At 40.1% G+C, this 543,352-nt stretch overlaps 6 protein-coding genes, 1 long non-coding RNA gene, 2 other non-coding genes and 1 pseudogene across 17 annotated transcripts; 7 read left to right on the forward strand and 3 right to left on the reverse strand.

Moving 5' to 3' along the window:
- The first annotated feature begins 43,653 nt into the window (after positions 1–43,653).
- Positions 43,654–157,919, forward strand: TBC1D9 (TBC1 domain family member 9). Its single transcript, XM_042935431.1, has 21 exons — positions 43,654–44,027; positions 93,304–93,414; positions 106,070–106,188; positions 111,999–112,227; positions 112,659–112,920; positions 114,949–115,156; positions 120,874–121,080; positions 121,936–122,106; positions 122,692–122,842; positions 126,130–126,344; positions 128,720–128,837; positions 130,612–130,897; positions 131,213–131,342; positions 140,638–140,736; positions 140,884–140,952; positions 145,305–145,545; positions 150,335–150,400; positions 151,205–151,291; positions 154,731–154,805; positions 154,899–155,002; positions 156,383–157,919. Exons 1-21 carry the CDS (start codon positions 43,898–43,900, stop codon positions 157,103–157,105), a joined length of 3,801 nt encoding a protein of 1,266 aa, XP_042791365.1. The 5' UTR covers positions 43,654–43,897; the 3' UTR covers positions 157,106–157,919.
- On the forward strand, positions 127,104–127,205 carry LOC122218787. Its single transcript, XR_006202116.1, has one exon. It is a non-coding gene; the product is annotated as a U6 spliceosomal RNA (small nuclear RNA).
- Positions 157,920–189,982: 32,063 nt separating the features above from the next.
- Positions 189,983–197,270, forward strand: UCP1 (uncoupling protein 1). Of its 3 annotated transcripts, XM_042933917.1 has the most exons (6): positions 189,983–190,108; positions 190,751–190,949; positions 192,446–192,646; positions 192,746–192,847; positions 194,104–194,284; positions 196,874–197,270. In XM_042933917.1, exons 1-6 carry the CDS (start codon positions 189,983–189,985, stop codon positions 196,986–196,988), a joined length of 924 nt encoding a protein of 307 aa, XP_042789851.1. In that variant the 3' UTR covers positions 196,989–197,270. The 3 variants fall into 3 exon arrangements, with proteins under 3 accessions (XP_042789851.1, XP_042789853.1, XP_042789854.1); XM_042933919.1 differs by lacking the exon at positions 192,746–192,847; XM_042933920.1 differs by lacking the exon at positions 192,446–192,646.
- A 4,032-nt stretch (positions 197,271–201,302) lies between these two features.
- Positions 201,303–232,993, reverse strand: ELMOD2 (ELMO domain containing 2). Of its 7 annotated transcripts, none has more exons than XM_042935437.1 (10): positions 231,935–232,133; positions 231,773–231,794; positions 231,524–231,672; positions 229,579–229,607; positions 219,697–219,794; positions 219,321–219,450; positions 216,659–216,792; positions 213,375–213,443; positions 211,718–211,851; positions 201,303–204,934 (listed from the first exon to the last, which is right to left on the reverse strand). In XM_042935437.1, the coding sequence occupies exons 3-10, from the start codon at positions 231,663–231,665 to the stop codon at positions 204,789–204,791; spliced, it is 882 nt and encodes a 293-aa protein (XP_042791371.1). In that variant the 5' UTR covers positions 231,666–231,672; positions 231,773–231,794; positions 231,935–232,133; the 3' UTR covers positions 201,303–204,788. The 7 variants fall into 7 exon arrangements, with proteins under 7 accessions (XP_042791371.1, XP_042791368.1, XP_042791367.1 ...); XM_042935434.1 differs by having other exon boundaries at positions 231,773–231,797; XM_042935433.1 differs by lacking the exons at positions 231,773–231,794; positions 231,935–232,133 and adding an exon at positions 232,852–232,993.
- A 13,400-nt stretch (positions 232,994–246,393) lies between these two features.
- On the forward strand, positions 246,394–304,489 carry MGAT4D (MGAT4 family member D). Its single transcript, XM_042935432.1, has 12 exons — positions 246,394–246,538; positions 266,980–267,138; positions 269,562–269,702; positions 273,866–273,999; positions 277,352–277,398; positions 283,493–283,606; positions 285,711–285,786; positions 287,710–287,824; positions 290,795–290,925; positions 294,830–294,937; positions 296,272–296,437; positions 303,432–304,489. Exons 1-11 carry the CDS (start codon positions 246,445–246,447, stop codon positions 296,284–296,286), a joined length of 1,134 nt encoding a protein of 377 aa, XP_042791366.1. The 5' UTR covers positions 246,394–246,444; the 3' UTR covers positions 296,287–296,437; positions 303,432–304,489.
- LOC122218876 lies at positions 269,316–269,433 on the forward strand (annotated as a pseudogene).
- A 6,163-nt stretch (positions 304,490–310,652) lies between the features above and the next one.
- CLGN (calmegin) lies at positions 310,653–373,226 on the forward strand. Its single transcript, XM_042935440.1, has 15 exons — positions 310,653–310,738; positions 334,868–335,020; positions 337,566–337,639; positions 338,303–338,361; positions 342,800–342,941; positions 346,692–346,773; positions 348,182–348,374; positions 352,209–352,398; positions 364,373–364,486; positions 364,605–364,755; positions 367,055–367,270; positions 368,556–368,681; positions 368,908–369,067; positions 370,145–370,245; positions 372,677–373,226. The coding sequence occupies exons 2-15, from the start codon at positions 334,877–334,879 to the stop codon at positions 372,755–372,757; spliced, it is 1,833 nt and encodes a 610-aa protein (XP_042791374.1). The 5' UTR covers positions 310,653–310,738; positions 334,868–334,876; the 3' UTR covers positions 372,758–373,226.
- A 525-nt stretch (positions 373,227–373,751) lies between these two features.
- Positions 373,752–373,858, reverse strand: LOC122218745. The gene has a single exon (XR_006202077.1). It is a non-coding gene; the product is annotated as a U6 spliceosomal RNA (small nuclear RNA).
- A 6,826-nt stretch (positions 373,859–380,684) lies between these two features.
- SCOC (short coiled-coil protein) lies at positions 380,685–389,207 on the reverse strand. The gene is given in 5 exon segments (XM_042935441.1): positions 380,685–380,856; positions 382,738–382,821; positions 383,140–383,211; positions 389,017–389,125; positions 389,127–389,207. Coding segments are annotated over 5 exon segments (489 nt in total). The 3' UTR covers positions 380,685–380,713.
- Positions 388,262–466,086, forward strand: LOC122217843. The gene is made up of 3 exons (XR_006201703.1): positions 388,262–389,465; positions 397,207–397,247; positions 465,248–466,086. It is a non-coding gene; the product is annotated as an uncharacterized LOC122217843 (long non-coding RNA).
- The last annotated feature ends 77,266 nt before the right edge of the window (positions 466,087–543,352 follow it).

The raw sequence follows: 543,352 nt of genomic DNA on the forward strand, positions 1-543,352 counted from the left end.
TCCCTGACACACTGGTGACTCCTGTCCAGCATCTTCCAGGGACCCCGAGCCAGTGGTATCAGGAGACACTGAAGGAAGGAAGGGGGTGGGGGCCTTGGGAGAGAGGGAGAGAGAACGACAGGCGATGTTGAAGAGCTTTGGCACTGAGAGATTACCAAGGAGAATCAGGATAGAGAGTTTTGTTTTTACATTTTTCTAGGGAATTACCAGGAAGTAGACCATTCGTGCTCTGTCAAGACAGAATATGACTGAAGGAGAGTGAGAAATGTCTTCCCAGTGATACAGATCTGTGCAAATATCAGCATGAGCAAGAACACCCATGTGTACACAAGGAGAGAACCAGGCAGGCAGGATGGGGTATGGTTGGATGGTGCCATCAGGTAAATTATACCAAAGAGCAGTTTTCTTCTTAAAAAACAAAAAAAGGCATTTTCCATACTGGTAAAAATGTGGGAGTTGTTTGTTTCGGTTTTTACCATGAAAGAGAAGAAGAACTGCGACTTGTATTTCGTAACTTCTGACGCTAATTCCTGGTATGATAAGACTGACAATAGAGGCTTCCGTGTCTCTACTGGGAAGTCGTTGGGAAGCTAACAAAGTCCTGTACTCTTTCCTCTCCTTTCTTGTGATATTAGGGATGTGTTGCTCTGGATTATGTAAAGGAAACTGCATGCTCATTAACTCTGGTCTCCAAGCCGTGATCTTGCTGCTTTGTGGAGCAGTGCTTCAGATTTAGGACCTGGGGTGCCTGGGTGGCTCAGTAGGTTAAGCGTCTGACTCTTGGTTTCAGCTCAGGTCATGATCTCACAGTTGTGGGTTCGAGCCCCACATAGGGGCTGACAGCTCGGAGCCTGCTTGAGATTCTCTCTCTCCCTCTTTCTCAGCCCCTCCCCAACTGGCGTGCTCTCTAAATAAATAAATACACTTTAAAAAAGGTCAAAACTAAAAAAGATTTAGGACCTTAAATTGAAAGCAGAGACATGGTTCACAGCAACATTATTTACAATAGCCAAAAGGTATAAATAACTCAAATGTCCATCAGCAAATTTGGTATATACATACCGTAGATTATTATTCAGCCATTAAAAGGAAGAAAATCCTGACACATGCCGCAACCTAGGGAAAGCTGGAAAAGATTATGCTGAGTGAAATAAGATAGGCATAAAAAGACAAAAGCTGTACGACCCTACTTAGATGAAGTAACCAGAATAATCAAATTCATAGAGACAGAAAGTGGAACAGTGGTCTCCAGGAGGTAGGAGCAGGGGAGAATTGTTGTCTAGTGGGTATAGACTTTTAGTTTAGGAAGACCAAAGATTCTGGAGGTGGATCGGAGTGATAGTTGCACAACAGTGTGAACGCACATAATGCCATTAAACTGCATACTGAAAAATGCCTGACATGGTAAGTTTATGTTATGTGTATTTTTCCATAATAATAAAAAAAAATTTTAGGGCTTTAGAGTCCAGCTGAACCTGAATTCAAATCTATGTCTACCATTGATGAGTGAGATGACCTGGATCACATTTTTTTTAGGCTGTGGGTTAGTTTCCTCATTTCTAAAATGGCAATAATAATACCCTTCACGATGTTATTGTAAGGGTAAATAGCACAACACGTGTAAAACCCTAAGCCGGGTTTTACATAGAAATGTCCGGCGAGCGTTGATTTATATTATTAGCTGTTCTCTGCCAGGACAACTGAAACATCTAAGAGGAACTGGCAATGGGTTGCAATGCTCTGCTCTGTTTTGAGTTTGAGAAAGAATCTACTCAGCTATGCAAATATTCTTTCACAAACATCGGAGTTATTCTAAGAAGCAGGAGAAAACAATTCCAAATCAGAAAGGGCTGGACACTTTGAGCAGGAAACTAGACACAGGAAAAAAGGAAACATATCTTAAAATGCAAATAAACATTACTTGCAATGATGCAAAGTGAACTTATGACCATCTCAGTGAAATGGGGGAGAAATCCTGAAAAGCATCTAGCAAGCAAGAGTCGGTACATGGCAATTAGTTGCCCAGTGCCCTTTAACTTAGGCCCTGTTTAATGTCACCACTGATGGTCTGTTTAGTTAGTAGACACTCCATTGTTTGAGTTTACAAAATGTGATATTTCTAAGCTCCTACAAGGCTGGCTTCTCTGTCCTACTTTCTCTCTAAGACCTTAAGTTACCCAAACATAGAAATTTTTTTTGCTTTTTTGTAGATTAAGGTTCAGGAAAACAACCTTTTAGTTTTAGGGAGAGAATTCTGTTCTATTGTTGGTTACTCAGTAAGTGATTGTTTATTCCTGATGAATTTAATTTAACTGCCAGGAGTTATACTTGAGTAATAGGGAACTGCTTTTTATCTGTAATCATCCCTTTGACTACACCAGTCAATGTCCTGCCTTTGGCCTTTGCCACTATGCTAATAGCTCTCAGCTCCACCCTTGGTCTTGAACAAGCAGTAGCCCCCATGTCCCCTGGGAGCTGCTATGGATGGATGGATGGATGGACGGATATTCTACCATATATCAAACACAAGAGGATCCAAACTGAACCCACCCGTCTCTTTGCTAACCAGCCCACCCCTACAAGGCCTAGGTCTCCAGTTTCCAGGTGGGAAACCAGGACCACAGCATATGACTGATGCACGGACCAGAGCACCTGGCAGAGGGGCCCATGGGGGGGCTGAAATCCAACCCACATCCACATGGGTGACTTTATCCCCTTATCACAAAATCCCAGGTCATAAGGGGCCTAAAGGACAATCACAGATACCTTTGTCTGTGAAACCTTTCTCTTCTCTTTGTGTCACATCCAATTGGTTGCCAAGTCCTGGAAATTATACCTCCTCAGTAATTCCCACATCACTATTCTCTGAAAAGCCCTATTCAGGCCCTCAGTTCTTCCGGCCCTAGACACAAAGTTCTTAATTGAAGGGTATTGAAAGCACCTCTGGAGAATGTGAGTCAGTAGACGTGGAATGGGGCCCTGGGCTCTACAGGTGACTGGGATGCAAGCTCTGGTTGAAAACGACAGCGTCCAGCCTCTGCCCCCTCAGTCATCCCCAGCTCCCCCACCATGGTGGACCATTTAAAGACCGTGGCCCAATTCATCTTCACTGTGGAGCTGACACTACTCTCTTGACCTTTCGGATGGAGTTTAGTATCACAGCAGTACTAAACCACATACTCTTCCCTCCCAAAGATCACAAAGGATGAGATTAGTGATGTAGTTGGAGAAAGTGTTTTTGTAATACTTTAATTAGGAACTTAAGTGATCTGTTTTCAGTTGGCCAGACATTTGTTACTGAAGCTTCTTTCTGTCCCTGCCATCACCATCCTCTGTCACCTGGACCCCTGAAATTACCTCTTACTGGTCTCCCTGCCTTCTGTTTTACTTCCTACAAGCCATTCTCTGCACCATAATTAATTAAACCATTCTGGATATAAATTCTAGCAACCTCGTTTAAACTAACAACTAACAACTAACCTTGTTTAAACCTTTAAACTAGCAACTAACCTTGTTTAAAACCCTCCAGTGTTGGGAGTGCCTGGGTGGCTCAGTCAGTTAAGCATCTGACTCTTGATTTCAGCTTGGGTCATGATCTCACAGTTTGTGAGTTCAAGCCCCACGTCAGGCTCCACACTGATAGTGTGGAGCCTGCTTGGGATTCTCTCTCTCCCTTGCTCTCTGCCCCTCCCCCACTCGTGCTTTCCGTCTCTCTCAAAATAAATAAATAAATAAAAACTTTACAAAAACAAAAACCTTCCAGTCTTTTCCTAGTGCCTTGGGATAAAGTCTACTCCTAACAGGGCCTTCTCAGAGCTGACCCATGCTTAATCCCCCAGTGGCATTTTCCTCTTGTCCTATTGGCTCAAGAACTTGATGAAGTTATTTTAGGCCTTCAAGTGCTTCATGCTTCCTATCTCTGCATCTTCCAACACACCATCTCTCTACCTCAGACGCTTTCTCTAACCTCCCCCCCACCACCCCACATTTCCACCTGATTTACCACCCCTCAGCTTTCAGCTCTCAACCTTGAACGCTTGCCCACAAGTCCCTCCCTGACCTTCCTTCAGAAGTAGCATTTTTACAGCCTGCTCGGATGGCATCTCGTCTTGTATCATATTAATGGCTCCTTCAACACCTGTCTCCCCCAGTGGATGCAAACTCCTGGAGGGGAGCATCACCCATAAATTTATTGCCACCCTACTCCATGACTGAGGTTGACATGGCTAGTGGTGGATACATATTTACTAAAATAAAATGTGGAGATCAGCAGAGATGTAAAATATGGTGGTTGTCTCTACCATGTGAATCAGTTAAAGGAAGAGTATTAACATACTTTAAGCCTTTCAGATGTGCTAGACATTTCTCTAGGGCCGTAGAAAACAAAAGAACACGATGAGTTCTCTGAACTCCAGGAGCTGACGATTTCATGGAGGAAATCTATAGGTAAATGGTAATTATAATGCAATATTTTTTTTATGTTTATTTATTTATTTTGAGAGAGAGAAAGCAGGAGAGGGGCAACAAGAGAAGGAGAGAGAGAATCCCAAGCAGGCTCCAAGCCGTTGGCCAGAGCAGGATGCAGGGCTCAATCTAACGAACTGTGAGGCCGTGATCTGAGCCGAAATCAAGAGTCGGACGCTTAACTAAATGGGCCACTCAGGCACCCCGGTAATTATAATGCAGTTCTAAGGTGACTTCAGTAGAGGTCATAAAAGTGCTTATAGTTATGCCTATGAACCCTGGAAGAAGCAATGGTCTAACTGTCTAAAACAATGATTCTCGAAGATTGGCCCAAACTATTCTGTAGCTTTTGATTTTTATTCTTAAGGGCTGCCTGGGATCTTCACCCAGCTCAACTACTTTTTAGCCATGTAATTTGGAGTTAAGTTACCTGACTTACTGTGTCTCAGATTCATAATTCCTACCCACACAAGATTAAGAAATAACGAACTAAAGTATTTAGCTCAGTACTTTTCCACATAGTCAGGGCTCAAAAATGTAAGTTTCATCATCATTATTATCAAGACTTGCTAGTTAGAGTAAGTCTCTGAGAATTAATAAAAGTCAGCATTTGTAGTAAAAATTATCATATTCTGCAGTTTACTAAACACTGTGATTCAGTAGACTGGTTGCTAGGCAATGCTTGTTACTATATCAAAGTTCCTAATGCCCATGCACCCCCACAGGATGGGATGGGATTCCTGCTGTTCTCAGGAGGCACATCTTGTCATCAGTGTTATTCTGACATGGTTATATTTTCTACTGTGGCTCTTTTTGTTCTTTTAGTCAAAAAGTTCAGCTTCCTTGCTATCCACACAGTTTATCATCGCTTGTCTAATTAACTCATGTATTGTTAAGCAGTTGCATTGACAACATTTTGGGGGCTTATAACTTTCTAAAAATTATACCTTAAGATAGATATACAGCACATTTCAAATTTAAGTGATTGTACTCCTATTGGAAACACGAATGGGTAGACAATCCTTCCACCTCCCTTTTCCCTATAAATTTTCATTCCTATTACTGAAATAACTAAATTATTTTACCAAGACAAAAATGAAGTGGACAATGTAGGTGGCCCAAAGGGTCTCTTGCATTTCCTGAATAGATCTGAGTCAAAAATCTTCAAAGTGAGAAATAAATGATTACACATACACACGTACCCCTCCCCAATATGCTTAAAACAGTGTCCAGCACATAGAATGCACTGTATTATTATTATTATTATTATTATTACTATTGTTATTTAGGAAAATATTTTTTGAACTTAAAAAAAATTTTTTAATGCTTATTTATTTTTGAGAGGGAGAGAGAAAGACACAGAGCATGAGCAGGAGAGAGGCAGAGAGAGAGAGACACAGAATCTGAAGCAGGCTCTAGGCCCTGAGCTGTCAGCACAGAGCCCAATGTGGGGCTCAAACTCATGAACAGTGAGATCAAGACCTGAACCGAAGTCGGACGCTTCACCAAACTGAGCCACTCAGGTGCCCCGTGAACTTTTTTTTTTTTTTTAAACTAATAGTGCCCTTCCAAAGGTGGGCTGAATAAAGACCCCAAAGATAACCAGGTCATAATCCCTGGAGTCTTTGAATATTATCTTATGAGGAAAAAGGGGCTTTGTCAATGGGGTTAAATTAAGGATCTTGTGATGGGGAGAGTATTATGAATCATCCAGGTGGCCCTAAATGTGATCACAAGTGTCCTTCTAAGAAGAATCAGGGGAGGTTTGTAACAGAGAGAAAGGAGTTAGTGTGAGGGTGACAGAAACAGAGGGAGATTTGAAGATACTAAACTGAAAGCTTTGCAGAGAGACGAAGGGTCCAGGAAGCAAGAGATGCCAGAAGCCACCAGATACTGGAAAAGCCCGGGAAACAGTTCCTTCCCTAGAAACTCCAGAGAAAGCACAGCCCTCTGACACCTTCACTTTAGCCGAGAGAAACTGATTTTGAACTGGCCACCGGAACTGTAAGAGAATACATGCGTGATGTTTTAAACCACCGTGTTGATGGTAATTTGTTATAAAAGCAGGCTTAGGAAACAAATACACGTTATTTTCTTTAAGTTAAATCTTTTTGAAAGGTTGTGTTATATTTTATTACATCTTACCAGAAACAACCACAAAACTTGAAAAATTGATGGAAGCACTATTGAGTTATAAAAAGAAAGTTCAGAACAGGCCTCAAGTTGGAAAACCATCTACTCTTTTTCTCTGTAAAGGTGCTAGAAATCTTTTGGAGAAAAAATTCTCAAATTTTACTAAATACTCTTTGGAGGGGTTAGGCGGAGGAAATCAATGCAACTGGTTATCCAGGAGGCACATACATGTGTGTTTCTGAGATAAGACTAGTTACCTACTCTAGAAGGGTTTGACAGATTGCAAGTATTGCATTTTCTTATTTTTTAAATTCCAGCCTTGTTAAGGTATAATTTATATATAAAACTGCAAGGTATCTACGATGTGAAGTGGAGATTTGAGGGGTGCCTGGGTGGTTCAGTCAGTTAAGTGACCGACTCTTGGTTTTGACTCAGGATCGTGATGTGGCAGTTCTTGAGTTTGAGCCCCGCATCGGGTTCTGTGCCGACAGTGCGGAACCTGCTTGTGATTCTCTCTCTCTTTCCCTCTCTCTCTGCCCCTTCCCTGCTTGCTCTATCTCTCAAAATAAAATAAATAAATAAATAAATAATCTTCAAAACAATTAAAAATAAATTAAAAAAACAAAGCGGGGATTTGATATATGTATACATTGTGATAGGATTCGTCTCCTGCAGTTAATTACCACGTCCATTTACGGACATACTTATCATTTTCTTTCCTTGGTGAAAACTTTTAAGTTTTCTACTCTCAGCAAATTTCAACTTTATGATCACAGTGCTACCAACTATAGTTACCATGCTTGACATTAGATCCTCAGATCTTATTCATCTGATAGCTGAAAGTTTGTCCCCCTTTATGACTTCTCCCTGTTTCCCCACCCCCAGTTTACGTCAACCACTTTTCTATTTTCTTGTAAAATACTTATATTCTATTATAAATGAAAATCATATACATCTAATATCTTCAAACTACTACTGCATCCCATCATCTCATTTGAAACACACAACACTAGACGCAGCAAAGAATGTACCCATTCTGCAGATGAGAAATCCATTTTTACCAAACGCAGAAAAAGGGATGTGATGTGCATCACAGAGCTAGCAAGGAGAGCAGCTGAAAGTCTCCTGCCACTGAAACATTCAAAAAGGAAGGCGCAAAACATGCATGTGTGGCTCCCTCAGCTGAGAATCCTTCCCAGAGCAGAAGAGCACCTGTTCTTACAGTGCATAGGAAGGAAGTGGAAGCACTTGACTGGGAGTGGGGTGGCAGGAGACAGATTTTTACTTCTGTGTTCTGAAGGTTGATGCAAATGAGGGAAAGCCTACAGAGCAGCTGTAAAGCAAAATGGAGCCCTTCAGCTGGGCCACAGAGCCACCCCACTCTTGGGTCCCGCCTCCTCCGTCTGCACTCCAGCTGAAAACTGAACTGATGCGTGCCTTTTCTTTGTCCTGAGAAGCGACAGGGAACCAACCTTTATTGGCTGTAGCCGTCTATGCTGACAGCTGGCGTGAGTGTTTTGACTTTGTTCTCAAGGACCAGACCTCAGCACAGCAGCTGTTTGAAAATTCATGTGTGGAACTTGAAATACTAGTTTTGATAACCATTAGCATAGAAGAAAACCACAAAATTGTGAAAAAAAATCCCTTAAGAGAGAAAAGCAGGCAAATGTAGTGTCAAATTACTGCAGGGTCGTGAAAAACAGTGACTGGGAAATGTCAGGGGATTTGGAGAGTACCCCAAAGCTCGGGGCCCTGAACTCTGTTTTACGGTGCGGTGTATAGTGAGTTAAGCACCTGTTCTTTGAAGTCAGATAGTCTGAGTCCGCCTAAATGTTCATTCATCCTAGCAAGATTGATTGTACCTACTGTGTGCCAGTCTCTGCATTCATGGTGCTCACATTCAGGTCGAGAAAGACAGATGACAAACAGATGAACAAGCAGATCTATAATTCCCTCTTCCAGTAAATAGTGCAGTTTTCTATTCCAGCTCCCTGGGAGACGAGTCAGGAAGGTAATGGGGCGCATAGGACAGGGTCTGCTAGCCCATTGTGAGGGCTCCGGCGCTTACTCTGAGTGAGATAGGAACCTATTGGTGGTTTTGAGCAGAGGCGTGATGCAGTCTAATATTTTAAGAGGATCGCTTTGGCTGCTGTGTGGAGAACAAACTGAACAGACCTAGAGCAGAAGGAGGGAGCTCAATTAGGAGACCATTGCACTAATCTGGGTGGAAAGCAATGGTGATTAGGCGGGGAGGCAGCCTGGAGGTGATAAGAAGTGGTTGGAGCCGGGACTTACTTTGATAACTGGTAGAGAACAGGATTTGCTGACAGATTGGGCAGAAGGTGTGAGGAAAAGAAAGACCTGAAAAGTGACTCCAAGGTTTTGCCCTCAGGGATTAGAATAGAGTTGCCATTCATTGAAATGAGGAAGATAGCAGATTGGGGGGAAGGTGGGAGGGGGATCAGAGTTCACTTTGGGATATGGCTCCAGTGACTTTGAGGAGACTGATAGATAGCCAAGCGGAGATATGTCAAGTTAGCAATTGGTCATCACAACCTAGAGTTCAGGGCAGTAGTCCAGGCTGAAAAAAATAATTGCTAAAAGGAAAAATAAGGCAGAATTTAGAAGTAAAGATCGATAAGGGTGGGAGATCCCACTTGTAGATAAGAGAGTTAAAGAAAACCCAAAGTGGTGCTGTTTGAACTGAGACCTGGATGGAAGGAGGGAGAAACCCATGTGTCACCTGAGGGAAGGAGAGTCCAGGTGGAGTAACCAGCGTGTGCTCAGGTGTCAAAGCACAGTGTGCTTGGCTTTTTTTAGCAAGAGCCAGAAGACCAGTGGGGTGATCAAGAGACCACCTGGCAAGGATACAAAATCAGAGAGGTAGGAAGAGATCATATCATGAGTTCAAGTCCTTGCTCAGCCACTTGTTACAAGTTTGACCTTTAACAAATCACTTAACTTCTCTAGTTCCATTTTCTTTATAAATAGAGGTAGTAATGGAACCAGCCCAGAGAGGACCTTGAAAGGATTAAATGAGATAATGTTTATAAAGTGCTTAACACAGTGCCGGCAGCCTAGATTACATTTACAGGGTGTTTATACCTTTTTTTTAATGTCCTACAGTATTTCCTGGAGGTACATAGGTACATCGGTTTGGGGATGAAGAATTTTGTCCCACCTGGAAGTTTAGATTTTGTCGTTGGTGTTTCACTCCTCGGTCTCCGTTCCACTGGTCCGGCTGGCAAAGATGCCTCTCTAGTAGCTCATCCTTGACAACCACAGCCACATATGGCATGTCAGCGTGGACAGGGAAGTCTGGAAGATCCACAGTCATTAACTTGAATGACGAATGGCTGGCTGCATATTCATCTAAACCCTCCAGCTTCTTAGCAGTAACCCTGGCTGTCCCTTCCATAAGGGGCCACACCAGGGCTGGCAAGACATCGAGTTAAGTCATCCCTCACCCACACTGGTTCTCACTAAGCACTCAGCAAGAAACCCAGTCACCTCTGGCCTCAACTGACAATATTAGACTCCACCCAGAGTCAGTGTCCCTGGAAGTTCCTCCTACCCTTCTTCGAACCCTTCCTTTGGTTCTCCTGAGCTGCCATGGGAAGGGGACAGTTAGAACTCAGGTTTGCTATGGTTCAGTAAAAGCTATGCTGGGAAAATGCATTTTCTTTCATCAAATATAATCTAAAAACCCCACTATAATATTCTGGGTATGCCCTGATGCAAAAAGGATACGCAGGAAGAACAGAAATGGTTGAGGAAGGGAGAAAGAAAAGAGCCCAGAGAAAATGAATTTTTATTAAGTCTTACCTAACATTTGAGTCAATCATTCAGGAAGACATCAATCAGATAATATGCTAATGACTATAAGCTAGCCATGGGGTTACCACACATCCTCCACCATGCTTCATTGTGAACCACGGTTGTTCTTTGTCAGGAGAGTCTGACCATTGCACTTCCAGCAGTCAGTGAAAGAGAAGTGAAAACGAAGGAGGGTTGAGAACAAGTCAAGAGCATGTGGAGGTTGGGAGAAGCTGAAGGCGAACAACTCTCTGACTGTCAAGGCTAAACAAAGCTAGGCTCCAGTCAAAAGGGTAAGGGCAGACTTCATTCAATAATAACAATTGTAATAGAAAACGAAGTCCAGCATGAACTGAACTCAACTTGGCTGAAACGAAAGACAGGAGATCTTTTGAAGGCGGGAGGTGTTAAGGGAAAGACACTGAGTGTTGTAAAGGGAGTTGGTCCATGTGACCAGGCCATCCACGTTCGTTCAATGGTGCTTATCCAGAGAAGAAACCGACTTCTCCTATGTTTATGACAAAAGGCATAAGTCTGAGCAAGGTGTGCGCCAGACTGCAGCAGAGAGTGACATTACCTCCTTGAATGTTTCCATTTCAAACAGACAGCTCTCAAGTCCTTGAAAAAAACCAGTTCCCAGTGGCAGAAGATTCATGTCTCAAAGGGTTAGAGAGAGGATTTATAATTAAAGTTGTCAAAAGTAACTGTTGTGTGAGGAACTTCAGTGGGCTGTCTGCCTATTACCAGTTTGGCCTGGAGTGAATGGTGAATTCTTTTGGCAGCACTGAACTTTCTCAAGCAGGCAGGCATCTTCAGGCGGACTACAGTCATCCTAGGGATGTAGCCTTGAGCTGTTAGATACTATGCCACTGTGTGTTCAAGTCTCTTCATGTGTGTGTGTGCGTGTGTGTGTGTGTGTGTGTGTGTGTGTGTGTGTTTGCATGCCTAGAAGGCCAGGCAGGTGTGGGGAAGGAGGAAGTCTGTAGTTTTTATAGACCGAGTTTGAGGCTTAGTCCAGAAGTGAGCTCAGAGGAGCCTGACTCGACTTTGGTCAAGGTTTTTACTGTGATCCAGCCACAGAAAGTTTTCAAATGCCTTGATTTCTATCTCCTTAGGCCTATAGTTTTAGTCAATGGCTTTGTGAGGACATAAATGGATACTAAGCAGAAGGAAGAGATTAATCAAAAAGGGGAAAATGAGATGTGGGAAAAGAGGAACTTGCAGAAAGGCCCTCCGGCAGCTGGCCGGTTCTGTTGGGCGTGTGCTTTCAAGTCGGACTAAGTGATGAAATCTTGACTCCTTTTTGCAGCCTTTCCAGATCTGAGACTTTCCAGTAGATCTTTCAGTCTTTCACTCTACAGGGGAACAGAGCATAGTTCAGATAGATAGGGCGGCTCTAGTGCCCTCAAACAGTAATCCAAAGACTGGTGGACCCCCTGGAGTTTTGGCAATGGTTCTCCTAGACAGCTTTAGTTCCTTCTATTTCCCCCCCTTCTCACAGCTAAGAAAACTTGCTGAATATCAAACTGTCTCCATAAGTTCAAGGATTGTGGCATGGCCCAGGCTAAGGCACTGGAGGCCAGAACTGGAGCTGACCTGAGGCCACAATTAGGTCAGAAAGAAGTGAGCGAGAGCCCCATTCAAAACAAAGTCTGGGTAAAGAAAGCACGAAAGGAGGAACAGACAGCTGGGAAAATGGAAAAGATCTCCCTGGGTCTACTGTGTTGGAAGAAGAGGCATGGGATATGCCTAAGAGCCCGGAGGCTGGGAAGGAAGACTTTCTTTAAAAACCCAACAGCTGGGGGGCGCCTGGGTGGCTCAGTCGGTTAAGCGTCTGACTTCGGTTCAGGTCATGTTCTCACAGTTTGAGCGCCGCATTGGATCTGTGCTGACAGCAGGCGTGGAGCCTGCTTTGGACTCTGTGTCTCCCTCTCTCTCTGCCCCTCCCCCACTTGAGCCTTCTCTCTCTCTTTCTCCCTCCCTCCCCCCTCCGTCCCTCTCTCTTTCAAAATAAATAAACATAAAAAAAAAAAAAAAAGAACTCAACAGTAATCAAAGAGCTATTTGAAAGAAAAGCGGGATATTATCCAGTAAACTTTCTGAGTAACAAAACTTAGTCCTGCATGGATTTTTTTTTTTTTTTTGACTCAGATTGCAGTTTTCATCCTCACTAAAATATACACAATGTCAACACAAACCAGTACAGTCCCTTCTGAATCACTATTTCCCAAAGTGACTTCCAAGGGATTCTAGTTGAGTGGAACACATCTAGGCACTACAGAATTTTCAAAGGTTCATGTGCATTGCGAATCTCTAGATAGAAGATAGACATGGTCTGCAATCTTCCCAAACTCTTTCTGAGATGTACTAGGAACTGTCAATCTAGAATTGTCAGAGGGCAAAAGTTAAGCAAGAGCATTTATATGAGATCAAAGAATTGCAATTCAGGGTACGTAGATTTGGGTAGCAACCCAAATAGTGTTCCATTAGGGAGCAAAAGTCAGAGGTTTTTTTAAAGAAAAAGGAAATGCTCGTATACATTGTTTACAAAGAATTTTTGGTTGGTATTGGTGGCAGAAAGCTAATCTTGACTAAATATAATTGGTTGCCAAGGCTATCACTAAGCAAAATCTCTTACTGCAGCAAGTTATAGGTGTTCGGGTTGAGTCCTTGGAATATTTGTGGTTTGGGCCAGTTCAAAAGTTCACGGATCTACCAGTGAGAGTTTGCATAAGGCCCATCTCCTAATGACCACCCCACTCTATTTTAAAACCCCTAGACATAAATGACCTCATTTCACCTTTCAACGAACAAAGAACTAAGTACCTAGAATTAATATTCCAAGGATCACTTCTGAAGAAGTGATTATATGCATGTATAATCTCCCATTATCATCCTGTATTTTATATCCTTTCAATGAAGGCAGTGTTCTAATTCACTGCAGTATGGAGAAACAGCCTCCTGAGAAAAATGTTGTAAAATATTTTCATCAATAAATTATTCCTTATGTATTAATTAGGATATGGGTTTAGTTGCTGTGATTGAAACCCAAGTTTATCTTTCTCTTGTGTAACAGTGTAGAGCTGGTGTGGCAGGGACACCAGCTATCTCAATGCTTAGCTATCTCTAGGACATTACCACTTATTGTCTCAGATGAACAGCATGTCCACATTCCAGAGAGCAGGTTGGAGGAAAAGGATTTAAAGACATGTCCTAGAAATAGGACACACTATTTCTCCGAATATCCTGTTGGCCAGTACTTGGTCTCTTGGGGGTTCTATTGCTGTAAAATAAGGGAATATTTCAATTATCTATTGCTATGTAAGAAACTACTCCAACACTCAGTGGCTTAAAACACAACAACTTTTTATTATCGCTCACAACCCTAAATTGAACGGGTGATTCTTCTGCTGTTTGCCCATGTAATTGCAGTCAGACAATGGCCACAACTATAATGTCCAGCATGGCTTACTCATATCTGTGGTGCCCTGGCAGGGATAGCTGGAAGGCTGACTTCAGCTGACAAGCAGGGACAGCTGGACCTTTCTCTCCTAGTGTAGATTCAAGATCTCTCCCTTTCTACAAGGCCTTACCATGTGGTCTCTCCAGCAGAGCAGCCAAACTTCTTAAATGGCCACTCAGGGCCCCTCAAAGTGCAAAATTTTAAGTTCCAGACCTTCCTAAGGCATCGGCCCAGAACTGGTGCAGTATCACCTCTAGTAACATTCTGTGGGTTACAACAAGTCATGGGCCCACCACAGATTCCAGGGGAGTAGAATGATAAGGGCATGGATATTGGGAGGCATGGTTCATTGGAGGTCACCACTGGAAGTGGTTGAGTGCATTAGCTTTCTAGGGCTGCCAAAACAAAGTACCACAAACTGCATGACTTAGAAAACAAAAACTTGGGCACCTGGGTGGCTCAATCTGCTGTGTCCAGCTCTGGATTTCAGCTCACGTCATGATCTCACAGTACATGAGTTTGAGCCCTACATCAGTGCCAGAGACCAGCTCCAGCAACCAGGGGTTCCCAAAGGATGAACGGCGTCGGCGAAAAAGTGAAAATAGTGTGGACCCTACTTGGAATTCTCTCTCTCTCTCTCTCTCTCTCTCTCTACGCCTCTCTCTCTCTCAAAGTAAATAAATAAACATTAAAAAGAAAATTAGGAAAAAAAAACCTACCGTCTCATGGCTCTGGAGACTAAAAGTCCAAAATCAAGATGTCAACCAGGTTGGCTCCCTCCTAGGGCTCTGAGGGGAGGCTCTGTTCCAGGCATCTCTCCTTGGCTTGTGGATGACTGTCTCCTCCCTAGCTCTCTTCATATCATCTTCCTCTGTATTTGTCTCCATGCACAAATCTCCACTTTTCCTAAGGGGACCAGTCATCAGATTAGGGCCCACTCTAATGACCTCATTTAAACTTGATTATCTCTGTAATGACCCTATCTCCAAATAAGCTCACATTCTGAGATCAGGATTCCCCCATATGAATTTGGGGGAGGGCACACTTCAACCCACAGCACCGAAGAATAACTAACGGTTTTTGCCATACTCCATAATACATTAATAGTCTACCTCCCTAACAATGTGTTCATAATTATTTCCTCTTTGCATTGCTCTTTCTGTTATTTCTTGAAAAAAGAAGTCAGCCATTTGAATGTCTTCTCTATTTTTTGCAGTGTATGGTATATTATTATAAATCAAGATTGTCACTGCCACATAAAGTCAACGTCTCAAAAAAGGCAGGAATATCCGATTCTTACTTTGTTTCATCTTTTCTGTTAAACTCATCCTCAGTTTGGAAGGGAGTAAGAGAACTTTTTTTTAAGATTGTATTTTTAAGTAATCTCTACACCCAATATGGGGCTCAAACTCACAACCCCAAGATCAAGAGTCACATGCCCACTGAGCAGCTGGGCACCTCAAGAGTGAGAGAAAATATTAACCTTAAAAAAGGTGATAAATTTAAGAGAAAACCTCTAAATCAATCTTGTGCCCCAAAGGAATTAAGTTTCATCATTCTGAAAGAACATGTAGAATGTAGAATAAATTATCCTGTTGCTATAGTTACTTGATTATATCAGGTCCACTTGAGCCAGTCACAGTGGGTGATGTGTCCGAAAACAACATAATCTAACTCCAAAAGTGAAGGTAGTTAACTTCTTGGGAGAGTGTCTTTGGTATAAGTACTTTTGAAAGCAAATGAGCAATAATCTGTTCAGCTACAGCATATGTTTTTATAACATAAATTAGCTTTTTTTTAATGTTTTTTGTTTGTTTATTTTGAGAGAGAGAGAGAGAGAGAGAGCAAGCAGGGCAGAAGGAGAGGGAGAGAGAGAATCCTAAGCAGGTTCCTCACTGTAAGCATGGAGCCTGACGTGGGGCTCAAACCCATGAACCATGAGATCATGCCCTGAGTCAAAATGAAGAGTTGGATTTAACTGACTGAGCCACTCAGGCACCCCTAACACACATTAGCTCTTACATGATTGATAAATAGAATAATGATGTCAGTATAATGAGAGAGTGATGTTGGGTCATACACAATTTTTCCTAAACAAAGAAAGCTGAAAGAGTGGAAATAGCATTGATAACTTTTTAGAAGAAAGACAAAAATGCTCAGATCAACAGTTGCACACAAGCCAGAGTCTTTTCAGCCCCATCAAACAAACAAATGATATCAGTGCCCACATCCTCCCTTCTTCCCCTGAGAGGGACATCCCCATCTTTGCATAGGTCTGGGGTTGTGACAGGTTACACTTCCTGTGTCCACCCTAAAGAAAGCCACCTTGCTTCAGAGCTTCACTTTTAGCTGCACTTTGATGGTGTTTTGGTGCATTTTAAATATCTCCCTTAGGTAGCCTCTAGCCTTGAAGATCTACCTTCCTGGGTTGTTCATAGAACAATCTATGTAGCCAGACCAAACCTATATCAGAATAGGCTGAAGGTCAGGCCTGGAACAGGAGTGACTGAGGAGAGAAAGTTATTGTTTTTGTTACTGCTCTGGATATAAAGCTACATAGACTTTGAGTGATCTGCCCCAACCCACTTTTTCCCATAAGTGCCATTATTTGGGGAGCATGACTTTTCAGAAAATAAGATTTCTCATGAATGACTATATCTACTGCTATACGCAAAATTGGCAATTCTTTTTGTTAAATGTTTTTATTATGTATTTTTGAAAGAGAAACAGAGTGCAAGCAGGGGAGGGGCAGAGAGAAGAGGGAGACACAGAACCCGAAGCAGGCTCCAAGCTCCGAGCTGTCAGCACAGAGCCCAATGCGGGGCTCGAACTCAACGAACCTCGAGATCATGACCTGAGCCGAAGTCGGACGCTTAACTGACTGAGCCACCCAGATGCCCCCCAAAATGACAATTCTACTAAAATTGCAATTGTATTTTGTATATGCCCCAGCATGTCTGCTTTTCAGAATGTATCTTTGAAAACTACTCTTATGTATACACAGGAAATATCTATGAAGACGGCCACTGAAGCATTGTTTGAAAGGGTATCAAATGTGGCAGGTAGGGTAACTGTCCACCTCCCACTGGGGAAGTGCTTAAATAAAATGTAGTATAGCCATACCATAGAATATTACATAACAATTGTTTTAACACAGCAGTAATATATGTAGACCTAGAAGGAGCTCCAAGACATAGTGTTGTGTAAAACAAAATAAAAAAACAAAAATAAAGCACACATAAAAATATTATGTATTTTCCACAGTTGCTTGTATACATATGTATATGTGTATGGACATATGTATGTGGGTTTATGCGTGTGTGTATATATACATACACACACATACACATGCATACATACAAATACAGGAGATAAAAGATCTGGAAGAACACAGTTATCTCTAAGGTGGAAAAGAATCAAAATTTGAAGATGTGGAGTGGTTCAGGGATGGTTTGGCTTCCTTATAGTTCAATTTTTTTGGCAAGGAGACTATATTCTTATATACATTTGTTAATGTTTATTTATTTTTGAGAGAGAGAGAGAGAGAGTCTGAGGAGGGGAGGGGCAGAGAGAGCCAGAGACACAGAATTTGAAGCAGGCTCCAGGCTCTGAGCTGTCAGCACAGAGCCCAACGCAGGACTCGAACTCACAGACTGTGAGATCATGACCTGAGCTGAAGTCGGACACTTACCGACTGAGCCACCCAGGCGCCTCTCTTTTTTAATACTTTTAATAAAAATCCAAAGTTAAAAGGGAAGAGATGGAGCAGAATCCAGTGGCTAAAAGCACAAAGTTAGGGGCCAGATTGTGAGTTTGAGACTCAGATTCATAATGTTCTGCCCATGTGACCTTGAGCTGTATAGCTTCTCTGTGCGTTTGTTTCCTCAACAATAAAGTAGGAAAAGTAACTGTGCCTACCTTATAGGATTATTATAGAATTAAATTATTTTTAAACCACTTTAAAAAAATAACTGGTGCACATTAAACATGTTTGTGAGTTATTTTTTTAAGTATTTAAAATAATAGGCCAATTTTTTTTTTCAAAATATAAAGAATACAGGAAAATAATACAGGATCTGTTGAGTGAGAGTCCTTGACATACAGTCATTGGGGGAGGGATAGGACATCACCACTCATGATGAGCTAAACATCCTCTCATTTTTGACTTGTTCTTTTATTTCCTTCCAACCCCTTCCTCCTACCTGAATTTCCCTTTCTTGCCTTCTCCTATGGAGAGGGGTCTTTCCCCTACCTGGGCTCCTTTACTTCGATATCTCCACTCAGTATTACAAAGGCCTGGTAGCCAAGGAACAAGCAAAGGACCTTCAGTAGGATAGAGGGGAGGGGAGATATTGTAAATATATTTCAAGTTCTTTTTTCACCTTTTTTCACCTTTGACACACTGGCAATCTTGTCTTTTCCAAGTGTGGTTGGCAGATGCCTCAATGCCAAAGGTACCAGAGCTGTTAATGGAGCTTCTGCAAATGCCAGAAGAAGCAATAGAAGTAAGTTCTTTCTAAGTCCTACCAACCTGCTGGGTGTGGTCACTGGAGTGCACAGAGAAATGTGGGGGGAAAACAGAGCAGCCAGCTGAACTTCAGATGCACTCCACAGCCTTGTCCCAGGCAGGCTGCCATGCCTATCATCTGTCTCTCCATCCCTCTCCCTCCTCCTCCCTTCTCCCCCCCACCCCTTTCTCTCCCTTTCTCTCTTTCTCTCTCTGTCATCTCCACCAGCCTGGTGGAAGGAGAAAGGGCACCGGGGGGCCTCCTCTACAGCAGCTGTTTGTAAAGAACAGGAGGATCCCTCTCCTGTCCCATCCTGTGTCCAAGTGAAGGTGATGGGCCTCAAATCCCTCCTGTCTGTTGCAAGGGGGTGAGCAAAGCAGGGTAAGAACACTGAGATGGAGAAAAAGCCTGTTTTAGACCCTGCCTTACATTCCAACCCTTCCAGAGCACTGGTCCACTGGAAACAAACTAGCCATTGCCAGCAGTGTTCAGAAGCCATTTAGTTTAATCCTTCATGTGTTATTTTTTCCTGATTTTTAGAGAATAATCTCACCTTATTTTGCATAATTATATTTTACTACAGTACTTTTATATTTACAGGATATTAAGCTAATTTTTAGTCAGAAAATACTATATATATTTTAAGTGTTTATTTATTTTTGAGAGAGAGAGAGAGAGAGAGAGCAGGGAAGGGGCAGAGAGAGGGAGACAAAGGATATGAAGTGGGTTCCCCACTGAAAGCAAAGAGCCTGATGTGAGGCTTGAACTCATGAATCATGAGATCATGACCTGAGCCGAAGTCTGATGCTTAACTGAGTCACCCGGATGCCCCAGAAAATACTATTTGTTTTTTTAAGTTTATTTTGAGAGAGAGAGGTAAGGAGGGAGGAGCAGAGAGAGGCGGAGAGAGAGAGAATCCCAAGCAAGCTCTGCTCTGAGCCCATTTCTGGGCTCTATCTCACAAACCACGAGATCATGGTGTGAGCCAAAATCAGACACCTAACTGACTGAGCCACCCAGATACCCTTGCTAGAAAATACTATTAATCTTAAGTATTATTTATGGTTTAACTTAACGGGGTACTTACTCTTTAACTTTTGTATGCAATCTGATTATCCTTACCAGTTTATTTAAAAAGTTTATCTATTTTCACACTGGAAACAGAAAATGTCTTTAGAAAGGAACCGATACCAGTCACACTCTAAAACTGGGGATATACCATCTGTATACGAGTTGGTCTTAAACAGTCTCTTTCGTAATTCAAAGATTACCATAGTGATCTCAGTGAACACCTAACTATAGTTAGATGGGACACACTGAATGCTGTGTTTTGAACCATCTGGGTCACTTAAGACACTCTCAATCAAGCATCCCCGAAGGAGAGACATGGAAACCATTCAAATGATTTTGCCATTTTGTTCCCAAGATCATTAATTCTCCATCTGGAGAGTGGTCTACATGTCCAGGCCAACCCTGTAACATAACAGGCTGGAGGTCGGTCCTGTAGAAGGGGTGGGCTGAGGAAAGAAACAGGCAGCAGCATCAAAACAAAAATGGGGATGCGTATTCTTGATGATGGGTCTTTAGGTCATTGGCTTTTCAGGGCTGTCAAGCCAAGGACCTCACTCTTGAGATTGTCAAAGTGGCGAGGGACCTGAGCTGGCCCTGGAAGAGGTGTCTAGCATCCACAGCCATCATAGCTGACAATTTCTTCAAAGTTAAAGAGTCTTAGAAAGACTAGCAATTCATAAAGGAGAAGCATGAATGAATTTCTTTATATTTTATTTTTTAAAAAGATAGCTACCCTTACACTGGTTGTCTTCTCTTATGAGTCGTCAGTGTTCTGATAATTACAGGTAATTTTTTTTTAATCTAAGAACTAGTACTGAAAATGAGCTTAAGTACAAACCCAACTCGTCAGTTTATAGGGATAAATACTTCATAAATATTTCATTCGGCTTTATCTTCTTAAACTAGCCTTTTTGCCATATTCATAAATCTTAATTTAAAGAATCCTCTAAGCAGATGGTGAAATAGAGATGTCTTTATTTAATGGGCCCTATCATTGGGCTTCAAGGTTTGGAGCACAAATAAAGAGTCCCCAAAACATAATTTCTCTGAGCTAATGAGGTTTATTTTTGTTGCGTGTGCTACATATCATGGATACTCCCCTTGTCAAGATGCTGGTTGGTGACCTTTAGCTTGGGCAAGTCACAGCACTCTATAACACCCATTACTGAAGCCTTGATTTGTTCTTCAGAAACATCACAACAAGGGCAAGGCAACTCTCACCTTCCCACCCCTCCACCCCAACCCCAAAGGGGAAATGAAAGAGGAACACATACCCTGATGGAGTGGAGAAGGACCAGAGAGTGTATGCGTGGCCCTAAATGCAAATAGCTGTGTGTGCTGTGCAGTGACTGGCTTCAAATCAGTGTCCTAAAAACAAGGTATCTGTTCCCTCTCTTGGTTACTCAAGGCCAAGCAGTAAATATACTTCCCAAACAAGATACCTGCCATTTCACCGAATTACAGTAACAGCTAACATTTCCTAAGCTTTTCCTAGGTGCCAAACACTGTTCACAGCATGCTATACGAGTCTCAAGAGAGGTTAAATAATTTGCCTAAGCTAGCCCAGCTCATAAGTGGTCTGGCTAGGATGTGAACGCCAGCACTGTGACTGTAGAACCAGATGCTTTTACTCTTTATATTCTCCCTCATTTAACTTCTCTTTACCTCAATGCCTTCAAAACGATAATAACAATACCTTATTATAAGGATGCTGTAAGGAAAATAAATAAATAAAACACCTGACACACTTTCTAGTACAGGGTAAAAGCTCAGTGAGTGTTAATTGCCAAGAACAGTAGATAATTTGCCCAAAGTCACAGGAGTAGGTAGCTGAACCAGGACCCCAGCCCGTGAGCCTGCTCCTGGAGTTCATTCTTCACACTGCCCACCCTGCCACTCCCAGCCAGTGACATCACGGGTGGAGTGTCCAGCACCCCACCTGGCACGAAACAAACACTCAGGAAATGTCATTTGTGTCCCTCTCCCACATCTCCCTCCTCCTCACTGAGGGATGAAACATGCATAGCACAGAAACACTCTTATTTAAGCTAATGACCAATCTTGAAAAGAGAAGCCTGATTCAAATTCCACCTCATACTTCCTTTCTCATGCTTACATAGATGACAAAAAGTACATGCGATATAAGTCACAATTTTTTATTTTTTTAATTAATTAATTAATTCACTCATTCATTCATTTTTGAGAGAGAGAGAGCGCACGCAAGCAGAGGAGGGTCAGAGGGAGGAGAGAGCGAATCCCACATAGGCTCCATGCCCAGTGCAGGGCTCGATCTCACGACTGTGAGATCGTGACCTCAGCTGAAATCAAGAGTCAGACAGTCAACCAACTGAGCCACCCAGGAGCCCCAGAAGACACAATTTTTAAAAATATATTGTATATTTGGCTTCATCTTGCTTCCCTATTGTCACCTTGCTTTGCTGTATTAAAACTACCAGGATGGGGGCGCCTCGGTGGCTCAGTTGGTTGGGCGTCTGACTTCAGCTCGGGTCATGATCTCACAGTCTGTGAGTTCAAACCGCGCGTTGGGCTTTGTGCTGACAGCTCAGAGCCTGGAGCCAGCTTCAGATTCTGTGTCTCCCCCTTTCTCTGCCCCTCCCTTGCTCATGTTCTGTCTCTCTCTGTCTCAAAAATAAATAAAAACATTTTAAAAAATTAAAAAAGAAAACTACCGGGATGGAATGTATCCCTAGTTAGTCATGATGCATCATCTGCCTCGTGTCAAACAGAACGCTTAGATTACTCATATACTCACAGTTAACTATATTAGACACACTGCACATTTCATTGTGAAATGACAGCATCTACTGTAAGCATGAACATTCAAGTTTTAGTTATGAAGGAAGTTAGTAACCATGTAATAAGTATTTAGGAATTTAATAGTGTACTTCTAGTTTTTTCTCCTTCCACATATTGTGGAAGACAATCACCTGACTCTATCTTCTGATTTTCTCCCTGTGCTGGAGTCATCTTTAAAATCATAAGAAGGCACCTGGGTGGCTCAGTCAGTTGAGCATCCAACTCCTGATTTTGGCTCAGGTCATAATCCCAGGGTCGGGGGATTGAGCCCCGTGTCAGGCCCCCCATGTTGAGTGTGGAGTGTGGAGCCTGTTTGAGATTCTCTCTCCCTCTGCCCCTCTCCCCAGCTCACACATTCTCTCTCAAAAACAAATCAAATAAAACCAAATCATAAGGAAATCACTCTAGCCTTCTTGGCTTATCTATGTTGTAAATCGAACTTTAACTACATCCACAGAAAATTTTTAGCAGCTCAAAGTCTCCAGGAGAAAAATAGCACATGGTTCTATTCTTCACCACTCTCTTATCTCTTGTCCCTCCTGCACTGCCGCCTCCCTAGGTCAGTCGGGAAACATCTCTGGAGTTGTAATGATTTTCCTGGTGTCCACCAACCCCAGCACACCTGGACACCCCTTGCTGTCATATTTTAAGAATATTCATCTAGTGTAAAACCTGTTATCCGGTACGCCTTAGCACCCAAACACTTTGTTTCATGCATTGCACATACACCCATATGTACTGTAGACCCTTTGACCTCTTGAGAGGAGAGACCATTTTGTTGATGTTTGCATACACAGAGGCTATCCTGGCCCAGCATGTGGTAAACACCTATGAAATTCTTTGAATCGTGAAAATATCCAGAGCCATGCGGCTCAGTATTGGTATTATGTTTATGAAACACAGTCCAGTTAGCAAAAGTAACGAAAAATAAATCGTATTTTTTACTCAAATATCTTGTAGGACATTAAAAGAAATCCAAACACGTTACCCACAGCAACACTTACTGAAACTCCCATTCTTCTCTTATTTGCTCTTTTCTCACCCACAGCTGCTCCAGTGCAGCTGTCCTTAAGGCCCTTTCCAGAAGAAGACACTCTGTCCACCTTCCAAGTACCCACTGTTTTTTTCTACTTCCTCAATAATTTACTACAAGGATGGATTTTGCCTCCAGTCCATCAAGAAGAAATCTTTCCATAGACAGGGAAACTGGGTTGAAAATGATAGAATTTGGGGCATCTGGGTGGCTCAGTCAGCTAAGCGTCTGACTTCAGCTCAGGTCATGATCTCACACTCTGAGTTCGAGCCCTGCATCGGGCTCTGACAGCCTGGAACCTGGAGCCTGGAGCCTTGAGCCTGCTTTGAGTTCTGTGTCTCCCTCTCTCTCTCTCTGCCCCTCCCCCACTTGTGGTCTCCCTCACGCGCGCTCTCTCTCTCTCTCTCAAAAATAAACATTAATTTTTTTTAAAGAAAATGATAGAATTTTTATTAGGGTCCTGAAGAAGGGAGGAAATGTATAAACCCTCCTCCATTCCTAATTTTATCCCAACACAGTTATAATAATAAAAGAATTTCACCATCAATTCAAGTGAGGAAGAGGGGGAGGGGAATGGAGATAAATCATTGCTCTTATAAATTCTCCAGTTACCAGTGCTTCTGAAATCCCATCATATTCTATTTCCATTTAAATTTATACATAATATATGTATGCATACGCATATGTATGACTGATACATGTACATGTAGCCTATGCGATAGAAAGTTTTTGTAGGTCTCAACTACAAAAGTTCTTTCATGTATGCATTTTCTTTGAAATCTTGCAGCCATTTAAATTTGGTATCATTGGCCAATTTAAAATGTAAGACGACAAAATCATACTTTAAGTTAACCTACCCAAAGTCATACCTTAAATCAAGTGTCCTTTCACTATGCTTTGGCCTGTGGCTTTCATCCCATTGGTATGTTTATTTTAACTCTCTCTATTGAAATAAAACTAATGTTACAGGTATTGTGTCTTATCTTTTACACCTATTATGCTCATAAGTACTTCTTGAATTCTTAAGTATAATTAATCCTCAGGATTTGTGTACTATTCTACAGTATATCTGCCTACTTGAATACTGAATGCACCCTTTTACCCTGTTAATTCATTTTAACATGGATTAACATCTTTTCGGAAGTAGACTACATTGTGTTAAAGATGGAAAAGAATATCTCAGTAAAGAGTTATTTGTTCTCTTTGTATCAGTGGGAGAAAAATAGGAAAATCAGTCATGGTGTGCTAGCTGAATGAACATCTGAAATGTTCTAAACTTGCCCATCAAACTGACCAATTTCCTGGTTGATGAGCAGTGCTTTGTGGAAGCTAGAAAGGTATTGATATTTCACAGACCCTTTACAAATAGCTGGTGTGGTTAGTGAGCTTCTTTAGCTGTGACTACTAAATACCAAACAAGAAGTCAATGTGGTCAAATGTTTTACGCCAACTCAATGAAAAATATCAATCAAACCAGTTATTTATTTGAATCAATTTGTTGTCAGATTAACAAGAAGGAGTTTGTCAAAATAGCTGATCCACATGCAAACTGAAAAAGTTGTTTGAAAAAGATTATCTCATTTACAACAAATATCCTTCTGTAAGTTGTTGACATTATTTTCACGGTAAATATGGGGTTTGGCTAACATATATACTTTAAGCTTCATTAAAAGGCAGAAAGTTGACTCCATTCAGTTTTAGGAATAAAACCTCATTTTATGAAGTATTAATTTTTAAAAAGAAAACCAGATATACTATTTGAATTGTTCACGGGGTCTGATTACCTGGACTATATTTCATTAGATCAGTCTAACTTTTAGATACTATTGAATGCAGTGACTATTGACATAATTTTTTTCTAAGCCAGGAGACTATATTAGACTGAACTCAGTGCTATCCAAGTTTACAAGATGTTCTAGAGGGGGAAAAAACTATGATTTATTTAATTATAAAAAGTAGAAATTTACCAAAGTCGTTGCTGCCCTTTCTTATTCTCTAACAAAGTATGCAAATGTTCCAGTTCTCAAACACTAAACATGTTGCAAATGCTGAAAATGCCTGCCATACACAAAATTCATTTGTCAGGGAAAGAAATCTAACTTCCCCAATTCACATTAAGATTTTCCAAATTCGTACAACTCAAATTCAACATTCAATTTGCTATAAATTCACAAGTTGCTTGGTTGATACCATTCAAAACAAAGTATCTTCATTATGCTCACATGATATAGTAGGTCAGACAGCAATTTTTTGTAGGGTGCAAAGTAATGCTTCTATCTGTGCTTTATTTAAATACAATATTCTCTCATATATGCGTGCTTTAAGTTGGGCATATCATTGAAGTTGGCCATTGTCGAGGGAAGTCATTTTAAACAGAGGAAGGACCCGGTGGTTTGCTCTAGGTTTCTGCCCCTTGATTTTGCAACACTTATCTCTGGCTGCCAACTGGCCTATTTCACCACCGCCCTCCCCACGCATCCTCCCTGCCAGCTGCATCTTGGAGCTTTCCAGGGACCAGAGCCCACTGGAATAGTCAGGTTGGGTTACATTTTTTATTCTTTAGAGTTAAGAATGCTTTCCTTGAAAGAAGGTGTGCCCCAGATTTTAGAGCTAGCCCTAAACATACTCTGGGAGAAAAAGCCTCCTTTTTTGGAGCCAATATTTGCATTACTAAGTTTTGTTAGGAGTCTGATCTTTTTGGACAAAACACAGGAAATTCTTTTCATGCTGAAAATGGAATCTTTGCCTTATTTGCTATTTTCCACATAAGACCTCTACTACCTGTCTACCTCTTCCCTGTTTCCTGTGTTAAATATGTACTTAGTACACAGTAATTACAGGGACAGGTTCCAAATCTGTTTTGCAAATGTCCAAGTTTTCAAAAATTATGATAAAACATACTTTCTTCATAAAATTCAGTGTAGTAAAATTTTAAATTTACTACCCTCAGGGACATACTGCAATCTCAATTTCAAGAAGAGAACAATGAAGGTTAAAGGCAATATAGGCTTAGATGTCAGGCCACTGGTTATGCTCAGCGCTAGCTAAGAGTTAATTTTCTCTGACACTTGGCTTCAGCAGGAAGACAAATCACTGCTTATCCTGTGCCTTCAGATCAAAACAGTAAACTTAAAATGCGTGAGGAGAAGAATGAGCAGTGTGTTTACACATCTATCAGCCAAACAAGATTGTGAATTCCAGGAGAGCAGACTCTGTGTCTTGCTTCCTGTGTGTAGTACTCAGCCTGCCTGAAAGTAAGGGGCAATAAATGGATGAATGAGTGACCATTTACCCAGCTCTTGGGGTAAAGACCTCTCGCTTTCCCACTGTATTCTTACTGCTCCTACTGCAAAGGGGTCCTTGGAGTTTGCTTCCAGAAAGCAAACAGACAGGCAAGCAGGCAGGCACCTTTGTGCACTAAACCCTGAGTGAGGAATAATATCTAATATCGTATGTACAGAGTCCACCTCTAGTCCCAAGTCCAGTTTTCTCCAACTACCAGTTTAGCGAGGAGAAAGTTCTGGTTGCTGTGAACAGATATCAGACTTGTTAGACACATTATCAAATTTGAACTGTTCAATTCCAAATGTATTTTTTAAAATGCCTGTGTGCCAGGCACTGTGCCAACTGGTTAGGAGACAAAAGTGAGTTATGAGAGAGAGAGAGGAGAAATTGAGAGAAAGAGAGAGACAGAGAGATGCCTGTAAGGGGTCAGAGCTGAGGGAGCCCAGAAGAGGGATACTAAGCCTATAGATCTGAAAGAGGCTTCCCGAAGGTGATGACTCTTCTGCTGAATGTCGAAAAGATGAGGTAGAATTATCAAAGCAAAGTCATGAAGAAAGAGAATCTCAGGCTGGGGACACACCTTGAGTAGAGGCGAAGAATCTGGAGTCAGCGCGAAGCAAGTAGATGTCAGCGACCAGCTCCTTATTGCCCGAGCTTAGAGTGTGAGGCTGGAATGTGGGGGACGAGGCTGACAGAGAGATGAGAACCCTCCTAGACTAGGCTGAGACTTCATTTGGAAAGCTGTGGTGAACCACTAAAGGACTATAAGGGCTAAACTCACTCATCTGAATTACTGTGTGGCCTCTGACTCTCCCTTTGGCCTCTCTGTTTCCTCATCCTTCACCTCCGTGTATTTCTTATGCATGCTGAGTGTCCTTACCACGCTTCAAAAAGCACTATTAGCAGAAACATGGCCTGCTTAGGCAATCAAATTTTTCCCCCCAGAGCCTTTGTATATTATCATATGGAACAAGATCGCTTCCAATGCAATATGGTTCACAGGCTAGACTGCTCTGATAAAATTGAGAACATTCACATGGAAGACGCCACAGGCCTCAGTCATTACATTCAGATTTTATACTTAACAATTCACCTAATCCCATCAAAGAGGAGAAAAGAAAACAAATTTCACTCAAAAAAAAAAAATGAGCAACGAAGTCTTTCAGGACACTGCTTTATTTTTTTATTTTTTATGTTTAAAGATTTACATCCAAATTAGTTAGCATATAGTGAGACAATGATTTCAGGAGTAGATTCCTTAATGCCCCTTACCCATTTAGCCCATCTCTCCTCCCACAACCCCTCCAGCAACCCTCAGTTTGTTCTGCATATTTATGAGTCTCTTCTGTTTTGTCTCCCTCCCTGTTTTTATATTATTTTTGTTTCCCTTCCCTTATGTTCATCTGTTTTGTCTCTTAAAGTCCTCATATGAGTGAAGTCGTATGATTTTTGTCTTTCTCTAACTGACTAATTTCACTTAGTGTAATATCCTCCAGTTCCATCCACATAGTTGCAAATGGCAAGATTTCATTCTTTTTGATTGCCGAGTAATGCTCCATTGTATATATATACCACATCTTCTTTATCCATTCATCCATTGATGGACATTTGGGCTCTTTCCATACTTTGGCTATTGTTGATAGTCCTGCTATAAACATGGGGGTGCATGTGCCCCTTTGAAACAGCACACCTGTATCCCTTGGATAAATGCCTAGTAGTGCAATTGCTGGGTCGTAGGGTAGTTCTATTTTTAGTTTTTTGAGGAACCTCCATACTGTTTTCCAGAGTGGCTGCACCAGCTTGCACTCCCAGACACTGCTTTAATTTATTTGTTGTAGATAATCTTGCATGTTCTGGAAACAGTGAAATAAGAGGTTTATGATCATATGTCCCAGTTGATTCTTTGTAGACCCAGGATGATGGGAGAGAGGTATGTGGTGGTGATAGAACATGGAGGCCACAAGCAATATCAGCTTCAGAGTTAACGACCTACTTTTCCCCTATCTCTTGCTCCAGTTCTTACCTCCTCATCTGTTTCTCTTGGTGCTATCAGGAGCATAAATGAGGGCTTCGGGAAGTGTGAAAGGCGAGGCTGATTAAAAAATATGTAGGGGTGCCTGGGTGGCTCAGTCGGTTAAGCGTCTGACTTTGGCTCAGGTCATGATCTCACAGTTCACGGGTTCGAGCCCTGTGTCAGACTTTGTGCTGACATCTCAGAGCCTGGAGTCTGCTTCAGATTCTGTATGCATCTCTCTCTCTGCCCCTCCCCAACTCTCTCTCTCAAAAATAAATAAACATTAAAAAAATATGTAGATACTCTGAAGTTCACTTACCATGTGCTTTGGACTGAACTGTATCCCTCCAAAATTCATATGTTGAAGCCCTTGCGTCCAATGTGACTGTATTTGGAGATAAGGCCTTTAAGGGGATAGTTAAGGGAAGATGTAAAAGGTGGGACCATGATGCATTGGACTGGTGTCCTTATAGGAAAAGAAAGAGACATGAGAGACATCTCTCTCTGTCTCCTCGTGCACGGAGACCATATGACCACATAGCAAGAAGGTGGCTGCCTGCAAGCCAAGGAGAGAGATTTCACCAGAAACCAAACCTGCTGACACCCTGATTTGGACTTCTGGCCTCCAGAACTAGGATGAAATAAATGTCTATTGTTTAAGCCATGCGGTCTGTGGTATTTTGTTATGGCGGCCTGAGTGGACTAATTCAACAGGGTTATCCCTACATTTCATGTAACCTCTGCCTTGCAAAATTCAGAGTCTGGCCCATGCTGGAGTAGACTGGGAATATACACACTTAGGTTCTTTTTCCAAAACAACAAAAAAACAAAAACAAAAAAGTCTTCTTTAAGTGTATAAGAAACATACATGGGCATAGTAAAATGTTCATATAATACATATGGGATTTGAGGACACTTAAATTCTTCTACTCATCCCAGACCCTCATTCCTGCACTCCTCCATCCCAGAGGCAACCACTGGAAAATATCACTGCTAATACACTAGAATATAGACAAATGAATAGACATAGATAACCCCTCTTTTTATAGAAGTTAGAACATGCTACATATACTGTCCTGAATCTTGTTTTTTTTACTTATCAATATTTCAGGTAAACTCATTTCATAATAGATATATCTGTAGAGGGGTTTCATATTTTAAAAGTTATGATTTTTAAGAATATAGCACAATTTATATAACCTGTCTTCTGTTGACAGGACATTCAGGATTTTTTAATCTTTGTGCTTCAATACAAATAATACCACAACAAAATATTTGCACATTCATCTAAAATACATTCTTAGAAATGAGATTCTGGTTCAAAAATATTTGCATTTTTAGATGTTGTATGTTTATTTTATAGAAATTGCCAAATGCAAACATTCTTCTGACATCTGGAGACAGCAGGAGGCATTTAGTTGGCTCCCAGGCTGTACCTTTCCGTGACATCATTATCAAAGGTCTTTCCTAAACAACCTGCATAGTCTAAATGCCATATGATTAACCTGAACTTGACCAAGGGAATCAACCTGGAATGCTAGGTCACAGAGGAAGTCACCTGATCTGCTGAGCAAACAGGCCTTCTTTCTGTTATTACTCATGCCTCTAGGACTCTTTCCTCTTCCAACCTGCTGCCACGTGAATTGCTGTAACTCAACTCTTCAGATTCTTCTCAGTTTCTACCTAGGAAGAGAAGACAAGGGGAATAAAAATTTAAGGACTGTGTTTCACTCCCACACCCTAGGGAACATGCTTAGTTTTCTTTAATAAGCCTTGGGGAGAGAAGATTATTTTCTTGAGAAAATGTTCAATGTATTCATTGGCACTTTGAACAGAGCTGGACTGCTTCAGAGGATCACACCAGTTTGGCTCACGTGAGTCAAAAGTATTTCAGCTTTTTATTTTCTGTATTCCCTCTGTGGAGAAGGAAAGTGCTGCGAACCATTTGCACTAATAAACTCTTCCAAAAGACCTGAGAGCATGAGCATTTTCCCAAGTCTAGATATTTTCCCTCATACAAGTGGATCCCCTGGAGAAGTGACAAATAAACCCTGATCAAGTCTTACTAGATTCATGTGATGTTTTATTTTATTAAAAAATTTTTTTTTAATGTTGGGCTGCCTGCGTGGCTCCATCGGTTGAGCATCCGACTTCAGCTCAAGTCATGATCTCATTGTTCATGAGTTCGAGCCCCATGCTGGGCTCTGTGCTGACAGCTCAGAGCCTGGAGCCTGCTTCCGATTCTGGGTCTCCTTCTCTCTCTGCCCCTCCTCCACTCATGCTGTCTCTCTCTCTCTCTCTCTCTCTCTCTCAAAATAAATGAATAAACATTAAAAATTTTTAATGTTTATTCATTTTTGAGAGAGAGAGAGAGAGAGAGAGAGTGCAAGGGGGGAGAGAGGAAGAGGGAGAGAGAGTTCCAGGCAGTCTCTTCTCTGTCAGCACAGAGCCTAATGCTGGGCTCGAATTCATGAACTGGGAGATCATGACCTGAGCAGAAGTCGGACACTCAACCAACTGAGCCACCCAGGTGCCCCTAGATTCATGTGTATGTTTTAAACCTTGATTTGGTGGTTTGAGGTACAGAAGCACCAGGGGATTTGTAGTTTACTAAAATAACCACACATTCTAGTCCATTCAACAATCCATAGGGGCCTTCCTGGGATTTTGGAACATTTCTCCTCTTGCTAAAATTATTTTGCGTTTGTTACTTACCATTGGAAATAAACATCATCTGAAATGTCTTTGAGTGAAGTTAGTGGGGTTTTCTGATCCTTCAGCTTGAAGTGTCACCTCAGAGAATGCTAATGACTCTGACTTAAGGTCACACAACACATGGCCTTCTCCCTCTTAATGCTTATCCCAGTACAATTTTATTTTATTTGTTGATTAATATTTAAATCCTACCTCCTATGAGCTTCTTGAGGGTATAATAGTGTTTGATTTTCTTCAACATGCATCTAGTACGTCTTTGCTAACAGTTAGTAGATTCACACATTAGTTATAAGCAGAGTCCAACAGTGAATGCAGGATCATAAGGGTGATTTGGGGCCCAATGTAAAACTGAGAGATGAGTGCAAATCATCTCTTAAATTAGAGAATGGTGTCAAAGAATATATTAATCCAGGACTGAAAGCCCATTACCTAGATGTCACAAATATATATTTAAGTAAATCCGTGGTTTGTCTAAAAGAAATAGCCTCCTGCTAAAGTACCCTTGTTTGATCTACACCAGTGGTTCCCAGAAGTGTGGTCCCTGGTTCAACACCACTGGGAAACTTGCTGGGAATGCTCATTCTCGGGCCTCAGTCAGACCTACTGAATCAGAAATTCTGGGGGAGGGGCCTACCAGTCTCTTTTAATAAGTATCCAGGTGGTTTTGGCACACAAAAATTTGAGAATGACTGAGATACACAAATCTTATCACTTTCAAATGGTAGAAGGAGGCAGACTCATGAAAACATGGAGTCTAGGTTTCTTGCTGGAAATGTAAACAAAAAATGAAAGAAAGAACTGGACCGAAGTCTGCACAGAATTTTTAGCTGTGTTCAACAGTTCAACAGTTCCCTGCCTTGGAGACAGCAGCCGCACCACATTTTCAGCCTCACTGACATCACTGTTTTTGTACAATCTCATTTAGGGCCTCGCCATTCTGCATACAAAGCCCTGAAAAGTCCCTCTCATACCAAAGATGATCTGAGAATAATTGCATGACCTAAAAAAATTTATTGAGATAATAATATTGAGACAAATAATGTAATATAAAATAATAGTGATAACAGTCAATATGGATAGAAAAGAAGTAGAATAAAATTAAGAGCGCAGGCTAGGTTTAAGCTGCTTGGTTTTGAATTTTGACTCTATCACTTTCTAGTTGCATGACTTTGATCAAGTTATTTTACTTTTTGTAGTTTTGTTTCCTCATTTATAACCAGGAGTTCAATAATAGTTTATTCAGTTCCTATTTCATATAGTCACTATGAGGATTAAATGAAAGAATATATATGGCCTTGGCACATGGTTCATGCTCAATAAATATTAACCATATAATATGCAGAATGTGTACACACACACACACACACACACACACACACACCCTGTCTTGCCCCCATGGCCTTCCCAGGTTGAATCCCAGGTAGTGCGACAGCAGAGCTCTTGCTGTAAGTTTAAGATATAACAGATGGTGCGAGGGTGGGGGTGGGCGTCGCGGTGCCTGGGTGGCTCAGTTGGCTGAGCGTCCGACTTCAGCTCAGGTCATGATCTTGCAATTCATGAGTTTGAGTCCCGAGTGGGCTCTGTGCTGACAGCTCAGAGCCTGGAGCCTGTTTCGAATTCTTTGTCTCCCTCTCTCTCTGCCCCTCCCCTGCTCACACTCTGTATCTCCCTCTCTCTCAATAAATAAACATAAAAAGAAAATAAAAATAAAAGGTATAACAGACGGAGTGTCTGTGTGGCTCAGTTAGTTAAGCACCCGACTCTTGATTTTAGCTCAGGTCATTATCTCATGGTTTGTGAGTTCTAGAGCCATGTCAGGCTCTGTGCTGACAGCAAGAAGCTTGCTTGGGATTCTTTCTCTCCCTCTCTCCCTGCCCCTCCTCTGCTCACGCTCTCTCTCAAAATAAGTAAATAAACTAAAAAAAAAAAAAAAAAAAAAAAAAAAAGGATATAACAGAAAGAGAACTGAGTGCTCTTCCAGGGAAACTATTAGCCTCAATGAGAAGACATGCCCAGCCTGCTTTCCCTACCCCTTCAGTAGCACACATCCTAACATGTTGAAGCAGGTGTAACCAGGAACTGTAGTCAGTGTGTTTCTGGTGAGAAGGTGAACCTCCCAGAGGCAGAGAGGGGTCCAGAAATTTATGTCTTAAGAAATAAAAATTACCAGCAGGTCCAGAAGTGGTCCCATGGCTGGGAGAAAGGAAGTCAGAAGGACGTGGAGTGACTCCGGGGTTGGGTATGGATCCAGCTACACCTTGGAGGTCACCAATGCCAAAGAGCTGAGCTGGTCCTGGCTGACAAAGTCTGGTGACTATCTGAGGGACTTCCCTGAGAAGAGGAAGAATGCTCAGGTAACAAGCAGCCAGAAAGACAAATGTTCACCCGGACTCTCTTTGAGCTTTTTAAAATGTTTATTTTTGAGAGAGACAGAAAGAGAGACAGAGTGCAAACAGGGGAGGGGCAGATAGACATGGAGACAGAATCTGAAGCAGGCTCCAGACTCTGAGCTGTCAGCACAGAGCCTGTTGCTGAACTTGAACCCAGGAACCACAAGATCATGACCTGAGCCGAAGTCAGACGCTTAACCAACTGAGCCACCCAGGCGCCCCTCCCTGAGTCTCTTTGTATAGCGGTCTCTCGGCAAAGAGGGGGATCAAATCCATAACAGTACAATGTTGGCAAAAACCACATTTAACAAGACAAATCTATCATAACAAACAGGCTAGGGGAAAAAAAAACTATTAAGATGGCATTAAATGCCCATATTTTTTACCTGTAAAAAGAGGTTCTAGAAGACATCTGTTTTCAAAATATGTCAGATTCATCAATGTGTGAAGCAGCTGTGCCAGTAGGTGACCCTTCTGTTTAGGAGACACTGTGTCTGCGTTGGCAACAGCAGAGGAGAGGTTACCACAAATTTCACATAGGAATCCTGTATCCCTTGTAAAGGGGAAAATTTAGAATCACTCGCATCGGCTGCTTCCCTTCCAACTTGGAGCAAGATGCTGGGGTAATCAGCGAACGTTTCATACACTATCACGATCTTTCCAGGGCCTGGTCTGCACATACATGTATAAGAAAGTGCAGCATGAAGAGATCTCTTTCCTCCACCCAGCCCTGTCCTTGCACACCGTAGGGGAAAGAGGCCCTAGTCACCTTCACTTTAACTCTGCATCGGGAATAAGCAACAAAGAAATCTTCCAAATACAGGTGCACAGCCATACTGTCTCAATATAGCACCTGGCTGTGGAAATAATGATGTCTCTTTGTCCGCACATGCTTATATGCACAGATTGATATTTGAAAAGAAGTTCCCCCAAAAAGCCAATTGTTATCTCTAAGTGGTGATATTTGGGGACATTCTCCTTTCTCTTTTATACTTCTCTATCGTGCTCAGTTTTTAGAAAAAAAAATTTATCATTTTTATAATCTGAAAAATGAAGCTATTTTAATCTTGGGGAAAAACATTATTGTGTGTGTTGAAAGCCTAAAATGTAATAAAAATGCAGAGTCACATTACTATGTTGCACCCTAAAAACATAGTGAAAGGCACTTTCATGCAAACATAATAGATGAGGTTGTGAAGAAGTATGCACTGTCCATGCTGCTGGGGGGAAGAAGTGGATACAATCTTCCTAGGGAATAATTTGCCAATGCGTGTCAAGAGCATTAAAAAGGTGCATTCTAGAAGGTCCAGAAATTCTACTTAGGAATCTATATTAAGAAAATAATTAAGGGGAGCCTCAGGGATGGCTCAGTTGATTAAGCGTCCGACTCTTGATTTCAGCAAGGTCAAGATCTCAGAGTTCATGAATTCAAGCCCCATATTGGGCTCTGCACTGACAGCAGGGAGTCTGCTTGGGATTCTCTCTCTCTCTCTCTCTCTCTCTCTCTCTCTTTCTCTCTCAAAATAAATGAATGAACAAAAAAAAATAAATATGCAAAGACATAATTAAACATGTTCATCACAGATCGGCTTATAATATTTTATTTTTTAATTTCTTTAACATTTATTTATTTTTGAAAGACAGAGAGAGACAGAGCATGAGCAGGGGAAGGGCCAGAGAGAGGAGAAACACAGAATCTGAAGCAGGCTCCAGGCTTTGAGCTATGAGCACAGATCCCGATGTGGGGCTTGAACTCATGAACCTTGAGATCAAGACTTGAGCAGAAGTCAGATGCTTAACCAACTGAACCACCCAGGTGCCCCTGTTTATAATATTTTAAAGATGCAAATAATTATGGGAGCTGAGTTAAATAAATGAAGGTACATCAAATAATTAAATAATATGCAGTTAATGAAAGTAATGATATAAATGTACTTTTTTTAATATCTGGGGATGTGTTCGCAATATTGTTATGAACAAAAGCAAGACATAAAAATTTGCTTGTAGTGTGAACCCATTTCTGTTTAAAAAGAAAAACACACTACATAACCTGTATATTTACATTCTTTTCTTTCAGCTTATCTGTTTTGTCTAATTTTTCTACAATCAACATGATTTACTTGTGTGATTAGAAGTTAAATAGCAAGAGGAATATTAATCAAAAATGTTCAAATTTATAAAATAGCTTGTGTGATCTCCTTTACACACACACACACACACACACACACACACACACACATTTTATTATACTGATGGTTACTCATTCCAGGTTTTAATAAAGCCTATACATGATCTGGTACCGGCTTCAAGGATAGCCATAAAAATATTTTTAGAGTTGGCTTAATCAAATGTAATCTCTAATATAGTACTGTTTCATTTAACCACCAACCAGCTGTCTTTATCTACAATTCTGTGATTTTCTATTGGCATATCCGAGATAGATTTTCTCATTTCTTTCAAAAGTTTTTTTAATTGAGACTTCATGTTAAAATCCAAGGGTCACAGTTTGTAGGGAAGGTTGCATTCAAAAGGTACATATTTTTGTATTTTAAATATGTGCCTCCCATTTCGGTATTCTTAGGTGAGGGAGGGCTGGTTCTGTATAATGGAAGAAAGAAGAAATTAGGTTTTAAAAAGTTTCATTCAGGGGCAGAATGTCTAAGCTTCCAATTTGATTGACTGAGTCATTCCCATTAAAAGCAAACTGTAATTTTCATTGGAATAGAAATCAGTGTGATTTAACACATCCCTTTTTATGGAAGATTGCATTTCACAGCCTATAAGAAGATCACAAGTGACAAAAAAAAAAAAAAAAAAAAAAAAAAAAAAAAAAGCAAAATTCTCACCAGCACAATTTTATCATGAAAATGCCTATTTAGGTCTATATTTTATACAAGAAATCAAAGACGTCATTGAAGGGCAATACATTCTGTAAAAGAAACCTCAGTGATAAACGCCTGACGAGAGTATTAAGAGCCTTGGGGACAAATAAAGAGTGAGTTATTTTGTTGACTTTTCCCCAATTCTGATAAAGATAGCTCAACAGCCAGCTCTCATGCTTATTTTTTAAGAATTAAGTGATCTGAATTATTTCTCCCTTGGTCCAGAGAATAAGTTTGCTTTCCCAGTTAATGTTTTATACCTACAGTTTTTCAAAGATTTGCAGTGTTCAGATTATTTTCTGTTTTATAATCTGTAGTCTGAAGCTCTGAGAGGCTGGAAATTAAGAGGTAAAGGGTTTAAATATAGTTGGTAATTTGGGAGTTTGAGTGATACGTTGTTGTTTGGTGTTAGTAATGATGCCTGGATATCCCTCTTTCTTTTAAATCATTTAGTCAAATATATAAAAGTGATTTAAAGATTTGAGATTCAAGATAGAATATAGTATTTCTCTTGTAAGAATGCTGTCAATATAATAAAAAGACAATTCTCTTATTTGAAAAGGAAACTGCAGGGGTGCCTGGGTGGCTTAGTCAGTTAAGTGTCCAACTTCAGCTCAGGTCATGATCTCACAGTTCATGAGTTCAAGTCCCATGTCAGGCTCTGTGCTGACAGCTGAGGGCCTGGAGCCTGCTTTGGATTCTGTGTCTTCCTCTGTCTGCCCCTCCCCAGCTCACACTCCGTCTCTCTGTCTCAAAAATAAATTAACATTAAAAAAGAAAAGTGCATTTTTTTCCTTGAATTTTTGAATTAGAGAATCTGTGTAAAATTGACCATCTTTTTTTTTTTCATAACATTTATGTGTGTGAATCAAAGTATTTTATTTCAAAAAGATCATTAAAAATATTAGTTCTTATCCTCAGAGGAAAATAGTTGTATTCGTCTACTTAAAAAAAGAAAAGCCATGGGGTGCCTGGGTGGCTCAGTCGGTTGAGTGTCCAACTTCGGCTCAGGTCATGATCTCAGGGTTTGTGGGTTTGAGCCCTGTGTCAGGCTGTGGGCTGTCAGCTCAGAGCCTGGAGCCTGCTTCAGATTCTGTGACTCCCTCTCTCTCTCTGCCCCTCCCCCACTCATGCTCTGTCTCTCTCTGCCTCTCAAAAATAAAGAAACATAATCAACAAATTTTTTTAAAAGAAAAGCTTACTTATTAGGTTTATAGGCACATGTGTAATTCAGAAAAAACACTATTATTGCCGATATCAATGTTCCAATCTGCTTTTTACTTACATTCACGTGTTTGATACTAATATTTGTGTTGATTTAAAAAATCCTGTTGATGGTGGGGTTTTTTTGCGTGTTTTTAACAAGCAAAAAAATGGACAAATTAGTCATTGTCAAAAGACCAGCGTGACTGTGGGGAAAAAACCATCATCCTTAAAAGGAAAGAGGAGGCTATTTCACAATCTTCAGAACACACAGCTATATACCAGATTAAAGAGTGTTTGCCTTTTTGATATGGCTGCTTGGCTTACACAAAACAGGGGAGATGTCAGACATTTCCCAGCTAATGGAGTAATCGAAGGCCAAGTAATGGGTCAATGCTCAGTGACTGATTTTACAATAAAAATGAACCTACAGTGAGACTTTGTGAAGTATCAGTTGCATAAGATATGCCCACATACATAGCTGCCATATCTTGATAATCTCACCAAATGGCAGCCAGTCATAGGCTAGGCAGCCACCTAGTCCTTGGACAAAGAGATAAGGTGAGCCAATCCATTTCCCTCTCATGAATTAGAGCTCTGAAATACCTAAAGATTTTAGTTAATGGTGGGAGCTATGGCTTGAAAGCAATGACAAAAGATGGAACCAGAGAAACTTTCATGAGCCACATACATGCTTAAGTTATAAGAAACAGAAACCATGGGTGAGGAGAGGACACTGGTCAGTGAAAAGAATATACTAAAATAAATGTGTAAAGAAAAGCAGAGATTCAGAGACAGAGAGAAGGCGAGTGGTCGAGCAAGCAAGAGAGGGGTTGGTCCCAGAGCTTCTCGAAGTTTTCTTGTACTAGTTTAGTCTGTGTGAACTCTTGCAATAACATCTTTCTTCCTTCCTTCCTTCCTTCCTTCCTTCCTTCCTTCCTTCCTTCCCTCCCTCCCTCCCTCCTTCCCTCTTCCTTCCTTCCTTCCTTCCTTCCTTCCTTCCTTCCTTCCCTCCTTCCCTCTTCCTTCCTTCCTTCTTTCCTTCCTTCCTCTCCCCCCCCCCTTCTTTTCTCTGGTAAATTAAATTATCAAAAGGGTCAAACCACTAGTAGGCTTTAGAAGAAAACAAAACAAAACAAAGTATGTTACATTCATGCAATATAACATTACAAACAAGAGGATATAGTCTTTAGAAAACAAATTGTCTGTAGCAGTTTACCTAGTGGAACTCTGTTGTCCAGGCTTGCCCACAACCCTCTCACCTTATTTTGGTAATAGATCTTTGATTTTCCTTTGGGGACTAACCCACACCCACTGACCTGTCACCTCTGCCACCACCTGTCCAGGATGGGCATGAGACTCAGTTCTAGCCAATCAGTGGATCCTGACACTCAGACTACAGTCATAGATAGATAATAGCCATGACAGCATTATATAATTTTGAATCACTTTAATTCTAAAGAAAAATGTAACAAATAATGTGTGGAGAAAGAAGGAAAAGGTGCAGTTAAGATTTGGGGGCTTATATAACAGCAAAAAATAAAGAGACCTAAATAAAAGACCAACTTCCAAACTCTGCTATTAATTACCTAAGTGACCTGAGTCAAGCCCTTCCCTTCTCTGAGCTTCAGTTTCCTTATTCCTGGTATGAGGAGCTCAACGCAACTGTAATCAGGGTCTCTTTTCCTTCCTAAATCTCTAAGCCTTTCTTAAATTTAGAAATTCAGCAGTCAAGTCCGCACCTCCACTTTGGGCATTTTCAGAAGTGCAGGTGCTACGCCTTGGTTTATGACAATGATCTTTTCACAGTCTTGGCCCTCAGGGAACTTGCAATGGATGATTTTGAAGTAGGCCAAAAATCTCCCTTCCCTTCCCTGCGGTCTAAGCTTTTGACCTTATCATTCCCAACCATTAAAACTTGTCCTCTTTAATGACAGTTAATCAGGAAACGAATCTCTGTGACACCTTGCTTCATTTTTTTCTCCCCTGGAGACTTCCTGTCTTCTTCCCTTTCTTCATTCCAGGAACACTGATACATTTGACAGAGGTCATCGGGCCACATGGAAAGAAATGATGTTTTATTCATAATTGATTTACAGAGCATTTCAGAATTCAAAAGGTGGACCGATCCACTAAATGGAGGCAGGGTAGTTCTATTACAGATTCGAGGTATTTTGAAGGATCTTTCTCCTCAATGTGCAGTATATATAAGGATGGTCTTGGCTATGTTCAGCCACTTAAAGTTGAAAGAACCCAACTGTGGCTTCTGTATCATCAATTAGCTCTATTACTTACAGACTAGACATTCAGGTGACTGGTTGATCTAGTTTTTCCAGCTGGATTAGCAGCTCAGATCCAGTGTGAAGGTCTCTTCAGATATCAAAGCTACTGTAAAGTCTTGGATCTTTGAAGCAATGATTACCCTTCTTTAACCCAACCAGTAAACCTTCTTTCTACCTCCCTGGACACTAGAAATTCCAAATACCCTACTGCAGCTCCTGCCCTTCCAGGTTGGATAAGGAAAGTACGGCACTTAAAAAATGGTTCCTGTTAACATGTTACTTTTAGCTAGGAGACTAGGGGAGTAGTTGGCACTTTCTTACTCCCCTGGGTGAATTCTCTCTGCAGAAACTAGAACCAAATTTATTACTGACTTGCCCACTCTTGGGGCTGCTAGAATTGGGAGGTGAGAGGGTGTGGGCAGAAATACAGTGCCCAAGACTCTACAGTATTTCCAAGGGTGGTGCAAATCCCTAGAAGGCAAAATGAAGGATTTATTTGGAGGGGCGAGGACAGGGAGGAAAATACACCACTGTGAAGATGAAAAGCAGAAAATGTGGAAACAGTGTAGGAATGAGGGGGTAAGAAGTGCCAAAGACAAATTTACTACCCTCACAATTTTGTTTCAATCAGATCTACCCACTAAGCAGTAAACTCATTGATTGCTCCAAGGGGTGGGGGGCATAAGAACCTTATCTGGGTTGACTTTTCCAAGTGGGGAAGGGGAGAGTAGGAGATCTCAGTGAGACACAAAGACTGTGGTATCATTTACCCCTACCTTACCTAGGCATCTGTTGAATGCTTTTCTTCTTTAAGTGGTTTGAGACAATCCTTGGACTTAAAACCAATGAGAATGAATTGAATGTTAAAAATACCCACTTCACTGAGGAAGTGATTGGATTAATTAGATTCTCTTTGTGTTATTTTTAGTTCTGGTATATTTGATTGTCTTTTTTTTTTTTTTTTCTTTTTTAAACAAAGCTACACTTTAGCAAGTGAGCAGTTGGCAGTATGAGATGAGTGAACTGCCATAAACTCTTTGTAGCTTCCCTGATTCTTTGCAATGCCTGCTACTACAGGTTATCACAATTCATTATAATAATAGAAACCCCGATTTCCTGGAAAGAATGTGCTCTCTTTTTTTCCAATTTTTTAAATGTTTATTTATATTTGAGAGAGAGAGAGAGAGAGAGAGAGAGAGAGAATGAGTGGGGGAGGAGCAGAGAGAGATGGAAACAGAATCTGAAGCAGGCTCCAGGCTCGGAGCTGTCAGCACAGAGCCCGATGTAGGTAGGGCTCAAACTCATGAGCCATGAGATCATGACCTGAGTCGAAGTCGGGTGCTTAATGGACTGAGCCACCCAGGTGCCCCAAGAATGTGCTCTAACTCTTTCAAGAAACTAGAAAATAGTTAAGGACTTAAATTTTTTTCTCCTTTTGGTGTCGAATCTTGCTCTCAAAACAAGTTTTTGTAAATTTGTTTTGGTTTTTATTGTTAATCTTACCTTTAATCTTCATGAAGGCAAGGATTTCTATATGGTTTGTTCACTTCTGATCCCCAGGGCCTACAGGATAGTAGACATTCAATAACTACATGTTGAATGAATGAGTGAGTGAATGAACCCATGAATCATAAGTAAATAGCACTTTGGTACCTATCAATACAGAATGCTGAGCTAGGGTTAGGGTTAGGGTAGAGCTATCAAGTCACAACTTTGAGCGGTATGATGACAACATTCTAAAAGACAATATGAAGGCACTTAGTAGAGTTTAAAAAAAATGCTAATTACACAAAATGAAGGAATTTTTATGGAAGCACTTCAAAACATTAGAAGTTATATAAATATATTATTAGTTAAACTTTTGCATATGTATGACTTGCAATCTTAATGTTTATTGTGTTTGACTTGCAATTGATTCCACTAGTAAAGGCGCTGTGCTATGGCCAAAGATGCCAAGTGAGATTTTCGAGTCTCTGTTAAATATGTGAAGTTTCCACAAATACCTAGAGGTCTGGTATGTTTCCTGAAGAGGCAGAAGATCAGGCGATGTGATAAGGTAAAGAGACACTTCCATTCCATCAGAGTTCACTGGGGAGGAAACCAACAGCACAGAGGCAGCCTGTGTTAAAATGGCTGGGATACATTCACTTTGCCATTTGAAGGAATTCAGCAGTACAGACGAGAGCTACATAAGCAAAAAAGCTCAAGTCCACACAAGAAAGTCTTATCTGGATGCTTTGCTCACTTGGAAAAGAATAAGTCTAGGACTGTCCAACTTCCACAACAAAGCAGAGCTTTGGTAAATTCCCATCATCTAGGAAGTAGAGCCTCTTTTTGCTAAGCTAGCTATCTGCAGATCTCCTAGGTGTAAAAAAGAGTGAAAAAAGGTCACCAGATATATAGGTAGATGGGCTGTGATCACAGGTCTTGAAGTATTGGGGGAATGTAAAAACCATCTAGCGATAAAGCTTGGCTTTGTTGGGGGGGGGGGCATCTGGGTGGCTCAGTCGGTTAAGCTGGTCTTTGTTCTGTCTCTGAATTCAATGATTAAAAAAATTTTTTTTTTATTCCATCTATTAAATGTGAATATATCCGTGAATTCTGCCATTCCTGGTCCTCGGAGCTCCAAATGCCTGAAATAGGAACAGCTGTAGTGTGAATTAGTTGGCCTAAGCTCTTGGGCTGCTTCCAACTTCGCTACTGCTCATGCCCCTCAGGTCAAGGAAAGAAGTGATGTAATGCACTTAGCTGGGCCACTTTAATTACAATGCAATGGGGAGGGGGAGGGGTTACAGGCGGTGACAAGTTTAGCGCATGACTTGCCCTGAGATGCAGGAAACAAAAACACGGACAACCATTGGCTGCGTCCACTTCCGACCCGGTATCTAGCTCCAAGTCTGGAACCTTGAAACACTTATTTCCTGGGAAGAGGGGTGGCGCTAGCCCACAGAGCGTCAACCATAAACATACAGCACACACACACACACACACACACACACACACACACGGAGGCTGGCAGCGTCCTCCCCGCTGAGATGGGCGTGGGGCCGAGCGCTTGGCCCACGGTCCCCAGAAGGTTCCCCCAAAGCCCGCCACAGCAGCCGGGCTCAGCGCTCGGAGCCCGCGGAGGACCCGCGTCCGCGGAAACTGGTGTCACTCGGGCCCGCTCTAAGTGAGCCGCGCTGGCGTCATTCATTCGCAGTGTCCGGAGCGTCCTTCCAGCTGCAAGCGGGGCTTCGCCGCAGGTGCCAGTGGCCCCGACGCGGAGCGTTACCGCGCGGTGACCTCGAGGGCGCGGAGCGGCTAGAGACTGAGGAGATCTGGAGCTCGGCTAGGTGCTGCTGTAGCAGCCGCGCCCCAGCCCAGCTCGGCGCTCGCAGCGGGGCCGTGTCGGCTGCAGGCTCCCGCAGCCCTGCTCGCCGCCGCCGATCCGGATCCTGGGACTGAGCGCCACCACTTCCTCCTCCTCCCGCTCTTCTTCCTCCTCCTCCTCCTCCCGCTCCTCGCGCCGCCGTGGGCCGGAGCCGGGCTGCGGGGCGGCGGGCCTGGGCGTCTGCGGCCGCGGGCTCGCGGGGGGCGGCGCCGCCGCGGGGAGGATGCTGCTCGCCGCACCCGCGTCCTCGCCGTCCTCCCCGGCCGCCCGCGGGGGCTTTGTTGTGGCCCGGGCTCCGCGGACCGCCGCCTGGTGAAGTCGCTCTTCGCCGCCGCACCTAGCGAGCGGGAGGGCGCGCGTGTGCCCGGGAGTGCGCGCCTGTGCGCGCCGGTGTGTGCAGGACCTGACCCTCGGGCCCATTGTGCGTCCGCCCGCGGCGCCCGGGAACATGTGGGTGAACCCCGAAGAGGTGCTGCTGGCCAACGCGCTGTGGATCACGGAGAGGGCCAACCCCTACTTCATCCTGCAGCGGAGGAAGGGGCACGCGGGCGATGGAGGCGGCGGCGGCGGACTAGCGGGTAAGGACCGGCGGCCAGTCCCTGCGGGAGGGGCCGGGAGCGCTGCGGCGCCGCCCGAGGCCCTAGGCTGCGGGCGCCCGGGACGCCGCCCGGTCCCCCGGGGCCGGGCGACCCGCCCCACTTTGGTGAGCGGAAGACCTCAGGAGTCCTGATTTTTCAGTCTGTGAAAGAGATGATTCTTCTCTGACCCTGTCAGGCTATGGGGCCCTTCGAGTACCGGGTGCCCCCTAGGTGGGTGATGTTGATGAGATTGGAGGTGGGGGAGGGTGGGGGGAGCAGCCCTTATGAATTAAATGCAGCACTTCTTCCTACCTCCCCACCCTCCTTAAAAATTATCGTTTTATATATGGGCAAGAGAGGCAAAGGATGGTTCATTTTTACTTCATTCTCTTTACTGATCATGGCAGGATCAGGTATAAAATGCTCTTTTGTTTTCAGGGAAGCAATCAGTAAGAGACTGGTGTGGTCATTTCCTAGATTAGTTATGACTGAAGAGAATGAATAAGGAAAAAGGATATTGTTGTTGTTGTTGCACCTAATAAGAACCTAAGAAAGCAAGTTACCTGATTGTGAAACGAATTAGCTCTATAACTGCATTTTAACTAGTTTAACTCAGTCACTTACCCGAACCCCCTCACAAGGTGTTATTAATACTGTAACTATTACTGAAACCATGCCTTATCATTTCGGGATTATAAAATCAGACCAGTATCCCAAGTAGTGCCCTATTAGAAAGGTCTTCGTTATTAACTCACGAGTTGTCTTGCTGGGAGGTGACCAATAATCTTGAACTCATACCATACTGGAGAAATTGGACCTTCCCCTCCCCATGGTGATTAGAACGAAGAGAACTGGGATACTTTTTACAGTGAAGAAGTTAGTTGGAGAAATAGAAGGGAGAGGTTTAACCAGGAAAGAGATTGCAGAAAAGAGATGAACCTTGACCTCTTCAGAGTCCAAAATCTATCACCCTCTGGCAGTTTGCATGCTAGCTAAATTGTGGCTTTCAAAATGCCGTGCTATGAACTAAAAATTCTCGATGAGGTACGTATTTAGTTGAGATTGTAGTTTACAGGCTGGTTTTCTCAAGATTAAAATTCAAGTGGCAAATTTTATGGCATATATTGGTTTGAAGGATCTTGCTAGTATATGGTATGGCCTATGGCTAACCTGATTTTTCTATACATTTGCTGCCATGAAAGAGAAGGCAATATGCAGAGCTCCAGACCCTGTTCTGGAAATTCTGATTAGTGGCCTAGAATCAGGATTTTCCAGTTCATTTTGTAGAAGTTGTCTAACTATATACGCTAATATGTAGCTTGCGTATCTAAAACTGGGATCAGCTCAGATTGTCCTTTTTTAAACCTAAAACAACAGTGTAAAGTAGATAGTTTATTATATTAACAAAGAACATTTCCTACCTGAGGCTAACTGTCCTACGCCGTGTAACTACTATGTAGTATTTATTTTCTAGAGTCATTTGCAATAGATTATGAAAGATTCGGAGACGCAGAACCTTCTTTTCCTAGTTAATATTTTTATTATGTTCCTACTGACTCTTAGAGCTATAAGTAACCATAGCCCGCTTGGAATCTCATTATTGATAACTCACTTCAGAAAGAAAGTTACATCTTTTTAATTGGAAAATTGTCATTATTGCACTTACTGCAAGAATAATTGAGATTATCATCATGAGTAAAAATATTACTGCCAACTAAGGCTGTTTTCAACTAACATAGGAAAAATGTCTGCTCTGATAGATTGGTGCCACGTTAAAGGTAGCAGGGACATTTTAGAAATCCTTGTACTATGTATAGTATATTTGGATCCTAATGTGAGTTCCTTCATGCATTCATTAACGTACTAAATCATTTAACAAATATTTGTTGGTAGTGCCTGAAGTGCCAGTGTCAAGAAGCTCACAGCCTTGTGGAGTAGACAAGTGTTTATAAAATAATCATAAAAATTAATATAAAATTGCCAATCCACAGGGTCCCAGCAGAAAACAGACTCAAACCTAGTTCAGATGAAGAGTTTCTTGAAAAGACAACTTAGAAAGGTGGGGGCAGGGTTACCAGAACCAGTGAAAGACACAGTGGTGGGGGGGTGTTACCATCCTAGGCGGCAGGAATGAGGTTCCTGGAAGCCTTATGAGCTGGAGCCAGGCAGGAGGAGCTTTGGGCCTCTGGAGACGCAGCCTCCCCAGAAACACAGAGCACAGCAAAAAGGAAGTGGAAAGGACATGCCTGATTTCTCTCCTCTTACCCTGCCAGCTCCTGCCGTTGCCTTTCATCAGTAGAACCCAAGAGAAGCCAGGTGGATAGGATGTCCTGGTGATCTAGTCCCAAGGGATCAGCCTCCCAGGGATGGAGCTGGGAGGTGGGGGCAGACTGAGAATGACCAGTACTAACATCGAAAGGAGAGGAGCATGATGTTGGTCACTCCACTCAGAAAAAGAGGATGGAAATGGGAGCAAGGCAAGTTTCCCTGAAGAAGTGACACTTGAGCTGAGAACTGAAGAAAGAAAAAAATTAGCCTGTGAGGAGGGAGGGAAGACCAAGTGTTGGGCATCAATTATCGGAAATTTTCTGGAGGATCTCAGGACCATTATATAGTGTGCATTATCTGGGCCAGTGCACCATTGTCCAGTCCTTAAATGGATGATGGTCATAGGATGATGAGGGGGAAACTTGCTCAGTAGGAGCTGGCCAGGAGTGCTCAGTGGTCCACAGTCCTTGGTAAGATAGTAGTGCAAAAGCTATAAAAAATAATGGGTCATAGTGAAGACACTTGCTTTTTTTTTTTTTTTTTTTTAAGTTTACTTATTTATTTTGAGAGAGAGAGGGAGAGAGAACCAGTGGGGGAGGGGCAGAGAGAGGGAAAGAAGAATCCCAAGCAGGCTCCATGCTGTCAGCTGCTGGGCTTGATCTCATGACGGTGAGATCATGACCTGAGCTGAAATCAAGAGTCAGACACTTAACTGAGTCATCCAGCGCTCTGCTTTTTTTTTTTTAATTAAGCTATCTTCTTCCCAATTCCAGGCAATATACATAGGTTCTGAGGCAAAGAAGTTTTTTTTTTTTTAATTTTTTTTTTAACGTTTATTTATTTTTGAGACAGGGAGAGACAGCATGAACGGGGGAGGGTCAGAGAGAGAGGGAGACACAGAATCTGAAACAGGCTCCAGGCTCTGAGCTGTCCGCACAGAGCCTGACGCGGGGCTCGAACTCACGGACCGTGAGATCATGACCTGAGCCGAAGTTGGATGCTTAACTGACTGAGCCACCCAGGCACCCCCAAAGAAGTTTTTTTTATTGTAGATGCATTCGATGTATTTATTTAACCTCCTCTGAGATTTCATATGTATACAGAAAAGTACACAAAATAAAAGATGCGGAGTGCAATGATTTATCACAAAGTGACACCTTGCAACTAATACCAGGATAATAAATAGAACATTGAGCCAGAAGCTCCTCCTTGTAACCCTCTCCCATTCACTACTCACCCTCTCCTAAAGAGAAAAAAAAACAAAAACCCACTATCCTTGTGTTTTGTGGTAAACACTTTAGTGCTTTTCTTTAGAGTTTTTTGGTTTTTGTTTTTTTGGGTAAAGAACATATCTCTTTAAACACATATTTTGGTTTTGCCTGTTTTTTTGAGCAAGGGATGAATATAATCAGAGTGTGTATTCATGTGTCTGGATTCTTTGTCCAGCATTGTGTTTGTGATATTTACAAATGTTGTTGCTTGTGGCTGTAGTTTATCTTTCTGTGCTATACAGAAAACTATTATATGAGTATACCGCAATCATTTGTTCATGGTGGACCTTGGAATGATCTGTTTTGGGGCATTGAAGGTAAGGTAGCTCTGATCTTTCTTGTGGGTGTTTCTGATGCCTGTGGGCATACATTTCTCTTTGGTCTGTCCACAGGAGAGTAATTGCTAGCTTATAGGTTATGTGTATCTTTAACTTTAGCGGATAATACCAAACTGTTTTCCAAAGTAGTTGTACCAATATACTCCCACCAGCAGCATATGGGAATTTCCCTGGCTCCGTATCCTTGCCAACATTGTGAGTCTTTGTAATTTTACCTTTCTGGTGGTTTTGTAGTGATACCACTTACTTTTTCCTGACTAATGAGGTTGAGCACCTTTTTGCATTAATTGGCCATTTGAAATAGTCTGTGACATGCCTGTTCAAGTCTTTTGCCCAATTTTCAATTGGATTGTTTGTCTTTTTCCTACTGGTTGTAGGTATTTTTAAAAAATATATTCTGAAGATGAGTTCATAGTTGGTTATCCATGTGGCAGAATCTTCATTTGTTGCTTGCCTGTTTACTCTCTTAAGGATGATTAAAGGTTCTTAATTTTAATATCCAAATTCTTTATAGGTTCCATTTCCTTTATGGTTAGTGTTTTATTATGTCTTGTTCAATAAGTCTTTTTCCAGATTGAGGTTATATATGTATTATCTTCTAGAAACTTTTCAGTTTTAACTCTTACACTTATTTATTTTTGAGAAAGACATTTATTTATTTTTGAGAGAGACCTGCGCATGTGTGCACGCGCGCGCATGAGTGGGGGGAGGGCCAGAGAGAGAAGACACAGAATCTGAAGCAGGCTCCAGGCTCTGAGCTGTCATTTGTCAGCACAGAGCTGGTCTTAGGGCTCTAACTTGTGAACCATGAGGTCATGACTTGAGCCAAAGTTGGACGCTTAACCGAGTGAGTCACCCAAGTGCCCCTAACCCCTACATTTATATTTACGATTCACTGGGAATTAATTTTTGCATATTGTGTGAGATAGTGGTCAAGGTTTATTTTTTTTAAATGTGTATGGACATCCAGTTGCCCCAGCATGATTTATTGGTAAGTCTATTCTGTTTCCACTGCTCTGTAAAGCTACTTTGGTCATGACTCAATGCTCACACATGTGACAATTGATTTGCTTGGGCACTCTAGTCTATTCTTTTTGTCTACTAGAATATTCTTGCACCAGTACCACACTTTAGTTTTATAATAAGAGTTTATATTCATTTGATCAAGTACTCTTATCTTGTTCCTTTTATTTTTTAAGAGTTTCTTGGCTATCTTTGTCTTTTACATTTATACAACATCTTAGAATCAACTTATTAAAGTTCCACCAAAACAAAACAACAATAGCAACAAAGATTTAAACTGTTGGGATTTCAACTGCAGTTGCATTGTGTCTATCAATAAATTTGGGCAAAATTAATATCTTTATAATATCAAGTCTTCTGGTCCATGAACATGGTATGTTCTATTTATTTAGGTCCTTTAAAATTTCTCTCAATGATGTTTCATAGTTTTCTGTGTAGAGGGATTACACATATTTTATTAGATTTATTAGTAGATATTTCATATTTTTTCACCTATTGTATATTGTATCTTTTTAAAATTTCATTTTCAAGGGAGCCTGGGTGACTCAGTCAGTTAAGTGTCCAACTTCGGCTCAGGTCAGGATCTCATGGTTTGTGAGCTCGAGCCCTGCGTCAGGCTCTGTGCTGACCACTTACTTGGAGCCTGGAGTCGGCTTAGAATTCTGTGCCTCCCTCTCTCTCTGCCCATCCCCCACTTGTGCTCTGTCTCTCTCCGTCTCTCTCTGTCTCTCAAAAATAAATAATAAGCATTAAAAACAAATTTTAAACTTCATTTTCTAATTCTTTTTTGTTGACCTCTAGAAATATAGTTGTTGTGGTTTTATATTGACCTTGTATCCAGAACTTTGCTAACTTATGAAATGAATTATAGTAATGTATCTATAGATTCTTTTGCATTTTCCACATACATAATCATATCCTCTAAGAATATTGACAGTTTTATTTTTTTTCTAATTTTTATGCTTTTACAATTTTTTTCTAAGCCTTTTTTGTACAGGCAAATTATATAGTGTTGAATAATGTGTTGATTGTACATGTCCCCTTCTTTTTCCAGGTCTCAAAAGAAAGACTCAACATATGGTGGTTTTGTAGATAATTTTTTTTCACTTTAAGGGAGTTCTTATTTCTCTTTTGCCAAAAATTTTTAACTAAATATAGATGATGAATTTTTTCAAATGCTTTCCTACATCTGTTGAGGCAACCGTATGATTTTCTCTTTTATTCTGTTAGTGTAGTGACTTACATTAATTGACTTCCAAGTGCTTAACCAAATTTGCATATATAAAAATAATCCAGCTTGGCTGTGATATATTATCTTTTTTATGTGTTTATTAGTATCACTTGCTCACCTTTTATTTAGGAATTTTGCATCCTTTTGAATTGGTAATATTGGCCTGTAATTTTTCTTTTTCATTACATTCTTGTCAAATTTGGTATCACCATTATACTAGTTTTAAAAAATAAGTTGGAGAGAGCTCACTTTGTTCAATTTTCTACAGATGTTTGTGTGATAGCAGTATTATTTCATCCTGACATGTTTGGCAAAATTCTCTGGTGAGGCAATCCAGCCTTGAACTTTTATTCATGGATTTGTTGAATGGTATGACAACTATTCAAATAATTTAAAATTTCCTTTTATTGTCAGTTTTATAATCTATTTCTAGGACTTATCTTTTTCATCAGGATTTTCAAATATATTGGCATAAATTCGTGAATAATATTCCCATAATTTTAGTGTCTGTAGGATATACAGTGGTATATATTTTAGATGTGCATTTTATAAATAACAGAGTTGATTTTTTTTCCTAATCCTGCTTGAAAATTTTTGCCTCCTAATTGGATTATTTAGTCAATGTACATGTGACTTGGGTTTAACTCTACTATCTTATTAAGTGCTTTCTTTCTTTCTTTTTTTTTTTTTTTTTTTTCCTACTCTGTTTTTTCTTCCTTGCCTTTCGGTAGGATATGGGATTTTTTTTTTTTTTAATGATTACATTTTTAAGCCTCTATTAGCTAGAAGAAGCTTTATATTCATTTCACTATTCTTATAGTAGTTACTCTGGAGATTTTAATGCATTCTTGATTTATCAAAGTATATTGTTCATTGGTACTTTCATTTTATTTTATTTTTTTAAATTGGTACTTTTAATCTTTTCCCAGATAACACAGTAACAAAAGGGTACTTTAACTCCATTTATCCCCTGACCCCCAACTTATATGCTATTGTTTTAATATATTTTAATTTTTTTTTTTTTTAAGTTTATTTATTTTTGAGACAGAGACAGAACATGAACGGGGGAGGGTCAGAGAGAGAGGGAGACACAGAATCTGAAACAGGCTCCAGGCTCTGAGCCATCAGCACAGAGCCTGACGTGGGGCTCGAACTCACAGACTGCGAGATCATGACCTGAGCCGAAGTCGGACGCTTAACCGACTGAGCCACGCAGGCGCCCCTGTTTTAATATATTTTAATTCCTTATATATTTTAACACTAGAACATGTAATTACTACTATTTTTATTACTACTACTACTATTTTTATTATTTTTTTTTGATGTTTATTTATTTTTGAGGGAGAGAGAAGAGCAGGAGCATGGGATGGGCAGTGAGTGAGGGAGACAGAGAACTGCAAGCAAGCTGTCAGTGCAGAGCCCTATGCGGGGCTCGAACTCATGAACCTGAGGTCATGACCTGAGCGGAAATCAAGAGTCTGATGCTTAACCCACTGAGCCACCCAGGTGCCCCAATTACTACTATTTTTAAAAGTCTGTATTCAGTTACATTTCCACATACGTTTACAGTTGTTTTGTACTTTCTTCTTCCATTTCTGTGTTCGTTTCTGGAATCATTTTTCTACTGTCTGAAAAAAGTCCTTTTCTGTTTCTCTTAGTGAGACCCTGCTCCTGAGAAATTTTCTGTTTTTTATGTCTGAAAATATCTTCATCCTACTTTCATTCCTGAAGGATGTTTGTGTTTTGAATGGTTGGCAGTAATATTTTTGTAAGCAAGGTTAAGGTATTGTCTGATTTACCATTTACTATGTTAATTTGCTTCTGACTTTCTACATGTTTAAGATAGTGTTCAGATTTACCATTTTATTTACTTCTGGTTTACTATGTATTTATTTATTTATTTAGGAGTAAACTGTCACTCTGAATTGTTATTCCTTTGTAGGTAATAGTAACATGTCTTTCTCCAGCTGCCTTTAAGGTTTTCTCTTTGATTTTGGTTTTCTGAAGTTTTACTATGATCCAGCTATTTGTGAATTTTTAAAAATCCTGCTTGGTATAAAGGACTTGTTTCAGTGGTTTTGTAAACTTTGCATCCACTGTTGCTGTAAATATTGCTTTTCCCTCATTCACTTCGTCTTCTTTTCTGGCACACCCATTATTACATGTATATCAGATCTTCTCATTGTATCTTCTATGTCTGTTACCTTCTGATTTTTACTTGCTTCACTTTGGTTATTTTCTTTTGGTCTGTGTTTTAATGTTCGATCTCTTTAACTACATTTAGTCTGTTAAGCCTGCCCATTCTGAATAACTTTTTCAATTCTAAAATTTCCATTTCACTAATTTTTATAAATTCCAGTTATATATCAAAACTCAACATTTTTAAAAATCTGTCTTAAGCATAGCTAGCATAGTTATTTTATAGTCTCTGTTCACTCCAATATCTTGAGCCCAAGTGGGTTTGTTCTGTTGTCTCTTGTTTTTCCCGGTTTTTGCTCATGCTATTATGTCATCCTGTGTACCTGGCTACTTTTGATTATGTACTGGACATTGTACTTCTACTTTGCAGAAGTAATCTGAAGTAGAAGATGATATAGGAGAGAATTTTTTTTTCCTGCCAATTGCAAACCCAACTCACTTTAGTTTTAGGTATTGATATGCTTCAAAACTGAGCTTTACCCTGGGTGGTTTTGCCTACTTAGATTCACACTTATGATTAGGTTGTAGGTCTTGAAGGTCCCAAAGCAAAGAGACTGGAGCATCATCGCTTCCCTACCTGTTTGACACTGATTCCTGTCCTTGTCTTCATACTCTCTGATTCTGTTAAAAGCACATCCTGACTTTCAGCCACTCAGTAGCCCTTTCTAGAAGAGGCAAATGCCTCCCAAAATAAGAGCTGCCAAAATAGAGCTCTTCTCTCTGAGCTGTTCTCTTTTCTAAGTGAAGTCATTTCTATTTTTTTAATTCTTTGATATTTTAAAGTGTATTTTATCCCTTTTGTATAGGCCTCAGTAGCAAATTACCTTACATACCATTTAAGATGGCTGCTATTATTATCCCCATTTTATAGAAAAAAGAAAGTAAGATGTTAGAGAGATCGCATGACTTGCCATGGGTCTCACAGCTAATAAGTTAAGGGCCTATTAGATTTTGTATTTATTTATTTTTCTTTACAAGACTAATTATAATGGTGTGGACTATCCTTATTTTCCTTACTATCCTCCTTGAGAACCTATTAAAAGCTATTGACTCTATCTCCAGAAAAATGAAAACACCCCCAAAATTTTCACACAATTTCGGGAATTCCGTGGATCCCCGGCAAATTAAGAACATACATGCTTCCGGTTGGAGGATGTCACCAAGAGATCAACGCCATTGCTCATCACGCGCAATCAGAAGTGTAATATCCACCATAAGCTATTCTGTCAGAAATGTGTTTGAGTACCAACCGTTTGGAGGGCTGAACTTTATAAAGATACACAAGAAGGAAAAGGCAGGATTCTCTTGCTGAGCCCTTCATTACTAACCTAGTGATCAAACCTGTATGAGTGAATTTGGGAGAGCTAAGAACAGAGGCATGGAGATGATATTAGTGCAGACCAGGGCTCTCAGATTGTTTCCATTGGCGATTCAGCACTAGACTGTCCAGGAATTGGACTTTTTGCATCACATGAAGACCTTCACAGCTAGGGAAATGCTCCATTTGCTAACCGATAAAGGAAACCAGATTGTCACCCAAAAATATGCCTCTTTGACTTAGAAATTATTTTGAGCTGGAAGCAATTAAGAAGCAGTAAACATGGAAAAAGCTCTCCCTTTTCTGCCTAAAGGCAGGAAATAAATCCTCCTTTTACTGGAGACCTACGCTTATCAGCCCAGAGAGGCACCAGAGGAATCTGTCAACAAACCTTGTTAAACTAACCCTTATCTTTCTAGTTAAGGAAAATGAGGACGATCTAGCTCTAATTACATTACTCCTAGCCAAAACCCCTTTTTCTTGTCAATGTTTCACAAAGTATTGTTTCTTTGACTAAAGGGTATCAAAGCTTCCTGCCCTGGCCACTTCTTTATTTCTTTATTTTCTTGGGGTTTTTTTGTTTTGTTTTTGTTTTTTAAGTTTATTTATTTTTGAGGGAGAGAGGGAGAGGGAGCAAGCTTGTAATCAGGGGAGGAGCAGAGAGAATCCCAAGCAGGCTGCTCTGCACCATCATTGTGGAGCCCCATGCAGCACTTGAACCCAAAAACCAATAGATCATGCTGAGCTAAAACCAAGAGTCAGAGGCTTAACCGACTGAGCCACTCAGGCACCCCTTTTTATTCTCTTATGAAGGACTCCTTGTACATGCACAAATTCAGTAAAATTTGTGTGTTTTTCTCCTGTTATCGTCACCAGTTTGGTTTTCAGATCCAGCCAGTGATCCTAAGAGAGTCAAGGAAAATTTTTCCTCCCCTACATGAACAAAGAATTCCCAGTGGTGAGAGAAATAATACTCTTTAAGCCCTCACCTAACAGGTGCCTGCTTTTAGGGTAAATGCTTTCACCTTGCTAATTTGTAAGTACTGTGTCGACAAAGTTACTGGTTCCACGCAGCAGTAGACGTTTTTCTTTGTGGATTAATTATACATAAGCAATCCTAACGAAGGATTTAGTTTTAGTTCCTAACGAAGTTTAATGTCATAACTGGTGATTCTGTGTTGGGATGGGCAGTCCTCTATAGTGAAGTATGGGGTTGGCTCATAATACATAACAAGTGCTACTAGCAAGGAGCTTGATTAGACAAAAGCAGATATTTCTTGCTTGTTCCATGAATTCTTCCCCATCTACTTGTTATTACGAACTTTAAGAGCATTTCATCACAGAATGATTTAATCACCCATTCCAGTTTGTCCTGAGACTTTACCCTATTCTGCAAAGAAGTTGAAGAGTGAATGCATGTAATTTACGTAGGATTTGAGGTGGCTTTTGAGGTGGTCTTCTGGGTTTTTGTAAACTGGTCTGAAAGGGTACTGGGGGTGGCACCTGGCTGGCTCAGTGAGAAGAACGGGTGATTCCTGATCTCTGGGTCATGAGTGTGAGGCTCACCTTAGGGGCAGGGATTACTTAAATAGATAGATAAATGAATAAACTTTAAAAAAAAAAAAAAAAGGTAGGGGCGCCTGGGTGGCACAGTCGGTTAAGCGTCCGACTTCAGCCAGGTCACGATCTCACGGTCCCTGAGTTCAAGCCCCGCGTCAGGCTCTGGGCTGATGGCTCGGAGCCTGGAGCCTGTTTCCGATTCTGTGTCTCCCTCTCTCTCTGCCCCTCCCCCGTTCATGCTCTGTCTCTCTCTGTCCCAAAAATAAATAAAAAACGTTGAAAAAAAAAATTAAAAAAAAAAAAAAAAAAAGGTAGAGAGGGGAATATTTATTTCCAAGATTCCTTTCATAAATTTACAGGGTTGTGACTGACCTCCTGTTCTAGGGACACTGAATATACTTTCCACTTTGCTGTCTTGTACAGGATTCCCACTTTATGAAGAGATCAGGTTCTTTTTTTTTTTTAATGTAATTTTTTGTGGTTGTTGTTGATTTTAATTTAAATCCAAGTTAGTTAACATACAGTGTAATAATGATTTCAGAAATAGAATTTAGTGATTCATCACATATAACACCCAGTGCTCATCCCAACAAGTGCCCTCCTTAATGCCCATTGCCCATTTAGCTCTTACCCCCCACCCAGCACCCCACCAGCAACCCTCAGTTTGTTCTGTCTATGTCAGAGTCTCTTATGGTTTGTCTCCCTCTCCGTTTTTGTCTTATTTTTCCTTCCCTTCCCCTGTGTTCATATGTTTTGTTTCTTAAATTCCACATTTGAGTGAAATCATATGATATTTGTCTTTCTCTGACTCATTTCGCTTAGCATAATACCCTCTAGTTCCATCTCTGTTGTTGCAAATGGCAAGATTTCATTCTTTTTGATCATGGAGTAGTATTCCATTATATATACACCATATCTTCTTTATCCATTCATCAGTTGAGGGACATTTGGGCTCTTTCCATACTTTGACTGTTGTCGATAGCACTACTATAAACTTTGGGGTGCAAGTACCCCTTCAAATCTGTATTTTTGTATCCTTTGGGTAAATACCTAGTAGTGCAATTGCTGGGTCATAGGGTGGTTCTGTTTTTAAGTTTCGAGGCACCTCCATACTGTTTTCCAGAGTGGCTGCACTAGTTTGCCTTGACATCAGCAGTGCAAAAGGGTTCCTCTTTGAAGAGATGCGGTTCTACATTGTGGGATGGTTCCTATGCTGGCCCACAAAGCCTGTTTTGTCCTTTGGAACTAGGCAGCTTACACCAACGGCTGTGGTAGGTAGCACCTTGAGTTCTGGGTCTTGGAGACTAAAGGCCAGGCATGCTTCAAGGCGCAGTGGAGCCTAAGGAATGCCACAGGCAAGTTAGAAAACCACCAGGATTGCTCTTTGCACAACTTCTTTGTGTTCACTACCTGCCTGACTAGGCATTGGTCTTTTCCAGTCCTTCCCTGGGGAAGCAGACCACAGGATTCAAATCCCAGCCCCATCTATTATCAAGAGATACGATTTGGGAAGTTTCTCTTCCTTTCTGAGCTTGATTTCCTTATATAAGATGGCTTAATAATCCTTTAGCATCTGGTAAGAAGATTCTATGAGTTAAGTTATGTAAAGTACAGGAAGCATAAAGAGCCATTCATAGATGATGGCCCATCATTGTTCTATCCCTTCGATGATCTCCAGTAAGTGTTGGAAGGCGATGATCTCCAGTAGGTGTTGGAAGGCGGCTGACTGGGAACTAATTCACACCAGTGTGTGAGCTGCTGAAGAGTCTGCAGTTTACAGAGACATTACATTTTTCAAAGGGTGCTGTTAAAGCAAATGGATAACTGTCTGATATTTAGGCCACTTAAAAAGGTTAAGGCGTAGTCAGGGTTTTTGGAAGATGGTAATTTTTTTTTGAAAAGGTAATTTGTGATCGGCAACTTTAAATTGTTTCTACATGCCGGCCTTTTTCCCTGCCTCTCTCTCCCCCTTCCCTTCGTGGACAGGCACATTTTAAGAGCTCTGCCAGGAAGCCTAGTACTGTCTCCCACCGTTCTCCCTCTCCTCTGTCCTTCTTCCCTCCTCTCTCCTTGCACAAATGATTCTCTCTGACAGTCTAGGGACAAGACTGGGGTGGGAGGCAGAGAGGAGCCATATTTTCTCTTTATATGTATATATAGTTGATTAGTTGACCAGGAATTTGTAATTTAGAAACATGGGTTCTAATGGTTAAACCAGAGAGAATGGTGAAGAAGTCCTTAACTTACTTTCCTCATTGTTTTCCCTTCCTGTCAGATGTATATACATTCTAGAGAGCTCAGAGGATAGGCCAGTCATTTTTAAAGGTGTTCTGAAATTGCCACTGGCTTCTAGCTTGCTTCAAATCTCCTTTCACACTTCTGCTATTAGGTTATTTACCTGTCCTTTCAAGAGAGCTAGGTTTCCTAGTGTGAGATCCATTCAAGGAATCCATTAAGGTTCTTCTGACTCTCCTCTGGAGATCTGCATTAGAAGCTGTCATTTAGATGAATCAACTGTTTCACTCTGTGTGGGTCCTAGAAGCACAAAGCTAGGTGGGTGACTGTCTAGTCCAAGAGTTGAGGTCTGTGAAATGCACTCTCCCTCTCAGCTGCATTGTTCACAGCCTCGCTGGGCAAGTAAGTACTTGCTGGAGGGAAGGTCAATTCCAACTTTAAGGACCAGATCTCCGTTTACACTCTGAACAACAAAAAGTGAACTCTGTTGATCTCATTTAGTTTTCTTCTAGATTACCTGCATGTAATACTTCTTAATAAGGAAAACTATTTACATCGCAATAGTACCAATGACTTTTTTAAAGCTTTGTGTTAACCTAGGAAACAAGGTAGTCTTTAATAAAAATAAGCAGGATTTAACAGACTTATATTTGGACTCTTTAATTAAAGCATAAAAAGAAGAAATCATGAATTCATTTACTGTCTTTCATTCCATTGGCATTTTATAACATTTACTTATCTATTCCTATAGTAAATAATATAAAATACACTATTTCTAAAAACATCTTCATAAGATTTCAGAGCTTCGTGGTCTAAAGCTAAATTTCAAAGCACTGTTATTGTGGTCATGCTTTTTAATTAACACTTGATTTATATATATTTTTTATTAATTTTACAAATGTCATAAAGTTTAAAGGCAGAGGAGCTAATATTCGCTGAAATCCTTCTGTGGTTTAGGCATTCTGCTGAGAACTTCACCATATGTCACAAATTTGATTTTCGTAGCAACCCCATAGGTTAGATATTCCCTCTATGATAGATGAGGAAACTGAATGCTTTGAGAAGTTAAGTATCTTACTTGAGGAACCCTGCTACTAACAGAGCTTGGATTTGTACTTGAGTTTGGTTGAATTTGGAAAGGGAGAAGGGAGATAATAAAAAAGGAGAGAGGAGGCTGAAAATGGAATGCATCCTTTGGAAAGCTAAAGGAACCGGGGCAAAGTGAGCCAGCCCCGGTCTTAGATATGCAGTGTTGAGTGTGGAAATGAAGGGAACAGGTGGAGCAAGGCTGCACTCCTGGGTTGTGACATCATCGACTAGCGGCTCTCGAGGGTTATGCTTAAGTGACTGTGTACGCCCGGGTGGAAATCCAAACACCAGCTCTGGATTTTCCTTTGGAAAAAGGTTTCCAGACTTTTCTCACTTCCATTTTTCCAGTCAGCTGTCTTTGGGACAACAATATGGAGCCGTCCATTCCAGATTGTACAGTCAAGAAGCATTGAACCTTTGGGTGGAGGGCCAGACAAGGGCAGAGCCTGTTTATATGAATGAATATTCCGCAAAGACCAGTATGTTGTCTTTGTTTAGAAATACACTATTTCTAAAATAGTGAATGTTGTTGACTGTGAATGAGGTCAATCTCAAAAAAAATTATGGCCACCAAGGAGGAAAAATGTGAACTTGACATACAGCATTGGCTTTTTGTTAATGTAATTTGTGTCAAATGTCATAAAGATTTTCTTTATTTAGTATCTACTTTTCTCTTTGTAGATATAAAAATATTATGGAGTTTTTTTATAGGATAATACTCCTCAGCCTTTTTCTTGTCTTTTAGAGATACTTAAGCTGGTGGGGATTTCAGGAGGTCCTTGAATGGCCGGAAATCATATACTAAACTTATGGAATTCATTAGGAATGTGTATTTTTCTAGGGCTGAGGCTCCACCAGTTCCATTAGCTACTCAAAGTGATTGTGAATCAAATAAATGAAGAGCTAATACCCTAGAGTCTTGCCTTTCTCAACTGTGAATTTTGCACCGAAGCAATTTTCAGAAACATATTGTTGTTACTTATACCAGCAATACTATAAAGTGTAAGAAACCTTATGCCATTTCCAGGTAATTCTGTTGCTATATATTGTTTAAGCAATAGTAATACATCACTGTCTTTGAATACAGTGGTTAAAATGCTGGTGTTCCTTTTACTCTGATCCCGATACCCCGGTGTGGGACCCTTCAACTGTAGCTCTCAGTGTCTCCTGGTGGGGAAGACCCGAGGGGTGGGTATGTGGCGTGGGGGAGGGGGCAGAGAGGGAGGGTTCTGGCCGTTCCTTCCCTGTAGATGCTCCTGTCAGGCAGCCCTGTCTGGGATGCTCTGTAATGTGGGGCACACAGGTCTCACAGATAACTCCCCTGTTTTTCCCTCATGAATTCTCCTTCTCTACAGGTGAATGGAGAGAGGAATGGAGTCTAAATACAGAACAGTGAGTTGGCATTTCCCTTTCGCTGTCTAAAACTCAGCTATCAGCCTGTCGTTGTGCAGATCTGAGCAGATGGCATGGCTAATCATTACAGACCTTGCACTCCAGTTCACTTAACTGCCAGAAGGCTGATCCTCAGAATAGGAACTGCAAACCCCTCTTTCTTCCTATTTCCTGCAAAATAGGAAGCTGTTTTGCAGCTGGACCACCTCTTGTCTCTCAGTCACGTCCTGAGATTATTGCCTGACTGTAACCTGTGATCTTTAGGAAGAGGGTGCCATCTGCCCTCTGACTTTAACCATTTATCTGCTCTCATCTGTGTATCTGAGCCCCCTGTCGCCTTCCTCCTCACTCTATCCGGGATAAAAGCCTCTTTCCCCTCTTCTGGCAACCCCATCTTCGTGGCACATTCCATGGAACTTCATAAAGGCCTCATATCATTTTGTTTTTGAAAAGATTCACACATTATAAAATGCAAGCTTCTTTTTGAAGCCCTGCTAATTTTGTCTATATGATGCTAACCTCAGGATGTGTTTGACCAAACAAACACCCTGTGATTTTTCCACAACTAAAATAACTTAGGCTGTATCCTTGATAGGAGTATCTGTAATGTGCTGTGGTCTGTCTCCCCTTTCTTAGCGCCAGTAGAAACTTTGGGTAGCAGAGGGCACCTCTTTACTCTTTTCGCGTTTTGTGGACATTTCAGTTTGTCACTGGGACTGTATACAATTGGATGTTACAGCTTTGCTGAACTTTAGCATGTGTGCTTTTATTTTATTTTATTTTATTTTTTATTTTTTTTAATATTTTTTTTAAATTCTTTTTAACGTTTATTTATTTTTGAGACAGAGAGAGACAGAGCATGAACGGGGGAGGGGCAGAGAGAGAGGGAGACACAGAATCGGAAGCAGGATCCAGGCTCTGAGCCATCAGCCCAGAGCCCGATGTGGGGCTTGAACTCACGGACTGCGAGATCGTGACCTGAGCTGAAGTCGGACGCCCAACCGACTGAGCCACCCAGGCACCCCAGCATGTGTGCTTTTAGAAGCCTCTTGCAGGTTTCAATTTCTGATGTGTTTATAACCCACATTTTCAAAGTTTAGATGAAGAGCACAGGATTGTTAAAGTCTTTAGACGAATACTTTCTTTTCCTTGTTCTTATTCACTAACTAGATCCTTGTCTTAAAGGATCCCTAATGCAGAATGGGAGAAGAATGGGAGAGAGTATTTTCAAAAAGCTTAGGAAATGAGGATAATCATCTCTGAAAGGGCCTTGGAAATGTCTTTCAAATAGAATGTAAATGTCACAGAGAATATCTCTCCCGATTGAGATTGTTTATGGCACAAAGAAAGAATTTGATAAAAAGAAATTCTGTATCTATCATTTGTTGTGAATTATATCTGTAGCATAAGAGTTTCAACATTTTTGGTGGTTGCTATCTGAAAGGGATTTCTGGAATGGAAGGAGACCCAGCAGTGCTGTCTCTTAAATGTGTGGCCATGATTCTTAACTTCTTTGGGACTGTTTTCCATCTGAAAATGGGGATGATCCCCGCCTAACCACCTCACATGTTCATTGTGAGGGCCAATGAGAAACTGAAAGTGCCTTGGAAGCCAAAAGCACCGGCCAATTTTAATAGGTTATCGGGATTTTGTATTTCCAAGGAAGTCCTCTCTCTTACCGGAGTATCCTTCATCATCTCAGCCAAATCAGGGAAACTGCAGCGGTGGTATCGCATATCTCCTGGCAAGCCATCAGCTGGCATAGCGACAGCATGAACCAATTAAAACCAGCGCACAAATAAGCCAGGCTTGCCCACAGGAGCACACGTTCATTTGAAAGAAGGAAGGAAAGGGAGGGAGGAAAGAAGAGAAGAGAAAAGAAAAAGAAAAGAAAAGAAAATGTCTGCTTTCAGTAACTGGGATGGCAAATTGTTAGTCCCTTTACTTTTTCAATTTTTTTTTTAATGTTCATTTATTTTTGAGAGAGACAGAGGGTGGCGGGGGGAGGGGCAGAGAGAGAGGGAGACAAAGGATCCAAAACTGGCTCCAGGCTCTCTGAGCTGTCAGCACAGAGCCTGATGTGGGGCTTGAACCCAGGAACTGTTAGATTATGACCTGAGCTGAAGTCTGGCACTTAACGGACTGAGTCACCCAGGCGTCCCAGGCCATTTACTTTTTAAATCTAAGTGAAACTGGCCGACTATTCCTTATTTCCTTGAGAGTAGATAGTACATTATTTTCCCATCACACACTCCGTGATACATTTCCATGTACCTGGTTATGATTTCATTCTGGGACAGTCAAAGTGGGAAATGGAGAGGAAGCCTGCCTATGCGTTCTTAGGTGGTCCTTTGTTCAGGTTGCCTAGGTACAATCAGGGAGAATCTGGGTTTATGGAAATGAATGTGTAAATGCACGTAGGAAGAATTTAATGTTATTTAGTTTAAAGTTGTTGGGTTGTTTGCTGAAATTTGACAGGGAAAATGAAGATCCAGGCATTAAGAAATATCAAACTTCAAATCTCTGCAAAACCCCAGAAGGATCTAGGAAACATCTCTCAGAAAGAGAAATTTCTCTGGGAAGACTTTTTGTTTTCCCAGGCAAGTCTGATCTTGACACCAGCTAAATAAAGGAGGGATTAGTACCTGGATGTTTAATAACTCCTGGCATTTTAATTATTTTTTAAAGTTTATTCATTTATTTTGAGAGAGAGAATGAGCATGCCCCTAGGAGTAGGAGGAGGGCCAGAGAGAGAGAGAGAGAGAGAGAGAGAGAGAGAGAGAATCCCAAGCAGGTTCCACACTGTCAACACAGAGTTCGACATGGGGTTTGATCTCATGTGCTGTGAGATCAGGACCTGAGCTGAAATCAAGAGTCAGAGGCTTAACCAACTGAGCCACCCAGGCACCCCTAACTCCTGGCATTTTAAACTCCAATAATGATTCTTGAAGGGGAGTGAGAAAGGAGGGAAAGGATACTGCCTATACAGTAAAGGTCAGTTTTTAAAATGTTAAACACTTCAGAATATTCTCTATTGCACAAAGAAATACCTTTTCCCCAATATTTTGAAACATATAGCCCTCTCAGCCTGTTTTTTGTTTTTCCAGCTTTAATAGAGATGTAGTTTATGATTATCGAGATACATTTCATTACTGTGAATAACGATTGTAGTTTTTTCTGAGTGCAAGGTGGTAAGTGGAAACTGGCCTCGTCCCCAGTGTCAGGGAGACAGTGAGTGATGGGACCGGGGCAGATTGGCGAGTCTGTACCCTGTCCAGATAGCTAGCCACAGGCTGTTATTTACACGGGCAGTTGTAATGTACAATTTCACCATGATGTCTATTATTATAATTTACAAATAGATGCTGTTGGTTGGAATGTGCCAGTAAGAATGTTCGTTCCCTGCTATTTATTCAGCAGCTTTGAAATTTACTCCAAAGTGTTGCTGATTCAAATAATCACACTTTCCATAGAAAATCTGGTTTCCTGGTAACAGTGAGGGAATTCTGGGGCTTGGGGGAGGGTTATGTCCTATGATATGAACAGCTCTGGAAAGACTTGAATTCTGTATTGAAACCAGTTTTAACTGGTGATGGTGTTACCTGACCAAGATGCGATTTTATTTCAGCTAATGAAATAAACACTTAATGAGTTGAGATGGGAACTGAGCAATGTTTTGTTTAGAACTTGGGGGTCATGAGTGAATAAACAATAACAATGTCCTAATTGGGAAAGGTGTTCTGATTTCCCAAAGACCTTCTTGTATTTGAGACATCTTATATTAGTGTCTAGGCACAACACATTTGCATAACTGAATAAATTTGTAGCTGTACAAAGATACCTGTTAGTGTTTGGTTTTCTTTCCAAACAAGACCTGTGAGAAGTGTCTAACAAGGATAAGCCATTGACCATGGAGACTTGCTGTCCTGGAAGTCAGCTGGAAAAGATTAAGGTATAATCTACCCCATGCCCCTAAGTCCCATTCCCCTTTAATAACTTAGAGCCCATTACTTATTATACATTATTCATACATTCGTCAGTGCTCTTTTGAGTTTATATTTTCAACTGGTACTCCCCTTAGGGACAATGGTGTAGTGTTTAAGAGTATGGGCTTGTGTTTAAGAGGATGGCTTTGGAGCTGCTTCCTAGGCCGGGCCTTGTGCACTTAGCAAAAGGTGTCCCTTCGGAGCTGTGTTGCTGGGAAGGCACAGCAGCCCCCTCCCCCCGCCCCCCCCCCCCCCCAGGGCAGAGCTGGGGCTAGACTTCAGCACCACCCATTCCTCTTATCCCGATCCCTGTTTGCAATGCATACATTGCTCAGAGACACAGAACTGCCCTGTAATTGAGTTTGAAATCCACTTCTCACTTCCAAGCTGGTGTGATTTGGGAAAAATTGCATTTCCCTGCCTCAGTCTTCTCATCTTGAAAATAAGGGTAAAAGTAGTACTTGTAGTGGAGTTGTTTACATTTATGAATGGAAAGCATTGAGGACAGCACTCGGAACCTAGCAAAAGCACAGCAAGTCATGGCTGTGATTAAGAGGAGTTACAGAATAGGGAATGAGGATGGGGGGCTTCACCCCATGGCACTCAACTCCATTCATTAGTAGATGGTTTCCATTACCAGGAAGAAATGGAAGCTCAAAGTAGCCATGTTTCTTGCTGGATTCAGCCTTGAGCTCCAGAGCACCAGTTAAGAAACATTTTTGCTTCATGGTGTAGTGCAAAGAGAGGTTTTGGAATAAGAAATAAACTTGGCTTTGTGGCCCAATGCTGCCAATTTCAATCTTTTCATACAGGTATGAGGTGAGAAAGAGAACCACTCTTCGGGATTTTCACTAAGATCAGACGAATTGTGAATCTGGATGCACTGAGGTACTTGGCAGATGTCTAGCTTGGTTTTGTTTTGCTGTGAGGTTGGTTGCACTGGGTTTTAGACCGGGTCGTCTTCCACGAAACAGGTGCCAGCTTGCAAACCATTTATCCTCTTATAAATCAATCACTCTGGTGATTTCAAAGGCTTGGTTTTTGTTTTCGTTTTTTTTTTTAAATGGGTTAGTCAGAAAGAAATGTCTGGATTTGGGCAGTGAGACTCCTCATAATAATTCATGATCCTAATAATAATAATGACAATGCGTCATACCAGTTGAATACTTACTGAGAGTCTGGCACTCTTTTTTTGACCATCACAACAACCCCCAGAGTATCACTTACCATTATCCCTACTTTTTGGTGGAGGGGATTGAGCCTAAGGTCACTCAGCCAGTCAGTGCTTGAGCTGGGGGTATGTGAACCCAGGCCTTGAGTCCACCTGCTGGAACACCCTGCAGCCCACCTCCTTTTCCCTTTGCATTTCTGGAACCTCAAAAGCAAGTTTAAATGGCTCCATGATCTGGGTAAGAATGTGGCTGGCCCTCTTTGGATCAAGGATAGCTGTCATTTAGCTGGAGTTCATTGAGGACAGGCAAGTACTGCTTGATTGATAGTTTAGAAAAGCAGTTCAAAGCCTATTCAGGGTGGATAGTGATTGTTTCACTGCCTGTCTGCAGTGTTCTCCGTTGTGGGGTGGAGAGTACCCATCATTCGCGTTTGCCACCTGAGGTGCTCAGCTCCTTACCGTTGTGTGTCGCTGGCTTTCTTTGGTGTGCAAGCAAGACGCATGTCCTATTTGTTGCTGATGTCCCAGGTAGACAGTGCCATCAGATCCATTATTTGTCAAGGTATCTAACATTTGATTTTGCCCGATTCCAACAGCTCAGAGTGGAGGCCTGCTTCCTGACCAGCTGCCCTTGTTCTCACAGTGGCCAGCTCGGACACACCAGGCTGTAGGAGAGGCGTTAATTGTCAGAGTGGTCTGATGAGGGAGAGCCACTCATGAGAGACCTAAGGAGCCTTGCTAATCAAGTCAAGAATTGAACACTCAGGGGCTCCTGGGTGGCTCAGTCGGTTAAACATCCGACTTCAGCTCAGGTCATGATAGTACAGTTTGTGGGTTTGAGCCCTGCCTCAGGCTCTATGCTGACAGTTTTAGAGCCTGGAGCTTGCTTCAGATTCTGTGTCTCCCTCTCTCTCTTCGCCCCTCCCCCCCCCCCCAAATAAATAAAACATTTAAAAAATTTAAAATAAATATTTAAAAAAGAATAGAACACTCAGACAAAGCCTTTTAGTGCCTCCACTAAGAGTGGGATTAAAGGGTGAAGCTCTGTGAAGTTATGGGAAGAGACCAAGTGGGTGAATGTTTTTTTCTGTCGAAAGTACCCAGGAGTCTATCTGGAGGAAGACATAATCTCTGCCGCTCATGAACACAGATTTTTGGCCCCATAGAGGTCACAACAAAGTGTCTGGGCAAGTCAGTGATGTTATCCCTCCAAAACAGAGTGCTTGCTCAAATCCCAAGTGAAATAATTGCTCAAAAGAGAGACTTTTCCAAAGGAACATGGTAAAGGAGAAAATCCTATTGCATTATTCTTTTTTTTTTATTCTACTTTGAAAACCAGGAGAAGGAAAAGTACAGCTTTTTCAATAGAATAGAAGTTACCACCTTCCCTGGTGCCTTCGTGGGTCCTTGGCTGTTGTGATGGACAAGATGAACTTAGGGAATATGGTTGAATGCATATTCCACATGCATATTTCCAAATCATCTGAATCTTCTGGCAGTAGTTAAATCTCATTAAAACCGGGAATTTGTTCAAATCATGCATATCCCTAACATCTTAGGGGGAGAGCAAATTAGCTCTCACCCTCGTTATTTTTATGAGGGCTTTACTTTCTGAAATCCCCTGAGGTGGTTTCACTGTGTGGTCTCTGTTGTCAACAGAGAGAGCCAGGAGGCTGCCAGTTAATGGCACTTCCATATGGTGAATGAGGACTGTGACATAGAGAAAATGCAAGAAGGAAGAAGGTACAAAGGGGAACAAAGCAGTGCCAGCAGAATCTGGTATGGAACCCAGAATGGCAGTAAACACTCCCATTTATTTGTATTACATATGCCTAAATTTTCATTAGAGGAAACAGATTCCCACCTTTTCTAAAATGGTAACTTAAATTAATCGAATTTAATTTGGCAGAACTTTGGCAGAACTGTTAACTTTCTCCCCATTTAAAGTAAAATAAATCAATACAAACCTTCATGTAGCTCAGAAACTGCCTGAACTCGAGAGAAACTTGTTCCCTTTCCCCCTTAGATTGGATGGTGGCCAACATTCCGGACTGATGTTGAACTTGGTATGAAAAGAATGTGCCTGAAGTATATAGCCAGTGACCTTTATAAGCACTGTACCATTTAATGGCAAAGTGTTTACCACCTTACATTCTTTATTAACTTAAGTCCAGTAAAATCTACTTGTTTTAGCTTTAGTCTTGGTGACCAGCCAAATGTCAGACTGACCTCCCTGTAATGTACCTGCAAATGCTTTACAAATAAATGCACACGAAGGCTCTAAAAATGGTAGTGTATCAGAAAACTATAATAAAGAACATTATATGTGGAGTAAGATTCTAATTAGAAAAAGAGAATAAATATATACTAGAGATATAAAGGAGAGGCCAGCTGATGTCTCAGGTGCAGTCTACCAGCACATGATACTTGGATGAGCTCTTTTTTGCCTTTTCCCTGTTTTTACTCTCTGCTAATTCACCACTCATTCATTCATTTATTCATCCATTCACTCACTCATTCATCCATCAAACAGGTATGAGATGCTTACCACATGTTAGGCACTGAAGATGGAAAACTATATGACGTCATCCCTACCCTTGAGGGACTGGATTCAGCAGAAAACCGCACAGATGTTTAATGCTGGAATCAGTTTCTTGGTTTCGGTTCAGACTTAATGAGAGAGACTTGGAAATGCAGATTGAAATGTATGTGCCCTCTATGGAGATTTGTTATTTGTACTAAAGGGGGATTATGTCAGGGATCATCCACACTCTCATCCTAGCCCATCGGTGGTTTGAGACTTTGCCCCAGGCTGGAATTTGGAAGCCCGGAAGTGGGCGCCAGAATGTGGCCAGGCTGTTCCACAGCTGTGGACAGTGACACAAAGAGGGCATCGAAGGTGAAGGCAGACTCAGGGGCCAGAGCCTGACCCCTCAGAGGCTTGAAAATCAGGGCGGAGTCTTCAACTGGAGCGACGAATAGAGGCACCATCTCTCAGACACAGGAACTGAATACAGTTGTGATGTTCACTCTCAGCCTGAGTTCTCTCCATAATTTTTAAATTTGATATTTTCATCTTTATTGTGATGTTAAAAATTAGTAATACGAATAAAATAATCTTAGTAAGTTTATTCTGCGTTACTGGAGTGACCACCTTCTGACTGACACCAATTTTAATGCTCAAGCAGCACTTGGATTTATGTCTGTGGTAATTCCATACCAGTGTTTTAAGCCATTGAGAAAAGTAGCAGAGGAGTTGAATGCATAAAAGATACATTTAACCGGAAGAAGGTCAGATGATTTCACAACATACTGCACAAATGTTTCCTGAATTCGAGGAGAGAAAAATGGTGGTAGCGTCACCACATTGCGTAACAAAAGGTAATGAATGCAGTATGGTGAATTCCCCGAGGACCTGTATGGTGTTCCTGATCCAAATGACAGTTTAACTCAAACAGATAAACCTCAGCTTTCCATTATAATGTAGTTATTTTAGATTTTTGTTTGTTCTATAATTTTCCTGTATTTAATTTGAAAATACCTTCTGGTTTTAGAACCGTAAATGAGCTTTGAGGGTAAAAAGTTTATACTTGGTTCTGTGCTTGTATGTCTGTGAGTAATGCCATTTTAAGAAAAGGTACTATTGGAGATGAGTGTGTGTGAGAATCTTTTCACTTTTAAGGTCCATGTTTGGGAAACCATATAAGACAGGAAGAGACCGCAAATGATGACTTTTAGTGGCTTTCCCTCAGGCATCCCCTAATTCTTGAGGTTATTTATTAACGTTCTCGGTAAAGAACATCTTCAACACAGTCGAGAAGACATGTCTTAAAATTTAAATAAGTTTTGGGGGCACCTGGGTGCCTCAGTTGGTTAAGCGTCTGACTTCGGCTCAGGTCATGATCTCACGGTTTGTGAGTACAAGCCCCACATCAGACTCTGTGCTGACAGCTCAGAGCCTGGACCTTGCTTCAGATTTGTGTCTCCCTCTCTCTCTGCCCCTCCCCTACTTGTGCTCTGTCTCTCTCTTTTCTCTCAATAAATGTTAAAAAAATTTTTTTTAATAAATATAAATACATTTTGAATAATAATACATTTCTTTGATTTGAAGATCTAAAGATATTAAAAGGTATACAGTGCAGTATTTCTCAGCCCTGTTACTCCCTCTTGGTGACCACTGTATTCATGTTTTGTGTATCTTCCCCAGATCCTTTTTTGCATATACAAGCAAACACTGGTATATAGCTTTAGCCCACCCTTCCTTCACCTCCTTGTACAGAAAGGTTTTTCTGCACCTTACTCTTTTCAGTGAACAGTGTATCTTCCTATATCAGGGCACAGAATGTTGCCATTCTTTTTTATGGCTGCCTATTATTCCATTATATGGCAAACCCATCATTTATTTAACCATTCACCTATGAACAGACCTTTATGTTGTTTTCAGACATTTACTATAAAACTAATGCTCCAATAAATAACCTTGTAAATGTTATTTAGCCGAGTGAAACATACCTGTGGAGTAGAGACAAAGAGGTGAAATTCAGGGCCATTGGGTACATGCATTTGGAATTGTGATACGTGTTGCCAAATCATACTCCCTTGGGGTTTTACTGAGTCACACTCTCCTAAGCAGTGTATGAAGAGTGCCTGTTTTCCCAGTCTTGTTATAAAGAGAATGTGTTACCAAACTTTGGATTCTTGCCATTCTGATAAATGAAAATAGTATCTCAGTATGTTTTTGATTTGCATTTCTCCTATAAGTGATGTTGAACATTTTTCATATATTTATAACCTATTTCTAGTTCCTCTTCTATAAACTGTCTGTTATTGTTCTTCGCTCGCTTTCTATTGGGCGGCTGCTCTTTTTCTTACCGACATTTAGGAACTATTTATATAGTAAGGACGTGGGCTCTTTGTGATCTGAGTTGCATCTTTTTTTTTTTTTTCTGTCTGTCTTTTGACTTAATTTAGGGTATTTTTGCCATGTAGAAATTTGGGGTTTTTTAAAAAATGGTCTCTGGATTGTGAATCATAGTTAGAAAGGCTTCCTGCTCCCAAACTCAAAGGGAGTTTTGAAAGACCTTCAAAAATATGTGCTCACCAGGGCTGATTCGGTCACCTTTCTGGGCTACATCAGAGCCAGGTGACGATGGCACTTCCTGTGGCACTTCTTATGTCATTCCTGTCTATTGCAGAGCTTCAGGGAGCTGAAGCTGGACAAGGATATTTCAGTTGCCTATTGAACCAGTGATAGACCCACTCCCTCCTTAGCCTGTATCCTGTTTCTTTTTCTTAGCACTTTTTGAGAGAGTGGTAAGAGAGAAGGGTAGAGCAGAAATGGCCAGCTGACCCTGGAAACTGCACAGTGACCTTGCATTAATCGGGCCTGTTTGGTCGTATTTCACAGATATAACATCACTTGCTATTTTGGTGACTTTTATTATTAAATTTTTTTCAGAAAGTAATGTTGCCTGTACAGGTGAAAGACAGCATTTCGATCATTAAATTTGACATTTTTGTGGAGCCTGTATGTTAAAATGTTCTCATTTCAATAATTCTGAAAGCCTGTCCAGATTGGAAGGAAGCTGTCAAAGATTGGGACGTAATGATATAAATCAGTTAGTTTGAGGCTGGGTCTGTTGGTGATGCCTTCTTCACAGTAAGTCTTTGCAGGAAGGCCATGATGATTAAGTTGTGGCACATGGACATCCTTTTATTTATGTCAGTCACCCAGGGTCTTGAGAAGAAGAGCTGAGAGTACACAGCATATAAGGGGTAATTACTAGGACATATTAGACTTCGTAATTCAAGATACCATAATCACTCAGACACAGCAAGGCCTTTCTCACTGGAAAGGACTCTAATGAGTAGGTACTGTGCTTTCCATCATGCAATCTAATTTGATGGTCTAAGAAAAAAAGGAAAGCTCACCCCCTCCCAAAGGAAGTTGAAAGAAATAAAGAGGAGAGAGGAAAGCAGGGATGAGGGGAGGCATGAAAGATGATAAGAGAGAGCCCAGAGAGTAGCCATAATTCAATGAACAGGGAGGAGAATTACTGGCGAAATCCAATGCTGTGAGAAGGAAAGAAGGAGAGAAGGAAAGAATGGGATTCAGAGGCACACCTTGGAGAGGATGAGAATGACATTTCAGACAAAATGGTGATGAGAGTCTTTTCAAAGTAATAGTAAAAAAAAAAAAAAAGAAAAGAAAACCACCAAATAAATAACAGCAGCATGGAGCAGAGAATAGTCATTTAATTGTTTTAATAATAGCTGGAGACTGAAAGATTTACAGTGGCATCACCTATAAGAATTATCACTAGACCAGAATCATAGTGTTATTTTTTACCACATTAGTTAGTCCCCACTAACCAAGGGCTTAGTTAAGAGCAGTATAGCCTTGCCATGATAGCCCCATACCAGACATCTGGTAAGTCAGTGTGTAAACGTTTGCTGGGTGAATGAATGATTGAATTGATAAATGAATGATCTGTTTGTGGCATGCTTAGTCTGACCTAAGTTCAGACTGAGTAAAAATATTTATAGCTTTGGCTTTATTATGATAGTGATTTATCTGTTCGTAGAACCAGGTGGAAAGGTTAATGGAAAGGATTTCAGTAAACACACTCGATGCAGTTTATATTTCCACTGCTCCTATATTTCTGAGGATTTGTGTATTTTATAGGAAATGAGTAGAGTTGAAAAATGATCAGTGATCAATGGAACTTCTCAAATGACCAAATACGTGTTTTAGTCATGGCATTTGTGATCACTTCGGCAAACAGTAATTGGTTCATATGCCCATGTAATATTATAATACTTTCCTTGATTTCATGTCATTTGGAGCTGTTCTGATTGCTGAACTTGGCCTGAGTAAACTTTTTCTCATCCCCCAGAGGTCCCCTGCTTCTGTGAATTGAGCATCAGTTATTACTTCCATTGATTGAAAAACAGGCCCTGTGGGAATCCAGGCAGGGAGGGATAAATCCTGGGTTGGTGACGGAACAGGCCAGCCCTGAGAAAATGGAGCTAGACATTTGGGACCACTGAGGCAAGGCATGTTTCTGAGAAAGTCTCAGCAAAAGGCGGTTGGTTAAGACCTAGGCAGAGAATGAGCAGGTGTTAGCAAGTAGGAAGGCTGTGTAATAAGGGAATGGAGATATTGGGCAAGACACCAAGATAGGCATTCAGCCACTGGAGAATAATTCTAAGCACTGAGTCAAAATGATCTGGGTATTAATAGAACCAGCAGAGAGGCGCCTGGGTGGCTCAGTCGGTTAAGCGGCCGACTTCAGCTCAGGTCACGATCTCGCGGTCCGTGAGTTCGAGCCCCGCATCGGCCTCTGGGCTGATGGCTCAGAGCCTGGAGGCTGCTTCCGATTCTGTGTCTCCCTCTCTCTCTGCCCCTCCCCCACTCATGCTCTGTCTCTGTCTCAAAAATAAATAAAACGTTAAAAAAAAAAAAATAGAACCAGCAGGAAGATGAGGGTTCCTCAGGTACTCCTTGTCACAACACAGAGACTGCAACCAAGTACCAGTGTTCCATGTTCCTCCACTCTGGGATTTAGGAAGATGGAGAGAGAGGAAGGAGCACTGCAGGCTCACAGGCTTGGAAGCTAACTCAGGGCCAGTAACAGGCTAACCAGTTCTCTAAGCTGGCTCACAGTTTCCAAGACAATGCCTGTTGTAGTTCATCTTGACTGTGAATCATCTTTATATATGAAAATTTCTGACAGTTACACAAGTGGGGGTTAAGGAGAATACCACAGTTTTTATAGATGGTCAGTTAAGAAAATAATGGAAATGGTAAGGATGCTATAGGATCTAAAGTACGTAAGGACTGAGACAAGGTTGAGTTTTCTAGAAGCTAGAGAAAGTTCTTATTATTACCCTTTTTATTTGTACTATTTCCTTCTGAGCATCCTCAACTCCCTTAAAGAAATTCTAGAAGCTGATGCAGTATAACTACCACAAGCTTTGGAGTCCTCCTGCCCGAGGACCAGTGACTGGAGCTGTCACCTAAGCTGTATGCCCACTGGGCAAGTTGCTTCAGTTTTTGTGAGCCGCACTGTTTTCATCCATCAGAAAGAGATGACACATAAAGATATACATACATAAGGGACGCCTGGGTGGCTCAGTCGGTTGGGCGTCCAACTTCAGCTCGGGCCATGATCTCGCAGTTGGCAGGTTCGAGCCCCGTGTCAGGCTCTGTGCTGACAGCTTGGAGCCTGAAGCCTGCTTCAAATTCTGTGCCTCCTCCTCTCTCTGCCCCTCCCATGCTCATGCTCTGTCTTGCTCTCTCAATAATAAATAAGCGCAAAAAAAAATTTTTTTTTTAAAGATATACATACATACATGGCATAGGATGTTCTGAGGTAATTAAACTAGAAAATGCATGAAGTAATTAGGACAGCAGCTGGCATATGGTCACCACCATTAGCCATTATTGGTGATATTTGGTTGTTTCAGGGGTTCATTGGAGTAATATACATATGCCTGGCATAGATAGCAATTTTCATTTCATTTTTCCAACGAGAGTATCAATAGGCTTCTGTTTATGTGGACTGTGTTCCCCAGACCCTTAGGATCTCTAGAGTCTTCCCCACCCGTTGGGTCTAGTTACTTGTTGCTAGTTAGGTGCCAGGGAAATTCTGGAAACTTCCTTTGAAGGCTGGCTGAGCTATAGTGAGGACATGCATTCCAGACAGAAAGCACCTTCTAGGAACCAGAAAAGGAGCTGTGTTTGCTGATGGGACCACGGTGGCTCCCCTCCAGTTACACACACGAGGAGCTGGTGTAGGGCCCTGCTACAAGGGTCCATCTTCCCTTCTGGAGAGAAAACAGAAAATACTAAACTTGTGAGGGCCAAACTTGCCACTAGCGTTGGAAACCTATGGGTCACCTTGGAAACCAGCTCTTCAAAGGCTAGCCCCCCTGGGAGAGAGTGGGTTAAGAAGTGTTGCCCCTGATGGAAATAAAAACAGCTGAGAATTTACCACCTTCCCCGCGGTGGCCAGTATTATCGTCCAAGTAATGCAGTGCTATTGGCTTTCCCTTGCTGCACGGGGCAGTCCATGGCCCTTGTTAACCTGTGCAGGGGAAGCAGCACAATGGACTCACTTGAACAGTTAACAGATCTTGGCTCTGTCTCTTGATCTCTCTGAGCCTCCATTTCCTCTTCTGTGAAATGGGGATAAGACTTGCTAGGGGTTCAAAAGGATTAAAGAGGTGATTCTGTATATAAGGAAAGTTATTGATATAAAAGAAGGGGGCTTGATAAATCCCCTCATAAAAAGTTTCCTAATTTGTCTTCTGGCTTCTGTTCCCCCTTTCTCAACTGCTGCACACTGCTCTCAGAGGGACTTCTAAACAACAGTTGTAACTCCAGCTCAGAAACCGTCCTGGGTAAAATAAAGTCCAAACGGTGCAGCGCAGGGCTCCCCAATCACAATCTGGCCTCTCTATTCCAAACCTTATGGCCTCTCCCCAAGCATTCCACATGCCTTCCCTGTTGGCTGGGCTACCTTAGCACACACTTCAGCAACTGCAGTAGGTCCTGTTATTGAACACTTAACAAAGTGCCAGCTGCTGTGTGTTTCTTACGCATTATGTCCTTTAACCCTTACCGCAGCCCTGTGAGAAAGACACTATTATGTTCACCGTCTGGGTAAATAAATTGTGATTTTTACAAATTATATGCCTCGCATCCATCCTGACCCTAGGATTTAGTCAAACTAGGATTCCATGCAGGTTCTCCATGCTAGCTAGCTGGCCGCTTATTTATGTATTTATTTATTTAAGATATAATCGACATAGAACATTATATTAGTTTCGAATATACAACATAACGATTCGATATTTGTATATGTTGCGGTCTGATCACCACAATAAGTCAACATCTTCCACACAATTACAAGAAATTAAAAAAAAATTTTTTTTTAATGTTTATTTTTGAGCGAGCGAGCACAAGCAGGGGAGGGCAGAGAGAGATGGGAACAGAGGATTGAAGTGGGCTTTGCGCTGATGGCAGTGTGTCCAACATGGAGCTCAAACTCAAAAACCATGAGATGATGACCTGAGCTGACGTCGGATGCTCAACCCACTGAGCCACCCAGGCACCCCATGAAAAATTCTTTTCTTATGATGTAAACTTTCAAGGTCTACTTTTCTTAACAATTTTTATCTCACTGCTCTTAAGTCCTACCTTCTACCAAAGCCCAACTCCAGGACACTGTTCAAAACTGTCTCCTGCATGAGCACCCCAGCCCTGGGCAATCCCCCCGATGGCATCTATTATACGTATCCTTGAATTAACTGAGCAAATTGTCATTTTAATAGTTATTGTTTGCATGGGCTGCTCCTGTCTTGGCAGCCAGATCCTATTTTCCTCTAAGACAGCAGAGATTATATTTCCAATGCCCAGAAAAGTGTCCTTCCCACAGTTGCTCAGTGTCTGTTTCATGAGGATAAGGATGAAAACCCACATCTCCAGGACTGAGACCATATTTATTCCTTCACCTTTTCTGTTTTTTAATTCATATTAAATTTAATTAATTAACTAATTTTAAGTTTGTATGTAAATTTGAGTTCATTAACATGTAGTGTAATATTGGTCTCAGGAGTAGAATTTAGTGATTCACCACTTAGGTACAGCACCCAGTGCTCAGCACAAGTGTCCTCCTTAATGCCCATCACCCATCTAGCCCATCCTCCCCACCTCCCTCCATCAACCCTCAGTTTGTTCTCTATTGTTGAGAGACTCATGGTATGTCTCCCTCCCTATTTTTCCTTTCCCCTATGTTCATCTGTTTTGTTTCTTAAATTTGACATATGAGTGAAATCATGTGATATTTGTCCTTCTTGACTGACTTATTTCACTTAACATAATACACTCCAATTACATCGACGTTGTTGTAGACGGCAAGATTTCATTCTTTTTGATGGTTGGGTAATATTCCAGTGGGTACCACATCTTTATTTATTCATTGATGGACATTTGGGATCTTTCCATAATTTGGCCATTGTTGATAGTGCTGCTGTAAACATGTGCCCCTTCGAATCAGTATTTTTGTATCTTTTGGGTAAATACCTAGTAGTGCAATTGCTGGGTCATAAAATACTTCTATTTTCAACTTTCTGAGGAACCTCCATACTGTTTTCCAGAGTGGCTGCCCCAGTTTGCATTCCCACCAGCAGTGTAAGAAGGTTCCCCTTTCTCTGCCTCCTCGCCAACATCTGTTGTTTCTTGTGTTGTTAATTTTAGCCATTCTGACAGGTTCTTCACCTTTACTAGACAGTAATGACCATGGTGACTACTTATTAAGATTCAAAACATAACCTTGGCAAGCACTTTTTCGTCTAGTGCTCAGTCTCCCTCTCTGTAATACAAGAAGATGGAAATGTATGACTAAAAGCTTCTCTCTTGCTCTAAAATTAAATATTATTTCAAAAAAATCTAGATAACAAAATGCAAGATACTCTGCAATTTATGAAGCACTTCCATACACAGTGTCATCTGATTTTTCCCAACAACCCTGGGAGACAAATTATCTCTGACATAGTAGCAGGAAACTATGGCTCGGAGAGGCTAAGTGACCTTTCTCAAGCCACACAGCTCCTGAGTGGGGAGGTGGGAACCTAAATCCACTGCGTGTGATTACTTTGCACAACACAGGGTGGGCCTTGCTATGTCAGAAACATTCCTATTCCATCAAGGAAGTAGGCCAGTACAAATATCTAAATCTCTCCCTTGGATTCCTGGGTACTCTCCAAGATTTAAGTTAAAGAACTGAGTTTTTCTAAGGGGTTTTCCTGATGATCTTTTTGAAAATTATTTGAAAGAGGCATGTTGGTAATTTCCTAATTGTCTGGCTTGCTCATGTGAAAGTATTTCGTCAAACTGGTTATTTATTCATTGGACTCTCTGGCTAGGGGGGCAGGAGGCCTGAGACCTGGGCACCAGTTATATGGGGTGACCCCGGCTCACTTTTCCTGAGGGTCCATTCAGAAGAGTAAGAAAAGGATCGGAGATACCAACACTTTTACAAAAAGGTTGGGTTTTTTTTGGTCCTAATAAAAATTTCCCAAGAACTAGCGTAAAGAGAAGCAAAGATCAGGGCATCTGGGTGGCTCAGTCGGTTAAGCATCCGACTTTAGCTCAGGTCATGATCTCACGGTTCGCGGGTTCGAGCCCTGCTTCCTGCTCTGTGCTGACAGGTCAGAGCCTGGAGCCTGCTTCGGATTCTGTGTCTCCCTCTCTGTCTGACCCTCCCCTGCTCACGGTCTGTCTGTCTCTCAAAATGAATAAACATTAAAATTTTAAAAATTTAAAAAAAGAGAGAGAAACAAAGATCAGGCAAAAGTCACGTGAGTCACCTCCCAATGTACAAATTTCGGTGTATTTTTCTTATAAAAAGAAAAATACGTATATCGCATTTAAGTAAACTAAAGCATGTTTGGTACAACTTTACAGGCAAACTGTGGGAAAAACTGCATACTATTAGCTCAATTGAATGATGTCAGTATGCACTGAGATTAAATGTATAGGAATTTTGTAGTGTAAGCCTTGTGTACTTTGTTTCATCTAATACAGAGCTTTTCACCTATTTTCATATTGTAGCACACTTTGAAAATGGTGGTATTTGCAGGTTATACACGGGAAGACCCCACTCAGCTCCACTAAGGGCTGAGGAATCCATATGCCTCTCCAATGCTGAAAGTGTATTTCAACACCAAACTCCAGTGGTATGATGTGTCTTCCAAAAAACCCTCAAGAGAATGGCCTTTCTGTATATTCAGTAAAACTCTGAAAATGCAAAAAAGCAAAAAACCCCACAAACAACAGCAACAGCAAACACTTGTCACCATCTCATGGCCTAGGAGACAGAGAATTAAGGAGTGGGGACCTGGGAACCCAGAACCCTGCTCTCTGTCTCTCCTAGATGGCACTGTGTTGTACCCAGTGGAAACCGTGAGTGCACGAAACACGCCTCTCCCAAGTGCATAATCTTCACGATGTGACTGAGCTGTGGAAAGCCTCTGTTTTCCTCGTCTGTGTTCTAGATTTCAGAGGCCTTGGCCCTCAACCAGTGGCGGAACAGTTCGGCAGCCAGGAAGGGCTGGGATGTGATGCCTCACTGTGCCCGAGCTTCTCAGCAGAGCATTTGCTTCAGCGTATCATGCCCGGGACTGTCCCTGCACTAGCGATTACAGCTGACACGCTGTTGGGAGATGAATTTGAGAGTCATCCATTGTCACAATGGGCATAGGGAAGTCATATCTAAAAAGATAAGGGATGGTGAATTAGCCATCAGAGAACAACCGCTGGCATTCTTGAGTCGTTTGTGTGGTAGCTACGAAAAAGAAGACTGCTGAAATTTGAAGAGGCATCTCAAATATTGTTATTTTATAACTGATAATTTATTTTTATTAAAAATTTATTTATTTATTTATTTATTTATTTATTTATTTATTTTGAGAGAGACAGAGACAACACGAGAGGGGAGGGGCAGAGAGAGAGGGAGAGAGAGAGAGAGAGAGAGAGAGAATCCCAAGCAGGCTCTGAGCTGTCAGCACGGAGCCTGACGTGGGGCTTGAACCCACAGACCATGAGATCATGACCTGAGCCAAAACCAAGAGTCGGACCCTTAACCGACAGAGCCACCAAGTGCCCCTATAACTGATAATTAAAAAAAAACAAAAAACAAGCAAAAAAACCTTAGGCTTTTTCTCTATCCCTCTCTTTCTATTTCTCTCTCTCTCTCTCTCAAACAAGTGACAGAAAGGAAAGTTGGGACAAAAATCTTCTGCTTGTATCTTCTGGATCAGGGAACATAAGGTGATTCTGTACAGAATCATGATGTTTAGTATAACCACCTTAGAGAGTAAAATTTCTGTGTTTATTCAAAGAGTATATTGCCTGAGAAACATCGGCATAAAAGGAATTCTTGCATGTGATTATCTTTTTTAAAAGTTTTAAAATATTGGAGCGCCTGGCTGGCTCAGTCAGTTAAGCTTCTGACTTCGGCTCAGGTCATGATCTCACGGTCTGTGGGTTTGAGCCCCGCATCGGGCTCTGTGCTGACAGCTCAGAGCCTGGAGCCTGCTTCTGATTCTATGTCTCCCTCTCTGTCTGTTCCTCCCCCACTCATGCTCTGTCTCTCAAAAAATAAATAAGCATTAAAAAAATGTTAAGTTTTAAAATATTTATTTTGATGTAGTCTTATTCTTTCATTGCATCATTGTGTTTCATTAAATCCAAAGATAGAAACCAAACTTTCAGAGGTCATTTCAGAACCCAACCACTCTAAACTCAGTTTAAATGAGTCTTATTTCAGCGAACATAATATAGTATGTGTGTGCGCATATATGTGTGTGTGCTATATATGTATGTGTGTGTATGTCATTTTTGCTTACAGATGGAGCAGGTACGTGTAAAAGATATAATTCAGGGTGACAGAAACATAACAAGACCTTTATTATTTTAATTTCCCCATTTATTAGTAAAACAATAATATAAAGAGTAATAGATAAATATAAATAAATAAAATTAAGTAAAAAAATAATACAGAAAATAATTTCCCCACCTTTCATCTTTGTTCGTCACTCTCTAATGGAGGATAGATGAGGCAGTGGCATTGCTGGTGTCATGCTTGGTAGTCCCACTGCTCTGTGTCTCTTGTGTGATGACATTGTTAATAACATGAAAAAAGAACCGTTTCTTGGAAGTGACTTTGAAATCACTTTGCAAAGGAATGCTCCCCCTACCTCAGTATACTGCCTTTGCTATTGCCAGTGATCCCTTTTTCCATCCATTATCAGTATTTTCCCAAAGAACTTATAGGCTATTTCTAGGCCATACCTGAGCTATTATTTCTTAGGAAATCTCACTTGGATCTAATGTATTCCATAAGGGACTCATCTGTATATGCAGGTCTTTCATATATACTGAAAAACACAGGGGCGCCTGGGTGGCGCAGTCGGTTGAGCATCTGACTTTGGCTCGGTCACGACCTTGCAGTTTGTGGGTTCGAGCCCCACACTGGCTTGCTGCTGTCAGTGCAGAGCCCACTTTGGGTCTGTCCCCCTCTCTGTCTGCTCCTCCCCCCACTTGATACTCTCTCAAAAATAAAAAATAAAACTAAAAGGAAAGGACATGGTGTTATAACGGGCAACTTGACAAAATAAGGGTGTTACTTGCTGCTCGACACCTGGGTTTGCAAAGCCACACCATATTTGGTCATTTCTGCCTTGTTTACTTTCTCCAGTTGTTGGTGCCGGGATAGTCTCTTTTATTTTCAGGTCCTTCCAGCTCAGTTTTCTCTTTAAAGCTTTATCTGGGCCTTAGGTGAAAGTCGCTCTCACTGCATGTGTCACAGATTAGCTTTGCTCTGTGAAATATCCCTTAGTCTTATTCAGGTGCGTTAAGGCTGAGCTAGGACTGTAATTCTTCTGAGGAGGGAAGGCAAGTGGAGGTGCGTGCCTTCAAGGTGATACAGTCAGACCAAATTCCCACTCACGAAGCTGGGCTGCTCCTGGGTCTCCCCGCTGTAGGCAGCATGATTGTTTTAATTACAGTTGCATAGCTGCTATTTTTATCTGTTTTGGAATTTGGGGATGCAGGGCTGGAAAGCATGTTATTACTTGGCCGTTGCTGCCTTAATACTTTGTTACATAGCACTTGTCTTGCTGTAGGAGAAGGGAATGTTTACTCAGTTCATCTTAGATGAGCAAGGTTAGCTAGGGTTTTCGTTGGGCTATTTGGGTTGCAAGGAACTCCGGTTACCTCTAGTACCTGGTGTTCGTAGCCAGGACACGCAGGAACCGGAACCAGGCTTGGGGAGCTGACAGGAAGCCAAGGGCAGTGGGGGAAGTGGCTCGGCTCCTCCCCTCCCCGCTGCCAGGGATCCCGTGCTGCTCCTCTGCCTTCTCCTCTTCTCTCTTCTTGCCCACGGCTGGCTCTCTTGACCTCTGCTTTACATCTTTTCTTTACCTCGGTCTTTCCGCTTTCCTGTCATCTGGCTTGTGTGCTACATACTCTTTTCATGAAATCCTTTCATCTTCCACTTCTGTAGCTACTTGGCTTTTCTCTTGGCGTTTCTCAGCTCACGCTCCCTTGAAGAGGTTGTGATTGCCTGCCTCATTTTTTACTCTAGGCTACCTTTGAGTCCTGTGTGTTAGCATCAACCAGAGTCCCTGGTGAAAGACAGCCTTGTCTTGTGGCAGTCTTGTTCTTCACCCCCATGCCTGGCATGCCAAGAGTGACTAATTCTTAGGGTAGCCAAGAGTCCATTGCAGAAAGTAGCAGGAGTGGATTGGTTACATAGTTTCGTCTTGTATAATATCTTAGAGCAGGATATTCGTTGTGATATTTTGTTGTAACTTTATTAGTTCTTGTATCATTTCCTTATTAGAATCCATGAACAAGAGTACAGGTTTATAGAGTTCCAAGAGCATAAAAATTACTTCTAAAGACACAGTTAATAGTCAAAAGAGTCTGATTGCTTCCCTGTGGGGTGTCTCGCCATATCAATGTCATTTCCCAGAAGTAACCATTATTAACAGTTTAATGTACATCCTATTCCAGACATTTCCGATGTAGAGATAGCCTCTTTCTTTGCCTTGCTTATATTTAACCAAAGGCTTACATACAACCCAACTGTGGGTATTTACAGTCATAAGGAAGACTCCGTAATGAAAGTAGCGAAACTAATTTCATTCATTTAATGTCTGTAGTTTTTATTTGGGGAATATAAACTCCTGACATAAGCTACTTGTTAAACACGCAGTCCCTACAATTGAGTTATTTACAGTATTGATGCACTTCATATACTAGAGGGGAAAAAGGAACTTTAAAAAATTTTCTGAAAGATAAAGGCCAGGCCCCTCTTGATCAAAGTGTGTTTTTGAGGATGCCACTCATTTAGATATTGCCGCTACCTGTCCTATTGCATTCTGGCAACAAAATTACTAACCTGTGGCTTTATGAAATGAAGTAGCAGCTTTGTTATAAACACAGTAACCACGTATTTACTTAACGCTATTACCTCTGAGTAAAAATGCCCAGAGTAGAAGGTTGGAAGTAATTGAGATAAAAAATTTTTTACATCATAAAAGTATTGAATGTACATTTGAGAAACTTTTGGAAACACAGAAGAATACAGAAACAAGGAAAATTATTTTACTCACCAATATGTTAATTTTAGTCTTTAAAAATAATGCATGTTATGTTTTATAATATGGTAATGTTATATTTTGCTGGGAATCATATGGGACAAAAATTATAGTTTTGTGCTCTTCATATAACATACTCGATAGGTTTCACCAGGTCATTAAATAATCACTTGAGGGCATGATTTTAAATGTCTATGGGGCACCTGGGTGGCTCAGTCAGTTGAACGTCCAATTCTTGATTTAAGCTCAGGTCATGATCCCAGTGTCGTGGGATTGAACCCTCAGTCGGGCTCCATGCTGAGCATGGAATCTGCTTAAGATTCTCTCTCTCTCTCCCTCTACCTCTCTCCCTCACTCACGCAGTCTCTCTCTCTCTCTCAAATAATAATAATTAAAAAAATGTCTATCACTGCGTAGATGTACTATGATTTCTTTAGACATACTAGGTCATTACCTAAATGTAATTTAAAATTCATAATTGCCCCTATTTCATGATTTACTTCATTGTGGAGAAGGGGGGTCTCATGAACTAGAAGAAGGGTTGGCAGTGGACTTGGGGCAGTATGTGGCCCATCCAGTAGAAGATGTCTGAGGGGCATCACCCCCAGGTTTCCCCAAGGTCATTGAGGTGGCTTATCTCTTAGGGACTGTGGGCTTCACAGTGATGAACTGCTCCCACCAGCACCAAAAAGGCCCCTCTGTCTTCACTCTGCAGGCTGACGTTGGCCAGCCCTGAGCCATCAGGTTCAGGTTTTCATACCTGCCTCTACAGACCAGATTAGAATGAAGACACCTTCCTCTGGCATATATGAAAGCAGCTGTAAATGTAACAAAAATGCATCTACCTTCCTCTTCCTGGGTTGAGGGCTCGTTTGAGGAATCAGAGCACACAGGTGCCTAGAGTATTTTCTGAATAAATTCAGTTCTTTGTCCTCATATGTCTGTATCAGAGCAAACCTGAGTCCCTGGTAAAAGTCTGAGAATAACAGACTTGTCCATAGGGATGAGATCACCACACATTGTGGGGGTCAGGGCCGGCCTCCAGGGCGTGTGGCCTGTGCTGTTGCACAGGAACCTGCATCTAAAAGGGTTCCAGGCTTGGATTAATGTTCTACTAGTTGTCTTGAAATTCTTAAGATTTTTTAGGTTAATTTATTTATTTTGAGAGGGAGACAGAGACGGGGAGGGGCAGAGAGAGAGAGGGAGAGAGAATCCCCAGCAGGCTCTGCACAGTCAGCATTGAGCCTGATTTGGGGCTCTCTCCCACGACCCAGCGATCATGACCTGAGCCAAAATTGAGGGTCAGATGCTCAACTGACTGAGCCACCCAGGCACCCCTTAAGACCTTTTGAGCAAGTGGACTTGGCATTCCCGCCCCCGCCCCCTTCCACCAGAGAGCCCTGCAAATTATGTAGCTGGTCCTAACTGGTGTGCTAGGTGATATATTAAAATAGTTTAATGATTCCTTCTCAGACATGGCCCCAAAGAGAAGGGAAAATCAATCCCAACTGCCCTTTTTGTAGGAGGAGGTGCATGTGACTTTAAGAGACGGGCCTACAGGGTGAAATGGAGCAGGTCCTGGAAGACGTGGCCTTCAAGGGCGCTTGGTAGATTTGAAGGGCACGTACTACCTGACTATATGACCAAGTCTCTGCTGAGGAAATGCTCTTCAGACTTCAGTTTTCTGCAGTTACTTCAGGCGTAAGGCAGCTTGTGCTTTATCTTCCGTGATGGAAAATGTGAAAGTCATGGCTTCTTTCTCTCCCTTTGAGCCCTAACTTTCTGTGTGCAGTAGTTTTCCCCTTGTCTGGGGCATACACGTTCTAAGACCCTCAGTGGATGCCTCATACTGTGGACGGTGCTGAACCCCATGTATACTGTTTTTTCCTGCACATACATACCTGTGATAAAGTTTAATTTATAAATTAGGCACAGTGAGAAATCAGCAACAATTACTACCAGTAAAATAGAACAATTATAACCATATCCTGTAATAGAAGGGGTGTGAATGTGGTTTCTCTCTCACTTAAGATACATTATGGTGCTGCACTCACCTTCTCCCTGGGATATGTGTGATGATGCGATGCCTGTGTGACCAGGTGAAATGACGTGGAAGACACAGGCATTGGGACGTAGCACTAGGCTACTGATGACCTATGGTCAGAAGGAGGTCATCTGCTTCCAAAGGCAGTTGACTGGGGGTAACTGAAACCAAGGCGAATGAAACCACAGGATAAGGGGGACTACTTTACTTACATGGACATGAATGTCAAAGACCTTGCAATCCCGAATTCCTTTGCTGTACTACAGAGGGAGTGCTCTGCCTCTCTGAGCTTTGTCTTTCTGCCCCCTAAGCCTCCTCCTCCTTGGTAAGAGTTGTGTCAGGGTCTCCTACGATTCCTCGAATGCAGGAGTGCAGATTTTCCATGCTTCAAACCGGTGCCCTTGGGATGAATACACGATGAAAACCTCATGCCTCCCCCATTCATGTATTCTTGCCTTCAGTTGAGAAAGGATTTTTGTTGAGTTTCGTTTTAGTTTGCGGTGGGCAAACAATTATTTTAATTTCCCAAATGAAAATGTATACCGTAGAATCGAATGTGCTCTTTAAAAGTATACGCATGATTCTAACAAACATAGTCCTGAGAAAATTACTGCCCTCAAGCCTTATCTTCCTGAATTTAGCGCCATTTTAGGTACTGGTTTGCAACCTGTTTGTTACCACTGCCTTGAGCTAAAGAACAGAAATTGAAATTAAGCATTTAGAAACCCAGAGCAAGTTGTTGAATTAAATTATTAAAAAATCGGAGGCTTGTTTGTGTCTTCTTTCATATTCTGCAGCTATGTTTTAGTATTTCACACGCACCATATCTTACAAAAATATCAGTCCATAACAGATTGGAGACTAAAAACAGACCGATTCTTGACCACAAATAGTTTGAGAAGTACTCTCCTAATTGACAGAGCCGGCAGTATATTTCCTGGACCACCAGGCTTCTCATTACTTCCGTCTTTCCACAAGTGGTGACAAACCCCCGTGTGAGTGTGTGTGTGAGTGTGGTGTGTGTGTAAGATGGGCTCTCTCTCCCCTCAAGAGAGAGGCATTGTCGTAAGACAGCCATGATGCATGTGTGGCTGGGATGGTGTCATGAGAGACGGCTGTTGAAGTTGAGAGAGTTGTGGGTGGCCTTTTCAAACCAACAATAGTGGTCTGAACTGGGTTGAGAAACCATTTTTACCGAACCCTGCTAGAAGGGTTAGAAAATACGCACTACTAGAAAATAAAAACATGCCCAGACTGTTCTGCACCGAAGGTAGAATCCCAGCATTGAGAATGGTCTCTCCCTTTTAGCCACTAGGATCCATACTTGAGAACGCCTTTTATACTCTTTGAGGTTATAAAACTGAGAAAACTCCTTGCCTCCATATCCAGCCCCAGCCATCTCTCCCAACAGACCTGTGTCCCTCAGCTCCTTACAGAACACAGACGTGGTTCGCATGTCTCTCAGAGATACTGTAGCTGGTCTGCAGGAGCCCGTGTGTACCTTCTCATTGTTCATGGTGACACTATGAACTTGGGTGTATTTATAACCACGGAGCTGACCCCTCACCTGCCAATGCCAGCATCCCCCCTTCACGGCTGTGCGCACACCAGTGTTCCTAATCTCTTACCTGGTCCCCTGGCCAGGGTGGGGTGCAAACCAATTGTTTACCAGTCTGTGGGTGGATGCAAGAGTTTACACTGGTTAAACTTTGGGGTAATTTCTTGGTTTTTTGGCAACAACTGCCAGTCTCTGGATCGGTTTCCTTTGCAAAGGAAGAGAGTAGGAAGACTTGTGCTTTCCCTAAATATCTCTGCTTTTGGTCCATCGTAGTGCCAGATAAATCTCAATATTCATTAAAAAGTGACCAATTACTTCAGAAATTAGAGAAGTTGATCTCCCATGATACAAAGCTTAACTGGGAGCTTGATCGGTATTGCCTCACACTCTCTGAGGTGAGATTTTCCAACCTTCTCTCAAGTGTTGGTCTCCTTTTGGTGAATGATTCTTAGGCAGTTTTAATTATTTAAGGCCAGTTGGCCAGAACTTATTATATCAGGACTTACTGTAGGCTTCGGGAATTCAAGATCAACAAGGCTGTGCCTGCCCTCAAGGAGCTCACAGTGGGAGGAAACTACAAGCAAGATTCATTAGGAGACTTGTAAAAAACTATGGTGTGGCTGGAGTTTATAACTGTCAGCAGCTGCTTCTGGGTGTTACTGTCTAATTACTTTCTGCCTAATATCATGTACCCTCTATAAGTACTGAGACTTACAGGGGATATACCAATAATGCCTTGGGAGCAGCTGATAGGAAGAGGTGGGAACCTGTGACCTACGGAAACTTTCCATGGGAGTGATGCAAAGAGGTTTGCAAATGTGATCTCACTTTCTCCATTTATATAGAATATATATATGAAGAAGTAAGTCCAAGTGTACTGCCTCTCAGGCTTTAGGGAGATCAGTGTGTATTTGGTGAAATGAATCGATCAGCGTATATATTAGTGGAAGCCTCAAAATGGTAAGCTGTGAATTTCTGAACTGGGTCTCCAGCAAAGTTCAGCTCAGTGGGAAAAGCAAATAGCTTACAGAACAGGACACCAGAATGGTCAATAAAGAGGCAAAGATACTCAAACTGATCGGTAATCAGAAAAATGCAAACTTGAACAACAAATGGGGGCGCCTGAGTGGCTCAGTCAGTTAATCCTCCAACTCTTGATTTTGGTTCAGGTCATGATCTTCTGGTTTGTGAGATTGAGCCCTGCATCGGGCTCCATGCTGACAGCACTGAGCCTGCTTGGGATTCTATCTCAATGCTGCTCTCCCGCTCAAGAGCCCTCGCTCCCCCCCTCACCTCAATAAATAAACATTTAAAAAAATGTTTTAAACAACAAATGGGTACTATTTCTCAGCCTTGAGACTGATGAAAATTTTTAAAAAACAACTGATAATACCAAGTGTTGGGGCCATTATGGAGAAACACATTCTCTTGCTTTCCTTGTAAGAGTAAATTGGCAATCAGTTTGGACAGCAATTTTGCAATATTTAGTAAGGTTTAAAGGTACACTTACCCTATGACCCAAGAATTCCATTCTAAAATGTTTTCACATGCTTAAAGCATCATATACAAAAAAAAATTATTGCAATGTCTGTTATAGGGGAAAAAATTGGAAATAAACCCAAATGTCCTTTATTAGGAGAAAGAGTAACTTACAGTTTACTTATACAGTGAATATTACACAACATTTAAAATGGATGAATTGGATTTACAAGTATAACCTGGGTAAATTTTATAATCATATTATTGAGTGAAAACAATAGGTTGCCAAACAGTATCTACTCTTTATCATTAATATAAAAAGTAAAATGCATATCAGTGTTAAATGTACATTCATGTACATACACTTGGGACAATAAAAGTGTAAGGACCTGGGTGGGAAGAATACAAAACAACTTGACAGTGGTGAAGGAGAGAGGGAAGTAGGATCAAGGAGGCACAAAAGAGACCTTTGCTGTCTGTGTTACATTTTCTCTGTTTAAAAAAATGAGAGAAGAAGAGGTGCCTGGGTGGCTCAGTCGGTTAAGCGTCCGACTTCAGCTCAGGTCATGATCTCGTGGTTCGTGGGTTTGAGCCCTGCATCGGGCTCTGTGCTGACAGCTCAGAGCCTGGAGCTTGCTTCAGATTGTGTCTCCCTCTCTCTCTGCCCCTCCCCTGTTCATGCTCTGTGTCTCTCTCTCTCAAAAATAAATAAACATTAAAAAAGAAAAGAAAGAAGATAAGGACAAATGTTAAAGTCAGAGTAGTGGTGCATGCATTTGTAATTTCCTGTACTCTTCTGTAGTTTTGAAATATTTCATTAACAAATAGTGCTTAGGGCATATGGGGCACTCTCTGAGAAGGTACTATTATTGTTTCTGCACCAGGAGCCCATGCCCCTGAGTTTTCTGCTGCCATGATCTTTGTAGACTTCTGACTGTCTGTATGGCTAAGGGGATAGAGGGAGACTGAATAAGCTTTAAGATCCTGTCCATTTTAACATTGTTATTCCAAGATCATCAGTAGATGATTGATTGTTGTCATGGCCACATTCCTACATGTCCGGCACTCTCCGGGCACAGAAGCAGAGCAAGCGATGACTGTGTGTGTCACACACCCTCCAGTGCCCACAGCCAGATGGGAAACCTAAATATACCAATTTTGTTGTGTTTTCTGAATCCCCTTGAAACCAGCATTTTTATGTTATGAGATGCCCCTGAACTAATATAAATAGGTAGGTGTGGGGAAGAGTTATTTTGAGGGCCATAATTTGATTTAGTTATCTCAGGCGATCAATGATTGTTTAACACCAGAAATAGTTGACTAGAACAGCTGCTGAAACAATGCTTTGTGTGGGAAATGATAAAAGGTTCAGTATTTTGACAGCCATTTTGGAGGTATGAATAATACGACTTCTAAGAAAATCCTGATTGCTGGGTTGGTTTGGGGGGATTTTGAGTGTGTGTGGGGGGGGGGGGTCGGATTCTCTAGATAAGATTTCCCATCTCCTAGTATTCTGCATGGATAGTGGGTATAGAAGGAATGTTTTCCCTCTCCCAGAGTCTTGACTCTATATCAGTAGGGTTTAGGCAGCACAGCAATAAATTACTGTTCAGGTTTTTTAAAAATACCTAACTCATCCATTCATCAAATGTGTATTCAGGGCTTACTGTGCTTCAAGCAAAGTTCAGGACCTAGGAGTCAGAAAGAGTCTGTTAGATGCCGCCGTAAGGGGCTCCATCTGGAAAGAGGAGGAAAAGTAGAACAAGGCAAAATGTGCAAGTAATTTTAAATAAATTCAATAGGTACTACAGAAACAGAACTTGGAGGGGGATGAGGGATAGAAAGAGGTGGCGTTAAATAATTGGAAGTTTGTCATTTGAGGTGGTGGGAGGTAAGAATTGACAGGCAAGCACAACATTCCAAATAGACGGCAAATTCTAGTCAGTGTTACAAAGTGACAGAGTGGAAGAGTGTATTTATTGATTCAGCTCTTAATGTGGAAGAGTGTATTTATTGATTCAACTGGCCAACTGCATGCCTCAATTCACAGTATTGCTTTCTGTCTGGATATCCGGCACCTTAAATTTTCACAGAATTTTCACGGCAGTTTTCTGATTGTATATGTGCCTAATGTGAGTATTACCATATTATACTGTCTGAAGTTAACTTTTAAAGTATTTCAGCATGGGGCCCCTGGCTAGCTCAGTCAGAAGAGCATATGACTCTTGATCTTGGGGTCATGAGTTCGAGCCCCACAGGGGGTGTAGAGATTACTTAAATAAATAAAACTTTAAAAAATAAAATATTTCAGCATGAACCATATGGTAGGTATGTAGGTACCTATTAGTTTTCATCTAAGTCTTAGTGGTGCCAGTTTTTTTTTAAATTTTTTTTTAACATTTACTCATTTTTGAGAGAGATAGACTGAGCATGAGCAGGGAAGGGGCAGAGAGAGAGGGAGACACAGTATCTGAAGCAGGCTCCAGGCTCCGAGCTGTCAGCACAGAGCCCGATGTGGGGCTTGAACTCACAGGCTGCGAGATCATGACCTGAGCCAAAGTTGGATGCTCAACCAACTGAGCCACCCAAGTGCCCCTGGTGGGAGTTTGTCATAACTGGTTGGTGCCAGTCGTGAGTGCACACTCAGTGTTGGTGAGCTGGCATCTAATCAGAAGCCCTCACCCTGGAGAATCTTCTTTAAACAACTCGGTTTTCTTTATCTCTGAGTGACGCTAGAGGTTTTGTTAATTAGAATAATGGATATTGGAGATGAATTTTAATCGGGGATATTTGTGGTGGTGAAGATGAGTGGATCAGGTTGAACCTTTACAGAGACCTTCCTTCCTGTGTGTTACAGAATATAAAAGTCTAGTGAGACATTAAGGATGGGGAAACTGAGGCTCGGGGGGGCTGGGTGTGAGAGTTGGGTGATGGCAGGGCCAAGACTGAAGAATTCCAGAACCAGGACTGTCTCTGTTGGCTGCTCTGCTCAGTGAGGTATGCTTGCCCTTGGAAGAATCTTTATCTGTGATGACACTCTTTTAGGGGCTCATTAAACCAAGGCTAATCCTTGACTGAATTCCCTAACCCCAGACTGAAGTGTGTGTTCTTTAGAACCAACGTAGGTGACATTTCCGGTATTGGGGGAATTTCATTTCTTTTAGATTCAAGAAAAGTAAAGTATTACAAACACTCAGTTATGAGCGATGTATTTGTATTTCTGGTTCACATCGAAGGGAATCCAGTTTAGCTGGTGTTCTTTTCTGCTTTTCCTATTAATATACCCTTCCATCTGCAGATAATTGAAAAGTAATTAGAGCTCTTCGCAGTAAATCCATGTCATATTAAAGAAAACAAAAATGCAACACATGTGTGGCATTATGTGGAAATTTACCCCGTGGAAAACTACAGGCTCTCAGGATTTTATTTTTAATGTATGTTATACAGTCCAGATCAAACAAATGAATTAATTTCCACTCTAGTGAAGGATTGTTTTTCCTGGTGTGTTTAGGTGGCTATGGTCACTGTGGTTTGGAGTGAGCCTAAACAGGTTCCTGTCCTTGGACAAAGACCAAGGACAACTATAGGACTTGCCTACGGTTAATCTCCCATAGGCCTCTTGACTAATAACCCTGGGGCAGGAAAGCAAGTGCTAGTATGATCACTTTACAACGGAGGCAGTCAAAACAACGAGAAGTTATGGCATGTTCACACCACGGAACTGGCTATAACAGAGTCAGGGTCAGAGCTAAGCTCTTCTGAACACTGGGTGACTGCACAGTGGCCCTGTCCATGACCCCAGGCTGCCAGAGCAGAAGGAAGTGAATTTCAGTGGTATGGTGCACATCAAAGTATTCGATATGGCCGGAACCGAACCTCAAGACATTAATAGAAGACAACACATCAAGACATACTGGTGGTGACAGTTTCAGAAGAACTTCTGGTTCAGATTCCACAGAAGTTTATGCAAAGCCTGCTATGGGTCAGGTTCATGCTTCTGGGAGGCTACTTATTTTCAACAGTAGCAGAGCAAGGGAGCCTGGACCTTTAGCCTCCCTCTCTAAGCCTTGACCACCATCAGTGCTACTCCAAACCATTTTCAGTAAACATGCCATCTAAGGATAAGTCGAATTAAACAAAGGAATGTCTTGGCAAGTTCTAGACTAGGTTTCTTAAGCCCTTATTCTATTCTGCCTCTTGCCCCTAAATCCTATTATATTTTGTCTTATTACCAGAGCAATCTTGTAGTTGTGATATTGTCTTCATTGTATCATTGAGAAAACCAAGCCATTGAAAATAAAATGCCTTGCCTTATGATGAAAACTAGTCAGAGTTTCTAGTTGATTCTTCTGAGTCCAAGTCCTGCTGTGTGCTGATTTCCATCTGACCTTGGAATAATTATGGGCATTTACTTTATAGGGATATTTTGGAGTCATCTTGCTAAGTAAGGGATCTAGTTTATTTGACTTTGTGGAGTTTGTGTGTGTGTCCATGTTATTTTAGAATAGTGGAGAAAACGTTTGGTGCCTAATCCCAGCTTAGGGTAGATAAACAAGGCACACTTTCCTGGAGGGGACACTTGGAGGAATGGTGGTTTTAAGATAGACTTGCACTTCTAGCGAGAGAGAATGCACGCGCACACACACGCACATGCACGCACACCCACGCGCTGCAATCCAAGAGTCTGGTGCTTGGGGCACCTGGTGGCTCAGTCAGTTGAGCTTCTGACTCCGGCTCAGGTCATAATCTCACGGTTCGTGAGTTCAAGCCTCAAATGAGGCTCTCTGTTGTCAGCACAGAGCCTGCTTCAGATCCTCTGTCCCCCTCTCTCTCTGCCCCTCCCCTGCTCTCACATGCTCTCTCTCTTGCTCTCAAAAATAAATAAACTTAAAAAAGAGTTGGAGGCTTAACTGACTGAGCCACACAGGTTCCCCAAGGTGCTGCCTCTTCTTAAGTGAGCAGCAGCATATTGGGTATTTGCATTTCTCACAAATAAAAAGGTAAAATCATGTGTTGGCTATTCAGGCTTCCTGGACAGACTTGGATGATGTGGGCAAGTTTCCCCCAGGTCCCGGACAGATCAGTGAGGTTCCTGACCCACAGAATTCTACTGTATGTTACCAGGATGCCTTCCTGGCATTTTTTGCCTTTCCAATCATTTTAATGTTTGATGTGACAAATGGCAAAGGACTCTGCCACTGCGATGGGAACTGAAATGAGAAAATGCTTGTTTCACAGCCCTTGTTCACTCCTAAACAAGTGTTAAGACTCTGGCCTTCTTCCCTCCTAGATTATAAATACCTTAAGGACTCTCTATCTTATTATGTTTTGTGCCCACAGACTTTGCTTTGAACGTAGTAGGTACTGATTTGATGGTTGCTGAGCTGAACTATACTTTTCCAATATGAAGAAAAGTGGGGCAGATTAAAATAATATGTAGGCCAGCCTGACACAGTAACTCAGATAGACATGACTAGTTCCTGGCCTTGGCAAGTTACTCAAATTAAGACTGGGTTTCTTAGGTGGAGAGAGGGAGAAAATAATGCACATTGGGTCTCATGTAGGTAGAGCAGAGACACCAACATGTTAATGCTTAATACCTTACTTATTTTTATTTTAAATAGGCATTTATGAATACCAGCTTATGCAGACTGAGCTACCAGCTTTGCTAGCCTTCGCTTGCTTTTGAAACCAGCAGACTGCCTTCCAGCCTGTGCTGTTTCTCTTGGTGTTGTTGGAACAAGTCACGTAGAGCCAACATCAGAATGTTTAAGATGAAAATTTTGTCACGGCCGGGTGCGACAGGAGAGGGCTTGTCGAGAAGGGTTGTAGAGGAAGACCATTGGGAGGTCCAGCCGAAGGGGTGTGTTGACACTGCCTCTGGGAATTTGGGGAAGCCCTGGGGAAACCCTTAAGCATTTTTCTGCCTTCTCCACCCTCAGGCCTTCTCGTGGGTACCCTTGATGTCGTGCTGGACTCCAGTGCCCGGGTGGCTCCTTACCGAATCCTGTACCAGACTCCTGACTCTTTGGTCTATTGGACCATCGCCTGTGGTAAGTAGTGATATTCAGAAATACCGAGAAACCTTATGATTCGTAACTTTCGGCCAGAGAGGAAGGAGCCTTTATTTGGGAATGCAGTCTCTTGGTATTTTAGGGTAATAACCATAGCCATTTTGGCAGATGAACCCCAAATCTCAATGGCTTAATGCAGGAGCGGTTTCTTTCTCACTCTGGTGAAGTCTTGTGTGGATCCTGTGGCCTCCTCCATTCGCAGTGACACAAAGCCTCCATAGGAGGACAACTTAGAAGGGGAAAGAGGGAGGTAGAGGCACACCTGCATTTAACTTCCTTGGCCCAGACGTGTCACACACCACCTCCACTCACACTGTTGGCTTGAACCAGTCACACGACTCCAACCTAACTCCATAGGCAGCTGGGAAATGAAGAGAAACATGTGAAACACTTGAGTGTACTAAGTAATACACACATATCCTAGCACAGTGCTTCCTCTTTGGGTAGGGATCAATTCTTTTTCCTGATGATAATCTGGAATAATGTCCTGTGTTTAAAATGGTGGTCAACAGCTCTGCCATTGTTGGATCTCTCACAAGAATGTTTCATCCAAAGTGGCCAAGGTTTTATAGTTATTCGTTTGCCTGTGCCTTTACAAATAACCATAGGAAAAGCAAGGACACAGAACCCTTTTCTTTTCATTTTTTACTGCCACTTGGTTTTTATTATTATTAATAATAAACTTTATATTTTATTTTTTTTATTATTTTGTTATTATTTTTAGATTTACATCCAAATTAGCATATCGTGCAACAATGATTTCAGGAGTAGATTCCTTAGTGCCCCTTACCCATTTAGCCCATCCCCCCTCCCACACCCCCTCCAGTAACCCTCTGTTTGTTCTCCATGTTTATGAGTCTCTTCTGTTTTGTCCCCCTCCCTGTTTTTATATTATTTTTGTTTCCCTTCCCTATGTTCATCTGTTTTGTCTCTTAAAGTCTTCATATGAGTGAAGTCATATGATATTTGTCTTTCTCTGACTAATTTCACTTAGCATAATACCCTCCCGTTCCATCCATGTAGCTGTAAATGGCAAGATTTCATTCTTTTTGATTGCTGAGCTATACTCCATTGTATATGTACACCACATCTTCTTTATCCATTCATCCATCGGTGGACATTTGGGCTCTTTCCATACTTTGGTATTGTGCATAGTGCTGCTATAAACATTGGGGTGCATGTGTCCCTTCAAAACAACACACCTGTATCCCTTGTATAAATACCTAGTGGTGCAACTGCTGGGTTGTAGGGTAGTTCTACTTTTAATCTTTTGAGGAACCTCCATACTGTCTTCCAGAGTGGCTGCACCAGTTTGCATTCCCAACAACAATGCAAGAGAGATGCTCTTTCTCCACATCCTCGCCAACATCTGTTGTTGCCTGAGTTGTCAATGTGAGCCATTCTGACAGGTGTAAGGTGGTATCTCATTGTGGTTTTGATTTGTGTTTCCCTGATGATGAGTGAAGTTGAGCATTTTTTCATGTGTCAGTTGGCCGTCTGGATGTCTTCTTTGGAGAAGTGTCCGTTCATGTCTTTTGCCCATTTCTTCACTGGATTATTTGTTTTTTGGATGTTGAGTTTGATAAGTTCTTTATAGATTTTGGATACTAGCCCTTTATCTGCTATGTCATTTGCAAATATCCTCTCCCATTCTGTAGGTTGCCTTTTAGTTTTGCTGATTGTTTCCTTTGCTGTGCAGAAGCTTTTTATTTTGATGAGGTCCCAGTAGTTCATTTTTGCTTTTGTTTCCCTTGCCTCCAGAGACGTGTTGAGTAAGAAGTTGCTGCGGCCAAGATCAAAGAGGTTTTTGCCTGCTTTCTCCACTAGGATTTTGATGGCTTCCTGTCTTATGTTTAGGTCTTTCATCTACTTTGAGTTTATTTTTGTGTATGGTGTATGAAAGTGGTCCAGGTTCATTTTTCTTCATGTCGCTGTCCAGTTTTCCCAGCACCACTTGCTGAAGAGACTGTCTTTATTCCATTGGATAGTCTTTCCTCCTTTGTCAAAGATGAGTTAGCCACACGTTTGTGGGTCCATTTCTGGGTTCTCTATTCTGTTCCATTGATCTGAGTGTCTGTTCTTATGCCAATACCATACTGTCTTGATGATTGCAGCTTTGTAGTATAGCTTGAAGTCCAGGATTGTGATGCCTCCTTTGGTTGTCTTTTTCAAGATTGCTTTGGCTATTTGGGGTCTTTTCTGGTTCAATTCAAATTAGACTTTGTTTTTTAGAACAGTTTTAGATTTATAGAAAAATTGAGTAGATAGTTCACAAAGCACCTATCTGCCCTTCACACACATTATTTCCTTTATTATTAACATCTTACTATGGTACATTTGTTTTAGCTAATGAGCTCATATTGATACACTATTACTAAACAAAATCCACAGCTTATTTAGATTTCCTTAGTTTTTTAAAAAAAATTTTTAAGTTTATTTTTATTTTTTTGAGAGAGACATAGCAAGTGAGGGAGGGGCAGAGAGAGAGAGCGGGAGACAGAAACCCAAACAGGCTCCATGCTGTCAGCACAGAGCTGATTGCAAGGCTCAGACTTATGAACCATGAGATCATGACCAGAGCTGAAGTCGAGTCAGACGTTTAACTGACTGAGCCACCCAGGCACCGCTTGATTCCCTTAGTTTTTACTTAATGTCCTTTTTCTGTTCCAAGATCCTATCCAGGATACTATATTTTGTTGTCATGTCTCTTTAGGTTCTTCTTGGCTGTGGAAGTTTCTCAGGCTTTCCTTGTTTTTGATGACCCTGCCACTTTTAAAGGGTACTAGTCAGGTATATTATAGAAGGTCCCTCTATTGGAATTTGATGTTTTTCTCATGATTAAGCTGAGGTGATGGATTTTTGCTGAGGAACATCACAGAGATAAAGTGCTATTTTTATCACATTATGTCAAGCAAGGGTACCGATTGTCAATGTATGACTGACGATGTTTTCTTTGATCACCCAGCGGAAGTAGTGTTTTTTGGGTTTCTCCACTGTTAAGTTACTATTTTTTCCTCCTCTCCATGCTGTATAATCTCAGGGAAGAAGTCACTATGCGCAGCCCACCCTTAAGGAGTGGGGAATTTTAATTTATTCAATTGTTTTTATCAGTATGGAATCATATATATTTATTGTATGCTTTGGGGCAGTCCAGTACCACTTTATTTTGTTGCTCAAATCATTCTAGCTTTGGCCATTGGGAGCTTTTTCAGTTGACTTTGTTCAGTCTTTGAACTGATCTCTACTCAGTAGGAAGTGCTGTGCTCGGATCTAAAGATACAGAAATAATTAGATCCGGTCTCTGCTCTTGAGAACATAAGTAAATATTCAGTTATAGCCCAGTGTGCACCATTACCACACGCTGCCAGTTGATTGCAGGGTGCCCAACTAAAGACAGGAATCTCAGCTGGCCTTTTACATAGGTAGGGGAAATGATCTGGGTGTGAGTCCCAGCTGCCGGAAGGCTCCAGTGCTCTATTCATGCTCCCTCCAGGATTTAATGGTACCTGAAATTCTAACATTGTAGTGTTGTATCCCTTTCAAGTTATTCTGGTTAAGATGCAAACAGCCCCATGAGACATGATGGAATATATCAGTCATTTATGCATTCTGGTGAATGAAGGAATAGCATCAGGGTGCAGGGCATGGAGAAAACCACCTAGGGGTGAAGGGTGGGGATTGGAGCAAGAGGAAGGAGATAAAGGCTAAAGGGAGAGGGAAGCTGGGACCCTGAAGAAGACTTACCAGTGTAACCCAGGCTCCTGTAAGTTAACATTCCAGCCATCTGTGCCATTTATTCAATACAAAAGGGAAGAACCCAATAGCTACTGTAGAGTGGGGAATGCCCTGGGGTGGTTGGTGAGGAAAGTGTCACGTTTAGTTGGCAAACATTCTAGAATCCTGTTAAAATAGACATTGTAGCCAGCAAGTGAAGAAATAAAAAGAAAGGGAATTAGAAATCAGACAGAACCACTAAACTACTTGACTTAACAAGTGTGTGCAAAGGACACTTTCACACTTTCTCTTTCACCTTCCAGCCTAGCACTTGTGCCCAGAGGCTTTTGAGATCCTTTGGAGCCTGGAGCTCCTTAGAGCTCTCCTATCTGCCCTTCTAGTGCTCTAGATGCCTGCCCTTCCCAGGTCAGTGTGCTTTTACACTTCTATGAGCTGCTGGTTTGTGCCTCATGACTCTTCTTTTCCTGCCCTCTCAGCCTTAACCCTTTTTTTTTTGTTTTGTTTTGTTTTGCCTGTTACCTGACATTACTACTCTTCAGTTTGTTTCTGGGACTTTGCCATTCTACGAAGCACATGCTTCTGTGAAAGCTCATGTGGGAAAGAGCCCAGAGTTACAAAGCTGAATTGTTCCTGAATTATTTGCCAAAACAAGGCTAAGGAACACTAGGCAGTAAATGCTGATGGCATAATTTATACCACAAAGAGATGTACTTTCACTTTCCCAGTAAGTAATGCCTGTCACAACTGTATGATCTCATTATCATAAACCCAGAACAGTTTTAGCTTTTGTATGTATTGATTACCCATAGAGAGAGCTCCAGAATTTCCTTGTGGAAGACTCCACGGAAGTGACAACCACCGTGAAAGTCCCATTCACCCATTAGCCCTTCTTATCGATTTCCATTTAAAACCCAAATTGCTGGCTCCCTTTCAGGAGAGGATTTTGAGAGCGGAAGCTGCCAGCTTTCAGATTTCTCTGATATGCTGACCTTCTGGTTTGTAATTTTAGTGTTTTTTTTTGTAAACTACAGAGTTGGTATTGGTGAGACAGTATGTCAAGAGCTTTTTAATTTGCTTCAATTTCTTGAGTCTTTGCTGTAGGGAGAAGCTTCAGCAGAAAACTGGGTGAGTCTAACTCACTGCCCTGTAGAACCCATAGCATTACAAAACCTTGTGTGCCATGCACCTTGTGAACCTTCAACACGTCAATTGAATTGAAGGAAGCATCTACTGTCAGAGTCTTGACGTAGACTACTTTCTATAGAAGAGCAGTGGTAAATCCTACTCGTTTGACTTGCCTTTCACTTGAGCCACAAAGAGCCAGGCAGAAGGAGTCTTATGGGCCTAGTCTCACTTGCTCCCAATATAATAATCACCTGGCCCTTGGAGATAATATGATCCATAAAGAAGAATGGGGAAAAAAAGCAGGAGTTATTTGGTAAAACACTATTTTCATATGCTTCTTCTAATCTTTTAACAGTTGTATCCAGATTGGTTTGAAGAAATTGATGCTTTACATTTCCTTGAGACCTTTAATTGGGAAGGAGAGCCAAAAACCTTCCTAATAATGGCCGTGTCTTTTCACTACTGCCCAAAATGAAGCCACCATTCTCTTTGGTTGATATTCCATCACGCCATCAATTGTAACTTGCTGAAGTGCGTTTTGCTCAGTGGTTTATGCAGTGTATTATACCTTTTGCGATCTCTAAGATCATAAAGAAAGCAGTATCCTAGGGATTTGGCCAGCCAGCTTTGTTGAGCTCGTTATATTCTGACAGTTGCCCCCACTCCCCACCAGTCAGTTGACTGACTGTTTTGCACCTGAGACTCTCACTAGGGCGCTAAACAGCTATAGGTCTTCCCCCAGCAGCTAGTGTTTTGGACTTGTGCCCCAGAGGCAGGAGAGAGCCTAGTTCTCTCTGTCCTCCTTGGCCTTAAGTGGATTTAAGTAGAAGGCAACCCATTTGGCTTTCCCCATTAGAAGAACTAGAGAAGGTTCTAACAGTAAGAAGGGTTATACAACCTCAGTGAAAATACAGACACATAAAAATGGTGGTATTTCCAAGGACGTTGTCTACAGAGGAAGTCTGGGACCGCCAAGAAGAGCAACAAACAGAAAGAAAGAAGGAGCTGTTGACAGTTCCCTCTAGATACATCTGACCTTCCAGCAGGACTGATAAAGGAAGCAGGGTGGAAGGATGTGTGTTTGATGGACATTTCACAGATGACACAGCCCAGCATGCTGCCTTGATTTGGCTGCCTATTGATTTAGATTCTCTTTTCTTTACCATCCCAGAATTTCATCTGGGCCTAGATGTTCATTCAGAACTAAGTCTTTGCTGTAAGAGAAGCTTTTTCAGAACTGAAAGATATTTTAGCTGCCATCTTGTCTAACATCTTTATTTTAATAGGATAGAGGCAAGGGGAATCGCCTAGGTTCACAGTGCTAGCTGTAGGTGGTTAGTGCAGAGCTGAGACCAAGTTCTCAGCTCTCCCCCTTCCCAGCCTAGCAGCACCATCCTGGCTTTTATGATTAAACATTCTTTTAGTCAGCAACTGGTAAGACCCAGAGTTTAATTAAAGATTGCTAATTCTGTTTCTGCCATTTCTCTACAATTGATAGAGAAAATGTGGGGGTAATTTAGTTGCCATCCACATGAGGTACACGTAGTGTGGAAGTTGGTATTTTATAATCCTTTTTTGGTCTGTGTACCTCAAGAACTACTCTCGTATCCTTGGGAACATAGCAGCTTAAAAAAAAAAAGAACTTCCTTTTTTTCTTTCAGCAATACATGTTCATTGCAGGAAATTAGAAAATATAGAATAAGAAAAAAGAATAAAAATTTGAAAACAGTACCACCCTCCAAATCACCTTTCAGACTTTGTGTGTGTGTGTTGTCTATACATACACTTACATAGGTATATTTGTACATACATACATCCATGTATAGACTTTCCACATTAATAAAACCTATTTCTCTAATGTCAGTTTTAATAGGTAGATAATATTGTGCATGTAACATAATTTATCTAACTGACACAGTATTATTGGAAATGTGGGTCTTTCCCCCCCAATGTTAATTGCATGTTGAACAGCCTTAATCAGTATCCTCTGAAAAAAAATCTTTTCACATTCCTTTAATTATCCCTTGAGGATAAATTTATAGAAATAGTTATACTGAGCCAAAAAACCACACATATCTGTAAGGCTTTTAGTATTTCTAGCTTGATTGCCTTCCAGAAAGATAGCCGTTTACATTCTTTCCATCAGAGTGGGAGAGGACCTTGGCACTTAAGTGAAAAAGTAAAATAAGGACATCAACCACTGATTCTTATAGTCAAGGCTGGATGAGTTACCTGGGTTTCTCTTTTGTCAAAGTGTTATGAAGCTATGAGCATATTGTTATGACCGGTAAGACATTATAAACAGCGTTCTATGAGAAGCTTACAGGGGCTCCTGGGCAGTTCAGTCAGTTAAATATCTGACTTCGGCTCAGGTCATGATCTTGTGTTTCATGAGTTCAAGCCCCACGTCGGGCTCTGTGCTGACACCTCAGAGCCTGGAGCCTGCTTCCAGTTCTATGTCTCCTTCTCTCTCTGCCCCTCCCCTGCTCACACTCTGTACCTCTCTCTCAAAAATAAATAAACATTTAAAAAATATGTTAAAAAAAAGTAAGAAGTGGGGCGCCTGGGTGGCTCAGTCAGTTAAGCGTCCGACTTTGGCCCAGGTCATGATCTCACAGCCTATGAGTTCTGTGTTGACATCTCAGAGCCTGGAACCTGCTTCCGATTCTGTGTCCCCCTCTCTCTCTCTGCCCTTCCCCCACTCACACTCTGTCTGTCTCTCTCTCAAAAATGAATAAATGTGAAAAAAAAAAAGCTGACAATAGTTCCACAAGGAGTTCTATGCGTGCCTTACTTCAATAATGTGTACACTTTGCAATCCAAACAGAATGATGCCATGGCCAGAGAGATTTCTGCTGAGTGCATGTTAGTCAGACAAGGGTTAAACAGCTGATGTCTTAGTGCCCTGACATCAGACTTTCAAAATATCTTCTCCATCACAAGTCAAGATGAGATCTTTATGTTCCGCTACTTAGAGTGGCAAAGGTGACTGTTTATTTAGTGCTTTTGTATTTTCTTGACCTGTGCTAAGGACTTCACATGACCGTATTATCTTCTTTGATTCCAGCACAAACCAATGTGGCAGGTGTTGTTACCTGTGTATTACAGATGAGGTGTTTGAAGCACAGAGAAATGAGCTAATTTACCTATGATCCCAAAGTCAGTATGTGTACTTTTGAAACCAGGTGTACTTTTTTGACATCACAGTCTGTGTTCTGCTCCGTGATGTGGTTTTGGCTCCCCAGTAACCAGGCTTCTTATTATTCCAGATAATCCAACCTCAGTCGTACTTACCGCACTTAAACATAGGTTTTGCATCACAAGGAAATGTCTGCTGGATATCTATCCGTAGGGCCTTAGCCTTTGTTCTTAATCCTCAGAGGCCAGATCTGATAGAATCCATTTGTGGGTCCCTCTTAATGCTTTTTCCTTTTTATTTCCAGTAGTCTTTATGTGCTTTAAGATACATTTAAAGCTAGATGAGAATTTAGGCTAGGATGATTTTGTATTTTTCATCATCTTAAATAATGTTTACATTTTGCCCAGGTATATGCACAGGGCCTGTGACTAGTATTCTTAAAAACAAAACAAAACAAAACATAAACAAAACTCTATTCTGAATGATAAAGATTCCCACTTTTCCAAAATTAATTTCTCGGTAACCTTAAGCCCATCAAGTGTCAATGTAGTTTTTATTACTGCAGAATGATTTAACTTGGGTTAACTTGGATTTCCTGAAGGGTTCTCATTCTCGACACCGGCTTTCTTTGTTGTTCCAGCTGAATGCACAGTCAGGTCAGCTTGTTTTTCTTGCTGTATCTCTGTAAATGAAGCCTTTTCCAGAAAATCGACAGCCAAGCCCTTCCTTTCTTATTCTGAGCGTCCAGCACATTCTGCTCAAACTGCTGGGTAAATAGACCTGTCCCTATTCACAGTCATGGCACAAGAGCTTCGTGTCATCTCACCTTAAAAAATAACAAAAGAAAAGTCCCATCATCTTAAATATTGCAGCCCTTGTATTTAGTTTCTTGAGAAACGAAAGAGCTATTTCTAAGGAACATTTAGGATTGCAACATGGTGTTTGTTGTTGGAGTTTCGCTCCTTCCTAAAGAGTGGTCCGCCAGAGTGACAGTTGTTCCCAAACTGTTGGCAGGGCATTTGCTCTGTGATCTCTGAGATGTAACGTGGACTCTTTGTTCTGGAGTGAGAAGTGGCCAGAAATGGACACCTGATTTCAGAAATACTTTTGATGAGACTGGCATCTTCAGAATCTGTTTTGTCTGCTGGGTCAGGAAATCTGGCTCTGCTTTATAGGTGTTGTCATACTTTTAGACTGTAGAACATGGAGCCCTGAACCCCTGTCTTCATTTACCCTTCGTGAATTTAGCAAAGCGTTCAGAGAATATGGTGCTTTTGTCTAGTAAGCAGTAAATGTAAAAGGTGTATTTCATTACTCACCCTGGAAAGTATCCGTTGGGTACAGATAAGTATCCATAGTTAATTCCTGAAACTACCATTGGCTGATGGCTTTCTTTTCTCCACTAATACATGAGACTTTCTTTTCTCCACTAGTATATGGTGATGATGGTTTCATATAATGGTACACAAGGTTCTTTCTTATCCAGAGCTCAGTCTTCTGGAACTTTGGAGTCTTAGATGTAGATGTAGCCAGAAGAAACCTCCAGAACCTGTTTGGTAGTACAGAAGCAGGCCCACGGCACTGAGTAAGCTGAAAGAGCTGCAAGACCTAAAGATGTTGAGATGTGCGGCGTCAGCTCCTCAGTGAGTGGCTCATTCTAGAAGGCCAGCCTTTTCATGTGTCACTGAGAAGTGTGGGAGAAACAACAGGAGATGGAGAGCGGGACAGAAATAGCACAAGCAGCAGCAGTGGGGAGGGCAGGGATGGTAACTGAAGATGGAAATGTGGGGATTCACATCCTGAGCAGCAAGAAGTGTAGAGAAGAGCCAGTGGTGCAAAGGGCGTTAGGTGGTAGAAGGTATAAGTTATGGAAATGTTGGGTGGGACAACGGGGTGGAGAACAGGAGGTCTTGGGACAGCAGAGAAGGCAATAGGTGGGGAAACAATGTATATAGTGAATCTGAACTTCACATGAGAGCAGGCGCATTCAGGGTGGTATGGCCGTAGATTGTAAACCTGAACACGAATACAGGAGCAGTCAGATGGTTATTGGTAGATGGGAATCAGCCATAATGTTTTCGTATTATATCCATGAGAGTTGGAAGTATGAGTGAATGTGTGTTGAATGAGTGCATGCATGCGTACGCCATCTTTACTGTGTGTGTGTTGGGAATGGGGTGGGTGTATGGGTGTACTTACAGGAATATGTACACAAAGAACACTTTGAAGGCAGCATGTACAAAGCTGAAGGCGTACCTGTTCTGTCCTAGGTCTCATAGCAGATGGACCTCTCTATCCAGGATAACTGAGGATTGGTGGGGTTGAACTGAGGTTGGGTTCCACAGCCAGTCTAACAGGGTGTCTAAAGTCAAGTATCTGATGTGACTACTTGGTCAAAGGCAGAGCACGGTGAGATACGAGTCAACAGCCAGACCACATGGAAACCTGCCTGTGGAAGGCATATCTACAGTCGACAGAGGCAGGGGCAGAAGAGAAGCAAGATCAGACAGACGCTGGGAACTGTGCCCAATGGGTCTGCAGGACCTCAGCAGACTCGTGGGCCTCCAGGACTGACGCCGTCCTAAGGTGCATACATCTGACAGTGCAAACCAGCACAGATGGCCAGGGTGGAGGGCTCATGGCAGGCATTTACCAGGCTCTCTCTGTATATCACAGCCAGTTATAGCTGGTGATGCTAGTAACCTGTTTACAGACAAGGAAGGACACAGTATATTTTAGAAAATTATCTAATGACTATTTAAAATTTTAAAGTCTCAAATGTTCTTCTTTGAGATGTATTTTTGAGAGAGAGAGAGAGAGCACAAGCAGGGGAGGGGCAGGGAGAGAGGAAGACACAGAATCCAAAGCAGGCTCCAGGCTCCAAGCTGTCAGCACAGAGCTGGATGCAGGGCTCGAACTCGTGAACCGTGAGATCATGACCTGAGCTGAAGTCGGACGCTTGACTGAGCCATCCAGGCTCCCCTGAAATCAAAAATGTTTTAAAGCTCTCTGGTAAACTATAGAATAACCCATTCCCTAAATATTCCAAATGGGCATTCTTCTTTGCATCTGAAAAAATATTTCCTCCTTTCCAAAGTATGTCTGTGGACATTATTCTTTGGGATTTTTACAGCATTGCCCTGAAATGGGTAAGCGTTTGTTGTGGTTTTTGCTGCTGTTGTTCATTCATCTCCATTTCACAGATTAAACAGACTGTCTAAAGTGATCCAACCGGCTAGTGGCAGAGGGAGGGGGGCCCAGGTGTTCTGAGTTCTAGCTCTCGCCATAACGACATAGTACAGAATCATCAATTGCCCTCGCATGTGGTTGACTATGACCCCAAACGAGTGAGCCAGGGAAAATGCCCACAGGGAGCTATAATCTGTTCTCTCATGTTTTCACAGGACTGCCTCTCCACTAAGAAATCTGCTTTTCACCCTCTACGTCAGCATTCTGTGAAGGCAGTTTTGGTGTTTAAAGTAAAAGAAAATGAACTTGGGTTTTGTTTTGTTTTGCCTCTCCTTAAATAGTGGGTCTGAAACCTCTCAAACCTACCTCATTCTCAAAGAGATTTTAGTTTTCCTCCTACAGTTCTGGTATCATTGTAGGCGCATTCGTGTCTCCCTTCCTTGTCAGGAGTCAGAATGAGATTCTGAGATACCTTGAGTGACTGGTGACGGAGAATAAAGAGGGAAGACACTACTAAGAAATCACATAAAAAGAAGCTTGGAAATTGAAAGAGATGCCAGGAGGTTGGATCAGTGGAGTCACAAAATCATTCCTTAATTCTGGAATGAGCAGTGCATACGATTTATATATATGGCATATGAATGATTTATAAAACGTTGTTTCTCTGCAAGATCGTTAACAATCCCAGGGCAAGAATAAAAGGGGAGGGGATTTAGTCCAGTGTCTTTACAGCCACATCCCGACGGCCTCTGTGTTATGCCCTGCAGTTGTGAGCAGAGAAGTGCCCGTTACATAGCCTACAGGCTAGGATTGTTTAAATGTGGAGGTTGCCAGGCGAGGTGACTTATGCTTCTTATTCCCTACCCGAGTGTAGAGACTTGGTCGGAGGCTGTGAGGATGACCTCATCCCATTACATTTCAAGGCAGCTGTGCCCGTGAGAGCCAGGCGGCTGTTCCCTAGCGATAGTCCATTTTCACATCTCATTCATAATTGAGGTGAGTGGGGATAATTTTTGCCCATTATAGGAGGTGGTTACATCAGACCTCCAGTGGCATACCAAAGCTCTCATTATTGCAGCTTAACAAAAGTAACCTAGTCTCCTAACAAGATCTACGTTACTCTGTGAAGTGCAGGTTCTAGGAGGGAGAAAAATGGAAGATAGTGCTCAAGTCCCAATCCATAAAAGTGAACGGGAGAGATGCTGCTACCTTCTACGTGGAAACAGTGTCCGAAAAGTGTCTGAACTCATCTGGTCAGATTTGACTATAACACAGTACTTACTCTTGGGTTTTCACATCGCTACTTGTCCTCTGCGTCTCCTCTGAAGAGGAGAAAGCAGTTAAATGCAGCTGTCTCCTTTAGTGACATTGCATATTGATGAATTGAGCCCGTTTACATATCTTTTAAATTCCGAAAATTCTGTTATCATCTTTACATTCGTACAGGTGGTTCCAGAAAAGAAATCACCGAACACTGGGAATGGCTTGAGCAGAATCTGCTGCAGACACTCTCCATCTTTGAAAACGAGAATGATATCACCACATTTGTGAGAGGAAAAATACAGGTAGTGGGTTGTCTGTTTTGTTTAGTTTTAACTTTTAATTGGAAATAATTTCAAACTTACGGAAAAGTTGTAAAAATAAGAATTGTGTAAAGCCTACCTGTAGACCATCTGCATATTCTCCTGTTGTTAGCATTTTACCCAGCTACATCATCGTTTGAGTGCTCATTTACTTTCTATTGGAGAGGAATTTCCTCCAAATACCTCACTGTGTATTTCTAAGAATGTTCTATTGAATAATAACACTGCAGTTATCACCCACAATAAATTTAACATTAACATCGTACCTTAATATTTGGCACATATTCCAATTTTGTTCATTGACCCAATTACAACATTTTTTTCTTTTCAGTCCAGCACAAGATCTAGTTTAGGAAGCTGTTGAGTTCGTTTTCGTCTGTTGTCTTCTTCAATCTGAACATTTCTATAGCCTTTCTCTGTCTTTTATGACATTCATGATTTTAAGTATAAGTTCTGGGTTTTTTAATGGGATGTTTTTCATTTTGGGTTTTGTCAGATATTTCCTATGATTTGATTCTGATTATGTATTCCCAGGTGGAACACTTCATAAGTGATCTTATGTCCTTGTAAGAGTATCAGTTCTGGGGACACATGATACCCATCTCCCCTCATTGGGAGATATAACCCCAGCCAGGTGTTACCTAACTCTCCACTGTAGAGTTACTAATTTTGCCTTTTCAAATAATAAACAATTTGAACTTGTCTGTAGGAAAACATTTTAAGGCTACACAAATATCCTATTCCTTATCAAAACTTCCCCATGATTTAGTGAGGAATCATCCCTTGACGATTTTTTTTGTCTGAACCAATCTTTTCTGTGATGTTTTTACAAACTGATAATTTTCCAACTCCAGCATTCTCTATAAGAATGCTATTCTACTATGAGCAAGGGCTCTCTCGTCATTTATTTATCTATTTGTTTTGGTATCGACTCATGGATTCCTGTTTTTCGGTTGTTAAAGTTTCATTACTGGGCTTAATTATTTTGGTACTCACACTATCCCAAGTTTAGCTAGAGGAAACACCTACAGATTGCCTCCTTTGTCCTTGTGACATGTCCCTGTTGCTTTTTTGAGCACTTCTTTACTTCTGCTATAGCAGGATGTCTTAGACTCCTCTGCACTTTCTCCGTCCCAGTCCTGGAATCAGCCATTTGTTTCCATTTGCTTTCAGTTTCAGGCCCTATCTCCTTTCCCGCATAGTTTAATATTATTTTTTGCATGCAGAAAATTTTAACATACTTCTGAAAGTTTAAATTCCTCAAAATGTTACTCCCTTCTGCAGTCTTGCTATCCTGTTCTCCCCAACCCCTTGCAATTAACCAACCTCATTGTTATCGGGCCTGTGCTTCCTGTGTTTCTTTTTGTGAAAAGAGGCTGGTATATGTTTTGTTTTGTTTTTTAATTTCTCTTTAATTCTTACACATAAGCCTTCATGTATATATGCTCCTCTGCATTTGCTCTTTTCAGTCAGTAACTCTTGGGTAACACCTCATATCAGTTCATAGAGAGTATCCACATGTTGTGTGTGATTATTTGTTATTTAAAAAACATTTTAATAGTTTGGTTTTTATGTTGAAATATTATTAATTTTTAGATTTACAGAAGAACTGTAAAGATAGGACAGAGAATTCCCATAGACCCTACCACTCAGCTTCCATTAATATTAATATCTTCTATAACCATAGTATATTTATCAAAACAAAGAAATGAACATTAATGCAATATTGCTAACTAAAAGCTTAATTTGGATTTTACCAGTTTTGCCATTTCATGTCCTTTTTTATTCCATGATCCAATCCAGGTTCCCATGTTGCATTTAGTGCCTAATTCTTTTTAATGGGTGCATATTATGTGTGTACGTACTGTAGAGAATTCAGCACTCTTTTATGCTTGAACATTTAAGTGGTTTACGATATTGTATAATTATACTTATCTGTCTACATATACACACATACACACAAATATACAGTATATGCATGAATTATACTTCATGCATATAGTAATAAACATGTATGTATATATGCATGTGTATTTTTGTATTGTAGAGATGTATCTTTAAGATAAACTGGTAGAGTAGAAAATGCATGTAGAAAATGCTGAATATTACCAAATGCCCCCTCCCCCCCGCTACAGGAATTGTAACCTTTTACATTCCCATTGGCTTGTAGGGGAATGCCTGTTTCCCCACAGGATAATCCACCCACAGGTAGATTATCAAGCTTTTGAGTTTTTGTCAATCTGATGGGAGAAAAATATTTTAGTGTTGTTTTAATTTGTATTTACCTCACTTATAAGTGAAGTTGAACATCTGAGGTATTTAATGGCCATTTTTATATAGCTATAGATTGTCTGCTGGTGTCTTTTGCCTATTTTTCTATGGGACTTTAGTCTTATTTTTCTTTAATTTTTAAAAGTTCTTTTATATAAAAGCCATTAGCCTTTTGTCGGTGATATTTTCTCTGAATTTGTCATTTGTCTTTTGACTTTGCTCATGATAGTTTTTGCCATGGGATGCTTAAATGTTTTATTTAGTCAAGATTAGAAATTCTTTCCAGATTTTTAGTCGTAGTTAGAAAGCATTTCTTTATGCCCAGATTAAGGAAGAATTCTAGGAGGTGATCTGATAGTTTGCTTCTCATTAAAATTCCACAGGATGGTCAATTTCTGTTTGATTTCTTCTCCTTCACTAAACTTTTACATGAGCAAGTAGTAATTTCATAATCTGAAAAAGAAGTGGAATTTCATTGCTGTTTAGGGTCTAATGTTGTGGAAGGAGAGAACTGAATTTTACCTGGACCACATAAAATTAGAGAGGGCTAAGTAGCACAAAAACACATACAACTCATCACCCTCTCCCTTTCTCCCTCCCTTTGCCCCTCAAGATGGATATTTATCACTGCTTCAAGACGGCTGATTTCAGTTCATTTCTACTCTGTTGTAATTAAAGAGACTAGACACGTAATGAAGAGGGTAAAAATGAGAGCAAGGAGGACATTGGAAAGGTTCAGTTTGAAGCTGGGAGGAGGTGAGAGCTTCCAAACAAAAAAGGGGTTCCTGAGTAATGGAGAGTTGTGTTACTGATAAAACCCATCTGATTTTATAACTTCTTCATTTCATTTCTGAGTCATGTACTGACCTTCTGGGAAGTAGTGTAGATGGAGAGAGTGTGAGTTTCCTCATTTGACCGTGTCATAGGGGGCAGCGACTGGTGCCAGAAAGGGCGTGAGGCCTCTTTCCCATCCAGGAAACACTACTGAGGTTCTCCATTACAATTTCCTAGTCCTCCCTCAGATGGCATGTCTTTGGATGATAGATACAAATAAAGAGCTATAGGAGGAAACTGAAACTTAGAAGTGACAATAGCCAGGAGGAAAACAAAAACAAACGTGAAAAAACAAAAAATAAAACAAGAACCAATTATGTCAAATAGCTGTTCTTCTCACTGTTTTTATTACACCCAAAATGTCACATTTAATTCCCGTGAAACCAATTATGAAGAAGGAATTGCTATTAATGCAATTATGTGTGAAAGAATGTCATTCATGTGCAAATGAATGGTTTAAGCATTCCCAGTTGTCCAGTAATGAAGGGAACCAACAAATTTATTTGTTTTGAGATTTAATTAACTTTTATAAATTATAAATCTAATAATTAACTACAGAGGCAGCCATAATCCAAACCCATAGAGTGTATTTCTTTCTAGATTTCTGGAGTGCATTTTATCATAATAGTAGTCTTACCATACATGTCTTTGTTTCCTTGACTGGTATTGTTATATAATTTTTAGTTGTTGTTTTAATAATGGCATATCATCCCACTATTGACCTTATAATTCCTCTCTTTCTAGAAGTCTCCCTAGCTTCTAGGCCAAGGGGAGCAGACACAAACAGTAATATAATGCAGTGAACACTTGTGTTCATATAAGGTTTCTTATAGTTTTTCTTTCCTTTGGGATAGATTACAAAATGTTGCTTACTGAGTTAGTATACACATTTTTAATGGACCTTACTAGAGATTATCAGTGTATTGGAATCCCTGTGTAATTTGCTTACTTTTCAACAATCTGGTTGTTTAAATGGTTTTGCAAAGTTAATAGGTCTTGTTTTAATTTTGTCTTTGATTGATTATGAGGTTGGACTTTTTTTATGTTTGCTAAGTTAATTTTCCTTTTTGTGAATTCTCTGTCAGTGTCCTTTGCATATTTAAATTTATATTGGACCTCCCAAGTATTTGGATTATATGTGGAGTTGTTGCCTGGAATCAGGGCAACCAATTGTATGTTGTGTAGAGCCTGTAGAACATAAAAGAAGGAGAGGGGCGCCTGGGTGGCTCAGTTGGTTGAGCATCCGACTTTGGCTCAGGTCATGATCTCACAGCTCGTGAGTTCAAGCCCCGCGTCAGGCTTTTTGCTGACAGCTCAGAGCCTGGAGCCTGCTTCGGATTCTGTATCTCCCTCTCTCTCTGCCCCTAACCCACTCGCATTCTGTCTCTGTCTTTCTCAAAAATAAATAAACGTTAAAAAATTTTTTTTAATAAATTAAAAAAATAAAGGAAGGAGATATTCCATCCCTTTGTTCCATCATCCAGTCCACCTGGCTAAAAAATTATAGCAAACTAAGGAGAGGTTCTTCATTCTGGATCCTCTCTTTTCTTAAAGGTGGGGAAGTTGGGAGTTGAACCTTAATAGGGACTATTACCTTTACTCTTGAAATTACTTGGCAAGGCCTGGTCTGTTGACAGTAGTGTATTAGGCCCTGGAGTGTTCCAGAGTATTGTTTCTCAATTCAGTAGCCTCATAAATTCTCTCATAAATTTAGATGAGCATTCTAAAAGTGTGGTATTTAGTAGATCTTGGATAATGTCGTTTGAATATTTTTCCACTCAAAAAAAGAGTATCATTTGGTTTGTTATACATCACTTCCTTCTAATAGTCTCCTTATTCTGACTTTAGGTCCAAGCCCTGCTAAGTGGTCCAGGAAAGAGCAAGTATTAGCCCACTTGAGGGTCTCCAAGCTTTCTCTCAGTCTATTGGCCATCAGGATTCCCTAGGAACCTGACTGCTACTAGTTATTAGTGGGTTCCCATTCAGTCACTTTTATTTATTTGTTTATTTCTTCTTATATAAAAATTTTCGATCCCCCTCTAAAGGCACTGATAACTTGAAATGTCACACAAGCTGTAGGTGGATTTGCCAACTGGGAAAGGTTTTTCCATCCTTCTTCTGAACTGGCTACTTCTTCCCACCCAGAGGTTCAGTGCCCTCATGCCACCTCACGGTTGTCTAAAGTTTCCTAATAGAGCACGCTACCAAAGCACGCTCACCCCCAAAATAGCTTTAGTTCAAAATGGATCTTCCCTGGTCTCCATCAAAGCCAACCATCTCTATTCTTTCTATGTAGAAGTAGCTTTGAGAAAAGTAGAGCTTGACCTTTGGGATGGCTCTACCATGGTGAGCTAGGAGAAGCAGTAGAACTTGCAAAATCTTTACATCTTCACATTTGGAAAATAAAACTATGGGCTTCATCCTAAGTGAACTTAATAACATGATTAGCACCAACAAACAGATACACAGATCTATATTGTCATTTCAAAATATTTTAGTACGCAGATGCTCCTTGGTAACTGGCTTAGAATTTGGGGGTTGCCTTCGAAAATAATTGATCAATTTTAAAGAAAATTCTAGCATTAGAAATTGTTCTCTTCTTTCCTCTCCAATATCTATAGCATACAGAAAAAAGCAGCCCCAGTCATGTTAATACTGGCCGCATGCCTTGTTTTATCCTCGCTTAGGGCATCATTGCAGAGTATAACAAGATCAACGATGTGAAGGAAGATGATGACACGGAGAAGTTTAAAGAAGCCATCGTGAAATTCCACAGGCTGTTTGGGATGCCCGAGGAAGAGAAGCTCGTCAACTATTATTCTTGTAGCTACTGGAAGGGGAAGGTCCCCCGTCAGGGTTGGATGTACCTCAGTATTAACCACCTTTGCTTTTACTCTTTCCTTATGGGAAGGGAAGGTGAGTTGTCTAGAATTTCAGGGGGAAGCTTGGGAGAGTCTGCTGAGATTCACCCTGAACTCATAAACCACATCAAAGTGCCAAAAATAGGTCTGTAGTTATGACTGGGTCAACACTGTGTTTTAACTATTTAACAAGTGAAGTCAATTATTTTTGTCTAATATTTGTAAACAAAAATGGTTGTTAAGTAATAAAGATTCACCAAAGTTATAGTTAATGCAGTTGACGTGAACTTAAATCCATAATGATTATGAACTCAGAATTTATGTGGTTTGAGTTTGTCTCTTAAGCAAACAAAATAGTAATAAATACGGGCATGCAAGCTCAAAGGAAAGGAGTGCACCGAGATTGGGGGTTGGTTTGTGAGGCTGAAGGATCCTCAGGGGCTTTGAAGGAGCCAGGTGTTGACCAGCCTTGTTCCCTGTGCTCAGCCAAGCTGGTAATCCGGTGGGTGGACATCACACAGCTTGAGAAGAATGCCACGCTGCTTCTCCCTGATGTGATCAAAGTGAGCACGAGGTCCAGCGAACATTTCTTCTCTGTATTTCTCAACATCAATGAGACTTTCAAGTTAATGGAGCAGCTTGCCAACATAGCCATGAGGCAACTTTTAGACAACGAGGGATTTGAACAAGATAGATCCCTGCCCAAACTGAAAAAGAAGTCTCCTAAAAAAGTGTCGGCTCTAAAACGGTAGGTGACAGAGACAGGGTCTTACACGCTTTAGAAAAAAGAAACCCTTATGTTCTTTTATGAAATTTAACCTTTTCTTAACCACTTCAAGGGTTCTCAAGACTTTTCTGGGTATTGATACAGAACTGAAAGAGACTGTCTGAAGCAGTCACAGTTCAGTGAGTGAGGCAGACAGCCAGCTTTGGCACAAAGTGACGGGAACTCTTCCGGTCCTGTGGGTGGTGCGCCATGGGCACACGCACCGGGAGATGGGGCAGGGTGGTGGAAAAGGCTCTCAATGGAGGCTGCTTGGAGTGGACTCTCAGGAGGTAGTAGAAGTTGCCTATGTAGATTTCGTAGGATGGATATTTCAGGCAGAGGGAATAACCTGATGCAGGAATCACAAGGGAAGAGTATAGAGGGAAGTGAGTCCATTAATATCTGGAAAGTGGCAGGTCATGGGATGAGGAGAGGCCGCAGAGAAGCCTGGAAGTCTGGATGGGGGAGTGGGGCTAGAGAGAAGGCAAGGAAAAAGTCGGTGCTCTCAAGTGTGAGTGTATGCATGGAATTGTCCTGGACCGAGATGGGGAATGAGAGAGGGAGAGCATGTCTAAGGGATGGGAGAGCTCAGTTTTGATCATGTTGAGTTGCCTGCAGAGCATCCATCACATTGGAGATTGGTCCAGTAGCGCATATGGAATTGGAAATCGCTGGCATATAGCTGGCAATTGGGACCTGACAAGAGATCACTGCAATTAAGATGCCTGGTGATTTGAAACGTGTTTCAGTGGAGTGGTTGTGGGTGAATGGTGTTACTGTGGTGGATTGAATAGCAGATGGAAGGCAAGGAGCGGGAATTAGGCAAGTATAGACTTGCTTTTTCAAGAAATGCAATGGGAAAGGAGGGGGTTGCTCTGATAGAACGTAAAAGATTTGAATATAGGATAGCCTGGGATGAGTTTGTGGTGAGGGTAGCTGCAGGGAAGGAGGGAGCACAGAGCTAAAACTGTAAGAAAACCAGTTATTTCAATAGTGACATCTGAAAGGGCCTGGAAAAAGATGCTTGTGTGTGCAGATGCCTCTCCCTCTGAAATGGAAAGGAAGTAAGAATAGGTGAGGATGGAGGTAATTTGCAAGTAGAAGGGAGGAGGGTATGGGAGGAGGGGAGCTCCTCTTTGCTGTGTGAAGCCAGAAACTCCACCACCCAGAGGTTGAGGCGACATAGAAGTTTGACGGGAGAGGTTTGAACCACCAACCGACATGATGAGCAGGAAAAAGGAAAAAAGATTGTAGTCATAGAGGACCGAGCTGAGGTTGGAAACTCTGGTTGTCGGAGAGATGGGTTGTTCCTGTGTCTCAGGCAATTTTGTTGTCTTTTTAGGGCAGACAGTGATAGCCAGCAGATTCATGAGGCTGGTTTGCATTCTCATTAGGTCTTTCTTAAAAGGTAAAGCCCAGGGCGCCTGGGTGGCTCAGTCGGTTAAGCGTCCGACTTCAGCTCAGGTCACGATCTCACGGTCCGTGAGTTCGAGCCCCGCGTCGGGCTCTGGGCTGATGGCTCAGAGCCTGGAGCCTGCTTCCGATTCTGTGTCTCCCTCTCTCTCTGCCCCTCCCCCGTTCATGCTCTGTCTCTCTCTGTCTCAAAAATAAATAAACGTTAAAAAAAAAAAAAATTAAAAAAAAAAAAAAAGGTAAAGCCCAGAAAGTGGCTCTGGATAAATATAAATGGAATAATCTTGTTAGAAATTATTGTATTCCTTTAGAAAAAGAATGGATTTCCTATCCAGGCCTAGTTTTCCTAAGATTCTTGAACATTTATAGATATTGATTGTAAAACGACTACACAAGGGACCTAAATATATCAAAGTAATTATATTACACTTTTGAGTCATAGGTTGGAGTTAGCTCCAGTAGAAAGCCAAGTAGGTAGGGATACATCTGGTGAGATCGAGGGGCGGAGAGATGGGCTGGGGAACGTCCACTGACACGTCCTTGAGAAGGAACAGAAACCTTGCTCTTGCGTGAGGTGACACTGTTCCTGCCTTCCAGCGATCTTGATGCCAGGGCAAAGAGTGAGAGATACCGTGCACTTTTCCGACTGCCGAAAGATGAAAAACTAGACGGCCACACAGACTGCACCCTCTGGACTCCATTCAACAAAATGCACATTTTGGGGCAGATGTTTGTGTCCACAAATTACATCTGCTTTACCAGCAAGGAGGAGAACCTGTGTAGCCTCATCATCCCACTCCGTGAGGTAGGTGTCAGCGGGAAATGGAGCTCTTAGGAGCTGCATTTGTAATACTCTTCTGTGTGAACGAGGAATGTTGTTTTTACCAGCATTTCATTGGCTTTAACCATAGGTGAATGCTCATAAGTCTTTGCTGGCACCTGCCACACCCTTTTGTGTGTTGTCATTGCTCTCAGTGACCTGTAAGAGCTTTTCTTCCTAGAAAAGGCAGCCTAGAGTTTTAAGATGGAGACTGTACTATTATTATTCAGGTGTGACGAGGCCAGACCCATCAGATGGCTTGTTGGACTCACAGTCCCTCTAGGAGAGGCCATGGGGGCACATTGGGAAGCACACACTTGGTCCGCAGGCAGAGGGAGCCGTGAAAATGTGGGCAAGAGCCTTTCCTGTAGGGTGCCTGGGTGGCTCTATTGGTTAAGTGTCCAACTTTGGCTTCAGGTCATGATCTCAAGATTCATGAATTAGAGCCCTGCATTGGGGTCTGCACTGACAGTGTGGAGCCTGCTTGGGATTCTCTCTTTCCCTCTCTCTCTCTGCCTTGCCTCCACTCTCACTTTCTCTCTGCCCCTCCCCTGCTCTCACTGTTTCTCTCTCTCTTTCTCTCTCTCTCTGTCAAAATAAATAAACTTAAAAAAAAAAAAAAAAAGCCTTTACTGTTATTTTCGTGGGAAGAGACAGGCAAGGCAGAGTAAACAGGTTTACTAGTCTAGTTGGAATAATCTCAGCAGGCTGTGGGGCATAGGGGTTGTCCCTAGTTATCTGGTGTCTGGCCCCCCCAGTGATTAGGACAGGGATAGTGACCTTGAGTGTGAGAGCTGAATTAAATAAAGGAGGTGGGTGGGAAGTGTGGGCTCTGGATGGTTGGTTTGCACAGGAATGACCTGCTTACAGGTGAGTCTTTTATTATCCCTTGGAGCTTGCTAACTCTGGGAAGATGGTCCTCCCAGGGCTAGCAAGGCCCAGAATGTCAAAGCATCAGATACAGGAACGAAATGTAGTTACTACAACCTGCTCACAGCCTGAGAGCAGCTTGGTCACAAGGAAACAGTCTAGATTGTCTAGATTGTGAATCGGAAAGCCAAGTGTTCACTTCTGATCTGTCAATTGCCCGCAGTAGAATCTCCGCAGTTGCTGGCCACAGAGGCAGATTCCTGAACCCGCCCTACATCTGAATCTCTGCAGGTTTAGGAATCTGTATTTTAATAAAGTCCCAGGCTGGTCCTCATGCACAATGAAGGCATTGTGCATTCTTACTCTCTACACATTCTTACTGTATCTGGGGAGGAGGTGGGTCCTGTCATGTCTTCACGGAGGTAGATTGTTCTGGTACTTGTATGGAAATCTTGCCAGGAGGTTTGGAGTTAAGAAGGAACTCCATGTTAGGCTGTTGGAGGCTGGAAGTCTTACAGTCTTAAAGTTGTCCTGGTAACAACTTCAACACGCCCTGTTGCTTTTCTAGAAGTTAAGGTGGTTAGAAGTTTTGATTATATAATTAAGATTCACCCTTTGTTGAGATTCCCTAGAGTAAAGAATTCAAGTTTCCCTCTGCCTTCTTTTCTTAAAAAAAAAAAAAAAAAAAAATTATGTAAGCAGATTTATTTTCTGGGTTTTTTTTTTTCTTCTTGTTTTAAGAATAATTCACGGGATGCCTGGGTGGCTCAGTCAGTTAAGTGTTTGACTTCGGCTCAAGTCATGATCTCCTGGTCTGTGAGTTCGAGCCCCACATCGGGCTCTGTGCTGACAGCTCAGAACCTGGAGCCTGCTTCGGATTCTGTGTCTCCCTCTCTCTCTGCCCCTCCCGTGCTTGCTCTCTCTCTCTCTCTCTCTCTCTCTCTCTCTCAAAAACAAACAAATAAAAACAGTAACAAAAAAACAACCAAAAAACATTTTAAAAAAGAATAATTCACTATTGTCACAGAAAATTTGTGAAAGTATATACAAAAAGAAAACAAAATTCACCCTTAGTTCCATACGTCAAAGATAGCCACTGTTAATCTGCTGTACGGCTTCCCAGGCTTTTTCTGTACTTTGCTGTGTATATGTCATTTATATTATTAAGACATAAAACATAGGGAATTTTTATTTTTTACCTATTTCCCTTAATACTGAGTATATATTAAACTTTTCCCCATATTATTAAATATTCTTTTACAGTGTAATTTTTAACAACTGCATATTATTCCATTAAATGTATATATAAAGCTTATTTGCTCAGTTCCCTGTGGTTGGACCCTTGTATTGTTTTCATTGTCTCCCAATCATGTGTATAATTTTCCTTAAAGTATGAATTATAAATTCCTAAAAGCTGAATTGGTGGATCAAAAAGAATGCAAAATGTTAGGCAGTTGTCAAATCTAGTTCTCCTTCTCATAATATGAGCTAACTGGTATTATAACACTTTTTGAGGCCAGGATATGTTGTGGGGGCAATTCTGAGACAGATAATTCAACAAGTGCTGACTCTGGAATGGATTTCATAACATTTCCCAGTAAATGTACCTTCTTTGCCATAGACTGTCATTAAACTTAATTTTCTTCCTCAAGTACTACCTACAAGCAAGTTACCTGCACCAGCAGGTTCTTTCTTCAAGAAAGAAACCCATTCCAGGATTAAGGATGTGTAGTTGTGAATCTGAGGGAGTCATCGCTCTGTTTATCCAGAGGAGGATGCAGTGGAGGAGGTCATAAGCTGCTGTCGATATGTCCGCTCTCCTGTTCACCACCTCCAGCTGGCTCTGTTTACCCTTCAGTGCAACGTACAACACAATAGTGAGAGTTCAGGGCACCTGAGAGAATGGGGATTGATATTCTCAGCCCATCTTCTGCTTGCTTGTTTTCCCTAACAGAGGGTGGAGCAGAGATACTTCAGTTATATTTCAGGGTAAATCGGAGGAGGAGCGACAGTGGGCGTAGCATTGAGGAATAAAGCACGTTGTGGTTGGTGGATGCAACTTTAAAGAACTAGCTCAATGAAACAGCAGTGACCTTCCCCTTAACCTGATGAATCTCCAAGATAGAATAATGATAGACCCCAATCCCGACTAGTGGGAGAAGCAAAGGACTTAATGTAATTTTTACTACCTTTAGGTAACCTTAATGACAGAAAAATGATGGCGTGGGCCCCCTACCCTCCACCCTCTACCCCATACATGGGGTCTGTCTGAGCAGACAGAACTGAGTTAAGCTGATCTATGAGCAGCAGTCTCCATGGGAACATTACATCCTGCTTGAAATGGAAACTTTTAGGATTGTATAAACTAGGAATTATTGTTCCATTTGATTTTTTAAAAATAAGCCAAAATATTGACTGAATATTGTTAATGTATATTTCACATATAGACTTAAGGTAGACCAAATTGACACAGAATCATGGAATCATGTTACTACAGATTTTGAAGCAATTACTGAGGCAGCAAAGCAGGAAGGTAGAGTGAACCAATTAGGTTCCTCATTAGATGGAGATTCCAGATGAAGTCTCCCTTTAATTCCAGTCTATTTTATAACCCAATTGGTAAGACAAACATGTCTCATTAAACTAGAATACTAAAATGTAGCTGTTACCCTTTCCTTTGTCACAAAGCTTATGGGATAGGATTCTACCAGAAATCATTTGTCAGCAAAAAATATTTTGTAGTGCATGTGAGTATTCATATGTTTTATGTGGGAGCTTCCTGGTTGTTTCTGTGTTCATCTAGCTAAAGGTCTTTCCACTTTGACCTCATCAAGATTCACATGGCTATCTAGGTTTTAGGTATGGAACTTGAACCTTTATTTCCCTTGGCATGTGTCATTTAGTCTGAGACATCTGGTGACCCAAAGAATCAGAAAAAAATTTATGAGAAAAGGAGTTTTTATAGGTCTTTTAAAAATAGGTATTATTTAACATGTTTTAAGTGCCATGGGAAAATCCTTCTCATGGTAAAGAAATTGTTTTTCCCATTTCTGCAGCTTTTTTGCATTAGGAAAAAAAAACACTTTTATGTGCAACTCCATGTATCTTGGGATTCCTTTAAAATATATAAGTATATATCCAACTATATGTATTTATGAAATCTGAGAGCAGAAGTCAAGTTCTGCAGTCTTCCCTCCCTGGAGTTGTACCCATTTTGCACTTGGGGTGGTGCAGCTTTTCAGGCAACTGCAGCAGGTTTCTTAGCCTTGACGGGGGAAAAGATTTTAAAGTTCTGCTTTGGGGAGAATGTATTTAACATGAAAATGTTAATAAAGAAGTTACAGTTGAACCTGTCTAGACTGCTCACAGGTGGAAGTGAAGAGGGGAAGCAAAATTGAACTTTAAGCATTATAGTCAGAGCTGCTGTAAATAAACCATTTATCTAGGGCTCGCTTTGAGATCTTTTTCCCTAATGTGCTAAAGAAAAATAGTTTTTTAAAAAAATTAATGTTTATTTTTGAGAGAGAGAGCCCGAGTGGGGGTGGGACAGAGAGAGAGGGGGAGACACAGAATCCGAAGCAGGCTCCAGTCTCTGAGCTGTCTGCACAGAGCCTGATGCAGGGCTCAAACCCTCGAGCCATGAGATCATGACGTGAGCCGAAGTCGGATACTTAACTGACTGAGCCACCCAGGTGCCCCAGAAAAAAATTTTTAATGTTTACTTTTGAGGGAGAGAGAGCATGCTGCATGTGAGCAAGGAAGGGGCAGAGTGGAGGAGGACAAAGGATCCGAAGCAGTCTCTGTGCTGACAGCAGAGAGCCTGACGCAGGACTCAAAACTCACGAACTGTGAGATCGTGACCTGAGCCAAAGTCGGACACTTAACTGACTGAGCCGCCCAGGTGCCCCTAAAGAAAAATATTTTAATGCATTTATCTTACTTTCCAGGTGAGGGAAATCCTATTATAAAGCACCAAATGCGTGTCTTCAGTTCAGAGCTAAAACAGATGTCCTTCTTTCCTACTTGTCTCCTGATTTGGTAGATTCATTTCACCACACACATGGCGCGCACACACACAGAGTCAGCCAGTGCAGGCAGATAGGGTTGCAGTTAAGCTGTTTATATCGTGTCTGTTCAGAATGGAGCCTTTAAAACTTTCAAGTGGAAAGAGGGGAGGGATGCAAAGCTCTGGAATTCCAATGAGATGTTTGAAAGGTTGGCAGCATTTTGAAAGCCATCCCAACATTAATCTTGGCAAAAAAGCACAAGTATCACGGGTTGTTTCTGTCTCTTATGGATGATGCAGCAGCTAGAAGTCGGCTCCTTTATGGCTTTGTGAAATTTTAATGAAAATCAAGGAGTTTCTTTGCAACACGTCTTCTAAAGCTTGGCCCTATCTACGCCTGGCCCACGGCGTTGAAAGGGCCAAGCTCTGTTGGGGGCCAGCTGCCCTGTGCACTGCAGGGTGTTTAGCGGCATCCCTGACTTCTACCTGTTAGATGCCACTGGTACCCTCCACTGTGGCAACCGGAAATGCCTCTAGATGTTGCCAAATGTCTCCCAGATAACAAAATCACTCCCAGTGTAGAACTGCTGATTTGGAAAGACCAGCAAGACAATTCCAGCTTCTGATAAGAGCTCCAGTTTGATTTGTTATGAGCTATTTTATTTTACTGGAACAGAGTCAAAGACTCTCATTCTGCCTCAGTAAAATACAGGTGGTTCCTCCAGAATATGAAGTGTTGTGTTCCTTGTTTCGTGCTGCTCGGAGGCTACTGCTGGGTGATCCCTGGAAAGTAATGCTTTGTTTCGTGTTTCATGTTTCTTTTCAGGTGACAATTGTGGAAAAGGCAGACAGCTCCAGCGTACTCCCCAGCCCTTTATCCATCAGCACCAGGAACAGGATGACCTTCCTATTTGCCAATTTGAAAGATAGAGACTTTCTAGTGCAGAGGATCTCTGATTTCCTGCAACAGACGACCTCCAAAATCTACTCGGACAAAGAGTTTGCAGGCAGCTACAACAGTTCAGATGATGAGGTCTGTGGGAGACGCCTGAGGGTATTTGCCTTCGTCCTACTCTGCCCCAGAATGTTCCCTTCCTCATCTGTTCTGTTTGATCTGCAAGCTCTGCAGCTGTGCTAAGATAAGGCTCCTCCCCTGATGCCCAGGGCAGTATCTGAGCAATAACTCATTTGAATCCCATGGAGTTTGTATTTGGGATCCCAGAGCTGGACAGCCTTGTAGATCATCTGGTCTAACCTGCCTATTTTATAGTTGAAGAAAGCATTGAGTGATGTGTCTTGTTTACACAGCAAGTGGCTCTGGTCCATATAGTGACATTGTCGGGAATGCACAGAGGTCACTAAGTAAAGTCTCAAATCTGAAATGCAACATCATGATGATGTTTTTATTATGATAAAAAATATCTATTGTGTCCCTTTTGAATTAGGCCCTGGACCAACATCCAGGGAAATTGGCAGCTAAAACATAATTGTAAAGATGGTGACCTCACAAGGAACATCCCTGCCCCTGTCTACCCGGTCTGAGCTCATGTGGGCACGAGGAGGCGGTCCCTCTGTCAATAAGCAGTTGATTCAGCCCCGTCATGCTTTGCCTGCATGCTAATCGGAGGCTAACGGTCAACCAGTTTGTTGCAAAAATGCATCGGAAATTAGATGAAACGTGTTTTCAGCACTGAAGCTCTGTGTTCTGTGACCCACAAACCTGCTAATCCCCGCCAAAATGCTGGCTTGCTGCCTTCCTCCTGCGTCTTCACACAGCAAGAACCATTTTGGGAACCATGATGTAGCTGTTGGTGTCTGTACAGAGGACACTGAAGAAGTAGCTTCTACGTCTGTCCCTTTCATTGTCTGTCCCTCTCTGCATCGGCAGGTGTATTCTCGGCCCAGCAGCCTTGTCTCCTCCAGCCCTCAGAGAAGCACGAGCTCCGAGGCCGATGGAGAGCGCCAGTTCAACCTGAACGGCAACAGCGTTCCCACAGCCACGCAGACCCTGATGACCATGTATCGGCGGCGGTCCCCCGAGGAATTCAACCCGAAGTTGGTGGGTGCCTCCTGCTCTTGCCTGAAACTTTTCTATATTAGAGCAATAACATTTAAAAATATTTCTAATTGAAGTAAACTGATAAATATTTACGTAAAGAAACATTTTCCTAGAAGCACAGCAGATTTTTATCTAAATCTCTCATTCGATTGTAGAACAGCTTCTTCAAATAAGGAGATGAGTTGTAGAGTTACAGGTGACATTTGTTTTTATCTCGTCTTGAGTGTTTAAGTCAGCCAACAAATAAGTATGTAATCTCTCAGCCCATGTTTAAACAACGTCAGCTCACTTTCACTCGGAGGTGTACACATAAAGCCATAAAGACAATTCGCATTCTGCTGACCTGTTTCACGTAAGTGGAATTCTGATTCTGGTCTAGAAAGCTTCGAGGCAGGACCAGAGGCTGTGGTACAGGTGTCCAATTAGGGAAGGACTGCAGAGAATCTGAGTTCTTTGTTCTCCTGAGTTCTGTCCAGAACAGAACCACTCCGTTCACCAGGGGAGATGTTCTGACCTTCCATCCAACTTCTCCTGTCTGTCCCCGACATACTTTGGCATGTAGTCATGTTTCATTATCCCTTTCAGGCCAAAGAGTTTTTGAAGGAGCAAGCTTGGAAGATTCACTTTGCCGAGTATGGGCAAGGGATCTGCATGTACCGCACAGAAAAGACCCGGGAGCTGGTGTTGAAGGGCATCCCGGAGAGCATGCGGGGAGACCTCTGGCTGCTACTGTCAGGTATGGACAGGCGTGGGGGGCGGGGCGTACTGGCCCCAGGGTGTGCAGGACCTCAGCGCGCCCCTTCTGCCTTCCCTCATGCACCTGGGCTCTTTTCAAATATGCAGTCCTCCAGTTCAGCACTAAATCCCCTTTCCTTCCCAAAGTGTTGAAGTCCCTCGATAAAAACACAGGATGCATATACACCTGTCCAGATATTGAAGCCCCCATCCCCCAAATCCGCATAACCTCTTCCATCACTTCACTAATGCTATTTAGAAGAAGAGAGATCCTGAAGGGTAAGAGTACGATTCTTTGTGATTTTTGAAGTCCTTGTTCCTTTCCCAGCTGTGTCCACTTTGTTGAAAATGGGTAAGTGTGGCACACGCTCAGAGCCCTCATTAAGGTGGGGAGAGGGAGGAATGAGAAAGCCTCATGCGTGGCTTCTGCCACCTCCTGCATTTGCTGGTTATCACATGGAGATGTGAAGGGGAGGCCAGAACGTGCACTAGAACTGAAGGCCCACCCAGATCACACTTACACTCCAAGCTGGAGATGCCAGGAAGGACAGAAGGGGGTTGTCGTGGACCTTTGGGTCCCCCTCCAGGCTCCTGCCCAGACACAGCCCTGTGGGGTCAGACCTTTGAGCCCTGCTGGAGACCAGAGGTTCTTCAGCTAGGCCTGTCATACCTTCCTCCAAGCTGAAAGCATCTGGGGGTCTGTTCTGTCATGAACATCCAGGGCGTTTTTTTGTTGTCACCAGTCTTTGTAAATCAGGTGCTTTACCTGGTTAGAGGCCTGAAATGTAATTGTTTTAAATAAGCTTATTTGAATATTTGTATATGAAACTAAGATGGTCTGACACAAGTGCCATTATCAAAACTTTTTATTTTAAAAATAACATTAAAATTAGAAGAAGAGTTACCCGACTTACAGGACAGCCTTAAACAAACAAACAGGTTGTAGCTCTTTCTAAAAGTAAATACAAATGGTAATCGCCCGTAATGAGATGTATTAACATCTCAGCAGTTGGGGGATAGAATCCTGAAAAATAATTGGCTTTGTGTGTTTCATGTAAAACTAGTTTGTTCTATCTTCATTCATATGGCTTTTTCGTTGTCCTTCAGTAGACCAGCCTTAGCTCCTCATTTAGAAATCCAAATTTGAGGGGCGCCTGGGTAGCTCAGCGGTTAAGCATCCGACTTTGGCTCCAGGTCATGATCTCGCGGTTTGTGGGTTCGAGCCCCACGTCGGGCTCTGTGCTGACAGCTCGGAGACTGAAGCCTGCTTCAGATTCTGTGTCTCTCCATCTCTTGGCCCCTCCCGTGCTCATGCTCTGTGTCTCTCTGTCTCTCAATAATAAATAAATGTTAAAAAATATTAAAAGGGGGGCACCTGGGTGGCTCAGTCGGTTGAGCGTCCGACTTCAGCTCAGGTCATGATCTCACAGTCCATGAGTTCGAGCCCCACGTCGGGCTCTGTGCTGACAGCTCGGAGACTGAAGCCTGCTTCAGATTCTGTGTCTCTCCGTCTCTTGGCCCCTCCCGTGCTCATGCTCTGTGTCTCTCTGTCTCTCAATAATAAATAAATGTTAAAAAATATTAAAAGGGGGGCACCTGGGTGGCTCAGTCGGTTGAGCGTCCGACTTCAGCTCAGGTCATGATCTCACAGTCCATGAGTTCGAGCCCCACGTCGGGCTCTGTGCTGACAGCTCAGAGCCTGGAGCCTGTTTCAGATTCTGTGTCTCCATCTGTCTCTGAACCTCCCCCATTCATGCTCTCTCTCTCTCTCTCTCTCAAAAATCAATAAAGGTTAAAAAAAAAATTTTTTTAATTAAAAGAAAAAAAAAGAAATCCAAATTTGAGTCAAATGATCTCTGATTACACAAATCCAGCCCAAGAAGAGCCTTCCTGTCCGGTCTTCTGTCTTCCTTGTGTCTGGCGAACTAGTGACCTCGACAACTTGATTCAGATCGTTCACATTGTAAATAAAAAATTTCTTTTTCATCCTCGTTCAAATCAGAAGTTACTTACAGCCACATTTTGGATGAAAACGAAGCTCAAAGTCAGCACCAAGAAACAGTACACAGTGGTACACAAGCACAGTGCAGAGATGCATCTAGAGTTAGATCCAGTGTTTTCTTTAATGGTGATGGAGGCCCGAGGGTGGAGTGGGCTCCCTGCTGCCTCTGTTGGGTAGACAGCAGCCTCTGTTTCCATCCAGCTCCCTGGAGGTGGGGTGCATGTGAAGCCAGCCCACCCATGGGGAGAGCCCAGCTTCTGGTAGGGGAGCCTTGCCTGGGTGCCGCCTTGCTCCTCGTGACTCTCAGGGCCATTATACCAGGACCTGGCTCAGTGTACCCAGTGAAGTGAAGTGCAGGCCAGAGGGTAAGATATCTTTGCAAATCTCCCTTGAGAACAAAGCAAAAGCCAGTGTTAAGTTGCTGTCAACCAGACTGCCTTATCCAGGGTAAGTGTGAGTGGGAAGGCTGTCTCCCCAGGTGACTGTCATTGACAAGGCCCAGGCCATCCTAAGGGCTCTAATTTCTAATCAGTGAAATACAGATCAGTCTGTCCTGTGTTGTAGTGTGTGTGTATGTATGTTTAACATGTGCATATATATGTGTGTGTGGGGGGGGGGGGGGGGGGAATTTATAATTACCTAAGTTGTATTTAAGTAGATTTTGATTTAGATATTCTCATATAGGGCTTTCTGTCTTTAAGAATCTTAAAATGCAAGGATCTCAAACCAGTGATCCTCAACTCATTTCTCCATTCTCATCCCCGCCACCTGGGAAACTCCCATCCATGAGGGTGGCTCACTGCTAGGAATGCCCACCCCACCCACCCCCTGCACTTCTCCAAACCCCTCCAGGTGCTGTAGCACCTCCTCCTACTCTTCAGTATGGCTGTTTGGACTCTTCAACGCTTATGCTTCAGCAAGCAGCATGTGGACTCGTTTTGAGAGACAAAACTTCCCTTTTCAAGTGAAATCTTAAGGAAAACCCCAATAAAGTACCAGCAAAGCTGCTCTGGTTGAGGGAGGGCTGAGACGGGGAGGCTTCGGCTTACTCTTCCCCTAAGTGGCCCCCCAGGATTGTTCTTGGAAGTTCTGTGGAACGCAGATTTTTCGCTTGCAAGCCCCTGCCTCGGGAGCTCTTTGAGCCCACATCTGTGGGACGTCATTGTTATTTCGCAAGTGTCCCTGGAGTGGTGAGGAACGTGAAGGGGTTCAGTTGGGAAGCCATGTCTGCAGACCGAGGGCAGGGCTTACACTTTTGGACGTTGTATCTGTTGGGTATTTCCTAGGTGCAATCAATGAGAAGGCCACACACCCTGGGTACTATGAAGATCTAGTGGAGAAGTCCATGGGCAAGTATAATCTCGCCACGGAGGAGATCGAGAGGGATTTACACCGCTCCCTTCCAGAACATCCAGCTTTCCAGAATGAGATGGGCATTGCTGCTCTACGGAGAGTCTTAACAGCTTACGCTTTTCGAAATCCTAATATAGGATATTGCCAGGTAAAGGACACAGATGGTTTAGTTTTTTTTTTTAATTGTTTATTAACCAGTAAGTAAGTGAGAAGAAGAAAGAAGAATGGTTAACTTCTAGAACCATCCCTGCACCTAAGTTTCTTGGCCTCAGCACTATAGACATTGTGGACTGGATAATTCTTCGTTTGTGCTTTGTAGGATGTTTAATAACATTCCCGTTTAATAACACATTTAATAACATCCACCCACTAAATGCTAGTAGAACCCCCTAGTTGGGACAACCAAAATGTCTTTAGGCATTGCTGAATACCCCCTGGGGAGCAAAATCTCCCTGAGTTGAGGCCACTCCACTGAGCAGAGGAGCCAGGAGATAAGGATGCCCTTTCTGGATCCAACACCATGTAGCTGGGTGACCTTGGAAAGTCGCTTCTGATTACTCTCTGAGCCACCCCTCATCCCTCCCTGAGGTAAAAGAGAGCATGTCTGAGCACCAGGCCTGTGATTCTGGATTCTCGGTTCCACGGTGCTCCTACTTTGCATCCTAGGTAATAACGTCCTTGAGAATAGAACTCTTTTATGCTATGATTATATTTTAATACACACTAAAATAAATGTCTAATCCTCTATTTAAAAAATGTTGCCCCATACCAACTAAAATTATCTCTTGTACTAGGACATATACCACAATTTGGAAAGCTCCAAGATTATACGACTTTAGACTTAAAGGCCGTATATTCAGAGAGGCCTTCCCTGACCATCCAGCTAAAAGCTAAAGCAAATCTGGGCTTGCTTTGACAGCACATATACTAAAATTGGAGTGATACAGAGAAGATTTGCATGGCCTATCGCATGGATGACACACAAATTTATGAAGCATTCCGTATTTTTGTGGGAGATAGAGGCTTCCAGTTATGGAATGAATAAGCCACAGGAATAAAAGACACAGCGTAAGGAATGTAGTCAGTAATATTGTAATAGCAATGTATCAATGTATCTGTAGGGACAGATGGCAGCTACACTTGTGAACATAGCATAATGTATAAACCTGTGTCAACGGTACTCCAAAAAGATGTGAAAAGAAATCACAACCGAATACAACGTTTAATATGTTGACAAATACTTCAAACTTGCCCCAAATCCAGAAAGATGGTATAATGTATTTTTTACTAAATGACTGCTTAACACAAAAATACATAAATAGATAAATGCTAAAGTAGGCTTAATTCCTCTACACACATACACACACACACACACACACACACACACACACACTCTCTACAGGTCTTCCTGTACCGCATTACTTTACCGTTTTGATAGCACTTCATTTAAATATACTCCCAAATTGGTTAATTAATGTTTACATCTTTATTCTGTCTCTCTGACATCAACATTTAAGCCCTGTGAAACTTGTCACCGCTGTGTCCTCCCCTCCTACCCATCCCCCAATACTTAGTCCAGAGCCTGTTATAAAGCAGACCCTCAGACTTACCTTGACTAAATAAATGCCTAAGGAACCAACCGTGATGTACTAGAATCGTCAGGTTAATTCTCAAGTGAAATTTTAATAATGATCGCACTTGGGAAAATATTAAGACTTACAAGAACAAGCCTATTAGACCCAAATTCCTTTTTTGGTATGCGTGTTGTAGAAGTCTGATGAACGATTACTGGTTTGTAGATCAAAAGAGGTACCAGACTTAGTTGGCTTCTGCAATTACAGAATTCATATTTATCTTTTGATCTTCCTCTTTTTAATGAAGAGGACTATTAAAATAGTTGAGCCTTGAGTGGTTATGAGCTATGTGATAGTATCTTTTAATAAAGTAGGTTCCTTTGGAGTCTAAATCACTGTTACATATCACTACCATCCTTGTCCAGATGGAAATAGTGGGTGAGGACGCCAAATTTGAAAGGTTTTATTGTTCTCAGAGGAGAGCCTCAGGCCATGTGCACTTGGTTATAGAAACCATTATGGAACATTAAAAAGGAAACATTTACCTCATGAATTAAGGATTAAAAACACTGAGATTTTCACAGGTTAACAAGCTTTGTCAAACAGCCTTTGGGCAAAGTTTTTGCATAAGGGCTTGCCTTTGTGCAGGGGCTCAGTCCTTGGTGAATATTAGTGTTCATAAAGACCCTTAACGGTTACCAGATCAAGGACTAAAGGTTTGTACATTTTTAAAGGGTTCTAAATAATATAAGCAAAACAAAACTTTGGAATAATATGTGTGTCTAGCTTGCAGAGCCTTTAAATGTTTATTATCTAGCCTTTTGCTGAAAAAGTTTGCTGGCCCTGTGAGACAAACTCAGTAATTTTCTTTAGGTCAACAAGATTTCTTATGCTAACGTGTATGATGTATTTAAAATACATTTGACAACAGCCTTTTTCATGCCTTTAGGCCATGAATATTGTCACATCAGTGCTGCTGCTTTATGCCAAAGAGGAGGAAGCTTTCTGGCTGCTAGTGGCTTTGTGTGAACGCATGCTTCCCGATTACTACAACACCAGAGTTGTTGGTACGTGCGGGATGTAGTCAACATTTTGACCCACGGCTCATAGCGAAGATGTTTCTAGAGCCAAGATACCGGCTAGAACACCATTTCCAGTCACCATTAGCCAAAAGAATTTTAGACAACTCCAGTTTCCCAAAATGGGAGTGAGAGGGCTTGAATTAATATAAGATTGTACACAAAGGAGCCCCGCGGAGCGTAAGAGAATATGCATGTATCACTGTTACAGGAATTATTTTAGAAAACATTTGATGTGGGTGTCACTCTGTGGCATGTGTGAACTGCACCAAACATGTCAGCTGTCAATCAACCTGAAAAGATTTGGCAAAAAATGTTTTCATGAAAAGGATGGAATCTGTGGAGAACAGAAATATGCAAAAAAAAGAAAAAAGATCATATAAAAATGTATGCAAAACTAAGTTGCTGCAGTTTTTTTCAGAACTGGTTTCATGGCAAAGCAAACAATGACTGTAAGCATTTAAACAAATTATTACTGTTACTCCTTATAATCCTCTCACGTGTTAGACATTCCCTTTAGCAGGACAAGCTTTTTGTAGCTAGTGTAGTAAATTGTATGCCTTATGTGCTCTTCATTTCTAAACCTTTTCACACTGATTCATTGATTTTGATTCATTGGAAAAATTCTCCAGAAACGCCAGTAAGTTGATCATGAGTGTGTACAACTGGAATGCTTTTTTTTAGATTTTTTTTTTTTTTTAAGTAATCTGTACACCCAGTGTTAGGATCGAACTTACAGCTCCAAGATCAACAGTCAGATGCTTTACCAATAAGCCAGCCAGGTGCCCCTAGAATGCTTTTGAGCTTAAAAAACACTCATTTAAGGGGTGCCTGGGTGGCTCAGTGGGTTAAGCTACTGAGTCTGGATTTCGGCCCAGGTCATGATCTCATGGTTTGTGGGACAGAGCCCTATGTTGGGCTCTGTGCTGACAGTGAGGAGCCTTCTGGGGATTCTCTGTTTTCCTCTCTCTCTGCCCCTCCCCACTTTGCTCCACCTCCCCCCCCCCCCCGCCTCTCTCAAATAAACTTAAAAAAATAAAAAAATAACCTCTCACTAAAATCAACAATTCATTTGTGGGGACTGTGTATCCAGAAAAGCAATTTGTTTTTTATTTTTTTTATTAAAAAAACTTTTTTTAAGGTTTGTTCATTTTTCAGAGACGGAGAGAGACAGAGTGTGAGTGAGGGAGGGGCAGAGAGAGAGGGAGACACAGAATCTGAAACAGGCTCCAGGCTCCTAGCTGTCAGCACAGAGCCTTACATGAGGCTCGAACTCGGGAATGGCAAGATCATGACCTGAGCCGAAGTCGGATGGACGCTCAACCGACTGAGCCACCCAGGCGCCCCAAAGCAACTTGTTTTTTAAATGAGTTTGCCAGGAAACGGAGCTACTTAGATATACATTTCATGCCTAACCGAACAATTATATATCATGAAAACTTTCTAAACTGACTTTTCCAACAACCCTTACCGTTGTGTTACTGCCCTTTTGTGGTAGGGAAGCAGGACAGGAAGACTCTGGAAAGAGAAGAAACACCCAGAACTAATCTGCTGACTGAGCTATGTTGACACCTTGGTCTAGTAACTTAGTACCTGGTAACATGGTAGCAGCAGAATAGTTAGAGAAGGGAGCTGAGTTCTGTCTCCGCAGCAATTGTGAGCTGGATTATTGTAGTCAAGTCATTTGATTGGGTTCCTGGGTTCCTGGGTGAGAAGGTGCGGTGGGTTCACCTGCGACCCTTTGTGCCCACCTCCGCTGCAGGCGCGCTGGTCGACCAGGGTGTCTTCGAGGAACTGGCGCGAGACTATGTCCCGCAGCTCTACGACTGCATGCAGGACCTGGGCGTGATTTCTACCATCTCCCTGTCTTGGTTCCTCACGCTCTTTCTCAGCGTGATGCCCTTTGAGAGTGCGGTTGTGGTTGTGGACTGTTTCTTCTATGAAGGAATCAAGGTGATATTCCAGTTGGCCCTGGCTGTGCTGGATGCAAATGTGGACAAACTGTTGAGCTGCAAGGACGACGGGGAGGCCATGACCGTTTTGGGAAGGTAACAGACCAAGCCTCACTTTGAAAACCCCTCCGGTTCCTTCTCTGAACTTGCCTTCTCTCTTTCCCCTTGGTTTCGTGAATCTTACTTGGCTCAGTGCAGCATAATGCCCACTTCTGTCTGTGGCTGAGGATTCATTTTCATAGGCTGCATCTTTAGAAGTTAGGAAGATTTTATTCTGTTCTTAAGGAAATACTTAAGATGAAGTATAAATTCTAAAGTATGCTTTAAAATGAAGTGTTTGCAGAAAACAGAACTGTATTAGGAGAACTCCAAATTAGCCTCCGGTGACTTCTGATTCCTTTCTTTGTCCAGGTATTTAGACAGTGTGACCAATAAAGACAGCACTCTGCCTCCCATCCCTCACCTCCACTCCCTGCTCAGTGATGACGTGGAACCCTACCCTGAAGTAGACATCTTCAGACTCATCAGAACTTCCTATGAGGTGGGTCTCGTTCCCTACCTGAGTGGTACAGTGCTCTGAGAGTGCAGAGGGGGACACTGATATGTGGCACCCACTTCCATTGCTAACCACAGATATACGTGCTTCCTTTCACCTTCTGAGAACTAATTGCCAAAGCAAGCAGCTGCCTTCCAGCTGACGGCTTTGACCTTCAGAGATAGAGACTGAATGGGGCCATGACACCTGCTGGCTCTAATGCCATAGAGCAGATGGCATGACAAGCTCTTGCCCCCTGGTTCTTTGCCATGCCCACCCTGAAGCCTGACCAAAGTAGCAGCTCAGATTCAGCTCTGGGTGTATTGAGGAGGGGCTTCGAGAGCAAGCATGCTAAAGTCAACCTGCACACATTGATGAACTCTCTATTCTCATGCCAAGACTCTCAGGTCTTCTCTAATGAGAACAAGCCAATTCTCTTCAGTTCAAGACACATGGAATAGCCTGTACCATCCTAGAGATGAACCAGAGTCCTGGTATTTCTCTCAAATAGCTTGACCTGGCTGGGGAGGATGCTTTCTGGTTCGTGAGGACCCTGGATCTGGCCCTGAATCTCAGAATAGAACTAATGAGCTTCTAGGAGTGAAGGAACCAGTGTTAATGTGCTTCGTAGTGTTTGGTGGTTTGTGGAGCCCCATTGACTCAGTGCCCATAATACCTTTTCTTCATTTCCTGATCCTTGGCTGTGCAAACTTTTATAGAGATGATCATTAAGAAAGAACATGAATATTCTGCTGAGCACAGTACTCACAGATATCTTGGGAATGTATGACTATGATTCTCAGCATTACAACTAGTAACAGCCTGGATTAAGGGACAAATAGCAAGGGACAAGCTGAGGTCAGAAAGCCTCTCTTAAAGAGAATAAGAAATTTGGTGCTTTAAAAACATAATTGGTATAGATCCAGAAACCTTTTCAGAAACATATGCCCTTTCACTCATAAAGGGGACAAGACTGTTAATTTGTTATTTTTAAAAAACTTCATTGACACTCAATATGTATTGAGAACAAAACATTTTTTGTGTCTTTTTAGAATCATAAAAGTAATGCACGTTTATTTTTAAAAATGTAGAAACTATGGAAAAATAAACTATATCCTATTAGCTATATTTACTATATTTCCCTCAAGTAGATTTTTATATTTGTAATATGCACTTAAAAAAATAAGTCTCTACTAAAAAGTGCTTTGTAACATCCCATTTTTCACTTAAAATATACCATGAGCACTCTCTAATATATTATTATTTAAAGTCATAATTTTAATAGATTCTTAATATTTTGTTTAATGAGGCACCAAAATTTATTTAACTGGTCACTTTCATTGTACATTTACTTTGGTTGCTTCCAAATTTTCAATATTTTATGGCAAACTTCTGTGCTATTACATACATATATGAAGAGTTTGCAGAAAACAGAGAACTGTAACAGGAGAACTCCAAATTAGCCTCCGGTGACTTCTGATTCCTTTCTTTGTCCAGGTATTTAGACAGTGTGACCAATAAAGACAGCACTCTTTATTTATATATATTCACACATACGATATATCCTATATTGTGTGGTAAACTTGTATGCAAATATCACATCTCTGATTATTTTCTTAGAGTCCTTTCTGAGGAATAGATCTATAGCAATAGATCAAAAAGTATGAATTATTTCCAAGCTCATAGCATACACTGTCCAATTTCCATGAAGATTGACCTGATTTATATTTCTGCTAGTAGAGATTAAGGATGAGTATTTCACCTCAGTCTCTCCAAAACTGGTTATTATCGTAACGAAATAAAAAAACATCACTGCCTCAGGACTTTGGGATAATACTCTGTTGGAAATTTTGGATGATTATTTTTCTAGAAAAAGAGCCCATGTAATTAAAGGCAATAGCTATTATTATAGCTGTGAGTTGTTTTTCTAAAAGGCATCCCCTGAAACCTTTATTGTTAAGAAAATTCTGGACCAGAGTAATAAAGCTTAGTATGTGGAAACTTAGCTTTATTCTTCACAGCAGATAAGCTAACATCATGCTGAGGTCAGCACTTGACCCATTTTTAATGGGAAAGAAAAGAGAATGGAGACAAGGCCAAGGGCTGGTTTCCATTTACATCCTGTCTGGCTGATCGCTAATGGTGGCCCTTTGGCTGCCAAACATCCTGTCGCAGGAGACAGCAGCAGTTTCCTTCCTCTGCCTAGACAGACAGCCCCTTTTATTTATGCCAATGCCTGTATTACCTGGTCTTCTGATGCATAATGACTGGTTTTTTGTTTTTCGTTTTTCATGTCACTGCACCGCTCATAAGTTTCCAATAGCTCCCCAGTGCCTTACAAATCAGCCTAAAGAGACCACCACAAACTCTTGCCCATCTCCTCTTTGCCCTCCTAACCATTAGATTGGTGGTTCTCAATCTTACCTGTGCGTTAAAACCCCTTACAACTTTTTTCCATGTCAAGCTTTTAAAAACGTAAATTCCCAGGCTCCAACCCAGACCAGTTAAATCTGTATCTCTGTCATGAGGCCTACAAACTAAGTATTTTTTGAAAGTCGCCCAGAGGGTTCCAGTGCCCGGGGAGGGCTGAGCATCACTGCCCTAGATGCAGAATGGGGCCACTAGTCTCAGAAGCTGGTTATAACCTGGTTTGAACTCAGGCAGGACACCAGTTTTCTAAGGCATGCGACACATTTATCTCTGTGCTTCAGGATAATTAGCCAGTAAAATGGAAGGGTAGGAGGAATACTGAAAGTACCTTCAGCTTTGAGATTCCATCAAGGCCTCATCCAGGTTGCTGGAGGTTGGTTTGATATTGTTGAAATTTCTCCTGATGAGTGGAGATGATAACTTTATTCATAAATACCTCATGGAGAAATTCTTGTTCATTATAAGTTCTCCCAAGACCCTCCCTGAAGGAACTGTGTAGACACTTTTCTTCTGGGTGGGCCCTGTGTGTGAGGCTCTGCAGTTTTGCAAGGTTACACAGAAGTAAAAGACAAAGCCCTAGCCTTCAGGTTTTATTCGTAGACCAAGATGTCCCTCCTCGAAAGCACAGGGGCACACGAATACAGGACCTTACGGCAGGCGCACGACCACCACAGAGCTTCTTCATGTTCAGTGTGACCCAACCCGGTAGGTTTAATCTGAGAAAAGCTAGCTAATAGAAAAGGATGTGGCTAGGGGCACCTGGGTGGCTCAGTTGGTTGAGCATCCGACTTCGGCTTAGGTCATGATCTCGAGGTTTGTGAGTTCGAGCGCCACATCGGGCTCTGTGCTGTCACGCTGTCAGCGCAGAGCCTACTTCCCATCCTCTGTCCCCCTCTCTCTGCCCCTCCCCTTCTTGTGCTGTCTCCAAAATCAATAAATAAATATAGAAAGAGAGAGAGAGAGAGAAAGAGAGAGAGAGGGAAGGAAGGAGAAAGAAAGAAAGAAAGAAAGAAAGAAAGAAAGAAAGAAAGAAAGAAAGAAAGAAAGAAAGAAAAGGAAGAAAGGAAAGTAAGAAAGAAAGAAGGAAAGAAGGAAAGAAAAGGATGTGGCTACTAAAACACAGGGAGAAGTTTGCACGGGATAGGCAGTTATGTGTTGGGCTTATTGCTGATGACCACAAAAGGTACCATTCACTGAGAGCCTGCCCTGTGTGAGGCAGGATGCCGAATACTTCATAGACAAACCCACCAGGTACCAGTTAACCCATTTTAAGGTGAAATTGTAAGTTGAGAGAGGTTGAACTAGGTTTTCCAAGCCACACAGCTAGAAAGTGACTCCCTAGCATTAAAGCCTGGGCCAGTGGGTTAGTCTGGATAGAATGGAGATGGAATTGTAAATATACTGGTGAACATGAGGTCAGTGGTCCAGTAGAGACTGGTTCGCGGGGAGTCTTGAAACCACTGATTGATTTGCAAGGCACTCAACAGCACCTTGGAAGCTGAGGGGAGTTTTTCTTTAAGTACATTATTTCTGCTCCCTATGCAATAAATTGCACTGGGGAGAGCTGAAGGAATAGACTAGCAAAGAAGATACTACAGTTGTGTCAGTGAGGGAAGACCCAGGAGATACAAGAAACGCCATTTATCCATTTATTTATTTATTTTTTAAACGTTTATTTATTTTTGAGACAGGGAGAGACAGAACATGAACAGGGGAGGGTCAGAGAGAGGGAGACACAGAATCCAAAGCAGGCTCCAGGCTCTGAGCTGTCAGCACAGAGCCCGACGCGGGGCTAGAACTCACGGACCACGAGATCATGACCTGAGCCGAAGTTGACCGCTTAACTGACTGAGCCACCCAGGCGCCCCTCCATTTATTGAAAAAAATCTTTAAAGATGTTATGGGTGCCTGGGTGGCTCAGTCAGTTAAGAGTCCAACTTCAGCTCAGGTCATGATCTCGCAGTTGGTGAGTATAAGCCCCACGTCAGGCTCTGTGCTGACAGCATTACCCCATTCATGGTCTGTCTCTCTCGACCTCTCTCTCTCTCTCGACCTCTCTCTCTCAAAAATAAATAAACATTAAAAAATGATGTTATAAGTGCCTATCTTTTGCCAGGCATCATGCTCGGCCTTGGCGATACGTTATCAACAACTGGTGTGAATGTTTTTCTTTCTTGATCTTTAATGTATAGATATTTTCAAGCACAGTAGAAACTCAGAGGATAACCTGATGCATTTCCGTTAACTCATCACCCAGTCCCAACAATTATCAACATTTTTCTGATCTCTTTCATCTAAGTCACTTTTTTTTTTTTCTTGGAGTATTTTCAGGCAAACTCTAGACAGGATATTATCTCACTTGTAAACCCTTGATTATGTATCTCTAATAGGAAGGCAGTTGGGGCTTGACATTTTTTGCTAATCTACAGCTTTTAATTCCAAGTTTAATTTTTAAAAAGTTGTTCATTCCTCCAAAAAGTAATGCAGACCTCTCAATTAGTGATCACCAGTTGTTAGTGGTACCTTAGTTACATATAACGTTAGGACATTTTGCCTGATCTTTAGACATGTGCTCTTTTCCTCCTTTTGCCAACATTACTATTGGTAATAACAGCTACCGTACTACAACCCAAAGAGGCAGGAATTATTTTCCCTTATTTTGCTGATAAAGAAGCTGAGGGACATCAGGTTTCATGAAACCTCTGTGGAATTTGAGACTGGCATCCATATCTGACTATGAAACTGTATGCTTTCTGTAATATCAAGCTGTCCAAAGCATGTCTCCTGTATAGAGGCCAAACTTTAGAATAATGGTGTATTTTTATTTTTTTAAATGTATTTATTTCTTTGGAGTGAGGGAGTGAGAGCACAAGAGTGAGTGGGGGAGGGGCAGAAAGAGAGAGAATCCCAGGCAAGCTCCACACTGTCCGTGTAGAGCCCCGATGCTGGGCTCAAACTCACAAATCAGATCATGACCGGAGCCAAAGTCGGGTGCTTGGCCGAGTGAGCCACCCAGGTGCCCCAACAGTGTATTTTTAAAGAAGATGCTCTAGAGTGGGTGACAAGCACACATGACTGCATGTGAGACAGACACCGAGTGGGAGGGGGTGAAGGAGTGGGGAAACGTGGCCTGGGGGCACTGGATGGTAAGGTCCCTCTTGGTGGCGAGCCAGCCTCTTTGCCACTGGAGATGAGGAACCATTGTTGCCAGACCTTTTGATTGTTCAAGAGAACTTGGAGGTCTTGATTTTATTTGAATTGTCCTCATTTTCAAAATACACTCTAGGCCAAACGATACATGCCATGAGCCTTCCAACCCAATGGCTGCCTCTTTATAATTTCTGCAACTTTTAAAATAAATTCTAGGTAAATATATAATGATACAGGGCATTGTGCTTTCACTTTTCCATGCCCTATGAGAATTAGTGATCACCAGCCTGAGAATCAGGTTGTATTTTTATGCCCCTTTTACAAATCATAGAACTCAGAGAGGTTAAGTAACCTGTCCAAGGTTTCCCAGTATGTTGGAGCTGAGATTCAGATCTCATATCTGTTTATCTCTACTGCTACTCACCATTTCTTATGTTTTAATTAGCATGTTCAAACTACAGCTAATAATTAGTTCACATGGGATATTTTACATTGAAGCTGACTGAAATATTATTTTGTAAACATTTTCCTCATGTGACAATGGCTTTTCTAGACCTTTATGCTAGGCAAAACTTTAAAACTTTGTGAGGAACACAAATTTGGTTATAAAACATGGGCCTGCTTTCTGACAAGAGTTAGGAAAGTGTTGCATGGATATTAATCTTGTCATGAATAGAGACTTCTTTAATGATCAGAGGACCCCTGGAGAGACACTCATTCAGCAAACATAGGACACCAACAAGCAAACTGTTCACACTGACTTCGTGTCCTGGTTCCTTCTTTTCTTCCTCCTCACCCTCCTCTTTCCTCCACGGGAACACCTCCGCCCCACCCAACACGTGAGCACCCGGGACAGACAGATGCGGTCATGGCAGAGAGCAGGGCAGAATCTGGGGGAAGTATTCCTTAAGCAGTTTGAGAAATCTCTCACCCAGCCCTTGGTCTCAGCCCCCCACAACTTTCTGCTACTTTTTCAAAGTCCAGAGACTCACTCACATCCCATCAGTTTCTCTTTTCTCCCCCAACCCACTCTTCCAAGGCACCACCTTAGGCGTTTGGAGATTTGGGGAGATTTCTGACCACAGAAAGGACCCGCAGGTGTGAATCGTGCTCAGTCCTCTGGCTAACAGGAGTGAGCCCCATTCTCTATCCCAGGAAAATGAGTACCCCAGAAAATAAGAAACATTTAAAGGGCACTTTTGAGCATAATGTCAATGGGATACCCTTACTGAAAAACAGACGCTGTAGAGTTTGGATTTTAGAAACGATGCCTTCTTTTTGTTTCAATAAGTTTCCTTGTGATAGGCAGATTCGTTCAGATCATCCCATCCCTTACTTAGGACTTAAGGCCTAAACTGTTTTATGTTGCCCCCCCCCCTTTTTTTTTTAAGCCTCAGCATTTAAATATTTCTAGTCCTCTCTGGAGGATTTAGAAAGGAGGAGCCTTCTGAACTTGATGGAGCCTGGCCCTTGTGGTCTCTCTGTAAAATCTGTTATTTGTTCTCCATCGTCCCTGTCTTCCCAGCAACACAGGGGATGAGAGAATCACAGGAGGCTGCTCAGCATGGGGAAGGGAGCTCTTGTTCACTCAGGAATGATGGTGGGGGGTGGGAGAGGCCAGAGAACACGCACTGGGAACTTGAGACAAACTGGTCTCCACATCATTCCTTTTCCCGAGCTGTTCTCCTTGTCTCAAGTCTGTGTGGTGAGAACTGGAACGCAGGAGGGGTGAAGTGGTATGAAATGAAGGGCCGAATACCTAGTTCTTAGCTGGTATCAGCAAGGCCAGGGGAGTGGGGCAAAGAAGCAAAAAGAGGATGCTGTGCCTGCATTGAAAATGCCTCTCAGCTCCTAAAGACATCAGAGATTAGGTTGGAAAATTAGAAACAGCTCACAGAAACATTCAGATAAAAATTGAGTTGGAGAAGAGATGTAAATGAGATGGATAATTTTGTTTATTGTTTAAGGAAGGGTAGGTTTTAGAAAATTAAAATAATCTTAGGCTCCCTCACTCGCATCACTAAATTCTATTTGTTAGAAAAAGTATTGTCGTTACATTAGTGAATTAGTTCTTTTCATGGAACTGAAATGTGCAATGCCTGGGAAGAAGTGTTACACCCAGACTTTGCCCTTGTTTTGGATAATGGAAAATGTTGGCTCCGGGATGTACCGAGCCACCTTTTTAGTTTGCCCTATATTTAGTATTTCATTCTGTCAGAGCCCCTGCAAAAGGTGGGAGAAAGGGGATTAGGGGAGAGAGAGAGGGACTCAGTCATTCTCATTGCTCATTTTCATTTAGACATCCTCCAGGCAGGAACTTAGAGTCCATGGTTTCCTTTTAGGTTGCGACTGTTTGCTTCAGATGGAAGGGTCATTGTGTTTCCACTGTGTTCTGTCTGTTACCAGTCCCAGAGGCCTGGCCGAGGGAGGGTCCTGCCTAGCAAACAGCAGGATCCATTTCTAGTTGAGGAACAGATGTTAATTCAGTATAAACATACAGGGCTTCTTGAAGGTCAGGCTAGGAAATAACTCTTTCTTTAGCAATCTGCAAAGATTATCAAGCCAATGTTTAATATTAGTGACTACTGTCAGTACTTTATATTAATACATCTATCTTGTTCTAACCACAGTTCTACAAGGACAGTTTTGGTGTCTCATTTACAGAGAAATAAACTGAGGTTCAGGAGACTCAACTGAATTGCATAGAGTCGCAACGGCAAAGAACATGAATTTGAATAAAATTTTGTCTACCTCCAAAATCTATGCTCTGATCTACCCAAAGACGGGAGAGAACTTCTTGTTGGATAGAATGGTGGGTGGTGGAGTTATGGAGCTGGTGTCTGGGCCTCAGACTTGCAGCTCAGCACCTGTGGAACTCTGAGTCACTTATTTAACCTCTCTGAATCTTGATTTTCCCATCTGTAAAACGGAAGTAATGGTGCCAACTCACAAAGTCATGATAAGGAGCCAATGACACAATTGTAGGTTCAATAAAATTTAGTTTTCTTCTGTCTTACAACTAATGTTTTTTCACTGTTGTGAATCAAAGACATATATATTTTGGCTCAATTTGAAGTAAATCCAGTTCTTTGTCTTTCTTTTTTTAATGTTTTTTTTAGTGTTTTTATTTATTTTTGAAAGAGAGAGAGACTGAGCACAAGTTGGGGAGGGGCAGAGAGAGGAGACACAGAATCTGAAACAGGCTCCAGGCCCTGAGCTGTCAGCACAGAGCCCGATGCCGGGCTCGAACTCACAAACTGTGAGATTATGACCTGAGCCGAAGTCGGACGCTCAACCAACTGAGCCACCCAGGCGCCCCAATCCAGTTATCTGTCTGTAGCCTGTACTTTGCAATGAATGCTTTACCAGCTCTGTGGGCTTGGGCAAGTTAGTGTTTTTGTTAAACTTCTGTTTCCTTGTGTCTGAAATGGGGAGAAGAGCACTTCCTTCCTGGTATTAGCATGAGAATTCGATGTATTCAGCAAATATTTGTTGAACATTTACTAAATCAGCACTGTCCTCCACTCCAGTGGACACAGTCTCTGCTCTCATAGTAAGTGGAGGGGGGGGCAGTAGGCGATAGGTATAATAAGTAAAACCCAAACATAAGGTAAAATGATAAATTCAGTCTCTTCTATGTATCAGGATTGTGTCTCCATAAATCTTGCAGACTGTGTGCTTTAGCAGATTTCTCAGAAACACCAATATTGCTCCTTTCCAGAAATTTGGAACCATCCGGGCAGACTTGATTGAGCAGATGAGATTCAAACAGAGACTAAAGGTGATCCAGACACTGGAGGATACTACGAAACGGAATGTGGTAAGTCCTTTGAAAAATAGTGGATGGCCTTCTTTCTCCATAAATTCCTGCTTTACAGACTGAGATGATTTAAAAGAAGAAAATCAGGGACTTTCCCACTATAACATCTTTGAGATTGTGAAATTAATTGTGTCTACCTTCTTAAAGGTCCGAACAATTGTGACAGAAACTTCCTTTACCATTGATGAGCTAGAAGAACTTTATGCTCTTTTCAAGGTGAGTTCTTTTTTATTAATGTCTATTTACTTTTGAGAGAGAGAAAGAGAGAGAGAGAAACAGAATGAGAGCGGGGGAAGGGCAGAGAGAGAGATGGAGACACAGAATCCAAAGCAGGCTCCAGGCTTTGCTGACAGCTCAGAACCATGAACCGTGAGATCATGACCTGAGCCGAAGTCGGATATTTAACTGACTGAGCCACCCACATGCCCCTCAAGGTGAGTTTTAAAGTTAAATGCATGTACATCCAGGGGAATAAAAGAGTTCACTGTAATGATTCAATTAGTTCTAGATTTTTTTTTTAATATTTATTTATTTTGAGAGAGAGAGCACAAGCAGAGGAGGGGCAGAGAGAGAGGGGGACAGAGGATCTGAAGCAGGCTCTGTGCTGACAGCAAGAGAGCCTGATGCGGGGCTCGAACCCACGAACTGTGAGATTATGACCTGAGCCACAGCTGGGCACTTAACTGACTGATCTACCCAGGCGCCCCATTTCTGTTAAATTGTTAAGGGACAGCATGAATGTCGACATGCATAAATATGAAGATAGAGCTGAGAGTATAAAAATGGAGTGCTTCGGGGCACCTGGGTGGCTCAGTCGGTTGATCCCACTTCAGCTCAGGTCATGATCTCACAGTTTGTGTTTTCAAGCCCCATGTCAGGCTCGCTGCTGTCAGCGCGGAGCCTGCTTCAGATCCTCTGTCACCCTCTCTCTCTGCCCCCCTCCTGGGCATGCATGCTCTCTCCTCTCTCTCTCTCAAAAATAAACACTTTTTTAAAAAATGGAGTGCTTCATATGAAAAATAAGCATTTTCTCTTAACTGACTTAAGCTGATGTTTTAGCGCTGTTCCACTCCATATATATTTTAGCTAGTTCCTTGGTCCTAACAAAATACGGTATTACTTTATAACACTCATTGGAATGATGGCAGTTGAATTTAAAGTCTCCCTGAAATTATTGTACATTATAATGTCTTATAAGAAGCTGTATTAAAGCACCCTCAGAGCTTTCCTGTATTAAGCTATGTTAAAACACACTGAAAAAGAGATATGTAGCCAGAATAGGAATAAAGCTGTTCATATGCGTAAGGAAAAGCCTAATTGGTTAAAGTTCTGTGATTTTCATTCCATAATTCAGCCCATACCAATCTTGATCCTGAATAAGAAGACATTTTATTAGTAAATAAAGCAATGTAGAATTTTTTTCTTCTAGAAAAAATACTTTTAACCATCGTTATCAACCTCATAGGTAAAAATGTGGCCACTTTGGAGAAACTTTGAAAAGATGTCTTTTATGCTGATACCAACTTTATCCTGATCTCTAATTGGGTAGCTTCTTGTATATTCCCCTTTTATTGCCAGAAATAACATGACTATTTGGAGAACTGCAAACATAGTACAGCAGGAAGCATTAAGGGACAAAGGTCTGGGTTGAATACTAACAGATCTTAGAATCAGAGGATGTGGTAGCTGGGAATGTTTTCACTAATATCCCCACTTGCTTGTTAGCTACTAAAGAGCACCACCATTATTTTCTGTTTGTTTGTTTTACTGGTGCCTACTATAGTGTCTGTCCCTGGCAGGTGCTCTAAACATGTGTATTGAATACATGGGTAAGTTAGTGGTCAGTGGTCCATAGCTGGTTAATCAGGCCCTTCGTGTATCCCAGCAGCATGACCAGCAGAGTGGACATCACCCCCCCCACCAGCCTCTATTCTGCACTTGATGCTGAGGTCTTTATAGTATGCCAGCCCATTCATATTTTATTCATACGCCATAACTAACTGCTCAGTGTAAGTTGGTTATTCATACGAAAAGGGCCCCTCTTGGTTTCATAAAGGAAAAATACAGTGATCCAACTTGGATCAAAACCAAAGATACAATGATCCAATTAAGATCAGATTTTGAAGAGATGCTGAAGACCAGAAGAAATCCGCTTTACAGGGTGGCGGGTAAGATTTGGGGTAACCGAGCAGAAGTGGGAGTAGCAGCCAGAGGCAGCAAGACCCTGAACAGATAGCAGGAAGGGCACTGACGTTAGAAAGAGGAGGCTGCTTTGGGGGGACACCAGGGAAAGGAGGGCCAGAGCTGGTTGTGCGGAAGTCCCGGACCCAGAAACTGCCGAAGCCTGGGCACGTCTGTACCGGTTGTGTCATTCGCACCTGAACAAAGCAGACTCTTCTTTACTCCAAAGCCCTACCCTGAGGCTGTGTTGACAAACAGGAACTCCCCCAATCTACCATGCACCCCAAGAAAGAACCTGAGACTCGGTGTCAGGGGTCAGAAGGAGCCTCGGGAGATACCGTAGAACCCAAGATAAAAACTTCATTATGGACTCTCTTTTTTTGAGTCTTCTTAACCCTTTCATTGGCTTTAAATCATTTGAATGAACATTGAGGCATTACTATGTCAGACACCTTGCCAGACTTCTTAGGCCTTTAAAAAGCCAATTTTGGGGAGCAGGGGGTGGGGAGGGGTTCCTGCATATACAAAGGAAAGATGCATCCCCTCTGGAGGAGCTTATAAACTTGGCAAACTACTAAGTCCTATACCTGAAACTAACGTAACATTGTGTGTCAACGATACTCAAATTAAAACAAAAACTTGGAGGAAAAGGGTGAAAGGCTGCCACCTTGAGGCACATTTGATGGCAAATGTAGTTCAGGGCCCCATTGCCCTAATTTCTCTTGAAGTCTCTAAATTATTCCTTTGGTCCTTTTTGGATGTCTAGGCCCCTAGTCCCCCCATGATGGAGTGTGGGGGCTATCAAGGAACTGGCTTGTCTTTTCCTGATGTTTGTGAGCACTGTCAAAGTGCCTGGACTCACCTTCCAGCCTGGTTCCAGAGTAATTTGCAAGCTTTAGTTAGGAGGAAATGCCTGAGGCAAGCTTTATCCAGGAAGTAGCTCAGGCGAAGAGGACCCCTCCCAGGGATGTATTACCAGTGCCATCCCACCCACTGAGGGCTGCTGGCATCACTTTAGGGCTTGATCCTTGCAGGCTCTCTGACCTCAGCCCCGCCTGCCTGCCTTGAACATCCCCCCACTCTGACCTTACTACTACAGCCCTGGAATGCATTCCCAAACCCCCCGTGAACTCTGACCCACTTCCTTTATTCTCCCAAGGCTGCATTGCAAAAACCTGCCTTTGGTTCTGCACTCCACCTCTTCCTCCCCCTCTCTTGCCTACCCCCACTCCTCTCTTTTAGTTTGTTCGGTGTGATTCCCAGTAAACAATTGTGATCAAGACATTTGGGCTTTGTTCCTTTCTAAGAGCAAAACTACTACTATACCCACTACTGACTCCCCCCTTACACAGCTCCTAAGCTAGGGGAAAGATCTGTTTCGAAAGTGCTCTTTTTCTACTGCAATATTTATACATTACTGTAGTGAGACACTCAGACAGTACAATGGGGAATAAAGTAAAAATAAAGTCCTCCTTTTCACGCCCCTCCCATCTCCCCCATTTACCATCCAGAGCTAACTGTAAATGTCTGGGGGAAGGGTGTCCTTCTGGGCCTTTCTATTACAAGTTTTATCTTTGTGGTCTTCCTAGAATGGGTGCACATATCTACCAGGATCAATATGACTTCATGAATCAGAGGCTGCCTTGTTTCCAAGGACAGAAACAGGAAGCTTTTTGTTGTTTCCAGATCTCTATTCTCCTCACCATAGTGGTTCCTACTCAGAATTTTCCTAGAGCTATTTTCAGATGCGTGAAATAAGAAAACCACACATTTGTAGCTTGAATACTGTGACTATGATATTTATGTAATTTCAGTAACCAAGAGGAAAGGGGTCTTTGGGACACTAAACTAGGAATTCAGAAACCCCAAATGTCATGATGCTTCTGCCCTGAGTACGCAGTTGATGATGACCTCGTGAGAGCCCCTCAGCCTCTGGGCTTTCTCATCCTCACCTAGAAAACAAGCTGGTCAGATTGCCTAAATTACAGATCCTTTCATTTAATTTTTTTAAATAAATTTTTTGTTTATTTTTATGGGTTTTTTTTCTTAAACGTGTCAGTGTGTAAAGGGAAAACGAGTAGGGGTAGAGGCAGGGGATGTGGGGGGGGGGGGGTCCCTTTTTTCACCTACCTCCGGTAACTGAGCTGGACCTTTCATGCTGGATGTAACCTGCAGAGGTGGTTGCCATGGAGTTGGTGGGGGTGGTCCAGTGGAGATGGGTGTAGAACGAGAAGACAGGGAGCCCTAAGACCAGAGCTCCTGCCCCAGGAGACACGCACAGGTGGATGGAAAAGGCTTTTTGCAAACGTGAGGCGGGACTTTTCCTTCCCGGTACCTGCCATGGGATCGCATCCCCAGTAATCCTCTTTTTTTCTTTAACTTTTCAGGCAGAGCATCTAACCAGCTGCTACTGGGGTGGGAGCAGCAATGCTCTGGACCGGCACGACCCCAGCCTGCCTTACCTGGAACAGTATCGCATTGACTTTGAGCAGTTCAAGGGGATGTTTGCTCTTCTCTTTCCCTGGGCCTGCGGAACTCACTCTGAAGTATTGGCCTCCCGCCTCTTCCAGTTGTTGGATGAAAATGGAGATTCTCTGATTAACTTCCGAGAGTTTGTCTCTGGCCTAAGTAAGCATGGGATGTTACTTCATGAATTGGGAAGGGATGACGGGGCAGCAACAGCCACCCCCGTTCCTGGTGGTCCTCAGTGCTGCCCTCCGGGCCACAGCCCTGCACTGCCTCCAACGGTTCCGTTTAGAGGGTAGAGCGTCTCATTTTAAGGTTTGCAAACTGATGGTAAAATTCGTTTAAATGAACGGATATACTATATGATTAAAGCATTCGACACTAGTTAGTCCTCAGCACAAGTTAAAATACATTATCGGAGAATGTGCAAGACAATAAAATGCCAACTTACACACTGAAACCACAGGCCATGATACCTTTACAAGAATATTTGAGTGGATTGTTCTTCTTTGACACAAAGTATATTTATATTACGTATCGCAAAATGTTATAAAAACCTTTCGTGATGTTTTTAATAAAGGGCTGAAGAAACCGCAGCAGTTCTGCGGTCTAAATGGAGGTCTTTTCTCTCCATCTGGCCTGGAGGAAGGACCGGCTGTCCTGAGAAAGCACACCCACACCTCACAAGCAGCACGTGGTTTCTGCCCGTCAGCCTCACTGCCTGACCGTTATTCTGTGTTATCAGGACTGCCCTATGTCCATTAGAACTCTTGCTCCCTTCATGATGGAGCAGAAAGGCTACAGGGTAGTAGAGCTTGGCCCACCAGACATTGAGGTTGTGGATGTAGGACGTGTTATGCCGGTGGGTCAGAATGAGACAAGGAGAAGGAAAAAAAAAAGCTCATTCTCATTGTGCCACTCTGTGACTGTGGGCCAGGTACTTTATGATGTATAAAAAATTATTTATTTATTTATTTTGAGAGAGAGCAGGGGAGGGGCAAAGAGAGAGAGAGAATCCCAAGCAGGCTCTGTGCTATGAGCACAGAGCCTGATGCAGGGCTTGATCTTAAGAACCATGAGATCATGACCTGAGCGTAAATCAAGAGTTGGAGGCTTCACCCGACTGAGCCACCTAGGCGTCCATCCCCAGGTCATGTACTTTAGAATGACATGCCCTAGGAAAGATGAAGGGGTCAGGCACAGAGACAATGATGACTCCAAAAAGTGCTCTAAATCTTTAAGAATAATGACTAGGGCTTAAAGGCCGAAGGAAGCTGATGGTTTTTAAAAAAGCAAAGGGGAGGGGCGCCTAGGTGACTCAGTCAGTTAAGCGTCCAACTTTTGGCTCTGGTCATGATCTCACAGTTCCTGAATTCCAGCATCAGGCTCTGTGCTGCCAGCACAGAGCCTGCTCAGGATTCTCTCCCTCTCTCTCTGCCCCTCTCCTGCTCACACTCTCTCTCCTTCTCACAATAAAGAAGTAACAATAAAAAATAAATAAAAAATAAAAATCCTGCTCAGGATTCTCTCCCTCTCTCTCTGCCCCTCTCCTGCTCACACTCTCTCTCTTTCTCACAATAAATAAGTAAATATAAAAAGACAAAGGGGTGTAGATGAAGTGCACTTAGGAAGGAAAAAATTATTTGTATAAAGCACTCACATATATGCTTAAAAGGGAAGGGGGACATGAAAGAACTAGCCTTTTTTTAGTGCAGACACTACTCAGATGCTTTAGAATTTGTATTTTATCGCTAAATCCAAACAGTAGCCTTTTGAGGAGATACTAATGACAGCTGACATTTATACAGCATTTACTCTGCTGCGGGCACTGCGCTCATGTTTACATGCATTCAGTTTGCCTAAGACACACAACTACGAAATTGAAGTTTGAACCCAGGCACTTCAGGGACCCACTTTGTGCTCTTACTATTATGCTTTATTACCCACGTGCTTACTCTTATTAGCCCCTTTTTTGGCTAAAGACATGAAAGCTCAGAAAAGTTAAATAACTTGCTGGGACACTAGTTTCTAGCGAGTCAATACTTACCTGTTATTGGACTGAACTACACAGTTAGTACATGCTGGGCCCAGGATTCAGAGAAGGGCTGTCTGTCTCAACGATTCATCCTTTTCTTGCTACTTGATGCTGAGGACAGCAAGCAGGATAGTTCTTAGGAAGGAGGAGGTATTAATTTTTAATTACACAAGTAACATATAAGTACATCCCGCTTTTTTAAACAGTGAAACAATCCAGGCAAGGCTAAAGACCCCTTTATCCCTCTCCTAATCTTTTCTGCCCCAAGGTAACTACTTATTGCCAGATGGGTGGCTTTCATCAAATCCAAAAGGGATTTATAAAAATTATCTTTGGACAGGATTAAGGAGGAGGAAAAAGAAACCAGTGCTGCATTAGAAAAGTGATAGAATTTAATAGAAGTATTTAATTGACTTAAGTTCAGGTGACTCCAGTAAGGAAAATACTCTTCAAAATCTTCAAGAAAGGAAAGAGAGGCTTGTAGTCCAGGATAGTGAAAACACTGAAAAAGAGTAGTTAGGGTTCTCAAAAGGCAGTTGAGTTCTTGAGCAAAGTATGCCTTGCTCCAGATACTGGGAGAATGCTCAGAGCTGTTGTCACTCTGTGGGACAATTATTATGGAGATAGACAAGCAGACCAGAAAAGAGAAATTCTGTTCAGGTTTTAAAAACTAAAAAACAGGGGCGCCTGGGTGGCTTAGTCGGTTGGGCGTCCGACTTCGGCTCAGGTCATGATCTTGCAGTCCGTGAGTTCGAGCCCCGCGTCGGGCTCTGTGCTGACAGTTCAGAACCTGGAGCCTGTTTCAGATTCTGTGTCTCCCTCTCTCTCTGACCCTCCCCCATTCATGCTCTGTCTCTCTCTGTCTCAAAAATAAATAAACGTTAAAGAAAAAAATTTTTAAAAACTAAAACACGGATTCTGGAAAAGATGATATCAATCCCCAGGAAGTTCCCTCTAGAAATTCATGAACAGATGGTCTATGTGGAATTAGAAATAAGGGATTACTATCAGAAGCCACAAATGAACTGTATCTCCTTTTCCAATCATGTTGCTGAAAGGCAGGCTCTAAATATGTCATACGTGTCCTGATGCAGCTGGTCATTTGACAGATAACTTGTTATAAATGGAAAAGGTAGGAAGGAGTATATAGAAGTTAGTGATTAGGTAACTGGCTGAACACTGCCCCCAAAATATGATGGTTAATGAGTCAGTTTCAACTGAGGGTTCTCTGGTACTTTGGGTTTGATATTTGACCTCTGATTTTTCCTTCGTTTGCAAATGAGTAACTGTCAGGATAAAATGACTTTGAATAGAATTCTTGGAACAGTGCCTGACTTAAAAAGGGTTTAATGACAGACATTTATTAATTATTTGCTTTGTGTTAAATCTCGTGCTAACTGCTTTCCACGTGTGTGTCACTTTTCTTCTCACAATAATTTTACGAGATAGAATTGTCTGTCATTACTTTCATGATTAGTATTAGTTGGTGTGCAGACATCTTGGAGTTTAGTTAACCACGTGGTCAATATGAAACTCCAGAGTGAAAGAGTATAAAAAAATTGAATGTAAACTCAGGCCATATTAGTGGAAAAGTCAAAAACAGCTCCACTATTCTCTGAAGTAGATAAGAGTCTTCTGGGACTCTCTGTCCAGAGAGATATTGATTGATGAGTTGACACATAAAGTGGATGTGAGTAAAAATGGGGAAGGCTATACAAATCATGTTATATGAGAAAGTGGAAAAATTTGGAGAGGGCGTGATAAACTTGCCTTGAAAAGATAAGCTTGAGGGAGACAGGTGAGTTGTCCTCAAAATCTGAAGGTTGTTGTATTGAGGCAACAGACCTATTCTGTTTGGCTTTAACGAATAGAATAAGGGAAAGAAGAGCAGTTCTAAACCTTTTTTTGAGTCATGGACTCTTTGAGATCTAATAAGGACTTTGGACATTTTCTTCCCCTCAAAATGACATGTGCACATAGAGACAAATTTTCTATTTCATGGGCTTTGTGGACTTTCTGAAGTTGAGATTGCAGGTTAAGGATCCTGAGACTAAAACAAAAATTGCAGAAGGACTTTCAGTAGTTAGAGAATACATCTGCAGAACGGAATGCATCTGGTGGTGATGACCTCTCCGTCTCTGAAAGTGTTCAAGCAGGTGCTAGATCCCTGTCTTTCGTCAGTGCGTGAAGGGAGATGCCTGCATTTAGTGGACACCCCTGCTGTTTCTGGCAACCCAGATTCTGCGATTCCTCTTTCCCCAAAGCTGACTAATCTTCAACTGGCTGCTCTAAGACTAGATATTTGTGAAGGATTTTCTGATTCCAATATGTATAGACTTTAAAAGAAAAGTAACAGGGTTCTTTTGATTGAAGGGATGGTGATATAATGGCAGACAGATGAGGATGAATTAAACTGAAGAAATATTTAGGAGAACCCCAAAACGACTAACGGGGATTTCTACAATGAATAATTGGAAGCGATCTCAGGCATGTTTCGAGATTATTTCTGAATTCTGTTCGAGTGTTGAAACCCAGTTAAATGGGTTTTCTTATGAATAACACATTTATTATGTTCCAGGCACTATTCTAAGTGTTTTGTACATGTTAATACATTTAATTCTCACATTCGTTTGATCCTGATGTCAAGACCACTGGTAGAATCTTGTGTTTATTATTATACAGGGGAAACTGAGGTACAGACAAATTAACTCTCCCAAGGCAAATAGTAAGTACAAAGGAATTGAACCCAGGCATCTGGGTTCCAGAGCTCTTAACCCAAATATGTCCTGACCAGACCTTTTGTCACCTAATGTCTTGATTTCAGTTTGCAAAAAGTAGAGTTTTTAGGGGAATGCTAAGCTGAGAGGCATCACTACCACACATGATACATTTCACATTGTATTTATATGATTCTAGGTGCTGCATGCCATGGGGACCTCACAGAGAAACTCAAACTCCTGTACAAAATGCATGTCTTGCCTGGTAAGTGAGCCACACAGAGGAGCCCATGTATTTGTGACCATGACCTGGTTTGAAAGTTCTTTTTTTGATATACAAAATCACTCACTGGTCACTAAACATGAACCGAATAGTAATTACCTGCATAGGTTCCTGCATCAGTATGTGCTTGATTCCATGGTCATTTACCTGTCTGAGGTATGAGTTGTAATAGAAAAGAGCAGACATCTGCAAGAGAAAGAACAAATAGCATTTGGTAACTCACGAAATACAAAGGTCGCAAAAGAGGAGAACATAGGACCTGAGATTTTGAGTTTAGAAGGAGTCATTTTAACACTGACAGAAACAAGTGGGCAAGATGGAGAGGTTTTGAGTTCAGGTTTTAAAAGGTTGGCCTATAGCATGGATATATCTAGCAAACACTAAAAAAAAAAAAAAAAAAAAAAGGATTGACATTAAGGATAGAGATAGGGTAAAATTGTAGATTTGAGAATTATCTTTAATTGCATACAGTTTCCTAAAATTTGGTTTGTAAGGCAGCATTTCACAGAATTTAGGACAGTCTCATAAAAAGGAAGAGGCAAAGGGACACTTCAGTGTGAGGTTGTTAAAAAGGAAGGTGGAGTGAAAAAATGGAGTGAGCCCCCCACACCCCCCATGAGGCTATAGAGGCCGTCGGCATTCAGGGCCCCCAGTAATGTGCCCCCTCTCCACCTTGGTACCTCCAGCTCCTCGTCCTCCCCCATGTCACTTCTTTAACAATTAAAGCACACTGTCCTTGAGTCACCGCCCCGCCAATATGAGAATGACCTCTCCTCCCCTCTCTAGAGCCATCCTCTGATCAAGATGAGCCAGATTCTGCTTTTGAAGCAACTCAATACTTCTTTGAAGACATCACCCCAGAATGCACACATGGTAAGTGACTTTCCTCCCCATAGGTATAGTATTTCTTTTCTACAGAGCCCTCTTGTTACTAGAAAAAGTTGCCTCAAAGCTAGTCAGTCAAAGAAGTATATGAATTCAGTTGCCTAATACATTACTTTCTTTTCAGATTTGTGAAGTCAAGCAGCCAACAACTAGGGAGTGGGTACTTTGCCCACTGAAGGGAGCATGCACACTGTGTCCCACTGGCTTAGAGAAAACATGACCCCTAGAGCGATATATTTTGCTCCCCTTTCCCTACTGTAGTCAGGCTCATTAAGAACATCATCCTGTTATTATTCTGCTATCCAGAATCAGGACATTTATGTCAGAAAGAGTTCTTATATCTGTATGTAAGAGATACACAGGCTCTGTAATAGGTGTCAGTAAACTTCAGCCCAGGGGCCAAATGTGGCCCGGGGTCTGTTTGTACAGCCTGCAAACTAAGAAAGGGTTTTACAGGGGCGCCCGGGTGGCTCAGTCGGTTAAGCGTTCCACTTCAACTCAGGTCACGATCTCGCGGTCCGTGAGTTCGAGCCCCGCGTTGGGCTCTGGGCTGATGGCTCAGAGCCTGGAGCCTGCTTCCAATTCTGTGTCTCCCTCTCTCTCTGCCCCTCCCCTGTTCATGCTCTGTCTCTCTCTGTCTCAAAACGAAATAAAAAAAAGTTTAAAAAAAAAAAAAAGAAAGGGTTTTACATTTTTAAATGGATTTTAAGAAATCAAAAGTAGAATGATATTTCATGATATAGGAAAATTATATGAAATTTAAACTTGAGTGCCTATAGATAAAGTTTTATTGGAACACTGCCAAGCTATTCATTTATGTATTGCCTCTGGCTACTTTCATGCTATGGGTGGTAGAACTGAGTAGTTGAGACAGAGGCAGTGTGGGCTGCAAAACCTGTGAAATATTTACTGTCCAGTCTTTTATGAAAAAAAAAAACGTGCTGACTTCTGCTTCATGTAGGTATGGGTATTAGGTCTACATAGACATGGTTCAACTCACTGTATACAATGAGATACACAGACGGTGTCTGTCTTGTGTGAATCTAGGCAACATCTCTCAGTAGCTATCGCAGTGACTTCTCTACCTTCTCATTCATCATTACTGCAGCTTCATGACTTCACCCAAGTTCAAAAGTAAACATGGGCTGCTTCTGGGTCCTTTTGCCTCTTAAATCTTATCATTCCAAAATAAGCACAGTTTAGACCAGCTTTTTTTTTTAACTGGAATTTTTAACTTACAGTGTTGTATTAGTTTCAGCTGTGTGACATGACTCAACAATTCTATACATTACTCAGTGCTCATCACGATATGTGTGGTCACCATATGTCACCAAATAACGTTAGTATGATTGAGTAGAAAGGGGTGAGCCAGACCCAGTCTTATTACTATTGGCAATACAAGTTGAGGGTAGGATCTTTGGACAGAATGCCACTCTGTATATTGTTACCTAGGTGAGCTCAGGTAGGTTCTGGCATCTCTGAGCCTCAGTTTCCTTTTGTGGAAAATGGAGATGATAGCTGGCATATTGGGTATAGTATGGATTTTATGAGCTGACATAGTCAGGCTTTTTTAGCATAGTGCCTTAGCATATCTTACAATATTCCTAACTTTGTTTGCAATAGTTTTTTGGCTGCAAAATGTTAGCCATATCTTTGTTAGTAAACACTCATTTCAGAAAAGGATTCACTTATTTCAGAATGCTTCAGGAATGGTCATATGCTAATAAGATTTAATAATCATTAAAAGTTGCTTTAAAAAAAAGTGTTTTTCTAACTCCCAAATCACTATTGCTTTGTGTTGAAATTTAAAAAAAAAAAAAAAAAAAAAAAAAATATATATATATATATATATATAAAATAAGCTAAAGATAAAGCTTAAAATTTTGTAATACAAAGATAACAGTATCCTGGGATACTTTTGTAATGTTTATTCGTATAACATATGTAATTATGATAATATATGCATATATATAAAACGGGGATCAAATTGCCTATACAATTTTGTATCCTACTTTTTTTGTTTAAAATCCCGTGAGCATGCTACGATGTCATTAAACATCCTGTGAAAACCTGGTTTTTATTTATTTGTTTTTAATTTTTTTTAATGTTTATTTTTGAGGGGGGTGGGGGGCAGAGAGAGGGAGACACAGAATCCGAAGCAGGCGCCAGGCTCTGCTTGCAGTAGAAGGGGCCCCCCTGAAACCAGGCGCCCCCCTGAAAGCCTGGTTTTTAAATGTCTGTACAATATCTGTTGCATGAACTTAACCGTACTTTAAAATATTTTTGAATATCTACTTGTTTCCTAAGTCATTTTCAACATTAAGAGGAGAAGAATTTCTCAATGACATATAGTACATTGTTCTCACTCTGTCTTAAAAGCTGCCGAGATTAACCTGACGCTGAATTCAGTGAAGGTCGCATATCTGGCAAGCCAGCCACCTTTTGGATGATTGAAGATGTGCTGGAATGCATTTGGACAGCTGACAAACTGAATGGGAAGTGGGAGGGGGAGTTTTATATGTCTCCCTTTTGAAGTCTTTATGTGCCCTGTAATGTCCTGTTTTTGGAAGAAAAAGGAAAACAGTTAAAAGTGGTTTCCTGGAAAGTCATATATTTTTTTTTAATTTATTGACTTTGAAGAAGAGAGAGAGAGAGAATGAGTGGGGGAGAGGCAAGAGAGAGGGAGAGAGAGAGAATCCGAAACAGGCTCTGCTCTGTCAGTGCAGAATACATTGCAGGGCTCGACCCCCACGAACCATGAGATCATGATCTGAGCCGAAATCAAGAGTCGGAAGCTTAACTGACTGAGCCACCCAGGAGCCGCAACAAGTCATAGTTTTGAAATGCCATATTACGAATGTGAAGGAATTTTGTAGCATATCACATTTTTTGGTTTTCTTTTTTAAAAAGTGAGTTCTTTATCTTTTGCAGAGCCCGGCAGAAAACGAGTCTCATGAATGCAAAGTTAAGATGATGATATAACAGAGAGGGTAGGGAAATCATTCATTGGACCAACACCACCATTTTTTAAGAAGGGAAGACTACACGACATCGTTTCTTAAATTCCTAGTTCTACACTGAACCCTGTTTGTGAAAAATAATTCTGGGGGAATCCACTACTGAGAAATAGGGTTGTCAGATAAGATAAGGAGCAGCAGTAAAATCTGAATTCGAGACTAGCGAAACATCATTTGTTTAGCACAAGTATGTACCATGTGATATTTAGGACTCACTTACACCAGAATATTATTTACCTATCTCAAATTCAGATTTAACTCAGTTTACTGGGTTTTGGCTTTGGTTTTCTTTGTTTTGCTAAATCGGGCAGCCATACCTAAAGGTTTTCCTGTTTTCTACTGCAAATGCTGAGTCTGTGGGTGTATTATATAACCTTGTACTTTTCTTTCTTCCGCACATTTCTTGGCAGTGGTGGGGCTGGATAGCAGGAGGAAACACGGTGCGGAGGATGGCTTTGTGACAGTGAGTCTGCAGCCAGACAGAGGTATACATCTCCTCTTCCGCATGTTTGCCTCATGCTGGGTGAACACTTGTTTCTGGCCCTTTGAACACTTACTTCCTGACATTTGGGTTTTAGGGAAGAGGGCAAATTCTCAAGAAAATCGCAATTATCTAAGACTCTGGACTCCGGAAAATAAATCCAAATCAAAGAATGCCAAGGATTTACCCAAATTGAATCAGGTAAGTGTCTAACATTTCAGTTTCTTCATTTTGAACCTTGAAGATGTTTTCCAAGTCATAGAAAAATGTAGACTACGTACCCCTGAAAGATAATGGTAACTCAATAAAAAAATAAAAAATGAATTAATAAAAGGGGATGCCTTGCCTGGGTGGCTCAGTCAGTTGAGCCTCACGGCTCAGGTCATGATCCCGAGGTCATGGGATCGAGCCCCACGTCAGGCTCCATACTGAGTGTGGAGCCTACTTGGGATTCTGTTTCTCTCTCTCTCTCTCTCTCTCTTTCCCTCTGCCCCTCTCCCCCACTTGTGCATGTCCTCTCTCTCTCTCTCTCTCTCTCTCAAACTAAAAAATAAAATTAATTAATTAATTAAAAGATAATGGTAACTTGGGGTATTCAATTAAGATCTGTTTGGATCTAGTCTGTGCATGTTTTCATGCATCAAAAATATGTTCAGTCGTGAGGAGGTGACCCACCCCCTCAGAGAAAATGCAAATCACAAAATACTCAGTTCTTTGAGTACACACATTCTCATTTCAGTTATTAAAAATACTCTCAGATACTCAGAAGACAAGCTCATGCTGTTTTCAAATGACCGTGCTCGGCTATAAAGATGTCTGACACATTTTTTCCTTAAAAAGCTGAGTTGTAGTGAGGCAGAGGAAACAATATAAATAATACAACCCAGGATGGAAATGTTGTCTCCTAACAGGAGAGCAGATGAATCACGTGGGTGGGGAGTAGAAGGCATCACGCCTGCCCACGACACCAGCAAATGTGAGAGAGGGGATTTGAGCTAACCTGGGGCTGCACGCTGAAGAGTGTAGACATGACATGGGATGAGGTCTGGGATTTACTTACAATACTTGAACAGAGGATAAAAGAGTTGGTGAAGCAGCTAACCGTAGGACAATCCTTCTAGACTCTGGGTGCCAGCTACGTGACGGTTCATTATTTCATCCTTTCTACTTTCACGGGTGTTGGAAATTCTTCAAATTAAAAAGAATGCAAACGTGAGTGAAGAGACTTTATTTTTTCAGGTTCATTTATTTGGTTTGAGATGGGGGGGATGGGCAGAGAGAGAAGAGAGAATCCCAAGCAGGCTCCACACAGTCAGTGCAGAGCCCGATGCGGGGCTCGAACTCAGGAACAGTGAGTTGATGACCTGAGCCGAAATCAAGAGTTGGCACGTAACCGACTAAGCCACCCAGGCACCCCAAGTGAAGAGACTTTAAACAGTAGCCAGTTGGTTCTACATAGAGGACTTTTCAGAGTCTTTCAGGAGCCCTGTTATTAAATGGCTTCACAGTCCGCTTCAGTCCTGCCTCTGTGCTGCCAACGAGATGGTCCCATCCTCTGTGTTTTTCCCGATCGCTTTTCAGGGGCAGTTTATTGAGCTGTGCAAGACCATGTATAACATGTTCAGCGAAGACCCCAACGAGCAGGAGCTGTACCACGCCACGGCTGCGGTGACCAGCCTCCTCCTGGAGATCGGGGAAGTCGGCAAGCTCTTTGTCACCCAGCCTGCCAAGGAGGGCGGGAGCGGGGGCAGCGGGCCCGCCTGCAACGCGGCCATCCCGGGCGCGCTCTTCCCCAAGAAAGGGCCCGGCCAGTCTTACGTGGTGGAGGCCGTTGAGCCCCTCCCGGCCGGCTTGGCGGTGGAGGGTGAGGAACACTCCCTGGGAGGGCAGTTGGAGGACGTCAAGCTGGAGGACTCCTCTCCCCGGGACCACGGGGCCTGCTCCTCCATGCTGATTTCCGATGACGACACCAAGGACGACAGCTCCATGTCCTCGTACTCGGTGCTGAGCGCCGGCTCCCACGAGGAGGACAAGTTGCACTGTGAGGACATCGGGGAGGACACCGTCCTGGTGCGCAGCGGCCAGGGCACGGCGGCCCTGCCCCGGAGCACCAGCCTGGACCGGGACTGGGCCATCACCTTCGAGCAGTTCCTGGCCTCCCTCCTGACTGAGCCGGCCCTGGTGAAGTACTTTGACAAGCCCGTGTGCATGATGGCCAGGATCACCAGTGCAAAAAACATCCGGATGATGGGCAAGCCCCTCACTTCGGCCAGTGACTATGAGATCTCCGCCATGTCAGGCTGACCCCTGCGCCTTCTCTGGGGACCGGGAGGGGAGGGAGGGTTTTTTTTTTAATGTTCCGTGTTGGGCTTTCTTTCTTCCTTTTAAATTAAATATTTATTAGTACCCGGCTTGAAGCCTAGTGTTTTCATAATATAATACAATGAAAACTACAATGAAAACCGTTGGAGAAATATTTAAACACCTCGACGTAGGTACAGTACACTGTCTTGGGGGAGGGGATTGAACAGAATACAGTTAATTCAGTGAATTCCAAAAAAGATTAATCTGTCCGTGATATGTGTGTATTTTAACTTCTTAATCTTGCTGTTGAGCTGTGTACATGGTTAAAAAATAGTGCTGTTTAACGCTAAATAAGGCAGCAACCTTTTGTGTATTTGGGCTTTTTAGATAAAACTAGAGCCGTCAGGAAAATGAAATGCCACAAACACAAAAATGTTCCTAAAAGGAAAAGGCATTGTTGGCGGGGGTAAATCCTATACCATTTTAGGTGGAGGGTGCATTAGAAATATTTTTTAAGATTTGAAATATATTTCATAAAAGTCCTCTATTCAGAAATCATATTCAACAGATGTTTCCTTTCAAGGGGAAAATATTTGAGGCTCTAAACAATTATGAATTTTCACATGATGCCAGAATAACACTTCTAGTTGATCAATTTGGACCAATACTAGACCAACTTTGCATTAAAAAAACTGTTGTGATTATTTAAGTCAGCTGGCCAGAATTCAGGGAAAATGAACAGTCTTTTGTTACAGAGAATCTGAAAATGACAACAAAGATAACCGAGGGCTCAGGATTTTTTTTTTTTTTTTTTAAAGAGTAAAAGTACTGATGCTTCTGATACTGGATCTTCAGCTTCTTGTTACTCATTGCAAATAAAGCAAAAACTAAAACCGATAAACTTTACCATTGCTATACTGTGCATAGATTCAAGAAATTAAACTACGTATCTTCTATGACCATCTTTCCCGTTAAATCGATGTCAAGTAGAGATCATGTAAACTAAAAAACAAAATCTGCAAGATAACGTACCTGAATGTTTTAAAGCAGAACTTGTCACTTTATTAAAAGAATAGTATGCTCTATCTATTTCCTGAATGGATGTGGAAATGAAAACTAGCACACCTGCACTTTGGATTCTTCCTTTTTTTTTTTTTTTTTTTTTTTTTTAATTACTCTTATAGTTTTGCCTTTTACAGATGTTGAAGGTTTTTTCTCCTTATTGTTGACTTCATCATCGCGGTCACATTTTCTTTGCTGATTCAGAATGTCCCTTTTGACACATTCCTTTATTATGCATTGTGGTTTTTTTTTTGAGCTGTTGCTGCTGTTTCTTATTTTGTTTACAGAATGATTTTTAAACTGTCAAATGAAGTAGTGTTAACCTCAAGTAGGACAAATGTGAACAAATAAAATACATCAGATATTCAGATTCGGCTTTTATTTCAGTGCTTGAGTTCCTGCCTAAGGCAATAACGTTATTCTTTTGACAACTTTGCAGGGGGAATTATATTTAGGCAACCATTTTGACTAAGTAAACCAACACTTAGAGGCAAATATTTTCAGATAAAAAAGACCGTGTGTTGTGGTGTGCATGTGAATGGGTGTATTTAAAATAAAGAAGTGAATGTGTATCAGTTACCTAATTATTTAACTTATGCTGCGGAAGTGATAAAAAGGTGAAAATCTCTCATTAGTACACTGTAATACCATTTGGTATGTATCTAGTTGGGTAGCTAGTCATTGATTTGATTTGACTTTTTTTTTTTTAATATTTTTATTTTATTTTTGAAAGAGAGAGAGAGTGCGAGTGGGGGAGGGACAGAGAGAGCGGGAGACGCGGAATCCTAAGCAAGCTCCAGGCTCTGAGCTGTCAGCACAGAACCCAACGCTGGGGCTCACACTCATGGACCATGAGGTCATGACCTGAGCTGAAATCCGAAGCTTAATGGACCGAGCCACCCAGGCTCCCCAATTTGATTTGACTTTAAAGTTGTTCCGCATTATTCCATCATGTGTTTAACTGTAAAATCCTATTCTCTTAACCACCTCTACCTTGCCAATATCAGTGATGGATCTGGGAGGGGAACAGGCATGCGTTTAAATGCATAGCCCCAGGTAAACGGGAGGAGTCAGAACGTTCCATTGTTACTGAGAAAGGGACTGTGACTCAGCAGTGTATTACCCTGAAAGCATGTCTCTGAGGCTGTGTTGTCATCTTGCCCCTCTCTGTTCAAACACATCATGGTGCTCGTCACAGCGGAACTATACTTACTACGTAAAGGCCATTCTTAAGTCTGTTTGCTTCCGTAGGCTGCACGCAGAGGAGTCCTGAGCCTGTGAGTTGATTATTTCCAGCTTAGTCTGTGAGACAAATGGGCCTGTCACCTCATCCTCTTAGCCTCCAGAAGGCGGTCGGTCAGTACATTTCAAAGAGCGTTTTCTGAGAAAAGATTAAAGTTCCTGTCTTCTTTTTAATGGGTGTGTTATGTCTTTTTAGTATCTCCATGGATTCTCTTGATTTCAATTTATTGTAATTTACTATCTCTGTATGGTCCCTTTTGATCTAGCTCTGTGATGATTAGCTTCCCAGGCTAATAATCGTTACACCATCCAGATGGTGGCTCTCATGTATATCCTAATAGACTCGAACTGGCATCCCTGTGAGCTTTTAGCTACAGAGCTCTGGGTCTTGGCCACCAGTGGTGCTTTTACATATGAAAGCTCAAAAGAAAAAGCTACTGCCAGGGGAAAGGAAGAAACCTTTTGGAGCCTGGATGCTAGGGAAGTGGGTGTGCCAGGGAAACCACAGATCCAGCCAGGGTGTCGTTCCATCCAGCATTACTTCAAGTCTGATTCTGGAATGGAGGGGGGACGAACTCTGTGGAAGTGCCACAGAGGGAGCCACAGACAATGGGAAGGCTCCTGTGTCAACAGTGCCCTCGTCTCCCACTGAGGCATGCAATCTGGGAACCATGGCTGCCAGGCAGAGGGCCGCCGTCTGTAAGTCCTTGTCACAGCAAGTAGGAAAGGTAGCTAGATATCTCCTCACTTTCCTGTCCCCAGAGTTTGGATAGCAGTCCCCCAGTCTTGGGCTGGTCTCTGACTGAAGCTTTGTCTAGGGGGTCTAAGCTTAGAGCTACCTGGGGCGCCTGGGTGGCCCCGTCAGTTGAGCGTCTGACTTAGGCTCAGGTCATGATCTCACAGTTTGTGGGTTGGAGCCCCTCATCGGGCTCTGTGCTGACAGCACAGAGCCTGCTTCGGATCTTCTGTCCCCCTGTGTCTCCATCCCTCCCCTGCTCCTGCTTGTGCTCTCTCAAAAATAAATAAAACATTAACAAAATTAAAAATAATAAACTTAGAGCTACTTTAGCTCTTGAATCTAACACAGTGAAACTCCTGGGGAGCGCGTTGACAGCTGCCACATTTCCAATCCCTCTGGCTGCTCCGAATGTGAATTCTTCACCACCTATCCCATAAGAAGGCTCTTTTGTTACGGCATCGACTTCTAACCTGAACAGAGTAGCAGTTGATGTGGTGAGTACAAAGTATTTCACACTATTTTCTGCTTGAAGATGACTCTTTACATAATGTTTCGGGCCCCATGCCTTCTGTTGAGCATTTTCTTGACAGTCTAATTCTTTAAAAGGAAAGCTCGGGGAGCCAGACAAAGGAATTGAGAGCTAGGCACAGTGTGAGTACAGAAGACTTGGATCAGGGTTCCCTGTCTGTGGGCTCTGTTAAAATGCCAGGCTGCCAGGAGGCGGGTCAGCTCAGCCGCCAGAAGCGGATGACTCCAGGCCAAACTATAGATTGTTAGGGCTTCCTGGATTCACAACTGCTTCCTCTCCTCACCCTTCACAGAGGGGCCAAGAACTCTGCAAACCCAAATCCTGTAACTCTTCTTAGAATACTTCAAGGGCAAGTGTCAGCTAGACTGATGCCACATCCTAGGACTGGGCTGGAGGCAATCTTGAGCCCTAGAATAGGTCTAGCAGATTCACTTATTTCGTGGATACGGCCTACCTACTGGGTGCCAGATACTGTTTCAGGCTCTTGGGGTACAGCAGCAAATGACACGGATCAAAAATTCCTGTCCCTAAGAGAAACTTACACTCTGATAAGGGAGATAAGCAAGATAAATGCCATCTATGCTATATGTTAGTGACGCAGGCAATCAAAATGAAGCAAAGGAGCAGGGCTTGAAAGGCTGGGGTGCTCAGAGAAGACCTCACGGAGGTGACTTGTGAGTAAAAGCGGAGGGAGTGAGCCGTGCAGTTATCTGAGGGGACAGCTTTTCACACTAAAGGAACCCCAAGTACAAAGGCCCCTAAAGTGAGAGGCTGCCTGGCAAGTTTGAAGCAGAGCAAGGCAGCTGTGGATGAACAGAGGGAAGACGCTAACAATGAGGCAGAGATAATGGGGAAGCAGATCTCACAGGATCTAGGAGGTCAACGCAAAGGCTTCAGCTCTTAATGCGGAGTGAGATGGAGTGGCCTAAAGAGTCAGGAGCTAGGGAGGCACGTTCTGACTTAGATTTTAAGAGTAATTCTGGGGGCACCTGGGTGGCTCAGTCAGTTAAGTATCCGACTCTTGATTTGGGCTCAAGTCATGATCTCAAGGTTCATGAGTATTGAGCCCCACGTTGGGCTCCACATGGATGGACAGTGCGAATTGGAATGCTTGGGAATCTCTCCTCTCCCTCTCTCTCTTCCCACCTCCCCCCCAAATAAATAAATAAACAAAAGGAATAATTCTGAACCTGCTGTTGAGAATAATGGTAGAAACACAGCAACAGAAAGGGGCAGACCAGTTAAGAGATCAGGGTCCTAACCGGGGTAAGAGTTGCTCAGGACTGTTTCCTCCACCCTCGCTCCATCCTCACTCTAGGCCCGAACTAGAATAGGGGCACATCCACCACGCTCTTGTGGTCCAAGAAGTCCCAGGCCAAGTCAGACTCAGATGGAGGGAAGCCAGACCCTATCTGTGGGTAAGAGGCATGTCAAAGAATTGTGCCCCCTTTTGCTCTGTCACATCTACCAGCCTGGGTTTTCCTGAGTCTTCTCCAGCGTTTACCAAACACTCAGCATCCACATGACAGATTTCCTGTCTGCCCCATTTTTACCACCACTCGGGAACCTCAGCATCTATAGAGAGAACCCAGCAAACACTCCAACCTCGATTTCTGTGGCTTTTCATCCCCCGTTACGCCTCAGAGATATGAATGAACCTCCCAACTCTCCAGCTGTGTTGCACCCACCACACCTGCCCATGGCACTCTCAGTCTTCTAACCCTCAGTTAATTTGCCATGGCTCTGAGTATCCTCATCAGATCCCATCCCCTGGTCGTCTCTTCAACCGCTGTCTTCCCAGCTCTCTCACTTCCGCTTGTCCTCACCTTCTGTGGCTCCCACTTGTGGCCTCTCTGTAATCCACAAATCTTGAATCATTACAAGCATCTGCCTTCTTCAGTCGCATCTTGGCGGCTGAGTAGCAGGGGCTTCCAGGGCAGGGGGGAAGTTCACGATACATAGATTTGTGCTGCTACAATTTTATGTTTGTCTTCAGATGAGTCTGGAATGCCAAGTCAACAATCCCTTTCCACATCCCTGATCCAATCCTCCTTATCCCAACATAAGCTATTTGAATTCTTGACTCATTTCTTAAAGTCCCCTAACCCCACTCCTACCCCCTCTTAGGTAAAAAATTTGATTCACAGAGATAACCAGTGCTATCAGCTGCAACTCTCCACTTTTAGCCCCTCAAGTACAAATGAATGTGTACCCACGATCTACTTTGCTCTGTCCTCCATCTTGGAGAATATTTGGTATCTTTTCATCTCTTTTGTCATCAACATCTTCACAATGGATTTCTTGGCCTTAGGTTGTGAGAATGTTTACTCCATTCCTCAACTCTGTTACCTACTCTGATTACTGACTTATCAACTGCGTTACAGTCAAACATCATGAAAGAGCAGTGTAATCTTCCACCTCCATATCTTCATTCCCAACCTAACTTCCCTTCACTTTAGTAGGACGCGGTGACTCACCACTGAAGCTGCTTCTGCCGAGGGCACCAGTGATTGCCTAGACTCCTGAATCCAATAGATGCTTTCTGGTACTTACTGCCTCTTTCTATGACATTTTGATCTGGTGACATTCCCACATTAAAATTCCCTCCTCCCTTGCACTGTGAAACCAGTGTTTTCCAGATTCCCTTTTCTCTCTCACACAAAGTCTCCATCAAGTATCCAAGCCTGCCTTCCTTTGCTGTCCCATCATGGGTACCACAAGGATCTGGCTAAGGTTGTCTCCACTCTGTGCCCTGAAGGAGCTCCCCGACCTCAGTTGTTTTGACTCCTGTCTGTCTGCTGCTGACTCCCGAAGGTTAGTTCAGCTCAAGCTTCTCTCCTGAACTTTCGTTCAACAAGTATGTATTGAATGGCTTGGGTATTCCAAGTTTTGTCCATTCTCTCATTTCCTGAATGTACCAGAAGCACCTTGAAAGTAGACTTGCTATTTTCTCTCTATGACATATTCCCCTTTGTTATCCCTTAGCTTAATTAATGACATTAATACCTGTCCAGTACCTGAAGCCAGAAATGGGAGTCGTCTTCGATTCCTCCTGATAGCATATGACCCACATCCAGTTACCAAGACCTATCCATTGTTTTTTTCTAAACATCTCTTAATCTGTGTTCCTCTGTCTGTTCCCAGTTATACAATCAGTCTAGCCTTGTACTTGTTGATAGGTTTAAGAGGGTTTTATTAGGCTCATATTAATATTTGATGTACCCTCATCCCTCTGAATGATACTTTTTTTAAAAATAGGTTGTGCATAAACAAAAGTAGCAATCCCAACTACCCGTCACATGACACGAGAAACTCTATTGCTTTATAGTTAAAAGAACAGAGCATGTCCAGTCTCTGGTGGATCGAGCAGGCTCTTGGCACCTTGTCTTTTCTTGACGCCTTTGCACAATATCTAATGGTCAAGCTTTATGCCCAAAAGTGTGACCCAAAAAGGGAACTCAGAGGTCACTGATGCTCTGATGAAAGGCTAAGTATGGATGTATCATCCCTGACGATGGCAACACCAATGCAGCTTTCCTTAATTGGGTCTGTTTTTTCTTAATAACTGGAAGGCAGTTATTCAAAACAGCCCTTTGGCTATTGGTCAGACTGAGTATGACATAATTACTCTTCCAATCCTTGGCAAGCAAGAAAAAAGTGATCAAGTCTGTAAATTCACGATGTTTGTGACAAGCGTCTGAAAGAACAAAGTTTGCTGGATTGTGGCCACTTTATTTTTCTGCCTCTAGTCTCCCTTCATACCTCCAGTTACTCTTTTACGCTGCTGTTACATGATCTTTCTAAAACTTCAGTGTGATCATATTCCCCTCTCATCCCAACTTCCTACGGGAAAATAAACAAGCATATAGGAATGTTCATGATCTGTCACTGCCTGTACACCTGTAGACCAAGTTGTCAGCATTCATTGGTGTTCTGAGAGGTGAGGGACCTAAAATACAGCAGTTATTACACTTTGTTCATTTTCCCCACCGGCTGGTTTTGGTACATTATTTACAGCATCCTTTGTCAAAATCCGTGAACGACTTGTGCTATCTCAACCCCTCCCTCAACTGCTGCCACATCTTTAGGTCTAGAGTGAGAGGTAAAGGAGAGTGTTGACTTTTGAAGTGTTGGAAGTGAAAGGGAGCTTGGTAGAAAATAGTATGTGGTTAATACGACATTTCATCACAAGCCAAAAATGGAGTCTTAGCATCAGATATTTGGACATCAGTCTTGTATAATTTGTATTGAAAATCCAGGTATCCCCAGTGTGATAGACCATGGTTATCTCTTCTCACCGTGAGACGTGAAGAACTATACATCATAACAAGGGGGGAAATTGAGAAATAATACCTGAATTCACTGGGTCCTTCTTGAAATAAGCCAAAGAAATCCTCAGTGAAGCTGAGAAGATACTTGAAAGAATTCGTGAAAAAAAAAAAAAGTATAAAATGTCTCAGGATGGGGCACGGGGTGGGGGGTGATTTCCTCAGCAGCTGGTCTCATAAAGAAGATGCAACACGCAATAAGGGAATTTGCAAATGCCCACTGCGGAGGAGTTAACAGGGGTATGTAAGTTGACTTCCTAAAAGACTGAAGCAACGTATAAAATTTAAACTCCTTTGAAAGTGAAGTATTATATAAAATAGCTTTAATAATATACCCAGGTTGGCATGGAGATTTCAGAATCTCCTTTGAAAATCCTCCTCCTTTCTGAATAGGGAGGAGCCAAAGGGAGGATTTTCGTAGAGCAAGTTGTCTCCAGTGGCTTAACCAGGTTCGGGGCGGGGCAGGGGGCAGGGGGGTGTTGCTGTTAAGAAAATAATGACTGGAAGTCCCCAGGCTGCAACACCGTCACCACCTCGTCCACCATGGCTCAGTCTGGAATCCTGAGTAAGCAATGCTGACCTGGACAGTGACAAGGCCGGGAAAAGATTCAGACTATCTGGAAGATAACAGATTCACACATTTCTCCAGCAAAATGTTTACAGTGTGCTGAGATTTCTTGAAAAATGACAGAAAAAATGGCAGAAAGACTTCCACTGCGCTTAGCCTTCAACTTTGTTAAATTTAAACTCTCTACATGCTACAGTAAAAAAGTCTGCAATAAACATTAGTGCATCTGCATGGACATCACATAATAATACTTAAATATTTTGTTTGCTTTTTACAAACAAGTAATATACAGATGTAACAATCAAAAACGAATACACATACTGAACAATAGAAATTATGTGGAAAGGAAGTCTTCCTTTATTAGCCCCTCAACTCTTACTTCCTACATGGAGGTAAGCATTCTTGGTAGATTGAAGCTCATTGGTTCTATAAATTTATATACACATCTGTGTACAGGCGTTTTTTAAAAAAAAAAATTAGATCAGATTAAAGTCATTCTGTGATTCCATTTTTTATCACCTAAGTGTCAGGGAGATGTTTTCATGTTGGAATATACAGATACTACCTCATTTATTTTATATTTTTAAATTTTTTGAGGTTTATTTATTTTTGAGACAGAGAGAGAGTAGGGGAGGGGCAGAGAGAAAGGGAGAGAGAGAGAGAGAGAGAGAAAGAGAATCCCAAGTAGGCTCTTCGCTGCCAGTGCAGAGCTGTGAGATCACAACCTGAGCTGAAACCAAGAGATGGATGCTTAACTGAGCCACCCAGCACCCCTACTTCATTTATTTTAATGGCAGCACAATATTCCATAGAAACAGAATATCCCATGCCATACCCACCTTCCCACTCCCAGGTGATGGGCTTTTACTATGGTAGAGTCTTCTTATTATAAACATTATAGTAGCAAAAATCACTATAAAGACATTTGGGGCATATATAAGAATATTTCTTTGGCATAGAATTGACGGAGTAAAATGGCCATTTAAAATTGTAACAAATGCTGCCAAATCACCTTTCAAAATAATCTACTTGCTTACACTTCCATCAACAGCCAGTGCTCTCCTCTCACAGCCTTCACTGACCGTGAAGTTAACAACCTTTTAATTTGTATTATTCTTGTCAGTGAAAGAGGATATTTGATTTTTTTTTTAATGTTTATTTTTGAGAGAGAGAGAGAGAGAGAGACACAGATGGGAGCAGGGGAGGGGCAGAAAGAGAGGCAGACACAGAATCTGAAGCAGGTTCCAGGCTCTGAGCTGTCAGCACAGAGCCTGACGCAGGCCTTGCTTGAACTGCGAGATCATGACCTGAACCAAAGTCGGACGCTTGACTGAACCACCCAGGTGCCCCAAGATGATATTTCATCTTAAGTTGAATTTTTCTCATAATAAGGATGTTGAATATTTTTTGAAATGTTTACTGGTCCTTTAGATTTCTTTTGCATTTGTCTTCTAACTTTTGGTGTCTTGTGTTCTACAATAGTGGGTAATTTTCATGACATCAGGTCTGCTTTTAAATATGGCTTCTGTTTTTGTTTCTCTAGTTCTTACATGCCATTCACTATGGCAACAACAGGAGAGTAAAATGAAAGAAAAAGAGCAGCTTATTAAGTATAGTGAATTGATCCACCTTCCCTGAAGGCTTGTGACTTACCAAATGTGAGACGTTTCAATGGTATTCTTAAGAGCCACTATATTTGCCACAGAGCAGACTTGATGCAAAGCCTCTAGTTACACCTGTTCAGTTGCATCTCACATAACCTAGTTAATATCTGTTCTGTTACATCCCACTAGGGGGTAATGTTGGGCTAAAGATGTATGTTTCCTGTGACTAAAGTTGAGACTCCCATTTAATACATTCTGGTAAAAGTTTTACTTCTCCAGTCAAAACTGAAAGGGTAACATTTCCCCTTACTGCTCTAGACAATTGGGGCAGAAAAAGACCAGGGAGTTTGAATGCAAGTGTAACTGAAAGGATATTATCAAGAAGAGCTTGACAGAAGCATCGGCTTCAGGCAGCACCCCGCAGACAATGCACCTTATTCTGTTATGAACAAAGGAAGCCAAAGGATCAAAGGGAGACAAGATTGAATAGAAGGTAGATGATGCCTTCATGATGCGAACATTTCCTGACATTGCGTATTTCCACAGCATTTTATTTTTGCTCGAAATGTAATTTCCTCTTGGGTTCATGGCCTTAAGCTGGCAAAATCTCCCTTTACAGCCCTGCCAGTGCCAGCCTGTCTCCAGGGGCACAGAGTTCGTCCTCCACAGCCAGTGTGTTCTGGCACCTCTCTTCAGGAGCTGGCCTGGGACCCAGGTGACCCCCTGGTGGCCTCCCCTGACAGACACAGTGGGCGGAAGCCAGTTTTCTGTACAAAAGCCGGTACTAAAATCGTGTACCAAAGCACGAGCTAGGTTGGATGACTCTTCAACCTTTGGAAGATCTTCCACCCCCCAAGGTCCCTTCACTCTGTTGCACACTTTTTATTTTCTCTGCAAAGGAGGCAACCTCAGGTGCTCTTCTAAAAGCTCCTTTAAATGCATGAAACGTCTGAAGAAACTTAAAGGCCAGGATGATCTCAGTTAAATGAGACAGCCATTTCAGGATTCAAAGGTGCTACTTTAAAAATAATAAAGCCTCAACCTTTTCAGAGGGATCGATGCAGGGTCGGCCTTCAGCATGAAAGCTCACAGACAGCAGCAGCACCAGCAGACAAGCCGGGTAATGTTCTTTCCCAAATTTGGCAAGAAGGAGACAGGAAGACAGAGAGAGCATGCACACTTACATACGTGTGTGCATATGCGAGAGGATATATGAGCTCACTGAGTAAAATAGCCATGCCAAGTTCCAAACCATCAAGGATCAAGGTGGCTAACCCCCGTAGAAATGTCCAGTTCTATTTCTGATTGGCATCCCTGGCTGTGAGGAGCGGGGACGTGGCAGCGTGGAGAGCCAGGAGGCAGCAGGTGGGGCAACCGCATGCTAACGCTCCCCCATGTTTTCTACCGCGCTGCTGTCCCCGTGCACGGATGGAGCCTTTGGAAATGAGAAGGGATACTATTTCCCAGTGTAAAGTCTAGAACCTGAGAGTTTGAGGGGTGTGGGGGGGCGGGGGTTGGGGAGAATAAAAAGCCAGGGAGTTGGCCAGCAGAGGACAGATCAGTGGAGTCACCTCTTCTGGGAATAAACATCCTCCCCACACACACACCTCTGCCCTTTCCAAATCCACCCCCTTCTCTCTCTCCTTTCCTTCCCTTCCCACTAAACTCTTGTGAGCAAAAAACTAACCTGGAGCTTTTAGTGACCCCTTTGGTTCCTAAGAGGCAGAAAGGAAGAGATTCAGTAAAACCACTCAGAGAAGCTAAACCTGTGGGCTGACTCTACCCCTGGCATTCGTCCTTCCTGTGTCTGTATTTAAAAATATATATTATTTACTGTAATACAGTCTGAAATACCATGAATCAGAGAGCCACTGTGGTCGAGTACTGCCCTCAGACATGGTCATTTGGTGCCTTGTCTTGAGCCCCATGCTTTAGTGGTTCTGGCTTTGTCCACCCAATCAGGCTGTATGGCTCCTGAAATACCACTTCAGAAGAACCACGGAGACTACTCAGTGAAGCTTCATTGCCCTCACCCTGTACGCCACATTCCAGAACCAGGCGCCATTATTCCCTCCCCAAAGAGTCCTGAGCCCCTGCCGGGGCCTGCCGGGCCTTCCTCCCACTCCCCTGAGAGCGGATCCATATATCCTAGATCTGGGATCCTAGAGCAGAAGGGTGCCGGTGAGTCGCCTGTTGGGAGGAATGTTTATGGAGCCTCAGTGTAAAAGTTGGGATGTCACGCCATGTGCATAAGGCCACTGGGGGTGAGATATGGAGCGGGTGATAAGACAAGGGGGTGGGCTTAAGGCATTCATGCATATTCTTGCCTCACCCAAAAATGCTTACAGTGAGACAGCTTGGGTTAGCAATCATTCTTCAAAATGGAATCATAATGACTTACTCATTACTATGAAATCAATTTATAAAGGAACCATTAGACCATAACTCGATGCATAAGCAGGGTCAAAGAATAAAAGTGAATCTGACAGTCTTCAGTTTCAAACTTGTTTTATTTCCAGACAGCTAAAGAAACTCTAAGAGCTTCAGACATTTTGCAATTTGTCAAAACACACGTTAGGTACAAATATTAATAGTCAGGTTTTCCCTTTGAGAACTGCCAATATTTCACAGCGCTTTTCTAATTTTTACTTATTTGTTTATTTATTTATTTATTTATTTATTGAGAAAGAGAGAGACAGAGGGTGAGTGAGGGAGGGGCAGAGAGAGAGGGAGACACAGAATCTGAAGCAGGCTCCAGGCTCTGAACTGTCAACACAGAGCCTGACACGGGGCTCAAACCCATGAACCGTGCGTGAGATCATGACCTGAGCCGAAGACGGACGCTCAACCGACTGAGCCACCAAGGCACCCCACACAGTGCTTTTCTCCCTGATGTGAAATCCCCCAGGCAGCCTCTCCTTGGGATATTTATGTCCTGAGTGATTTTCCTTAGCACACACTAGACAGATGGGGGTGTCAGTTATCCTCTCTCTGGGACTACAGGCCACCTCATCCCCAAGAAACATTAGAATTCATTTTCTAATGGAAATGTAAACCTCTCTGCTGCTTCTTACTATTTACAGTAAAAAGAATCCCCTTTGTTTTTAGCTGGCAGTCAAAATTACTCAATTTGTACAAATGACACTAAAATGTAAGTTTATGGCTGCAGAATACAGTCCAGTCCAGTTGTTTACATATAGATTTTTATTTAGAATGTTTCACATATGGGGGGCACCTGGGTGGCTCAGTTGGTTAAGCTTCCCACTTTGGCACAGGTCATGATCTCACAGCTTGTGAGTTCAAGCCCCACATCGGGCTCTGTGCTGGCAGGTCAGAACATGGAACCTGCTTCAGATTCTGTGTCTCCCTCTCTCTCTGCCCCTTCTCCACTCACACTCCTCTCTCTCTCAAAAATAAATAAACATTTTTAAAAAATTTTTTAAAAATGCTTCATATATACAAACAAAACATCCAAGCATAATAATGCTTGAATAATAATGTAGCTTAATAATGACTTTCTAATACCTTAAAGATAAAGCAGCGGCCCACCCTTCTTTACTCTTCTTAAAGAATGTTACTGAGGACTTCTGCTTCTAGGTAAGATGGGCCAGCTGTGCCTGAACAACTAGCACAGCTGGGTTAAACACCAAAAACCAAAAACCAAAAAAAAAAAAAAAAAAAAAAAAGACATAAAAACAAAGCTGTCTGAAAGCAGCTAGGACTTCAGGGACCAAAGTCCTAGAAAGAAGAAATATGCACGGAGCCAATCCCAACATTCTGCTCAGCTTTCCCCCGTAAGGAATTAGTCAATTACTTATCAGCGGAGGGCAAAACGTGATGGCAAAGAGGAAAGGTGCTGGATAAAGCCTTTAGTAGGGTCTTGAGGCTGGAGAGACAAAAACAGGAATGCAGGAATGACAAGGCAACAAGGACATGAGGGGCCCAAATTCTGGAGAGAATGTTAGCAAAGAGAAGTAAACTCTACATGGAACACTCCTCTCCCTTCAAGGCTTCTGCTCATTGCTAAGCAGTGTATCAAGAAGCTGAGCAGAATTTCAGGCATCCTGGTTGAACAGGGAGATAAAAGCCAGGGAGTTCAAGCGGAAATCCCAGAAAGATTTTTAAAACTCAGCCAGAGTTGTCACACCATTTGGAGCCTGAGTATCATGGCCTCCCACCTGCCGTCCTCCCTAATGAGGTTCAGAACCAGGGGGTAGCCATCTGCCTCAGGGGGACACGGTCATCCAGCCAGCACTCATAAAGGCCCCCTGGTTCCCTTGGCAGTGCCCCGGTCCAGCAAGGTCACGAGGCACTCACATAACTGCTGGGAAGCCTGTGAGGAAACCCGGGCCTTCTGCAGGTTTGCAGGAAGAGTGAGGGGCCACTAGCTCCCTAAATCCCCTCAGCACGTGAGTCTTCCTGGGCTTTCGTTTGCCCTGGTGCGCCACTACTAACGTGTCCACTGGTCATTCATATCTGGCTTGGCCTCATCTGCTTTGCCGTTCTTTCCCTCCATCATTTTGGCAGAAGGATTTGTATTTGTTAATAGCTCTTAGCTTTTGCCTGTAGCCATAATAACAGCTTCCGTTTACTGTGTCAATGCTGTGTTGCCCATAGCCCTACGTGCAGTATATTATTTCTAATTCTTACACTCATCTCTCAAGGCAAGTCTTTATTATTCCCACTTGACAGAAGGGTAAACTAAGGAACTTGCTCAGTCCTGTATAGTAAGTGAATAGTAAAGCCAAGATTCAAAATCGAGCCTTTCTGACTCCAAAGCCCCCAACCCTCCAACTCTAGCACAATGCCTCTCCTGTCATCCTCAGGTCACTGCTGAGAGCCCAGCCTCACGCCTTAGAATCCTAGGGGTTTGCCTGGCCTGGGGGTGAAGGCGGTGCTCACCCGGTGCAGGACCCTTCACTCTACACTTCTCAGCTCAGCCCGGGCAACCCTTCCCCACAGGAGAAGGGGCCCTCACAAGCAGGCTAGCTGCAGCACTGGGAAGGAAGAGGGTCTGGGGTGCTCAGTGACAGACACAGGGTACCTGTTATTTCCTTCTCCTAACCAGTTTCTTAGGATCGGGTCTACACTTGTGATCACTCCCAAATTACAGGTACCTACTCAAAACTTTATGAACAGTTATTTGAAGCAAACCCCTTGAAATATTTTCTGCACTCAGCAACAGAGCCACTGTTCTCGCTCCTTCCACCTTCTACATCGCCGGTCACTCCTGCTCAGTCTCCTTTGCTGGTTCCCCATCATCTTGATGTCCACATGTTGTGTCCCAGGACTTGGATTTGGGTCCTCTTCTCTTTTCCATCTGCACTCACTCTAAGTGATCTCATTAAGTCCTGTGTTTTAAATATCATCTGGATATTGATGAGCCTTCCCTGACCCCAGAATCATATACTCAATTGCTTGATTGAAATGACTTGGATGTCTTTTTTTTTTTAAGTTTATTTATTTATTTATTTAGAGAGAGAGAGATGTGGGGGCAGGGGGAAGGGGTGGAGAGAGAGGGAGAGAGAATCCCAAGCAGGCTCTTCTCTGTCAGCACAGAGCCTGCTGTGGGGCTCGATCCCACAAACCATGAGATGACGTCAAGAGTCGGATGCTCAACAGACTGAGCCACCCAGGTGCCCCTGAAATGACTTGGGTATCTCATAGATTAAACTCAACAAGTCCAAAGCTGAATTCAGTATTTCACCCACTCCCTCAAATCTGCTCCTTCCACATTAGCTCCATTCCTCCAATGGCTCAGGCCAGATTATCTTGGAATTATTCTTGACTTCTCTCTTTCAACCACATGCTATATGAAATATGTCACAGAATCCTATCAGGTGTGATCTAACCATTTCCAGTGCTGCTGCCCTAGTCTAGACCACTACCAAACTTACTTGCATTCTGTAAAAGTCTCCTAACTGGTCTTTTTACTATAATCATTGTTCTCCTATAGGCATTCTTTTTGAAATGTAAGCTACATCACTTCTATTCTCAATTGTTCAGTAACCTCCCACCACGCTAATGATTCCAGGGGTTCATCATGGCGTAAATGATCCAGTCTTGGCAGCTGCTCTAACCCAATACTTATGCTCTAACACATCTACCTTGTTCCCTCTGCTTCAGACACGTTGATCTCTTTGCTATTGCTTAAATATGTGATCAAATTCTTGCCACAGGGCCTTTGCACTTGTTTTGCCCTCTACCTAGAGCACATTTCTGTCAGTTATCAGCATGGCTTGTTTTCCTTCTGATCTCTGTTCAAATCCTACCTTATTAATAATGTCTTTCTTGAGTACTATGTCAAAAACAACAGTCCCCAATCATTCTGTGTCCTCTTATTCTGCTTTAGTTTTCTTCGTAGCACCTATTATCACCTGATATTATCAATGTCTTTATTTGCTTCTTATCTCTATTCTTTCCCCTACCCAACATAATTCCAAGGAAGCAAGTATACTGCTTTATCCTCTGGGCTTAGAATAGCTCTTGAATCGTAAACATATTGAAAAGTATTTGTTAACTAAGCGAAATATACATATCGAGTCCCTATACATACAAAGCACTATGCTTAAAGGATGAAGGAAATATGAAGTAAACAAACAGATATGACAAAATCCTGTGCTAAATCGATTTATACTCTAATCATAATATCTAAAAAGATGAATGGGTTAGATACATTTTTAAATCATACAAGGGAGTGAAAACAGCAAGTGACTCCCAAGGCATCATATTCATTTATGTAATTTTTGGGTCCAGCCCCAGAGGATGACCTACATTACCAGGGCTGCAGCCAGGTGAGGGCAGGGCAGGCTGGGGGAGGCGTTATCCTAAATCCCCACCCAGGAGCGTGGTGGAGGGTGGAGATACCTGCAAGCCCAGAAGAGATGAAATATCACAAGTCACTTTTCCCATGCTTTTTCAGCTCCCCCTGGACCACTATACTCCCGGCCAGTGACAATGCTACAGGTGGGAAATGCATTGCATGATCTGTTTGGTTTTTTAATGAGTTGAATTTTCACTAGAGGAGGCAAGCTTAAATTCTCAAAAATCACAGTGTATAACTCTTGTAAAATTCAGACATATAATTTACAGGGCAGAGGATTCCTCTGAGGAAACGTGGAACCTAGACATTTGAATGTACTAAAAAGGAATGATTTTTCCTACCTTTCTGAGCCTACGGTTATCTTTTTCTTTTGTTATAGACATGTTAACAGAAAACTCTATAGTTCATGAATTGCTATATAATAGCAAGTCTAAGCACTCATTTCCAGGTCAGTAGCTCCCACATTATTAAAAAATTATGATTTACCTTAGTAAAAGTTTTGGTTGGTACTTAAAAGAGTGGTTGAATTTTTTTTTTAATGTTTATTTATTTTTGAGAGAGAGAGAAGGCAGAGTGTGAGCAGGGAAGGGGCAGAGAGAGAAGGAGACACAGAATCCAAAGCAGGCTCCAGGTTCTGAGCTGTCAGCACAGAGCCCGATATGGGTTTGAACCCACAAACCGTGAGATTATGACCACAGCTGAAGTCAGACGCTCACCCGACTGAGCCACCCAGGTGCCCCAAGGAGTGGTTGAAATTTAAAGGACTAAATCTTTTAGTTGATTAAAATTAAGAGCATATGTGACAAAGTCTATAAGCAACAGATCTGGATTCCAAAACAACTTAGAAACCAAGAGAACCCAATCCATTGAAGAAGATCGGAGTCAAGAACCTCTGAAATACTCACTCACTGCCAATTATTAAAGGTAATCCATTCAAGGGTTGGTTTTTTAAAATGATTTTGAGTGGGGTGCCTAGGTGGCTCAGTTGGTTGGGCAACCGACTTCGGCTCAGGTCATGATCTCGTGATTTGTGAGTTCGAGCCCTGCATCAGGCTCTGTGCTGACAGCTCAGAGACTGGAGCTTACTTCAGATTCTGTGCCTCCCCCTCTCTACCCCTCCCCTGCTCACTCTCTGTCTCTCAATAATAAATAAACGTTAAAAAATAAAATAAAATCATTTTGAGTGTATTTTTTATTTACATACCGTAAACTGCCATCTTTCTGGTATACAGTTTTAGGAGTTGTGACAAATTCATGGAGTTGTACAACCATCATCACTATAATTATGGTTCAGTGGAGTTCTACCTCTCGCCCAAAACTCTCTCATTTAACCTGTTTATAGGCAAACCCTTCCCCCCAGCCCTGGGAACCACTGATCTCTTCTCCTTTTCTAGAGGACTGCCTTTTCTAGAATGTTATATCAAGAGAGTCAGATGGACAATGTGTAGCCTTTGAGATGGGCTTCTTTCACTTACACTAATTCATTTAAGATTCATACATGTTGTTTTTACTGCTATGTGGTGTTTCACTATACGGGTACAACAACACAGTTTGTCCATTCACCAATCGACTTTCCTGGCCCTCTGTGTTTGTAGTCTCTGATAATCTAACACGGCTCTAGAGACTAAACTTATTGATTAAATACTATCCTTTGTACATTTTATGTCTACTCTTGTAAAAATCATTTTTGTGATGGGGCGCCTGGGTGGTTCAGTCGGTTAAGCAGCCAACTTCGGCTCAGGTCATGATCTCATGGTTTGTGGGTCCGAGCCCCACATCAGGCTCTGTGCTGACACCTCAGAGCCCAGAGCCTGTTTCAGATTCTGTGTCCCCCCCCGTCTCTCTACCCCTCCCCCACTTGTGCTCTCTCTCTCTCTCTCTCTCTCTAAAAAATAAACATTAAAACATTTTTTAATCATTTTCATGTTCAGTTTTATAACCATGTTTACAACATGTAAATCTACATTTAACTGGCTGTACCGCCCCTTGTCCATGTTCCAACTTCTCCATTTTTTTTAATTGGCAAAAATATCAAAATCATTTGTGCTGACAGCTCGGAGCCCCCCCAGAGCCTGCTTCAGATTCTGTCTCCCTCTCTCTCTCTGCCCCTCCCCCACTCGTGCTCTGTCTCTCTCTCTCTCTCTGTCTCTCTTTCTCTCTCAAAAAATAAATTAAAAAAATTTTTAATTAAAAAAATCAAAATCTTGATATCATGATATCAAAGTCATCAGGAAATCTCAGGTTAACATAAATAAGTATAAAAAGTATCTAGTTATTAACATAAAAAATTTTAACATTCAATAAAATTTCAATCAACGTAAACCTTAATATGGTCAAGTGTATGCAATTTTATTCTGCGTTTGTCTTAAAAACAAATTTGTGGATAACTTTCTTGGATAAGGTAATACTTTTTTTGGAATGAACAGTGTCCCGAATGACACTTTTTGAATAGATGGAAGCTTCATGAGGAACTTCACTTCAATAAACTTTGAGTATGAAAACCCCAATTACCACTATAGCATGAATGCCAATTCATTCATCTAAGTAAGCATTTTTATATGGTTTGAATTATCCTTTTCTGGATATTCTATAGTTTTTCCTGTCTTTTGAATGCAAAATATTTAATCTTGCCCTCCATCTATTTAAACATAACAAACTTTTGGGTTTTTTGTTTTGTTTTAATGTTTATTTATTTTAAGAGAGAGAGAGAGCACACACGCAAGAGCTGGAGAGGGGCAGAGAGAGAGAGGAAGAGACAGAATCCCAAGGAGGCTCTGCACTGTCAACACAGAGCCCAACACAGGGCTCGATCTCACAAATGTGAGATCACGACCTAAGCTGAAACCAAGAGTCAGATGCTTAACTGACAGAGCCACCCTGGGGCCCCCTGAACTCTTTGATTTGTTTTAACACGGCAATCTGTTAACGATCTGGTTTTCCATTTATTCAAGATCATGGACTTTAAATGAGATAAGCTGCATTTAAAGCTAGTTAGACATTCAATGTCTGTTTAATTTACTTTATGAAAGCTAAACTAGTAAACTGTAAAAATAATAAAACTACTGATAATATACACACAAGGGATGTTCATCTCAATACAGGCTGGAGTCCATACTACTAGAAAAAAATATTATTATTTGAAATAATAAATAAAGTGCCCAGTTTACAAGAAATAGGTAATAAACGAGGGAGGATTACAGTGTAGAATCACATCCAAAATGAAACTATGGACAGGCTCATCCATATTGAAAACTATCTTAGTCCTCTGTCCCAGAGTAACAACTTCTGCCCAGCAGATTACAAAAGTCATATAGATGAAAGTCATCACATAATAGAAAAGATATGGACAAAAGCAGAGTTGTGTGAATTCAGGCTTTGATAGGTAGCTGGATCTTCCAAAAGAAATACAGGCAATTGCAAAACAAATTAAAGTTGCTGTAAGAAAATGAAGTCTGTATAATGAATATATGGATGCTTGGTGGTTTTTAGATAAATCTAAGTAATAAACTAAACAATTTACTAATTAAAAAAAAGCCACAAGTAAAAGTAGTAATCCAAACAGACAGCTCTTTAATAACTCAGTGCATGGAAATACAAAATCTTGAAACAGGATATGATGGATAAGTCACCAAAAGTGAAAGATTGATGAATGCTACTGAAATTCACAATGTTCCATAACACATGGGTGTTTTCTTACATTCCTATCAGAAGATTTTCATAATGTTTTCCCAAATGTAATTTCAAAAACACCAGTTTCCCAAATGTAATTTCAAAAATTTTCTGGTTTGTTCTCAAATCATCTGGGGATGTTTGGACGACTGGTGCTTAAAATTCTGGTGCCCAGGAAACACTCACACGCCTTTTGTTAAACTTCAGAAGTCCTGCTGAAATACGTATGCATGTGGCACTATTATGCTTTATTTTCTATGTCCTGACTTCTCCAGCAGGGATTTCTAACCCCCAGTGGCATTTCTTGGTTAATAGTGACTTGATTTCTGTTCTTCCACTACGTATTCTCTTACTTGTCTCTGTACAGCTTGATGTTGCCACACTGGAAAGCTGTGGACAGTTAAGGCACCAAACCTGTGGGCTCCTCCCTGAGCAAAGATGGTCTGGGGATTCCTAACGTGGCTGGCTGTCTGTCTGCAGGGCAGGAGCTGTGGCAGAGGGGATCGCTTGCCCACCTGCACGCAGGTGATGGAGGCAGGGAGCGAGTGCCTGCTACCTGGTCCTGCAGCATTGGGGGACAGGATGCCAGACTAGGCATGGGGCCAGGAAGCCCTCCTCTGACCAGGGTCCACTCCTTGTTCTGAGAGCAGTTCGGGTAAGCCAAGGCGGCAGGCAGCCTCTTCCAGCTTCTTTCTTGGGCTCTTAATTTTGATCCATTCCTCCATGAGCTGGCCTACTTGTTCAAGTAATTTTTACCTGAGTATCTGGATGTTTCTGAGCTTTCCATACCTTATGATTAGATCACTATTCTCTTTTTGTCATGTTTATTATCTCTCTAATCAGCTTTATTTTCCTGTCCGATGTTCTCTACATTTGGGAAGTTTTCTGGTTTGTTCTCAAATCACTGTTAAATTCTATTAGTGAGTGCCTTGCGGATGTTGGCAAATTCACTTCTGATACAACTTCATTTCTGATTCCCGTTCCTTTCTGCACGTCTGGCAGAAAATTTATTCTTCGTTATTCTGGGCTGCATCCTGGGGTCGTGCTATGGATCCTACAGTGTCAAGAGTGGGAGAAGAGTTTTTTCGTTGCTTGTCTCCACAGCTTTCACGCCCACACCTGGGGCAAGTAAAACTCTCTGAAGCTGCTTTTCTTTCCTGGGGATTGGTGGGGGGTAGGAGGAGGGGGCAGTCCACTGGGTCCCATTGTTCATGGAAGCCATCCTACCTCTAACCAAACACCCTCTTCCTTTCTGGGACTTGGGTTCTCGGACACAAAAGCAAGGAAGAAAGTCTTTTTAGGGCAATGTGTCCATTCCACTACTTTGTATCTACCTCTAAAGTAGTAAGTGTAAAGCCAGCTACCTACTTGAATGAGATGAAGTTAAAAGGGAAAATACAGGAAGGGGAAAAAAACCCATAAAATAATATTTTGAAACATTAAGTAGCCGTATGCAAATTCTGTGTATTCTTTCCACCAGATTATATTTCCATTTGGCTACTGAAATTTTGATTTCTCTGCCTTTCTTTCTTAGCTCTCACGGGTCCCTTTTCTTCCTGATTCGCCTGCCTTTCATCCTCTTTTAATATTTCCCTTGGCATGATTTCTCATGGGACTTTCTGCTTCTTTTTTCAAAATTCATATCTTCTTTACATCTTTAAAATTTTTTTTAATGTTTATTTATGTGGGTTTTTTTTTTGAGAGAGAGAGAGAGAGACAGAGTGCAAATGGGGGAGGGGCAGAGAGAGAGGGAGACACAGAATCCAAAGCAGGCTCCAGTCTCCGAGCTGTCAGCACAGAGCCCGAAGCAGGGCTTGAACTCACGAACTGTGAGATCCCGCGCTTAACTGACGGAGCCACCCAAGCACCCCCCCTACATCCTTTTTAATAGGCCATGAAATTTGTCTTACATTTTCTTCTAGCTCCTGAAGAGGGAAGTTCTGTTTGCCACCATGCTTCCTCTTTGTTTTTCTATTTATTCCTTTTTAACCCAACAGAGATATCTAAACTCAAGGTTTGCCAAAAGCGCCCTCTGCAGGGGTGGCTGGGAGGCTCAGTCGGCTTAAGCACCCAGTTTTGGCACAGGTCATGATCTCACAGTTAGTGAAATTGAACTCTGTGAGGTGCTCTGCGCTGACAGCTCGGAGCCTGCTTGGGATTCTTTCCCTCTCTCTCTGTCCCTCTGCAACTTGCATGCACTCACTCTCTCTCTCTCAAAATAAACAAGCTTAAAAAAAAAGTCCTCTGCAGCTTATCACTGGCACCTGTTATGGGTTGTATTATGTCCCTCTCCCACCAAATTCATATGTTAAAAGATGTAACCCCAAGTACCTCAGAATGTGACTTTATTTGGGAATAGGGTTGCTGCAGATGTAATTCGTTAAATTAATTAATCAATTAATGACGAGGTCATTAGGCAACATGGATGAAGCTGGAAGACGATTATGCTAAATGAAATAAGTCAGACACAGAAAGGAAAAAAAACTGAGGAGTACCTGGGCCGCTCAGTTGGTTAAACATCCAATTCTTGATTTTGGCTCAGGTCATGATCTCATGATTCATGAGATGGAGTCCTGGATGGGGCTCTGAGCTGAGAGTGTGGAGCCTGCTTGGGATTCTCTCTCCCTCTCTCGCTGCCTCTCCCTCCCTCTCTCAAAATAAGTAATCTTTTTTTTTTTAAAAAAAAGGGTACAAAGTTATAGTTCTGTAGGAGGAATAAGTCTAGACATCTAATGGACAACATGATGTAGTTAATCATACTGTATCGAATACTGGAAATTTGCTAATAGTGGATGTCAGGTGCTGTCTCCACAACAAAAGAAAAAAATGGTAACGATGTGAGGAGATGCATATGTTATTAGCTTAACTTAGTAATCATTTTACTATGTATATGTACATGCACACCTCATTTTATTGCACTTTGCTTTATTATGCTTCACAGACACTGCATTTTTTATAAACTGAAGGTTCGTGGCAACTCTGTGTCTCCATTTTTCCAATGACATTTGCTCACTTTGTGTTTCTGTGTCACATTTTGGTAATTCTTGCAATATTACAAACTTTTGATTATTATATGTGTAATGATGATCTGTGATCGCTGATTACAACTTGCTGAAAGCTCAGATGATGCTTAACATCTTTTAGCAATAAAATATTTTAAAATTAAGTTATGCACATTAATTTTTTAGACATAATACTATTGCGCATTTAGTAGACTACAGTATAAACATACTTTTTATATGCACTGGAAAACCAAGAAATTACTTTGACTAGCTTTATCGTGACTTTCTCTTCATTGTAGTGGTCTGAGACTCAACCCAAAACATCTCCGAATTATGCCTGTTTATCGATTATCATGTCATACACCTTAAATATATACAATTGTTATAGATGAAAAAAAGAAAAGATGAGGTCATTAGGGTGGGCCCTAACCCATAGGACTGGTGTCCTTATAAAAAGACATACACACACACAAGGAGAACACCATGTAAAGGTGAAGGCAGAGGTCAGGATGATGCTTCCCCCTTCCAGAGACTGGCAGCAAACCAGCAGAAGGTAGGCAAGAGGCATGGAACAGATTCTTCCTCGCGGTCCTCAAGACATCTGCCCCAAAGCCACATAAATGTATCTAAAACACAAAACTAACTTTGTCCCTCCCGTGTTTAAAACCTCCTCATTACTTAGAAGACGATAAGATCAGAGCCTCCCAGAGTTGCGCTGCCTCCTTAGGCTCAAGTCTGGTCTCTTGCCTCCCCCCGCCTTGCCTTTTATGATCCCAAAATACCAATAAGCTTTTATTTATCCAAACTTACTGTGCTGTTCCTTGGTTCCATGTCTTGGCTGTGTGGTCCCATGTGACCAGCATGACCTTGCTCTCCACACCTCTTGCCTGGGTAATTCCTACTCACTCTCTAAGACTTGGATCCATCTGCATCATCTTCCGGAAGCCCCCCACATGCCCACAGTCTGCGTCAGATACCCTTCTCTTCTGCTCTCTGATCACCTGAGTACATCTCTAACACTGCACCTAGCATATTATATCACGATCATTATTAGTGTGTCCATCTCCCCAGACTTCAGCACAGTGCATACAGCAAGTGCACAATAAATGCATGTGGAATCACATTCGCTGCATATACAAGTAGAATGATAGAACAGCTAGAATGGGAGAATAGCTCCACCCAATGAATAGATACCCCCAAATGCCAATCCTCTTCATACCCTATCAGGAAATACTGAGGGACGCCTGGGTTGCTCAGTCGGTTAAGCGTCGGGCTTTGGCTCAGGTCATGGAACACGTGAGCTTTGGCTCACAGTTCGTGAGTTAGAGTCCCAAGTGGGGCTCTGTGCTGACAGCTCAGAGCCTGGAGCCTGCGTTGGATTCCCTCTCTCTCTTCTACCTCTTCCCCGCTCATGCTCTGCCTCTTTGTCTCTCAAAAATAAATAAACATTAAAAAAAAAAGAAATACTAAAAAAGAGTTTAGCACAGGATCTAAACAAAGAGGGAGCACCTGCAAAGGGAAAGGGCTAGAGACATGAAATAGAGCACAATGCTAAGAGTCTACTTCTAAGTAGACTAAACTCCAAGAGAGTGACTTCATTATGAAATTTAGCTGGGCAAAGAAACCCTCCAGGAGACTGATCAAAAGGTCATTCTACAGATCACAGGAAAATAATGCAGAAAAGACTTTGTTTTCTTATCTGTGAAATTTGGACATCTTATTTTATTTTTTTTTAAGATTAAAAAAATTTTTTAGCATTTATTTATTTTTAAGAGAGAGAAAGAGAGAAAGGGAGAGCGTGAGCAGAAGAGGGGCAGAGAGAGAGAGGGAGACACAGAATCTGAAGCAGGCTCCAGGCTCTGAGTTGTCAGCACAGAGCCTGACTCGGACCTTGAACTCATGAACTGGGAGATCATGACTTGAGTCAAAGTCGGCTGCTTAACCGGCCACCCAAGCGTCCCTTAAGAATTTTTTTTAATGTTTATTTATTTGAGAGAGAGAGAGAGAGACAGAGAGAGAGAGAGAGAGAGCAGGGTAGGGGCAGGGAGAGAAGGGATAGAGGATCCAAAGCGGGCTCTGTGCTGGTAGCAGAGATAACTCACAAACTGTGAGATCATGACCTGAGCTGAAGACGCTTAACCAACTGAGCCACTCAGGCACCCCAGAAATTTAGACATTTATAAATCAGTTGCTTATGTCTTTCCAAACAGTCATTCTGACTACACAAGTAAAATGTAAAAGAGAGAACTTGTATGGAATTTTAAGCACACAAATACATTTGCACATGACAAAGAGTGCATATAGTCAGATGTTTCCCCCATCTTTTTGCCTCCAGACCCTGCACCTTGGGCACGTCAGGTGTGGGAGACTGCATTCCATGGGGAGATTCTCCACTGCCTGCCCCTTTGGCATCTTACCCAGCACATTCAAACAACAATGTGAAAATAGTTCAAGGTAGTCATTTCTTTACTTTGCCTGGCTCCATCATGCTGTAGATGAGATAAATCCATCCTTTAATTTTTAGTGTCAGGCTGCATCTTTCCCAGACAGCTTGCCACACAGGGGCTGCAGTGGGACATTTCACAGTCTGGCCAAGAAGGCCTCCTGGACGTCTCTGACTTGGGAGCAGTGTTGGAAACAGGCAAACTGAAGCAACAACCACAGACATCACCGAGAAGGCTTCCAGGGTAACCTCAGTTAATCTTTGCTCCTTCCCCCCGTGTCCATTTCACATTCACACTAGGACTGCAATCCTTGACCTTTAGCCAAGTCCTCTCCGCCAGGCAGGATGCATCGCTCTGACATTTCCATTGGTCTGGGAGATTAGGAGGAGGAATGGGGGAGGGAAAGGATCCTGGAACTGGGCCATGACCTCTAACCTGGCAACCATGTCCTCATCACAACAGAGCCCAGCAGCCCCTACACCCTGGGAGCCTCAAGGCTGGCTCTCAGCTGGAATGGCCCCATTTCACCTTCATGCCACTCCTGGCTGCCCTCCACCAAGAGATCTGGGTCCCAGTCCTGCTTCCCCTACGTAATAACTGCATCCCAGGATGGGTCACAGAATCCAGAACTCAAGTTCTCAGAGTGTGAAGGGACTTTTACACCTTTCAGTAAAACTGTTAGTTGAATGGGGCACCTGCGTGGCTCAGTCAGTTGAGCATCTGACTTCGGCTCAGGTCATGATCTCACGGTCCGTGAGTTCTAGCCCCGCGTCAGGCTCTGCGCTGACAGCTCAGAGCCTGGAGCCTGCTTCGGATTCTGTGTCTCCCTCTCTCTGACCCTCCCCTGTTCATGCTCTGTCTCTCTCTGCCTCAAAAATAAATAAACGTTAAAAAAAAATTAAAAAAACCCACAAAACTGTTAGTTGAATGCTTTGGTCCCTTACAACAACCTGAAAAATGGTCATCCAAACTGCATTAATAAAATATAATTGTAATGATCATTTATTATGCCTTTTCTAGGTGCCCCTCTATAGTTATTGTGCTAAAATCTTACTAGTATTATTTAATTACATCCTCACAATATCACGATAGCTGCAATTTTTTAAAAATTTTTTAATGTTTATTTATTTTTGAGAGAGACAGAGGCAGAGTGTGAGTGGGTGAAGGGCAGAGAGAGAGGGAGACACAGAACCTGAAGTAGGCTCCAGGCCCCGAGCTGTCAGCACAGAACCAGACACGGGGCTCGAACTCACAAACCACGAGATCATGACCTGAGCCGAAGTTGGACGCTTAACCAACTGAGCCACCCAGGCGCCCCACTATAACTGCACTTATGACTGCCATCCCTATTTTACACACAGGAAAACAGGTGTAAAGAGATTAAACAAATAAATGTTTCATGAAATGAAATAAAGTGATTTTAAAAGTAGAAGTGTTGCAATGTTTATTCTTTTCTTTATAAATCTCCTCATCATGTATACAAACCAAGTAAAGGATATATATTCCATATGACTTTTTTGAAACTTTTTATATGATTTATTAAGAAAATATATGAGTATACCTAGGCATTCTACATCTTTAAAGCATAGGAAAACTACCTAGAACCAAATATCTGTAGTGACGCAAACTCCTTACCCAAAATAGCAACACATTCTATCTCTCATCACATTGACTAGTAGAATATTGTTTACGCTTACCTAAAATCTGTTTACCAGTACTCTCCCTACCTCGGCACTAATGCTCTTCCCTAATTGTGTACAGAACAAATCTCACCTGTCCACCGCATATGCCTCCAAGTATCTGAGGACAGAAATGTCCTATTCTCCAAGTCACCTCTTCCTCTTCATTCTCTGGTCCCTCTGCTGGGCCTCAATCCCTGTAAATCAAATTTTTCTAAATCTCATATATCACCTTCTCCACCTCTTCCACCAGCTCTTCCTGAAGATGAAATGAAATAAAGTGATTTTATTTATTTTTTTTAATGTTTATTTATTTTTGAGAGAGAGAGAGTGAGACAGAGTGCTAGCGGGGGAGGGGCGGAGAGAGAGGGAGACACAGAGTCTGAAACAGGCTCCAGGCTCTGAGATGTCAGCACAGACCTTACGTGAGGCTCGAACTTGGGAATGGCAAGATCATGACCTGAGCCAAAGTCAGGTGCTCAACCAACTGAGCCACCCAGGCGCCCTTGAATTAAAGTGATTTTAAAAGTAGAAGTGTTGCAATGTTTATTCTTTGTAAATCCCTTCATCATGTATACAATCCAAGTAAAGGATATATATTTCACATGACTTCTTTGAAACTTTTTATATAATTTATAAGAAAATATATAAGTATACCTAGCCATTCTACATTTTCAAAGCATAGGAAAATATCATGTCATAAATATATTGGGAAGGCAGTTTGGGTATCATATAGCGACAGAGGGTTTGGGGCTCAGACAGACCCTAAGTGTACCATTCAGTGGTTACATGACCTACGAGAACATTCTAAACCACTCTAAGCCTCTGAGTTTCCTCATCCATGACGTGGAACAACAGTAGTACATTTTTCAAAGGGCCGAGATGAGGAGTAAGTGTGTTAAACTTCAGAAAGTGTTTAGAACAGTGTCCAGTACTTGTTACAGGCTATGTAAGTATTTGTTAGGTGCATGAAGTGGATAAATCTTTCATAGGCTTATGACAGTTATGTGCAGCTGGTGCTAAGCACAAAGAGCGATCCATTAATAAGAATAACCTAATGTGGGCACCTGGGTGGCTCAGTCAGTTAAGTGTCCGGATTGGGCTCAGGTCATGATTTCACGGTTTGGAAGTTCAAGCCCCACATCGGGCTCTTTGCTGCCAGCTCAGGGCCTGGAACCTGCTTTGGATTCTGTGTCTCCCTCTCTCTCTGCCCCTCCCCCGCTCACGCTCTGTCTATCTCAAAAATAAACATTAAAAAAAAAGAGAATAAACTCATGACACAAGAATAGTCATTGTAAAAGTGAAGAATATGAGTTCAGAGAAGTCATTTGTCCACGCCCACTCAGCCAGGAAGTATCTTAGCTAGAATTTGCGCATGGGCTTGTTTCTCTTAAATTACTGTGCTATGAAAACAGAATATTTTCTCCTTTAACACACAGTCTGATAGTCTCTCTCTTTGGGCTGGGCTGGACTAAGAGAACCCCTTCCTGCCCTCTCCCTACTCTCCCAATTCCTAAGGGCAGTCTCTCCTTCCATTTACATATCGTTGCATACAGGTGGACACCTATGGGTCACTAATACGCATGATTCTTCTGACAAACCCAGGTGAGACAAACTGAGGTACCCCCACTACTTTGCTCTTACAAATATTAGACTGCAGTAAGCATCATCCTATATATGACTTTTTCACATTTTGGCTAATTATTCTAGGGAAGGTATCCAGAAGAAGAATCATTAGATCAAAGGACATGGATGTTGTCTTTGCTCATTGCATACTGCCAAACTGTTTTCTAAAAGAACTATGCAAATTTATAATGCTGTCATTAATATAGTACTGATATTATAATTATCATGTTTTTACCATTCACAGTTTGTAATTAACTCATTATTTATGTATATTTATAAGATTAAATTTATAATATGAAAATATACATGTCAATGTGGTAATAATTATAATTTTGGTAGAGACAGGGTATTAATTTATTAGGTGAAAAAGGTACATTACTTTATCAATGACATTAAATATATCACCTCTATTTTTAAAATTTGTATTTCTTTTTTTATGAATCGTCTCTTCTGTCATTTGCACAGTTATCTATACAACACAGAGTTTCCTATTGGTGGTTAGTGACAGAATTATGGGAAAGTGTAGAACAGTATTCAAATGCACAGCATTATCTTTTTTTATGTAATATAGAGACATTTGTTCAGTGATTCCTGATTGGCCACAGCTTGAGCAAGTACAGTTGTAAATGTTGCTCTAAATTTTCAAAAAGGAAATAGGAACTTAGTACATTAAGAACTCGCTGCCATTCCTTAACCACGTCATAAAAGGGCCGTTACCCTTGGTCACACTGACCTATTCTTCACCTCTTCTTCTTTGTGCCAGAAGAGAAGTCTGACCTTGGGGACGCCACCCTCTACCCTACTGTTTTCTCCGACCTGAGGCAAACTTTCTCCTACTTCCTTCCAAGGGCTTCTCAGAAGGGGTGAGTTGTGAGCTGGGGACTAACCAGTTGATAGCAGATGTTCACTAGAGTTACCAAGGAAAAATGGTAACTTAGACACTTAGTCACTCTTAGACACCCTCTTAGACACTTAGTCACACTATACTGAACATTCTCGATCTCTGCTTAGCCATCAGCCTCAACCTAATGACTCCACCACAGCATACTCCCTAAGATGACCGATAGTGTTAGAGCCAAATTCAATAGGCTTTTCTTCACTTTTGTCCTCTTTTGACACATCTTCTAAACTTCATGCTAGTCGAGACCCCACCCTTCCTTAAATTATATTCTCTAATATCACGGCTCCATGACTGGACACACTACGAATTTTACCTTTGACAAGACCATTCTTCCCAGACCATAACTCTGGGTACCCCTACCACTTGGCCCAATCCTGTTGTACTCACTCCCATTTAAAGCGTACCTTTTCTCATTGCATCCATATTGCTGTCTCCCAAATACCTCCCAGCTCTGATTTCTTGCTCTTTTAGTATGTTATATGTAGTTTCCTATGGTAGCTTTTTACCTATGATAAACACTCTTCTCTTCAAATAATTCCAAGACTTTAAAAGTTAATCTCATCTTCTTGCCCCTAAAATCACCTCTCCTTACCAACTGTCTCATGACAATCAGCTGGCACCATCACTGAGCCTACTACCCGTGTTCTTTTATTTTTTTAATGTTTATCATATTATTTTTGAGAGAGAAAGAGACAGAGTGCAAACAGGGGAGAGGCAGAGGGAGACAGAGACACAGAATCTGAAGCAGGCTACAGGCTCTGAGTTGTCAGCATAGAGCCTGAAGTGGGGCTCGAACCCACAAGCACAGCCCGGGGGGATGCCCCGGCCAGGTCCACCCCCGCCCCCCACCCGTCTGCGGGGTGAAATCATGACCTGACTTGAAGTCGGATGCTTAACCGACTGAGCTGCCCAGGCGCCCCACTACTATCCATGTTCTTAAACTTAGAGTCATCTCTGAAAAATCTTTGACTCTATATCAAACTATTCACAAAGCTGTATTGTCTACCATATCAAGTACAACATGTACAATCTGTAAAGAACTACACAGGCATGAAGTGATAACATGAACACACATTTGGAATAGACTCTCAGGATCAGCCCTCAGCTGTCCATGTTTGGCTTCCACATTTTCATCTTTTACCAACTTCATGCCCTGCCTCTCTCCTTCTTCCCATCACCCATTTTTCTCAGGCAGGTCAACAGAACACATCCCCATACATTCACCCTGCTTTCCCCAAGTCTTTGCCTTTGTATATGCCACCTACTTGCCTCAACTGCTCTTTATTTCAGCAGGTGTTTGCAGAGGAGGAAAACCACTGTCTTCTTCTCCTGTTTATTCAGAGCCCACCCTACCTTTACCATTGACTTCCTCAATATCGCTCAGCCATGTCCTCTCTTGGAAGTCCTCTAGAAAGGCTTTTAGCACAGGGCACACAACCTGTTCATACAGAGTATTTGGAAATCATTCTCTAGGGGCTCTGTATCCTATTTTCCCTACTCTTGAACCAAAAGAATAAATGAATGCTCACAATACAGCTTTGCACAGGGTAGGAGCAGGAAGAAATACACATTGCAACATTTAATTTATCACTGTAGGTAAGCTAGCAACAGATTTCCCACCTGGGATGTCTCTGGAACCATATTTTACTAGAAGGAAGCAAAAGTGGGAGTCCAGATGACCAAGCCACATTAGAAGTACTGCCCCTTGGAGCCAAGGGATCTGCGGGTGTCATTTCCACCGCCCTGTCCTAAGAAAGGAAAGTAAAAGGAGCAAATTATATCTCGCTTCATAGAGTGCATTAGCAATTTACTATTTGCTTTCTAGTATGTCAGTGATCTCATTTGACATCCTCTGCAAAAAGCGTTCAAACGAAACACTTTATTTCTTTTAAAAATTCAAGGTGTTCTTGGTTCCTGCCTGGGATTTTCCCGGGTCTGGATTTTCTGGTTGGAAAGAAGAAAGGAGGATGAGAAGTTAAAAAGAGGAAAGGAAGCCGAGAGGATGCCTGCAAGGTTCCCAGGGTGCCCGAAGGATACAAGGGGCGCTCCACTCTTGCTTGGGTGAATTCCCAGCTCGGCAGGACCTTTTACCAGAATCCCCGAGATCGCGCTTGTTTAGGAAGCCCGCACCTGCTCCCGGCCCCAGGTGGGACCAGGGCTGGTCCCTGCTGCGGTGCGCCCTCCCTCGGAAGTGCCGGACGCAGGGCGCAGGGCGCAGAAGGCTAGGTGCGCGGCGACTGCTTTCGGGGTGGAAGCCGGCTCTCCAGGCGCCTTGCGAGGATGCGGGTGGGAGGGACTTGGCGCCCCAGGGCACGCCCCAGCCAGGTCCACCCCCGGTCTGCGGAGACCTGGCGAGCCGCAGCCCCCGAGCGGCTGCCTATATAAGTCACCCGGCGCTGGCAGGGCGCACGGGAGCTTCCAGCCAGCGACCCTTGGTCCTCCCCGGCGCGAGGGCGGGAAGACGAGAGGTGCGCCCGGTTCCACCTGCAGCCACTGCCCGCGCGCCGCCCAAGCTGCGAGCGTCTCCCGCCTCTCTGAAGTCAGGAAGCCTGTTTGCTGTCCCAGCGGGACAGGGGAGGAGAGGCAGGGAGAAATTCCACCTTGCGGGGGCCCGAGTCCTTCGTCCTTGCGCCCTCTCGTCGCTCCGCAATTTGAGCGAAGATGGTGGGCCTGACAGCCTCGGACGTGCCCCCGACCATGGCGGTCAAGATCTTCTCTGCTGGCGTGGCGGCCTGTGTGGCGGATGTGATCACCTTCCCGCTGGACACGGCCAAAGTCCGGCTACAGGTAGCGAGCGAGATGGGGACGTGTCTCAAGGAGAGGGAGGACATCTATTCTGTGCATCCCTTTGACAAGCGCTTTGGTTTAACCACCCCTTCTCAAGGCAGGGCCGTCGGCCCCTTAACAAATGGTGCGGCATTGTCACAGCACTGGATGCATTAGGGTGGGAAACTGGAATGCTTTGAGAGTAACGGAAGAACCACAAGAAGCCACGGAAGACAGGTTGACCATGTCGGCTGCCAAAGCCCCCAAAGTTAGGGTGTACTAAGTGTTCTAACGGCTAACAATACCAGCCTCTCCCAGTTTACAAGCCAGGCTCTTTGCCTTCCTTAATTTGGAGGGGTCACATTCGCATCTGCCGCTTAGGGGTCCTGGAGAATTTATACAGGGAGGGTGGGAATGTTCAAAATGTGCATTATAGCTGATCTCTCTGCATATATACATAGCTAGAGAGATACAGAGATATATAGGGAGACGTTGCTGAAAAGGGAAAAGGAACTGAAAATAGGAACACAGCCGGAAAAATCTTGGCTTAAAGTTTCTCCTCCACCGAGGACCACCTATGGCCAGTTTTCGTTTTTTCCTCACCAGTTAGGATCCCCTTACTCAATTTTAACTTCGCTCTGACCTGTTCTTTCTCATTTCCAGATCCAAGGCGAATGCCAGACCTCCAGTACCATTAAGTACAAAGGTGTCCTGGGAACAATCAGCACTCTGGCAAAAACAGAAGGGCCGATGAAACTCTATAGTGGGCTGCCTGCTGGCCTCCAGAGACAAATAAGCTTTGCCTCTCTTAGGATTGGCCTCTATGACACCGTCCAGGAGTTCTTCAGCGCAGGGAAGGAAAGTAAGCAGGGAACATTCCTGGGAAGGACAGGTAGAAAGACATGCCCTGAGCCCAGCTCTGGTCAAGCAATGTTACATGCAGGGTAGTGGTCCTCATAACAAATTGTCAAGGAAGCATCCAATATTAGCTTGGTGCTCACCGTTCATGGAAAGAAAAGTGTGCAAAATCGAGTTTTCAGATGCAGATTTATACTTGTAAAAATCACCCGGTGGATCCTAGATATTTGGGGCCTCATTTGGATATCCATCTGGAGAAGATGGATGGGCTGCAAAATAACATTTAAGTCAAAGTTCTCCAAACAGTGAAGTCTCTCAGGAACACCAGTGGAGCTTGTTAAAACTCCCAAGTGCTGAGGACTGCCTTGTCCTCCGAATCTGAATTGCTCAGGTTGGGACCAGGGAATCTATGTTCTCACAAGTTTCTTGGACATTTTGGCATGCAACAAATTTGAAAACTTTTGGTCTGAAGGGAAGAAAATCAGACCTCATGAGGAGAGTTGAGAGGACAGGAAAAAACTCGTTTCCTTTAAGAGTTTCCTTGTCAGGTCTCCAGTGTTAGAGAAGACCAGAGAACTGAGTCAGGTGCAGCGGTGAGGAAGGACTACAGTGGACTTAAGTTTGCCAGTTTAAAAGATGGTTATCTATTGTATGCTCAGCTCCTAGACAAGCATGATGAGAAAAGAGTACAATCATACAGTTAGGAAAAGAATTGCTATACTTCCTATATGCAGGTTAGTATGTTAAGTGCTGAATTGATATTATTTTAACTGACACAGTGACTCTATGAGGTAGATGTTATTGTCTCTATTTTACAGATTAGGAAACAGAATGACCGAGAAAGCCCTTGATGAGTAAATGTTTTTGATCCATACTTTAATTATGGGAATGAGCATGGGGGGGCGGGTGGGGAAGGAGGGCTCCAAGACTATTTATAGTTGATTAAATAATTATCTGTCTTGAGTAACTTAGGCTAAAAGGTTTCAAAATTTTGTATCAAAAATCACTTTTTTCACTTCTTTTTGTTGTTGTTGTTCCCTTTGTAACCCTTCATAGCCTGATACCACTTGACATCCCGTGCGGGGGCTATTTGTCCACTTTGGATTTTCCTAAGACCTCGAAGTCCAATAATTAACATCACCATTGATGAGAGGAAGGTTAAGCCTCCCTGGTGACTGGTGCCTCCTCCCAGTTGGGATATACAGAAAAAGAGAGCCAAATATAGGAAAGAACTAAGTATTGTGTTTCTTGGCGCTTCAAAGTCTTTATTTTTTAAAAAATTCTAGTCAACTTTGAGGTTTCTAGCCTATAGTGATTTAGCACATACTTAGTGCATGATCATCACAAGCATTGGGGAAATAGAAAATATATAAAGATAGAATAATACTAACTACTAAAATTAAAAAGACAGAGTTGCATTCTGGGTCTTGGTTTTTTGTTGTTTTTTGGTTTTTGTTTTTTTAAATTTTTGCTTGATAAATATTTTTTCTCTCTGAATAGCAACAGCTGGTTTAGGAAGCAAGATCTCAGCTGGTCTAACGACTGGAGGAGTAGCAGTATTCATAGGGCAACCCACAGAGGTCGTGAAGGTCAGACTTCAAGCACAGAGCCATCTGCATGGTCTCAAACCCCGATACACTGGGACTTACAACGCTTACCGAATTATAGCAACAACGGAAGGCCTGACAGGCCTTTGGAAAGGTAACTGACTTTAAGGTGAATTTTATAATTATTAAAACACATGTATTCAATTACCGCTTTATCGTATACTGGAGCTATTAAACATTTTCTTCTTTTCAGGGACTACTCCCAACCTGACGAGAAATGTCATCATCAATTGTACAGAGTTAGTTACATATGATCTAATGAAGGAGGCCCTCGTGAAAAACAAACTACTAGCAGGTAACTTCCTATTGTTGATAACAACCAGGTCTGCACATTTACAATTTCATCCTGGAGCTTCTCCAGCCACATTGTACTGAACCCCCTAATTGTAACAGTTCTCTCTTTTAAAAAATTAAGTAATTTTGAACATTAGATATAACTTTTTTTAAATGATTATTTATTTTTGAGAGAGAGAGAGAGAAAGAGAGACAGAGTAAGAGCAGGGGAGGGGCAGAGAGAGAGGGAGACATAGAATCTGAAGCAGGCTCCAGGCTCCCAGCTGTCAGCAGAGGGCCCAATGCAGGGCTTGAACTCAGGAACCTTGAGATCATGACCTGAGCTGAAGTCAGATGCTTCACCGACTGAGCCACCCAGGTGCCCCCATTAGATAGAGTTTTTAAGAAAAAAAAGGGGGTGGGGAGCACCTGGGTGGCTCAATCGGTTAACGTCCGACTTCGGCTCAGGTCATGATCTCACTGCTCATGAGTTTGAGCCCCGTGTCCGGATCTGTGCTGATAGCTTGGACCCTGGAGCCTGCTTCAGATTCTGTGTCTCCCTCTCTCTCTGTACCTCCCCTGCTCATGCTCTGTCTCTCTCTCTCTCTCAAATATAAAATAAAATAAAAAAAATTAAAAAAACCCAAACTCTAAATATTAGATTTTTTTTTGCTACAACAAAAAGAAAATGCAACTATATTCTTAATCAGCATTATTCTCATTTAATACTAATATATGGGACTTTGTTGGCATCTTATTCTTTATATAGCATAATTCAGAAGGTGAGTCCATCCCACACTATATCCAAATGAGCTGGTTAAATAAGGAGCTCATCAGTGTTTTTATCTAAAATGTAGTACCATTGGATAGGTTTCCTAAAATATTCTAACAGGTTCTAGAGACATTGAAATTCTCCCTGAACAATGACTTTAATTCACTAAAAAAATTATTAGGCCATTTCCATAGTGTGGTGGTTATCACGTTCGCCTCACACTAAAAAATTATTAGATGCCTATGTATCAGGCTTTGTCCCATATCCTAAGGGCACAGAGAAAACTGACAGGTTATTTTCCTAAAGCATTTACAATCCACTCTGCCAGGTACTATTTGCTGTCTTTTTGGTAAGGCTAAGTATAACCTTCTTTATTATATTTTATTTATCAGACATCCACGTTGGTCTCCTGATATCACTAAGTTTATAAGGATCTGATAGAGAACTGAAAATTAGAAGCTTCTTCCAAAAGTCTGATGCTGACTTGTCTCATTGGTCCATTTTAGATGACCTACCCTGCCACTTTGTGTCAGCTCTCATCGCCGGATTTTGCACAACTGTTCTGTCCTCTCCAGTGGATGTGGTAAAAACCAGATTTGTTAATTCTCCACCGGGACAGTACACAAGTGTGCCCAACTGTGCAATTACAATGCTCACTAAAGAAGGACCACTGGCTTTTTTCAAAGGGTAGGATATGGTCTTCTCTATCTGTAATGCTGTGTTCACAGTATCTATGTGTTTTGGGGTGCTGTCTTGTCCAAATAGTTGACATATAGCTGACCAGCCTTTGTCTATGCAGTATACTTAGTATCTATTTTTCCTTGCCATAAGTATCTCCAATCCTCCAACACTGGGCCAGAACATTTAAAACTGTGATATTAAAATTTTCTCAGCCTTGATCAGAAGCTCACTTAAAATCAGTGATCTCTCACTTGGAAACGTAGATGGGATTTTGCCTGATCAGGGCTAGAGAACTATAAAGTGGAGAGAAAGTGTAATAGAGGAATAAGAGAAAATAGGATGTGATTTTTACTATTTAAATTTTTTAAAAATATTTTTTAATTTCAAGTTTTTATTTTAATTCCAGTTAATGCACAGTGTTCTATTAGTCTCAGGTGTACAATATAGTGATTCAACACTTCCATACATCACCCAGCGCTCATCACAAGTGCCCTCCTTCTCCCCTATCACATTTTTAACCCATCCCCCACCCACCTCCCTTCTGGTAACCATCAGTTTGTTCTCTATAGTTAAGGGTCTGTTTCTTGGTTTTCTTTATCTTATTTTTTTCCCTTTGCTTGTTTGTTTCTTAAATTCCACTTATGAGTGAAACCATATGGTATTTATCTTTCTCTGACTGACTTGTTTCCCTTAGCATTATACTCTCTAGCTCCATCCATGTCATTGCAAATGTCAAGATTTCATTCTTTTCATGGCTGAGTAATATTCCATTGTGTGTGTGTGTGTGTGTGTGTGTGTGTGTGTGTGTGTGTACCACATATTTATCCATTCATCTATCCACGAACACTTTGGCTGCTTCCATATCTTGGCAATTGTAAATAATGCTGCTATAAACACAAGGATGCATGTATCCCTTTGAATTAGCTTTCTTATATTTGGGTAAATATCCAGTAGTGCGATAGCTGGAATTTTCACTATTGTGACTTGATGGACTCAGATTTTTAGATTGTATTAAAGTAAAAGTAGAGAAAAATCATTGCCACTGACCTGGAAAAGTGATGCAGAAAATGGTGTGGCTTAGATAATTATTACACTCACCTAGAAACTAGTATTGTGTAGATCCCATTTCCCATTAAGCAATATTATATCAGAAACTACCTTCCTAAGAAAATACAGTATGAACTAATTTATGGATATACTTCATAAGGACTAAACTAGTGATAATATAACAAAATTCTATAACGCTTTAAAATTGTAAGGCAATGCCTCAAACCTTATCAAAAGCATAGATGCACCAATCACATTATCCACAAGGTTCTAATTCACCATAATCAGCACTTATATGTTAATACAAATAAAATACATTACAAAATTAATTTAAAATGGATATATCAGTTATCAACCATTAACCATTTAACAATATTTTTTTTTCAAATTTAAAACCTTTTGGTGATACATGTGACAACCAGGATGAAGCCTGAAAACATTATGCTAAATAAATTGAGCCAGCCCCAGAAGGACAAATGTTGTGTAATTTCACATATATGAGGCATCTAGAGTAGTCAGATTCATAGAGACAGAAGTGGAATGTGGTTAGCAGAGGCTGGGGGATGTAGGAGCATAGGGAATTCTTGTTTAATATGTACGGTTTCAGTTAGGGATGACCAAAAGGTTCTGGAGATGGGCAGTGGTTGCTCACAATGTACTTAATGCTACTGAACTACACACTTAAATGGTAAAATGGTAGACTTATGAACATTTAAAATATGTAATTAAAATATGCACACACACACACACACACACACACACACATCCATCCAGGAGTCAGAAGAAATGTATTGAGACCTAAACAAAACAAAACAAAACAAAACAAAACAAAAAACAAAACCACACACAAAAACCTTGGGGGTCTGATTTTTATAGGCCAGATCTCTTTAAAAAATCTATCCAAGGCAGATTTAACTGATGACATCTTTTTCTGGAATATCTCATTGCTGCAAGCAGGCGTTCAAAGTCAATCATTTGGTCTGCACAGTTTGACATAATTCTTAAACATAATACACACACACACACACACACACACACACACACAAAACCCACAAAAAGCAAAACCAAAAAATGCACTTAGTCTCTTGACAGTTTAAGGACAAGAATTGCCAAGATCTGGACAGCACGAATTTCTTCACTCTGGAAAATGGTCGGTCCACTTACTCATCACTTTTTCTTTGCTTTCTCCTTTTCCTCTTTCAACAGTTTCTATCTCCCATCCAGAAAGCAGAGCAAAACAAAGCAGAACTTTCCCCACCCCTCAAAAAAGGGGAGTTATTGGAAAATGCCCCTTCAGGAACGAGACATGCTTTGGAGGGAGTGAAGGCTGTGTATGTATGTGTCTAGATGTGAGCACCTCGGTTTTGTTGTTTTGAAGAAGTTTTAGACAATATTATTTTAGGTGCACAGTAGGGAAGGGTGAAAAATAGCTACCTTTAAGTGCCTTTATTTGAGAAGAGTGGCACAGTGAGAAGCATAAGCTGTCTGTGCTGCAATAACTTTAAGAATTCTAACAAACTCAGAGAATGGTGATGTGCACTTTCCTAGATTTGTACCTTCCTTCTTGCGACTCGGATCCTGGAACGTCATTATGTTTGTGTGCTTTGAACAGCTGAAGCGGGAACTGATGAAGTCAAGGCAGACCATGGACTGTGCCACATAATCGTCTTCAGGAAAAGGATGTAACACAATGGTGGGAATCTGTGCTGACTGACCAGATAATTAAAATCCAAAACAAACAGAACCTACTCATTTTATTTCACCTTAAAAAGATAGAGGAATACTAATTGAGTTTTGGACTTTTTAAAGAAAAAATTGTATTTATTTCTTGTGACTTTTATTCTCAGTGTTTTAAGAGGGAGAAAACAAAACATTCAGTATGCACCCTGGCAAATGCAGTGCCCGGATAAATGACTGAATCTGCCTGTTTGGGGAGGGCTGGGGTCCTACGATTGGATATGAAGAACTTTAATATGTTTTAATTATAATTCAGGTTGCCAGAAGAGGCAAATGGAGCGGTGCATTTTAGGTTTATAAATATTTAATGTTTCCTTTTAACTTATTAACCCAGTTGTAAGTTAATATATTCAATAAAGGACTGTTAATACCTTTAAAGGTTTGCCGTTTTGGACCTATATCTGAATCTAAGACTTGCAGTTCACCTAGACTACAAAGTGGTCCAATAACAAGTGAAGGTCTTTAGAACCAATAGGCAGAAACTTACTTTAAATGTAATTATTAGTTTTTTTTTAATTTTTAGAATCTATATTTTACGGCACTTTTAACAACTTCTAATCTAAGTCACTATAATCATTTGGGCCTATTGTTATTAGAATCGTGGTGTCGGGGCACCTGGGTGGCTCAGTCAGTTGAGCGTCTGACTTTGGCTCAAGTCATGACCTCATGGTTTGTGAGTTCAAGCCCCATGTCAGGCTCTGTGCTGACAGCTCAGAGCCTGGAGCCTGCTTCAGATTCTGTGTCTCCCTTTCTTTCTGCTCCACCCTCCCCTTCTCTCTCTCTCTCTCTCTCTCTCTCTCTCTCAAAAATAAATAAACATTAAAAAAAATTTTAGAATCGTGGTATCTATCCCAGAGTTACAGCATTTTTGAGCCAGAAGGTACCTTTGGTTAGATACAGGAACAGTCTTAGATTTCTACTGGGATAAAAATGAATCTTCATGGCATCTTTCCAGCAAAGCTAAATTCATTATTAACACCTGCAGTAACCTTTTTTTCATGCCTACAAACTGAGTGCAGAAGAGACAGGGAAAGAATAAACAAGAGATTTACAAAGTATAAGACATGGCCCAAGCTTGTTTTCAACCCCAAACAAGGAATGACACAAGGTCCAGGAAGCCCACAGGCTGTCAGGCAGCATTCTATTTGTTTTTATCGGCTCCATGTTATATCTACTGTTGTCTTTTTCCCCTTGACTTTATGAGGTTTTTCCCTGGTGCTTATTTCCCCTGTTGTTACCTGCAAAAGTGTCTTGTAGCAAATGTCTTCAATATCCCTCACCCGTCACCTTGCTCTCACCACTTTAGCACACACGGGCCTGACTTCCTATTGTCATGTCAGCACCTCTACAGGGTCTTCTGGCCATCAGAACCATCTTTGCACACCTGTGCAAGGCATGCTAGAAGTGCAGGGAAAATAACACACCCCTGGGAGGGCCCTTGCCCAATAACTGATGGGAGTTGGTGTATAAATACTTCAGTCCCCTTATCCTCAGATGGAGTCACCCCTCACCCTCATCCAAGGGCTCAGAATCCAGTTACACACAGTGTTATTTTACTTAATACAAAATACCCTTAATAGGAGGACTTCAGTTCCCTCCCTCAGTTCCCCACTCCCTTACCAGCACTTCCTGGGATCACCTCCCAAATGAATGACACTTCTTTATCTCTAGGTCTGATTCTGGGGGAATCCAAATGATGAAAGATCACCACCTTACAGCTGCATATTTCTGTCAAGGATTAGGAAGAAAACATAAAACTTCGTTTCTTTGCTGAAATCTTGCTCAGGTAATAGGCAGTAGTAACAAGATGCTCCCCTTTGACCAAACTGTAATCCGGCTCCTCTGAGCCGTGTTTTCCCAAGAAGTGCCATTGTTAGGCATGTCTTCAAAGCTCAGTTTTAGCAAAAAATCAGGCTGAATAGGTTTAGCCAGAATCCCTCACCCTTGATAAATGATCACCCTTGATAGTTGATCAAATTCCTCCTCTACCATTGATAGCTGATCAATTCTCTTGGATTTTCTATGTACATATATCACTTATGAATAGTCACTTTTCTTTCTTTCCATCCACTTGTCTTACTGCACCAGGTGGGACTTCTATCACAACTTTGAACAGATGTGCTGTGACGATTTGGATTACTCGTCAAATGTTCACTCCTTACCCCTTCCTAATAGAGTATATTTCGCTGTTTCATTGATGTTGGACTTGTCCATGTGGCCTGCTAGATGACCAAGCGAACGTTGGTGGACATGATGTTAGCAAAGGCCTGAAATACCTTTGAGCCACTGGGCTTGTTGTTTCTGTGCTTCTGCTGCACCGTATAAAGAGCATACCTCAGGTAGCCCACTGGTCCCAGACGCACAAGTCACATGGAGCTGACAAGAAGCAAACCCACGACCTATATTTAAGGCCAGCTGAATCCAGCTGGGATTAGCAAAGCTGCCTGGTTGGCCTACCCATGTGTGAGGAGGAAATGCTTTTTTGTATGCCCCTAAGATTTTTGTATGATTGGTTGTTATGCATTGTTCCTGTGGCAAAAGGTGACTGATACAAGTGGTGACACCCTTTCTTATTTCTGATCCAGACATTTTACCGTTAAATATATTTGCTAGGGTTTATTTTATAAAGACACATTTTGTAAAATTAAGGTAACCCCTATTTCTCATTTGCTATGTTTTTAACATGAATGGATGTCGAGTTTTTATCAAATGCTTTTCCTGTGACTTTTAAGATCATCATGTGATTTTCAAATATTAACGTGGTAAATTTCATTAATTTTATTCTGGGAATTAACCCAACTGAGCTATAATTGATCACACATTAAAACAGCATATCTATATGCAGTTCATTATTTATTATGTAATATATGAAATTCAATATATTTCTGGATTTCAGTGTGCTTCTATTTTATTTAGGATTACTGCATCCAAAGTGACATTAGCATATAATTATTCTTTTTTGTTCTGTCCTGGTTGGGTTGAGTCATCAAGATTATGATAGTCTCATGAATTATAGGGTGTCCACCCTTCATTATTTAGAAAAGATTATGAAAATTGTTACCATTTTATTGTTAAATGTGTTAACTTACCAGTGCAAGCTACACAGAACTGTAGGTTTTTTAATGGAAAGGTTTTTAATTCCTGAATCCATTTAATAGTGCTAGGACTTTTTGATTCCCTATTTCTTTTTGTACAGTTTTGTTTTGGTAAGTTATATTTTTCTAGAAATGTTTATATCCCATCTCAATTTTCAAATTTTTGAGGTTATCCTCAATACATTTTCTTTCCAGTATTTGCAGGATCTGTAGTGATGTTTCACACTCAATTCTTGGTATCATTATTTGTTTTCTTCCTTATTCTTTAAAATTTTTAAAAATTTTTACTTCAGAGAGAGAGTAAGTATGAACAGGTGGCAGGGAGAGAGAGAAAGAGAGAGAATCCCAAGCAGGCTACATGCTCAGCACAGAGCCCGACATCGGGGTCCATCCCACGACCCTGGGATCACAACCTGAGCCGAATTTATGAGTTGGATGCTTAACTGACCTGAGTCAGCCGGGCGCCCCCCTTACTCTTTATTTATCTCACCAAGGTTAATCAGTATTATTAGTCTTTCCAGGCAACAAATTTTTACTTTTGTTGATTCTATTGTATGCATTTCTATTCCATGCATCTAAGCTCTGACCTTTAATATCTCCTTCTTTATTTTCTTTACATTTATTTTGATCTTCGCCAAACTCCTTGAGATGACTGCTTGGTCTTTAATTTTCAGCCACTTTTTTCTAATACATACATTTTAAAGCTATAATTAGTATTAGCTTTAATAAAGTTCATTTGCTGAATCCAACCAGTTCCATATGTAGTATTTTTATTTAGTTCAAAATGATACACACACAGAGGAATGCTCTGCAGCTGTAAATAAATAGAATAAGGAAGCTATGTATTAATATAAAAATGTATCTAAGATACACTGTAAAGTTAAGAAAAGCACACTGCAGTGCAGTATGAATTATTCCTATCCTTTGTAAGAATGGGGGGTGGGAGTGGTAGTTTCTTTTCTTTTTTTCCAGCTCTTTTCTGGTCTCATAACCAATTGTTGTTACCCAGTAACATCTTAAATAGGTAATTAGTGGATGAGTTAGTCACAAAAATAAAAATTTTCTGTGTATTCTGATTTACCCTATAGGAACATGATTAAAGGGTTAAATAAGGAAGTCACTGTTTCATGAACATAAATGGCTTAAGTAAGGGATGGGGAGGATAGGAAGAGACCGAAGGATTAGCAGAGCGGCTTGTAACAATTTTGACACACTTTTTTATTTGTTCACAACATTCTGAACAAAATGACATCACATTTAAACTATTGCTTTTACATATGAAGTTAATTGTTTTATCCAAAGTAGACAAAAATCGATTTCTTTAAGTTGACAACTAGCACTTTTTCCCCCAGGGAAAGCCACTGCTTATTTTTTTAATACATTAACAGAACCACAGAATTGCCCTATAATTAAAAAAAGAAAGAAAGAAAGAAGAAAGGATTGCCCTATAATAGTTAGGTCTTACCTGAACTACATTTAAACTTTTTCTTGTCAAAAGGTGAAGCCAGAAAAAAAGAACCAGCTCACTCATGATTTCTCTCAGATGTTTAATAAGTCCCTTCGTCTTTGTTAAAAATCTGCTTGTGCGGAGAGGTTCATAAATGTGAAAATGGAAAGGAAGTCTCCCCAGACTTGTTCAGAGAGAAGTTAGGTGGACCATTTATCCTGAGAAAATAGCTGCTGGCCCCTGATCATTAATTCTAAACATTATTGCCCTCCAAGCCAAACTTCTCTTCTGTGCCATGATAGTGTGTAATCTTTTCTGCTCTGGAAACGAGAATTCCACTTTCCACTCATGTAATGCTGCTCCTTTGAGCAAATCTTTGACCAAGTTCTATTTCGCTGAATGCAAAGGGGAGAAACAGTATTTAAACAATTATTAATACTGGAATAAAAATGAAGAGTACATATATTTTTCACATAGAAAAATACATACAAATCCAAGTAGCTGTTAAAGTAGAAAAAAAATCAGGATGGGCATTTTTTAAGAAAAAGATCCTGTTTTCTAAACTGGTGCCAGTAAGACACTGATTTTTATATCTAACTATATCACCATATTTATATACAAAGAGAGGCTGATCTAGGTTCACTGACATACTGATATCCCCTGATTCTCCCATTTCCCTAAAGATTGTCTTTCAGAACATACTTGAACTACGACCAGTATAATTCTATTTTTACACCATTCTTGTCACTGGCACGCTCTCTTTGATCTGGCATATACAAAAATTGATTTTAACATCGATTCACTTTTCTGATGCTAAAACAAACATAATTTTCCTGCTACTTCAATTCTATCACTACTTTGGTATTTTATTCATTATTACAGAAACAGGGAAGATCCTAAACATGGATTTTAAGACTACATAAAATTCTAACACACATATGCTGAAAGCAAGGAAAAATAGGACAGGAGACACAATTATATTTTTTCACGTATGTCACTATGTTACATTCTAATTTACAAGTGGGGACGCTTAGCTTGGCTTCCAGACTATCAAACTTTAGAATTTATTGGTATCTTTTAGACCAATTCACTACAGAGCTTCTGAAATGGTTATTGAGTATCTGAAGCAAGAGCAGGACAGTATCTATATTGTACAAACAGTGATGGATTTAAAGAACATATTACTGACCAAACTTTCAAATGACATTTTCAAAACATTACAAAGTGTTTTTCCTCCATAGAAGGCGAAAAACTTGATTACTTTAAAAAGTTTTCCCTTCCATACATACTTGTGTCATTCTTTATTAAGCATACTGACAAAGGTTTAAATCAGTTCAAGACCTCAGCTGTTGAAAGATTAAAATATAAAGGTAAGAATTTTCAGCATAAACATTAAAAGACTAACAGAATTGCTTTCCATGTAATAGTAAACACTATAAAATGAGCTTTAATGGTTAGCACCTGATCCTTACCAGGATTTTGCTACATCTCCTAGAACTGCAGAACTAGAAACTAATGCACTGAAAGCATAAAGAAAAAATTGAGATAATCCCAGGGTTTAGAAGTCTCCTACAAGAAACCAATTTTAAATGCCTGTGATATGGAGACACTAAACCACCACAATCAATAATAAAGTGAACCCAATTTTTACGTGTTTTATCCTGTTGAGAAAGTAATAGTTTTGATGCTGCGCTTTCAATGTGTGTGCTATACGACACTGCATCTGTTACTTTCCGTTCAGATGTTTTTTACCTCTCTTTGACAAGTTTGCAGAAAGAGGTCTGTCAAGAGACATGAACGAACACTGAAAGTCTCGGGTCTTGCTACCACATGAGTCAGTCCTTAAGCACTTGATATACACATTTAAAGACGGGCTAACTCTCATCATATTTAAAATATGTCTTTAATAGGCCGGTTTCTGTAGGATTTAAGAACTTAGTGATCAGACAAACTTATCTTCAAACTCTTTTAGTTTTGCTAGGAGTACAAATGTCTAAAACACACAAGGAAGAAATCATTCCCATGAGAAGCTCATCACTATATAATCCTTGACAGCACTTGATGCCCTCCTGAGATTTTAGGAGAATAAAGCTATACGAAATGCACAGTCATCATCCTCAGGCTACTTTTGAATCCCACAGACCACTAACTCAAAGAATACCCATAAAGTCCATATACCATTATCCAGAAACACCATGGAGGCAAAGCAAAAAGAAGCAACAGTTAATCGTAAATAAAATAAACCAATGATGTTTCACCAGTATTTTTGAAAAGCTTTAAGTTTTCCTTTTGTATAAGTTCAAAGACAGTTTTATTGAAATAGCCACTGTCCTTTGAATACAGTCGAGATTTTCTTAGCCAATACATCTCTTTTCATAAACACTCACAGGCAGAGAAGCCTCATAAAAGGCCTTCACACCAAGCATTATTATTCTTTTCTGTAACTGACTGAAAAGCAAATAACTGAAGATGAGAAAATGCTTTTAAGCTTTAAAATACCACTGTGATATTTTAAAGTGTGGTATTTAGAAACAAAAAAGCTAGTCACCAATACCGTCATTCTCTCATTATCCATTATGCTAAATAATCAGGGAAACCAAAAAGGAAGAGGCCATGATTCTTTATCCTGTCTGACATATCAATGCTTTTTGCTACTAATGAAGCAACATTAGGGCATGTGATTGAGATGCAAACAAAGAAAACCATGAAGAACTACTCTTCCTGTTAATTAACCTAGGAAGAAAACATGACAAAGAAAAAGAACAATCATCTCCAAACTAAAACACAAAAAAATCTTAAAAGAGCTTTGAAAGGTTACGATACTGACTTGATAGTACAACACATAAAAATGAAAACTGATTCTGACACATTTTAATCAACCAATTAAATACAAATACCTGATTTGTACTTTTACACTAAATGGGCTAAGTCCCAAGTTCCAAACTGTAGTTCACAGGACTCTACAGAAGGGATCTTTGGAAGGATAAGGTACCTTTGGAAAACAGTGTATAAACAACTGTAAACATACACTGATTGTCCACTAGCTTTCTTAAATAGAATTTCTGAAATCTTTTTGTAGGAAATTATATATAAGGAGTGTAATTGATCAGATACTTTCTATTACAACATATAAATTCTGTTGTGTGTGCAAAATGTGGTAGAAATAGAAGATACTACGGATGATTCATATTTTTAAAGTAAGTGATACATTACAATCCAGTAAGAGTCCTTTAATCTTTTCATGAAACTTCTCTCTATACATGTTGAAATACATAATGCTTTCTGGCTTTTCTTCAAACCAAAACTTGTCAAATTCATAGACAAGGTAACCTGCGGTTAAAGAAAAACAAAACATAAATATAGTCTCAGTAGGGAAATCACAACCAAACCACCTCATTTTAAAGTACAGGACCATCCTTTAAATTATATATTAAAATACAATAATCAGAAATCATATTAAACTACTAGAAACCTGAAAAACCTTATAAGAAATATTTTTGTTCAAAATAAGCAGGAATTTCAATAAAATATTTAGTATATTTTACTGTTTGTCTCAAGTATCAATAAAATCCCTCAAATGTAAGAGATACAGTACTGTCAAAAGATGCCTTGGGAATAGGAAAAAAAGTTATTCCCAGAGACCCCTGAAACACAAATATGAAAGTAATGAGAAAATGTGGCACCTGGGTGGCTCAGTTGGTTAAGCGTCCAACTCCTGATTTCAGCTCAGGTCATGATCTCACGGTTCGTGAGTTTGAACCCTTCGTTGGGCTCTGCATTGACAGTGCAGAGCCTGCTTGGGATTCCCCCCCCCCCCCTCTTTTTCTCTCTCTCTCTCCACCCCCCTCAAGTAAACAAAAAATCTGAAATAACAAGAAGACATTAGACAAGGATAAAGTACACAAAAGCCGTTTTCTATTGATTTATAAATCTAATAATTATTTCTACTTTCTTCAATGAAATATCAACATCTTCTCTTTTTAAAAAGAATACACAGTGCTTGCTTCAGCAGCATATACACTAAAAAAAAAGTATACACAAACTCTAAATAGTAGGCTTAATTGTTTTTCAATATCCTCATGACAGTAGCCAAGTTAACCCTCAAAGTATTAATAGTACATAATAAAAATAAAAACGTAAATAGATACATTTACAAGCAAAAAATGTGAATTTAAAATCACTCTTAAACCATATTTGGATTCAACCAAATGTATGTATTTATTTAACAAATGCTACTATAGTCGTGCTCACCACTTGCTCATGTGTGTATTTACTCTCCCAGCAAGCCTATGATGTGGTATTGTTATTCCCATTTTACCGATGAAGAAATGGGGGGCACAGAGAATTTTTACTTTTTTTTTTTTTTTTTTTTTTTTTTTAGTAATCTCTATGCCCAACATGGGACTAGAACTCATGATGCTGAGATCAAGAATCGCATGCTCTAGTGACTGAACCAGCCAGGTGCCCTGAGAGCTTAAGCAACTTGCCCAAATCATATAGTTCGAAAGTGGTCTCTATTATGTTATAAATTAGACTTTGTATCCACCAGAATCTCATTTCCTCTTCTGAGAGGATTTTTAATAAGAGATAGAAGTGACTTATTTCAGATAAATGGAGGAGGGGAGGGAAAGACAGTGACTACATAAAAGTGTGACTAGATTATCATAATCACTTAATATGAAAAAAAGTAAATTCCATTTTAGAAATTAGTCATAAAGCAAATACTAACAGTTAAGAACCATGACATTTCAACATTGAAATATCACTTCATAAGAAGGCCAATTTAAAAAAGATTTCAAAGTAATCTCTTGATATGATAAAACAGATTTTTGTTAACTAGGATATATGAGAACAGCAAAGAATAAGGCCTCTTTGAGCAGAGGGCTTTTCATTTCCAAAAGCCAAACTGAGAATGGTAATCTTGTACTTATTTTTAAGTGGTATTGTTTTTAATCTTTATTTCATTCAAAATTTACTTTGTGCATACATTAGAATAGTACATCTATAGAAATTATACATTCATATATAAATTGAACCTTTGCTCCCCCCCATGCCTACTCCCAATATATTGATAGGGACGTACAATAAAAAATTTGGAGATTAATATGTTGGGTAGTATGAAAACTAAGACATCTATGCAAACTTGATATTTTTGGTTTATTATTTTTGGCAATTATATCTCATCTATTTACCATTCTTGTAAGTCCTTTAAATTGCTTTTCATTACTGCCTAAGCAAATGAGTATTTAGGTTTTGAACAAACTGCGCAAGTATAAGGTACTACCAATTTCTTGCTTCAGAACTGAGTTGTTGGTTTATAATGTAAACTGGTCTCAGAGAAAGACCAGCCTGAGACTATAATGGCTAAATTGATTTAATGAGACATCAGGAAACTGCAGGAGATTAGAACAAAATTACAGAGGGCTGACAGGGCCTTGCAAGACTCCGAAAGCCTTGCAGAAAAGGATGGAAAAGAGTTGTATCCACAAAGCACATCTATTGCTGTTTTGCCTCTAGGAGGTTTCAAACACTAGACTCAACAGAAACACCATACAAAATTTCTAACCTCAAAATTCCCCGTATGCTTTTACTGTCCCTGACCAAAGCCACAGGGGCACTTAAGGTTTTCCAAAAGGGGTTAAAAGAAGGTAACCATAGGAACAGGGATTAACTGTAAACTGGCATGAGGGATTTATTGGGATGATAAAAATGTTCTAAAAGCGGACTATGGTGTTAGTTGTATAACTCGGCAAATTTACCAAAACTCACTGAATTGTTCACTTGAAATGGGTGAATGTTATGGTATATAAATTATACCTCAATAAAGTTGTTATTGAGCCTAACTTTTCTGTTATACAAACTTGAGTTATTTTTTTTTGAATCACCAAACCACTCAGGTGACAATGGATATCTGCTTGCATTTTTGACATACAACACAAGGGTGACAATGGAGCTAAGAAACTGAATTGGCACTCACTTGTTTCCAGCCTTGTCTATAGAGAACAGTAACAACAACAAAAAAGCAGTAGGGATAACGAGGGGAATGGGAGATGGAGATATATCACAGGGAAATAATATATGTGAAAGCTAGTCTTTTTATAGTTCTTTATTCTACACAAAAACTTTGACCTTGGAATTGATTTGTGCAAATGAACTGGGCCCGGTCCCCCAACAAATAAGGTTTGAAATTATTTTCTAGTTAGAATATGCTCTTAAAAATAAAGAATATTTAAATACCTAAAAAAGAATATCTAAAAGAATATCTAAAAAGAATATCTAAAAATAAAGAATATAAGAATAAAACCTTAATTAAGACAAAAAACTTCAGGGGCACCTGGGTGACTCAGTTAAGTGTCGGCTCAGGTCATGATCTCACAGAGCTTGAGTGAGAGCCCCACATCGGGTCTCTGCTGTCAGCACAGAGGCCGCTTTGGATCTTCTGTTCCCCCTGTCTCTGCCAATCCCCTGCTCATTCTCTCTCAAAAAATAAGCATTTAGGGGCATCTGGGTGGATCAATAGACTGAGCATCCAACCTCGGCTCAGGTCATGATCTTGCAGTTCGTGAGTTTGAGCACCGCATCAGGCTCTCTGTGGTCAGCACAGAACACGCTTTGGATCCTCTGTCCCCGTCTCTCTCCCCCGCTCAATGTGTGCTCTCTCTCAAAAATAAATAAACATTAATAATAATAATAATAAAGATTTTTTTTAAAAAGACATAAAACTTTACAGTAAAGGGTATAAAAATCAATTTGGGGGAGGAAACTCCAGTGTGTAAGATTAAGAGAGGTGTGTGTGTGTGTGTGTGTGTGTGTGTGTGTGTGTGTGTTTGCTTTAAATGTTCCAAGAAATTTGAGACATAAGCTTAATTGTTTCTAGGATGATGCACAGCTCTTATGAATCTAGAACTGATAAAAACAAGGCAACTGAGAAGGTCCTATAATGACTTTTGCACCTCAGATATTACCTTGATGCTCTTCCTAGACAGGAGCCAAATAAGATGTTGATGCTGAGGGCACTGAGATCAACAATATTCAAAGATGCTCGTGTTACCCATAAATAGGGGAAAAAATACTGGGCAGAAGTCATTTTGCACTGCGTTCTTACCTACCACACTTTGTATTTACTTAAATATGGTAAAATGTTTAATTTGGGGGAGGGGAGAATTTTTTGATTGTTTCTTTTTATATTTGTTTTATGTTCAATTGGCATCTTTAAACAAGCATATATTTCATAGAGAAAACAAATTATCAGAGGCCGTCAGTGAAGTCCCAGGAGTCTAGACACTATGCTAAAAGTCAATGAGAGGTTTAGGGGAGTAAATCAAACAAGACTAATGGGGATAAATAGTTCCCTGGCAACAAGATGAAAGATAAGACCTGGAGAACAGGGAAAAGATGATGCAGATTTGGATAAAAATCTGTTCAAAATGCCCAACCCCTAAAAAAGGAGACTGGCTGAGCTTGACCCAAGGCAAGGAAGGGTCTCTTCCCAGCTCATAGGACGAACACACACACTTAGAGTCTGTACTAATGGATAGGTATGCTGGGGCTATACTGACCCGGTTTCACGATTTGTATCTGGGAGCAGCCAAGGCACAGAGACATCTCCAGTACAGTCAGGAAGGGCCAGGAGGGTGTATAAATAAAACTACAATGATAACTCTGCTATGGTAAAGGAAACCAGTGCCCTCAGGCAGATCATCGACAGGGGTCCCAGGGACCTGAAAAACCTGACCCTCCATCTGAAAACACATTGTATCAACTCCTACTTTGTGTGCCCATCCCCATGAGATCCTTTAACCTTTTCCATTGAAAAAAAAAAAACAACAAAAAAAAAAACCTAGACATCCAAATGCTGGAGGCTAAAGAGAGAGGTTGGGCTGAAGATGTACATTTTGGCATCACTAGTACATATATGGTATGTCAAACAGGGGACTAGATAAAACCACTTGCAGATAGAATGAAGGGCTAAAGACAGAAGGGGGTCTAGGACTGGGCTCTGAGGTGCTCCTACATTTAGTAAGGGAGTAGATGAAGGCTCAGCATAAAAAGTCTATGGATGAGTCAGTTGGGGCCAGAGAAAAGACAAAAGAATGTGCCATCAGAAAAGCCCAGATAAGGTTGCAAGAAGAAAGGCATGGTGGTTTACGCCTGGTGCTGCTAAAAGTATCAAATAACACGAAGAAAAAAAAGGTGGCAAGTGGATCTGGCAACAAAAAAGGTTGTTCATGTATTTGAAAAAATCCGTTTTAGCAGTGTAGTAGGGAGAGAAACCAAACTGGAGTTAGAAAAAAGATTAGCAGTTAGGAAGTGAAAACAGCATTTATTTTAAAAGTTCAACAAGAAGGGGAGCAGATAAATGGGAGTGGTAACTGGAGGTGGATGCCGCACTAAGGGAATGTTTCGTTTTGGTTTGGAAAATGAAGGCTCCATAAACACAGAGATTTTGCCTCATTTCTGCCATATCCCCAGTGCCCAGAACAGCATCTGACACACAGCAAGTGAATGAATGAATGAATGGGAGATACCAAAGCAGGTCACTAGTTCTGATAAAAATATTCCAAAAGAGGAGAAGAGAAGAATAATAGAGAAAGAAATGGGTAGCCGAAGGAACAAAGTCTCTGATAAGACTTGAGAACGTCATGTCTAAACTGAGATTTGAAAGATGAGTAGCATCACCTAGAAAGAAAGGAGGGACCAGAACAGTGCTCCAGGCAGAGTGAAAGGTCCAGAGTCAAGAGAGAGCACGACACATTTGCTCAACTAAAAGAAGACCAGGGTGCCTAAATTTCAGACTGTGGGGAGTTGGTGTTTGGCAGAAGATGAACCTGGAGAAGTTACCAAGGTATGGATTATGAAAGGCCTTCTAATGGAACCTTTTAAAGAATTGTAGGCAGTGGAGCAAAACGATTAGATTTTCATTTTATTTATTTATTTATTTATTTATTTATTAATGTTTATTTATTTTTGAGACAGAGAGAGACAGAGCATGAACAGGGGAGGGTCAGAGAGAGAGGGAGACACAGAATCGGAAGCAGGCTCCAGGCTCCAAGCTGTCAGCACAGAGCCCGACGCGGGGCTCAAACTCACGGACCATGAGATCATGACCTGAGCCGAAGTTGGACGCTTAACCGACTGAGCCACCCAGGCGCCCCTAGATTTTCATTTTAAATAGTCCTATCTTCAATGTGTAGAAGAACTGGAAGAAGGTCATCAGAGAAAGACTAGTGAAAAAGCTAAAACAGTAATCTAGTAACAAAAGCCTGATGTCATGCAGTTACAAGGGGGATGGGAAAAAGTAGATAAAGGCAAGAGAAATTTAGGAAGCGACACGCCGGGAGTAAGAGATCAAGTGAAGGCCGGGGAGGCTGTGTGAAGGAGAGACTTGGATGACACCTTCAACAATGGAGATGAAGAAGTTATGATTCGGCAATTTATTACCTAACTAGTTTCCTATATCCTGCCAGCATGCAAAAGGTGTTACAAAAAGATCAAGAAAAGGAGAATGGGAAACTATGCTAGGTTTAAATTCTTTGCCTCTGAGCAATAGCTTCACAAGATAAGTTCATTTGATTAAACCTTCAGTGTGCAAATACCATCACAATAAAAGTTAATGGAACAGTGGTAATAATGACAGCATTAGGAACAGTTATTAAGTACCACCAACCTAATACAAGAAAACCTGGCCTTGAAAAGGGGTGGGGGGGGGTGGGGATAGGAGGTGGGGAACGTTCCTTTAAATTTTCTTACAAGACTAACAAAATAATCTGTAAATGGTCTGTCCTTGACTCAGCAGCATTCACTAACCAGTATTCAAGAGAGAAAATTCATTTTATAGTTGACTACAAAAATGGATGTCTACAGAGAAACTGCATAAATCCTAAATTTGCATATATGTGAAAAAACTGCCTTGCTAAATTTTTTTATTCAGCAAATATAGAAACTGATGGTAAAATACTCTTGGGGACCCATCTACCATTATTTCCCTGTTTTTCAAAGACCCTAAATAAAAGCATAAGTTATATACTTAATAGACATATTAAATTATATATCTTCCTAATGATTTAAAGATTCTCTTAGAAATATCTAGTTTTAAGTCATTTTAATACTCACAATAAAACTGATGAAAGTGTTCCATTGTCGGTATACCAGGAACAAAGTTGTAGAGATGAAACTTCAAAGCTTCACTCTTTAGCAAGCTATAAGCCATCTCAGTAAGGTTGATTCCAACTATTGCATAAGAATACCTATGTCAGAAACATTACCAGTTATAGCAGCTAGCCAAACAGCTCATAAAATAACTTTAAAATTATGCAAGAAATCAGTGAAAAGTTACTTTGATCCATTTCTAATACAGTATTGATTCTATAATAATCTCTACCTATTAAGAAAAATAAACCAGAATAGATAAAAGATTTCTGTTCTTTTAGAGGCTGTTGACTTTCTGGATATAATCTAAGAAAGTAAAAATGAAGCTTTGGATACAAAAATACTGACTCAAAGGGGCACATGCACCCTGATGTTTATAGCAGCTTTATAAACAAAGGCTAAATTATGGAAAGAGCCCAAGTGTCCACTGACTGATGAATGGATAAAGAAGATGTGGTGTGTATGTATGTACACACACGCGCACGCACACACACATACGCACACACACATACACACACACACACACACACACACACACACACACACTATGGAATACTACTTAGCCATCAAAAAGAATGAAATCTTGCCATTTGCAACAATGTGGACAGAGCTAGAGTATATTATGCTAAATGAAACAAGTCAGTCAGGAAAAGAAAAATACCATATGATTACACTCATGTGGAATTTAAGAAATGAAACAGATGAACATAGGGTAAGGAAAAAGAGAGAAGAAAACCATAAGAGAGTCTTAACTATAGAGAACTGAGGGCTGATGGAGGGAGGTGAGTGGGGAATGGGCTAGGTAAGTGATGGGTATTAAGAAGGGCACTTGTGATGAGCACAGGATGTTGTATGTAAGTGATGAGTTACTAAATTCTACTCCTGAAACCAATATTACACTATGTTAACTAACTAGAATTTAAATAAAAATCTGAAAAAAAAATCCAATATATATGTTTGTGTGTGTGTATATACACGCATATGTGTGCGTGTATGTATATACACACACATATATGTAAAGCTATAAATGAATAAATAAATAAATATGAAGCTTTGGTCACACAAATACCAAAAACCAAAATCCTTAAAAAAATTAAAAAGAGTACTACATACACTCTCATTGACTTCTAACACACACTGGGTAACCTGACATTTTCTCCATTATCAGAGTATTTATTTTTATAATGTAATATTTTAATAACGCTTTTTCAAAGATAGGTCTCATTGGAATATGAGAATAAAATAATAATGACAAAGCTAATAATAGGGCCTCATTTGCATTTCACTTCACAATTTTCAAAGCTATTTTTCATTTTCCTATTTCTATTTCAAAGCTATTTCCTATTCCTATTTTCAAATCTATTCCTCAAGAAACCTTCTTAAAGTTCCTTACCCCCATTTTATAGACAAACTATATCTTGTGACAAAAATATACTGAATACAAAACTGATTTATGATCCACTTAACTTTTAAAATAATGTATCATGCAATATCCTTTATAAAGTTCTTATTAAAAATAATCTCATTTTTTAAAATACCATGAAATACTTTCAAATCCAGATAATCTCATCAACACTTTAACATTCAAGAATTTATAGTTGCCTTGATCTATCCAGCTTACCCTAATTTTGGATGATTTGAACGGGAAAGAATCTGGTGAGCTTCACTGGTATAGTTTTCACTGAAATACCTTTAAGAAGTTTAGGAAAAATAATAAAATACATCATTCAAATTGAAGAGATCCAGGAGAAATTTAAAAAACTACTGTTAAGACGATAACACTGCCACAATCATCCCAATCTCCATCTCAAATCATTTCAGGGACTTGGAAATGCTTCTGAGTCAAAATTTAATTCTGAGCTATCAGGCCTATCCTGTTAGTACAGGGCAAGGCTTTAAAGTACTTAAGCAAACAAATGATTTAACAAGAGGCATTCTATCTATCTTTAAAACAGATCTAGAGTTCTTCTTGTTTGTTTGTTGTGATTTTAAATTTTCTATAAAATAGTCCATGTGTGCTTGTTGGGACATCATCCTTTCACCTTGGCTTATTTCTTCTATTGCAGCTTAGGTCAGTATTGTGTAATGGTGTTTTCCGTGCAAAGAGAAGAAGGTCAATAGCCTTTCTTCTGCACTAAAAATATCCTCCTTGGTCAGTGGTATAACTAAAATGCTGGCCATAAAACAGAAGTATTAGCAGGTACCACAGAGAAATATATAAAGCTATCTGTTTGCAGGCTCATACATCCTGTTGGCTTATAGTAATGAACTTCTTTGAGTTCTTAAAGCTAGGGACTAGTCTTCTGTTCAACCTTCTGGATCACCTCATGACGCACTGGTACTCCTACACATATACATGTATACTTATATGAGGATAAGAAGTAGAATAAAAAGTGGATTTCCATGGCTCATTTAAATTTTAGAGGGCATAATCATTGAGATTTTCATAAAGTACAGAAATTTCTAACCAAATTTTCCTTCTATAGATTAATAATATAGATTTCCATTTTTCTTTACTGGCTCTAACATTCAACCCATTAAAAAACAAGAGTTGTTAACTCAGAAGTCTGTGAATGAAGGATCATTCATGAATGAAGGCGTACCCATGAACCACCTTAAATTATGCATAATTTTCCTGAGTATACATTTTCTGGGGAGAGAATATACAAAACTTTCATCAGATTCTCAAAGGGATCTATAATTCCCCAAAAAGGAAAAGTTCGATTTTAGTGCAATGCTTTCCTTACATACTCTCATTTTTCTTCTTTATCCCTAGGTTGGCTCTAAGGATGCCTTTACTAAACTATTTATATTTCATTTTCATACATGATACTAATATAATTCAGTATTACATTATTATTTCAATAATCAAGTTACTCTTAAAATACTCAATCTGTAACACAGAACAGTATTTAATTTCCTTGATGAACTTATAGTCAACCCCTTTCTTAACAGCATCTAAGAAAAAGGAACATCTGTGCAATAAGGAAAACTATTCCTTACAATAATCTGCACTGAATTCCCTCCCTCCTTCCTATCCTCCTTCCCTCTCACCTGCTTGCCTGCCCGCCTTCCATCCTTCTCCTTCCTTCCTAACTTTTCTCTGTTCCTACATACAGTTTTGGCTTTAATTTGTACGTTCTTCTAGTCACCTGCTTCTATTTGCTCCTCTATTCAGATTTCTTCTTGAATTCTTCAGTCTCTCTTGAATTCATTTTCTGTACAGTATCCTTTCTTCTTCTACACCTGCCTCAACATTCATTCAACCTAAGTCATTATTATCAAACTACCAGCTATATTTCAAAGCAACAAAATATCTCAAGAGATTAGATAATGAAGGCAGAGAAAGATAAATAAATTACATGTGGATATTTGAACAGCTCGCCTGCTTGTTGACTGTATTGCTACTTTGACCCCGAAGACTCATAGCTCCATACACAGAACAACAAATGTAACTGTAGAGGAATCAGCTCTGATTTTTTCTGTTTTCAACCATCTCTAGTACATCATTGGCAATCAAATAACTATTAACATATGTGCGTCTTGGTCATTTTTCAAATTAGTAATATTAGCTCCAAATACAAGTGTCTGTAAATCATTTAAAGGTCTATTGGAATCCCTTGCTACAGTCTTGAATCAAATCCTACCAACTTATTTCAATGTTAAGTTAAATTAAGTGCCCCCCTGGCAAATGCTGAAAAATCTCGATTTCTTAGGAAAAGAGCAAGAAGCAATGTTACTCATAAAAAGAAAAGAAACATCAGAATAGTGTTCCGCTAACTGAGGTTCAAGTATCTGTGTAATTTACAAGTACCAAGAAAAAAGATGGTTTTTAAAGGTTAAGAACAAAGAATCCATGTGTTCTGAAAAACAATGAATTTTAAAATATTTTATAATTCTTCCAAGTGGAAACAAACTGCATTTATTCTACTTCAATTCCAACTGGAAGTTTGTTTATCGAAGTAGAAAACTGGCAATCTCACTTTTTGTAATTATTATTTTTATATTATGTTACATCTTTGGCAGTTGTACTTACAGGGAATCTTTACACTTATAAAATTTAGATATTACAGAAAATTAAATACTTTTGTAACTGGAAAAAAAACTGGAGATATCAAAACCCTCCTGTGTCTGTTTTCCCCAAAAATAGCTTTATCCATACAAATCTAGTCATTTTTTCTCAATATTAACAATCGAGCACAGTTTTAGGAATAATTTTTTCACAGTGACAACCATCCAAACTTTGCTACTGGTTACATTTCCCATTCTAGGCACTTTATAGTCTATAAATCACAATTCGAGGAGAGACCCAAACACTAGAATCTTTTAATTTGCATATCCACATCCATATTAATCTTTCAGTTTATTTTCTAGAATAGTTTTGCCATCAATTCTGACTTTAATCACATATTTTGGAATTTCATGTATGTGCCCAAGTGTAAGTATTAAAGGAGGAAAAAAACAAAAAGAGAGAGTTCATATAGGCTCTGAAAAGTCAGGGCTTTGGATCACTTGTTACAGATGGTGAAGAATAAGTGTGAAGACACTTTATTTGTATCTTATCGAGTTGTATTTCCCCAAATGGAATTAGAGAATCAAGAGAGAAGAGGCAAGAAGATAAAAAGAGTAAGAAAAGAGTGTATATAATTACTTAAGAGGTATCAGAAAGGAGGCCAGGGAGAGAAAGGAAGAAGAAAGATATTAGTCAGCAAAGAAATCATACACACAGAAAATCTTTCCCATGTTTTCATATTGTTGCCAGCACATCAGTAAATACTTCTAGCAGTGTAGCTATTCAAATTCAGAGAAAGTGTGAAACAACTAGATCAATTATTAGAGTTTAATAATATTGGAGGTTCCATGTAATTTCACTTAAAGAAGAAAAAAAAGTTTATTTTCACTTACACGAGATTGATTAATCCAAGTATGCCCATGCCTCTGAAGTCTGTTTTGGGATCATCACCCTGGAAACCAATGTCGGCCCACTGCTTGGAGATTCTAGCCTTCAACTTTTTCGTGGGCATTAGAAGATTCCAAAGCTGTACAAACATGCTTCCATATTACAAATAATAGTGATGTTCTTAATTTACCAAGACATTTTTCTTCTCATAGCTAATATAAGTCAAATGCTTTCAATGTTAAATAGCTTTTGTAGACAAATTATAGGTTCAACAAAAACTATACTTAAGAGAACATTACAATTATCCTAAAAAATGCAGCGTACTTACCCTAACTTAAAAGACTGATATAAAGAACAGTAGACTTTGAAAAAGTGTCAAGTATACAGATATCTAAAACAGTGAAGTATCTTTATTTACTAAGTAATACATATATACCAGCATTGGTAAACTGCCTCCTTAAGAAAAACACTGTTAGGTACTTGGTCCTTGCCTCAAACACTAAATACTTAAGTAGGCTCCACTCTAATGGTGAGTGATTAGTCCCTAATCAGAAGGGAGACAGGGAGGGAATCATGAAGAAGTAAGACTGCTAGTATTTCAATCCATATGATCATTATTTTATAAATTTTCATAATTTTAAAAGAAAAATATAATATGGCTTGGTTTCAAGTAAATATGTTCCTTAAGACTGAGGATTTAAGAACAGAAATCAAATATTAGCAACAAACTAACCAAAGCAAAATAAAGTTGAAAAAATTTAATCCTTTTCTAAATTCAATACCACAAAAGTCATCAAAGAAAACAGACTTATAAAAATTATTAAAAAGTTTGTGAATATTTGCAGAACAGAAATACCTGCATTTTTTTTCCATTTCACTACAATTTCAGGCATTGTTGAGTAAAGGACTCCTAATGAAAGGAGTATCCTGTCACCTAAAATAAAATGTGAAGACTTGTGACTTTAAGACAGGGTCAAGACTCTGGCCCCGAAGTGAATCCAGGCATTACATTAGATTTTACCTGGTCTCTTCTCTTTTTACTAACATATTGGCATCTCTCCATGAGTTTGGCAAGGGGTTTGATGATGGGTGGCTCAGTTGGTTAAGTGTCCAACTCTTGGTTTCGGCTCAGGTCATGGTCTCCCATTTTGTGAGTTTGAGCCCCACATCAGGCTCTGTGCTGACAGTGCAGAGCCTGCTTAGGATTCTCTCCCTCCCTCTCTCTCTGCCCCTCCCCCACTTACTCCCTCTCAAAATGAATAAACTTAAAAAAATTAAAAATAAAATAAAGTAAAATAAAATACACAAATATCAAACTGCTGGGTTCCATCTCTGGTGATTCTGATTTCATAGGGTAAAAGTAGAACCTTCAATTCTAAATATTAAGACACTCGTTAACTTTAGTGAAGGTGGGCCTTAAACTACACTTACAGAAACACGTACCTACTTTACCCACAGAGACTGCTGAGTCTGTGCAATGGCTGGGTGGTTCACTGCCAGCAACTGGCTTTTTACCTTTAAAACTGGGTTTCATGATGAATCACTAAGATAAAAATTCCCTTGACTAAAATGCTTGGATTTACATCTTACCCCTTCTAAAGGGAAGGTATTATGTAAAAAGGGTCAGAAGTTAAGGGAATAATGATTAACAATGAGGATATAAACAGAGGCCAAGCCACAGTGAGTGCCCAGCACAATTCTAAAACTTTGTGTTTTTTTAATTTTTTTTCTATAACTTTAAATATACAAATTCAGTCTACACTAACAGCCCTTTGAGATACGTATTTTCATCATCCTCATTTGACAAAATCAAGTTTTATTTTTAATTTTAAAATTAAGTGAAGTATGTATTTATACTCTTTTTGAAAAACAGGGTTTTTTTTTTTTTAACTTGTCTCTTACTGTTACTTAGATACTACTAATGCCTCTTTCTACAGCATTTTTATGTATAACAAACTCCTAACTCCAAGTACAATGTGCTATTTTCTTTGACTTTAACCATTAAAAATAAAATTGGCCCTAAAGCAAATTACTTTATCTCCTTTGGGCCTTAGAATCCTCATCCCTAAACCTAAAATGAAGATGCTAGACCAGATGATCTGGAAAGCTTATTCCGGGTATACTAATCTCTAATTTTGGCCTCTCACCAGCCTCACGTATTTATACTTTAGAAATAAGAAATAGGAAAATTCAAAGTAAATTTTATTACTTTATTAATTTTTAAATCTGTGATGGCATTACTTGGCAATTCACATTCCATAAATCCTAAAATATTTGACATAATAATATGAAATGGGACATCCATGTTCACAATTTGAAAGTAAGCTAAAAAAAAAAAATGCCTAACTTAAATGAGCGATTTATACAAAAAGTAGAGGGAACATCTGAAGCTTATGGACTCATACTTATCAGTTAAAAAGATATCTCTCTTAATAAGTTTATCTTTTATTTCAGAATTAAAAACATTAAAATTTATGTGAATATATTTTAAAGAGGCTTATCAGAATATTATAAAAATAGTTAACTCAAAATCTTTTGCCAACAAAAGGGGCAAAGAAATTGGATGACTGTGTAAGCCTCTAGAATTTGCACACAGACCTTACTAGCTCAAGCCCAATTTATTTTTCCAGTGTCCAATAACTCCAAATACTGAAAACAAAATTTTACCTTGAGAAGCAGCTTTTCATGTTGGAGGTTATCAGAATCATATGGCCTTTTCCTCACACTCTCTACATCCAAATAGAGCTGTTTATAACCGGATATCTGCAGTAAGCATGCCTTCATGCAGATTTTAAAACTGAAAACGATAAAATTATTATTTTTAAAAATCACATCTTCTTATCACAATAATGTCTTCCATAGCTTGTGGTTCATATGTGTATTTAGAAAGCATCTCCTCAATTCCTCATCTAGTGAAGTGAAATGGTTGAAATGGATGATCTCTACAAATCCTTCAGCTCCAATATTTTATAACTGTGTATGTGATCTCCACACCTCACCATACAAGTGTATAATAAAAGAGAATACTGTAAAGACAGCATACCTGGCATCCTTCTCAGGGTTAATATTCTTTTCCTTCATTATATCTTCTACACATTTGTCTACTTCACTCTGAACAACAAGTGTTGCTTTCTGCAAAACCTGTTTATGTGAAAGAAAGCTGAATGAGGAAAATCTCTTATAGTTGAAACACAACAGTAAGTTTTGGGGGCATTTAGTCTTTACAATGCATATATTAAAATGTAAAATAAACCAAATTTGCTTCACTAGGGCTAAAATCATACATACATACATACAAACATATATAAAAGAGAAGCAGCATGATGTATCAGATAAAGGCTTCTTCAACTGGAATCAATAGGTTCTCAACTGGTAAGTTCTTAGCAAATGAGCTACCACCACAGTGGGTGCATGAAGCAGATATATATATATATTTTTTTAATTACATAACAAAAATATGTGTACAAAAATTTTAATGCAGAAGTTAAAAAAAACTTGGGGCATCTGGGTGGGTTGGTTGGTTAAGCTTCTGACTTTGGCTCAGGTCATGATCTCACAGCTTGTGAGTTCGAGCCCCCACAGTGGGCTCTGTGCTGACAGCTAAGAGTCTGGAGCCTGCTTTGGATTCTGTCTCCCTCTCTCTGCTCCTCCCCTACTCGTTCTCTGTCTCTCTCTCAAAAATAAATAAATATTAAAAAAAAAAGTTAAAAAACTTAAATGCAGAAGAGCAGAAAGAACTCAAATATTCTTGTAATTACTGACCCCCCAGACATAGCCCATGGTAACAGATATCCTTAGTCTTTTTTCTATGCATATAAAGCAGATTTCTTACATAATATGTCCTATAAATGTCCACTGGATCCTTCTTTCAACAATCAAACAAGTTCAGGTCTTTCTTACCCTTAAAAAGTTTCTTTAACTCTTATCCTTCTGTAAACTACCATCAAAATCCTCTCTGGTATCCCTTATAACTCCAGGCAAAATATTCTCATCATACCTGGAGTTATACCTCTGCATATCCTGGGCCTTTCTTCTGGAATGCTCTTTCCCAATCACTAACATATCAATACTTCCCATTTTTAAGTTAGCTCACATACCAGGTCAAAGAAGCCTTCACTGATTCTATTCAAGTGGAATTAACCTCTCCTCTCTTTGAATCCCCATAATAATTTATCTATAACCTTTCTATGATATATTCTACTTTCTATATTATAGTTATTTTTATATTAAGTAGAAAATTCTTTGAGGACAGAGATTGTATCTAGTTCATCTTTTCATATCCTGCATGTAAAAGATAAGTGACAAATAATTGTTAAATGGAGATATTTAACAGATAAAAACCTGTGGGAAGGCAACTGTTTCAGTAAAAGATAAGTACAGCAATGCATACTATTATTTAAAAGGAAGAAAAGGGAAGAAAAAGAAGACTCCCCAAAGTAAATTAAAAAATGAGAAGGAAAAGGATCAAAGACTGACAGTAAAGATACACATATGGTCAACAAGGTCTAGTTGGTCAAATGCTGAGGTCATATGTCTATAGGAAATATCTTAAAACTTAAGCTTATAACTCAGGACTAATGAAAGGGCTACCTTTACCATGGATAGAAGCCTTTTGCCTCCTAAAACATGACAAACCTAATCAAATATCACCTCCTTTTGTAAAGCCTTCCTTGGCCCTGGAGTCAGCTACTTCCTTTTATGCTCATACCTCAGTGACAGAGCACTGACTACACCATATTTGTTTACTTTTATTTTATATATTTGCCAACGGGCTTTGTCTCTCTTATTTACTCTTACATTATGAATGAATGAGTGACTGAACTTGCTAAAGCCCTACATAAATTCAGAGTTCATATTAGAAACAATGTCTAGTCTCTTAGCAAATACTTTTTCCTGCAGACTGACTTTTTAAAAAAAAATTGAGGTATATTACAGATCCAGTGAAAGAACAGATGTTACTCAATTTGATCAATTTTGACAAATGCACATAACCAAGTATTACACATCCCTATCAAGATGTAGAACATTTCCATAACCCCAGAAAGTTCCCTCGTGCCCTTTCTCAATCAACTGTTCTTTTAAGAAGCAACCACTACCCTGATTTCTATCATCATAACTTTGTAGTGTACACATAAATCAAATCAGAAAGTAGGTACTCTTTTGTGTCTGGCTTCTTTCAATGTTCCTAGGATTCATTCACATTCTTGCTTTTAACAGTAATTTGTTTCACTGTCAAGTAATATTCTATTTTATGAATAGATCTTAATTTGCTTATTCATTCTTGTGATGGGTATTTGCACGGTTTCCAGTTTTAGATGATTATCAATAAAGTCGCCATAAAGATCCTTTATTATGTTTTTGTAAATACAGGTTTTCATTTCTCTTACACACCTAAGAGTGGAATTGCTAAGACACAGGATATGTTTAACTTTGAAGAAACTGCCAAAACCATTTTCCATAGTAATGGTAGCTAGCATTTTATACTCCCATAGGTGCTCACCAACATTTGGTGCTGTCAGCCCATTTCATTTAGGAAATTTCATCATCCTATCCTAGTGTGCATGTAGCATCCCCTTATTGTGCTTTTAATTTGCATTTCCCTGCTAATAATGTAGAGAACTTTTAGAAGTGCTTTTTGGCCATTTTTATTTATATATACTTTTATACGTACATATATATGAATATATGTTCCATGTCATGTATATGTACGTATGTATATTTATATATTTATATACATGTATATGTGTGTATACACGCATATGCATCTCTTTCCTTTGTGAAGTGACTATTCAAGGCTTTTCCCCTTTTTAAAACTGTGTTGTCTTTTTATTAGAGATCTCAAAGTACTTTACTAGATACAAATCTCTAACCAAATATATGTGCTAACCAAATATCTTCTCATTATGCTGCTTGCCTATCCATTTTTTTTTTTGCCAATTCATTTTTAAAAGACATCTTTGATAAGCAGTTTTTATCTTGATAAAGCCTAATTTTTCAACTTTTTTTTAAATGGTAGCACTCTATCTTCTCTAACAGAAAACTTTGCTTAACCCATGGTGGTAGATATTCTCCAATATTTTGAGAAGCTTTAAAATTTTAAACACAGGTGTAAAGCACGTATCAAATTAATTTTCACATGTAGGGGAAATAGGAGTTGAGCCCCGACTTTCCTCAATTTGGATATCCAATTGTTCCAGCACTATTTGTTGCACTTTCCTGTTCTCACTGAATTGCTCTGGAATCCTTGTTAAAAATGACATGTGGTCTATGGGGCACTTGGGTGGTTGCTAGTTAAGCATCCAACTCTTGATTTGGGCTGAGGTCATGATCTCACCATTGGGAGACAGAGCCTGGTGGCAGGCTCCACACTGGGCGTGGAGCCTACTTGGGATTCTCTCTGCCTCTCCCTCTCCCTCTGTCCTTCCCCTGCTCCTATACATGTACACATACACATACTCTTTCTAAGAAAAAATTACATGTGGTCTATTTCTGGTTTCTCATCTGTTATATTGATCTATTTGCCTAGAAAGTTTTCAATTCAGGTAGTTTAAGTCCTCTAATTTTGTTTTTTTAGTAGATTACTTGGGGTGTACTAGGAAATTTACATTGCTGTATAAACTTTAGAATGAGTTGTCACTTTCTTCAAAAATAGCTTGTTGGGATTTTGACTGGAATTGCACTGAATCCACAGGTCAATTTGGGAATTAACATCTTAACAATATTGAGTTTTCCAATTGATGATTAATCTTTGTGCTTTTAACGTTTCTTAGGAAAACGAGTTTTAGTGCAGTCTTGTGTAGTTTTCATTAAATTTATCATTGAGTACTTTGTTTCTAAATGCTACTGTAAGCGGTATTGTTCTTTTGTTTTCCAAAAGTTTGTTGCTAACTTACAGAAACACAGTGTCCTGAGACATTGCTAACTTCATTTATTAATAATGCTAGTAGTTTTTGTAGATTTATTAGGGTTCTCTGCACTCACAAACTCTTCCACCTGTTAATAATGACAGTTTTCTTTCTTTCTCTTTAATCATATGTTTTAGATTTCTTTTCCTTACTGGACTACCTAGGACCTCCTGTACAAGGCTGAATAAAATCAGAGAGTAACTATCCTGGGCTTTTTCCCCATTCGATGTGGGAGCATTCAATATTCCAGTACTATGTATCATGTTAGTTGCATGTTTTTCACAGATGGCCTTTATTAGGATGAAGAATCTCCTATTCCTAGTTAGTTTAGCTTTCTACTCAAAAATGGGTATTGAGTTCTGTCAAAATAGTTTTTTAGTATCTATTGAAATGATCTTATTTTTCTCATTTATTTTGTTAATGTGGTGAATTACATTCATTGATTTTGAAAACTCAATCATGATGTAATATCCTTTTTACGCATTACCGGGATGAATTTGCTAATGAAGAATTTTTACATCTGTATTCATGAAGGATATTGATTTGTAATTTTTATTTAGTATACTGTTCTTGTCTGGTTTTAGTATCAGGGTCATACTGGCTTCACAAAATGTGTTTCTTCCTACTTTTCTTTTTTTTTTTTTCATTTTTTTTTTTTTTTAACATTTATTTATTTTTGAGACAGAGAGAGAGCATGAACAGGGGAGGGTCAGAGAAAGAGGGAGACACAGAATCTGAAACAGGCTCCAGGCTCTGAGCTGCCAGCACAGAGCCCGACGTGGGGCTCAAACCCACAGACCATGAGATCATGACCTGAGCCGAAGTCGGACGCTTAACCACCTGAGCCACCCAGGCGCCCCTTCCTACTTGATTTTCTAGGAGTTTATGTAATAGTGGTATTATTTCTTCTTAAATGTTTAATAAGAGTTCACTAGTGAAGGAGAGTTTTTAGTGCAATACTTTTAGATTATAAATTCCATTTGTTAAGTATATGGCTATTTATATTTTTAAATTTCTTTTTGTGTTAGTTTTGATAAATTGTGTTTTTCAAGGACTTTGTCCCTTTCATCTAAGCTACAGAATTTATTGGGATAAATTCATAGCATCCCCTTATACTTTTAATGACTGTAGTTTGATGTCTCCTCTATCATTCCTGATATTGGTAATTTGGGTTTCCTCTCTTTCTTGATCAATGTTCCTAGAGGATTATTAATATTACTAAGAATCAAATCTTTTCAAAGAATCAGTTTTTGAGTTTGTTATTTCCTACTTTTGTCTGTTTACCATTTTATTAATTTTTTATCTTTTAATTATATCCTTTCTTTTCCTTACTTTGGGTTTAATTTGCTCTCTTCTGGTTTAAGGCATAAGCATAGATCATTGATTTAAGGCCTTTAAAAGCTGTTTAGGTGCACTTTACATTTTGATATGTTGTGTTTTCATTATCACTGAGTTCAGTTTTGTTTCTTTTCTTTTTAATTTCCCTTGTGAATTCTTTTCTAATTCATGGGTTATCTTCCAGATACTTGGGAATTTTCTAGATGTCATAGTTTTCTTACTTCTAAGTTAGTACTTTGGGAGACAGAAAACATACTCTGTATAAGTTCAAACCTTTGAAATTTATTGAGACTTAAAGACTCACATATTGATGTGTCTATATAAATATTCCATGTGTACTTGAGAATGTGCATTTTGCATTTGCATTTGTTGACTATAAATGCCATTTAGATCAAGATGGTTAAAAGTATTGTTCAAATGGTAAATATCCCTTCTGATTTTTTTTGTCTTTTTGTACCATCAAGTATTGAGAGGTATTTCCAGCTACAATTGTTGATTCATCTACTTCTCCCTTTGAGTCAATTTTTATTCAAGTATTTGGCAGCTTTGTTAATAAGTGCATACACTTAATATGTTGTATTTGATAAATTAACCCTTTTATCAATACAAAAAAGTATTTAGTCACTGGTAATACTCCAAGTTTATATTTTCTGAAACAAAGACACAACAGCTTTTTTATGCTTATTGTTTGCATGGTGTATCCTTTTGTTTTCTATTTGTTTGTGTCTTTATGTTTAGAGTATATTTCTTGAAACAATATTCAGTTAATTGGTTTCTTACTTTTTTATCCATCTGTTAATCCCTGGCTTATTCTCTACCTTTTTGGTAGGTCTGCTTCCCCATCAAAAACAAAATAGCAGCCTGGATGGAGGATAAATATAAAACATTACAATGTTTTCTAGTTCTTATGTACCCCACCATTTTGAAGGTATATTCCATACTGGAATATATAGTACTCAGAGAATTTCTGAGGTCAGCAATTCTAAAATTTTCTTTTTTAACCTCAAACCATGTAAGCACCCAAAGACTATTTTCCCAATATCATTTACTTTTTACTAAAGAAAAAGTGGGTGACAGTATAAGAACAACAAATATGAATCACTTATCATATATTTTGTAAGAAAAGATATATATGCTTATACATATGATTTTATTATAAAACATTAGATGAACATTAAAGTAATATAGTCTTTTTTATTATACCTGCCTTGATAGATTACAAATTACATGATTAACACATATTCATAGGCAGCAAATATCAACAGTAAGTTTCACTATGCAAGCAAATTTGGGGAGATTATACATACATTTGTGTTTGTATACACAGTGTGTGAACATTTCGTTTTTGAAACACCATGCCTGTGTAGTTATATACTTAAAGGTTGGGTACTTAAAGTCTAGCTTTTGCAAAATTAGATACCAAAAAATATGCAAATACACATCACTATAGCAATGACCCACAGGCGACTAAACTGATGCCATAAAACTAATTTATTATTCCACAGCTAGAATGTTATTATTATTATTTAAAAGCTAAGACAGCAGCTGCAATTGAAACAAATGCAGCCAGTTAAAAACACTATTAGATTGACAAAGTGTTCTTTTCCTAAATTTCAAATATTTCAAATACTTGTATATGCATTAGTACAGTGAAGTTTTGTAACATTACCATACATTCCACAGCAGCCATGCTTCTTAGCAGAATACTGAATTAGACTCCTCAAATTCTAATAAAGTTTCCATTTTCATTTATAAATCCCAAAGTTTAATAGATCTTAATATATAATTAATAAGTAGTCCTTAGCCTAAAATACCAGCAAATGAGACTCAATTTTTAACAGTCAAGAAAAGAATTTCCACTATGAAATAGTTCACAACCCAACAGGACCATTCTATCACTGCTTTAGGAAACTGGCCTTAGATTAAAATCACTTTTATTCACAGCAATCATCAGTAATGTTGAGAATTGAAATACCTAAGAAGCTTTCATGAATATTTTAAAGTTCTCAAAATCTTGTAGTGTATATTGGTTTAATCCCATTAATATTACCAATAATTACTATTTGTTGGATACTTATCGTGTACTAGGCATTCTCTTAGACTGCTTTCATATTAATATCTTCTAACCTAAAACAATCACTTGGGCATTCACACCTCCTTTTACAATGAGAAAATAAGTAACTTACACAAAAGTCAAACAACTAGCAAGTGATAAAATCAGGATTTGAACCCAGACTTTTCTCATGTACATAAAAAAGTAGATCAGGTTAGTAGAAATATCACAAAATCAGAATTTGATTTTACTCTACAAAGTAACTGGAAATATGTGAGATGCAATACATACCAGAAATGGTATGTTTAAATTGATGAGGCTTCCTCCATTTGTTTATTGACAAGTTTATTTTAGATTTCAAACTTCAAGAAAACAAAGCTTCTGTGATATATAATTCAGTAACTACATTTGTTCACCACCCATCCTTTTTTTTAGTATGCCCTACATAACACTATTAGCAATCTATACTTTTTAATAATAAAACTGTAACAATACAAATGTTTATTTTTCAAAAGGACTTTTCAGAGTCAGTATATCAGATTAAAAAATAATAAACATTGTACTGCTCTTTAACTCATTACCCCTACCTTAAAGTTCCCAAACACTTCAGCCTCTATTTATCTATACTTTCACAAATTGCCTATTCATAAGTATATTCAACACTGGTTTTTATTTCTTTTGTATATTGCAAAGACTCTGGTGGAATGTTGAATATATAGCACTGCTCAAATCTTTGGTCAAAGATTCGGCCAAGGCACTAGAGTTCTTAAAAAGTAAAATCTTATGTATGGTCCCACATAAATTTGGCATAATTTTACTACACATAAAATCCCATTAGCAAAATCTGTGACCAAAACTGTTGTTACAGTTATGGTAACAATAGTTACACACGGTGACACTGAGCAGCTAGTTTCAGAATTCCTCTTGAGGTTCTTCCACAATTTTTGATAGTTACTTTGTGAAATTGTATCCTAAGTTTCAATTAATGGAAGGAACCATATGGGCGTATAAGGTAAAAATAAATTTTTAGAACCAACAACTTATTAACTTTTTAGATCCTTACATTCTCATTAAAAAAGACGAAGAATATTAATCTCTCTAGGATTTGGAATAAAAGAGTAGGACTCCAGACTCTTGTTCCCCAATATATATTCATGTACATGAGCTTTTCTTACCTTGACCATTAATAGAAAAAGATGGTAACTAATCAGTAAAACACTTATTTTATAGGTCACTTTCCCAAACATAACTGATATGCTTGCAATATTCAACAATGTCCATTTACTCTCTGGCATGAATTAGTAACTCATATCAATATCACTAGACAACAGTAAGTCAACAGTTTTTGACTCTTTTTTATCCACATTGTACATCATGACCAAGTACAAACATACCCATGGATATCTAAAATATAAACAGATGCACACACACAGATAATGAATATTAAAATTTCATAAAACAGTATTTAACCTTATTATGACCAATGTTTTCTAATTCTATTCTATTCTATTCCTTTTGTTGTTAATGCTGGCTGTGATCTCCTACGGGATTTCAAACAATGATCTAAATGACCCATACTCTACCTTTGTCACACCGAGTGATACATATACATACATATATACGTATATGTATATATATATATAGAAAAAACTGTGAACTACTATAGAAAAGAACAGCATGCAGTAGATCGAATTACTGGTCCCAATTTTTCACTCCCCTATAATTAAATTATATACTCACATGCTTACCATGGCTTTATAGCGAGCATAGTGTATTTCTCTACTCCTTGATTTGGGTTTGGCTATGTAACTTACTTTAGCAAATGAGATGTTAATAGACATGACAGACATGTCTGTGTGGTTGGACAAATAATGACCTACTGCAAGAAGAACATTCTCCAGGTATCTACTGCATTTTCAACCTGGGTTTCATAATGACACAATTGTAACAGATCTGAACTTGGGACCAACTTGAAGAGCCTCTCCAGTTGGCCCACAGACCATGAGCAAGAAATAAACAATGTATTATTATACATGCCCCTGAGATTTTATAAGTTTGTTACACAGCAGAAGCTAACTAATGAATAGCATGAGGTATGACTTATTTTAGATCAAAAGACACATGATACAGTTTTTTATAACTATCCAAAATCGTTTGCTTTATCTCTCACGTAAGAATCTAGCCCAAAAACAGTTTATGAGGTTTTTCTCTTGAGAACTTGCTTTTTCAAAGGCTATCAAGTTTTGAGGCAAAATAAACAAGCAAAACCTCAGATAAAGACAAATTATTCAAATACCTTCTTTGTGCACAAGTAGCACACTAACATAAAGAAAATGTTTCAAAAATAAAATATTACCTCTCTTTTTGAAAGAAAGAGAGAGTATGAGAGCAGGGGAGGGGCAGAGGGAGAGGGAGAGAGAGAATCTTAAGTAAGGTCCAGGTCAACGAGGAGCCCCACAGGGGGCTCGATCTCACAACTGTGAGACATTACTTTTAAAAAAGTGGGAAATTTCATGCAATACTTTTTACAGCAAAGACTTGTAGAACATAAAAAAATAATTAATTCAAAAACTGAGGTATTATTTTAAAGAAAAAGTTTTCTAAAATTACCAGCGTGATATAATCCTACCTTATTCTTGGAGTAGGTCAAGGAATTTTCTGAAATAAAGAAAAAAAAAAAGAATGTTACCACTTAAATGCTGTTTGTGAATTACTTTATAAAAAATAGTATAAATATCAAGCCAGCAATAAGTTAATAGTTTAGAAGATGTAATTTCCACATGAATAACACAGGAAAAATTTTTAAAAATTATCCTTATAGATAACTAGATATGATTCCAAGACTCTCAACCCAACACAACACACCAGAGCCAAAGTGGTGGGACTGTCCTAATTTCCCCAGGGTCATCTGTTTCTATGCAAACTGCCAAGTGTCTACTAATCACTGCAATTCATTCATGGCTGCCTCACAATAGCTTGGGTCCCAGAAACTCATCTAAATACTATATAAGGAAAGTGCTCTCTACTACTTTTTTTTTTTTTTTCATTTGTTAGCCTTATGGAGTAGGCATTTAGATTTGAGGAACTAGCAAGTGAAATCACACAACAACGAAGGGACAAAAATAAGAGATTATTTGGCTAACTATCTTCTAACAGACAAATAAAAAAACAGCTTTTCCATTCTTGTCTTTTATTTTAAGAATGACCAGAACATTTTTACTAGACTATTTAACATTTTTTTTCTGGTACATGTACTAACAGTCTCTTTATTCGCAGCAATTTGAAAAATTCAAGACAAATAGTTTTGCTACAAATTAATGCCTTAACATGTTCTTCCCCCATACTACAGAACATAAACCACTACTGTTAAGATTTCTCATCAAAAGTACTTTGTTCTTCTTAGAGCAGCCAAAAGGGCAAATCAAAAGAGCAGGCAGTAATTGAAGTCAGCCACAAAATTGTGAAAAAACTAGGGAAGTAATTAAACTTCAATCATCCAGCTGCCCTGAGGCTTACTCCGTCCTTATATCTCTCATTCTTCCCAAGTTGCCTTGGATACCAACACCCACCCCCCCCAGATCTCACAGGGGTGAATTTCTTCCTTGAAGCACGCTGTTCAACACAAAGGAGGATTTGGTTAAGTCATGATTTTCCCTTTAACACAGTGAACATGAACTGTAACCAATTCCTGATCTCCCTTACTCTGGTCAAAGAGTGATGACCTCAACCATATTTCTCACTCCTCTGTGTTCTAATTTAAAGCAATAATTTCAATTAAGCACTGAAAGCTGATGAATTTTAGAAGGTAACAGAGCACCACTGTTCAACAGAAATATAATGCAAGGCAAAATGTGAGCCACATGTGTACTTTAAAAATTTTCTAGTAGCCACATTGGAATAAAACACACACAATTTTATATATTTTAACCCAATATATCCAAAACATTATCATTTCAACATATATTAATGAGGTTTTTCTACATTCCTTTTTCATATAAAGTCTTTGACACCCAGTGTATATTATATATTTCTGCACATCTTAATTCAGACTAATCACATTTTAAGTGCCCAATAACCACATGTGGCTGCTGGCTACAACACTGGACAGTGCAGACTTTGAGTGCAATAATCTCTACCAGGGATCACTAGATACCTGTTACTGTTCTTTCATGAATTACATAAGACACTAAAAGACTGATGAAAGATGATGAATATAAAAGTGGATCCAGACTCAGACACCCAGTCTTCCCCACCAGTTAAGTAAAAATTTCAAAGGGCATAGAAATACAGAAATTTTTCTCTGGAAAATAGGTTGCAACTATAATCTAAGGCATAACTGATGAATTTTACGGGCCAAGATCATTCTTTGCACAGATGTGGAATTAAACAATAACGTTTCTTTTCCTATAAAATCATAATATAGTTTTAGAGCAGAAATCATTCAAAGCTAGATTTCAAAGATTAAAAACTAAGTTTCTTGATCAGGATACACAATGAGTGCAACTGCCACTATGAATACTGAGAAAAAAATATTCACTCAGATTACTTAATCACCCTTTTTCAAGTAACATTACCTATCCTGTGTGTCCTTTGTGCACCTACATAGGTATCAAAAATTCGCTGCAATTCACACTTTCCGGTCATCTGCCGTAAGAGCCATTTCATCCAAAATCGAAAAAAGTGCCCATAGAAGAACTCCCACAAAGAAATAAACATTTTTTTCCTGGAGAAGGAAATATATGACAGATTTAATGACCTTGAATTCGATTTTAAAATGTAAAAAAATTTACAGTTTATCCAACTCATCAAATCCCAAGTTATACCTATCATGCTTTTCCACTGGGTCTACTTTGTAGCAGTTATTTAGGCATGTAAGAAAACAAAGACAGAAGTAATAAATACCATTTAGATCAATTAAATGACGGATGGTCAAATGGCCAATTTATCACTTTTTAGGAATTAACTGTAAAAATCAAACTACTTACTTAGATTCAAGTTCTCAGTTCCCTATGTTCTCATCTTTGAAAATGGGGCTCAACAGTTCAAGAACAAAAGGGGCCCAACTTAGCAACAATTATATCAAATATGCCTTATATCAGAATCGCTTGTAAAAGGAAGAGTTCTTTTAACCCCTATGTATAATTCCAGTTACATCTGTCCCACAGTCAAGGAGATTCCAGCAAAAAAAAAAAAAAAAAAAAAAAAAAAAAAAAAACCCACTACATATGGCTTACAAATTGAAGTATATAAGTTGAACACAAAGTAGACCGCACCCTGGCTAATAATTGTTGATTTTCCATTCAACAGGAGAAGGGCAGAAACACTAAGAAAAGTAACAAACTACACCCTCAACCGAAATGAATCTTTATGCCATTAGAAAAATCTTGAGCTTCTAAATGAAGCGGGGGTGGGGGGAATACAAGTGAGGAGTTACTTTAAAATAAAAACGCTTATCTCCTTCCTGTCTTCAACATTCCCTAGATACATCATCTCTAGACTACGGTCTGAGGGGGCTGTCAAATTTGAAATCCCCGCAGGCCAGCGCAGAAGCAGCGCCCATCATCAGAGATCGGCTGAACTGTTACTCTAAAATGACTCTATCTAGTCCGCGCTCAATAGGACAAAAGAAACAAGAACTGCTAAGCGCAGGGAACACAAGCTTCGAGGCGCCTGAGCTCCCCAGACCTCGGGGAGTGGCTGCGCGGAGCCCCCCCTTCCGGAGCCTGGCCGAGCCCAGGTCGCGCGCTGGCCGCGAGTGGGAAGGTACGGCTCGCACAAAGCCCCGCCGGCCTGGACGCCCCACGGTTTTCGTTAGGACACCGAGGGTCTCAACTAGCCCGCGCGCCCTCAGCGCAGCCGCACCGAAGCAGCACGGGGCGAGAGGAAAAGAAACAGCAGCCACCTCACAGGAGCGGAAGAACTAGGGGGAAAGCTGGAGCTGCCTCGGTTTCCCCAACTGCAAACAGCCGGCAACGGAAACGACGCTACCCGCGGAGCGCTCCCTGCAAGCACCGCGACCCGGAAGTGGGGGAGCGAGGCCGCGAGAACGCCTTTCCCGGGACCCTGCCCGCCCCCGCCCCTCCGGCCACTACGATTGGCCCGAGCTCCACCAATTGCTAACGCTAAAAGGAGGTAGCGCTGAATAGCCGGCGCGCGTGCTCTTGTTCTCCGGACTCCCAACGGTTTCCCTGGCAACGGCTACCTGGAGGCTAACCCGGCGCCAAAGGTTGGTCTCAAAGTGCAGCTCTGGAGGTTTTTCTCGCCTTAAACCTAGGTCATTTCCGCTGATTGAAACTGTACTACCCCTAGACTCCAAGCACGGAAGAAACAGCGTACTTTTGGTAACTTTCAGAGCACCAAGGTTACAAAAGCGCTTTCACCTACGTGTAATCTTAATCTTGCGAAGTGATTATTAATAGTCCTACTTTATAGAAGAGGAAACAGGATTTACGTTTAATGACTTGCCCATGGCTAATGCATGGCAAAAAAGTAGAGCTCTGTATGTTGAGAAAAGGAATTTGAACTTTGTCCTAAACCTGAGTTTCTATAGGAGGAATATTACAGGCACTAGAAATGCAAGTGCAAAGGCCCTGAGCCAGGAGCATACTTCATACATTTGAGAAATAGCAAGAAGGCCAGTGTGGCCGGAGGAGAAAGGACAAGGGGAGAGTAGAATATAAGTTAGAAGGACAACTTCCATTAAGAAATGACTTACCCCTACCTACCCACAACTCCTAATCCCTCAACCCCTTTTCTCAAAAGCAGCCAGTTTTTTGTTTATACCTCCAGGAGTGTTTTCGCAAGTGATATTTGTATAGTCCCTGCAGCCCCTTGTTAACACAAATTGAAGCAGCAATACACACTTTTCCACACTTAAATCAACATATTTTTTAAAAAGTACTAAATTGTAGAAAATTAGACATGTGAAGGTTGAGCCATCATCCCTGCTCCGTAAAAGCAACCAACAATCAATTTGGTAATGAAATTTGACCATCTACTATAATAATAAAATCATAGAATCTTTGATCTTTTTTTTTAATGAGTTTTTTTTTTTTTAACGTTTATTTATTTTTGAGACAGAGAATGAATGGGGGAGGGTCAGAGAGAGAGGAAGACACAGAATCTGAAACAGGCTCCAGGCTCTGAGCTATCAGCACAGAGCCTGACGCGGGGCTTGAACTCACGAACTGTGAGATCATGACCTGAGCCGAAGTTGGTCGCTTAGCCAACTGAGCCACCCAGGCGCCCCTAGAATCTTTGATCTTGAAGGGAACTTAGAGATCATCTCAGTGGACACTTCTTATTGTACATAAAAAAGATCCAGAAAGGCAAAGTACACAGCCAATTTGGCAAGTTAAGAAATAGAAACAAATTTCTACTTCAAGGGTCTTCCAATTATTACACAAGACCTTTATATGATTTAAAGTGAAATAATCCTGTGGTGCAATTATATATAATCTTTTTACCTTTTAAATTTGCTATGCTGAGAGTCGGGAGTACAGAGGAACTCTCGCCTTGTCTCCATGCTGCCCATGGCCCACTTCTGTCCATGTTTTTCTCTAAGAGAAAGTAATGGTAACCTGTTTGGTTAGAACCTGAAAAGTTGATCGAACTGCATTTATTGGAAGCAAGGTCATTGTACGTTAAAATGTCATGTGCATATGATTGCCTCTCCTCTTTTCCACTAATTCATTTGCATATAACTGGCAGATACATGAAGCCCTTCTTGTCTCTCGGGGAAGATTGGCCTTCTCTCTCTCTTATTCTCTTTGGTTTTCTGGCTAAATGGTATTTAAGTCCTGAGATTAGAATTCTGGGTTTAAGGAGAAGGTGGAACCTACTTAGGTCTCTGAACTAACCTGTGTGCTGTAGCTGGCCCTATCAAATCACCTACATGGAAAACAAAGGCCTCAGTGTAATGATGTTTGGTTATATTTTTGAGTAGTACTGAGGAATCCCTGTTTTCTTGGATTCTCAGACTAAACAATCAAGCACTATTAATTTTAGAAATTGCATGGGGCACCTGGGTGGCTCAGTCAGTTGAGTGGCTGGCTGACTTCAGCTCAGGTCATGAACTCACGGCTCATGAGTTCCAGCACCGTGTAGGGCTCTGTGCTGGCAGCTCAGAGCCTGGAGCCTGCTTCGGATTCTGTGTCTCCATCTCTTTACCCCTCCCCAGCTCATGCTCCATCTCGGTCTCTCTCTCTCTCTCAAAAGTAAATAAACATAAAAAAATTTTACAAATTGTTTAATGGACATGTTGTTTGGCATGACTGTTAACAACTTGTTGCAGTGTTCAGTATTTGATTCATAAAGGACTCAAATTAAATATCCCCTTTTGGTATTTAATATCAAATTAAATACCCCCTTTTGGAGTATGTGAGGTCTGTAATACAGCATAGTGAGAAGGAAATTTATACTGAGAAGAATTTATTCCTTTCACTAACAGTGAGATGGATTATCTCTGTGGAAGCATTAAAAATGTTAAGGTTTTATGATTTGTGTTGTACTTCCCTAAAACTATTTTTTTCTAAAACTATTTTAAATACTATTTTAGACACTGTAATGAGGGGAAACACCTCACATGTATATGGTTTACCATCAGATTCTTTTAGTGGGAGAACCAGGAAATACACAGAATGCCAAAGCAGATTGTTTCCCCTAGCTACCGGTAATGAGCTTTACCAATGAAAAGAAAGTTTAAACTATTCACAAGTAAGCTAATGCACTGAAGTGAAAATGGTAACCAGAACAAAGGAAATAAACATTTAATCAGGTCAAATGATTTGTATGATTGTTTTTAAAAAGAAGAGAGGGTGAGAGGGAATAGAGAAGCAGGAAATTGGAATAGAGAAGCAGGAAACGATGTACAAGGGGTTCATTAGCACGTTTGGTAGTAATAGTTGAGATGAGGGAAATCTACTCCAGCCCTGCATCCACCTCACCTAAGTTAACCTATCAGATCAGCTCCAATGATCCCAGCCTGGAAGAGTTTAAAGCCAATGATGCTAAAGAGAAATAGGGAAGAGAGGTGTGTTTAACACAGGATGGTGATTTTAATTCATCTATTAAGGTTGTGGGAGAAAATGACAGTTAACTTGAGGGTCAAGAAATCTTCATTTGGGCCCTGGTAGCAGGTCTGAGATTGCTTGATATTGTTAATGTCGAGTAGCAGAGGATAGTGGAATACTTTTGGGGGATTATTGAATGATGGTGTGATATGTAGCATAGTGCCTACAGGGCATTGGAAAGACAAGTGGAGCATATGAGAATGTTGGGGTAGGTAACACCAGAATCACCATGAAGCCAAAGATGAATAAGAAAGGAAGAACTATCCAGTTCTTGACTTTACCTGAATATATAATTAGAATCGACGTGATGATGGTCCTTGTCACTACCAGCTTAAAGCCAAAAGGTTTTAAGAGCCAGAGAAGTCTGCCTTCATGTAATTTTAGTTGGACACGCAAAATGAAAGCCCTGAGAATTGCCCAAACCTTCCTTTGTAGTAAATATTGGGTAGTGTCAGATTCTGGAACGACACAGAAAATCTCACCTTTCAGTAACTAAAGGAGAGCAGAAGAGCTAATCTCCACTAATGCTTTGTATTAATCTTCTGCGACCCAGGACCAAAAAAGAAGGCTCTGGAAAACAACATGTTAACTATTACGATTTCAACAAGGTAGTCTCCATGATTTAAACAAGTGTCTGGGGGTGCCTGGGTGGCTCAGTTGGTTAAGCATCTGATTCTTGATTTTGGCTCCAGTCAGGATCTTATTTATGGTTGTGGGATTGAGACCCATGTTGAGCTCGGTGCTGACTGCACAGAGTATAATCTCTCTTCTTCTCTTTCTGCCCCTCCCTCTCTAAATAAATAAATAAATAAATAACAAAAACAAACGTCTGTTGTGCCAGACATTGTAAAAACTGTAAGAGGTTCAACAGGCTAACTGGGACTGAGAGTTTTTGTGATCATTTCAGCTGGTTCTGTCTTCTTGATCCCACTCTCAGAAATCAAGCACAGTTTGCTTGTCCATGAAAAGGAATGTAATATCTGTTGAGAGTCCTTCCCCAAGACATCTGACCTCTCCAATTCACTGCCGCAATTGATGAGATTGGATGTAGACATGATCACAATCAAAATGAAGTTAATTTATTGCAGTGATGATATTATGATCATTACCCCCTTGGAGGAAGGAACTCAGAAGATTTGAGATAAGTAGAAGCAGATATGACTACGCAAATGGTTCATTAACTCAGGTAAAATTCAGCACTTACCACAATCAGTTAAATTTATCAACATAACTTTCGGTTACCAGAGGTATTCTGTGAACAGTAAATAATAAATAACTCTCCCTCCAGGACTCCGCCAATTAAAAAAGGCACAATACCTTTATGAACTTTTTGGCAAGCTATGAAAAATATATAATGGGCAGTGGCCTAAGTATGCTTTGAGACCCTACGATTCTAATACATTCACGGATAATTTTAGAAGTTTCTGATGCCAGAATACAAGCAAATTGGAAGCTTTGAATAAGATGTAGATAATACTGCCGCCTTGTGGCGACCACTGGGATATTTTTACTCAAAAAGTTCCTAATGATGGCGCTAGAGAGCCATTTTGCCAGCATAATGTTGGGCTCTAATGAAAACAAACCCCACAACTTGAGCAAATGAAGATCTGAACTACCTATGATATTTCATGGGTAATAACAGGGGAAAAAAGGAGGTTGTGATAAATACGAAGCTGCACAACAAAGTTCTCAAATAAAATGGACTTCGTGTCCTCAGAGGGACCTCCGAGGAGTTACAACACACCCATGACCAAGTAGCATTTGGCATTAGGACTGATTCGCAGTTCACTTCTCTTGCTGAAGCGTCTGAATCTCATGACTCCCCTTTCAACAAAATAAAACAAGTTTCTTAAAAATGAACAAACAAAAACAAAGGTAAGTTTTCTTGGTTTATCCATGAGAAGTCCTGTGGCATAGAAACTGCCATATAAAAGTCAGCTACTATTTGCTCTATGGAGTAAAAACCCAGTGAAATAATGCCAAGGTAAGTTCATGCAAGGGGCCAAGTTGAGGGCAGTATATATGGCAGTGCAGGAAGAATGTAGGTTTTTAAACTCAGGGCAATGTGTGCACATTTAAATGGTCATAAGCCAGTAACCAAATGAGAATCTTGGTGCATGAACATGAAGAATACTCCTATTGTAGGTGATGCAATTGTGGAAGACCCTATGGGGCCTCAATTGTAGTGGATCATAAGAATGGAGTTAGTGAAGGGCGCCTGGGTGGCTCAGTCAGTTGAGCGTCCAACTTTGGCTCAGATTATGATCTCGGTTTGTGAGTTCAAGCCCCACATAGGGCTTGCTGTTCTCAGCACAGAGCTGGCTTCGGATCCTCTGTCTCCCTCTCTCTCTACCTGTCCCCCTCCTCGTGCTTTCTCTGACTCAAAAATAAATAAACATTAAAACAAAGAGAGAATGGAGTTGTTCAGGAGGAGGATGAAATGGCAAGCTGATGCCCTGCCATTTTCTAGAAGTAGCCACGTAATTTAAGTGGGTACAGTGAGCCAAAGCCATGCAATAGTGCGTGGAATAATGATGTATTCCACTTGTGTTTTACCTGTGCCACTAATGTGGTAAGAGACTATTGAATGCTAATAACAACAGCAACAAAATTAGCTACTTAAAGATGGCATTCAGAAAAATCTCCTGGGCAAAAGGATCCAAGCATAAAAGCCAGTGAACTATATAAGATTACTATTTGCAGTCCCTACAGGATCCAAATGAGTTTGACATTTATTCTGTCTTGGACTAAAGCCCAAACAAACACTGCCCAGTGCTATTTGGTTCCCTATAATACCTCTCTCTGTGTGGGCTGTGTCAATAGGATGACGCAGGGAGCACCAAATGTGGGGCACTCTGATCCGGTGAAGGCTGGTGGCACGGGTGGTGAAACAATTCACCTAAGGCCGAATAAAAGAGATAAAAGTTTATTGAATACACTGCCAGGGAGCAGTGGGCAGGACAGCAAAGGAGAGACTGTTTGTGACCAGGTGGTGGTGAGGGCCCACAGTTCTAGGGCAGAGTGAGAGAGTATGGGGACATATGGAATTGTCCCTTTTTTGCTAATCATAAGAAGGGTGCCTGGTTGTAAGTGGACAGTTAGGGCCTTTGGCTATTTCGAGGTGGGTCGCTTAATGAGCCTATTTGCATCCAGCTGTGTGGTTGCTGTGGGCCCTTTTGCCTTGCTCTAAACTCTGGACCAAAGAATGCATTCTACATTCCGGTGTGCAGAAGTAGGCCCCCCAAATCCCAACATGATACGGACACATCAAATTCTTTGCTACCTGTAAAGTAATTGTTAAATCAATGCTAGAACTGGTCATTGAAACATTATTGAAAATACGATGTAAAAGATACGGAGGGCTGGCTAGATCAGTTAGGTGAAATGTGTTTTGTCCAAATAGAGGGGTAGTAAAGGAGGAATGGCTTTTTTGAGTGCTGGGGATGGGTACAATTCTGGCCATCAATTCCAGTGTATAGGTTTTTCTTTTTTTTTTTTTTTTTTCCCCCACACCTCCAAGTAATGCTCAGACACCAGCTGGGTAACCCACAGTTCCGTTCAATTCGGACACTATCTACCTGGAGATAGTGTCAGATCCTACAGGGTTCAGTCCTACAATACTTCTCGTCCACCCACTACTGCAGATACCGCTTGAAACTTGTCACCTGTGCTTCTGACTTACTCTCATAGATCAGAGGTTCCAAAGACCCCCTCCATAGGTTGGGTTAATTTGCTTGAGCAGCTCACAGCACTCAGAGAAACATTTTACTTACTGGTTTATTATAAGGGAATATAACTCAGGAACAGTCATATGGAACATAGGGCAGTATATGGAGAAAGAGGCATGAAGCTTCCACGCTCTCTGAGAGCTCCACTTCCCCCTAATCTCCATGTATTCCCCAATCCAGAAGCTCTCCAAATCCTGTCCTTTTGTTTTGTTTCATTTCTTAAGTTTATTTATTTTGAGAGACAGAGTATGCAAGCAGGGGACGGGCAGAGAGAGAGGGACAGAGAGAATCCCAGGCAGGCTCTGTGCTGTCAGTGCAGAGCCCCATTCCGGGCTCAAACTCACAAACTGTGAGATCTTGACCTGAGCCGAAACCACGAGTTGGAAGCTTAACCAACTGAGCCACCTAGGCTCCCCTCCCCCCATCTTTTGGTTTTTTTTATGGAGCCTTTATTACTTTGCCCCTCTTGGTGATTTTTACTCAATCTCCTGCCCCTTTCCCATCCTCAGAGGTCAGGGAGATGGGACTAAATGTTCTAACACCCCCCACATCCCACCTTACTTAGGTGCTTTCTGAAAGCGACTTTATTAACATAACAAAAACCACTCTTATCACTCTTCATCTTAGGAAATTGCACGGGTTTTAGGAGCTCTGTGCCAGGACCAGCTAAAGACACAATATTTCTTATTATAAATCACAATATTGCAATGGGAGTGAAGAAGTGGAGGATGGTGCTCTGACTCTCTCTCTCCCACTTTACAAATTTATTTTAGTGGATCCCATGGGTAAGGGACCAGCACTACCCTTGGAAGACCCAGTGAAAGGAAGACTTGCTGCCCAAGACACAATTTCCATTCCTTTTGACATAAATGTGCATATTTTTTTAAATGTTTATTTATTTGAGAGGAGAGAGAGAGTGTGAGCTGGGGAGGGCCAGAGAGAGAGGGAGACAGAGGATCTGAAGCAGGCTCAGTGCTGACAGCAGAGAGCCTGATGTGGGGTTTGAACCCATGAAGCATAAAATCATGACCAGAGCTCAAATTGGACACTTCACCGACTGAGCCACCCAGGCGCCCTAAATGTGCATCTTTTTAAGGAATCCCCTGTGTTGGATAGTGACTTTGTCACAGGAGGGTGGGAGAGACACTGGTCCTTGTCTCAAGGATTCGAAGAATGAATCTCGAGGACCACAGAGAGTGAGCAAAGCAATGGAGTTAATTGAGGGGAAAGTATAAAGCTCTCTCAAGAGTGAGAGGGGTCCTGACTGGGTAGCCACAGAGGATTTCTGTCCCTGAATTTTTATTGGCACTTTATCAGAAAGTTTGTAAGACTCCACTCATGACATCTAGCCTAGGCAGGTCTGGAATACATTTATCCACCCACACCCCCGACCTGAAATCCCCCCTTCTTCAGCCTCCAGATTACAGCTCCTGCCTGCCTCCCTGACACTCCCTTATCTCTCCCTGCCTAATGTTAACCCTTTCCCTACTCAACTTCACATCTTGTGGCCAAACAAGGATTGGCTATAGGTCTCACTCCCAGTCACCCCATAGGGTGGGAAGATAGCTACATCGTACTTGACTGAGGCAAGCCTCCCACTTCCCCCGGAATGGACAAAGGGGAGGCCCCAGCAAGTTTCCGACCACTGCTCTTTTTGTGGGTTGAGAGTATGGCTGAACCGAAGGGGAGACCAGGTTTGTATTCTGACAGGTGATAAATGGAAAAGAGACGACATTTTACAAGAAGGAGAACAAGTAACTGGCGATGCTGGGAAAAGAGACTGTCATTCTTAGTCCTCAAGAATGTCTGAGAGTAAGAGAATGATACTTACTACAGTGGTTTCTCTCAGATGTGAAGCTACATCATGGCTGATGACGGGAGAAGCCCTAAGAGCTGTTCTCCCCTGAAAATTAGATTGAAGCCGATTTCGACGTCTGGCTTGAAAACTCTGCCAGGGTAATCTGGAGAAAAACTGTGACACAGGACCACTGAACCCCTGCCCCAACAGTAACAGAGTGGCACTATCATTCGGGTTGTGATTTATAAGCCATGCTTGTTTTTCTACTGCTTTTCTAGTACCCTATGTGGTACCTACACAGCTTCCTAGTGTTAGTGACAAGACAATGTCTTGTCCTTGTTCACTCCTTCCAGGGACGGTGAGGCTTCAGCCGCCTACCTGATGCTTTTGTGTGCATTCGTACAAGATGCACTCCTTGCTCTCAACAGAACCAACCCGGCAGCAGAATGCAGGTGGTACAAGGGCTGATTTCAGCCCTCACCTAGGCAAGGCCCCTTTGGTGGGATTACAGCCTTTCAATTCAGGAGGCAATCCTAGAAACTGAAAGCTTTTTTTTTTTTTTTTTTTTTTTTTGGTTTTATTTTATTTTTATTTTTTTGTTTTGTTTACCTAACCAGGCCCATCTTGGTACATTCAGGGGTAGGAAATAAATTTTTATAAATATTGTTAACTTGTAGAATATAATTACCAGGGCACATAATGGAATCCCCCTCGCTGGTGGCAGAGAATGTGGTGTCTTTTAACGTTTATTTATTTTTGAGACAGAGAGAGACAGAGCATGAACAGGGGAGGGGCAGAGAGAGAGGGAGACACAGATCGGAAACAGGCTCCAGGCTCTGAGCCATCAGCCCAGAGCCCGACGCGGGGCTCGAACTCACGGACCGTGAGATCGTGACTGAGCCATAGTCAGACGCTTAACCGACTGAGCCACCCAGGCGCCCCTAATGTGGTGTCTTTTAAATGGGTATTTTGGGGGTGCCTGGGTGGTTCAGTCGGTGAAGCATCTGACTTCAGCTCAGGTCATGATCTCGTGGTTCGTGGGTTCTAGCCCCATCTTAGGCTCTGTGCTGATGGCTCGGAGCCTGGAGCCTGCTTCAGATTCTGTGTCTGTCCCTCGCCCACTCACACATTGTCTGTCTGTCTGTCTCTCTCTCTCTCTCTCAAAAGTAAATAAACATTAAAAAAATAATTTAAGGGGCGCCTGGGTGGCTCAGTTGGTTAAGCGGCCGACTTTGGCTCAGGTCATGATCTCGCGGTCTGTGAGTTCGAGCCCCGCGTCGGGCTCTGTGCTGACAGCTCAGAGCCTGGATCCTGTTTCAGATTCTGTGTCTCCCTCTCTCTGACCCTCCCCCGTTCATGCTCTTGTCTCTCTCTGTCTCAAAAATAAATAAACATTAAAAAAAATTTAAAAAACAAAATAATAATTAAAAAAAATAAATGGGTATTTTGGGATGGTTTGAGCAAAGAGAATAAATTAGGCAATCTATACCTTTTTCTAAGTCCAACCTTTGATTCCATGCAGTGTTATTATTATGAAGTGGTTCTCAAAGTGTCATCTCTTGGACCAGAGGCATCAGTATCATCTGGGACTTGTGAGAAATGCAAATTTTGGAGTCCCAACCTTACCCTGCTGAATCAGAAACTGAGCATGGGCCCAGAAATCTGCCTAACAAGGTGTCTAGGTGATTCTTGTTTAAGAACAACGGCTGTCCTAGATGATCCATAAAAGTTCCTTTCAGTACTGTAATTTACCCAAATTGTGCTGAACAGATGGCACTCGCCCTGGGCACAGATGACTTAATTCTAAATCACTTGAAACAGAAAATAGGACCAAGACAACTGGCATTTTATCAAGTTATTATCTTTCAGACTGTTTTCACCTTCAGGATCCTATATTTATACAAGACTAGAAAAATCTGTCTCCACTAATAAGTTTATTCTGCTGTACTAATAACAGTCGCGAGACCACCATTTAGACTAAAGTTAACTCTAGAAGCCCTGAGGGCTATAATGCTGGTAATAACCCCATAGGATACTCTTCTCATCCCTGTTATTATTCCTATAAGTATTTAGCAATTATTTAGCCTGGCAATTCTCCACTTCCTTGTGCTCTGAATGTGCCACTACTTTTACTTATTTATTTTTAAAGTTTTTAAATGTTTTTTATTTATTTTTGAGACACAGACAGAGCATGAGCAGGGGAGGGGCAGAGAGAGAGGGAGACACAGAATTCGAAGCAGGCTCCAGGCTCTGAGCTGTCAGCACAGAGCGCAACGCAGGGCTCGAACCCACGAGAGTGAGATCATGACCTGAGCTGAAGTCGGACGCTTAACCGACTGAGCCATCCAGGCGCCCCTGTGCCAATACTTTTAGAAAACAAATCACAAAAGGGAGGTGTGAAGGTCTTTGAAAACACTACTGCATTCTTTACTGGATTTCCTGGAGTGATACTTATTGTTGGCTTGAATGGTAGCAGGTAGTGACTATAGTGGTTAGTTGTGAACATAGCCCAGTTGTACTATAGGCTTGTGTTTCAATCAACACCTTTCATCTGTAAAACACCCTGGAGCACACAGTGGGGAATATGATATGGAGATATGTAAGGCATCATCTTTTTCTTTCAGGGACTTCTAACATGGTAAAGGGAGTAAAATACGTACGTAACAGATAAGTGATGCAGACTGAGTGTCCTGAGAGAGAACCCAAGGGCTACAGGCTTTCAAAGAGCATAGAAACTTCTTTATACGTGGGTGATCAATGAAGCTTCCTGAAGTGACATTTCAGCTGAGTCTTGAATACTTTTGAAAGGTAGGCGTACGCGTGTGTGTGTGTGGTGTAGTCCGTGTTTGTGCATGAAGAAGGTGGAGCCATGAGCCAGCAATCGACTACTTGTAGCTCCAGTACCTAGTTCAGTGACTGGCACAGTGTAGATGTTCAATAACTATCACGTGTTCTGATTCATAGACAAGCCATTGCCTGATTATCAGGGTTTTGGATTTTCCTTTCTTTGGAAAAAAAGACAAAAAGAAATAACTAAAATATAAAAATCAGAAGACACATGCTGATTTCAAAAGCATTAAGATGTGAGAGCAAAATGCTTTTTTGAATCTTGAGAACATGGTATTTGGTGAGTTTGAGTGCAGCAGAACTTTTGAGTACTAAATTGGAGGCATATCAATAGCTGGGATAGATACAATAGCTGGAAAGGTAGGTGGAACCAGATCGTGTAAGGTCCTGGATTCCAGGACTTTTCATTTTTAACACAGAGTTGCTGAAGGATTTTTGAGCAGGGAGTCTGCCATAGAAAAAATAATAGAATTAGTGAGAAAATGAATATTGCTCTGATGGGCAACAACAGAAAACCAAAATGTATTGAGCATTACATAATGACAAGAAATAATGCTAACTGGTTTTGAATGTTATTTAATTCAGCAACCTTGGACAGGTATTATTCATCCCATCTTTCTGTTGAGGAACACTAGCTCAGAGAGGATTAAAAACTTTCCCTGGATACTGCTAGTGGATTGTGACATCGTTTGCTTTCCAACAAAAAGCTGAAAGGTGTGAAACTGGAGACCAAGTAAGAGGACTATGAGCTATTGAATTTGGAGATATCTTGCGCTGGATAGCTTCTTCCCACATGTCAGTCTACTCTACAGGAGGCAGTTCTTAAGATCTAATACATTGCACAGAACTTCCTTGCCTTCTGGCTCCCAGTAGAGGTTAGCTAATGGGAGGAACTGGCAAGGGACCAAAGGGATGAAGGAGAATGAAGTTGAGGTGTCTCTCCCAGCTGCCATTCCTGGGACCTGGCTGGGTCACTGCTCAACTGAAGGTCACAACTCCTGGCCATCATCACATGAGAAAACACAGCTTACAATGGCATCCTTACGCTGATATGTGTTCAAATGTTTCTTCTTTCAAGGAGCCAGAAACCAGCCCATCCAGTGGTATAGTGCTGGTTCGAAGTAAAACGCTTATAACCAGACACTGACAATAAGAAGATTGCTCAGTGTGGAGAACCCAATAGCAAACCACAGTTCATGGAGCCCAAAGAGTCTCACCCTACTGATTTTCTCCTAGTGTTTCCCAGCCTTGGTTTGTAAAGGGCTGAAAAACTGATATCTTGAACTTGGCAAAGGTTAGCAAACCTCCCTTGCAGTGCTCATTGTATATATAACTTTTTTTTTTTTACAATAGTTGACTCCTTCATCCTTTTTTTGGGGGGGGGGTACCAAAATATAAAAGATAAAGGGATAAAGCTGAAAGTCTGGCGTTGGCCATTTCCCACACAAAAATCTAAGCCCCCTAAATTATTTGGGCATTTGATGGCTTTCATTTAAGGCTAAAGATACATATTTTATTTAGGAACTTTTATTTATAAACTTCTTATCTATGTACAAGGTTTGTAGCAGAACTACTTCCAGCTGTGTATCCTGTAGCTCAAATTCACAACGGCTCCTTTCTTTCAAGGTAAAAGATACCAATAGCATATTAGATACTATTATCTTTATTACCTTAAAAAAATTGGGATGTTGTGAGGATTTACCCAGCTAATACATGCAAACTGCTTAGCCTAGGGTCTGGCGCAAAAGCCACTGCTACAGGAAAATAAATTAACAGTTACTGAGCACCCACCACTGTGCCACGCAGTGCAGAGCTTTCCCATAGTTGATGGCATTTAACTACCCTTAGTCCTAGCAAGGGGTTCTGGATGCTAAGTGCTGAGCCAAAGGACAGGCGTGCTGAGGTCCTCCCCGACACAGGGAGAGCAAGGGCGCGAGAGCGCGCGTCCAGAGGCGCAGGCGCGGCGGCGCGCGCTCATCCTCCGCTGCGCGGGGGGCGCTGCTTGGTGCCTCCACTCGCCGCGCCGCTGTCGCCCGCGTCAGGCCGGCTCCATGAGGACGAAGCACGTGAACGTGCTGATCGCGCTGGCCGCCTTCGTGCTTTTCAGCTTCTCCTGCTTCTGCATCTCCAGGATGACTCAAACTAGTAAGCTGAGGGTGGCTTCTCCGCCCCCTTTGCCGCCCCTCCGACTTCGGGGCTCCGGGATTGCCTGGGCGGCCGGGTGGAAGAGAAGGGGGGCGACGTGAGAGCCTGACACTGTCGCCCGCTCTCGTATAAGGTGTTTTACAATTGTAGCCCTACCCCCGCCCCCAGGCTCCTGTCCGACCGGCGGTTAAGCTGTAACGGACGCCCCTAGTTTACCCCGGTGGCCGCGACCCCTGCCAGGCGCGCGCGCTAACCGATTGGCCTGCGGGGACCTCCCGACGCCCTCCTGCCTGCGCACTCGGTTTCCCTCCCAAGGTTCAACGCCCCAGGGTGTTCCCTGCTTCCCTGCCGCCACCAGCGTCTTCCTCTTTCCCATCGTTTCCAGAAACGGGTGAATGTCCGACTTAAGAACCCTTTCTACTTTCGTGTTCCACTGTTAAATTATGGAGCCACCTTTGAAGGCTCCCGAGAGTATTTTTTTGCGAAGCCGAAAAGGGGTGAGATGATGGAGAGAGACAACTTAGAGCACTGGTATAGCAGCCGAACATTCTCAAGTGGGCCATGTGTCTTGCGTTGCAACTTTGAAACACCAAGATTTTAATTCATTTTGTTTATGGGGTTCTCAATTTGAAATTTTCCCAGTGAAATTTGAACTTTAGATAAACAATGAGTAAGTTTTTAGTATGAACATTGCACGGGGGTTGAGGTGGGAGGTAGGACTCCTGGGTGGCGTAGTCAGTCAGTTGAGCATCCATCTGACCCTTGATTTTGGCCCAGGTCGTGATCCCAGGGTTGTGGGATCAAGCCCTCCCACCCCCACCTGCTTGGCACCGAGCTTGGAACCTGCTTAGGATTCTCTCTCTCTCTGCCCCTCTCTCCCACTCGCTCGTTCTCTTTTTAAAAATAAGTTTTAAAAAATTGCACGGGATATATTTATACTAAAAGATTTATTGTTCGTCTGAAATTCAAGTTTAACTAGATTTCCTGTATTTTATCTTTCAGCTCTTCTTGTCCAATGTCTAGTGTAACATTTTAGTGTCCATATAATTGGATTTTGAATTTAAGCTCAAGAATCCTGTAAATATATTAAGCCTTCCAAGATGGCTCTTAGGTTGTTTCAGGTTAAATTTTCATTCATTTTTTTAATGTTTGTTTGTTTGTTTGTTTAGAGACCATACAAGCAGGAGGAGGGGCAGGGAGAGAGAGAGGGAGAGAGAGAGAATCCCAAGCAGGCTCCATGCTGTCAGCACAGAGCCTGACCTGGGGCTCAAACTTACACACTGTGAGATCATGACCTGAGCCAGAATCAAGAGCGGGAGGCCTACTGGACTGAGCCACCCAGGCACACCGAATTTTCATTCTTACTAAACACACTTATGACTCAGGTTCACACAACGTAACCTTGGTGGTCGTGTCAAGGATCAAGTGTGGAAGTGGCTTTATTCCTCTAATTAATACTTAATTTTGTCATGCACACACAATATCGACATTCTATTCCATTTGTTTCAGAGATTAGATGTGTATTAATCTGATTCATGCTACTAATATTTGATCATTTTGTACACTTTCTCTCTGTTTCATTTTCTACAAGGAACGTTATCCAAATGTGTTTTCATGTATTTTAGGACAATAAACAATTTGCACTTTTTTATAACACAAATAAATAGATCATAACTCATAATGAGAAAGCAAAACATAAACTCCTTTTTCTAGTAATCTTGGAAGGCAATTCACTTTAGTAACCTCAGAAGGCATTTTAATACAGTTAATACTATTAAAATGAAACTGTGGACTTCAGACAACTGGAGAAGTGGAGGTGCCATGTACTGGAACGGTGAAGGCCGGGACAAGGGCAGATCGGGGTGAAATGAGTATTTCCATGGCGCCTATTAGACATCCCAATGAAAGTATTAATAGGAGATTGACTATGTCATTCTGGGTCAGGACTGGGGACAAAAATTGGAGAGCTGTCAGCATACAGTATTTAAAGCTACGAGATTGGATGAGATCATATAGGGAGTTGACATAGATAAGGAAAGATTCCAAAGAATGAGCCCTGGGGAATACTAACATTTCAAAGTCAAGGAAAAACTAGGAAACTGAGAGAGCCAAGAAAATATTTCAAGGAGGAGAGTTTCACAGTGTCAGAAATGCTGATGAAGTTCTTCAGTACAGGAAGAAACACCCATCCACTCGTAATCCTTACAGTCCTCATTCCTATATTATCGGTGAATGCCACAGCCACTTCCTCTGCAGGCTACAGTCTGAGAAGGCACTTCCCGGTCAAGCACAGAAGACCACTTAGGTAAGTGTTTTGCCAGTGCCTGTCCCAGACTTCCAGTATCGCGTCTTCTCTGGCAGGTGGTAGGCTATCCCTGCATTTAAGCCCAAGTAGGGCACATAAGCCCATGTAGGGCAGATAACCAATTCCAGATCCTCTCCTGAGTGTGTTTCTGGGTAATGCAGCATTTAGTGCCACTGCCCATGGAAAAGCTACCTCCCTGGAAAAGCCAGCACTGGCCTGCCACTACCATTGGCAATAGTGGGGCTGCAGTTGGTCTGCTGCTGCCTGAACATCTGACACTCCAGCAGGAGCTAGCAGTTCGGTGGAGGAACCACCAGAAGCAGGAGGACTCCACCTTTTTGCAGCCTCCAGTCTGGCACAACTGCCTCCCCTTGGCAAAATGTGATGAGAGCATGGCTGGTAAGGAAGTCTGGGACAAGTAGCAGACTTCTGGTTTTAATCAAACTGAAGAGGATCTAGAAGGGGCACATGAGGACCGGATGTCAGCACACAGAGTCCAGGAACAAGCCAAACTAAATAGCACATAGTGAAGAGACGTATATAAGTTGATAAAAACTGTACTCTAAAAAGCAAAGGAACAATAAACAGATAACTCAGGAGAGTAGTGACATTAGTGACATGGGATGGGGCAGGGATCCACTCTTGGAAGCAAAGGCACTGGGCGGTGTTCAAGTTAGTAGCTTGGGTGATAGGTTACCTGGGTTCATTTCACATTATGCTACAGAGCTTACCTATGTATTCCACATTTTTCTTTTGTATGTATAAAGTTATTAAAAATCAAAAGAATTTGTACAGTGTAAAATATGAAAGCAAGAACACTGAAATGATAGGAAGCATATGGTACTCAGTTCACTTGAGAATATAGAAACAATCAGAATGCATTTTTAAGACATTTTAAAATAAATGCCAGTACTCTTACAGACATATGTAATTGATTTACTCTAAGTTTATTTATTTTGAGAGAGACAGAGACAGTGTGAGCAGGGAAGGGGCAGAAAGAGAGGGAGGGAGAGAGAATCCCAAGCAGCTCCGTGCTGCCAGCACAGAGCCAGACGCAGAGCTTGAACTCACGAAACTGTGAGACCATGACCTGAGCCGAAACCAAGAGCTGGATGCTCAACCAACTGAGCCACCCAGGCACCCCTGTAATTGACTTTTTAAAAATATTCATTTAATTCGAGAGAGAGAGAGAAAGAGAGTACAAGCAGGGGTGGGTCATAGAGAGGAGAGAGGATCCCAAGCTAATAGCACAGAGCCTGATGTGGGACTTGATCCCACGAACCATGAGGTCATGACCTGAGTCGAAATCAAGAGTCAGACCCTTAACCAACTGAATCATCCAGGCGCCACCCCATACCCCTTGTAACTGATGTTTAAAAGCAGTTCAACTTGTGAGGGTTATAAATATGAGTGACTTGTTTTTCCAATAATTGCCCATGTGTGTTCCGTCAAACACCCTATTCTGTTGGCACAGAGATTCATAGTGATATTTAAGACGTATTCTTTATCTCTTTTGTTTATTTTTGGTTATTCAAACCGTCTCATTCCTGTTACTAGAGACCCTATCCCATTCTTTTTAGAACTTTAACCTCATAGTCAATTAAGGTCTTTCTTTCCCTTTTCCTATGGGACAGACCAGTCTTGTGGTTCTAGGAAAACTCCGTGGCAAGAGAAGAAAATGATGTGTTCTGAGACACTTGTCCTGGGATTGGTGTAAAACTTCCCCAAAGCTTAGTTGCTTAAAAACAATAATTTTGTTTAACTCTTGGTTTACAAAGAAATTTAAATCAGAAATTTAGGATGGGCTCTGCTGAGCGATTTGTGATCTGCAGTGGTATCAGCTGGGGTCCTTGGGGCTGGAGGATCTCCTAAGAGGCTTTCTCACTCTGGCATTTCTCTTGTCTCCCCACATGGTGGCTTATCCTCCATGGCCTCTCCACTTGGCATGGGCTCCTCATAGCATTGTGGTCTCAGCAGAGTTTTACTTTTTATAAGGCAACTACCCTTCAAAAGGCAGGAAGTGTTAGTTTCCAAGCCAGTTAGGAAACTGCCCCCCAAATTAGTACTGCCTTACTTCTGCCGTAGTCTGCTGGTCTGTTTAAAACCATCACGGGTTCGCCCAGAATCGAGGGAACAGAGAAACTGAATACCTCTTGACGGGTGACTGCAGAAGAGCATTTGCTGTGGGAGATACTGTTGTAGCCATCTTTGGAAAATATAATCTGCTGCACCCTTCCTCCACCCTTGCTCTGTACCCCTGTGGTATTGGGGTGGGAAGGGGTGCAGGGACAGAGGTTTCCTTGCATGATGGCAGCCTGATGGTTTCAGTCTCTCTGGAGAGTGCTTATGTGTGGCAGAAATCCAGTGCTGACTCTTACACAGTAGTTTGTGACTACTTCTGAGATCTGCTGGGGTCTCCTCACTTCCCTTTCCCTGGTGTGGGGTATCCATCTGCCTGAGGGCCCCCTTCCTTGTGCTGCCCTTGCCACAGCCTCTTGTTGCTAGGACTTTCTTGCCTAGCAGGTGGCCCTCTTCAGGACCTGCAGTATGCACTTGAGCCATAGCTGACTCATGCATCTTTGCCATTTCTAGCTGCATGCAGGGTACTTCACAGACGTTTTCTCTTAGCTTAGCAATTTCTCTCCCACTCTCCTGCCCCTTTTCATCTGTCAGCATGAGACATTTTGTTAGTTTGGCAGTTCAGCAATTTTCAGGGTAGAAATGCTCTCCAGCCATTGACTTGGTGGGAAGAGGGCTCATTCTGGAGCACCAGAATGAGTGAATTTCGTGGGGTCTCACTTTATAAATGAATTTCTTTATAAATGAATTTCTTGGGGTCTCACTTTCTACCGTTGGTAGAGGGAAAGCAGCCTCCATCCCATCCAATCGGGATAAGTACATAGTATATACTGTTGTAACTATATGTGTTGTAGTATGTACATAAATACCAAAGTGTATGACCTTGTGAGAATATGCCTACAAAATGCCATGGAGCAGAAGTGGTGAGGAGAGCGGTCCCAGCTGTAGCTCTACATCAGCAGAGTCCAGGATGCAAATGGGGTCCATTCAAGACAGTAATTGGAGGGGCGCCTGGGTGGCTTGGTCGGTTAAGCATCCGACTTCAGCTCAGGTCATGATCTCACGGTCCGTGAGTTCAAGCCCCATGTCGGGCTCTGGGCTGACAGCTCAGAGCCTGAAGCCTGTTTCGGATTCTGTGTTTCCCTCTCTCTCTGCCCCTCCCCTGTTCATGCTCTGTCTCTCTCTGTCTCAAAAATGAATAAACGTTAAAAAAAATTTTAAAAAAAGACAATAATTGGAATGTCTTGTGAAATTTAAAGTATATCTAGAACAACAATGCATGAACAATCACAAGATAGGAGAGGGGTCAGTGGAGTTAAATGGTACAGACTTGCAGCACTGTTGAAAAGTGAGAATGTAAGAATTTGTATGAGACTGCAATAAGTCAAGGACTCAGGTTGAAATCTAGTCTGACTACTAAACTAATAGCAAAATAATGCATAACAATATCATTCATTATAGTAAATGCTCCAAAGAGGAAATTACAGTATTTTCTGACTGGATATAAAAACAAAACCAAACTTAATGTTGTTTACAAGGGATACATTTGAACTTCAAAGACCTGGAAATGTTGGAAGAGGGATGGAAAAATTTGTATCAGCAACCTGAACCAAAAGAAGGTTGGTATAGCTATATTATCAGCAAAGTAGGCTCTAAGGCCAAGTGTAACATAAATGTTGAATAAACATGGAGGACTTCATTAGCAATTAAGGAAATGCAAATTAAAAACACAAGATACCCTTTCATACCTTTCAGATTTTTAAATTTAGGAAATCAGACATTTGGTAAGGATATGGAAGCGCAGGAATTTACACACACTCCCCTTGGGAGTGGGGCGTATACATTCAATCACTTTCATTCTGTGACATGCATTTCCTCTGTCCTAGCAATTTTTCTGCTAGTCAGGGCTGACACTGGTGCGCAGCTTTACTCAGTGGTTTATGGCCAAGTCCTCTTCTTGGTGATCAGTACCCAGGCCATACACGTTGTTCAGTGTTTAAAATAACGTCCCTACCACCAGATATATCCAAGGGAAATTCTTGAACATACATATGTGGTGTATTCTTGGTTGCATTTTTTGTAAGTGTTCAGCAAGGGTAGAAGAGGTAAATATGTTGTTGTATGTTCAAAACAATGGAACATTTAACGTAGTAAAAATGAATGAACTAGAGCTTGACTTACCGGTATGGATTGATTTTTTTTTTTTTTAATTTTTTTTTTTAATGTTTATTTACTCTTGAGACAGAGAGAGACAAAGCATGAACGGGGGAGGGTCAGAGAGAGAGGGAGACACACAATCTGAAACAGGCTCCAGTCTCTGAGCTGTCAGCACAGAGCCTGACGCAGGGCTCGAACTCACGGACCGTGAGATCATGACCTGAGCCGAAGTCGGACGCTCAACCGACTGAGCCACCCAGGCGCCTCTGGATTGATTTCAAAAACATAAATTAAGCAAAAGGAACAAGTATAGAAGAATACATATAAGTATTATTTTTTGACTAATGTCTAAAAACAAATGTGAATCAGCTTGCAAAAGTGGTAAAACTTAAAAGCAATGGATGATTAATACAAAATTCAAAATTCTGCTGATCTGGGAGTGGGGAGGAAGGGGAACATGATCTTGGAAGGAAACAGATGGAATATTTTTAAGTCTAAGGTAGTGACTTCATGGATGTTCATTCTTGTCTCAGACTGTTTTACATACTCTTTGCAATGTCTGAAATAGTTCATCATAAAAATCCCATGCACAGAGGGACCACTCAGAGAGAGTTCAAAGCGCATGGTTCGTAGTGTAATTTGATTATTGCAAAGTCTATGTGGGCTGGAATAATCCAAAATGTATTGTACCTTTTTAACTTCATCTCCTACCAGCTGCCTCAGATAGTCTTTCTTTGGAACCATGTTCGGTACAAATAAATGAATAATAAATTTGAAGTGGTCTGCCAATACTTTCACTTCATGCCGTTCGTTCTCCTTTCTTTCTACCCTGAGTGAATTACTTGCTTTCCCCTCAGAACATCCTGCCATTTCATACTTATGCATTTATGTTGTTATTTTCTTAGTTTGAAATGGCCTTCCCTGCCCTTTGCTGTGTTGCAAAATTCTATACATTCTTCAAATTCTCAAATATTTCCTCTGCTCTGAGACCTTTTTCCCTCCCTCCCCCACTCCTCAGTCTTCCTTACTAGTTAAGCATTTCTGCCTCCCTTTGCCTCTGTATTTGAGCATAACTCTGTTTTCACAATTACACTAACTGGTTGTTTAAATATACGCTCCTTCCCCCATGTCTTGTCAGGTAATTTAGAGCAGGGACCTGACTTATCCATGTTTGTTTACCTTTCACATAGCTCAGTGAGTGACACGTGGTAAGTATTACATGGCAGAAAGAATGCAGACCCTGGGATGCTTCTCATTGCTGGAGGTATTTAGTGAATGAAACAGAGTGGGAAAGTCAGGTCATGGCCATATGGATAGGACCTTGTATACTAAGGCAAGCAGTTTGGACTTTATTTAGTAAACATTCAGAGAACCATTTAAAGTCTTTGGGAAGTATTTCCAGAAGATTAAGTGTGGATTGGCGGTGAGAGACTAATTAAGAGGCAGTTATAATAGCGCAGCTAGAAGCAATAATGATCTACACTATGGTAAAGCCAATGATGAGAAAGATAAAACAATTAAAGAGACTGATAACACTGCTTATCAAATTTGAACGTGCATACCAGTCACCTGTGAATCTTATTAAAGTTCAGATTCTGACTCAGTAAGTCTGGGGTGCAGTTTGAAATACTGCATTTCTCTTTTTTTTTTTTTCAAGTTTATTTTTTATTTATTTTGAGAAAGGGAGAGAGAAAGAACATGAGCAGGGGAGGGGCAGAGAGAGGAGTGAGAGAGAATCCCAAGCAGGCTCTGCACTAACAGCCTGCTTGAACTCACAAAACTGCGAGATCATGACCTGAGCCAAAACCAAGATTCAGATGCTTAACTGACTGAGCCACCCAGGTGCCCCATGAGATACTACATTTGTAATAACCTCACAGCTGGTGCCATAGACCTGCTGTCCAGTATGGTGACCCTTAACTAGGTGGCTGTTGAGCACTTGAAATATGGTTAGTGCAACTGAGGCACTGAATTTTAAATTTTGTTTAACTAATTTAAATTTTTTTTTAATTTTTTTAATGTTTTTATTTATTTTTGAGACAGAGAGAGAGCATGAGCAGGGGAGGGGGAGAGAGAGAGAGGGAGACACAGAATCCGAAGCAGGCTCCAGGCTCTGAGCTGTCAGCACAGAGCCCGACGCGGGGCTCGAACTCACAGACCGTGAGATCATGACCTGAGCCGAAGTCGGACACTCAACCGACTGAGCCACCCAGGTGCCCCAATTTAAATTTAAATGTAAGGATTGAAACAGTGCAAAATATTTCTCCACTAAGCAAAGTTTTATTGTTTTGGTAAGACTGCATGTCAGTTACCATTAAAATTTAGCATCCAAATGAAGATGTACTACAAGTATAAAATATACACAGGATTTAGTCCACTTAGTACAAAAAGAATGTAAACTATTCCATTAATTATTTTTTATGGTGATTATATGTTTCAGGTATATTGAATTACATTAAATATATTCTTGACAATTACCTTGCTGCTTCTTACTTTTTTAAATGTGGCTACAGAAAATTTAAAATTACAAAAGAGTCTTACGTTTTATTTCTACTGGGGGGCTGTGCCTCAGACTCTTGCAAAAGTCAGTGGTACTTAGGACCTCACCTGGCTCCTTTCTGATGGGTGGAAGTCACATTGGCCCATTGCACACATGGACTGGTGTCTGTTTTTATAATTTCACCACAATTGACTCAAAACATCATATTATTATTAATTTCAAACCTTTGCAACATATTTTTATAACATTTCATCCTCACAAAATACCTGAATGAATACACAAATAATATAAATATTTTTCTTGTTGAATTATCAAGTAAACATATATAAGAAGCAGATGTAAGACTAGGGAATATCTCTTTTACCTTTTTTGCATGGATGTTTCTGTAAATACTGTTTCCTCTAGAGAAAACTCTTTCTTTTCATGTTTACCAAATTGATCCCTCAGGGACTGACTTACATTGGGGAAGCTTAGACATGTTGCATCACCCGTGATGTATCAATTTCAAACACATGATCCAATTTGCAAAGAGCATATCACTCCAGGAGCCCCAGGACGTGGTGTTATACTGGTTAACCTATGTCTACTTTTAAAGTTTGTAAAAATCTTCAAGCAGTATCTACCTTATGAATATTCAAGATTTATCTGGGATAGCTGCAGTTCTTTTGATTAAAGCGCAATTCAGTTTAAAAATCACTTAAATAAATAAACATTTAAAAAATTAAAAAAGGGGCACCTGGGTGGCTCAGTCAGTTGAGCGTCCGACTTCGGCTCAGGTCATGATCTCTCCTTCTGTGAGTTCAAGCCCCGCCTCGGGCTCTGTGCTGACAGCTCAGAGCCTGGAGCCTGTTTCAGATTCTGTGTCTCCCTTTCTCTCTCTCCCCCTCCTCCACTCATGCTCGCTCTCTCTCTCTCTCTCTCTCTCTCTCTCTGTCAAAAATAAATAAACATTAAAAAAATTTTTTTTAAATCACTCAGTTACTATGTTGGCAAGTCCATGCATTAATTTGTTCATTCATTTCAGCATATATTTGTGAGGGGCTATATGCCTATTACTGTTTCGGACATTGGGAATTTAGTACCAAAACCCCCCAAATTCTTGCTATTCTCAAGCTTGCATTCTGGAGAGCTCTGGAGAGAGACATAAAAAACAGTAAATACAAAAAACAAAACAAACAAACAAACAAAAAACCCCAACAGCATATACATGATAGAAAGTCTGGTAGTGATGAGAAATTTGGGGATGGGGAAGGGTAAGAGGAGTGAGAAAGGGGTACTGTTTCACATAGGGTGGCAGGGTAGGCTTCTCAGAGGAGGTAACATTTTAACAGAAAACTGAATGAAATTGGAAAACTCTAGCCATATCAGTATTTGGGGGACAAACATTGCCTGCTCAGAAAATTGCAAAAGTCAAAGCCCCAAGGTAGGAGGGTGATTCCTGTGAGGAACAGCTACCAGTGTGGCTGGAGCTGAGCTCCCTCTGAGTGGGGCAGAACAGGTAGGAGATGAAGCCAGGGAGGGTCAGAGGACTGATCCTATCATGGTGAGGGCTTTGCTGATTTTACTAAGTGTGAGGAGAAATCTCTGGAGGATTTTGAGCAGGGGAGTGGCATTATCCAGTTTTGACACTAGCTGGACAGTGTGTGCCCTTGGTTCATACGAGGCAGATGAATGAAAAAAGTATTACGTGTTTCAACCCAAAAATACCACCATTACTTTTACAGTTTCATATTTTACCCTAATTAAAAAAAACCCATCTGAAATTTATTTTCCAAACTGTGAATTTACCTTTTTTCTATCCAAACTGTTAGCCATTTCCTATGCTTTTCCTAATTGAAATACAATATCCTATATTCTTGTCTCTAATAGTTTTTTCTTTATGTATTTTGGTATTTGACTACTTAAAAAATAACTATGTTGTTTTCATCATAGATTATACCTTTTTCAGCATAAAGGGAATCACTTTAACTTAATGCCTTTTCCCCTGCATTATTCTATCTGATTTTTATATGACAGAAAAAAAAAGTAGGTTAAAGTTTACAACCATGTAAAACAAAACATTAGAAGTGATTATCGTGTGTGTGTGTGTGTGTGTGTGTGTGTGTGTGTGTGTTTCAACCTATGAATTGCTTATCTAATTAAATGTTTAAATATTTTAACAAAGCAGCCAAGATTGGAAGCTGCTTTGGTCCCTTCTTTTCTTCTTGTCTTTTTCCAAAAGTTTTATTTATTTAAGTAATCTCTACTCTCCACATGAAGCCGGAACTCATGACCCCAAGATGGTACTCTTCTGACTGAGCCAGTTGGGGCCCCTGTTCCCTTATTTTCTCTGGGCCATATTCTAGTTGCTTTGTATCTATTAGAATGCAAGTTCCAATGTGTTAACAGGTATCCAAAACAGCAGTGGTTTAACATTTAAATAATAGGCTGGTGGGGAGACTCTTCTCCCTAACTTCATTCAAGGCTTTGGGTTCCTTCCAACTCCTTGCTCTTCATTATTCATTAGGCAGAATTGGCTCCTGAGTCCTGTGTTACTGTAACAACTTCATGGAGAAGGAATGAAGGAAAGTGAGAGAAAGAGGGAAGAGGAGATGAGACAGACAGGCAGACACACACACACACACACACACACACACACACACACGCCCATTATAGGCTCCCGACTTCTTTGGGCTATCTCTTATCTCCCTGACTATGGCAAACACCACGGATTGCTCATCCATGTGCAACCTCAGCCTCTTTTTCACTTACAGAGCTGTGATATTGTTTGGGCCAGCAATGCATCACCTAAAATTACTTGATTTCCAAGACTGCAGCTAATTCAGTAGGGAGCTGCATGTGCTCAGAGTTAAGACCTCTCCTCCCAGTCTCAATGCCTCTGTCATCAGGGACAAAAGAGAGTCCCAGAGACCCTAATGGTCAGAGTAAGACACCCACCCCTCGCCCTCACACCTCCATCAATAAAGCTCAAGAAAGAACGGCGGTGTTCCTGGAGCCCCTGACAAGATAGATACACATCCGTCTGTCTTCCCAACGCTCATAATGTTGTCCCCACATTCTACGTTGAGACCATCGAGGTTGATCTCATTAAGCCCTTTATCCCAGCCCCTGACTCCCACGTTAATCCTCTTCTGGACTCTAACCCACACATGGTTCTACACATTGTGCCCCCGGCCTTTCCAGTTCTACTCCCCAGCCTTCCCAGTGCCCAAAAGCCTTGACTGCTCACTAGAGCTCACGGCTATTATGAGCATTGTGTAGGTCTTCATCCCTTTAAGTTTCTTTTGCCCTCTTTCTTTCACTGAAATTAGCTCTTGCCTGAGGACACTGCTTCTGAGACACTGAGGACACTTGCCTGAGGACACTGTTCTCAAATAGTGGTGTTTTCTCTCCCACACCATTAGTACTCAAGGTAGGGTAGATGCCCGCCTTCCCTCTCATTGTTGCTTCCAAATCTTTCTCTCACCTTTCTTCTCAAGATGCCTCATTATTTACCCTGACGATATCAAGTGATACCCCACTTTCTCTCCTTCTGCAATCATCTTTAAACTCTCGGGTCACTCTCCCTCATTAGCAATAATTGCCATGTTTCCGTAATCTCCATTTCATGCAACCAAATCTCTGACCACCACCTCCCAAATTTCCAGGCCGTTGTCTTTAGTACCCCAACTACTGTAATCTTTTGACACACCGAGACCTACAATCTGTTGATTCATCTACCTTTTCACATGCCTCCCCCTCACTGTGTTCTTCCTCATCAGGTTTCGATTCCATGGACAATCATTATAACAGCTCCCTAGTGTACACCCTCAAGTCCCTTGGTTCTTTGTCAGTTATATCCACTTGGCTAAATCACACCCTGGTGAAATCCTGTCCTCCTTTTACTCTGCATCTGCCTCCTGATGACTGAATGTGGCTGGAGTGAAATAAACAGCCACAGTGACAGTCTCACTTCGAATTCATGACCCCCTGAACTCCGGCAGGCCCCGGAGGCTGCATCAGAACCATGCTACATTTCCCTGTCCTGTCTGCCCTCCTGCTCTCCCAGAAAACTATTCCATACTTCTTTCTCATCAGGCCCCAGTACCTTCTCCTCCCCTCACTCTCAGCTGATGACTGTACTTCCTATTTCACTGACAACTAGAAGCAATGAGAAGAGAGCTTCCAGAAGTTCCATAGTCAATGGAAATCCCACCATCGTTGGGGTAGCTAAGGGCCAGGCATCCTGAGTTCTGTCCCATTATGGCTGTGCATAACCATCTGTGCTTCTGGCTGAAGCCCACCTTCCCCTCGCATACCGGATGCCATTCCCTCTTGTCTACTTTCACATGTATCTCCAGTTTTCTCCCTTTTCCCGGATCACATCCATCTGTATACAAACATTGTGTTTCTTTCCCATCCTATGAAGGAAAATGAAGAACTCTCTCTCTCTCTCTCTCTCGCTTCCACTCCCACCCTAGTTACTGCCCATCATCCTACCCCCTCTCATGGCAAAACTCCTCGAAAGAGTTGTCTAGATGCCCTGTCTCTAAGCCCTCTCCTCCTGCTTTCTCCTGAACCCATCCAGCTATAGGCTTTCACTTTACCGCTGCACAGCCACTGGCGACTGCACACTGCTGAGTCACCGTCCACCCCGTCCTCATCCCCCTCGTCCTGTTCAGCAGCAGTTGACAGTTGATGCCTTTCGTCTCCTTGAAACACTTTCCTCACTTGGTTTCCAGGATTTCACACACACACGAGTTTCCTCTTGCCTCACCAGCTAATCCATATTAGCTTTGTTACTGTCTTCTCTCATTTATTCACCCTGTAACTTGGGGTGCCCCAGGATTTAGCCCTGGGACCTCATCTCTTCTCTACTCATCCTCATTCCCCTAGTGATCTCCTGAATCTAAACAGGGCTCTCTAAATGTATATGTTCAGGTCAGGCCAGTCCTCCTGCCAGGCTCCCATGTGGAGCTACCTACTGAGATGTGTGAGAAGCACCTCAAATCTCATGCATCTCCAGCCAGACTCCTAGAATTCGCACCAAAGCTTGCTCCCTTCACCTTCTCCGTCATAGTAAATGGCTATTCCCTTCTTCTAGTTGCTCAGAATATCACTGTCTCTTTTTTCATGTCCTACATTCAATGTCAGCAAATTCTATTTTCTTTCCCTTCAAAATATATCCAGAATTAAACCATTCCTCACCACTTACCTTAACAATATTTTCTAAGCCACAGACATCTCTCCCCTGATCTCCCTTCTTCAGTCTCAGTTTCTCTAATTCTGTTTTTCACACAGCAGATAGAAGGAACCTGTCCTGATGTAAATCAGATTATTTGAGTCTGTGCTTATGGACTTCTGTTGGGTCTCCACTTTGCTTCAAGTAAAAGCTAAAGTCCTTACAACGGTGGCTTTGTGATTTTATCACCTGCTACTCTTCCTGTCATTCATTTTGCTTCAACCACACTGGGCTGCGTGCTATTTCTGGAAATAATGGGTGCATTCCTGCCTCGGGGCTTTTGCACGTGCTCTTCTCGCTGCACCAGAGTTACTCGCAGCATTCCTTCCTTTACTTTGTTCCTGTCTGTGCTCACATGTTACCTCCTTAGAAAAGCCTTCTCTGATCACCCTGTTGACAGTTAAAACCTCCCCAACCCGGCCGTCATCAACACTCTGTATCCTTTTTCCCTGCTTTATATTTTTCTTGTACTTACCATCTTTCTAATAAAATGTATAATTCACTTATTCTTTTTTTTCCTTCCAGTAGGATGTAAGTTCCAAGGGGACCAGGAGTTCTGTCTGTTCTGTGCATTGTCATACCCACAGGACATGTAACATTATTTAGTTTAATAAATATTTGTTGAACAAGTGAATGAATTGAGTGGCCAGGCGACTGTTCTGGCTTAGTGAGCTGTAGAGGCCCCTGACAAGAGCAGTCCTGCCCAAAGAAAAACTCAGGCTTTCCTTGGAATCGTAAATGAATTCTGAACACTTCGTCACCGTGTTTCAGGAAGAAACAGCAAGTTGCTTCTATTCTTCACACCCCACTGTCTACTGAAACCAAATGGTTTGTGATCTCTCAGCTATAGCCCCGTCTTTCCATCTGTAGAGAATATGCAAAATTCCTAGTATTGCAGTGTGAGGGCAGTGACAACCCACACAAATTGCCAACCAGTAAACTGACCGGTCCCAGACATCTGCCTATTCACTGGGTCAGCTGGATCGATTCGGGGGCCCAAATTAGGAGGCCTTCACAAGGCTGCTGAGAAAAAATTAGTTCAGAGCACCAAATCCTCCATCTAATCGTGACTGAGTGATTGATATGTGCAGATGAAATTGTGGCTTGGATCGAACAGTGCCTTTTCACCCTTGTCACTTGTCTTTCACTCTTGTCTGGCCTTCCCTTGGAGGTGGATGGAGGGAAGACACCATATATCTTGTGCCACCAGCCAGTCACTAGTGAAGACTGCAGGTGTAGAGCCTTGAGTTCTGCTGGTTGTATCATAAAAGGCCAGGGACTTGTGCATGGGTGGGGTACAACACATTGCCGAGGACTGCCAGAACTCCTCATAATTACACAATTCTCTGCGATGATTAGCCAGTCAGTTGGGTCTTTCCCTAAACCTCCACAGCCCTGTTTCAGCCAGCCCAACCATCCATAAAACCCAAATCAACTTGTTTGTTTGTGTTATTCTATTGATGGGTGTCCCTGTTGGCAGGATAATCCATATAACATGAAACTGTTGCATTTGAGAGATTCAGTGACAGGTAACTGGAGACGGAGAGGTGTTGTGACAGACCCTAGAGATGGAGCTGGCTGCCAATTGAGCACAGGAGCGATGGGGCTCCCTGCAACCCAAAGGGGAGAAACAAAACATCCTATTAGAGAGCAGCGAAGCAGCAGGTTCACTTTCCTCTGTTGTATCTTGAAGTGGATGGTCCATTGAGCCTTCGCAGGGAAGTATTAGAATATTACAGTTTACTAGTTGCTTCCTATCTTCAGTTAGGTAGAATTCAGGCAAGACACAAGTTTTGTTCCAAGCTGTCATATCTGAAAGGTAAATGGAACCAGCAAGATGGATATACAGTGCTGTCAAGAGGGGCCACTTTTGCCCATGGCCGGGGATCCAAGACTTCTGGGAACCAGACACTTAGGCACCCTGCTGGATTTCAAAGACTGAACCCTCTGCCCTAGGCTAAGGCTGATGTGCGCCAAGGCAGGGATGAAGGAAACATGCAGGAGATAAGACTGGGACAGTATTTTTATCACTACATTTTCTTACTCCATTTTGTAAGTGAATCTTACTTTTGCTCTCACTATAATGCCAGCCCTAATCTCTCCCTTGAGCTTCAAAGCCTAATCTCTCCCTTGAACTTCAAATGTTTGCCACATATTTGGAAACCTCATAAGCATCACGATTGCTCTTTTCCTGTTTCCCCAATTACGACTGAAGAAATCTAGGGGTCATGTCTGAAGCCTAGCAGGGATTCTAGTCTCCCTCTTTCAGTCAGTGCAAAGTCTTTCCAATGAAAGCTCTCAGATATTTCTCATGTTAACCCCTACTTCCTAGTCCTTTCTGCTATGGCTTATTCTTTGGTCATCTCTCACATGAAACTGCTATCACTGTAGTTTCCTAAATGGTGGTTTCTCTGGCCTCAGTTTTGCCTTCCTGAAACAATATATGGCTACGAGAATGATCTTTCTGAAAAAAAAATTTTTTAATGTTTTTTATTTACTTTTGAGAAAGAGCAAGACAGAGCACAAGCAGGGGAGGGGCAGAGAGAGAGGGAGACACAGAATCCAAAGCAGGCTCCAGGCTCCGAGCCATCAGTACAGAGCCTGACGCAGGGCTTGAACCCATGAACTGTGAGATCACGACCTGAGCGGGTCAGACACTTAACCAGCTGAGCCACCCAGGCGCCCAGAATGATCTTTCTAAAACACACGTTGCACATGATAGTCTTCAGCCGTGTTTCTCAACTGAAGTGGTAGCCTGTAGTGATGTTCCAAGGTATGTAAAGTCATCGGAAAAAAAGGTTGGGAGAAGGGCAGAACATGATTCCATCCATTATCTTTATATTAAAACAAATACATTTTAACTAGATTTATTGTGGTGACCATTTCACAATATAGGCAAATATTAAATCATTTTTAAAAATTTTTGTATAAAGTTTCTTTATTTTGAGAGAGAGAGCATGCATGCATGAGAGCAGGGGAGGGGCAAAGAGAGAGAGAATCCCAATCAGGCTCCATACTGTCATTGCAGAACTGGACAAGGAGGTTTGAACTCACGAACTGCGAGATCATGACCTGGGCAGGAATTGAGAGTCTGACGTGTAACTGATTGAGCTACCCAGGCACCCCTGAAAATTACTTAACCGAAAAACAAAACAAAACAAATACATACCGTAGAATGGGCTGCAAAACTGCACACATTTTAAAAGAACTTCACAGACGTTTCATGACTGTGGTGGGCTATTTCAGGTTATGCCTCCACCCACATCCCTTTTATTCAAATTTACTGCCATTAGAGGGTTTTTAGAAGAAATGTTTGAGAAACACTGGTGTATAGGGAAAACTTCAAGGTCTTTATCATGGCTTATCAAAATGATCAGCAGAACCAGATTCCTCTTTTCACCTCTGAATTTTCCCACTATTATCCTTGAGATACTGAATAGCTTCTAGGGGTATAGAGACCATGTTTTGAATGCCTCCTTGGTTTTGCACACAGTGTTCCAAATAGAACACTTTCCCTTGCTTCCCTTGACTACCTAACTCACACTCCTTCCAGAGTCCCCTCAGGCAGCACATCCTCCAGAATGCTTCTCTGTCTTCTCCCCCTGCCCCCTGCCACCCCCCCCCACCCCCCCCCGCCAGCTGTCTGGGCTCTGTCCTCTATGCATACCATTATCACTACAAGTTAGGGGCTGAAACCTTATTCTGCTGTGCTCATATTTTCCTTCATGGGGACATCTTTCATTTCATTCTAGAAAGGCCATTTTAAAGTGAGCACTTGGGCCTTCTCTCAGAAGCTCATTACCTTTTTCAGAAGACAGAGAGAGTCATCTGAATGGGGAAATTGGTCAGACTCGACTTCTATAGACCACACTGACAGGGGGGCAGAATGGCTTCCTTAAAAAGGCAACTTGGGCCATCTCTGGGCTCTTTCTCTTATAACATCTCTTATGTACTCTATGAAAGAAGGGCCAGTTCTCACTGCTTTTTCCCCCGAAGTAGTGAGCACATGTGACAAGTCACCCCCTTTGTGGGTGTGGCCCCACTGTTGTCCAGTGGCTCTTTTGATAATGGGGTGGGGGTAAGTTAACTTGGATAGGGAAATAGGACATCCCAGCACACACTGCAATGTACCCATTGTCAGGCAGCCCCAAATAAAACTGACAGCCAGTGTTTGGGGCTTGTGTTATCTATGTGTACCCAATAAGTTAAAACCCTAATAAGGAGAAGGAAATTTGTAACGTCCGAAATATCACAATGATTTAAATTATCAATTAATTTAGTTGTACCAATTAGCCTATAAACTTCCTGAAGGCAAGAACTACCATATCTTTTTTTATTGCTGTATGTCCCTTGACACACAGTAGGTGGCACATAAAAGGTGTTTAATTATTTTAGTTGTTAACTTTTTTTTCTGATTATAGAAGCAATGCAGCATGATAGAACAAAAGAATTTTATAAAAATAGGAAACAAAAAGTGATTCAACAAACTAAAGATTATATATTAACAGCATGTAAACTTGTATACTTTTTCTTTTTTACTATCTGTACATTTTTTTTGAAAAAAGGAAATGATTTTATGTACAGTTTTGTTTTTAAAAAACAGTTGTTTTGGGGCACCTGGGTGGTTCCGTCGGTTAAGCGTCTGACTCTTGATTTCAGCTCAGGTCATGATCTCACGGTTCGTGAATTCAAGTCCCACATCAGGCTCTGCACTGACAGCAAGGAGCCTGCTTGGGATTCTCTGTCTCCCTCTCTCTGCCCTCCTTTGTTCATGCTCTCTCACTCTTTCAAAATAAATAAATAAACATTAAAGAAAATAAAATAACAAAAATCAGTTGTTTGTGCAACATTAAATATAATGTTCTTATATAAGATGATTTTCATAGCTGCATAGTATTGCATTGATAAATGAATAAAAAGTAGCCCATTGATAAGTAATATTTCTCACACATTTATCAAAGCATTTTTTTCATGTGCTTTCCCACATGGTTTACATGAGTTATTGCATTTCTTCTTCCCAACTCTGGGGCAAGAATTTTTTTTTTAAGTTTATTTATTTATTTTGAGAGAGAATGTATGTGTGAATGGGGGAGGAGGAGAGAGACAGAGGGAGAGAGAGAGAGAATCCCAAGCAGGCCCTGCACTGTCAGCACAGAGCCCAACTCAGGGCTCAATCCCATAAACTGTGAGATCATGACCTGTGCCGAAATCAAGAAATTGGATGCTTAACCAACTTTGCTACCCAGGCGTGGGGCAGGGATTTTTATCCATTTGCATATGAAGGAACATAGGCTAACAAGCATCAAATAGCTTGTCCAAGGTCACTTGGGTATTAAGTGGCAAAACTAGGATTCAGTTATATATGATTTAATACCAGAGCCAATATAACTTTTAAAAGGATATTCTGGGGGCGCCGGGGTGGCTCAGTAGGTTAAGTATTGAACTCTTGATTTTGGCTCGGGTCATGATCTCATGATTTGTGACATTAAGCCCATGTCAAGCTCTGCACCAACAATGTGGAACCTGCTTGGGATTCATTCTCTCTCCCACTCTCTCTCTCTGCCTCTCCCTCACTCGTTCTCTCTCTCTCTCTCTGTCTCATTCTCTGTCTCTCTTTCTCGAAATAAATAAACTTAAAAAAAAAGGATATTCTGTAATTTATTTAACATATTTCCATTGTTGGGCATTAAGGTTGTTTCTTATTTTCTTACAATAATAAGTAATGCTGCCTATATTAAACATCCTTTGAGCCAAATCTGTGTATATATTTCTGGTCGTTTTCTTCAGATAAATTCTTAAAAGCCAGTATTTTGGCTCAATTGGTTTTTTCCTTTAATTACAAATCTAATACATGCACAAAATGAAAAATTTGGAAAATATTAAATAGCACAGAGTTATAAAGCAGAAACTATTTATAATAATTCCACCTTCCAGATAGTACTATTTTAACGTCTTACTCTTTCTCCAACCTTTTATGTGTATCATATGTACATATTTATATATAAACTATCTACATGCACATATGTGCATGCACACACACACACACACACACAGGCCACAGAGAGTGTTATTTATAGCTACATCAAAGCATATATTTTACTTTTTTGTTATGTATTACAGAAAATTGTATGATAGTATTGATACATATATGAGCATGTACACATATGCTTTCTTTGCAGGTAATCAATTAATTAATTGTAGAAACCATATTTTGGAATTTAAGGAGAAAATTCTACGTTTAAAAAATAAAACTGAAAGAAATCGCCAAGAGCTGATCAATGCCTTGAGTAAAATGAAGTATGAAATGACACAGAGAGAAAATACGTCCACGGACTTAGGTTTGTGTTACTTTTGTTTTTGTGTGTCGTGGTTTGTTTGTTGGTTTTGTGTTTTGTGTTTTGTGTTTGGAAATTTAGATTTTCTGCTTTCTGATTTTAGGACATTTCTCCCCAACCACTAGAACTAAATTAGTACTTGCTCTTTTATTGTGAGACATACAAAAATCAGGTAAGAGATAGCACTGATACGCCTCTTCTCTGTAGCCCAGAAATGGTCTTCCTGTGTTTTCTGTGTGAAATGCACCGCCTTCGTGTTCCATCCAAAAGACACAGCCACTGCCCTGAGGGTCACTCTGACCCCTCCCCTCTCCCTCTTGCTTATTTCCATTTCAGTCAGCAAGCAATCCTGTAGGTTGGTAATCCTACGTGCTTCACAAATCTGTCCACATTTTCCTATCACCATCTCTGCTGCTCTAGTGAGGACATCTTCATATTTCATCTGAATGACTGCTAACACTTCTATTTTTCCCTCTCCAGACTTGTTCCCACCTGTCTATTTCCACCATAGACAGTGAATGCTCACTCTACTGTATATCATCCTGCAGTGGCTCCCATTTCTCCAGGATAAAAAGTCCTGCCTCTGTTTCTCCTTTTGTAGCCAGGTACTCCCTGCTCTTAATTCCTTGCAACCACTAGTCAGTTCTCTGTTCTTACAGTTTTCCCTTTTCCAGGATGCCATACAAATGGAATCATACAGTGTGTAATCCCTGGAGACTAACTTCTTTCACTTAGTTGTTACGTGACCAATTTATATATAAACCATATACATGCACACATGTGCATGCACGCACACACAGGCACACATTGAATGTTATATATAGCTACATCAAAGCATGTATTTTACTTTTTTTGTTATGTATTACAGAAAATTGTATGATACTATTGATACATATATAAATTGTATGATACTATTGATACACATATGCTTTCTTTGCAGGTAATCACTTAGTTGTTATGTGACCAACTGTTGCCTTTATATTGCTGAGTAGCATTTCATTATATGGTTGTAGATTGGATACAGTTTGTTTATCCTTTTGCCAATTGAAGGACATTTGGGTTTTCATTTTTTGGCGATTACAAGTACATAAACATTCACATATAGGTTTTTTTGTTTGACGAGAATTTTCTTTAGCATATATATATATATCCTGAATACATATCGGATGGATATGTGATTTGGAAATGTTTTCTCCCAGTCTGTAGCTAGTCTTTTCCTTCTCCTTGTGATGTCCTTCAGAAAGCAAACATTTTTAATTGTGATGAAGTCTAATTTGTCAATTTTTCTTCTTTTTTATTGTGTTTTTGGTGTTATCTTTAAGAACTCTACCTACATCATGGTCATGAAGATTTTCTTTTATATGTTTGTTTTTAATTTTATAGTCTTGGCTTTACATTTAGGTCTATGAAGTCTTTGAGTTGGTTTTTATAAATGGCATGAAGTATAGGTCAGGATTCAGTCTTTTTCATGTGAGTGTCCAAGTATTCTAGCACCGTTTGTCAAACAGATTGTCTTTTCTGCATTGAATTACCTTTGTAATTTTTTTTCAATCAACTGACAATATTTATATGGGTATATTTCTGGATTCTCTATTCTATTCCATTGGTCTGTGTATCTCTTTTTAATGTAATACCATGCTGTCTTTTTTTTTTTTTTTTTTTGGTCTTATTTATTTATTTTGAGAGAGAGAGAGAGAGAGAGAGACCAGAGGAGGGGCAGAGAGAGAGGCAGAGAGAATCCTAAGCAGGCTCCACATTGTCAGTGCAGAACCTGATATGGGGCTCGATCCCACGAACCGTGAGATCGTGACCTGAACCTAAATCAAGAGTGGGATGCTTCACTGACTGAGCCACCCAGCCACCCCAATATTATGCTGTCTTGATTACTGTATTATGTATTATGAATTAAATTAGATAATGTGAGTCTTTTAATTTTGTTCTTCTATTTCAAATTTGTAGAGGTATATTCAAATGAATGGTACAAGTAGAGTAATTAAATGTTGAGCTACAAAACAAAGTTATAGATACAAACTTTAATGTGATATTAATCTGAATAGCAGATCAGATCAATTATAGCATGTTTCCATTATACTTCATTTGGAACTGACAGTTCTGTTAGTCTCTGGTTATGTAGCTCAGAGTGCTAGACTTAAATATTACTTTTTAAATAAATATGAATCATTACTTCTAGGCTTTTTGGCTAAGATCACATGTATTATCTGTTCTTATAAGTTTAAAGAAATAGGAATCAATAACATTTGAGCTATAAATTATAGCCAAATGATTTTATTAATTCACATTTATTAGTATTTCTCTTATATATTGAATACTGAATTAATCTGATAATTACATTATGAAAATTGTACCAAAGAGAGAAAAATCTCTATAGTCATGAACTTAGAAACCCTATTTTTTCTCTTTTTCAGTTGAGAAGAAAATGAATACACTGGGTAAGGATGAAACAGTGTCTAATAATACATTTGAAGTCCTAAAGTTCTTTTTCCCTCATCTAAGGAAAGTGGGCAGAATTTACCCTGATGTAATCATTGGCAAAGAGAAAACAGGTGGTAAGCAAACTTAGATTTAGAAAATCAAATATAGATATTTTGATCTTGGGGGACAAGCTTTTAAGTTTTTTTGAACACTTCTCTATTATTATGCATGCTTTTATGTTTTAAAATGTAATCCATTGATATAATACTCTGATACATAGACCACCAGCCTATGTGGCATTAATTTGGACTGCCAGAAATCAGTACATTATCTGGAAGAAGAAACTAGTTCAGTAGATATTTAGAGACTTGAATTCAAATTCAATTTTAATACAGATGTTTTAAAAACAAGTCATTATAAGTCACATGCAGATGTGACTTGAAGCATCTGGCAACCCTTATCTCTCTTGGTTTTGATAAGTGCATTCTTATTCAGTTGTCTTCCTATTCCCCATCTTTCTGGGGACCAAGGTCAGCAAAGTCTTTACAGAAGAGGTGATGTTTGAGCTAAGCCTGAAATAATGAATTTAACCTTAGCAGGTATTAAAGAAGAGAAAAAGCATTTAAGTTGGAAGCAGGGATATTAGGGCGAGTCTGAGTGCTTGCCATTCTCACAAACCTCAATCATTCTAATGAGTGAGTCACTCTAGGCCAGCGGCAGCAAATTACAGCCCTTGGGCCAAATCTGCTATTTTAAAATAAGGTTTTGGTGGACCTGGTCAGTGTTCATTGTTACTTGTCTACGGTTGTTCTCCCACCACAGTGGCAGAGTTGTGACAGTGACAGTATGGCCTGAGAGACAAAAATGTTTACTATCTGGTCCTTTACAGAAAAAGCTCATTGATCTCTGTTTGATCTAGGTAGTTCCTTGGGAATATGTAGGATTGTTTGATATCACATGCCTCTGCCAAGCCTGTTGTGTTGGGATGGGGATGCCAGACGGCGGTGTTTAACATCTGAATTCTCACAGTGTTCCATATACTGAGTTAGTATGTTTTCTTTCATTATCTCATTTGATCCTCACAACCCAATACGATTATCTCTCTTTTACGCCTAAGAAAGTTGAGGTTTAGAGATATTAAGGTACTTCCTGAGGTAACACTTGAGTGTCAGGTTCCCTCTTAGGAGTATTTTGAGTGTGGCATGTAAATGTGTACATACACATGCATGTGTATCTGTGTGTACATATGAGAAAGTGTGTGCTACACAAAAGCTATAGGTAACAGGAGGATGAGGTGAAAGTCATAGAACAAAAATCCATTACATAGAAACCCATTACGTATAAAATATTGGATGCCAAGAATAAGCACACCCTTGAATAAACATCAGCAAAGATAAGCAGAAGCCCAGTAACTAATAGACCCTAACACATAAGACATTTGTAAAAGCACTGAAGACTATAGCCAGGTCTACTGGGGAATCTGTCATCAGGCTTATTTATTCTGTATTCTGAGTATATCTCAAATAATTTCTGCTCTCTACCCTCTATAAGTATTCTCCTTGAGCTTTCATTTCTTGCCCAGTGTAATAGACTTGTAATTTTTCTCATGGTTTTAGTGTTACTAAAGTCAATCCATTCTTCATATCCTCCTCAGAGCTATGTACTAAAATGTATATCATGCTCAACTCTTGCTTAAAGTCCTTTGCTAGATCGTCAGTATATTTAGGATGTTAGCTCCTTGACATGGTATATGCACAATAGACCATATCTTTCAAATCTCAAATTTTGCCACTTCCCTTCCTTTCCAGCAACCCCAAACCACTTATAGTCCCCACAGATAGACCAAGTGATTAGCACATGCTAATCACTGCCTGTAATGAACATACCACCTCCTGTCAACCACAACTCACTTGTCATGGAAGTCTTTATCCAATATGACTTTTCAGCTTAGCTAACAACTTCTTCGTGCAGTCCTCCACGTCCTCAAGGGACCAGCTTCTACCAGGTCTCTACTAAGCTCTGGGAAATAGTGGTGGGCAAGACGTGACCCTAATTCTCCTAGAGACGTGTGAGAAAACAATTACAGTATAAAGTGACCAGTGCTATGACAAGGGAAATACAAGGTGGGGCAGGTAATCCATACTTGGGGAATTAGGGCAGACTTTCTGGACAAAGTGGCATCTAAACTGAGACATGAAGGGTAGAAAGAATTAGAATAGGCTGAATGGGGAAAAAGCATGTGATGGACAGTGGAAAAGTAGAGGATGTTCATCCAGGTAGAAGAAAAGGAAAGGAGAGGTCTAACAGTAACAGCAAGAGGGCCTAGAGAAAAAGTGTGGCATATGTGCCCAATTGGAGCTGGAAGTTTGGGGCAGTGAGACATGAAGCAGAGGCCAAATAATAAAGGGGCTTGGCCATTCACTTATTCACTCCAAATATATTGCTGTTATGATGTATTCTAATAACAAAAAGGATGATAAGTACTATGTAAGACAAATATATAGCTGGTACACTCAGCCTCATTTAGAAAGAATGAGTAGAATTGGCACAAGGAGCCTGAAGAAGAATGTTCTAGGCAGAGAAGGAGTGGTGTATGTGCAACGATTTGGAGGTGTGAGAGTCCTGTTTGGTCAGTGTATGAAGCTGAAAGATGATTTGTAGACAGTTGAAATAGAAGACGTAGGTTAGGACCAGGTCACTAAAGGCCTTGGAAATGTTTGTAAACGTATTCCTTATCCTAAGGCACTGGAAGTCATTCCAGCAATTGCATTTTATTTTTTAATTTTTTTGTTATGTTTATTTATCTTTGAGAGAGAGAGAGAGATCAAGAGAGAGATGGGCAAGGGGCAGAGAGAGAGGGAGACACAGAATCCGAAGCAGGCTCCAGGCTCTGAGCTGTCAGCACAGAGCCCGATGTGGGGCTCAGACTCACGAACCACAACATCATGACCTGAGCCAAAGTCAGATGCCCAACGGACTGAGCCACCCAGACGCCCTTTCAGCAATTGCATTTTAGAGTGGATCCCAAATTTGAAACTTGATTCCTGCCTCACACCACCCATAAAAATCAATTCCAGATGTGCTGTAAGCCTATATATAAAAGGCAAACAGTTATTTAGGAGAATATCTGTTATGACTTGAAGATAAATGAAGATTTCTCAACAGGAATCAAAACACTAAGTATAAAATAATAGGCGGATAAATTATACTATATTAAAATTAAAAATTTCTGTTCATCAAGAGGTAAAAAGTTGAAAAGGGAACCCAGAATAGGAATTGATATTTGTAATACGCATAACTGACAGAGCATTTATATTCAGAATCTATAAAGTGCATCAATAGATAAGAGAAATCCAGACAACTCTAATAGGGAAACAGGTAAGAGCTTAAACAGAGATTTTACAAAAGAATATCCAAAGACCTATAAACATATGAAAATACGTTCAACTCAATAGTAGTCAGGGAAATACTGATTCTTACTGTTCTCACCAAAGTTCAATAATTTTTTGTTACATAAATGCTTCTCAGTTTGTTGTATACCAGAGCCCTGATTGTTTCAACATGTTTTCCCCCCGGTTCTATTATTGCCAAGTTCTATTATTGCTAAATTCCTCACTTAGCCATTCTAGAAGTCCTTATCCCTGTCTTAATGGAGGGGAAACTGAGGCTGGAGAGGCTGCGTATCTTGCCCAAGTTCATACAGCCCGGCACTGGTGTTGAGTTTGCGCAGACTTCAGTGATAACAATCTTGGTAGCTATTTAGGATGGCAAGAGGTCTGTTCCACCAGTGTTCCAGTCAATGTTGGGCAATAAAAGTAACTCAGGGGCATGGATTCATTCCATCAAGTCACTTGGAAATTACTTCGTACGTTTTTTTTTTTTCCACAGATGAAAATATTTCATAGTATTTTTCCTGTTTTGGGTTCCAGTGTGTTCTTAGGAAGAGTAGACAATCGGCCAGTGTGTCACATTTTGTATCCAGTTAGGTAAAAGCTATAATAAATAGAGAATGGTTAGTTTTATTTTTCACTACACTGAAACCCTCCAACATGAGAAAATCTTGGAGTCTACTTAATGCATTTACCAAGACTCCATTGCAAATTGGAATTTGCTTAAGCACAAAATGAACTTTGTAATAAAAATTAGTAGTAGTTTGGATTATTTTTGTAATACAGTCTCAGACACTCTTTTTTGACCATACAACTAACCCAAGCATAGTGATAAGCATAGATATTAATGATAAATTATGTTTTTCTCTGTGGTTCAAAATGATGATTCCACGCACCTATGTCTGCAGTCTCTTTTGCGCTGGGTATTTCCACTGTTAGCAGAGGAAATCAAAGTTACCTGAAGCAAACCCTGAATTCTGTTGTCTCCAGGATGACTCTCTCAGAAGAGAAGGACTCTGTGGTGATTGTCTCGGTCGCAGATGTACGTATGAAAAATAAGTAGCTCTCCAAATACCCTTCTTCCATGGTAATCACTGTATCGTTTCAGATGTTTTTTCTTAAATTTAAAAAAGCAATTCATAGATGCCAGTTTTGGATAGCAGACAATGTATTTGATACTTGTTTGACACCACTGAGAAAGAATTAAATATGTCAACCTAAAAAGAAAAGATAATGGTTACATGCAGAGAAATAAGATTGCATTGTTAAATATGTTACTAGGAGCCCTGTGTACTATATGGTACAGAAATTATATTTATAAACAGAACATCAAAATTGAAGCTATTGTAAAAACAAAAACAAAAAAGCAAAAACCCTGCCCAGCCCAATAAAAGGTTGGCATATGAATCAAGAGGTAATTTCTGTTAAATTAAGTAACAATAACTACCATGAATATTGAAGCACTCCTTTCTGTATCTCAAGGATTGTGGGCCATTTTTATATACCTTATTTGTAGCCTGCATTACATCCTTGTAAAATAGGTATAGCTCTCCTGATTTTACAGGTGAAAAATCCGGGGCTTTATAGAAAGTAAGTAACTTGCCCAGTAATTAATACAGCAGATTCAAGTCTATGTCTAATAGATTCTCTATCTTGCCTCTAATGCCATGTAAAACTATAAAACACTGCGTAAATATTAATACCATAAAACCTTTTGGAGGGGAATTTGGGAGTTTGTGTTAGATTTAAAATGTCTATATCCTTTGTCTCAGAAATCTCAATTCTGGGAAGTTATCTTAAGGAGATAATCAGGAAGAATTCCAAAATAATAAAAATATGACAGTATGTGACAGTATCTATAGTCGTTGAGAACACAGACTCGATCTAGATTTCTCTGCTTCCTGGCTTGTGAACTTGAACAAGTTCCTTCACTTCTCTATGCTTCACTTTCTTTTTCTGAAAACAGGCATCATAATATTACCTATGTCATAGTGTTGTTTTGTCAATTAAATTAGCTACTGTATTTAAAGTATTTGGAATGATGCGTGACACATAGTAAGTGTTCAATAAGTAATTGTTTCAAGGATTTTCAGTGCACAATTGCTTTTTAAAAGCATAATATTGGAAACCACCAAAAATGTCTATCAATAAGAGGCTGGCTAAATACTTGTCTACATTGTGATAATCTGCAGTGCAATTGTAACCATTGAAAAGAGAATGAATATCTATATTCGCTGACATGAAATTATGTCCCTATCATACTGTTGAGTGGGAAAAAAGTTGTTAAGCATCTCATTTAACATAATGTTACCTATGTAAAATGCAATAGAAGGAAGGAAAGAAGTAAAAAAAGATATACAGATAGATGAAATGTATAAAGAAAAAAAATGAGCAAACCTTGGAATAATGGTCTCCAAAATATAAATAATGGTTATCTCTGGATAGTAGGAGATGTAGGGATCCTTTGTCCTTTCTTTTGAATTTTCTATAATAAACATGTCTTTGAATGCAGAAAAAACTCAAAATAAGCAATAGAAGAACTAATAGGAAAATATAAGTAAAAGATTAAATAGTCATTCTGTCCAAGTTTAGTTTCTTAATATTGGAAGAATATACATAATCTCCAAAATGTTTTGCCACATTTCTGTATATTACATATTACAGTCTTCATTTCTTTGCTGCTGACACATGCACATATGCCTAAAATGTTTAGACCAATGATAAAATATTAGGGACAGATTTTAAAATGGAGTGTAGAATGCTTAAGAAGTGTAACTTTAGTACTATGTTTAAAATGTAATATGTTTCAGGGAACCTGGGTGGCTCAGTCAGTTTAGCATCTAACTTTTGATCTCAGTTCAGGTCTTGATCTCGGGGTCATGGGTTCAAGTCCCTTGTTGGGCTCCACGCTGGGCATGGAGCCTACTTAAAAAAAATAAGTAATATGTTTCAGTATGTAACAAATAGCTGGTGATTCAGTGTATGGTTATCTTAAGAACCTTAAGTACTGTCATAGAGTTATCTGTATCATGACAGATATATATTTTTTAATGTTTATGTATTTTGAGAGAGAGAGGGAGAGGAAGAGTGTGCACTGGGAAGGGCAGAAAGAGAGGGAGAAAGAATCCGAAGCAGGCGTCATGCCCAGCAGGGCTTGATCTCAGGCACCCCGAGTTCATGACCTGGATGGAAATCAAGAGTCATGCTCAACTGACTGAGCCACCCAGGTGTTCCTTATGACAGATATTTTTAAGTAAATGATCTGACTATATACCTTTCAGGGTACTCAGATGTGACAATACAATTGTCATCATTCAGACATTTTTCAGAATTTTGTTTTGAGAGTGCTTGTGGCCCTGAAGCAATATCATTTAAATGCCATCACTTTTGTAAAAAAAAAAAAAAAAAAAAAAAAAAAAATGCCATCTGAGAATAAACTACCGAAAGATATTTGCAAATGAGTCTGCCATCTAATCTAGCGGAGCATTTGATGAAGAGTAGGCAAATAAGGTTTGTTAATGGGCAAAAATTTGGGAAATCGGCTGAGTAATACTATCTGGAAAACTGTGGTATAGTATTGAGGTACATTTAGTACCATATAATACTCACAAAATGAAGACATCTTCAAAAAGAGCAGTTCTTAGGGGCACCTGGGTGGCTCACTTGGTTAAGCGTCCAATTCTTGATCTCAGCTCAGGTCATGATCTCATGGGTTCTTTAGAATGAGCCCCACATCGGGCTCTGACAGCACAGAGTTTGCTTGGGAATCTCTCTCTCTCTCCTTCTTTCTCTACCGTTGTTCACACATGTGTGTGTGTTCTCTCTCTCTCTCAAAATAAATAAACTTAAAAAATTTTTTAAACTTCTTTTTAATGTTTAAATTTCAGGTGGTGGGGAGACCCAGAGAGAGAAGGAGACACAGAATGTGAAGCAGGCTCCAGGCTCTGAGCTGTCAGCACAGAACCCGACATGGGGCTCAAACTCACAAACCACAAGATCATGACCTGAACTGAAGTTGGATGCTTAACCAACTGAGCCACCCAATGTGCCTCTAAAAAATTTTTTTTAAAAAGAGCAGTTCTTAGAAATAAGCCATCCCATTTTTAGGACAAAACTGTTTTAGATACATAGGTTTTTGCATACTAATTTTTAAGTGCAAATAATGTATAGTGATATTTTGTATTGTGACAAAAGAAGAATGAAATATTTTAAGTATTCCAGTCAGGTCTTTTAGACACAAGGATATTTTAAATTCTTTTATAGAAAGTGAAAAAATAAAAAAATTCTTAGGACACAGTGACATTCCACACATAAACTAGATTTACATGTAGCAAACGTATCAGTAAAACTATGAGGCATGCTTAATTTCAGTAAAATATTTTTCTCATTTTTAGAGAAATGAAGATTATTTAAAATCTGTTGTTGACATGATTACAAAAAGGTGAGTACTGTCTGATAAGCTTAAAAATAGTTGTTCTTTCATTTTTTTTCTTTTATTTTTTCTGCCCAATTATTTTATTAGTGATCATATTCTTCTTGATGAGTGTAGATGGAACTACTTAGAACTAAGGGTAGTTCTAAGCTGTGATGAAGTATAGCTTACAACTTTCCCCAATTTTGTAGGTTATCTGCCTCATAAAATCCATCTTTTTCATGTTATGATTGTTATATCTATTCTCCCTGAAATCCACTTCTTCTGAGAGAAGCCTACTAGATTATTTTTTAAGCGATCTTGTGTTCCTTACCGTATGAAGTTACACTCTCCGCCTCTGCTTATGATCTCCTACTGGACGCAGCCCAGGAGAAGCAAGCACATGCTGACGAATGTACATGAGGTGATTCATCCAGCAAAACCCTATGGAATTGGCCCCAGCTTGTTAGATGTTTATGTTCACGTGGGTGATACAACTGGTAAAAAACAAATCACAACAAGGAAGCTGGGGTTTCGCATTGGTATGGGGAGAGCAATATGAGAACATGTAGAGGAGGAAGTATTTTATTCTGCCTGCAAGATATCAAGAAGGTCCTTCCTGAGAAGTAAGTAACGGGCTGAGTCTAAAGGTGTGAGGAGATCTTCTTCAGGTAGATCCAAAGAGAAAGGGAATGCCTGGCAAAGAGAATTGCTTGAGAAGGCAGCAAGGCCAAACAGGAGTATGCTAGAGTTTTGGAAATATAAGTATATCCTGAGGTGTGGATATTTGGGCTTGAGGAAGAAGTATCAGTGGGAGTTAAGGCTGGCTGTAATAAGATCATGAGGAGTCTTGGATACCATGCTAAGGAATATGCACTTGATTCCACAGCCCAGAGTTGCAAAACATGGCCTTCCAGCTGAATCTGGCTACTAGACGCGTTTGGCTTAGACAGCAAAGTGTTCTGTGTTTGTTTGTTTGTTTGTTTCCTCGCCAAATAACTCAAGGGGATGAGGCAAAGTTATTTTAGTCAAAAGAATTCCAGCTAATAAGTGTAGAATGAATAGAATTAGAAAATCACCATTTTGAAAACAACAGAGTCAGGCATGTCATTAAGTGATGGGGAGCTTTACAAGGAAGGTGTACTAGCCAGCATCCAAACAGGAAAACCTTTGGTAATTCAGATAGAATTTGATACGAAGAATTGGTCAAAAAGTGTTTACATGGGCTGAGAGAACCAAAGAGAGGAGAAAGGAAATGGAGGAAGCATGAAGGGAGACAGGAGTATATATACCGCAGGATCTGATGTTGGGCTGCACCTGCTGCTGTGTTGTTGAAACAGCCATGATCGCAGGTTTGAGCTGTGCCACCTTGCTCGGCTGGGATCTCCAGTTCTCCGTTGCTTCCTGCTACTCTATCCTGCTGCTGCTGTGGCCTTCACCAGATCCTGAAAGTAGGAAGGATATCCTCCTTGTTGACTGCCTTCCAGTCTCTTGATGCTGCCTCCCATGGGCAGAACCTATGTGGAAGGTGTCTAGCAAGGGGGCCTGGGATTGTGGTGTGCAGGAACCCTCCCCCTATAATACCTGGGAGAACAGAAGTGTGAGAATGGGGGCTGAGGGCACATGGGCAATCCGCAGGAGGGGGTCAAGTGCTCCCACCTGAACCTGTGATCAGTCACAGCACCCCTGGAAGTGAGACAGTGAGACATTTTGTGCCTTCTGTTGTGATGTAAATGAAATACACCATGAAACAACTCTAGGGAATTATTGCCCGCCACTCTCCAAAGTATAACACAACACAAACACAAAATACAACATCTACTTTAAATACAAGTTTGGCGTCTACACAGTGAACAGAGGAAGCAGTCTGGAGTAGCCACCAGAATGAGGACGGAGGACATTCTGTAAGACAGGTGACCCCGTTCTTTCAACAAGACTTGTTTGAGAACAAGAAGAAAGAGAAACTGAAATGATCGGTCTGGGTAGTAAATTTAGAAAAGAAGTAAGAGGTAACAGATTACAACGAGGGGATCTTATGTGGATGCTTATTTGAACACTCCACATCCCCCACTGAATACTTGTCAGGCTCCTGGGGACATGTGAGTTATCAGGTGAATATTATGTGATATTACATAACTATTCTTAGTCTTGTAAGGTGTGATAATGGCATGCAGTTATGTGAATAAATGCCCTTTTTTGATTTTGACACTGAAGAATTTAAGGGTAAGAAATGATATCCAGGATTTGTTTTTAAAAACTTCAACAACAAAAAGTGGGCTGTATGGATGAAACAAGTGTGGTAAAAAAAAAAATAATGGTTGTTGAAATCAGATGATTTGGGATTCGTTGTATTCCCACTTTTGTGTGTGTGTGGTAATTTTCATAATAAAAGTTTAAAGAATTGAATTAGACTATTTTCAACAAGCTTGATGGATGGGGAGTAAAGTTAAACACAGCAGCCTGAGGGAAAACTTGTGTTAGGGGAGGTCTGGAGATGGGGCTCCGGGAGTGGTTTTATATGTGATCTCATCCATGGGAGGAAGCTGATGGACAAGGTCTAGGGGCAGTGGATACCAGGCACATGTGGAAGGACTTTTAGGCCGGACTAAGCTACGATGAGGGGGAAAACAGTAAGAACAGGTGAAGGAGCAGAAAAAAATAATTAGTTTGAGAAAGGAGGGTGAAACTAAAGAATTCCATCCTTAAAGGCTGTTCCCTGTGAAAGAAAAATAGTATGTTGAGAATGAGGGATTTATTGGCAGTGAGCTTGAACTGGAGAATGGTAGTGAAGCCTCGAAGTAGATGTTGTGTGTGGAGGGAGATAGAGCTGGGCGAGATTAAGGAAAACACCCATATATGTCTGTTTTTTCCCAAAAAAGATTGCTCAGGAGAAAAGTTGCCTCATACTTGAAATGTTCTCCTAATCCAGGATATGCTCTCTTGGTTGCTTTACTCTGCATAATAATCCACTATTTGGAGAATACACATTAGCCTGAAATGACTTCAGTCTATACTAGGTTGGTCCTTATAAGGGAGTCTTAATAGGATCCGTTACAAAGAAGGTAGAGGTTTATAAACAATTCCTGGGGAAGTCTTTGCATAATTGCAAAACTTTTGAAGATGACTTTAAAAAAGAATTCTAGTATATGGTTACTTGTGGAGATCACAAAAATATTACTTGATGTATAGGGATACTTACGTTTTGCTATAAAATGTACAAAGACGATGTCACTAACTGGTATTTTAGCTAGGCTTGAAGATCATGTGTATCAGAGAACTGTATTAGATGATTCAAAAAGATTCGCATGATGATAAGGATATTAATGTTAACAATACAGCATAAAGGGTTGGAATACAATTTTATTTTTTGTGAGACTAGAATAAAACTATAATTTAAAATTTTAATGTAGACTCATAACTTTTCATTTATATGCCTACATTTTTCTGTATTGAATTTAGCTCAAAACCCTTTTTCTAGGTCTTCTCGTTGGGGTTGATGAGAGATTGCTCTATATGTTATTGACCCTAAATTTGAGACCACATAGTAATTGTTAAAGGACCCGACTAAGGTTATATATAACCTTATATGAAACTGTATGTAGCTATATGCTTTATATAAAAATGTAAAGCTGTATGGTTTCCATACTTTTATGACTGTAAGGTAAAATTATTCATTTATAATGGCAACAACATACAATTATATTATTTTCTCTAGTCATTGGCAATTTGCAATTCTGGTATCATTATCTCCAGGACTTTTGATGCTATCCGTAACCTCATAAGCTAGAAAAGGTTTAAAGAATCCTAGAAAGATGTCACCACACAAGATTCAAGGGTCTTGCTTAAGACAGACGGGAAAAAAAAAATGAGCCTGGAATCTTTATCAGTAATGGGAAATTATACCATCAAGATAGAAATTATTTGTAACTGGGCCTTTGTTGTTTTGAGACTTTGCATGAAATTTTCTAGAGGACAAAATTTATAAGCTTCTGTAATCCTATTTTTTGATGATTGTATGTGCTGCAACTTAATGTTATTTTCATGTACCTCTGCTATTCTAAATTGTTGTACAAAGTTATGCAATTTTACTTTTTTAAAATGTAGGTATTGTGTTACTAATTTTTACCCCAAAGCAAGCAGAATTCCTCATTCTTTTCTTTGATCCAGCATTTTCTACTCTCCAAGGAACATACTAAAATCAGTGTTTAAAAATCTTTCCAGTTGATACACCATAAAATCAGAGGATTCAGGAAGACTTTCATCTCCTGCACTTCCCCATTTACACTCCCACCTAAATAAATAATAAGTCAACAAGCAAATAACCGGAAACTCTTCCGCTGATGCATAGAGCCTCGTTAGAATCGAGTTACCTGTAGAACAGTTCTTTCCCTGGAGGGGAGTGTATCGCTATGCTAGGTTTTATCTAGGTTCCTAGATGAAGAAACTGAAGGTTAGAGCAAGTAAATGGCTGGTTAAAGTTTGTAAGTGATGGAAGCAAAATTAGCAGAGACCCTTTTCTGGGTTCAAACCCCACATTCTTGGTAGCACATGCTGCTGCTGCCACCCCATGCTCATGATACACACCAATTTCAAAAATTTGGAAACCATTTTAAAAGCAAACAAAAGGAATAAAATTGTCTGCATTCTAATGTCACAAGAAGGCGACACAAGCACTGTGATCAGGCGCCAACAGACTTTGGAAGAAGGGGTGAGATGATGATGTGCATTTGTTATTTGTGTAGCGGTATGTGGGCTGAAGAGCCCGAAGCAAGTTTGTAGTTTATGGAATTATTCGCGGTGAATATAGTATGATGACTCAAATTCCAACAGTGTTGTTGAGGGAGACGTGTTATCTAATACATGGTAACTGAGATTCATTCGTATTGGAATTATGCAAAGTGAGAACTGCCTATTTTGCACATAATTGAGATTGTGCATGTAAAACTCTGCCCTGCTTTTCCACCTATTAGTAAAAAACAAACATTTTCTCGAGACTTTAACATTTTAATAAATAATGTAATGCCTAAACGTAAATCCCACTTAAAGTCGTATTCTCTCTAAAGGAAAATCATTCAAAATGCTCTAACTGGTGTCCCATCCTTTACCTTGATGGTGGAAGATTTGTATAACAGCTTTTGTGAGCCGTGTGTTGTGCATTTTAATGATGGTCTATAAATATTAACTTACAATTTTTTTTTAATTTTCAATTTTCTTCAATTTTAATATATATTTTTATTTAAATCCAACATACATTGTATGTTAGTTAACATATGGTGTGATGATTGTTTCAGGAGTAGAATTTAATGATTCGACGCTTAACTTTTAACACTCAGTGCTCATCCCAACAAGGGCCTTTCCCAAAACCCATCATCCATTTATCCCATCCCTCCACTCAACAAAATAAAGATTATAAAAAGCATACATAGTCATCCAATGAGTGTGGACAAGAGTCACCCTTAATCTTTGCTTGCTGTGATGAGTCTATAGTTTCAGGAACCACAGTGCTGTTATCCAGTAGGAATCTTATTAAACTCAAAAGTATGCATTTTTTTATTTTTTAAGTTTATTTATTTACTGAAAGAGAGAGAGAGATAGAACAGATGGGGGAAGGGACAGAGAAAGATGGAGAGAGAGAATCCTAAGCAGGCTGTGTGCTGTCAGTGCAGAGCCTGATGCAGGGCTCAAACTCACAAACTGTGAGATCGTGACCTGAGCCCAAACTAAGAGTCAAACACTTTACTGAATGAGCCACCCAGATGCCCCAAAACTATGCATTTTTAAAAATCACCTAATGTTCTAGGCTAACTCACTAGTTTCATTATTTTGAATCTTTTAGTATATATATATGGTTGTAAACTTGCAAAAATTTAAAGTGCCTATAATTTTTATGAAAATAAACTAATTTTATATTGTATATTTTAACTTTTTGTTATATTGTGCACTAATTTATAAAAGAAATACTTTAGCTAAAAAGTATTAGTTTCATAATGTGGATATCATGTATCAACCTGTGAAATAATTCGAATAAAAATATTACATGGACGTGCATGAAGACATTCTTTTTAAGTATTTGTTCATTTGGTAAATCAAATATTCAATTACAAACTTCCACTTCTGTTTACAGATTCAAAAGGCAGCTGAAGTCTGGATCCTTGGAAGTCATTTCAATACCTGCCTTTTTTTATCCAAACATGTTACATGTCAAGCAGTCAACTGAGGACTCAGGAAAATTAGAGAGGTATCAGGGCACCCGGGTGGCTCAGTCGGTTAAGTGTCTGACTTCAGCTCAGGTCATGATCTAACAGTCTGTGAGATCAAGCCCTGCGTTGGGCTCTGTGCTGACAGCTCAGAGCCTGGAGTCTGCTTTGGATTCTGTGTCTCCCTCTCTCTCTTTCCCTCCTCCATTCACACTGGATCTTTCTCTCAAAGATAAATAAACATTAAAAAAAATTAGGTATGATGTATTAGAAGACAGTATTCTCAAATAACAAACGTCATCGGATGTACTGTTGGAACCAGCATCTAATAGATCCCATTTCACAGTCAGTTCTTGCAAGAATGACTATGTGTGTCCCTTCCCAGTCTGCGTCCAGCGACGTCAGGTTGGTAGCATGAAATCAGCGATGGTAGGAGCAATTACACTATGGAAATGGGCAGGAGCTACAAATCGTGGTTCATCCCCACCCCACTCCCCAGAAAACATTTACCACCAGCACTGGATTATCAGTGTTCACATGTTCAGCTGATAATTAGCAAGGGCATAATGATGGGGGAAAAAAGCCTGGGGTTATAAATTATTACACGTGCCTTCTAATTCCAGCTTTTCTGTTTGTTGGTCATCCTGGCAATTTAGCCTTTGTTTTCTTAGCTTCCACTTTCTGGTGTGTATAATAAAATCTACATTGTATATTTGGAAAAATCATGGTGAGAATAAAATATGGTAGTATTTATGAAAGAATTTTGAACAATTAAAAGGTTTGTATGTGTACAAAGGAACACTACTGTTTGATTATACATGTGGAAGGTATTATAAGAAATGTAGTAATTCGGTTCCTCAAAACTTAATAGAGTAAAAGAAATGCCAGAATTCAGAAAAAACATCTTATCCCAGGAAACTCATTTAGCTGTGTTTTGTTTTGTAATAATAAATGGTATGTCAGAATCTGGAACTCTCTTAAGGATTTTGTTTTAATTAAGTAGTCAGTTTTTAGAGTCATAAAGCTGGGAGGCATTCTAGATCCTGTTTTTCCTTCTGCCCTTTATGTCTCTATCATTTCTTCTTTAAAAAAAAATCTCTCTTGGAGCGCCTGGGTGGCTCAGTCAGTTGAGTGTCCCGACTTCAGCTAAGGTCATGATCTCACAGTTGGTGAGTTCGAGCCCCGCATCTGTCTTGCTGTTGTCAGCGTGGAGCCTGCTTTACATATTCTGTTTCCCTCTCTCTTTGCCCCTCTCCCACTCACACTCTCTCTTTCAAAAGTGAATAAACATTTATTTAAAAAAAAATCTCTCTCTGCATCATCCCTCTCCTTCCCATTCCTCTGCTCTGGACCATTCCTCTGCTTCAGGCGATTAATGATCTGTTTGCTTTCCCTAAGCCTCACCTAGCCTGTCTTCCAATTCATTCTCCATAGTGTAGACAGAAGAATCCCTTTTCATAGGAGATCAGGTGCAAAGTTTCCTTCGTGATCTGGTCTCTTCCCACCTTACCATCGTCAGCTTCTTTTCCATCCATTCTTGGTGCTGTAGATCTAAGGTGGCAGGCTCTCTCACATGCTTCATGTCTTTGCGATACTGGTCCTCTCACCTGAATGCCCTGCTCCCTGCTCCACCCGCCCTGTCTTATGTTACATCATCATTGCCAACGTCTTTGTATATCACTTATCTAATCATTCAGATCTTATTATTTTTCCATATTTTCATAGAAGATTATGAAACCCAGAAGGGCGAGAGGTGCATTGTGTATTGTTCTTTGTATCTTAAGGAACTGGCCTTGCATCTAGCTTAGTGTTAAATTAGAATCAAGTTTCTTCTTACTTTTATTTGAACAGGACCTAAGATGAGAAAGGATATTAACTTTCTTGTACAGATCAAAAATTAACTGACCAAAACGTAAAATTAATAGATTATGCTTGTTCTAGTTTAGCGATGGCAGATATCGGCCACTAAATGAAGATGGGAACCTTTTTGATGTAACTTTTCAGTGTAACACTCAATTTCACTTACTGTAGACAGTACTCCATGTTAGCAAAGGGCTAAACAAAGTTTGTGTTTAATTACTGGTGTGCTTATAAATAATTATATAATAATGACAAATATTAACAGATTTTATTATTTATCTTTAGTTGGCGCATCAAACAAGTACTGGATTTTTGTTTTTTGATGCTGTATGCCCAACCAAAGGCCATGTATTATTTACAGGTAAGACCTTGGTATATATATGTATAATTTAAAGTGGAAGTATTATGTTCTCCTTCCTTCCTGCTTGTATTCCTCCACCTTACTATGTATTCAGAAAATAAGAAAATGCCAAAAGGAAGTTGAAAGTTGATTTGAACTAAGTCTTCTAGCAGGGTTTACTATTAACAGAGGAAATCATAGTTACCTGAAGCAAACTGAAAAGAACTTCTCAAGTTAGAAAAAAATAGAAATTATGCTCCCTACATTTCTCTCGCCACAAATTTATTACATTAAACAAACATTTTGAACACTTAATATACGCCATTGGTACCCTACATTGTCTCCTCTTGTATTTTATGTTCTACCCACTTCTACAGTGCCTTACTATATTTCTGAAATAAATAAACTGTATATAGTTTGGATCCCCTGAATTCTGGCATATTGTTAAATAAAGAGTTTTATGTTTCAGCCGTGAGTATATACTTCACTATATGTGACAATGTGCAGTTGTAAGAAGAGTTTGTAAGATACCACTGGAGATGAGAGAAACGTTAGAAAAAAGCCTGAAGCAAGGTCTTTCTCTTTTACCAGAAGAAAAAAAAAGAGCCTTTTGATTTCTGGTTAACAGAAACATGACATCCACCCAATGTATTCTTCCCAATTTGAAACAATGTGATTCTAGTTTGTGCTCTGGTAACGTGCTTGCGGATTTCCACATTTTTCTGAATCATTTAGGAGGCCCTCTTATTGTATAGATTACCCACAATATATACAAAATTAAAAGAATAAAATTCTAGGGGAGCCTGGGTGCCTCAGTATGTTAAGTGTCTAACTCTTGATTTCAGCTTAGGTCATGATGTCACAGTTCATGAGATGGAGTTTCTTTTTTTTTTTTTTTTTTTTTTTTTTTTTTTTTTATTTTATTTTATTTTTTTTAATATATGAAATTTACTGTCAAATTGGTTTCCATACAACACCCAGTGCTCATCCCAAAAGGTGCCCTCCTCAATACCCATCACCCACCCTGCCCTCCCTCCCACCCCCCATCAACCCTCAGTTTGTTCTCAGTTTTTAACAGTCTCTTATGCTTTGGCTCTCTCCCACTCTAACCTCTTTTTTTTTTTTTTTTTTTTTTCCTTCCCCTCCCCCATGGGTTTCTGTTATGTTTCTCAGGATCCACATAAGAGTGAAACCATATGGTATCTGTCTTTCTCTGTATGGCTTATTTCACTTAGCATCACACTCTCCAGTTCCCATGAGATGGAGTTTCGAGTTGGTCTCCGTGCTGCCAGCACAGAACCTGCCTGGGATTGTCTTGTCTCCCTCTCTCTTTCACACCCCCCCCCACCCCCACCCCCCCCCCCCCCGCCCCGCTCGTGCTCTTCCTCTCCCTCTCTCTCTCTCTCAAAATAAATAAATAAATAAATAAATATTTTTTAGGAGAAAATTCTAGTTTCTCTTTCCCCCTCTCTTATGGAGAACTATTCTTAGGCTTATGTGTACCAACATACATCTACCCAGCTAGTTGTGGATGAGAGTGTCAGTTCCCTTTCATCATCTCATTGCCAAGCACAGTCCCTGGTTCTCTTGTGACAGGACCTGGCGCCTATCATCTCAAACATAAAGCTAGTTAGGCTTAAACTGGGAACGGAAGTATTTGTAAGGATGTAAATAGATTCGGATAAATAGATTTTTTTCAATGAGGATTTAGATTGAGTGTTGCATATTACTACTTAGGAAAGAAACCTCATCTCTGGTCTTAGAATCTCAAAGTGAAAACTAACTAATAGTAAATACCCTCAGTGAATTGAACTAAAAATAAAATAACCTCATAAAAACTGGTTTTTCAGTGTATTCTATTGAGAAAGTATTTTCAGTTCTCAAGCAAATGCAATTTATTCAATGGAAGCATCAAAGGAACTAATGACTTTTGTTTTTTTCCAGCTAGAAGATGATATCGTAGCTAAAAAGATGTACTTTACAAAAATCACAGATTTTGTGCATAATATCACTTCAAATAATTGGTTTTATATTGAGTTTTCAATTCTTGGATTCATAGGTAAGCCTTGTATTTTCTAGCACACAATAATCTTAAAATTTCTTAAACTTATTAGTTTGTTACTTAACGGAAAGGAATGGCATGATTTCTGTGAAGATACTGTTAATTTAACAGTAAGATCAAATTCAAGTATCTTGAGTTTCAGTAAATGTATTTTTAAACCAATCTTCCTGAGATAGACAATATAAATAAGCAGCCTATACATGTGATGAAAATGTAAGAAAGCTACTACTTGCTAAATGCTTGCTGCAAGTCTGGCCCACATGTTAACTCAGTGACTAAGGGGTACTGCTCTATTTTACATGAAAACTCAAAGAATTAAAGTTGTAAGACAGGAATTCTGATTTAGGACTACCGTACTCTAAATTCCTGGTAATTTCCAGTATGCCAAATGTGACATACTTAGAAAAGTATAAAACTATGTGAATCATACCCACCATGGAAGAATACCTAAAATTGGGCCAATCATGGGATTTTTAAAAAAAATTCTTTTATAGACTTTCTTTCTTCTTCCTTCCACTCTTTCTACCCTCCCTCCTATACTTTTTCTTTTGTTTGAACCTTGAGGCCGCAAGTTGAATTACCACACTATTTCATGGTGCATATCATCCTTGCTTTCATACAGGAGCCCTCTTTTACTTTGTTCTTTCATTTTATGCCCAGTCCCTACTCCCACTTCCTCCCACCCCCCAATAGGCTTCCATTCTAATATGTTCAAAGTGTACATATAGGGGCACCTAGGTGGCTCAGTCGGTTAACCGTCAGACCTCTGCTCAGGTCACGATCTCACAGTTTGTGAGTTCAAGCCCCGCATCGGGCTCTATGCTGACAGCTCAGAGCCTGGAACCTGCTTCAGATTCTGTGACTCCCCTCTCTTTTCCCCTCCCCTGCTTGTGCTTTGTCTGTCTCTCGCTCTCGAAAATAAATAATAGACATTTTAAAATGTTTAAAACAAAGTATACATATAAATATGCTTATATTGGTGTTTATCATGTTTTTATCTGTTTAAAATTTACATAAATGGTGATGTGATATCCCTCTTCATGCCCCTTAACATTTTTGTCCTCAAAACTAGATTTTGAAACTGTCAACATGTTGATTTGTGTCAATTTAGTTTATTGTTTCTTACTGCTGTTGCATACGCCCCACATAATAATGCATTTGACTTCTCCGTCCTCAAAGCGGTCAACTTTGCTCCCAACTCTCTGCTGCCACAAAGAAATGAAGTGACATATTTTGTCCCCTGGATCAGGACCACTGAGGGTGAATATGACTGTGTTTCTAAGTCATGCCAGATTACTTTGCAGATTGGCTGTACAGTTTATAGTCCCCTAAGCAGTGCGTATGAGTTCCCACCTCCCCATATGCTTGACAACATGTGATTTTATTACATCATTTTTTATTTATTTATTTTTGCCATTGGGAGGAGTGTTAAGAATTTCTCTGATTGCTAGTGAAATCTGTTATTCATATACTTACTTGATAACTTTCTTTTCCATACTTTCTGTCAAGTATTGCAGAATCCAATTTTGAAACCCCAAAGGTTTATGCTCAGCTTTGATTTAAATACGAGGAAAAATTATAGGTAACAGCAATACCTGATAAGCTTGAAGAGGAAGTAATTTTGTTGATACATTACTGTGAAAATTTGAAATTTTTTGTATCTTTCTCATCAAAGCCCGGTGTGAGAAGGCTGGAGAATATTCACATTCTGACCAAGAGCACACTGAACAAGGAGCATTGTATATGTAATGCTGAAGTCTTATTTAAGCTTAAGTTTACAACAGTTTTGTTTTTTGTTGTTAGTGTTGTTATAAAACTAACAATTTTCTTACTCAATATTACCAAAAATATGAGTTTGCTAAATAGAATTTTACAGCATGCTGACAGCAGATAAGGAAAAGACAAATATTGATTCAACTATTTCCATCATTAAATCACTTACTTTGGTTACTATATAAAAACCAAAAAATTAAAATATAACTATACATTTGATTAAATAACTCATACAGATTCAACTCCTAGTAAAGAAAAGGAAGCATGATTACTTCCTACTATCATATTTATTAAATAGGTGTATTTTACACTATTTACTTTAACATTTACCTGAATCTTATATCTTCAACTTCATTTTAAAATCAAAGATGCAGTATATTAGAAGAAAGCAATTGGACCTAAGGAAATATCCTACTTTAAAGTATAGCAAATCTTTAAGTATCACAAATATAAGATAGAAATAAAATTCTTATAAAATGAGGGGTGCCTGGGTGGCTCAGTCGGTTAAGCAGCCGACTTTGTCTCAGGTCATGATCTCACGGTCCGTGAGTTCAAGCCCGCGTTGGGCTCTGTGCTGACAGCTCAGAGCCTGGAGCCTGCTTCTGTTTCTGTGTCTCCCTCTCTCCTGCCCCTCCCTCATTCACGCTCTGTCTCTCTCTGCCTTTCAAAAATGAATGAATGTTAAAAAAAATTTTTTTTAATTCTTATAAAATGATGCTCAAATATTGAAATAATGCTATATTTTAATCAAAATTAAATACTAAACATAAAAAATGTGGTAGATTGATAAAGTTCTACAAAAGTCAGGTTATAGATCCACTTCTACAAAATGAAGTAAAAATTATAGCTTCTGTACATTTCATTTTATGTATGTATCTTTCACAAGACTTAGAAATTGATCCTCATTGGTTATCAAAATTGGTTTCCTGAGGGTATTCACTATTCTAAACCTGCTTCACACTTCTCTCTCCCAGAAGTGGTAATCTGTAATACTTAAGCAGATATATTATTTTATTATCCTTCAACTTCATGAATGCTTTAAGGATATACTTATATAAGGATATATTTAATTTTTAATGATTTTTTCGTCCTTTCTCTTGTTAATAGAATGAACAACTATATATAAGGGTTATTTTATAATATATGGTATAAACACTCGAGAGTTATTTGGATTTGTTTACTTTTTCTTCGTAGGAAAGCTATTTAAATCTGAGGACTTAACTGACTTGGTGCGTTTTTTTTTAATGTTCTACAAAGATAAACCCATAGATTTGCTTTTGGGGGATATTTTTCAGGTAAAGATGTGTAACCCAGGAGAGACTCCTGTGAGTATTTCTTTACTTTGTAAATACAAACTATTTTAGGAAAATACTATCTGTCTAATGTAATTCCCTGAAATTTGTTTACAGAACTAAACCTGATGAGTGCACTAGTTTTTAAGTCTGGTATCCAGAATTTTTACTGACACTTATACCTACTACATGAAGTAATGAGAGGCCACAAATTTAGTGAAAAGTGGAAGAAAAGTGACAAACAAACAATAATAAAATGATAGATACAAATCAAATATGTCAATATTTACATCACATATAAGTGGCCAAAATATGCCAGCTAAGAGATAGTTCATCAGAATGGATTAAAAAACACAATGCAATTATTGCTGTCTGTACTCAGTTAAAATATAATGAAATACATAGGTTAAAAGTAAAAGATGGAAAAATAAATACCACGCAGACAATAACAAAAAGAAATCTGTACTAGCTATATTAATATCAAAGTAGACTTTGGTGCCAAAACCCAAAAAATTTGACCAGGGATCAAGAAGGATACTATATACTGGTAAAAGAGTCAAATCACCAAAAAGATACAACAATCCTAAAAGTGTATGCATCTAATAAGAGAGACTCAAATGCATGATTGGAAGATGACAGAATTAAAGAGAGAAATAGATTAGTCTACAATTATAGTTGGAGACTTCAACACTCCTCTCTCAAGAACAGAACTGGTGTGTAGAAAATCAGCAGTGAGATAAAAGAATTGAACAACACCATCTACCATCTGGATTTAATTGATATTTAAAAAGCACTACGTCCAACAGCAATACAAAACACATTATTTTAAAATACACATGGGGACTCCTGGGTGGCTCAATCGGTTAAGCATCTGACCTCAGCTCAGGTCATGATCTTGTGATTCGTGAGTTTGAGCCCTGCATCAGGCTCTGTGCTGAAGTGCAGAGCCTACTTGGGATTCTCTGTCTCCCTTTCTCTCTGCCCCTCCCCTGCTCGCTCTCTCTCTCAAAATAAATAAACATTTAAAAAGAAGAAATTAATAACAGAAAGATAACTGAAAATCTGCAAGCACTTGGAATTTAAACAATACACTGCTGAATAAACCATGAACGAAAGAGGAAGTCTCAAAGGAAATTAGAAAATACTTTGAATAGAATGAAATGAAAATACAACCTATCAAAATTTGTGGGATTCAGCTAAAGCACTGCTTAAGGAGAAATTTATCCTAGAAGAAATCTTTATCTTAGAAGAGAAGAAAGATTTTGCATTAATAATGTCAGCTTCCACTTTAAGAAACTAGAAATAGCAAAATCAACCCAAATCAAGCAGAAGTAAGAAAATATTAGCTATGAAGTCCGAAAGCAACAAAATTGAAAACATAAAAGTAGTTCTTTGAAAAGAGCAAGAAAACTGATAAGATTGACAAAGAAGACTCAAAAACAAATTATCAATAATAGAGACTATCATGATGCATATGTATGAGTGTGTGTGTGTACTAACAAGATATGTAGATTATATGCTGAAAACCTAAAAATGCTGATGAAAGAAATAGACATACCATGATCATGGATTGGATGTGTGTAAATGTGATATGCAGATAAGTATGTATGTAAGCAAGATGTTTAGGTTGATATGTAGATAGGTATGTACATATGTAGATATGTAGATATGTATATACATACCAACATCTACATATCAACCTAAACATCTTGCTTGATAAAAACATTATTTCAAAGTAGATCACCTATCTAAATATAAAACAAACTTTAAAACCTTTAGAAGTGTAAAAAAATATCTTCAGGATCCAGGAGAAGAGTTCTTAGACATGATACTAAAACTATGATCCATTTTTTTAAATTACTAAATTAGATTTCATCAAATTCAAATCTTTTGTACTGTAAATTTTACTGTTAGAGGATAACATACCACAGACTATGAAGAAATATTTGTAAATTCCATATACAACAAGGACTTGTATTCACAACATATATAATATTCCCAAAACTCAATAACAGGAAAATAACCCAATTAAAAAATAAGCACAACACTTGAGTAGACACTGCTAAGGTAGTTTCTCCCTTACTGCAATAAGCAATTAACTCAGCTTTCCTTTAGCAGAGCTAAAAGGGCATTTTGTGGGAAGCCAACATTTGATAATGCCATCTCATTAGAACTTCTATTAATAGCTTAGCAAATATTATCATATTTGCTGGTTTTTAACTCCTCAACTAATTTTACCTAACCTTAGTTTCAAATTAAATTAACTCTAGATTATTTAAATACTTTACAGTTATAAAAACAATCCTTTAATATAATACTTTCCTACATGTTTGTACTGAGTAGAAATACATTTAAGTAAGCCTGCTGTTTAAAGATTGCAAAAATGCAATGTACCAAGTGGGAGAAGATATTTGCAAATAATATATCAGATAAAGGGTTAATATCCAAAATATATAAATAACTTATACAACTCAGCACCAAAAAACTCCCAACTAATCCGATTAAAGAATGGGCAGATAACCTGAATACTTTCCAAAGAAGTCATGCAGATGACCAACAGACACAATGAAAAGATGCTCAACATCACTCATTATTAGGGAAATGCAAATCAGAACCACAATGAAATAGCACCTCACACCTGTTCGAATGGCTAAAATAGAAAACACAAGAAATAACATGTGTTGACAAGGATGTGGAGAAAAAGGAACCCTTGTGCACTATTGGTGGGAATGCAAATTGGTGAAGCCACTGTGGAAAACAGTATGGAGTCTCCTCAAAAAATTAAAAATAGAATTACCATATGACTTAGTAATTCCAATATTGGATATCTACCCAGAGAAAACAAAATACTAATTGGAAAAGATATAAGCACCCCTGTGTTTATTGCATCATTATTTACAATAGTCAAGATATGGAAGCAACCCAAGTATCCATCAATAGAGTGGATAAAGGTGTGGTATATATACAATGGAAAATTACTCAGCCATAAAAAAGAATGAAATCTTGCCATTTGCAACAACATGGGTGGACCTAGAGGGTATAATACTAAGTAAAATAAATCAGAGAAATACAAATACCATAATATTTTACTCATGGGAAATTTCAGAAACCAAACAAATGAAGAGATTGACAAACAGAACCTTAAATGTAGAGAACAAACTGGTGGTTGCCAGAGCGGGGAGGTGGGTGGGGAGATAGGAGAAATAGGTGAAGGGGATTAAGAGGACACTTATCTTGATGAGCACTAAGAAATATATAGAATTGTTGAATCATTATATTGTGTACCTGAAATTGATACAACACTATGTTAATTATACTTGAATATATTGAGTATATAAATTTGAGATGTATTTTTACGAATTTTTAAGTATACAGTATGTAAAGTAATTCTCAGTGATCATAATAATTTCAAATGTTTGCTTGTAATATTAAGGGGTGGTTTCACAGGTCATCTTTCTTATTTTTATTTTTAATGAGATTAACCAAATCTTTTTTCTATAAAGCATAATATTGGTTGTTTTAATCATGTTTTTTTTCTACTTAATACATTGAGGGGGGTGTAACAGTGTAGGAATTAATTAATATGAAAAGACAAAGAATAATATAGTCTGAGAGAATGGATAGAAAAATACAAAAAATTTCATTTATGTTGTTGAAATAACAAGAAGGGAGTGGAAAATTATAGTTGGTACAGCAGTAGCCTGATTTTCTATGACAGAGTTCAAGAAAATACATGCTTTAACTAACACCTTTTTGTACCTCAACTTTTATTATTCTTATGAAGAAAAATCTAAGTAATAAAGTTTTATTTAATGTTTAAGTATTAAAATAGAACTCTGGCAAAAACTAATATAATACAGAATTCTTCCATCCATAAAAGCAATAAAAAGGAGTATTTGGGTTGTTACAGAAGATTATTGTTTCTCTTTTTCCCCAGGAAAAATGTGCAGAACGAAATAAGCAAATTCGTATTCGATATAAACCTTCTCTTTTCCAGCATGTGGGTATACAGTCATCATTCCCTGGAAGAGAACAATATTCCAAAGTAAGATTTTGAAATGTTACTTGAGTAATATATAATGTCTTGTGAACTTATAAAATATTGTTCAGGAAAGGAGAGATGGAAACATGAGACAGACTGTGAAATATGGTTGTTTAAACATAGTTCATCTTACAATAGCTATATGTTGTGAAGAGCAATCATCTTTTCAAGACCCAAGTTATCTGTCATGGTTAGAAAAATCTAGCCTATGTTAACTTCTTTGCCTTACTATTATGTAACAGCTGTGCAATTCAAGTAATGACTAAAAACATGTTTTAAAAATCATAATATACTCACTATTTTAGTCTAATATTTAAAATTAGACAAGAATATTTCCAAATAAAATGTCCCTATTATCTAATTTAGATGTATCAACATTCTTATTTCAGATCACTATTTATTGTATCAACAAAAATTTGATTTTTTGGTATTGTTTGGTTTTTATCATTCTTAAATTTTCCATCATTTTTGGAAACAATGTTATTTATAATTGAATTAGCATCTTGGTAGGGTAGAAGAAGCAAAGACTTCGGAGTCAAAACACCTAGTTTTTAGTTACGGTGACCTATGTCCTCTGTGCTCTCTTCAGTCTGTAAGAGGGAGAAGTTTAAATTAGATGATCCTTAAGATGTTTTCCACCTTTGAAATACTATTGACATCTCTCCCTTCATTTCTTCACACAACAAAGCAAATGATTGCTTTAATCTTTGGCAGTTGAAATGAGAGAAATGCACGTGCACATACTCTCATCATTTCATTCATTATTTATGATCAGCCCTCCTTCCACCTTTTCTACTCCTTATCTCTATATATTTATTGTACTGAGTTCTTTGGAACACTGCCTGAAACATAGTGTGAATTTAGTAGATGTTAGCTATTAGCTATTATGCAAGGTGAAATTCTAGATTGAAAGTATTCATTAAGCAAAACAGACAAGTGTCTGGTATATTGAAAATTTATGAATCTGCATGCAAAAAATAACACCATAAAAATACATAAAACATAGCTGCAGGTGATGCAGAAAGAAATTGGTCTATACCATTCTATTTGTTGGTGCTGTTATAATGGAACTCTTTTCTTGCATTGTATTTTTTTGCTTGATGAGCTGTTTTAACCTTACCTTTGTAAATTTACAACCGATAAAGTAGAATATTTATCTAATCACTCATATTTTAATGTTATAACCTAGCTCTTAACCTTTTTATACCTCACACCATGTAAAATAGAAATAAATAACAATTTAGTGACATGTCCAATGTGGATTGTATATTTTTAAAATATATATTACTTTAATTATTATAATTATTTAATCATATTATTTTAAAATTTTCTAACAGGATATTTATTATTAAGAGTTTCATAATTCGAGTACCTTCTTTAAAAATGATCAGCATCATTCTTTGGAAAAAATGACATAATGAGGATTAGTCTTAGTTCTCAACTTTCTTCATAGTGGCTAAGAGACTATCTCATATAAAAAATGAAGCCTTTGATAATATAGTGGTAAGTATAAAGATTGATATAAATATATAGAAAATTATCAGATATTTTTAGCCTTATTTTATAATCATATTTTGTGTATTTTTAAAACTTTATACATATAACTTTCTGATATACTCTCTAATATTTTGTTTGAGAATAATAAGTATTTTCTTTTCCTTTTTATCATATACTGTATACATACAATGAATTTGGAGACAATAGATCTCAGTTTGAAGCCTCATTCTTATCAATAGATGCAACACTATGGATGAATCTCTAAAACACTGTGCTAAATGAAAAAAGCCAGATGCAAAAGACTATATACTCTATGATTCAATGTGGAATTCTAGAAAAGGCAGATCCTGATATCTCATTATGATTTTAATTTGCATTTCTTTGATGGCAAATGATGTTGAGCATCTTTTCATGTGCTAGTTGTATGTATGTATATATGTATGTGTGTGTGTATATAATGAAATATAGATTTTTACCAAATATGGATTTTAATGAAATGTAGTATATAGTTTATGAAATGTCTGAGTATTTGCCCATTTAAAAAAGTGGGTTGTTCACCTGTTTACTTTTGTTTGTACATACATGGTCTCAGCTTATGACTTGCTCTTTCATTTTCTTAACAGTGCCTTTCAACGAATGAAAGATTTTCACCTTGATACAGGTCACTCCACCCAAACCTCCACTCTGTCCATATAGTTATGTCATTGCTTAGTTCAGTATTCAATGATTTCATAACGAGAATATAAAACCTGTTTACACTTAAACTGCATAGTATGCTCCATTTTTCCTTTATTATGCAGCTTTTTTTTGTTTTAAATTTGCTTTATTTCAATGTACTTATCACTAATTCATCCTCAGATTCCCTGCGAATTATCTAAATCTGTTCCTGATGTATTCAAACATTTTAAAAATCATGGCTGAATGTTGAATATTGTTGAATGCTTTTCTGCATTTCTACCACTTCCTAACCTTGAAAAATCTCTCTCCTGCAGCCTTCTGACCAGCTCTAGCATATATCTTAGGAAACAGGCAGTTGATTTTGCGGTTTTCTATATCTCAAATCTGTATCATTCTTGGTCAACTCATTTGTTTTAGTAAAGCACACTCCCCTCTCCCTGGTAATTTCTTGAGAAAGATTGTGTAGAAGGTAAATTCTTGGAAAACTAAAACATCTTAAAATGACTGCAGTCTATCAAACTTAATTGTTAGGTTGGTTAGGCAAAAGATTCTGAATTCTGATTTTTTAAGGTATTCAAGACTGTAACTGATGAAAAGTAGTTAAAGCCATTCTAATTCCTGTTTCTTGGTATCAGACCAATTTTCCCATCTGTAGACCTTTAAAACTTTTCTTCTATTTGAGATTGTACAATTTCATGATGATAAGATAGGTCTATTTTTATCTATTGTGCTTAATATTTGGTAGGGCTTTTTAATATGAAAACTCGTGTTTCGATTTGGGAAAATATTCAGAAATTATTTTGTTGATAAATTTCTCCCTCTGTTTTCTATGCTCTTTTTAAGGAACCCTATTTCAAATGTAAGATTCCTTAGATTGATGTTCTCTCTGTCTCTTACTTTCTCCTTCCTATTTTCTTTCTATTTGCTTCACTGTCTGAAAGTTTTTCTGAATTTTGGCTTATATCCTTTTTATGAGTGCTTTTTTTTTGTTTTGTTTTTTGGGAAGGAGGGCAGTTTTCATTGATTGGTTGGTTTGGTTGTTTGTTTGTTTTTGCTATTGTAGCTTTAATGTCTGAAGAACTCCTTTTGTTCTCCTAATGTCATTGTCCTCTTTTATAACCCTTGGTTCTTATTTTATGATTGAAATACTTCTACTTAACCCTCTGAGGATTCTAATATTTTTAAAATATTTTTTTTAAATTTCTTATTCCTGCATAGTTTCTATGGTCGATCTGTGGTCGTTTCTGACGTCTGCTGCTCTGCATAAGCATGTATATTCCAACTGTGACTCTCCAGTTAACCCCAGGGCCCTTGCCTGTTCCCCTATATCCACTGTCTCTTCAGTTTGGGTCATCCTTAGAGCTACTCTCACCTTTGTTAGTAGCTGGTGCCAGTGTGTTTTAGAATTTGAAAACTTCCCCTTCTCATCTGGTCTCATATGCTTTCCATCTGACACTCCCTCAGAATGATTTCTATGGATGGAAGGGTGTTCATGCAGAATTAACATTTGATACTTCAACAGTAAAAGGGGCACAATCTGCAACTATGTGAATGGAACTAGAGGGTATTAGGCTAAGCGAAATTAGTCAGTTGGAGAAAGACAAATATCATATGACTTCATTCATATGAGGACTTTAAGATACAAAACAGATGAACATAAGGGAAGGGAAGCAAAAATAATATAAAAACAGGGAGGGGGACAAAACATAAGAGACTCTTAAATATAGAGAACAGAGGGTTGCTGGAGGGGTTGTGGGAGGGAGGATGGGCTAAGTGGGTAAGGTGCATTAAGGAATGTACTCCTGAAATCATTATTGCACCATATGCTAACTTGGATGTAAATTAAAAAATAAATAAACTACTAATAAAAATCATCAAAATCTTAAAAAAAATAAAAATAAATTAAAAAGGTACATAGTATATAACCAAAAGTATGCATTATTTATATACATACCACTTCACCATGAAAATGTGGGTGCATTTCCATGAAGATAACCCTGCATTCTGTGAGTTCAATTAGACCTGCATCATGTTGTTTGTTTGTTTGTTTGTTTTATTTATTTTTTTAGTGGGACTGAGGTCAGCAAAATTTGAAGAAGGTAGCGCAGGTAACAAATTTCCCAGGCAACTTCTTTATCTGTTACCCTCTCAGTCACCTGTCTTTCTAACAAGCTCCTTTCGGAAGGTCTCCCTTCTTTCCTGCAAGAACAGCAAGAGACCACCACCACCTCATTTTTTCCCTCCCACATTAGGAATTTGAAATGCCTTCAGCACCCTCCACTGCAACCAGATTTCCCTATCAAAAACAATTTCAGGGAAATAGGGAACTGTCCTTTTGCTAACATTTTTAGATATTTAAAATTAGGTGTTTCCAAACTGATGAAAGAGCTGCAGAATGGGTTACCCCTTCCATTTTCCAAAGGGTGCGTTTCAAAATGCAATAAAATTCAATCGTATCAGATTTTTAGCTTTGTTTATATTTATTAAATAATGTACATATATCCGGCTGAACATTAACAAAAAGAGCAACAATCCTCTGCATTTTCCCCATCCTTATCTGACTCACCAGAGGCAAAGACATTTAATCATTCTGGTTTAAATGCTTGGTAGTTTTCTTTATATTGCTAAATAATACACTTACGCTGCTAATTTTTATTTATCCACATTATTTTTCCTGCAGTATAGATGAAAATTTAGCTACTTATTCATTTTTACCATGTCTTAGTCAGTTTGGGCTGCCATAACAAAAAACAAAACACACGCACACACAAAAAAACACAAACTGGGTGGCTTAAACAACAGAAATTTATTTATCACATTTGTAGAAGCTGGGAAGTCCAAGATCAGGATGCCAGCATGGGGGCTTTTGGTGAGAGCCCACTTCCTGGTTTGTAGACAGCTGTCTTCTGACTATATCCTCACATGGCCAAGAGTAGAGAAAGGTCTGGTCTCTTTATCCCACTATAAAGGCACTAAAGTCATTCATGAACATTCCACCTTTTTGACCTAATTATCTCCCAAAGGCCAAAGGTTATATTTCCAAATACACTGAGGATTTAGGCTTCAACATACGAATTTGAGGAAGGAGATGCAAATATTCAGTTGATGGGATATTATGACATTGATTATTTTGCCCCTTTCTTTTCTGAGTTTTCTTTTCTGAAAGAATAATCAAATATTAAGTTTACTGAATTGATCTTCTATATGTCATAGCTTTTATTTACTATGTCCTATCATTGGTTTTTCTATGCACTGGGTGGATTCCTTGACTAACTTTTCTAATGAATGTTTACTTTATTTTTATTTTATTCCTTTTTCCCTAGCATCTACTTGTGTTGTGGATACAATTATTCTCAAATCTCAGAATACTATTAGATCTCTTTATGAAACATTTTTATTTTTTTTAAGTTTATTTATTTATTTTGAGAGAGACAGAGAGAGTGCAGAAAGGAGACAGGCAGAGAGAGAGTGGGACAGAGAAGCCAAAGCAGGCTCTGTGCTGACAGCAGTGAGCCTGATGTGGGTCTTGAACTCACGAACCATGAGATCATACCCTGACCCGAAGTCAGATGCTTAACCTACTAAGCCATCCAAGTGCCCCTCATGAAACATTTTTAAAGTTCTTTTCTGCATTCTGAATGCGCTGTTTTTTCTGTGACCAGATAAATCTATCTGCTTGTCTATTTTGATCTGTCTGTTAGGTTACACACTTTCCTCAAATATTTAGTGATTCTTGGTTGTCTGGTGGCAAATATGGGTAATTTTAATTCCTCTCCCTCCCCACTCCTTTCCCCACACTGCATTTATCTTCATATTCCTTTATAAAATTGAAAGGAATGAGGCTTCCTGAGAGTTTTTGGTACATGGATATAATTTGTTGGCTTATGGCCACCATAAGTCGGTTAAGCTCCGACTCCGGCTGAGGTCATGACCTTATGGTTCATGAATTCGAGCCCCTCTGCTGTCAGCACAGAGCCCACTTCAGATCCTCTGTCCCCAGCCCCCACCCCTTTCACACGTGTGTGCGTGCACTCTTGCACGATGAATAAACATTTAAAGAAAAAAAGAATTTGTTGGCTTACAAACTCTGTTGTAGAGTATGTGGGTGACTAGGCTGTGATTGTTTTGTGTTGGAGTGTTTTTCCGTTTTTTGTTTTCCCAGTGGTTTGAGTGAAGGGGCACCAACATCGCAACCTATGTCCCAAAGAGGTTTGTTCTGGGACACAGGTTCACCCAGTGCCTGCCCTAGTTGCTAGTTACATCTGGGTGGCTCATTCAGCTTTCCTTAGAGAAGACTATGTGTATCAGTCGCCTGGGGCGAAAAGGCCTTGCAGCTCTCCCGTGCTCCTGACAACACTCCCCCTTCCTTCTTCAGGGTTAGCTCTGCTTTGGCTTCCATCTTTCATCAAATTTGCTATCTCCATTCTAGCCCTATGTTCCACATGCTGAAGTCACAGACTCCTCGGCTCCATTGTCAGGCCCCACTCTTCCACCAGATTTATGTCTCTCGTTAATTTGATTAAATGTCTCCTCAGCTGTGGGCCTCCTCTATTCTTTATGTCGTTTGGAATTACATCTTTTTCGTTCATTTACTATCATTTCAGTAGGCCTAGCCGTCCACTACCTAGAAGAGTTTAGATATTACATTTCAACTTTTAATTTTATTAAGTAAAATAAAATTTACATTCATGACCCCAGCAAGATAAATGTCACCCTCTTTTCTTTAACCAGGTCTAACATAGCAACACTTTAATATTCATTTCTTTAAGTCTTTTTAAAAAACTTTTATGTAAAATTTGTTCCTTAACCAGTTAAATTATATATTACACTTCTCACAAAACTTTTTAAAATGTAAGATAAATTTTCTATAGTTCATTAAGGAGAAAAATAGTTTAGTTTATTTCTATTCATCTAGGTAGTAGTTCAAAAATAATTTAATAAAAACATTTATCTTGGTGATGAATATTCTAAGTTTTAAATTTTTAAAAATTTTGCCTGCCATCAATTTAAATGTTCTTTATCATTTCATGTTCTACGTCTATAATAAACATAAAAGAGATTTAGAAACAACTAAAATATTTCTGTATGAATAATTTCTGAAAACTCAAATAAGATACTTAGTTTTTCTATTAGTTGGTAAGCAAGAGAATAGTGTGTTTTTATAATTTGCCAGCGCTGCATCCTACATGAAAAGTTATTTTTGTTTTACTGTGGCTCACTGGGCATAGGGCAAAGTGTTTCAATGTGTTAAAGTAGGGTTACCAAATAAGATACAGGATACCTAATTAACTTTGAATTTAGTTAAACAATCACTTTTTTTTTGTATGTGTGACCCATTTGTTTTATTGCCGTTGCTAAATCTACTAAGCCTCGTTGGAGGTGATGGAGGGAAAGGGAGTAGATAGATATCTCCCATCAAAATGCTTTAATTGAATTATTTGAGTTTATGCCTTTGACTTTTATTAAATAACAATATATGGCATATTTGCATGTTTTTCAAGAGTATTATTTAAAGTTTTGTTTTTGTTTTTTTTTAATGTAAAGATACATGTGACAACTTTCTCTTAGCTAGAAAAAGGATATTCTTTCCCAAGGAGTAGTCATGATTTCTTTGGCCCATTGTGGGTATTTTTGTTCCCTTTGACTAACAAGAAGTTCAAAACTAATTTAATATGAAATGTAGTACTCATATTTTCTTGCATTCACAGCAAAATTTCTCCAGTTCTAATTTTATATTTAGTCTCTGATTTTCTTTCATATATTTCAAATATGAAATATATTTCATATATTAAAAGATTATTATGTTTCAATTTTATGTTTATGTTTATTATGTTTCAATCTTAAATCTTTCCTATATTTATTTATATTTTAAATTATAAAAATAAAGTAAATGTTTAAAGATATCTGGATATTGTCATATTAGGGGCACCTGGCTGGCTCAGTAGAGCATGCAACTCTTAATCTCGGGGTTGTGAATTTGAGCCCCATGTTAGGTGTACAGTTTATTTAAAAATATTTGTACCTTATCTATAACAGTTGGTTGGCTTTAGTGATAATCCCAGGTATCCCAGTGATGGAAATCTATTTTCAATAATTTTAACACCATGATGGTATTAAAATTGATATTGTCTAATATATCTTAAGAATCATGTCTTTGCCAATTTAAATATTCTTCTCTACTTATAAGGTGAAAGAGTGGTCAAAAGGATAGAATAAAGAATGTTATCAAAATTTTTCATAAAAATAATTATATTCTTGTGAATTAATTAATTTCTATTTAATTAATTTTCTAGATATTATACACTTCTTGTTTTTATTTCAGAAAATATGAAGATAATAAGCATAACAAGAAAAATTCTGTAATACATTGGAACCTCAGATAAGCCTGATTTCTCATGGCATCTTTCAGAAATTATAATAATGAAAATGCATAATTGTATAGAAGAGAATTCAGAAATTAACACACTTGTAGGCTTGAAAGTGTTAAGCTTCCTCTTATGTCAAGGAAAATTACAGTGTTTATTTATGATGTTTGTACCCTTACTATTATAATTTAATTAAAAAAATAGTAAAGGCAGGGAAGTTGTTGAAAATTAAGAAATGAATTTTGTTGACGTAGTAATGCTATCACATAATCTTAATAAATAGCTAATAGTTCAGAAACTTGTCATGGATAGGTTCTGTGTAAATTGGTATATGTTCTCATCCATTTTGTTAGGACATCTAAAGAAAGCACAATCTAAGCCTGGGTCTGGCAGTGCCACAATATCTTCTTGTCTTTTAAATAAGTGCATTTAAAACTATAAACTTACCCCTAACGTGCTGTTTGAACTGGTTTACCAGCCTCTTGATATTTATGTATTCCGATAGTCATTCAGTTCTAAAAGATTTTGTAATTTCTCTTATTATTACTTTCTTAGCTCATGGGTTATTTGGGAGTGTTTTCTTTTTTTTTTCCAATATGTTGGTTTTTGCCATCTTTTACTGTTGATTTCTCATTTAATTATATTGTTCTTAGTGGATTTTATCTGTGTGATGAGATTTGAGAATTGTTAAGAATGCTTATGTTTCATGTGAATTTGAAAAGAATGTATAGTGTCTGTAGACTCCCTTTAAAATATGTTGCATTCATTTGTTTCTTATAAATGTGTTTTGTGCTTTAAAAACGTCTTCTTAAATATTCCCAATTATTGGGTGCAGAATTCTCTTATATCAGGCTTTTTAATTTACTTATTCAGGTTTTTTAAATTCTTCCTAATTTTTGTCTGCTTGATTATCAGTTTCTTATAGGAGTCTATTAAACTCCACTATTCTTCTTGTTATTCTGTTGAGTTTTATTTTATTTATTTTGAAAGATAATAAGAGATATTTCTTCTTCCTTCTTATTCATCAATAAAATATGAAAATTGTACTTCCTATTGTGTATTACCTATCCTTGAGTGCCAAAACTTTACATATTTAGCTCAGTATGAACTGTGTCACATACCAACATATAAAAAGAATATGAAAGATGAACTGTTCACATGTGTCCATTTCAGTCTCTCTTTTTAGAAAAGAAGAAGCAATATGTCAAGTATATTTCAGTGAATCTGGGTTAGGGTGGTTGGTGGGGGGAGAAGAAGAAAAGACATTACATGGATGTTACCTGTGGCAGATGCTAGAAGAAAAAAAAGAGAGAGAAGTTGAAGAGAAGCCTTAAAGATTCAACACAATAACTGTTGCCCTTAATGAAATGATTCCAGAACAGAGAATTTTGGCAGTCAACACAAAGCATTTCCAGAAAATGTTGATAGTGTAGCCAGGAGAGACACCCCCAGTTTCCATCCCCATCTCTTCTGCCCAATTGCTGGATGTTTGGACCGTTTCACTCCTCACCCATGGTCCCTGGACTGAGGTGTCTGAGAAAGGGGTGATTTGGAGAATCCCTGACACTCATCTGGGATATAGCAGAGCAAATAGTGCTTATTGGCTGTTTTGGGCATTGTTTTATAACATTCATACTGATTGCTTTTAAAAGTCACTTTCCCTCAAGCATATGTATGAAAGCATATGATATATTTATGCCCTTGGCTCAATATAACAGATGAGTTTGTAGAAACCACATTCAGACACATTTCTACTGAAATCTTTTTTTTTTCCCCCTCAAACACTACTTTTGAAGTAAATAGAAGCTCTGCAAACTTTGGAGACATGATAGGTAAAATTCCCTTTTACAAAAAATTCCAGTATTGAGATAAGCTACCAACAACTGCACTATTTACCATTGAAGTAAACAGTAACACGGTAATATAACCAATATTAGCAGTAATAGTAAATGTGACTACACTCTTGGGGAGAGGGAGAGAGTTAACCCTCTACCAACATAGGTGTATAAAAGTATCTCAGGGTTGGTTGTACACTCTTAATATGGACCATCCACCCTGTGGCAGAATTTCAGTAATTATCTGGGCAGGCATTTTCCTATGAAAACTAGTTACTTTTTAGATGTTGTGTTATTAATTAATAGCCAGTCATAGGCAACAAATTATGAGGAAGTTTATGTGAGCTGATAGGTTTTTGTTTTGCTGATACTAGTTTTCTTTCTAAAAGCCCAGATAAAATGAGGATTTCTTAGAATGCAGTTTACCAAAATTGATGTGAGTAGAGACAAAGTTTTAAAAAAAATTTTTTTTAAATACGAAATTTATTGTCCAATTGGTTTCCATACAACACCGAGTGCTCATCCCAATAGGTGCCCTCCTCAATGCCCATCATCCACTTTCCCCTCCCTCCCACCCCCCCATCAACCCTCAGTTTATTCTCAGTTTTTAAGAGTCTCTTATGGTTTGCTTCCCTCCCTCTCTAACTTTTTTTCCCCTTTCCCTCCCCCATGGTCTTCTGTTAAGTTTCTGAGGATCCACATAAAAGTGAAGACATATGGTATCTGTCTTTCTCTGTATGACTTATTTCACTTAGCATAACACTCTCCAGTTCCATCCACGTTGCTACAAAAGGCCATATTTCATTCTTTCTCATTGCCAAGTAGTATTCCATTGTGTATATACATCACAATTTCTTTATCCATTCATCAGTTGATGGACATTTAGGCTGTTCCCATAATTTGGCTACTGTTGAAAGTGCTGCTATAAACATTGGGGTACAAGTGCCCCTATGCATCAGCACTCCTGTATCCCTTGGGTAAATTCCTAGCAGTGCTATTTCTGGGTCATAGGGTAGATCTATTTTTAATTTTTTGAGGAATCTCCACACTGTTTTCCAGAGCGGCTGCACAAGTTTGCATTGCCACCAACAGTGCAAGAGGGTTCCCGTTTCTCCACATCCTCTCCAGTATCTATAGGCTCCTGATTTGTTTATGTTAGCCACTCTGACTGGTGTGGGGTGATATCTCAGTGTGGTTTTGATCTGTATTTCCCTGAGGAGCAGTGAGTTGAGCATCTTTTCATGTGCCTGTTGGACATCTGGATGTCTTCTTTAGAGAAGTGTCTATTCATGTTTTCTGCCCATTTCTTCACTGGATTATTTGTTTTTCGGGTGTGGCGTTTGGTGAGTTCTTTATAGATTTTGGATACTAGCCCTTTGTCCGATATGTCATTTGCAAATATCTTTTCCCATTCTGTCAGTTGCCTTTTAGTTTTGTTGATTGTTTCCTTTGCAGTGCAGAAGCTTTTTATCTTCATGAGGTCCCTATAGTTCATTTTTGCTTTTAATTCCCTTGCCTTTGGAGATGTGAGACAGAAAGTTTAAACCAATAAATTTTCATAGAAGAAATAGAGAAATTTATTGAGAAATTATAAGCACAAAGAGCCACCAGGCCCAGATGATTGCACAGGGGAACTTAGCTCCTAGAAACCAGATAGTCCCAATGTTTTAACATTGTTTCAGAGTATAGCAAATAAAGGAAAATTCACAAATTCTTTTAATATGTAAGTATAACATGAATACCTGGTCCTAATAATGAGAGCACAAAAAAGAAAACCACAGACCTATACCATTTATGACAATTGATGCAAAAATCTTAAATGCAATATTAGAAATAAACTCCCAAGCCACGTTAAGAAAACAACATACCATGTCCTGGTTTTTTTAATACCAGAGGTGCAAAAATCTGGATAGGATTCTTACTAATAGGTCTAAGGAGAAGAATCAAATGATTACCTCCATAGATGCTGAAAAAAGCCTTTGAAAAAAGGCAAGACCTATTTTCAATAAGAATATTAAAGAAAATTGCAATGAATGGATACTTTCTTAATATGATAAAATTAAGGGCCAGATAAAAAACACATATGAAAAATGCATGTCTAAAAGTATGTCTAAAAAATTACTTGTTTATATGAAATTAGAATCTCATGGGGTGTTGTGTATTTTAATTTGCTAAATCTGACAATCATAAATACAAGGTATGTACCTCAGTCCTAAAAATGGTTCTTTATTTAATGGGGAAACACTGGAGGCATTTCTACTAACATCAGAAAACAGAGCAAATGATCCCCTGCTATCTTCAGGACTGTTAAATTGTTCTGGCAATGTTAACCAGTGAAATTTGATAAGAAAAAAAGATTATAGACATAAGAATTGGAAAATAAGTAAAATTCTGTTTGAAGAAGTCAGGGGACTTAATCACAAAACTAATTCAAATAAAATAATTTAGCAAGGAATCAGGATATAAATTTGGCATTCAAAAATTATTAACTACTTGGGTGCCTGGGTGGCTCAGTCATTTAAATGTCAGACTCTTGATTTCAGCTCAGGTCATGATCTCAGGGTCATGGGATCAAGCCCCACGTCGGGCTCTGTGCTGGACATGGAGCCCGCTTGAGATTCTCAGATTCTCCCTCCCTCTACTTCCCCCTCCCCCACTCCTGCTCATGTGTGCACTCTCTCTCAAAAAAAAAAATTACATATATATATATATGTATATATAATATATATATATAAATGAGTAACTTCTTAAAAGTGAAAATAAATCCTTAGATTATGTGATGAATGAGAAAATCTCTTTTATAATAGCAGTGAAAAAGATTCAGGAACAAACCTAGGAAGAAATGTACAAAACCAGGAAACGGTTTGAAAGTGATGGAAATATCCTGTATTTTGATTGTGGAAGTGATTTCAAAGGTGTATACATACACCTGTCAAATTGTAAACTTTAAATGAATGATATTTATTGTATGTAAATCTCAATAAAGTTGATCTAAAGGTAAACTACTGTGTAAAACCTATATGAGGAAGGCTATGAAACTCTCCTAAAGATGCAAGAGGAGACTCAAGCAAATAGACCTCTCTCTTCTTGGACAGGATATCTCATCAAAATATTAGTTCTTCCTAAGTTAACTAAAAATTTTATTGTGATTCCAATAAATACGCGAACAATCCTTTTTTTCCTGGGGGTTGGCATATTGATATTCAAGTTCATATGGAAAAAAAACCCATTCAGGAATATCTAGAAAAGCACTGAAAAGGAAGTGCTAAGAGGGCATCTGAAACAACCAGATACTAAAACATTTTTCAAAGCCTCTATAATTAAAATAGTGTGATACTTTGTGCTAGCACTACACAGATCAGTGAAATAGAATCAAAAGTCCAGAAATATACCCAAGTAAATATGGATATTTAGTAAATGATAAAAGCAGTATCTTAAATCACTGGGCAAAGAAATATTCTGATGATATTGGGGCAACTGGATAGCCATTTAAAGAAATATTTACATGTTACAGAAAAATAAACTTCAAATAATAAACTTATAATAAAAAAGTATAATAAATAAAGTATAATAGTATGATAGTATAATAAAAAACTATAATAAAAAATAATAAAATTATATAAGTTTAAAATATAGATGAACCTGGAGTAGGGAAAGCTATTCAATGACTCAAAATCTGGACGCAATAAAAAGGAAACATTGTCCTTATGCATAAAAATTTATCCGACCTCACAAGTAAAAATCAAAACCAGGGCAGGCGCCTGGGTGGCTCAGTTAAAGTGCTGGATTTTGGCTCAGGTTGTGATCTTGCCATTCCAGAGTTCAAGCCCTGTGACAGGCTCTGTGCTGACAGTTTAGAGCCTGGAGACTGTTTCAGATTCTGTATCTACCTCTTTCTTTCTCTCTGTCCCTCTCCTGCTTGTGCTCTCTCTTTCAAAAATAAACATTAAAAAAATTTTTTAGGGGCGCCTGGGTGGCTTGGTCGGTTGAGCGTCCGACTTCGGCTCAGGTCATGATCTCACGGTCCGTGAATTTCAGCCCCGAGTCGGGCTCTGTGCTGACAGCTCAGAGCCTGGAGCCTGCTTCCGATTCTGTGTCTCCCTCTCTCTCTGACCCTCCCCCGCTCATGCTCTGTCTCTTTCTGTCTCAAAAATAAATAAACGTTTAAAAAAAAAAATTAAAAAAAATTTTTTTTTAAATTGAAACTACACTGAGATATCAGTCATGACGTTGACAAAAATTCAAATGCTTGACAATGCATTCTGTTGGGTAAGGTTATGTGGAAAATAAACACTCTCATACACTGGAAATACAAAATGATAGAAGTCCTGAGGAGAGGATTTGGTATGTATAAGAAAACTACATAGTATTTAAAACCACATTGAGACATCATTGATTGGTCTCTAGAAAGACTAAGATTGACCATACTATGCAATAGTGAAAATGTAGTGTAACTGGAATTCTCATACATTCTGGTGGGGATGTAAAACAGCCATTTTGGAAGCTTGTTCAGCATTTTTTAAAACAGTTAAACATATGCCTACTATACATCCCAAACATTCTAATTCAGTCAAGATTTGCTATAAAATATTAGCAAAATGTGTATGATCCACTATCAATGAGGCAAGGAAACTTGAGATTCAATACTACGTTTATGTTGTATTTTTAATTTTGGTGTGTTTGGTTAAAAGTACAGACTATGAGAGAGATGCGCCTGGATTTAAACCCTATTTCCACCATTTGTTAATCATAGATTCAGGCAAGTAATTATCTTTAGTTCCTTCACCAGGGTTGTGATGGTTAAATAAAATAATGTAAAACCCCTGGAGTACAGAGAACACAATAAATATTAGCAATTTCAGAAAGAAAATAATGTGTTACGTTCACATTTAATACGTCTATAGTTAACCACACACCCACACGAAATAGGAAGCCTCCCTGCTGAGCACAACGACCTCTCAACATCTAGAACTCTAGGAAAGGCCTGGGGTACTAACTGGACACTGTTCAAAAATGTGAGTTATATAAAACTCAGGATCCATTTATGTGCAATAGCAGGCACTACCCCTCTGATTGCAGAGAGGGCAGGGAGGAGAAACTCTTTGGGCTAAGAGGGAGGAATTCGTGCCCGGCCAGCCCACTTCACTCCTGGCCCGCTGAGCGGGCGCGAGGCCCAAGGGCGCGCCTTACGGCGGGCCCCGCAGCTGCAGCCTAGCCTCGCTGGGCAGCGCCCCCTCCGCGTCAGTTGAGCCTCCACGCAGGTGCGCGCGGGCCGCCGCCGCCTCCCTGCCTGCGGCCGCTCGCGCATGCGCGGTTAGCAGTCGCTTCTGGGCGGCCGCCGGCGGGATTGGTCTGGGGAGACGCGGGAACCAAGTGGCAGCGACTCGGACATCTGAGCTGCCACTGCTGAAAACGGGCCCGCAAGACAGGTGCGTGGGCAGTACGCCACTTTCCTACTGCCCTTTGCGCTCCGGCTAGAGTGAGGAATCGGAGTCATTGCATTTACGCCCAGGGCGGGGATTCCTGGGCCGCACACCTTTCTTTGGCAACCCGCCAGGCTGAACTGGTTGGGGCCAGGTGAGGGAGTGGTTCTTGAGTTCTGGGATGGAGGTGCCCCGAGCGAGGTTCTTGGGTGGGCTGTCCTGTCCTCGGGAGGAGAAAAGCCACCAAGGGCGGCGGGAGTTGATGCCACATCGGGTCCGTTGGGTCCTCCCGAACCGCGGTGTCCACCTGCTGCGCTGAGGCGGGGGCTGGGGCGCCGAGGAGGCTGGTGTTCTCTGCCTCCAAGGCTTGCGCGGCCCCAGCGAGCCGAGTCCGTTATTCCAGCGGTTACCATTTCAGCCCCATTCCAAGCTCGAGCCCTGGTGCGCGCTCCCGAGGGATGTATGGAAGGCCCGGGCGTGTCAGGGCGCGGCTCACCCCACCCACTAGTTTTAAAATCGTGAGCAAAAACAAAAAAGGCTCAGTTTACGCAATTCCCAGCTTTGTAAAGACGAACAGATTCAACCCTCTTGGCAGTGGTGGCCTGTAATTCCTGGCCACTCCCTAGATGCGCTGCTTGGAGCCCGGTGTGTGCCTCCAGGGACTGAGCAAAAGAGTTGGGTTGAATCCAGTGAAGCCCTAATTACTATAGACTCATTATCGCCTAAAGCCTGCTTACGATCAATCAAGACATTTTAGCTGATATTATTTTAGCATCGCCCAAGTAACAAGAAGGCATTTGCTTGGGATTTAAAATCAAGTGTCAATAAAGCTCAGAAGAGGAGGGGGTGGTGCAAGGAGCGAGAAAGTAAATTGAATGGCCATGGGAAGAAGTCTCAAATTAGAAGTTAATTTATTTTGAAAATTTTGCTGCATAAAAGCCATCAAAACCCTGATGTAGTCGTAAGATTTACTTAAAAACTTTTTAAGAGGGGCGCCTGGGTGGCTCAGTCGGTTAAGTGTCAGACTATGGCTCAGGTCATGATCTCACGGTTCGTGGGTTCTAGGCCCGCATCCGGCTCTGTGCTGACAGCTCAGAGCCTGGAGCCTGCTTCTGATTCTGTGTCTCCCTCTCTCTCTGTCCCTCCCCTGCTCACACTGTCTCTGTCTTTCAATAATAAATAAACATTAAAAAATTTTTAAAGAAATTTTTTTAAGAAAAAAATTCTTAAAGTTTTTACATCACTCTATGTCATTTAATCACTCGAGGTATCCTTCCTTTTGGTCACCTTAAGTTGGCCTCTCTTCACTTTACAGTTTTGCCTTCATATTTAATTGGTTTGGTCTTCCAGTACCATGTAGACCTATCCCTGATGCCTTGGAACGAGATAATCGATATTAGGGTTACCTGGGTGGCTCAGTTGGTTAAGCTTGGGACTCTTGATCCCCGCTCAGGTCATGATATCATGGTTGGTGAGTGGGCCCCATCTCTGGCTCTGTAATGACAGCGTGGAACCTGCTTGGGATTTTCTGTCTCCCTCTCTCTCTGCCCCTCCCCGCCCCTCAAAAATAAATAAACATTACAAAAAAAATTTTTTTAATGTTTTTACTTATTTTTGAGACAGAGAGAGACAGAGCCTGAGCAGGGGAGGGGCAGACAGAGAGAGAGACACAGAATCTGAAACAGGTTCCAGGCTCTGCGCTGTCAGCACAGAGCCCGACGCAGGGCTCGAACTCACAGACTGTGAGATCATGACTTGAGCTGAAGTCAGACACTTAACCAACTGAGCCACCCAGGCGCCCCATAAATAAACATTTTTTAATTAAACAAAGATAATTATATTATCTAGTTGATAAAGTTAATTGTGTATGAATGATGCAAGTATGTTGATGGATCTCTAGAAATTGAAGTGTTATAAGTTAGCCTTACTGCTTTTCAGGACCGAGTTTTAGTGCTCTTAATTAGAAAGCTAGAATTGTCCACTTTAATAGACCTTTAAATCATGTAGTTTAACTCTTTCACTTGGCAAAATGAAAAACAAAACAAGCCCAAAGCAGTTTTAACCTCTTGCCTTTTTAATAATAGAACTAGAAGCTTGGTGTGATAGTGCCAAGTTCAGTGTATAACTTTCTGTTGTATCATCTTGTAGTTGGGTTCCTCCTGAAGCTGCAGGACAACTAAGACTTTAAAAATAGTGACTTTGAAACACCACTTTTGAGGCATACCAGTGTTGGGGGAGTGCTCAGTGAAGCTGAACAGCAGAAGGGCCTCTCAGTTATAAGATACAGCATACAGAAAAGTATTAATGTGTTACAGAGTTGAGTGTTGGAGAGAAAGAAAGGAATTTGAAAAGGACAGAATTTATGCTGAGCACTACGAAGAACTACTGTACATTTTTATAAACAGTAAGACTTGTTTTCGAAAACTCACGCTAGAGAGAAGGTAGAGAGGATAGATTTGGAGATTGGCAAGACTGGAAGTGAAGAGGCAAAGTGGGAGTTTGTTGATCCTCTTCAGAAATGATTGGTTCCTAAATCAGGCTGTGTCGTGGGGATAGACTGAGGCATTTAAGAAATGCCCAAATGCGTTCAGTTGCTAATGACATAGGGGATCAGTAAGAAACAATAGTCTTATGATAATGGCAAAGTAATTTGACTGATTTAGCTGACTGGAGGTATGGTTAATGGAAGCAGAGCGTTCAAGAGATAAGAGAAGCAGATTTGGGTGGAAAGCCCACGTTCAAATTAACAGAAGCTTTGGGACACCCTTGAAGATGGATAGTGATTTGAAATCAAGGAGTGCTTGGGAAAAAAAAAAAGTTACAAACAGGGAGTGGGGGGAGGCAAACCACAAGAGACTCAAATACAGAGAACAAACTGAGGGTGGATGGGGAGGTGGGGGAGACAGGAAAGTGGGTGATGGGCATTGAGGAGGACACTTGTTGGGATGAGCACTGGGTGTTGTATGTAAGCCAACTTGACAATAAATTATATTTGTAAAAAAAAAAGGAGTGCTTTTTGAGCTGAGGGTAAGATTTGGGAGTCCTTACCTAGCTTTTATAGGTAGAAATCAAGAGTATATATAATGTAAGAAGAGAGCCTGAGGATGGAACCCTAAGGAATAGCAACATTTACAGAAGATTGGAGAAAGTGCCCATGAAGGGGGCAGAGAAGATGAAGAGAATCAGGAACAGGGACATAAAAACCAAGGGAGGAGATGACTCCAAGAGGAAAGCAGTCAGGAGAACAGTAGGCAATAGAATTAAAAATGACTGTTAGTAACATCAGTTTCAAAGAAGTTGAATCAAGAAGCTCAGGAAGGATAAAAGTATTAGTTTTCATTGCTGCCAGAACTGATCCCACAAATGTAGGATCTTAAAGTAATACAGATTTATTTTCTCACAGTTCTATAGGCCAGAAGTCTGACACAGTCTCACGGAGCTAACATCAAGGCGTAGGCCAGGCATCACTGTTTACTAGGAGCTCTGGGAAAGTTCTGCTTCCTTGTTCATTCAGGTTGGTGGCAGAACTCTGTTTCTTGTGGCTGTAGGACTAAGGTTCCTGTTTGTTGACAGTCAGCTGAGGGCTGTTTTCAGCTTCTAGAGACTATTCACATTGCTTGGCTTACGGCCCCCTTCCTCCGTCTACAAGGTCTCTCTGGTGGGTGAAGTTCCTCTTACTCTTCAAATCTCTTCTACCCATCTCTCAAGGACTTTCTCTTCTACTTTTAAGGGCCCATGTAATTAAATTGGGCCCACCTGGATAATCCAGCATAGTCCCTCTATTTTAGGGTCAGCTAATTAGCAACCTTAATTCCATCTTTAAAGCCCTTTTTGCTATATGAGGTAACATTCACAAGACCCAAGGATTAGGGTGTAAATATCTTTGGGGGGGGGGTCATTATTCTGTCTAATGTAGGAAAGTAGAAGTATTAACAGTTAATGAAAACATACCTTCTAGCTTTGTTAAGGAGAGGAGATACCTAGATACATTTATGTTATCTGGCATGTGATAATTATAGTTCTGGTAGTAAGCCAATTATCTTCTTAAATGTCTTAAAATTTATATGAGCACTGTAAAATTTTAAAGGGTCATAGTAATGTAAGGTATTACCATGAAGTTGTTAGTTTTTATATTTTTATATAGGCTTAAGCTGCTTTAAAATCTTTGCTGGAAAGATTTTAAAAGGCATTTAAACTATATATGCATAAGTAATAGTTTGGATACACATAAAAAAAGGATTTTCAAGTATAAAACCCACAGAAACCAAAATACATGTCTAAAGGATGGAAGAGAAAATATTTAACTTTATATTTTATAGGCCTAGAACTTTATTTTTTTAATAGTTATTTAATTATTATTTTTGAGAGAGAGAGGGAGCACAAGCAGGGGAGGGGCAGAGAGAGAAGGTGACACAGAATCTGAAGCAGGCTCCAGGCTCTGAACTGTCAGTGTAAAGCCCAATGCGGGGCTTGACCCATGAGCAGTGAGATCACGACCCAAGCCGAAGTCAGATGCTTAACTGATTGAGCCACCCAGGCATCCCAGGCCTAGAACTTTAATGTCATTTGTTCTAATCTTAGAGCCTGAGTAAAAGGAATGTATAGCCTGAAACTAGACCTAACTTTGAGTCTTGCCCCTTCTATTTAGTGGCAGTCTGTATTCTTAGGTAAGTTACCTATCTCCTTGAGCCTTGCTTTGCGTATGTATAATGGGATGCTAACGCCTTCACCACAGAGTGCTGCAGAATGAACGTTTGTAAAATAGTATGTACTCGAGACAGCACTTCGTACTCTTCTTGCTCCACTCTTCCCCTTTCAATTCCTTCATCATGTGCTGCTGCTTCCTTTGTCCTTGGCCTAGGGCAATCACCCCTCTCTATCCTTTACATCACACCTTAAATGTAACTTTCTCAAGGAGGCTTTCTCTGACCTTTCCCCTACTATGCAAATTCAGTTTCCCAGTTACCAACTCTTAGAACTTATTTACTTTTATTTTTTTTTAAGATTTTATTTTTAAGTAATCTCTATACCCAGAGTGAGGCTCGAACTCACAACCCTGAGATCAAGAGTCTCATGCTCCACCGTCTGAGTCAGCCAGGCACCCCAGAACTTATTTACTTTTCTGTATTATAGTTTACATGTAATACCTGGGTTATTCGTTTGATGTCTGCTTTCCATCCTAGACTAGAAGCTCTTTCAGATCAAGGGCTTTCTATGTATGTTTTGCTAATTACTGTAAATTCAGCATCTAACATAGTTCCTGGCACATAACTGGCAATCATAAATAGTTGTTAAATGAATTTGTGAATGATGAATTTTATTATCTATTGGCTAACCTTCCCTGAATTTCTGGACACATCAGCTATCACGATTAATAAATCCCTGATGCAGCTTATTCTGAAGCATGCTCATTTCTTCTGTGAGAAAATAACTGCATTTCAAATGGAGTCTTGCAGCTTCTTTGGAAGAAGGCTGCCTTCTAAGATGCCGCTATTACCTGCCTCTCTACCTCATTTGTGATCTTTCAAAGTGAATTTTCTATGTGTTACATAGAAAACTCTAAGAATGCCCTCTAATTTTGGTGAGAATTTGTCCAGTTTTATTTCTGTGATATGGTAACACAAAACCTCTTAATTTGATCTTTTTGTTCACTATCTTTCCTAGTAAATTATGAATTGGGTTGTTAAAATGCTGTCTGTAGCAAGATTCTGAAATAACTCATAAGAAGAGATATTTCTTAATAGATATAGAACTTAAAAATATGATTAATTTCCCCATATTAAATTAGATCATAGAATTGCAAACTTTCTGGACCATTATCTCTTTTCTCTATAGAAATACGTTTGCTGTGTTAAGTTTTACCAATGTTCTAACAAACTTTAGGAGGCCAGTGTTAGAAGTGTTGACATAACTATTTTTCTCTCAAGACAATAAAGACATTTATTATGTAGGGATTCAGTCCATAAATTTTTCTAGCAGTTAATTCTAAAAGAGGATTTTTCTCTTTAAGGATCTCGTAGACTTTTGTAGACAATGAAAACTCCCTCATTTTATTTTTGCTTTCCTCTAATTGTGTAAAAATCTTTTTGCTAAATTTATTGCCGCGTACTGCCTCAACAAGAAACTCATCCTAGTTTGTTGCTTACTAACGTCTAGTCCCTTTGCCACCTGACTTTTTTTTCCCCCTCTTACATATGCATTCATTCATTGATTCTATACACATGTATCTGTTCCTATCACATGCCAGCACTCTTGGGTACTGGGAATACAGAAATGAGAAGGAGTACCAGTCCTCAGCAACTTTTGTTTGGTTTTTTTTGTTTTGCATGATACCTCAAGCTATTCTTTGGAACTATGTAGAAGTAGTATAAATCCTAAATACATAGGTAAGTATATTTTTATAATATTTATATAAACATTATTTTGAAAATGAACCTGGTATAACCAAAGTAATATAATTATATCCAGGATTTCATCTACGTTCATTTCATTAATCTCAGACCTCGGTACTTTCTCACCTTCTAGGATCAGATCCAGACTTCTTGAAATGTTTTGTAGTACTGCAGTGTCCGAACTCCCAGAAAGTTGTATTTTCAACTATTATTTCTGCTCTTATGGTTCTTTTTCTACTATTGTGCTGTATTGCTTGAGGTATTTTCATTATTTCTAGGTTTTTCTGATTTAGACAAAAAAAATGCCTGGTGTTAGTTAAAAGTATGTATTAGTCAAGGTAGTGCTCCAATAGAAAATAAAACTATCTCAGAGACCTAACACAATTTCTGGTTGTGGGCATTCTGGAGGAGTGTGCCAACTTGACTGAACCACAAGGTGCCCAGGTACGTTTAAACGTTATTCTGGGTGTGTATGTGAGGGTGTTTTTGGATGAGGTTAAAATTTGAGTGACAGGCTGAGGAAAGCAGATTGCTCTTCCCAGTGTGGGTACTTGATCCAGTCAGATGAAGGCCTGAATTGAACACAAAGGCTGACCCTCTGGTGAGGAAGAGGGAATTCCTCCTGCCTGACTGTTTGAGCTGGGACTTCAGTCTTTTTCTGTCTTTGGACTCGAACTGAAACATTAGTTGTGTTTGCGTCCCGAGCCTGCTGGCTTTCAGGCTTGAACTTTTACCATTGACTTCTGGCTCTCAGGCCTTCAGACTCAGACTACAACTATGTCATTGGCTTTTCTGGGTCTCACCTAACGCCAAGGAAAATGTAGTCCAGTCATGTCCCTTGGACATGGTGATCAGCCAACAATGTCTCTCACGCTTTAAAACAATCATTGGGTATCCTGTGATTATTTTTTGTTTTCGTGCTGTAGCAGCAGCTACCTTCGATGTGGGAGTGAGCATTACTTCAATACCAGTAAATGAGCTGCACTTTATAATTTGTGACTGTGGGTTCACGGTGGAGATTCATTCAATAGGGCTTTTAGGTAATGTTGCTGAAACTCTTTGAGGTAGATCAGGCTGCTTGGTCTTGGTTTCAGAGATGAGCGAGAATGGCATCTCATACTTGGCCAAAGTCACATGTGCTGTAATTTGTTATTGAATCAGTGCAGAAGCAGTGCAGAGAACATACATGAGATGACGGGTACATGACAATAGATGGATTTCTCTAGGGCCTCCCTTCTACCTTATGAAGGCACAAATACTATTTAGTGATTTCAGCAGTCTGTGTGGAATAAGGAATACACAGGAAGCTTAGAGCCCTGGGCCTACAATTTTTTATATGTTTATAACCGGGGGCAGAGGGGATAGTATCAGCATTAAATGTTTTACCTTATACCATATAAACAAGCACTGGCTACACTAAAATCGTATAACCATTTAAATCAATAAGGAAATAGAGGACTTGAACAACACTATACACCAATTGGACCTAATAGACATATACAGAACACTCTATCTAACAACAGTAAGAAAAATTAATACCAATCAATTGAAATAAATATTAATATCAGTCTTCCTCAAACTGTTCCAAAAAATCAAAGAGGAGAGAATACTTTCAGAGTCATTTTATGAGGACAGTATTACTCAGACACCAAAGCTAGGCAAAGACACTACAAGAAAAGTACAGACCAGTATTCCTGATGAATATTGATACAAATACATTATTTTTCTTTTTTTTACACTTATTTATTTATTTTAAAAGAGACAGAGATAGTACAAGTTGGGACAAGGGCAGAGACAGAGGAAGAGAGAAAATCCTAAGCAGGCTCCACACTGCCAGTGTAGAGCTCAATATGGGGCTCGAACTCATGAAACCGTGAGAGTATGACCTGAGCTAAAACCAAGGGTCAGACACTTAACCAAGTGAGCCACCCAGGTTCCACAAAATAATTATTTTTTCTTAAGTATACATGGAATATTTTGTAGGATAGACCATATGTTAGGCCAAAAAACATATCTTAATAATTTTTTTAAAAACTGAAATCATACATGGTATTTTTTCCAAATTATAATGTAATGAAATGAGAAATCAATAGCATAAGGAAACCAGGAAAATCCACAAATATGTGGAAATTAAACAACACACTCTTAAACATACCAAAAGGCCAAAGAGGAAATCATAAGGAAATTAGAAAATATCTTGAGATAAGTGAAAACAGAAATGCAACATAGAAAATATCTTGAGATAAGTGAAAACAGAAATGCAACATACCAAAACTTATGAGATACAGTGAAAGTTTTGCAAAAAGGGAAATTTATAGCTGTTGATGTTTACATTAAAAAATAAAGATCTAAAATTCACAACCTAACTTTACACCTTAAAGAACTAGAAAAACCAATACTAGAAGAAGGAAAGAAATAATAAAGATTAGGTGAGAGAGAGATAAATGGAATAGAGAGTAGATAAGCAATAGAGAAAATCACTGAAACTAAAAGTTGGTTTTTTGAAAAGATCAACAAAATTAACCAAGCTTTGGCTATACTGAGTAAGAAAAAAAAGACTCAACTAAAATCAGAAGTGAAAGAGCGGACATTACACCTGATTGTGTAGATATAAAAAGGACTGTAAGAGAATACTATGAACAATTATATGCCAACATCTGGTTAATCTAGATGAAAAGGATAAATTCCTAGAACATAGAATCTATTAAGACTAAATCATGATGAAATAGAAAATCTGAACAGATCTATAACTAGAAAGGAGATTGAATCAGTAATCAAAAACCTTCCAACAAATAAAAGCCTAGGAGCAAATAAAGTCTATTTGTCTACCAAACATTGAAAGAAAAATTATTACCAATCCTCCTCTAATTCTTTTGACAAATTGAAGAGGAAGGAACACTTCCAAACTCATTCCATGACGGTAGTGTTACCCTGATACCAAAGCCAGACAAAGAAACTACAAGAAAACTACAGACCAATATCCCTAATGAATGTTGATGCCACAATCCTTAACAAAATACTAGGAAACAGAATTCAGAAGTATATTAAAAAGATTATACACCATGAACAAGTGGGATTTATTCCCAGCATGCAAGGATGTTTCAACATACGAAAATTAATCAATGTACTATAACACATTATCAAAATGGGGGGGGGGGGACATGATTATCTCAGTTGATGCAGAAACAGCAATTGGCAAGATTCAGGACTTTTATATGATGGACACTCAAACTATGTATAGAAAGAAACTACCTTTAATAGTAACAACATAATAAAGGCCGTATGTAAAAAGCCAACAGCTAACACCATACTCAATGGTGAATGACTGAAAGCTTTTCCTCTAAGAACTAGAACAAAACAAGTATGTCTGTTTTTGACACTTCTATTCAACATATTATTGGGAGTCCTGGCAGGAGCAATTAGGCAAGAAAAAGAAATAAAATTAAAAAGGAAGAAATAAAATTTATTCATAGATAACATGATGTTATATGTAGAAAAAAACTTAAAGACTGAACCAAAAAAAATGTAAGAACTAATAAAGGAATGATGGTTGCCAGGGGTTTGAGGGAGGAAGAATGAGAACATTATTGCTTAATGGTATAGAGTTAATAGCTGTACAAGATGAAGAGAGTTCTGGAGATTGGTTATACAATGGTGTAAATGCACTACTGAATTGAACAGTTAAAATTGGTTTAAATGGTAGCTTTTATGTTGTGTATTCTACCACAATTAAAAACATGTCTTTACACAAATTAGTTACTTGTGTTTTGTGGTAGTACCCCATTGTCAGGCCTCTCAAAGTTCCAATACGGACCTGGCCATATTTTACCACTTCCTTTGAGAAATGATATGTGACAAACTTCATAGTTTTGTTTGAAGCTTGATGATATATTGGTACCATAGTGTGATATCTTTCAAGTAATACTGTGACCATGATTTTTTTTTTGACAGAGAGAACGTGCAAGTGAGCAAGGGGCAGAGAGAGAGAATCCAAAAGGGGAGGAGGGAGAGAGAGAGAGAGAGAGAGAGAGAAAATTGGGGCTCACCTGGAGCTCATGTTTTACCCAAAGTGGGGCTCATATTCACCCAAGACAGGGCTGGAGCTCTGTGAACCGATGTGAGACTCTTACTTGCAAACTGGGAGATCATGACCTGAGTCAAAGTCAGATGCTTAATGACTGAGCCATCCAGGCGCCCCTGACCTTCATGATTTAATTCTCAGTTGTGCTGGTGCATCATTGAATAATAATAGAGCACTCAAGAATTAAACAGAAACTATTAGGTCTATATTTCTGATTTTTTAAAAAAAGGAATGAACAGCAGCAACAACCTTGAACTACATCATTTTTAAATGGAGACTATTATCTATAGAACTGCATTGGCTACAGAATGGTTTGTGACCAATAGCAATTTATTTTTAAGTATTTCACTCTGTAATAAGGTCATGTATTCATTTCTGGGTAAATATCTTAATAACTTAATACTAATAACCTAAATTTGAGAAATTTTCAAGAATTTTGAAAACATATGCTGTTACTATTTTTGTAATTTCTTTCTGTTGCTTTATCAAAAAGCATATAATAATGCAGTGGGATAAGATTAAATTTAGAGGTAGCATGGTATATTAATGTACAGTTCTAGATTCTGATCTTGTTTCACATTTTCAACCCATGTGACTTTGACCAAGTTTTAAAATCTGTTTTCAATTTGTAGATGGGAAGTAATAATGCCTATCCTATTCACGTCCTGGGCTGCAGAGATTAATTTGGCTCCTCCCTTTATGCAAATGCATGATCATAGTCCTAGAACTTTAGAGAAGAGACAGATTTTAAGATAAAAGATTTTCGAAACTTTTTTTCATGAAGCTTTGCCAACTGTTTATTTCTGAAGGAAAGTTAGGAAGAACTATAATATAGAAAATAGAATGGGGATTGCCCTGGTTGATGTGAGAATAGGATTCCAGAGAGAGCACTGCCTGCTTGGTTTCACCTTAACTTTTCCCAACAGCCCAATACACCAGAGCTCAAACAAAGCATTTAGAATATTTTTTTCGACAAACTATTAGGAAACTAAAGTGTGTTTTAATTTTAAAGGAGGAGATATGGGCCACCAGTGATACTAATGTTCATTATTACTATTATTTTATGCATTTCTGTTTTACTCAAATAGTAACTCAAGCAAAAGACTTTACTACATTATGTAAATATGCAAGGCTTGCAAAACTTTAGAACAATGAGGCTTTTAGAATTATTATAATTTTTTAAAATGTTTATTTATTTTGAGAGAGAGGGAGAGAGAGCACGTGTGAGCATGCATGCATGCATCGGGGAGGGGCAGAGAGAGAGAGAGAGAGAGAGAGTGAGAGAGAGAGAGAGAGAGAGAGAGAGAATCCTAAGCAGACTCTTTGCTGTCAGCACAGATCCCAATGTTGGGCTTGATCTCATGAACCATGAGATCATGACCTGAGCCAAAATCAAGAGTTGGCAACTTAACCAACTAAGCCATCCAGACACACCTGAAGCTTTAGAATTATTAACAATTAATAAGCAATTTGCAGTGCACTCATTTCTCTGCCAATAAGTACAAAAAAATTTAAATAAACCTACCTATGGTTATTGAGTCCAATTGATCTCTTTAAATTTACTTTCTCAGTTACACCTCTTTTTTATGATTCAGAGAGTTCTCAAACTCTTCCAACAAATAACAGCATGCATCATTTTTTGTGTTGTCTTTGTCCATAAAGATGGTGGTATTGACACACTTTTTAATATAGAATATTCCTATTGTAAATTGGTGTCATTAAAAAAAAAAAACACACATTTTTCAAAGTAAGCTTTAGTGTTATATTCAGTGTCCCTTAGAACAAATCAAGGCCAACTGGCCCACATATTCACATAAAGTTTTGATCTCATTAGAGAAAGTTCTAATCACAAGTCAGTGAAACCAGAAGCTGGTTCTTTGAAATGATCAACAAAATTGATAAGCCTCTAGCAAGACTCAGTAAAAAAATAAAGAAGATAAACAAAATTACTAATGAAAGAGGAGAAATAACAACTGACACCACAGAAATACAAACAGTTGTAACAATATTATAAAAACCCATATGCCAACAAATTGGACAACTTAGAAGAAATGGATAAATTCCTAGAAACAAATATGTAGCCTACCAAGACTAAAACGGGAAGAAATAGAAAATTTGAACAGACTAATTACCAGCAGTGAAATTGAATCAGTAATCAAAAAACTCCCAACAAACAAAATATAGTACCAGATGGCCTCACAGGCAAATTCTACCAAACATTGAAAAGTCTTTTTTTTTTTAAGTTTATTTATTTTGAGAGAGAGAAAGAGAGTGTGTGAGCAGGGGAGGGGCAAAGAGGGAGAGGAGTTAGAGAACCCCAAGCAGGCTCTGCACTAGCAATGGCAGCATGGATCCTGGAGTCCGACATGGGACTCAATGCAAGCTGGACGTGGGGCTGGATGCGTGGCTTGAACCCACGAGCTGTGAGATCTTGACCTGAGCCAAAACCAAGAGTTGGACTCTTAACTGACTAAGCCACCCAGGTGCCCCAAATTCTACCAAACATTTAAAGAAGAGTAATAGCCCTTCTCAAACTATTTCAAAAAATGTAACAGGAAGGAAAACTTCCAAATTCATTCTATGAGGCCAGTACCACCCTGCTACCAAAACCAGGTAAAGACACCACAAGACAGAACTACAGGCCAACATCTTTCATAAATATAGATGCAAAAATCCTCAACAAAATATTAGCAAACTGAATTCAAGAATATATTTTAAAAAATAATACACCATGATCAAGTGGGATTTATTCTTAGGATGCAAGGGTGGTTCAATACTTGCAGAACAATCAACATGATAACGTCACATCAATAAGAGAAAGGATGAAAACCATATCATTTCAACAGATGCAGAAAAATAATTTGACAGAGTACAACATCAATTCATGATAAAAAAAAAAAAAAAACCTCTGCAAAGTAGTTCTAGAGGGAACATATCTCAAAATAATAGAGATTTTATATTAAAAACCCATAGCCAACACAGTGCTCAATGATGAAAAACAGAGCTTTCCCCCTAAGGTCAGGAGCAAGACAAGGATGTTCACTCTCACCACTTTTATTCAACGTAATACTGAAAGTTCTAGCCACAGCAATTAGACAACATAAAAAAATAAAGGGCATCCAAAATGGTAAGGAAGAAGCAAAACTTTCAGTATTTGCAGGTGACATGATAACTATATATAGAAAACCTGAAAGACTCCACCAAAATCTACTAGAACTGATAAATGAATTCATTAAATTTGCGGGATACAAAATCAATGTATAGAAATATGTTGCATTCCTATATGCTAATAATGAAGCAGCAGAAAGTGAAATTAAGAAGACCATCCCATTTACAATTACACCAAAAACAATAAAATATCTAGGAATAAACATAACCAAAGAAGTGAAAGACCTGTACTCTGAAAACTAGAAAACATTGATGAAAGAAATTCAGTATGACTCAAAGAAATGGAAAGACATTCCATGCTCATGGGTTAGAAGAACAAATATTGTTAAAAAGGCCCTATACTACCCAAAACAATCTACAGATTGAATGCAATCCCTATAAAAATGCCAAGAGCTATTTTCACAGAACTAGAAAAACAATCTTAAAATTTGTACGGAACCAGAAAGGACCTCAAATAGCCAAAACAACCTTGACAAACAAAACAGGAAGTATCACAATTCCAGACTTCAAGTTATATTACAAAGTGGTAGTAATTAAAACAGTTTGGTGCTGGCATAAAAATAGACACATTGATCAATGGAATAGAACAGAAAACCCAGAAATAAATCCACAGTTATATGGTCAAGTAATCTTTAATAAAGAAGGAATGAAAATATAATAGGAAAAGTCTTTTCAACAAATGGTGTTGGGAAAACTGTAGAGCCACATGCAAAAGAATGAAACTGGACCATTTTCTTTCACCATACACAATAACAAACTCAAAATGGATTAAAGACCTGAAACCATAAAAATTCTTGAAGGGAGTATAGGCAGTAATCTCTCTGACATCAGCTATAGCAACATTTTTTCTAGATATGTCTCTTGAGGCAAGGGAAATAAAAGCAAAAACTATTGGGACTACATCACAATTAGAAGTTTCTGCACAGTGAAGGAAACTAAAACTAAAAGGCAACCTATGGAATGGGAGAAGATCTTTGCAAATGACATGTGATAAAGGTTAGGATCCAAAATATACAAAGAACTGATACAACTCAACACTCAGAAAACCATCTACTTAAAAATGGACACAAAACATGAACAGACATTTCCTCAAAAAAAGACATACAGATGGCCAACAGACACATGAAAAGATACTCTGTATCACTCATCATCAGGGAAATGCAAATCAAATTACAATGAGATATCATCTCATACCTGTCAGAATGGCTAAAATCAAAAATACAAGAAACAAGCATTGGCAAGGATGTGGAGAAAAAGGAACCCTTTTGCACTGTTTGTGGGAATAAAAATTGGTGCAGTCATTGTGGAAAACAGTATGGGGTTTCCTCAAAAAATTAAAAGTAGAACTACCCTATGATCCAGTAATCACACTACTGGGTATTTACCCCAAAACACAAAAACACTACTTCATGGGATGTAGCCAAACCATGGAAACAGCCCAAGTGTCCCTTGATGGATGAGTGGATAAAGAAGTTGTGGTATATATATATACAATGGAATATTACTCAGCCATAAAAAGGAATGAAATCTTGCCATTTGCAACAACACTGATAGAACAAGAGAGTATTATGCTGAATGAAATAAGGCAGTCAGAGAAAGACAAATACCATGTGATCTCACTTGTGTGGAATTTAAGAAACAAAACAAAAGAACGTAGGGAAAAAAGAGAGACAAACCAAGAAACAGGCTTTTACTATAGAGAACAGATGGTTACCAGAGGGAAGGTGGGTGGGTGGATGGGAGATATAGGGGATGGGGATTTAAAAAAAAAAAAAATAAAGGTTCTAATTAGTTGGGCTAACTATATGGGAAAAAACTTTTTATAATGTTTATTTTCTAGAACAACTTTATTAATACAGTATTTGCAATTTCAAGTTCACTTGTTTAATGTGTAAAAGTCAATGGGTTTTAATATACTTAACAGAGTTATGTAACCATTACCATATCCAATTTTAGAACATTTTCATTACCTCCCCCAAAACCTTACCTCCCTTAACCCTTTCTTCCGATTCCTTTCCCTAGGCACTCACTGAATCTATTTTCTGTTTCTATAAATTTACCTATTTCTTTTCAATGGGATAATACAATATGTGGTCTTTTATTACGGGCTTCTTTCACTCAGCATGTTTTTTGAGATTCATCTATCTTGAACATATCAGTATACCATTCAGTTTTATTGCTAAGTAATATTTTATTGTATAGATAGCCCATATTTTGTCTAACCATTAGTAGATGGATATTTGTGTTGTTTGTACATTTTGGCTAATTATGAAAATGTTTCTTTAAGCATCCATATTTAAGTTTTTGTGTACATATATGTTTTCGTTTCTCTCTGGCAGATACCTAGTAGTGGAATTGCTAGGTTATAGGGTAATTGTATTTTTAACATTTTAAAGAACTGACATACTATCTTCCAAAACTTACATCATTATACATTCCTACCAGCAATGTATAAAGGTGCCAATTTCTTTATATCCTCTCAGCAGTTGTTACTTTTTCTTTTTGATTATAGCCATTCTGGTGGATGTAAATTGCTAATCTCATACCAGTGTTTCTAAAGCAGACCAATGTAGGTCTATAGAAACGTTCTGAAAGATCTAAGAGTTCTAAGAATTTACTTTTATTTTTATTTTTATTTTTTTCAATATATGAAATTTATTGTCAAATTGGCTTCCATACAACACCCAGTGCTTATCCCAAAAGGTGCTCTCCTCAATACCCATCACCCACCCTCCCCTCCCTCCCACCCCCCATCAACCCTCAGTTTGTTCTCAGTTTTTAAGAGTCTCTTATGCTTTGGCTCTCTCCCACTCTAACCTCTTTTTTTTTTTTTTTCCTTCCCCTCCCCCATGGGTTTCTGTTAAGTTTCTCAGGATCCACATAAGAGTGAAAACATACGGTATCTGTCTTTCTCTGTATGGCTTATTTCACTTAGCATCACACTCTCCAGTTCCATCCACGTTGCTACAAAGGGCCATATTTCATTCTTTCTCATTGCCATGTAGTACTCCATTGTGTATATAAACCACAATTTCTTTATCCATTCATCAGTTGATGGACATTTAGGCTCTTTCCACAATTTGGCTATTGTTGAGAGTGCTGCTATAAACATTGGGGTACAAGTTCCCCCATGCATCAGTACTCCTGTATCCCTTGGGTAAATTCCTAGCAGTGCTATTGCTGGGTCATAGGGTAGGTCTATTTTTAATATTCTGAGGAACCTCCACACTGTTTTCCAGAGTGGCTGCACCAGTTTGCATTGCCACCAACAATGCAAGAGGGTTCCCGTTTCTCCACATCCTCTCCAGCATCTATAGTCTCCTGATTTGTTCATTTTGGCCACTCTGACTGGCGTGAGGTGATATCTGAGTGTGGTTTTGATTTGTATTTCCCTGATGAGGAGCGACGTTGAGCATCTTTTCATGTGCCTGTTGGCCATCCGGATGTCTTCTTTAGAGAAGTGTCTATTCATGTTTTCTGCCCATTTCTTCACTGGGTTATTTTTTTTTCGGGTGTGGAATTAGGTGAGCTCTTTATAGATTTTGGATACTAGCCCTTTGTCCGATATGTCATTTGCAAATATCTTTTCCCATTCCGTTGGTTGCCTTTTAGTTTTGTTGGTTGTTTCCTTTGCTGTGCAGAAGCTTTTTATCTTCATAAGGTCCCAGTAATTCATTTTTGCTTTTAGTTCCCTTGCCTTTGGGGATGTGTCGAGTAAGAGATTGCTACGGCTGAGGTCAGAGAGGTCTTTTCCTGCTTTCTCCTCTAGTGTTTTGATGGTTTCCTGTCTCACATTCAGGTCCTTTATCCATTTTGAGTTTATTTTTGTGAATGGTGTGAGAAAGTGGTCTAGTTTCAACCTTCTGCATGTTGCTGTCCAGTTCTCCCAGCACCATTTGTTAAAGAGACTGTCTTTTTTCCATTGGATGTTCTTTCCTGCTTTGTCAAAGATGAGTTGGCCATACGTTTGTGGGTCTAGTTCTGGTGTTTCTATTCTATTCCATTGGTCTATGTGTCTGTTTTTGTGCCAATACCATGCTGTCTTGATGATGACAGCTTTGTAGTAGAGGCTAAAGTCTGGGATTGTGATGCCTCCTGCTTTGGTCTTCTTCAAAATTACTTTGGCTATTCAGGGCCTTTTGTGGTACCATATGAATTTTAGGATTGCTTGTTCTAGTTTCGAGAAGAATGCTGGTGCAATTTTGATTGGGATTGCATTGAATGTGTAGATAGCTTTGGGTAGTATTGACATTTTGACAATATTTATTCTTCTAATCCATGAGCAGGGAATGTCTTTCCATTTCTTTAAATCTTCTTCAATTACCTTCATAAGCTTTCTATAGTTTTCAGCATACAGATCTTTTATATCTTTGGTTAGATTTATTCCTAGGTATTTTATGCTTCTTGGTGCAATTGTGAATGGGATCAGTTTCTTTATTTGTCTTTCTGTTGCTTCATTGTTAGTGTATAAGAATGCAACTGATTTCTGTACATTGATTTTGTATCCTGCAACTTTGCTGAATTCATGTATCAGTTCTAGCAGACTTGGTGGAGTCTATCGGATTTTCCATGTATAATATGTCATCTGCAAAAAGCGAAAGCTTGACTTCATCTTTGCCAATTTTGATGCCTTTGATTTCCTTTTGTTGTCTGATTGCTGATGCTAGAACTTCCAACACTATGTTAAACAACAGCGGTGAGAGTGGGCATCCCTGTCGTGTTCCTGATCTCAGGAAAAAAGCTCTCAGTTTTTCCCCATTGAGGATGATGTTAGCTGTGGGCTTTTCATAAATGGCTTTGATGATGTTTAAGTATGTTCCTTCTATCCCGACTTTCTCCAGGGTTTTTATTAAGAAAGGTGCTGGATTTTGTCAAAGGCCTTTTCTGCATCGATTGACAGGATCATATAGTTCTTATCTTTTCTTTTGTTAATGTGATGTATCACGTTGATTGATTTGCGAATGTTGAACCAGCCCTGCATCCCAGGAATGAATCCCACTCGATCATGGTGAATAATTCTTTTTATATGCTGTTGAATTCGATTTGCTAGTATCTTATTGAGAATTTTTGCATCCATATTCATCAGGGATATTGGCCTGTAGTTCTCTTTTTTTACTGGGTCTGTGTCTGGTTTGGGAATCAAAGTAATACTGGCTTCATAGAATGAGTCTGGAAGTTTTCCTTCCCTTTCTATTTCTTGGAATAGCTTGAGAAGGATAGGTATTATCTCTGCTTTAAACGTCTGGTAGAACTCCCCTGGGAAGCCATCTGGTCCTGGACTCTTATTTGTTGGGAGATTTTTGATAACGGGTTCAATTTCTTCACTGGTTATGGGTCTGTTCAAGCTTTCTATTTCCTCCTGATGGAGTTTTGGAAGAGTGTGGGTGTTTAAGGAATTTGTCCATTTCTTCCAGGTTGTCCAATTTGTTGGCATATAATTTTTCATAGTATTCCCTGATAATTGTTTGTATCTCTGAGGGATTGGTTGTAATAATTCCATTTTCATTCATGATTTTATCTATTTGGGTCATCTCCCTTTTCTTTTTGAGAAGCCTGGCTAGAGGTTTGTCAATTTTGTTTATTTTTTCAAAAAACCAACTCTTGGTTTCGTTGATCTGCTCTACAGTTTTTTTAGATTCTATATTGTTTATTTCTGCTCTGATCTTTATTATTTCTCTTCTTCTGCTGGGTTTAGGCTGCCTTTGCTGTTCTGCTTCTATTTCCTTTAGGTGTGCTGTTAGATTTTGTATTTGGGATTTTTCTTGTTTCTTGAGATAGGCCTGGATTGCAATGTATTTTCCTCTCAGGACTGCCTTCGCTGCGTCCCAAAGCGTTTGGATTGTTGTATTTTCATTTTCGTTTGTTTCCATATATTTTTTAATTTCTTCTCTAATTGCCTGGTTGACCCACTCATTCGTTAGTAGGGTGTTCTTTAACCTCCATGCTTTTGGAGGTTTTCCAGACTTTTTTCTGTGGTTGATTTCAAGCTTCATAGCATTGTGGTCTGAAAGTATGCATGGTATGATCTCAATTCTTGTATACTTATGAAGGGCTGTTTTGTGATCCAATATGTGATCTGTCTTGGAGAATGTTCCATGTGCACTCGAGAATAAAGTATATTCTGTTGCTTTGGGATGCAGAGTTCTAAATATATCTGTCAAGTCCATCTGATCCAATGTGTCATTCAGGGCCCTTGTTTCTTTATTGACCGTGTGTCTAGATGATCTATCCATTTCTGTAAGTGGAGTGTTAAAGTCCCTTGCAATTACCACATTCTTATCAATAAGGTTGCTTATGTTTATGAGTAATTGTTTTATATATTTGGGGGCTCCGGTATTTGGCGCATAGACATTTATAATAGTTAGCTCTTCCTGGTGGATAGACTCTGTAATTATTATATAATGCCCTTCTTCATCTCTTGTTACAGCCTTTAATTTAAAGTCTAGTTTGTCTGATATAAGTATGGCTACTCCAGCTTTCTTTTGGCTTCCAGTAGCATGATAAATAGTTCTCCATCCCCTCACTCTCAATCTAAAGGTGTCCTCAGATCTAAAATGAGTCTCTTGTAGACAGCAAATAGATGGGTCTTGTTTTTTTATCCATTCTGATACCCTATGTCTTTTGGTTGGCGCATTTAATCCATTTACATTCAGTGTTATTATAGAAAGATACGGGTTTAGAGTCATTGTGATGTCTGTATGTTTCATGCTTGTAGTGATGTCTCTGGTACTTTGTCTCACAGGATCCCCCTTAGGATCTCTTGTAGGGCTGGTTTCGTGGTGACAAATTCCTTCAGTTTTTGTTTGTTTGGGAAGACCTTTATCTGTCCTTCTATTGTAAATGACAGACTTGCTGGAGAAAGGATTCTCGGCTGCATATTTTTTCTGTTCAATACATTGAAGATCTCGTGCCAATCCTTTCTGGCCTGCCACGTTCAAAAGAGAGATCAGTCACGAGTCTTATAGGTCTCCCTTTATAAGTTAGGGCACGTTTATCCCTTGCTGCTTTCAGAATTTTCTCTTTATCCTTGTATTTTGCCAGTTTGACTATGATATGTTGTGCAGAAGATTGATTCAAGTTACGTCTGAAGGGAGTTCTCTGTGCCTCTTGGATTTCCATGCCTTTTTCCTTCCCCAGTTCAGGGACGTTCTCAGCTATTATTTCTTCAAGTACCCCTTCAGCACCTTTCCCTTGCTCTTCCTCCCCTGGGATACCAATTATGCGTATATTATTTCTTTTTAGTGTGTCACTTAGTTCTCTAATTTTCCCCTCATACTCCTGGATTTTTTTATATCTCTTTTTCTCAGCTTCCTCTTTTTCCATAACTTTATTTTCTAGTTCACCTATTCTCTCCTCTGCCTCTTCAATCTGAGCTGTCATTGTTTCCATTTTGTTTTGCATTTCGTTTAAAGCGTTTTTCAGCTCCTCCTGACTGTTCCTTAGTCCCTTGATCTCTGTAGCAAGAGATTCTCTGCTGTCCTCTATACTGTTTTCAAGCCCAGCGATTAATTTTATGACTATTATTCTAAATTCACTTTCTGTTATATTATTTAAATCCTTTTTGATCAGTTCATTAGCTGTTGTTATTTCCTGGAGATTCTTCTGAGGGGAATTCTTCCGTTTGGTCATTTTGGATAGTTCCTGGAGTGGTGAGGACCTGCAGGGCACTTCCCCTGTGCTGTGGTGTATAACTGGAGCTGGTGGGCGGAGTCGCAGTCAGACCTGACGTCTGCCCCCGGCCCACCGCTGGGGCCACAGTCAGACTGGTGTGTGCCTTCTCTTCCCCTCTTCTAGGGGCGGGATTCACTGTGGGGTGGCGTGGCCCGTCTGGGCTACTTGCACACTGCTAGGCTTGTGGTGCTGGGGATCTGGCGTATTAGCTGGGGTGGGTAGGCAAGGTGCAGGGGGGCAGGAGGGGCAGGATTAGCTCGCTTCTCCTTAGGTGATCCACTTCAGGAGGGGCCCTGTGACAGCGGGAGGGAGTCAGACCCGCTGCTGGAGGGGTGGCTCCGCAGAACCACTGCGTTGGGTGCTTGCGAGGAGCAAGCAAGTTCCCTGGCCGGGACTGGTTCCCTTTGGGATTTTGGCTGGGGGATGGGCGAGGGAGATGGCGCTGGTGAGCGCCTTTGTTCCCCGCCAAACTGAGCTCTGTCGTCCTGGGGCTCAGCAACTCTCCCTCCCTTTGTCCTCCAGGCTTCCCACTTTCAGAGCAGAGCTGTTAACTTATGACCTCCCAGATACTAAGCAAGTCCTGCTTGCTGTCGGAACACACTTCGTCTGGCCCCTCCACTTTTGTGAGCCAGACTAGGGGTCTCTGCTTGGCCGGCGGGCTGCCCCTCCGCCCCGGCTCCCTCCCACCAGTCCATGGAGCGCACACCGCCTCTCCGCCCTTCCTACCCTCTTCCGTGAGCCTCTCGTCTGCACTTGGCTCCGGAGACTCCATTCTGCTAGTTTCTGGTGGTTTTCTGGGTTAGTTAGGCAGGTGTAGGTGGAATCTAAGTGATTAGCAGGATGCACGGTGAGCCCAGCGTCCTCCTAAGCCGCCATCTTCCCAGCAATCCCTTCGGTTCCTTTTAGAATATGTTTATAGATCTTTTTTTGCAATCCAGGTTATAGAGCTGAGTGGATTCTCTCATATCCTCCAATAGCATTTCTCATACTTTTGGTTCAAATTCAAATCTACTAACCAGTCTTCAGTGAATGACAGGGAAAGGATGAGAAAGTAGACTTGGCTGTCTCCCAGAAAGGATCCTTCTTTCTTCTCCACCGAGATCTTGGGAAGATGGCAACAAATAGATTTTCATGGAGAGGAGATTCAGGACTTGAGGTCAGGAAGGACTATTTATGAAAGAATATGCTAGACGTTTCCAGGTAGAACATCAATAATATTCCAATTATTTCCATATACCACAACTGGTTTATCCTTTCATCCACTGATGGACATTTAGGCTGTTTCTACCTTTTTGCTACTGTGAATAGTGCGGTAAAGGTGCGCTGCATAGGAAAGAGAATAATGTCCTGAGGCTGCTCTTCACGTGAAAGGCTCCACGAACAGGCAGCTATATTCTCACGAGATGAATTTTAGACACCTCGAATCTGCCAGAAGAGACTGCTGCACCTGAGGAAAATGAGTTGGTGCCTTTGGGTTGCTAAGGCAGGAAACTGTTTTGCCGCCAGGGCAAGAATTTACTTTTAAAAAAAGTTTTCATGGGGCCCCTGAGTGGCCCAGTCAGTTAAGCGTCTGACTTCGGCTCAGGTCATGGTCTCACGGTTTGTGAGTTCGAGCCCCGCGTCGGGCTCTGTGATGACAACTTGGAGCCTGGAGCCTTCTTCCTATTCTGTGTCTCCCTCTCTCTCTTCTCCTCCCCTGCTCACACGCTGTCTCTCTCTCAAAAATAAATAAAGATTATAAAAATTAAAAAAAAAAAAGCTTTCGTAATGATGGTAACTGGGGGAAAAAAGTAACAGAACTGTACTATGGATCACCTGGATCTCTGACCACCTTATAACCAAGGACTGCCACACGAGTTCAGTATCCACGTTTGCTTTGTGTTTAAAAGGCCATTGGCACCAAAAAATAAAACTTGAATTTTAACATGTTAATGAGAATAGAGCAAGACATACAAATCATGTATTTCTGCCAAAAGGCAGCCAAATTATATTTGATTTCTACTCAAGTAATGCTATAATAATGAACAGACATTTTGCAGTACTTAGAGAAATGGTTAGATTATTGAGTCATCAAAGTATTATGATAAATGTAAAAGAAGTTTATCCAATACAGTCAACCTGATTGCAGTAAGCCCATATTTATTTGTCTTTAGCTGTGATTTGATTCAGTAAAAGACTTATGTGAAATTATGATAAAAATTTTTTTCTTTAGGTTTTTGGTGTTTATATGTAAATGTACTTTGGTTTTATAATTATGAAACTTCAGTTGTATGTTTATATATACCTAAGCAAGATTGTAATAAATTTGAGAACCATGATTTTTTTTAATGTTTACTTGTTTATTTTGAGAGAGAGAGAGGGAGACAGAGTGTGAGGGAGCAGGGGAGGGGCAGAGAGAGAATTCCAAGCAGGCTCCATGCTGTCAGCACAGAGCCCAATGGATCTCACGAACCTTGAGATCATGATGGGAGCCAAAATCAAGAATCAGATGCTTAATCCGCTGAGCCAGCCATGTGCCAGCCCCAACCTTTTCTTTCTTTTAAAGGAGTCCACATAATATTTGAGTTTGGCAGTCCCTGTTGCTTATCTCTTTAGGTTTTGTGCTCTTGGTTCTTTGTTTTTAGAGGCAGGTGTGTGGCTGTAGAATCTGTGTCCTGTAGGAGTTGAAGTTTGTATTTTATTTATTCAAAGTATAATTTAAATACCTTCATTAATGAAGCTATCCTAGAACAAAAGAGGTATTAAAGAGAAACTATTTCTTTGTAAGTGTACTTCCATATTTTTCACAACTTTTCTTTTCACCGATAACTCTTAATTTCACAGGTAATCAGTATGCATTTCCAAAGATTTTGGCTATATTTGGGTCTTCTATTCATCTCAATTAATGCAGAATTTATGGATGATGGTGGTGAGATGGAAGATTTTGATGAAAATTCAGAAGAAATTGATGTTAATGAAGGTGAACTCTCCTCAGAGGTAAGGTTACTGCAAAATGAGTTGTAAATTATTCCTTCACAGAATATAGAGGAGAGTGACCTCTAAGATTCATTTCAGTTTTAATAGTAGTCATTTTCTAAATAAATAGAAAAACACTGCTTTTTTTCTAACTATTTCTTGCTGTGTTTTAGAATGCTCATGTATTACAGAAATTTGTGCATTGCACCTAGCACAGTTTTATTACTAAGTAAATATGCAGAAGATTTTTATTATCAAAATAGGAATTTGTCACTGACTAAAGAGTGCTGAGCACTTCTAAGAGAAAGGTTTTCAATCTTATTTTGGACACTGCTGGCCCTCTTCAGATAAAAGATAAGGTAGTGTCATTTGCAGTTCTAGAGATAAAATAAGTTGTTTTTCTTATTTCTCTGAGGAAAGGAGATGCTAAATAGGAGGATGAATTAGAAAGGGAGGTGGTAATGAGGTAGACATTTAATAAGGCTCACCTGCGTTTCTGGCTCATCATTGTTAAGATATGTTTTGAGGTGGTGACTAACAAGTCTGAAAAACCTTGAGATTTTTGTACATCTTGTCAATCCAGAAGAACTTTTACATTGAGGAATATTCATAGATAATATTGGGACGATCAGGAAATTTTTCAGAAATATTTTTGATGGTAAGAATGCATCAATTGTATTGTGTCAGCAACTGCTTAAATATATTATTGTTATAGACTTCACCTCACTTATTTTAGAGTTTTTTATTTGCAAATGAAAGTGTTGTTTAGCTGTTTAAGGTGATTATTCTTTCTCTTTTAAATTTTAAACTCCATGAGTACATTTCTTTTAAAACCTAGTTCTGCGATCTACAGAAAGTTAAGTAATCAAAGTGCTGATGATTAATTGAGATACAGCTACTACAACAGTCTTTGGAAGTTAAAACTTGAAATGAATTGAGAGATACCTGCCATTTTAACTGTATTAGGTGATAGTTGAAAAAAATGGTTGGAAAGGGAAAGAACAATTTCTGATGCTTCTAATTTTATAGTATTATAAGCATGTAGTAAAAGTAATCTAGACACAGTAAAATGTAAATAAAGGGCAATATAAACTTCTGGTGATTTAAAGAGTGATCTAATAGAAAGAAGCCTCATGGTACCATTGTTCATTTTGCCAGTCCATAAAAATATAGAGAACAGTAAAGTTGTAATTCAGTAAACTTCATGAAAAATTGGCAATTTCAGGGGCACCTGGGTGGCTCAGTCCATTGGGCATCCAACTTCAGCTCAGGTCATGATCTCACGTCTGTGAGTTCAAGCCGCGTGTCGGGCGCTGTGCTGACATCTTGGAGCCTGGAGCCTGCTTCGGATTCTGTGTCTCCCTCTCTCTCTGCCCCTACCCCGCTCGCGCTCTTTCTCTCTCTCAAAAATAAATAAACATTAAAAAAAATAAAGAAAGAAAAATTGGCAATTTTGATAGCAGAATTTTGACCCTGTCAGTAATTATGTGGAATTGTGTTTGATTATTAATATCCACCCCCCTTAAATAGACAGGAAAAGTACTCTCAGGTTAGGGTAGAGACAGTGAATAGAGAAAGTACTTCTGAATTCTTTTACCTAAAGGCTGAAAAAAGAAATCTCGTAATCATATACATAAAATTACAGAGCTTGATTCAGAAACGACCCAGATTGATCTATTACTTTAGGCAAAATTTTATTTGTTCATCAATTCAAATTACGTTTTGATAATTTGTCAATAAATTATTTCTAATCTTTTAAATTGTTTTGCTGATATGTTCTATACAGCATAATGGTTAAGTGTATAAGCTTTGGAGCCAAACAGCCTTAGTTCATATCATGTCCCAAAACTATCTAACTGTGCCACAGTGGGCAAGTTACTTGGCCTCTGTCACGCAGTTTCATCATATGTAAAATGGGTGCAATAATAGTATTTTGCTCATAGAAGTATTATGAGTATTAAAAGAGCCACCATATAACCACCACCAATATCACTGTCATCATCATACCAGCTAACACTACAGAACACTTGAAACCATTTTTTGCAGATAATTGCTTTACAGTGCTTTCTGTATTGAATCTTTCTCTTCTCTGGGTTCCTAATCTCTCAAAATGGTATCTTCATCCTCTATCATGTAACAGTGAAATTTAAGAGTTGATATTAAACTTGTCTACATGCTTACTAAGTTTTTCATCCTGCATGTGTTAGACCATGCTCTGTCCTCTGTCTTTGATGATTTATATTCCCAAATGTTGTCACCTGTTAGAATCCTTTCAAGGCCATGCCAGCTGTGTCATGAGGCTTTCTCTAGAACTTTTTCCCATCCTTCCTGTGTTGGAAGGACTCAGTGTATTCTTTATTTGCATTTACAGTATTTTTCTCATCATTGTATCTTTTACATTCTCTTGTACCTTATCACACTAGGATACAAAGTTTTGAGGTCATGTCACCTTTTATCTGTTTTACCTATATGTGCATTGCATATTAGGTTCTTAACTAGTGAGATTATTTAATTAAAGTATTTGTGAAGATGAATAACTTTAGATTTTAAAAAATCTATTTTCTAGATTAAATATAAGACACCTCAACCTATAGGAGAAGTATATTTTACAGAAACTTTTGATAGTGGAAGGTTGGCTGGGTGAGTATTCATTCAAGAGAATGTTTTCTTTGATTTAATTAGCATTTTCAAAGTTATTGGCCTATTAAAATTGCCTCTACTACAGAACTATAAAAAATTTTTAAGTATTCTATTTGGCGCTGTAAACCAGTACCATTTTTGTTATTGATAGAAATGTTTAACTTGGAGAGTTACTCATTTATACAAAGAAAATATGCAAATGAATTACAAATATAAAGGAAAAAAATTATACCATTTCTTCATTCCTAAGGACTGATATTAATGATAAACTTCAGATGACAAATTCAAATTATTGTCCCATCCTAAATATTGCTAAAAAAGTAAATGCCACTATTTATTGATTTTTATATGCCAGACACTGTCCCAAGTAGGTAGCTCAGTACTATATTTATCTCCATAGCTTTATCGCCTTACAGGTGAGGAAACTGAGGCTTAGTTTATCTGAAGTGTGATCATACAGCTAGTAAATTGTGGATTCCAAATGTGTTTGGACTCTAGCCTTGTGAGATTATGTATGGGCATCCTTATTTAGCCTCTAAGCATTTAGTTTTTAATGAGAAGTGACTATTGGGTATCTTTTGTTGTGTTTCTAGTATATGTTGTGTCTATAAATTGCTGGCTTTACTTTTAATGATACGTATTTGCTTTCATCTTTATTTATAGGTGGGTCTTATCAAAAGCTAAGAAAGATGATACAGATGAGGAGATTTCCATATATGATGGTAAAATATTTATTTAAATATTCAATATAACCAGTATGATCCAGAGTTCACTACCTTTTAAAATTATATTTCTATTATATATATGTAATATATATAATATATGAGGTCTGGGGCTCCGTCATGTTTCCACAATAGAATGTTCAGCCTTAGGGGCGCCTGGGTGGCTTGGTCGGTTAAGCGTCCGACTTCGGCTCAGGTCATGATCTCGCGGCCCGTGAGTTCAAGCCCCGCGTCGGGCTCTGTGCTGACCGCTCAGAGCCTGGAGCCTGTTTCAGATTCTGTGTCTCCCTCTCTCTCTGCCCCTCCCCTGTTCATGCTCTGTCTCTGTCTCAAAAATAAATAAAAACGTCAAAAAAAAATATTAAAAAAAAAAAAAAAAGAATGTTCAGCCTTATATCTCCTTTCTGATATTTCTGGAGGTCTCTGGGTGACCCATACTTAAGCCACCATCTGGTTTCCTGACTCGAAAGAGTTGAATTTTTACTCCAGTGCAGTTAGTCACTGCATTTCCTGCAGCAGTATTTCCCAGGCTACTGCTGTTCTGTGGTGGTTCAACTCCAGCATGGGCACACCTAGATCAGGTTGTAAGTCAGGGCAAGATCCTCTTAGCAAGTGTGAAACAGGGTAATTAATGAGAGCTACTAGTTACATGGCTACTCCTGGAGCCCATATCTCCAGGCCTTAATGTCTACTTTCGTTGGTTGATAGGATTATCTTCAAGCTTAGCCATAGAAAAAAAAATGTCCTATATGCAGGGGTCATCTTTTCTTCCCTAATAGGATGACAAAAGAACTTCTTTTTCCTTTTAGTCTAAAATCAGCCTCTTCCTTGGTTGTATGCTAAAGCAAGATCAGCCTCTTCTCATAGTGACTGGTAGTGGGAGTTCTCTTTCTCTCAGAGGACCTCATACCCATAAGGGTATGACCTCACACTCAGACTCCAACAGGCAGATACATGAGAACAGTAACAAAACAGATAATAGCTTGTGTTGGATGTCAGCTGTCTAATTCCTTTTCATAGTTTGTTTTAATGTGAGATGAAAATCATGCCTGCATGTCTTTCTTTGCAGTGTTCTCCATCCTCAGAACTCCTCTGGGTTTTTTTGTGTTTATATTCTCCAAAAAGAACTCTGCCATATGCACAGATCAAGCAATATTGCATTCAGTCCAAATCCATTTAGAGAAAAGAATAATTTCACCCAAAGAAGCAGGAAGTCTGCAGATGTGTAACATGACCTAAAATATGCCCGCAGAGATACACATTATCAAACAGAATATTTGGCTTAAAACACCTAGGTTTAGGGGCACCTGGCTGGCTCAGTCAGTAGAGCATGCAACTCTTGATCTCAGAGCTGTATGTTTGAGCCCCATGTTGAGTGTAGAGATTACTTAAAAAAAAAAAAATCTTAAAAAAAAACTATGTTTAGACTACTTTCCAGTTTTTTTCAAGAACTTTGGGTAGATAATTGTTTCACATTTGTATTTTAGTTTCCTAAAATTAAGATATACTCTTACAAGTGAGTTTAAATCTCTGTTTCTTGATGGACAAAAGTGTCTTTTAACATTTAAATGAATCTTTTCTTTAGCTTAAAATTAAAATCAAACAAGGAAGCAAACAAACAAACAAAAAAACCAAGCTTCTTAGCACTGAAGTTTGGTCTGTAGTCTCATTAAACATAAATATCCATGAAAATAATTTTCTCACATATTAGATTTAGTATAGTTTTTGAATGATTTTTACCAGTGTCTTAAAAGCAACTTTGAAAAATATGGAATCAAAGTTCTAGATGCTAAAAATGGTGTTTTGGATATTGATAGTAGCAGTGTTGTTTATAAATTGGTTAGTGGAGGGGCACCTGGGTGGCTCAGTCAGTTAAGCATCTGACTTCAGCTCAGGTCATGATCTCACAGTCCATGGATTCAAGCCCTGCAATGGACTCTGTGCTGACATTCGGAGCCTGGGACCTGTTTCAGATTCTGTGTCTCCCTTTCTCTCTCTGCCCCTTCCCTGCTCATGCTCTGTCTCTCTCTCTCAAAAATAAATAAACATTAAAAAAAAAAAAGTGGTAGTTGAGATTAATATTATGTTCTTTTGCAAGAGAATTTATTATTCACAATAGTTAATGACAGCTTCTGTCAAGTGCCACTTGAATAAAGCTCATTCTGAGCTTTTCAGGAGTAAGCAGATCTGTGAAACATGTGCTGGGATGTAGAGTTTGCATTTGGAGTAGACCTATTTACATTTTTAGATTAAGTTATTAATAAAAGTACAAATGTTTAATAAATACCAGTTCTTTAAGTGACCAACTTTCAGGATATAAAAGCTGTGAATTCCTTTTTAAAGAAAAATGTTTGTTTATTTATTTTGAGAGAGACAGAGAAGGTGCACGCCCCTACATGAACTGGGAGGGACAAAGAGAATCCCAAGCAGGAACCAAACTACGGTATCATGACCTGAGCCAAAATCAAGAATCTGACACTTAACCAACTGAGCCACCCAGATGCCCCTTAAACTGTGTGAATTCTTTTTAAAATTTTATTTATATCAGAATATATATTCACTGGTATTGTCTAGAATTTGGCTAAGTGATAAATTAATAGCAAGTTATTATTTATTTGGAATTGGAAAAACCTCTTGTCATTGGGCAATAATTACCCTGTCACAAGTTTTCTAAAATTAAAGCACTAGATGGTACCTTTTTCATAGCTGATAAATATATGTGCATAATTGCAAAAAAAAAAAGACAAGATAGTTTAAAAAATTCTTTGCTATAAATATCCTGAAAATCCTAAAGATGAAGTTGTTATTCCTTAAAAGAAGACCTTTGATTTTGGTCAGGTTAGTAGTGATAATACAATTTATCATCAATGTGAGAGAATAAATATCAAATGAATTCATCTTTTTTAGAAAGGTATAGTGTAACCAAATGAGGGAGAGAAAAGGAAAAGAAACCTATGAAATGGATTTTATAAAACTCAATAAATTCTGCACAGTGATAGACAGACCAAAAATTATTTCTCTCTGATTCATGATTGTTCAGGTTCCTGTACTATTGTTTTGTTTTGTTTTTTGTTTTAGAAAGGAAAACAAGTAATATAAAGAGCATTTATGATTCATAAGTGCCTGTTAATAAATATTCCAAGTTGGTATAATGCTGAAAAATAGCTAGTTTTTGCTAAATTGAGTTTCATTGGGAATTGACAGTACCTATAATTTTCAAAGCTAGAACATTTTATACAAATTAATAGAAGTTGGTTATTTTCTATTCTAAAGAGAAAAAAGGAGAAAAGTCCAACATGCAACTTTTGGGCTACCGGCAACCCATGGAACTTTACAACGTTTGTAGCCCCAAATGTAATTCCAGGAGCTGTCTGATCTTAAACATGGAAAATCCCAGCCCAGAGAGGAGCGAATGCAACTTTGCCATTATTATAGCTTAGTGCTTATCCAGTGCTTGCTACTTTCTTGGCCAAAAGTTCTGAGAGCTAATTGGCCTAGCCTGAGAACAGTGACCTTAATTTGTGTTTATTGGGCATACAGTTTTCAAAATAAAATTTAAATCCCCACAGTACCTTTTGCAAAGTAAAGAAAGCAGCTGATGAGTATCATATATTGCAAAACAGACCGACGCAAACTGCTTATTTTGTGTTAAGGAAACTCTTTATCTCCTATGTAATTTTAAAATATATCATTTTAGGGGTGCCTGGGTGGCTCAAATCGGTTAAACGTCTGTCCAGCTCTTGGTTTTGGCTCAGATCATGATCTCGTAGTTCATGGGTTCCAGCCCTGTGTCAGGCTCTGTGCTGACAGTGCAGAGCCTGCTTAGGATTCTTTCTCTCTCTCTGTCGCTGCTCCTGCCTCTCTCGTGCTGTCTCTGTCTCTCTCAAAATAAATAAATAAACTTAAAAAAATAAAAATAAAATTTATCATTTTAAAAATACAGCATTTGATGGGGTGCCTAGGTGGCTGCGTCGGGTAAGCGTCTGACTTGGGCTCAGGTCATGATCTCACAATCTGTGATTCTAGCCCTCTGACAGCTCAGAGCCTGGAGCCTGCTTCAGATCCTGTGTCTCCCTCTCTCTCTCTGCCCGTCCCCTGTTCACGCTCTGTCTCTGTCTCAAGAATAAATAAACATTAAAAAAAAAAAATACAGTATTGCTAGATCATGCTACAAACCATATTTTGTAATTTCATTGATTAAAAAGTCAGAGAAATACAATCTAATTTTAGCTAAGAAAATGAAACTATTCTCTACTAAGATAAAAAAAAGGAGTGGGCATGCATACAATTGCAGATATTATTTCCTGTTTTTCAAATTTTGTTCTATTTTTCGCAAATCAGCCTTCATAAAAAAATCTTACTAGTCACCACTGCTGATAAATAATTTATAAGTCATTGTTTTTGGTTTTCGTTTAATCTGCTTTGCTTTATATTTTAGGAAGATGGGAAATAGAAGAATTGAAAGAAAACCGAATACCTGGTGACAGAGGGCTGGTGTTGAAATCTCAAGCAAAGCATCATGCGATATCTGCGACATTAGCAAAACCCTTCATTTTTGCTGATAAACCTTTGATTGTTCAGTAAGTTTTATTATGTTTTACAGTACTTTCTCTGAAATGTATGTTAGTTTTGTATAATTTGGCTTCTGAATATAGCTATGAAGGGTATAAAATGGGTATAAAAGTCCAGATTTCCTTTTCAGTTTCACTTACTTAAATACAGAAGGCATAAATACGTACAGGCACTCTGAGGTTTTGAGTAAAAGGAAGGTTAATTTAAAAGTTTTATAATATGTACTGTAATATAAAAAATTCTGCCACCGTAGACCGTATAATACATACTAAAATCACCATTTTTATTTTAGCTCTTTTCTTAAAATTACTTACTGTTAAGATATTAATCTCAGTATATTCAGAATAGAACCATAAATATTGCTGCTAAACCAGTGATAAGATTCAAAGGAAACAAATTTATTTTAAAAAAGATACACATATATGGATCAGTGTCTTCTAAGCATCGACCCCTTTTAAGCATTTTTTAATGGCTATTTTTATTTTTGAGCAAGAACAGAGCTATGAATGGGGGAAGGACCGAGAGAGGGGGGACACAGAATCCAAAGCAGGCTCCAGGCTCTGAGCTGTCAGCACAGAGCCTGATGCGGGGCTCGAACTCACAAACTGAGATCGTGACCTGAGCTGAAGTCAGACACTCAACCGACTGAGCCACCCAGGCGCCCCAGCATAGACCCCTTTTAAAGGGCACATGTTTTCACAATCCTTCACTCCCCCATAGTGTGACATAAATTAGTTTTATTATGATGTTGCTTACATGTACACTGTCAGGTATAAATTCCTCAAGTTTCACCTATATAAAACTGATACAAAACAAAATCCACTTACACGAATACAATTACAAAGTCAAAAAATTCAAATTAAAAGCAAAGAAAAGGAAATGTATAAATGTTATTTTCTACCTTATGTTAGAAGATTTGGCTACCCAGAGTTAGTTACAACACAAAGAAGTATCATTAACTATGAAGTTTATCACTCTAGAACCCCTTCAGTATTTTTGTTAACATGTTTAACATGTTCTCCACATAGTATAAAATGCCATTCTGTGTTTTAGAAAATTTTTAAAACATGGCATTTGGCATCATTGGCTTAATTTTTCACTTGTGTTGTCTTGACTTAGCTGCATTTTCATGTCAATAAATTTAAATTTTTGAATAATGTCAAAGAGCATATGATTATTATTTTAGCAAATTAAAAATATTTTTACAGTTACTTATTGGAACTAATATTTGAGCTTGATATTATTTATCATTATTCAGGGTTTGGTTTTTCTTTTTTCTTAAAGTTTGAAAGTAATCCTATTCTGTTGAAACTTAGGTGAATATAATATCACTTTCTATTTTGACCCTTTGTGGCTTAAATGAAAAGATCAAGGGAAATAATATAGAATTTAATATTTTCAGAGTAAAATGAATCAAATATAGTATTTTCAGAAAGTATAAATCACCACTAGGCAAGTAAGCAAAAGTAGAAGCAAAGATTAGGTAATAAGTCTAGAAGAAATATTAAAGTAATTGTGAAATTATATCCTCAAAAAGGAAGAAGGGGGCCAAGAATTGAATAGCAGTCTTTGATACGCTTACAAACAATTTGGAGAAGGAGAGTGAATGTCTTCTCTTAATACTGATGAAATGGGACAAATAAAGAAATTTTATATTAACTACTATAAATACTGTGGATTTATAATATAACTTTGCTCAAAACCTTTTCCCAAATTGTGTACAATTTGTGTAATATGCGTTATGTGGTCATATAAGTTTTAGAAACTAAGAATATCCTAACTTTTGACATAAGGAAGCATATTTGCTTGCCCGTTAAAGGTTTTGAAAACTTCTACAGGTAAAAACCTTTTTCTAACTTTAATACTTTGTTTTCCAGACATACTTGACTACAGAATTCTTTCCCCCTAATGATAATTACTGTTTCATAAGACGGTATGGGAAATGATACTCTAAAAGAGAATCAGGTTGCCATATACTCTAATATATCCTCATTTTTCCTGTGATTAAACGATAACAGCCGTCAAGCTATATGATACACATTTCACTCATCTCTAATCCATTGTGAATTATTTATAATCTGCACAAGTTAATGATTTGAAAACTCTGAAAGTTTGCAGTGTAAGAAATAGATGTAACAATGGGTCTAGACATAATACAACAACAAAACTATATTATATTTATAGAGACACTTTACAGAATTGTTTTTTTTCAGTTCTTACCTTCTCACAGAACCCTTTGTACTTAGATCACCTATAATAAAAGTATCTTTTTATTTTACCTAAAATAGTTAATATTTACCTTTAATTCACACCATGGACCATTTCTTTTACTTTATAATCTTTAAAAACATGTTCCATGAGAAAAAAAATCTCTTTTTCAGCTACTGCTTAAAATAAATATAAGGGCAAGGTTTGAGGAAAACAGATTGTCCTTTATTTAAAAAATGAAAAAGAACAAAACAGACCCTTTCTTCTGGTCATAACAGAAGCTAACATTTTGGACATCTGGCCTTTGCTGTACATGGTATTATTTAATCATCACTGTCCTTTGAGGTCTGTGAGCTTGAATAACTTGCCTTTCCTAGGTGTCACTAGAGTAAGTGGCAGAATCAGGAATAAATCTCAGGTCTTTCTGGCTCCAAATTACATGCTTGTAACCACTGTTGTAGACTTCTTGAGAAACAAAGCAGAGTGGAAATTAGTGGGGAAAGATCACCATAATCTGGCAACTCAGAGTCACTTAAAGTTTTACTATATTTCCTTTGTTCTTTTCGGTGCAAAATATATACACTAATTGGGTTCAAACTGTCAAAAGTTTCGTATGCTTTTTTTTTTTTTTAACTTTTGTGTCACTAAAGTTTTTTTAGAAACAAATGAAACTACAGTCCTTTCTTAAAATTATCACTGGTTTCTGTTACTTCTCTAGTTCTCACTTCTTTTTCTTTTAATTCATCAAGCCAAATCACAACCATTTTGGTTTTTACTGTTTTTCACTGTGAGGGCCATTTCATTGATCATTTCACATGTAATTCATTACTTTACCAAAAATCTCTCCTAAATACTGCTCGATATGCCTACATCTTTGCCTAAGAAAGATTATTTTCTTTAAAAAAACAAAATAACAAAAAACTCTTGCTGGAAATGACACGGTGTTGCAAATCCATGAAAAGGCTCTCTTGTCGGTTCATTCTTCCAGTTGTTTTTCTGCATTTCCTGGCCATTGAGGTGTGAAGTACTCCAGGTTATTGACTGAGATTATGAAATCTCTTTGCTGGATGTATTTAATTAAATGTATGAGCTATTTAACATGTAGGCGTAGTTGAACTACAATACAAATTAGTGAACTGGGTATTTAAGATCTATCAGCAATTTCTTAGAAATCTATTGCTGTAGCTATCGTCCTCAGTTTTTGTTTTTTAGTTTATAAAGATATATGTATAGTGTACACCTTATCTGACTTTGAAGTTTCCTGTTCTAGTTTTAAAGCATCTTATTCTTAATTCAGCAGTTTTGATGGAAAAAATTATGGCAACAAGTTGGCTGACTTTTCTGATTATAATCATTCTATTAATATTTTAAGAATGTGCATAGAAAAAGCATGTCTGCTTATTCCCTACACGTTGTGGATATGCTTTATTTGAGCTTCTGGTAATGTAAAACATTTATGTTTAAATGAATTGAGAATAATACATTCGGTTTGAAGAGCGATTAGTAATTTTTTATTTATCAGCAGTATGATTCTTTTTCCCTTCATTTAGATATGAAGTAAATTTTCAAGATGGTATTGATTGTGGAGGTGCATACATTAAACTCCTAGCAGACACTGATGGTTTGAATCTGGTATGATATTTTAATGTTTAAGAAAACCGTATTAAAGTTTATAATATTTTTAAGAAGCAATTGATAAAGCTGAAATTTTTATTTTAACTGAAATTGAAAAGAACCTTAAAAATCTTTGTCCAAATGAGTCTGTATAGTTTTCAGAGTGCGCCTTCCAGTTTCATATGCAGCTATGTTACTTGATGGCATCAGTTTTGTAATCTTTAGCAAAATAATAGTTTGCTGTGTCTATAAGTAAAAAAATAACATGGTGCTTATAAATGTCATGGAAAGATCAGCTTAGAGTTATTTTCTTTACAAATTAAGAATCATAAGTTTGTTCAGAGAAGTAAAATAACGGAGCAAAGCAGTAAAACGAAATGGTCAAACCACCAAATATAAAAGGTGGGCCAGTTCAGGAGTTGGCAGTCCCCAAAAATAACAGGTTAAAAATATTTTCATAATGAAGCAAGTGTATTAGAACTGTTTTGAAGGTTGGAGGCGTTTCTTGTAGCATTCTCCTATAGGGGGCTGTATTAGGGCTTCTGCGTATAATGGACATAAGATAAATGAGGCATCAATGAGATATTTGTCAGAATGCATGGCTATGCCGAGGCCGTGAAACATATTAGAGTTAGGTAAAGGGGAGGCCGTTTGTAGTATATGTTGAAGGTTTTGGGTATTGAAAGGTGACTGTCACTCAAAGCTATAATGACATAATGAAATTAAGTGCCAGGTATTTTTCTAAGCACTTTACCTGATTAACTCAGTAAGTCCTCAGAGAAACCTTTAAGGTAGGTACTATTATTATCTCCATACTTGAGAGGTGATGAAACAGGACTATAGCAAAACCAAGAAATTTGTTCAGGGCCATATACAGCTGGTTAAGTGGCAGTGGTAGCATTTGTATCCCATTATCTGACAACGGATCCCATGCTTTGAACCAACAGGCCATGCCAGATAAAGAGAAATTACTGGTAGTAAGATAGGGAGCATGTCTCTGTGTCTGTTTTTATGTCTGAGTCTCTCTTCACCATGTGCTCAGGAAGGTCATTTTCTGGTATCTTCTTGAAAAATAGTAATGGGTAATCATTAAGGTCATTAGTGTGCTTTTCTCTATGCTTAAATTTTCTGAACAAAATATTAATAGTTCAGATTTAATTTAATAAAGTAATTCAAGTTTATTATGATGTTGCTAGGGTGGTTTCAGCATCTCCTGCATCTTCAAGAAGTAGCATGTGCATTTTTAAAAAATCTACTTTTGAAGTAAAACTTTTTTCCACATCCTTTATTGTCACTTGTGTCAAATGATTCTTTGGTGAATTAGCATTCAATAGATCTTCATAACCTCTACCCGGTTGGATAGAATAGAAAAATTCATTAAATACTCTAATTCTGGACTAATCCCTACACTCATCTCTCTTTGAAGGAAAACTTTTATGATAAAACATCCTATACCATTATGTTTGGACCAGATAAATGTGGAGAAGATTATAAACTTCATTTTATCTTCAGACATAAACATCCCAAAACTGGAGTTTTTGAAGAGAAGCATGCCAAACCTCCAGATGTAGACCTTAAAAAGTTCTTTACAGACAGGAAGACTCATCTTTATACCCTTGGTATATCCTTTTAATTCATTCATTAATTCAAAAATATTTGCTGACTACCTTTATTTCATGGCAAGGGATTTGGGAGAAATAAACATTGATCCTACCCTTGAGGCGCTTATCTTTTTAGGATAATTATAATGCATATAGTGCAGGTAGAAAGTAAAATGCCATATGAGAGGTGCAGATGAGGTACAGTTAAGAGTTCAAAATCAATATTACTTCCAGTTTGGAGACACAGAGAAAACGTTTTGTTTTTTTATCTTTAATTTTTTTTTAATGTTTATTTATTTGAGAAAGAGAGAGAGAGAGAGAGAGAGCGCGAGCATGAGTGGGGGAAGGGCAGAGAGAGAAGGAGACACAGAATCTGAAGTAGGCTCCAGGCTCTGAGCTGTCAGCACAGAGCCTGACGTGGGGCTTGAACTCACAGGCTGCGAGATCATGACCTGAGCCGAAGTTGGATGCTCAACCAACTGAGCCACCCAGGCGCCCCCAGAGAAAACTTAGAGATTATATATTAACTAGTCTTGAAATGTAGATGGAACCTGGAAGATAGGAGAAGAAAAGGAAATTTGAGGTGATATGACATTAGTGGTACTATAAGAATAGAAAAGATTAAAAAGGAAAAAGTTCTTGATGCCAAGCTAAGAAACTTGGACTTTACAAGTAGTTGAATTATTGTTACTTCCTACCTCATGGTAGTTGTAGCACATATTTAAACTTGGAAAGGGAAAGTATTGAGCAACCATTATATTAACGTACTTAGCTTTACTTTGTAAATAGGAGTTTGCATAGACATTGATCGGGAGGAACGTTGTAAGGAATTGATTCTCCTCTTCCCAAGTACATACAGTTATGGAGCTTTGATGTGTCGATGATTATTTAAGATCACAGCGTGTCAGAATCTGAAGGACAGCTCCATCCAAGACTAAGATATTTCAGTTCTCTTTCCAAAGACTTCAGTGGCAGAAACATTGAAGTTGTCTGCCAAGGCAATGACCAATTTTATTTTTAATGTCCGCATTTATATCAAAGAGCTTTTTCTAAAGTTGGAAAATAGAACTGGATGTTTTGAGGAACGTAAAGTAAAAGTAATGAGAAGTTATAACTAGAATAGAACAAATAAATTTCATTAGACTTTGTACAAATTTGGGGAAAAGCAACTTGGTATAATATATCAAAGACTGTAAGAGGATTATGTGTTTTGAAACCACAATTCCATTTTAAGGAATTTATCCAAAGAAAATAATCCAAAAGAAAGAAAATGAGCTATGTGTGGAAATAATACTGTAAATTTAAAGCAACCCAAATGTTATAGTAGGAATTTTATATGCAGTACAAAAATGATAACTATGAAAATATTTAGCAACAAGGGAAAATGTTTACAATATTAAAATGTTAAAAGAAAATGAGATATAAAGTGGAAGTAGATTATTGTAGGGGCCACTAGGCAAATTATGCAAGCAAATAGAAAGACCAGGAAAAAAAAAGAACTAATTGTCATTAGTCACCTGATACATACCATGCTCTGTGCTAGGTACTTGGTTTAGAACCATCATGTGAGGTGAACAGTTTCTTTCTATTGTACCTTAACTTAGGTTAAGTAACTCGCTCTAGGAAATAAAAGTAATTGGTAGATCTAGAATTGAAATTCAAGTCTGACTCTTAAACACTTGCTTTCTTACTACTATACACAAAAACTTTGTAGTACTAGGATTATTGAATGACTTTAAAAATTTTTCCTGTAGGGGTGCCTGGGTGGCTCAGTGGGTTGGGTGACTGACTTTGGCTCAGGTCATGATCTCGCAGTTTGTGAGTTTGAGCCCCGCGTCAGCTCTGTGCTGACAGCTCAGAGCCTGGAGCCTACTTCAGATTCTGTGTCTCCCCCTCCCTCTACCCCTCCCCTGATCATGCTCTGTGTCTCTCTGTCTCTCAATAATAAATAAATGTTAAAAAAAATTTTTTTAAATTTTTTCCTGTACTACTAATATATTTCTGTAACATTATTTTATAGTTGTTCTAAGAACTTTACAGAGTACACCTTTAAAGGCATAAAATCCAATGTCTTTTATTGTAAATTCATTTAAAATATTTTAATACAGTTTTAGACAAAGGTGTCTTTTCACATATTAGGATTTGTCGTGTGCTTTTTTGTTTTTTCATGGTAATTTTTAAACATTTCAGTTGCAGAATTTATTCAGAACATTCTTTTCAAGATTTTTCTTGAGAAATGCCTTTTTTGAATTAGGAAGAATCTAGTACTTTTTTACATTTAAGATCTTACTCTTAGCTCTGCTTAAATCTTGACTTTTTCCCTACGTACTAATATAGTTTTATAATCTCAGCTGCAGTAGAAGAGGAAATATTGGAGAAAAAAGGGAGAAAACACAGAGTGTTGCATTATATGAATTTGTATATAAATTACAGTATTTGATTTTGGTATAAGTAATTTGGCATTGTTTTTACTGAAACCTCTAGAGATTGTTCTTGCTTTAGAACTATTTCTTCAGAACGTGGTAGCCCGCTTACTAATTAAGTCAGGACAATCCTGACATTCATCGATAGCTCCTACTTCTTTAGCTTATTGAAAAGCACATGTTAGACATCTATTTTCATCTAACATTCCTTCCAAAGATCTAAAATTTACCCAGTGACCATACCATCCAAGTTTACAGTGGAGAGAGCTTTTATTTTGTCATTACAAGGGATAAGGGGTCCTTTATGAAACTTGGCTTGGATAGTTAATTAGTTTTAGAGATGGGGGAAGAGCAGAAGGAGAAAGAGAGAGTGAATCTTTTTTTTTTTTTTTTTAACTTTTTTTAATGTTTATTTTTGAGAGAGAGACAGAGCATGAGTGGGGATGGGGAAGGGGCAGAGAGAGAGAGGGAGACACAGAATCTGAAGCAGGCTCCAGGCTCTGAGCTTTCAGCGCAGAGCCTGACATGGGGCTCCAACTCAAGAGCTGTGAGATCATGATCTGAGCCGAAGTCAGATGCTTAACCAAATCAGCCACCCAGGTGCCCCTGGAAAGAGAGAATCTTAAGCAGGCTCCATGCTGGGCTTGATCTCACAACTGTGAGATTATGACCTGATCTGAAATCAAGAGTCAGATGCTTAACCAACTGAGCTATCCAGGTGCTCCTGGCTTGGGTACTTTTAGAGAGCTAACATTCACCTCCAAACAAACATATGTGTAAACTTGAATATTTTCCATCAACCTTAAGATATTTTACACTACAGTGTATGTATCATTGAATTTGAAATATCATTAACTTGAAAATTTTCTAGGAAATGGTAGTCATGCATCAATGTTAATTTCTTGATTTGGGTGACTAGATTGAAGTTATATAGGAGAATGTCCTTGTTTGTAGGAAATATGCATTAAAACATTCAGGGATGATGTGTATGAGGTTAGTAAATTAATTTCAAGTGGTTCATGAAAAAATAAAGTTCTTCATAGTGTACTTGCAAGTTTTGAAGTTTGAGATAGTTTCAAAAAAGTTATTTTAGAATACTGAAGAAGATTGGGTTGCCTTCTGTGATAATAAAAAAGTGAAGCTCACTGGTTGCGTGAGTCCCAAACTGAGTTAGCTATTGGATATTCTTTATTTGATAAGTAATGGAGCATTTTATTAAATTATTACTTAAGACAAATTTTTCCCTTTGGTTTTAGGAAGCACTGTACCTAGTGATCTCAGCATATTTTGATTTAATATTTGATTGTAATTCCTCTATTTCTGGTTAATAAAAAATTCTACTCACGAAACTTAGGGTAGTTTTTTATTTAGAAGATTATTTTTAAAATGTCAGTCATTATAGGTGTTATTTATTTAAATTGGTCTTTAGTGATGAATCCAGATGACACATTTGAAGTATTAATTGATCAAATAGTTGTTAACCAAGGAAGCCTACTAGAAGATGTGGTTCCTCCTATCAATCCTCCCAAAGAAATTGAAGATCCCAGTGACAAAAAGCCTGATGAATGGGATGAAAGAGCAAAAATCCCTGATCTTTCTGCTGTCAAACCAGAAGACTGGTAAGCAAAGAATTCAGTAGCAAAGCATTAGTTGGTATAATTCAATACTGAGATATTACATATAAGTCAAGTTTACAACCAGTGAAACATATTCCTTTAAACGTCAAAATTACTTATTTTGACTATTTGGGGTGAAATAATTTTCTAAAATAGACTTTGTATTTCCTTGCCTTTTAATTATCTTAATTTTCATTTTAATTAATATTTTTTCAACATTTTTTCAATATTTTTTTTATGTTTCCAATGCTATGGGTGGGGGGCATTCCATGAATCTAAGACACCGACACTTTAATTTTAATTCCTAGTTTGATCTTTATCATGTATGTGTGTGCACATCTTATATAGTTAGTTTTTTCAGTTAATGATTACTGGTTTTAAAATAGACATATGTTCAGCATCTTCTAAAGCCATATAGGATTCACTCATACTAAATTCCTTAGCTGAGTATTTGTGTTGTTTTCATTCTATAGGATTATTATGAGTGTCTGCCTTAAAAGAAATGTATTCAGTTCCTGAGTTTCCATAGCTTTGAGTTCAGGTGGTGAGAGATGCCTGCTAACTCACTCTAACTCACCGAGTTCCTAAGGATCAGGAATCTGGGTGTGGCTAGCAGACTGGTTCTGGCTCAGGCTCTCTCCTGAGGTCAGAGTTCAGCATTCATCTGAAGGTCTGACTCTGGCTACTGGAGGATCTGCTTTGCTTTATAACTGGCTAACGTGGCTGTTGTCAAGAAGTTTCAGTGCCTTGCCACTTGAGCCTCTCCTTAGTGTGCTCATGACGTGGCTGATGCCCCCCCTCCCCAGAGGGAGTGACCCCAGAGGGGGAGAGAGCACAGCCACAGGGCTTGTAACATCTTTTTATAACCTAATCTCAGAAGTGACGTGTCATCACTTCAGCTGTATTCTGTTTGCCACAAGACTAACTCTGCCTGGTACATTTAGGAGGGAACTACACAAAGGTGTAAATATTAACTATGGTTTTACTATTTATTTTTGAGAGAGAGAGAGAGAGAGAGAAACAGAGTGTGAGCGGGAGAGGGGCAGAGAGAGAGGGAGACACAGAATATAAAGCAGGCTCCAGGTTCTGAGCTGTCAGCACAGAGCCCAATACAGGGCTTGAACTCAGAAACCTCAAGATCATGACCTAAGCTGAAGTCAGATGCTTAACTGATTAAGCAACCCAGGTGCCCCACTAAGTATGATTTTTAAAAGTTCTTTTCTTAGTTTACTAAGAGTTTTGTTTTTTCCATGATTGGGTGTTGGATTTTGTAAAGTACTTTTGTGCATGCATTGAGATGACCATGTGGGTTTTCTCTTTTCTTCTTTTTTAAAAAATTTTAGAGAGAGAAAGTAAGAGGTGGACAGGGTAAGAGAGAATCTTAAGCAGGCTCCATGCTCCGCGTGGAGCCCAATGTAGGGCTCGATCCCGTGATGGTGAGATCATGACCTGAACCAAAATCAAGAGTCAGACACTGAACTAACTGAGCCACCCAGGTGCCCCTCTTTTATTTGCTTAGTATGGTGAATTATATTGATTGATTTTCAATACTAGACTAAACTTACAGTCCACTTGGTCAGCAAGTGTTGCCCTTTTTATATTTGCTGGATTCTTAAATTTTTTTTTTTAATGTTTATTTATTTTTGAGAGAAAGAGTGCAAGCAGGGGAGGGGCAGAGAGAGAGAGGGAGACACAGAACTTGAAATTGGCTCCAGGCTCTGAGCTATCAGCACAGAGCCCAACACGGGGCTTGAACTCGGGAACAGTGAGGTATTTGTCTTTGATGATTCATGATTTGATTGTCTTACCTAAGAAATCTTTGCCCAAATGAATGCCACAAAGATTTGCTTTTTTTTTTTCCTAGACAAATAATTTTGACTAAAACTCTGTTCTAAGTTAATTGTATGTAGTGTGAGATCTAAATCAAGATCAATTTTTAAAAATAAGGATGTCTAATTGTGCCAGCACCTCTTATCATCATTAATGTCTATAATGATCTATGCTGATAACTTTTATTTTACTTATAATATGGTAATTTGTGGGGTTTTTTTGATGAATCTAGCTACAGGTTTATTGATTTTATTGACCTTTTTGAAGAACTGGCTTTTGTTTTATTTTTTTTCCCTCTATTGACCTTTGTTAAATTTTGTTATTTGTTTCCTTCTTCTTACTTTGGACTTAATTTGCTTCATTTTTTTTGGGGGGGGGCCTTATTTAGAAAATCTTTTCTGACAGAAGCAGCTGTAAATTTTCTCTAAACACTGCTCTAAGTGTGTTTTACAAATATATGTCACTTACAAGAACATTCAGTTCATACCGTTTTCTAATTTCATTAGTGATTTTTTTCTTTAATCCATGTGTTTTTATATGTGTTGCTTTGTTGGCAATTATTTATGGATTTTCCAGATACGATTTTCATTTTGACTCCAAATTTTTAATTCTGTGGTCAGAAAATTTACAAATGTCAATTGCATCAGGGTTGTTGAAAGCATTTACATATTTACTGGTTTTCAGTCTATTCTCTTACTGAGAGAAAAGTTTTAAAATCTTTTGATGGATTGGTATCCCCTTTGAGTTCTGTTAGTTTTGCTTCATGTATTTGAAGATCTGTCACTACTTCTATTCGTAGTACTTCATGACCTCTTGAGGAACTAACCGTTTTATTATTATAGAATAATATCCTTCTTTATAAACTCTTGTAATACTCTTGTCTTGATGTCTACTTAGTCTCATACTAAGTCAACAAACACTTCTGGTTTCTTTTAAATCATATTTCCATTGAGTATTATTTTCCTTTGTTTAACCTATATATGCCTTTGTTTTTAAAGTCATTTTCTTGTAGGCAACCTGTATGTGGTTCGTGTGTTTTAATTGGAGTGTTTTAAATTGTCTACATTTAATGTAATTATTAATATGATTGGATAGAAACATACTTGTTTTCTTGCCACTTGTGTTGTTTGTCCCATATATTCTGTGGTACTTTATAAAATATTTTTCCTGACTTCTTTTAGATTGAGTTATTTTGTTTTATTTTATTTTTAGTCTTGTATTCTTTCTTTCCTGTTGGCATATTGCCTTTTCCTCTGTGGTTTATTGTTTTAGTGGTTGCTCTAGGGTTTACAGAATTTTGCATTTCTAACTGACTTCAGTCTACTCTCAACTAATATTATATCACTTTATGTCTAAGTTAATCTTATCAGGGTCTTGTCATTTTCTCCTCCATTCTTTGTGCTATTATCATACATTTATGTCTATCTATTCTATGAAGGCCACACACATTTATTCTTCACTCAGTATATTTTAGTCAGACAGTTATTAGGGGAAAAGTTGTTTTATTTACCCACATAGTTACCACTTAGGATACTCTTTTTGTGTAGATACACATTTTCATCTGTTACTATTTATCTTCTGCCTGATAAAAATTCTCTCAATGTATTGTGGTACATGTCTGCTGTCATTGAATCCTCTCAACTTTTAAGTATCTGAAAATTTCTTTATTTTCCTTAATTTTTTTTTTTTGAGGTTTTTATTTTATTTTTTTTTATTTTTTTTTTATTTTTTTTTTATTTTTATTTTTATTTTATTTTTATTTATTTATTTATTTATTTTTTTTAATATATGAAATTTCTGTCAAATTGGTTTCCATACAACACCCAGTGCTCATCCCAAAAGGTGCCCTCCTCAATACCCATCACCCACCCTGCCCTCCCTCCCACCCTGCCCTCCCTCCCACCCCCCATCAACCCTCAGTTTGTTCTCAGTTTTTAACAGTCTCTTATGCTTTGGCTCTCTCCCACTCTAACCTCTTTTTTTTTTTTTTTTTTTTTTTCCTTCCCCTCCCCCATGGGTTTCTGTTATGTTTCTCAGGATCCACATAAGAGTGAAACCATATGGTATCTGTCTTTCTCTGTATGGCTTATTTCACTTAGCATCACACTCTCCAGTTCCATCCATGTTGCTACAAAAGGCCATATTTCATTTTTTCTCATTGCCATGTAGTATTCCATTGTGTATATAAACCACAATTTCTTTATCCATTCATCAGTTGATGGACATTTAGGCTCTTTCCATAATTTGGCTATCGTTGAGAGTGCCGCTATAAACATTGGGGTACAGGTGCCCCTATGCATCAGTACTCCTGTATCCCTTGGATAAATTCCTAGCAGTGCTATTGCTGGGTCATAGGGTAGGTCTATTTTTAATTTTCTGAGGAACCTCCACACTGCTTTCCAGAGCGGCTGCACCAATTTGCATTCCCACCAACAGTGCAAGAGGGTTCCCGTTTCTCCACATCCTCTCCAGCATCTATAGTCTCCTGATTTCTTCATTTTGGCCACTCTGACTGGCGTGAGGTGGTATCTGAGCGTGGTTTTGATTTGTATTTCCCTGATAAGGAGCGACGTTGAACATCTTTTCATGTGCCTGTTGGCCATCCGGATGTCTTCTTTAGAGAAGTGTCTATTCATGTTTTCTGCCCATTTCTTCACTGGGTTATTTGTTTTTCGGGTGTGGAGTTTGATGAGCTCTTTATAGATTTTGGATACTAGCCCTTTGTCCGATGTGTCATTTGCAAATATCTTTTCCCATTCCGTTGGTTGCCTTTTAGTTTTGTTGGTTGTTTCCTTTGCTGTGCAGAAGCTTTTTATCTTCATAAGGTCCCAGTAATTCACTTTTGCTTTTAATTCCCTTGCCTTTGGGGATGTGCCGAGTAAGAGATTGCTACGGCTGAGGTCAGAGAGGTCTTTTCCTGCTTTCTCCTCTAGTGTTTTGATGGTTTCCTGTCTCACATTCAGGTCCTTTATCCATTTTGAGTTTATTTTTGTGAATGGTGTGAGAAGGTGGTCTAGTTTCAACCTTCTGCATGTTGCTGTCCAGTTCTCCCAGCACCATTTGTTAAAGAGACTGTCTTTTTTCCATTGGATGTTCTTTCCTGCTTTGTCAAAGATGAGTTGGCCATACATTTGTGGGTCTAGTTCTGGTGTTTCTATTCTATTCCATTGGTCTATGTGTCTGTTTTTATGCCAATACCATGCTGTCTTGATGATGACAGCTTTGTAGTAGAGGCTAAAGTCTGGGATTGTGATGCCTCCTGCTTTGGTCTTCTTCTTCAAAATTACTTTGGCTATTCGGGGCCTTTTGTGGTTCCATATGAATTTTAGGATTGCTTGTTCTAGTTTCGAGAAGAATGCTGGTGCAATTTTGATTGGGATTGCATTGAATGTGTAGATAGCTTTGGGTAGTATTGACATTTTGACAATATTTATTCTTCCAATCCATGAGCAGGGAATGTCTTTCCATTTCTTTATATCTTCTTCAATTACTTGCATAAGCTTTCTATAGTTTTCAGCATACAGATCTTTTACATCTTTGGTTAGATTTATTCCTAGGTATTTTATGCTTCTTGGTGCAATTGTGAATGGGATCAGTTTCTTCATTTGTCTTTCTGTTGCTTCATTGTTAGTGTATAAGAATGCAACTGATTTCTGCACATTGATTTTGTATCCTGCAACTTTGCTGAATTCATGTATCAGTTCTAGCAGACTTCTGGTGGAGTCTATCGGATTTTCCATGTATAATATCATGTCATCTGCAAAAAGCGAAAGCTTGACTTCATCTTTGCCAATTTTGATGCCTTTGATTTCCTTTTGTTGTCTGATTGCTGATGCTAGAACTTCCAGCACTATATTAAACAGCAGCGGTGACAGTGGGCATCCCTGTCGTGTTCCTGATCTCAGGGAAAAAGCTCTCAGTTTTTCCCCGTTGAGGATGATGTTAGCTGTGGGCTTTTCATAAATGGCCTTTATGATCTTTAAGTATGTTCCTTCTATCCCGACTTTCTCAAGGGTTTTTATTAAGAAAGGGTGCTGGATTTTGTCAAAGGCCTTTTCTGCATCGATTGACAGGATCATATGGTTCTTCTCTTTTTTTTTGTTAATGTGATGTATCACGTTGATCGATTTGCGAATGTTGAACCAGCCCTGCATCCCAGGAATGAATCCCACTTGATCATGGTGAATAATTCTTTTTATATGCTGTTGAATTCGATTTGCTAGTATCTTATTAAGAATTTTTGCATCCATATTCATCAGGGATATTGGCCTGTAGTTCTCTTTTTTTACTGGGTCTCTGTCTGGTTTAGGAATCAAAGTAATACTGGCTTCATAGAATGAGTCTGGAAGTTTTCCTTCCCTTTCTATTTCTTGGAATAGCTTGAGAAGGATAGGTATTATCTCTGCTTTAAATGTCTGGTAGAACTCCCCTGGGAAGCCATCTGGTCCTGGACTCTTATTTGTTGGGAGATTTTTGATAACCGATTCAATTTCTTCGCTGGTTATGGGTCTGTTCAAGCTTTCTATTTCCTCCTGATTGAGTTTTGGAAGAGTGTGGGTGTTTAGAAATTTGTCCATTTCTTCCAGGTTGTCCAATTTGCTGGCATATAATTTTTCATAGTATTCCCTGATAATTGTTTGTATCTCTGAGGGATTGGTTGTAATCATTCCATTTTCATTCATGATTTTATCTATTTGGGTCATCTCCCTTTTCTTTTTGAGAAGCCTGGCTAGAGGTTTGTCAATTTTGTTTATTTTTTCAAAAAACCAACTCTTGGTTTCGTTGATCTGCTCTACAGTTTTTTTAGATTCTATATTGTTTATTTCTGCTCTGATCTTTATTATTTCTCTTCTTCTGCTGGGTTTAGGCTGCCTTTGCTGTTCTGCTTCTATTTCCTTTAGGTGTGCTGTTAGATTTTGTATTTGGGATTTTTCTTGTTTCTTGAGATAGGCCTGGATTGCAATGTATTTTCCTCTCAGGACTGCCTTCGCTGCATCCCAAAGCGTTTGGATTGTTGTATTTTCATTTTCGTTTGTTTCCATATATGTTTTAATTTCTTCTCTAATTGCCTGGTTGACCCACTCATTCGTTAGTAGGGTGTTCTTTAACCTCCATGCTTTTGGAGGTTTTCCAGACTTTTTCCTGTGGTTGATTTCAAGCTTCATAGCATTGTGGTCTGAAAGTATGCATGGTATAATTTCAATTCTTGTAAACTTATGAAGGGCTGTTTTGTGACCCAGTATATGATCTATCTTGGAGAATGTTCCATGTGCACTCGAGAAGAAAGTATATTCTGTTGCTTTGGGATGCAGAGTTCTAAATATATCTGTCAAGTCCATCTGATCCAATGTATCATTCAGGGCCCTTGTTTCTTTATTGACTGTGTGTCTAGATGATCTATCCATTTCTGTAGGTGGGGTGTTAAAGTCCCCTGCAATGACCACATTCTTATCAATAAGGTTGCTTATGTTTATGAGTAATTGTTTTATATATCTGGGGGCTCGGGTATTTGGCGCATAGACATTTATAATAGTTAGCTCTTCCTGGTGGATAGACCCTGTGATTATTATATAATGCCCTTCTTCATCTCTTGTTACAGCCTTTAATTTAAAGTCTAGTTTGTCTGATATAAGTATGGCTACTCCAGCTTTCTTTTGGCTTCCAGGAGCATGATAAATAGTTCTCCATCCCCTCACTCTCAATCTAAAGGTGTCCTCAGATCTAAAATGAGTCTCTTGTAGACAGCAAATAGATGGGTCTTGTTTTTTTATCCATTCTGATACCCTATGTCTTTTAGTTGGCGCATTTAATCCATTTACATTCAGTGTTATTATAGAAAGATATGGGTTTAGAGTCATTGTGATGTCTGTATGTTTCATGCTTGTAGTGATGTCTCTGGTACTTTGTCTCACAGGATCCCCCTTAGGATCTCTTGTAGGGCTGGTTTCGTGGTGACAAATTCCTTCAGTTTTTGTTTGTTTGGGAAGACCTTTATCTGTCCTTCTATTCTAAATGGCAGACTTGCTGGATAAAGGATTCTCGGCTGCATATTTTTTCTGTTTAGCACACTGTAGATATCGTGCCAAGCCTTTCTGGCCTGCCAAGTTTCAAAGGAGAGATCAGTCACGAGTCTTATAGGTCTCCCTTTATATGTGAGGGCACGTTTATCCCTTGCTGCTTTCAGAATTTTCTCTTTATCCTTGTATTTTGCCAGTTTCACTATGATATGTCGTGCAGAAGATCGATTCAAGTTACGTCTGAAGGGAGTTCTCTGTGCCTCTTGGATTTCAATGCCTTTTTCCTTCCCCAGTTCAGGGAAGTTCTCAGCTATAATTTGTTCAAGTACCCCTTCAGCACCCTTCCCTCTCTCTTCCTCCTCTGGGATACCAATTATGCGTATATTATTTTTTTTTAGTGTATCACTTAGTTCTCTAATTTTCCCCTCATACTCCTGGATTTTTTTATCTCTCTTTCTTTCAGCTTCCTCTTTCTCCATAACTTTATCTTCTAGTTCACCTATTCTCTCCTCTGCCTCTTCAAGCCGAGCCATCGTGGATTCCATTTTGTTTTGCAATTCGTTTAAAGCGTTTTTCAACTCCTCGTGACTGTTCCTTAGTCCCTCGATCTTTGTGGCAAGAGATTCTCTGCTGTCCTGTATACTGTTTTCAAGCCCAGCGATTAATTTTATGACTATTATTCTAAATTCACTTTCTGTTATATTATTTAAATCCTTTTTGATCAGTTCATTAGCTGTTGTTATTTCCTGGAGATTCTTCTGAGGGGAATTCTTCCGTTTGGTCATTTTGGAGAGTCCCTGGCGTGGTGAGGACCTGCAGTGCACTTCCCCTGTGCTGTGGTGTATAACTGGAGTTAGTGGGCGGGGCCGCAGTCCGACCCGATGTCTGCCCCCAGCCCACTGCTGGGGCCACAGTCAGACTGGTGTGTGCCTTCTCTTCCCCTCTCCTAGGGGCGGGATTCACTGTGGGGTGGCGTGGCCCGTCTGCGCTACTTGCACACTGCCAGGCTTGTGTTGCTGGGGATCTGGCGTATTAGCTGGGGTGGGTAGGCAAGGTGCACGGGGGCTGGAGGGGCAGGCTTAGCTCGCTTCTCCTTAGGTGATCCACTTCAGGAGGAGCCCTGTGGCAGCGGGAGGGAGTCAGATCCGCTGCCGGAGGTTTGGCTCCGCAGAAGCACAGAGTTGGGTGTTTGCGCGGAGCGAGCAAGTTCCCTGGCAGGAACTGGTTCCCTTTGGGATTTTGGCTGGGGGATGGGCGGGGGAGATGGCGCTGGTGAGCGCCTTTGTTCCCCGCCAAGCTGAGCTCTGCCGTCCGGGGGCTCAGCAGCTCTCCCTCCCTTTGTCCTCCAGCCTTCCCGCTTTCTGAGCGGAGCTGTTAACTTCTGACCTCCCAGACGCTAAGTCGCGCTTGCTGTGGGAACACAGTCCGTCCGGCCCCTCTGCTTTTGCCAGCCAGACTCGGGGGCTCTGCTTGGCCGGCGAGCCGCCCCTCCGCCCCGGCTCCCTCCCGCCAGTCCGTGGAGCGCGCACCGCCTCGCCGCCCTTCCTACCCTCTTCCGTGGGCCTCTGGTCTGCGCTTGACTCCGGAGACTCCCTTCTGCTAATCCTCTGGCGGTTTTCTGGGTTCTTTAGGCAGGTGTAGGTGGAATCTAAGTGATCGGCAGGACGCGCTGTGAGCCCCGCGTCCTCCTACGCCGCCATCTTCCCGGATACCTCCTTAATTTTTTAAAATGTTTATTTATTTTTGAGAGAGAGAGAGAGAGAGAGAGAGCGAGCACGAGCAGGGGAGGGACAGAGCGAGAGGGAGACACAGAATCCAAAGCAGGTTCCAGGCTCTGAGCTGTCAGCACAGAGCCCGAAGTAGGGCTTAAGCTCACGAACTGTGAGATTATGACCTGAGCCGAAAGTGGGACTCTTAGCCAACTGAGCCACCCAGGCACCCCTGTTTTCCTTAATTTTTGAAAGGTGTTTTCACCATTATAGGTTGATAATTATTTTTAAAGTCATTTCTTGAGTTGTCTTGAGGCTTGCGTTGTTTCCAATGAGAAGTCAGTTGTTATTCCCATCTTTTTTCTCCTTTACCTAATATGTAATTTTTTTTTCTGTTTGGTGTTAAGATTTATTGTTACTAGTTTTCAACAATTAGATAGTGTTGTGCCGTGGTTGTGGTTGTGTGTGTGTGTGTGTGTGTGTGTTTGTGTGTGTGTGTGTGTATGTGTATGCTTGCCTTGCTTTCCAGCTTTTTGGAATGTGACTGTATAGTTTGTATCAACTTTGGATAATATTTGTCCTCGTTTTTTTTCAGTATTTTTTCCATTTCACTTTTAGAGCGAGAGAGTGCGGCCAAGTGGGGGAATGGGGCCAAGGGAGAGAGAATCCTAAGCAGGCTCCACACACAGTGCAGGGGGCCCAATGCAGGGCTCAATCCCATGACCCTGGGATCATGACCTGAGCCAAAATCAGGAGTGGGCCACTCAACCAACTGACTGAGCCATCCAGGCACCTCCTAGCCTTTATTTCTGTAAATATTTATATGTGCCTCTCCATCTCTTTTTTTGGGACACCAAGTAAATGTAAGACTGCTTTATGTTGTCTCACAGGTCACTGAGTGTCTGTTCACTTTTTTAAGCCAATTTCTCTCTCTCTGCTTCATTTTAGAAAGTGTTGACTCCGTTTCTTCAAGCTCTTGTGTGTAAACATTGGGGTTACTACTGACTCAGAAATTGAGTGTTGCTCCTGGATAACCAAAAGTGTTTCCTTGTTAATTCTCTTGTAGATAAAGAGAGATCCTGATTTATCATAAAAATGTCTTTGCATTCAAGCAAATAGTATCATAGGGAAGTAACTTCTACAAGGAAGAAATAACAGTATGGTTTTTTTTAATTAATAAAAAGCCACTATTAATGCATAATTTTCATGAATTCATACTTTCAGAAATGGTAGGAGTACCTCCCTCCATGTGGATTTTCTTCCATTGTTTCATATTTCTTTACCTATAAAGAGTAAGCCTGGGAAGTAAGTTTGCCCTGAAATGAAAGAAACTGCTACTAATAAGCTCTTTCTGATTGGTGATGCATGTTAGAATTTGTTTTATAAGCTGATAAAGGAAATGCTCCCTTAAATTTTAAATTCTCGTTACTCTGAGCCCTGAGAGACTCAAAATTGATAGCAGGCAAGTATAAGTCTTTACATATAGAGAGTTGATTATTTGAGTTTATTTTGTTATGTAGATCTGTTTGAAAAATTACATGTAACCTCTTGTTTAAAATTTGTACTTTTCTATAAAGATGAAAATTATACTAGTAGTTTTATTCAGTACTTACTATGATTATGTTTATATACTTGAGAATTTATTTTCTAAGTATAATTTTTAATGAAAATATAAAAGTAATAGAATTAAATATGGAGAGTTTAAAAAAGAATAATATTAGAGTAAGGAAGACCTTTCCTAATATGACATAAAATTTAAGAATCATAAAAGAAAATATTAATAAATTTCAACACAGAAAATGAATTATTTGAGTATAACCAAAAAAACACCTATCATAAACTATATCAAAAAATACATGAGAAACAGGAAAAAATATTTTCAATTCAGACAGCTAATTGCATGTTAATTTCTAATATATTCCAGGATATTCATTATAGAATTATTTGTAATAGTAAATTTTTAGAAATACTAAATGTCCCTCAAGAGTAGTTAGTCTAAATAAATTATGGTATAGCCACAAATTAGAAAACTGTACAACAGTTAAGAATGAAGCAGATACATATTATATAAAACAGGGCTCACAGAGCAGTCTTGGCACATAGTAGGCTTCCAATATGTGTTTGTTGATGAATTGATGAGTTTTTAAGTAAACAAAAACATACTCTGTATAGAATGCTATCATTTGCATAAAAAAACCCAGTATATACCTATGTGCGTGTATGCATGGGGCACAACAGGGAATATATACATAAGAAAGTAACAAGTTAGCAGAAGATTTTGGTGGATGAGAAAAGGGGGAGATAGTAGACACAAAGACAGAAGGGTAGGAAATACCTTTTGGTATCTTCTGACTTCTGTAACATATGCATTTCTAAACGTTTTGAATAACTAATACTTGGCACAAAATACTGTATTTTCAGGGATGAAAGTGAACCTGCCCAAATAGAAGATTTAAGTGCTGTGAAGCCTGATGGCTGGCTTGATGATGAACCAAAATTTATTCCAGATCCTAATGCTGAGAAACCTGATGACTGGTAAACACTCTTCATCCTCAGCTGTCAATTTCATCCATTTCTTACTTGCTTTTTGTTACTGACTGGCTGACAGGAGAGACGTGAGGTTACTATATTTGCTTTGTTCTAATTTCCTAAGGAATGAAGACATGGATGGAGAATGGGAGGCACCTCGTATTTCTAATCCAGCATGTCAAATTGGGTGTGGTGAGTGGACACCTCCCATGATAGATAACCCCAAATACAAAGGAGTGTGGAGACCTCCAATGATAGATAATCCTAACTACCAGGTAATAACCCACTTCTTCCAATTCCATAGTAAAGTTTAAAATGCTGTGATATTTCTGTTATATATTTAGTTATTGATAATGCTGTGTTAACTTTTAGAAATTTGATTTGTAATAGTATACTTTAGCTATCTTAAGCCAAAGGAGGGGTGCCTGGGTGGCACTCAGTTGGTTAAGTGTCCGGCTTTTGTTTCAGTTCAGGTCATTATCTCAAGGTTCGTGAGTTCAAGCCCCACATGGGGCTCTGCACTGACAGCACAGAACCTGCTTGGGATTCTCTCTCTCCCTTGCTCTCTGTCCCTCCCCAGTATGTGCACAGTCACTCTCTCTCTCTCTCTCTCTCCCACAGAATAAAGAAACTTAAAAAAAAGAAAATAGACTCCAACTAATTTATTTATAACATTTTTTAATGTTTATTTATGTTTTGAGAAAGAGACAGAGTGTGAGCAGGGGAGGGGCAGACAGAGAGGGAGACACAGACTCTGAAGCAGGCTCTAGGCTCTGAGCTGTCAGCACAGAGACGGACACGGGGCTCGAACTCATGAACGGTGAGATCATGACCTGAGCTGAAGTCAGACGCTTAACTGAGTCACCCAGGTGCCCCTAATTTATTTAAAAAAGTAAGGTACTCTTGGGGCGCCTAGGTGGCTCAGTCATTTGGGAATCTGACTTTTGATTTCAGCTGGGGTCCATCTCCCATGGTTTGTGGGATCGAGCCCCGTGTGAGGCTCTGTGCTGAGGGCATGGAGACTGCTTAGGACTGCGCTGCCCCTCTCCTGCTCATACTCTCTCTCTCTCAAAATAAATAAACTTTGGGGTGCCTGGGTGGCTCAGTGGATCAAGCGTCTAACTCTTGATTTCAGCTCAGGTCATGATCTCATGGGTTCATGAGTTTGAGCCCCGCATCAGGCTGTGCACGGACAGTGCAGAGCCTACTTGGGATTCTTTTTCTCTCCCTCTCTCTCTGCCCCTCCCCTACTCGTTCTCTCTCTCTCTCACACACAATAAATAAACTTTTAAATAAATAAACAAACAAAAAGAAATGCAGAATCTCAGGTCTCAAACCTACTGAGTCTAAGTCTGCATTAAAAAAAAAAAAAAGTAAAGTATTCTTGGGGCACTGGCCAGCTCAGTGCATAGAGCATGTGACTGTTGGGGTCACATAAGTACAAGCCCCACGTTGGGCATAGTCTACTTTAAAAAAAAAAAGTAAAATATTCTTTATGTAATTTTCTGGAGGAATAATATTAAGAACTAAACATCAGTCACTTCATACTATATTTTTCTCTGTTAATCGATGATCACTCTGGAACCAAGTTCCAGTTTAGAATTAAATATAAGAAATGAGTTCTGATCAGGAGACCTCACATTGTACATTTTAGTAATTGATGCCTGTGCTTAAATGATGTGCTCCTTATTTTCTGGTGTTATTAAACTTTGGCTTTTTTTCAATAATATCAGATGTCTTTTGAGTGTACCTGGATTTTGGGGTCGAATCTCTATGTTATGCATTTAACCCTGTAGTTTTATCTAATTATTCATTGACATTTTCTAACATTTATTATACATAGGCAATTGCATATTCTAATTGTTTCCTGTGAGGTTTTTTTCATAGCATTTATTACAGAATGCTTATTTTGGTAACTTTTTAAATGTCTGTCTCTTTCACTACTTTAAATTTAATAATAGAGGAACCATGTCTCTCTTGATCATCACTCTATCCCTAGTATCTAGCATAGTGCCTGGTGCAGAATAGACATACATGATGGAAGAGTGAGTGAGTCAGTAATCATATTGTTGAATTATTTTGATTTGGCTGAGTTTAATCATTTAAGATTTAATGGAACTTTTATGTTGAATTTTTTTCTGAGGTGCAGAAAAACATATCCATACCCATCATTGGTATATGTTAAAGGAATGGCTTCATATTTAGCATACAGTAATCTCTCTGATTTGGGCAATTTTAATGACTTCTTGCTTTTAATAACTTTGCTAAAGGTAAAAAATATTGTCTAAAATGGTATCACTTGTGAAATTTAATTACTCAAGTTTCATTGTGTATTGGATTTTCACTTTGCCGTTTTTGGAGTTTAAAGTCAGTTTTATTCATAGGGAATATTGTGTACAGAATGAGAAGAAAAGTTTTTCTTTCCAATGACTTGCTGATGAATTAACATCAGATAAGATTTTCTTTTTTCTCCAAATAGTACTGCTGATTTCATTCAACAGCAACAACTTCTTGAATAGCATTTATAATGACATTATTTTATTTGAAAATGTCTTTAATTATTTTTTCTTCCAGGGAATCTGGAGTCCTCGAAAAATTCCTAACCCAGATTATTTTGAGGATGATCATCCATTTCTTCTGACTTCTTTCCGTGCTCTTGGTTTAGAGCTTTGGTCTATGACCTCTAATATCTACTTTGATAATTTTATTATCTGTTCAGAAAAGGAAATAGCAGATCGCTGGGCTGCAGATGGTTGGGGAGTGAAAATAATGATAGCAAATGCTAATGAGGTACAGTATTTACCATAGAATAATAATAAGACTTCGTCCTGGTTATAGGTTATACAAATGGCCCTAAAAGGTAAATAAATATGTAGTCATTAGTAAATGCCAAAGAAATATACTTAAATAATTTTATGTAGGTAAAATAGTTAGCTTTACTATAACTTCATCATGAACTATATAATGAACTGTATGTGTGTACATTTTTCATTCATTAAATTATGATAGCATAATGTGATTTAATTGCTTACTTGCTATTTATAAGGATACTACTTAATATCTTTGTCACCTTATCAATTCAAGGCCTAAGTAGTAACAGCAATCTAAATATTATTCTTTATTCATTGTAACTACTTTTCACTTAGAGGAGTACAGGGAACTTTAAAATTTATTATTATTAAATTGTGTTCCAGTATTTTTTACCCAAATCTTAACATTATTTAGAAACATTAAGCTAAGTATTTCAACATAATGCATCTTGGAGAATTTATCTTTAAAATCAATTACTGTAAAGAAAAGTACCTCACGTTTGGTTTCTTTGGACATTAGCAAAAGCCATCAAAAGAGTAGGTAAAGAGATTTGCACTTTGAAACTTTCTTAACTAAAGCTTTTAATGAATTTATATTTTATTTTAATAAGAGAAACAATTTCCTTTTGTATGAAATTTGTTAATAAAAAAGAAAACGCAGTAATTCCCAGGTTGATCTTATTAATAAGTTATTTAAAAGTAAAGAATGAGGGGCACCTGGTGGCTCAGTTGGTTAAGCATCCAACTCTTGATTTTGGCTCAGGACATGATCTCGCAGTGTGGGTTTGAGCCCTGCATTGGGCTCTGCATTGACTACGCAGAGACTGCTTCGGATTCTGTGTCTCCCTCTCTCTGTGTCTCTCCCTTGCTCTCTCTCTCTCTCTCTCTCTCTCTAATAAATAAATAAATAAATAAAGAGTTATCAGAACATTATATACTTCTAAATGAAAGAGAATACATCCATAGAGAGGAGTTCTATCCTGAAGTTTACTAAAAAATAAAATTGTCATAATTCTTGCTGGTAAGTTAGTAATTTCTACCTACATAGTAACATCTTCTACTACAAAGTTTCAAACAGTGATACATGCTAATAGAGTTTAAATTGTGCAGTGCATAAGATGGGAAAATAAAGTATTTTTCGCTTAGAAGTTCATCACTCCTTAATATGAAACACCTACATAAAATAAGTTGTTTTTAATAGACTGCATTTCCTAATGAATGTTCATAAAATCTGAATTTCATGTTTATGCCTATTTCTTCTATAGCCTGGTGTATTTAAACAGTTAATGGTAGCTGCCGAAGAGCGCCCATGGCTTTGGCTCATTTATCTTGTGACGGCAGGGCTTCCAGTAGCATTAATTGCTTTATTTTGTTGGCCAAGAAAAGTCAAGGTAAAGAAATTGAATTTCGTTCAACTTAAAATAAATCTCTTAGTATGCAGGGGTTCTATGAATTGAGCAAGTGATTTCTTAAGAGTAGTAAGCTAAATAAATTTCCTGTAAGTTTTTACTGTGTTCACTATGTTTAATATCAGTTATTGCAAAAAAAAAAAAAAAAAACTTTTTAAAAAATAGGGCTTTGCTTTCACTAAAAATAGCTTCTGTTAAACTACTACAGAAAAAATATGAAGAGTCAGAGTATAAAAAAACTGACATATGTAAACCACAAACAAAGGGAGCACTAGAGCAAGAAGTGAAGGAAAAGAAAGCCATCCTGGAGAAACCAGTCGACTTGGGAGAAGAAGAAAAGCAAAGTGATGGTGAAAGTCTTAAAAAAGGTAGGATAATGATATCAAGTTATAACAGGAGTCCTTCCCTCCCACCCCACCCCCCACCCCCACAGCAAAGCTTGTAAAAAGAGCAGATTATCTAGTAGACAATAGCTGTTGCACTTGCTTATTGTCAAATATGTACCTTCTGAATCCCCAGAAGGTGCATGCCTGGGGCAGAGAGGAGTGATGGCCCCTGGCCTGGGTTTGCACCCTGATAGCCATCTGCTTACCGATTTTGTTCTCTAAGAAGAAAGAGATTTAGCTATCTTTCAGTTGCTTGGGAGCCTGGATCCAGTGTGTCCTAGCTTTTTGCAGGGACTTTTCTTACCTCCAAGAACATAGATGAGATGGGAGGTACAGAGAGCACAGCCTCTGAAGGAGAGGACTAGGTTTAAGGCAGGTGATTGCGGGAACAAATTCAATAGCAAGTCTTTCAGTGGCTGTCGTCTATCAGATAGTCTATCATACAGAATGAGTAATTTAATGTCCCAGAAGGATTGCTGAATTATATGTCTCCTTCCCACCCTACACTAAACTCCTAAAGATGTTAGAACTGAAGAACTGAGGCTTTTTGGTGGGTCTCCATTGAGACTTTCTTTCACTCATCTAGGTAGAAATAAAACTATTGATATTTGCCAGGTGTCCCAAGTCAGGTTCCAGATTGAGCCCCCTACAACTTAAATTATGCCTTGTGCACTGTTTTTAACTTAAGAGTTGATGAAAGAGTTGACTTAAAAATCGTACTCTCAAAAAAATACACACACATGTATATTTACATATATTATATATATGACATTGTGTGTCCATATATATACACATACACACAGATATATTTGCTTTTCATATTACATGTAAACTAAATGCTTAAGAATTTCTTAAGCCTGTCCCTTCCCTCAAATATGATGATTTATTTATAAAATATGGTAAAATAATGAGTATTTGCATTAATTTTTAGAAATTTCTAATAGTAGAAATTGCTTTTAAATATTGGAATCTAAATAAATCCCCCTTACTACATTCAATACTTCTCAGTAGCAAAATTCTAATTCAAGTCTTTGCCTGTAATAAAAATCTATATTCTAGAAGAGGAAGGTGAACCTGAGGAAAAGAGTGAAGAAGAAATCGAAATCATTGAAGGACAAGAAGAAGGTAATAAATCAAATAAACCTGGATCAGAGGATGAGGTAAGCAGCTCTTTAATGGAAGATAAACCATTTTTTATGTATGACTGTTATCCATAAACTATTTTAGTAAAAGCAGTCTGGTTTGTGGAGAATTTTTTCCGTGTTTCTCCCAGGTTTCATAGGAGCCTCCATATTGTTTTTAAAATGTATCCATAGGGGCGCCTGGGTGGCTCAGTCGGTTAAGCGTCCGACTTCGGCTCAGGTCACGATCTCCCGGTCCGTGAGTTCGAGCCCCGTGTCGGGCTCTCTGCTGACAGCTCAGAGCCTGGAGCCTGTTTCAGATTCTGTGTCTCCCTCTCTCTGACCCTCCCCCATTCATGCTCTGTCTCTCTCTGTCTCAAAAATAAATAAACATTAAAAAAAAAATGTATCCATAAAGAAGGCAAGAAAATAATTTAATCATCTTAACCCCTGATAAGAAACAGCATAAAGGGTGGGGTTTACAAAATCCAGAGAGCTGCATCTGTAAAATATTATGACTTTATCATTAAAGTATTCTGTTGAAAATGATTATAAACAGACCACTTGAATATTTAAAAGGTAATTCTGTTTATTATAAGACAGTTTTCTTTACACCTATTATAAAACATTCTTTTTGTCTGGATAATTTATTGTCACATTTTGTAATATTTCATTCATTGGGTAGTTGAGTACTATCTGCCTGATACGGTGGTTTGTTTGTTTTTTTTCAAAGCTTTAATAAACTAGTTTTCCCATTAATTTGATCCATCTACCCCTCTACCCCTTTTTGTATCCTGATATATAACAGAACTTTCCACAGTGCCTCTTTTTAGGCAGTTATGGAATCCGAAACCATCCAGGATATGAGTCAGAACCAGAGCTTTCTCTTTTTGCCCAGCATGTACCAAAGGCCTATTTTCTCTATTTGCTAGCCCTTAGGAGCTACGTGATCTTACCCCAGTCACCGTCCTCACCACCCTCATTACTCAGTGCTGGTAGGGTAAAAGCGCAGTTTTGCCTGGTCTACTACATGGGATGACATAAAGTTTCTATTTTGTGAGTTTGAAGAAATCTCTCCAACTTGTTTCATCGTTACCTGTTTTCTAAAGCTTATTCAGTATATATACTTGGTGACTGGTCTTCATTGCCTCTTGAGGTTTTAGGGGAACCTTGGTCTGAATATCTGTATCTAGAGGAAGCTGGGTGAAGATAATTTCCTCCAGGATAGGATTTTAAACAGTCATTGTTTCACCTGTCACTCTCTTAATAATAATACTTGCACTCATTCATTTGAATATGTGTCTAGTTATATTTTGCTTCACAAAATATTTTGTGCACCTTTAAAAACATCTTGGGGCACCTGGGCGGCTCAGTCGGTTTAAGCATCTGGCTTTTGATTTTGGCTCAGGTCACAATCTTACGGTTGTGGGATCGAGTCCCACGTTGGGCTCCATGCTGGGCGTGGAGCTTGGTTAGGATTCTCTCTCTCCTTCTCTCTCTGCCCCTCCCCTGCTTGCTCTCTCACTTTTAGAAAAATAAAACAAAACAAAAAAAAAAAACTGAATTCCGTCTTTGTCTTTTACTCTTCTTTTATGTCAGTGAGCTAAAATTAGCCAACTTTTTATATAGTATGACCTTGAAAAGTAGTGTTTTGTATAACACCATATAATACCTTCATTTTTTTTTTTTTTTTTTGAGAAGCGGGCGCAAATGAGTGAGAGGCAGAGAGAGAGAGGGAGAGAGAAAGAGAATCCCACAAGGGGCAGAGAGAGAGAGAGAGAGAGAGAGAGAGAGAGAGAGAAGCAGGGCTCATGTGAAGCAGGGCTCGAGATCATCCAATGCAGGGCTGAAACTCACAGACTATGAGATCATGACCTGAGCTGAAGTCAGATGCTTAACCAACTGAGCCACCCAGGCGCCCCCTTCATTATTTTATTTTGTTACACGAGTTTAATTCATGTATGAATGCTTGTTCTGGAAGGATAAGGAAAGAAAAACCCCAAATTATAAACCTGATGTTTCCTTTTCTGCCTCCTAATTTTTCTCAAAGTACTGTATGCCAGAAGTTCTGAAAAAGTCTCTATAAATCCAGCTCAGCAATTCATTACTTATGGAACTATTGTGATGAAGTTAGTGTTGACTATCCCACAATGAAAATGTCATACAACCTTTAGTTAACTATGACACTGAGATTAAATTCTAAATGATAAAATAAAATCATGAGTAGAGTTGTTAGCAGTATTTCTTGTCAGATGCATATTTGGTAAGCAGAGTTATTCTAAAATGTAATCATGCCAAAAGATGAACAAAACACATTAATTTATGTACACATTTTTGATCAGCTTCATGAATTAAAGAACACATATAAGGTAGCGTTTGATTGTTACATTTTAAAGAATAAGAAATATTTACTACTATCTACCAGTTACCCATTGTATGAAAATAAACATTTGCATAATTCTTTCTCCAGATGAAGGAAGCAGATGAGAGCACAGGATCTGGAGATGGGCCAGTGAAGTCAGTACGCAAAAGAAGAGTGCGAAAGGAATAAACTAAATTCAAGTATTTTTAATTCGTGAGCGAGATATTTGGCATTCTAAAATCAGTGTGCCATATCTGAACTTGAGTCACCTGCACATTTTTCTAATACCTAGCAATGTTATTCTTTCAGACATTTATTTTAGTCTTTCTTTTCAGGAGAAAAAAAAAAAAAAACCAAACTTTGAAGTTACCTGGTCTTTGAATTTAGAATAAAAAAGAGTGGCACGTTGTATATCAGATTTAAGAGAATAATGTCATTAGATGTTACAGAGTTTTAATAGTTTGGAGAAAGAAGTTTTGGTTTGTACAGAGCAAAATAATATGCAGCAGCTTCACGGCTATTGGAAAATCAGTTATTGGAATTTCCTCTTAAAACAGCTCGACGACAATATAACCGGCAGTTGTACAACGAAAACGAGAGTGTGTTCTGTTGTACAGAGCTAAACGCAATAAAGTTTCTGTATGCTTGTTTGATTCTATCAACAACTGAAAGTGTCGTATGTGGCCCCCATTTGCCTAGTTGTGTCAAATTATAGTTATGGTCCATTGTTCGCTTAAATTATAGATTCCGTTAAAGAGGTGTTTTGTTGATGAGCCAACAAAACAAATGTCTAAGTGTCATTCGTAGAATCACTGGTTAATAGTGCATCGTATTTTACATCTGAATACAAAGATAATAGCTTCATCAAAATAAAATGGTGTACAGATGTTTTTTCAGCTTTTATAATTGTTTTATGCCAGAATGGCTTTTACCCTGCTCAGAAGATTGCTTATGCATATATCACTCTTGAAAAGAAAATTTAAACATTTTTTCTTTTTTAAATTATACCCTCTTGAATAGGAAAATTATTGAGGGGAGGGCTTGAAATTATTTTCTTTTTTCTTGTCATTAAGAAATTCTAATATCAATTATCATGCTTTGTATTTTTATCTTGCTTTTTTCCTGAAATTCAAATCCATTTTAAGTCTGTTATATCATCTGGCTTCAAAGCTGTCTCTAAGGTAGATAGCAGATACTGCTCCTCTTTTTACGTGTCATCCTTGCGCAGGGGCCATGCTAATCTTCTCTGTATCGTTCCAATTTTAGTATATGTGCTGCCGAAGCGAGCACTCTGCTCCTCTTTTTAAAGTAGTTATCAGAAATCACAGAAGTGCATCATAGTGGAGCTGTGTCATTCCATTTAAAATATTTTAAGAACTTTTTATGTTTGGGGAACAGGTTAGGCCCTTTGGAAGAGGATCTGAATCTTTGAGACCACAGAACCACTTTAATGCTAGCTATCTAGGGAACTAGTTAGGTAATATCACACTAGTTGGGTAGTATTTTGGATTTCTTCATGGACATATACACCCCCATTCTTGGGCAAGCCCCAGCCAAGTTCCCATACAGCCTGCTCCCCAGTAGTATAGTTAGAGCGTATGTATAAGTAAAATGAGTGTCTTACTTCTCTTTTTTACTAAAATTAAGCCAAACAGCCAGTAATACTATTCACTCCTTATTTTAGAGAGTGAAAATAGGTGCTTTATTCTCTTTGCTGTGTACTGACTTTCATAATTTGATGGTAGAAAATCTTAATACATAGTTAACCATATTTTGTATTTATTTAATACTACCTGAACTTTATACAAAAAAACCTGGCAAGGACTCCCTTTCTTACTTTGTATTTGGAATGTCCAAATGAACTAGACATACTGAGTGATTCTAGAGAATGTTTCCAAAAGTAAACCGCTACTTCAGGACATAAATCCTTCCGTAAGTTTATGGAAACCTTCTAGCCTAACAAGTGTCTTGTATGTGAACATTTATTTCTAAATATTGAGTAAAGCTTTTTTTTTTTTTTTTTTTTTTTTTTACTTTCTTGGTTGCAGATTCATTTTAACTTCAGTGTTTGGTTAAACCCCATGAGCTTGCAGTGCTAACATCTGAGCAACCAGTTTTGCCAGCTCACTCTTACTTCCTGTGGCTGTACCCTCCGTGGATGTATCATGGCTGATAGGTTTAACCAAAACTTAAACCCATACAAACATGTGTACCAGATCCATGCAGTAGACAAAGCATTGAGTCTTCCTTAATAACAAGATGGCTTTTTTCCTTTTACCATCCTAATCTGACTTTGTTTAAAAATAACTTAAATTTTATCCTTTTCTCTAATAAAGAAAAATAAGTGTATTTTGCTTTTCTTTATTTTAGTTGGCCTTTTTAGAGGCTTTTTAACTTGACCAGGCTAAAATAGATTCCTTTTCCTTGAATACCTTTTTTTAAAAGTTTTTTTTTTACGTTTATTTAGAGGGAGAGAGGGACACAGTGGGAACAGGGTAGGGGCAGAGAGAGGGAGACACAGAATCTGAAGCAGGCTCCAGACTCTGAGCTGTCAGCACAGAGCCCTACGTGGGGCTCAAATCACAAACCGTGAGATCACGACCTGAGCCAAAGTCGGGTGCTTAACCGACTGAGCCACCCAGGTGCCCCGTCTCTCTTAGGATTCTTAAACAAACTTGAATGTAATGATATTTTCTGTTCTTTCATAATTTGCAAGTGATCTTAAGTAATCTCTTTGTCTTTGCTGGTAATTTTGATAATTTCAGATTGAAGAAATACCTGCAGACAACCACTAGAGGGTGTTACCTCAAAAGAGAGAAAAACAGTTACTGGGAAAAGTGAAGAAAGGTTTTACTTTCTAAAGAATTAAGATCAATTTTGCTTTGCTTTGGACTGCAAAGTTAATTTTGGATTCTATAATTCACCTCTCATTTATCTTTTGGAAAAAGGACTAGATCAAACGGAAGAGTAATGGACAGGAACAGAAATGTGACACTATAAACTGGTGGGGGTTACATGTTTAGATGATTTTGGTTACTTTTCTGCAAAAATTTTTGTTGCTACACATACAATTCAAAAAAGTCAAAAAAAATCTGTGAAAAGCAAAAGTGTTTTCATGTTTGACACCAAAATTCATTTGGCAACCAAACCTGACCTCCCTGACAGGCTTTTTATAGCATTTATCATGCTTATTAAATTCATATATTTGATACAAAAATGTAAATGTGTTGGATTACAAGTGCTGCCTAAAACAATATAATACTTTATGAAATCTGAAAAAGTCCAATTTCTGAAACATCTAGTCCCAAGAATTCCAGATGAGGGATTGTGATCTATCGTTAACTTGCTACAAATAAAGTCCAAAGGGAATACAGAGAGGACAAATTCTGGATAGAATATTATCAGTATTGAGGGAAGTCCCACTGGGGGCCACTGAGGAAAAGGGATATGCTCATTTTCCCTGCCAATCATCACTCCACCGGCATTTACACTAGAAGTATTACAGAAAAAAGTATCCTGACACTTGTTAAGACAGTGAGGAAGACTGTTCTAGCTACAATAGGTGCCCAAGACTGTCAGAGTAGGGGAGAGATACTTTGCTCAACTCCAAATACAGTAAAGATGGCTGGCAATTTAAAGTCATTGAGCAGAATGCGGGGAGGGTTCATAGATGGAAAACTGCTAAGAGGAGACACCAAGAGTAGGGGAATGCTTGCTAAACTGACTTAATGCGATTCTTGCTGGAGGCAGACCAAGGTGATCAGATACAGAGGGTGGGGCGGCGGAGGGAATCCTCTCTAAGTTGACTTAGCAGGATTCTTTTGGAAACTGGCAATAGGCCAAAGACAGGGCCTATGAGAGGCCCAGTTGAAAAGGTCTGCTTAAAATTTGGTCAAAGAGAGTCTATGTCAGAAGCTAGACACAGTTCCTGTGCACATCTATATTTCTTTTTTTTTTTTTAATTTTTTTAATATATGAAATTTACTGTCAAATTGGTTTCCATACAACACCCAGTGCTCATCCCGAAAGGTGCCCTCCTCAATACCCATCACCCACCCTCCCCTCCCTCCCACCCCCCATCAACCCTCAGTTTGTTCTCAGTTTTTAACAGTCTCTTATGCTTTGGCTCTCTCCCACTCTAACCTCTTTTTTTTTTTTTTCCTTCCCCTCCCCCATGGGTTTCTGTTAAGTTTCTCAGGATCCACATAAGAGCGAAACCATATGGTATCTGTGTTTCTCTGTATGGCTTATTTCACTTAGCATCACACTCTCCAGTTCCATCCATGTTGCTACAAAAGGCCATATTTCATTTTTTCTCATTGCCACGTAGTATTCCATTGTGTATATAAACCACAATTTCTTTATCCATTCATCAGTTGATGGACATTTAGGCTCTTTCCATAATTTGGCTATTGTTGAGATGCACATCTATATTTCTAATACAGAAATTGATAGCCTGAAGTAGGATACTGTTACAAGAAAAACAATGTATAGCATTGATTTACCATTCACACGACAAGCAGGTAGGACTTGTATTTCAGGTAACATTTTTAAAAAATATTTTTATGTTTATTTCAGAAAGAGAGTGCATGCAAGTGGGGGGAGGCAGAGATAGGGAGGCAGAGAATCCCAAGCAGGCTCCATGCTGTCAGCACAGAGCCTGACACAGGACTTGAATCCACAAACCCACAAACTGGGAGACCATGAGCTAAGCTGAAATCAAGAGTCGGACGCTTAACCGACCAAGCTACCCAGGCTCCCCTCAGGTAACATTTTGTCACCTACTGAGATGATAGCTCTATGGGTAGCAGTTGGAAAAGTCAGAATGTACAATGAATTGCCTGGTCCTTGGTGCTTTTAGCAAGGCATCACAAGAAAGAATTTACTAGTCTCTAAGCAGAGATGGAATAAACACCAGTATTAGGAACCTCAAAGGATTAGAAGAGCCAAGTGCCTCTGTACCCTGAATAACAAAAAAGGATTGTTTTATTTTTGAGGTGCGGGAGGTGGGGGTGGTAAGCCCATCAAGACCTCCCCGCCACTTGGTTAAGCCACACAAAGGGATCCAGGCCTGCGGTGATAATCTGGGTGTAGCATTCCCAGAGCAGTCTTATTTTCAGTTGGTCTCAAGGTAGCCTCCATTAAAGAGAGGCAGGGTCCTGTGATGAAAAATACTTTTGAGAATTTGGTCTAGAAAAGTGCTTAATTGTGGTTCCTAACAGGTGAAACTAGAACTGTATAGACCAAAAAGCTACATTTTTGTGGGAATTTTGCCGCCAAAGAAATGTGAGCGTGGCCTTAAAACAATGGGCACCAAGCTCATGCCAGCAGTAAGTGGACTGTTTTCACGTCTCCCATAAAGGGCACACTCCTAGCCTCTACTTAGAGCCGTGGAGGGAAATGGATAAGGAATAATTTTCCAGACTGGAAGCCATTGAGGGTAATAAACAAGGGACCCCCTTGCCAGAGAGCAGAATCAGGGTCTCATCAAGGAACTTCCTTCTCCACCATCAGAGACAGACTCTTCTCAGGGTCTCCCAGGAATATCCCACAGTTGGTTTGAATCAATACATTTCCCTTTATTCCTCTTTCCAAGTTGAGAGTTTTTATTTGGGTTTCCTGACCTCACCACACCATTATAAATGGGAAGAAGTGAGGGTGAGAGCAAATAATTTGCCCATCAGTTTAGAAGTCGTCACACTATTTAGAAGCCACATCTAAAACTGATGGACCTTAATAGAGATCCTGGATTTTGAGCTGAATCAGTAACTGGTGAGGACGGGTTGAGTATGTTCTTTGTGCAGGAAGAAGGTTGTGCACAGAGACTTAATAGCAAGAGAAAAGGGCTACGGCTGTGGCTGCGAGTTGCTACCAAAATCCTCTATGTGCTTCTATGGTAAGAAAGTTGTAGCTGGAATATGGCTTCCAGCCAAAGACTACATTTCTCAGCTTCTCCATCTAGATGTAATGAAGTCTCCATGCCATTGGAATGTGGGAAAACCTACGTGCCAACAGGCCCAACACTTAAAACCTTGCAAATGTGTCCCATGAAGCCATGTCTGAAAATGGCAGAGCTATCCTCCATTCAAGCCCCTGAGTCATTATGTGGAACAAAGTCCACTAGCTTGCAATGCTTACCTCACAACCGTTAGTTGGGAGAAAAACTTCTATATTATCAATGCATTCTTGCTACAGGAGCTTAGCCTAACCTAAACATTACAACCACCTTTTCCCTGACAATCTTGGATCTTCCTCTGAATTCTTTGCTTTTATTTTAAAAATTAATGTACAGGGACACCTGGGTGGGCTCATTTGGTTAAGCATCCAACGTCGGCTCAGGTCATGATCTTGTGGTTTGTGAGTCTGAGCCCGCGTCTGGCTCTGTGCTGAGAGCTCAGAGCCTGGAGCCTGCTTCAGATTCTGTTGTCTCCCTCTCTCTCTGCCCCTCCGCTGCTCATGCTCTGTGTCTCTCTCTCTCAAATATAAATAAACATTAAAAAAATGTTTTTAAAAATAAAAATCAATGTATAATATCCTCTAACATTTGTTTTAATAAAAATATTCCCCTAAACATAAAGTAACTGGTGCTTAAATAAGATATGCTACTTATCCTGTAGCTTTGAACAACCCTGGATACACCACTACGTCATTATACACACCACAGTTACTATATTAACACACACACAATCTCTGAAACAGGTTTTTATTAAACAGTAAAGCAAAACTGGAACACAAGTTTAAATGTTTGTAAATTAGGTCACAAAAGGGATGCAAAATGTTTGCAGTATAACTATTATATTCATACAGCTAAAGTCATTCATTGAATCTTACACCAATACAAACGTTAAGATTATTCCATGATTAAAAGTAGCCCAAATCTAATAACCAAAACTATATTAGTGGATCTCTCTTCCTATTTAACATCTTAACATTACTTCTGATATCAATTTTCTTACCAAATGGAATCTACAAACTAAATTTCTTGAAACTGTCAAAGAGTGACTAAAACTCTGCAAACCAAGTAGTTAGGTTTACAGAAAATTCTGGGGAAGTAGTGAGATTAAAATACTGAGAAAATATCACTTAGTATACACGTAAAACTCCTCCATTTTGTTCATGATTCTGACACTAATACACTCTCAAGGGATTTTGCAAAAGTTGATGTGCTGGGTACCACAAAGAAACCGTGAGACTAAACTCTTTGTAACTGTTCTCTTCTAGATGTGGTTGACCTAAGGTTAGTCACATTTAATCTACTTTCATATTCATATATTCCCCAAAAGATATCGTCTGTGCCACAGATCACACGAATCTGGAGTGAAAACATTTGGAGCTGGTTACTACTGTTTGCCCAGTGCCTTTCCCATCCCATTTCTGTTCTATTTCAAACATATAACCGGAGCTCATCTTTTCAGATACCAAGTGCATTAGCTGTGCAAAAGGAAGTTTTTAACAACAGACCTTCCCAATTTGATAACTCAGTTGCAAAGGAAAGTCTTCATATTTATGGCCTCTGTTTTCAATCAATTAAAGACAAACCAACAATCCTATCTTATTACTAACTATGACAAGCCCTAACTGAGAAAGTGTCTTATTTTGGTTAAGTTTCAACAATTCAAGCTCAGGTTACTCTCACAGATGATTAACTATTAAAATTACTTTTACAAATGTGAAACAATTTTTTCCTTAGGGGAAGGGAAATGGGAAGGAAGAAGCAAATGGAGAAGAGGCACAACATGGTAGACAGGGTACATAAAGCTGTGCGTTCAGTACATGATTTTGGTCACTTTTCACAACACGGTGGTTATTTTCTTGTATCTCTTAATATGCCTATAATAAAAGACAGTGCTAAACCTGTAAATCAAAGCAAATTTGATAAAACATTCATTTTCAAGTTTCATAAATATATGCATTTCTAATTATAAAGTCTCTACAATACATTAGCACATTTTCATAGACTAACATATTATACACAAGCTCATGGAAGTCTTCTGTTATGCTCTTAATTTTGCCTAGATCTGATATTATCTTCATAAATATTCAATTAAGCCACAAACAAAAGTACTATAACTTTTTGAACCTATCCAAGTTTTAAAGAAAAAAAGATCAGCAGCAATTCCATAAAACAGAAGGGATGTCAATCCCTTACTTTCTTTTGCTTTTTGTGTCAGTTGTTTGAAAAACACTAGAAGCTGACATGAGGTTTTCTATATATTGTCCAAGAACTTGGTTTTCTGATTTTAGCTTCAGATTTTCTTCCTTAACTGCATCTACTCTTGCGGAGAGGTCTATATTAAAAATAAAAAAGCCCATTATCAATAAAATAATGGCAATGACTCCGTATCATAAAAGACTTAAGATTCATTCTTAAAATAGATAACATGATCTTTAAATTTTCTGTTTTTAAATTCAAGTAACTTTAGAATTCAGGTGAACAAAGTAAACTGAGTGCCGGTCAATAGCTAAAATTCTTAAAAAGTGATTTCACATTAGACTAAATGTTATTCTTGGTAAACAGCATTTATGTTGAGTGGTTATTTCTTTAAATGGTTATTTCTAAAAAGTTTTTTCACCAAAATGTGAATTTTGGTTGATGCCTTAACATAAAAACTAACATGTTTGCTAGAAACGCTTCAGAAAATGTGGTAGGCAAATACAACTTGCTTTATACACGGACTATAGAAAGTCAGTTTCCAAGCAATGAAATATTTTGCATTTTTACCTTAGTAAGAAATTCAAAAGACACAGTTCCTAATGATCAAATAAAACATCACCTCCATTCATTCACTTAACAACTAAGTATTGGGTGCCCTCTAAGAGTCAGGCACTGTTCTAGAGGCAACAGTAACAAAACCCCTTGCCTTCCCAGAGCTTACATTCTAATATGCATGTGAACACATGTGCATTTAGGGGGTCCCAAGTAAAAGGAAAAAAAAGAAGGGTAAGAGTGGTAGGAAGCAAAAGGGAAGTTGCCCTTTGAAATTTTTTTTAATGTTTGTTTATTTTTGAGAGAGACACAGACAGAGAGCGTGAGCAGGGGAGGGGCAGAGAGAGGGAGACACAGAATCCGAAGCAGGCTCCAGGTTCTGAGCTATCAGCCCAGAGCCCGACTCAGGGCCCGAACTCACAGACCGTGAGATCATGACCTGAGCTGAAATTGGATGCTCAACTGACTGAGCCACCCAGGAGCCCCTGAAGTTGCCCTTTTATATAGTATAGTCAGGGATAGCTATTTTGATAAAGGGAATTTGACCAGAGACCTAAAGGAAGGAAATGAGCCATACAGAATGCAAACACCTAAGGGAAAGATTCAAGCCCCTAAGTAGAAGCATATGCTGAAAGAACAGCAAGGAGGCCAGTGTCTGAGGCAGAATGTATGAGGCAGACAGTGTGACATGACTGACTCTGAAAGGTAAAAAGTAACAGGTTTCCAGAGAGTAACCTGGCTTTTATTAACTGTGAAATAGGAAGCCAGTGAAATGACATGATCTGCTCACCCTGCTGTTACAAAAGAAAAAAAAAAAAACCCACAACCTCTTAATTTCACTAAAAACTGGGATGTTGCAGGACACCCGGGTGGCTCGGTTGGTTGAACATCCAACTTTGGCTCAAGTCACAATCTCAGGGTTTGTGAGTTTGAGCCCCACATTGGGCATGCTGCTGTCAGTGCAGAGCCTGCTTCAGATCCCCCGTCCCCCTCTCTGGTTCTCCCCTGCTCACTCTCGCACTCCCTCTCAAACATTAAAAAAAAAAAAGATGTTTCACTGGTAGTATTAATTTTATGCAAGACATTTAGAAAATGAAAACAAACCTCAGATCAATTTACTTTTAATCTCTGAAGCTAAAACACTTTTTATTTTAATTTAAGCTGTATTAAAGTGGACTTAGTAATAACACAATGCTTAAAAGGGGGCTCTCATGTAATAAACAGCATTACCTTAAACCCAGAGGGATGCATAGGAACACTATTTGACTTTCTCATTGAAGCACACCTCTTCTTTAAAATCACCAGCCAAAGATGCAGGCAGGAGGGGGAAAACATTATCGAAATGGACTTTGAAGTTTATACTTTCAAAAACTGGGGGCACGGTAACAAAATTTAGCAACATAAATGCTTACAATTTCAACTATTGGATGTTATTCAAGAAAACTACAAAATGGAGGCTCACCTTCAAGTGTGTGTTGAAGTTCCAACACTTGGTTAATAAGTCGCGTTTTTTCCTCCAGTTCCACCTGATTTTCAGCATCAACTGCTGTAATACAAAGGTTTGCATTTCCTATTAACGTTAGGTACCATTTGTGTAGTGCAGCACTTAAAGTCGTACAAAATGTTTCATCTTTGTTATCTTACTTGCCTTACACAAGAACCCTGTAAAGGAAAAAGTTATATGCCCACATGGCAGATATGTTTTGCCAACATCAATTCTTTCTAGAACTAGACAGTATATAAGTCAGTAAATTAGCCAAATCCAACACTTCTAAATATTGCTTCTCTGTTCTTTCTGTTGCTCTATGAAGCCAAAAGCATCCACAAAACCAGGAACATACAAAAAGGAAAATAAAGAACATACCATCCATGTCAGCATTCATCATCTCGGGTAACAAACTTTTGGGCCTTGGATACAAAATCCTTGATGAATCGTCTGCAATAAGAAAAAGAAACAGACACATATAGCAATAACACACCATTGTACATTTATCAAATTTTTTTAAAGGAGATAATGATCAATAGTAGTAAAGTTATGGAAGAACAAATACAAAATATTAGACACAAATTTTAAATATGTATCTTCTTAGAAAGCAGTATGGTAATAAATTACACTCATAAAAACATTTAAATATTTTCTACTAAGCAATTTTGCTCTTGGAAATTTAGCCTAAGGAAAATTACAAAGAAGGAAAAATTATACACATAAAATCTTCACTTCAACCTTATTTACAACGCACCAAATTGGAAACAACATAAACTGTCCATTCAGTCTGTAATTACTGTAGTTTCTAATTGAGTGGGTACTAAAAATAATTAGGATGACTATAATAACATAGAAGAATGTTTATAAAATGGTGTATTCATTGATGTAAATCATGTAAAATATACATAAATACAAATAAAGAGAACAGCAAAATGAAAAAAGCTCTTCTATTAAGGATGATAATAGGGATGAAAACAAATGTGTTTAAAAATACTTTTCATCATTAAAGTATTATTTTATATATACTGTTTAAAACTTTTTATTGATAACGTTCAAGAGAAAAATACTAGTTACCTGAAACATTAATGTGGGATAAATGAAAATATCAACCTGTTACATCCTAGTTAGAGTTAAAACAAATTAATTAGGATGTGAATAAGTAAAACATTAACATTTTATTGTTCCTATAAAAGGTTTCAAAATATTAAAGCATAAAATTCTTATGAAATACGTTGTGCTCTATAGCTAACATTCATTTCATATTCAGTGTGTTCAAGAGTTATTAAATAAACCAGATTATTACTGGTCACCAATCTAATCTACTCACTGAAGCAATTTAGACCTGTCAATATTGTTACTCTTTCAACAAATTATTTATGGAGCACCTCTTATACCCAAAACATTGTTATGCTTCCATATACTAAACAGTGGAACCCAGACCTACTGAACAAGGATGTCGACATTCTAGAACTAGAATCACATTAAAGAGTTTTCAGATACTGGCATGAATGTGAAGATAAAATGCTCAGTGTACGTACATATGAACTATCTCTGAAATAAGACATCACGTATTATTCTAAAAAAGAAAGACATTAAACATCCTACACATAGCATTATTAAAGAATTAACTAGCTACAAATGATGTAAAATTGATTTAATGCTTAATAAATCTACTCCCAAGTCTTCGGGCATCTTTCTACTTCTCTAGAATTAGTTACTCTCCCCTTCATATCTTATTCACATGGTTTTAATTCTCAGGTTCTTTGTACTTCAGAGAAAGTTGACACATATATTTGTGATATATGTACGTGTTATATACATATTACATGTGCATTATATATATACATACATATGTAATATATGTACATATGTAATATACATATAAAATTTCTCTGAAGTGCAAGGAACCTGAGAATATATACGTGATTAAATACATATTAATAATATATACACATAATATGTTAATATGTAATATGTATCAGTACATCTACATAAATCCAGGTAGACTAATTACTAAAAATCTTTTTAAAAATTATTTATTTATTTATTTTAAAGTTTCATTTATTTTGAGAGACAGTGTGCATGCATGCGTGAGTGGGGTAGGGGCAGAGAGAGAGAGAGAGAGAGAGAGAGAGAATATCTCAGGCCCTGCCCCATCAGCATGGAGCCAGATGCAGGGCTCAAACTCAGAAACCAGGAGATCATGACCTGAGCAGAAATCAACAGTTCCACACTCAGCTGACTGAACCACCCAGGCGCCCCCCAAAATTATTTAAATTATTCAACTTACTATAATATGTGAAGCCCACACTTCAAAAATTATCCGTCTCCATTCAATCACCAACGTATCTCTTTACAATCGAAGAGGAAGAGTGTTAACAGTGAAAACTTTATTTGACACTTGCAATTTTCCTACCATTTCAACCACTGACCTGGCTAACACAGGTCTGGGAGGGATGACCTAGGCCACAGCCAAAAGCAAAAGTGATCTTGAGAGTACTCAGCCAACAATAGCCGGCAGCTTGGCTATTTCCCCTGCTAAATAATATATAAAAAGTACTTCAAATTTCTAGTATTTGCTTTTAAAAATACAGCTAAAACAAAATTTTCATGACAAATGAGAAGTGTTGTAAGATACATAAGCCAAGGAACAAATAATCATGCAATCAATACAAATGACTTTGATATCAGATTTCGTATAGGGATATGGTATATTTTTCCTGCTTATGTTTCAGTCTAACACGAAAAGTAAAAAGTCTACAAAAGCAAACTGTTCCAAACTGATCAATGTAATCATGAAGCCAGTTTCTGAAATTTTGGCCACATGTAAACCAAACAATAGAAAATCTTTGTATGGTTTATCAACAGTTTGACTTCATCTGAAAAAATGAAGGAAAAAAAGGCAGAAAAATGGGGTGGAGGGGGATTAGAGGAAAAATGAAGCTTAGAAACACACACTAAAGACTGGGGTGGAGTCAATACCACAGAAGCCAGGCAGGCACAAGGACAGTGCTATGGGATCGACAACACAACCTGAGAGAACACCATTCATATCATAGTCCATGTAAGACTGCACTTGAGGCTTGCACAGTGCAAAATCTACCCTACTGTATGTGGCAGCCTTGTACAAAAGGGTATTCATGATTCTTTAATAAAAGAGACAGGAGTAATGCCAGCTGCCTCTGCACAACAACAAAAAAGACAAATAAAATTTTCTATTATTATGATATGATTAAATAGGCTGGCCTCAAAATGCTTTCTTGCATATATTCAAGTTATTTCAGTAAATTTAGAGTAACAAACTGATTTATTTTATATATAAGATCAGAAGGTTCATTGAGCTCTTTGTATCAAAGCAATTTAGCCACAGATTTTTTCTTTCAAAATAAGATCAATCTTCAAACTTCATGATGTCTACATTAGCACATTAGACTGAGTTTTTCAACTATAAAATGTTTTTTAATCTATAGCTGCTATCATATCAATCCAATTTCATGTGAAATGCACTTTTTAGAGTTCACTGTCAATTCTTCTGTTCCTATACATAAATGCAAATCTGATGTGAAAAGAAAATCCAGACCAAAGTATCTCAAGTGTGAGAACACTGAAATGAATGTGGGGTGCTAAGGCTGATCTGTTTTTCCTAAGGCTGCCTTAGTTCCAAAATGATTACGGTTCTGAGACTTGTCAGCTCTGACTCAAGCCTAGATTGGATATCAGAAGTGTTTCTCAAAAATTGCAGTAAATTTTCCAAGGGATGCAAGTGCTGATGCATAGGGGCACTTGTACCCCAATGTTTATAGCAGCACGCTCAACAATAGCCAAATTATGGAAAGAGACTAAATGTCCATCAACTGATGAATGGATAAAGAAATTGTGGTTTATATACACAATGGAGTACTACATGGCAATGAGAAAGAACGAAATATGGCCTTTTGTAGCAATGTGGATGGAACTGGAGTGTTATGCTAAGTGAAATAAGCCATACAGAGAAAGACAGATACCATATGTTTTCACTCTTATGTGGATCCTGAGAAACTTAACAGAAGACCATGTGGGATAGGAAGGAAAAAAAAAAAGTTAGAGAGGGAGAGAGCCAAAACACAAGAGACTCTTAAAAACTGAGAATAAACTGAGGGTTGATGGCGGGTGGGAGGGAGGAGAGGGTGGGTGATAGGCATTGAGGAGGGCACCTTACAGGATGAGTACTGGGTGTTGTATGGAAACCAATCTGACAATAAATTTCATATTAAAACCAAACCAAAACAAAACAAAACAAATTGCAGTAAATTTTGATGCCTATCTTCATCTAGCCTTGGTCATTGGAAGAGAACCTAGAACTATTTTGATAATTTAAGTCCTGGATGTAAGAGGTATGGAGAGAACAAGGGTCAGGAAGTGTGACAAACATTAGGACGGACCCATCTTCCATGCCCACACACTTGTGACCAAAGACTACTGTTCTACCAAAGTAGACCTCTACCTTCTTTTATAGTACCCTGAATAGTACCACTGTTAAGAGGCAGTGTAGCACAGTGATTAAGAACATAAATTTTTATTACCTGTATTTAAATCCTAGCTCTGCTATTTATAAGCTCTGGAACCTCAAGCAAGGTTATACCTCAGCCTCAGTTTCCTCATCTGTAAAATGAGGATAAGAGTATATACCTCACAGTTTTGTTGTCAAGAATTTAATGAGTTCATATATATATAGCGTGCTTGCAATGGTACCTTGTACAAAGAAGGTATTGAATAATATTAGCTGTTATCTTCTCTCCCTTTTGACTCTAATTCAGGCCACAAAAAGAAATTTTGGAAAAATCATCTGGTCTAGCTGCCGCATTTCACAAATAAACCAAGGCCAAAAGTAATAATGGCTTACCCAACATCACAAAATCACAAAAGTAGTTACTGCCAGAGCCAGGAGTACCCAGGCTAGTTTTTTCCACCATACCATTCCAGGTATGCTCACATCTGAGACCTAAGATTTTGAGAGTTAAGACTGAAATGCAACCAACTTTTCTGCATCTAAAACTGACTGTGCGTTAATCAACTAAATGCTTTACATATATTATTAGTTCGTATTCATCAAATCAACAGGGCATCGTAATTTATGTTTGTGGATGCTGTATCTCAGAAAGGCTATGTATCTGCCTTAGACTTCACAGCCAACGTTTGTACCAAGAATTTGAAGGCAGGTCTAACTATAACGTTCCTGCTTTTCCACTATATAATGGAAAAAAACTTTAATAACAGCCCTAATCTCAGTTTTCCAAATATTTTGCAATCTTTGATGTTAAATCCCTTTGATATTTTACTAAGCAACTGAAAATAAATTTCATTCCCTTCAAGCTGTATCAACTTTCAACATGAGTTTATCTGTTCAGGCTCCTTCAAGTTCTGAATTGTTCTGGTTAGATAAATGCAGTCTGAGATTCTACAAGATTAAGGAATTGATTTGATCGGTCCAATGAGGACAGGAACGGAAGCTAGAGTCCCAGAGAATGACTAGCTACCGTGAATTTAATCAAAGAGTACGGCAACAATATACAGGCACAGCTTTGGATCTTCAGGTACAGACTTACGGTGTCGGCAGCACAGCATTTTAACATTGTTACGTCATAGTAGTGGTCTCGCTACATTGTATAACAAAAGTCCTGCCTTTCAGAAATGTATCTTCTCTCTCCTTTTCAATCCTAACTCCCCAAAACTTGCTCAGCAAGACCCTAAAGCCCAAGTAGAAACTAACCCGGGAGCTGCTTTCAGCCCCTGGAAAGCTGTCGCCAAGCCCTTATTTATCGCTCACTCGCCACCCTCCCCGCCTTGGCATCCTCTCCCCACAACCTGCGGGCTCTCGGCAGAGCACCCACGGACTAGTCCAGGCGTGCCAGGTCCCATTCCACCCAAACGCCCCTCCGCCGTCCCAATCAGGGCGGGAGGCTGGACAACGGCCTTCGACTCAGAAGAGACGGTGAGAAGGCAGCAGAACGTCTGCCTCAGAGATGAAAGCAGCCCCTCCCCAAAGGAACCTCTAGGCTCAATAATGAGAAGATGAGACGGAGGTTGCGCAGGGGCTCTGCAGACAGCCAGGCCTCCGCCGCCCACCAAATGCCCAGGCCCGAGGCCGCTCTTCCCGGGCCCCTGGTGCGCCGGATCGCGTCCAGTCTACCCCGCCCTCCAGGCCCTTGGCTGTACCATGGCCGCAAACTCCAATAGCCCGGGGCCAGGCCCTCCGCCGCCCAAGACTGTCCTCACCTGCCGTTGGAGGCGCTGGGAGTGGGAGGGATAGGGAGGACGCCTCAGGCCCCAACACTTTCACCAACCGGTACCGGCAGCTCCGCCCTCTGCGCCCACAGAGCGTGCGCGGAAACGGGAGTCCCGCCCTGTCCCGCCCCGTCCTGCCCCGTCTCCCACCAATCCCCACTCAAGAAGGCACGCCTGCGCATTAGCTGTACGACGCCCCAATCGTCCTTTGTCGAAGCCCAGGGATCCACCTTTTGCCATAACAAAAGGACGTTGGCATCCAATCAGGATTGAGGCTGATGTGGGAGGGTCCAGGAAAAGCAACACCCAATGGCAGTACAGAGGCGAAGTTAGGCGTGAGAAAGCCAGTCCCAGGAAAGCAGCCCTTCAGTCTCAGCAGGAGCCTGAAAATTGGGGTCAGAAATCCAGTGTGGAAAATTCTGACAGCTGTCAGGAAGGAGGTTGGTAAAACCAAATGCCGGGGGAGAGAGAAATCATTCAGATTTAAGAAAAGGGTATTTGTGGGCGTGAAAGATAGATAAAGCCTGTATAATACTGTAGTACCTCAATTCAAAAAGCAAACTTTTCCATATTTTTAAATTTCCCAAATACTCCTAGTGGATTGTTCCTCTCCACCTCCTTTCCAAACGAATATTAAATCCATAGTGCACCTGACCATTTAATAATATTTTAGAATTGAGAAAATACTTTAACAGTACTTTGATATATAGAAATTTCGCTCACCTTCTCTCATTTTGATTCTCACAGCAACCCACAGAAAGAAACTGAAGCTTAAGAATAAATAAATGTCTTGCTCAAGGTCATACATTCAGTGTGAAATGCTGTGGCCAGGCTTTGGGATGTAATGTAATCTGGCTTGATAGCATTCATTGATATCTAGCACTTGACACAAAGCAGCATCCTGCTTGTGTTTAATATTTGTGAGTACAGGGTAGTAATACCATATTGTTTTGGCTCTGGCACATTCTCCTGAGTTGTAGAGGTGAGCCTATGTCTGCCTGTTTCTTGATTTTTCACTTAGGGTTCAGTTTGCTGACATACCGCCTTAATCCTTTTAAATATATATATATATATATATATATATATATATATATATATATACACACACACACACACACACACACACACACATATATATGTGTATATATATGTATATATGTATATACACATATATATGTGTGTGTGTGTGTGTGTGTGTATACACACATATGTATGTATATATATCTAAAAGTCTTCCATTCAGTATTTGAGAACTGTATATTTGGCTGGAACTATGTGACATAATCTGAGAAAATATACTAGAATGCAACACAGGAGCTAAATAAATGGAAAATAAGAAAGATCCAGTGTATATCCAGTAGGAGTGTCAAAAAGAGAAATTACAGACAATGGGTGTGAGCAGTATTCAAAGAATAATAACTAAGAATTTTTCAGGACTGTGGAATATTTGAATGCTCAGATTCAAGAAGCACTTAATTCTTGCACAGGTTAAAAATAAAGAATTTCATACCTGGACACATCCTGATGAAACTGCAGAACACCAAAGACTAAGAAGTATTAAAAGAAACTTTGTTGTTGTTAGAGCATAAAATATACATGCTGTTTATAGTATAAAATACAAATAACAAAAAAAAAGTACCCTCTTCTTATTTTATTTTTGATTTGTTTTAGAGAAAGAGAGCATGGTGCACAAGCAGGGGGAGAGGGGCAGAGGGAGAGAGAGAGAATCCCAAGCAGGCTCTACACTCAGTACGGAGCCCCGTCAGACTCCAGCCCCCAATCCTAGAGTTCATGGCCTGACCTGAAATCAAGAGTCAGATGCTCAACTGGCTGAGCTACCCAGGCGCCCCTCATCTTAACTATTTGAAATTGTACAGTTCGATAGTGTTAATTATATTCACATTGGCATGCAACCAGTCTCCAGAACACCTTTCATCTTGCAAAGCTGAAACTTTATACCCATTAAAAAGCAACTCCTCATTTATCTCTCCCTCCAGCACCTGGCAACTGCCATTCTTTCTGTCTCTATGAATATGACTACTGTAGGTACTTCATGTATGTGGAATCTCTTTCAGTATTTATTTTTTTGTGACTGACTTTTCACTAATCATAACATCCTCAAGGGTCATCCATATTGTGGCATGTGTCAGAATTTCCTTCCTTTTTAAAACAAAATAACATTACATTTATGTATAGAGCACATTTTGTTTTTCTATATATCTGTCAATTGATACTTGGGTTGCTTCCAACTTTTAGCTATTGTGAATGCTACTATGACAATGATGTGTGCAAACATCTCTTTGAGACCCTGCCTTCAATTCTTTTGGGTGTATATCCAGAAGTAGAATTACTGGATCATATGGTAATTCTATTTTATAAGCAACATTTTTAAATGTGGTAATGAGGGGCACCTTGGTGGCTCAGTTAGTTAGGCATCCGACTTTGGCTCAGGTCATGATCTCACGGCTCTTGAGTTTGAGCCCCATGTCAGGCTCTGTGCTGACAGTTCAGAGCCTGGAGCCTGCTTTGGATTCTGTGTCTCCCTCTCTCTCTCTGCCCCGGCCCTGCTCACGCTCTCTCAAAAATGAGTAAATGTTTAAAAAAATTTAAAAAAGAATATGAAAAATCCTAATAGTGCTATAAACTAGCACTGAAGCAAAAACTGGTAGGACTGAAATAAGAAACCAACCCACAGTGCAGCTGAAGAGTTCATCACTCCCCTCTCTGTAATTTGTAAAATAAATACACATATACAGAAAATTAGGGGCGCCTGGGTGGTTCAGTTGGTTAAGCATCCAACTTGGGCTCAGGTCATGATCTCACGGTTTGTGAGTTCGAGCCCCGTGTAGGGCTCTGTGCTGACAGCTCAGAGCCTGGAGCCTGCTTCAGACTCTGTGTCTTCCTCTCTCTCTCTGCCGCTCCCCTGCTCACACACACCCTCTCTCTCTCAAAAATAAATAAAACATTAAAATTTTTTTTAATTATATAAAAAAAGAAAACTAGTAAGGAACTCAAGTCCCAAGCTTGGCTTGCACATTAAAATCACCTGGGAATCTCTTAAGAATTCTAAAGAACAGGCTACACCCCCTACTTCTTAAGTCACAATCTCAAGGGTTGAGATACAGGCATTGATACTTTGGGAAGATACAAAGGTGATTTCAACAGAGTGCGGGAAAATTTGGGAACTATTGTTATAGAAGACCTTAAAAAACCTATCAACCAATTTCACCTAGTTGGCACTTATAAAAAATTCCACCTAATAACTAGAACATAACTTCTTTTCAAATGTACATGGAGTATTCAAGAAAATGGATCATATTCTCTATCATGAAACAAACCTCAACACATTTAAAATGATTGAAATTAAAAAAAATAAATAAGATCATTGAAATCATATAAAATATTTTCTTTTCTGACAAAAGAATTAAACTAGAAATCAATAACAAAGGTATTTGTGAAAAATTTAGAAATTAAGTAAGTATATAAATTCTACACAAACTCTTCCAGACAATAAAATAAGAAAGAACACTTTCCAATTCATTGTATAAGAACAGTGTTACCCTGATTCCAGAACTAGACAAAAACATTAAAAGACATAAAACTGAACATAGACACAAAAGTCCTTTACAAGTTTTTAGGAGATTGAATCCAATAATTGCTCCTAGACAAAGGGTCTGAACAGTTGTGATTCCTGATCCCAGAACTTTCACTTTTCTCACAGATTATGGTCTAAAGCTGATCTGAAAACTCATATGGAAAAACAAAAGATACAGAATAACAATGTTGTAATAGAACCATAAAGTTAGAGGACTTATACTACCTTATTTCAAGTCTTATTATAAAGTTAAAGCAATAAAATAAATGGAGTATTGTTATAGACACATAGGTAAATGAAATAGAATAGAATCTAGGAATAAACCCACACATAATATGGTCAATTGATTTTCACAATGGTACCTTTCATGAGAAAGGATAGATTTTTTTCCATAAATGGTGCTGGAACAACTGAATATCAGTTGAAGGGAAAAAAAATGAACCTCGATCCCTACCTTATAGCATACAGAGAACTGTTAATTCTGAATGGATCATAAATTAAAACATAAAAGCTTAAACTGTAAATCTTCTAGAAGAGGTCAAAGAAAAAAGTCTTCATCTCTTTGGTGTTGGCAGAATTTTTTGTGAAAGGTCACACACACACCCATAAAAGAACAAAATGATTAATTGAACATTATAAATATTAATAATTTTTGCTCTTCTTTTTAATGTTTATTTTTGAAGAAGAGAGAGACAGAGCATGAGTGGGAGAAGGGCAGAGAGAGAGAGAGAGGGAGACACAGAATCTGCAAAGCAGGCTCCAGGCTCTGAGCTGTCAGTACAGAGCCCCATGTGGGGCTCGAACTCACCAACTGTGAGATCATGACCTGAGCCCAAGCTGGATGCTTAACCAACCTATCCACCCAGGTGACCCTGCTCTTTGAAAGACACCATTTTGAAAATGAGGACAATGTATAGACTGGGAAAAAAATCATAATATGTGATCTAACAAAGGACTTGAATTCAGAATTTCTAAGAACTCTTTCAATCAATAATGGAAAAACATCCCAGTAAAATAATGGAAGAAAGCTTGTCAGCAATAAAAAGTAACAAAGTACCAATATGGATGAATCTGAAGTGTATTATGCTGAGTGAAAACAGCCAGATAGAAAATGTGCAAACTGTATGATTTTATTAATATAAAGCTCTAGAGCAGACAAAACTTATTTATTATAATAGTTGGATCAGTGGTTGCCTGGGGTTGAGGATAGATAAGAGTTGACCACAGAGAGGCCTGAGGGAACTTTCTGTTGTAGTGGAAATGTTCTATATATTTTTATTGGAGTGGTGGTTACATGTGTATATGACTGTCAAAAGTCATCTTCTGTAACTTAAATTGTTTGTATTTGATTATATATTATTTTTTCCCACTGAAACTGATTTTAAAAATTTATTTATTTATTTATTTTTGAGAGAGAGAGAGAGACAGAGACAGAGCACGAGTCGGGGGAGAGGTCAAAGTCGGATGCTTAACTGACTAAGCCACCCAGGTGCCCCTGCAACTGATTTTTTTTAATGTTTATTTCTTTTGCAAGAGAAAGAGAGAGAGTGGGGCAGGGCAGAGAGCGAGAGCGAGAGAATCCCAAGCAGGCTCCTCGCCATCAGCGCAGAGCCCAGCATGGGCCTCAATCCCATGAACCGTGAGATCAGGACCTGAGCCAAATCAAGAGTCGGACGCTCAACCAACTGAGCCACCCAGGAGCCCTGAGAGTGATTTTTTTTTTTTTTTTTTTAATGAGAAGACTATCCAGGATTTCTTTAGGGTTTGAAGTATGCTAGATATGCTACATGTGTTATTTTACTCAGTTCTCAAACAATCCAATGATGTAGGTATTATCCATCCCATTTTGGAGATGAAATTAAGGCTTAAATTGTCCAATATCATACAGCTAGTGATAGGCTGAATTCAAACTTCTCTTTTTATTAGTAAAGTAAGTATCATAAAACCAACTTTATTGAACTATTATCAGGATCATTAGAATTAAGTAAAAATAAAGCACTGCATAGACTTTCCAATTTGAAATGACTTTGAAACCACAGCCCAAAGAAGGTGTGGGTTGGAACTTGCTGCCTCAACCTAACCAACTCAAATTCCCACTAAAACAAAACTATTAACGTTTTCCATAGGATTTAAACCAGACCCAGGGTCTCATGATCTAATAGTCAAAATGTCCAGGACCCAATCCACAATTATTCAGCTTATGAAGAACTATGAAATCTCAATTCACATGGGTATAACAGTCAACAAATACCAATACTAAGATGACACAAATGTTGAAAATATCCAGAAAAGATTTTAGGCAGCTATTAAAAAGTATCTGAACAAGCAATCATGAAAAATCCTGAAACAGAGGTTACAATTGAGAGTATAAGTAACATAATAAAAGCTATGAATACGAACCAAATGGAAACTTTATAACTGAAACCTAAAATAACTAAAATGGGAAACTGAAGAATCAGTGGTATGATGGAGGTGAAAGAGGAAAGAGTGAACTTGAGGAAACCTCAGTAGAAGTGGTGCAATTTGAACTACAGGGGAAAAAATGATGGGAAAAACCAATCAGCCTCAGGAATGAAAGACAACAAAAGAGATACCATTTTGTGTCATCAGAGTCCCAGAAGGAAAGGAAGGAGAGTTTGGTTCTAAAAAATACTTGAAGAAATAATTGTTTTCCAAGCTTCGCAAAGACAATTTCATAAGGGGAGGGTGCGATTAGGAAAATAATGTCTCAAAGGCTCTGGGGGTTGGGATACAATGAGAAAGACCCCTGAGAAACACTAATCTAGAGCACCAGTACCACTAAACTGCAAAGAGAATGCACCAAACAGCATTTATTTCCTGATGGAAGAAGAATGTACCACCACCTATGAAATAGTCTTGCCTGCCCGCCCCCACCAAAAAAGGAAAAGAAATTGCAACCTGACCTGATCAAGCCCATAAAGTAGCAATTTAACAGGAAAACAGAGGTCAGAGAGAAATATGGTAAATCTACCACCTGGACAAAATTAGCAAAATTTGGCTCTCAAGAAAACGACAAAAACAACCTTTTCTTCAACAAAAAGAAAATAAAATGCACTGGGTGGGAAAAGAATGCAAAGAAAACCTGTAGATAAAAGGACACTTAAAATACATACTTTTAGGGGCACCTGGGTGGCTCAGTTGGTTAAGCATCCAACTTCAGCTCAGGTCATGATCTCACAGTTTGTGGGTTCAAATCCCGCGCAGGGCTCTGTGCTGACAGTTTGGAGCCTGGAGCCTGCTTTGGATTCTGTGTCTCCCTCTCTCTCTGCCACTCCTCAACTCACGCTCTGTCTCTCAAAAATGAATAAACATTAAGAAAAAAATTTTTAAAGACATTTTTAAAAACAGACAAAAAAATCTATGGTTTATTTTGGATGCTAAAACCACCGAAAAGATGCAAGAAAATGATTGTCATCAAGTAGAATATGATTATTTTAAAGCATTTGCCTTTTAAAAAATTCTGGAACCAAACATATATCTTGTAAGATATTTTAGAGTTTAAAGGAAGTCTTTAGAAAAACTATCTCAAAAAAGAGAATGTACCAAATGATAATCCTAAAGTTAGCAATATATCAATCACAGAATATTGCAAATTTGATAAAACAGTGTTACTGATAATTAAGTTCTGCCCTTGAATGTAGAAAAAAACCCTTGATAGGGCCTGGGTGGCTCAGTCGGTTAAGTGTCCAGCTCTTGACTTCGGCTCAGGTCATGATCTCTTATTTGTGGGTTTGAGCTGCACATTGGGATTTCCTTTCTCTTCCTCTCTCTCTGCCCCTCCCCCGCTTGTGTGCTCTGTCTGTCTCTCTCAAAATAAATAAATAAACTTAAAAAAATACTGTATAAAAAAAGAAAAAAGAAAAAGAAGAAAAACCCTTGAAATAACAAAAATATAACAAAAAAGAACAGTACACCCAAGTGGATAGAAAAAGGAAGTTGAAATTTTACCAAACTAGTCCTGAGTAAACATTCATTAAGCTATACATTTATTTTTATATAAAAATAAATGCTCCATATTTGCATTATATTTTTCAATTAAAAAATGGTTTAAAAATAGCCACAAAATTCCCTTCTTCTGAATAAGGCAAACATACATGTACAAATAGAAATCACTGAAATTGCACAGAAATATTTGATTATAAGACGAACATTTGTTATCTGGGATATGCATATATTAATTTATAACCATCTAAATAAAAGCGTAAAAGTAAAATACTCTTCGTAAAGAATGGGGAACTCTAAATTGAAAACTATTGTTACAGAACAATGTATTATGTAAGGAAGAAATGATAAATAGTAGAGAACTTCCAAGATCATTTTGATGTTTCAGCCTGACATAATCTCATCATGAACATGAAACTTCTAACTTAAGCAATTAGAGAGTTCTAAACATTCTGGGGATATTTTAAAGTGAAATATGCTAAATGGAGGCATTTTGATAACTTTCAAGTGTAACCAGGTGTGTTCCCTGATACTTTAAGCTCATTAATTTGCAAAATGTGTTTCATCTCATTCCTAAATAAGAACTCACATTTTCCTTTTTACTTATTTTTTTCCCTTGAAAGGTTATTGAATTCATTGGAGAGTGAGTGATGTCCTAAATTTGGTGAGTCAAGAATATACTCTACTTGTTGAAACTTGATTTCAAAACTAGACTTAAGAGTATACCATGCTGCTATTTGGTAAATTAAGCTGTTCATGTATACTTTTTTCAACATTATAATTTCTTGATAATAACCAATAGTTGGCTAATTTGATTAGAGTTATTTTCATTCATTGGTTTAATAGAGAAAAAGTAAGAAATTGCCAGTGTATTTTTAGAATTTCTCAAATGAGAATTCAGAAGGACTTCAGGGTCTTCATGGAATCAAGCTTTGGACTTTATGGCAAAACTGAAAGTAATTGGGAATGATTCTGCAGTCTTGATGCTCATTTTTCTCTACACAAAGTAATGTTTAATCAGTTTCCCAAAGATTGGTGCTTATACCTCTGGCTGTGCAAGATTAGCCTTTAAAAATCGTTGCATATTTTATTGTAATTGAAAAATACAAATAATACAACCGACCCTCAACTTGCAGATGTTGTTGCCTAAAACAAAGGTATGTTCAGAAATAACGTTAATTAAAGGGTTAATTTAATGTGGCAAAAAGTGTGATGATGGTATGCAAAGGACTGGTTTGGAAAGCCTGATCTATCAGCGTTGTAATAAGCATTGGTTTGGACAAGAGGAAGCCTGGGTTCCAGCTCTGGCTCAATCTATATTTGTCCATTCAATTCTTCATATATTTACTAGTTGAAAATTTTAGTTCAGGGTTCATTATAAGCTAAATACTGTAGAATATCCAAATATTTGAAATTGCCCATAAATCTGTAGAGGATGAGTCACTTTTCTATAGACTCCTGTTTCCTCAAGTGAAGGATTGTAATACAGTTCATTCTGCTTCTCTAATATTATATAAAATACCACTGCATTTATCAAAGAACACTACCAGTGAGTGATAACAGATGATTCCCATATTTAAGAGTCAACCTTTGATGGTTTGGTTGTGTCTGACCATCTAGCCCTTAGTAACAGGCCTGCCATAGGTCCTGAAAGCTTTCCTCAGTGATTGATCTTTGCGCCACTCCATTCCCGCTTTTAAGATTTTGGGTTTCTGTGGTTCTCTATATGCAAATCTACGATTATTAATCATTTTGGTTGGGTGCATGCTCCACTACATCTTCATAAAACACTTTGCTTTAAAATCAACAGTAATCATTGGGCTCTGGGAGCATAAAGGGGATTCTGTTTTAATATGACAAAGTGATTCTTTGACATGCATAGGTGTCAGGGTAATAGTGAAACTGATATTTTGTACCAGAATGCCTTACTAGCAAGGCTAAGAGTGCTAATGTATTTTCCTACTTCCAATATACAAGCATGATTCTCATACTTTTCTGTTTCCCTAGTAACTGTTTGTGCTAAAAATAACCAACTTGGGAGAGTTCCTCTGTTAGGCTCTGAGATTTTACGTTACTTAAAGGCTAACAAGTTAGCCTGTTATGAATTCATGAATGCTGGTAGGAGACAGGAGATGCCTGGTCAGAGTCCGAGAACTCTATTAGGGATAGTTCGCCAGCAACGTGAGCTTCACGCTGGCTAGCTTCTGTCCTCCACATTCCCCAAGTCCCACAGTGGGGAGGCTGAGGGACCCAGGTAGGTGCCTGCACACACAGGGGGTTACAGTACAGGGAGGAATACTGAACTCAGGGAGTCCATTGCTTTTACGGCTAGTGGAAGCAAGCTTGCTCTTTAACCAGGGAGAGGCATTACCTCAACCCTTAAAGTCGCACTCTGCAAATGCACCCCAAGAAACGGTCTGGATAAAGACTTCTTAGCATGCCAGCAAGAGCATATAGTGACACGCAGGGCTAATTACGGACTGCCTCTCCCCCAAATCTCTAACTTGAATAATCTTTAGTTCTGTGACAAATTCCCATTTTTCTTCTTCCTTCCTTACGCAATTATTTCAGGGTAATACTACAAAATGTCTGTCTCATAAAATGATAGGGTGCCTATAAGTCAAAATGGAAGAGAACCACACTAGCCGGCATGGAAGAAGCATCAGTAGAAGTCAATGGCACAATAGCAATCGTGTTTTTTAAAATCAACCAGGTATTTTTTTGTAGCTATTTTGGAGTCCTACCTTTTCTTTTTCGCTGTTTCACTGAACTTTGCAACAATCAGAAGGAAGGAAAAACCTGTCTGTAGTTTGTTTTAAAATAAGTGGTTAAAATTAGAAATTTTCAGGATAGTTAGTAACACTCATCACAGCAAAAGCAGATCAAAGCGTCCTCAGTTTGAAGCAGGGATTTGTCCAGGCTGTTTTTCTCCTTTTCTCGTGAAGGCAGATAACAAGAGAAAGGCTCGCTACTAAGGGATGAGGGCTTTGCTTGTGTCCCTGCTCAGAAACAGCCTGTGTCTGGTCTAGAGTCTGATGACAACTAATTTAAATCAGTTCAAGTCCCCTTAAAGCTGTAGAAGAAACAGGTCCTCAAGTTATGGAAAGAGCCCAGAATTCCTTGTTACTCATCCTTGATGATAGACTTGTGAGTTTTGAGTTTCTTTATGTACAACAGGCAGCAAATTAGAAGAAAATACAATGTAGTTTTCATTTTGGGAGAAAATTGATATGGCCTTCAGAGGTATTTTGGAGTTCATCCTTCTTACAGAAGTTTCTTCATAAAAAGAAATTTTTTTTTTAAATAAATAAAGAAGTTTCTTTAGAGGTGATCTCTCTGTATTTTTATGTTTCAGGGTATTAATTTCATTTAGAACATTGTTTCTCCAATCTGAAGAGGTTTTTGTTGAAATAAATTTTAATATTTTTGTCTAACAAGCATCACTGGCCACAACCCAACTCTGTATTTTAACATTTCTTGCAAGCATCTCTGTGGTTCAGTTTTGGAGTTGATGTAAAAAGTGTATAGTCTACTCTTAACATCACCTCATAAGAGCCACTGGCTCTTGTGCTGCAAGTGGCCATCTACGGGAATGGGAATTACAGAGCTTATCCTAAAGGTCTGTTGGGAAGATGAAAGAAAAATATCTGAGGGCAAGTTGCTTGGCATGGTGGTCTAGAAGAACTAATTGTATCTAAAACCTCCTAAACCTGATTCCTTAAATTCCTTGAAGGGACCAGTTGATCTGCTTCATTAATGTAGCCCCATTGCCAAGCTTGGTGCCTACGTATGTGTCCACAAATATAGGTTGTATGAATGAATGACTGAGTGTTCTGCCACTTTTTCTGTCTTATAAAAAGCAGGCATGTCTGTGCTGCATGAGAGGATGATAGTGTATTTCCACAGTGTCTTTCCACCTCAGAGCTCATATAACTTTCTGTCAAATTATCTCACTGCTCCTCATCACATCCCATTGAGAGGGCAGAATAGCCAAAGAAGTCATTTTCCTTATGGTTCCAGTCAGGGATCTTCACACTTACACCACATTAAGCACACATGAAACATCACCTATAGTGACAAGCATGGTGACCTCATCATAACATATACCTCTGACAACTAAAGGAGATATTCAGAATAAACTGAAAGATACCATGAATGTCATTTGGGGGCCATAGACAGGGAACTGCTAGTGACTTGAGTGCATGTATTCTCTTTTGAGATGGTACACTAGTGACCTCTAGTGGCAAAATTGATTTAAGATAAGTTTCTATTTCACGACAAAACTTTTTTATTTCATTACCTCTATCCTTATGTTTTCCCTTCCCTTTAGTAACATTTTCTGCTTGTAGAATAACTTTAATTATACACAGTGATTTGTACATACAAATATTATTTTTGCATTTCATAGAATCATAGAACTTTTGAGATGAAAGAATTCTCAATTTATTGGTTTTATTTCATCATGTGCCAAAAAAGAGCCCCAGCAAAATGCCCCAGGAAAAATAAAGTGACTTGCCTGCAGTCTCACTTCGGGGATGGGAATAAAAGTCTAACGAGTCTAAGGTTATTTCCAAACGTCAGACAGCACCCCCAGCTGATGTCTGACCTCACTAGCATGAGAGACCCCTAAGGGAGAACTACCGCTAGGCCCCTCCTGAATCACTGAGACACAAAAATCGTGAGCAAAATAAAGTGAGTGTTGCTTTACAACACTAAGTTTCTGGGTTCGTTACACGGTAATAATAGCCATAACGAAGAGTTTATTTAGGAACATTTTCCAATTCTATAAAAAATAGTGAATGAAAAATACAAACTAATGTGCAGTTCTCAAATACTCATGGACTCTGTTAATCCAATAACAGGCCATAATCAGCTATAATAAATCAAAGAGCTCTAGGTCCAAATGAATACATATTCTAATTGACAAAAATATAAATTCTCCTCCCTTTATTAGTCTTCAGATTTTAAATATGTAAATTTTGAAAATATGGACCAAAAGAGAATATATGTGTTCTGTATCCTATAAAAACTTATAAAACCCTATAAAAATGAGTCAATGTCTGTTGAAAAGTACATTTTGAGCTCCTAGCGTGTTAGTCACTTAAGAGAATATAGAAGTCTCTCAGGGAGTTTATTATCTATTTGTTAAGACCCATAGAACCCTCATTAGACAGAAAAGTGTAAAATAGGGTGGTACTAAGTATGACAGAACTTTGAAGAGAAGAGAGAGCAGTTGGGCTGGGTTAGGAACACATAGAACATATGGTGGGGGGGGGGCATGTGAAGACACTTTTCTGACTAGTATACTCCTTATTCTCCCAACTGTAAATTCCCTGAGAGTTGGCAGTTCTTTTGCCATAATTTTTACTCTATACCCAATACCTGCCCTGTAGCACGGATCCGCGATAACATATAAACTTAATGGTTGAATGATACATGTTTGGAAGTAATAGGAAATAAGTTATATATCAAGAGTTTGAACGAAAGATTAATAGATGAAAGAGTGAATGAATGATTCGGCCGAAGAGGGCATGGAAAGTGAAGCAGGAATTTGATAAGACAGATTCCTAAGGTGGAATGACATGTTTTCCAGAAAGATTTGTTTAGACATAGTGTGCAGGATGAATTTGGTAGGAAGAGACTATAGCAGGAAGAATACATAATAACAACAATAATATCGAACATTTATTGAGTTCTACCTATTTGTAGGGTGCTGAATTGAGCACTTAAAATACCTCATTCAATCCTCACCATAATCCTGTAAGGTAGATACTATGATTATCTTTAGTTTGCACATGAAGAAACTAAGATTCTGGCATGCTAAGTTATATGGCTGTATAAGACTGTTCCAATAATTCAGTTGTGAGAGGTAGAGGCAGTGGATATGGAGAAGAGGGGATATTAACATAAACATGTTAAAGAAGGTAAAAGCTGGTTGTGTTAAAAGATTAAATCAACTCTGGAAGATAAAGGTGAGGGAAAGTTCAGAGATGACTATGTTTTTTAAGCGTCAGTTTCTAGAATACTGATAGTACCATGTTGCAACTCTACCATGTGGTTGGGTTAGCCTATACTGTGCCTCCAGCCCTTTTAAACCCAAGATTCTGAGAGAGAACTAAGCCCTCCTAAAGTATCCATTGTATGAAATAAATGATCTTCTTGTATCTAGAAAAGTACTAGTTATATGCCATCCCTGGGAACATTGAGAAAGTAGTCATAAATCGTTTTATGTGTTTCATGTTTCATTTAAAGAAACCTGGTGGCTCAGTCGGTTAAGCTTCTGACTCTTGATTTCAGCTCAGGTCATGATCTCATGATCTTGAGATGGAGCCCCACCCCGGGCTCCATGCTGGGTATGGAGTCTGCTTAAGATTTTCTCTCTCCCTTTCTCTCTGCCCTTCCCCCACTTGTTCTCTAAAGAAGGAAGGAAGGAAGGAAGGAAGGAAGGAAGGAAGGAAGGAAGGATCATGGTTGAAAAAAGGTATAATTATTTAGCAGAAGATTTCCTTTGGAAAACTGTAAAACTTATCAAAGTTCTAATTTTACTAAGTAACTTCCTAGCTCTGAGCTCCTAGACCATTTGATGTCCCAGTCGATTGAATTTAATTGTTTTGCTTTGTTTTACTTTTCTGTTTTCTCTATAAGGAATCTTCTTGGAAAGATTTTTCTCTTCTATTAGTAACTTTGGCTTTGTAAAATGATGACTCCAGCATCTGGACCTTGTCAGTTGGTCACACTGTACCATTGTGCAGACAGCCCAGAGTTCCCAGGGCTCTACAGGTCTTGCCTGAAGCACTGAGTGCTCCCTTCTCCAAGCTTGGGGTTGGTGCCCTTTCTCTGCCTTACAATCCACTGAGATTGGGAAGGGCTTACCTCATGATGACATTTCACTGGGGAGTCCTGGGCATTGACCAGAACATCTGTCATTTACCACGCTGATGAAGCAAGGTTTCTACAGCCTCCCAATCTTAAGGCATTCAGTTTTTATATATATATATATATATATATTTTTTTTTAAGATTTTACTTTTAAGTAATCTCTACACCCAATGTGGGTTTCAAACTCACAACCCTGAGCTCGAGAGTTGCATGCTCTACTGACTGAGCCAACCAGGTGCCCCTATATCCTTAAATATTTAAACTTAATGGAATTTCCTGGAGGGGATTATTAGGACAGAGGGGGTGATAGAAAAAGGAAAATAACTGCTCTTTCAAGTAGAACTATAAAGAATCATGGGTGAATTTTAGAATTTTAGCTAAGTGCAATACAGAGTTCATATTTTGAGCTTTTTTTTTTTGCCTATTAGCAGTGAGAATTAAAAAAAAAAGCCTTCAAAAATAATTTGTTAAGCCAGGAATATTAATTATAGAGAATTTTCCATTGTTTATCACAAATATGTTTACTATATTTTCAAATAGATTTTTTTGTACAAAACCATATAAGAACATTGTACCATCTAGTGCACCACCTGTAATAATAGATCACATTCATTCAGCTTTCCCTAGGTGACACATGCTTTCACAAGAACTATCTTATTTAGTTCTTTCTTAAAAGTGTATTTATTTATTTATTTTTGAGAGAGAGAGAGAGAGCGTGTGCACGAGCGGGGTAAGGGCAAAGAGAGAGGGAGACACAGAATCCAAAGCAGGCTCCAGGCTCTGAACTGTCAGCACACAGAGCCTGACGTGGTACTCGAACTCACGATCCATGAGGTCATGACCTGAGCCAAAGTCGGATGCTTAACCAACTGAGCCACCCAGGCGCCCCTATCTTATTTAGTTATTAACACAATTTTTATGAGGTAGGCACTTGCTGTCCCCATGCTCTGGATGAGGAAACCAAAGTTAGAGAGCTTCAACATGTCCCATGTTACCACTGCTAGTTGAGCCAGGATTTGATTTCAGAGACTTCAACTGAAGAGCTTAGAAAACTAATCATTACTCAGTACTGTCTTAAGAAAAGGCATACTCTATAAATGAATAACAAATAGGAGAAAACAAACAAACCTTAGCAGCAGTGTTTGTATGTGAACAGTTAATAGATTTAGCAGCAATGATTGTAACTATTGCAGATTATCAGTGCTTAAGCCTAAATTTACCTGAGCCACAGAGTCTCCTTCCATGTGCTTAAAATAATAAAACTAAAACTTTTCAAAAATAATTATTCAACTCTGGTGAGGTATTGCTTGATCTCCAAACCCTTAAGCCAACAACCAATAGGGAGTGTAGTCAATGTCAGAATGAGAGGAACAAAAAATGCCAAGGTCAGGCCGTGAGATCAAGATGGAGAATAAAAGAAGGAGGACCTGAGACCTCTTAGATGTGAGAGAGACAGAGAGAGAGAGAGAGAGAGAGAGAGAGGAAGGATAAAGCAAGGCATGGAAGGGAGAAACAAGGTCACAGAGGGCCATCAAGAGAGGCTAAAAGGCAAGGTAAAGAAAACAGAGTGGATAAAAACTTGTAGGAGGAATGAGGAAAAAGGGAGAAAAAGAGAAGGCGTGAGGTACAATGAATTAAAGATGCTACTATGAACTGATTTTTATTAGTGTTGAGTATGAGACAAAATGTGATGAAGTGTTTTCCTTCAAACATTGTAGGAGGAAGAGTTACGAAAAATAGTATAATGACACGATAAAGACAGCCAGCTCTGCCATACATCACTTTGTAACATTTTGTAAGGGTGTTATATCTGATATGTGAAAGTTAAGACCATAATCCTAACTTACTGAGTCCTGATTTTGAGATCTGTATGAAATACTAGTGTTCGGTTTATAAATATCCCATCTCCCAAGAGAAATAAACGTTCACAACTTTAAAGAAATTAAGGCTAACAACTTTGGGGGTCCCAGCCACATGGTAATAGGAACAAGTGCTGTCTTGTACCCAGTGGCTGTTCACTTAGGAAGGAACGCTGCTTAAGGCTCAAACCAGATGCACTGAAGTTACAGCCTGAATTGAGTGCCTGGTACATCCTAGGCTCCACTGAATATCTGTTAAGTGGATGAATGAATAAAGGAGTATTCAGTATTTCCTTGTTGGTCATCTCTCCCTATCTCTCTTTTCATATACTAAGAATTAGAAGCCATTCAATAATTTAGGAAATCATGTCTCTATTCTGATATAAATAAATACATAAATAGTTTGATGTGAAATGAAGTATTTACGTAGTCTCAAAATATAGAGAAGAAATAAAGCAAGTATAAGTGAGAATTTTAATAGTTCATGGACGTAGGAATAGAATCTATATATACTTGATTAAGATGCTACCTATAAAGATTTCAAACAACTATGTAGCTCTTCCTTTTCTCCTTCTCTAAGGATATACTGAGGATTATAACTCCTACGGTAAATTAGGAAACCATGAGTTTACTTTGATACAGATAGATAGATGAAGATAGATAGACAGATAGGTAGATATGAAATGGAATATTTCCATAGTATCAAAATATCTCACCCCAAAATACTAGTTTATTACTAAAAGAAAAAGGAGTAAGATACTACCATAATCAAAGGATAAAAGTTCACCTCAATAGTAAAGGGGCAAGTAGAAATTATGTACCACCTGATAGGATGTAGTGAGAAGGACACAGTGTCACTTCTGTGATATTCTTGCCAAACTTATTGATCTTGAGGACTATTTTACAAAATAACTGCCCTATAATCTTTAAAAGTATTAAGGTCATGAGAGTCAAGTGAAGGTTGAGGAATTGTTCAGACTAAAGAAGACTACAGCAACATGATGACTAAACGCAATTCATGATCCTGTACTGGATGCTTTTGCTGTAACGGATGTTATCAAGGCAACTAGTAAGACAAATTCTCTTTGAAGATTGGGTGATAGTAATGTATGAATGTCATTCTCCTGGCTTTGTTGTCTGTATTGTGACGATGAAGAGAAAGTTCTTGTTTGTATGGAATACACACCACATGCTTCTGGTGGTGGTAGAGCATTGGTTTGGCAACTTACTCTCAAATAATTCAGGGGAAAAAAAAAGAATCCTTTTTAGGATACTTGCAAATTTTCTGTAGTTGAGATTGTTTCAAAATAAAAAACCAAAGCAAGACATGACTGTCCTGAAGGGTGGCATTTATAATTCATGTCTTATCTCCCCTGCTCTTCTTGCCTGTGTGTGTCCTATACTTAAGTTTGCCACTTTCTACGTATTATTTTTTAAGACAGATTACTGTGTGCATCACTAAAAAATGCAAAAGGCTGTTAGTGATGTCTTGATAGATGTCCCTAATCCTAGCACTGGTAATTTCGCATGCCTCTCAAGATCAGCACTCCTACTAGGATTTATATCTTACTTCCATATGCTAGAAAAACTCTCCCTGTTAATCTTATCTTTAAAGAAGAAATTATTGCATAAATATAACATGAAAATGTAATAACCTATAATCCCTTCACACTAATAAATATGTTGTTTTGAATTCTCTTTCCATCCTGGTCCATATATATAAATTACCTTCGCATGGCTGTAATCACAACATAGATACAATTTTATATTCTACCTTTCTTGTCTAAACATATTCCAACATTGTCAGAGAGCCCCTGGGGCTCTTTGTGCCCTCTGATTCTATGATTACATTTTTGAAACACTGACCTCATAATATAACTAAGGGACCACATTTCATTATTCAATACCTGCAGTGTGGGTACCTTATTGCTTCTACCTAGTCAGTATAATGTGGTCATGCTATCTAACTAGTAATTTCTACCCAGATGCATTGTCATCTGACAAAAGGCTTTCAAGTCACTCAGACCTAGGCTGGAATCCCACCTGTGCTTTGTACAAGTTACTAACCCTTTCTGAGCCTCACTTTTCAATGTGAAGAGTAGGGATAATACTGATCACATGGTATTTTTAAGGATTAAATGAAATAATGAGTGTGGAGTTCTTGGCATAGTGCCTGGTATGTATTAAGCTCTCTGTAAATGTTTGTTATTATTATTCATCTAGGAGATACATGACCAGTTAGTAAAATGTGGGCTTACTCCAAGTATTTAATTTTGTGACTCTCTTAGTTGTGAGGAGTGCTGTGTTACTTTTTAGATGATATCAAGTATCCAGAGAGTTAACTAGGATTTCTAAAGAACCCAACTGATTTTTAAAGCATCATCAGAATTGAGAACCTGTGGAAAACTAGAGTGACAGCTGATTAATCCTCTTTCTCTAATGCCTGCTTTAGTTTTTCTGACTCCCCAACCAAAACCAAAAACAGAAACAAAAAAGTTAAAAAACAAAATAAAACCTTTAAAGATTTAATCATTGGAACATGACAAAAATATTTCATATACAGTTTGCTTTTAAAAAGTGATCAGTGGGGCGCCTGGGTGGCTCAGTCGGTTAAGTGTCCGACTTCGGCTCAGGTCATGATCTCACGGCTTGTGAGTTCAAGCCCCGCGTCGGGCTCTGTGCTGACAGCTCAGAGCCTGGAGCCTGTTTCAGATTCTGTGTCTCCCTCTCTCTCTCTGACCCTCCCCCGTTCATCCTCTGTCTCTGTCTCAAAAGTAAAAAAACATTAAAAAAAAAAATTTTTTTAAAAAAAAGTGATCAGTGAGCTATCAATTTGCCTAATTCCTTTCACAGTCAAATGATTACCTACTATGGAAAAAGGATAATGTCTCAACTTACAAAATGGGCCAATAAAGGAGTTACTGTTTGTGTTAATAGAAAACATACTGCAAAAAAACTATTCTTTGAGAAATTCCTTGAAATACAGGCTTCTCTGGGCAATTGTGTGCTTGGGAATCACACTATGTAACAGAGAGGCATTGGCTGAGAAATTTAGGGTTTAGGGGCCAACAGTCACTGCCAACTGTGACTGAGTCTCTCAAATTATACATCAATTGCATTTTATTTACAGAAATTCTGGGGGTTTCTTTTACACTTTTTTCAAAGCAGAAGGGACAGGACTCCACTGTGTAAGTTGAGAAACACTATAATAGCACAAAGCTGAAGCCGTTTAAAATTCTAAAATAAAAAGGGATAAAAAAAATCTTCTAAATATTTTTATAAATGAAGCTTTCTGAAGAGTTATCGTGACCTTAGAAAAACCCACTAACCTTGCCGTTAAGAATGAAAATGAAAGCAGAATTTCACACGGATGACCAAATAATAGTAGTCTTTTGTCCGCTGGGAAAAGGTAGTAAAGATTCTCAGGAGGGATAAAAAAGGGAGAATGTGTTTTAAAATGCAAGCTTTTTCAAACAGCTTTTCGTAACATCATGCTACCAGACACCAGAGAACCACGCATGTGCACAGCCAAGGACTCTGAGCCAAAGTCATTAAGCTGACAATGAAATGTGTGTGTGGAGAAACAAGGGAACAATGATTAAATGGGGAAGAAAGCCAGTGAGGGCTGAAAAGAAGCGGTTGTTGGCTGCGTGCAACCTGGGAAGGCTGGTGGAGGGAAGACCCAGGTCACTGAAACAGAAAGAGAGCAGGGGAGACTCACTGTTCTCCCGAACCATTCATTGGGCTGCCACTGAGTCCTTTCCATGTCCAATGTCAAGGATTGAAAATGAATGCTAATGTCTATCTGTGCAAGCAAAACATGTCTTTCTGGGACGGTTTTTACAATAACTCTGGTTCTGTGATTGATGTACATATTATTTCCAGGAGGGCCACTTATAACTTTTGGATCATTTAAAATTTTTATTCCTAGGGTTGAGGAGTTCAAGGAAGCTGGTTCATCCAGTTTGTCCTATTCTTTTAGAGTTATCCTCCCTTTCTATATCTTCAGATTCTCTTTTAAAGCTTAAAGAGAATCTTCAAAGGGTTGCTTGAGGGAACTATAAAGGTCTAAGGAACTGGGATCTGACCCTCAAATTCTGAATGAGTCAGGCTGGCAGGAGACATGGGAGAAGAAGTGTGCCCAAAGCTGATCTAACCCAACTGGAGCCGTTGTGAAAGGAAGGTCCTGATGTTGGAAAATAGCTGCCTCACCCCCTTCTCAACAGTAAAAGGGCCAGGGAAAAATCAGCATTTCATTAGGTCATGAGCTGAGGTAAATAAAATTCACTCCTGAGGTTTTTTTTGTTTTGTTTTTGTTTTTATATCATCTATGGATTTTTCATTAGAAAAAATTGGCACAATTATGAAGGATTTTGTATATTTTCACATAAAAGATTCTTGCTCCCTTTTTTTTTTTTTATTAATCTAATGGAGAAGAAACACATTTCTGATACAAGACAACTGATGGATGGTTTTGTCTTTTAAAGGAAGAGTCAAAATATTGATACTCATCCTTTGATGAGAAAATGAGAGAACACTCTAGATTACCGAAAACATGCAGATACTGTCCTAACACTCTATTTCCTAAGCTTGTTTATTAAAACTAGTTTTTGCATTATGCTAGATAATTTATTTCAGTTAAGTGGATTTCCTCCGATTGAAGATTTTTCACAGACAGAGCACTTACAATTTCTAGCAATACATTAGTGACCCTAGAGCCATGCAACTCTCAAAAGCTACTGAGAAGCAGAGTTAATCTCCTTTTTCTCATTGAATCTCTTATGCTAAGTCTCTAAGGCATTTTGCTGGGCCAGCGGAGGTATTCCTAATGCCACTGTCCATATTATCTTCAGCCTACAGGAACAGATATTCCACTCAACCAATGTCATTATCTATACTTATATGGATCCCACATGTCAATTAAGATTTGCTGAAACTTTCTGCCATTGCTGGTGCAATGAGTACATTTGTTCAGTTCTTCTACAAAACCATTTCTATCATGCTAGAGATGATCTTTTTTTCGACATCCCTAAGGATGTCTGAATAATCTTTTTTTTTTTAACTTTTTAAATGTTTATTTATTTTTGAGAGAGACAGACAGAGCACAAGCAGGGGAGGAGCAGAGAGAGAGGGGGGGAGACACTGAATCCAAAGCAGGCTCCAGGCTCTGAGCTGTCAGCATAGAGCCCAACTCAGGGCTCGAACCCATGAACCGTGAGATCATGACCTGAGCCGAAGTCAGATGCTTACGCGTCTGAGCCACCCAGGAGCCCCCCTGAATAATCTTTTAAATTAATATTCATGGCCAAATTTATGGTAGAGGGTAAAAAGAGATGACTAGGGAAAGCTTCACTGTTCCTGACCAGCACACATGCAGATGCTTGCCTCATCTTTGTGTACTTATTTAACGATGCCTCCACTCTGGGACTCTCATCTGCACACTATCCTCCCAAAAGGTCCAGAGTAACTGGCAAAGCCATTACCAGCAGTGCAGCAAACCCTCGGGAGCGTCGGAGCGTCGTGCTAGCTGCAAACACTGGCTCCATTCACCATCAGAAAAGAAAGGCCGGCTCCCTTTTCATGGACAAAACTCCTGCCATGGCTCAGTGTGTTTCCCAGCTGGATAGCCACAAGTCTATTTCCTTCCTTAGCTGTATTATAATGGAGGGTGAGATGAAAAGCAATACAAGCCCTTGATACCTTTTACTTGGAGTGCTAACTAATGCAGGGCCTCGTGTCTGATCTTCTGCTTGGCTGAGGGGATGGCAGATGGCCTTCTGAAAGCTTTTCAAACCCAGGCTGCTTTCAGCAGGGCATGAGGAGGGTATTGTTGCATTTTCCATATAGTGGTAGGAAGCAGCACTGAATAAAAGCGCACAACAATTGTGCCACTTCTCTGGGAAGCTTATTACAACCTTACAATGAGGGCTAATTGGCTGATGCCAAAAGCAGACGCAGAAGCAGCTTTGAATATTATTCAGGAGAGGTTTTGGAGAGCAGAGTCAGGAAGGAGGCTGAGGCATAAAGGAGAACAGCGATGGGAACAACAGCGGCAGGGAAGACGTGAGGGCCAGGATGAAGAGGAAACAGAGGAGCTGTGTTATTTTTATCAGAAAAGACTCATGCTCTTGTTTAGAGTTTGTTCACATCCACCTCCTCCTTCTTCCATAAGCCTCCTTATCAGGAGGATGTCAACAGGCAGTCCTGGCTTACCGAGTCCACAGGACGCTGCCGTTACTATGACAACTGATGTGGCCAAATCTTGGAGCCTTTAAAGAAACTTTTGTGTGAGCTCCTTGAAATGGACAGAGGATGAACTAAAATGTACTGAACACTTTCTGTATGCCAGGCTAGTTCAAGAACTTTCCTTTATTGTTTCGTTTAATCTTCAAAACAATTCTGAGACATATTTTTATGATCACTTTGAACTGAGGAAACTGAGGCTCAGGGATGTTAAATAATTTGGTCTAATGGATTCAAATCCAGGCATTTCTGGCCCCAGAGTTTAAGCCCTTCCTGCTACACTACCCTGAGCCAATTTTTCAAATAGCCAGGCCCTGCCTACTACCGGAAACATGATAGTACAGCCTCAATAAATGTTTTCTGAAAGCAGCATTAAACTAATTCACAAATGAAGATACAAAACAAATGTTAAAAAGTATAATTTTCGTAGGAGATGATTTTCAGCTAGGGATTGGCCTGCCTAACTGGCCCTCACCCCAATATACACACAAACTCAGTCAGAATTCTTTGGCAAAAATATATTGGCTGTTTTGTGCTGGACACTGTGCTAGGTTCTAGAAGTACAGACATTTAAAAACCCAGGCTGTGTCCTCTAGCAGCTCACAGTTTATTGGGTAGGACATATACATCAATACAATATGCTGTGAAAAAACATAGGTAAAGGTAAGCTTGGGGTTCTCAGGAAGGAGGAAGAAACCTAACTCAGTCTCAGAAGGTCAAAGAAGGCTTCCAGAAGGAGGAGATACCTCAGTAGGTTCTTCTTTTTTTTTTCATGTTTATTTAGTTTTGAAAGAGAGAGAGAGAGAAACAGAGCAGGAGTGGGGAAAGGGGTAAAGAGAGAGGGAGACAGAGAATCCGAAACAGCTCCAGGCTCTGAGCTGTCAGCACAGAGCCTGATGTGGGACTCGAATTCACAAACCGTGAGATCACAGCTAGAGCTGAAGTCAGAAGCTTAACTGATTGAACCACCCAGGCCCTCCACTCAGTGGATTCTTAAAGGATGAGTAGGAATTAGCTAGGCAAGAGAAGGGTGAGTGGTATTATTCCAGGCAAAGAGAACAGCATGGACAAAGTCCAGAGGTATGACATAGTACATGCATGGAAAATGGTTTATTACTGCGCCCAAACCATGTTTGTGGGAAATGACGCTGAAGAGAACTCTAGCACCAAGCAGAGGGAACCTTTAAATACCATGCTAGGCATCCTGGACTTCATCCAGCAGGAAATGGAACACATTGATTATTCTCTGCAGGGAGAAGGTATGGTATGGTCAGTGTGGAGGATTGACTTGAAGGGATAGGAATTGAAATAGGAAGAACAGTTGGGAGGTTGATGCTGTGGTTTATGTGGGAGATAATGAGGGCCTTGTCCAGGGAAGTGGTGGTAGGGATAGAGAGGCCAGATATATTTGAGAAACAGTTTCAAGGTCAAGTGAACAGGAATCAGTGACTGTTTGGATTGTGAGAGATGAGAATGAAATAATGGCATACGAATTTCTAGCTTAAGGAACAGGGTGGATGATGGGACCATTCATTAAGATTGTGAATGAGGAGTGGGAACAGATTGAGGGGTGAGGGTGGGGGGAGATAAGTTCCTTTAACACCTGGGACATTATCTAGTTGCCTAGGAAGCAGATGGATTATAAATCAGAAACTCAGAAGAGAGATAAAGACAAATGATAAAGAATAAAGATTCAAGACCAGAAGTGTGAAAATATTTTCTGCAATCCCATCCATCCTGCAGAAATGGTTTGTTGGGACCTCTGTGATATCATTTCTACAATTAGAATTAGGTGAAAACCATGGGAAAATCAGAAAGTTGCACATACAAAAAATCTTCATCTCTGGTGTCCCTTGAAAATTCTGCTTGTTTGCATTTCTGTTTCTTCATGGCAAAGGTCAGCTAGAAGTGGAAAACAGCTCTGCATTCTGGTCAGGGCACGTGCTCTCCAGGGAGCCGGAGTCCTCACCTGACTGGACTCCTGGCCCTTAGGCTCAGCATTGGTTACCATTTTATCAGCACGGTTTGCTCTGTTGCCTTTTATACAGTAGAGTTAAGATAAAAGTAAACTTTTATTCTTCCTTTACCTCAATCAAAAGTAGTAAATGAAATTGAGTCCAAGAGGACTATGTGTTTCAAGGAAAATGGTGATAAGAAATGAAGAATGTGCCTATATATTTGATATGCAAACAAAACATGTCCTTCTTGAAAGAATTAAACTTAAGACACTATTGGAAATAAATTTTATTAAGAACAGTATCTGCTGTATTTAAAAGATGCATGGGGTGCCTGGCTCAGTCTGTAGAGCTTGTGATTTGATCTCAGGGTCGTGAGTTTGAGCTCCATGTTGGGTGTAGAAATTACTTAAAAATCATATCTTTTAATAAATAAATAAAAGAGCTAATCAAGAAGTTAAAGAGGAAATTAAAAAGTACATGGAAGCCAAAGAAAATAATAACACCACAGCCCAAAACCTCTGGGACGCAGCAAAGGTGGTCATAAGAGGAAAGTATATAGCAATCCAGACCTTCCTCAAGAAGGAAGAAAGGTCTCAGATACACAACCTACCTAACCTTACACCTTAAAGAGTTAGAAAAAGAAAAGCAAATAAAACCCCAAACTAGCAGAAGACAGGAAGTAATAAAGATTAGAGCAGAAATCAATGTTATCAAAACTAAAAAAACAGTAGAACAGATCCATGAAACCAGAAGCTGGTTCTTTGAAAGAATTAACAAAATTGATAAACCCCTAGATAGTTTGATCAAAAAGAAAAAGGAAAGGACCCAAATAAATAAAATCAGGAATGAAAAAGGAGAGATCACAACCAACATAGCACAAATACAAACAATAATAAGAGAATATTACCAGTGATTATATGCCAATAAAGTTGGCAATCTGAAAGAAATAGACAAATTCCTAGAAATGTATAAACTACCAAAACTGAAACAGGAAGAAATAGAAAATTTGAACAGACCCATAACCAGTAAAGAAGTTGAATTAGTAATCAAAAATCTCCCCAAAATCAAAAGTCCAGGGCCAGATGGCTTTACAGGAGAATTCTATCAAACATTTAAAGAAGAGTTAACACCTATTCTCTTGAAGCTGTTCCAAAAAATAGAAATGGAAGGAAAACTTCCAAACTCTTTCTATGAAGCCAGCATTACCTTGATTCCAAAACCAGACAAAGACCCCACTAAAAATGAAAACTATAGACCAATTTCCCTGATGAACATGGATGCAAAAATCCTCAACAAGATTAGCCAACCAGATCCAACAATACATTAAAAACTTACTCACCGTGACCAAGTGGGATTTATACCTGGGATGCAGGACTGGTTCAATATCCACAAAACAATCAATGTGATACATCACATTAATAAAAGAAAGGACAAGAACCACATGATCCTCTCAATAAACGCAGAGAAAGCATTTGACAAAATACAGCATCCTTTCTTGATAAAAACCCTCAAGAAAGTAGGGATAGAAGAATCATACCTCGAGATCATAAAAGCCATATATGAAAGACTCAATGCTAATATCATCCTCAATGGGGAAGAGCTGAGAGTTTTTCCCCTAAGGTCAGGAACAAGACAGGGATGTCCACTCTTGCCACTGTTATTCAACATAGTTTTGAAAGTCTTAGCCTCAGCAATCAAACAACACAAAGAAATAAAAGGCATCCAAATAGGCCAGGAGCAGGTCGAACTCTTGCTCTTCTCAGGTGACATGATACTCTGTATGGAAAACCCAAAAGATTCCACCAAAAACTGCTAGAACTGATCCATGAATTCAACAAAGTCACAGGATATAAAATCAATGTACAGAAATTGGTTGCATTCCTATACACCAATAATGAAGCAACAGAAAGAGAAATAAAGGAATCTATCCCATTTACAATTGCACCAAAAGCCATAAAATACCCAGGAATAAATCTAACCAAAGAGGTGAAAAATCTATACACTGAAAACTATAGAAAGCTTATGAAAGAAATTGAACAAGACACACAAAAAAATGGAAAAATATTCCATGTCTTGGATGGGAAGAACGAATATTTTTAAAATGTCAATACTACCCAAAGCAATCTACATATTCAATGCAATACCTATCAAAATAACACCAGCATTCTTCACATAGCTAGAACAAACAATCCTAAAATTTATATGGAACCAGAAAAGATCTTGAATAGCCAAAGCAATCTTGAAAAAGAAAACCAAAGCTGGAAGCATCACAATCCCAGACTTGAAGCTGTATTACAAAGCTGTCATCATCAAGACAGTATGGTACTGGCAAAAAACCAAAAAACCAAAAAACCAAAAAACCAAAAAAAAAAAAACCACAAAAAACAGACACTCAGATCAATGGAACAGAATAGAGAACCCAGAAATGGACCCACAAACATATAGCTAACTAATCTTTGACAAAGCAGGAAAGAATATCCAATGGAATAAAGACAGTCTCTTCAGCAAGTGGTGCTGGGAAAACTGGGCAGTGACATGCGGAAAAATGAACCTGGACCACTTTCTTACACCATACACAAAAATAAACTCAAAATGGATGAAAGACCTAAACATAAGACAGAAAGCCATCAAAATCCTAGAGGAGAAAGCAGGCAAAAACCTCTTTGACCTTGGCCACAGCAACTTCTTACTCAACATGTCTCTGGAGGTAAGGGAAACAAAAGCAAAAATGAATTATTGGGACCTCATCAAAATTAAAAGATCCTACACAGCGAAGGAAACAATCAGCAAAACTAAAAGGCAACCGATGGAATGGGAGAAGATATTTGCAAATGACATATCAGATAAAGGCTAAGTATTCAAAGTCGATAACGAACTTATCAAACTCAACACCCAAAAACAAATAATCCAGAGAAGAAATGGGCAAAACACATGTATAGACACTTTTCCAAAGAAGACATCCAGGTGGCCAACTGACACATGAAAAAATGCTTAACATCACTTACCATCAGGGAAACACAAATCAAAACCACAGTGAGATACCACCTCACACCTGTCAGAATGGCTAACATTAACAACTCAGGCAACAACAGATGTTGGCAAGGATGCGGAGAAAGAGGATCTCTTTTGCACTGCTGGTGGGAATGCAAACTGGTGCAGCCACTCTGGAAGACAGTATGGAGGTTCCTCAAAAGATTAAACATAGAACTACCCTATGACCCAGTAATCACACTACTAGGTATTTATCCAAAGGATACAAGTGTACTGTCTTGAAAGGGCACATGCACCCTAGTGTTTATAGCAGCACTATCAACAATAGCCAAAGTATGGAAAGAGCCCAAATGTCCATCAATGGATGAATGGATAAAGAAGATGCGAGACACACACACACACACACACACACACACACACACACACACACACTGGAGTATTACTTGGCAATCAAAAAGAATGAAATCTTGCCATTTGCAACTACATGGATGGAACTAGAGGGTATTATGAGTGAAATTAGTCAGTCAGAGAAAGACAAATATCATATGACTTCACTCATATGAGGACTTTAAGATACAAAACAGATGAATATAAGGGAAGGGAAGCAAAACGAATATAAAAACAAGGAGGGGGACAAAACATAAGAGACTCTTAAATATGGAGAACAAACGGAGGGTTACTGGAGGGTTTGTGGGAGGGGGTATAGGCTAAATGGGTAAGGGGCGTTAAGGAATCTACTCCTGAAATCATTATTGCACTATATGCTAACTTGGATGTAAATTTTTAAAAAATAAATAAATAAATAAAGAGAAGGGGGAAAAAAGAGAAATAAATAAATAAATAAATAAATAAATAAACAAATAAATAAAAGATGCATGATGACTTTCCATTTGTTTGTATCTTCTTTAATTTCTTTCATCAGTGTTTTATGGTTGTCAGTAGTTAAAACTACCCAAAGCAATCTACAGATTCAATGCAATCCCTATCAAAATCCCAATGGCATTTTTTACAAAAACAGAAAAAATAATTCTAAAATTCATCTTAAAACACAAAAGTCCCCAAATCGCCAAAACAATCTGGGGAAAATAAATGAACAAAGCTAGAGGCGTCATACTTCCTGATATCAGTGTAATAAAAATACATTGCAAAACTGTAATAATTAAAACATAGGATACTGGTATACAGACAGACATATAAACCAGTGGAGCAGAATACAGAGTCCAAAATAAAGCCATGCACATACAGTCCCCTGATCTTTGACAAGAGTGCCAAAAATATACAATGGAAAAAGGATAGTCTCTTCAATAATTGTGTTGGGAAAACTCAACTCTCACATGCAAAAGAATAAAATTAGACCCTTACCTTACACCATACACAAAAATCAACTCAAAATGGATTAAAAACTTAAATGTAAGACCAGAATCTATAAAACTTCTAGAAGAAGATATAGGGGAAAGCTTCATGGTATCAGTCATGGCAGTCATTTTGTGGATATCGCACCAAAAGCACAGAGAACAAAAACAAAAATAGACAAATGAGACTACAACAAACTAAAAAGCTTCTACACAGTAAGCAACCAATAGAGTAAAAAGGCAACCTATAGAACAGGAGAAAATATTTAGAAATGATGTATCTGATAAAGAATTAACTTCCAAAATATATAAGGAGCTCCCACAACTCAATAACAAAATGCACTAATAACCCAATTAAAATTGGGCAAAGGACTTGAATAGACATTCATCAAAGAAGACATATAAATGGCTAACAGGTATGTGAAAAGATGCTCAATGTCACTTAATTATCAGGAAAATGCAAATCAAAACCATAATGATATATCACCTAACATTGTTAGGACAGCTATCATTAAAAAAAAAGACAGGTGTTGGTGAGGATATGAAGAAACTGGAACACTTTCACACTATTGGTGGGAATGTAAATTTGTACAGCTGCCATGGAAAACAGTATGAAGTTTCCTCAAAAAGTTAGCAATAAGGGTGCCTGCCTGCCTCAGTCAGTAGAGTACACAACTCTTGATCTTGCGGTCATGAATTCAAGCCCCATGTTGGGCATAGATATTACTTTAAAAAAAGTTGAAAACAAAAATACTATATGATCCAAGAATCCCACTTCTGGATATTTATCTGAAAGAACTGAAATAAGGATCTTGAAGGGATATTAGCACTCTCGTTCATTGCTGCATTATTCACAATAGTTAAGATGCGAAAACAACTTAAATGTACATCAACAGATGAATGGATAAACAAAAATGTGTATATAAACACAAAGGAATATTATTCAGCCTTAAAAAAAGGAAAGAAATCCTACAATATGCCATGGTATGAATGAACCTTGTGGACATTATACCATGTGCAAGAAGCCAGTCACATGAGGACAAATACTGTATGATTCCATTTATATGAGGTATCTAAGATAGACTTGTAGAAGCAAAGAATAGAATGGGAACTCTGCAGGGGGGCTCTGGGCAGAAGGGACAGGGGGCTGTTGCTAATCAACAGGTATATTAAGGTGAGTAAGTTCTAAATATCTGGTGCACAATGTTGTTCCTATAGTTAACAACACTGCACTGTGCACTTAAAAATCTGTTAAGAGGGTATATTTCATATTAAGTGTTCTTACCACATTAAAATAAAAAAACTAAAAAAATATGCATAGTGAAAAACCTAATAAACTGAAAAAGAATTTAAATTTCAATAGCATTTTTGGAAATTGAATGAAATAAATGATGAAATACCATGAATCATTGCCTGGCCCTAAAGGTGTTGAATTTGCAACTTTTATTGTAGTGTCACTGGTATATAGTCAAGATGTGAGAATGGAGCTCAGAGGTGTGGTTGAGATCATCCAGAGAGTGTGTCTAGAGAGAGAAGAAAAGTAGGCCAAGGGCAGAATCTTGGGGAAACACTTGAGGAAAAGGAGCCTGAGAACAATGAGAGAGAGGTTGAAGGGTAATTTGAGAAGTGTGATGGCATCAAATCCAGGGGAGCAGAAACATGGGAAGGAAGGAAGGAAGGAAGGAAGGAAGGAAGGAAGGAAGGAAAGAAGGGAGGAAGGAAGGGAGGGAAAGATCAACACTTTCAAATGTCTTTGTTCTGCTTTTGTATGTGTCCAACCCAGAAGGGAGGCCAGTCTAGCTACAGCATAACTTAGACCAGAGATTCCCAAACTACCTTGGTTCACAATGCCCTTGAGTCTAAGGAATTTTTTCACAGTGCTCCAAAGTCAAGAGAAATACCAAAAAGTTCCAGGTATTAAGTATTTAGGTCCAACATCTTAAGTAGCTTATGTCCTTAAAACTTAGTAATCATTTGAAAAAAAAAAAAAAAGACACCAAATTGAGGGAAATCTTAATTTCTTTTTTATTTCATTCTTAAATAAACAATCATTTACTTATGGAATGTGTGCACCTGTTGGGCATTGTGCAATTTCTCTAACCTTCTCAAACTGACACCCTCATTAACTGATCTACATTGATTTTTATGCAGAACTTGCTTTTTTATCTCAGAAACCATAGTAAATCCAGCATGGAAAGAGATGTAGCTCTATCTCATGTGAAATTGTGAACAATCTCTAGCTAGCTGTTCTCACAATGTCTGATAGAGTTTGATGTGCCCCATAGAGCCCCTATAGGTTTGCTGCAGTGCCCTGAGGCACCTTGGCACACAGTTTTGGAACTATGGGGTTAGACTATATGAGCTGATCTATAATCCTATAATGTATAAGTTTGTTTCTATAGAGACAGTTGGTCTGATCCATACCAATAACCTACAAATGAATTTATGGAGTATGACTAATTTCTGCTTTGAATAACTGCTGTCACTGCTAGTTTTCATAGCTTTTTACCAACTAGCTTAGGAAGTAGGATTACCTAAATAAATCCAAAGTTTAATGCCTTCAGTCCTCTCCCCAAGGAGTTAGCAAATATATTCTCCTTTCTCTTGCCTTCCTTTGGTTAGAAAAGAAACAGTGTTGGGGCACCTGGGCGGCTCAGTTGGCTAAGCATCTGACTTTGGTTCAGGTCATGATCTCGCACTTCATGAGTTCAAGCCCCGTGTTGGGCTCTTGTGCTGACACCTTGGAGGCTGGAGCCTGCTTCACATTCTGTGTCTCCCTCTCTCTCTGCTCCTTCCCAATTCACGCTCTGTCTCTCTCTCGAAAATAATAAATACTAAAAAAAAAATTAAGAAAAGAAACAATGTAGAGGGGTTGAGGTGGTGAAAAGAGACAGTGACTGGATCTAAAGCAGCCACACTGGGAATCAGCAGAGTACGAGGGGCCTCACTGTGTGTTCAAAGTCCTTGTATGAGAACCTCCATTATCTAGCAGCTTCAGATACCACATGTGGCTAGCCAGTGTGTACCTCAGGCAAGTCACCTAACCTTTCTGGACCTCCTCTGTATTTATATGTGTATTTGTACTTGTGTATATATATTATATGCAATCTATATTACATTGAGTAATACACAATTTTATAATATATATTAAAAGAAAAGTGAGAAATTGGACTAAACTTTCTTTTGGGAGGGGTGCAAGTGAGTGAGAGGAGAGAGGGAGAGAGAGAGAGAATCTCACAAGGGACAGAGAGAGAGAAACTTTTTGTTAAAGATTTATTTTTGACAGAGAGAGAGAAAGAGAGAGTGTGTGTGAGCGGGAGAGGGGCAGAGAATCTGCTGAGGGGCCTGTGCCGACAGCCGCAAGCCCAATGCCAGGCATTAACTCACATACCGTGAGATCATGACCTGAGCTAAAGTCGGGTGCTCAACGACTTAGCCAGTCAGGTGTCCCTGGACTAAACTTTGTATGATATAAGCAATGCCCTTTTAATGCTTTACTCTTGCACAGACTCCACGATTTGAATGATGTCTACTAAACAAGACGCATTTATTTCATAATAATTTGTTTTCCTATTTTTAATCAAAGACCTAGAACTCATTTAGCGAGCCAGTGCTACCACATCAAATTGATAAAATTATGTAAAAAAAAAAAAACCCCAAAACCATGGTGTTTCAGTTCATTTTTGTCGCAAGTATATGAACAATTTCCATTTGCCATCTTGAAATAGTGAAACAGCACACATTAGCACCAGTCCCTCAGCCCACTGTTACCATGCTGGACCGTCCCATCCCTTAAGGCCCTTTGTGTGCAAAGATTCTGCACCTCCTCTAACCAAGGAGGAGGAGGTCAGGAGTGGGAGCAAGGAGACACTGGCGCCCCCACTCGGCTGCCACCACTCTCAGGACCAACCCAGGAGTACCGCTTACCCCGTCCCAGTTTATTCAAGGTTCACGCCCACGGGCTCAGATGCAGTTAGCAAAAGCAACTCCAAAGGAGTTGTTCTCAAAACCATTGCCAACAGCAGACAGGACACCTGAATTCAACCCCCCTGCCTCCGCCCTCTTCTGCTTCTGTCTGCACTCCAGTGTGGGGGTGGCCGAAGATGAGACCTGGAGGGCAGGGCCGAGGCGGTGCCAAGGGCTGGATGAGAGAGAGCGGTTTCATAAAGTCTCATTTCCCAGCCACAGCCATGGTTGCCCTTTCAGGCCCAGCCCACGCTACAATCTAGAAAAGAATCCTGGGTTGGGGTGAATTTAGAGCAAGCAAGAGTTCTGTATGAACTGTACCCGCCCACAGCATATACAGCTCCCCACGCATAAGCACCTCACTCACAGTGCCTTCTAGAAGCCAAGAAACAGGTTTCCCTTGGTCTTTGTTTCCTTGGCTGCCTTCTGTACCTCTGTCATTTGCTAAACACCCTGGTGGGAGCATGTTAAGGCCAGCGGTGTCCCATTTCTTCAACAGACCCTGTACCTTGTACCTTTCCTCTCCTCATAAAGGCTGAAAATGCTCCTCTTTGATTTCCAAAGCCCCCAGCATGTTTACGCAGTGCCAGGAGGGGAAGCTTAGCTCTGGCTGGCTTGCTGGCGGTTTGTGCTAATTGTCTGGCTGCACTTTAGAAAGAGGCTTTTTGAATCTGAGCATTTAGGGAGAAAGTGGAGAAGCGTGGCTGTATGAAAGAGCAATTGATGTTAAATATTCATGGTCTGCTCTCTGTTAATCAAAATCAGTAACCCCCATTGCTTCACTGCCCTCTTGCTGGCTTCTTACTATGATTGTGCTAAAGGAACTTGGATACAAACAATGCCAACAACACACACACACACACACACACACACACACACACCCCAAGACGTGGGTGCTTATGGGTTTGAAGTGTTTCCAGTTGACATTGTGCAACTCAGCATTGTCTGTTTTCTCTGGAATGTTGAATGAGCCATAGTTATCCCTTCCGTCAGCATTTTAGAACCACTACCCTCCCCTTTTTCCTTCTCTCATGTTGAATTCACCAAACTTTGTCCTTGCTTAAAAACAAGGCATTTTCCAAAATAATTCTTAAAATGAATTGCAGCATATTCTAGTTCAATTTTCAGAGATGATAAAATTGTTTTACAAAATAGGGAAGAAATTGACTATAATTGAACAAAATATGGTAATAATATCATAAGTTGTTCTATGAACAACATTGAGGTTATATTTCCTGGGCTTTTAGGAAATAAACATTTTTTATTTTTATTTGTTGATTTATTTTAAAAGAAGATGTAATACAACCACAGAAACTTTCTAAATAATCACTTAATTTAAAAGGAAAAGAAAAATAGCTCTTGCACAAAAGTTTTTTGTTTTATTTTGTAGCTATATTTTCCAAGTTTTCTATAATGAGCATGTTTCACCATTAAAATAAAAGTAAGTTATATTTTTTAAAAACTGAGCAGTCGCTGAATTTTATATTTCAGAATTCATCAAGTGCTTTCTTCCTTACCTATATCATCTGTAAGGGAAATGTTGGTGAATGTGCCTTCCTCCTCTTCCTCTTTGCTGGACCCCTCCATCCTGCTCACTGCTCAGGCCTGTTAGTGAGATAAATGAGGGCAGGGAAAAACGGCTGTTCTCCCATGTGATCACCCTTGTTAAATCATTAATAAATGAGTGTCCAAGCAGGTACTATCTGATCCTTGCGATAGCCACCTTCTTCCTGCTTTCCACCTGAGAGGTTCTTACCTGGGTGTTGTGTTCCTAACCGGAAATAGTTAGAGACCCAAGTTAAAGAGCTATAACCCTTTACCTGAAGCTGTTGAGCTGGCATTACTGCTGTACCCTGGCTAAATGCCAAACCTTGCCTTTAGTCCATTGACAGTTTGCTTGAGCTGCATTGTCTACGAAGTTGTCCAAAAAGCACTGGAATGAAATTGGGAGAAGAAATTGAATTTTATGTGATTGGCATATTTTTGGGACACCTACAATAAACTTGTCAAGGATTTTGGTTAGTGACCTAGCAGCATGACTTGGTCACAGAGCCTCAATTTCCTGTCCTACATGATGATAAATCTTTTGTTAAGGATTAAAAGTGGATGCCATGCACTTGATAAATGTCAACCACAATAATGACCACAAATGATCAGACATATGTGAGGAAGTAGTATTTGCTACATAGTGAGCTCATCAGTGCCCTCTCATATTACTATGTCTATACCTCACCCTAGGAAAGTTTATTAAAATGACAGATCTCCCTTCTCTATTTCTGGAGGAGCCCAAGGGAGGGCACGATGGCCTTGCCAGCCCTTAAGCCAAGGGCCCTTTGTTAGAGGAGGAAGCATTCTTTTTTTTTTTTCCTCTTAATGTTTATTTATTTTTGAGAGAGAGACAGAGCATGAGCGGGGGAGGGACAGAGAGAGGGAGACATAGAATCTGAAGCAGGCTCCAGGCTCTGAGCTGTCAGCACAGGGCCTGACATGGGGTTCGAACTCATGAACTGTGAGATTATGACCTGAGCTGAAGTCAGATGCTTAACCAACTGAGCCACCCCAGTGCCCCTGAGGAGGAAGCATGTTTTTACAACTATTTTTCTTGGTCACATATCTTGTCAGATACATAGACAAGCCCAAAACTATTTTAGAGTTTCTCATTATCACTTTCAGAGGAAAAAAAAATCAACCAAATTTAATGAAGAATTTTAAGCAGATATCAAAATTGAGTTGCTACATAATATGTTCTGCCTTAAGTGCTTTGATACATAGGATTTTTTTTTATCCACCTGAGTTCATTGTTGCTATATCAAGCAAAATGGATATAAACTGCTAGAAATCCTGAATGTTAAAAATTAAATTCACTAGAATAGAATTCCCCCCCAATTTTCTAATTACAGTCTACAAATATTGAGTGCCTATTTTGTACAAGCTGGGGACTTTGGAGGGTTCAAAGTAACAGATGGTTATTGCTGTCAATAAGCTTATAAAACAGCTCAAAGGCAAGAGTTCTGGAGGTTTAGAGAAGGGGAAGAGTGTGTCTGGTTGGCAGATCTTAGAAAGGTTTAGAGAAAGTGACATTTGAGATGCATGATCAATGATAAGTGGGGTCTAGTAGGCAAAAGTGCTTTCTCAGTGAAGGAGCATGTACAAAGGCCTAGAGATGGGAAAGCAGTAGGCACATAGAGGGACCCAGAGTGGAAGACATTCATAGCTAAGAAGTAGGAGATAAGGTAGAATATAGGTTAAGGTCATATCTAAGAGTGTTTTGAATGTCAGACTGTGTTAGTCCAAGTCCTTTAAGAATTGGACTCTTAGATGAGATGACAAGGGTGAGAAAAAATAGGGAGGGAGCAAAGAAAAGACCAGGAGATCCATCAGACTGTGATGCAAGATCAACCCAGTGAGGACAAAGCAGGAGGGAAGGTCTAGTTTATCTTTCACACTAAGGAAGTTACAACAGGGTTGTCAAAGAGTACTCTGGCCAAAGCTGACCATAAGAGCAGTCCTGTGCCTCCCAGGAATGGCCTCCCTTGGCATTCCTGCAGCTCTTGGCTACTGGGTGGGAGCAGCTGGTGGGAAGTGAGGCCTCTGTGCAAACGTGGTGATGGATTTCAGAGCACAGCAGCTGGGGCCTTAGTCGATTACACTCCCTTGAAGGTCTACAAGGCACACGTTCATGGCCACCATATGAGCTGCTTTTTCTAGCAACTCTGTATATAATCATGGACCAGTACTTTAGGAAGCATAGAAATACCTCTCTTGCCTGGTCCTTCCTCTGTCAGTCCTAGAAATAATAGCACACACTTAAGTAATACCCTGTGCTAGGCAACAACCATGAGGTAGATGCTAATACTATTCCCATTTAAAAGATGAGGGAGCTGAGGCATGGGAAGATATTAAATAAAAGACAAGCAGTGAAATGTGTGGTAAAGCTGGGAATGGAAACCCTCTGGGTGTAGGGTCTGTGCTCTTAACCACTGTGTTAACTACTCCTGATAAAATTATTGGGTAAGGGAGGGGATGAAAGAGAAGTAATCAATGTGGCAAAAGAATTTAGAAACCAAAGGGTATGTTTGGTTTAATTGTGTATGGGGGTTTTATTTTTATTACTCATGGCCAGTGGTACTTTTTGCCAGAATTAGCCTAAGTGCACGATTCTTTGCCTTTCTGATTACCTTAAAAAAGGACATTTATTATGAAGTATCAATCCTAATGGATGGGGGAATGAAAAGAGAGAAAACTCAAGTCAGTCAGCATTACTACTGTCTCCATAGTCTTTGGGCAAAAGTTATAATGGAGATGTTCACTTTTACCTGGAGTAGAGAATTATCTGTGGATTGAAATTATCCATGGTGAATATTTTCCCCTTTTTTTCTCCTAATAGTTTTATTGTTTTAGCTTCCATATTTAAGTCACTGATTCATTTTGAGTTAATTTTTGCATGTGGAGTAGGGTAGGGGTGCAGCTTCATTTCTTTGCATTTGGATATTTAGCTGTTCTAACACCATTTGTTGAAGAGAATATCTTTTCCCTCATTGAATGGTCTTGGCATCCTTGTCAAAAATCAATGGGTCTAGATGTTAGGGTTTAGTTTTGGAATCTCAGTTCTATTACATGGGACTATATGTCTGTCCTTATGTCAGCACCACACTGCTTTGATTACCATAGTTTTGTGGCAAGCTTTGAAATCAGGAAGTATGAGTACTCCAACTTTGTTTTTCCTTTTAAATAATACTTTGATTATTTGGGGTCCTTTGAAGTTCCATATGAATTTGAGGATTGACATGAATTTGGCAATGGACCCCTAAATTTTTAATTAATTTTTTAACATTTAAAAAAAATTTATTATTTTTTGAGAGACAGAGTGTGAGCAGGGGAGGGGCAGAGAGAGGGGGAGACACAGAATCTGAAGCAGGCTCCAAGCTCTGAGCTGTCAACACAGAGCTCGATGTGGGGCTTGAACTTGTGAACCATGAGATCATGCCTTAACCCAAAGTCAGACACTTAATCGACTGAGCCACCCAGTTGCCCCAATGGACTCCTAAACTGACACCAAAAACATGAGCAACAAAAGAAAAAAATAACTTGGACTTCATGAAAATGTCAAAAGTGTATACATCAAAGGACATTATCAAGAATGTGAAAAGGCTATCTACAGATGGGATAAAATACTTGCAAATCACATATTTGATAAAACTTTAATTTCCAGAATATATAAATAACTCTTACAATTCAACAACAAAAATACAACCCAATTTAAAAAATGGCCAAAGAACATGAACAGATATTTCTCCAAAGAAGATATACAAGTGGCAAATAAATACATGAAAAGATGTTAAATATTATGGTCATTATGAAAATGCAAATCAAAACCACAATGAGATACAGTCTCATACCTACTAGGATGGAATTAATAAAAAGATAACAAAAGTGGAACATAATGGCAAGGACATGGGGAAATAATCCCATCCATGGCTGATGGGAATGTACAATGATGCAGCCATTGCGGAAAATATTTTGGCAGTTCCTTAAAATATTAAACATAGAGTTATCATATGAAACTCAGAAATTCCACTCCTAGAGTATATATCCAAAAGTAATGAAAGCATATATTCACATAGAAACTTGTAGATGAATGTTTGTAGCAGCATTCATTATTCACAGAAGCAAAAAGGTGGAAACAATCCAAATGCCCATCAGTGGATGAATGATAAACATATTGTGATATACAAATATGATGAGATATTGTTAATCAATAAGCAATACCAAAGTGCTGATGTAGGCTACAACTTAAATGAATTTTGAAAACATGTTAAGTGAAAGAAACTAGACACGAAGAGTCACATATATTGTATGATCCCTTTTATATGATATATCCAGAATGGGAAAGTCCATAGAGGCAGAAAACAGGGGATGGGGGGAAGGAGGGAATGTGGAGAGATTATTTAATGAGTATGGGGTATTTTTCTGGGATAATGAAAAGTTTGAAACTAGAGACGGGTGGTGATTGAACCACATTGGGAATATACTAAATGCTACTGAATTGTATACTTTATGACGGTTAATTGCTTATTATGTGAATTTCACCTCAACTTAAAAAATAAAGATTAAGAAAGATTAGGAAAAAAAATTATGCAGGGTTTGCCTGTCCCTCCATAATGTGAATGAAAGAATTGAATTAAGTACCCTAAATCATAACATACTTTATTTACAGTTTCAAATTCAATGTAAGAGTAGTCTACAATTTGTCATAGAATTAATAGGGCTAGAATAGACCTTGTGTCATATCTACCACATCTCACAGAATTAATACGGTGAGAAAGGTTAAGATAAGGACACCAATCTTTATTATAATACAGTCTACCATAAAAGAGGATTCAAACGCACAAGCACTAAAGTGAATAAGGATACATAACAAATCATCGTCTCAACTTTTAAGTGGGGAGTGTGAGATGTGTGTGTGTGTGTGTGTGCACATTAGTGGGTGCTGGTGCTGGCTGGGGATAGCAGAGCTGAAGAAAGTGTAAAATGAAGAGAATTCATAAACTAATCAAGATTCTCACTGCCTTTGTCATGATCTCAAAATATCAATATCAAGAATGAAACACATTGGAAGCTAGTATTTACTATTGGCTTTCACAGAGCTTTTTAAAAGCAATAACCCAGGAAACATCTCTAAGGGCTCTGAGTACCAATTACGCCATCTGAAGTGCATGTAATCAGTAGATTCCTGGAGAGAAACTGGCATCTTTAAAGAAGGTGCTAAACATTCCTCAGCTGTATAAAAGGTTCTCTTTCTTTAGGAGTAATTTCAGATGAGACTATTTGGATATTTTTGACAAATTAGTGCAAATTGGATTAATTCAGCCTATTAGCTACAAAGGGGGATGTGATGGCAGAACTTTACTTTCATTATATAGAGCTGATAATAATAGCTAGTGTTTATTGAGTGATTATACTCAGTGATAGTCTGTTTTACCAGTAACCATCTCATTATTCTTCACAACAACCCTATAAGGAAGCAGAATCACATGGACAAGATAGTTTGCCCAAGACCCACAGCCAGGAAGTAGCAGAGCCAGGATTCATACCCAGGCAGTCCGGGTCCAAAGCCCACACTCCAACCACTCTGTTATGTGGCCTCTATTTTACATAAGCCTTTAAACATCTGATTCATTCTATCTGATTCATATTGTATTTTTACCTCTACATGTTCATTTCAAAGATAAAGATCAAATACTAAAATATGTGAGAAAGGAAATATTAGGAAATTTTAGATTTGTGTTCTTCTTTAGGTTACTATAAACCAGGTTAGCTATGAGTGTGGGTGTTTGTTTTTTTTAAGTAGGTTCCACACCTAGCATGGGGCCCATTATGGGGCTTGAAATCATGACCCTGGGATCAAGACCTGAGCTGAGATCGAGTCAGATGCTTACTCGACTAAGCCACCCAGGTGCCCCATTTTTTTAAAGTATAGTGTGGGGATTTTTTTAAGTAAAAAATTTTCATTAATTATACCCTGTTGTAAATGAATTTATGTTTTGTTTATCACAAGTATATTTAAACTAGATGTCATTTAGGTCATATACTCAACTTCATTTAATATACTTTAATATGCTAACAACTCACATCAAGGAGTTTTTACATAAACAATTAGCTTTGGCAATTGAGTGATAAATAGAAACAATTTGTGACTTCACTGATGGATATTCCCTCATAAGACATCAGCCTGTATTCTTCAGCATCTGCAATAACATATCATGACATTCATAATACATTCATTTAGGTGAGCATATAACATGTATGCAAATCCTGTTTAGTAATAGAATTTGATAGCAATTGGTAAAAAGAAATAAACATGTAATATATGTAATGCTTTGTGATTCAACACAAGGCCAAAAAGAGTTAAGTAATGTTAGTGAGTAGCTCCTGTTTTGCCCAATTACCTTTAGAGAGTCATGGAGCATAAAGATGGAACATTGCACTCCACCAGCAAACATTATGTGGCTTCATTGGCTTCAAGGGTAAATACTGTGTCTCTTTAAATGCCTTTCAAGATGCCCAATCCTGCTTGGGCAACACAGGAAAATTTAAGGCAAATTTTAACACATTTTATTTCATATATTGTATATAACTTTTAGTCAGTATATAAAATGTCTGGATTTATTCTACATTCATTCAAAAAATATTTATTGAACATCTGCTATGTGCTAGCCATTTTCCTAGGCACTGGGAAATATAACAATGAATGAAACAAAATACTTTCTATCATAGAGCTTACATTCTTGATAGGGAGAAAGACAATGATCAAACACACACACACATACATATACATACACATATACAAATATATATACTAATATGTATATGCAAATACCCAAATACACATCCATACAATGGAGAGAAGTGTTAGAATGTGCTAGGAAAGAAAATAATGCAGGGTAAGGGAGATAGAGAGTGATGGGAAGGTGGTGTTATTTAATATAATGTGCCAGGGAAGACCTATCTGTTATGATGACATTTGAGCAGACACTAATGGAGTTGAGGGAGCAAGGATAAGGACTCTGAAGGAAGAGCAATCCTGACAGAAAGACAGAGCAGCAAGTACAAAGATCTAGAGGTGGGAGCAGGTTTGACATGTTCAAAGAAGGTGCACAAAGGACAGTGAGGCTTGAGTAATATCCAGAAATACAGCAGGGGGCTGTCCATGTAGAACCTTGGGATCACTGACCCAAGGTTCATTGACCATGTAGAGTCTTCAAGTTTCTTGAGTTTCACTCTGTGAGGTGGGACACATTATGCAGAGGAGAGACGTGATCTCACTTAGAATCACTCTGACTGTAGTAAAGAATGTTGGCTCTGGTTGGAGAGTGGAGAGGGGAGGAAAGGCAGAATCAGGGAAGTTAATTAGAAGACTATTCCAATAATCCAGTCCAAGAGGTGGTGCTGATTTAGACTTCAGCAATAGCTGTGGAGGTTGTAATGAAATAGTCCAACTCTGGGCAGATTTCAAACTTGAAACCAATAGCATTTGCTGATGTGGGGAGTGAGAGAAAGGCATGAGCCAAGGATCACTCCAAGGTTTTTGGCATAAGCAACCAAAAAAGAAGATACCATTTTGGGGGAGAAAGGGAGAAAGACTGTGAGAGGAACACATGGGGGGGGGTGGAATTTAAGCGTTTTTTTGGGGGCAGTCAATTTGAGATGCCTTTAAACCTCTAAATAGAGATGTTGAGTAAGAATAGGTGTCTGGAGTTCAGGGTAGAGGCTGGGGGAGAATTACACTTGCGAATTTTTCATGATAGATGGTATATAAAGCCATAGGTGAGCTCAGATCTCTCAGGCAATGGTGTAGACAGAGCAGAGGAGAGAATGGTTCATGCATGTCAACCTTTAGAAATCAGGAATATGAGAAGAATCAGTGCCAGGGCTGAGAAAGAGCAGTGAGCATGTAAGAAGGAGAATCCAAAAAGCTGTGTCCTGGAAGCCAAATGAAGACAGTGTTTTGTTTTGTTTTTTTAATTTTTTTTACATTTATTTATTTTTGAGAGACAGAGACAGAGCACAAGTGGGAGAGGGGCAGAGAGATAAGGAGACAGAATCCAAAGCAGGCTCCAGGCTCTGAGCAAGCTCTCAGCATAGAGCCCGATGCAGGACTCAAACCCACAAACTGTGAGATCATGACCTGAGCCAAAGTCAGATGCTCAACTGACTGAGCCACCCAGGTGCCCCTGAAGAAACTGTTTTCTAAGAACAAAGTGATCAACAGAGTTAAGAGGTGTTGTCAGGTCAAATAAGGTAAGAACTGAGAAATGATCATATGTTAGATGTTCAAGTGAATGCCTGGTTTCAGTTTCCTCCTACAAAAATTTTCAACCAATGAGAAAAAGTCGTGGCTACAAAAATAAGGAGATAAGGAATGATCAAGAAATGGAAATTATAAAGAAAGAGGCAATTTGGAAAATACGAGCAAGATCTTTCCAGCAGGGTGGATTGAAGGCAGAGAAGAACAGGATGGAAATGTTCATTTCTGTGCCTCAGTAGTGGATCCAGAACTTCTCTACAGGAAGAACTCAAGGTCAGCATTCTGATTGGAAGGAGGCAAGTGCCCACTTGCCTTACAACTGCATTTTACATGATATTAAGAAAATATTATAGTCCTTATCAATGAATGGTCCTTATCAAAGCATCCCCTGGGGGACCACTGCCCAGATTTTGGGACTGCAAATATTCTGTGTACTTGTTTCAGTACAGAGCTGTTTGGTAGGGTATGTGGGGCCTGAAATCCATCCCATGTTCTGTTGGTAGAACCAGGCCCTAGACCTCACAGGCATGCCTTTTTCTAATTTGCATATATGCTAATGGTAACCCTACATCAAGGCAATGGAAACTGCTTTTTCATCTCCAACAGGCACAACTGCATTTAGAAATTAAATTCCTGTATTAAGAAGAAAAATTGCTAAAACTCACTTCTTCGCCTGAAAATCCTTAATAATTTGTTAAGTGTTTTTCAAAGATGAGCTATCTTGATACTCACATCCTTATTCTTAGTAGGCATTTATTAGTGTTAATGTCTCCAAAGTCAGTTGCCTCTTATTATTAAATGTCTACTTTTGAGGAGAAAAATAAAACCATCAATGAAATATGACTTCAGTAAAATTTCACATGCCTTCCTAGGAACTAAGAAATTGAGACTTGCAGGTGTTGGAACTCTGCAGTCCTTGTCTGAAACACTTGATTGGTGGTTTTGCTAAGGTCAGTATATTATTATTCTGGCTGTGTTGGCTCCCTCTGGTGGATAGATTACATGAACATTAATTTTGGGTGCTCTTTAACAAAAAGCCTCAGTGTTTTGAAGCCTAGAGGGCTTGCCCATTCAAAGTGAGTAACAGGAGATTTCCCATTTTTATATGCTGTGTATACACAGGATGCCTTTGAGATCAGTAGGTCGGGAAGTACCAAGGAAAGGATATTCAGGGTAGCAGTGGTGATCTATAAACATGTGTCAGGTGGAATTGCAATTGATGGGCAAAGGCCTTTTTAAAATTTTGTTTTAAGGTATTATATATACGTAACACACATAAACATATATCTGTATGTGTACGTATATATAAGTTGCAAATTGTAAGATTATAGATATATAATACATATCCAACACCCAGACCAAAATATTTCCAACACCTTAGGATACGGCTTTTTAAAAATTGATTCACTTATTAGCATTCAGGTCTATTTTACAGCAGAGAAAACAAACTGTAGGTGTGGAATCACTGTCAATAGGCCACCCGAAGGCACTGCGGGGAATCATTTGTTAAATGCATTGAGATGAAAATATGTTGGGGCCAGAGGCTGACCCTGAAGTGTCACACAGGTATTACTATCTTCCACTCCAAAGCGAAAGTTACTCATTTTGTCTCTTTGCTTGGTCGCAATCTCCTTGTTTCCAATTCTATTCCCTCTCTTCTGTTCAGATACCTGGATGGAGTATTGTGTGACCAAAGCTGTTGATACAGAGAGGAAGATATTGTGGTCCCTGCCCTCCAAGACCTCATAGAACCATCGAGTTTAAAGCAAAAAGAGGAAATGGGTGATTCCAACCCAATGTGTTAAGTATGACAATGAAAATAGCTACATTTATAGAGTATGTCCTGGCATCGAGCTTTTCTCTCAGGACATTACCTACATCTCCTCATTTCAACCTCGTCACTCTTACATTACTTTACTGATGAGGTGATGAAAGCACAGAGAGGCTGGTTATTTTCCCAAGGACAATATAGCTGGTAAGTGTGGCTGCCAGGACTTGGTTCCGTCATCCACACGTGTATCCGTTTCCTTGTGGCTGTTTCTCAAGTGTGGTATTGGAGGCACAGGCAGCGAATGAAGGGAGCAGGGAAATCTTTGACTGTCTTGTCTGTTGAGTTGTCGAACCAGGAGTCACACTGAGCACTACAGAAAAATACGCAGTCATCGTCTTTCTCTCACACGGCCTTAGTGCAGCCCCCAACTTGCTATCTTACAGACTTGAGCAAAATCTGGCAGCAGCATTGTAAAAATTCGAAAGTATGTTTTACTTTCATATGAAATATATCAAAAATTACTCCAGTGCACACTTGACTATCCATTGTTATGACATGAATTTCTCCGAATCACAGATTATCACCAGAACCAGGTGTCATACAATATTTTTTTAGACTTCTTTTTTTTAAGTTTATTTGTTTTGAGAGAGAGAAAAAGCACACATGCACCCACATGCAAGTGGGTGAGGGGCAGAAAGGGAGAGAGAGAGAGAGAGAGAGAGAGAAAGAGAGAGAGAGAGAATCCCAAGCAGGCTCTGCACTGTCAGTGTGGAGCCCAATGTGGGGCTCAAACTCAGGAACCGTTAGGCCATGACCTGAGCCTAAATCAAGAGTTGGATGCTTAACCAACTGAGCCACCAGGGCGCCACTTTTTATAGATTTCTATTTAAATTGACAAGTTATGTTATTATCACCATCTGTAAGGGTTTTTTTTTTTTTTCAGTCTTGAAAGCACAGTAAAAAGCATTATTTTAACCTTAGGCAATTCCAAATAGTTCAAAATAGATCAGTATAATGGTGCAAAATTTTGAAATCCCACCTGAAGGTGGTGTTGGCATCTTCCTCCTGTCAGAATCTTCTAAAGCAGACAAAGAGTCGGGACAAAGATAGCTGAGTCTTCCCTCATAATTGCCAATAGATTCTTTTCTCCTCAAACATAGACAGATTATGTCCATCTGCATCGCTGTGTTATTTTCACACTCAGCCTCCTCAGAGGACAAGGATCAAGTTCAACTTACATGAAATTTTATTTAGCACAGACTAGGTACAGGTGGGAATAGAATGATTGTAACAGGGTCTAGTAGTAATTATAATGGTTGTTACCGTGGTAAGTGATTCCCAATCTCTTCAAGCCATCTTACATGACATTAAGATATGTTATAAAAAAAGGAGGTTTGTGTAATTGAGGAGAAAATAGTAGCTGGAACATTGAATAGTCTCAACAACAGTGCAGCCTGCGCACCTCAAAAGACCCAACCACATTGTGAGCAGTGATTTGGTTTCACCAATTTAATGTTGTTATTAGATTGAGCTTTACTGGGGTTATAGTTTGCTGTTACCATTTCATAGCTGCATAAGAATTATAAACATAAAAATTATATATTTTATATTTATACATATTCTTAAAACAAGAGGATAAAAGATGTCAACATTATAAGCTGACAACCTATGAGAAATTTTTCTTTCAAAAAGGGTGGTCTGAATATTCTTCCTTTGAGAAACAGTGTACTGTAACCCTTAGGCCTACAGAGGGAGACAAACCCAGGCCTTGCTGTTCAGGAGCTTACATTAACACAGCATTCATCATAGCAGAGAAGAGTGAAAAGTTTATACACCAACTGTTTTGAAGTCGATACACTACATTTATTGCTATTTGTTTTTTCTACTCTTTGACACTCTTTAAAAGTTGCTACTCAGCAAATATTTATTTTCCGTATTTCCTATTGGGATCTCCTTGACATCTTGGTCAATTTTTTTTCAATGTGCATACAGTAAAATTCATTCTTTGTAGTGCAGTTTTATGGGACTTGACAAATGCATAGATTCACGTATCTCTACCACCCTGGTGCCACATAGAGCATTCCACTGCCCTAAAAGCTCCCTGATGTGGCCACTTTGTAGAAAACCTTTCCCCATTCCCCCAACCCCTGGCAACCACTGACCCATTTTCTATCCCCACAGATGTGCCTTTTCCAAAATTTTATAAAGGTGTAATCATACCACATGTGGCCTTTGGGGTCTGATTTCTTTCACTTACAGAATGTATTTAAGATTTATCTAGGTTATTGTGTGTGGATCAATGGCCCATTCTTTTTTTTTTTTTCCTTTTTTCTTTCTTTTGCTGAGTAGTAGTCCATTGTATGGATCTCAAGTTAGATCCATACCCATTACCCCACTGAAGTTTATCTTGGTTGTTTCCAGTTTGGGATGACTTCCAATAAAATTTGTGATAAACATTCGTGTGTGTTTCAATTCATTTGGTGTTGAAATGCCCACAAGTGGGATGTCTGGGTCATGTGAGCATATACTTTATAAGATGACCAAATTGTCTTCCAATATGGTTGTACTATTGTCTACCCTCAACCACAGTGAAGGAGAATTCTGATTATTTTGCCTTCTTACCAGAATTTGGTACTGACAGGTTTTTTTTTTTTTTTTTTAACTTAGCAGTTATAATAAGTATATAGTGCTATCACATCATGGTTTTCATTTACATTTCCTTGGTAACAAATGATGTTGAGCGTCTTTCAATACTTATTTGCCATTAATATCTTCTTAGTGAAATAACTGTTCACATCTTTTGCCCATTTAAAAAAATGGGTTGTTTCTTTTGTTATTGTTGAGTTTTAAGATGTTATCAATTCTGGATACAAGTTTTTCTCAGATATGTGATTCATAAATATTTTTTCCCAGACTGTGCCTTGTCTTTTCATTTTCTTAAGTATATCTTTGGCAGAGCAAAGATTTGAGTTTTAATAAAGTCCAATTCATCAATTTTGTTTTCTTTTAGCATTGTATCTAAAAACTCATTACCAGACCCCACGTCATTAAAACTTTCTGCTGTGTTTTCTTTTGGACATTTTACGGTTTTACATTTTATAGTCAAGTTTACAATCTATCTTTAGTTAAATTTTCTCCAAGGTGTGGAATATATACAGAGGTTTTTTGCTTTGTTTTATTTTTGCATATGTATGTCCAGTTGTTTCAGTATCCATTTTTGAAAATACTATTATGCCCATTGCTCTGTCCTGACACCTTTGTGCAAAATCAGTTGGCTATGTTTCTGTGGGTCCATATATGAATTCTCTATTCTGTTCCATTGCTTTATGCACATTATCTGTTAGCTAATACAACACTGTCTTGATTATTATAGCTTTATAGTAAGTCTTAAAATCCTATAGTGTGAGTCCTCCAACTTTTTTTTGTTTTCAGTATTCTTTTGGCTATTCTGAGTCCTTTGCCTCTCCATATAAATTGCAGAATTGGCTTGTCATTATCTATAAAAAGCTTACTGTGATTTTGATTGAGATTGCGTTAAATCTATAAGATCAACCTGGGGAGAAATGACATCTTAATAATATTGATGCTTCCAAACCCTGAACACATTTTATTTCTTAATATATGAATATTTTCTTTAATGAATTTTATCAGTATAGTTTTCAGCATCATTTCCACATCTTCCATGAAGCTTATACCTAAGAACTTCACCTTTTTTTTGGTGTAAGTAATGTAAATGGTATTGTTTTTTAATATCACATTCCAATTATCAGTGTCAAAAGATAAGAATATGGTTTCTATATTGGTCTTTTAAAACTTACATACTAGTTTCAGGAATGTTTTTGTATATCTTTGTAATTATCTACATTGACAACCTTGTTGTCTTCAAATAAAGGCAATCATCTTTTTCCTTTCAAATCTGTATGCTTTTAAGATATTTTTCTTAGCTTATTTCACTGGCTGTGACTTCCAGTATGATGTTGAATAGGTATAGTGAGAATGAACATCCTTGCCTTATTCCTAAACTATGGGAAGAAGCATTCAGTATCTTACCTTTACATATGGTGTTAGTGAAAGGTTTTTCATAGATTCCCTATATAAAGTTTAAGGAAGTTCCTTTCTATTCTTAATTTTCTGAGAGTTTTATCAAGAAAGGATGTTAAATTTTGGTTTTGCTCCTATTGAGATAGGTAGGTAGGTAGGTACGTAGGTACATAGGTAGGTAGGTAGATATGGCTGTTGCCATGGTGAATTATATTGATTGATTTTTAAATCTGAACCAGCCTTCTTATATTCTTGTAATTCTTGTATTCCTAGGATCTGGGATAAGTCCCAATTCATGTATTATCCTTTTTATATATTGCTAGATTCAGTTTGCTAATATTTTCCTGAGAATTTTTGACTTTATATTTATGACATATCTTGGTTTATAGTTTTCTTTTCTTGCAACATACAATTTAGTTTGAGTCTTAGGGTAATGCTGATTTCATATAATGAGCTGGGAAATATTCCCCTCCTTTCTGTATTCTGGTAGCTGTTGTGTATAATTGACATCGTTTCTTCCTTACATGTTTTGTGGAATTCACTCGTGAAATCATTTGGGTTTTCTTTTTGGAAGTTGTTTTTTTTTTTTTTTTAAGTTTAAAAATTTTTTAATTTGAGGGAGAGAGAGTGAGAGTGAGTGAGCACAAGTGGAGGAGGGGGCAGAGAGAGAGAGAGAGAGAGAGAGAGAGAATCCCAAGAAGACTCCATGCCCAACATGGAGCCTGATGCAGGGCTCGATCTCATGACCCTGGGATCATGAGCTGAGCTAAATCAAGAGTTGGTCTCTCAACTGATTGAGCTACCCAGGTGCCCCTCTTTTTGGAAGTTTTTAAACTAGAAATTCAATTTCTTTAATAGATATAAAACTATTCAGGTTAAGCACTTATTCTTGAGTGAGTCTTAATGGTTTGGGCCTTATAAGGAATTGGTCCATGTTATCTAAGCTGATGAATTTATGAATATGGACTTGTTTGTAGTATTTCCTTATTATACTTTAATGCCTATAGGATCACTTCATTCCTAATATTGGTAAATTGTGTCTTTCTCTTTGGGGGAGGCAGCTAGAACAGAGAGTTATTAATTTTATGACTTTATCAAACAATCAGCTTTTGGTTTTCTGTTTTCAATGTCATTGATTTCTGTTCTGTATTATTTCCTTATTACTTTTTTTCATCTGCTTGCTTTCAACTTAATTTGATCCCCTTTAATGTCTTAGGGTGGAAGAATAGTTTACTGAATTCTGATCTTTCTATTGTTCTTTTCTAATATGAGCATTTAAATGCTATAAATTTCCTTCTAAAGATGCTTTAACTGCATCCTACAAATTTTTGGTATGTTGTATTTTTCTTTTCTTTTACTTTTTGACCTGTGCATTATTTAGACAAGTGTTGCTTAATTTCCAAATATTTGGGCATTTACTAGATATCTTGCTATTATTGATATTATTACCTATTATTATTAATTTCATATAATTTGAGAATATACTTCATATATTTTCTATTCTTTTTAATTGCTAAGGTTTTTTATGGCTGAAAATATTCTCTGCACTTGAGAAGAATGTGTCTTTTGCTTATCTACAAATGTCAAATGGGACAAATTGGTTGATGGTGGTGTTCTGGTCATCTATATCCCTGCTGATTTTCTACCTACTTCTATCAGTTTTTGAGAGAATGTGTTGAAAGTCTCCATCTAAAATTGTAGATTTGTCTATTTCTCCTTTAAGGTCTACACATTTTGCCACATGTGTTTTGAAGCTTGTTGTTGGGTACATACACATTTTACAATTATTATATTTTCTTGGAGAATTGACTTCTTCTTCATAATGTAACATCCTCTTTATCTCTGGTAATAGCCCCTGTTGTGACATCTACTTTGTTCAAAATTAATATAATACTTTGTCAATGTTTTCCTGATATATCTGTCTCCATCCTTTTATTTTTAATCTAAATATGACTTTTTATTTAAAGTGGGTCTCTCATAGACTGAATAAACTTGAATCTTGGGGTTTTTTTTAGTCAATTTTGATCATTTTTGTTTTTTTAAAAAAATATTTATTTACTTTGAGAGTGAGAGAGCATGTGTGAGCAGGGGGAGGGTCAGAGAGTGAGAAGAGAGAGATTTCCAAGCAGCGTGGAATCTGATGCAGGCTTGATCCCATGAACTGTGAGATCATGACCTAGCCAAAATCAAAAGTTGGACACTTAACCAACTGAGTCACCCAGGTACCCCCATTTATGTCTTTTTAACTTGTGTGTTTAGACTGTTCACATTAAAGATTATTGATATTATTGGATTAAAATCTGCCATTTTACTAGCTGCTTTTTGTTTGTTTCACTTGTTATTTCTTTCTTTTTACCTTCTCTGCCTTCTCTGGGTTTAATTCAACATTTAAACACCTTTTTAATGGTTGCCCTAGTATTTACAATAAAATTTTTAAAAATCTGAATGTACCTTCAAATAATAATATCCTATTACACATGTAGTTCGAAAACTTTTGTAACAGTATATTCTCAATTTTTCTCTCCCTCTCATGTGCCATTGTTCTCATGTATTTTACACATGCTATAAACACACAATTCATTGTTGTGTTGTTGCTTTAAATGGTCAGTTATTTTTTAGAGCAATTGAAATGAGACAAAAATGATCTTACAAGCCCTTCATTTATTCCATTTCTGATACTCTTCATCTCTTGGTACAGATGTAATGTTCTAACATATGTCATTTTCTCCTACCCTGAAGAAGGTCTTTTAACATTTCTTGTAAGGTGGGTGTGCTGCTTGAAGGTAGGTCCTTACATTTTTTTTGTTTGTCTGAGAAAGTGTTTATTGTTTCTATACTTAAGGACATTTTTTTCTGGATATAGAATTCTGGATTGACATTTTTTCCCCTCTCAACACATTGAAGATATCATTCTATTTTACAGTTTCTTGTAAGAAGTCTGCTATAATTGTTATACTTATTCCTCTATAGGTCATGTATTTTTTTCCTTTGGCTTCCTTAATGATTTTATCTTTGGTATGTCTTAGTGGTTTTGTTTGGTTATTTTATTTGTTTTGTTTTAGTTTTTAAATTCTTCTTGGAGTTCTCTATGCTTCTTGAATCTTAGGTCTGGTATTTGCCACTAATTTAGAAAATTCTCAGCCATTATCTCTTGAATATTTTTTCTAACCATTCTCTCTTTTTTCTCCTTCTGAGATTCTAAATTATGTATACGTTGGACTTTCTGGTATTGTCCCACAGCACTTTGGTATCGTGTTCTATTTTTTTTTCCAATCTTTTTTCTCCTTCTGTTTCAGTTTGGGTAAATTTTATTGATGTATATTCAACCTCACTGATTCTTTCCTCGACTATGTCAAGTCTACTGATAAGCCTGCAAAGATATTCTTCATATATATTGCTAAGTTTTTGATTTCTAGCATTTCATTTGATTTTCTTACCATTTCTTTCTCTTTACTAAAATTTTCTATCTGTGCATTTTGTTTGCTTTTCCCATTGGAGTCTTAAATAAGTTACTTAATCACAGTAACTTAAAACTCCCTGTCTGATATGTTTTATTCTGGTTCTGATGATTGCTTTATCTTTCCAGGCTATGCTTTTTCTTGCCTTTTTGTATGCTGTATAATTTTTTTTGTTGAAAGGTGAACATATTGTATATGACAATAGATACTAAAAAAATATTTTTTATGCTCAAAGATGAGCAAGACTTTCCTTTTCCTAGGCCTTTGATGTGAGAGTTAGGGTCTGCATTTCTGATCCCCAGAAATTCTGTACACTGTAGCTCTCTCAACTGTATTACACTGCAACTCTTGTTAGTGTGGTGATAGTAGATGGGAGAGGGTTGACCTCTCATGTTCTCACAAAGCCTCAGTCTTAGACAGACACTGGAAACCTCGGTCTCAAGTGTTTCTGCCTCTTCTCCAGCTGTAGTGCTGTCGCTAGCAAATATTCTTGCCCCTCCCCCAATGGGGAAGCTTCTTTTCCTCCCTATTCTTCTTTTCTAGCTACAGTCAATTTCTACCAATACTCTCAGGGTACAGTTTTGATCCTCTTCCTGCTGCAGATTAAGGCTGCGTTGGGTAGAGGTGATAAAGGAGATGTTCAAGGTGACATTTGGGCAGTGGACAATGGCTGCTATTCTCCTTCCCCAGCTAGCACCTTACAGGGCATTTTCTTAAGATTCTCTCTGATCTTCCCTATGAGCACCTGGTGTTCCCAGAGGTAAAACCTACAGGAGGGTATGAACCATCCTATGTCTGCAGCCCCCTGGGACTTCACACTCTCATGCTAGCCCACACTTGGCTTTAGCAATTCTTTAAACATTTCTAGTTGAATCTTCTTACCAGCTTTTAGGGGATTTGGCAGCATCTGTCTCAGGTAAACAAATGCTTGAAGCCTGTTTCTTCCTGCAAGCCTTTGTCTTTTTCTTGCTTCAAGTTAGTTATTTGCCTGCAATATTAGTTCTCTGATAGGTACAAGAAAAGTTGTTAATTTGAAGCTTATTCAGTTTTTTTCTTATTGTAAGGAGAGGAACAATGCTTTTTCCAGTTTTTAAATCTCTGACTTTACCAACAACCATTAGTCATATTTAAAATTTTTAAATTCCAAAGAATAGAAGAGGAGGGAAAACTTCCAAATTTATTCTATGAGGCCAGTATCCCTTATAGATACCAAAACCAGATAAAGACACTGCAAAAGTGGGAGAGAGAAAGAGAGTGAGAATTACAGGCCAATATCTCTCATGAATATAGATGCAGAAAATCCTCAACAAAATATTATCAAATTGAATCCAACAATATGTTAAAAAAACCACCATAATCAAATGGGATTTATTCCCAGGACACAAGCGTGGTTAAATATTCACAAAACAATCAACATGATATGTCACATCAATAAGAGAAAGGTTGAAAACCATATGATCATTTCAATAGATGCGGAAAAAGCATTTGACAAAGTACAACATCCATTCATGATTAAAAAAAAAACCCTCTGCAAAGTGGATCTAGAGGGAACATATCTCAACATAATAAAGGCCTTATATGAAAACCCCACAGCCAACACAATACTCAATGGTGTAAAACTAAGAGCTTTCCCCCTTAAGGTCAGGAACAAAACAAGATGTCCATTTTCACCACTTTTATCCAACATAGTACTGAAAGTCCTAGCCACAGCAATTAGATAATATAAAGAAATAAAACGCATCTAAATTGGTAAGGAAGAAGTAAAACTTTATTTGCAGAGGACATGATACTGTATATAGAAAACCCTAAAGACTCCACCAAAAAACTATTAGAACTGATAAATGAATTCAGTAAAGTTGCAGGACACAAAATCAATGTGCAGAAATCTGTTGTATTTCTGTACACTAAAAATGAAGCAGCAGAAAGTGAAATTAAGAAAACCATCCCATTTAAAATTGCACCAAAAACAATAAAATATCTAGGAATAAACTTAACCAAAGAGGTGAAAGATCTGTACTCTGAAAACTATAAAACACTGTTGAAAGATATTCAAGACAACGCAAAGAAATGGAAAGACATTCCATGCTCATGGGTTGAAAGAACAAATATTGTTAAAATGTCTACAGTACCCAAAGCAATCTACAGAGTTAATGCAATCTATATCAAATACCAATAGCATTTGTTACAGAACTAGAAAAAAAATCTTAAAATTTGTATGGAGCCACAAAAGACCTCAATATAGCCAAAGCAATCTTGAAAAAGAAAAACAAAACTGGAGGTATAATTCCAGACTTCATTGCAAAGTGGTAGTAATTAAAACAGTATGGTACTGGCATAAAAATAGACACATAGATCAATGGAATAGAATACAAAACCTGGAAATTAACCCACAATTATATGGTCAAGTAATCTTGAACAAAGGAGGAATGAATATACACTGGGGAAAAGATAGTCCCTTCCACAAATGATGCTGGGAAAACTGGACAGCTACATGTAGAAGAATGAAATTGGACCACTTTCACCATACACAAAAATAAACTCAAAATGGATTAAACATCTAAGTGAGAGACCTGAAACCATGAAAATCCTTGAAGAGATCACAGGCAGTAATCTCTCTGACATTGGCGGTAGCAACATTTTTCGAAACATGTCTCCTGAGGCAAGGGAAATAAAAGCAAAAATAAACTGTTGGGACTACATCAAAATAAAAAGTTTCAGCACAGTGAAGAAAACAGACAACAAAACTAAAAGGCAACTACTGAATGGGAGAAGATATTTGCAAATGACATACCCAATAAAGGGTTAGTATCCAAAATATATAAAGAACTGATACAACTCAACACCCCAAAAAACCAAATAATCCAGTTAAAAATGGGCAGAAGATGTGAACAGACATTTCTCCAAAGAAGACACACAGATGGCCAACACATGAAAAGATACTTACCATCATTCATCATCAGGGAAGTGCAAATCAAAACTACAATGAGATATCACACCTGAAGGAATGGCTAAAATCAAAAACACAAGAAACAAGTGTTAGTGAGGGTGTGGAGAAAAAGGCACCCTCTTGCACTGTTGATGGGAATGCAAACTGATATAGCCATTGTGGAAAACAATACAGAAGTTCCTCAAAAAATTAAAAATAGAACTACACTACAACCCAATAATCACACTACTGGGTATTTACCCCCCAAATACAAAAACACTAATTCAAGGGATATATGCACCCCTATGTTTATTACAGCATTATTTACAATAGCCAAACTATGGAAGAAGCCCAAGGATCCATCAATGAATGAATGGATAAAGAAGATGTAGTATATACATAGAATGTTATACAACCATAAAGAATGAGATCTTGTCAATTGCAATGCCATGGATTGCAAGTGAAAGTATAATGCTAAGTGAAATAAGTCAGTCAGAGAAAGATAAATACCATATGATTTCATTCATATGTGGAATTTAAGAAACAAAACAAATGAACAAAGAGGAAAAAAGAAAGAGACAAACCAGGAAACAAACTCTTAACTATAGAGAACAAACTGATGGTTACCAGAGGAGGGGGGCTGGGTGAAATGGGTGATGTGGATTAAAAAATACACTTATTATGATGAAAGATAAAATAAATTTAAATATCATTAGCATTAACTTGATTTTAAAAGTTTTGGAGGATTTTTATAACAGCCAAAAGACATCTTTCTAGGGATATTTGGAAACTAGAACGGGGAATTGCCAATGAAGAGTGTATAAAAATGTGATGGAATATTTTGGAATATATATTTTTTTTCTTGTTTTTTTTTTCCCTGTATGTTTCTATTACTTAAACTTGGAGCTGATTCTGTGCTTCCATTGCCTCAGGACTGGGGGGTTGGGAGGAGAGTTATGTGGTAGGACAGAAAGAAATAACTTCCAAAAACTTCTGGGTTTTGTTCCTAGAACCCTGAGCCTATAGTAGAAGTTAAAAGGTTTGTAGAGAAAGAAAAGCACATGGCTTTATAAGAAGCAAAGAGGATAACAGAAAGACAAAGGCTTTTTCCCAGACTAGAAAAAAGTTCCTTACCAGGACTGGAGAAAGGGATGTCCTGGAATAGAGCACAAAAGGGGGACCACAAGAGCCCATAGAGGAAGAGCTGCATGTGCTATCTAGGCAGACAGGACCACTATGCCATCTTACAAAAGATCCCTCTGTCTTAGGTGTGACTTGGAAGCATAGAGTGCCACCAGTCCTGAAGAGCCCTTAGGGCCAAAGACAATGAAGTCTTAGTGGAAACCTGAGAGACAGAAGACAAACAGCAGTGTTCTCCACCTCCACAGATATGTTCACACTGCAGAGGTTGCTACACACCCTACGTGACTTTGAGGGAGGGAGGGAGGGGAGGACTCAGTAATGGCACAGATTATATTTTCACACACGTTTGGAGAGATTGGAGTTCACAGTCAATATAGTAGACTTCTGGAAAATAGATATTTATATTGCTTGCACATCTTAATTTGTAGACTGAGAATCATACCTGATGCTAAAAGGTTCAATTCTCAGCGACCTAGTTACCATTCTGTTTCATTGAAAATGTTTTGGGTTCTAGTAACTCAAGATTTTTTTCCACTCTGATGCATCTGAGGGCTTCAGTGGGTCTTTAATTCTAATGCTTCCTTCCAGGGTGGAGGTGGGGTGGAGGTGGGGTGGGTGGTAGAGCCTACAAGAGAAAGGCACTTTGTATAAGTCCCACCAGGTGATTCTGGAAACCACCCTTCCCCCATACCAGCTCCCTTTGCCCATCCCTTCCCTGAGAATCCCTTTCCTCTCTTGGAAATTAAGACACTGAAACAAAGGCACAGTTTGACTCTTTTAAGGGGGAGGTGTGTTCTTAGAAAAGTTCATATAAAAATAAACTTGTTTCTGTGAAAACACACAGTGTTATATACAGAAGTTGAAATGATTGCTGTTATTTGCATTACAAACAACTAAAGAATAAGTATATTTGTGAATCTGCAGGTAGGAGAGACAAAAATCTGTGTTTTTCCTCCTTATTGAATTGGAAAACTGTCCTTCTCCTGACCCGGCCTCCTACCGAGGTTGTAAGAAGGATCCGGCGAAACACACAGAAGCATCTGCATGAAAATGTCCCCAAAGTGAACAATGGGAGAGAATTGCTGCAGTTCTCTGTTGACTGAGGCCCTGGTGCTGGTGCATTGATGAGAAGTCCTTGACATTACCACACCAGAGATGTGTGCTTTCAGGGGGTGTTTCTGCCAGTGAGGCCATGACTGGGAGTAAGCGTTGAGGGGATAGCGCATTTTGTATGATGTTTTCCAGGGCTGCTGTCAGATGCCATTGTGGAGAAACACGTTAAGAGACCTGGTTATGGGACTAATTTTCTTGGTTTAGGAAATGTGTCACCACCACAAAAGGCCCACAGAACCTGGTATATTAAAGCTTCTGTGCACTTTGTGCCTATTTCTGATATCTAATACAATCATATTATAGCACTTCTCTCCCCTGGTGGGGAAAAAGGCCTGAAACCAGGAGTCTCTTGGAAATTGGAGCAAAAAGGAAGAAGCAGGTAAAGTAGAAAGTTCTAAAAATCTAGGTTAAAGTGTTCAAAGAGCATGAAGGGAGGTTATCCCTTGTGATTTGATCACAGAAAATCACTGAGATTTCACCAGACAGTGTAGATATCAGTGTAGACACACTGAGAGGGCCTCTTTGCTGCCCAAAGAGCCTGGGTATAGGCTACTACTTGGACCTGCCAGTGAGAGACATTACTGGGAACAGAAGATGTCGTGTCCAGAGACAGGGTGAAATATTTTTGAGAGTTTGCTCCTCTTACAGCATCCTGGTTAGGAGCTCAAGCTCTGGAATTAAAACTGAGTTTGAGGGGTGCCTGGGTGGCTCAGTCGGTTAAGACGAGGAGCCTGCTTGGGATTCTTTGACTCCCTTTCTCTCTGCCCCTCCCTGATTTCTCTTTCTTTCAAAATAAATTTAAAAGCTTAAAAAAAAAAACCTGAGTTTGAATACCAGTTCTACCACTTCCTCATTGTATGACCTCCAGTTAATTATGAAGATACATAAAGGGGATAAGATAACACACATCTCAAAGGGCTAGTGTAAGGATCAGATTAGGTAATGTAGTACAGAACCTGTGGATGTACACAATAAATGTTAGATATTGCTAGCCACACTCTCCCCTTCTAAAATATTTAAGCTACAGTCTACTACTTTGTACCATTACTGAAAGGTCGCTTCCCCCTAGAAAAGGAATGTCTGTTGACATCCAGGGGAAGATTAGAGATTTGCATTTTTATTATTTCACTCACTGAGAAGAGAGACTATCAGATTCTTCAGGGGACTTTTGGGGACAAAGAACGAGGTTCTTTACAGAGGAGCCCCAACCTACTATGAAGGCACTGAATTGCCAACTAACCCTCAGATTCTTGATAAGAAAGAATGATCCAGTGTTTGATTCTCTTGGATTCAAGGGACTCAGACTTATTTGGTAGTAGTGAGTTATTGTAAGGATAGATAGGAGAGTAAAAAATGGCAAGGAACCATCTTAGCAGCCACACAGCCATGCCTCCTGGAAAACTGGAGGGACATTCATGGCTATACAGAATCTCAGGTCCCAGTGGCCCCTCTGGCCCTGGTCATCCCATTGCCCTCTGAGACCAACCTCTGATTGCTCCTGACACTAGCATCTCCATGGAATGGCTTGCCAGCTTCCCTGTCAACTTCCACATTTGCCATTCTCTCTTCCCCATCTCCTTGAGGTTCATACACAGGAGAGAATCAGTCTGGGATGTTTAGTTACCCTGTGATGTACAGGGCTCCTATTATGAGGTTGAGTTCTCACTCAGGGGAAGCACTAGAATCCCCAAAAAACATAAAGAGTGGGACCCAAGGCTTTCATGAAATGATGACTTACTACTTTTTCCTTGGCTTTACTTTATAAATTAGTAAGACAGTCTTAAATTTAATGGTCACCTCCCCCAGGATATTAGCTTAGGCACTTGAATCTGAGACTTCCATCTCTTAGGTACAGATGAAAGATTTGCAATAGAAGAGATCAATTTCCTGTTCTTATTACTCTCCACAGTAGCTCATATGCTAAGTTTAAAATCCACATTTCCAGTTTGATAGCTTTTTGCTTGCAGGATAAACTTCAGGTTAGTGTCAGTTTATTTGTTCAAGTAGAAATGCAAGCCTGGGTGGCTCGGTCAGTTAAGTGTCCGACTCTTCGTTTTGGCTCAGGTTCGTGAGTTCAAGCCCTGCATGCTGTCAGCGTGGAGCCTGCTGGAGACGCTCTCTCTCTGCCCCTCCCCCACACTCCCCTACCCTACCAAGCTCCCTCTCTCTCTCTCCCTTTCTGTCAAAATAAATAAATAAACAACAACCAAAATGAGTTGAAAGACATGAGTATCTCCTGCCATGAAAAGATGGAGAACTCACTCAGCAAGAGGTTTTCTGAGGAGCCTCTCCTCTGGGCATCCCTGCTAGAGGGGAAGGATAGACTCTAAATGACCAGCATTTATTATGTCACCTTTACTTAGTTAATGTTCGATGTCATCTCAGTTTTACAGAGAATTCAGATAGGCTGATATAACATGCAAATGAATTTCTTGTTAGCTCTATAGGTGGCAAAATTTCTAGGTGGTACAATGACAAGTATCTTGAATTAAAAAAAATCAGCAAAAAGCATTCAGCTCTGTGGTGGTAATAACTACAAATTTATGGGATGAAATAACAAAAATCCCTAGATTTAAGGATAACTGCTCCAAACTACCAGTTAAATATCTACTTATGTAATCACATATGTAAATCTGGGTCTACTTTTCCTTTCAGTGCCCCTGGTTCACACGTAAATGGTATTTTTAGTTTCTGTTTTTCCTTTTTACCAAGCTTGATCAGTGAACGAGAAAGTCTTATCAATCATCTACTTGTTGGAAAGCATGGAGCTTTGAACCACATAGCTCATTTCAAGATTAGAAATGCCCCCACTCAGGAGCCCATGTCAAGACTTTCAGGAGGCAGTTGTCACTGCATTTGAGGTCTGACACATCTCTGGGTAAAAGCAGCTAAGAAATGTTCCTTGAGATGGTGTGGATGGGGAAAGTGATAAAAGTGGTATTTCTGTTTTTTAACAAGTAAATTCCAATTCATATTTGTTAGAAAGCAATATAGCTGATTCTCACTTAAATATTCATCCCAAAATATTTACAAAACAATTATTTTAAAATCAAAGCCCTTTTTTTTTCATTGACACGTTCTAAAGATGCATCCTGATGGGATATTTTTTGTGACAGAAAAATATTTTGCTACCACTAGTAATAATCACTAACATTTATTGAAGGCTTACTACCTGCCAGAAATCGTTCTAAGATCATCACACAATTCTCTCACTCCCAAATTATAAGAGATATTGTCCCACTTTCCCAGATAAAGAATCTTTTTTAGGAAAAAAAAAAGAGTTTATGTTACCAGCCACAGTCTTATGGTTGAGGTGGAGAAAGGATGAACTCAAGCGCTGGCCCTGAGTCACCTGCCCAACCACAGCACTGTGCTGCTACTAACACATGCCCAGGCTCACAGGGAAGAGGGGGGAGTTCCACAGGCTTCTGACATTGATATAAAAATCCACTGTAAGTTGCATCATGGAGTTTAAGGTCTTCATCCTTACCCTTGATTTAATCCTAGGAATTTACCTAGGATGGCCCTACCATTTTACTTGGCTTTAGACTCACTCATGGTGAATGGTTGGAAAATGTTAATTGCATGATCTAGATGATCTCATTACAAAGGAATGAGCTAATGTTCTCCACCTCTAGGGGTATGTGCCAAATAGGTAGTTGAATATTAGTTTAATTGAATTGAAAGCAGATAGTATGGTTTCACAAGTGCTGCTGAGAAACAATTGCAGAAATCAGACAAATGAAGATTTTAAGAATATGTTTTATTGATGATAAAGCTGGATTGAAGAGTAGAGCTTCCCTGGGGTCACAGACTCTCCAGTGCTTTTTCTCAAGTCTGAAACTTGGTACATCTCAGCCGGAGAGGGCTGGCTCTGCAGTACATACATGCAGAGCAAAATGGGTGCATCTATCATGTCCCTGCACTGGAACAAAGTGAGATCTAGGTCTTTAGAGCTGACCCTGGCAGTGGGTGAATTCTGACCCCTTCCTGATGACCACCCATGAGGCAGGAAGTAAGCAGAACACACCCATCCTCTGAACAGAGGAGATCAAAAAGAAAAAGGAAGAAAGGGCTGAGTTTCTTGCTCAGTCCTTCTGACCTCCCAAGCAGATAAGACTACTTAGCCCTCAGGGGAGGTAAACAGGGTGAGAGAGGGGCTGCAGCCACTTCCCAACACTTTTCAAAAGTGGTCCAAGGCCAGACCCATAGGAGGGAAAGGAAGATTCCCTCAAATGCCAGAAATTGTGTTGAATACTCTGACCATGCTGGATGCTGCTTTGACAGTGAGTTCCTACTCTGATAAAACAGGGACACTAATCTATTGCACATAGAGTGAAGGTTCCTGAAGGGTTTATTGTTCTTTGAGATTGATTTAAGGTTTGACCATAACCTCATGAAATAGGAGATATGAATCCAGCTGGCAGCAGGTAGGTGGCTGGGAATGCACCCACCATGGCATCCTAAAATCATTTCTGTCAGGCAGCAGACTATTTTAAATAAGAATGTGTGAGATTGAGGGAGCCTTCTACTGTATTACTTCCAGTACTTTAGGAATTGAATAAGTGGAGGAACCTAACCAAGTACAACTAGTTGCACATCAGTTTGACTTGATTTTTCATGTGGCAAAGATGTACATATAAATATTTACAACCATTCCTCTCCCCACATTGTAAGGACAATTGTTGTCTTAGTAGCTCAGTTCACGTGCCTTTGGTGTACTGGTCAGGTAAATGGGTAGAAAGGATCTTTGGGAGAACGTGAAAAGAAGTAACTTGATCTGCATAGGAAAAGGCATAGAACTACCTCAGGGAGCAAAGAAAATATCCAGGACCCAAGAAGGATAGCAAGAGAGAGGGAAGGAGGGAGCTGATGGGAGAGGCAGCCTGGGCTGGAGATTTTGCAAGAGAGGAAGAGTGAAATTTGAGTAGCTTCTATGAGCTGTGGTATTTGGGGGAGAACGGAATGGAGGAGAGGATTTGCAGCAAGTTTTCAATAGGCACTTCTGAGTAACTCTCTCTTAACCTACATCACAGAAAGCCATCATAAAGATCTTTGTCACTCTGCAAGATTTGGGAATAGGATTTATTTTTCTCCTGGATAAGTTATTATAAGGGAAGAGGATTTAAGGAATGGCAAAGAAGCCCAGATTTATTTGGATCTTCCTATTTGGATATTTCTAGACTGAGTCATCCTGTGGGTGCTAGTGCTGAGATTGTCCACAAAGCATAAAGTGGTAATTGTGAAAGAATGTGCTGAGGAGGGGTCCGACTGCACAGCAGGATGTGACAATGGCTAAGACACAGAGTGGTGACAGGGATATGTTAGCAGATGGCCCTTGGCAGAAGCCAGAGATCTGGCGTACAACAACCTTTCTAGTCACTCTTCACCAACATACTTCCTGTCACCTATCAGTAGGCTTCCCTGGCCAAGACTTGTGAATGGTCTTTAGCACATCGTCTTTAGACTTTCTGTTTTGAAGGATGTTTGCTGGAGAATGGCCTACAGGTGAGGTGGGGTTCCAGCTGCTGGGTACAGGGTCATAGAAAGTCACTGCCCTGGGATTCAGAAGTGCTGGGCTTCGGGGTCAGCGCTGATCCTGGATGACTGTTCACCTGCTTGGCCTCAGTTTCCCTACCTATGAGACAACAGTCTTAGGTAGATGATATCAATGATCCCTTTCAGCTCAAACATTTCATGATAACTTTCCAGGTCCTCATTCCTTACTGCAGCTATTGGTGCCAATTTTTCCTGCCCCAGAGGCCTGACAAACTCCCCTTTCCCACCCAGATGTTCATTCTGCTCACATCGTACCTCTCCCAATCAGACCTAGCTGGGAGTGAGCAAGGACAGCAGGACCATGGCTAGAGCACAAAAGCTGCATGCTCCTGTATTGTAAGTTCTCAGCTGGCTGGAGGAGGCAGACGGTGTTTCCTCAGTGACCCAGGCACTCTGGGAATCACAACCCCTGCTTGCACACACACACAGATTGAGACAGTAGAGCCTGTCTCTGGAGCTCAAACAGCTTGCATAGCAGGAGAGGCAGCTTTGTTTTTTTTACAGATGCTGCTCAGAGCCACTGAAACAGCAACTGGATAAATATAGGAGGATGACGCATCAACTCTGAGGGGAAGTGCATGCATGAACATGCACGCACAAGCAAGCCTGCAAGCTGTGGACTGCCACGTGGCCCTCAGCCTCCAGTAATTGACACTCAGGCTCCTGGAGCCAGAAACTGAATGGAGTGTGGCGTCACCAAAGAAGCCTGGCAGGAGGATGAGATGAGGCCGCGAGTGCAGCCGTGCTCTCGGCTCCTGGAGCACTCTCAGCAGTCGCCCCTTGGTCGGCCCTGGCTATATATAGCCCTGCTGACTGCGGTGCACATGCCATCTTTCTGAATGAAATACCAGAAGTCCTTCCAGGCTCTGGGAAAGCATCAGCTAAGTGGCATTTGCAAGTTTTCGAAAATGAGTGGGGGAAACAGACCAGGTGTTTTGCTCATCGTGAAAGGCAAACACCGATTTGGAAGGTTTTGAGGTGGGGAACATGGGCCAGACTCAGTACAGCCAATTTTTAATTACCAGCACAATTAGCAGCCTGGCTTAACAATAAGCCTATTTTGTCGAGCTCTGTTTAAGAATCAGCGAATTGCAGCAGTAGTACCAAGCAGATGAACAATGCAGTGATCACATTCCACTCTTGAAAATCAGTGTTCTGCCTATACAGTCGTGAGCTGTCACCAGCAAGTATCTGACTGCCTCTTCCTGGCCCTGACTAAATCGGCATAAGGGCAGGGATCATGTCTCTATGAGGCCATCTGCCCTGTGGTTGATCAATCCATATTAAGTGAACAATATTAAATCAATGTGGTATACATCAACGTTAACTTCTTGGGATAAAACAAGACAGGGTCTCCATGTCTTCTTACTATCACCCATAGTCTTGACCATCATTTGAAATTTCAAACTACTTAATGTAAAGGCATATGACCCCTAAAGGTTACTGGGTAGCATCGCCTTGGGGACAGGACTTCTGTGGGAAACCCAGTGTGTCTAAGAGTGTCCATTGGGCCTTGGAACGAATTGGTGTGAGCTCCCTTGGTAAAACTTGTATATGGTTTAATCTGTTACTCAAATCAGACCTAAGAGACTCAGACAAGTCAAGAATGCTCCTCGGAGGTGTGTGAAGTCTCTGAGGAACAATAGAGGCCCATAAATAGCAACAGAGTACTTTTGTAAGGAACGAGAGACTGGAGGGTTCTAGGCAGTAAGACTTTGCCTCTGGAATTGAGTGAGAGTAGCAGAAACCACACACTTTGATCATCAGTTCTGCTCACTGTTCACTGACCCTGCATTGGGCCAAACAGGTGTTGGCTGATTCTTCTCCAGAGCCAACCTTAGGGCAGTCATGGTGGACAGAATCTCAGACTTCTCGAGAGAGACCTCAGCCACTCCCCAACTAAGCTATGATTCTGATTTCAGCTATTCTACTATAGGACAGGCAGTAGACTTGGTAGTGTTAATTGCAGAGTCACTAAGAAGATCGTGCCCTTAAATATTGCCTCACCTGATGCTTAATTCTGCCAGTTTAAATCCACTTGCAAGTGACAGGCATTGCTTTCCTTTGAGAAAGCAACTACTGTACTGATCATCAAGAGAATACCTATCATTCCCTATCCTTCCACTACTGATATCTACAAATATACACACTGTATTTCTTAGATTTCCTTACCAACTGGCTTCCAGTTAGGTTAGGCCAGGGGGAGGCCTTGGCAGGAAGGCAGAGGGCAGAGGAAGGGGAGAAGTTCTGCTATTTCCACCCTGCTCTCAGCCTCGGGTGGTGTCTCTCATGGTGTCTGTGTTTCTTCCGTGGTCCCAGCTCCTACGAGGCAGCTTGAACATGGCTCCATATCCTCCAGGTAGTCCAGGCTCTCCTCCCTTGGCACCTCCAGCTCTAGCTGTTACTAATCACTGCCTCGCCATCTCCTGTTGGCTTTTCACGTCTTCCAACCTGTTTATAGCTAGTTCCCCTATTAATTCCCTTTAGTGAACTACCTGACATAGGCTCTGTTTTCTTGTCTCAACTCTGAGTTATTCAGAGGGTCAGTATATAAATATTATAAGTAAGCTTAATGGTTATTTTTGTCTACAAGACCTACAGTAGCAGGGAAGTCCTGGGGAGCTCAAAAAAGAAGGGCTCAAAGGGGAGAAAAGGTGAAGAAATTTCCATAGGTCTTGTCTACCCTTCCAAAGACCCTTCTGACTCTAGTGCTGTGTGGGAAAGCCACAGCCTAGCAGCCCCCTTTCACCACCTTCACTTAGTACTGTCAAGTGCTCTCAGGTTTGACACCATGTATGGAATCTCTGCCCCAGCTGAAATGTGTTCGCTGGCACCCGTGATTCGTGAGCTCCCAAGTGCACACTTTTGTACATTCATCCTCTCTCTTCCTCGCCTCTCTGTCTACATGGCTCTCCCTCCTTTGCAACCCTGCTTAAAGCCTGAGGTTTGATCACCCTGTTCTGTTATGTGTCCTTCAACAAGTTATAGATGCACTCTGAACTTGAATGCTCTTGTACTCTTTTGTTTCTTTTTGTCAGAAATCTTGTAGTTTTAATTGTACATGCTTTCCTATTTGGCCAGTAGAATTTAAAAAACTTTTTTTAAATGTTTATTTATTTTTGAAAGAGAGAGAGAGAGAGAGTTTGTGTGTGTGTGTCTGTGTGTCTGTGTGTGCACAAGAGGGGAAGGGGCAGAGGGAGAGAGAGAGAGAGGGAAAGAGGGAGAGAGAGAGAGAGAGAGAGAGAGAAAGAGAGAGAGAGAGAGAGAAGGCAGGCCCGTGCTACCAGCACAGAGCGCAATGCGGGGCTCGATCTCGCAAATCTTAAGATCACGACCTGAGCTGAGATCAATAGTCGAACACTTAACTGACTGAGCCACTCAGGCACGCCTTGACCAGTAGAATTTTAAGGTCCAGATAGCTACCATGTGGACCTTGTCTACTATTTCTTCTGCTGCCTGTTCCTACCCCTCCCTCAGCCCCACCAGTCCCCGGCAATTATAGCATTTAGAATTGCTCTAGTGTGTTCAACAAATATTGATACGCTGCCTAAACAAATTCCCTCAGCTAGGAAGATAGGCTTATATCTATTTGTCAGGACAGCATGCTTTTTTGTGGGAACAGCACTGGTCTGAAAAACTTCAGATCTGTTCTGTCTTTGACAGACCATCCCCAGTAGAATCCAGTCTTCAGGCATGAGGTTTGCTCAGTCATTATTTGTATTTCTCCCTGGGCCTTGCGTGTTTAAACTACATTTGCAATGCAGTTGTTTTCCCCCCACCCTGAACCTCCTGAAGGGGATTCTTGCTGATGGCATCTGTGGCAGAGACGAGCTCATGCCTGAAGGATAAATTATTTATGGTGAATGGTGCCCTAATGGATTGTGTGATCAATAATGCTTATAATAGTACAGCAGCAGACAAATCACAGAAGGGCTCAAACACGCATCTACATCATTCTGAGAAGACAGGGTCCACCAGATAGCAAGAAGAGAAAAGGGTGCTCATGACATCCACTTCAAAACAGTTCTAGATGAGGAGAAAAGGGTAGCATTCTTTTTTTTTTTTTTAATTTAAAGGGACAGATCAGCTTTTCATCATGGGGATCACTGTACCAAAATGCCCCCACCAGTATCCACTTAACAGAGACAAGCCTTATTGCTCTAATCTAGGGAAGAGTCTCCCATATTTCTCAAAAGCTAAATTTCTCCCAGTGTTGTGGTTTATGGCCTGTCTGCAAGTAACGAACACATTACTATCTGTTGCTTAGTGTTAATTGCTTCACTATAAGGCTTTTTTAGCCCTAGTTCCTAAGCAACATCCAATATCTCAACAGGCCTCTTTGTGCAGACATGATCCCAAGTTTAAACTTTCCCAGGACTGTTCTTTTTTTGCCTGTTGGAAAGCTCCCCTGGCATCTCCAACTGCAATTTCAAACTCAACATGTCCAGAAAGTGGTATTATCTCCTTATCTCTCCCCTACCTCCTACCTGCTGCCTCAGCCTGTAGCACGCATCTGCCACCACCACCCCAAAAATCCCTGCCTTTCCTCTTTATCTACTGATGTCCTATCTATGGCACCAGCATCTTGTGGCTCACCATGCCAGGGCACCATACTCTTCCCTTGCAAGGCCCGGCTCAACTGTCACTCCATCCTTGAAGCCTCCTCTCAAATCTGAACCCTCCTGGCACTCCCACATCACTCATCACATTCTAGCTGGTATTATGGGTATTTGTTTGTACATGCATCATCTCTCAACCTACAGTGTGAGTCCCTTTAGGGTACAAGCAATGTCTTAATCATCTTTTAAATGTCCTAAGAAGACTAGCACCATGGTAGACTTACAATTCCAGTTTGTTTAATAAATGATTGAAGAACAGATCTTACAAGCAGGTGATGGTTCTGACACAGGCAATGTTTGCTTTCTTTATTGCCTCTACCCCTAAAGTGTACAACAGTGGGAAGGAATTAAGTCACATCAGGGGAATTCTAGGCAAAAGATCTCCAGACCCTATTTCACTAGGCAGCACTCACTTCCCCTTTCCTGAATTCTAGTAGGTATTTCACAAAGACAGTCAGAGTTCCCAGTATTGTTCCCACAGCTCCAGCTGAACCGAGGAATTCAGGAGATAATCCCGTAGAAAAGAGAGAGGAACCTGGGCTCTTCTGGGCTGGTGTGGGTGTGAAGAAGCTACACTAGGCATTTCTAAGATGCTAGAAGTTTCCAAAGGAAAGAAACAGATCCTTTAAACTAGAAGCACTGGAAAGGGTCAGGGGTCACTACAGTCTGTGGCTTCATGTGCTACAATAATGAAGCAAGGTTGATGGCAAGAGCACAGGGCCTGAGGTTTCACCTCCACACACTCACATAGGCTATCTCATCTTTTTGAATTGATAGGATTGTCTTGGTAGGCACTGCATAGAGGATATAGAAAGACAAAATTATTTTTCCATAAAATTCATACAAGTTCCTATTCAGTAGGAGGACGTTTAATAAATGGTAATTTCTTTCTTCACCTGCTTCAATTGGTACAGTCCCTGGTACAAATCCTAGGTGTCACTCTCGAGATAAAATCACTATATAATCTCAAAGGAAGGCTTTCCTTCAGGCTCTAGAAAGGGGCAGTAATGGGTTTGTGGGCATTTTCCCAGTCTACGTTTCAGTACACACATCACATGGAGTCCCAACATGTGTGGAAAAATCTCTCCTTGTTACTAGGCACCGTAAGGCTCAATTGTTGCAGTGAGAACTTTAATTTTGTATTTTCTCACTTGGGTGCAATTAAGTTTTCAAACATAAAATTGAGCTAATGTCATCTTTGAGCATTTCATTTAGTCTTTTTTTTTTCTTATAAAGGAAACCACCCTTGAATATATTTGGCTGTGATTGCACAGTCAAATAAGGACATATTTAAATATTCAACTGGGTAACTGCATCTACAATCTACTTTCATTATTGGCTTCCAACACTACGTGGATAGGAACACCTACCTTCATAATGTCTCTTGATGTTCATTTCGGTTTCTTGTGAATGACATAAGCATTACTTAGCTGATTTATTTCCCCTTCTAATCTTAGCAAATCACCTGATTTTCATTGAGGATGATATCCATTCTGGAGATACTGTTCAGGATGACTTCAGGACTAGAAATAGTATCTGGCTTATTTTTAGTGCATTTTTACCTAAGGATTTTACATATGAATGGGAAAATGAAAACATTTGGAAAGTCAACTAACTGTACACAGTCTTATTTTGGTTCAGTGCCCATGCCAAAAATCAATTTTATAATTCCTGATTTTTCCTTCAATTCCTCTAATTATTTAAAGAAAAGAATTTCAAAGCACTGCATTTCCTCAATACCTTTCAGCAACAAGATTCTTCTTTCCTGTATAATTTATTTCCTGGTCCATGGTAGTGTTCAACAATAAATCATTGATGAGGGCATGAAAAAAATGAAGAAAAAAAAAGGAAAGAAAGAAATGACAAAGTCTCCCTTGACCTCCTATGGTCAGGATGTGCAATGACCTTGTCTCAGGGTTTTATAATCTGAAAAAACCCAGCCAATCCAAACCATTGCTTGAGAAATCAAAAGCATATTTTGTGTACTTCTTTTTGCAATTATGCTGCTTTTTGGAAACATAAATCCTCTGGAAAAAAAAGTGATCATGCAATTCCATGGCAGGTTGACCATGTATGAGAAAATATGTACTTATATTATCGACTGTAACTGTTTGTAACTTAACAACTGAGGCCCGGGCTCTCATCTGATTTTCAAAGCTAGGCAGGATAGGGCAAAAATCTTACCAGAAGAAAATTCTTAGGCTTCTGACCTCACTCCAGCAGGAAACAGTGTTGGGGACAGAGTTCTAGGAGGCACTCAACATGAATCTCTCTGGAGCCAACATCCAGCACAACTGCCATCTCTGAGGAAAGCTATGGTTATAAGCTTGACCTGCTCTACTAAATAAAAAGGTTATGAGATCGTAAGTAGCGGTGAAGAGTTGGTTGGATTGAATATTTTTGAAGCCTATCACTATAGAAGTGTCAGAGAGAAGATACTTTAAAATCTCACATACTCCACCCCTGCTGACTCTGCAGAGATGAATGGAAGATGGATTACTTTTTAGCTGAAAGGCCCTAGGAAGGAAATTTTAATACCTTACTCTTTTAGAACTTACTAGAAGTAAAAAGGAAAGAACAACAGAGTTCTGTACACTGTGCATTCCTCATCAGATGCATTAATCCTCCTCACCTGCGACTTCACCTGTGCTCCCATCTGGAAAGCCTCTGTTAGTTTTCCATCATTCTCCATCTCCAGTTCCACTGTTGGGTGACGGCTGCCCTTCTCCCTGGACCAAAACCTAAGAACCCTTACTTTTTTTTGTAAGCCTGGCTCATCACACAAATGTCCTTTCCTCAGGCCCCAGTTTTTTCAGGTGTGTGTAATGTAAGAAGATGGCTGCCCAAACCAACCAGCTCCTCAGGCTTGATCCATTGATAAAAATGTCACTGCCATTAGAGAGGTGCCAGCTCTCTGTCTTCAGGTGGTGGCTTATTCCAGAAGAAGGCTGCCTTGCACCTAGATACGGTGTGTTTGAGGACAGAAGTGAAGAGTATCTCATTTGAAAACACCAAGTTAATCCATTTCCTTAAAACCACTTAGACACTAAAGGGCAAAAGCAGAATTCCCACTCGCACTGTTGGCATTTTTTGCCTCAGAACGATTCCTTTTCGGTCAACAAAGTGAGTGCTTTACAGGGCCTGGGCTTGGCTTGAATAGCACAAGAGAGACCAAAATATCTTCCATCAGAACCTTCCCGGCACAGATAGTCCTCCACCTACAGGCTCGGTAGGCCTTAGTTCCTTCCTCACCCCAAATGCCCAGCATGACTACCAGGCCTTCTCTCCAGTGCCATTCTGAGCCTCTGCCAACATCGAATGATGAGGCTGACATTGATTAGTGCTGCTTATTCATGTGCTGTGCTTTCCGAGGCGGGGCCAGGTGCTGCCAAGCACCTGGAAGAGAAGCCCGGTTCTGACTGCTATTGCCTCTGCTTTCTAAAGAAATCTGTACAGTGCCAGTGAGTGTGCAGATGCAGGCTTTAGCTTGCCTCCCCACTCTCCCAAGGAGAGATGAGGAAGCTGGAGCAGGAAGAAGGGAGGGAGGGAGGTCAGGTAGAACTATCAGGCCTCTCTGATCCTCCAGCTCTCTCTCTCTATGAAACAATTCTGGTTCTTTGCTAATGAAGCTTTAGTCACTGGGAGCATTATGCAGTCAGAGAGTTTTGCTCACAAATATGGCAGAGAAGCTATGCTCACCAAACCTGTTGCCTTTTTCTCCTAGACCCACAGCTAGATGACATTTCCCCGCCCTCTTTGATTAAATGGTGCCTAATTCATGTGATGAGTTCTGGCGAGTGAAAAATGAGAGGAAGTAATGTGTAGTACCTCCAAGGCAGGCCCATAAGACCTCCTGCATAATCCTGCATGCCCTCTCATCCCCATTAGTAGGCTCAGGGTCACCCAGGGGGAGCTTGGGAACCATGCATTAAAGATAGAAAATAGGTCCCCACATGACTGGGGGGAACAATAGACTGTGGAGTGAAAAATCACCTTCAATGTGTTAAGGCCTGAAGACCTTGAGGTTGTTGTTACAGCAGCTGGCCTTCCTTACCCTGACTGATATGACCATCTCCTTCCTCACCAATCTTAAAATTCTGTGGCTGCTGCTCTCAATTTTTTATATCAGAAATAAAGTCTCCAAACTAATATATCTTTAAAAAGGCAAACAGGGGCACCTGGGTGGCCCAGTTGGTTGAGCATTCAACTCTTGATTTTAGCTCAGGTCTTGATCTCACGGGCATGGTTTCAAGCCCTGCATTGGGCTCCGTGCTGGGTGTGAAGCCTACTTAAAAAAAAAAATACAACATTTTCATTAAAAAAAACAAAAAAGGCAAAAGACGTTGTAATTTTAAGAGCGGTATTCAAATCCTTTGGTCTTAGAATTCGTTTGTATCCAGTACCGCTCAGAGTAAGTAAATTTCATGAGAAAGCTTTGGTATTTCTAGTTTAATCACAGATGGAAGCTACAGTAATATTTGTTGATATGGAGTCTAACCTGTATCCTATTTAGCTTCTAGCTCCAAGAAATTCCCACTGACAGCTGAAGAGTTTTAATTCCTTGAAAGGGAAAAATGAGAAAAGAAAAAAAAAAAAAGGAAAAGTGTGGGGGCAATTATGAACTGGCTTCTTTTATCCTCATAAATTCATGTGACTTCTGAGTTGGTATTTAGCATTACATTTATCTGTATAAATTCCTTGCAGACAAGGCATTTATATACCTCACAATGGCTAGCACAGTATTTTATAGTTTAATGAATATTTTAGAATAAAATTAGTCTGTCCACCTTTTTCTTGCATTCCTTGGACTTCCCTGTCTTCAGTCATTTTGCATTTTTGGCCTCAAGAAAAGGATAACATAATGGAAATTAGAGAAAAGAGGAATACATGATTAGCTATGGAGAGGAAGGGAGGTAGAAGAAAGCCCAAAGGACTTAGAGGCTGGTGGGTCCCTGAGATACATTTCTGTGTCCCTTTTCCAGAATTCAGCATGGGGTGGGACTGGGGAGGAAGGACAGAAGCCCTCTTTTCCCACCTTGGTCTGTTCATCCTAGAGAAAGAAGGGACCTGCATTCCAGGTTCCCAGCTAGAGCTCAGGAAGCAACATGATCCCATAAATTAATGTTGTTCTCATGCCCCAGCATGGTGTGGGGCACTGGTAGGATTATGTTAGTGGTAAAAAAAAAAAAAATGGGGAAAGATTCTGGACAGCCTTTTGGAGATTTCTGAGGCTGAGAATTTTGTGGCAAAAGCAGTGAACACCTTATACCCAAGAGGTCCTGGAAGTAGCTGAGAGAGAGCTGGATATGGAGGAGTCTCAGGGTCAGGAATAAGGGATGAGTCAGCAGCCACCTGGTGAACCAATAACGGAAGACCAGATGGCAAGGTGGACACCTCGGGGGAGGCCAGCATGGATGGTGAATGATCCCGAGGACCAGATGTCCCCTACAGTACATGGCACTATGTAAGCCTCCAAAATGTAGATGCAATCCAGGGAAGGGTGGGAAGGGAGAAGCCAAATTAATTGAAATTAAATTTCTGCCACCCCAGAGGAATGGAGGCTTCAAACGAAAAAAAAAAAAAAAAACAAAAACACAAAGAATTAGGTTTCTGACACACCTGATTCTGTGGAAGGAAACTGATACCTGTTAAACATGTGATCCAAGAAACAGACCTTAAAGAGGCAAAGGGATGTAACTAGTATTGTGATTTCAGAAAAAAAGAAAGTCTTATTCTCTCCCCTCTGTGCTGGTGTGTGAATTTCCACCATCCCAGTATTTCTCCCCCTTCAATTTAACATTTTCCTCTTAAAATACACATGCTGTTGAGAGATATTAACCTTTTTCCTTGGTCACGTATTCCTTAATGTGAATCAGTTTATCCTGTATTTTTCTGAAGGCAGAGTACCAGTGAGGAATGTTTCCCAGATAAGAGGTGGAGAGAGAAACAGGGTGAGGGACGCACAGAGAGAAAGGAGGGCTGTGGGAGGGCAGGAGAGAATGAATGAACCAAGGGGCAAAATAATGTGCAAAAAAGAAAGAGGACTTTGCCTACCTCGTAATGTTGGGTAGGAACAGCCATAAAGGTAGAGCTAACTCTGTGTTATTACAAACGGCCCTGCTTCTCCTCACGCTAGCTGCCCTTCCCGGGAAGGTGCGGCACTTTCTGTGATGCATCTCTTAGTGCTGTGTGGGCCAGGGCAGCAGATACCAATCCGTGCTCATGTAGAGTCACCAGACCTCATTCCCTCTACATATCTCACAGAACCTTACAAATGAATGAATTCATTAAGCCCGACCGTACATCTGCAAGACAAGGCCTATTAAATCAATTAAGCATTGATAAATACTATTTCAGTATAGACATGGTGTTCCTAACAGGTAGAAAATATGATTCAGAAAAGTCCCAGGGCTTGTGAAATAATGGCTTTCTCTTGAGGAGTTAAATCAGCCTTTTGTGTGATGAGGCTGCAGCAGGGACGGAGCATATAAAGCAGGTGTTTGCTGTGACAGGAATCTGAAAAGTTAAGCCAGGGGAGAAACAGGTAAATACAAGTGAATGTAAGACCTAAATCCCACAGCAAGGCCAGTGACAGGGAGAGTCACTCAGAACCACAGAAAGATACTATTAAGAAGGGAGAAAACAATGCCCAGTCCTTTGTGTACAAGGATAGTGAATTATTAGTTGTTTTTTTCCCCTCATCATGACCTTGTGATATTGAGTAGCCTCCCTTCAGACAATCAGTGTCGACATCAGCTACATGCTCAGATCAATAGACATTTCATAAGATGTTGGGAAACTGTGTTCTCAGAGGCAAAGCTGGCATCCTGAGTACCTTGTCAGCCCGCCATGTCACCTGCTTTGCTGAGAGATTAGGATGTGGAAAAGGGTCAGCGTCCTTCAGCGGCATCAGTGAGAGAGGCTTTTCCACTGCATTTCAAGGATGAGCCAGTCTGCGGGTTATTTTCCACTAACCCAGGCACGTGGTCATTCATTAAATCTAGAAATAAATCATGCACAGGGCCCTGGGGGAACTGTATTTGTTTTGCATGGTTCTAATACAGCACATCCAGCTAGAAAAGACAGCCGCTCCACACTTACCAGTTCTGAGAAAATAAATTGTTGCTTATTTTCAGCCTCTCTGCCCTAAGAGATTGCCCATTTCTGGTTTGGGATTTCCAAACAGCATTTCTTAAAAAGAACGTGCTCATTAAGCCCATTTTGGATTTGATCCTGGTGAATATCCATGCCGGTGGGGGCTGTGAAGAACGCCCTGAGATGAGTGTGCCACAGTCAGATACTGATTCACACCTAGGCAGGTGGAACTCCCCTGCCAGAGTTCACACAATGTGCCCAGAGCAGGCAGTCTGAATTTTCATTGTATTAGACTCACCCAAGAACCTGTTAAAATACATATTCCTGGGCTCGGATCCCAAAGATGCTGATTAAACAGGTCTGTGGCAGAGACCCAGGAATCTGCATCTTTGCAAACTCCTTAGGTGATTTTCCTGCACGTGCTCTTGTGACCACACTTTGTGCCAAGCCCAGCCAGCAAGCAGTGCAACATGGAGGCCAGAGCAGTGTCTTTTCTCATCCTGGGTATAACTTTCTCTCCCTGCTGTTCTTGCTGACTCTCAGCCTTTGCCCTTAGGATCCTTCCTGCCTGGATTTATTCTGTCACTCTGTTGCCAGATCCCACTTGGCCAGCCCGACTCTGACCACTGACTCCTTCTGGAGAGCATGCGTCTGTGTGGCTTCAACCCCAGTGTGAGAGTGTGTGGCAGATGTCATGTTCACATGGGGTGGTGGTGTGCAGTGATAGTTAGGGCTTCAGCGATTTTTTTTTTCATGGTCCAGGGCTCCAAGGTTACTTTTTTCTAGTACTTTATTCCTTACCTGCCAGCCAAAGGTACCAGACATAGGCTCCTACGAACTCCCACCCAGGAGAAACCTAAAGGGGAGGGATCCCCATCATTATATTATAAGCATTTTCTTCAAGAAGGAAGGAAATATAATACTAAAATCTCCCAATTATCTGCATTAATGAAGAAAGCCATGGCACAGATAATCCAATTATTTTTTACTCTGATATTAATTGCATGGTTTCTTGACAGCGATATGCTTCCTAACTGTGCCTTGTTTTTACTGGTATATGGCTGATATTTCCTAAGCCATATGCCGGCTGATTGCATGGGGAGATGGGAGTGTGTGGGATGGCCAGGGGAAGTTAGTGTGAAATTTGATTTCAAATTTATTATCATAACCACATTTATGCGCAGTGTACAAGCTCTCAAGTCACAGGGCCCAGACATTTGGACACAGAAAACCTTGGACAACAAATAATTGTAAAAGCGAGAACGTAGGTCAGTAGCTGCCTCTAGCTGTGTCCAGATCAACAGAAAAAGAAGCAAATGTGATACCAGGGTTGATATGGATGGCATCACCATTTCCGTACATTGTCAACATTTCCGGTCATGGGGTTTGGGGTACGATGGCTTCATATGGTCCCTTCCAACCTTGAAATTCCCTGAAACTAGAACTTCAAACCAATGGTCAGATGTGGGTCTAGAGATGAGGGTGACCCTTAATATAATCTCTATTAGCCCAAGAAACAGAACACAGCCACTAAAATTCCCTGCTGTCAGAATTTGGACTCATTTCCTCCAAGTTTTTAAACAGGAGAATCCAGCCAGTTGGTCAGCCAATTAATATGTACCCAGATGAACTCTCAAGGGCCCAGGTCCTTTCCTAGAAATGGGCTGGATAATTGGGTAATTAGATGGAGAACTGCATTCACGTGAGCAGGGAACTTTTCTGCTTATGTACACACCGAAGCAATAATACCTCAGGAATCACTTAGGTTTCATGTTGGCTTCAGGTGTTTCCATGGCAGGTAAAGTAAGAACTGCTTGGCAGGTTACTTCCTCCTCCTCAGTACCTTTCCTTGATGTTGACACTGCCTTATTCTCCTGTTTATAGATGGAGAGAATCGCTGAAAGTTGGAGTGAGATGGGCATTCCAAGTGGGTTGACCTTGCCTGATACATCTGCAGTATATGTCTGAGACTGCCACCCTCAGCATTGCTTGGTGCTTTGGAAGCCATGGAAGCCACACCTGCCAGTGTGGGTTTTAGACTCTGGTTATAAGTGCCTTTTTTTTTTTTTTTTAAGTATTTGTGATCCTAAAGGGTCTTCTTTGACTTCTTCCCAACTTGATGAAAAGGTTAGAAAATTATGACTGAATAGGGGAAAGCTAAGTTAGAAGCTAGTTCCCAGGGACCCTCACCCTAACTTTTCTGCTGCATGGTTAGTTTCTCCTTCCTTTCTGAAGAGAGTGCCCAGAGGCTGTCTGTGCTTTGTTCTCCTCTTGGGAGTTGTCCCCATCAATCCCATAGGAGGGGTTGTTCACCCATCGTGGCAGCCATGGAGGCACATGACTCAGTTCTCCTTTGAAGAGAACCTGCTGGGCTGTGGGGGTGAGGGACTAGCTGACTGACAGTTTCTAGCTCCTGCACCTTTGGATCCACTGGATTTCTGGATTGCTCCCAATCAATGACAGAGAATTGTCGGGTTACTAACCCATTCCTCCTAAATGTGGAATTATCTAAGGGGAAGCTCTGACTCAGGGCCTTCCCATTGACTTGGCCAAGACTTACTTAGAACCCCACTGGGGTCAATAACTCTTCCAACTCAACTCTTCCTTACATGTCTTCTTTCATGGATGTCAGGCCTGCATCGAGTCTAGACTCTTCCTGCATATTCTTGTTTCCCTTTTATTTTTTATGAGTGTTTGCTCCAATAAATATCTTGTATATCTAATGCTGTGTGGGTGTCTGCTGCTTGAAAGACAGAGGAGACACCAGGAGTGTTCTGAGTAAGCTGGTATTAAGATGGGTTTTGGAACTGGGCTGCCCACAACCTGGCTGACCAGAAAGACCTCATCCTGAGTGGTGTATAGGAGACAGATACTCCCTGGCACAAGGTGGCAACTTAACTGTTGAAGATTTCATGTGTGGTTGCCCCTGGGAAAACATTCTGGTGAGGGAGAATGCCTTTGCCTGTGTGATGATTAAGACATCTTAAAGATATGTGGGGGAACATGGCTTACAAGGACAGGTGAATTTACTGGTTGCTACTAAGTTGTACTGGTGGGCTGCAGGGGAATACGAAGAAACCAAGTACAGTTAACATACAGACAAAAGCTAAGTGTGAGAGCCAGGGGGGCTTTCTGGTAGTTTATAAAGAGGCTTTTATCTCATGCAGTGGAAGAGCAGACACAGTTGAGGAGCAAATTCAGAATCTGATAGGATTGCATAGCCAAAGTGATGTTTACATACTCAGCCAAGACAGATCTTTTATGGAATCAAGGCCCTGGTTGGGAAAACATAAGACCTTAAACACTGAGTCAGGGGCATCTGGGTGGATGTTCTCAAGAATTTGATTCCTCAGGTCCCTCCTAACCCTCAGAGCTCTTGTAGATGCCCCCCACCCCCAGAGTAAAAGACAGCATTTTTGTAATTCAGAAACATACCGTAGGGTTCTTTCCTCAGCAAGGTACCAAGTACCCCTGTCCCCCAACCCAGGAGCTATCGCATCTCTTATTCTGGCTGCCAGGCCAGTAATGAAGATTAAATTTCAGCATACTTCACCTGAGGACATATAGGGTTTGATAAGGAAAAATAGAGATTATATCTCAAAGGAGCTGAGAGAATCAGCTAGCATGAACCACCAGGAGCCAGAGAGGTACCCCTGGAATTAGATTTTGAATATGCTTGATCAAAATGGTTGAACATAAGACTGGAGGTAAAATGACAGCTAGCCAATGAGGGTACTGATTAATACCTACAGTCAGAAGAAGGCATGAATGGAGGAGCAGTAGCAGAGAGCACTCCAATAAAAAGTCCTCACCATTTGCTTTATTTCCTGGACCTGAGAAGATTGTCAGATCTGATCCCATTCACTAAAGAGGTGGCCAGATCCCTAGGCAAAATGAGACTGCAATGCCATGGCAAGTATATACCATGATGATTCCCCTACTCCTCTCCAAAAGGGGCCTATACACACTGGGGAAATGAGTATACCCAAATATTTTGATGCTATCAGACACAGGTCTGAGTTGACATTGATGCCTAGAGAAGAGACCTGAAGTGTTATCGCAGCCTTCTGTTAGAGTTGGAGATCACAGAGCCAGGAAATAAAGTAAGTCCTGGCTAAAGCTTGGCTTCCAGTGTGTACTCTAGGTAGTCTTTGGACCACCTAGTAGTCATGTTTCCAGTCCTTGAGTATATAATCAGAACTGATACACATAGCATTTGGTGTAACCCAAACATTGGATCCTTGGCATATTGGGTATGAGCTATTGAAGGCCAAGTGGAAGCCTCTGAAATTGCCCTCACTCTCCACCCTATCTCCAACTTAGATAGTAAATCAAAGGCAATACCATATTCTAGCAGTGGATATTTGTGCCCATTAAAGACTTCAAAGATACAGGGTGGTGGTCCCCAATATATCTGTGTTTAATTTGCCAGTCTGGCCCCATTCTCAAGTTGGGTCCTTGAGAATGATTATTTTCTACTGCAGACTTTGCCAAGTAGTAGTCCTGATAAAAGCTATTGCGCCACATGTGATTTCATTTCTAGAACAGATTAATATACTTCAGGTATACGGTACATAGCCACTGATTGGTTACTAAAAAACGATTTTGTTCTCGGGATTTTTTTAACTCAGTCACTTTCTGCCACAACATAGCCTCTGGGGATCTGGACCATCTGGACATTCTGCAGAATGTTACATTGATCCATTATGTTGATGACATCATGTTGATTGGGCAAGATGAGCAAGAGGTGGCTATACGCTGGAGGCCTTGGGAAGATATGTACATTGCAGAGGGTGTGATATATGAAGAATCAGGGAGCTGCTACTCAGTGAAGTATGTAGGGGTCCAGGATATCCCTGCTAAAGAGGTCTCTTTGGCCCCTTCTGAAGATAGCACTTTCCATACTTGGGAATACTGTTCCAGCCCATATACCAGATGACACAGATGACTTGCCAGTTTCCAAGGGGGCTTTGAGTAGGAATGGGTTCTTCAGCAGCTCTAGCCTGCCTGACCATTTGCACCATACGATTCAACAGACTCTATGGTGTTGAAAGAGTCAGCGATAGAAAAATATATAGCATGGAATTAATGGCAAATCCCAGTGAGAAACAATAATGCAGGTCTCTGGGATTCTAGAGAAAGGCCATGCTATGTACAGCAAAATTATGTCTTTTGAGAAAACTCCTGGCATATTTTTGGGCATGTTTCTGATGGAAAGCTAAACCATGAGGCATTGCATGACTATGTAGCTAGACTATCTATTGTGATCTAGGTTCTGTTGGAACTGCCAAGTCATGAAATCAGATAGGCTCAGAAGTAATTTGTTGTGAGATGGAAATGAGTGGAACCAGAAGCATAAGGAGGTTGCATGAGCAGGGAGCCCAGACCCCTTTGTCACCCATTGTGGTTGCATCAGTGCCGCACATGTTGCCAAAGGAGTGCCTCATATGACCAGTTGAAGGAAGAGAGAGAAAGTCCAAACTTGACTAATGAGTGGTATGTCAGCTTGCCAAAAACAAGTTATCCTGCCGTAGTTGTATTGAGGCTAGTAGAAGATGTGGTCAAAGAACTTTCCTTTTTTTTTTTTTTTTTTTTTTGAGAGAGAGAGAGAGAGAGTGAGCATAAGCAGGGGAAGGGTAGAGAGAGAGAACCTTAAGCAGACTCCATGCTCAGTTCAGAGCCCAACATGGGGCTTGATCCCACAACGCTGGGATCATGACCTGAGTCGGACGCCTAACCTATTGAGCCACCCAGGTGCCCAGGATTCAAAGAACTTTCTTACTGAGCACAATAGCAGTAGCCAGGGTATCAGTGTTCTGTTTTGTTTTTGTTAATTTTGTTTGTCTTGTTTTGTTTACAGCAGTTACCTGAGTTCCAATTCCTATAAGGTAGTGTAAAGAATGCTAAGTGACACTTGCACATATAGTAGGTTCCATTATAGGAGAGAAACTTTGAACTTATGAAACCCAAATCTTCTATAATGGATAATAAGTATGCCTGCTTTTTGCTCTGGAGGGAGACACTATCTCTGTTTTCTAAGGCCAATCACTATACAAACATCCTGGAGAAGATGATCTAGAAAGAAGGTAGTCAGTGCCTCTCCTTGCAAACATACAGAAATAAGAGATTCGTGAGAATTGTCTCTTGCATGGCTCAATATGGGACACAAGCTAAAAATGAATGGCAGCTGTATTACAGCCATATTCACAGGGTAACCTTGAAAGACAAGAGCAAAGTAAAAGCTTCCCAATGGGCAGAGCAGTGAGCATTGTACCTGATCATCCATTTTGTAAGAGAGAGAATGAGGTGAGAATGTATGGTTGACCCTTGAACAATGCAGGGGTTAGGGGCACCAAACCCCAGTGCAATTGAAAATCTGCATATAACTTTTGACTCCCCCCAAACTTAACTTCTAACAGCCTGTTATTGATCAGAAACTTTATCAATAACAAACAGTTGATTAATACATATTTTATATGTTGTATGTATTTTATACTGTATCCTTACAATAAACTAAACTAAAGAAAAGAAGGTGTTATTCAGTAGATCATAAGGAAGAGAAAATACATTTATAGTCCTATACTGTATTAAAAAATATCTGCATGTAAGTAGACCTGAACAGTCCAAACTCATGTTGTTCAAGGATTAACTGTACAGAGATTCCTGGGCTAGCCAGGGCCTGGGAGTAAAGAACTGGAAGATTGGTGAGGAGTCCTGGGGTAGAGGCATGTGGATGGACATAGGGGGTTGAGCATGAAGTGTCAAGATTGTTGTATCACACTTTAATACACACTAAAAAAGCATCCTCACAGAAAAGGTACAGAGTAACCATGTAGACAAAATGACTTGGCCAGTTGATATTAGTTAGGCATTCTTTGTCATGAGCTGTCTCAGAACTGGCATAACGAACACATTAAAGGAATGGCCACAAGGACAGAGGTGGAGACCATGGATGGACCCAGCAGGACTGGCTTCCACTTAATGGGGCTGCCTTTGGAATGCCCAGCCTGTCAGCAGCAAAGATCAATATTGAGTCCCTGATGTGGCACTCCTCATGGAGACCACTGGGCCATGTGGTGACAAGTCACCTACATTGGGCCTCTCCGATCTTTGAAGGATTAGCAGCTCTTCTTCACTGGGATAGAGACCTTTCTCAAAATGAGTTTGGGTTTCCTGCCCACAGAGCCTTAACCAGCACACTATCCAGGGGTTTGTAGTATGTTTGATCCATAGTCTCAGAATCCCTAACAACACAGCATCCAACAGAGGACCCATTTCACTTTGAAGAAAATAAGGGAGTGGACCCATGGGATCACTCATTGTATCACACACCACATCATCCAGAGTCTGCCAGTCCCAATGACTTACTGCCTCAATTTTGCTTCCTGTTCCCACCACTCTGAGCTCTGTGGGCTTAGTGTCCTGGTCCCCACAGGGCCACAGTCTTGCAAGGGGACACAGCAAGGCACATTCTATATGTGCTTGTTATGTGTGTCTATGGGACGTGTGAAAGATAATGCGTGTGTGTGTGGTAGTGGGTGTATGTGTTATGTGTGTGTTGTGTATGATCAGGTGTGTGGTACATGGCATGTATCTGTATGTGTTGTGTGTGTATGTGGAGGGGGGTGTTTCTATGTGTGTATTGTGCGTGCTATGTATAGGTGCACACGTATATATGTACATATATGTGTTGTGTGTGTGTGCATAAGTGCTACCATATGGGTGGTATGGATGATGTGTGTGTTCATGTTTGTTATATGGATGTGTGTGATACATGTGGGGTGTGGGAGGATTTCTATACCTGTGTGGTGTACATTTAAGGCATATGTATGTATTATGTGTGTATATTGTGTAGGAATGTGTTTTTCTGTGTGGTGTGGGTACATTGGTATGTTATGTGTAGGGTGTTTGTGTGGTGTGTGTATGTGTGTACCAGTGGGTTCTGTGAGTGTGGTGTGCATGTGTGATACGTGGTACATGTTTGTATGTGTTTATGTGCTGTACATGTTTATATCTATATAGTATGTATGTAATTATGGAGAATAGCACATGTGTGTACCTGTGGGGGTATATGTGATGTAAGCAGGGGGTGTGGGTGATTTGTGTACATGTGTGGTGTCGAAGTCGATAGTGTGTGTCCAGCTGTGTGTTGTGTGTGGTGTAGTGCACAATTATAGTATGGGATTGGTGTGTATATACGTGAGTGATATGGATGGATATGTGTACACGTGCCGTGTGTGTGGCATGCTTGTGTGGCGTGTGTACGTGTGTGTATGTAGGTGTGATGTGTGGGGCATGTGGTATATGCAAATGTGTGTTATAAATGGTGTGTGTATGTGTGTGCAGTCTGTATGTGACAGGTGTGTGTGTGATGTGTGTATGCATGTGTAGTATATGCAGAGGGTATGTGTGCTGGGTGCGTGTGCACGGTGTGCCTGTGTATACATGTATTTAGTGCATGTGGTACGTGCATATATGTGTGATGCATGGTATGTATACGTATGTGGTCTGTACGTGGCCTGCATGTGTGTGTAGTGTGTGTAGAGTGCACGTGTGGTGTGGGGGGGTGGTCTTCCTAACTGAGCAGTAAGCCCTTTGTGGGAATAGCCAGTGCAGTGCCTCTTCTTCTCACTTCCAGAATGCCTCTTCACTCAGCCAGATCTTGAGAGCATCATTGTCCGACGAGAGGCCATTTCCCAAGTAACTTGAAGGCTGTGTGACTCCCGTAGTTGTCCTTAACAGCCCGGCTCCAGTACACCGCCTCCCGCATACATCACACCGCCCGGTGTTGGGCTGGAACTAACCAACCGTGATATTGGCAGTCACGCTCTCGTGCTCAAACCACCCATGTGCATGTGCTGGGAGGGGGCCGGCGCACAACTGCACGCAGCACCCAATCTGGGCTCCAAACGGCACTGCATTCTTAACGAGCAGGCTGGCTCATTAGAGGGAAATGTGGTCTATAATTCCATGTTACATCGCCTTTTGGCTCTGTTTTGTCTTTGCAGGCACCAGATCTCATCTATCGGAAGCTGCATATGGCTCATTAAAAGGACAGAGTTAGGGAGGGGCAACAGCAGGGCTCTCAGGCCAGATGCCATCATCCCCTCCCTCCCCCTTTTTTTCTTTTTCAGCCCTTCCAATGTTTCCCTTTCTTAGTTTAGCCTTCTCTCGCCCACTCAGTAAAAACTGTAGACCTGTAATAACTACCACTTATCAAGCACGTACTCTGTGCCAGGTACAATTGTACATGATCTCTGATCCTCAAGACAACCTAGAAAAGCATTCTAATCCCATGGTACAGGTAAGGGAACTGAGTGTGGGAGGTTAAGGGGCCTCCCTGAGTGCAGGAGCAGGAGTGGGAAGCCAGGTCTGTCTGGCTGTTACCACTGTGTCACTTAAACTCGGGGCTGTTCACATGCTACTTAGCACTTTGCGTGGTCTTAGTCCAGCTAAGGGAAGAGGGTTCTTCCCTACCCAACCTTTATTACAAGGGAAATGCTGCGTTCCCATCTAAAGTTCTGAAATTTGGAAAAGCCCTATTTCCATATCATTTTTCTTGTTATCTCCATAAGCCAAACAACCAAAATTTAAATCTAGAGACACCCACAATATGCCCCAGCTTCTTACAACCCTGACCAAGAATGCAGTGACCAAGAGCTTTTTTTCTGCTGGCTCCAGCATTAGGCCGTCTCACCCTCTGCTGTCCGCTATAGCAGTAAACCATGCCCTGCATCCAGTAAGTACATTGTTTCCATTTATTTCAGTTCAGTCACCTGGGATTTTCAAAGAGCTGTCTGTGACAGAGGTGTGCTCTGCCACAATTTTCCTCCTATCATCTAAATTGGCTCTCCTCTCCTTTGGCTCCTTAAGAAAAACCTGTTCCTGATTGCAAGGATGTGTCTGTTGCAGGCAGGCAGGAGATGAAATATAGCACAGTGGCTATGAACACAACTTTAGAGTAAGACCTTCGAGACAAGATGCCAATCCTGCTTGCCCCATATACAAACTTTGAGATGTGACGATTGGCTTTGCTTCTGTAAGCCTCAGTTTCCTCAGCTGAGGTTCGAGGAAAATAATGTGTGCAGAGCTTTCAACACGATGTCTATCCAGCACACAGTGAGGGTTCAAGACGTTAACTGTTATCATTAGTCTTCAGTTGGAATGAATAGAAGGCTATGTTAAATTTGCATGATTGTACTTTTACAGTAAGCCGTTAATGATGCATCCATTTAGTTTTCTACTCTGGAAGAGCATAGATTTGATTAATTACAACAAGAATTTAAAGTATTTCCATTATTCAGAAATAACCTACAGAGTCTAAGCTTGTCCCTTCCTTCCTCCCTTCTTTCCCAATCTTTTTTTTTTTTAAGAAAGAGAGAGAGAGAAAGAGAGAGAGAGGTAAATAACAATTATGTAGTCAGATTCACTAGCTCTTCCTCTCCTTGGTAACAGCCTAAGGCTTAACCTTGATTAAGCAACATCACATCTGATATAAGTTCTCTCCACCCTCAACCCAGCCTCTGCTCCCCCTGGGGGAGCAGCCCTAAGCTAGACTCCCCAGCCCTGCTTACAGCATCAGAACATTACCAAGGCTAAGCATCCTTAAAATTTTCTTTTAAAATTAAATAGTTGTCTGCCTACTTGAAGTTGGGCCATTTTATCTATTCTGCAGGACAGTCTTGCCCCTCAGAAAATGCATGAGCATGTTAAATCATTCTGGGGGTACCTAGATAGCTCAGTCAGGTAAGCGTCTGACTTCAGCTCAGGTCACGATCTCATGGTTCGTGAGTTTGAGCCCTACCTTGGGCTCTGTGCTGATAGCTCAGAGCCTGGAGCCTGCTTCGGATTCTGTCTCCCTCTGTCTCTGCCCCTTCCCCATTCACTCTCTCTCTCTCTTTCTCTCTCAAAATAAATAAATAAACATTGAAAAATTAAAAAAAAAATAAAAAATTATTCTGAAATGCATTTAGAAGAAGGGTCCTGATCCAGACCACGCCTATGTATTTCCCAGCTGAATGGCCCTGAGATGTTTTGCTCGTGCCCTTCCTATGAGTGCAAGCAAAGCAAAATTTCTTGACAAAACAAGTTAGGAGTAATAGGTGGGATTTTTTTTTTTTTTTGACACTTCTTATGACTCAAAGCAAACCTAATTCTAGATTGTAGAGCAGGAAAAGAGAGGTGAGATTGATATCGAGGAAAATTGAACATTGATAAAGGAAGTTGCTTTCATTCAGTTTCTCAGGTTCTCTCACTCTCTGTCTTTCTGTCTGTCTCTGTCTCTCTCTCACACACACAGCCCCTTAAAGGGTAACTATGTCCTGCAGATCATACTATGTTAATCTCAATTCAAGCATAGCTGCACTGAAGGCATTAGGGCCTCTCATTTTCACTCACAAAGCTTCAGATTCCACTAAATTATTAAAACTGGACACAGACATCCAATTTTGTGCCCACACCTACTCACTAATACCTCCTTGTTATGGGTGAGGATATATTCAATGCTAAATTTCCTGCGAATTTTCACAGCATTCAGTTTTGAGACTGAGTTACTGCATCCTGTGTGTGTTGGTAAACCTTTCTTTGATTAAAAATGGGATAAATCATGGGGCACCTGGGTGGCTCAGCCCATTACGTGTCTGACTCTTGGTTTCGGCTCAGATTATGGTTTGTGAGTTCAAGCCCCACATCGGGCTCTGTGCTGACAGCTTAGGGCCTGGAGCCTGCTTCGGATTCCGTGTCTCGCTCTCTCTCTCTGCCCCTCCCCCGCTCGTGCTCTGTCTCTCTCTGTGTCAAAAATAAATGAACATAAAGAAAAAAAATGCAGGACTATCCCTATTTTTTAAAAAATGGGATAAATCAATGAGAGAGTCCTTTTACCCAAAGCCACCTTAACTTTCACACAAAGGTCATATATGCACTAATTGGGTGAAATATAAATCGTGTTTCTTTCCACATTCACTTTTAGATCCTGACCTATGTTGTGTCAAGAAATCATAGGCAGCCCAACCTGTGTCATCAAGGTTGGCTTGATTCACAGATGATTTCCTTAAATCATAGAATGATATTAAATGCAATTCCAAAATAGAGAAAGTTCAAAGGCACATTTTTAAAAGCTTATAATGTTGTAGAAAAGGCAATGGGAACCTTCACTCCATTTGCTTCCCTATTTCATAGAGATTTTGAGGGCAGGAGAAGAATATAACTCCTACCGATAACACCTGTCATGTCCTCCCTGGGAAAGGTGATATGGAAGAACTATCATTTTGATCAATTGAGCAGTTGGTGTCTTCTTGCTTTAGGATTTTTTGGTCTGGTTTCTAATTTCTATAAAGTTTAGAATTTCGACCTTCACTAAATGGGTAGATCCCATTTATATTTTTTCCTATTAAGTTTTCATTTTGAAGATTTTGAAGAAAACTGTACCAGGATAGTTCTCATTCAAGATGTCCATTTCTGAACTTAAAAATAAAATAGGCATACTCACAGGGAAAGGAAACACACACACCTGCTTCCTGAACACTGGGTGCAGCTGGTGGGCATGAATAGAAGTCAGCTTCTTCCACCCTCCGCCTCCCATCTCCCAAAACACAGGTGCCCCCACATAGGGTTACCAGATAAAATATAGGATGCCCAATTAAATGTGAATTTTAGATAAACAGCAAATAACTTTTTAGTCTAAGCATGTCTCAGATATTGCATATACTTTTTCATTTGCTGAAGGTGGCCATTCTACCCCAAAAGCCTTTAAACAAATGCACCACAGTGGTCCCGGGGCATCACAGCTTAACAGACCGATCATCCCACAGAATCAAGAATGGGGAAGTATATAAATGTCATTAAATCAACCTCTCATTTTACAGATGATCAAACAGAGGTCAAAGAGATAAAAACCATTTTCTAAGAACTTATAGCTCCCTGCCTCTGTCTCCTAGGGCATTTCTGCTCTCTCCAAGGAGCACGCCTCCGTCCACCAATCCTCAAGGAGATGGGCTCTGACTTTAGGATTAGCACATGGGCAAATGCACCCTGTTTCTCCATGCTTCTGTCTGCCAAAGCAATAGAGACACAGCACAAGTAAATTCTGTCACCTCCCAGAGAAGGGAAATAGAACTGGCTACCTCCATCAGGTGGGGAGACAGGGCAGGAGGGGCAAATTACAAAGAACAAAGCACAGATTAACATCTCAATAAATTATCCTGCCACTTAGGCTTCACAGGTCAGGTTTTCTTAAAGTGGGGGCACACTCATGTTAGTAATCTGTGATTACTGTGGTTGGTTACAGAATCTTCCCCTGGAGACCTTTCTACATCATATAGAAAACCATTTGTCTTTGTTAGCCAAGTTGCAGCTCTACACAGAGACCCACTGGAGGATGAATTTAAATGACTCCCCCAGAACTCCTCTGAACCTTGGAATCTATGAAAATTTAAACAACTAATATTATAATGTTCAAACCTAAGACTAGAATAAATGCAAAAGTAGCTCAGTGTTATTATACAGCTTCAGTATTACTCAAGGCTTTACAGAATCAAGGAAAATCCCCCAAAAGGCCATGGGAAGGCCCTGGTTGCTGTCCTGCAACATCATAAGGAAGGCACAGTGCATTTGGTTGATGATGATTAAGGATGCTATTTATATGTATATAGGGCACTCAATTTCCTTACCATTTGCAAGGGATACATTTTAGAGAGCTCTCAAGACAAGAAAATGTACTGTTTACCACAGAACAGGAATAACTGAAGTCAGAGATGAGACCCCCAGTTTCCCAGAGACTCTCCAGTTGTTCAAGGGGCTTAATTTCCAACCCTTCCATTTCCCATTTGTCCTGCTTTTCCCTAAGTAAGCTGATTAAGGAGCAGGGGCGGGGGGTGTTTAAGTGAAGCTTCCCACAGTCCCCCTGCTCCAAGTGGTCCTAAATTGGAGACATGGAGAAGCACCCCCCCACCCCCCCCCCCCCCCCCACCCTGGCTAACTGGATAAGGGACTAACAGGGCGGAGGCAAGTTCTCTGGGACCCAGGGTGACAAAGACTGGGGCCGAAAAGCAGGAAATAGAACACTGCCTGTGGAAGCTTCCCATGTAACTCAAAATAGCCAACATTTGAAGCCATGAATATTGTAGTTGGAATTGTTTCACAAATTTGGGGGCTGCAAAAGACTTTAGAGCTTACTTAGTCTAACCTGTTTATTTAATCAGTGAAGAAATGAGGGACTCACTACTAGAAATAATTTTGCATCCTTCATTGTTAAGGGAAAACCCTTCTTCCCCATACCTATGGAGGGAGACTCATTAGCACAAAGCTCCTGGCCTCCCAGCTACTTTTACTTTGTCCCCAGGAAGAAAGAGTAATTTAATATGATGGGGAAGAAGAAGCTCACTGAGTGCCACCTAGCCTTTTCCTCCTCTCTTTCTTGAGAATATATTTTCCACTGGAAGCATGTTCTGCTTTCCTCCTGTAGGGAAGGCACACCCTAGTAGGGAGGGGACAAGATGGTCTGCTCAGGTACAGAGCTGTTGAGTAGGTTTGTTTAAATTTAGTGTCCAGTATTCTCAACCGAATCTGACCTGGATAAGGGTTGCTGGGAAATCTTTCCTGAGGACATGCACTCTGAAGGAATAAAAGGACTTAACTAAGTGGAGAGTGGGAAGGACAGAATGTTCCTGGTAGAAGCAACAGCATGTGCAAAGGCCCTGTGGTGGGAGGAAACATGGCAGATGTGAGAAACTGGATGAAGGCCTTGCTGAAGAGCAGAGAGACAGGGAAAGACTGGTGCATGATGAGATGGAAAGGCACATGGGGCCAAACTACACAGGGTCTTGAGGACCATGCTAAAGATCTTGGTCTGAATTCGACTTCAGAGTATTCATACTCAAATAAGGATTTAAGCAGAGACTGAAGGTGGGGGGAGAAGGAGGATGACATCATCATACATGCAAAATGAACATTGATTCTATCTGTATTGTGAAGAACAGATAGTGTGTGTGTGTAGAGTGAGTACAGGAAAGAAATCATGGCAGTTGCCTAGGCAAGAAATAATAACCGTTAGGACCAGAGGTATGTCAGGGATTGAAGATTCTTGTCAGCTGGAAGTCAATTTTCCTGGCGTAAAAGAGAATCATATCCTTAGCTAACTAGACTTAGTTCCCATAGATATCTCAAAAGAAGCAAAAATAAAACCATGGAATTATGTAAATGATGTCAACTTAAGTGTGCCAAAGTTCAAAATCCACTATTGCAAATATTTGCTTTTACTAAAAGTTTTCTCACTTTTGACAAAATTAAAAGGTATTTTTTTTAATTTTTGTATTTATTTTACCTTCCCCCTCTCCTTAGAAAGCCAGGAAATCTTTAATCATATAAGTTATGTCCAGGATAATTCTCACTGGAGCCTTTCCCTAGAAACAAGCATGTATACTCTGTGGGTTGTATTTGTTAAGTGACTAACACAGAAATCAGCGGCCATCACATTCTCTGTTATGTCTCTACTGTTTTGTTTTGTTTCAGGCTTTGTTTGTTTTTATACTGCTTTTCTACTAAAATGGGAAAATAATAATCTCTTTGTCTGTCTAAAAATATCCCTTTGTAAATATTCTTCAAAAGCTCATAAGCTACTTGGTGCGAAACTATTTCCCTCCCTTTTCTACCAAAAGCACAAAGATAAGTTATTCCTTGATAAAATTATTGACTATACATCCCACATGACTTCCTTCAATAGCGAGTAAATATTCCCTCAATAACCATGGATGTGGAATGAAATAAAAATAAAACAGTGTGGAGAATATGAAAATTTGTAGAGATTTAATAAAAGATTTCTGAGAGGATCCAAGGAGGCTGGTCTTACACAAAAGGAATTTGGTAACTCACAGCAGTGCCCCCCCACCAGGAGGGGTCTGCAGCCTAATGGGGTGTGGCCTCCACCAGAAGGTAACAGGTTGACCTGATTCCTGCTTGGCCAAAATGTCAAAGACCTGAATCTCTGTTGAGCCTGTCTCTTTAAGCTCTCAAAAGAGAATCTCCACTCTGAGAAACTAATGTCCTGGTTACCTTTCAAAATCTTACTAATTTAGAGTAAGGGAATAACAATACATTTAAAAACTTTTAATTCTGAAGAGCCTGACTTTTAGACTTAATCTTCAAGAAACTTTTTAAGTCACTTTTAAATATACAGAAATTCAAGTTAAGTTTACAAAAGTGGCCCTCAAAAGACTTGAACAAGAAGAGAGAATAATTATTAGCCTTTATGTTATTTGTATGTGTGTGAGACTCTTAACTGGGCTGCCCAACTCTCCTGGTTTACCTGGGCCCAAGAGTAATTCCCGGACATGCAGCTTTTTGTTTTAAAACTGGGACAGTTAGAGGGAAACTGATATAAGTTGGCCACCCTCCCTAATATATATGGTTCATTAATTTTCTCAAGAAGTTTGAGCATCCATCAATCACTAAGTGTTCACTGAAAACTTACATCTGTGTGGTACTCTGCTAGGCACAGTGAGGGATCAGAAGGAATATGAGTCCATTCCTTGCCTAAAATTCTGTGGCTCCTTCATTGTTTCCCAGGAGTTTATAATGTAATTTCCCCTCAATGACTGCTTGCTAAAGAGAACTTGTCAGGCACAGGCACTGTGGTTGGTACTTGGGATGCCCAGATGAATGAGAAACTGAGTCCGGCCTCAAGGAAATTACTCTTTTGTGGAGAAAACAGCCACAGGTAAAATACAATACAACTTAGTAGGGGCTATTATAGAGCTCCAACGGACCACTGAGCACATACCACATAGCAGAACACGGCTAATTCCAGCCATTGTCCAGATGCAGCAATGGTACTATGCTGCATGCAAAATGCAAATGGAGGTCTAGACTCTAGGTAATAGATACTGTGATTGTTCAGAGGAGAGAAGAGCTCTCTTAGCAAAATGATCATCCCTATTTGTATAGAGGAAGACCTTACTGAAGATAGGATTTAAGGCAAACTCGGGGAAATTTTAATAGGCATGAATAAATACAAAAGAGGCTCTTGCATGGACCGATCATACTAATATGTTATGAACCAAAGTTTATGATTTATCTGGTTCTGTGCACCTAAGATTCAGAAACTAAACAACCACCACCAACAAAAGGTTGATAGGCAAAGATGATATAGAGGTGGAAATTTAGACTAAAGGCAAAAAAGTTTAACACCCCTTGGTGGTAGATGGACTTAACAAAAGGGTCGCATCAGGAAGATAAAGTTGAGAAAAATAGGTTAAGGTCAGATAATGAAGGTTTGTGAATTGCTGAGAAGTTTGGAATTCCTTCTATAGACACTGGGGAGCCATGGAAAGCTTTTCAGAAGGAAAGTGCTATGGTGAAAGTTGTATTTTAAGAAGCTTAGTCTGGCAAAAGTGATTACCCAGGTCTTGCATGAATTAGAAAAGATTCTGAGTTCATGAATTAAAACCAAGGGAGTTTTGCCATGTGTGCAAAGGAATATTAAAGAAAGTTTTCCCCTTTTTACTGCAAAATGCAGCTGTTGACTGGAGGGAGGGAGAGGTTCTTGGCATCTCCCTAAGGTTTGGGAAAATGATGCACCTGCCAAGGGAAGAACTGGGATCTCCTCTACGGGGAAAATCATGGCGGCCATGAATGAACCTTTTCCCCACTAAGAGCCATCTCCTAAGTGAAGAAGGTCATTTGCAAAGGGATACCAAGGGGACAAGATCTTCCAGCTGCAATTTCAAAATTAAAAACAACCAGGAAAATGGTTATACCTTTATATGTCTAGACTGAATCAAACAAAAGTAAAGAGGAAAAACTTCTGTGTCATTCCACATCATAGACTTTCACATTCCTTTCTCATAGTCTATTTCCACCTCTGATTCTACCTGTACAAAATATAATCATGCCTGCTTATAATTACTTATGCATACATGAATACTAGTAAGTTAAACTTGTTCATCTATTTACATAGACAGTGTGATACATAGTAGCTTAGGAATTGCTTCTTTTCCCTGTGATTTTAAATGTGCAACGAGTTTCTTTCTAAAACACATATTTGCAGATGTCACTTTAAACACTATTTTCTGAGATTATATTTTCCATAGAAAACAGATGTCTGCAATTATCCCTTTTTTGACCTCTGAGACTTATCAAAGTCAAATAGGTAATCATCCAATCAGACGGGCTATCATTATCAGAAGAAAAGTAATTATAATCTGAATATGTTTGAACATGATTATTATAAGCTTTAAACTGTTACACTTTTGATTGGGGCAGAATTGGAAGACATTATCACTTCATAATTCAAATGATGTAACTTCACTTGTTTTTGTCATTTAGAATCTGGAGAGCTAAATTTATTTAACAATATAATTCTTTAAACATGAACAAATTATGCAATAATCTCTTTAAAACCATGAGAATGCTTCTCAAAATCTTGACAGTAAAATTAGGGGAATTTTTTTTTTTTTTAACTAGAGCAAATCAGAGCTCGGCACTGAGCCCATCAGAGTGGGAAGCTCGAGGCAGACATGTTCATTTGACAGACATTTTGTGATGTGCTTGGTTCTGTTAAAGAGACCTGCTCCCTTTCTACCTTCCTCTAGAGGCCCACCCATTGTTGGTCCAAAGCAAAAGGAGAACTAAACCTATAAATACAGAAATGATGAGTGAGAAAGAAAGGAGAAAAGGTGTATAAGAAAAAAAAAAAATCTTTCCCAAGAAAATACATAAACAGAAGGGTGAATTAAAGTCCAAACCAGAACTGAGAATTTCTTTAAAGGACTTAAGGACTTGGAGGGTAGGGGTTGGGGGAGGCATTGAAAACCTAATGATCAGTACATGTGGAGTCGAACTGCTCTTCCCATTGAAAATAATTTTATAAAAATCTGATAACACAATCCTTTCATCCAGACATTTGCTCAGGTGTTTGCTTAACTTGGTGGGATGTCCTGATTTTTCTCCTCTAGTGTTTCCAACTTCTGTGGTTTGGAGCTCATGTGCTCACCTCAGGAATGAGATGTGATGGCAGGGCACTCCCGGGCTATTACTGGGGCCTGTGTCCACAGTGGGCTGGTGGATGTGTGTGAACAGTGAGCACTCAGAGCCCTGTCAGAGAACTCCTGTGACTTAAAAATGTTTGGTGTTATGGCCTGTGAATGTGGCACGGGCGGAGCATTAGAAATAGTCACAGACAGGAGCCTTTACAAGGTTTGAAAGGTACTGAATGGTTATTTTTCCATGGGCACAGCGTTTCTTAGGTTGATTGTTGAAGAGGTGCCATTCAACTCATAATTCTAGCTCAGTGGAGTGACGACCAGAGGCTTCTCCCCAACACAGCACAACGTTGGTAAACATCAAGTTCAGACTTCATACCATTCCATCTTCTTTATTAAAAGTACCTCTTTCGGGGCATCTGGGTGGCTCAGTCGGTTGAGTGTCCGACTTCGGCTCAGGTCACGATCTCGCAGTATGTGAGTTTGAGCCCCGCGTCGGGCTCTGTGCTGACTGCTCAGAGCCTGGAGCCTGTTTCGGATTCTGTGTCTCCCTCTCTCTCTGACCCTCCCCCGTTCATGCTCTGTCTCTCTCTGTCTCAAAAATAAACAAATGTTAAAAAAAAAAAATTAAAAAAAAAAAAAAGTACCTCTTTCATTTTCTCTGCCCCTCCCCTGCTCGTGCTCCCTCTCTGTCTCTCAAAAGAAATAAATAAACTTAAAAAAAGTACCCCTTTCTTCTTGTTGTTTCTTCTTGACTTCTTCCCTTCCCCTACTCTACCATGTGTATGTGTCCAATTCCTCCATTCAACAAAGACTTATTAAGTATGGGCCAAACACGGTGGATATAGCCATGAACAAAACAGACAAATATCTCAGCCCAGCTGGAGCTTGCATTCTTGTTAACTTCTTTCTAATGCCTGCTGCTGAAATGTCCATTGATAGCAAAGGTATTGATGGAGTTATCAAAGGTTGAAGGAAATGCTCCCTTTGTCACTCAGGGAATCTGCACCTCTTGGGGGAGGGCCCAGTGATAGCACGCACTGTTAAACTCCCCTGGCGATTCAGACTCTGAAAGTGTCAGAGCGATGACAGAGGTACAACTGCCTCCAGGGATAGTGCAGATGTAGAGGAAGGCTGATCTTCGCAGGCGCCTCTTGGAATTTCACCCCATGGACAGATGCCCATTCATTGTGTCCCTCTCCAATGCCGGGCTGTACAGAAAGCCCCTCTTCTCTGCCTAGTGCTGCAGAGGCTATGAGCTCACTACTTTGCTAGTCCCTCACCAGCAGAAATCCTGTTTTACGAATGTGACTAATGATTTATAACTCCCTATCACCTAGCACAGGGCCTGGCACAGTGCGAGCCCTCAAAAACCTCCAAATAAAGGAATGGCTGTCAACTTCACTTCCCCAAACCTTTGACACTCTGTTCAGTCTAAGTGGGAAGAACTTTCTTCACGTGTTCCCTGTTGGTCACAGATTCCCACCCTAACTTATTATCTTGCAAGATGTCAAAGTGGAAATTTCCACCTTGACTCTTACTCTACATCTCATTGAACCCAGGCACTGGAATTGCAGTACCACTTTTTGAGGGGGATTTTTTTTGTCTCTATTTAGTTCATCATGCTGAATGTTTTGTGCATCCATGCACTGCTTCTGATGGATTTAGCTTATTAAAGCGAATGGCATCCAGCTGCAACCCCCCTTCTTCTCTTTCCCTCTAATCTACTTTCAAGTAACCAAAGCAGCCTATTAACACTTGGTGTTTCCGTCGGACCTTGCACATTCGTGCCTTTGAGCCTGTGATCACATCATTTCCCATCTTTTCAGAATATTATTTCTCCCCTGCTTTGCCTGGCTTCGTTTTATCCAACTTTCAAGAGCCTGCAGCAAGCTTAATGGCTGTGTAGTCTCTGAGTCGGGGCACCAGCAGTCTGAATGACGTATTCTCCACAAAGCCTTTTTTGACCAATACAAGCCATCTCTTCTTCTCATTGCTTAGTGCAGTTATTTCATGTAGAAATTATTCAGCACCCTCCTTTGCTGTGTCCATTATCTTTTTATGTAGCTGTAGATATACACATGCATGCTTAATTAGCTGGAATAATAGCAGTATAGCACACAGGTTAAGAACATGGTTGACGGGTGCATAGACCTAGGCTTCAATATAGGTTCTCCCCTCGGGGGAGAGATAACTGAGGACAGGTTACGTCTCTGGATTTCAGCTTTGCTGTCAATAAAATGGGCAACTGTATCTACCTGAATCAAGCATGTCTTTTTATTCTGATGCTTTGACATCTGGGGCCTCACTGACTTTGGAGAGACCGTCCCTTTCAGGGCTAGTCAATCTCTAGAATTGGCAAGGGACTGGCCTGCAAGCATACCTTTTGTATGCAAGCCAAACAATCCAAAGCCCATACCCCCAACCACCTCCTTTATTGGGGTCTCATGTTCTGACCACTAGTCCTGTGCCCTAATCACCTCAGAGCAACTGGGAATAGCCCCTTGGCCCCAGAGTCCACTAAAATGATTCAAACCAGCCAATCCTGAGCTCACTTACCATGCCTCACCCATTTCCTTGCACAGAGGCCATAATAAAGGCTCTTACCCTCGATTTCCCCTGCTCCCTCTGCTTCCTTACTGACCCAGCTGTTCCACTGGGTGACCTCCCCATGGTGTGTCACATCACTTCCTGTGTCTAGGGAACTGTGAGTAAAAACTTCTTTCTTTATGACAGTCATTTCCCTGTCTGCCTGTCTTACCATACCTGATTAAAATCAATCCTGGATATATTTTCAAACACTACCTCATAGGGTTATGGTAATGGTTCTCAACTGGAGGTGATTTTTGACCCCCAGGGGACATATGGCAATGTCTGGTGACACTTTTAGTTACCACAACTGGGGCAAAAGGTGTTATTAGCACTTACTGGGGAGAGACCTGGATGTTGTCAAACATCCTACAGTGCACAGGTCACCCACAAGAATTCTCCTGCCCAAAATGAAAGTCCTGGCAAGGGTGAGAAACCCAGGGTCCAGTGAGGATTCAGTGAGGTAAATTCTCAGACCGTACTGTGCACTGGAATCACCTGGTGGACTTACTAAAATACCTATTGCTTGGCCCACTCCCAGAGTTTCTGATTCTATAAGTCTGGAGTGAGACATGAGGACTTGCATTTCTAACAAGAATTTGCATTTCTAACAAATTCCAAGGTGATGCTGACACTGATATTTCAGCACCAATTTTGAGAATTATTAGCCTAATTCATAGCAATCACTCAGTAAAAGGTATCCCATAATTATCATTTTATCAGATCCTTTAGGGCAGAGACTGCCCCCTATACTTCCTATCGTGCACATCATTGGGGTTTGCAACAGGCACTCAGTAAAAGATACTGATGGCTTTTTGACACAAGGTACTCCTAAGTGGCAAACTCTACTTACTGAGATTTCTTTGGGGACTAGATGAGAAACTTGTCTAGGTAAGAATATGTTCTAGTTAGCTGCTGCTGCATAACAAATTATCCCAAAATTTAGTGGCTTAAAGTAACAACCATTTTATTATGTATCATGATTTTGTGAGTTAGGAATTTGGTCAAGGTTCAGCAGGTTGATCTGTTACATGAGGTATTGATTGAAGCTACTCAAAGATATTTATCTGGCTAGGAGGTCAATAGATTCATATGTCTGACACCTTGCTGGAATGGTTTGAAGGCTAGGCTCCACTGGGACTGTCAACTAGAGCTCCCCCCTGTCAACTAGAGCTCCATGGAGTGTCCTCAGGGTAGTCAGACTCCTTACAAGGCAGCTTAGGGCTCTAAGAAAGAGTTTTGCAGCTCTCAGGGTGAAAGGCAATCTTGGCCTTTTATAACCCAGCCCCAGAAGTCCCATTTTGCCATTTCCACTATACTCCATTGGTGAAAGCACTTATTAAAGCCCCCAACCCAGTGTCAAGGGAGGACGTATGGATCCCATGTTTTAATGAGAGAAGAGCCAAAGAATTTGCTGGCCATATTTTTAAACTACCACATGATGGTTGGTTGCAGCCATGTTTCTAGTGAAGAGAGTAGAAGACATAAGCAAATGACCCTAGGACTCTATAATTTTACTCTGTTATTCTCCGTCCTGAACTTTTGATGTTATATCCTCTCTCCAAATATATCACTGCAAGCCAGGCAGCTTCCCCCACTACTGTCTTCGTCTTCTGACTGTGAGTTGGAATAAGTATCCATATACCTGTCAGAATTGCCTAGTGCAGTAAAACCCACAATGAAATGCCCTTCCCTATTGCAGGTTCATTACACAGCATGAAAAATCCTATCCCCCAAGGACACAGTCCCAGATGGCATTTCTGTCTCCCATTGCAGTCTACAGTGCCTGTGCTGCAGTTATGTGCCTGTCCTGGTCCCCAGCGTGGCGACCAGGTCCTATACAACCTGATCCAAATGTAATGCTTCTGTTATCTGAATGACGCCTTCTCTCATGTCTCCGGGGCTGTACTTACTCCCTCTGAGATTCTAGGCTCTCCAACCAGCTCAACATGTCAGCAGGAGCTAAATGATGACCTCAGCAGCAGCCAAGGATTATTTCGGTTGCATTATTCTCTGTGATTATCCAAAAGGGAAAACAAAAAAAGTCACTTAAAAATGCAGCTTGTGCTCTTCCAGTACAACAAAGGATCTCCTGGAAATCTTTTATTTTTTAAATGACATTATAATGTATGCTTTGTTTTGTTTTCATCACTTTTATCATCTTTTCCTAGCAGAGGCCCAAGTGACTTGGCTGGGGTAAGGGGGGAAAATTATAATGATTCATTTGTATACATTTGTCCTAGAGGGAATTTGACATGGTGGAAATATTATCAGAATATTAAATTAGAGGCACTCAACATTATTCTCTGTTCTATTTGAAACCAGACTCAAGGTACAAACATATGGGGCCCAAGAATGCCACGGTAATTCAGTAATTCATGAGCCCCTACCAGAGCACCTTGGTTATTTCTGAACTGAGTTGACATAAGTATTCTCCTGTTGTGGGCACCCTTGGTACTTCTGTTTTGGTGAAATTTTTAGCTAGCCTCTCTTCCATACTCAATTCTTGTTATTAAAGTCTCTCTCTAAAGGCAACAGCTGATGTGGTTCTGGAGAGGCAGCCGCATACCCAGCTCTTCTGAAGACCAAGTGCTTTCTAACAGATCTCTCCCAGCAAGGTGTTCCCTTCCTGGCCCTTAGCAGCTCTTGCCCTGAATCAGAGTTGATTAGCTCCTGAGACCAGTGTATCAGTCAGGATCCAACCAGAAAACAGAAACCACTAGAGATTTTGAAACAGAAGGGCTTGGATATAGGGATTGATTATACAAGGATGGGAGAGCCCAGAGGCCAGCCAGGGGCCGGTGAGGAATCCAGAGACCACAAAGACAGGAAGCTGACATTGCCACAGGGCAGAAGGAAGAAGGCAGGGAGTTCAGGAGCTCGGGCACATTGTCACCAGCTGGAGATTAGAACACAGTGGACTGGACGGTCTGGCAACAACTGGAACAGGAGAGGTCAAGCAGCTGCAGAGAGGAAGGGGAAGAAGTTCCTGTTACTTGCCCCCCCTCTTTACCCTCCATTCACTTGTCCATGCCTCCCATTCTCCAGGCTTGGAAAAGCAACCAATGGGGGTCAGACCCTTTGATTCAGGACAGGATAGGGAAAGGGCAAGAAAATGACCTGAGGAAAACGCATACCGCAGGAACCCTGGGAAGCTATTTCCACTCAGTTCTATGTGGTGTCTCCAGGACCCTGCACACATCCATCCTCCAGCCCAAGGTCATTGTCAGCTGCCCCAGGGTCTCAGCCACCAACATCTATTCTGACTGCACTGATGTAACCTTGACCAATTAACAGCCTTTCTCAGTAAGACCCCACCCTGGTCAGATCTCTAGTTTCCATCAACTGTTCACCCCAGGGCTGCTTCTCTTTGCTGCCTCCTAGCTCACTCTTGTTCCCACTGACTCTTCAGCATTTTTACCAGTTTGACTCTGTCAAAGATCCATTTTTGTAAGCTGATCCCCAGGTCCAGTGGGCCTGGTCTGGGTTTGGTATCGAATAATCCTCTTGTTCACCATAGAAATACTATTACTTCTTCTCTCCTCCAGCAGAAGGTGGTGTTTTGCTCTCATGATGGGCCCAATTCAAGGGAGAAGGGGGTTAGACTTCCCTTTTTTGCAGAAGAGCTTATGGGATGGGAGTTATTTTTGTGGCCTACTTTGGAAATACAACCAACTCCAGGCAGAGACTTAATAGATCTCTTCAATCCTAATTATTAGTTTTTCTCCAAGATTTCCTCCCTCCCTCTGTCTCATCCTCCCTCCCTTCCTTTTTATTTTCTTATCTAGAGACAGGAAAACTTAATCTTTGGGAAGGAGTACATCTGTGTATACAGCTTAGTCACAGAATAAACCTTGACATATTTAATGGCTCGCTATTTTTTCTTGATTTTGACAGACTAGACTCAAACACCTTCACCACTAACATATTCTAATATGTTAATAGAAAGAAACTGCAGTCAGGATCCACCCTCAGAAACTGACTCCACTTGTGTTGCCAGGGTCATCCAGGTATGTGTAACACATTCTCAACCATCGCGTTTGTCCGCAAGTACTCATCTGTCTCTTTGCCCATGTCAGGGAGTACACAGATCCACTCCCTCCCCTTATGACAAGCCTTAACAGTCATCAAGTCAGAGACAGCACCTCTGAATTGATTTTTCTAGGCCTGCCCAGCTGGGCATGGAAACCCTGGGATTGTGGTTCAGGTGGGGAGGTAGCTCTTGACAAAGCAAGAGGCACCATAGCAAAAGGGGGTCCTCCAGTCCTTCCTGCTGGCCTGACTTGGTCTTTCCACAGGGAAGGGGGGACAGAAAGCCCAGGAAGAAGGCTTATGGAGTGATCTAGCTTTCATAGTGAGAAAGTAGAGAAAATTCACGTGTGGAGAAGAAAAGATGGTCTTTTCTCTTGAAGGCAAGGATTCTACAGAAACCTGACAGATGAGCCATCTTAATCATGAAGGCAAAAAGGCAAGAAGATGGCGGGTGTAGGCAATACACCAAAATGCACTGACCACCAAACAAACATTTAAGTACTTAACTTTAAGAGAGGACCGGGGCATATTTAGACCAAGTGAAATGCCCTCTATTTGGGTTCTGATTTCTTTGTCTCTGGGGCCAATTCTGGGAAGAACAACAGTTATAATTGTGCTGAGCTTGGCTCTAAAAACCTGTGGTTTTCAAACCTATCAGAGCTAGCACCTCTTTATTATAACAAGTGTTTTGTCATGCCCCTTTTAAATACCAGAATAAAATTACTAACATAACATCTTTACACATTTGAGAAAGACAACAGTGCAATGCCTCAACTGATACAAGAGCAAAACACAAAGCTATAATGAAATAATGGGCATTTCATGGGGTGCCTGGGTGGCTAAGTCTGTGAAGTGTCCAACTTGGCTCTGGTCATGATCTCACAGTTTGTGAGTTTCAGCCCCGTGTCAGGCTCTGCACTGACAGTGAGGGGCCTGCTTGGGATCCTCTCTTTCTCCCCTTCTCTCTGCCCCTTCCCTATTTGTGCTCACTCTCTCAAAATAAATAAATAAACTTTAAAAGCAAAAGATAATGGGCATTTCAGTGTGTGAACGCTCAGGCCCTGTATGCTGTGGCACTGGTGATCGTAATAATCTTCTTGATTTATTTGGTTGTATAAAATTCAGTGTATACTAAAACAATGCAAAAAGGCCTTATGTAAATTTTTAAAACTGAGTTAGGTTCTAATGTCAATGATAACATTAGGTTTTTCACATATGGAAATATCCTGTAGAACACTCACAAGTCATGTGTGATGCAAGATAATGGTGGTGGTGGTGGTGGTTTCCACCCACCACTTTGTAACAACCCCGAAAAGTCCACCCAAATTTCCAAAATGCCCTCGAGAGAATTGAAAACCATGCTCTAAAGCATTAATCAGCTAGCCTTGTGTTACTTAGGACTAGGAACCGATCTGAGAGCCTTGTGTGTGTGATGTTATTGGCATAATTATTTCCTTATCACACACAAGGAAACTGAGGCACAAAGAGGCTACATAACTTCCCAAGGTCACAGAACAGGGATGTCCGTGGGGGTACAAGTGGAATGCAAGCCGTCCAAAACCCACGTGAACCATTACCACTCCCTTTCCTGATTTGCCTCGTCATCTGGGAGACTTGCTTTACCAACCTGCTTCCTACTACAGGACTAGGCTCCCACAACATGATAAAGGCCTCCCAATCATCCCAGAAAGCTGTTTGTTTACCCCGTCCTGGTTCTGTTTCTGAGCGTGGCAGCCAGCAGCGCGTTTGGGCTAGCCCTCAGAAGTGCCCTCGGAGCTTTGTCCTTAGCTCACCCGCCTGGGCCCTTTCTGATCCTGCTTTTCATGTACGGGTCGCCGAGCTACTTCATCCATTCTTGCCATATGGTAACGAAGCCAAGCAAAAGAGGCATAATTTACTGCCTTCCCTCTGCTTTTCCAATTACCCCATTTGAGCCTCGCTAATTTTCTCTTCACCTCTCCTCACCTCACGGAGCTCTTCCGTTTGCTCCATCAGACCTGCGGGGATAGCGAGGATAACCTGCTTTTCCTCCCAGAGTCATCTCAAACAAAGGCCCGCTTGGCCAAGGGGGCTATTTGAGAAGCCATGAGCTCCCCTGTCACCCACAGCTGCTCAGCGTGTGGCTCGCTGGGCGCTTCGGAGAGCAGAGCTACAATGCGGGGTGCCCTGCTCCCGCCAGGCCCTCCCTCCGCGCTGCCCTAGCACATTCTAGTTGGCTCTCTGCGCAGCTTTGTTATGGGCTCTGCAACACTGACGCTCCTACATTAAGTTGTGGAAGACAAGGTCTCATTTTCCTCAGGGGAGCTTGATGTCCAGAAAGTAAACTTAAGTCTCAAGGTCTCTGAAAAATCTCCTGATTCCTCTGGCAGGGATCCCGGCTGGGACCTCCTGTGAGGGTAGCATGCAGCTGCTTGTGATCTTTTGAACGCACACAGGATGCAACAGGATGCAACATTCCAACAGGATGATGCTCATGGTTTTAGTTTGCATGTGCCTATAACAGGGACTCTAAGGGCATTTTCAAATCAACACTTTGGGGTTGTTCTCTGATGGCTGTTTTCCCCACTTTCCTCTGCTCCCATTCGGGCCACCTCTATCATTGAACCCAACACTCCTGAGAAGAAATAGGAAGGTATAAAAAGACAAGAGAGGAGATAAAGCAAGAAGCAAAGCTCATGAGGACTGTAGGGCAGACTTTTGGAGGTCACAGTTTTAACCCTGCAGGCCAAAGATAAGCGGTCTTCAACATCCAGCACTCAACATCCCTTAGAATAAACCCAGCCTTCTAGAAAGCATATAATTCCGGTCACATCACAATCAGAATACATATTTTCCTCAGTCATTAGCAAACATAGGAGCCATGAAAAAGACGTCCTGTTCTCTTTGTCTTTATTCCATGCCTCCTTCCTTCCGCTTTCTCCTGAGTAACATGAACACAGAAGCCTTAATCTGGCACTACAATGTCTCCCTCTCACAGATTTAGTAGAGAAACTGGTCAAGCTACATGAAAATATTTTAAGCTCATCTCCTGAGAAAAACAAAGGTTAAAAATAAAATGTATTTTATTAGTTATATGAGTAAACACAATATTTTAGCTCATTTTTCAGGTTTTACAAGCTCAACCTCTCAGTGATTAAGTGCTGTCAATAAGAAAATATGGTATATCTCAGACATATCTCTTATGTTTCAATTCCTCTTTTCCTGCCTGTCAGACTCTTGAAAATAAAACCTAGTTCTGTAGTTTCATATGCCACCAGCACCTCTTGCCTTTGCCTCTTTCCATGCCCTGGGCACACATTTTGTAACTAGTCACAGGCCATCTTTCCCAGGATGCCCCTCAGCACCTCCAGCTTGACACATCTAAACCCGAACAGTCTTGACTCTCCCAGGCACAACCCACTCACCCCCCATCCTTCCCATACTCCCAGCCTTCTCCATGCCAATTGTGCTAGAAGTAACCCCATGGTATATTTGCTTATATTTGACTTTGTGACAAGGTATTCATGGAACAATGTATCCCTATACTAGATGTAAGTTCTGTCAGAGTAGCACCTGAACTTGATCTATCTTTATATTCATCACACCATTTAGCAAGTGCTTTACATGTTGGAGCACTCACTAAATATTTATTTCACAAATGGAGTGAATCCTCAGCCTTTAGTATTGGTGGCAGTGAAATCAAAGGGCCCCCAAATGAATGGAGAAGAATGGTAACACTATTATGGCAAAATCTAGGGCAGGGGGAAGGAGGAGGAGCAATGTCCTTTCCAAATGTCTTACAGAGTGCCAGTCATTCTGAATGTTTAATAAGGCATGGTTGTCCGACTGACGAATGCTCATCTCTTTTGGAAAGTAGTTGGAGTGGTGGGGGGAAGGCATTTCTTTTCATTTGCCCTAGGGGTACAGAGTCAGGAGCCAGTGAGGGCATATATCATATCTACTTTCTGGCTGGTGTCATGTACAATGGGTCTCAAGTCCCTGCCCTGCTGAATTGCCACAGACATATTTAATGTGTACAAACTTCAGATGAAAGGGGACAGGTCAGCACCATTCTTATAGTTTCATTTTCCCCACTCACTACACCATGAACTTCCTTAGAATGAGGATCTATCTTCCTTATTACTTAATTCATTCATCTTTGTAACTATGATGCCTGGCACATTGGTGCCCAACAAATCTGTGTGGAATGCCAAATGTTTCTTAGAGCTTAATATAGATGAGGTTAAAAATACTCCTAGAAGGACACTCAATTATTAAGAAAACTATTAATCAGCTGTTTTTTAAGGTTTGCAGAAAATGGTCCTAGAATTAATAGGCCTACGCTATTTTTTAAAAAAACAGATTAGATTAGAGTAGTTTTCTTCTTTTACAATGTGTTCTCCAGACCACACTTATCAGAATTACCAGATTCATGTGCCCCCACTCCAAAATGACTGGACATTATTCTTTGGGACGAGCATGGGAAGCTAAACTTTAAACATGCACTGTAGGAGTTGCTGAGGCAAATGAAAACTTCGGGGCACTGGCCTAGCATGACATGTGAGACAACTGTCTGTCACAGGAGAGCAGCTCTGAAACTTAACCATCAAAAAGAACCAAGGTGTTCTGTCTCTAGGGTCTTTAAGCATAGAACAGATCTCTTTTCATCTTAGATGGCATGGAACCAGGAAATTGTACAAGATGGTCTCACAAGATTCTTTCTAGATATAGTACATGACACTTTGGAAAAAAACATTCTCTATCATCCCCTCAAATCTGACATACATAGGAACAAAACTCTGGACTTGTCATTTCTGTGCTCATGATGAAAATGGCTTGACTGATTTGTTTTCCTTTTCAGTTGCTCTTCTGTGTAGTAAATCCAGTATTCTCTCTCTTTTTTTTTTAACATTTAAATTTTTTTTTAAATGTTTATTTTTTAAGAGAGAGAGAGCATGCGTCCACGTGCAGGGGAGGGGCAGAGAGAAAGAGAGAGAGAATCCCAGACAGGCTCTGCATTGTCAGCATGGAGCCAGAGGCGAAGCTTGAACTCATGAACCTTGAGATCACGTTCTCAGCCAAAGTTGGACACTTAACTGACTAAGCCAGCCAGGCGCTCTAAATCCAGTTTTCTCGAATACCTACTTAGTGCAAGGCCTGGGCAAGATACTTTAGAAGAAACTTGGAATACAAATCAACCATCTGCAAAGAATTCACTACCCAGGACATGCTATGAGAGGTAAGCACATGAAAGTTAGGGAGCAATTCAAACCACGAGAAAAAAAAGTCAAGAGACAGTGATTTTTGAGTACGTGAAACTGAGTACGTGACATTAATCATGCAAACAAATAACATCTCCAGATGTTCTGAGGAGAATGATCACTTCAATCTAGGAGTCCATTTGAGCCCAATCTCTAAGGGAAGATTTGGAAAGGCAGAAAGGAAAGGGAAAGATGTGTCTAGGAATTGGAATGGCACAAGTGCATTTTAGATGAGGAGAGTTGGAGGTTAATCAAGAAAGGTGGGGAGTAATGAGTAGGTTGGAAACCTGCTTCAGGGGGTGGGGATGGGAGGTCTAATGCCCTACCAAGAGAATTTGAGACATTGCCCATAGGGAAACTGGAGGATTGGGAGTCAGTGCAGTTTGGAGAAAGTACTGTTTTAACAAGATTAATCAGATAGCAGTTTTAGGATGACGTTTAAAGAGAAAAGATGTGAAGTAGATAGACCTGTTCGAATACTATTACAATGGACTGGACATGAGGTAAGAAGACTTTAACCAGGGTTCGAGTAGGAATGAAAAGAAAGAAAGTGGGAGATATTATGAAGTAAAGAAAGGATTAAAGAACTCAGTAACTAATGGGAAATGGGTTTCAAAGGAGAGAAAGAAATCAAAATAGGGCATCCATTTTAATCTTGTAAGTATCCATCACTGGTTAGCTATATGCAACTTTTTGTAGGAAAAAGTGTTTCCTTTGTGTCTGAACCTTGCCAACGCATTTTCCCATTGACTTAGATCAGCTTCAGTCTGGGTGCATTTCCAGTCATTTCTCCATTGAATTCTAAGGTAGTAATGTAATTCAAAGAGGTATCCAATTCCACTTGTTGAGAACAAACAGAGAGTCTGACAAAATCCAGGCCATTGTATCAGTGGTCAGTCATATCTTGGCACATCTACTCTTCAGTGTAAGAACTCTGGGTCAGATGTAAGGAAGTCACTAGCAAAAAACTGTAGATAGATTATATATATATATATATATATATATATATATATATACACACACAGATAGAGGATAGATAGATAATACATAGATACATAGGTAGATATATAGATAGATGATAGATAGTAGATAGATAGATAGATAGATAGATAATAGGTAGATAGATAATGGATGATAGGTAGATAGATAATAGATGATAGGTAGATAGATAATAGGTAGATAGATAGATAGATAGATAGATAGATAGATAGATAGATAATAGGTAGATAGATAATAGATGATAGATAATAGGTAGATAGATAGATAGATAGATAGATAGATAGATAGATAGATAATAGGTAGATAGATAATAGATGATAGATAGATGATAGGTAGATAGATAATAGGAGGATTGTGATTAGGAGCAAATGGTCCATATATAATCCATCATTTCCAAAAACCAAATCTGAACTACAGTTTCCACACTGGGTTTTCTTCCTAAGAGAGGAAAATGCAAGCTATCCTTGGGCTTGCTGAATTACTCAGAAAGAGAAGAGAAAGCAGACCCTGACGCTCTGATGAGAGACCTTTGCTCCAACTCAGACATCCTCCAAAAGGTTCTTCCGCTTCTACAATGAATTCATGTCTGGCGAAGTTTGAAAATAAGGAACTTGGAGAAATGAGATCAAATGAAAGAGTGGTTGGTATGGCATTGGCCTTGTATTCCAGAAAGAAGTGCTAGTGCCTCAGTTAAGGATAGCCTGGTGGTACGGACTGTGTCTTATTCAGAGAGATGCAAAAAACATTTAACCTAAACCTCAGACAAAAACTCAGTGGAGTTGGGCTGGAGATGGGCTGGAGATGTCTCCTACACATTTGGCAACAGAAGCTGGCCTCAAGGTGAACCACAGAAAACTGCAGAAAGTGACTGAAGAGGATGTACTTCCAGAAAAGGGGACAAGATGAAACCTCAGTTCAGATATGCAGAAAAGCTGGAAAGAAGCTTGTTAATCACAGCCAGAAAATGGCGGTGACTTGCACATCTGGGTCTGGGCCTTCTGGAGCTGTGTGGGCAGAAGGAAAGAATCTATGGAGCCAAAGTGCTTGGCAGAGGGTAGAAAAACCAGCTCCCTCAGATTGTCCCTGTGACAGACCCCTATGTGGTGTGGCAGGTGGACGGGGTGAGTGGCATGATACCTACATGCAGATGAACAGCAGTCAGCAGTAGAAAGGAGAGGCTAACTATCTGAGGACCTTGTTCCTGCCTGGGATTCAAGTTCCCACCAGCTTGTTGCCAGCTCTGCTCGGGGAATGTTCCCTGCCTGGGGAAGCAGAGGCTGATATGGAGAGTCGTAACACCATAGCCAGAGGTTCAAAATGGCAATGTTACATGGATTCTTCTGGCAACTCCAGGGTCTTGCCAGGGCAGAAGCCTGTCACGTGGAAACAGCGGGATAGAAATGGTCATGATGATGATGCTGGCAAGTACTTACTGAGTGCTTATTATGTGCCAGGCACCATACTAAGCTCTTTATGCATTCTGTTGCCTTAAATTCTCATAATTCTTAGGAGGCCCTGTTATTATCCCTGAGGAGACTGGGATGAGGAAACTGAGGAGACTGAGGCTCAGAAAGGTTAAATACCTTATTTATATTGATAACCTGGGTTCCTCAACACTGCCAGGTACCTCAGATGACTCTCCCATTTTTTTTAATCTGAAAAAGACACTCAGGGGAAGAACAGAGGCACACAGTAACTGAATCACAGGTTACAAGCCTCTCCCATAAGTGTTTACATGCACAGAGGCCTTGAACAAAGCCTGTGCACAGCTAAGTGAAAATCTTCTCTTCCAGATGACATCTTGATGCAGGCAAAAGGAAAAAAATAAATTTGCTAAGCTTTAGATGTAGCCATTGTCCCCATCACAGGCAAGAGCATCTCTGTAATGATGAAAAGCACTATAATTTTAACCTTGTTATTGGACTAAGCACAATTTACGCTAGTGATGGAAAAAAAAAAAAGATTTATGAGATGTAAGATAGAAAGATAAACTCTTGTCCCTCAGCGGCTATTAGAAACATTGCCAAAATACCATAAATGTGTGAAAGATGACATGATTATTTTTGCATTTCCACTGGGCATTTCCTACATTGCAAGAATTTACAGGGACAGAAGTCCGTAGTACAGATGGTTGAGCTGGAGGGGAACAGAGGAAGAGTGAGCAGCCACATGCCCAGCTCCTCCTCCGAGGAGGCCCCACTGACCAAGCCTCAGTGGGGAATGGACGTAAGGCAGGTGGCTTTAGGCATGGGAGCACACCTAAGTACCCTAAGGTGCAACACTTGCCAGCATCATCTTCATGTCCTACTTCCAGCCATCTGCTCGTAGGGCAGTTATGGTAGCAATACCCTGTCCCAGGTTTCATCAGAATTTGGTGTCAGATTCTGGTGCACCACAAGCTCTGGAACATGAGAGAGCAGCCAGGACAGAGAAGGAGGCACAAGGAGAACCAGCTGATGTTCATCTGCCTGCCCCACAAAGCTCATAAACAGAAGCTTCCAAGAAGTTAGGGCCACCAACCTGGCCCCAAGGAGCCACAGAAGGTTTCCTTTTAAAAGAGAAAGGAAATAGACACCAGAATGTGGTTTAACTGAAACCGGCTTGAAATAAGTCTTGCAGCTGGCCAGTCTGGCCCGGTTATCCTAGAAGGGACATGATCAACAGTAACACTTGAAGGCCTAGTCACAGGAAGTTAGTCATGACTTGGCTCTAAGATGAGGTTGTGTAGGGCCTGGGGTTAAGCAACTAATGGGTCCAACAGCTGATCTCATGAGCTGAAGTAAATTTTGACTTTGACCCCTGGAGAAACCTGATAGCAGGCTTGGTTTTAGTAAGATAGGACAACAACTATTGGGGAAATTGGGGTTTCAAGATTTTCTCATTTTGGGTAATATCAGTCATTTCTTCAGTACAGGGCTATGCACTTCATGAGTCTGTCATCTAGAAGCCAGATGACTGGTACAGGTTTCACTTTCCACAAATTGAGTGTCATTTCAATCGTTCCATCTCTCTCTAATGCAGACGTTAAGAGAATGAGTTCTAGAACACCTGCAAATCACTTGAGGTGTCCTAACGAGAGATGCTACATAAATAGATGATATGAAAACAGTCTTGTGAAGTTAGTGATGTGGAGTCCTCACATGTATAGAAATGAGGGCCATATGCCAGAAGCACTGGATTGAATCATGGTGACTCCTGTATCCAACTGAGGGAGTACTTGGGTTGCGTTGCCGTGTTCCATATTTAAATCTAGGCTGCAAATGGAAAAACAGTTTTTACAACTCTAAATGCACTTTCTACTACACAGAATGGTGACTGGAGCAAAAGCAAAAATAGCTTCTCACACCATGCTTTGAGAAAATCTAAATCTGAAAATGATCATTTTTATTTGCATGCTACCAAATAAGGACATTGGGGAAGCAATGACTCACCAGTGTTCTAGCACTTACCAGATTCCAACATGATGTGAGGGTGTTCTCAAAAATGAGATTTGGATGTTCTAAAATTCACATTCAGCTTCACCCTAGACGTGTAACCGCAAGTTCCGAAAAATGGGCCGAATCACAACTTCACAGGGTAGTTGCGCCACTGCTCCCGTGAATGATTCAATACTTTCAAAACCTTGGCTATATGGGAATAACACTTCACATCTGAAGAGTACCTTAGGCTTTTAAAAGCACTTTCACCTACATCACCTCATTTGATCACATTTGATTCTCACAAAATCCTCAAGGCAGGGTGTTTGTAAGCGTGTGGTTGTCATATTAAAATATCATGGAACCGCGGGTCTTTTTGTAGAGACAGGATGAATCACTGACGGTAGGGAAAAAAGGAACAAACAAATGAAAACTAGGGGATTTGGAAATCTAAGCTCCCTGTTAACATTTCACGTGGCCCCTGTATAAACCCAAGTTCTTAAAGTGATAAAACCCGGGAGAAAGGTCTAAGAATTGCCTGTAACCCAAATGTGTTTTCTTCTCTATGCTTTTAGAAGACAGTTTAAAGAGACTTAGGGAATATTCTGGCCTTTTGTTTTGAAACTTCCTCTGCTTGTTGTCTCCTTGTCTGCAGACTGTGAGATTGGTCTATTTGCTTTAAACAGACTGAACAACCTTTAAAATAAGCAGACTTCTCTGACGGGCTGACTTATTTTGGATGTGCAAAGATGTTTACTGAGCTTCTCATCTAAGACTTGATTCTTCTCTCAGTTAGTGTGACACAGTTTAGAGTTTAAAGGGGAACGCCGTCTGGTGTAGCATGTTTTAGAAGGTGGCAGAAGAAAAATGTCTCTGTTCTTCAGCATGATCAGTGGTCTGCATCTCCCCAAGGATTTTTATGAACCTTAGAATGAAATCTGTATTATTCAGGTTCCCAAGGGTAAACTGCTTTTGCCAAGAGACCACTGAGCGGTTTTCAAAGATGGAAAACATTTCTTTTTGTGTTCCCAGTAGCCAGGTTAGCCCTGGGTCAGAGAGGGGCTCGAGACCTGCAACCCAGGAAAAGTATTTTCTGGGGAGTTTTGGATAGTGGCGATAGGTTTTACATATTAACTTATGGCAAAATAATGAAATAAATAAATGAAAATGATATCAACATTGCCCCCCTGCTTCATTGTCCAGAGGGACAGGGATGAAGAGGGGGAGAGTGAAAGGGACTCCCACCATGGGTGTTTACACTTCTGACCCCCCACTACCACCCCGATTTATCACCCATCTTTGTGCAACACAGATAACTGTGTGTGGGCTTCTCCAGCCCCAGAGGAGACCATGAGGGTAAGCAAATCAGGGCGTGTTGGGAATCAGGACATCAAACAGGAGATCATACTAGAAACCAGGGTTCAGGACACAAGGGTTCTGGTCCTGCCTCCATCTCTATTTAATTGTCTGACTTTGGTCAAGCATTCTGCCCCTTTCATCTGTAAAACCAGATAGGGGATGAAGTGTTCCCCAACGTTCCTAATAGCTCCTAAAAATGAGGATCTTTTTGGTAAGGAAAGTGTAGAGAGGTTGTGAAGCAAAGCATAATTGTCCCTGTTAGCTGTAAAAGAATAGAACTGGGAGGTGGTGTGAAAATAACCCGTGAGGAATCCTTGTGATGGGTTGGAAAACCATACAGAAACATAGAATTGTGTGTCGTGTATAACATGAGTGGAGATATATGAGGCAGTATAAAATGGGACTCATGTAAGAAAGCCCACACCTTAAAGCAGAAAAGTCAGCCTTTTGAACTGAAGCTGTGCCCTATTCCTTTGGACAATCTCTCCCCATGATAATGTAGCACCTTGTGCACACAATTAAATGTCAGCCACAGAAAACATTTCCCTTGGCTTTGTTGTTCCAGAACGGGATTCTTTTGTCCTCAATATAATGGATATGCAGAAACAATGATAGAACAGAGATTTTTTTCTAAAGCGATGACAAACACACTGCTGCTTCCTCCCTCCCTCCTTCCTCCTTATCCCCACCCCCCAAAATAAATCATTGTTCAAAAAAAAAAAAAAATTCCATTGTCTATTGTCCACGGAGATCAAGATCTGCCTAGGAACAGCTCTGGCGGGCTCGCAGTGGCCCCAAGCAGTCGGTAGGTGGCGGACGAAGGCAGCGCAGGCTGGAACGCGGGGCTGATCCCGGCTGGGGGGAGAGGAGAGCAGGGGTCCCACCGCCCCCACCCCTGCCCGCCCGCCGTCTTCCACCCCCTCCTCGCGTGCTAATTGCTGGATACTCTACTGGGACTTGGGTTAGGGGAAAAGAAAGCGGGAATGGGAGGCGGGGATGGGAGGTGGGGAATCCGGTTCCGAATACACAAAGGCCCCGGGGTCTCGCTGCCCGGGAGCAGGGCGCCCCCTCTCCTCCCTCCCCCCCCCACCCCCCCCGCCCCTGCCTCGCCCCGGGCCTCGGCTCCCGCCAAAGGAGCAACCCGACTGCTCGGAGGAAAATGGTGATCTGGGTGCGGAGCCCCAGGCGCCGTGGTGCCGCCGCTCTCCAAAGCCTGGACACTTCCCTTCCCAGCTCAGCCATCCATCCCGGGCTTCTTCGGAGCTCCAGCCCACCCCAAACGCTGTCCAGTCGAGTGTGGGGCTGCCATCCGACCCGCGGAATGCAGAGGCAAGCGCCTGGAGGCACGACCTGCCCGCGGGGCCAAGTCCTCACCAACAGGGTCTGTCAGAGCCCCAGAGCAGGAGGGTCCCATGTGGGTGCCTGGGCCCGGCTGGCGCCATCAGCAAGCTTCCTTCCAAGAGGAGTCAAGGAACCTGCCCCTTCGGTGTTGGGGGCTGCGCTGTCAGTTCACGTGGCGATGAACGCGCCAAGCGGTTGTCCGACCCCCAACCTCTGTCTGGTAGAACACGGTGTTAAGATTCCTGATGGCCCCGAAGTCAGAGGCCTGGGTTGGAACGTGAGCATGAACACCTGGGGCTCTGTGACCTTGGGGCTGTTCCTAAACTCCCCAATCTTCCACATCCCCAGCTATAAAATGCGGCAATAATACTTACCTCATAGGAATGTTGTGAGGATTTTTTAAAAGTGGTACTTAACTTAGCAGGAGGCCTGGCTACAGTAACTATCATTATTAACAACCTGACTCTCCTGGGAGGGGGAGGGAGATGCAGGGTTTGCTGCCCCTGAGACAGAAGGGGCATCATTGTTGCCTAGACTGGAGCAGGGTTCCAAGAGGAGAGCCAAGGGAACGTCTTCAGACTGGCCACTCCTCACAGAGCATCCCAGGTCTCTCTGCTGCCCTCAGCCCCAGTGCCTCCTCCCGCCCCTGAGGCTGGGCTGTGGATGTGTTAGGTCCTCCTTCCTCTCCCTGGATATGGTTTCCCCTTGGTTTATGCCCCCTCTTCCTTGGGAGAGTTCTGGGAGAACAAATCATGTGGGTTTTGGAGTCAGACACACCCAGGTTGGAAGGTTGGAATCCTGGATCCCTCATTGGCTAGCCGGGAAATTGGGCAGGTCATTCAAGGTCCCTGAGCTTGTTTGCTCCTCTATAAAAATGGTGGTCTGATTCTTACCTCACCGGGTTCCTGTGAAGATGAAAGGAGATAACGTACATAAAATGCCTATCATGTACTGTCTCTTCAGTACATTTAAAATTTTCCATTTTGCCATTGAAGTTAGGTAAGATTGTCTTGCAGCTAGTGGAAGTTCACTGGGTTTCCACAGACATCCACCAAACGTGAAACCAGCAACTGCTAACAATCAGCTTCTCTACTCCCATCGGAGTCAGCAAGGCTTATTTCCCCTCCAGGAAAGGAGCAGAAATCCAGTGAGGGCACATTCTCCTCACAGCCTCACAGGTATAATTCAGACACTTAAATAGGCTTGTGAACTTTTGGGGGCCACCAGATACCCATTTTGGAGCAATACTCCAGCTGGAAGGTTCTCTGGGGGTAGGTCTTGCTTTAAAGTTGCATTCTAAGCCACGGTGTGTGCCTGGCTGATTGGTGCCTTGGTGACTCCTTAGCACTCACCACATGTGTGCTGCTACCCAAGCAGAAGTGTGGTGGCAAGGTGAGCCACCACCTGAGGCAGGCAGGAGGTCAGGAGCTGCCAAGCCTTCTCTAAAAGGACACTTGGGCATTCCCATGGCATCAGATTTGTACTGCTCTTGGGAGAAGCTCAGTCAATGGGTGGGCCAATTCCCACGGGCAGTGGTAGGGCCAATAGGCAGCTGTGGCAGCCAGCTGCCAAGATGGCCCCCAAACCTTGCCTCCTGCTATTTATGTCCTGGTGTAGGCCCCTCCCATATTAAGCAGGGCTGACTTGTGTAACCCAAGTGAATATTACAAAATGACAGTGTGTGACTTCCAAGGCTAGCATATAAAGCACATTGTGACTTCTACTTTGCTCTCTCTTATATCACTCACTGTGGGGAAAGCTGGCCACTATGTCATGAGAATACTCAAGCAGCTGTAGAAGTGGTCCACATATCAAGGAACAGGCCTTCTGCCATCAGCCAGCACTCAACTTGCCAGTCATGTGAGAGAATCATCTTGGATGAAGTAGGTCCTCTAACCCCAAGCAAGCCTTCAGATGACTGCAGCTTTGGCCAACATCTTGGCAGCATGGGAGACCCTCAACCAAAACCACACAGTTAGGCCATCCCTGAATTCCTGGCTCACAGAAAAACCATGTGAGATTAAAAAAAATTAGGCTTATTAAAAGGGTAGAGATGTTATATTAGATGTATTAGTATTAGATGACTAATTTAGTAACATTCAAAAGAGCCATAGGTTTCCATCCACTAACATGGGGCTGGTAGCGAGGGTCCCACCCCCTCACTTCTGCTGGCTCCATACACATGTCTGAATCTAAATACCTCTCGTTGAACTCATCTGAAGACCCCACCTCCAAAGGATCTGGGCGGGGGAACCTCAAGCTAGAGTCCCCCAGCAGGACTCTGGTTAAGTTAAAAGTAGCCCTACCTTTGTTTTTGAAAAGGGTTGAGGGTAGAGCATTCCTTCTCCTCCCTGCACCTCCTCCCCACAGCCAGTTCTGGCACTTGGCCCAGGTATAAAATTGCCAGCACTGTCCTTGCTTTTTGGTCTTATTATGAGTGTATCTGTTCTGATGTGCTGGTTGCAATGTGGCGTGGGGGAAATGTGAGCACAGAAAAGGAAGCTGTGTCAGATCTTTCATTCTTCGTGTTAGAAGCCTGCTGCTGAATAGCCTGTAGGTCAGGTGGGAAGAGACAGGTTACCATGTCCTGAGGGGTGTAAAACTGGGCTACTTCGTGGATCAGCTGTGAAAGTTACAGTGTTCAGCTCACTTTGCTTCTTCCTAAAGTCTCCCTGGTCATTTCTCTCAGTTACCTGTAGACAGTCATGCCCCTAAAAGTGGCAGACTCATTCTTGCACACCAACTCCGTCCAATAGGGCTCTCAGGCTTTTTTCACTGTGAGTCACTGTTAGGAATCACATGTTTAATTTAAGCAGAGTGAATTAAAATGATTTACTAGGTAAGTCTTGAGCTGACCCAAGTGCTACATGAACTCCTGTTCTTTCATGAAATATCTGCCAATAATTATAGTTAACTCATCATTTTGTTAAGTCTAAGCAAATCACAAATATCTGACGGGCATCTATACTGTTCAGAGGTCTGAGGCTGTTTTGTACAAACCCTTAGACTCTCTAGATCTATGGTCCTTACGGGAGTTGGCTTGTCAGGAAACCTCAGCCTCTTGAAACCATCCCGATCCCCTAAAAATCCATTTCTTAGTTTTGATGTGATTCTAAGTTTCAGTTTTTTTATTTTTTTCAGAAAGTTTTATTTCTGCTATATTTTTAGATTCAAAAGTATTTATTTAAGGTGAACAAATGATACAGCATGCACAACTGCTGGGGCTGCTTTTAATTGAGAACAAAAAAGGAATACCTAGGACAAGAATATGCAATTACCACACTTATTGTTTCCAGTGGATTTTTGTCAAGTTTGTTTATCTTATCGTTAATGTGATGATACAGCAATCCTTGGAAAAAGAATAACATTTGCGTTAAAGAACAAATCTAGATAAAAATGGAAAACGGAGTTAGCCACAACCCACAAGGCCTTCTTTGGGAAGAACTCTTGAAGAAAAACCAACTCATGCTTCACAGAGGAATATGGTGCTGTCATTTTTCCCTTTATAGTGCCAGAGTGTTCCTGAACAAAGGCCTTAAGGCATTATCAACTCATCATCTATTTTTTGATGTGATTTCTATTTTCAGGACCCCACTTTCCTCCTTCTTTGTTCCTGATGCATCTGGTCATTGGTGCCTTCTACTTTGGTCCTATCATATTCAATGTGACCAGCCCCCACCTGGAGAGGTCACCATGGTGACCATGAGTCAGACCAGTAAGATCATCGTCCACCCACAGGACCCTTCCTCTGGTCTTCAAGAATCCACCCACTCCGGTCAGACGTGCTGGAGATATGTGGAGTCTGAAGGATGATAGCTTGCTCCAAATGAACCGGAAAGGAACTGATAGACTATCAGTATTGTCCAATCCCTGGATATTGTTTAACAAACAAACAAAACAAAACACCACACTTTTTTTTTTCTTTTGCTGGGATTTCTGCTGGTACAGCACACAAGTCCCAGTGTGGAACCTAATAAAAAATAGCTGTTATAGTGCTTAGAAATTGACATAGCTCAACCAATCTTATAGGGTAAGGAAAAGAAGAAACTGAGGGTATTTATATTTCACTAATAAACAATGGAGTAGAGTGTCTCTAAACATGTCTGCCAGCTTGAAAATCCTGCAGCTTAGATTCTATAAATAATTTTAATCTGATTTTAGTATTTGTTCATTCAGTTAGACATTCAACGATTGTTTAAATTCCTGTTGTATACTAAGCACAGATATATATTAATGAATAAAACAGATATGAATCCCTCCTTATAGTCTACTGGCAATCAACCCACAATTGTAGATATACCCACAGCTGTGTACTTTCGGGGGGGGGGGAGGGCACGGAATTTAAATGGACTTAGAGATGGAGAATAACATGGCATGCCTACATGGACAGAGGGATAAGTAATGATTTTTTAAAGAAGAAAACATTTAAATCAGCATTCAAATAAGAAATTGTTCAGCACACTTCCGCTGGCCATGTGTTGATATTCCAGGAAAAAATACAGTGTGGACAAAGACCCTGAGGAGAAAAAAGTGTGATGTGTTTAAAGAGTAGAACATTATGGATATAGAGATTTGCTGACTAGAGAACGTGCTAAATCATAGCCTGTCAGGTTTTGATTGGGTAATTTAGTCTGGCCACCCAACCAGTTTTTAAATCCCCTTCGCAATACTCCCTCTAAATAGCCAATCACCTTGTACTTGAGTCTCTCCACGAGAGGGAATGTACTACCTCTTGGAGTATCCATGCCAGTGTAGGTTAAAAATATGAATTTGTTCCAACTAGGAAGCTGGAACTAGAATCATGAATTATAGTCACGGGCCCGCACCTGAGGAAATTTTCAAGTTGAAATGTAAGAAGCTACTTAGATAGCTGTATTTACCTTTCTTTATTATGTGGAGTGCCAAGGACACACGGCAGGATTTCAAGTTCATCATCTTTTTCTACAAGAAAAAAAAATATGAAAATAAGACCACCCTTGCGAACTTCCCACACTTTTCTATTGTAGCAAAATTCACGTGTGTATCCTAGCAAAGCAATAATTGCACAAGAAGGTCAGTTGTACCCTTGAGGGACAGCTGTGTGTTTGGGCTATAGTGGTGAGGTGGGAGTGACTTTCCTGTGGTGTTTGTGGTACCTCATGTAGAGGAAGTAGACCAACTCCACCAATTTTATAAAAGTCTTTGATAATGTGAGTTTTGACTTACATGTGGCCTCCTATTAATGTGACTACAGAAAGTCAATGGAGAATCCATAAAGATTCTGCCACGTATTTGAAGATACTCCCTACAGCAAGTCTACACCACTAATTATTTGAGATTGGGTTGACTATTGTTCCAGAGTACATCAAGAAACCTAAGTTTCAAGGTCTTAGGGAGGTATTTCCAGCTTGACAACTCACCAGCCACTCTCTCTGAAAGCCACTTATGAACCGTATGGTGACTGCCAAGCTACCCTACTTGTAACAGTCTTCAGAGGATTTTGGACCATACTGCAGAGTCATAATACTGCTCAGGGTGTGAAAGTCAAAACTTTGACCAAGATTAAATGCTAGCCCATCCAATGAAATTTTATTGGTAGTCAAAAGAATTTCACCACTGAAATAAAAGAGAAAATCTCCATTGAATTTTGCTTCTCAGATAGCGGTAATGCTCTAAAAGTATCAGAGCAATAGAAAAATAAAGCCAAAAAAATTCAGTCTATCATAATGAGGGTGACAGGTGGAGTATGGTATCCATATGGCATGGACTAGTCTAGACCAGACTAAAAAATCTACAGATCAGTGCCACAAATATCACAGCCAACTTCTTGAGCCAGCTCATGAGGGTCATCTACCAGACCCGCCTGCTTCATGTTAAAGGGTAAGACAGATTCACTAACATGCCCGGAATGCAGCCAGCTCACCGGGACTGATGGGATCTCTACTGGGCCAACCAAATGTCAAAAAAGGAATGTCAACAGCATGCTCTTAAAGTTGCTCTGTAGTGAGCTGAAGTGGGACAATTCCAAGGAGTAGGCCAAAGGACTCCCTTCAAGATCTGCTCAAGCATGACTTTTGTGATGACTTCTAGTGGTGACAGCTTGGCAGAGAAAGCAACAGACCTTGCTGGCCAACAGCAAGGTGAAATGGAGCTGATCCTTCTGAGCAGAGGCATCTGACAGCTGGCTCCAAGAGAGAGAGCTCATCTAGAAAGAGCAGTTGACTTCGTGAACAAGGATTGGAATGGTAAACCACAGGTCGGTCCCTGCCTTTTATGTATGTCACCTATGAGAACAATGTCTGGCACATGCTCAGTAAATGTTAGCTGTATTATCAGTCTTTAAGGCTCCTCACAGGAAACTAGAGTTGATATTACAGTTTGCCATAACTGGTCCATGGTCATATTTCTGCCATTTACTACTCAACATGAAGGGCAAAGTATTAAGAATTCTTAATACCAGTTCTTTCCTCTGTCAGATGCAAATAATAATACCTCATCAATTTTATGAAGATTAATAAAATAATAGGCATAAAACACCAACAATTGTGTCTGGTATACTATTGGGGCTCAATAAATGGTAGTTATTATTAGTAGTCCTAATGGCCTGGGGTCTGGCAAAGCTGTCCGATAGTTTCTGTGATGAGAGAAATGCTCCGTAAGTTGCCCAATAGGGTAGCCACTAGCCACTTGTGGCTATTCAGCATTTGAAAGCTGGCTAGTGCAACTGAAGAATGAACTTTTTGATTTCATTTAATTTTCATTAAAATATCCACATATGGGGGCGCCTGGGTGGCTCAGTTGGTTAAGCGGCCGACTTCGGCTCAGGTCATGATCTCGCGGTCCGTGAGTTCGAGCCCCGCGTCGGGCTCTGTGCTGACAGCTCAGAGCCTGGAGCCTGTTTCAGATTCTGTGTCTCCCTCTCTCTGACCCTCCCTGTTCATGCTCTGTCTCTCTCTGTCTCAAAAATAAATAAACGTTTAAAAAAAATCATTTAAAATATCCACATATGGCTTGTGGCTAATGTGTTGAACGGTTCAGGCTAAGTTGTTCAGGCCTCATCCTGCCCTCTCCATATCCTGTCTGTGCTTCTGTCATGTCCACTTGTTGCCCATTAGTATCTCCATCAGGGGTGGGACAAGAGTGAAGAGAGGACGTAAAAGGCGATTTTGGCAGGTTGGTATCGTGACATAATAGAAAGAAGAAAAATCAGTGACTCTGTGGGGACCATTTCATTCCCAGCTCTGCCTACTGTTCTTGGGCAAGTCACTAGCCTCATCTCCAGGAGAGATTTGATACTGATATGACTTCACAGTTTTCCACCCATCACATGATCACGAAGGGAGAACATAAGAAATGTTACACAATCTTCGATTATTGTTTAGGTACTATGGGTTGCATTTAGCTCTATTTTGTGTCTCTCTAATTTAAAGGTAACGTATGCAAGTGTTGGTATACAAACTAGTACACGTGAGTGGATGACAATAAAAAAGAAATTGAGGCAAGGAAAAGAGGAATTAACCTCGGGACAAAGAAAAGGGGCTTAATGTAAAAGAACATGTGTTCTGTGGAGCAGAGTGCTCCTGGCTCACCCCTATGCAGATGTGTGGCCTTGCAACAGCCAGGGCTGGAGGGGAGAGCACTGGGGAGCACTGGACTGGTAAAGACTTTGTATAAGAAACCCATAATATGACTACAGAGTGGAAAGGAAATTCTGTAAAACAGATCTCCTAGAATCCACTCTATGTGGAAAGAGAACAGGACAAGAAGCCTAGAGGCTCATGTTTCTTCTCAGGATCTGTGGCTAACCTGCTGGGTGACCTGTAGAGAAACCTGGCTAACTTTCTGGGGCCACAATTCAATCATCTGTGCAATTAATTGGTTAGGTTCCCTATAAACTTGGGAAACCCTTAGAGCCCTAGTAATTTTAAGCATGTTTTTCTCTGCCAGGAGCTGAAAGTATGAGAAATTAACAGCAGCTAAACCAGGTAACAACCCCCGCTACACACACACACACACACACACACACACACACACACACACACACACAAACACACATGTACGCATATATTTTTTTAATCTCCTGAAGAGCAGGGCCATGCCCTATTGAATATGACCCTACAGTCCTTATCTGAAGCAACTTATGAACCATAGGTCATGAGATCCCCTTGGTTATAAGCATAATTCTGATTGATTAGCCTTGACAATATCCAAAGAGCTTTCTAGATTTTTTAAAGAGACAGAGCAAAGTAATTCCTCAGACTGTCAGGGCGGCCATGATAGTGTGTGTGTGTGTGTGTGTGTGTGTGTGTGTGTGAAGCAAAGTGAGAAACCTTACCATCTGCTTCTATAAATGGTGAAATAGAAGGCACACTGTTGGCATTTGGGACAAGCTGGTTATTAGCAGGAGAAAACCGTGACTTTCAGAATATGAAAACTAGTGGTGAAAGAAAACCATCCAGGGTAACTGAGTATATTAGTCTATTTGACTTTAAGTCATCTTTTCTCCACCATTTTTATAGTCTCTAAGTCCACAACTTGTTTTGAAACTCAGCCCCTCCTCCTCTGCTTCTCCCAAGGCTGCTTGCTCTGTGATAAACAACTCCCGGGGCCCTCCCTGCTCTCTCTCCCATTCCTTCTCACATTCCTCTCTGTCTATGTCCATTCTTTCCTGAGACTAGGGTGGGAATCTCTACTCAACAGTCCACTTGCCTGGACCCTGTATCCAACAATGGGAAGTGGTAGTTTTAGAGAACACTTAGGGAGTGATTCCTATACACACACACACACACACACACACACACACACACACACACACAGAGACCAGAAGTCCCGGGGAATCAGTTCTACATGCACCTTGAACCTTAATAACCTCAGGATGAAAGTAAAGAGGCTGTAAAGCATGCCAAGTCCACTCTCCATAATAAGTCTCTCAGCTTTGCTGCCTCTCAGCTTTGCTGTAACCCAGGTTGGTTACAATGGACATGACAACAATCTTCCCTGTGTTTTCTACTTCCTGGTGACAGCCTGTCCCACTGACCTCCCTGGTCACGAGAGGATCCTTCTCCTTTGTTGGGGCCCTTACATTTATGGCTCTTTTATTAGGTTGGCAGGTGTTTTAAGTGAAGGAGTAAAGAAGCAATACAATTTGCATGTAGTTCAGTACAGAGGGAACAAGGAAATGGAAAAATTTATCCATAGGCATTTTCTGCTAAAAGGTTGCAAAATTCTTTAGGCACCATTGAGAAGAAGACTTCTCCTTGTTTCAAGCCTAGATTTCTGGTACATTAAGGCTATAAGGTTTTCTGGATTGTGAAAATTTCTATGGGGGGGGGGGGGGGAAGGGGCCTAGAGAAAAAGATTAAATAACATGCCCAAAAGATCACACATTGCAAAGCCAGTTAGGAGAGCCCCAGGACTAAAGGCTAGATCAACCAATTTCCCAAGATTTTACCTCTCTCTCTCTCTCTCAATCTCTCTCTCTCTCTCTCCCTCCCCCTTGATCATCTTCAAAAGAGACCTTCTTTGGTGGGCCTAGGGGAAAAAAAACAGTTAATCTCTGAAAGACACAAAGAAGATTGGCAACCTGTGTGTGATCTTCCCTTTTTTACTTTCAAGATATTCAGTGTTCTGACTGTGCCCAGGAAATAGAGAAGAGAAGAAAAGAGAATCAGATACCTTTAAAAACAAAACAAAATAAATACAGAAAACTGCTTTTGAAAGAAAAATGGTGTGTGTGCGTGTGTGTGTGTGTGTGTGTGTGTGTGTGCACGCGCGCGTGTGTGTAGAATCAGGGCCATGTATCTTTTGGGAGTAAGCTACACAAAAAAGTAAATGGCCTTCCCATTAAGTGGAACATATAGAAGGACCCTTCTTTGCCTATTCCAGTCCTTAAAAGCCTTAACAATCAGCGAGGGGGCAGACGATTCAATCCACTGCAGGCCCTGGGTCTCTGCTTTGCCTTATATTCTGCAAGATCATCCCATTTCCTTTGGGCTTCTTCTGGCCCTCCCCCAACCCTTGCCAAGTCAGCTCTCTTCCATTATTAGTCATTCTAATAAACACTTCTAATAAACACAAACCCTATAAACCAATCCAGGATGCTACTTTTGGCTCTTATGCTGCCTTTAGGAAAGACTGATACCTGCATTAACTTTGTCTTCTGTCCTGGAGAAACCCAGCTGCGATCTCTAACATATTCTATTGCAAGCTGCAATATAATGGACATATTTAGTGTACATTCTCTTGTTAAATGGAATCTGCATTCTTAGTGAACTAAAAATGCTTAATTATTAATAAGTCCCCCAGGGATTGGTGACATTTGGGATGATTTTATCATGCTGTAGATATTAACAACATAATGCGTATGGTGGTGTCTAATCCAACTCTTTCATTTAAAAGAACATTCCTTCCCAATTCGTTTCAACTCATATGCCATGTAGATTATTAGTCCCTGAACATCCAGCCCCAGGTGGAGGTAGAGGGAAGTTCCTTAGGAGTGTGATGGGATTGGAGCTGGGGCTACCGTACAGGGAAGGCCAGGAAGAGGCACCAGGGAGCCGGAACTGGTTTGGGGTGGACTGGAGACCAGCTGCTTCTATTCAGATGGAAGCAATGGCTGCAAGAGACAAGGTTCTGGAAAGATCACAGGGCTAAGGGATCACAGGACTAGATGCCAGCCTTTTAGTTCTGCACCGATTTGCCGTGCACCTCTGAGGAAGTCACTTAATCTCTGAGAGATAGAGTTTTTTCATATATTTGGAAGGGATCATTACATGCTCCTTAACCACCTTATTGAATTATGTGCAGTATATAGGAAGGTACTTCCAACAATTAGAACACTTTATAAGGAATCTATTCAAAGGTGAGAAACAAGGAAATAGCAATTACTAACCACCCTCTATGTACCAGGAGTTGCGTTCAATATTTTTTATAAACGTGAAGTCAATTCATCTTCCCAAAATAATCTGAGATTGGCATGTCCGCTTCATTTACAATGGCGGAAACAGACTCAGAGCGTTAGCCTAAAGCTCTTCATCACAAAGCAGTGAGTGGTGGGTGGTGAGTGGAACCAGGCTGAAAACCTGAAAGAATAAAATACGTGTCTGAGAAGGCAAAGTGTAAAAAGAAAATGGGTTACAACCTTAGATCTTAAATAGAAATGTTCAGTCAACCCGAGCATCTGGTTGGCTGATACATGAGGATATGCGTTAGCACAGCTTATGAACATTAACGTGAAAGCTTCATATTTTGTCATCTGCCCATTTCTCTGCACAGTTCTGATATTAAGGAAGGGAAATCTCTAAGTATACGGATAGTGTCGAAACTAGGTTTTTGAATAAAGTTCATGTTTATGAGTCCTGCCATTAGGTTTGTATGATCTTGATATGTTAGCGGTTGACGGGTGATATGGAGCTTCCCGCTCACGACTTCCTTGTTTCTGCCTTGTCACCGTGAGACTGGCTTTGGTGGAGTTTCTGCCTCCAATGGTAACAATTGTTTCTTGCTCCTCCATTTCTGTTCAGGGCTCTGTGTTCTGCCCGGGATAGTGGAGATCCCATTTGCACACAAATGCTTTGCACACTGTGAGCCCTAGTTCACAGTGTTCGGTCTGGAGATGAAGTTATTGATGGCTGTTTATGAGAGAGACAAAGTGGAGCAGGGTTTGGATCAAGAGACCAGAAGCCAGTCCATCACCTGCTCCCTCGGTGACCTCGTTTCACCTCTTTATGCTTCAGTTTCTCCATCTGTTGGTGGAAAGAGTGATACATGATAGCTTGCTCTCCGACTGTCATGAACATCTTTGTAAAGCACTGGGAGATGCTAGAAGGAGCCTGAAAGACTCATGCTTCCCTTTGTGCAGTAAAATAAAACCCTGTCGGATGGTCTAAACATTACAGAAAAGATCTTTTTTAAATAGAAAGATGATCTTACACCTGAAAAAGTACTTGCGTTTCTTCATTTATCAGTGAATGGTGTTCTGTGAAACCCACTTGAGTGGCTAGACCTAAATGTTCACTTAAATAATAGATAAGTATAAGCATGTACAAGGAACACACATGGCTGTTATTTCTGCTAGGTTACTTTTCAATCCTAGAATGCATTTTTATACTACTTTAAAATTTTCTTTCAATATTTATTTTTGAGACAGAGAGAGAGAGAGAGAGAGAGAGGGAGAGTCTGAGTGGGGGAGGGGCAGAGAGAGAGGGAGACACAGAATCCAAAGCAGCCTCCAGGCTCTGAGCTGTCAGCACAGAGCCCTACATGGGGCTCGAACCCACAAACTGTGAGATCATAACCTGAGCTTAGGTCAGACACTTAACAGACTGAGACATCCAGGCCCCCCTATCCTACTTTTAATATAGTTAGTGTGCTTGCTGTCTTGCTGTCATCACACACAACACACACACACACACACACATCCACACACACACACACACACACACACACACACACACACACATCTGTGGTGGAATTACAGGGAGTTGATATCATCACCCCTATTCTATAGATGAGAAAACTTAAACCAGGAGAAATGAATGGATGTCAAAGTCCACACAGGTAATTAGAGTCAGTCAGAGTTGTGAAAATAACCAAGTCTCTTGTCTCAAAATCTGGTGCTTGTCCCTCTCAACTTCATTTTTGAGAATACTGAAGACCGAACTTTTTTCCTTTAAAAAAAATGTTTCTTTTCGTAAGTTTTATTTATTTCGACATATAGAGACAGAGTGTGAGCAGGAGAGGGCCAGAGAGAGAGGGAAGTATCAGCGAGGCTCAAACTCATGAACTGTGGGACCATGACCCAAGCCTAAGTCGGATGCTTCACCGACTGAGCCACCCAGGTGCCCCAAGATTGAACTTTTTCCAGTCTCTGTTTTTCTACGTCTTTTTTCCTCCTTGCTGATATAACAAGGCTGCTGCTGCCATCTGCACACTCCTCCTCTGGAGAGCGGGACCCTCTGAAGGAATCCTCTCATTCCTGGTGCTCTCAAATAAGGGTTGCGGCAACGTGAGAAGCCAGACACGTCTGTTTGCTTGTTAAGCTTGTTTCTCGTCGCAAGGCCGGAGAAAAACCTGCCAAAAATTACATCACTGAGTCACTGGGACCTCCAAACTGCTTTAAGTGGAAGAGCCAGTCAAGCTGCACAAGTAATATTCAGGCTGAAATAGCTGCGTCGTGATGCTATTACGGACATGCGTTTGCTTTGTATGTGCTTCTAAAGTGTATCCAGGCTTAAGAATCAGAAAGAAGGGAAAGCATGGGTTGAACACCAAAAGAGCACTTGAAACTGGCATTCTTTTTTCCTATGGGAATTAAATTGCAAAGATCATCAGAGACTGATGTAGAAACCCAGAAAAGCTACAGTTGATGAGGCGCAAACTCCATTGTTTACACACATTCACTGATGACCCCTGTTCCCTGCATGCCCTTTGCTGACACAGGTTGCTATTACAATTCCTTGCGAGGAGCTATCCTCTTAAAAAAGAGTTCTACTGAGATTTAAAAAAAAATCTTTTTAATGTTTATTTATTTTTGAGAGGTGGGGGAGGGGCAGAGAGAGAGGGAGACACAGAATCTGAAGCAGGGCTCCAGGCTCTGAGCTGTCAGCACAGAGCCCGACACGGGGCTTAAACTCGTGAACCACAAGATCACGACCTGAGATGAAGTCGGTCAGGCTTAACCGACCGAGCCACCCAGGTACCCCTCTACTGAGATTTTTGAACACTGAAACAAAGAAATCTGCAAAGGGGAACCCCAACATGACAGACAGCTAGCCTGCTGCTGCTGGCCACAGTCTGGCTGCTGACGCTCAGACAGAATGACCCCTCTCAAAGATGCTCCTCTCTGCCCCACTTGATCTCATACTGCCAGGGCCGGCGTCCCTGGGCAATTGCCCTGTAAAATGAGCAGCTCCTTTTCGACAGCAGACTCCCAGCTGCTCCCTACCTCTGAGGCTGCTGTTGGGCATGACAGGGCAGCTGGCCCGGCCTGGCTTGGCTCTCTTGCTGCTGAAGGCCCATTAAGAGCCAGAGCTGGAAGGCACAGGTAGGCAGGAGTGATGCGGGCAGCCGAGGCGGGGCGCCTGCCCTCCCACCTGCATGGTCTTCCCCGGCTTGACTAGATGGGGTGGGTGATTTGAGGGTTCGGTGCCCTTCCCTAGAATAGCAGTCTTCCCTTCTTTTCCTGCCTCGTGCCATGCACCTTTACCCACCCTAAAGTCCTGGCTGCACACAGAACACTGCCGCCAGCCCTTCCCCCAGGAGCTGGAAGGGCCAGATCTGGCCCAGTGCCAGGCTCTGAAGAAACAGCATAGGGCAGAGAGAGGCGGTGGGTGGGGCAGGGAGCCTTGTGTTACACATTCAAAGCCTAATTTTGGATCAGAGTCATACTTGTAGCCAAGCCTGAAAGATCACTGAGGCCCCAAAATGAACCCACAGCTCCGAGGCGGGGCATGGGCAAATCCTCAGCAATCTTGCCCACACGCTGCTCTCCTTACAGAGGTTACGTTAGCCTTGTTTGGATTTTCAGTGGTATTTTTTTAAAGCAACATCAGTAGTCTTTTTTGCCTCATGCCAGCCGAGGGCAGCGCACGTTTCCTGCCCCTGTATCTGTACCCCTTCACAAGCCGAGGTGCCCACCGGGAGCCTGGGTTCCTCGCGCCACTGCCCCCTGAGTTGGGCCCAGGACGCACCCTCCTGCTTGCAAAGGCACCAGCACAGACAATAGACCAGCAGGGCAAGGGCTGCTGCAGGTGACAGAGCAGGCACCTTCAGGCGAACAATAAAAACAACTCTCTCTGTCCGACCAAGTGGAGAAGAAGAGGGGAGACCCAATGGGGCGCTGGCCTCTGGGAGCCAGGAGAGAGGGAAGGGCTGCTCCCTCTCCTTCCAAGGGTGTGGGCACTTCCTTCGGAGAATTTGCTGCTGCCAAGAGCAGGCTGTCGCCTCCCTGGAACTGGGGGTATGGGGATGCTTGTCTGCAGAGCCGGCCGGCCCACAGCCCGGAGCAGCTGGTTGTAATTATGCACTGCAGCTTAGGAGGAAGTTGCTGGCTGGCTGCGGAGCGTGTGCTGGGCCTGGCTGCGCGCTGGCTGCTGGGCTTAAGGGAACAATGGAGATAGAAGCCAGTGGCAGCAGGGGAAGGGGAGGAGCAGGACAAGGGTGAAGACAGGCAGAAAGAAAGGGCCGAGCTGCTCCCAATGCCTAATGTGGAGGAACCGGGGGCTGCCCTCCAAGGACCCCTGCTCCCGTCCCCAGGCGTAAAAGCAGTCTGCGCCCCTCTGTCAACAGCCCCCCTGACTTTTTTTTTTTTTTTAAACTGTACCTGCTGAACGCTGGATTTAGAGAAGTGTGCCTGGCTGACATATTGAATAGCGCTCCTCAGCCTGTTTAATCTAAATTGACTGCATCTTCGCAGCAGCTGGCCACGGGGAAAAACAAAAGAATCCATGATGAAAATGGCAGATCTCTCCTGACTAGAAGGTCCTACAGCAGCAGCAGTTAAACATTTCAGTACCTTGCTAAATGCTGTGCCCAGATGCTGCTTCAGGAGGGAAAGCAAAAAAGACAACTTCACTGAAGTGAATGGTGGGTTCATTAACAAGTCACCCTCCCCCACCCCCGCCATTTGGCAAAAAACTTATTAATGTCTAGTTTTTTATACTTTCCGAGGTTTCTTGGGTGTTTTCTAATTAGAACAGAGCAGGAAAATAAACGTAGAGGAGGGGGGTGGGAAATGGGGGTCGGGGGACTGTCTTTGCTGCTGTTGTGTCTGGAAGCTCCAGGAGTCACCCCCGCAGGGATCTTCTCTCGCGTCTGTGGCCAGTCCCGTCCGCGTAATCTCCCACTGTTCCCTTCCTCACTTCTGTGAGGAGGTCACCAGCAGCACCCATGTGGCTTGGAGTTCCCAGCAAAGTATTCAGAATCCCAAGTTTTTGCCAGCTCAGGGAACAATGTCAAGGCCCCAAATCAGACAAGTGGACAGGCCTGAGATTCCTGTGGCCTCCTGATGACCCCTCTCCGCCTGTACAAACTCCTGATTTATGTCGCTTTGAAAGGGCCAGTGTCCTACCTGATATTGGGCACCCTTGATGTATAAAAGTGACAGCCATGCACAGTGACACATTATTGGCTTGGGCTGGTAAATGACGAGGCAATTTCATTACTTTTCCCCCTTGTCCATTGCCTACCACAAGATGACTTGAAACGCTATCAATCAGGAGGCGTGAATGCAGGGAAGTGCCAGCCTGTATGTGGGCACGGCAGCCTTGTTCTCTAATGATTAATGAAAAGAAATGATGACACTATTCTTTTTAGGTCTGATTGCTAGGATCTCCTTATTGCCTGGGTGGAGCTATTGTGGTGACAGGTCAAAAGGATTTTCCCCGGTAGGTTGCAAGTAGGCACTATTTTTTCTTCCTTATCCTTCTCTTACCTCTGGCTGAAGTCCTACATTGTCTACCCACACGCAAACACACAGCGTTCATTCCTAGAACTATGCTGTTCGATACAATAGACACTTACCATTTATAACACTTAAAATTAATTAAAATTAAATAAAATTGAAGATTGGGCTCTTCGGTCATCCTAGGAATATTTCAAGTGCTCAGCAGCCACATGTAGCTGGGGGCTACCGTATCGGATAGCACAGAATTACAGAACGTTTCCATCGTTGCAGAAGCTTCTATTAGACAGCCTATCTTTCTACTCAATAGCATCTATCTGCTCTTTGTATCTCAGGACTCCTGTTCCTTTCAGAATCTTCTACCAATAAGTTCTATAAAAGGCGAAACATTTTTTTTTTTCTTTAGCCGCAACTTAAATCAAAACTAACCCGCTTCCTCTAGGCTCCTAAGGGAAAGTTCCCCAGCTACTGTGCTGGTAGAACCTTATCGTTAGTTGAACAGGGTGTGGCATCAGAGACACTAAAAGCTCAAGAGTTAGCAGGATTAGTTTCCAGCAGTCTGACCCTAATCTATTCCTTCAGATAATTTTTCTAGACAGTTCTTAATCATAGCTGGGGGAGCTATTCTGAGACCAAGTGGTGAGTCAAGAAAGATAGCAGGGCATCTCCATAAAAATTTGCACAATAAATGGAGAGTAATAGCTCCTTTAGAACTGCATGGTATAAGGCACTACAGATTCCTGCAGTGAGGCTTTGAAGTTGGGCGGAGATACACAGAGCCATGAAGTACTTTGATGCAGGGGGAAGCACCTTCAAAGCTTGCAGGGGGAGAGATTACAACCACTACCTGTAACAATTGTTCAGGTCCTTTGTGTGTGTGTTAGTGGGGGCAGGGATTGGACCACACAAAAATTAAATAAAAAAACCAGAAGCTGCACTGAAAGCACTGTACACAAACTAACTACAACCAAAGGAAACCAAGGATAGGATATTTAATTTAACACTTCAGCAGGGCGCCTGGGTGGCTCAGTTGGTTAAGTGTCCAACTTTGGCTCAGGCCATGATCTCACGGTTCGTGAGTTCGGGCCCATGTCAGGCTCTGTGCTGACAGCTTGGAGCCTGCTTTGGATTCTGTCTCCATCTCTCTCTGCTCTCTCTCAAATATAAATAAACATTAAAAAAAAAGAAACCATCTTTAAATGTAACACTCTCACTGGAAAATAAAGCATTGTACCAAAACTTTTATTTATTTATTTTTTATGATCTTATTTAAAATAAAACCCTTGTTGGCATATGGTATATACTTTTAATATTTAAAATTTATCACTTTCATTTTCCTTTTTACACAATTTCCAAATCTGCTTTATTCTCATCTTTCATGGGAATAAGATCAACTATATATCTTATTAACAAGTTAGGCAACATGAATACATACTTTATCCTGAGCCTCTCACAATTTAATTTACAACGAGAGCATCCAGAGTGCAAGCTCTATGACCATGTTATTATTCACAAATTCTTATGAACTTTTATTCTGCCCCATTGTGGTGTGGGTATCGGTGGGTAACAGAGCATTCTTGGAAGGAGATAAACAGGATATTACCAAAGTTGCTTTCTTAGTCCAAGCTGCCTTATTACTAAGCAGCTGTTATGTATTACAGCCACAAACCTGCACTACCAACTGGCCTGATTTTCCTATTTTTCAGGGAATAAATGTAGGCCGGGACTTGTTTGAAAGTGAAAGCTAAAACAGGGAAAGAAAGTAAGAAAAGACAAGACCCGTCAGATCCAGCTTGGAACGTTTCCAAGGTAGGAGTCAGAAACCTTTCAGAGTAAGAGACCCTAGCACTTTTCTTTTTGACCCCAGTGGGAAGTGTGGGGTGGGACTGGGGAGATGGGTTGTGTTTAATGTTCTCATTGGAGCATTTCGGAAACTCAACTGGAGACAGTCTTCTAATCAGTGAGGCAGGGAGACAGTCTGATAAGAGTGGCCGGCCTGAGAACCAGCAAAACCGGGTCCCTTTTCAGCTTTTCTCCCCGTGCCCTGGGCTGCAGACCCCGTCTTTGAGGGAAGCAGGCCCAGGCCCAAGCAACACCTATGATGAGGTGTTTGGCCAGTTTCGGAGTCAGTAAACCTCCCATGGCAGCTGAAGGTCACCGAGCCTCTGGCTACAGCCACCAGCTCTCTTCTTACACTAGAAGTGTCCCCATGTAAGCTGGAAGCAGGGCACGTGGGGAGCAGGGAAGCAGGAGGGCATCCTCCAGCCCACCGCTGGCTGAGGCAGACTCACTATTTCACTCAGAGTGCAAGCAAGAGAGGACTAAATGGTACCCTGATCCTCAGTGAACAAATACTCTGGAAACGACGCTCCTTCATAATGAAGCTGGCTGTTTTCTTTTTCTCTAAGTCTTCATAAATCATATGCAGCAGTGTTGGCATGAGTCATATGGCTCGACAGCAAAGCTCCTGCTAAGCCACACAGCTGCACGGGACAAAAATACCTCAGTGAATAGAGCGTGTTTGTCCTGCATGGTTTATGGTATAAATAAGAAATCAGCAAAAATGTAGGGGTTCCCCAGCCTCTCGTTTCTGAGTCTCATAACCCCTCGGCTGCCTCCTCTGTCCCTGCAATTACTTTGTGTTGACCTGCCCCTCCACCTCCTTGCCTTTGGGAAGAAAGAAAAGGGTGTGATCAGTGGCATTTTCGAATACTGATGGTCTTACTCATTGATAAGGACATTTTTAGTCAACATTCAAGGTAAAGGTACTTGGTCTTTGAATTGTAATGGAATAATGAATGACAACTCCTTATAAAAGGCTTTGCAAATGGATGGGGCAGTAACGTGGGCCACAATGAAATCACGGACATGTGACTCCAACCCTGAGCTTACCCTTGGTGGGTCTGGGGGCCTTTGGGGGATCAGAGGTGCCGTCCCTTTTCTTCAGGTACTCCGTGTCTTTGCAGGGATATGTCCAGATGGGGTCTGCTCCAGCTCCTCGAGGCCCATTCTGGGGCTGCGGAGGTGACCCAAGCATGCTGAGTCCATGCCACTTCACAGCCTTCTCCTGCAAACCTTTCCCCACCTTTCTGCCAGATCACAGGTGAGCCCTAGTAGTCCCACTCTCCCTTAACCCTCTTTCTGGCTTAGAACTTCCAGAATCTTCTTTTCTGGCAGCCCACTTGGTATTATTTTGGTTAATATTTAATAATTTCACACCATATCCACTTCTTCTCTGTCTTCTTTGGATGGGTCCTTATGTCTTCTGTGTTATTGCTTCATCAAATAATGAAATTTCTGACACTAAAGTGTGCTGTTGGAATGCATTTGCCTCATTAATGGAGGTATCACTGTATATGTGGGTCATTTAATGTCTGTTAGGTGACATGTCTCATTTACCTTCACTTAATATGTATTTAGGGCTTTGGTTTGAAGAGATGTATTTTTTTAATTAAATACATATTTTGAGTCCTGACATCTGACATGTTTTGCTTATATGTAAAATGTTTATATAATTTGCCTATCTAAGTTCAGTGAAGTATAAAATACCCTAATGTATGGTAGTAAATCATTTTGCCCATATAAACCTCTATTTATTTGTGGCTAGACTAGAAACAAGCTAAGACTTTCTTAACATTCCAAGTACAATTGCTTTTGGACTTGCTTCCCCCAATGCACAAGGTAAATTCCTGCCTGCAATGATGCTTTGGAACAAGTTTCCAGCCACATTTCTGCTGTGGGGTTTTAGGTGTGGAAAACCAAGGAGAAAGGTAGGAGACAAGACATTTTCAATGATCATCTTTTCTTTTGGAACTGTTGACTTCCCCTTCCTGATGTGGGGAGAGAGAATGAACTTCCATGTCAGAGGGAACTAGACTTGAATCTTTTAGTCTGTGACCTTGAACAAGTTACTTACCCTTCCCAAACCTTACTTTTTTTGCATTTTTAAAAAGTGGGTGATGAGCCATATTTCCTGGGTTTGTTGTAAAATGAGATTGTTTAGCCTCATATCTATCTACAGTGGTATTCAACAAATGTCTATTCTCTTCCTAGTTCTGTCTTGACTCAGATATCACTATTAGATATGCCATATTTAGAAGGTAATCTAAGCAAGTATTTCAGTTCTCTCTCCATCAACATATGAGGTAGTTAAGCTAAATTATCAGTTAGAATGTGCCTTTGAAAAGTTCTATTGGCCTCACATTGTAGATGTCAAACCCTCAGCCACTACCGCAAGGCTCTTTTGTCTGTTCATCAGCAAGTGGTCACGTGCAATTGGTCGTGTAGGGAAGTTGGCCACGAAGGTCCCAGCCAGGCTCCAGGCTGGGAGAGGGCCGTGAGGGGCATGTACCTACCTCCACCACCACTCCATTCTCGTGTATGCTTTGAAGGCCTCAGAGAGTTGTCTGCTACCCACCCACACATCCACCAAATTTCTGCTGAAGTGCCAATGGTAAAGATCCATTCCTTTGGTTTAACAGCTTGTCAGTGACAAACACACGACTTAGGCTAGCTTTTGTAAAGAATGAGGATTCCTCGGGCCTATGTAACTTGGAAGTTTAAAAAGGTCTACTGATTTCTTTTTTTTTTTTTTTTTTTTTTTTTTAATTTTTTTTTTTTTTACGTTTATTTTTGAGGCAGAGAGACAGAGCATGAACGGGGGAGGGGCAGACAGAGAGGGAGACACAGAATCGGAAGCAGGCTCCAGGCCATCAGCCCAGAGCCTGACGCGGGGCTCGAACTCACAGTCTGTGAGATCATGACCTGAGCTGAAGTCAGACGCTTAACCAACCGAGCCACCCAGGCACCCCAAAAAAGTCTACTGATTTCAAGTGCATCCGGAGCCCGTGTCTACCCACTAGACCAGTCACTCTGGGTGAGACAGACAATAGTTTCATTTGTTAGACCAGAGTCACACAAACCTCTGGAACAAAGAGTTGGGACAGTCTTACCTAAACTGTATCCACACAGAGGAAGCTTGGGGAGGTGAGCCACCAAAATAAAAAGGTTATTTTCTGGGTAGTCAAATTCAATAGATGTTGACTACAAGCACTGTGGAACAGAAAATATGATGGGAGTGTTAGCACTTGAATTCAGGTTGTCAGCAAGCGTATCAGGGAGGGTCTAGTTGAGAGACTAGGCTGGCTTTGCAAGCGTTGGCCAGACTCAACAGTGGATTCACTCACAGCTGCGGGGAAAAACCACTTCTGCTGAGTGAAGAAGTGTGGCTGGAGCGGTGGTGCTCATAGCAGTGGCAGCAGACATCAAGCCAACAGGGAGCAAAGGGGAAGGAGTTAGTCCCTTCTCCTCCAGCCTTGCAGGCTTCCTCCAATGCCGTCGATTTTTAAAGCCCAACATGGAGCTGCCAGCAAAGGAGAAGTGTGGGTCACAGAGCTCCAGCTCCAGCATCAAAAGGCCAAATATATGAGAGGAGGGGTGGGGCTGAGGGACAATAACCTCCTACGTGGGAGGGAATCACCCTCGAGTGCGCATTGGATGCTTCCCTGAAGATTAGTAGATGGTAAGTGTACTAAGCCATGGAAGTTTGGATGGCATTGAATACTGCACAGAGATCTGAATCATACTTCCATTCTACCTTCGAAATTCCTTATTTCTTGCGCAGAACAGCCCTGATATCAGTGGGGCTGTACTAGGTGAGACCATAAAATAAAGGGATGGCATCCCCAAGGAAAGCATTTCATCAACCTGAGTTATTCCTTCCTGTACCCATGCTACCAGTAGGTCAAGCTTTTCCTTTTCTACCTTGGCTGTAAGTAGTCAATATCTTGATAATTACTGAGCCATGTTTATCAAAGGGCAGCTGAAATTTTCCCAATGACTAAGCATAAACAACCTTGCCAGGGGAAGGAACCAGTGTGTTTACACAAAATGTTTGTCCATTTCCTAAGGTAAGGTTCTTCTCTTGGTCAAAATGTCTCAATAACTCTATCACTTGAGACTAGCTCTTGAAGCCCTGAAGTTTCAGACAAATTGAATTTCTCTATACCTATTCTTCCCATACTAGTATGACCACTTTGGTCAAAGCAAGTTGTGTGTGTGTGTGTGTGTGTGTGTGTGTGTGTGTATGCGAGCGTGCTTAATAAGGCCCGGTGAAAAACACGTATTCTGTGTAAGCAATAAAAACCAGAACATCAAGTACAATTTGGTGAACTTTAGTAGAACAGGTATTAAGCAACAACTTTGCTCTAACAAACTGTGAAGTCTCAACTTTTCAAAAAAGGAGAAAAGCTCTTCAGTACCACTGAACCATGAATCCATTTTTGGTTTATTGTTAGCAAAAGGCTGTCATCAAAACTAATTTTATGTCTGTTAATAAATGAGTAATAAATAACAATTGTTCCAAATATGAATAAACTTTCAGGGAAAAATTATGGATATAGAAATCTGTCATCATAAGTGACTTTGAGCATGATAAAAATTATAAAAATACTCTAATTTATTTCAACTAAATGCTTTATAGTTTTCAAGATGCTTTCACATCTATCTTCCCATTCAATCCTCACAGGAACTGTGTGAGGTGGGTAAGATTTATTGTCCAAGTTTGCAGATTAAATAAAAAACAAAAGCAAGTGAGGCTCAGAGAGGCTCAGGCAGCTTGCTTAAGTTGATTAAGTTGGTGGAGCTGGGGTCAGAAGCCAGGTTTTCTAAATCCTACATTGGCCCTCTTTTTACTGCTGCTTCTTTAACTCTACGTTGAGCTTTCATAAAATGGATAAAAGTAAAGGATCAGTGTTTGCTATTTCCTACATATATAAAGTAGTAAGATCTACCTTTTTAGATCATGCATCTGAAATGTAGTTGAGAAGAATAAGAGAAAGGATAAGAAGGAGAAGAGGAAGAGGAAAAAAAGAGGAAGAAGAATGGCTAACGTTTGATTGTTACTACTTGCCAAACTGTCTTCCTTATGTACTCCCTACAACTATTCATGAGGTATATTTATTTCTTTTACCCTCATTTTACAGATGAATAAAGAGAGGGGCAGGTAGCTTTCCAGAGTCACTTAACCAATAAGTTTCAGAACAAGGATTGCATGGAGGCTTGTTTGATCCAAGACCCATGTTCTCTTCTCCTCCATGCAGGCTCAGCCACTGACAGGACTGCCCCAGTTATAAGTGCTGATCCATCCCATTCTCCCAGACCTGCCTGAATGCAGAGTATCTAAATAAAGACAGTGAAGCCACAGTCTAACACACTGTAAATATAGCCTCACCTGGGAAAGTCACGAACTTCAGGTTTGATACGCTGTATAATCTTGGCTAAGACCCTCCTTCACAGTCTTCCTCTGTTCACAAAGAATGACAATATTGGGGTGATGTCAATAACCATTTACCTCTGACTTCCCTCCATTAGAGCCTGCCACCGAAGACATAGACCATTGACCAGAAAAGTGGACCTTTTCCCCATGCTTTGTTTAATAACCTAGAATGAGAGATGTCATGTAAATTCCAGTTACTACCTAATTAACTATAGTGGCTAATATTTTTCACATCGCAGGCCTGAAGGCAGAAACCAAAATTCAATGCTGGCACAGATGGCATTATTTTCAAATGTTCGTGCGCAACACAACATATTTCCCAGCAAATAGACTGGTTGTTCTTACTAGCTTTGTGTCATCTTCAGAACATACCAGAGGCATTAATCCATATTATGGTCTTGGAACTTTCTTTTTTCTGCTTAAAGCCTAACGTATTTTCAAATTATAAAACTTAAAAGTGCCTGAAACCACGAAATTTCTTTTTTTTCCCCCCCTTTGGCACTCATAACTGAAAAAGAGCTGAAATTTTTCCCCAAGATTTTTATAAGGAATTTGCTCTTAGACTGATGCTTGTTAACTGGAGTTCTTTTTTTTTTCTGACCAACTTTTAATTTCCTGAAAATTGGGGCTTATGCTAGAGCATAAGAGAAGGCACTAACAAATCCTAATCTGGGATAATGAGCTGGATAGGTAAATGAGTACATGGCTACTACCAAAGATAATAATGTCCACGGAATTTTTTTTCCCTCCCAATTAAGTATAGATGAGATTATATGAACATGCAGCAGTATTCTTTTAGTAATCGTGCTAGACTAGCAGTCTAAATTTATTTTACGTAATATTCTTTTTAATAACAATGTCTATTAAAGACATCTGTTGAAAGTCCATAATGCTTATTTCATGGATAGACAGCATAAGAGCGTGCTTTAAGAATTCTGTTTTCAGTTTAATGTTATGGGCTGTTAAGGAGAAGGTTTATGGGTGTAACATTATTAGTTGGAATTTGACTCAAATTGAAATCAGGCCCAAGAATTTACTTATCCATAATATTATGAAGGGCTTTTTAAAACATTAAACAGTTTAACTAAACAAGAATATTAGTATAATTTAGTGTTTTACCTGCAGTTCTCAAGGCCATTCAAAACACTTCCTAATCACCAGATTTCAAATTCATGTTAGCCTCCCTGTCATACTACAAGGCTTTTAAAAATCAGAGATTTTATTATATCGGGTCAATATTTCAACTGTGAGAGAAAAAGATGTATGGTATATATTTGCTGAATTATTTGACTATGGATGAAACAGACAAAAATCCCATATGTCTCGGGCCCTTTGTTAGGATTTAAGGTGCCAGCTGAGCCATGGGGATGGTGGCGGAATGGAGAGGCACAGGGGTTCCAGCCCAGGCTTGGCCTGGACAGAAGCCACCGTACTAATACCATTGCCAAGTAGAAATGAATCACCCTACCCATTGGCTAGGCTTAGCATCCCTGTTATTTCATTTTAAAACCTCAATGATCAAGATTAAAAGAAAGCAATAAAACATATCACATTTTTACTCGTGCAATTTGAAGAGCCCCCCATTCTCCACGTCTGTAGCCTTGACACTTCTTTTGGCATTGCTATTAGTGACACGAGGCATAATTCACCACTGTCAGGGAGTTTGGCTGTTTCATCACCTACATGAGAGACCTGTGTAACTCCGTGGTGATTGCTGCCCAAATGAATTATGTGGCTCCTTCATGCACTTTTTGATTGAACAGCGATAACTCAGATAATACATTATCCCGTGCCCCTCTCTGAGAGGAACTGCCATTTTTTTCTTACAGAGCAGTGAAAGAAAGACCTCATAGAGGCATTTAAAGTGACATCACCACGCCAATCCCAACTTATTACAACCAGTAAGAAGCAATTGCTAGACCAGATTAAATACAATAAAAGTAAATCTTAGTGACAACTCTTTCAACTGTTTCAAGCTGGTGCTAATTGTTCATCGAGCTCCTGGAAAAGAGTAGATGAAGCCATGCCCAAACTGTAACTGATAAAATTTATTTTATAATCTCATATTCATACCTGCCAGTGGGAATCCTCTGGCTTTGACATTTATCCATTTATCCATCCGTCAGTCCGTCCACCATTCATTCATTATTCATTCATTCAACGCATATTATTGCATGCTTCCTAGATGCTCACTAACTAGACACTGGTGATTCAGCAGTAAGCCAAACAGATGTGGCGTTGCTTTCCTAGGGTTTACAGTCTGTTGGAAAGACATAAATGAAGTATTTGCAAGTGTGATGAACATTAGGACGAAGACATGCAGGATACTCTGGAAACTTGTCACAGGAGAACGTAACCCAGTCAGAGGAATCAGAAAGACTTCCTAAAAGACATTTTGCTGAAACTGAGGCCACTAAGGGTTGAGAAACTGGGGAGGGAGCCCCTTCAGCAGAGGAACAGCAGGAGTCAAGTCCTGCAGGTAGCAAGTGCAGGGTGAGCAGGAGAAACTGAGACCTCCATAATGGGTGGGGTGTAGACAGGGAGGGGGAAACTGGTACAAGATGAGGCTTACTGATGGCCCACGCTGAGCCATGAACAACAACCAAGAGCAAAAAAACAAAAAACAAAAAAACCCCGAAAAACCAAGGAGAGTTATGTCAGTAAGATTTTACTGAAGTATGATGATAATTTTTTAAATGTTTATTTATTTATTTTGAGATAGCACAAGTGGGGGAGGGGCAGAGAGAGAGGGAGAAAGAGAATCCCAAGCAGGCTCCACACTGTCAGTGCAGAGCTGGATGTGGGGCTGGAACTCATGAACCAGGAGCTCGTGACCTGAGCCGAAATCAAGAGTTGGACGTTTAACTGACAGAGCTCCCCAGGCGCCCCTGTTATAGAATGATTCTAGAAACATGGAGAATCCTTAAAAATTTTATTATGTATATCATATGTACTGAGTGTGTATATATAATATGTATAAATAGCTACAGTCTTTTTTTTTAAGTTTATTTATTAATTTTGAGACAGAGCGCACGCGTGCATGCAGGTGTGCACACGTGCATGAGCGGGGGAGGGGCATAAAGAGAGACAGAGGGAGAGAATCCCAAGCAGGGTCTGGTGCTGTCAGCACACCATGATCCCACAAACCGCAAGATCATGACCTGAGCCCAAATCAAGAGTCGGATGTTCAACTGACTGAGCCACCCAGGTGCCCCCAAATTACTGTATTCTTATTAAACTGTTTTTAAACTATTGTTATTTAAACTAAGTTTAAAAGAAAAGAATAAAATGGTCATACTGGTACCCACCATCCCACTTAAGGAATACATCTCTGTACCTTTTAAGATACCGTTTATACCCTCTCCAACATATTTCCACTCCTGCATTTTTATTTCTTTTTTTTTTTTAACGTTTATTTATTTTTGAGACAGAGAGAGACAGAGCATGAACGGCGGAGGGTCAGAGAGAGAGGGAGACACAGAATCTGAAACAGGTTCCAGTCTCTGAGCTGTCAGCACAGAGCATGACGCGGGGCTCGAACTCACGGACTGCGAGATCATGACCAGAGCCTAAGTCAGCCGCTTAACCAACTGAGCCACCCAGGCGCCCCCTGCATTTTTATTTCTAATTTTACCACAGAAGAGCATATCACTAGCAGTTACTGGAGTGCACGTGTCCCTAAATGGAATTATATTCTTTCTTAAACATTTTTTTCATGTGTATTTATTTTTGAGAGAGAGACAGAGTGTGAATGGGGGAGGTGCAGAGAGAGAGGCTCCAGGCTCTGAGCGGTCAGCACAGCCACCCAGGTGCCCCTAAAGGAAATTATACTCTATGTACTCTCTTGAGACTTTCTTTTTTTGCACAAAATATATTGAGATCCATCCATTTTGATGTGTAAACATTTCCTTTTCCTGGCAAAGGAATAGAACTTCACCTTACAGCTAAATTTCAATTCATGGAGGGAGAGACCAAACAGCACAAATTTTGAAAATCTGTAGGCAATTCTCAAGTTTCTTTTTATTCCTTTGCATCTCTGACCTTCCTTGCCCATCTTTTATACTAAGTCGTAATGGAGTTGATGGTGAACAATACATTTGCCAAATAATTCCTGATATTTGCAAAAGGCTTTGTACTTGATGCCATGCAAACATACCATTGAGCTGAATCCTTGCCACAGCTGTAGGAGGTAGGCATGCCCCAAATTTCCAGTTTGACAAGTGAGGGAATCGAGGTCTGCAGGGATTAGGTGACTCTGCAAGGGGCCCCTTTGTGTAGCAGAGAGGTGCAAAAGCCAGTGTTTCTCTCTCTCCTCTGCTTGCCAAGTGTTGGGCAATGGGAAGCGAGGACAAGGAGGAATGGAAGCCTTCCGTGATTTGAAAAATTTGCGAAGAGTGTTCTTGCTATTTCGTCCTCTCCTTTTAACCAGTGGGTGTGAGTACAAAGACAAACATATTCTGATTTAATCCTCAAGGCTAAAAGTCACCCTCATTTATGGCCTTCTAGGACTTGAGAAAGAAGGGTCACCACAAGCAGCTGCATCGTCTTGTGACAAGCTACGGTCAGAACCTATTTTCTATAACTTCGTAGCTTTGGGATGTTAGTGATGAGATGAATTTGCCACAAATGCCTTGCATTTTAAAGACCTCAAAGTGCTTTCACACTCTTTATTTTCATTTCTTTCTCTCAACCCAGCTGCCTTCCCAGGTAGTATTAGTTCCATCGTGAACCTGGAGTTGGCAGGAGTTTAATGACTCTTCAGGGAGGTGAGGGTGCCAGGAGCAAAGTCCTTGTTGAAACAAAGATCTTCTTACTCCAATCCCATTTTCTTCTCCATTCTAGCACGCTCTGTCTATACCCAAGAGTATTTTCACATATGGTAGTGCCTGAGATTATGTTCAGATTATCTCTGAGGTCTGGAATCTAAACAGACCACCAAGCTCATCCTTGAATAGAAATGATTCTGCTTCCTCTACGCAGAAGACGAATATCCCAGGCTGGTTCTGCAGCCATGGGGGCTGGGCCATAACTGGACAAACTCTTAGGGAACTTGGAGATGATGCAAAATGTCAAGTACCGTTGTCCCTCTTGTCACCAACCTCTAAATCTGCTTCTGTATTTTTTAATCACCATGATTCTACTCACTTCCAATATTTTTAAGCATTTTTATCTACAAAACAAACCACTTAAAAAACATATAGGTCTTATGGCCTTATCTTATGTAAATGAATGCCCTATGAGGCTTTACTATGCACTAGCTCATGAACCTCCATCATTCTTCCCACACCCTGGGATCCACAGTGGTCCCTCGGCGTTTGAAGACTTTGAAGAGTTCACTCTTGAACTACTCCAAAGAGACCCCAGGGACCCTTGACTTATACTGATTTGTAGTTTAGCTGAGACAAACTTGATTAAAGTGAGCTTCAAGGTTGGAAAGTGGACAGATACTTGAGCTGCTGAGTGAACCTTGCCAATGGCTCATGGTCTGAACCTTGGAGCAGTTTCACAGCTCTCTGTCCATTCTCAAGCAAAATTATGGAAGACGTTATATACCAAAGTGGTATATGCTGATTTGGGGTTTTACAAAGGTCTTGGGTATCCTTCTCAGATGCCAGGAGTCTGCTCTAGCCATGCACAAGATTCTTTGAATGAAAAACACCTGTGTTTATACATACAATATATGTATACATGTATATAACATATATAAAAGATTATAGTAGACTACTCAAATATGAAAGAAATTGATTTACTTGGTATCACTAAAACAGTAGTTCCAAGGTAGGGTTAATTTTTGTCCCCGGGGGACTTTTGGCATGACCTAGAGATATTTTTGGTTGTTGCAACTGTCTGGAATGAATGTACAGGGTGGGCCTCTACTGGGCAGAGGCCAGATGTGCTACTAATCATCCTACAGTGACTAGGACAGCTCTCGACAACAAATAATTGTCCAGTACAGAATGTTAACGGGCCAAGGTTGAGAAACCCAGAATTAGAGTGATATTTTCTCTGCTGTTCCCAAATTTTATGGCATTTTCACAGCATGTACATTAGTACATAATATCATAGTATTTAGGTTTTCTTTTTTTTTCTTTAGTAAGCTTTGTCATCCTGCAAGCAAGCCACATCATCCTTACTTTCTGGAGGATGATATGATTTAAGCCATATGATTAAGTCATGTCCTCAGCTTTCATCAAAGACTGATCAACCAAAGGCCAAATGCGAACTATCTGCATTTTTTGGTAGATTTACTGTTGAGGACAGAGTTCATGATGTTACTCAGTTCACCTCATATAAATATAAATATAAATATAAATATAAATATAAATATAAATATAAATATAAATATAAATATAAATATATGTATATATATTTTTTTTCTTTTTCTTTTTCAAAATAAACTTTCTTTAGATCTCAGGGCCAGGAACCATTCTTCTCTCTTGCTGAACTCTTATCTTTTTCTTTTGTTTTTGGACAATAAGTACAATGTATTTCTCTCCTTGCCTTAGCTGCTAATTTAACTCAGGGCTAAATGTTCTTCTCCCATCTTCCTCATTCCCCCACCCTCTTTACGTTTTGATTTTCCTGTCTTCTTATGTCTTGTCCATTTCTCTATCTTCACCTAAGATGCTACTTTTTGAATTAATTAATTAACTGACAATCTAAAAATATCCCCTCCTCCTTCCTTCTTTCCTATTAATTCTTTGTGTCCCTCAACCTCAAGGTCCTTTCCTTTCTTTATGGTTTCTATTCTGTATCTTATCTCCTTCATAATTTTATTTATTTTTATTTTTTATTAAAAATTTTTTTAATGTTTATTTTTGAGAGTGAGAGAGAGAAAGACAGAGAGTGAGCAGGGGGTGGGCAGAGAGAGAGGGAGACACAGCATCCAAAGCAGGCTCCAGGCTCCAAGCTGTCAGCACAGAGCCTAATGCGGGGCTGGAACTCACGAACCGCGAAATCATGACCTGAGCCAAAGTCAGATGCTTAACCAACTGAGACACCCAGGTGCCCCCTCCTTCATAATGTTAAATGTAGCCAATTTTTTGTCTCCTTCGGCTTACTGCATTATCTTATGCCCTTGTTTGATGGTTCTGCTGACTCTTTTTTCACAGTGGATTGTTGCTTGGTGTGATTTGTAATTTTTGTGTGTGAGTTTCTTCGATGGACATTGCTGTTTGCTTTTTATTATTGAAATTCCATGCATCTCTGTTGGCTAAGGGGTTACTATTTTTGAAAGTAGTAATTAAAAAATACACATATATGCTATAGTTCATAGGAAATTAATTTAATAAAGGTATGAAAAATTGTTTGAAATTTATTACATCATTATATAACTAGTAATGTAATGAACTTGCTGTCGTATAGCTGGGCATTATTAAACACGGGCATGTAGAGTGTTAAAATATGAAAGATGAGCCTATGACTTTTTAAAAGTCCTGTCCTGGAAGCAACATACATCACTGCTCTTCATATTCCAATGGCAACCATCCCAATGGCCACACTTAGATGCAAAGGAAACTGTAGTTTCTGGCTGAACAGCTGCTTCGCTGCTATGAGGGAAAGGTGAATTTCAGGGGTTAGCTAGCCTTCTCTGCCACAGGGGCCTGATCCTAATATACAGGCCATTCTCCTTTGTTCTCTGGCTTTATCTCCTCATGACTGAGCCTTTAATGTGCTGTAATATCTCCCCATCCCAGCCCTCACTCCACATTCAATGTTTCTCTCAAGATGGTATCAGGGCTTGGGAGAAAGACCTGGACGCCCACAGGAGTGTGAGTGAAGTCAGTCCTCTGCTAACATGGAGAAGGAGTGATGACAAGCTATGCTCTGCCCAAATAGGTCCACGAGAAACTTAACTCTGAAGGCAAAGACTGCCTGCCATGTTCGCCACTGTGTCATCAGTAGCTAAAGGGTACCTGGCATAAAGTAGGTGCTCACGGATACTTGCTGAATAAATATGAATGATTAGATACACGCGTATGTGTCTTTATCCTCTTTCCCACCTAGAAAAAATAGAATATCATTCTGCCCCTTTCATTTGTTCGTAGCCTTTGTATCTCATCGGACATCCATGTATACCACCTGCAATTATCTCCCATTTTTTTTAATCTGTCAATTTTCTTTTTTCTTAAGTTTATTTATTTCTTTTGAGAGAGAGAAAGAGGGAGAGAGCACAAGGGGGGAGGGGCAGAGAGAGAGGGAGAGAGAGGACCCCAAGCAGACTTCACGCTGACAGCATGGGGCTTGAACCCATAAACCATGAGATTACGACCTGAGCCAAAATCAAGAGTAGGATATTTAACTGACCGAGCCACCCAGGAGCCCCTAATCTCCTAATTTTCTAATCTCTCATTCATCATTCCATTCTACTGAACTCGCCTTTCCATTCCATTCCACTCCTCTTGTCTCCTGTCCTCTGGAGCAACCCTCAGTCAGCTTGTTATGCTCATCAGTGTCCAGACCATTTTCCTTTCATTGGAGCCTCCTTTATTTCACGCTAATGGTGCTTAATAAATTATGGATAACTATATCACAGAATAATCTGCAAACGTCAGTTTGCAACTTCTGATTTGGGTGGTGTTCCAAGAAGTCTTCAGTGGAAAAAGCAGTACTTGACTCCTCCGGTGACTGGATAGTCTTTCTGCCTGACACGGCAGGGTGAGTGGAGTCAGGCAATCTGGAGCAGTAACAATGCTTCCGGCTCCCCAAAGGCAGCTGGCTTGCCCTCCTTGCACTATCTCCTGCCACCGAGAGGCTTCTGCCTGCTACTCTTTTAGGCAGGATCCCCAGCCTCTGTCCTTTGTATCCATCCTGACTGCGAGAGAGCAGGGTTTAGCCATTTCTAAAAGTTTCTTCTTGTTTCTTCTAGTTCTTTAAAACCCCCCTCAGCACAGCCCCTCCGTACTTTAAGAACTAAGGCCAGGTGGCTCCTAGCTGCCCTGTGTTCTAACGTCTCTGGAGTATATTATGTAGGACCCACAAATCTAATGCCAACGACTTTAAGCAAAAAAGGGAAACTTGGGGGAGGAATACTTGGAATCCTTGATAGTCACGGAAGAAAGCCCAGGAGACACATGTACCTGTAGGGTTTCCATCCCTCATCCTTATTTTTGTTGGCATATCTATGGTGTTTGCTCCATGCTACAAACTGGTTTCCATTGCTCCCTGGTGCACTGCTCCTGCTTCATCCTCATGAGCTCATCTAAACCTAAGTAATACCTTCCACAGGTCCCACTTCCAAATAGTATCATACTGGGGATTAAGGCTTCAACATATGAATTGGGTAGGGACATAAACATTCACAAACACCCATTATGTTTGACAAGCATGAGAATGCAGCTGTCAGTTAACTAACTGCAGGGAGCGTAAGTGACCCATGGTCCCAGCTGCTGCCCTCCTGGACCCACCATTAGGCTTGCACCAAGACCAAATCTGTGGGCTCCCAGCTCATGACTGAGCATGGTGGAGTGCTAATGAAGAAACACTTCTTCCAGATGCAGGATTCCTCCAATAGATTGTTTGGCCCAAAGATTCCCCATGGGCCTGCTAAGCCTTTCCCTGAACTGTGCTGCAGTTCAAGACTCTTCCTAGTCAACTCCCCTCCCTTCCTTTGCGCTCCCCATCACAGATGTCAGACCTGCAACTGGTGGCTCTCCTCACTTCCTCTTGCTCCCTGTCCCTTTATCTTCCACAGACAATTCCCCCAATAAATCTCTTGCATGTTTAATCCCATCTAGGAATCTGTTTCTCAGCCGACATAAACCAAAATATTCCATAAACTATGGAGGATGCTGCATGCTGGGATGGAGAGTAATGTGGTGGTGATGATGGGGGCGTGATGACTACTTTACATGAGGCAGTTGGAAGAGGCATTTGCTGAGATTGATCCTAGGCAATAGGAAGTGACTTCTGGGTTGGGATGTAAAGTTAGGGGCAGGTGAAGAAACATGCAGGGAGCCAGCGGGGCTGCATTCTGACATGGGGAAAGCCAAAAAGGTGGTAGTGCAGGGCTGAGAGAAAACGGCAAGAGTAAGACGGAGAGATCAATGAAGATCAGTTCCTGTGGGGTTATACTGATCACATGAATCGGATGGTCAACTAGACGCAAGGGGAAAGCAATCTCATACGTACAAACACAGCAACGCAGAGTTTACAATTCCAGTGGCAAGTCCTCCCAGTGCTAACTTATTCATCCACCCACTGGTTCATTCATGTTGAAGTTTTAGTTTTCCAAGACAGAAAACTGCTTCCCCTCATTCATATCAGGCCCTTAGAGCAAAAGTTTGTTTATAGAGAATTCATAAAATTCTAGTGTCTGGACCTCAGCTTTTAGATCGAAAAAGACTCAATGTTTTGTGTCTGCCCAGACGAGATCAGACTGTCAAGGGTTATCACACCAACCAAACTCAAAAGAGGCTGATATGTATACCAAAATAATACATATAAAAGTCAAAGTGTTGGTTAGTCAGAGTATTCTTGCTCTACAGCAAAGTCTACCCAGGGAGTTAAAATTTAATCCCAAGGTTGTTTTTATCAACATGCATCTCCTAGCCGATGAAAGCCTCTCTCATTTCCCCTGACAGCCTCTTTCCCAGGTTCCACACGGATCATACCCACACTTTCATTAACCCTTTCTTCCTTCAGAGTGCAATGCAATTGATTACATTAAAGCTTTCCTGGTTATAATCTCATCACCATCATGCTTCCCTGAGCCTACCCTCCAGGTTATTGTGAATGAATTTGGAGTGTTCTTATAACCTTTCAGTTGCACAGTTATTAAAAAATTCCTTAGACCAAAAATAATAGTTATTAGTATAGTTAATAATAATTATTATTGATGTTTGATAATGCTTGCTTATTATTGGCTAGGTCCTTTGCATAAATTATTTCATTAAATGCTTAAACCACTCTGGATAGGAGAGATTATGATCCCCATTTTACCAAAAAGAAACCTCCCTTCTGATGACCATCAGTTTGTTCTCTACATTTAAGAGTCTGTTTCTTTGTTTGTCTCTTTTTCTTGTTGTTTGTTTCTTAAATTCCACATGAGTGAAATCATATGGTGTCTGTCTTCTCTCACTGACTCATTTCATTTAGCATAATACTTTCTAGTGCCATCCATGTTGTTGCAAATGGCACAATCTCGTTCTTTTTTATGGCTGAATAAAACTCCGTTGTATAAATATACCACATCTTCTTTCTCCATTCATCTATCAGTAGACACTTGGGTTGCTTTCACAATTTGGCTATTGTAAATAATGCTGCATAAACATAGCATCGGCATGCATCTTTTCCAATTGATGTTTTCATTTCCTTTGGGTAAATACCCAGTAGTAGGATTACAGGATCCTATGGTAGTTCTATTTTTAATTCTGTGCCCTTTTCTTTCTCTTTTTCTTCCCTGCCCTCTTTTCCCCTGTAATTTATTAAAAACTATACATGCAGTATATATAAATATTTTTTAAAAATACAACAGGGAATAAAGTGAAAAGTAACAGTGCCCATCTCATCTATTCTCACTTCCTAACCCCATTTGTGGCCTACTCAGTTTCCTACTTAAAGTAAATCATTCATTGACAGTTTATATATATATATATATAAATCCCACGGTATTCTACACATGCTCACACACATACACGTACATATTTTTTAATTTGTGTATTTTTCCTCAAAAATCCATAGTGTACATAACTGGGTATCTTGAACCTTATCCCATCTAACTACTTACTGATGAATTTCATTTTTTAAGTTGATCCATCTGGACATCACTATGTTCCACTGATCTGGATATTTGGGGCCCAGGATCAAAGTATTTTAGTTACTATAGATGCATTTTAATATTATTCTTCCCCTTCATTTTAGAATTTCCTTGACAATTGTCACATCTTTTCTTTCAAATTGATTTCAGACACATTTTTTTTTGCACATTCAAAACAATAACAGGATGGAAGAGGAAAGCCTTACTTACATTTTCAATGGGATCATATTAAGATGATAGATGAATTTAGGGATAATTCACATCTTTATACAATTTAGTATCTCTATCCCCAAACAAAAAGTACACAGCAAAAGCCAGGAAAACATTTTTAAAAACTTGTAATACAGGGGTGCCTAGGTGGCTCAGTTGGTTAAGCATCCCACTTCAGCTCAGGTCATGATCTCGTGATTTGTGAGTTTGAGCCCCACATCAGTTCTCTGCTATTAGCACAGAGCCTGCTTTGGATCTTCTGCCCCCTTCTGTCTCTGCCCCTCCCCTGCTCGTGCTCTCTCTCTCTCTCTCAAAAATAAATAAACATCAAAAATTTTTTTTAATTTAAAAACTAGTAATACTGTGTACTACATGTTAAAATGTTGTATGTACAGGGTATTATGGGTATGTGGAAAAGTAGAAAAGCTTTGTGGCTAATTAAAATCCATCTTCTGTCATCACTGTGGTCCCAGTTCGGTCTTCTGGAGCTACCCTGAATGTGTTTACTGTAGTTTCCTCCTGACTGTTGAAGAAAATGTTCAGGTGTCTTAAGACTTTTCCCAAATAAACATCACCAGTTTCTTTCTTTCTTATTTTTTTTTTTAATGTTTTAATGTTTATTTATTTTGAGAGAGAGAGACAGAGCATGAGCAGGGGACTGGCAGAGAAAGAGAGAGAGAGACAGACAGAATCCAAAACAGGCTCCAGGCTCCAAGCTGTCAGCACAGAACCCAAAGTGGGGCTGGAACTCAAGAGCCATGAGATCAAGACCTGAGCGGAAGTCAGACGCACAACCGACTGAGCTATCCAGGCGCCCCAACATCACCAGTTTCTTAAATAACACAATTTTCCAGACTGTTCATCCCTTCCTTTTTTCTTGGAGGACACCAGCCTCCTAAACTGTGGTGCACAGAAGTTAACGCAGTAGACCTTTGCCACATGAAGATTTATATTTGCAGTTTCAACAACCTGTGTGAAGTTTTGTGACATACTTTTCTTGAGGCACAAATTGGAATCATGCAAGCTTCAGTGGAGGAGTACATTCATTTATCATCCATGCATTCATTCAACAAATATTTAGTTGGCATTTGTGCAGGAATAATCCCTGAGTGAGTGTGGCTAATTTTCAGTCATCTGCCGATGAGCCCAGCCCTGCTGTTCTCTACTCTAAAGCGCACAGACCTTTTGTGAGGGGATTGGACGAGGATTCTATGTGAAGGCCACCACCACACAAGTAGCCTGCTTTGCATGCTGTATTTCTTTTTTCTTTTTCACAGTTCTGTTGAAGTGTAATTGATGTACAATACGCTGCACATTTTTAATTGTATAATTGGGTTAGCTGTTATATATGTACAAATCTATGAAATCTGCACAATCAAAATAATGAACGTATCACTCATTTCCAGAAGCTTCCTCATGCCCCATAGTTCCTCCCTCGCTATCCTCCCATCCTCTATCCCATCCCCAGGCAACCACTGATCTGCTTTCTGTCACTTAGTTTCTGTCACTAAGCACTTTCTGCTTAGTTCGCATCTTCTAGACTTTTACGTGCATGGAAGCAAATGTACACATTCTCTTTTGTCTGACCTTCTTCCTTTGGCATAATTATTTTGAGATTCATTCATGTTATTGTGTGTATCAATATTTTGTTCTTTTTACTGCTGAGTAATATTCTATTGTTTGGATAGAGCACGTTTTGTTTATTCATTTGTCTGTTGATGGACATGTGGCTTGTTTCCAGCTTTTGACTATTACAAGTAAAGCTGCTGTAAATATTCGAGTAACTAATCTTTGTGTGGGCATATCTTTCACTTCTATTGAGTAAGTATCTAAGGAGTAGAAAGGGCGAGTCATGTGATAAGTATGTTTACCCTTTCAAGAAACTACCAAATTGTTTTTCAAAGTGATTGTATCATTTTACATTGTCAGCAGCAGTGAATGAAAATTATAGTCTTTTTTTTTTTGTTAATACTGTTAACAGTTTAACAAATATCCTTTCAGATGCTTTAATGCACACGTGTATATGTATATTTTTATTGAGGCATAGTTGACATAGAACATTATATTAGTTTTAGGTTTTCAACATAATGATTCAATACTTGTTTAAATTTCAAAATGATTACCACAATAAATTCACTTAACATTTATTACCACACCCAGTTACAAATTTGTGTTCTTGTGATGAGAAATTTTAAGACTCAACAACTTTCAAAAATATAAAATAGTATTGTTAACTAGTCACCATGCTGTACATTACATCCTCATGGCTTATTTACTTTATAAATATTTTTTTTAAAAAATTTTTTAACGTTTATTTATTTTTGAGACAGAGGGAGACAGAGCATGAACAGGGGAGGGGCGGAGAGAGAGGGAGACACAGAATCTGAAACAGGCTCCAGGCTCTGAGCTGTCAGCACAGAGCCCGACGCGGGGCTCGAACTCACGGACTGTGAGATCGTGACCTGAGCCGAAGTCGGACGCCCAACCGACCAAGCCACCCAGGCGTCCCTACTTTATAAATATTTTATGGAAGTTTGTACCTTTTGAGATTTTTCACCCATTTTTCTCACCCCCACTCCCTGCTTCCAGCAACCACCAATCTGCAACCTGTATCTATATGTTTAGCTTGGGGGGTTATTTATTTATTTTTAGATTCCATGTAAGAGAAATGATACAGTATTTGTCTTTCTCTGACTTGTTTCACTTAGCAAGGTCCATTCACCTTACAAATGGCAGGATTTTCTTCCTTTACAGTTACTCTTAATTACCTCAAACACTTCATATCATCAGTCTTTTTAATTTCAGCCATTCTAGTGTGTGTGTGTGTGTGTGTGTGTGTGTGTGTGTGTGTGTTGAATACTTATTATGGTTTCGACATGAGTTTCCCTAATCTAATGATATTGAGTGTATTTGCCATCTGTAAATCTTTTCTGAGAAATATCCATTCAAATCTTTGCGCCCTTTGTATTGGATTGCTTTTTTTTCTTATTGAGTTATAAGGGGCTTTTACATATTCCAAATACAAGTCCTGTCTTGAGTTGAGAATTTCTACTTTCTGGAGAAAAATGTGTTTAGCATTACTTCTTTAAATATTTGGTAGATTCACCAATGAAATTACCTAGGCATGGAGGCTTTTTTTGTGAGGTTTTAAACTGCCAGTTCAACTTCTCTAGTCTAGGGCTAATTTTGCCCCCAATACCCTGCGAATGGTCTGCCTGTTGCCTCATGTACTGAGGTTTTTCCAATCTAGCTATTGGGAAAATGAGCTATTCCCAGGCTATGTAATCTCCACAGATTGCTACCTCTGGTCTCTTTGAGAGGTCCTTCCAGGCACAGGTTATTTTCTCACACACATTCACCAATCAGCATTTGGCCGATGACTCAAGGAGTATATTCTGCCGACTTCTGGGGTTCTCTCCCTGTGAAGTTCTCTTCTTTCCACACACTAGCCCGACATCTGCCAGCCCAGCCACTATGAAGAGCACCACAACTGGGACAACCATCACTCTGAGGGACGCCACCAAACTTAGATTCCACCAGCATTCTACTGGACTCTCCGTGGCACCACAGGCACCATGAAAGTTGTAACTGCCCCTGCCCCTCTGCATCACCACTCTCTCAAGATGTGAAACCCAGGGTGAGGAATAGATTGGCTGCATTTGAGTCATGTCTTCATTTCCACAGGCAGAGAAAGATAGTATCTGGCCCTCAGGAGTTTCCTTGGTGGGAGCCAGGAATGTTCAGCTGTTGGGTAGATAATAGAAAATGTCTCTGCGGCTTCTTTTTTAAAAGTGACATTTGAAGTAATATCTAAGTAATGAGAAAAGGCAGCCATATGAAGATCTGAAGAAAATGAATTCTAGACCAAGAGAACAGCAGGAATGAAGACTAAAACAGGGAAAAGCTTGGTGTTTGCAAGGGATATTAAAGTCTCTGGGTGGCTGGAACATAGTAGCCAGGGGAAAAGAGACAACAGACAAGATCCAAGAGGTGTCAGAGGACTAGCATGAATGACCTCAAAGATCGTGGAAAGAAATTTGCATGGTATTTTTATTGCACAAGGAAACCATTGGAGGATTGAAGGGTTATAGGAAAGAAAGTGATATGACCCTTCCTGGTGGTGTTCACTTAAAATGGAGAAGCATATATATTTTTGAACTTAGATTATAAAAATGTTATAGCAACATTACACAGTTTTAGGAAAAAAAATTTTTTTCTATTCAATTGATACTGTTTTCATTTCTGCCTATTATTTTCAAATTTTGCTTCTATACATACCTATTTTTATATCTCTGCCTCCTGTACATATACTTTTACGTTGTATTCTTTTTACGGAGTATCATAATACATTGTTCAATGCTAGGGATAATGCAGTATTGCAAATTTGTCTTCACAAACTTTCTTGAGGATGAACATTTAGGAATGAGATTACAGAGTCACTAGATACAGTGACTTTTATTTAAGATGCAATACATATCGCCATAGAGCTTTCTGAAAGAGTTGCATTGATTTATAATATTACTGAAGTCCACAGGTATATTAGTTTCACCAGTTATATAACTGCTGCTTTTGCAGCTGTAATATGATCCAGGCTGTTGTCATTTTCATTTCTTTGATAACTAGTGCCACCCAAGCTCATTGAGGTCACAGGGAAGCAGTGGGTGGGGCAATAGGAAGAAGAGAGAGGGAAGGAATTATTTCTCTGGCCCAGTCTCCATCTCTAGGATTATGAAAGCACAGCCTGACCTGCCACTCTGTCCCTTTCTTGGGGCTCCTGACACACCTCGTCAGTGGCATCTCCCTTACTGTGGCTCTCTTTGACGGTGGCTTTGGGGTCAGCTCCATGCCTCAGAGCATGGGTCTTCATGCCCTCCTCCCACTCTATGACTATCCATATGTCCTCTGCCTTGTTTGACAGGTAGCTGCTCCTCCCTTCTGTGCTTCCAGTGTTAAGCTGCTGAAATGAGGAAAATTCCTACCATCCCCACAGCCACGTTTGCTGCAAAGAATGCTTCCTGGTGATTTCAGTTTTTCTATAGAGATTCAGTCATTCATTCATTCAACAACTGATTTTTCAGCAGTATATCAGTCAAAATCCCAGCAGGAAACAGATGGCACCTTCACACTGGGTAACTGAGAAGAGTTTAATAAAGGGATTATTTGCAAATATGGGCAGGAGTTAAGGAAACCAACAAGGGATGATGTCGTGCCAGGGGCTAGCAAGAAATAGGATCTGTTGCCACCTAAAGCATCAAGAGGAGAGAGTGGTTACAGAAAGCCAGAGAGAGTAGCTTGATGGAGAGGCCTGCCTGGCAGGAGCTGTGCCTTGAGAAGAGGGATGAAGGCAATCCATAGCAACGCAACAGGGAGAACATCAAGGGAATACATCCCCTACGTTCACTCTCCTCCTCCCACTTGGCCACAGCCTCTGTTGGTTGCATATGATCAGAGGCCATAAAGCAGAAGAGCCTCTTGATAGAGACAGGAGTTGGAGGACACAGTGGCAGCATCATTGCTCATGTAGAGAAAACTTCTGGGATAAAGAATGTCCTGAGCTTCCCATGACGACTGACATAAACAGGAGTAAAGGCCATGCTGAGCTCGGTCTGGATGGTCTTAAGGCAAATAATGCTGGTGAGGCTACCAGTGTTTGGAGGGGATGGAAGATTGAGGGCCTTGTCAGGAGTGTGCAAATTTCTTGTGCCATCTCTTATCTCTTCCTAATGATGAGAAGTTATCTGGGGAAAGGTAGTTTTCATCAACACAGGAGATCCAAGGGCTACTCTTAGACTCACAGTTCGGTCATATTGTGACTCACTCTTTATTTTGCTGTGTTCAATCACCCCATGGCCTCCCACCACCCACTCACTGTCCCTCCATCAAGAATGTTCATGCCATTGGGGTGCCTGGGTGGCTTGGTTGGTTGAGCAACCAACTCTTGATTTCGTCTCAGGACAATGATCTTGGGGTTGTGGGATCGAGCCCCATGTGGGGCTCCATGCTGAGAATGGGGCCTGCTTAAGATTCTCTCTCCCTGGTGGGCATTCTCGCTCTCTAAAATAAAAAAAAAGAAAAAGAAAAAGAAAAGAATGTGTATACCACTTATTTCATAACTATCAAATACTGGTTCAGGGTGCTGAGAACAGAAGGATACATGTTATGGTTCTTTCACTCCAGAGGCTTCCAATCTAGTGTAGGGAGATCTGGCACATGAGCATATAATTAAGCACAAAGTAACAAGTGCAGTGAGAGAAATGCACAGAGAATACTATGGGGGCATAAAGGATGTCAGGGAATGTACCCTGGGGAGATGATCATCTCTTCTACCGGCAGGAATTCTCTGCTGAGAGCCTACTATTGGGTGGTGATATTGGACAGTGATATTCAGAGACTCTCAGAGACTCCCACTGCTCT

Source organism: Panthera leo, chromosome B1 (genome assembly GCF_018350215.1).
Source record: "Panthera leo isolate Ple1 chromosome B1, P.leo_Ple1_pat1.1, whole genome shotgun sequence".
In the NCBI taxonomy this organism is placed as follows: domain Eukaryota; kingdom Metazoa; phylum Chordata; class Mammalia; order Carnivora; family Felidae; genus Panthera; species Panthera leo.

Bases quoted from the DNA above. Each gene is read 5' to 3' on its own strand.
- UCP1 (XM_042933917.1), top strand. From the start codon at position 189,983: ATGGTGGGCCTGACAGCCTCGGACGTGCCCCCGACCATGGCGGTCAAG. The intron at 190,950-192,445 runs GTAAGCAGGGAA...CTCTCTGAATAG, and splicing joins CTTCAGCGCAGGGAAGGAAA to CAACAGCTGGTTTAGGAAGC. The intron at 194,285-196,873 runs GTAGGATATGGT...GCACTTTCCTAG, and splicing joins CCACTGGCTTTTTTCAAAGG to ATTTGTACCTTCCTTCTTGC.
- ELMOD2 (XM_042935433.1), bottom strand. From the start codon at position 231,665: ATGTTTATTTCTTTGTGGGAGTTCTTCTATGGGCACTTTTTTCGATTT. The intron at 219,795-229,578 runs GTAGGATTATAT...TCACATAAACAG, and splicing joins TGACCTACTCCAAGAATAAG to GTTTTGCAGAAAGCAACACT. The intron at 213,444-216,658 runs GTAAGTGAAAAT...AACTTCTTAAAG, and splicing joins CTTGGATTAATCAATCTCGT to GTATTTCAGTGAAAACTATA.
- MGAT4D (XM_042935432.1), top strand. From the start codon at position 246,445: ATGAGGACGAAGCACGTGAACGTGCTGATCGCGCTGGCCGCCTTCGTG. The intron at 269,703-273,865 runs GTAAGCAAACTT...CTATGTCTGCAG, and splicing joins TGGCAAAGAGAAAACAGGTG to TCTCTTTTGCGCTGGGTATT. The intron at 277,399-283,492 runs GTGAGTACTGTC...TTCTGTTTACAG, and splicing joins GTTGACATGATTACAAAAAG to ATTCAAAAGGCAGCTGAAGT.
- TBC1D9 (XM_042935431.1), top strand. From the start codon at position 43,898: ATGTGGGTGAACCCCGAAGAGGTGCTGCTGGCCAACGCGCTGTGGATC. The intron at 115,157-120,873 runs GTAGGTGTCAGC...GTTTCTTTTCAG, and splicing joins TCATCATCCCACTCCGTGAG to GTGACAATTGTGGAAAAGGC. The intron at 151,292-154,730 runs GTAAGTGACTTT...ATTTCTTGGCAG, and splicing joins CACCCCAGAATGCACACATG to TGGTGGGGCTGGATAGCAGG.
- CLGN (XM_042935440.1), top strand. From the start codon at position 334,877: ATGCATTTCCAAAGATTTTGGCTATATTTGGGTCTTCTATTCATCTCA. The intron at 335,021-337,565 runs GTAAGGTTACTG...TCTATTTTCTAG, and splicing joins AAGGTGAACTCTCCTCAGAG to ATTAAATATAAGACACCTCA. The intron at 338,362-342,799 runs GTAAAATATTTA...TTTATATTTTAG, and splicing joins GGAGATTTCCATATATGATG to GAAGATGGGAAATAGAAGAA.